The sequence below is a fragment of the Lissotriton vulgaris genome, chromosome 10 (assembly GCF_964263255.1).
Source record: "Lissotriton vulgaris chromosome 10, aLisVul1.2, whole genome shotgun sequence".
Classification (NCBI taxonomy): Eukaryota; Metazoa; Chordata; class Amphibia; order Caudata; family Salamandridae; genus Lissotriton; species Lissotriton vulgaris.
In genome coordinates, this window is record NC_141698.1 from 250,557,805 (window position 1) to 251,134,520 (window position 576,716).

At 44.6% G+C, this 576,716-nt stretch overlaps 1 protein-coding gene and 1 pseudogene across 2 annotated transcripts; both read right to left on the bottom strand.

Moving 5' to 3' along the window:
* Window positions 1-41,028: 41,028 nt before the first annotated feature.
* On the bottom strand, window positions 41,029-425,091 carry LOC147685054 (uncharacterized). 2 transcript variants are annotated; one of them, XM_086940938.1, is made up of 8 exons: window positions 424,992-425,091; window positions 352,061-352,119; window positions 302,697-302,792; window positions 277,186-277,220; window positions 264,703-264,733; window positions 186,805-186,900; window positions 44,181-44,229; window positions 41,029-43,726 (listed from the first exon to the last, which is right to left on the bottom strand). In XM_086940938.1, the coding sequence occupies exons 1-8, from the start codon at window positions 425,089-425,091 to the stop codon at window positions 42,603-42,605; spliced, it is 1,590 nt and encodes a 529-aa protein (XP_086797064.1). In that variant the 3' UTR covers window positions 41,029-42,602. The 2 variants fall into 2 exon arrangements, with proteins under 2 accessions (XP_086797064.1, XP_086797065.1); XM_086940939.1 differs by lacking the exons at window positions 264,703-264,733; window positions 277,186-277,220 and having other exon boundaries at window positions 41,985-43,726.
* LOC147685055 (mitochondrial ribosome-associated GTPase 1 pseudogene) lies at window positions 144,182-167,822 on the bottom strand (annotated as a pseudogene).
* Window positions 425,092-576,716: the final 151,625 nt, after the last annotated feature.

The following is a 576,716-nucleotide window of genomic DNA, read 5'->3' on the forward strand; positions in this document are numbered from 1 at the left end:
ACTATGCACAGGGACACCAAATGTGCTCCTCATGCTGACTTTCAGGTACTGGCAAGCACACCCTTCCAGCCCTAATACACTAAGGACCAGATGTAGGACCATTTTGCATGCGCAAAATCAGTCGCAAAATGATTTGCGCATGCAAAAATGGCTGTTTCCAAAGTACAAAAAGCAGTTGCAATTTCCCAAAATAATTTGCGAGTAAATACTGACTCGCAACAATAGCGTATGCTTTTTTCATTATCAAAATTGCATGTATAGAGTAGGTGCAAATCCGCGGCAAAGCGCATAAAGGTATATTTGCGCATGCAATTTACCACTAAGCTGAAACAGGTGGTAAAGCGCATAAAGGTATATTTGCGCATGCAATTTACCACTAAGCTGAAACAGGTGGTAATCAGGATCAACCTATAAAAACAGACCCAGAATGCATTACAAACCTTTCCACAATGGCTGCCCTGTATGGGTTAGCAAGGAGGAGTTGGATAATGGCGGCATTGCAGAGGAGGAGAGGATATTCAGAGTCAGGCTGACATTTTTGGGGATAAGACAGACAAGGAGATTTATGAGCAGTACAGGCTAAGTAGCAGGGTCATACTAGAGCTCATTGACACCTTGAAGCCACAATTTGAGAGCAGAACAATGTGCAGCAATACAATTCTCACACCTGGTAGTTACCAGGATGTCATTGCAGTGGCTGGTGGTGTGTCTCAGAGTGCTCTTTCACATTTTTTTCATACTTTCCTAGACACCATGCTATACCAAATACATCAACACATATACATGCCCAGGGATAATGAGGAATGAGGATAAACAAAATTAGATTTCTACAGCATAGCAAGATTCCCCAGGTCATAAGGTGCATAGATGGGACACATGTGCCCATATGCCCACCATCCCGCATTAAATACATTTTTTGTAACAGAAAAAGCACACATTCCTTCAATATCCAAGTAGTGTGTGGCGCTAAAAATATCATCACAGATATTGTAGCCAAATGCCCTGGAAGCACCCATGATGCATTTATTTTCAGGCACAGTGGTCTATATCAAAGGTTAGAAAGAGGTGACTTTGATGATGGATACCTGATAGGTAATGTTATTACCTGTCCCCAGACGAATGTTTATTCATTTGTATGTCTGTAAGCATTTACCATCAACATCATATATCTCACAACAGTTGACAGTGTGTATACCCTGCGTCAGTGGATCCTCATACCGTATCTGTCTCCCAACAACATAATGATAGGTGGTGCAACACTGCACTCAGGGGCACAAGGACAGTGATTGAACGATCTTTTGGAATATTGAAATCGCGCTTCAGATGCCTACATTAGAGTGGTGGGCCTCTGCAGTATTCACCAGAGACAGTCTATAAAAATGGGGCAACATGTTCCATGCTGCACAACATGGCATGCAGGGGTGGAATGCCCATGGATGTGTCTGACATAGATTCTGAGGATGAAGATTCGGGGCCACCTACCATACATCAAAGGGATGGTAGCGCTTCAGCAGACAGGAGAAGGCGCAGGGACCAGATTGCCAACAACTATTTCTGTTTCTGAAAGGTAAGTACACACCAGTTAGACACTCAGCTGTACAAAAGACAGAACAAATTATGAATACCAACGGGTGCTTTCATTTTCATGCATTCATTATCAAACTAGGACAACAAGTCCATCAGAAACTGTAGGTATAAGCCTTAAAATAAATATTTTGGGTTTCGTCACCACAAACAATAAAATTAAAGTCATAGGAAATATTTTTTGTGATAACAAAAAGTTCATTTCCTGCACCTGTGTGTAGCCTGGCCAGAGCTGCCACTACCCAACCCAAGGTGCCGGCTGATCATTGGTGTCTCTGTGGCTGAAATGCTGCTACGGCTTGACACTTCACTGTCAGTGCCACCAATGCCAACATCCCCAATGATCTGATTGGTCTGCAGTGTTTCCACTGCTGCTGTAATTTTGTCAAGGCCACATGCTACGTCCCCACTGTAGTGGCCCATCTCCACTTGCAGGCCAAGTCATCGCTGGCTATGTTTGTTTGTAGCATGGTGCTTGCATTGTTCAACCATCCATCCATCATCCCCTTTGGTTTTGCTTTGTTCACCCTAAGTTGGCACGGTATGCCCAGACGTGGGTCCCTTGCTCACTTTGCCACTGAATTCAAGATAGCCTGGCTGATGAGGGCTGTGAGACCAAAACCTGTCCTCGGATGCTTGTTTCCGGTCCAGGGAAGACATGGCTTGGCAGTTCGGGCTGGACTGTTCCCATGAGGCACAGGCTCAGACTGATTTGCATATAGCTATGTCTGAACTGTGGTGGCAGAGTGAGCTAAAGAATGATGATGGATTAAACCCAGGTCAGTTGACTGTCCCCTGTCCCCGAGCTGCAGCAAGGAGGTGTTGGCCAGGAGCTGTGCCACATGGACACGAGGTAGGATGTCCATTCAAGCAAGGAGCTGCACCAAGGCCCGTGCTATTTGTTCCCCTGGGCAGACTGCTACAAATGTGGGCAGGTGGCTGATCACTGCTTCTCCTCAGAGGCCAACATCATAACCGCCGGGGCGACCACATGATCCACAGGCCACAGCCACCTTGTGCCGAGTGGGAGCTTCAGTAGAGGTCGGCAGGAGCAGCAGGCACAGGGGTTATAGTGGATTCCCCAGGCAGTCAAAGGCGCTCGTAAAAACATGCAGGAAGGGCGCTATGCAAAGCTTAAGCTCAGCAAAGATGGAGAGATAGAAAACTGTGTCTCACCCGTCGGTCATCTTGGGCATGCCCCCTTTCCATTATTTAGTTACAAATATTGAGACTCAATGAACGCAAGGAATACTTTTGGGGAGTGCAGACAAGTCTTATCTTTTCCAGGCATTCTGGGAGCTCATCCTCCTCAAGAAAACTTGAAAAATTCTGGCATCATAGTGACATTTTGGGCACAACTTTCTCCTTGAATAGAGAGCTGTATTACCTGCAGTTAAACTAATCTCGTTCTGCAATGATATATAGCAAACCATTTTTTTAGACAAATATATACAACATTAATTTCAATTGTACGTCCTACCTGATACCTTCTCAGTCATTAGTTATGCAGTAATGAGTTTCAACCAGAAAGGGGTGGGATAGAAAAATCAAAGGTCATACAGATCTTACAATCACATTACAAAAACTAGACAAATTCTGGAGGCTCGTTCAGCAATGTGTCTGCTCAATTACATTGAACTCATAGAATTGGAGACATTATGCCAAATGTACATGCACAGGCCTTCGACTGCAGTACAGATAATATGAAAAGCTATACAAATGTAAATCTGAGATATCGCCAAAAACTAACGCCATGCAAGAGCAGGCGTTAGAATTGCAAATAGTGGAGACATACTTTTATTTCTCCTCATTTTTGCTTTTTCTATGTGTGCTGCATTCTGCAGCACAAATAGAAAGAGCAAAATGCTATTAATGATTGTCCCTTCCTGCACACAAACAAACATTAAATAATGACGATTTGCTACTTCTATGTGTGTAGCAGAATCGCCGTTATGGATTGTTCGTGTGCAGGAAGGTACCCCTTCCTGCAAATAAACAATCATACCCTGAGAAGCAGGAAGCAGGAACCCTTACACTATGGTGCAAGGGGGTCCGCATTGGTGCTAGACAGCTAATTTTGCACCAGCGCTAGGGAACACACAGGGTGCACAGTATTGTTGTAAATACCACGCATCTCTGCGTTTTGGAAATGTCAGAGTGCGGAGCTGCCAAATTTGATGCAGCTCAGTGCTCCAACATTTCTTTGTAAATATGCCCCATAGCTTTTCAAGGACGGGCGCTTGTATACTCAGATGGACTAACCATTTATCTTACTGGGCATTTCCTCATAGGGCTGGAGATACTGGAGGTCAGTTTTTGAAGGTTCACAATCTCTGGTGCCACCTCTGTCAATCTCCCCAGTGTTAAACACAAAAGGTCATGGTAGAACGCTAGAAATAATTCTAACCACTGGCAATTGCTTGGGGTAGCATTTTAACCTACTGTTCTTTTGCCCAACTTGCTAACTCAGATTAGGCTCAGTCATATGCAAATCAGTCTTGACTCTGCTCCAATAGGAACACTCCAGTCTGAAATGCCAAGCCAGGTCCTCTCTAAACTGAAACAAAAGCAACTCAAAACTGCTTTCACACCAATTGACACCGCAATGGATGCTACGAGCCGGCCAGTGGGACCTAGCCACTCGCCCGACTCGCGCTGTGTTCTGCGCCCTTCGCGCACAATTTTTAAATATTTTAAAAGACTTCTGTGCATGTCTAACCTTTTTGTTGTGCAGGTTTATCCCCATTGCGCGCCGAGCGTAGTCACTCCCCGCTTCTGCAGCCCGCTGATACATCTTTGACAGCCGCCCTCGCAGGAGATCAATTCCCGCCGGGTCGCGCTGTTGGCCGCCATCTTGGGTGAGGAGGGTGAGTAGGCGAGCGGTGCAGCGCTCGGCCCCTCACGACCTCAGCCTATAAAATGACGCCCCCTTACAGGGAGCGCAGCGGACAGGCGCAGCGGGCATGCCGTCAGCGCGCCGAAGTCGCGCCTAAGTCCAGCCCATCTGCGCCCGTCCGCGGCCGGACGGGCCCAGGGGCCAGGGATGCTGCTACTGCAATATTTTACCCTCCCTCTGCTCTTATGCGCCTACAAGCCTCTGCTAGCCCCCTATCTCCCGAAACCTGGACTCGGATCACGTCACTTGGTATCGCAGGAAACTCCCCCCCCCCCATCTGGGGCCGGCGTTACCACTCACTGCTCCTGCTCTTACCGAGTCACAGATACGCGTACTATACCTAAATACTCGCTCTTTGGTCAGGCATCAAGCCGATATCTTCCATCTACTTATGACCGAAAGGCCGGATGTCCTCCTACTATCTGAAACCTGGCTCACCAACGATTCCCTTCCCGATATCTTGGCAGCGTTACCCCCAGACTACTTTCTGCTGAATACCAACCGACCGGGGGGCCTCTCCGGGGGAGGGGTGGCAGCGGTAATACGTAAGGATCTTAGGATTATTGCCTCCGCTTCCATGACTCTCTCTGAAGTGGACAACCTGGTTCTCAGTCTTGGGACTGAGGTGGGTGCAGTTACCCTTATGGTACTCTACCGTCCCTCCACCCAATGCCGTCTTTCCCTTCATCTTTCATCGAACAGCTGACCAATATTGCCACCTCCTCCCCCCGCATTGTCATCATCGGTGACTTCAACTACTGGTTCCAGCATGAGGACGCCGGTCCGCACGTGTCCGAACTGTTCGAGGGTCTCTCGAGCCTGAACTTCATTCAATCAGTCAGGTCCGCCACCCACAGTGGCGGCCACATCCTTGATCACATTTGGACCCATGGGGTCAAGTCCTCTTGTCCGCTAATAACACCCTGTGTGTGGTCTGATCATTTTTTGATCGACACCACAATCTCGTCTGTCGGCCAGATCAGGATCCCCCCGCGGGAGGGAGGCACCGCCCGTAAGTGGAGGGCTGCCGATTCCTCCAAATTGCTACCTCACCTGTCTCAAACCCGCCCCGTGCTTCCCAATGACATCGGTACCAATGAGCTCTATGGGCATATTGCTGACTGGCTCATGACAGCCAGCGATATCTTCGCCCCCCTAACCAAGTTCCCCCGGTCCCGACATAGCAACTCCCACAAATGGTTCACCCCCCAACTTAAAACCCTCCAATTGGAACTCCGTCAACTTGAGCGCAAGTGGAGGAGAGACTATTGCTCGTCAAGCAGAGACGTCTTTGTGGCCGCTCGCAATAAGTACAAATTTGCCATATCCGCAGCCAAAAAAGCCTATGCCTCAGAAAAAATCCTATCAGCCCCCTGTAAGTCCAAAGAGATTTTTAAAGTTCTCAACGAATTTACCTCCGATCCCAGGACGCTCCCGACTCAGGCCCCCACACAGGAAGCTTGTAATGCGCTTAGTACTTTTTTATTCAGAAAATTGTATTGATCAAGGACACCATCTCGGTCACTCCCCCTGGCGCTGGATCCGTCTCCCCCCCCCCCCCCCCCCCCCCCCCCCACAACACCCTCTCTCTTACACAATTCCCTCTTCTAGATCCTACATCTCTGGCCACTCTGGCCTCCCGTACTAAGTCTGGATCTCCAGACGACTGCTGTCCCCCTTCCATACTCCGGGACATCTGCCATTCTCTACCCGACTGCATCCTCCCCCTGCTGAACTCTTCTCTTTCTTCCGGTACGGTGCCCAGCTCCTTCAAGGAGGCCGTGTTGGTGCCTCTTTTGAAGAAACCTGGGGCTGACCCCGCCGCCCCGGCGAACTACTGCCCCATCTCCCTCTTGCCCTTCTTTTCTAAGATCCTGGAAGCCCACGTCACCGCCTGTCTCTCACAGTTCATCGAGAGCTCCAACTTTCTCGAGGCTAACTAGGCCGGCTTTAGACCCGGCCACTCTACGGAGACAGTGATCTTGGCCGTGCTGGCGCCTTGAGAGACGGCGTTGACAAGGGTACCCCCCAGGCCTTGGTATTATTAGATCTGTCAGCCGCTTTCGACACGGTGGACCATAACATCCTCCTCCACCGTGTCGAGCAGGCTGGCATCCAAGGCCTGGCGCTGGCTTGGGTCAAATCCTTCCTGACTGGGAGGACTCAGACCCTCAGCCTGGGCACTTTCAGGGCTCCTAGGGAGTACTCGCCCTGCGGGGTCCCCCAGGGCTCCTCCTTATCCCCTCTTCTCTTTAATCTTTATCTTCGACCCCTTCTTTTCTCTCTGAGGCAGTGGGACGTCACCGTTTTCAACTATGCGGACGACCTGCAACTCATCTTTTCTCTCAACTCCCCTTCTGCTATTCCTAATTTCCAGGCAGCTATGTCCCACATTCTCCAGTGGATGGGCCAAAACCAGCTTAAATTGAACCCCGGAAAGACGGAGCTCCTCCTTCCTGGCAGGAGCTCTACTTACTGGGGGCCGTACTTCTGGCCGGCAGAACTTGGCCCCTCTCCCATCCCCGTGGCATCGGTGAAGAGTCTCGGGGTCACTATTGACTCTGGTCTATCTCTTGGGCCCCAGGTGGGGACGGTGGTCTCCTCCTGCATGTACCAGCTGCGCAGGATCAGGAAAGTGGCTTACCTCCTTACACCTGACGCCCTCCTGCAAGTCATCATGGCCCTCGTCCTCTCCCGCTTAGATTTTTCGAACGCTATCTATCACGGTCTGCCTAAAACATCTCTTTCCAGACTGCAATCTGTTCAAAATCAAGCGGCGAGATTGGCCCTTGGGATTTCGAAGTGGCAATCCGCCAGGCCCCTCCTCTCCAAACTGCACTGGCTCCCTGTCACTTAGAGGGCGGCCTTTAAGATCGGCTGCCTCACTTTCAAGTCTCTAGCTGGTCCCTGTCCCGCCTTTCTGAAATCCCTCATCTGGCCCTACTGTCCATCACGTAACCTGAGATCCTCACACCTTCACTTCCTGACCATCCCCCCTTTTAAACTTTGCAGATCTGGAGGCCGTAGATTTGCATACCTGGCCCCCAAACTTTGGAACTCCTTCCCTCTCTCTCTCAAAACCTCCAATTCTCTTATTCCTTTCCGTAAATCCTTAAAAACATGGCTCTTCCCCCAATCTAGCTAAGTCCCCCTGTCCCCTCTGCATCCGACCAGCGCCAGGAAACCCATGGTGTCAGCGCGCTTTACAAGCACCCCTTACAATACAATACAATACAATACAAGTAGCCAAGGGAATGCCCTGATGTGAGTCCTTTGCTTACTGTGCTGCTTAAACCAAGCTGCAGCCAACTGAAAAATCCACTATCAGGACAAAACTAATTGTGGGTTGCTTGCATTCTGGTTCGGAGGGACTGTTCCCTTTGTAGCAGGACTAAGACTGATTTGCATGACTGGGTCAAGTCTTAGCAGGAATGGTGGGCAAAAGAATGATGGGTGGGTCTGATCTGAGGGGGGAAGTTAGGCAAAGGAACGATTGTTGGAATGCTACCCCTTAGTGATTGCCAGTCAGAATTATTGCAAACATTCACCCATTACCATTTGTGTGTTTAATCTCTCCAGCTTTCCAGGGTATTGTAACAGGCATTACGGAAAGATGGAGAGATATATTCCTCTCTCCGCTCATTATTATATATCTCTCTCTCGCTCTCTCGCTCTCTCTCTCGCTCTCTCTCTATATATATATATATATATATATATATATATATATATATATATATATATATATATATATATATATATATATATATATATATATATATATATATTGCATATGGGATACTAAGAAGAGGTTATAAACCCTAATTATAGACAAAGCCATGAGCAGAGCCAATTCCCAGGACAGATTGCAACTCTTGACCACTCATGCTCCTAGGAAGAGCAATCCTGACGCAATAGAACAGAGTGAGACTAGGCTTATTTTTGGGTACAGCAATCAGCATCAGATTATACACAGGATTGTGAAACGCAACTGGTCACTCATCACTAGTGATACGGTTGTGGGTAAACTGGTTACTAAGGCACCTAGTATAACATATAAGAGAGCAAGATCTATGAATGATTGTCTAATTTCGAGCAGTCCTGAAGTTCGGACCACGGGATTGTGGTTGAATAGCAGCAAAGGCTTTCTGAAATGCTCATCCTGCAAGGCCTGCAAGAATGGAGTAAGGAAGTCTGAATATATGACTCCCTACAACAACAAACCTATTAGTATTAAACACAAATTGACGTGCAGGACGGAATATGCGGTGTACATACTGGAATGTCCCTGTGGTCTGCGATATGTGGGAAGTACACAACCACAGGTGTACAAAAGGATCTTACAACACCTCAAGGCCATTACAAATGGTGACACCGCCTATTCGGTCGCGCGTCATTTTGAATAGTGTCATAGTAAGAATGCTGCTGAGTTGAGGTATTTTGTCATAGACACGGTGCCTCCACAGAGGAGAGGAGGGGACCATGAGTCTCAGCTGCGTAGATTCGAAACTAGACATATAATTCTGCTCGATTCAAAAACTCCTAATGGTCTCAATGCGAGTGAGGACTGCTATACATACTTATAATTCCGCATTATTTTAGGAGCCTGGTATCTGTCACTGTGTACTGTAGAGATGTATATACATTATAGCTGTGATCCACAATTTAACATTTTCTTACAAAAATAATTTTTTTATCTCCACATATTTTATAACTTAGTTGCACTTATTTCCTTGCCATTATTTATAAATACAGTTTGTACAGCGATAATATACACAGCAACACCAATTTGCCCACTTGGGCAGTATCAAGTAGTGTTCCCTTTTCTAATTATTGGTGAACACTCAGGTTGCATCTTTTTATATCTATCAATGAATTTGGCTTTTATTTGAATAAAATGTATTTCTTTGAAACCAATTTTTTAGCCATGCATTGTTGAATTTTTGGATGTCCATTCGTTGAATTTTAGCAGCAATGTCATGGAGTATTTATATTTTTAAAGCATATTTATTTATTTATATGTTTTATAATTATTCTAAATTGCTGCTATATTGAGAATACAGCTGCTTAACTGTGTACAAAAATGTATATATTAGACATGCAGACACTCTGGGTTCACCTTGTCTCCTTTACAAACAACTGCAGCAAGACGTTTGTCCATCAACCTTTACAAATACAAATATTAAACATATTAATTTTAAAGAAAGACACACATTGACTGGCTGGTGTCATCAGTGATGTCATGAGTGATGTCACTGACGATGTCATGAGTGATGTAATATGTGACGTCATCAGCAGTGCATTGCAGGCGCGCTTGTTATAGTGAGTCCAACTAACTATAACGTTGGAATTTCTATGGTTTTATGTCAGTAAAATTTCCAGCTAACTATAACGGGTGTGAAACCTATGGTTTTTTCAGTGAATTTAATAGGTTTTTTAAATGCTAATTCCTAACTATAACTGGGGTGAAACCTATGGTTTTTTCACTGAATTTCATAGGTTTTTTTAATGCTAATTCCTAACTATATTTAAGGCCTCAAACCTATGAAATGTAATATTTTTTATAATGAATCCTATATTGTATATTTATATAATACTTTTTTTTTTTTGCCCTGGTGCGCTCCCGGTGCCTGCCCCGGTGTGCGCACTGGAAAGCGCAATTTTCCGGAGCGCCCCGGGTCGCCCACCGGTGAGCGTCCAGTTAGCGCTATTGCCGCGAACGAAAACATCGTGACGTATCGCGTAGCCGCGTCCGTGTGATACGCACGGCGTAAGCGCACCCGGAAGTACTCGAGCGAATACGATCGCGCAACGTAAGCATCTGACGCGCTTACGCGACGCGCCCCCAGGCGCGCCCGGGGGCGCGTCGGGTCATGTGACCTGAAAATAACACTTTTTATTGGTGCAGAACAGTTTTGGTTTCCAAATGATGAAAGCCCGGGTCATGTGTGATCCTCACTTGTCCCAGTCACCTGAGGCGGAAGCCAGGGGTGGGCGATTGACAAGCATAGCGCCGAACACTAGCGATTTTAATCTGTTTACTCGTTTTACTTTTCCCCTACCTCTGATACTTTCTTTGTTGGTGCTGCGCTGCCCTGCCTGCAGTCTCCCCAGCCTTCCTGGCGGCATATCGTGCTGCTAGGGGATTCCCTGGGACCTGCAGGCGCGCGTTTTGGTGGCGGCCATCTTGGGATTAGGCAGTTTGACGGGCGGCAGTCTAGTGGTGTAGACTCGCGCCGGACGGCCAGCGACGCCTTAAAACTGCGAGAAGGCAGTGCCCAGGTTAGATCCTCACTTGTCCCAGTCACCTGAGGCGGAAGCCGGGTGTGGGCGAGTGACAAGCATAGCGCTGAACACTAGCTATTTTAATCTGTTTTACTCGTTTTAACTTGTTGTGATTTGCACTGTATTTTAGAAAGGCTGACTACACACAGCTGATTACTAGCTTCTGTGTCCTTTTGCTGCTACTTTCGCACTCTGCACTTTAGTCTCCTGGCAGGCACCTGAGGCGGAAAGCCGGGTGACCTCAGTTCTCTCAGCACTGCATTTACTTTCCCCCTACCTCTGATACTTTCTTTGTTGGCGCCGCGCTGCCTTGCCTGCAGTCTCCCCAGCCTTCCTGACAGCACATCGTGCTGCTAGGGGATTCCCTGGGACCTGCAGGCGCGCGTTTTTTTGGCGGCCATCTTGAGGGTAGGCAGTTTGACGGGCGGCAGTCTAGTGGTGCAGACTTGCGCCGGACGGCCAGCGATGCCTTAAAACTAAATGCACTCCCCTCCGCGTGCTGAGGAGGTGCCTAAGGAGCGCCGAAGGAAAGCCCGTCTGCGCCCGTCAGCATCCCGGAGGCGGTCGGGCGTGAGCCCGGCTGGGTGGGCCCGCATTCAAGATGATAAAATATTCTAGGGATGCTCTTCTTTCCCTTTGTCACACTAACAGTAACTGCACTAAGGTGTACCCCAAACCTTCCCGGTCAAATAACAGTTGCTCGGCCTGTGGCTGGCAACCAGGTCAGGGCCGTATCGCTTCCCTTACTCCTCCGTCCAACAGCACTAGCTGCCTTCTGCTTAACACAAGGGCTTTAGTCAAGCACGCGCTTGATGTTTATAACCTGCTAATAGACTCAAGAGCTGACTGTCTGTTTCTGACAGAGACGTGACTTGGTGAGGGTGCAGGTCTGGATATTGCCACTGCTATCCTCCCGAGCCATGTCATCTATAGGAAAGACAGAGCCAGTGGGAAGGGGGTGGTGTTGCCCTAGTTATCGACAGGCATATCGGCTGTTCTGTCCTTCCCTCGGATAACATTACGGGGTGTGAAATACTTGCCTTCTCCCTTTCCCTATCACCTCAGCAGTCTTGCATAGGACTGTTGGTCTACCCCTGGCCCTACGGGCACTTTTTTTGAAGACCTCCACTCCGTGATCTCCTCACTATGCCTCAGGTCCAACCACTGTTTGCTCCTTGGCGATTTTAACATTCATGTGGACAAGGTGGACGACCCCGACATCATTAAGCTTAATGACATCATCTCATCCGTAGGTTTTGTTCCGTACCTTCGGTCCCCCACACATTGTAAAGGACATACATTAGATCAACTTTTTTCTACCGTTCCAGTAGTTCTGACCGCCCTAGCTCCTGTCCTGTAGTCTGACCCCTTTTAAGCTGAATTTGAGATCCCTCTCACAAAAAAGAGCACTGATAGCGGACTATGGCGCGAAGCGCTTCCCTCGAGAGCCTTCCACCGAGTCTCTCCAGCTCTGCTGTCAAAGGCACTAGAGACCTACCCTTGCATGTTATCAGACTCTCTGGAAACGGACCTCGACCACCTCCAGGGTTGGCTGACCCAACGTTTGGCAGACCTTGCCCCCCCCTACCCCCTAGGACACTATCAGTGAAATCGTCTGCCCCCTGGATTTCCTCGACTCTTGCAGACAAACGTCGGCAATGTAAAAAAGCCGAAAGGATTTGGCGTAAACACTATGACGCCAGCTCCAGGGAAACCTATAGGTCAATGATCAGAGACTATCATCACGACATCACCGCTAATAAAAAGTCCTATCTGGCTAGCAGAATAGAGGAGGCCTCTAACTCCTGCAAATACATTTTCAGGATTGTCAAGGATTTCATCTCCCCACCCTGGACCAATCCCAAAATCTCGCACTCCGAGTCCTGGATTTCCGAACTCGCCGATTTTTTTGCCAACAAAATTAGGACTATCCAGACTTCATTTGGTACCTCCAATACGAGCAACACTCCCAACCTCTGGTCTCGGGATCCCACTCCGACCGTGTCAGGGCCTTTCCTATGGAACTTTCCTTTACTGTCCCTCCAGTCCTCTTTGGACCTCCTCTACAAACTTAAATCAGGTTCTCCTCTTGACCCATGCCCTGCTAAAACCCTTGCGCAACTGGCCCCTACCCTCAATCACCTCATCAACCCGATCCTTAACCTCTCGCTCAGCTCAGGTGAAGTCCATCAGCCTTGGAAACAGGCACTCATTTTGCCTTTACTCAAGAAAGCCAACCTAAACCCTGATTCCCATGCCAACTACAGACCCATCTCCCTTCTGCCTGCTCTTGCGAAAGTGGCTGAGAAACACGTCCACACTACCCTGTCCCACTTTCTAGAGACGAACGACATACTACACCAATCCCAGTCTGGTTTTCGCTCTAACTTGAGCACCGAAACTGCTCTGCTCGAAGTTACTGAAGCGATCAAAGCAACCTTGGACAGGGGTGGAAAAGTTATGCTGGTGATGCTCGACCTCTCTGCAGCCTTCAACACCGTCTCCCATGACCGCCTCCTAGCTAGACTCTGGGAGGTGGGTCTTAGGGGAACGGTGTTCAGTTGGTTCAGGTCTTTCCTCTCCAACCGACAGCAAACTATCTGGGCTCCACCTTTTTCCGCCGCGATGCCGCCTCTGGAGATCGGAGTTCCGCAGGGCTCGATTTTGCGACCTTCGCTTTTCAACATTTACATGACCCCTTTGGCGGCACTCACGGAGTGTTTCGGGGCCCAGATCGTGTCGTATGCTGATGACACGCAACTCCTGTTCACCTACGACAAGGGCCACGACTTTGACGGGACTTCTATCCGGGGCTGCCTTGGGGCTGTGTTTGACTGGTTCAGTCGTCACAGCCTCAAGTGCAACTCCGAAAAATTGGAAGTGCTTTTCTTCGGCTGTCCCGCAGACCCCAGATGGAAAGAGTGGTGGCCTGCCGCCATGTTCCCTCCTGACAGTGATTCGGGGGCTGCAAAAAACCTGGGTATTCAGGTCGACAACTGCCTCTCTTTTAGGGGCCAGGTGTCGCGCCTGGCTGGCAGATGCTTTGCGATCCTGAAGATGCTGAGGAAGTTCCTGCCGCTTCTATCAGTAGAGCACAGAAGGACCACGGTACAGGCCCTGATTGGCTCACGCCTTGACTACGCCAACGTTCTGTACATTGGTCTGCCGGAATACCTCTTATCGCGTCTCCAGGTTGTGCAAAACTCTGCGGCCCGTGCCATCTTTGGCCTCACAAGGAGGGCCAGGGCCACTGAGCTCCTCGGAACTCTTCATTGGCTGCCCATAAAGAAGTGGATCGCTTTCAAGGCCCTGACCATCGCTTTTAAAGCCCTTCATGGTATAGGCGCCCTCTATCTCCAGAAATGGATTAATTTCTATCTCCCTTCTAGATCCCTACGCTCCACGACTCAGGCCAGGGCAGTCACTTCCAGGATCTATTGTGCCCGCTGTGGGGGGCGTTCTTTTAAACATCTTGCGCCCCTGCTGTGGAGCGATCTTCCTCTTTCGCTCAGATCCAGCTCCAATCTGCTGGCATTCAGGAAAGATCTGAAAACCTTGCTGTTCATGCAATAACTCCAACCCTTCTATGCTAAGCTCTTCTCGCTTGTCCCGTTTTCTTTTCTCCTTCTCTAGACCTGTGAGGCTCAGACAGCGCGGGGACACTCCTCGGAGTAGCCGTGCGCTATAGAAGCACACTTATTGTCTCTTGTTGCCCTCACACACCCCAAAGGATGTATTGCTTCATTATCAGGCGGTGCTCTTCGTAAGGCTGGCGCTGCAATGCCCTACAGGTCCCCTGAAGGGTCGCTTTTGCGGAGATCTTTTAAGAGAACAGCCATTAGATTAGTGCAGGGATGTGGAGAGGGTCCTATTCTTAGTGATGGTGCAGGTGGGAAAGTGGATACAAATGGCTAGGGGATACCAAAAGGCAGTAATTTTAATAGTAATATATGGGTTCCCCCAGTCATAATAAAAAATCGGAAGGTTGTGTGTTACAACATGGGTATTAATGTACCCTGGTTAACATAAAGTGTGGTCAGGTCGACATGTTTCACACTAGCGTGGTCCGATTAATCCAGTGCACTTCATCAGGACCAGTGCAAAAATATTAGAAGAATTGTGTAGTCTAAATTGTGCAAGTGTAGGGGGTAGTTGCTAGCCCCCTATGCTGGAGGTATATGCAGTGCTATGCTCCCACTAGAGCGCCGCAGTGAAGAGACAATTCACCTTCTCTCCAGGGAAACGTTTTGTAGGTTAACAGGCGCTGATTTTACAATACACACCAGGCACAGGGGTTTGAGGCTATGCAATATTGCACCTATCCACTAGTGTCACGTCAATATATGAAAGTTTTAGGTGCTAAGGACAGGAGATCCAGACCCCTAGGTCTCCCTGAGACTAAAAAGTCTCAAACAAACACAATATAACACAATGTCCAGCACTCTACAAATGTATGGAAATGATCTATTTCTTTATCGTATAGTAGCCAAGGAAACAATAATTATGGATAAAACACCATATAATTACAACATTTCATTCATTCCATCCAAGGAAATTAGGAGTCTTCAATAGTTGAGTAGTCAGGTCTTTTATTCTGTTCAAAAACGCTATCTTCATAAAAGCAATGTTGTAGCCAGTGCCTACGCGTTTCGTCCAAACGGACTTCTTCAGGGCAGGTTAGTTACTGTTTTTTGTCTAGTCTGATGCTTCATCTAAGGAGTTTGTCTGTGAGTTCCTTTCTCAGCGCCGTTGTGCAAACATTTAGGCAAATATCTTATAAACAGTAAGTATAGTCTCTTAGTTAGGGGTCCCGTAACTCAAATACATATTTTCGTGCTTTCTTTGTTGAAGTAATTTGCTGAGCCGGAACGTTGTAGGTCCAACTTATTGTTCTGAAATGTAGAGTCGAAGCATCATGGCATCATAACCGCATTCGCTTACGGCGCTGATTTTACATACATGCCCAGAAACCCGTCACAAGACTATAACATTACATAGCCTGGATGTGCGATCGCCTCCAAACACCTGGATGGAGGAAGGGGCAGTGGGGGATGCAGGGGGGTGGAGAGTATAGTTACAGATTTACTGGCATGAGGGTACTGTCAAGTAGATCGCTCAAGGAAGACAATCTGTCTGGCAAGGCCATTACCATTAACATGTATCAACGTACCGGAGGAAAGGAAATAGGTGAGGTTCTAGTGTCCCTCAGGACTGGCAAAGTGAAACATGTGGTTGGGGTGGCCTGATGTTGGTTTTGGCTTCTATCATCTCCAAGTATCCCTGCCATTTAGGGGTGCAGTTGGTGCTGAATGCCAGATTCCACCACTATGCAAGGCCTGTTATTTGCCCAGAATACTTGAGCACAAATTTGACAGCCACAATCGAATGGGGGGTCAAATGCAGACTTCCCGTTCCCACAGTTAATATCCTACAACTATCTAACTCCTACTGTGGCACACAATTTAAATGATAACCTTTAACCCCCTCTAACTCATACTCTACATCTAATAGAATCTAACTAAAATCCTACAGCCTAACTTTGAATCTTCCTCTTTCACCCAGGTGTTCTTCCTCAACACCCTCCACTTTGTCCTGATTCTCCTAAGGCAACAACAACAATAAACTTTATCCCAAAAATCAAGCAATATAAAGGACAACCACTATTCAGAAAGAGAGAGCCCCTACCTCACCATTTTCTGCCCCCCCCCCCCCCCAAACAAGGAGCAAACAACTCATCTATACACATTCAGAGCTCTAGCCAGACTATTTTTAATCTTCAAATTACAATTTCATCCTGAAGCGAGACAAATGGAGCCCATTACCACTAAAGAATTCAGTTTTCCCATACTTCAATTCCAGATGATCCACTCTGCCCATCCCCTCATCCCTGCAGAAATACCTCATCTTCTGGTTGATCTTCCTTATAGGTTTATCCATTGCGGATGGCTTTCTTGCCCCCCTCCATTCCCTTCTCTCAATATATTCCGTCCTTATGATATGACACCCAGCCCATAGCTCCTTGATCTCTCCCAAATCCATCTTCATCTCCTTCAGCAATGCTAAACCCTTCGTGGCAACCAACTAGTTCTCCCCCAAATGAAGAAACAACACACCTGGGCACCAATTATTGCCCAGCATATTATTGAGTCAGTGCAACAATTCCCACCAGCGCATCCCCTTTACTCTTTTACGAGACCTGCAACAGACATGTATTTAACACCAGTTTAGAGCTATGGCCCCTCTCTGCTTTGTGTCTCTCTGCCCACTTAAGGAAGGAGTGTCCCACAAACCAGATTGACAAAGTGGCAGCCTCCAGGCCCACAAAAGCACCTGAAAAGATAACCAGAATAAGCAAGGCAGAACAGCCAACATTCATATCCACCCACCGTCCCATCCAACCTCACATATTTCTTGAAACTGTCAGACGACCCCCTACCCAAACCCATGATCCTGTCCCTACTCCAAACTCCTGTGCCGCCTCCGAGGCAACCCCAATCCTGAATGAGTGCGTGCCAAAGGTACCAGGCTCCTCCCCTATTAAAACCAGAGCTTTGCACAAGACATCCAAAAGCTGAAAAGACATTATGTGTGTGCCACCCGCATGCCAAAAAAACCTCGCTGCTCAGAAACCCTTCCATAACCTACATCTTCTTACCCCACGGTCTGGGCATAGAAGCTGGTCGGAGTATTTCGGCAATAAGCCCGTCTTCCCATGTGCACTTTGATTTCTCTTGGAATTGTTCAAATAGAGCTCCAAGCTGCAATCTGCAGCTGTGTCACAGTCCTTCTCCGCCTACCACTACTACCACACTCCCCTGCCCAGCCTTCCAGTATATTTTTGCCCATATTCCTGGCTGAAGGGGCGTACCCCATAGCAGTTTCCCCACAAATGCAAGGCCTGCTAGCTTTTCAGCAATCGTTATTCTCGACAAACCCTTTTCGATCAGAGCCATCCATCTTCCTACCCATTGACCCTGGCTGTGCCCCAGAAAGTTAGACCTCCTCCCATTTCTTTTTTAAAACTGTTTTTATTGCAGGAGAAGATGCAAATCACATATATATAATAGTACAACCCCTCGGGCGTCACCTTGCCCGACTTTCTTCAATGATAGGATATACACAGCCATTCAGCCCACAACCCGAGGGTTGGGCGACGTCAGTCAGCGGGTCAACTTGTTTACCATCGTGCACATATGTTTGCTGTTTCAGTCGGAGTAACCAACCTGCTTTTAACATTTTCGCCCAACACCCCTCTAATTATCCCTCCCCCCCACCAATCCCTCCCTCCCTACCCGACTACCCATCAACCCCAATTGAACCCTCCGCCAGAGTGCTCGACCCTGCGCCTAAGCCTTGCCTCAAAGTTCTGGTGTGTGTGCAATCAGGAGTGGTAGCGTTGTGTTGGGAAAGTGCAACTGGTTAGTGATTGGGTACCACTACACTTGACTCAGATAGGCTGTCCACGTCTTCTAGCGCGCTATCCCTAAGTGTCTGCACTAGCATCTCCCATTCCATGGCCGCTTCCAGCGCTTTGTCATCTGACCTGCGGCGGGCCAGCTGCTATCTAATCGTGCATTCACTCGCAGCCCATTTAAGCATTTCGCTAGTCCACCTTTGCAGCGTTGGGCATCGTTTCGCTTTCCAATTCCTCGTTAGTTCCCTTTTAGCTAAGATCAGACCCATGTCCACAAACTTGCTAGAAATCCTGTTCCTGGGCGTATGCGGGAACCAATGTAATAAGCCCACAGCCTTGGAGATTTGTAATTCTCGGTCAGTAACCGTATTCAAGGTCTCAATAACCTCCCTCCACTAGTCCTGCAAGTGTGCGCAGTCCCAGAGCATATGGCCTAGGTCCGCCCCCACTGTGCTGCACCTGGGGCACGCCGCATCCGTCACTCCGAAGTACTTTTCAATCCTCCTAGGTGTGAGATAGGCCCTATGCAATACATAGAAGTGGATCAGCTAGAAAAGGGCTTTCCTTGTGCTCTTTCTCGCTCGCCGCACTATCTGCGCCCATGTGGTATCGGGGATCTCAGTTCCCAGCTCCAGCTCCCAAGTCTCTTTCAGTGAGGTTAGGGGTTGCAGCGTTTTGCGTGACATTCGGGAGAATAAAGACACGTCACCGCCTTGTACGTACCGGCCACCATCATCGCGTATTGGCAAGCCATCGATGTCGGGGGCTCATGAGTCCCCTCCTCCCAGTGTGCCTGCATCGCGTGTGTTATGGCTGCGTGCATTAAAAAGTCCCCTTTCGGAAGGTCAAAGCGGTCCTGCAGCGTTTCATAGGGATCAATTCCCCGTCCTCATACAGGTCTCCCAGTACCTGCAGTCCAGCGTCTTCCCACCCCTGTAGCCTCGACCAATCGCCCCTATGCGGGAGCGCCGTTACCATACCGAGGGGTATCTCAGGCGCCTACATACGTCGCACCCCGGCCCGTTTCTGCGCTCGGTTCCAGCAGAGTCTGTACGTCTGCTCTTCCAGTGACAGATCTCTAAGGAACAATTTTTGCTCTAAGGTGATGAAGGCTAGCACTTGGCAGGGGGTGCCCGCTTCTCTGTCCTCCTCCGGTCCACGGTATGCCTGCGCCACCTCCTGCGTGAAGGTCTGCAGCTGGCCAGGTAGTATAGCTCAAAGTCGCGGACCGCCATGCCTCCCTCATCCTTTGGCCGGAGCAGCGTTGTCAGAGCAATTCTGCGCCTGCCCGTACCCCAAAGGAAGGAGATCAATAAAGATCTCAGCTGTCGGAAGACCGACCTAGGTATCCAGACAGGCAGCACGCGAAAATAATAGAGGAGGCGCGGCAGGGCTATCATTTTTACCAGGGATATGCGTCCCGTGACCGACAGCGGGAGAGTAGCCCAGAAGGTCATATTGCCACGCAGCACCCGTATACAGTGACCCACGTTGCCTTCCAGCTGGTCCGCTGCCCTGTGGTAGATGTAGATTCCCAGATACTTCAGGCAGGTCGGTGCCCAAGCCAACTGTGTACGGATGATAGGTTCCTGTTCCCCGTGACGTAGCGGGAAAAGGCACGACTTAGGCCAATTCACCCGCAGCCCAGACAATCTGCCAAAGGCCACCAGTAGCCTTTCTGCCCCCTCCAGGGCCTCCCTCGGGTTTTCCAGATATAGCAGGAGATCGTCTGCATATAGCGAGACAAGGTGTGGTTGTCCCCGATAAGTCAAGCCTGCGAAGGAGAGCCCTTTCCGGGCCTCTACCGCGAAGGGCTCGATCGCCAAAGCGAACAGCAAGGGAGATAGGGAGCATCCCTGTCTGGTGCCTAGGTTGACCGGGTACGGGTCCGACACAAGGGGACCCACCCACACTCGCGCAACCGCCGAGGCATGTAGGACTTTCGTCCAACCTATGTACCCGTCCCCAAGGCCGAAGTGTTGCATAACCTTGTAAAGGTACTCCCACTCCAGGCTGTCGAATGCCTTTTCGATGTCAATCGACAAGACCACCGGCGTGTGCGTGGCAGGCCACTGTACTCCCGAAAGGCGAATCAATCTGCATATATTAGCAGTCGTATTTCTCGCTGGAATGAAGCCAGACTGGTCACTGTGGACCAACCCCATCAAGTGCTGCAGTAGCCTGGTCGCCAGGATGGTACTCAGGATTTTGTAGTCCACCGTCAACATGGACAGTGGCCTATAGGAGGCTGGATGTTTGCTCTCTCTACCTGGCTTCAGGAGCCGAATCATGAGCGCCTCGCACATGGAAGCGGGCAGCCCCCCTCAAGCCTTAGCTTCGTTGTACACCGCCTGAAGCCTTGGGGCAAGTAAATCAATTTACTTGCTGTAAAATTCGACTGGAAGCCCATCTAGGCCCGGGGTTTTGTTTCTGGCCATTTTCGTCACCGCACTTCTAATCTTGCCCAGTTCTATACCCCTGCCCAGGGCTTCCGCCTGTTCCGGTTCCAAGCGCGGCAGCTTCAGGCCCTCCAAGAAAGCGGTTATCTCCGTCTCCCGCCCCTCGAGCGCGCTCTTGTAGTACGAGCGGAAACGCTCTAAAATCTCCGCCTGGGTGTGGCGGACCTGGCCATCCTCCCCTTCAACGGCTAGAATAGGGTGGCTTCGTCTTGTGGGGTTGGCCAACCAGGCCAGCAATGTCCCCGCTTTATCCCCCTCCGCGTGCGCCCTCACTGTGTAGGATTTATGGTCGAAACAGTGAAGCCGTTCCATCTCCACAGCCACCGCTTCCCTGGCGGCGCTCACCGTCTCTTGTAACTCAGGATGGTTGGGGCGCTACTTCTCGGCAGCGCGCAAGGTTGTTTCTGTTCTGTCCAGATCGTCCAGCAAAGATTTACGAGCCCCCGTGTACTTTCCTATACAATGGTCCCTGACAACTGTCTTAAAAGCATCCCACTCATACGCTCTAGTCGATGCCGTGCCCTCATTCTCCTCGAAGTAACTCATGACCCGGTCCCCCACCGCCTCCCTGAACACCAAGTCATCTAGCGTGTCCGGCCTTAGCTGCCATGTCGAGACCCGCAAAGTCTCAGTCATCCAATTGAGGGTCAGCAATAGGGGATTGTGGTCAGAGATAGTGCGTGCAAGGTATTCTGAGTTGGATACCGCCAGTAGCACCTGTGAGGAGCACAAGAAAGCGTCCAGGCGGACATGGAGGTCGTGCAACCCGGAGTAGAAGGAATAATCCCTCACCGTTGGGTGGTGCACCCGCCAGGCGTCCTGGAGTTCCCAACTCTCCTGCCATTGCACTCTGCGCTTCACCAGCCGGTGCATAGGAGACGTCCCCAGCGGAGCGTGGGATCTATCCAGGTCCACATTGATCACTGAGTTGAAATCTCCTCCCATTATGATGGGGCCAGCCAAAAACCCTGCCAAAGCGCCAGATAGTTTGGTGAAAAAGGACGCCTGGTCTATGTTAGGCGCATACACACTGCAGAGCGCTATGTCCTTGCATTTCAGTTTCCCTTCCACCGCCACAAACCTGCCCTCCGGATCTATGATGTGCTTATTGGCTTGAAAAGGAGTCCCCGCTCGTATCCAAATCAGTACCCCTCTAGCGAATGCCGAATATGTAGTGTGAAACAGTTGTCCCCTCCACCTTCTCTGTAACGCTATTCCCTCTTGTTTTGTCAGATGCGTTTCCTGCAGTAGCGCTATCTGCACCCCTCTTCGAACCAAGTATGCATGCATTTTATGCCTCCGTGCCATCGTGTGCAGGCCCCTCACATTCCAGGTTAAACACTTGACTTGTCCATTATTAGCCATATTCACACATTGCACTGCAGAGTCCAGTAACGGCGTTCAGCCTGGCGCACAGGGTCACACACCCCCCCCAATCCCAACTCAACGGAACCCCCTCCCCCACCCACCTCACCTTGAGTGCCCCCAACTGCTCTAAGCGCCCTCCCCCCAGAACAGGGCCCAGCTTAGCAAGCGCAGCTCCCATCCAAACTTGTTGAAGATCTAGCTTCCTACCCCCAACAACCCAACTATCTCGCAGTCGACACTACGGTGGACTTATGGGCCCGAAAGGCGTTGCTCAGCTCCGAAGGTAATCAACCTAATCCCAGTATTTCCAGCCCAAGATCCCCCCTGCAAGTCCAGCGTTCCATCCCTTTCTCAGGATTTGTTGCCAGTCGCCAGCAAAGGCACCCCCCAGGCACCTTACCATCCCGACGTGGGGCATCTACAGTCTCATTCGTCCATAAGGCCTCCCGACGTCTGTGGCGTGACGTCCGGGCCCTTACCACTGTTCAAGTCCGATTGTTCTGCTTCTGATCCAGTAACGAGGCCCTCCACCTCCAAGCTGTCGCACGATCTGGATCTCGTAGTCCCCGATAGCTCCATTACCGCTTGCAGTGCTGCCTTTCTCTCGCCTTCAGTCTGTGATTCCGTCGGTTTCTTGGCTCTCTGTCGGCGCTTTCGGATCCTCTGCGATTTTCTGGTCGGCTGTTGGGTTCGTTCGTCCTCAGCCCTGTGCTTCGCCCCGTCGGTGCCAGCTTTGTACGTGTCCCACCACGCCCAGGCGTCTGCCGAGTTGTGGAAGAATAGAGCCTTATCTTCCACCACCACCCTGAGTTTGGCCGGAAATAGAAGTGAGTACGCCAGACCCTCAGCTCGAAGTTCTTTTTTGAGTGACAAGAACGAGGCCCGTAGTTTCTGCGTCTTGTACGTGTAATCGGGGAAAAGCGTCACCCTGCTATTGTCCACCTGGAAAGGACCCACATCCCTTGCTCATTGTAACAGCCAGTCTCGGTCCTTGTAATGCAGCAATTTTATCACTACTGGGCGGGGCATTTGGCCCGGTTTAGGAGGTCGAGCCGGGATCCTATGCGCTCGTTCCAGCGTGAAGAAGGGAGAAAGGCCCTCTGGTGCCACCTCCGTCCTCAGCCACCGCTCGAGGTAGCCCACCATATCGTCCCCTTCTTTCTGTTCCGGAAGGCCCACTAAGCGCACGTTGTTGCGCCTGTTACGGTTTTCGCATCCTCCGCCCTCCTCTCCAAGCCCTGGATGCGGTCCAGTGCGTCTCCCAGTCTCCCTCCATAGACTTATAATCGGGCAGTATCTCTTTGAGGGTGTTTTCCGCAGCCTTGACCCTATCCTTCAGTTTGTTATGGTCGGCTTGCAATAGCCCCAGGCCCATCGCCACTTGGGCAATGTCTTGTTGTAGCGCCTCCTTGGTGGCTTGTATGGCTTCCAGGATGCAAGTTTGCAGCTGCTGCAAGTCCGTCGAGGATTGTGGTGGTCTTTCCGCCGCTCCCGGATTCGCAGCCTCCTCCTCTTTGCCCCTAGGTTTCCCCATTGCTTTCACTGGAGAAAAGATTCGGGGGGGAGATCACGGAACTCTCTCTGGCCACTCAGTGGAGGGCGTCTTCAATATTCAATGTCCGAAGTCGGCAGGGAGCGCCGCAGCCCGTTCAGCGTGGCAGCCCAAGCCCTCGTTCCGTCCTCAGCAAAACTCAAGTCAGCTCTGTCCCCAGGCCACCAGGCCCCTCAGGGAGAGTGGGATTCAATTCGCCAGTGCGGCCTCCGCTGGCTCCAATCGATGTCGTCCCGGAGTTATCCGGTCTTCCGGACCCTCTTCCCTCTCGCTGGTGTCGCTCCGGCGACCAGGCCCGCACCTCGGCCCTCTGTTGGGTGATCGCTCAGGGGGGGCCGCTTCGCGCCTCTCGTCGTGGGAACCAGGGCCTCTCTCAGGGTGCGGTCGGATGCGCGCCCAGTGCCCAGTGCGCCTCTGAACCTGGATGATCTCGCCTCCCGCACTGCTGTTAGGCGCCGTGCCCTCCGCGGCCTGAGGGTGCCAGGGCGGCCGCCATCTTACGCTCCTCAGTCTTTGTCCGTAAGACACCGGACCTACCCAGGCTGTGAGTTCGGCAAGTTCCTCTTCTCACAGTACGGTGGAATGAAAAAAGCGGACTCGGGTGCCAACCCCTTCGTCTCGGGCCGTCCCCCCCAGGGAGTTACCAAGGGGACCTCGCCCTCAGGAGTTTCGAGAACCAGCTCCGGGCGCCATCTTGTTCCATCGCCCCTTCAGCGCTTCTTCGTATTTCTCACGAGCCGATGAGCGCCGTGGGCACCCCAATTCCGTCACCTGGGGGTTCCTTGCTGTTCTCGTGTCCTTAAGTGATCGAATGATGCACTTTAGGGTGGATGTCGTGCAGTTTTTCAGGATAAAAGCAGGGATCGGGAGCGGAGCTCCGGACTCACGCTGCCAGTCCGCTCGGCATCCAAGCCTCGCCCCCCGTTAGACCTCCTCCCATGCCTGTGACCATACAACCCTGATAGAAACTGCCAATGACCCTGCTATCACCTCGAGCATCCTCTATTGCCTATGCTCCATAGAACAATCACAACTGCGTCTTGATCCTGTCTGCCTCCATGGCCAATCCATGGAACCTCTACCACTGTGAACGAGACAAAGCGTCTTCAATGTCATTGTCCATACCTGGCACATGATGGGCTTTGAATATAATATCATCACGCAAACATTATCTCATGAAAAATGGTAGAAGCTTCCCAACTGCTTGTCCATGGCTGACTGTTAACAACTTGTAACACAGCCATGTTGTCCACTCAGAACAGAACTTTCATGTACGCCAACTCATTCCCTCATGGAGACACAGCTACCATGAGTGGAAACAATTCCAAAAAGGCAATACTCCTCCCCTCATTTTTTTATCATTCTGGGCATTCCTCCGTGCACCATTTTCCCGGTCAGCCAGCCCAAAACCATCACCACTCGCTGCCTCCGAGTATATTTTACTATTACAGTCACACTCCTTCGGAGTCATCAAAGGAATGCCATTGAAATCTTCGAAGAACCTGCACCACACACATATGTCCTCATACGTTCCTGCAAGCAAAGTGCAAGTGCCCCAACAAAGTCTGTATCGCCTTTACTGTCACTTTGTGTTTTACCTGCATTGTATCCAACAACAAACACATGGGGTCAGATGTAGGTGGCCATTTACCGACCGGTAACGGCCGATTTCGGCCGTTACCGACCGGTAAATGGTTATTCCTGATGTAGGTGCCCAATTTTACAGATTCGGTAAATTTACCGAATCTGTAAAATACCGATTCAGTATTTTTACCGATTTGGTAAATTGGAGATGTAGGTGGGACTCTTCTGAGTCCCACAGGCCTTACCGAATCGGTATTTTACCACCCAATCCAATTGGGTGGTAAAATACCGAATCCAGGTGTGCATGCACATGTGTGCATGCACACCTGTGCCATGTGACAGACAGACATGCCCTTAGGGCATGTCTGTGTGCCACATGGCACAAATGCCTGAATTCGGGGTGCTAGAGGGTGTCAAAGTGACACCCCCTGCACCCTTGCAAAAATAGGTATTTACCGAATCGGTAAATACCAATTCGGTAATGACCATTGATTCCTATGGGCTTCAATGCCCATAGGACTCAATGGGCATTACCGATTTGGTTTTTACAGAATCGGTAAATACCGAATCTTAATGATTCGGTATTTACCGATTCTGAATTACCTACATGTCCCCCCCTCTAATTTACCACTTCTTAAATACCGAATCGGTATGATTCGGTATTTAAGAAGTGGAAAATTAGAATTACCTACATCGGGCCCATGGTCTTTTGCTTTTCAAGTGGTAAATGGGCTACCATAGCCACCAATTCAAGTTCTATGCCAAAAAAAGAGAGGGTGGTGCTGGACCCCACAGACTTCTCTGGTGCCAATAGTACTGTGAGGTCACCCATGAGCTCTTGGAAACTTACCAACTGCTATTGGCAGAACGCAGAACTGGGTTAATCCAGATAGATGAAATCATCCAGATAATGTGTTACTGCTGTGTGTCTTGTGCATATTGCGAACAGCCACTGTTGGAAAAAGTGGAAGTGCTCAAATAGAGCGCATGAAATGGAACAGCCCATGGACAAGACCTTGTCCACAAACTATTGACAATAGAACTGAATGCCCAGGAGCTGAAAGTCATCTTTCACTCTTGGCCATGAGCTCCTCTTTACCTTTCCGTTCAAACAGTGACATAGTTATGTCAACAGATGAGTTGACACTGATGCAACATTATACCCTATTAAGTAATTCACTGAGTTACCCTCTGGCCATGACAGATGATGTATCAGCCAAAATTGGCCCAATCTTTTTGGGGGATCACACCAATTGGTACGATTTTCGATTGTCGTTGGCACCTTAGGCCTTTTTGACAACTCATATTCCTCTACCTTGGACCCTTCCTTTGCCCTTAATTCTCTATGTAGGTACTTCAACATCTCCACGTACTACCCCTTCCATATTTTTCCTTAGTGGAGAGAATCAAGTGCAATCCAAGGGGTTTTCTTACCCCATGTAGGGCAACTTCTTAATCTTGAGCCTCTTACTTTCTAAACTCCTAGACTTCTTTTACTAGGCAAAAGGCAACCCTTTAGTGCTGTGTGTGTCATTTGTGCTTGAAGTACATCCTCCACTACTAATTTGAATCAAAAGACAACTGTAGAACACAACGCTGCAAAAAATATGTAATTTCGGTGTAATTACACATCTTAAGCAGAGGAATAACATGCAACATTCTGCTTACCACATTTTTACGCCGTTTTATTTTGGTGGTAGTATTTCATACGTAGGTAGGCTACGCTGTTATCTCAGATGCCTTTGGGTGAAAATCTGTGTCATGTCATAGGACGTGGATGGTGAATGCAGACATGTACATGGAGTATTGGAAGGAATCAACTTTATTCTCCATCTACTCTCTCCACTACCCCTCATTTGCCAATCTCCCCCAATTTCCCTAGCCTCTTCTCAGCTGCGCCATTTCTGACTATCCTCTACCTCCTGTTCTACCTAGAGGGGGTTTGGTCAGTGTCCTGGAGCCTGATGCTGCACCTCTCCCAGATTGAAATGTTTTCTAGGTATCAAACATGAACATTAGATCTCATTCAGTCTATGAGGTTGACGCACTCACCTTCCAGATCTCATGGTGGCCACTTGGGGTGATGCAAATCCGTCCACTTCAGCTAGCTATCTTTTAAGATTAGGAGGTAATTGCAATTCTTGTGTGCTGCCTACAGTGATGCTCAACTGCTCTGAGGGTTGCACTATCTGCTTGAAGTGTGACACATCTTGAGTGATGGATTTACACGAATGTGCTGCAGGGATCATGTTTACTTTTCTCCCCACTACTTAAAGGGGGTCAATGTCGAAAGAGATGTCTGTTTTCCATTTCTATTTCTGCTTGACCAACACACAGTCTTCTTTGCCAAGGGAGGATTCTCATGTCTTTTTCCAGGCATTGGCATACATTTTCTGTACTCCTTACTGATAGAATCAGTGCTCTGAAATATTTGTACATCTACTTGTCATTCTGCCATCCAATGGGCAATCTTTGTTCTTATTGCTCTCCCAAACTTTTCAGTGGTCGTACACTCTCCTGTCGTCGAGTGAGGAGTTGTGCAGTGTCGTCAAGTGAGGAGTTGTGCGGTAAGCGCACAGCACTTGACACAGAGCCTGGCCATTTGTTATTCCTTCAGCTGAGGCTTCTTTTAAGAGTGTCCATAAATCGTTCATTCATGCCATTGGCTTGGGAACACCCCACCATAATCCATTGATGTTCAACATCTAGCTGAACCAGGAATTCTTTTAATTTTTTGCTATTGAAAGGAGGGCCATTGTCAGACTTCACGATTTTTGGAATTCCCCAAATTGCACAAATGTCATCAAGGATTCAAATAGATTTTCCATGTCCAATAGATAAGATGCATTGCGGGAATCATGAGTGTTCATCAATGAGTGCCACCAAGTACTAGCCATTTGAGAGAGGTCCAAAAAAGTCAATTGCCGCCCACACCCACACAATGGTGGGGAGATCTGACATCCCAAGTGGATGATTTTTTGGTTTTGCTGTCAGGCAGATGCAGATTTAGCAGCTCCTCCTCCACTTTTTCATCCAGTTTTGGAAACCAGATTCTCTCTCCCAATGCTTGTTCGGTGCCCACTATGTTCTAGTGTCCTTCATGAACTAAATCAATGGCCCTTTGAATATTGTAGAACTTCTAAAGATCATCCGAGCCCCCTACCTTTCATGTTTTGAGTGTTTCAATAAGCTGTTTAACTATCACCATGTCTTCATCTTCATGGGTGGTGGCAACAACTTGTTCCACAGCTAGTGCTGGGGGAGTGCTTGAAAGTGTTATGAAGTTGAGATATTCTTCAGCTGTGGAAGATTTGGACATTTTCTGTTGCAACAGAACTCAGGAAAACTAGTCAGCAGGGTTTGGCTTTCCCCGATATGTGAAAAATGTCATAGTCACATTCTTGTAACTGCAGCCTCCACCATTCAGTTCAAGAGGCACCTTAGCTTTAGGATTGCCCAAAATAATCAATATAGGTTAATGGTCCATGACTACTGTGAATCGCTCTCCATGGAGAAAAATATGAGAATGTTCACATGCCTAGACAACTGCCAGACTTTAATTTTCTGGTTGTGAGTATGCTTGTCCAGCATCAGAGAGACTCCTACTTGCTTATGCAATAATGTGTCTCTGAGAATTGGGATGCTCCAAACTGTACAAGGCTCGCATCCACAGTGACTTCCATCTGAAGTTTTGGGTTAAATATCCTAAAAACTTTGTTTGCACGCTGGTGACCACTGGGAATCCACATTCTGTTTGGTCAGGTTGTGCACCTGTGCAATTAACGTGGTGTAGTCACAAATGCAAAGGCTGCAGGAGGCTCACCTCTTGAGGAGGACCAATGTCCTTCAGAGCCTTCACTTTGTCTGGGTCTGGAGCCATGCCACTTTCCGTGAAAATGTGTTCAAAGAACTTGAGTTTGGTTTTGTGAAATTCACATGTGTTGGTATTTAGTGTGAGTCCAGCATCTGCAGACAGCTGACAAACTTTTAGAAGCACTTTGTCATCTTCTTGTCTGGTCCCCGCAAATATTAATATATCGTCACTGTAATTGAGAGCATTTTGAAAGGGCTGGATGCCTCAACAAATTATACCTTGACATTTTTCACCTGCTGAGGAGATGCCAAAACTAAGCCTTTCATATCTGTAAAAACCTATTTGTGTGGAAAAAGTGGCAATGTGTCAATAGTTCTCTTCCAGCTGGGGATACCCTTTATTCAGATCAAGCTTATAGGACATTGTGAACCATTAAGTAAGGTTATCATGTCAGTTATGTGAGGGCCCAGGTGTCTTTCACATTCAGTAGCTTTATTTGGCCATCGCATGTCAACTGAAATGCGCAATTCCCCTTTATTGTCCTTTTATGGCACCATAACTATTGGCAAAACCCATGGAGTGGGCCCAGTGGAATGTTCAATGATGGCCAGTTTCAGTAGATTTGTTAATTCGCTTTCTACAGCCTTCTGGAGATGTTGTTGTGCTACTGGGCGAATGTCGTTGTTGACATGCAGCTATACTTATCATACATACATATCAGTTCCATTTAAGCTGCTGTGGCAAAACTGAGAGACAAGCACCTGACTATGTCCCTTGTAGTACATGAATTGTTCTGTGAACAGACTCAGCCTTGTGTTGTATCATCTTCATAAAGGATCTACAGATCTGTAGTGACATAGATGCAGCCTACATATACACTTGTATGCCTGATGGTGTGAGGACCGGAAGTGTCTAGAGCTCTTTAAATTTGTGCATAGGTATGATGCTAATAGATGTTCCATAATCAATGGAGAATGGCACAGGGTGAGCATTTATGTTCATTTGAATCATCTGGCATTTGTTTCTAGCTCTGGATTGTCTCACTTGCCTTACCTCTTCAGTGCCAATAACGATTGTGGCTACCCCCGATCATGTGGCAGTGCTAAAACACATGAGGTTTGGTGCAGAATCTTTTCCCTTTAAAATGTAAACATCTGGTTTTATTTCTCACTCATAATATTGGATCATAAATTGAAACATCCCTGTGCATTTCAGGGTACCACCTTCTGTCTCCAGGTGAAAACTCTTACGGGACTCCTGTATCTTTGTGTTAGGGTAAAGGCAGGTTACTACTTGGGCCCCGACTGCAATCACTGACACCTGCTGTCCACAATGAAGTCCCACAAATTGGGCCCCAGCTTTTACTTGACTGGAACCTTGATGAGTTTCAGTCCATCTGCCGATGTCTTAGGAGGTATCCATGATCATCACGTTCACCTGACATGGATAAGGATGATCTACTGGGTGAAGTCATGAGTGACAGTTGGCAGTGAGCCGATTCAACCTGTTGTACATAATGCTTCCTCCTAATGCTTCCTCCTTCCTTTTGAATTTTGGAGAGTCCTTCTCAAGTCCTCCTTCAATTCTTTCTTCCCCTTTCGTTCAGACTCTGCCTTCTTTGCATGAGCACGCCATACAGCTTTGAAATGATTGTTCTTTCCTTACCCATTACAAGTCTTCCTTAGTGTGGGGCTCTTTTTCTTCATAAGGAACAACAGGTCACATCGGTAGCACAGTTTGGTCGCTTTGCTGGGCATTGACTTGATCCTCTCAAAACCTACCTTATACCGGGTACGTATGACAAGCGCTGTTTCACTGCATGAGGAGCTCGCCTCCATGGTGGCGGCTTGACGTCCTGCTCTCTCCTCTGCCTTTGGCCAGAAGCATCTTGTTGAGATTGAGCATTTCTCAAAGAATGTGTCTCCTGAACAAATCAGACAAGCACCCATCTATGATCCTGATGCACATGGTTTTGTCTTCATTGAAGTCACTAAATTTGCAGTGTTTATTGAGGGATTCAAAATGCTCCACAAATCCCTCCATTGTTTCTTCAGTTTGCTATTGTGTTTTGTTGAGAAATGTCTCTCTTATAATCAACATTTGATTTTGGGTTGTACTTCTTGGCCAAAGCTTCTTCGACTTTCTGATATGGTGCTGTGTCCTCAACTGTGCGTTTCTTAATAGCTTCTGTGACTCTGTCACTAGCTAGGTTCTTGAGATATTTGATAATCTTTGAGCCAACCACTTCCTCCAGAGCATCAATGAAATCATCAAACGTTTCAGTCCATGCGGCCCACCTGGCGCCAATATTCTGTTTCTTTTCAGTTTCAAACGGAGGAGGTGGTTTTGAGGTAAACAGCTAGGTTATTTGGCCCATCCTTTCTGTACCGTGCCAGGTGAAAACATGATTTAGGACACTGATAAGCAAAGCAAAGATCACCCTGTCTATCCCCAGAGCAATTGTGTAGTCATTGTAAAGGAGCCATTGACCAAAACTCACATGCCAGTCAAAGATACATGTGGAGCATGGTGGCGGCGATACTGCAATCAGTCCCGGGTGGCAAACCATCCAGTGATCTTGCTGTGCTGTCAGTAGCTCCTTCTGATCAGGGAGTCCGCCATTGTCAGCCGCTCCTCCTGAGCAAAGAGTCTCTCAAGCCTCATGCAGGAATAGGCTGTGCTTTGGTGACCTTTGCGCTCTTTCGCCTATAGTCCACTCGGTGGGTCAGTGCGTGCACAATCAAGGGAAGGTTGCTGCTGCTGCTTTATTTAACCTTCCGACAGTTTGGCTTATTTTAAATGCTGCTACTTTGTTTACAGTTCTTTTATCTCTTAAACCCCAATCTTTTATACTTAGTGGTACTCATTGCACTTTATCAGCCTTACGTACATTCTCGCAACCTGTTAATGTATCTTCAGCCACTTCTGGCCTGCTGCAGCATTTCCGGGTGGTGTGAGGTCTAGTCTCTCACCACAACCAACCTACTTATTTGGATGCCTGAGTGGACAAGCAGCGGCCAGCTTTAAGGTTGCCACTTCTGCTTTACTTAACCCTCCGACAGTGTGGATTATTTTAAACGCTTCTGTGTTGGTAACAGTTCTTTTAACTTTTAAACCCTAATATTTTATACTTTGGCGTACTAATTACACTTTATCAGCCTTATGTACATTCTCACAACTTGCTAAGAACCTGCTTTTCTTACCAGTGAGGTCTCTGCCCTGTTCCTTCATGGCTAGAGTGCCGTTTGTGTGGAGGGCGTGAGAAACCTGTTACGTTATTTTCGGCAACTTCCAGCCCGCGGCCGAATTTCCGGGTGGTGTGCAGTCTAGTCTCTCACAGTAACCACCTACTTATTTGGATGCCTGAGCGGTTGTGCAGCGGGCGCTCCGCTGGCATGCCCAAAGCATTCCAAATGCAAGCCTGTCAGTGCCTATTCGCGCCTGGCCTGTGTCCAGTGCCACAACCCCGCCCGATCTTTTCCTGGAGAGTTATTCCCTCTTATATACTCTGTGGAGGAACTATCAGCATTAAATACAACATACAAAAACCCCAACTGTCTCCTAATAAACCCACAGGGTGAGTCTAAGCATTGTGCCTATTGCAATTTGCCTTAGAGCTTTGATAAGATTAGAGCTAGCTCCTCTGTAAACTCACCCAGGCACTCACAACTAGATTCAACTAAGGTGTTCTATCGTATGCTCATTAATGCACACTCCTTAATAAAACATAAATTCGAATTTGCAGAGATTGTGTGTATACATAAGCTCGGCTTGGCATTCATCACCAAAACTTGGGTGGACGAAACGTCCAGATCTAGTTTTAGTTATTCCAGCAGGCTATTCGATACTCAGAGCTGATTGGATAGATAAGTGTGGTGGGAGTTTAGCAATCATTTTCAGAAATAACCTGTCAGTTTCTAGTTCCTTAGCTGGAAGTAGCTCTGACTATGATGTTCTATTGTTCTGGAGCATATTAAGCAAAAACTATACTTTTAAAGGCCTTTTGGTATATAGGCCCCCAGGCCCAAGAAATACTTTTGTGAATTCCATAAGCCCTTTATTGAATCCAGTATTAACGCAGTTGATTACTCAGTATTGTGGGATTTTAATTTTAATTTGGAGAAATTGGAGGACCGTGATACAGCTTCCTTAGTTGACACTATGGCTAGTTTTGCCTTGAGACAGGTAGCCGGGTATGCTACCCACACAGCGGGTCATATCGTAGATTGCATATTTACATCAAACCCGTTGGTGAAGATCTTAGAAGTACTGCCTATTCTCTGGTCAGACCATAACGCAATAATGTTCACAGTTAGCACTTCCCAGCACTCTTCGAGACTTCAAAACCCCTGTGCAGTAACTAAAGGTTGTGACTGTAGGAATATTGACCCCCTTGCACTAAAAATATCCTTATCCAGCTCAAAGCCTGACCTGACCACAGATGCAAATACTGCAGCAAGCATGTTTTGTATCCCTATATTAAAGGATTGGTTGATCCTTTAGCTCCTGAAAAGACCTTTTCTACTAGGTGGAAAACTCCCTCAGAGCTTTTGTTCACGGACAGATTGAGAGTTCAGAGACAAATCTTTAGAAGGAAGGAGGGGCAGTGGAGAGCAAATTATGATTCATCAGAAAAGACAAAATATGCACAGTCACTTTCTGTCTATCAGAAATTAATAATGAAGGAGAAAAGCAAGTACTTATTGGCAAGATATCTGAAGGCGAAGAATTCTAGTAAAGAGCTCTTCCAGACTGTAAAAAGTTTAGGCAAAATACCTGAGCCCTCTAGCACTGACAGCAGTGAGGAATTCTCTTCTTCCCTTGCTCATTTCATTTTTTTAAGGGCAAAATTGAGGCAGAGTATAAATCTTTTATGGTCAGCGACTTAAACGAAAATAGAAACCAGACAGATGTCACAACACCTTCCCTATCCAATTCCCTTGTTTCCTTTTCCCCACCAAATGTAGAGCAAATTACTCAGCTGGTAAGGACATCCAAATCAGGGACTCATTCTGCTCCATGCCTCCCAAAAATTCTTCACCTTGCTTCTGAAATTATTAGTAAACAACTGGTGGTTGTATTCAAAGAGATCATTAGCTCAGGTATGTATTCATGATGTTTGGAAAATAGCCTCATTTCTCCCACTAATGTAAAAACCTAATTTAGACATCGCAGAACCCATTAGGTACAGACCAATCTCTAGACTACCCTTCCCAACAAATATGTTAGAAAGCGTGCTAAATTTACAATTTACATTGTTTATTTTTTCCAATGAATTATTAGATCCATCTCAATATGGATTCCAGGAGGGACATAGCAATGAGACAGCTCTGGCCATGGCCTCTGAAGAAATAAGATCAATGTTGTACTTAGGACGTAAGTCCGCCTTGATTCTGTTGGATATGTGGGCAGCCTTTGACACGGTGAATCATAAAATACTGGTCAACAGGTTATCAGAGTTAGGGATAAAAAGCACAGTGCTTAAGCTGGGTAACTCTTTCCTATCTAATGGGGTTCAGTAAATTTAGATGGTAGCTTTTTCATCTTATCAATTCAGACTACTGTGCGGGGTACCTGAGGGCTCGTCATTAAGCCCTCAACCTTTTAACCTCTATGTTATCCCTCTGGCCAAAATGATTAGGTAGTTTGGCTTCTTAGTTGTCTCTTACGTTGATGATTCTCAGCTTATAGTTTCAGTCTCTAGTGATCTGGAAGAAACTGCTGATCGGTTTAACCATTGTATGACCCTGGCAAATCAGTAGATGGGTTCCAACTGTTTAAAACTCAAAGGTGGAAAAACAGAGTTGCTCCTGTTTGATACAGATACCTGCTTCTGGTCACCTAAATGGTGGCCATCTTCTCTGGGTGATCTTCCAGCCCCAGTGAAGAACGTGAAAAACTTAGGTTTCAGTTTGACGATAAACTGACTTTTAAAGATTAGATCGGTACTCTTACCTCTACAATTCTTTTCATTTTAAAGATAATTAGAATAATTTGCCCTTTTATACCTCTAGATATCCAAAAGACACTTGTGACAGCATTAGCCCTTTCCAGACTGGATTATGGAAATGCTCTTTATGTGAATAGACAAAAACAGCACCCACAAAGGTTACAGTGGCTCCAAAATGCAGCAGCTTGCTTGTTGCTGGATATTCCAAAATATCAGCTGGTTGCCCATGGTCTAAGATCGCTACACTGGATCCCAGTTGGAAAAAGGATCAAATTCAAATCCCAAATTAGCATATAAGGCACTTTATCGTGCCGATCCACATTATTTGAAGAACCATCTGATCTGGTACTCACCTTCTAGAAACTTACGGTCTTTTCACAGCAAACTTCTGCAGACCCCCAGATTTAAAAAAGCACATTGGGGTGGAAGAAGTTTCATCTTGGGAATTGGTAAAACATGGAACTCACACAAGGCAGACATAAAGAACAGTCCAACTTTATTATCTTTCAGAAAATCGCTGAAAACATGGCCCTTTGCCAACTAAAGTTATCACTGTCTTTCTCATCTGCAAATTGCCGGTTCTCGCTGGCAACAGAGCCCAGACTCCATTGGGCATTCGAGCGCTATACACATTTTCTAATCAAATCAATCAGATCAAATCAAGCGTAAGCCTGACTGAAGGCTGTGTTGTTGGCCAGCAGGTTGAGGATTGAAAACTGCTAGGTTGCCTCACGGTGTGTCACAATCTGTCATGTCGTAGGACTCAGCAGGTGAAAGCAGACACACACCACTACTCCTCCTCACCCATTCAGTTCCCTTTCTTCCTCTCATCCACACCATCTTACTCCTATTGAGGCAGGACCGGTCTCCTGACAAGGTCCTCTGACAGAGCTACAATCTGCACTGCTAATGCTGCCTTGTTACACCCCGTCTGCATATATTACATGTATTAACTGCCTGCAATGAAATATCATTTTGGCACAATGCTTATTTCACCTTTCAGCAGAAAACCTTTCTTGTTTGTAAATGTTAAGCGCTGACATTAGGACTTTTTTGCCCCAACCTTTTTCGTGCATAAATCTCACCCACAGTGTGTAACATCGCTCAAGAGCAGGGCTCTCAAATTGTAGAAAGGTGCCTTGTGTGTCTCTACATCAGGCACCTACCCTTTTTACTTGTGCTCCTAACACAGTCTACATATGGTGATGAAGGTGTAGGCTGGTCATCCAAATAATTAAAAGTGAAACTTACAGCAGGCATTTTTTTAAACAATTGTTTTATTTCAAATCAGATTTTCTAAAGTATAAATTTGGCCCAAAGAGTATCATTCATGGTGCTGCTGAGCAATCACAGAGTTTTTTAAAATGTAGTACAAATAAATCGTTGACATTTTGAGAGAGCACATACGTTTAGATGAGATTAGGAAGACGGGAAATGCACACCATATATTTCGGAGATGATCAAGGATTTAGGTTCAAGGGCTCCAATGTTTTCAATTTGGATATGTGTGACGTTTCACAATTTGAGGGGTACTTATGTGTGACATTTTCATACATGTGTTACACCGTGAAGGACATCCTATCGTCATCAGTAACACTGTCCTAGTTGTTCTTGGATACCATTCACATGTATGTCTCAGAAGAGGACTGCATCCCAGTTTCTTAATATTCCTAAATATCTCCCACAGCAACCACTTCAGTGGGTCTATGTTCCAAGAACTTTACAGAGGCATGAGTGCAGATCCCTTATTGCCACTGCCTCCCAACCTACAGATGCCTTACTGTAAAGTGCTGACTTACCCACAGTACCATACAGAAGTGACCCCAACAGCTCTCAACATCTGACCCCCATAGATGTTAGTGTCTGAACTACACTGGCACCCAAAAACTAGCATCTTATTGCAAAGCCCTGTGTGAGGTTCCTAACTTTTTCAGCACATGAGTCATTGGCCTCAGATTCCCTGCAAAGTCCCCTGCAAGCAATCCACCCAATTTTATCCTGTGCCATTTGTTACACTTTTAGCAAGCCCTGGCATTTATCCAACAATGCTTATTTCCTGGACTGCAGTACAAACCTATATACCCCAAAAAAATGGGAAACCAGAAATTGCAAGCCTCAAACTGTGCAAAAGTCACCACTTATTGAACGTATTTCTCAAAACAGGCCTGTTTGGCAGCTATACCAACACATCCCTGCTATCCCCTTTTCAAACTACACAAATCCTTGCCGAACATCATTGATATAGTACGGCCAGGATCCCATGTGAACTGAACTCCAATTGTATCAGGGCAAATATATATACAGATGCAATAAATGACATAAAATAGACTGAAAGGAGAAAGAGGAAATCCATTTCTTACTGTAATAAGGTTTCTCAGGTGACCTTTACAAAGATTATAAATGTAATTTCCTGCAAAAAAATTTGATATTACTCTTTTGGGTTTGAAGCTTAAGACCAAAATGTCAATGTTGTCTAGCTCACTTTCTTACACTACTCTTTGAAAATAACACAGGACCAAAGCAGTCACCACATGTTTGCCAAGTGGCTCCTTCTCACACATACCTGTGGCTAGTCTTATGTTTTTAGTCTATACCATTTAACCTGCTGGTGCTTTACAGCCCATGCTTATAAAGGATCTTCAGAGATCATTGTGCAGTTACAGTGAAGCAACAAATCCCGGAATAGAAACTGATAGGCCTTAAAAGTTATGACTTGCTTTCCTCCATTACAAGTGGAAACATGACTGCTCTCACAGAAGCATTGGGTTTTTGCATAACAATAAAGGAAAGCTAAACTGTTGCTTTTCTTTGTCGTTGCATTTCCGGTCACATTTCTCTGGATCTCTAGTAGTAGCCTGATCTTTTGTGTTTGCAGTTAGATTCACTGAGTGGACTCAAGCAGATGGTGTCTGGTGCACCCACACCTATGAGAAAGGCCAACATGTATTCAGTGAATGAGCTCTGTTGCTAATAGGACCGGCCCTGCTCTTGCTGTATTGCAGCGGATAATACCCTGGGGAGCGGATCAAGTGGTGAACTGCTCATGCACATCTCTCAAGAGCACCAATTTCCGTACCAGCACCATATCATTACCTCGTCATTTGTCTTTCTCTCACAGTCCTTATATATGAGTTTACCTTCACTCATGCAGAATCTAATCACTAAACTTGACTTTCCTTCCCAATCCAAAATGGCCCCCATATCCAAGTTTATGAGTATATCACTTCCTGGGATGCACCGGTTGCGAACTTGGCTTCAGTAGTTACTTTTTTCTTTTTCCGTTTTTTTTGGTTTCAGGTCTGCTGGGTGGTTCCTGTCTTTTTTTATTGTGATCACCAGCATGAATTGGGACTATGTGATCATGAGAGGAGTGTGGATGTGCTGGGCTGCTGGATGCTTCCTCATGGTGATTGCGATGAGCGCTCTCTTTCTTTTTCCTTTTGTTGGGCACTGTTATTTTTTGCTGCTGTTGGGTCACTGTCCCTGAATTCCGGGCTCTCAGGCAGCGTCCCGTGGGGTTTTTCTGGTGGTGTCGTGAGGCGCCAGCTTGATTTTGTCATGCCGTCCAGCAGTCGGGTAGCTCGGGCATCACAGAACTTCTGCCTGACCCTCATTATGGCGAGGGAGGCATGTTCTGGGTCCCTTTCAAGCCTTATTTTTCACGTAGGGCTGTTGCCTCATTTCTGTGGTGCCCTACCTATCTTTCTGCCTTTATATTTGGTGTGGGTGCATTGCTCACGCTTGTCGGGGTATCATGCTCTCAGTAGGGTGGCCAGTATGTCCCTTTTGCCCTGTTGTATAGGTCCGGGACTCTTCCTCCGGGGTTTGGGTTACATTCCTGCTGTTTCTATGGTTTATGTTACAAGTTACAGGGCTGACACATTGTGTTTTCTTTGTGGTGCTGCTTCTCTTTTTGCTGGGTCTGTATGTGTCATGCTCCCTCCTGCGGTGGCTGGGCCATCTGCTGGGATGTCTGTGGTCCCTGATCCCCAGGGCCTCGTACTGTGGCTGGTGGGCTGTGTTTTGTGCTTGGAAAGGGCTGCCTCATGCGATGGTTCCTCGTTTGGATCCTTCTGTGTTGATGGGGGGATCGTTATGGTCCTTAGGGTCCATTTCTGCATGGCCCTGGTTTGGATTTGCTATTATGGTGCTGCCTGCTCTTGCTTTCTTTTCTCCTTTTGTCAGATTCCCACCTATGCTGGCCCATCTGCTGGGTGGTTTGGGCTGGATCTGATGGCAGGTGGTTCTCTTTTGGCGTGCTCCAGTTTCTGTGGTACCCGCTCCTCTGCTGGGCTTGGGAGCAAGGTGTTTGGCCCGCGTTGATTCTGTTGGGGGGCTTGTTGATTCTCCAGGGTGCACCATATGTTGCTGCTTGTGATTTGTCTTTCCTGCTTCGCTGTACATCCCTGATGGACATCTCCTCCTCTTTGCTGGGTGCCTTGGTGGGCCGGGTCCTCTAGGTTCTTTGCATATTTCCTTATCTCCTTTGACTCAGGGTAGGGTACATGATTCTGCAGGCCGCCATGCTGCTGTCTTTTGCCCCAATCTGCCTTGAGGGGTGGGGACTACTTCCATGGGTTGGGGCTTCAGCAGTTCCTGTTTGCCATTACTGTGGCTTCTGCGTTGCTCCTGCGGTTAGTGCTTCAGCCCCCATGGTTCAGCTGCTCCTAGTTTCCTGTTAGTGAATGTGGTTTTCTGGGATGGACTTTTGTGTGCATATTCAACTATCCCTCATTTCGGTCCCTTGGTCCTTTCCATTTTTGGTTCCTAGGCTGTGGACGTGAGTGCCTAGCTCTCTTCCCATCCATGTGGCCTTCATGGTCTCTTGTTTAGGCTGCTTTCATTGTGTGAACTGGGCTTTTTCGGGCACCTTTCCCTCTGAGGGGAGTTGCCTCGTTGCCTCGCTGCTGGTGGGGCTTGCTTCTAGTGTTTCTGTTCCACTTTCCATGGCCAGTTGGCGCCTGGGGTGTTCCACTCTGTTCAGGCTCTCAGTAGGTCATTCGATTCTCCCTCTTGTGTTATTCCAGTGGGTGTCTCCAACTGTTTTGCCTCTGTTACAGACAATGTTCTGCCCTGCATCTGTCTCATGGATGTCTGCTTCCAGATCTGGGTTCTTCTGTCTCGCCTGCTGTGCTGCTGCTTCGCCGTCCAGGCTCCCTCTTTCGGATCTTGCACTTTGGGCTGGCATCCACCCCCATGGTGTTCTCCATGCCTTGGCTCCATAGAGGGGTGGTTTTGCATTATTTCCTTCTATGGTGTGCCCGCATTGTTGCTGGGCTCCGGCTTCTTGCTGTGCCTGGTTCTTCTCTTCCTTGGGGCCTGCTTCTGGTTGGTCTTTGGGTTGGTGGCATGTTGTGTTTGTCTCTGCTCCCTTTGGCCCTCTCTCTTTCATCGCCCCTCTGATTCTTCAGGGCCATGGATCGCCTTTCTGGGGTGTTTTCCTCTATGTCAGCCTTCGTTCCTGGGGGGCGGGGGTTACATCTGTCTCCTCTTGTTCACTGTCTTCTCAGGCTTTGTTCCCCTTGTCTCGAGAATGCCTACCTCTGGTTCAATGGCTCTATGTTCCATTGGGGCTCTCCTGTTCTGGTGGGCTCCACTCCTTTGGTCAGGGTTTTTGTTTTGTTGCCGGGTGTGGTAGCTTAGTGTCCTACGGCGTCCCCTGCGGGGCGTGTTAGTCTTCTTGGGAATTGTTTCCACTCCTGGCGGGGTCACCCAGCTTTTCTTCTCCGGAGGTCACTATACTATGTTTCAGCCCCTGGATGCCTAAGTGTGTGCTAGGGCTCTGTGATTGCACATTTTATGTTCTTAGGGGTGCTGACCTGATGGGTGTTCACTGCTTGGGAGCGGCGGTGCCCAGTGGCATTGCTTTCTTTTCCTCTTAGTTGCGGCTGGAGGCTGTCCCTTGCTCATGGCGGGGTGTGTCCGCCTGATGACCCTGGTTGTCAGCTCTTTGGGCAGGGCATCTGTGCCCCTCCCTCCTTCTATTTCCTGGTTGATTTGCCTCAGCGTGGCTTCCCCTCTCCTGGCTCTCAGCTCTCAGCTGTCTGTTGTCCGGGGTGTGTGTCTAGTCCTTCTGCTGCCCTGTGGCGGTGTTTTCCTACCACTGTGTAGGTGTGCCCGGCATCTCTCCATTCCTTCTCCCTTTGATTGCATGGGCCTTCTCCTGTCTTCTGCTTTAGATGGCCTTTGTGTCCCGGTGTTTTTTCCACAGGTGATCTCTTGGGGTGTTGCGGCATCCGGGACAGTGTTTGCCAGTTTTCTTTCATCGCATTGGCATTGGGCGCTGCACATCACTTTTCCCCTTGGATGGTGGCTTGTCCTCTGGTTTTTGGAACTGCTGTTTTGGGTCCTGCGGGTTCTCCTGCAGTGCCATCTTCTCGGGGTCGTTGTTGCTGTCTCTTGTTTTGCTTTTTCATGGTGTATTATTCAAAATCCGTTTTTTTTGGCTTGGGTATGTACTCATATGTAAAGACTGTGAAAAGAAGACGGACAAGGAGGTAATGCCCGGTTACTTGCCGGTAATATTCTTTACTCCGAGTCCATGTCTGCCTTGTCACAGTCCTTAGTTCCCCCCGCCTCTCGCTGCTGTTGCACTGATTTCTTTTTGTGCTTTGTTATTTCAGGAAGTCCTTCCCAGGAAGTGATGCACTTATACCCTTGGGTATGAGACCATCTTGGATGGGGAAGGAAAAGTCAAGTTTGGTGATTAGGTTCTGCATGAATGGAAGTATACTCATATGTAAGGCTGTGACGAGGAAGACGTGGACTCAGAGTAATGAATATTACAGGTAAGTAACCGGGCACTGGAGCCGCATAGAGGTGCACAGTCCGAGTCACAGGAGAGTGAATCTGTGCTGTGCACTTGCATGTCCACAGATGTGGAGGCGAGCTGCCCTATCACAGCAGAATCTGGTGCATGCTGATGGACCACCTAGTGACCTGGCAGTCTTCTTCCAGATAATTGGCCTGCTGGTGCAAGGAGCAGGACACCAGTCAGTGCTTACAGCGAGTCTGTGTCTTTCATCAGAAGGAGCATGTGTGTCTGGGGTCTCGGATGGACGTGCAATGCTTACTTTGGTGCTGGGCATATGCTCATAAAAACACCCTCTATGGTTGATGGAAACTGACATGTAGGGAGAGTGCGGGCTGGACTGCTGAGCAAATAAAGCTCTTTGCTTCAGCAAGGACGCGGAATTAGGAATTCATGCTGTCAGCTTAATTAATTTGTGTAGGCATTCTGAGATCACACAGTGATGCATGAATATTCAAATTGCTACAATGCCTTCGTCTCATTTGTGATTTGTGACACTTTGTAAGGCTGAGTCGAACGAATCAGTGGATTTAGTCGTGAGGGGTCCACTAGTAATTTGCAGAGCGAGGCGTGGAGGATACATGAGTTAGAGATTTACTCAATGAAGAGGGCTCTGTGCACATAAAACATCAAAAACAGTTCAGGAGGCTCCTCTTCATCCTCTAAATCGTAAAACAACCCGTCAGCTCACTCACAAATTCCAGCATTTTCCTAGTGCAGCTATTCATCTCCACAACAAGTCTACACAGGATCATATTAACGTGACACCACAGAGGATGAAACATATTTTTAAACTACATTTTTACAGTATTTTACGTAAAAAAAATTTGATTGGAGGGCATGAGAAGATGTATTGTTTGCACCCTCGTTGGACTTAATGTCTGTGGGTTATTTTTTCATCCACTTTCTGATTTTGGAAGGAACACCTAGCCACTTCAGAAATTTTATAATACCCACAACTACAATTTTCTCAGCCTCTTCGCGTATTCGTTTTTGCTCCTCATCATGAATTTTATACTTTTCTTCTAAATTTCTATCACGTCTGATTTTCAAATTGTTCACTTTTTCATCATCTACTCTCTCATTTAATATTATTTCTATCTTGATGCCATCCTCGCTTTTAGTACACAAAGCTGTTTTCTCTGTGTAAGCAGTGGAGCCCATTTGGACATCACGATGACACTGAGATGTACTCTCCCTCAAATCGCTGCATCTTTCTAGTTCCTTCATCAGTAGTTCTTCCTTTGCCTTCATTTTTTCATACAGTATTTCAATTTCCTTCTGATACTGGTGCTCAATCATAGCTTTCTCCAATTCTAGTTTTTTTGATTTTTCCATTCGTAGCTCCTCAATTTTTTCTTGCAGCATCTTCTCGGCTTCACCATACATTTCATTTGAGTAGCATGTCCCACTGTTCTGCTCCACCATTCTCTCAACCACAGTGAGAAGCGTGCTGACCTGCATCTCTCGTTCCACTGAGGATGCTCGGTTATTAAATGCACAGTACCTGTTGCCACACATTTCGACCAGCTTCTGGAGGTGCCTGTTACTTCCATTACTCAAGTAATCTTCCATGGACCTATTGCCTAAGTCATCTTTGCGTGTAAACAATACAATCATGTAGCTCACTGCTTGCTCTCCAAAGGCATCTTGAATTCGTTTGATTGTTTCCATTTCTTCCTCTGTATATCGACCAATCTTTACCACCAGGACAATGGCATGAGGGCCCGGAGAGCTGATGGTCACACATCTGCTGATCTCTTGTAGAATCAGCTCATCACTCAGCTCCGTGTCAAAGAAGCCTGGTGTATCAACAACTACAACATCTCTTCCGTTCAACTTCACTGTCTCTTTCCGACAGGTCTGGTCCACCGACGTTGAACAAGCTCTTGCGTTAAATTTCTTGGCACCCAGGATGGTGTTTCCTGTCGCACTTTTACCGACTCCAGTTTTGCCCACAAGAACTATTCGCAGTTCTGATGCTCCAGTGTATCGGCCATCCTTCCTTCGATCTAAGAACAAACATTATAATGAAACAATGGTGATGTTAACAGTACTCTTAAAAACACACTTATTAAAGACAGAGGCTAGTTCATTGGCAGATCTCGATATGAAATGACAATAGATGGGATTGAGTGTTCAGAAAAATGTTCATAATTTTGAAAGCCGCTTGTGTGAGTTTTAACTGAACCTTTGTTTAACTTGTATATCTGTGTCACAGGGAGCAATGTAAATCGGGTAGCTTTGTCGTAGTCCAGTATAGTTAAGGAATTGTTCAAGTGCTCTTATGGAAATCAAGCGCATTTCTGGCAGGCCAGTGCAAAGTCAAGAAGAAAAGCAACTGTTGTAACTGTTTTTCATGTCTACCCCAGGTTGTTGCTTTTTAACCATTTTGTTGCAAAAGTGGAAATGAGTTTCTACTGGTAAAAACGTGCATGCATTATTGTGGTATCCAGCATTACTTACCACGAACATATCCACTTGCTTCTTCTCCGGAACCACCAGAAGTATCTGGCTGAGGAGTAGGAAACAAAATAGGATTCACTTACAAGACATTAATACACTTTAGGTTACTCAGCAATTGCAATGGATTCTAATATGTAACATCTTTACAATCTCATATTATGCTGAAGAAAACTTTCTGAACGAAGATAATATCCTGTAACAATGTCTTGAGTTTCTGGCCCCAATTCGTTAGTATTGGGCAACCTTTGAGGGCGTTCTGCCAGAATACTGAGTTTTAAATCTCGTCCCTCAAAAATATCAATTCAGAACATTGAGGACAATATCTTGGAAAATATTATATATACATTAATTAAAATTTACCATGTATTGTTAGGGTACATAGATGTGAAGTTAAGAATCTCATATACATTTTAAGGTATCAGGCAGCACCAAACAAATCAATGACACACAAATGTATTCCTTTCTCACTTACATATGGTTATTGTTGAAGTATCAGCGGAAAAGGTTGTTTCATCATAATAATCTCAAATATTGATCCCTTCACATGTTTTATCACTAACACCAGTCATTGCCCCGAGGCAATCTTGTTTATATGTTAAATCCAAATGTATTTTCCTGTATTTGTTCCTAGTTGCCTATGCCTAAAATATCGTAATACAAATTGTTACAAGTATATTCTTCTCAATCAAGGTTGCGTTACTTTGGTGTTCATCCAGATTATGTCCGCCAGTGCCGGAAAGTAGGGGGGTCACAACAGAAGCTGGTTTTGGCAGCGATTTTTGGGTCGGATCCGGAATCCGGCTGACCCAGGGAAATATGCTGAAATTGTGCAGGCATAGTTTTATGACACTGGGACATAATTCAGCAGCACCTAGCACGTTATCTTCATTCTGTTCGTCTTTCGTTCAAGTATCAACCTGGCTGGGAGCCATCTGGAGTTGACTACTTAGATGTCAATGCAATGGAAGGAACCAAATGCAAAAACAACAGTTGATAGACAGAATGCAGAACAATGTCAAACATTCACCGCAGTACAGAGATCTGGGCCTAAATATCCATCGTTTTTTTGCACTCCACACCACCCCAGTTCAGACATGGCCATATGCAAATCAGCCTTGACCCTGTGCCTCATGGGAACAGTCCAGCCCGAACTGCCAAGCCATGTCTTTCCTGGACTGGAATCAAGCATATGGAAGGAACCAAGGCACACAGGTTATACATTTACAGGTAACTTAGAGAAAATATGGGGCATATCTACAAGGAAATGGAGGAGCATGGCTCAGTGGCAAATTTTGCAGCACTGCTTAATTAAAAAATGCAGGGACGCACCGTATATCCAACCATACGATGCGCCCCTGTGTTTTCCATAGCGCTGGCACTACAAATAGCTGCCTAGCGCCAACATAGACACCCTTGCACCAAAGCGCAAGGGTACCTGCGTTGCAGGGGATGATTGTTTCTATGCAGAAAGGTGTATCTTCCTGCATGTACACAATCAATAATGGCAATTTGCTACTTCTATGTGTGCTGCAGCACACATAGAAGTCGGAAATCGCCATTATTTAATGATTGTTTATGTGCAGGAATGGACACCTTCCTGCACATAAACATTTATTAATGGCCTTCTGCTCTTTCTATGTGTGCGGCAGCACACATAGAAAAGCAATAACAAGGAGAACCAAATGTATTTCTCCTCACTGCACCAATCTAACATCTGCTTTTGCATGATATTAGCTAATGGTGCCGCCTCAGAATTACAGATCTTTGTAAATCTGGGACAGCAACAAAGTAATGGCCGTTTCGGTGGAACACCCATAACAAAACCAATTGCACGCCCCTTTCAAACAGAAAACGGTGTGAAAGGGTACTGTATTTACAAAGCAGAGTTAAACCATGTAAAGTGGCCACTTTGTAAATACGGTGCAGTGCAGTTCATTGCACCACCGGAACATTGTAAAAATCGACTTCTGGTGGCGCAATCCCCTTGTAAATATGCCCCAATGACTTGAAGGTAGGATTTTGGCTTTGTTCATAATCCCCAGCCCTCCTCCCCCCGGTCGTGAAGAGATCTGCATGCAATGTAAGAATGTAAGATTTATTTGCTTTGTATGAGTAATGTTAAAATAATGATTTAAATGGCAACTACTTGTTTATTTTTTTATTTAGTCCTTTATAAGGACAAGTCAATCCAGTGCAGGATGTCAGAGTGCTTTACTTCATGCTCAGTAAATCATACAAGTGTGTGAATCAATGTACAGGAGATGTTATTTAAGACAATGAGGGTTATAAGGTGTAGGAATGGCAAACCCGCCCTACTTGTAGACAATTGTTGTTAAGAGTGAATGGTCTGAAGAAACACTAAGTCAGGATACTAAATGTAACTCATCGATAGGGCCTGTTTGTACTAATAAAAAATACTAATTCCCAGAGGAGCCCTTCTTTTCAATATTAGAATAACAACATATTGACAACAAAACAATAAGGATCTAAACCTACCGAACTTGTGCTGGCTTTCGGACTCTGAGCCCTTTACCACTGCTGAACAGTGCTAAAGTGCATGTGCTTTGTACCTAAAATGTGATGACAATTGGTTTATCCATGAAAAGCATATCTGGTTTACTTATACGTTAGTTGTAAAGTGCGCTATCTGTGCCTAGTGCCTATAAATCAAATGCTACTAGTGGGCCTGCAGCACTGGTTATGCCACCCACCTAGGTAGCCTTTTAACCATGTCTCATGCCTGTACATGGAATGCCTGTGTGTGCAGCTTTAAACTGCCATATCGACTTGACAAGTTCACCTACTTGCCAGGCCCAAAACCTTTTCTGTTATTACATATAGGTAATCCCCGGAGTAGGCCCTTGACAGCCAATGGGCAGGGTGCAGTGTACTCAAAAGGTAGGAAATGTACTTTTAAGTTGTACATGTCCTGGCAGTGAAATGCTCTTAAAATTCATATTTCACTAATGCTAGGCCTATTTCTCCCATAGGATAACATTGGAGCTGCCTTGTAACCTTTTATAAGTGTAACTTTCAGTTGGGAAAAGGCAGAAAAAGTAAGTTTGTTGTCTCTGGACTCAATTTAAAAATACACATTTTCACAAATTTGGTTTTTATATTGCAGGTCTGATAGTGCTACATTTAGAAAGATGTCATTTTCTTACTAAAACCCTTTAGTGCCTTCTGTCTGTCTTTAGATTACACATCTGAGCTGGGCAACAGCTGCTTCCTGTCTTAAATCTAGACAGACGCAAACAAAGGAAGGGTAGGTGTGCCTGAGTGGTCATCTGCATGTTGATAGGTCTGCCTGAGCAAGATGTGTGGGAGGGGCTGACACTTCTACCTGAGAGAGCTGGGTTCTATCCACACACAATGGGCAGCATGCCTACTGTTGTGAATCTGGAGCCAGGGTAGGGTTGAGTGCACTACAAAAGCCTTTCTTTGAAGTCTCCCTACTTCAAAGGCTAAAATGGGTATAAGCACCGGACTTCTGACACCATGTACTAAGTTCACTTTTGGGACCTGAGGAGCAACTGCCAGGAAGAGGAGCTGTGCTGCAGGAGGAACTGGTCCTATTGTGGTAAATAAAATTACCGGACTATTTTTCTATACATTAAATGACAATAAGGATAGCTCAATCAAATGAGAGGCAGAGTCCGTGGTATCTGAGTCATACGGGCTTTAATGAAATGCCTCGAGGCATGGGACATCGGGTTCCATCACCACTAAGGTTCAGGAAGGGACATTCAACATTTTATTAACATCACACATTATATATAGTAAAAGCATATAATCAAGTGAATACAGTAGGCGTAACAGGTGAAAAGAGAGAGATAAGAACACATGTGCGTAACAGGAGGCGTGTAAGAAGGCGTACACGTGGGCGTGCACTGGACATGTCAGAGAAACGTCACAAGTAACGTCACAAGTGGGTGGATGCTTAGAAAAAGTTTGCAGGATCAGCAGAAACCTTTGGCATACATGTGCGCGCAACTGAGCATGACGCGCAACTCGGTAGAGCTGGGGGCTTTGACTTTAGCACTAGTAGAGGAGACTAATGTCTGGGATGTCAGAACGACCTGCACCTATAACATATCTGGTATCTTGTGTTTAGAGGATGTAGTGTCTGAAGTAAAAGGTCTCTCGGGCAGAGGCTGTTCATCACTGAATATTAGTGCGTGCATATGGATCTTCATGCAAAGTGCGGGGGCCATGGGCCTACCATGGTAACGGGTGCAGTAAATTACTTGCATGGAGACAGGAAGGCAGGGCCCTTTGCTCTGCAGCCGGGAATATGTTTACCTATTTCACTAGACTGGAATGTGCTTTCCCGGAGGCTGAGCAGATAACTGTAGGCAAAATATCGTCTTGGCAGGCAAGCCAGGCCGAGCCGGGCACCGCTCGTCTGGGCAGGATGTAAGGTAGAGGTCAGGGATGCATACCTAGACTGCAGCTTTCGGAGACAGAAAAGAACTCGGAGCCTCGATTAAGGGCCTGGTTCGGCTGGGCCAGAAATCATGGAGAAAACGTGTGCTTTATTCAAAAGTGTACCATGTAAAGACGTTGGCACCATAGGCCTAGAAGCCTAATTAACGTGATTTTCTTGGGGAACTATATAACTGACATGTTAACGTTTGACGCAAATGCATATGCGTCTTTCTAGCAGGCACGGAAAAGGAATTACATGACATACATGGGACACGTGTGTTTGGATGGGGTGCGAGTGGGGGACACTTAGGTTACCTAAAAATTTCTATTACCTCATTCCCTCCTTGGCCCTACTTCACCCTTTAGGATATGTCTATTCTCATGAGACCATCTATCTGTTCATATAACATCATTTGCTCTTCTCTCTTCATTCGGGAACGGGAACGTGAACTTGGACGGGGAATACAAGCTGTGGCGCACAAGCCGCAAATCGCTGGCCCACATTGCAGACAGAGACAACAACTGAATAGAATAAGCAGTATTATTCCTAGGAATGATAACAATTTCCATCCCCAGGCAGACATCACACTCCAGAGCCAACCGGACCAAGTCCAGGTACCAGGGTTCTGGTGTATCAGGTGAGCAATTTCGTGGAGCCGTGTTATAGCCTTATACACGGATGGCGCGTTATTAGGAATAAACACGCAACAACTGGATCCGATCACTCTACAAGCCCCGCCCCTATCGGCCAGGATGACGTCAAGGACAAGGCGATTTTGAAGAACAACAATTCTCATAGCAGATTGCTCTTCGGTCAGATTACCTAAAGCAAAAGTAGTTTCGTGAACTACCACTTCAAGGGTTCTTGTTAACCTGCGTATTATTTTACTGTTCTGGACAGGACCTATGAACCAGAAGTATCCCTTAACATAATCCTTATACTGATCCCATGCTGATTCGGAATAATCAATAACAGGAGGAAGGTCTCTTCTGTGTCTGACATGCATAAGTCGTGAATTTCGATGATAATCAGGCGGGGCTAGAAAAACAGGTGGTAATAGGAACGCAATATAACACGTCCCATCCCAATCAAGGGGCAGATGTACATAAGCTGTCTGACCACAAATAAAATAGGAATGGCGAGAGGCTTTGAAAGTAGACTTTCCTTTATCGCTGAATTCGACCACAGTATTACAATCACTGTGTCCTAGATGTACTGAACCATTCTTTCTAACGCATAATTCACCTTTCACTGGTAAAACTGTTATAAACGGCAAGTTCGAATTAGTCTCGGACTGGACGTTCAGGATCATGAGATTGAGGGAAAAGTTACCTAATTCATACACTTCATTTTCTAGATCGGTCCCTCTCCTTTGAGGAAGACCATCTGCGTCTGGGAAACATGCTTTATTCATGACTGTATTCAGGTTCCCCCATATCCAATTGCCTTGGGAAACTGTGGACTTACTGTCTAAGGAAGACATTAAAGCAAACCATGCTCCACATGAACCATTATGTGTAAACGGGTAGGGAAAGAGGGGCAGAGCTCCCTTGTATTTCTGATAAGGTGGGAGTCGGCCACATACCCAGCAATTCATGGCATTGCTGGTCTGGTGAGTATGGTGTAACATAAGAATGAATGTATTGTTGCGCATTGCTAATTGATAGGACAGCTCATGAGGGGGCAGGTCGCTGAAAGTGTGCTCTACAGAGTCATTACAGTAAGTATGTACATGTGAATTAAAAGGAGGAAAGAAAACATGTAACATGAAGCTTATACATATAATCGTAATGCTCAGAATAAACATAAAAATTAACGTTATGATGCATCTGCTATGCAAGTTTTTGCAATATTTTTCTCTCTTTTCGATTCGCCTATCTCTCTGACTACTTGGGTCTATCTTATACATGTCAGAAACCTGTCTAACCGCTTCACCCGAGGGGGACTTAAACAATTAAACGCTGTCTGACTTACTAGACCTCAGCTTAGCTCTGTACTCCTGTTGCGGAGTTTTTTCTAGCAGGGGGAGTTTAGAGTCAGTGTCTGAAAGGGGGCAGTCCTTGATTACAGTCTCTGGACACAGTCCATGAAAGCGTTTTATGTGGCTGGAATGGAGCCACCCTTTACGGCCTTCCAGTTTCACCGCGGTCCTCGTGGTCATCAACACCAGCTTTGGCTGCTTCCATCTGGGTTCCAGAGGGCTTGTGCGATCGAAGTTGCGGACGTAGACATAATCCCCTGGAACGATTTCATGCGGTTTTACTTGGGTGTTGTCCGGGAAGGCAGCCGCGACCTGTGAACGACAAGATAGTAGTGCAGACATCAAGGAAGCTAGGTAATCTGTCAGCATATTACTGTCAACATCCGTGATCTTACGAGGCATAGGCGTACCCCACATATTGGGAGGTCTGCCGAAGACTATCTCATAGGGAGATAGTCCGGTTCTGGAATGAGCTACCATGCACATATAAAAGAGGGCAACTGGCAGGGCTACTATCCAATCTACACCTTTTTCTGCACAGACCTTCGCTAATCGTGTTTTCAGAGTCTGGTTGTGTCGTTCGACTAAACCAGCTGCTTCGGGGTGTCGTACACAATGAAATTTCCACTGGTAACCTAACAGGAGTGATACTTGTTTCATAAGTTCGGACGAGAATGGCTGTCCATTATCTGAGTACACGACACGGGGCAAGCCGTACCGCGGGAAAAATTCACGAACCAACTGCTTAGCAGTGGTCGCGGCAGTGTAATCTGGGACTGGGTATGCTTCTGTCCATCTGGAAAGGGCACATACAACTACGAGGACATATTTGAATCCTCTACATCTGTCCATCTGGATATAATCCATCTGGAGGACTTCAAAAGGAGGGTCAGGAGGATGGAATCCACTTTGTTCCACGGGAATGCCTTTGCCTGGATTGAACTGACAACAGATCATGCAGGTACGCACTTTCTGTTTTGCTGCTGCACGTAAATGCTTGTTGAACCATAGATTCTGAATGCTGTCTAACATGGCTTTTTCTCCTAAGTGTGCTGGACTATGTGCTGTATTAATGATAACTTGAACCATAGAGTCGGGGAGGAACCATGTGGCTCTTCCCTTCGTCATCCATCCCTGATCTGTCTGGATCCCTCCTTGTTCAGTCCATTTCTTGATTTCGTCTGGAGTGGCATGTGTCTGTATGTCGAGTACATCTAGAGTGGGATCCTTCACTGTCATACAATGTGTCTGTGATGATACTTCAGTCTTTGTCGTATCTGTCGGTATGTCTGTTTGAGTCTGAGCTGTGAGTTTAGCTGTTCGATCTGCCAGGTCGTTACCCTGGGAAATAGTGTCAGTAACTTTCGTATGTGCCTTGCACTTCATGATAGCAATGGATGCAGGTAAGTGTATTTCTTATAACAGAGCTTGAATGAGAGGACCATGTTGTATCTTGGCGCCATGAGAAGTTAAAAAAACCTCTTTCTTGCCAGAGGATACCGAAGTCGTGAACAACTCCGAATGCATACTGTGAATCTGTGTATATGTTTACTTTCAGGTTCTTGGCTCGGATGCAGGCTTGGGTCAGAGCAATGAGCTCTGCGGCTTGGGCAGACAATGTGTCAATACGATGTGTTTCTATGACTTCAGTTTCAGTGGTCACTGCAAAGGCGGCCACTAACTCTCCTGTGCTTGTTCTCATGCATGAACCATCCACATAAAGTGTCAGGTCTGGGTCGGGTAATGCAATGTCTGTCAAGTCTTGTCTGGGTTTTGTTACAGTATTGATGACTTCCACGCAGTCATGTGGTGTCGGGTCAATTGTGCTCGAAGGTAACAATGTGGCAGGGTTTAAGGTGTTACAACATCTGATCTCTATGTGTGGCTGAAACAATGTCAATTCATATCCTGTCAGTCTTGCTATAGTCAAGTGTTGTGTCTGGGTTCGGTTCAGAAGAACTTCCACGGAATGTGGAACTTGTACTGTCAGGGGATGTCCTAACACTATTGAGTCGCTTTGTCTGATTGCTAACGCAGTTGCTGCAACTGATTTGAGGCACGCAGGCAGGGCCTGGGCTACTGGATCTAATGTACTAGAAAAGTAAGCACAAGGCTTGTGTTTTCCTGCCTGATCTTGTGTGAGCACAGATAATGCTGTGCCATCGCGTTCAGTGACAAAAAGTGTAAAAGGTTTGCTGTAGCATGGTGTCGCTAAAACAGGTGCTTGACATAGGGCTTTCTTTAATTCGTCAAACGCTTGTGTATGTTCCTGAGTCCAAGGGAGGGCAGTCGAAGTCGCTGCCTCCTGTGTTGTCAACTGTATGAGTGGTTTGGCTAGATATGCATACTGAGGGATCCATTGTCTGCAGTACGAGGCAAGGCCAATGAAGGCCCATACCTCCTTTTGTGTCTTGGGTTGTGGCAGATGTGCAATTAACTGGATGCGGTCTGGTGTCAACTGTCTCCCCCACTTGGACAGGAAGTGCCCAAGGTATACCACTTGCTGGGCACAGAATTGTAGCTTCGAAGGGGACACTTTATGCCCCTTTTAGGCCAAGAAATACAAGACAGTCAGTGAAGCGCGCTCGCAGTCACGTTCGGTCCGTGCTGTTATTAACAGGTCATCAACGTATTGGAGCAGGGCAGTGTCAGTAGGCATGTGAATACTGTCTAATTGTCGTTTCAGGGCTTGACTGTAAATACTAGGACTTTCCGTGAACCCTTGAGGTGCACGTGCAAATTTGAAGCTTCGGCCATTTAAAAAGAATCCGAAGAGATACTGGCTTTCCGGATGAATGGGGACACTAAAGAAGGCGTTCTTAAGATCGATTACAGTGAAGAACGCTGCTTCGGAATCAATAGCAGTCAATAAGGAGGAAATGTCTGGCACTACTGGGTACTGGGGAATGATGCATTTATTTAATTCTCGAAGGTCGATCACCAATCTGTAGACTGGTGGAGCATTTGGGTCAGTTCGTTTAAGAATCGGAATGATTGGAGAATTACATACATTGGAGTCAGTTTCTATAACTACTCCTTGGGCAATCAGTTCGTCAATAATTTTCAGTAAGGCTGCTACAGCCTCGGGGGGCAATTTGTGTTGTCGGATTCGGGGTAGTACAACTCCTTGCTTGAGTGTAACACGATAAGGTGTAATGTGCATACAACCTACATCAGTTGGACCTTGTGCCCATAAATGCTGTGGTACATTTTGCAATCTTGGATCAAAATCTCTCAACACATAATGACCCTTAAAATCACGTTAAAACAATCTCACTCCTTCCGGAGAACAACATATTACTGCTCCTAGTGCTTTCAACGTTTTGATACCAAGCAGATTTTCTGGACATGCTTTCGTAAGTAACAAGTCTGTGGTACGGGACAATGGACCAACTTCTAGGGAAACTGGCTTTGACACTTCGTTAACAATAGGCTTTCCTGAAAAACCCAGGGAAACATTCTGTGAGCCTGAGAGAGGTGCCCCTGGAACCTCATCATGACTGATGGTAGTTCTGCTCGCCCCTGTGTCAATCAAAAAATTTCTGTCTTTCCCTAATACCTGACTATGTACATAGGGACCCTCTTGATGTACAGGAACCTCAATAAGAGGCAAGCCAACCTCCCTCTCTAGGCTGTTTCATGAGTACTGCTGATAATCGGGGTAATCTGACTGTGCATACTTGTACATTTGTTGCGTGACATGATGTGTGGCAGCGATGGGTTGGGGTTGGGGTACAGCTACTGTCTGTTGTGTATTCTGTGGAGGTTGCGTGTTCTGTGGAATATGCTGTGGAACATGTTCTTGTCTAGGAGGACGCGGTCTTTCTTTCATCCTACCTGTAGCAATATTGTATTTCAGAACGGCACATTCATTTATATAGTGACCTGGCTGTTTACAATAGTTGCAATTCCCTTTAACTGGAGCTGCAGAATGACCTGGCGGTGCTGTACCCTTTTTCTGACCGTCAGCTGGAACAGACTGAGCTACTAGCACTTTCATTTTCGTATCTTTCATACGTCTCTGTTCATGATCGTGTTCCTCTCTAATTCGGTTCTGGTGGTACTGTAACACTTGTAACATTTGAGAAGGGGTATTTGCTTGCCATGTACTCTCGACTTTCAGAACTCTATTTTTGACTTGTGGTAAGGAATTCTCGACTAATTTGGTCACAAAAAGATGTGGGTATGATTCACTACTTGTTTTCAGGCCGCTATTAATAATGAAACATTTCTCGAATTTGGAATATAAATCACTAGTGTCTTCGTCTTGTTTCTGTTTGCAGGCTGAGATTGCATCCCAGTCTTCCTTTTTTATTGCCAATAACCTCAGCAAGACCTGTACTAATAATCCTGGTAAGGCTTTAGCTTTGTCCCCAAGACCAGTACCTGGGACTCGTCCATTTTCTTCTGTTTCTAATTCAGGCCAGATAATCTTTGTATCTCCCACCTCCCATTCTTTTTCTTTAAGTTTTTCGTAAATGCCGGCGGGCAACAATACCTTTAACATTTTAAGAATATCGGGATATGTATAATCCCCCATGAGTAGCATGTCTTTTAATTCACGGTGGAACCCTGCTGGATCTTTATCACTTTTTCATTTCCAATAGTTTCATTTTGGTCAAGGGTGTGTATACGAATACTCGTTGAAGCTCACCCCCTGCGGTCTGGACGGGATGAACTTCTCGTAAAGGATTCTGTCTGTCTATATAAAATGTTTTCCTTACTGGGGGTGGAACAGGAACGAAATGTGGAGTCAGGAAAGTTCTGTATTTGTGTCGTTGTTCTAGAATGGTATTAATTAAATCAGTACCTAGGCCTCTCCATCTACCTAGGAGTAACTCGTCCAAAATATTATATAGGGGACCTGGATCAGAATGCTGACTCTCATATAGTGTAATGAGATGCTGGATCATGTACATACCAGCTAATCGCTGTTCGGTTGGGGAAAGATTCAAAAATGTTTGCGCTACTGAATCATCTTTATATACGCTGTTATTTCCAGCCCATTGTACTGCTGATCGTGCTAGTTCTTGCTCACGCATGGTACTAAGTTCACTGTAACCTATTCGTTGTTTCAGTACTTTATCAGTGGCTTGAAATAAATGCTCAAGAGAACATTGTTCTGGTATGGGAGAAAGAAAACGTTTCTTGCTTTCTAGGCGTATGGGTCTGTCAAAAGGTCTTGCTCTACCTACGTACGCTATTCTATCTGGGTCTTCTTCTGTATCATCTATATCTTCATCCTCTGTGGTTTCATTCTCCTCTTTCTCGGCTTCCCTAGCTGCTTTTTCCTTTTCGTGTATTATTACAATTTCTTTACGGATCTTTCTGTACATGGATTCTATACAACCTTGTTTATTATGTTTACCATCAGCTATATTGTTACTCCAATTTATCAGGATGTCCATCTCTTCTTTGCTTGTACCTGGCCGATCTTGTTCCCTTATCAAACAATTTATCAAAAACTGTAAGATCATTCTTTGTGTCTCAACCTTATTGTGTGCCATGGCCTCGTGAATGCATTCTGGTCTCTCCCCTGTTCTAATGAAATTATATATATTATCCAAATGTTGTCTCATATTTGGTAGAATAGTCAAATAGTTTGTGACTCGTCGTAAACGTATTGAGTATAGCATCATCTCGTCTTCGCCTGGTACTGGATCATATCTGCAATCTGTAAGGTACTGTCTAAGGGCTGTGAATGTCGCAGCTTTGGGTGTACGTTGTAATGCTACTTCTCTAAGCGTCATTCGTTTTACTTGAGGCGGGGTGACAGGCTGACCTCCTACTGCGCCTCCTGAAGCGGAAGCGTAAACATCAACTGGCTGTGTTGTTACTACTGGTGTCATAGCTGGTAAAGTAGGCATATGTAATGTAGGCAGACTCTGGGTTGTAACTGTCGAAAAAGGATTGGTAGGACCAATAACAGGAGGGACAGTAGCAGAGACAGTAGGGGAAGTGACAATGGGTGCGGGAGTCGAGTCTTGGGGAGGTGGGGGTGTCGTGTCTTGAACAGACTAGATAGGCTGATGTATATTATTAGCAGGTGGTACGCGTACATTGGTATATTCTGGAGCAACATCATCTAAATAGGAAGAAAGGAAAATGTCCGCTGCGGTCTGTTTATGACGGAGTTTAGTCGGGACCAATGGTGGTGGCAAGTTACGGGGTACTTCCGGGGTCGCCTTGGGCAGGCCCTTGGCGAGAACAGGATACAGACCTGTAATAAGGGCATTTCTTTGCCTGTCTTGTTGTTCTAGTCTGACTCGTTCTCCTTCTTCTAGTAACTCTCTTTCTCTAGCTTTTTCGGATTCTTCTCTACTTCTTTCTGCTTTCCTAATTTCTTTCTCTGTTCTTCTATGCGCTTCTTTACGCCATAATTCTATGGCATCTTTCTGGGATTGTCTGGCTTTCTTTTTCCATAATGCTTCTTCTACTCTCATGATGCAATCAGCATCCCATGTCCCTGAGACAGGCCATCTGAACTTTTCTTCCAGATCTTTGGTATAGTCCACCCGTAAGTCTAAGTACAGTATGGCATCCAAGCCATGTTTATGGTACATAAAATGTCCGGGAGTGTCCCTAGGTGGGACGGGAACTGCTTCTTCGAGTATCCCTTTCCTGGTTCCTATCTGACGTAATTTTGAGAACAGTGGCATATTTAGACTGAATTGAACGCGAACACAATAAACACAGTAATGTATTGCAAACAATCATTCATACCACGACATTAAAACACATTAAAACATTTTCGAACAGATGCTACCTAGTACATGAAAACATAATTCTGGAAAATTCTCGAGATTCTAGAATACTGAATTACTAGATGCACTGCTAGAACAGTACAGACATACCGGTCCCATAAAGAGACACGTCATACCGTATCCACCTAAGTGAACACGTCTGGACCAGGTCTGTGTACCCAGACCCGTCTTGACCAGGCACAAATTAATGAACCCGTCTATATGCGTTCCCAACAACGGTACTCACCGGGAAGCAGAAACTGAAGGCCTCGGAAACTGGACTGGACTGGACTGCGTCAGCTACGATTTCTCCTACGCATGCGCTTCGGAACAGGTGGGCCTCCGGATACCTCGGACCTTGCTCTCTCGATTTGGGGCTCTGGTCGGGATCCTCCGCATTCCTCACCGCCTCGTCCGGATGCCGGGTCGCAGTCTCCGTCTCCTCCGTGGGCCTGAGGGAGATAGCAGGAAAACCCGCAGGTGTGCACTGGATCCGTCACGGCTGTAGAAGGGGTCAGGGGCCTGCGTTATATCGCCGGCGAGTGGGGAAGGGGGGGGGGGTCCCTATTCGGGCACCACATTATGTGGTAAATAAAATTACCGGACTATTTTTCTATACATTAAATGACAATAAGGATAGCTCAATCAAATGAGAGGCAGAGTCCGTGGTATCTGAGTCATACGGGCTTTAATGAAATGCCTCGAGGCATGGTACATCGGGTTCCATCCCCACTAAGGTTCAGGAAGGGACATTCAACATTTTATTAACATCACACATTATATATAGTAAAAGCATATAATCAAGTGAATACAGTAGGCGTTACAGGTGAAAAGAGAGAGATAAGAACACATGTGCGTAACAGGGGTCGTGTAAGAAGGCGTACACGTGGACGTGCACTGGACATGTCAGAGAAACATCACAAGTAACGTCACAAGTGGGTGGATGCTTAGAAAAAGTTTGCAGGATCAGCAGAAACCTTTGGCATACATGCGCGCGCAACTGAGCATGACGCGCAACTGGGTAGAGCTGGGGGCTTTGACGTTAGCACTAGTAGAGGAGACTAATGTCTGGGATGTCAGAACGACCTGCACCTATAACATATCTGGTATCTTGTGTTTAGAGGATGTAGTGTCTGAAGTAAAAGGTCTCTCGGGCAGAGGCCGTTCATCACTGAATATTAGTGCGTGCATGTGGATCTTCATGCAAAGTGCGGGGGCCATGGGCCTACCATGGTAACGGGTGCAGTAAATTACTTGCATGGAGACAGGAAGGCAGGGTCCTTTGTCCTGCAGCCGGGAATATGTTTACCTATTTCACTAGACTGGAATGTGTTTTCGCGGAGGCTGAGCAGATAACTGTAGGCAAAATATCGTCTTGGCAGGCAAGCCAGGCCGAGCCGGGCACCGCTCGTCTGGGCAGGATGTAAGGTAGAGGTCAGGGATGCATACCTAAACTGCAGCTTTCGCAGACAGAAAAGAACTCGGAGCCTCGATTAAGGGCCTGGTTCGGCTGGGCCAGAAAACATGGAGAAAACGTGTGCTTTATTCAAAAGTGTACCATGTAAAGACGTTGGCACCATAGGCCTAGAAGCCTAATTAACGTGATTTTCTTGGGGAACTATATAACTGACATGTTAACGTTGGACGCAAATGCATATGCGTCTTTCTAGCAGGCACGGAAAAGGAATTACATGACATACATGGGACACGTGTGTTTGGATGGGGTGCGAGTGGGGGACATTTAGGTTACCTAAAAATGTATATTACCTCACTATTCAACCCTGGGCCACTCAACTTGTGGACTGGACCGCATCGGTTCGGGTAAACTATAGCAATCTGTCCATTATAGGAGACCTGAATATACACTTTGATGATCCACTGAACAAACCAGGCAGTAATTTAATTAACGATCTTGCTGCCATGAACCTTACTTTGTGGAACTCTGGAGCAACACACATAGGAGGTCACCTCTTGGACCCTATTTTTCCAGCATTCCCTTGCCACACTGCCATCCAGCCTTGCCCCTGCACTGGTCAGACCACCTCCTAATTAATTTCAGCGTGTCTGATCGAATGACCACTAGCCCTTCCAGCATGGCAGGACAGTCCGGTAAAAGGAACTGGAAGAAGCTGGACATAAATCACTTCATGTCCGTCCTAGACTCTGCACCTCTGGGTGAGATATTTGACACTGAGGACATGGAGATTGTAGCCACTAAGATTAACAAATGGCTTTTAGGAGCCTTAGACACTTGCCTTCCTTTGGCTCACAAAAAATACCTAACCCACAATTCTCCAGCGCCATGGTACAATGAATCACTGAAGGCTGCAAAATCCAAGTGTAAACACTTGGAACGCCTTTGGAGGAAAGACTACTCCCCTGCTGCCAGCTCGACCTACAGAAATGAACTCAAGCTTTACCACAAAGCCTGCACCACAGCCAGAGCCAATTATGTGTCGAAAACAATTTCTGAGGCCACAAACAAATCAAAAACATTGTTCAATCTTGTAAAAGAGTTAGCGGGCTCTAACACCTCAGCCAAACCCTTCCATTGAAAAATGTTCAATGTGAAGAATTTACGCAGTTCTTCACAAATAAGATTGAGACCATCTATCAGGACATTGTTAAACAGCACCTGGCACAAGCAGTGACGGATCCGGATCCTGGCCCAAAGGAGGAGGCCATGTCCCTTCCACCAGACCTGTCCTACAAGCCACTAACATCCTGGCCTGGGATTACTGTTCAGGGCCTTCAAGACATCTCAGGGAAAGTAAAATCTGGCTCTCCCATTGACCCCCTCCCAATTTCCGTACTCAGACTCTTGGACACCCCACAACTCTCCGTCATCTGCCAGACTTTGAATCTATCCCTCTCCACGGCAAAGGTCCCATCCATGTGGAAACATGCCATGGTTTCACCCCTGCTCAAGAAACCATTGGCAGATCCGAAAATCCTGGCCAATTTCCAACCAATATCCCTCCTACCTGCCTTCTCCAAAGTTTTGGAGAAACATGTCCATGGACACCTCGCCAGGTACACGGAGGTAAATGACATACTTCACCCCTCCCAATCGGGTTTACGCCCAGGCTTTTCGACAGAAACGACATTGCTTGGTGTGATGGACAATCTTCGCCTCCTGGTAGACAGAGGGGATTCCGCTGCGCTAATTTTACTTGATCTCAGTGCAGTGTTCGACACCATCTCCCACAACATTCTGTTAAAATTGCTCTCCACCATGGGCATTAGGGGCAAAGCATTGGACTGGATAGCATCTTTCCTGACACTTAGGACATTTCAAATCACCTCCAGCACCTCGTCCTCAAATGTCCATCTATCCCCCTAAGGAGTCCCCCAGGGCTCGGTGTTGAGCCCCCTGCTTTTTAAACTATACGTTACCCCGCTCGCCGAAGCAGCAGGTCTAAACATGTTCACCTATGCCGACGATTCGCAGATCGTTTTTTCACTCTTCAATGGAGACCATGACTTCCCCTCCCTCCTGCAGTCAGGCCTTAGGAACATTGCTACTTGGATGAGTGACAACATGCTCAAATTAAATGATAGCAAAACTGAGGTTTTAATACTGGGTCCTAACCAAAATCTCTGGAACCCAAGACACTGGCCATCTGAAATGGGTTCCCTACCAACCCCGTCGTAACAAGTAGGCAACCTAGGCATTATCATCGACAATGGCCTCACCATGGAGCCTCAAGTCACTAACCTAACATCTACCTGTTTCACCATCCTGAGGTGGCTCAGGAAAATCATCTGGATGTTACCTGACGACACACAAAAGTCTGTGGTCAACGCATTAATCACCTCCCGTTTAGACTACGGAAATATCCTCTACCTAGGGTCATCACAGGCAGTCATGGGACGCTTTCAACTTGTGCAGAATGCCGCTGCGAGACTGCTCTGCAAGTGCCACAGAATGGAACGCATGTCCGGTCACCTTAAGGCACTCCATTGGTTACGAATTGAAAACAGGGTCAAATTTAAAACACTTAGCCTTATGCACAGAATTAAATGGGGAAATGCCCCCAGATACCTACAAGCCCTCGTGCAAACCTACACGCCGGCTCGTTGCCTGAGATCCTCATCTCAAGGCCTTTTCTGTGTACCCAAAGTGCGCCGAGCGAGGATGGGGGAAGATCATTCTCCCTATTAGGACCCAAGCTTTGGAATTCCCTCCCTCAGCACTTATGCTTGGAAATCCGCTACACCCACTTCCGCAAAGCCATTAAGACATGGCTTTTTAACCAGTAACTTGCCCTTGCCTCTCCCCTGAGTTCTATGATCTGCTCATTGGTTTAGTATCTCTTAGCGCCGGGAAACCCTTTTTGGGTAGCTGTCGCGCTTTAAAAGCCCAATAAATAAATAAAATATATAAATAAACCCTGCTAACTGCTTTGCTGTGTTGTTTTGCTGATTGTTGTGCTGTAGGAGGGACTGCCACTTTGCTACTTGATTTGTAGTGTTAGCCTGCTGCCTTCTGTCTCTTGCCAGGCAGTAAGAAAGACTGAACCTTATCTCTAAAACCCCTAGAATAAGTTTTAGTAACTCCCAGGGCTTGTAGGCTTAACCCCTGTTCATGAAGTCTTTGGGCCATCAAAGACTTCATTTTCATGCACACTGCTACCAGACTCTGCCGTCCATGAGTTCGGCAAATGAGCCCTGCTAATTTTGGCACTTGACACTTCCAAAGGCAGTGACTTCTAGTTGGACTGCCAGCGGAGTTCAGCACTCCATTCACTACGACCAACACTTGCCCCGATCTGCAGTTGCGCTCTGTACTTGGGACTCCATGAACCTTAGAACCCATGATTCATTCCAAGTGGCTGAGGTACCTGGACGAAGAAACAGCACATTGATCAAGAGCACCACATTCCTTTCCCTTAGCATTGCCAGGGCAACGCCTACACCAGGGGCGCCCTGATCAACAGCAGTGCGTTGCACCTGAGGCCCACCTTCCTTTCCCCGCACATTGCCTGGGTAACAACAATGCTGAGCAGATACCAAACATGAGGTCCTGAACCTGAGACTGACAACTCACCAGTGAAATGTACTCTGTGCACCTGGGGCCTGAGAGGTGCCTTCGGCCACCCTACGCGCTATTGCGGGTGGCTGAAATCCCTTAAACTGCACCGGTCCTGAGAGACTTGGTACATTTCTCCGTTCTGGTGCCTGTTGCACTCTGTGGCACATATGAACTGTGACAAGACATATCTATTGATCCCCCCTCCCCCGAAGTGTGTGTAGTGAAACCTACTAATTACGTTTGATTTAACACGTTCCATGCTGATGACGGAACCGCTCCGTCATCAGCTGCGGTTGGGCTGTGCTGATGACGGAGCCGTTCCGTCATGGCCCGGCCGCCGCGCCTGCACGGCGCGTTCTATTGAGCGGGGCGGGCCATGATGGAACCGCTCCGTCATGAGCACAGCTCAACCGCAGCTGGTGACGGAGCGGTTCTGTTACCAGCATGCGGCCACCGCCCGGCCGCCCTGCCCTGTTAGCCCTGCGGCGGAATAGCCGCCGCAGCGAAAGGGTTAAACATTGTGGTTATTGTCATACTTTTCCAAAGTGCATATCTTGAAATTCCTAAATGGGATTTTTGGTGTTTGGTCTTGTTTTAAAGAGTAAAGGAAATACTATTTTTCTACTCTATGTGTTTTTTTGTGTTTTTTTCAGTCTACTACTGTATGTTGCACAAATACTTTGAACATTGCCTCTTTAGTTTAGCCTGACTGCTCTATGCCAAGCTACCAGTGGGTGAGTGCAGATTTACAAGCCCCTGGCGCCTCCTTGTGCCGCCATTGTGGTACTTTTTTTGATGCAACAGTGGCGCAAACAATGTGGCCTACTTACCACTTGATGCATCTAGGGAGATGAGTCACGTTGTAAAGCCTTGCGTCACATTATACCAGTGTAAGGTATAATGTATGCAGGGTGGGCTTTCCCATGCAGGAAGGCCTTGTAAAAGTGAGGCAGTGAAATCTACAAGATTTCACTTTGCCACTTTTAGGACGCCACTGTGCCAAAACCTTACACCTGCTTGAAGCAGGCGTTAGGAGTGACGCAGTACAGTAAGTATAGGCCTCAAAATACATTGCTGGTGTTGCGTCATGCTTGTGACACAACTCCAGCAATGCTTGACTTCTGCATATGTTAATCCTTGCACCAAGGGCACTGTATTGTAAATAGAGCCCGTCCATAGTGGCGCAAGGACTTTTTACGCTGGTGTAAGGGAATTAACGCATCTATGCAGATGCGTCAGTTCCTTGTAAATCTGCCCCTTCCTTGTAAATCTGCCCCAAAGTGTCTACTTCCTTTACCCTGACTAGTGTGGTGGTTCCTGCCTGGCCTGAGTGTATACATCAGCTAACCAGGGACCCCATTTCAAACAATTAGTAATCCAAGCAGCTCCTTGAGGACAATAAATAGCTTACTGTGCTATATTAGAAGATTTGCAACTTATGAACTGGAATTAACAAAATGATTTCAATGTCAATAGCAGTAGCCCAGTTATCGATTCACATAAATTACAAATCTGTGATCTGCATGTTACACAATGTGTTTTACAGCTGGCACTTTATTCCTCTATGCTACTTTGAGTCACAATTGTGATTTGACAAAATACAGAACTCTTCTAGAATTGCATTGACCATCAGTTATCTTACCGCTACTATACCATTATAAATCCCTCAAAATTGCTTGCCAGACAAATATCTCTGCAGCAGATGTCTTAACCCTGTAAGATATTTTACAATGCATCCTCTTTTTTGCGCACTTAAATAAACTAGAACTGATCTGATGTCACGTTTGTCCTTATTGCCAATTCCTTTGCAGTAGATTTGTTTTTGATAAATGTGTTCATTGACAGTCCAACTCGATTTTTAAGCTCCACCCCTCATGACTCCACCCTTTTCCCTCTGGCACAGCTTCACCACTCAGTTTATAGATTCCTGGAGTCATATTTCTTCCTATTCTAGCACTGATGTCAGTGGCTAGATTGATATTGTAACATGCGTTGTTGCTGTATCAGCTACACTGCGGCAATACACTTTTGACTATCACACTCCTACGATTTTGACCCTTGATAGCATGCAGAAAATCAGAAAGCAAACTTGTGTGTGTTCAAAATGTACTTTGTGCATACAACTCAGCCTGGTGCAAGGCTTATATTCGAAAGCATGGCAGAGATTGAGGTAAGTAGATGTACCATCACATACAACATTAAACACATGGATGAACTGAAATGCTCATCTGTTGCTTTTCTCTTTGCCCCAGTACAGAGAAAGCCACAATGCAGGACGGAGTTAGGAATGCCTCCTCTCTGCAGTACTAACACTGTTGTCTTCTTCTCTGGCTGTCAGACTACTTCTGACAGCGGTGTGTTTTAGATACCAAGGTCGGTTATCTCATTACTCCAGATTCATTTTGAATTTTTAAGTTGCAATTTTGTCTTCTGATTGATCTATGACACTTTGTCACAGGTGAAGTTGGTTCACACAATCAGCTCTGTGATGGGTCACAGGTAGCAGTCAAAAGGGTTTGCAAAAATGTCAGCATGTTTCTTGATCAGTGAGTTTTCCTTTTACCTCTAGCCCTTTCTAGAATCTCTTGCTGAGGTTGTGGAGATGGTCTTCGAACATCTCAATGCCTAGATGTCTACTGATATCTGCTGTTCTTGTGAAGCGAGGAGCACCTGATGCTATCTTTAAGGTATTGTTCTGTGGTGTCTGCAGAGTCTTCCTATAATTCGACTGGCAACTGCTCCACACTGGTGACGCATATGTCATTGCTGATCAAACAACGCAGTATTTGCATGCACCTTTCTCCCCATAGGCATCAGCTCGCTCCTCGGAAGAGGGTTCAAAGCAGTCAGTTTGGGGCCCGACACTGTCCTCCACAGTTTCCTGTTTATGAAATACATGAGCAATGGAGAACAGATTTGTATTCCAGCTTTTAATATAGGGGTAGAAATGTAAATGTATGAGCCCTTCAGGGACAGCAAGTCAGTCTGCTATAATAGGTTACACAAGTATGTCCGTGAGACTCTGATGACAGGAACTGGATCCCTGTCACCATGCCCAAGTGGCTAATGGTACCAAATACAAAACGGAGCAGCTACTGCACATAAACGTACCTTCATTCTAAACACAAAGACACACATTTTTAAATATCTTTTTTATTGGCAAATATGAAATAGGTAGAGTTCGTAGTATTCTCTAGTTCCTATGCATTGTTGATGTATAACGAAATAGAAAGCAGTATTTCAAACATGCCATGTGGTTTGTCTTTTAATTCCCTCGTTATTGTTACATATTGTTTTTTCCCTTATTATAACTTCCCAACTTCACCCTTCCATCCACTCAAACTTTTGAACCCAGCTCTTTCTACCCCACACCCAACTTGGTCATTTCCACTTCTAAAAACTTAACGGGCAACAGTGTTGTGGCACAACTAGTGCTGGCTTCCCAGTCCTGCCCAGCAATGGAGCACAGCTATGAGTTGCAATCCTTGAAATGTAAATGTTTTCACAGATCAAAGAACCGATGAATTAGTGTAACAAGAGTTGAATGTTCAAGGGGGATATGTATTTTCCTAAATGCCTTGCGTAAATGCTTCAACCATGGATTACCATTCCTGGGCAATGGGGTGTTTGCGTAAATCCAATAGTAGGGGTGAGCAGGGCTCGCAGAGTTTCATGTCGTGGAATTAGTAGTGGTGTGCCATGAGCGTGCTTGTGAACTCCGCTCCACAGGTGTTTGGCAGAGTTTTGCTGAACTCCGTGCTCCAAGTCAAGAGCAGAGTGGCAAAACTTCTCAAATTCCACTGGCGGAGAGGGGTTTACTGCCCACCCATACCCATTCTCAGTTCCTCCAGCAAGTTATGCAAACAGTGACCTGAAGCTGGTGAAGGAGATCAAGAATCCTGGCCCAATAGCCATTCAGCAATCAAAATGCCCACACGACATGGGGTAGATCTGTGCCTGGAGCTCGACACTGAGGACTGAGGAAAGATGCCCCATGGTAAATCTTGGAGATGCGACATGGAGTAAAATTGTGAGATACCTTGTGTGGTTTTAACAAGATGCATGACCATTCTGAGTTGTGCAGTATTCGGCCTATATCTTTGTCCCATTTTTGTCAGAGGGAAAGCCTGGCCTGATCCTAACGTTGGAGGTGTGCTTGATAAAGATATCAAACAAGATGTTTACTGTAACCTAGGGTGTGAAGCTCTTGAATTACGGCACTGGCAGTGGGTTCTGAGTCACAAATAAGGAACATAGCCTTCAGTGTTCACTTAATTTGGGCATATGTAAGGAAGTGACCGGGAGGAATTGTAAATTCCATCCTGAGTGTGTCAAACCTCAGTAGTTCCCCCTTCTGAAAATAGATTGGAGACAGTTATGATCCCCTGTTCAGTCTAACAGTCCCGATGCTACTGATGGTATCATTGAAGGCTATCAATGCTGTGAGGGAGATCACAGGGGTGTAGAAGGTTCTGTGTTTGTGGAGTACTCTTGATAGTAGGCGATAGTATAACACAGTGGATAGCAGCAGTGGAGGGTACCAGGTAGGGGAGGTTACAACTTCAAAATGGATTGGTTCAACTGGCCCTGACTTCAAACCCCTGTGGGCAGGCCTGTCTCAGAAAGGGAATGGCCCGCTAGCCGGCAGGTTGGCCACTGAAGCTGGGCTGAGAGATGGTATTGTTCAAAGTCCACGAGCCCTAAGCCGCCAGCCTCTGTGGGGATTTTAGGAGTAGTCTATGCTACTCAAATGTGACTTTTGAGCCAAATAAACTTGTCTAGTGCAGTATCCAGATCTCGAAAAAGAAAACGGGAAGCGACAAGGGGAGATTGATGAAAAATATAAGATGCATTGGATAACAATAATTTTAATCAGGGCTATCCTGCCCATGATAATAAGGGGAGTGGTGTCTAGAAGAGGAACTGCTCCTTAAGTGACCAGAGTGATCTACCCAGGTTACCATCACGCAACTCCTCTGATCAATGATATTTTTTAATCCCAAGATACTTGAGTGTGATCATTACTTGGTGAAGCCAAGAGTCCAAATGGTGGGGCCCATAGGTGGAAGATGCAGGACTTATATCAGTTGACACTTGAGTCCAGAGATCGCTTCAAAGTCAGCCAAGAGACAAGTTATAGGAGCTAGATCCATTTGGGCCGCCTGAACATAAAGAAGGATATTGTCGGCATGTAGTGATGCAGCATGTAGGACAGTTCTAATTGTCACCTTCATCCCTGATGGGTGCCCCTACCTACTGTGAAGGAGTGCAAGATATCCTGTCCCATCTTGACCCTAGCCGTCAGAGCTGCGTGTAATAGTCAAATCCATTTAGACCAAATTGGGCCAGCGCCCATTCCGTGAAACACCTCCAACATAAAGTCCCAGCGGATAGAGTCAAACTCTTTCTAAAGATCTAGGGCAATACATGGAGCTATCAGAAAAACGTCTGAGGAACTTGCCATGAAATCCCAAAGCCTTCTCAGGTTGTGAGAAGTATTACAGCCTGGACTAAAGCCTGCTTAATCAGAATATATAAATACGAGGAGACTGGGATGCAGTCAATTAGCAAGTAATTTAGTACATTTTTTTAAAACCGTGTTGCGAATCGATGAGGAGCGATAAGCCACTGTGTCAGTTGGGTCCTTATGGGACTTAAGCATCATAGAGATGATAACTTAATTTAATGTATCTGGGAGATGTTGTTTCTTTAGGAATGTTTTGTAGAGCATGAGCAGACAGGGTGACGACTGGGAGGCGAAAAGCGTATAGACATCTGATGGTACTCCGCCAGATCCAGAAGTCTTCCCCTGGGCAAGTCTCAGAGAACACCCCAAAGCTCTTGCAACAATAAAGGATGCTCAAGATCCTGCCTAGCTGTGGGCTTCAGACAAGGCAATGATAGCAAGCCAAGGAAGGTGCTAAACAACGAAGTAGTGGAGGGAGATGAAGAAATATATTGTGTTTATAGTAGGTGAAAAACACATCACTGATGGCCCACTGCCTAGTCAATGTTTCACTAATCAATCAAAGAGGGGTGGTACCTAAAGACGTTGGATTGGTAAAATAGGCAAAGATCCGACCCGGCCTATCTCCCTTATGAGTCATAGCTAGATAAGCAGCGTAATCAAAGCTACGCACATTTCTAGGGTGTCAAACAAGGAGCTCTTACTAGATGTAATTTATGTTGCCTTGTCTTTGTCGGTCAGGAGTAGTTGCTTGAGAGTCTGCAATGAAGTCTCCAGCTGAGTAAGCTCTCCTATAAAATCTTTTCGTACTCCCACCACAGACTTAATACAAGACCCTGGAGTGAGTATTTTAAAGGCTTCCCACTCTACTAAGGGGGACAAGGAAATACCTTCATTGTCAGCAAAATACGATTAATTATAGGTATAATGGGATTGATAAAATACTTCATCCTCAAGCACTGAAGTCTGCAGGCCTCAGGCCAGGATAAGTGCTGGCTGCCATCCCCAAGTCAATTCAGTGTGTAGGGGTTGTGGTGTAACAATGCCTGGCATGGTATAAAGTGGTCATGATTTGTGAGGAAATGTCTGGGATGCCTACAAACCTATCTGTTGTAGAGCGGGTGTGATGCACTGGAGAATGAAAGATGTAGTCCCATGGGAGCTGGAATTTTAAATGACAAATACCTCGAGCCAGGCCCAGAGTGCTCTTGATGCCTGGATGGCCGAGGATAGTGAGAATGGGGGGCATTGAGTGGTCTAGGGACATGCCAAGCACACAGATTTATCAGCACAAATTTTTGTGAGCTATAAAAGCACAAACGTTTACAATAAATGATTACAGTTTTGTTAAAAACATAAGCCTCCTAAAACGAAAACTCACGTGGTGCACGACAGTGAAAATAAAACGTAGAACGAGAATAAAATAGAATAATATACAGACGTCATGCATAAATACACCAAATCAAGTGATAGCCCTATGGTTAAAATGTAGTACTACATACACTGTTAATATTTACTCATGAAGCTCTAATGATATCACCAATAAAACAAAGCATGGAATTAAAATATTTGTGCATTAATCCCTGTTAGGTTTTTGGGCTTCCTAAATCATCTAAGAAAACTCTAATGCAGATTACTCTGGAAAGAAGCAGGGCAACTATATATCGTACTCTTGCGTCCCCTAGTTCATACAGAAATGTAAAAGCCACCTGATGATAAATAACTTTATCTTGTAAAAAGCACACAGTTAAAGGTCCCCACTAATATCTAAGCAATCACAACCCAGTCTCGAAAACAGTCAGACATATTGGTGCAGAAGCTAGCCTGAGCTACACTGGGGTCATATATACCTACCTCCATCTACCAATGGAGAGCCTTCAAACCTGCCCCAAAACAGTATATAGTGACCAATGGCATCATTCTTGGCAGTTTCAACTTCAAATGGAACTCTAGCCCTCATACAAATTGCCGCTTCTCTAGCATTTGCAGGGAAGCTAGTTTCAAACAAGAGACCCAAACATGTGTTGAGAAGTTTAGATTTCACTCCCTGAGCCAGTAGATGAGTTTCCTGCAAGTGCTATTCTTGTTTTCCACTGGACCAAAGTGGAATATATTTTGTAACTTTTATGGCAGGAATTCCTCCCCCTGACATTCTATGGTACCAGGAAGTAGGACGGGACAGTGTAGAACATGCTTGCTAGTTCCGGGTGGAGCCAGACTACAAAAGGATATCTTCCCTACAGAGTATATTTGATGTCTTGAGATCTGAAACAATTTCGGTGAAGGAATCCCCCTCCTCCCCCCATAAAACAACCGCCACCATCCAAACTAAGGGGCGCAGCCCAACATATAAACACACAAAGGTTAGTTCCTCGGCTAGGACTAAGCAGGGGAGCAGGTTACAGAGTGGGTAGGGCCTAAGAGCTGAGGAGCTATCGGGCCCGCTCGATTAACAAATTAAAGAACAGAGAGATCAACATGTTTACCAACACACAGCATGTGGAGAGAACTTCAGTAATTATAACAAAAAGAACTTAGCCCCTGCGGGGGCAGCTGTGCTGCTAAATTGCACTCGGCAGGCAATAATGAGAAGTCTGAACCTATGCAATGATAATATAGAGGAAACTGCCCCAGGCAAGGTTATATCCCCACACTTCAGAACATGTCTTAAACAAAGCAGGGTTAAGAGCCCACAGATAAGGAAAGCTAAGGCAAGTAAGCTGTTGTTTATGCCATAAATATCAGTGTCTTCGTCGTAGCCAAATCTACTGCTGCTGAGAAGGCCTCATCACAGGGAAGGGGGGATCCTGACAATGACAATCAATGAGTGGTGGATAAATTCTGTAGCGATGCCAGTGCTTCTGCTGCATGATCTCTGTTCTAGCCCAGCCTGAGATGGAAGTTGGCCCCTGCGATGCTGGCTCTGGGGCACAGTTTTCGCACCATCGCCAAGACTTTTTGTAGTAGTCTGGGTTTATTTATGTTACTGCACTTCTCTGCTTCTAGCTACTCAGCCAGTGTGAGTGTTCCAGGTTAGAATGTGAGTGTGATTGACATGAATGGAATGCTTGTGTGACTGGTATGAGGGTTGGCAGTTGGAGTATGGGCTGAGTAGCTAGGAGGCTGCTCCTGGTGGGGCTGCTTGTTCCAGAGGTATACTTCTTGTTATCCTAACTATGCTGAATAAACCTACTTTACAACTCATCTACATCTGCCTCGGCTACATCATTACATGTATGTATGGACTTACATACTACATTATTTTTGGCGACGATCTGGAGACTTTCCTGCGCAAAATATGCCTTTTAACAAGAGTTGGGAGTATCCTGTAACGAAAGTGGAACAAGCATCTATCATCTAAAGAAGAAGGTACCTCTACAAGCACGTAAAGTAGCCCCACCAGTGCCGAACACCAGGCAGCCCTAGTCTTGTCGTGCTGTCTTGTCATCAAGAAACAAGGTTTCTGCGTAGAAAATCATCACTGAAGCTGCCTACGTGATGCAGAAGAAACAACATCTATTTAATGTCTTAAGCAACAATCTACATCTTCTGCCTTTAGAAGCAAGCAGTGTCATCATTGAACTTGAAAGTGGAACCAAGGTAATTGGTGTCTGTCGCGTTTTGGAACAAGTGTGTTCTTAATGACTCTCTTTCACTTAGGATGTTGGATGTGTGACATTTTTTTATTTTATTAATGCTCCTCTGTACTAGCGCTGCATGTGTTACCTCTACATCAACCAGCGTCATGTTTTGGGATTTAGCAACTGTGAATGGCATTATGAGGAAATCGATACCCTTTGAGAGCATTGGGGTCTATTTAGACGTGGCGCAGTTTCAGGACTTGTTTGTGCTGTGTCATTTCAGTGCCGAATTGGATGTGCAACATATTTTTTCTGTTTGCGGATGATTTTGATGATCATTTTCAAGTCTCCCTGCCTGCTGCCGAAGAGAACGACATCGTAAGCTTAGTGAAGTTTCACCCTGTTGAAATATATATATATTTTTCCTCCCTGAGGCCTGTAAAATTTGGCAGTTGCGCTGTATTTCAAACCTAAATTAGTGCTTGCGCACCTTACCTGGTCCAGGGTGACACACGGAGCAGCTCAGGAGCCTCTTGTGCCCTCTTTCGTGCTGCTTATGGACGTTCTGCAACTGGAGCGCACCGTGAGCCATCTGGCAATCACGTCATTTGCGTGCCTCCATTTTGAACTTTGACTTTCCTCATTCCAACCACGTTCCTTATTTCCGATGCGGTATTGAAGGTCACGAATGGGAGTTTATGTCATGTGTTTTTCTCACGATTTCAACTGCAGCGTTAGTAGGTCATCCCATGATGACCAGATGGATTATCTTACTGAGGTCAGTGTTTGCTACCTTCCAATGTCAGATTTGGTGTACTTCATGGCAGTGTACATTTGGACATAATGAAGGAGTATATGGAAGGTATTTACCATTTGACATTACACGTTTTTGACGATGTGAAGCTTTTTGGAGCCGATGTAATTTTAACATGTACTAAATTGCATTATTTCAATGCTCTTCACAAGGTTACGTTGCCATCTAGTGTCCAAAGTTGGAATTCTTCTTTTGAACTTGTGATCATCTATCTTCTGTGGTTTTATTTCATCTGAGTTTCTTTCCTTCACTTCTTCAAGAAATGTTTCAAGCCATGCCTGTCCATCATCCCGGTGACAGGCACACCTATGACTATGGTTAATCTACAAGCATGTTTTTTTTTTTACTTTCACATTATCCTACAAGCATGTTTTTCTCACAGTCCATTCCTTTTTTTTAAATTTTTTTTAATTTTAAATATTTTTATTATTGCAGGAAGCGACCGAAACCAAAAGTGATACATAAGTACAATTTCCAATGACCTTGAAAAGCATATATTTACAATCATTGTAATTTAAAAGGTAAGATAGTGAGGGTTTGAAGAGAAGAAAAGAAAAAGAAATAGAAATAATAGACGAAGAAAATAGTAAGGGGCATAGAGGAAGATGAAAATAATTCAGGAAAACAATTAATAGAGATACTACTTAGCACACAAATAAGCCTTTAACAATCCCCATTTCTTATACTTCAAAAAATTGTTTCCAAATCTTTTCCTTTCTAGCAAGAGCTTTTGGTCCTCTATATTTGGCAAGTGTGAGTTCCATGGTTCTAATTTCGATAACCAATGCTAACCACTCAGCTGCGGTTGGAGTATCCTTAGAGATCTATGCTCTTGCTATGATTAATCTTGCGCAGGCTAACAGAATTGTTATAAGATCCTGGTTGGGACAGTTGGTCTCATAAATGTCTAATAAGACCAACTGAGGAGATAATTCAGGTATCTTTATCTGGCTAGCTTGGAGATGATCTGTTATTCCATTCCAATAGCTAGAAAATGCAGGACAGGAAAAAAGCATATGTTCTATGCCAGCAGCATAAGTATTACACTTCACACATTTCGTTTTGTCGGATAATTGGTTCCCTTGCGTCCATGAGGAAATTCTCTGTGGTGTGTAATATAGCTCGGTGATAGTCCTATACAGTTGCATTCTTAGGTTAGAGGAGTGCACAACCTCACTTATGTGCGTTAGAGCATTTCCGATCTGCCTTGAGTTTATGTCAAGGTTTAAACAACAAGACCACTTAGTTGCAATTTTAGTAGTATTTTCGCATTTGTCTTTAATTAGAAGTTGGTATCCCAACTTTATGAGTGATTTGGTTTTATCAGAGTATATGCACTCTAAAATATCAGACTGAGTTACTGCCGTTATTTTCATTTTGTTAAAAAAAAAAGTCTCTCAACTGGCGATATTTAAAGTGCATATCATTCGTTAAACCTTTTAATGTTTTCAAAGTTTCAAAATCTAGCATACCATTACTTCCAAATATATCACCTAATGTATTAATATCACAACTAATCCAACGATTCCCTGTCCCATCCGAAAAGATACCCGGAAGACCCGGATTGTTCCATAGCCTAAGTTCGGTATTATAAAATGAGCTCTGACTAATGTGCATGATTTTATTCCAGATTTTTATGGCATGTTTAGCAGTCTTAAATTTAACCCACTTGAAATAATTTGGATCGTGTGTGCGAAGCAGGAATTGGTTAGAGTCAGCACCCAACAAATACTGATAAAAAAATAGGGAAGGCTCATTTTTAAGTAAGCTCCTTATTCAAAAAAAAAAAGGTAGCCAAAAAGTATAAATTAAAATCCGGGAAAGCAAGTCCCCCTTTCGATATTGGCATTGTCAAAAATGTAATAGCCCTGCGTGCCTTTTTGTATCCCCAAATAAAGCTGCTACATATACCGTCTAGCTTTTTAAAAAAGAGTTGATTCGGTTGTAATGGTATGGCTCTAAACAAATAAAGTAATTTAGGTAGTATTTTCATCTTAATCAAATTAAGTCGGCCTAATAAACTAAGAGGGATTTTATTCCACTTTTTAAGGGTTGTGGTAGTTTCTTTTAAAAATGTCTCATAATTTGTTTCCAGAATTTTCCCTACTTTGGCCATTAATTTAATACCTAAATAAGTAGCTTCTCTGCAAGTGTCGTAAATGTGGATATCCGGAGTATAATTAACTATAATTTGGGTTTTACTCACATTCAATTTATAACCCGAGATTAAGCCATATTTTTGTGCTTCATTGATAATTTCTGGCATAGCTTTATTAATATCGGTTGTATATATTGCTATGTCGTCAGCAAAAGCCGTTAGTTTAAGAGCTATGCCCCCATGATTCACTGGAATAATATTAGCTTGATCATTTAGTGCATTTAAAAAAGGTTCTAAAGAAAGAGCAAAAAGTAATGGGGAAAGGGGGCAGCCTTGTCTTGTGCCTCTTGCTATTTTGAAGTTCGCTGAGTTTTTATCTCCATAGCTTATCAAAGCCAAAGGTTCGTCATAGAGAGACATGACCCAATCCAAATAAGGCCCGGAAAGCCCCAATTTCTTTAATACTTCCCACAGATATTCCCACCCCACTCGGTCAAATGCCTTTTCCGCATCTAACATAATCATACCGAGCGGGGTGTGTGCTACTTCAGCTACATCAAAGGCTGTTATTGACGTATTAACATGCGTGGTAGTATCCCTTCCCATTACAAAACCGTGCTGTTGGAGATTAACAATAAATGGCATGGTAGGGGCTAGCCGATTTGCAAGAATCTTAGAAAAATTTTTAACATCAGAGTTAAGTCAAGAAATCGGTCGGTAAGACCCACATTCTTTTTCCGGTTTCCCTTTTTTAAAAAAAAATATAATTTTCGCTATTTTCCATGAAGGAGGTGCTTGTTTGGAGACACTAATTGAGTTAATCACTTTCTCTAATAGGGGCAATAATTCTTGGGCGCAGAGTTTATAGAGTTCAACTGGTAGACAGTCTTCTCCAACCGCCTTCCCTAAGGGTAAGTTATCTATGGCGCGTTTTATTTCATCTAGTGTTATTTCTGAGTTGAGTTGTTGAAGTGTTTCTGTATTTAGTGCTTGAGATGGAGTTAAATATTTATCTAGATAGTGTATTATATCTATTTTAGCTGGTACAGCCTCTGGTGTATAAAGTTGTTGGTAAAATTTAACAAACTGGCTTAGTATTTGATCCGTTCGGTTGTACGTATTTGAATCTATTCCTACTATTTCTTTAATTTTTGTTTTAGCTTTCCTATCCGCGGTTTTAAAGGCCAGTAATTTCCCAATATGATCGCCACCTTCATATTGATCAAATTTATACTTTTGTAATTTGGAAATGTATCTTTCTCTCAAAGTTTTTATTAACCCTGGGCGGAGTTCGCGGAGTGGGGCTTCGCGGAGCTACGCGAAGTGGGCGAGAAACTACGCCCACCTCCGCACTCCGCATAGCCCCACTCCGCAAAACCACTGGCCGCCAGCCCCGCCACCCGCCTCCCTCCCGCCCCCCTCCCGCCCTCCCTAAATACTTTAAAATAAAGGAATGCTATAATTTAAAAAGCACTTACCTTGCCGCCGCTGGCCGCCGCGTTCCCCGGGGCTCGTTATCTTCTGTCTTCCGTCTTTATCAGTAATGCGCATGCGCGGGCGGCCGCGCATGCGCATTTTCTCGTGAAAATGCGCATGCGCGGCCGCCCGCGCATGCGCATTACTGATAAAGACGGAAGACGGAAGATAACGAGCCCCGGGGAACGCGGCGGCCAGCGGCGGCAAGGTAAGTGCTTTTTAAATTATAGCATTCTTTTATTTTAAAGTATTTAGGGAGGGCGGGAGGGAGGCGGGTGGCGGCCAGCTACGCTCCGTCTGCGGAGCGTGCGTAGTGCCGCCTGGCTCCGCCAGCTCCGCAAAATGCGGAGTGGGCAGAACTACGCACACTCCGTGCACGGAGCGTAGCTGGCCGCCCACCCCTAGTTTTTATTAATCCAGCTTGTAGTTTCGCCAACTTTAGCCTAATCCCTTCAATATGGTTCTTTGCATAACGTGATGCCTCTGCCAGGAGTGTTTCCATATTCCGTATATTGGCAATTATTTGTTTATTATTATAGCGGCTCTCAGCATTTTGCCTAAGTATATATTGTTGGGCAAAACCTCTAATGCTGCACTTACATGTGTCCCACACCATGTTTATATTGGCCGAGTTAATATTGATTGAGATAAACTCCTGTATATGCTGTTTAAGTAGGGTAGTGAATCTTGTGTCTGCTAGTAAATGTCTCGGGAAGGTACATTTTCGTGGTTCTTTTATTTGATCTTTAAGTGTGACTTCAAGTAGCAAGGGATTGTGATCAGAGGTGACTTTAGGGCAAATGTCAATCACACAATTGTCTATAGTTTGTTCAGAAGCCCAAATCATATCGATTCTTGAGCAGGATCTGTGTGGTACAGAATAATAAGTGAAGCCTGCCTGCAAAGGGTATTTTGATCGCCATACATCTCTGACATTGTTCAATCTTGCTAATTCTAAGATTGCTGTTCTAACTTTATACATTCTTTTATGTTTGCTTTGCCCGGTAGAGTCTACTTTATAATCAATAGTGCAATTAAAATCCCCTGCTATTATAATTTCTCCTTCCCATTCCAATAACTCTAAACTTAGCTCTTCGAAAACTCTTGGATCATCGATATTTGGTCCATATACTACACATAATACTATTTTAACATTATCACACTGCATCTGCGCAATTGCCCACCTACCCCGGGCATCTGAAGAGGTTTCAATTGTTTCTAGTCGAGCACCTCGTTGTTTTAGAATAGCTACCCCTCTAATAGTCTCATTTAGAGTAGAGCATACCACCAAATCATAGCTCAATTGTGAAAGCAATTTGCGGTCTTGATATTTTACATGTGTCTCTGAGAGCAAAACTATATTCGGATTATACATTTTAATCTCTTCTTTTACTAAATTCCTTTAGTTTTTACTATTTAAACCGTCAACATTCCAACTTAGTATTCTTAGTTTAGACATATTGATATCATGATGGTCTTCCAATACAAATTTCTCCCCACTATCTTTGCCCTTTTCGTATAGATTAAGTTTTCCTTACTAAACATTAAAAAACGGTCGAATCCTGCAATCCATTTTTTCCCCACATTTAGTCCCCACCCCTGACCCAAAGGGTCGAACCCTCCCCAGCAAGGACCCCAACCTAGCCCTCGCACCCACCCGTCCCTTAGGGGGGAGTCTCACAGTCCATTCCTAATGAAATGTTTTAGAAATGTGTGTGTAATTTATCTGACATGCTTTTACGCTTGTGTCACATTTCTTATGTGGTGATAAGGGTTCTCTCACCCTCATTTATGTGTTTAGTTTGGTTCATGAGTTCTCTTACTCATGTCTGCGCAAATGTTTTGCTTAAGGGTTCTCTCACCCTCATTTCTGTGTTTAGTTTCGTTCATGAGTTCTCTTACTCATGTCTTCGCAAAGTTTTGTTTAAGGGTTCTCTCACCCTCATTTGCATCATTGTATCCCTGTTTTTGGGATGGGTTTAGGTTGTAATCCTATTTCCCCTCATGGTCCTTACCATTAGTTAACCCTCATGTCTGGGTTATAGGGTCAAAGTCTTTTCTTAGGACTTTATACCTTTTCTGCCTGTGCTGGACACTTTGTAGTACATAATTTGCGTGCATGGTCTCGTGTCCAGTGTGTAAGACGCCCTGTGCCTTCACATTTTCTTTTGTGTGTAGTCATTATTTGGCTCACTTTGTCTTGTGTGTAAGCTGATTGTGCTTCACTTTTTCTATGTGTTTGTTCGACACATTGTGCTGCACCATCTCGTGCTGCGTGTGTGCTTGGGTTTCTGTCCCTTGTTACACCTTCTTTTATTTGGTTATGGGTAACCCCATATTTTCTCAGTTCCTCTCATGAGGAGTGGAATTTTTGCCACATTGTGCTGCACTATCTTGTGCTGCGTGTGTTCTTAGGTATGTCCTCTGTTACACCTTCATTCATGGGTAGCCCCATACTTTCAGTGTTCCTCTTCCTCAAAGTATTACCCTCATGGAAAAAAGAGTCTCACTGGGTCTAGACTTTGCCAAGCGATCCTCCCTGGGTAACCTCGCAGAAGCCAGAACTCCCGTCCTGACTGCAAACAAAAAAGCACCAGGTACTGTGAACGAAGGTAGACGCAGCCTTCCAAATAACATAGACTTATCCGTATCTGACCTTGCAGATTCCCCGTTAGGTTCAGAATTGGAAAAAACCCCTGAGTTACCACCTCAATCCCCTACCCAGATATCTCCCCTGGAAGATATACAAGCAAGAGGAAGGAGAGAAGGAGCGATTAGTAAAAATAAGTTTTCTCAAAACAATCCAACTATATCCAAAACTGCTCCTCCTCCGACCACTTCCCAGGTTTCACCAACTCCGCCATTAATTCCCTTACAACCACCACAGCAAGAACTTGCTACTGTAATAGTTCATCATGACCAACAGGAAGGTACTACACCTATCCTATTGGATTCACCATCTCAATTATACACAAAGGGCCCGGAAGATCACGATAATTCTATTCTCATAGATAAGATAACAGAAATCTTCAAACAACTACTACGACCCGTAGAACAAAAGTTAACAAAGATAGAAACACAGATTTCGAAGCTTATCTCGTCCTCACAACATTCCCAGGGGCCCCCCCCAAAGAAGAAAGGGAGCGCAAATCCTCTTCACAATGCTCCCTTAAACTCTTTGGGTCCTAGCGCAAAACCCTCTACTCCCCATATAATCACACCACAGACAGTAGTACCCACTGTTCCGCCTCCCATCCCAACACCCCCAGCTACCTCGACCCAAAGTACATCAAACCCTACCATCGCAGGTCCGACTTCATCAAAACAAACCAAAACTAGACCACCCACAACCACTCGGCCACAACCAGCCCCAAGAAAAACCGTTCCCCCCAAAACCCCGGCACACAACTCTTCTTCCCAACCAACCCAAAGAAACACCCTAAAAGAGACAGGAGAAGCTAGAGTCCACACGGAGCTTCCTCCTGAGGCTGCCCCTTATGTAGCAGTCATGATTGGAGTAATCGAACTACCTCCCAATATGGCGGAACCGCCATGGTCCCTAAAAAACAAAGTACACCATTGGCTGCAGACAAATCGCCCCATGCCACCAAACTGCCATGGTAGGATCTCCTCACTTTTTAGGACCCCGTGGGTGGGGAAAGGCAGCAAACAATACCCAGGGGACTGCATCATCATTACCTTTGAGGACCCATGGGTGGTATACTATATTACCTCTTGGGAACAACCAAATCCAAAGGGAAGCATAAGAATTAAACCCCTTTCATTCTTTTACCCCTCCATCCAAACCTCAAATAGCAATTTCTTTGAGGACCCCGCTTTCCCTTGGGTCGAACCACCTCAGCGCCAACTAACTTTCCCCGACAACAGACAATATGGCACCTCTCGCTTTAGAGAGCAGGAAAACCCTTGGCAACCAGTTAATCCACGCCATCAGGGAGAAAATTGGGGAGAATGGGGATACCAACAACAGAGGAGGACCCGTAGAGCTCCGCCTAGATGGGATCCCTGGTATAACATCCCAACAACAAATAGATACAGTCCCGTAGAAATGGTGGATTGACCATCAAGGGATCTAGAACAAACCACCTCAAACTCGCCATATTCCCCCCCCTAAGTAACAACATCGCCATAACTTCACCAACCTCAGTCCCGAAAGACAACCCCCACACAATACCTTTCTTATTTTGGAACGTGGCGGGTCTGCGAACTAAGATCGATGACCCTGGGGCAGTCAATTTCCTAGAGCAAGGCAAAATAATCTGCCTCCAAGAGACCTGGGCAACCTCAGAGCTACACTTATTAGGGTATAAAACCTACTTCTCACCTGCTATTCAAAGCCCAATAGGCAGACCCAAAGGAGGCCTAACAATCTACATTGCTAACACTCTCTCCCACCTAAAAGTGTCTAATCTTTTCACTGACTCTAACTGCCAGATACTTTCTGTCTCCTTTGCAAATGAAGACACCATTACCCTTGTTAACTCATACAATAACCTAATGGAAAATGACTTCCTCACTTTCGTCGAAAACATCCAGGAGAGACTAAGATCCCCTCAACACCGGGAGACTAATTCCAAAACGATTCACCTTATCTGGGGAGGTGATTTCAATACACATCCGTGCCCAATGGCAGACACCCAATGTTGCGGATTTGTAGACGACAACGACGTCCCACTAGCACATTTCGTCCACAATAAATCCGGCAACGCCCTGAATAACACACTGTCAGAGTTTGACTTATTCATTTCAAATTCTCCGAAGGCGGAGAAAAATCAGTTTAACCCAACCTATGTAGCTAGAGGCCACCAGACAACAGTGGACTATATCCTGTTGTCCCACAGTCTCGCTGCAAAAGTCACAGATCACCAAGTAATTGACAACATACTAAGTGATCACTACGCATTAAAGATTGAATTTCATCTATCGGAACATAAATCCAAGGTCATAGATATTGCAGCAGCCCTCACTCAAGATAGCCTGCAACTGCGCAAACATAACGGCTATTCCATAAAATGGGAAAAGATTGACCCACAAAAATTCACAAAACAATTAGTTAACCAGGCATACCCATATATCATTAACTGCCTGGACCCAGCCCTAAATCATTCCGAGGTCCTGCTGAACTTCGCAGAAATTCTGACATTAGCCAAGAGACTACTCACGGGGAAAACAACTAACAAACACACAGAAAGGAAAGGTTGGTTTAACCACAATTGCACGAGAGCTCTAACCGACCTAAAATCTGCCCTCCATAAAAAACCAAGGGATGTGGGCCATATTCAACTTCTGAGAAGAAAATACAAACTGGAACGTAAATTAAAATTACAACAAATGAAAGAGAAACTCTGGAATGACCTAGACAAGAGTTCCCTATCAAATAACAGTAAGGACTTCTGGAGAACGATCAGATCCCCTTTCTTCTCGTACAACAACTCTCCCAAGATAGAGGTGGCTATAGATGAGGGAACTTGGATAGCTCACTTTGAACAAATATTCAAAGACCAAGGAACCACAGACCATCCATCTCACCACCACAATGAAGTACAATACCCAATTTCAATATCTTTTGACATCTCCGAAATCCTGGCGGCTTTGGATAAAAGCAAAACAGGAAAAGCCCCGGGTCCGGATGGCGTTCCTGTGGACCTTTTTAAATGCAACCAGGAGCTTTTGGCACCTATCTTAACGAGAGTATGCACAGCAGCAGCCAGTGAGGGCATTTTGGACTCCTGGACTAGATCAATCATGGTCCCCATCTTCAAGAAAGGGGACCGACAGGACCCAAAATGCTATTGTCCCATATCCCTCCTGGACTCCCTCTGCAAAGTGGTGGGGAGGGTAATTCTGGAGAGACTGCAACTGTGGAGCGAGGAAAAGGCCATCATCTCGGATCTACAATTCGGCTTTAGAGAAGGCCTTGGGACAGTTGAGCAGGCACTTAACCTCAGCCTTATTATGGCCAAATACACACACGCAAAGAAATCAACGGTATACATGGTCTATGTAGACCTGTCTGCCGCTTTCGACTGCGTTGCACACTCCAAACTATGGACAGTTCTAAGAGAGATGAATGTGGATCCTTCATTGCTGGACCTTCTTAGAGAGCTGTACTCCGGGGCCTCGGCCAGAGTCCGGTTCGGAAAGAACGGTGAGTTGACAGCATCATTTGGTGTGGAGCGAGGAGTTAGGCAGGGCTGCGTCCTGGCCCCCTTTCTTTTCTCGCTCTACACAAATGGCTTGGAGGAGGCGATGCTGAGGGGGGCCCAGGACCTCCCAAAAATGAAACAGAGACCGATTCCAGCGCTCCTCTACGCGGATGACGCCGTCATCCTGGCCCGTACCCCGCGTGAACTCCAGCATTCACTAAATAGATATACCACCTTTATGAACGCCCTGGATCTAAAGGTTAATGTAAAAAAAACCTTCGTCATGATCACGGGGGGGGCGAAGAAAGGCAAAAAAAACATCTTTCTTGATAGCCAACCACTGGAGATTGCCACACAATATCCATACCTCGGGATTATGATCGACGATAAGCTAACATGGAAACCAGCAGTAGAAGCGGGATGTCACCTTTTTAAGCGCTCAATAGCAGCCCTGCAGACCTTTTCACGGAAACTGGGAAGGAGGCGTCCAGTAGAACTGCTAAGAATCTACAATGCCAAGTGCCAGGCGCTTGCTCTCTATGGAGCAGGGGTCTGGGGCCACACAGACGTCGGAGCCCTCCAAAAAATCGAAAACCGATTTATAAGATTTCTTCTCGCCACCCCAAAAGGCTCATCAACCTACGCCTCCCACATGGAATTGGGAATTCCTTACCTGCAGGATCTCCTTAAAATCCAGCCATTGCTTTTGTGGAGACGTATATGGACCTCGGACGCTAACATGCTATCACAGTCGATAGTGGCCGACACAATGTCACTTGACCACGCCCTTAGACTAAAATGGCTCCGCTACATTAGAAACTTCTTTACTGACCTTGGCCTCGAAAAATACTACCTCCACCCAGAATCGATAGTTGCTCTCCCAAAAAAGGAACTTAAGGAACTTGCATTACGGCATCTGGAAACACTAAGACTGTCAACCGAGTCAGCAAAACCTTCAGTGGTTCAAGCGAACACAGTTCAGCAAACGTTTGGCATCCAACCGTATCTTACTCTCGATACTAAAACATACGAGAGGATGCTGCTCACCAGGCTCAGACTGAACCTCTTTTTTAGACTGGTCGCTTTTCCCCTAAACAAGGCTTTGGACTCAAACCTGCCTCTGTGTCCCTGCGACGCGAAATCAACTCAATCCAATATCCATGTCATCTTTTTTTGTAAATTTTATCATCCCCACAGAAAATATTGAATACTTCCGCTATGCAGGCGATGGGGCCTCAGACAATGTCGACGGGCCTTCCTAAGACTGCAAACTTTAGAGTCTGAAGAAGTCTGTTACCTGGTCTTAAACTTTTTAAAATGTATTTTGAATCACAGAAAAAACCTCTAGCAAACTGCACTAGGGAAAAAGAAAAAAAATAATGTTTTAACGATTTGATGATGATCCCTTGAAGCAAAAACTTCTCTTCATTTTAAACAAATGACATCTGCTCCTTTTTTCCTTATTGTATAAACGCTCCCATGAAATGTCTTTTTAACTTATGTATGTACGGTCTTTTTATGCTGATTGCTTCTTTTATGGTTTTCTTCGGGATTAACCGAATAAAGAATTATTATTATTATTATTGTTCCTCTTATGAGGTGTGGAATTGGTTTGCCACATTGTGCTGCACCTTCCCGTGCTGCGTGTGTTTTCTTGGGTTTGTCCCTCGTTACACCTTCGCTTATGGGTTAGTCCCATGTCATGTCTTCTTAGTTCCTCTCTTGAGGAGTGGCTTTTGTTTGCCACAGTCTACCTTCGTGAAGACGTTTTCTTCATGTTAGGTCTTGCTCACTTGTTGTTTGTGAGTTCGTCTCTAATATTTAATTTTTCTTTTTCTTCAGTATTAAAGGAGGAGGATGGTGTCAGTGTTAGTGTTTACTGTCTCTTTCTTCCTTCTTTCTTGGCTTTTGTCTGTTTACTCTCTCGTGGTGTGAAGTCCTTCTCATCCCTGGGTTTACGGATAAATATTACGATTGTTTACTTTGATTGTGGATAGTTTTCTTCTTCGCTCTCTGTTTCTCTTTTGTTTTCCAATATGAGAGGGAGAGGATGTGTAGTATTCTGGGTTTAGTATTTATGTTACTGCACTTCTCTGCTTCTAGCTACTCAGCCAGTGTGAGTGTTCCAGATTAGAATGTGAGTGTGATTGACATGGATGGAATGCTTTTGTGACTGGTATGAGAGTTGGCAGTTGGAGTATGGGTTGAGTAGCTAGGAGGCTGCTCCTGGTGGGGCTGCTTGTTCCAGAGTTATACTTCTTGTTATCCTAACTATGGCTGAATAAACCTACTTTACAACTCATCTACATCTGCCTCGGCTACATCATTACATGTATGTATGGACTTACATACTACACTTTTTCTATGATCTGAACCTGGGATGATGGAACCAGGGAAGAGGGAGGCACTGTGCCCCTCCAAGCCTCCAGCCAATCACAGGCAGACTCTGGATCTGTGCAGAAACGGGACTTCTGGTCGGTTGTAACCCATAGTTTAGCAGGAAACAGTAGAGCGTATTTATATCCCAAGGAGCACTGCCTCATCTAAACCTGCATGACGGAAGAGCAAATGCATTGAACAGAAAGGGTGTAGTCAGAAAAAAATCATGACTTTTGCATTATCGATGAGTATCAAATCCTTCTTCAGGGCTTCAAACAGTATCAAATCCCAGTCTTTGAAATTGAGCAGCCGTGCAAATAGCAAATAAAGATCTCTGGGGTGAGGCAAGAGACAGGTGACGAACTGGGACTCTTTGGGCCCTGTCAACAACAAAACAGGAGGACAATATTTGGGCCACTAGTTTCTGCAACTAAACTTCCCTATAAATTGTGGAGGATTGTCTCCTGCTGTTCTCTCCAGGGCGCCTTTCAAGGCGAATATAAATGGGGTGGGACCGCTTCTCTGTTTTGTTACGTCTATCCTCCAAATTTCTAAGGCATTCCAGCACATGGTGAATGCACTGTGTCAAGTCTTCGGTGCAGGATTTAGAGTGTCAATGGCTGCTGTATTTGAGGATACCTTCTCTGAGAGGTTCCATTGGTTTTCGTGGCGCAGTGTGAAGTCTATAATCAAGGAATCAACCTTGGCCTCCAAGGCGGCTTCTGAATTCATTATCACTGCTAAAGAGTGTCCATTGTTACTGGCAGTGGCAGAGGGGCATCTAAGGGGGAGGGCTCCAGTGAAGCCATGCTTTCAGGGCCAGCAGCCAGTCGCTGAGTGCTTCTTTGTGCTTCATGTGTTCTACCCATACAAGGTACGGCCCTTTGGACATCAGGCAGCAAAGTGTGTTTCGGCAAAGTCACTGTCACTTGGTGTCCCAGTCCCAACTGAAATTCAGTTCTCCGCTGTGACGTCCAAGAACAGTGCAGAGGGCACAAGGAGTCAGGGACCACCAGGTACGCGACTGATTGGCAGGAAGCAATGTTGAAATATGTTGAGGACTGATGAAATGTCAAAGTACAATGAAGCCGGCCTGCTCAGTAGATGTGCTCACATGTGGTGAAAAGTTGCTACATTTTGCCGATGCGAGTGGCCCCGCTGCTCTCTGATGGGGAGCTACGGAGGTCGTTGCGGCGTTGGAGGTTCCGGAGTAAGCCATACCGGATTGCTGCGGTGAGTGCTTCGCGCTGATTGGGAGGCCCGCTGTGGCCACTGAGGCATCCACGCCTTTCCTGTGTCTGTCTGGCACAGCGGTGGGACCACTCCTCGCCTTTGGCGGTCTACCTTCCTTCCTGGTTGTTGTACCGGACAGGATCAGGTAGTTCTATATACATGGTCTATCTTATATAATTCAGTTAATCTTTTTATTGCCATATGTCTGACTGAATCACATATATTCTCTTAGATCTTCCTTTCTGGAGTCCTGATTCCATTCCTCTGCGTTGTCGTATATCCTCGACTTTGCACTTTTAATGCATCAGTTAGGTAACTAGCTATTATCAAAACATCCTTTTTGTCTAGATGCTTCATTGAATATGCTGGCTTAAATCCCCTTTTTCCTGTCCATTTCACTTAACAGCTGCTTCAATCATTTAAAGAACATTGTCCAGCTCCCCGCGGCTTTTTAACTTATAAAATCTTTAGGTAAGGTTCAATAATTTTTATATATAGGGGCACTTTATATAATGTTCTCTGGTCACACTTTCTTTTGTCTCCATCACAGGATACTATTTGGCTTTTCTCTTACACATATTCTTCCTTCTATATTTTAATATCTTTGTCACCATTTCGAGGGTCCACCTTGGGCCTTTTCTCTAGTTTCTTTGGTATATTATGTTTTATCATTCCTTCTATTCATTTTCTGGTCTACATCCCTCTAGCGTATCTTTTCCTGAGTGCTTTGGTGTAACACCACATTATATTATACACGTCTCATGCACCATGTAACAGACTCAGTGTACTTTATTGTCATATATACTTTGTCAATTTATGTGTATGTTTTTCTTGTATATAGAAATTCAAGTGGTTCTCCTGAAGAAGGTGTGTGTTACGCCAAAACGTGCATAGAGATCGTCATCTTATCTACTCATTCTTTGTAACCCTTGTAACATTTTACCATTTGATGTTGAAATTCTTGTTCTTTTATGATTTGATGAAATAATTATTTTTTATGTATTGTCAGTTTTTGATACGTGAGTGACATTGAGATTGTTTTACAATTCAGATTTTTATATGCAATAATAAAATGAACTTTGTTAACTCTTTTTGTTTGTCAGTACACTGAGTTCCTGTTTATCATTTTGTATGTGTTAAACCTGATTTTAGACAGGTATTCAGTTGCCTAGGAACTATTATTACTTAAAGCAGCGGTGGGAAACAACAGCCCCTACCCTGCAGAAAAAGACGGCGGCTGAGCGGACTGTGAGGAGAAGGTCCCGCCGGCGTGCGATTCATCCCATTGCAGCCCAGGACAATTTGGCCTTGTTGAAAGGCGGCAGTGCGCTTGAAGGTCCCGGCTCCCTTCCTAACAGCTAAACTGCCCAAATTGAAGCGGCTGCGGCCGCTCCCTGAGGTCCCTCTGCACACCTGGCCTGTTGGGGAGAAACTGAGCAGCGGAGCCGCATGAACATAGAAGGCAGCCACATTCCGTGACTCCCGCCCTGTTAGCAGCGCAACATAACCCTGTGCAGACTTGCTGGGCCCTCCGTCGGGGCTCGACCCCCCCGGGCATTGCGGTGACTGAAATCAGAAAGGAGGGTGACCCCAAGCTGGGGCCGTGCCTGCGGTGGCCCCGGGGGCGCTGCTTCAACCATTGCCATATATCTGGACTCACGGCTGCTACCTGCTGTGCGCTGGGCCTGGAGGGCCACGAATCACGATCACATACACCAGGGGGGTACCAGTTGAGGAGAAACACTTAACTGCCCATTTGATACCCCACTGTCTTGCCCTACGGGACCCACTGATCCATCCCAGTACAACCACACCTTCTACCAGTTTTCTGAGAATCGTAGAGAGCGTGCGGGCACTACTACCGCCGTGCATAGTAGGGAGACTCCATCACCTTCTCCAGACAAAGGCAAATAACGATCTCCACTGAAGAAGAGTCCACACTACGAAGGCCCCAGATCCTCCTGCCATTGGCTCATCTAGCGTCAGTCCTGCGACCTACACCACAAGTCACCAAGCGTGCACATTAGGAGTGAGTGACGGACCCCCTCGGACCCCGGCCGAGCCTCCGGACCTCCCATTCCGCCGCCATGGGGAAACCAGACGGGAAACAACTGAAACTCAATTTTGACATCCGAAAGACTCCCCGTTCCCAGGCGAAGACCGATGAAGACCACACCGACGCTCCTACTACCTCTACCGCAGACCTCAAGGAACTATTGTTGGTAATGCAGTCGAGCCTGACATCCATAGAATGAAAAATGTACTCTGTCTGCTAGAATGGATGGCTTAACCCACAGAGTGGAGAAGCATGACGACCGGTTGACTGAGGCGGAGAGGCGGATATCTGACCTGGAGGACACTTCAAGCACTACCAACAGCTGCACGCTCGAGATGGAAAAGTTTCTTAAAGTGATAGCTGCTAAAAATGAGGATTTGGAATCTCGCTCAAGAAGAAACAACCTAAGTATCCTTGGAGTACCGGAGTCGACGGCCAATGGTAAAACAGAGGAGTATGTGGAGTGCCTTCTCATAGCGCTGCTTGGCAGAGAGGAATTTTCATCGGTCCTCATTGTGGAGAGAGCGAATCACTCGCTGGCGAACCAACCTGCTCCTAGGACCCCTCCAAGTCCCATCATAGCCAAATTGCTAAATTATTGAGACCGGGACACTGCCCTCCACCTCTCCTGAGTAAAAGGATAAATTAAATACGAGGGGACAGAGATATCAATCTACCCTGATTTTACCAAAGCTGTCCAAGAGCATAGACAAAGGTTGCTCCAAGTCAAGAAAAAACTGCAACAACTCAACATGCCATACGCTATGCTGTTCCCAGCCTGCCTCAAAGTAACATACCAAGGTAAAAAGCATTTTTTCACTAATCCGCAACATGCCCAGGACTTCCTTAAGACCCTGCCTAAACAGCACGATGGCCAGGGGTCCCCAGCGTGCCACCTGGGAGACAAAGGCGGCGCTTCCGACATCGAGTAGTACCTTCAATGGCAAACACTGAAACTGAAAAGAAAGATGCCGTAGCCCTGCAACGATACCCAAAAATCCCTAAGACTGCTACGGACTTTGACTTGAACTATATGTTTTCCAAGGATTTAACAGGACGCAGAGCCCATACCACGCAATCCGCAGAGAATCTTCGACATTGCGCTTATTAAAGCTGGCCAAAGCAGAGGACAACCTGCTCTTTGGTTTGTACCATGCCTACTGCACTGCATCACAATTTCATGAACCCTTAGTGGCGTATGGCGCAGCTCAATAGATGACCTACACCATGCTCCATTTAACCCCAATGGACAGAGCATACTGGGCGAGGACCCGCACTAGGGGGGGGGGGGACAAGACCCAGCGAGTTGGGGATGCTGCTGTGAGATGGGGGAGGGATTGGGGAATGTTCTTTACACACCTCTTTGTACTGTAGCAATTTGTGCACATATGTTAACACTGTGCACTATAACCATACGATTCGCATTCTACACCAATACAATTCTCCACATACACCATGGAGTCCTGACCTAGAACCCTCCAGTATAACTTTGTGACATGGAATGTACGAGGCCTGGAGAATCCCCGCAAGCATCGCTATATCCTAGCTTACCTAGATCGTCATGACATCCTGGTGAAACACACGCTCCCTTACACCCCCATTAGCTCTTACGGAGACCCACAGGGCTGCTACAACATTCTGTGGGGCTGGCTATCCAAACAATCCATAACACTTGTATCTTGCTATGGGCACCCACAAACTCACCACTACACTAATGCACAACTCAATCTCAAAAACATTGTAGAGGACCATGACCTTATAGATGCTTGGAGAACTCTCCACCCACTAACCCGAGAGGGCTCTTGTTACTCCACTGTTCACTTCTCCTGGTCGCGACGGGATTAGCAACATGGAAGTCACACGTGTCTGACCTCTCCCATACATACTCAGACCATTCCCCTGTGCTCCTCACCCTCACACCACCTCATGAAGATCCCCCCCTTCCTCTCCTGGTGCCTCAACCCACAGACATTATTAGGATCCCATTTTTAAAGACAAACTTGAGCAGGCAATATCAGACTTATTCCTCCACAATAATAGCTCAGTCCCGCACTATTCTATGATATGGGAGGCCTTCAATGTCACCATACTGGGCGTCTGCATTCCCAAAAGCGGGGGAGTATTAAAAGATATCCATAATACACTTTTGAAGCTAGAACTAGACATTAAACAAACAGAGCTGTCTATACAATCCACACTCACCCATATACTGCGAACGCACCTGCGTACCCTACTCACATATTACTTGGAAATGGATGAACGAGAATGTAAATTTAGGGGAAAATACCATCAGGCAAGCCGCTATGGAGAAGGGGAGAGGCCGGGGCGGGCATTGGCTTTCTCTATCCGGCCCCCTCGCTTTGCCAACACAGTCCTAGAGATCAAAGATGAGGACAGATAAACACACAAAAACACTTCGGACATACTCAATGTTTTCAAAATGGTGTAAAAAACGGTACACAACCCACCAACAAGCTCCAGTAGTTTTTGCTCCATTTCTTGAAAACACTGCAATGGTTTGGTTGGGAAACAGCCAAAGAGACTTCCTTCTTGCGCATCACGAGGATGAGGAGATTATCTCCGCTATAATGCAACTCCAATCTGGCAAAGCTCCAGGGCCAGACAGACTCCCAGCTGAATGTTATTAAACATTTCGCCATCTGATCATCCCGATGCTGTGCCAGGTATTTGAAGAAGCTTGTGAATCAGGCATTTTGCCTCAAACAATGCGTGAAGCGCTCATTATCTCCCTACCCAAACCAGGAAAATCGACCACCAAAGTTGATTCGTACAGGCCCTTGTCCCTTATCAATGTAGACAATGTAGCCAAGATCCTAGCTAAACTAATTGCAGATCGTATCAGTCCTATGCCAGTTTGGTCCTTTCTAACCAATCGGGGTTTGTCCCGACTAGAGATACATCCCATAACCTACGCAACCTCTTCGCGCTACTTCATGACATCGACCCCAAGGAGAACGCGGCTGCTATCTTCCTTGATGCCCCTAAGGCATTTGACTCCCTGGAATGGGACTATTTATCCTTCGTACTACTGTGCATGGGCTTCCCTCTCCCATTCTTAGCCGGGATACATTTATTGTACACAGGACTCCAGGCCACGGTGATGGTCAATGGCATGCGGTCCTCCACTTTTCCAATAGCCAGGGGCACCAGACAAGGTTGCCCTCTGTCCCCCGTTCTATTTGCCCTGGCCTTTGATCCCCCCGCCGCCAAGTTCCAGCAACATTATCGCGACCACGCCATTATTTACACAGCCAGACAAATACTTATCCCTTTATACGGTGATGACGTCACCCTTTATCCACAACATCCGGACGTAAGCCTGTACCTCATTCTCAGACTATTCATTGTCTTCGGGCAACTCTCTTGAGTCAAAATTAACTGGGGAAAATCCCAGATATATCCACTTTCCGACTCCACTCTAAAATTCAAACCGGACTATGCCCTAAAATGGTGCGACAACACAATCACTTATCTTGGTATAATCATCTCTGGCAACCGCAAGAAGCTGATGAGGGCTGACTATGGACTCACACTGGATTCAATAACCGATAAAATTACGAGATGGGTCACATTGCCCCTATCTATGGCTGGCAGAGCTGCCCTTATAAAGATGGTTATATTACCCAAGCTATTATATCTGTTTGTCAAAATTCCGTACGCCCCCAGTCGACATTTTTTCTCATCCATTAGGACTCAGCTCATACGACTCACCTGGGGAGGGAAACAAGCCAGGTTGCGTTGGGACACCCTCATGCGACCATTCTGTGCAGGCGGTTTCGGAATAACATGCATGGAGTTACATTTTAGCTGCGCAGAAGCCCACTTTGCCGCATATTGGATGAACCCCCCCCCTTACAAGCCCCACCTTGCGATTGAAGATGGATACATGGCCCCTCCCCCATGCACAGCCTATCTGAGCACCCCTGCAGTCCAGCGGCGCCTCGCCTCCACTTCTGTCCAATGCACCACCAGCGCCTGGCAAGATCTAGCTAAATCCACACAATGCACGCTACTGTACTGCCCTCTCCTGCCCCTCCCCGGGCAACAAGATATCCCGGTGACACAAGAAGGCGGATGCCGCAGACTCCTTTGTAAGCTGTCTATACAAACCTGGGGACAACTTTACAGTGGAGGAAAATTCCGCACAAGCAAAGAGTTTTTTGCCGATATAACTTTAGAGGGTAATTGAGAAGTATGTTTCTATAAGGGGTTCATAAAAAAACATATACATAAATGAAAATAGAGTGATCGAAATAGTGAATGTGTCCAATTTAGAACAGTTTGAAAAATATTTTCTCTGAAGAATGTTACAAAAATGTTAAAATAAGACAAAAATAAAGTTTATTGAGTAATCTGAAACTGAAAAAGTGGCTTTTGAAGGCAGTAGTTTTATTCACTGCTTTTCATACTAAGGCAAAGAATAGTGCAGTACCGGCATTTTGTTCTGTTTATTGATTTTAAATACGTAGCCGGGGACTGCCCGCCCATCCAAATCTTCTGGTCGGAGATACTAAAGGCGCTAGAGCACATGACGGGACTACATATTCCCTAAGACCCCCTGACTGCACTTTTAGGATACACAGAACCCCTTGCTGCCAAAGTGCGGAGATACACTGCTGTCGTACTCCTTCTTGCCAAAAGAAGGATTGCCTGTAGGTGGGGAAGAGGGAGGGCGCCAAAATTCAAGGACTGGCTCCAAGACCTTATCTACTGCCAAGAGCAACTACACACTTACGCGGACCTCCAACCCCTCTCCTGCCGCCCAAAGGATATCTAGGGCCCCTTACAAACATATCTATTGGAACACACTACCACCACAGAACCTACGACACCCCCCGCAATACTCTAAAGTAGAAATATGAAATGATGCAAAGGTAACCCCCACCTAAGTAAACACACACTACTTTCTAGGGAGAACATGGGCCACCACGGGACACCACCTCACACCCCATAGATTAGAATACATCACCATTTCAGACATGCATACTTCGATCACAGTGCAATAGTGGAAATGTCATTTTTTAACAGTTATTGTTTTTTGTTACATGGTTGTAGATAATCAACTGCCCTCAATGCTCATTGCTCCAACTAACGCAGCCGGCACAATGTGGTTGTAGGCGGCTTGCTGTGACCTCCCCCCCTCCCACTTTTGGTTATATTATCTCCAGGCATGACACACCATAATGCCGGCCCCACCGGGGATGTAGTCAGTATACAGTGGATCACATTTCTCTACCTTTAATAAGGGTTTTCAAAATTACAACCAAAAAAAAGAAATATAGCTGTAATATGAGTGTGCTGTACTGTTTTGCAAATGCCAGTAAAGATATTAACAAAACAAAAAAAATCAATATTGTGCTGCTTCTCACATAATTGAATTTGCTTCTGTTTTAACCAAATTGTTTGACAAAGATTGGTATACAGATAACAATTTTTCTCTCACATACCATACTCCAGGAACAAACTATATGCCAAACATCTGCATGTGTCAGCTTGAGTTGTTATATAATTCCAATTCCACCACAAGCTATACAATGCCATTAACAACCCCTCCACACTTCGTCACTCGTCAAACACATCATAATAGCTGTAAATTGTGCATGTTAAACCAGACAGTCTTACGGTGGTCTTTCCCACAGCTTTTTGCCCACCTCTCTCCCTCCATTTTTCTGATATCTTCTATGCAGGTATTAGGGGCCAGATGCAGGTAGCCCTTTACCGATCGGAATCGGCCGAAAATACCGATTTTCGGCCGTTTCCGATCGGTAAAGGGCTAGGGAGATTTAGGTGCACATATTCGGTAATTTTACCGAATCGTTATTATTACCGAATCGGTAATAAGTACCGATTCGGTAATATTTACTGATTCGGTAAAATTACCGAAAATGGTATGTGGGTAGCCAATTTTCTATTGGCACATGGCTTACAGATTCGGTATTTTACCATGGAATACAAATCCATGGTAAAATACCGATTCCTGTGTACATGCACATCTGTGCATGTACACATGTGCCATGTGACAGACAGACGTGCCCTTAGGGCATGTCTGTGTGCCACATTGCACACATGCCCGTTTTGGGGGTGCTAGAAGGTGTCAAAGTGACACCCCCTGCACCCTTGTGGATTCTTTAATTACCGATTCGGTAAATACCGAATCGGGAATGCCTAATCATTCCTATAGGCTTCAAAGCCCATAGGAATGAATGGGCATTACCGATTCGGTATTTACCGAATCGGTAATTAAAGAATTGTTAAGGATTCGGTAACGAATCCAGATGTTGGGACCTACATCCCATTTACCGATTTTGAAATACCGAATCGGTAAAATTCGGTATTTCAAAATCGGTAAGTGGGATTTACCTACATCGGGCCCTAGGACTCTGTGCACTTTACCATGGCTAACTAGTCCTAAAGTGCTTGAGCTCTCTCTCCTAAACATGGTATTATTGGTTCGTCCCTAATTGACAAATTTAATTGACTTCTAAGTCCCCAGTAAAGTGGCACCCCCTTGTACCCGGGGTTTATAAATTAAATGCTACTAGTGGACATGCCATTGAAGAGGGACAAGGGGAACCCAGTAAATGGCTCGGGACCATGGGTATCAAGTATTTATCAAAACAACAAGTGGTCCTGAGCATACAGGAATAAGGGAAAACAAAGATATTATATATAGACCACAATGGGCTTCTATATAGTTCAAAATTCCTTGTCCAGCCGGGCAAGGAATATTTATTGGTTTAATAGATTATTTGATCTCAAAATACATCACATAACCCAAAGCAGTGGGGTTATAGTAGGGCACAATCCTGTGCCGTACGTAGGGAAGAAGTGAAAGTAAGTGAAAGAAAATATCAGGCAAACAGAGTGAGCTTGCAGGTCACTGATATGAATTTCCATTGACAGTGTATCCTGGAGTTACTCATACAAACAGTAATGCAGTAGAGTCACATGTATGAATTACTCTAAAAGGAGTCGACGTTCTGCACACCCTGTGCAGAAGATATTAAAATCTGTACTGATGTGGGGGGTGAACCTAGGTTGGTTCTAGAGGCTGATCAAAATATTTCGGAGAAGGTGTCAGCGCTTTATCTGTCCCTAATAAAACCCAGGTCAATATAGGCCCGAGATGGTTTAGCCACGACTGTACTATAGCTGCTCGCAAACTGAGGCTTGCACTGTCAGCTTCCCCGAGGAATCGGGAGATCGTAAAACTCTGTAGAAAGGAATACAAGGCTATTACTGCCGCCCGTAAGGAGTTTTTGAGGAAAGAGACCTGGGAGGAACTGCTTGACCCCTCTACCCTGACCAGCAGCACCAAATTCTGGGCACTGGTTAAAAAACCTTTTTTGACCGAGGACCCTGGAGATGGACTTGTCTGTTGTATAACTAAAGAGGAATGGGAAAGTCATTTTAAAAGCCTGTACTACTCTGAGGGATCTGGAACTGTAGTTGTTTCCCCCCATGATAGGGACAGAACTATTATTTTTGACAAAAATGAGGTCTTGGATGCCATAATGGGTCTCACTGCAAATAAAGCTCCAGGACCTGACGGAATACCACCGGATCTTTACAAATCTGATCCAGCTTTCTGGGCTCCCATTCTGGTCGCTGTATTTAATGCTGCGGCCACAGTGGGTTGTCCGGGAACGTGGGGTCTGTCAACTATAGTCCCTGTCTTCAAGTAGGGAGATAGGGGAAGTGCTCTTTGTTACCGACCAATATCCCTAATTGATTCAATGGTTAAGATTATGGGGAGAGTCATACTCCAACGCCTAACAAGCTGGTCGAATGAAAACAATATCATGTCGATTTCTCAATATGGCTTTTGTGAAGGGCGCTCTACTATAACTCAGTGTCTCAACCTGTTTCTTATTCTGAATAAATATACCGTTGTTCAGAAAGGAGTAATACACCTTGCCTTCATGGATCTGTCCTCAGCCTTCGACTGTGTTAACAGGGGGAGGCTGTGGCAGACCATGAAGGACAAGGGTATTGATAGGGGGACCGTGGAGTTCCTAGCGGATCTGCATAATGACACAAGAGCCAATGTGAGGTTCTCATCGACTGGGGAAACTACAGGAAGTTTTAGCATTAATAAAGGAGTACGTCAGGGGTGTATCTTGGCCCCTTTTCTTTTTAATTTCTATATAAATGATTTAGAGGCTGAACTACAAGATGTTAAATCAGATTGTCCTAGAGCTGGTGCAAGGGGGATTCCTTTACTTTTATATGCCGACGATGCGGTTTTAATTTAACGAACAGAAATAGGTCTCCAGGCACTTTTGAATGCTTTTAATAACTTTATGTCTGATAGGGACCTTATGGTCAACAACTCTAAATCTTATATAATGCATGTTGGCCGCCAATCTAAAAAGAAGTTCAATTTTAAACTGAATGATGTTTTGATCCCCATCACCCAGACGTTCTCATATTTGGGTGTTTTATTTGATACCAACCTTAATTGGGCCCCACAGTTGGCCAAGAAGAAGGGGGAAATGACCAGAGTAAATGCCTCCATCTTCAACTTTGCTTCCAAACTGGGGAAAAAGCCAAATGTGGCCATGATGAAATTATATAATGCTAAATCCATAGCCACCGCAGTATATGGAAGCGAGATATGAGGCTACACAAATGGCGAACAGCTGCAAATAGTTGAAAATAATTTCTTAAAGCGACTGTTATGTGTCTCAGGTAGCACACCGAACTTAGCTGTACATGAAGAGCTTGGTTGTTTGTATTTATCTGATATTGTTAAATTGAAACCACTGTTATGCTGGGTAAAATTATGGTTAAGTGATGAAATTCCTTTAACCCACCAGATAGTGGAAGATCTTGTATCGCTCGATCATGCAATGTGTGTACCTTGGCTTAAATACTTGAAGTCCCAATTTTTGAAGCTTAGCCGCCTGAACCTGTTTGACAACCCGAGGGATATAGTTAAGGGTGATGTGGCAGCAATTAAGAAGGCTTTCTTCATGGACTGTAATGCCTTAAGAGATGAAGTTGAGCTCACGAAACCCAATGCTAGAAAGTATATTATGCTGAGAACTTGTGATACGATGGAAATGTACCTAACATGCTACTTTACCTCCCATGAGAAATTTTTGCTGACCCGGTTCAGGTTCAACATTTTTCATCATCTTTTAATTAGACCCAAGTCGGATATTTTTAAGAAACCTACAGCGCCCTGTGGCTGCGATGGGAAGTCTCCACAGGATATGCTGCATTTTATCTTTTTATGTGCATTTTATGAATATCCCCGTAGGCGGTATCTTGTTACTCTTTTAAAGAAACTAAATTTTAATCAAATCAGGCCTGCCCTTATGTACTTACAGCTGCTGCACTCTGATAGTGTCCTCCAGGTGCTAGAATTTTTAAAACTAGCCATGAGACTAAGAAAATGTTTAGACGAGTAATTGTGAATCATCTGCAGCCCAACGCACTAATGCACTTTTTCTTGTACTGATTTTGTATGTGCACTCTTTTAAGTACCATATGTGTTGTATGTAATCTAGATTGACTTTGTAATTAATGTAATGTTATTATGAAATGTTTAATGCTGTGTACTTTTATGGATTGCAATATATCCGAAATAAAGTCAATTTGATTTGATTTGATTTACTAGTGGACATGCAGCGCTGATTGTGCCACCCACTTAAGTAGCCCTTTACCCATGTCTCAGGCCTGCCAGTGCAGGGCCTGTGAGTGCAGTTTACACTGCTGTGTCAACCTGGCAAAATAACCCTTTTTCTTTGCCCAATCATTTCCTTTTTATACACGTCACCCCTAAGGTAGGACCTGAAAACCCACAGGACAGGGTGCAATGTATTTACAAAGTAGATCAAAGCTCTTAAGTTCATTTTTCACTACTGCAAAGTCAATCTGTTCCATAGGATAACATTGAAATTCCCTCAATATATTGTGTAAGCATAATTTCCAATTGGGAAGAGCTTAGTCCTCCAAGTTTGGTGTCTGGAATGACACTTTAAAAACACAATTTATGGTGAAGTCAGATTTTAAATTGCAATTCTGAAAATGCCACTTTTAGAAAGTTGCAAAAAGAACAACTGATGGACAGAATGCAGAACAATGTCATACATTCACCCGAGCACAGAGATCTGGGTCTAAGTCAATTGTTTTTTTGCTCACCATGCAATTCCAGTTTGGACCCAGCCATATGCAAATCAGTCTTGGCCTTGCGCCCAATGGGAACAGTCCAACCCGAACTGAAAGGTCAGGTCCTACCTGGACTGGAAACTAGCATTCTAGGACCGGTTTCACTCAGGGTGACAAAGGCAAAAAGAACAATTGATGGACAGAATGCAGAAAAATGTCATACATTCAACCCAGTACAGAGATCTGGGGTGGTGTATTGGGCAAAAGAACGATGGATTTAACCCAGATCTCTTGACTAGGGGAGAATGTTTGAATCATTCAGCATTCCGTCCATCATTTGTTGCAGTTATACTTTTCGCCCTAAGTGGGACGGGTAATATCAGACGTGGGTCCCTTGCTCACTGTGCCAGTGGATTCAAGCTAGCTTGGCTGATGAATGGTGACATACCCCAAAACCGTTCCCAGGATGTTTGTTTCCGGTCCAGGGAGGACCTGAATTGGCAGTTCGGTCTGACTTTTCCCATAAGGCACATGGTCTAGAATGATTTGCATATGGCTAGGTCCAAATTGGGGTGGCATAGTGGGCAAAAGAACAATGGATTTACCCCAGATCGCTTGACTAGGGTAGAATGTTAGAATCATTCAGCATTCCGTCCATCATTTGTTGCAGTTACACTTTTAGAAAGTTGGCATTATCTTGAATAAATAAATAAATACATCTTTATTACATAAAATACATTAATTTATTTGTACAATAAAAGGATGTTAAAATCACAGCGTATCTACAAATATTCATCAGAATAGCATTTCAGTCACAATTCCCTAAGACTACTATACACATAATCAAAAAATTTAGTTGACTTCCCAATAAATTGACAATCTGTAGTGGAAAAATGATACTCAACAGCCTCTCTGATGGATCTACAATTGATTGCTTTGAATGTTTTTTTAGGTACTTCTTTAATGACTCCAAAAAATTAAGACATAGACCGATTAAATGCTAAACTGACTCCTCTTTGTAATTGCCTTAGCAGAAAGCCTTTGAGGGTAAGCAGTTAGTATTCAAAGACCCCTCATTTTGAGCTATTGGTATAAACAGGAAGCAAAATCTCTTATATTTTTGTTTGCATCCTGGATTCAAATTAGAGGCCAAGTACTCTTGTTTTAGTGTGGAATATGATCCTGTTGTATATGGGCATTTTAATATTTCTGCAGTGTCAGTAAATCCGCAGCTCTCACATGCTTCGAAAGAGCCTGTTTGATTAACATTTTTCCACTCCACACAGGGGATTCCTTGTTTGCCTGGACTTCGCCGTGGGCTGTTCCCTGCACCTGTGGTGTTTTTCTTCTGCCGCAGCTCCTCCCCGGACCCGCTCCGCGGGTCCCGCTTCGCGGTGTGGAGAGAGGCGCCTTGAGCATAGAGGGGCTCTGATCTTGGACACCGGGCTCTGGGCTTTGGCAGGCAAGTACAGGGCTGCGAGCGGACCCGCAGGGACTCCAACTCCCAGGGGCCCCTGCGTGAGGTCAACCCACAAAACCTGGGTCGCTCTCCCTGACTGCCACGCCCCCGCCCTAGCACTTGAAAGCAGCCCCCTTCCTGATCGACGTGGGATACCTTGTTTGCCTGGACTTCGCTGTGGGCTGTTCCCTGCACCTGTGGTGTTTTTCTTCTGCCGCAGCTCCTCGCCGGACCCACTCCATGGGTCCCGCTTCGCGATGTGGAGAGAGGCGCCTTGAGCATAGAGGGGCTCTGATCTTGGACACCGGACTCTGGGCTTTGGCAGGCAAGTACAGGGCTGCGAGCGCACCCGCAGGGACTCCAACTCCCAGGAGCCCCTGCGTGAGGTCAACCCACAACACCTGGGTCGCTCTCCCTGACTGCCACGCCCCCGCCCTAGCACTTGAAAGCAGCCCCCTTCCTGATCGACGTGGGATACCTTGTTTGCCTGGACTTCGCCGTGAGCTGTTCCCTGCACCTGTGGTGTTTTTCTTCTGCCGCAGCTCCTCGCCGGACCCGCTCCGCGGGTCCCGCTTCGCGGTGTGGAGAGAGGCGCCTTGAGCATAGAGGGGCTCTGATCTTGGACACCGGACTCTGGGCTTTGGCAGGCAAGTACAGGGCTGCGAGCGGACCCGCAGGGACTCCAACTCCCAGGAGCCCCTGCGTGAGGTCAACCCACAACACCTAGGTCGCTCTCCCTGACTGCCACGCCCCCGCCCTAGCACTTGAAAGCAGCCCCCTTCCTGATCAACGTGGGATACCTTGTTTGCCTGGACTTCGCCGTGGGCTGTTCCCTGCACCTGTGGTGTTTTTCTTCTGCCGCAGCTCCTCGCCGGACCCGCTCCGCGGGTCCCGCTTCGCGGTGTGGAGAGAGGCGCCTTGAGCATAGAGGGGCTCTGATCTTGGACACCGGACTCTGGGCTTTGGCAGGCAAGTACAGGGCTGCGAGCAGACCCGCAGGGACTCCAACTCCCAGGAGCCCCTGCGTGAGGTCAACCCACAACACCTGGGTCGCTCTCCCTGACTGCCATGCCCCCCACCCCACCTCCTTCTCTTTTATTTTTGCACTAGGATCCCGCTGCGCGGGAGCGCGCGGGAGGGCGCCGGGAGAAGCCCGGGACAAGGGCGGGGCCGTCTGTGGCCGTCATAGGCCGGAGTAGGCCGGGCTGGGCCTACCCTCTTGGTTCTGCCGTTTGCCATCAAGTCCCTTGCACAACAAGCTGATAAATTGCCCCATAGCTATCATCACACTCTAAGATACCATGCCGTCCCCGGTAAGGGAAAGTACCCCCATAAGGCAGGCAGGAACAAAAAACATGACCTTAGAGAATTACTTTCCTCGGGCGGGGGGAGATGGGGACAAGGAGAACACATTAAGCCGGCTCAGAGCTGAGCGGAGACGCTCTATAGATAATTTGAAAGGTAGACCTCTAGGAGACTATCCTCCCACACCTAGCGAAGACTTGACACTAAATGAAGATGTTCCGATCCTGCTTAGGGATGTTACAAAAACGCCCCCAGTGGTACTTATGAGCTCAACCCCAGTGAGTAGCACAAGCCCAAGTAGGGGGACGATTGACTTAATTTCTCAACCGCCACCAGCATCAAAGTCTAGGAAAGCCAAACCAAAAATAGTGGTAGCACAAGGGGTTTTTGGGCCCCCACCAAACAAACGTAGGAGGAGGTCGAGGGGTGCCCAGGCTAAAAACAAACCAAAGATCCCTCATTCTGATTTTGGGAAGTCATCTAAACCCTCCATATCAACTGTGACAACGGTGGCTGACTTACATTCTAAACCCGCTGCACAGGATGGTGTGGCCCCCGTCCTGACTAAAGAGACGGCTAGCAACATTGTTAATGCCCCCCTCTCTGTTGCTCCGCTGGGTAATTTGGAATTCCTGCTTAGGTCACTTTTGTTACCAATTAGTGAAAGCATCAAAAAAGTGGAAATCAGACTAACCATTCTTGAGGCTCCACTAAGCAGTATGAAAAACCCGGCCAATTCTCATGAGAGGGCTCCTAAACCTATTGCCACCCCAACAGCTCCAAAAAGTGTTACGCATCTTGCTCCCTCACAGGTTGCAACTGCGGCCACCCCACCACAAACCCAGAGGAATAACCCTGCCCCAAATAAGCCACCTAACCCCATAGGACCTATACCCCCTGCAAATGCTGTTCCCCCGGTACAGCCCCCAGATAGTGTTGCACCCACTCCACTAATGAAGCTTCCCCCCAGGCCACGTAGACCCAATTTACCACCAGAGGCGAATGACTTTACAGTAGTCATGGCGGGCGTCCCACCACTAGAGGCAGGTGAAGCCGAGGATTTCTGTGCTCTGAAAAGCAGGGTGATTAAGTGGCTAAATTTGAATAGACCCTTACCCATACACTTAAGCAATGAGATCATAATGGTCAGAAGGGTGCCTTGGATAGGGAGAACACGCAAATCCATCATAGGGGATTGCATATTGGTGAGCTTCAGGGATGCTGGAACAGTTGCTCACATATGCCAGGGAAAGAACAGATCACAGGTAACAACAATTCAAACACTTCATGTGTCTTTCTTCTTTCCCCCCACCCCAGCCCCTGTACACGTGACCCGTTCATATGACAACTGGGAAAGGGTGGGTCGAAGGGGTGTTCATCACGAGTTCAATCCCAGGCCATTATTTAGCCGCCCAGAGCCACCCTTCCACACATTTAATCGGTTCCACTGCCTGGATGGTCTTGAGGGGGTAGATTGACAAAGAGATAATGGCATATGGGGTATAGGGGGTAGAGGGGTTCCAAATGCTGAGTGGGAGAAGCACAGCCCCGAGGCAAAACAAAAGTCATCAAGTTGCGCCCGGAGTTATGTGCTGGATGAACCTAGGGTTGTAGATATTGCATGTATAGGTGACGCACAGGGACCGAAATTGGGAAAACAAGTGCGAGAATCACTTGGTGGGTCACAGGGAGGAGGGGTCCAGGGGGGTGAGGCACTAAAAATCATCTCATGGAATATAGCTGGCCTGGCTGGGAAATTTAATAGCAAAGAGTGGCTTGACTACATCAGAAAATTCCATGTAATTTGTCTGCAGGAGACCTGGGCCCAGGAGAATAATTTCCATCTGCAAGGGTATAAGTGTTTTTTTGTACCTGCTCAAAAATCAAGATCAGGGAGAGCCATGGGAGGTTTAGCTATTTATATAGATCTGAGCCTTCCGGGAAGTTACACTTGCCTTGATTGGAATTCCCACAGGATTCAGGCAGTCAGGTTCACTGGGAAAGGTCTTAGATTTGTTGCAGTAAACCTTTATAACAACGAGATAGTGGGATCTAACATCTCTCTTGTTACTGAATTAGATAATAGGTTGGGCCAGGTCATAACAGGCCAAAAAAATGGGCAGTCACATGGGTTGGTGGTTATGGGAGATTATAATTGCCACTTGTGCCCGGTACTGGTCCAAATAAGCACAGATTGGTCCCGATGCCCTATGGAGAAGGGACCGCATTTCTCTCATACGCCGTTGGGCTCAGCTTTCAGAATGTTACGGTTTAAATATGACCTTGAACACACCATTAATATGGTAGGGATGCAGGAGGATGGCACACTCCCCCCCACATTTAAGGGTAGAGGATGCTCTTCCTTCATAGATTACATTCTGGTCTCAAGGTCCTTAATTAATAAGACAACTAGTGTAGGGATCGAATGGAGTGGCTTTAGTGACCATAACCCTCTTGTCTTGGAGCTGCAGTATATGGTGGGTCTAAGTATTAGAGTTCAACGCACCTTCACTGAGAGAGCTACAGACCAGGGCAGGAGACTAAAATGGGCTAAAATAGACGGGGAAAAGTTCTACAAGGGCCTGGTGGACGCAGGCAAACTTGCTATTAATGATTGTTTGGACACAGAAGTCCGCGGACCGAGGATAATGGAAGCTTTCGACCAGATCGCTAATCTGGTCGATGGTTTGCTAAAGACTAGTGTCCCATTTAAGAACCACAGGAATCCCCGATGGTTCGACAAAGACTGCTCCAAAGCTTTGAGGGAGCTGAAAAGCTGCCTTAAAACTAAACCAAGGGTCCCCCACAAAGTTAAGGTGTGCAGAGAAATTTATAAAAAGGAAATTAAGAGGAGAAAACTTGCCTTGCAGGCGGAAGCGTGGGCAGATTTACGAGAAGCTGGGGAAAGAAAGGACCTTGCAGGCTTCTGGAAAATAATTAATAACCCAACTTTCCAGGAAAAAGATACCCCCGGATATAGGGGCCAATATTCTCCCAGAGCAGTGGGTCAACCACTATAGGGGCCTGTACAATCATGAGCCTGGTTCTACTGTAGAGCTACCGGCCATTCCAACTGAGGCTCCACTGGTAGAATTCTCCATTAAGGAGATCATTGCAGGGATTGAGGGCCTGACCAAAAATAAAGCTCCGGGGCCTGATGGAATCCCCCCTGACCTGTTTTTGAGTAACATCGAACTCTGGGCTCCCCTAATGACAAGGGTTATTAATACTGCTATCATCTGTGGCCTGCCCCCGTCTTGGTCCACGGCAGTAATTGTGCCGATTTTCAAAAAGGGCAACAGGGATGACCCAAAGTGCTACCGCCCGATCTCCCTGATTGATGTGTCAGCAAAACTTTTGGGGAGGGCAATTCTTAATAGACTGTCCGAGTGGACCGAGGAAAAAAACATCTTCTCGGACACTCAATATGGATTTAGGGCAGGGAGGTCCACTAGTGACCAGTGCCTGAACCTTTATATGCTGACTGCCAAGTATACCATGGCTAGTGATGAATCCATTTACATGGGTTTCATGGATCTGGCAGCAGCATTCGATCACGTCAATGGGGAAAAATTGTGGGGCATGATGCTTAGTATGGGGATAGAGAGTGGTCTAATTAATATATTGAGGGAACTGCACAGTGACACCACCGCCAAAGTCCGCTTTAATAGGGAGGGGGGGGGCTGACTAGTTCTTTTCCCTGTGAGAGCGGAGTCCGACAAGGCTGCATTCTTGCTCCCTTTTTGTTTTCCCTTTATATTAATAATTTGGAGCAGTTTCTGTTTGGTCTGAAGGCAGATTGCCCAAGGTTTGGGTCGCGTCATATTCCTGTTCTGCTTTATGCAGATGACGCGGTACTGGTCGCACGGACACCAAGGAGCCTACAAATCCTGATTGATGGTTTTGTTAGGTTCATGAGTGCCTTGGACATTTCTGTAAATCTGAGTAAATCCTATGTGCTCCTGGCGGGGAAAAAAACCACCTCTAAATTTACATACAAAATAGGGAGCCACATTGTGGAAGAGGTCAAAACGTTTCCATACCTTGGTGTAACATATGATGGTGCCCTGCGGTTTGATACCCTGGTGGAGGAACGTTGTGGTAAAATGATTGCATCTAACGGGGCAATTGCTAGCTATGGCAGGAGGCTAGGAAGATGGTCCCCGGAACAGGTGATAAATCTGTACAGCTCAGTATCATGCTCCAAGGTAATTTACGGGGCAGAAGTATGGGGCTTTGTCAATACCACTAGTATCCAACGTGAAGAAAATAAATATCTGAAATCACTCTTGAGGGTACCACAAAGTACTGCTAGTTTGATTGCCCATAGGGAGCTAGGGAGACCATATATAGAAGATCTGATAAAATTGAGGCCTATTATCGCTTGGTTAAAAATCTGGTACAATCCTGATGCGACACTTAGTAGAGAAATCTTATCGGACTGCCTAAAAAGGGACAAGTGTATGCGCATCCCCTGGCTCCTTTATGTGAAGAATACCCTGGAGGAGCTAGGTTTTGGGAACCTCTTCACTCATCCTGTAACTATTGTAGCCCAGAATAAACTGCATGTAGGGAGAATTTTTCTAGAGCGGAAAAACCTACGCAGAGATGAGGCTGAAGGGTGCAAAAAGACAGTGAGGGCCCATCACCTAGTGAAGAGCGTGGAAGATATGGAGCCATACTTGTTCCTCATGTACAATGCACAGGATAGGTTCCTGATGTGCCGTTTCAGATTGAACCTTCTCCCATTTATGTTGGCATCACCAGCGGGGTTTGCTACATCAATAGAACAGAAGGGGCCCTGCGGCTGCAACAACAGGTCTCCGCAGGACTCCCTTCATTTTGTTTTACTCTGCCCCTTTTACTCAATGCCCAGACGCAGATACCTTGTAAATATTTTGAAAAATGCTAATTTGGTCCACGCTAGGGAGGCACTTGTATTCTTACAGAAAGCTGAGGAACCCCTAACACTGTGTAGTATTATGAACTTTATCAAGGTAGCACTTCGTTTAAGGCTTACTAGAGGAGAAGACTGAAATGTTTTTACTTTAACTTTTAAGTGTTAAATATGGCTATATTGTTGTATTTATGTTTTGTTAATTCACTTTACAAAGAACCTGAAATGTTTAATGACTTTTTAACATGTAAATATGAGTGTGCTTTTATGGTGTTTTTTAACCACCGAATAAAGATTCTTTGACACTCCACACAGGGTAATTTGATGAGATCTACCAATGATGGCAGGCAGTTTTCCACATTTGTTTTATAGATGGAACCCAGGTTCAGCTTCAAGCCCACATCTTGTTTGTTGATTACTTTGTGGTAGATCAGAGATCTCATTGAGTCTTTTTTCGCTCGTGCGCATTGACAGAAATAGTTCAACATTGCTGCATTTTCTTACTTAGCCATTTAGTACCTGCTGCCTGTCTCTCATTACTTATCTGGGGTGGGTGACTGCTGGTCTTAGTGTATTCCCCATAGACAACCACACAAAATGGGACCTGGGGTGTGACTTGATGGGCTATCCTAGGGGAATGGAAGGCAGGAGCTTGGCACAGCCTTACTTACAGATAAATAGGCTGTGCCCAGTCCAGAGAAAGGGCTGCATACCCCGCTGTGAGAGGCTGGCCTGGTATATGCTGTCCACCAATTAAAGTGGCCACCCTGCACTAGTCCAGACAACCCTTATAGTGATTTAAGAGGTCTCAGACATCCATAATAAGCTATCCAAGTGGTAGCTATGGAGAGCAGCCTTAAGGCTAAGTCATAAAGGAATGTAAAGCAGCCTGTTTTACCAGAATGCAATCTTATAGTATAGATTAAATGAAAAGAGAACCACACAATAGCTATAAGAAATATGTACTTATTATATGACACTATCTACACTGAGATAGACACAAAGCACACAATACTTAAGCACAGAAACAACAGTAAATAGAACTAATACATAGTGGGCCCCGGGGGGGTCCAAAACATATACTAAGGAAGTGGTGTAAGAACCATAACTCGACTCAGGGCGATTTTTAGAGGATGTAGAATCACTGGGACCCCAAGGAACCACCCAAGGGTAGTAGATAGGGACCCCGTGGAGGACGAGTACAGTGTGGGAACATGTGCTTCGTACAACTCTATGTGAAAGTCGCAGTTTGAGTTTTAGAGATTAAGGACCCTTCCCAGTGGGCTACGAAGAAACCCCATGGGAAACAGAAGGTTGGAAAGCCACCCCACCCGTAGATACCAAATAACCCAAGTTACCTAACCCAGGGAAGCCGAGTACATAGGTGTGAAGTGGCGTCGGAAACCATTGTCAAACCCAATGGAGGACTTCGAAGAAGTGCCGCTGTTGGAAGGGAGGAGAATATCTGTTGGAATCCAAATGTGTGTTCTAGTTGAAAGTACCTGAAAGCAGAGGGGACAGAGTCTGGGTCACTGGGAGTGACCAGGGGCTCGTAGAAGAATGCCCCCCGATGTTGGGGGCTTCAGGATACTTGACAGTGACCTTGACTCTGGAGCTGCGGGGACCAGGTGATGTTGAGGACAACCAGGAGCTGGGTGTGAGTTTTCCTATGAAGGATGTTGAGTGCTGAGGGGTTGGTGTCTGGTGGGAGCACCAACAAGCCTTGGCAACAGCACCCCATGGAGATGGTCAAGGAAGTGTACAGTAAGGACCTGCAAGGTCCAGCAGTCTCACAATACACAGGAGAGTCAGGGCAAGCCTGAAGCAACCAGGGGAACCCAAGAAAAGCAAAGTTGACCCTCAAATGGACCCACAGGTCAGAGGCACAGGAGTCGCGAGAGTACCTCAAGCAGCTTCACAAAACAGCAAGTCACAGAGCACTAGGTGTGAGGTGGATAAAGAACTTTGTCCAGAAAGTCGCCATAGGTTGGGGCTGCTCGGAGTACAATGCACTTGTTAAAGAATTTCTAAGAAGCACAAGCACTTTCAAAAGTATCTGGTGCACATGGGTTCAATTATTGCAGCCCCCATGAGGATTTGTGACCTCAAACTTCGTTAGAGGTAGCTCGGGCCTGAGGGAGTACAAACCCACCTCTGGTGTTGCTGGACTCTTCAGAGTCCATAGGAGTTCGGGATCAGCAGACCGGTCAGTAATAGTGAGTTCGGGATCAGCAGACCGGTCAGTAGTATTGGGTGCCTATGAATGCAGGGGAGTGACTCCTTCACTCCAAGGGAGATTATCTTCAGTTGCCTTTGATGCTCCACAGGTCCCACATGGATCCTGTATGGTGCACAGGCACAGACGATGCATCAAACTGAGAGGGAGACAGAGTCAGGCCCAAACGAAGTCCAGCAAAGTTCAGAGTGCCCAGATGGCCAAGTTGCAGTGGTTTCAGGTAAGAATCTTGTCTAAAACAAATCTAAGGACCTACTGCCAGGTAAGCCCTTAAGTACCCACGGAAGAGGGTTTGAAAGAATCAGGGGACCCTCCCAGGGAAGGGTCTGGACTGGGGGAAGTTACTCCTATGTCCTTTGACCAGTTTTGTGCCATAGCAGACTGGATTGAACTGGACACAAAATGTGCCCCATCATGCAGACTTTCAATCACTGGCAAGTGCACCCACCAAGCCCTAATATACTAAATCCTGTTGGGAAGTGGTCACACCTCCATGTGACAAGATGACCATTGTGCCGCCTTCCCATGCTCGAGCTTGGCTCAGCAGCAGGAGGGCAGAAATGTGTCTCTGATCGGCAGCAACCATTTTGTGCTGTCCAGAGTTAGAAGGCCGGTACCGGGAGAACCAGGGACCCCACTAAGCCTGCTTCTGAGGGGTGGAATCATACCTCCCATACCGGTTACCAGTGTGGGGGTATGATTCCAACATGTTTGACAACAAATAGGACAGGGTTTGTTTCAGCTGTTTTAGAGTTGGTCATCACGCAGTTGCTTAATGCCCCCCCTTTATAGCATATGGCTGCTTTACTGACAAACCTGGGAGAATGGACTCCATAGGGTGCAGGGGTGTCCTGCCTATACAGGGGCACCCTCTCACTTAGAACCAAACACTCTGCTTTCAGGATTGTAAAGGCCTGCTATAGGGGTGACTTATAGGTTTTAAGTGCAGTAACCCTTATATATAGTAAATCTATCTATATCTTAAGTAAGTGGCGCATGCACCACCTTGCACAGGCTGCAATGGCAGGCCTGTAGCTCCATTTTGCAAGGCCTCTTATGGGTGGCATAATACATGCTTCAGCCCATGGGAGGCCTTTGGGGTACATATGCCCTGGGTTCATGTGTACTATGTACTAGGGACTGACAAGCGTACCCCAGTATCCAATCTGGAGGGTACCTAAGTATATAACATAACAGTTTAGGGAGAAAGCAGATAGACTGGGGCCTGATTAGCAGGATCCCAGTAAGAGTAGTCAAAATAGTATTACATTTAGCAAAAAGTGAGGGTAACCATAAGAGGCAGATCCTACTTACCTACACCCCCTGTAGTGAGTCTGGAGCCAGGGCAGGGAGGGAGGACCTCTATGCACTTCAAAGACCCTTTTTTGAAGTTGCCCTCTCCTCAAAGGCCCAATTTGGTACAAGTACTGGATCTCTTACCTGTGGCCAATCTACCAAGAAGAAGAATTTCTGCGCTGCTGATGGGACTACCACTCTGCTGGACTGGTTTGTTGAAATCCTGCCTTGCAATGTTACCCTGATGTCTTCTGCTCTCTCTTGCCTAGGTGAGAAGAATTGGACCGGCATTACTTGAGTCAAGAGTGATTCCAAGGGCTAGATGACTGCCCTCCTGATCTGAAGTCTCAGGGACATAAAAGACTTCCAATGATCCGGCTCCTACACCTGAACTCTGCAATCTGTGAGCCTGCCATGCCAAGTGGTGTCACCCCAGTCCTGGATACTTAGAAGTGGGCCTAAGGTGTTTGCTCCAGTGGAACTGATGCATCCTCTGCTGCAAGAGCTGAATCAAAATATTGCAGCTGTTGCGGGAACCGGACTAGCACATTGCCCAATGAACTAGCGTATCGCCTCCGGAACCACCACTTCAAAACCAACACATTACTGCTACTGCGTGGAAAAGATAGACACATCATCTCTACTGTGTAGAGAAACTTGGTGCATTGCCATCAGAACCGCTGCATCTCAGATCCAATACATTGCCTTTGGAACTGATTCATCACCACTGATCTGTGGAGAAAATCACTGCATCACCCCTATTGCATGCAGAAAATGTGCCCATCACCTCTGCTGTGGGATCGACACTGAGGCTTGGGTGCACCCCACATCTTTTTTGACGCAACCAGGATATAGGTACTTTTGTTCAACAAGCCTCACTGGGTTCCTGCATCTGGCCTGTGCTCCATCGTGTTCGGCCTGAGCTTTTCACTTTGTCCTGGTCCGGCATGGCCAGATATTCCAAATAAGTACTCCTTGCTTGTTAGCGCTATTTTACAGTTTATTCTTCTAAAATTCATATCTCAAGCTCTACTCATTGGATTTTTGTCATTTTTATCTTGTTTTTTAATTAACTTAAGTTATTTTTTTCTAAACTGACGTGAAATATTTTTGTGTGGTGTTTTCTATGTTTTACTGTTTTAAGTGTTGCACAAATACTTTACACATTGCCTCGAAGTTAAGCCTGATTGATGTGTGCCAAGCTACCAAAAGGTGAGCAAAGGTGAATTTAGTGTTACCTGACCATTAGACTGACTATGACTATGACTGCTATTTGACTAAGGGTTACACACCCAGTCAACCAACAACCCAATTTTTAACAGTGCTTAGACCGCACAAATGCACTATATTTACTCAGACCTGGTGCCTTACTGCTTCTTTCTAGCGCATGCGCACTGTGTGCTGCCTGCCTGGGAATCTCACCCCTATTTTTAAAAATAACTCGAAGCTTTTTAAATCTTAACTTTATTTTAACTGTCAATCATTGTATTGTGTAGTGGATGCTCTGTTGTGTTTCTGTTGTCCCCTACCTGCCTGTGCCCCGGTCCACCGCGAATTTTCCCGTTTGCATGGAGGTTATTGCCGGCAGACAGCTAGTCCCCCGCTCCCATTGGCTGGTGGCGGTCAGATGGTACGCCAGACTCAGGGGCGGCCATATTTAAGCGGGATGACTCTCTCCGCGCACAGCGGACACGCACAGCGGACGTGCGCCAAAGTTGCGCCAAAGTTAAAGCCATCTGCGCCCGTCCGCGCTGAGGACGGCTGCAGGACGGGCTATACAGGGTTGAAACTTTGACTTCGCCATGTAGCCAGAGTACTCGGACTTATGCGCTTAGGGACTTAGTCTCACTTAAACCCTCCTTTCTTTCTTGCCATCATAGCTTCCCTTCAGAAGCTTTTCTTCGTTCCCCTACCTGTTGCTGTTACTCCAGCAACACTGAGTCCTTTCTCTCCCCCCGCGCTAAAGATCGCATTATGGCCAAAGCACCTCCTACACCCACAGCTCTTACGGAAAGAGGTTTCCTTATCAATGCTAGGTCATTGATCAAAAATAATATTGCATTTTATGATTTCGTCACTGCCAAGAACCCCTCTTGGGTCTTCATCACTGAGACCTGGGCCTCTGAATCCTCCGGCCCGGATCTTCTGCTCGCCATCCCTGAGGGTTATGCCCTAAATAGACTAGATAGAGTAGGCCGCAGGGGAGGAGGGTTGGCGATTCTCTATAAAACCTCGGCTACTTGTCGCACTACGACTCTCTTCTCCGACAGATCTCTTTCAGGCCTTTCATTTTTCAATCTCTTCATCTCCCTCTGTATCCTTTTCTGGCCTTCTCATCTATAGGACTCCTGGACCGAGATCCAGTTTTACCCTCAAACTCCTTAAAATCCTAGAACCCTACTTTGGTAAATCTCACCTTACGGTTATGGGGGATCTAAACTTCCATTTAGATGATCTCTGTTCAAAGGATACCCTCTCTTTAGTGGACCTTATGACCGCCTGCGGCCTCCTCCAGCAGGTAAACTGCTCCACCCATCGGGCCGGCCACATTCTGGATGGGGTGTTTTCTAACGACCCTAGAGTTTCTACGGGCCCGCCCATTCCCCTGGTATGGTCTGACCATCTGGCGGTGCCCCTTGAACTCAAACTCCCTCCCTCCTCTTCCTTGTGTCATGAGCGCACGAATAGGGAACTCAAAAGGAACTATAGGGGTATTACGAATAATTCTCTAACTTCCCTTGTAGCTCAGAACACCAATTTAGCTGTTAAGGATGCCAGCGATGCTGCGATGGAGCTATCTAACTCTATCTCCCGAGCAGTAGATCTTCTGGCTTCCGCCTCCTATCGCTATTCAGCGAGGCGGAAACCATCAGCCCCCTGGTTTACTGAGCCTCTTAGGCTCTTAAGGCAGAGTTGTAGGAGGCAGGAGAGGTTATGGCTCACGTCCTGGGACCCTAAGGATCGAGAAAGACATAAGCTGTTGTTGGTGGACTACAAGATAAGAGTCATCAAAGAAAAACAGGCTTACTTTTCCAAGCTTACTATGTCCCTTACTTCCTTGAGGGATCTATTTAAAATCGTTGACTCTTTATGTTCATTACAAACCCCTGATACCATCACTAGTTCCCAAGAGCTGTGCGACAGGATCGCACAGTTCTTTCATACTAAAATTGCAGTCATCCATCATAATTTGGAAACTCAGAGAGCCCAACCGAGCTCCCTTTCCCTTCCAACCCAACCCCCCTCAGTTTGTTGGGGTAAAGTTCCCACAAACGTTTTGTCTGACTTTCCACCCCTTACACTGGAGCAGCTAGACTCTCTTCTAAATAGAACCAAGTCAGGCTCGCCCCTCGATCCCTGCCCTTTAAAGACTCTGAAAGAATGCAGGGAAACTTTGTTGCCCCCTCTGTTGGAGATAATGAACTGTGCCATGACCCAGGGCATCTTCCCTACTGTTTGGAAAAGGCCATAGTCAAGCCATTGCTTAAAAAACCGACTCTGGATCCGGAAGTCCTTAAAAATTTCCGACCTATATCGCTGTTGCCTGCCCCAGCTAAAATGCTTGAATGCCATCTTAATCAGCATTTGACTTCTTTTTTGGAGGTCTCAGGCTTTCTGGACCAATCACAACATGGTTTTAGAAAGTTCCATAGTACCGAGTCAGCGCTCACGGTAGTAGTCGACAATATTAGATCGAAAGTCGACCAAGGCCAGACCACTCTATTGGTACTACTCGATCTGACTGCAGCTTTTGACACCCTATCTCCTTTGACTTTAACATCTCGGTTAAAGGAGATAGGGGTGGAGGGCCCAGCACTGAGCCTCCTGTCCTCCTTTCTCACCCATAGAGAGCAGAGGGTCAAGCTTGAAGAGTTCCTCTCCCCGGCTAAGCCTGTGCAATGTGGGGTCCCACAGGGGTCGGCCTTGAGTCCGACCCTTTTTAACATCTATGTGGCCCCACTTGCTAGGTTAGTAAGATCGCACGGGATGGAGGTGGTGTCATACGCAGATGACACGCAGATCATGGTGTCCCTCTCCCACTCGGTGAGTACCTCCGCGCTCAGCTTCAGGAACTGCATGCAGGCAGTTGCTGAATGGATGATCTCCAATTCACTGAAGCTGAGCGGAGAGAAAACCGAGGTCTTGATCTTTGGCAAAGACCAAAACATATGGTCCAGTGATTGGTGGCCCTCTTCCTTGGGAACATGTCCCTTGCCTGTTAAATCAGCCCGTAATCTGGGAGTGATTCTAGATACCTCACTGGCCATGACACAGCAGATTAATCGTACTGTGTCCACCTGTTGGGGAGTCATCAAGATTCTTAGAAAAATAGCCCATTATCTTTCTCCCCAGGCTCGTAAACAGACCGTGGTGGCCCTTCTGGCATCATGGTTAGACTACTGCAATACACTGTATACGGGAATCAATAAGAGCCTGATTCTACGCCTGCAGACCGTTCAGAATGCGGCGGCCAAATTTGTCTGGGCGTCCCTAATACCTGCTCTGCTACTCTTGCTAGGAAGAGTTTGCACTGGCTCCCTATTCATCTTAGGATCACTTTCAAAATCTTATGTCTGGTATTCAGTGCCTTAGCAGGTGGGGGTTCAGAAGCCATTGGTTCCCTCCTGGTCCCCTACATCCCCAGTAGAAACCTCGGGTCTGCTTCTAAGAATCTCCTAGCCGTTCCCCGAACAAATAGAGTCAGATGGGGTGGAAGGGCTTTCTCTTCTATGGCCCCTAAACTGTGGAACGAGCTCCCCTCCGAATTAAAAGCACTACCTTCCTTGGTTCTTTTCAAGAAAGCACTAAAACCGCGGCATTTTATTGAGGCCTATCAGTAGCATGTTTCTTTTCCGATGCTCCTATTTTGATGTTTGGTTAGGCGCCTTGACGCCCGTTGGGCAAAGTTGTGCATTATAAATTGCTTTTCATTCATTCAGTCATTCATTAGCTCCAATAAAGGAAGCCTTGCACCATGCTGCAATGGTGCCTGGGTTACACAATGGTTTGTTTTTTTATGCGAGAAGGGATACCTTCATCACAAAAGCAATTCTTAAAAACATTTTCCTCTTTAAATGGGTTCACTGACAGAATATCGAGGAAAAAATATAGAAGAAAAATATATTGAGGATACATTTTAGAATTTAAAAATATTGACTGCCTATACTTAAAATAGTACGTACAAAAATATCCCCCTGAAAATATTGTTTACAATATTATTGGTGAATTAGACAACATTCTGAATTCAGCAAGGGGTCATTTTTGTAGATCCTTCAAGGTTTATCTATACAAACTAACAATTGAAACAAACAAATATTGAAATTGACTTCTTCTAAATATGGCAGATGTTGAAAAGCAATAGACTGTTACATCTGCTGGACTCTTCTGGTTGCGGGGATGTATAGGACTTGTAGGTTTAATAAGAACTCGAGGTACCCAGAGCCAATAACTGAGCTGCGTCTTGCAATGGTTTTTCATTGTGATTTGGGTATATATCAATTCATTTGGTGAAATATAAAGAGTAAAAAATAGGTATCAAGAAAACCTATATATTTTCAAAATGGTAATAAAATATATATTTTAGAACCAGTGGTTATTAGCACATCTACGAAATTGTGGTTACCAATACAAGCATATGAATTAGAGGACATTTTTCAAAATGAATTCTTTTTTACACAATGTCTTACATTTGGCAGGCAGAAATGCAAGGAAAATCAATGGTAATAACAATTGTTCTACTATTCTGTGTTCCTTTAAGTCTCCTGATAAAAAATGGTACCTGGCTTGTGTGGGTAGGCCTAGTGCCCGTGACAGGATATGTTTCAAAATGCAACCTGGACACATCACATTTCTCCAGTGGCAACTGACCCTTTTTTGCACTGTGCCTAGCTGTGGATTTTGGACCCTAGCTCTGCCAGCATCTAGGGAAACCTAGCAAAACTATACATTTCTGGAAACTAGACATCCAGGGGAGGCCAGGATGGGGTGACTTGTGTGGCTTTTACCAGGTTCTGTTACCCAGAACCACTTGCAAATCTCAAACTTTGCAAAAAAAAAATCACATTTCTGAGATGGAAAGTTCTGGAATAGGCGTGGATCACAAACTTTCACCCACCGAGCATTGACCAAAGTCTCCAGAAAAAAAGGGTACCTCACTTATGTCGGTTGGCCTAGTGCCCGCACCAAGAAATGTCCCAAAACTCTACGTGGACACATCACATATATCCAGTGAAAACTGACCATTTTTTACAGTGTGTCTAGCTGTGGATTTGGACCATAGCTCGGTCGACACCTAGGGAAAACTAGCAAACCTATTCATTTTTTAAAACTAGACACCCAGGGAAATCCAGACTCTGGTGGCTTGTGTGGCTCCCACCAGGTTTTGTTACCCAGAATCACTTGCAACCCTCCAACTTTGGCAAAGTATCACATTTTTCTCACGTTTCTATGATAGAACTTCTGGATTCTCCATGGATCAACAAACTTCCACCTGCCAAGCATTTCCCAAAGTCTCCGGACAAAAATGGTATCTCACTTGTGTGGGTAGGCCTAGTGCCCGCAAAAGGAAACATTGCAAAATGTACTGTGGAGAACTTCAAAATTAACGAATACAAAAAGACCTTGTTTTGCGAGGATCACCTGTGTTTTTGATCTCGGGTTCATCTAGTTTTCAGAAATAGCTGGGATTGGTAGGTTTCCATAGATGACCACCGAGCCCGGTACCTAAAACGCAGGTGCCCCCTTGCAAAACCAGAGCATTTTGTGATAGATCGGGGGCATGTGCGTTTTTGGTCCTGGGCTCAGCGTCCATCTAGGAAGCCTATCAATCCCAGACTTTTCTGAAAACTAGACACCAGGGGGAGTCCAGGAAGGTGTGACTTGTGTGTATCCCCAAAGTTTTCTGACCCAGAATCCCCTGCAAGCCTCAAATTTATCTGAAAAAAATCACATTATTCTCACATTTTTGTGTGGGAAAGTTGTGGGATCACTGGGCTGACACAAATTTCCTATTACCTAGCGTTCCCCCAGATATCCCGATAAAAATGGTACCTCACTTGTGTGGGTGGGCCAAGTACCCGCGACAGGCAAGGGACCAAAACGTTTTGTGGAGATGTCCAAATTATCGATCACAAAACAACCTCGTTTTGCAAGGGGGGCGCATGCATTCTGGTCCCGGGCTCGGTGGCCATCTAGGGAAACCCACCAAACGCAGAATTTCTGAAAACTAGACCCCGTGGGAGTTCAGAGAGCTGTGACTTGCATGGATCCTGCTCAGTTTACCTGGGGGAAGGCTGGTGATAGGAAATTTGTGTAAGCACATGATGGAATGGTTCCGTCATGAGCACACGAGGTGCTCATGACGAAACCATTCCGTCATGAGCACCAAAGGGGTTAAACAAATATTATCTACGGAAATCTAAATCTAATTTGATTACAATTAATTAACTTCCCACCCTTTACCCAGTATAAACTCCACAACCGCAACCTAAAATTAAACTACAAAAATTATTAATACCACAATTAAATGAATTAACTTACAATTACATATTTATTAGTATTTCACAAGTAATTAACATATAAAATAACATTGTTTACTGCCCACATTTTACCCCTATAAACCCCACAACCAAACCTAAAAAACAATTAATTAAACAATTAACACAATTAATTCATATTAATTAATTAAATATTAAAAAAATACTTCCCACCCTTTACCCTTATAAACCACACAACCCCAATTTATAAATACTAATTACACACATATTATAAATAATTATCAATTAATTATTATTCATTACCAACTAATTATTAGTTAATGAAAAATAAATTACTTCCATCGTTTACCCCTATAACCCTACAGCCCACACCTGAAAAAACGAATTGCACAATTAACATAATTAATGATCAATTATTATTAATTACCAACTAAATATTAATAAATTAAAAATTAATTACTTCCCACCCTTTATCCTTATGAATGCCACAATCTGTGAAAAGACATTTACGTTAAAAAAATTAATAACACAATTAACAAACTTTAGGGGCTGATTAGGAAGGCGGTCGGACAGGCTGTCGGCAATCCCACCATAGATTTTAGGATGTGACTGCCACCCCAGCGGTCGCAATGCCTATATTTTGTTTTACACGCTGCAGTACAAAAAGGGATACTTCACATATCCCTGCACTGCGTGGGAGACACCATCCGTTTTCCCCCCAAAGCCAGCAACTGAGGGCCAACAGGAAAAGGGACCCATTACAGGCCCTCAAAGTCCCCTCCTGCCTGTCTTTTTGGGTTAACCTCCATGAAATGGTTAACGGAAAGGGACATTGTAATCCCTAAGAGGTGCCTGGCAGGCGAATATGTGACGTTTTCCCGCAAACAATTACCCAGCATACCATCACTCCGCAATTATTATACCGCAATTACAATCACCCCACAAATTATCACAACGCAAACTTTTACAACGACTATGCCTTTACCACGCATGCCATTACAACGCAAAGGCATGCATGGTAAAGGTATACTCATTGTAAAAGTTTTAAAGGTAAGTGAGAGCACCCTACCCTACCCTACCCTACACTCTAATGTAGTACCCCTGCACAACCCACCCTTGACACCCAGTCCTTTTCCTACATTTACACTACCCAGCATGATCCCCAATACTACCATAAACCACTTTTCTTCCCTACACAAACACTACAACACTACCTTAATACACTACCCCTGCACAACCCTACACTACACAAACACCACATCACTACCCTACACTATACTAACACTACCCTAAACCCTAAAACACTACCTCACACTACACTAACACTACAACACTACCCTAAACCCTAAAGCACTACCCCCAGCATGACCTTACACTACACAAACACTACAACACTACCCTAAACCCTAAAACACTACCCCAGCATGACCCTACACTACACAAACACCACCCTAAACCCTAAAATTTTACCCCACATGACCCTACACTACACAAACACCACAACTAACCTAAACCCTAAAACACTACCCCACACTACACAAACACTACAACACTACCCTAAATCCTAAAACACTACCCCCAGCATGACCCTACCCTACACAAACACCACAACACTACCCTAAACACTAAAACACTGCCCCAGCATGACCCTACACTACACAAACACCACAACACTACCCTAAATCCTAAAACACAACCCCAAGCATCACCCTACACTACATAAACACCACAACACTACCCTAAACTCTAAAACACAACCCCAAGCACAACCCTACACTACACAAACACCACAACACTACCCTAAAACACTACCCTACACTACACAAACACCACAACACTACCCTAAACCCTAAAACACTACCCCCAGCACGACCCTACACTACACATAACTCACAACACTATCCTAAACCCTAAAACACTACCCTACACAAACACTACCCAAAACCCTAACACACTACCCCCAACTCAACCCTACACTACACAATCACTACAACAATTCCCTTAACCCTAAAACACTACCCGGCACAGCCTCCCAACATTACCTTAAACCCTAAAACACTACCCTACACTCTACACCGCACAATCACTACAACACTACCCTAAACCCTATATCACTACCCCAGCACGACCCTACACTACACAACAACCACAACACTACACTACACTACACAAACACTACTCTACACTACGCTACACAATCATTACCCCAGCACGACCCCCCACCCTTAAAAAATTAACCTAAACCCCCTTACCTCTCTCTCGTCGTGGTTCCTCTCTCCTCCTGGTTCCTTTTTCTTGAAGACTGTTTTTTTTCACAACGCATGTGCATTTACCATACATGCCTTTACAACGTAATTCGTTGTAAAGGCATGCGTGGCAAATGCACAAGCGTTGTGAAAAAATGCGGAGTGATGGTATGCGGGGTCAAAGACCTCGCAGATTAATGGTATGTGGGGTCAAAGTCCGCGGAAAAAAAGATTTGTTGTAAACGTCGATTACCCTGGCAGGCACCACCACCATTGTAGGGAATACATCTCCCTCTGATGCACCAGCGGGCTCAAGGAGCTCATCGGATGCATGGCAGGTGGTTTATCCGACCACCAACCACCCGCTCGCCATTGTAATATGGCAGGCGTAAAACATGGTTAGGATGGCAGTGGGACCGACACCAATGGGCTGTTGGTGGTGGTCCCTCTGACGGTGTAATCAGCTCCCTAATATTGATTAAATAAATAATATTATTTAAAAAATAATCTTTTATTCCCCTGGAGATTAATATAGCGCCACCTTGACCCGAAGGTATCATAGCGCTTTACATGAGCACTAGTTGCGTTACACAAAGACACTTTCATTTTTGTTGGGCACAGGGAGATTACGTGATTTGCCTGGAATCACAGGATATTAAATGTCCTTGCTGAGACTCAAGACCCGGTTCCCCAGCTTCAAGGTCACCGCTCTAGCCATAAGGCCAAATCTTCTCCCCAATCATGAATTTATTGTAATTAAATTACTTCCTGCCCTATACCTCTATTAACTCATGTTAGACCTGGCATCTTTGGCGTGATTACCCCTATCTTTTTGCCTCTGCCTCCTGTATTTTTCGATGCTGTGCTGGATTCGTTTTTGCTGGTTTAGATGCTTTGGACACTCTGCCACTGCTGATCAGTGCCAGAGTGTAAGTGCTCCTTATGTAAATTGTTATTCTGATTGGATATACCTGTTTGGCATATTTGTATCACCATGAAGTCCCTCGTAAAGTGCACTGGGTGTGCCAGGGCCGGTGATGACAAATGCTGCTCGTGGGCCTGCAGCACTGATTGTGCCACCCACAGGAGTAGCTCTAAAATGGTGTCTCGGGCCTGCCACTGCAGCGCCTACGGGCAGTTTAGAACTGCCATGTCCTCCTGGTCCGCGTCCCCGCTGACCAGGCCTAACCCTTCCCTTTTCGTGCACATCAGTCACCCCTATGGAAGGCCCAAGGTACCCCCCTGGGCAGGGTGCAGTGTATGTGAAAGGTAGAGCATGTACTAGTGCAGGTGACATGCTCTGGTAGTGAATTACAGCCATTTTCGTTTTTCACTATTGTAAGGCTATCTTGCTCCATAGGTTAACATGGGGGATGCTGGCTACAGTGGTTAACGGCATTTCTTCCCATAGGAACAAGATAGGACATAAGTATCTAGTATCCCTGAACTCAGAATTTAATAACGCATCTTTTAGGAAAGGTGGTTTTTAGATCCTGTGTTTGAGGACAGCACTTTTAGAAAGTTGCTGTTCTCTTGTCTGACCCTTCTGTGTGCCTGAGACTGTTTGTGTATTGACTGTCTGGTTTGTGAGTGACAGGGGCTGGGGAATGCCCCAGAGGCTGGATGAGTCAGCACTAGGCTGAGTGGAGCAATTGCTACCTGAGTGGTGGGCGGAGTTAGCACCTGGGCTGAATAGGGCTGTGCCTGCCTGCCACAATGCTGGCTCCACCTCCTGCTGGGCGGCTGAGGACCCTGCCCCTCACTCTGAAAGGAAAGATGCAGCCAGCAAAACAAAGTACTCAGTATCCACCCAGAACTGGTTAAGACCGGGCTCAGGGCCCACATGCACTGAGAGAACAAAGACTTTAGGGGTATAAGTACAGGACCCCTGACAACAGAAAATTAGATCATCCTGGAAATCAAGAAGGAACCTCTGCCAAGGAGAAAGCTGACTCTGAAGAAGGAAGACTGTCCCGCTGTTGCTCTGCTGGACTGACCTGCTGTCGCTTTGCTGCCAAGGAGAGGGGAAGGACTTTGCTGCGAGCTGTGTCCCCTGTCTTGTAAGGAATCTCCAAGGGCCTGAGAAGAGCTGGCTCCCTGTTTCCGAAGTCCCAGGAACAAAAGGACTTCACCCCCAGTCTCCCTGAACTCTGCTGAGAGAGTTCTGTCCTTCGTAGAGTGCTTGATCCAGTTGTGGGGCCTCTAGAAGTTGAACCTGAGCTGGGAAGCTTGAGACTAAGCTGAGAAACTTGTGAAGCTGAAAAGTGTCGCATCGCTCGCTTGCGGAGCGCATCCCCGACAGTGCGAGAAGTTTCTCGCCGCTACGAAGGTCGAGATCGGCGCAGCGCCTGACATCGCTGCCGGAGCCGTCGCACCCTTCGTTTGCGGGACGCACCAGACCGGTGCGGGAGAATCGAACATCGCTGCAAGTGTCGTCGCAGAGCCTGTCGTCTGGGTGAGATCGCCGCACCGCTTGCTTGCGGACCGCATCACGTCGCTGCAGACATCGCTGCAGAAGCATCTCACCGAGGAGCTGCGAGAGAGAGGATCACCGCTGGACCGCGCATCGTCGCCCCGGAGATCGTCGCAGCCCCTACGAGATCATCGCATCGTACCTTTGCGAGAACAGACTTCCCACGGAACCTACGCACCGGAATCTACGCAAGCTGCCCTCCTCCCCTTACAGACCGGATTCGTCGCCGCACGCCCGCTGCTGCAGCGGGTCTGTCACATCGCCTCCCCAGGGTCTCAGGAGTAGCGCATCGCTTGTTTCCACCGCACCAGCTTCCTGCTTGTGGAACTTTGTTGCATCTAAAAGGTACTGTGAGTCAGCGTGACGCAACTGTGAACTTTTCACGCATCTGTGGATCATTTGATCACAACTTAAAGAACTTTGATTACAACCTGAAGAACTCATTTGAAACCGTAACCTTGCATTGTGTATGTTGGATTTTTGATGTTTTTGGTCTTGTGTAGTTTAGAATATATACCTTTATTTTCCTAAACTGTTGTGGAATCAGTTTGTGGTGTTTTCACTGTGTTACTGTGAGTGTTGGTACAAATACTTAACGCATTGCCTCTGGTTAGCCTAGACTGCTCAGGCCAAGCTACCTTGAGGGCGAGAAGGGGTTATCTAAGAGGGTTATCTCCTCGTCCTGACTAGAAGCAAGGGTCCCTATTTGGACATTGGTACCTACCTCTGCCAACTAGAGACCCCCAGTTCTAACATTGGTGGCAGCGGTGGGATTTGAACTTGTATTTGTACTTGACCCACAGTAATTGGTGTACATCACTAGTGAGTGCAGACCACTACGCCACCGCATACTATTGGTTTTTGAGTTTTTTTGAATTCTATTTTTGAGTAACTCTTCGAAAAGCATCATGTCTCAGAATGGGAAGGCACCCAGTGAAAGGGCAGAAGTGGAATTGGAGTTTGCCATTGGAGATTTGTATTCATACAAAGTTGAGCAACTTAGGAAATTCTGCCTTGAGTTTGAGTGCCCCATAAAAAGCGCCTAAAGGAAAGAGGAGCTGCAGAGAATCTTGAAAGCCCATTGGGAGGCACAAGAGGGAGATGATGATGTGGATGTAGAAAATGCTTTTCAAGGCAAAGATCTGCCAGTGGGCAGAGTAGGCTCAGGAGCTGGCAGCACCCACTCCAGTAGGGGCCTCACCCCAGAAGAGTTACAGGAAAATCAAAGAATAAGAGAATATGACTTGGAGGTCATGAAAATGAAAATGAGGCAATTGGAAGTAGAGAAGGCGGCGGAGGAGAGCAAGGATGCCCGCGCCTTAGTGGAAAAGAAATTGCTTTTGGCTCATGAATTGAGAATAAAGGAGCTGGATCTGAAAAACAAGGAGGTGGATGCCAGTTCTAATGGTGGCAGCGCGCAGCCAGTGCATGGGGGTAAAGTATATATTCCCAAAGACCTGGTACAGAATTACCATAGGAGTGAGGATATTTATGCCTGGTTCACTTCGTATGAAATTGCATTGAAGATGAATGATGTGCCTGACAAGTATTGGGGGGCGGGCCTGTGGAAACATTTTGAGGCGTCTGGGAGGAGTGCTCTAGAGCCTTTAGAGTTGACAGGTGCCATGACCTACCCCAATATGAAGGAGGCCTTATGTCTCAGGTATGGCCTTACTCCAGAGCAGTACAGACTGCAGTTTAGAAACTCCAAGAAGAAAGAGTCTGAGACTTGGATGGAGTGTGTGAATGGGTACTCGCGTGCACTGGAAGGTTGGATGAAGGGCAGTAAAGTAACTGATTTGAAGGGGTTGTTGCATTTAATCAGTTGGGAGCACTTGAGTAGTCTTTGTGTTCCAGAGCTGCGCCAGCATCTTTTAGACAGCAAGCTGACCGACCCCATTGAGCTTGCTAAGGAGGCGGACCGCTGGACCAGTACCAGGGTCCACAAAGGAATTGTGGGTACCACAGCCAAAGGTGGGCAGGGTCCCCAGCAGAAGAGTGGGGGGGACAAGGGTAACCAAAAGGAGTTCTCACAAGGGCCCCAAAGTAGTTCCCCGGAAAAGGATTCCCAAACCCCCAAGCCTAAACAGCCATGGCCCTCTAAGGGTAGGCGGGACAAGAGAAATAACCAGGGTCCCCCTACCTGCTATCACTGCAACGAGGTGGGCCATATTGCTCCGAAATGTCCCAAGAAGAAGCCCGCACCCACTGGTGCTCCCGCCCCAGCGTTAGCTAGTGTAGCTTTGGGTGGGGATTTGGTTTCTAGTGATTGGGGAGAGCTAGCGGTCATGACCCTTGTCTCGCTAGGAGACCGAGAGATGGTCCCGGAAACCTTACTGCCCTCTAACACTAAGAAATATGGGCAGAAGGTGACCATCAATGGGAGGGAGGTTGAAGCACTGAGAGACACCGGAGCCAGTGTGACATCCGTGAGGTGTCAGTGGGTGTCGGACGAGCAAATCATCCCTGGCGTACTCCGCCCTGTAGTGGCCGCTGACAGCTCAGTGCGCCTCTGCAAGTTAGCGAAGGTTTCCTTTGAATGGGGAGGAGTCTCTGGTCTTTTGGAGGTAGTTGTCAGCGATGCCTTGCCTGTGGACTGTCTGTTAGGCAACGACCTGGAGAGTTCTCCATGGAAGGACATAGAACACCGAACTCACTTGGAGATGTTGGGTCTGCCTGCGTGGATCTGCGTGACCACGCGTGCTATGGCAGCCAGTAAGGGTGAATCAGCAGAACTGGAGCCTGAAACAGTGGCCCAGAGACCTGCCAAGAGAGGAAGAGGCAGAGGGCGCGGGAAACCAGCCCCAGCCGTTCCCACGGTCCAGGAGGAAGCAGAACCTGAGGGGGATGCCCTGGAACCTACAGGGGAACAGGTGGCCGAACTGGGAGACCTACCTGAGCTGACCCATTGGCAGCAAGAAGGTGGTCCCTCCAGGGAGGAGTTCTGCCAGGCACAGAAGGAATGCCCTTCCCTCATTGGTCTGCGGCAACAGGCTGTAGATCAGGCAGCAGGTGGAGCAGTCAAAGATCACTATGTCTACTGGGAAGGTGACCTACTCTATAGCGAGCCTAAGTTTGCTGAGCCCGGTGCAGCCCGTGTGCTGGTGGTACCCGAGCGCTTCAGAAACTTCCTAATGGGTCTGGCTCATGACGTGCCTCTCGCAGGACATCTGGGGCAAGACAAGACCCTACACCGGCTTGTCACCCACTTCCACTGGCCCCAGATGAGGAAGCACGTCGGTTCCTTTTGCAGATCTTGCCAAACCTGTCAAGCTAGTGGCAAGACTGGAATGAAGTTGAAGGCCCCCCTTCAACCCTTCCCAGTGGTGAGCACCCCTTTCGAGCGGGTGGGCATAGATATCGTAGGGCCCCTGGACCCCAAGACAGCCTTAGGCAACAGGTTCATCCTGGTCTTGGTGGACCATGCCACCCGGTACCCGGAGGCAGTCCCTCTCAGGACAATCACAGCACCCGTGGTGGGCCGTGCATTGATGGGGATCTTTTCCCGTGTGGGGTTCCCCAGAGAGGTGGTCTCCGACCGGGGTACCAACTTCATCTCTCGGTACATGAAGTCTCTGTGGGAGGAGTGTGGGGTAACTTATAAGTTCACCACTCCGTACCACCCTCAAGGAAATGGGCTGGTTGAAAGGTTCAACCGGACCCTGAAAGGTATGATTATGGGCCCAGCGGAGCCCATGAGACGTAAGTGGGACGTCTTGTTACCATGCCTTTTGTTTGCCTACAGGGAGGTGCCTCAGAAGTCCTTAGGGTTCAGTCCCTTCGAACTCCTGTATGGCCACCCTGTCAGAGGACCTCTCTCGCTGGTGAAGGAGGGTTGGGAAAAGTCCCGTGGGAAAACCCCCCCAGGATGTGTTCAGCTATGTGCTGGCCATCTGCGACCAGACACAACGCTTCAGGAAGCTCGCTCAGGCGAACCTGGAAGCAAGCCAGGAAGAAATGAAAAGATGGTACGACCAGAATACCACTCTGGTCGAGTTTCAACCTGGGCAGAAAGTGTGGGTGATGGCACCAGTGGAGCCTTGCGTGCTCCAAGACAAGTGGTCGGGGCCATACGAGGTGGTGGAACGGAAGAGCGAGGTAACCTACCTGGTTAACCTGGAGACTCCCAGGCAGCCCCTGAGAGTTCTGCACATAAACCGCCTCAAACCGCACTTTGAGAGGTCTGAAGTAACCATGCTCATGGCTACAGATGCAGGGATAGAAGAGGATAGCGATCCTCTCCCTGACCTCCTGTCAGTTAAGGAGCACGATGGGTCAGTGGATGGTGTGGTCCTCTCGCCCACCCTGACCCCAGAACAGCAGAATGACTGTCCCCAAGTGTTGGGTCAGTTCTCCTCTCTGTTCTCCCTGACCCCAGGAGTCACCACCTGGTGCGTCCATGATGTGGACACTGGAGACAGTCTGCCGGTAAAACAAAAGTTTTACAGGGTAGCCGACAAGGTCAGGGCCAGCATCAAGGAAGAGGTTTCCAAGATGTTGGCGCTAGGGGTGATTGAGCCCTCCAGCAGCCCCTGGGCTAGCCCAGTGGTCTTGGTCCCCAAGAAAGCTGCTACACCCGGTGGCCCGCCAGAACTCCGGTTTTGCGTGGACTACCGTGGGCTCAATGCGGTCACGAAGACTGACGCACACCCTATCCCCAGAGCTGATGAGCTCGTGGATCGGTTGGGAGCTGCCAAGTACCTCAGTACATTCGATTTGACTTCAGGGTACTGGCAGATCGCCTTAACTGACGGGGCCAAAGAGAGGTCAGCATTTTCAACGCCAGAGGGGCACTTCCAGTTCCGTGTCATGCCCTTTGGGTTGAAGAATGCCCCTGCCACGGTCCAGAGACTGGTTAACCAGGTACTGTCCGGGCTGGAGGAATTCAGCGCCGCATACCTGGATGACATTGCGATGTTCAGCTCCACGTGGGAAGAACACTTGCAATACCTCTGCGAAGTGTTGAAGGCTCTGAAGAAGGCAGGCCTCACTATCAAGGCCAGCAAGTGCCAGATAGGGCAGGGATCTGTGGTGTATTTGGGACACCAGGTGGGGAGCGGCCAGGTGGCGCCCCTACAGGCAAAGATTGATACCATTCTGGCTTGGGAGCCCCCCAAGACCCAGACAGAGGTGAGAGCCTTTTTAGGACTCACCGGGTATTACAGACGGTTTGTCAAGGGATATGGCACCATTGTCGCCCCCTTGACAGAACTCACTTCCAAGAAGTTGCCCAAAAGAGTTGACTGGACTGACACCTGCCAAACTGCTTTTGAGGCCCTGAAGACTGCGATGTGCACAGCACCGGTGCTCAAGGCACCTGACTTTTCCAGTGAGTTCATAGTTCAGACGGACGCTTCAGAGCACGGTGTGGGAGCAGTACTCTCACAAGCCACTGAGGAGAATGGAGACCAGCCAGTAGCTTTCATTAGTCGGAGGCTACTCCCCAGGGAACAGAAGTGGAGTGCGATTGAAAGGGAGGCTTTTGCTGTGGTCTGGGCTCTGAAAAAGTTGAGGCCCTACCTGTTTGGGACTCACTTTCGTGTTCAGACCGACCACAGGCCCCTCAGGTGGTTAATGCACATGAGGGGTGAAAATCCAAAACTGTTGAGGTGGTCCATCTCCCTACAGGGAATGGACTTTACGGTGGAACACCGCCCTGGTACAGAACACGCCAACGCTGATGGTCTGTCCAGGTTTTTCCGCCTTAGTGAAGAGAACTCCCAAGAGGGTGGGTAGTTCTCCCCACTTTCAGCTGGAGGGGACACGTGTTAGACCTGGCATCTTTGGCGTGATTACCCCTATCTTTTTGCCTCAGCCTCCTGTATTTTTCGATGCTGTGCTGGATTCGTTTTTGCTGGTTTAGATGCTTTGGACACTCTGCCACTGCTGATCAGTGCCAGAGTGTAAGTGCTCCTTATGTAAATTGTTATTCTGATTGGATATACCTGTTTGGCATATTTGTATCACCATGAAGTCCCTCGTAAAGTGCACTGGGTGTGCCAGGGCCGGTGATGACAAATGCTGCTCGTGGGCCTGCAGCACTGATTGTGCCACCCACAGGTGTAGCTCTAAAATGGTGTCTCGGGCCTGCCACTGCAGCGCCTACGGGCAGTTTAGAACTGCCATGTCCTCCTGGTCCACGTCCCCGCTGACCAGGCCTAACCCTTCCCTTTTCGTGCACATCAGTCACCCCTATGGAAGGCCCAAGGTACCCCCCTGGGCAGGGTGCAGTGTATGTGAAAGGTAGAGCATGTACTAGTGCAGGTGACATGCTCTGGTAGTGAATTACAGCCATTTTCGTTTTTCACTATTGTAAGGCTATCTTGCTCCATAGGTTAACATGGGGGATGCTGGCTACAGTGGTTAACGGCATTTCTTCCCATAGGAACAAGATAGGACATAAGTATCTAGTATCCCTGAACTCAGAATTTAATAACGCATCTTTTAGGAAAGGTGGTTTTTAGATCCTGTGTTTGAGGACAGCACTTTTAGAAAGTTGCTGTTCTCTTGTCTGACCCTTCTGTGTGCCTGAGACTGTTTGTGTATTGACTGTCTGGTTTGTGAGTGACAGGGGCTGGGGAATGCCCCAGAGGCTGGATGAGTCAGCACTAGGCTGAGTGGAGCAATTGCTACCTGAGTGGTGGGCGGAGTTAGCACCTGGGCTGAATAGGGCTGTGCCTGCCTGCCACAATGCTGGCTCCACCTCCTGCTGGGCGGCTGAGGACCCTGCCCCTCACTCTGAAAGGAAAGATGCAGCCAGCAAAACAAAGTACTCAGGATCCACCCAGAACTGGTTCAGACCGGGCTCAGGGCCCACATGCACTGAGAGAACAAAGACTTTAGGGGTATAAGTACAGGACCCCTGACAACAGAAAATTAGATCATCCTGGAAATCAAGAAGGAACCTCTGCCAAGGAGAAAGCTGACTCTGAAGAAGGAAGACTGTCCCGCTGTTGCTCTGCTGGACTGACCTGCTGTCGCTTTGCTGCCAAGGAGAGGGGAAGGACTTTGCTGCGCGCTGTGTCCCCTGTCTTGTAAGGAATCTCCAAGGGCCTGAGAAGAGCTGGCTCCCTGTTTCCGAAGTCCCAGGAACAAAAGGACTTCACCCCAAGTCTCCCTGAACTCTGCTGAGAGAGTTCTGTCCTTCGTAGAGTGCTTGATCCAGTTGTGGGGCCTCTAGAAGTTGAACCTGAGTTGGGAAGCTTGAGACTAAGCTGAGAAACTTGTGAAGCTGAAAAGTGTCGCATCGCTCGCTTGCGGAGCGCATCCCCGACAGTGCGAGAAGTTTCCCGCCGCTACGAAGGTCGAGATCGGCGCAGCGCCTAACATCGCTGCCGGAGCCGTCGCACCCTTCGTTTGCGGGACGCACCAGACCGGTGCGGGAGAATCGAACATCGCTGCGAGTGTCGTCGCAGAGCCTGTCGTCTGGGTGAGATCGCCGCACCGCTTGCTTGCGGACCGCATCACGTCGCTGCAGACATCGCTGCAGAAGCATCTCACCGAGGAGCTGCGAGAGAGAGGATCACCGCTGGACCGCGCATCGTCGCCCCGGAGATCGTCGCAGCCCCTACGAGATCATCGCATCGTACCTTTGCGAGAACAGACTTCCCACGGAACCTACGCACCGGAATCTACGCAAGCTGCCCTCCTCCCCTTACAGACCGGATTCGTCGCCGCACGCCCGCTGCTGCAGCGGGGCTGTCGCATCGCCTCCCCAGGGTCTCAGGAGTAGCGCATCGCTTGTTTCCACCGCACCAGCTTCCTGCTTGTGGAACTTTGTTGCATCTAAAAGGTACTGTGAGTCAGCGTGACGCAACTCTGAACTTTTCACGCATCTGTGGATCATTTGATCACAACTTAAAGAACTTTGATTACAACCTGAAGAACTCATTTGAAACCGTAACCTTGCATTGTGTATGTTGGATTTTTGACGTTTTTGGTCTTGTGTAGTTTAGAATAAATACCTTTGTTTTCCTAAACTGTTGTGGAATCAGTTTGTGGTGTTTTCACTGTGTTACTGTGAGTGTTGGTACAAATACTTAACGCATTGCCTCTGGTTAGCCTAGACTGCTCAGGCCAAGCTACCTTGAGGGCGAGCAGGGGTTATCTAAGAGGGTTATCTCCTCGTCCTGACTAGAAGCAAGGGTCCCTATTTGGACATTGGTACCTACCTCTGCCAACTAGAGACCCCCAGTTCTAACAACTCACAATCCGCTAAGAACTAAAAAACGCAATATGTAATTAAATTACATTTCATAACTTCTTAAAATGTAACTAATATAGTAAGAAAACAATAATTAGGCAAAAGAAAATATCATATACATTTTAAATATATAGTAAAAAACATAACAATAGTTATAAAACAATATTTTAAACAACTATATTTTTAAAAATTACATTAATGACTTCTATATTTTTTAAATCGATATTACTTACCTTCAAATCGATATTCTTGACAACGATATCTTTGCATTCGATATTTCCATTCCACTTTATTTTCACTCAATATTATGGTACTTCAAATTTTTCCCTCGATATTCGTTACCCTTTCAATGTATGCTGCAGAATGTAACACACATAAAAAGAGGATGTAATCAGGAGAAATAAATATATTTCTCTTCATGATGTCTCGGCCAGTCAGTTGTAGCATTTTGGTGCACTTGCAGGCTTTATGACCTTAATAAATCTGGGATCGGGCCAAACTATACAGGTGGATGTACAGGATAGCTCAAACTCCACTTATGGAATACCTACCCCAAGGAGATATAATGCAACGCAGAGCACACCTCTGCGTTGTGTTACATTTGATTACATAATCACACAAGACTGCACAAAGGAACCCTTCGCCTGGCTCTGTAAATTCCAGCTAAGGGCTTGCATTACCTTGTGTTACAGAAGGACAACGCAAGTCCTTAGCAAATCTGGGGCAAAGAGTCCCCTAAAATCTTCAATCCAAGTGTCCAGTAAACTCACAATGAGACTCCACCCCCAGTAATGGCGTACCTGTTGTACCTGTTGGCGTGCGGTCCCCAGTGAAGTCGATGGGTAGGATGTTTTTTGGAGAAAACGTGGGATTGCCTTCTCAAGTGCTGCTGCCGATGCGGACTAGCGGCGAACCTGTGCGGATCCCGTGGTGGAGGTGAGGCAAGGCAACATTGTGGTTAACGGCGTGCCCGATCGGAGCAGAGAAGCGTGGCCAGAAGGGGAGCGCACCGGCTTAGGAGGAGTGAAAGGAGTGGAGCAGAGCACATCCGCCTCCCTCAGGAGCCTCGTTGTTATCAGCTGCAGTAGCAGACACGCCAGGAAGAAAAGATTGGAGAATAAGCAGCTAGTGGGGGAAAAAATCAAACGGTCCCTGGAAGAGTCAAAAGTGGTAAAAAGAGGTGAGGCTAAGCAAGGTGAGGAGGGACTGAGTAGGACTTTGTTGGACTTCTGCAACAATCTATATAGCGTGTGCAAAAAGTATTTTGTGTGCCTTTTGAGCAAAAGTGAAAGCAAGGGGGACAGCGCTGGAGTCTTCACCTCTGCTTTGATATACAGCTGTAAGCCCAAGTTGAAGTCTCTGATTTAATAGCAGAAGGAAATCAATCTATTATTTTTCACAACCTCCTGCGCAGCTGTAAACAATATTGGTCTGAAAACGCTTCTAATTGTGAACGGAGGCAGAGTTCCCCGTGTAGGATTCCCGTTACAAGGAACATTACCTGAAATTTACGTGACAGCCAGGGCAAAGCGAACCTAAGACCGTGAGGGGAACGGTCCACCTACCTCCATACCTTGGCAGTGTTCCCGGTGTCAGGGGGCACACTCCAGGTCTCTGCCGTGAGGGGAACAGCTCCAGAGACTACAACTCCCAGAGGCACTCTCGGCGCCCAGAGACAGCGTCACAGCCCGGCGCCGCAGCCAGCCCCAGCCCTCATTAGCGCGACACGCCTCACGCAGCGCGGGACGCGCGCGGGCTAAGCCCAGGCAAAGGGCGGGCTGTCTGTGGCCGTCCAGGGCAGACTGAGGCAGGGCAGGGCCCGGACCCCTGAGCAATTCCTGGTATGAGTACTGATTATGAACTTTGGTAAGAATCTACTCTATTTGGGACATAACAGTGCCGGTTCATCTCTGTATCTGTTGCGTGTAAAGCTTTCCTTCTCTACCTGGGAACCAAGAAAGCATTGCTATCTCTGATTTTTCAGATATTATTGATTGTATAGTGCTACACAAATTATGGAGAAACCGAAGAGTAAAGCAGGCACCTTAGATGCTTATTTAACAAGAGCCGAATCCTTAATTAATCACGAGATTCACTTAACCGAGCGCAGGCTCTCACTTGACCCCTCCCAGCTTCCATCTACCAGGGAGGTGGACTGTATTGCTTCTCCTTCACTGTCAATCTCTCCCCCCTTAATTCCCCCCCCACTTGTGAATTCCCAGCTAGAAAAATCATTGAAATCCGAAAAATGACTCCCGTAACACCGACCCCAAGAGGTAAGGGCCCCCATACTCTGGGACAATCGAAAATAACGGAAAGGTCGTGAAACGAACACTAAACAAAAGGGAGGCAAGCTGGCAAAGGAGGGAAAGGTAACAGTTGGGGCTGGCTCTTCCCCGTTGGGTACCCGAGTAGTGGTTGAAAGTGATTTCTCTTTAGCACCCCAGCAAAGTTCCGTTATTCTTAGTTCACATACAATTTTCCAGAACTTAGAGAAACACTTGGAATCATTCATAAAAAACATCCAGAACAAAAAATCTCCGACATGGTTGCCCTGTTGTCCTTAACCTTTGACGGAAAACTTGCGTGCATAGAGAGCAAGTTGGATCAAATGAAAGAGGACTTCGATCAATTTAGAAACCGTCTAGAAGCTCCGGTAGTGATTCCCACGGCAAACACTACAGTTCCGAGCACACGTGCTCGGAACTGCAACTGCTCCCTTCCCTCCAACTATACCATTCTAAGGAAAGACAGAATTGGGGGCAGAGGAGGAGGAGTGGCCCTGATAGTGGATAAGGCCTTGGGTTGTTCCACTTTCCCTGTGGAGAATATCACAGGTTGTGAAGCTTTAGGCTTTACACTTAGTCTCTCTGCATCTCAGACTTGCACAGGGATTCTCGTTTATAGACCACCTGGGCCCATTGGCTCCTTTTTCGAGGACCTGCAGGCGGCTCTTTCCATACCCTGCATGCGATCAGCGCACTGTATGCTGTTGGGTGATCTAAATTTGCATATGGACTCGATAGCAGACGCTGAAGCGTCCAAGCTGCGGGATATCACTGCACTGCTGGGGCTTGCCCCTTTCATTGATAGTCCTACCCATGTTAAAGGCCACACGTTAGATTTAATTTTTTCCACGGTGCCGATTGAGGTATCCCCGCCGCTCCCAGTCCTTTGGTCAGACCACTTTTTAATAAACTTCGCTATTGCACATGAGTCAAGGACTAGCCAAAGAACACAGAAGGATGTGACTCGACAATCCAGAGCGTTTCATTTAGTGACAGTAGATATGCTATCTGATGCTCTCTGTCAACACCCGTGTAAACTTACAGGGAACTTAGATGCTGATCTGACTTTGGTTCAGAAATGGCTGCAAACAAGATTCGAGGAGCTAGCCCCAGTGAAGTCAGTTAGAACAGCCCCCTGCCATGACTCCGCTCCTTGGTTTACCTCCTCACTACGAAAAATGCGCCAAGACTGTAAAAAGGCGGAAAGACTCTGGCGTCGCAAATACGACCCAGTGGAGAAAATAAAGTACCGTGATGCCATAAAACAGTACCACAAACATATTTCTGAAGCCAAAAAGGATTATCTTGAGCACAGAATAGATCAGGCGGATAACATGAGTAGGGAACTTTTTAGAATTGTTAAAGAGTTTGTTGATCCTGCTGCAGGTGCCCTCTCACACTCTCATACTGAAGAGTGGATTAGGCAGCTTGCTGACTTCTTTGTCACAAAAATTAAAACTATTCAAAACTCCTTCCCCCCCGTGGATCCTTCCATGGACGCCAACACCTCAGGTTGCAAAGGGAGGCCGGCACCATCCTTAGAGGCAGAGTCTGGGCCCATACTGTCGGTTTTTCCCCAGATGTCCTGTGCAACGTCGCTTGAGCTACTGTCCCGGCTTCAATCTGGCTCACCCCTGGATGCATGTTCAGCAAAGTGCTTGGGCAAGGTGGCATCGGCAGTAAACAGCTTGCTGAATCCCCTGCTCAATCTGTCTTTGAGCTCCTGAGTGGTGCCTCGGCAATGGAAACACGCACTCATTCTGCCGCTGATCAAAAAACCTCTGTTAGATCCCTTGCAGCTGGCTAACTATAGACCGATCTCCCTCCTCCCTGCTCTGGCGAAGGTGGTTGAGAAACATGTTCAGCATACACTTACCACCTTTATTGAGAATAACAACATTCTCCATGATTCTCAATCTGGTTTCCGTGCTAACTACATCACGGAGACAGCCCTCGTGGAGGTGACCGACGCCATCAGGGAGACGCTTGATCTGGGGGGAAAGGCTATGTTAGTCATGCTGGACCTGTCGGCAGCTTTCAACACCGTCCCACACGCAGGTCTACTTTTAAGACTCAGGGAGATTGGACTGCGGGGGATGGTGTTGGATTGGTTTCAATCCTTCTTATCCGGCCGTCATCAGGTGATCTGGGCTCCACCGTTCTCTGCTGAAATGCCATCGCTAGAGGTTGGGGTTCCTCAAGGGTCCATTCTGAGCCCCACTATCTTTAACATCTATATGGCCCCTCTGGCGATGGTAGCGGAGGCTTATGGGGCCTGGGTCATCTCATACGCTGATGACACCCAGCTCCTGTTTACTTGCAAGAAGGGAGAGGTTTTTGACGGCGACAGGATCAAGGACTGTCTGAGTGCAGTCTTTGCGTGGTTTCAGCGGCACAGCCTGAAATGCAACTCGGATAAGTCTGAGTTGCTCTTCTTTGGCTGTGCCCCTGATCCTGGTTGGAAGTCGTGGTGGCCCCAGGACATGTTCCCTCCTGAGAAGTCATCCTCCCAAGTAAAAAAATCTTGGAGTTATGTTTGATGATGACCTCTCTTTTTCGACCCCACATTATGGGGCTATCAGGGAAATGCTTCGGCATCCTCAAGATGCTTAGGAAATTTCTTCCACTGCTCTCCCTACAATATCGAAAGACTATAGTCCAAGCGCTTGTGGGGTCTCGGCTAGACTACACAAATGCGCTTTTTGCAGGTCTGCCCAAGTACCTTCTGGCTAGACTGCAAATTGTTCAAAACTCGGCGGCCAGAGCCATATTTGGCCTGCCAAGGAGAGCCAGTGCCTCATTGCTTCTAAATAGGTTGCATTGGCTACCTATTTCTAGAAGAATCAGGTTTAAAATTCTCATGCTGGCGTTCAAAGCCCTTCACTCTGTTGGTCCTAACTACATCAGAAAGCGTACCGCTTTCTATGTGCCGCGGAGGATGTTGCGGTCAGCCGATTTGGCTAAAATGGATGTGCCTGCTGTCAAACGAGTTCGGATGGGAGGACGGTTTTTCCAATATGTGGCAGCTCGCCTTTGGAATGAGCTCCCTCTCTCCCTGCGCAAAGCTAATAGCCTCCTGGCTTTCAGGAAGGAGCTGAAGACCACGCTCTTTTCCATGTAATCACTGTGACTGTAGCGTTTCTGCCTTTGTGTTTCTAGGTTTTTCAGGCCTCTTTGTCAAAGCGCCGGGACACCCCCTGGGGTAGCAGTGCGCTCTAAAAGTACGGCTTTAACATAACATAACATAACGTGACCTTTATAACCAACCTAATACCTCCCTTCGGCCTGATTCTGCAACGGTCTCGCAATAAGCGAACCAAAATAATATCTATGTGTGACCTACACTGATGAACATAGATAGAGTCCAGAACCACACATATTTTGGGGTGAAGAAGGTAAACCATAATCCTCCCAATCCTTCCAACAGCGGTTTCCAACCAAATAGAGTCTGAATAAACTTGCCACCTGCATCATGTCCCTACGTCCTGATTCTGACGGGTGTTCCACCATTAAAGCAAGGAGAATCTGAATCCTGTCTCTCTCTTCGGAATAAAGTAGTGGACTGGCTAGCAAAAAACAAGCGTTTTAATCCCCACAACTCCAAGCAAATTCTTATGGTCCGGAGGGTAGGCTGGGTCGGCACCTCCCAAAAAAGTATTCAGGGCGATTACATTGTCATTAATTTTAACACTCCACAATCTGTTCACTCACTCTTAGCAGTCAAGGAGGAAACCCGGTCTTCACCCACAGCAATCCTCTCTGTTCCACGGCTTTTTCTATAGACCGGCACCTAATTATACCACAAAAGCCAATGGTTCCATCTTGTCACAGAACAGATTCGCTCTCCTGTCATTATAGAGGAGGTGGACTGACAACCAACCTTTCCCACAAGTCCTGTTTTGTCCAACTTAGAGAGAGTAAGAGGTGACGAGCAATGGCTAACAGTCCCTGATCTCTCCCAAGATAACTCATACCCGGTATTCACCCCGACTCTGTCCCCCATACTGGCCAACCCGCTAATATCCAGGCCCTGGAGCTGGGAATAACAAGTCATGAATCCAAATTATATCGATCAAATTCCCACTAAATAATCCACCTAGAATCAGTGGCAGATCCCTCAAACAGTAGTTCCCTTCCAAAAGAGAAAAGCCTAATTAACCTGTCATTCCAGCCAGTAGTGGAAACTCAGGGAGGGACCCCCACTAAAGTAATATTTTGGAATATTGCCGGTCTCCGATCCAAGATCGATCAGGAAAGGTGGCTAGCATTTGTGTGGTGATACGACATCCTTTGTATACCGGAGACCTGGGCACAATCTCCCTTTCACCTCAATGGATACAAAACCTTTTTCTCTCCGGCACTCGCCTCAGCTTCAGGGCGAGCTTAAGGTGGATTAGAGATTTACGTCTCTAATCTCATCCAGCTTGTCGAAACTAGTTCCCTAAAAATGGAGACAAACTATCAGATGATTTTAATAACTGTAAAAAAATCTACTCACATAGTAATAGTAAACTTCTATAATAACTTGCAAGATTCAAACTTGGTGGAGACTTTGAAGGAAATGCGCCACTTCCTTTTAGAATACATTAGTACTAGCCATGCAAAAAAATACACAATTATCTGGGGCGGTGACTTCAACTTACCCCTATGTGAGAGAAATAACAACTTAAAATGTGGCTATTTGGACCCCCAAAAGAAAAACATCACTCACTTTCCCCATTCCCCGAAAGGGGACTGCATGAATGAGACCATGTCGTTACTCAAACTGGCTTTCGCCAATAAACTCCTTACCCAGGGCGTTGACTTAAGCCCCACTTTTAATGGCAGAGGAGCGTCCAGCTGCATCAACTTTCTCCTAATGACCAGTGGTGCCCGAACCTTATTACTAATTATCTCGCGCATGACTGTGTATTCAGCGATCATTTTCCTATCTCTATCTCCCTGCAACTGACGGAAGTTCGCAACAAACCAAAGAACCTACTCGGGATGAAAATCTGACCATGAACAGACCAAATGGCTACGCTTGAAAGTGGTCCCTTATTGATCCTGAAATCACCACCGTAAAGATCATTAGAGCAGCTAAGACAGCGGTTAGTCTCTGTCTGGCAGACAGTACTTCCCCCCAGGAGATAATTGAAAACTTCAAATTGATTATCAAATCCGTAACTGAGGCCCTAACCATTGTCCCCAAAGGACAAAGGAAGTTTAAATCCACCTGGTTCAACTCAACCTGCTCCAAAGCTTACTCGGCCCTTAACCCCTTCGAGGCTATTGACGAGCTGGGCTCGTCATCGCGCTTACCTGTCCTGCGCGGATGACAAGGCCAGCTCGTCACGTAACGCGGTAATTTCGAATTTGCCGCGCACAGCGGGAAAAGCCGCCGCAGCGATGCGGTTAAAGCAGCCCTTAAAAAATCCCCCAGAGACAGGGCTCAGATCACCCAACTCAGGAAATTTTACAATAATACCTTCAGGCAGAGAAGAAACAAACTCAAAGAGGAACATTGGATTGCTTTACATAACAGCTGTAATATAAATGATCCCACTGCTTTCTGGGAGGTTATTAACTCGCCATTCCTCTCAGGATCTAGAGAGAAAAACAAAATAGTATCCACAATTACTGAAACAGAATGGATAGCCTATTTTTCCCAGATGCTCTGCATCACGGACCCTAACACAGAGACACTAGGAACTTATGGTCAAGGGCTCGAAAACTCAAATCTCCTCTCAAGCACACTGTCACTAGATTTTTCCCTAGCCGAAGTCTTACAAGCCCTGAAGTCAAGTAGAGGAGGGAAGGCCCCGGGCCCGGATGGGGTCCCTGTGGATCTCTACAAATCAAACACAGACCTATGGGCCTCCTTATTACTGAAGGTACTGGAAGCCACAGGAAAGGTTGGACTCCTGGACTTTTGGTCAGAGTCAATTTGGGTCCCAGTTTTCAAGAAGGGTAATCGTAACAGTCCAACGTGTTACCACCCCATCTCCCTACTTGATTCACTGGGTAAGGTGGTGGGCCGAATCCTACTAGAACGTCTGCAGTGCTGTAGGGAAGACAACAACATCGTGTCTGACCTCCAGTACGGCTTTAGGGAGGGGCTCAGAACCATCGAACAGATTCCTAACCGTACACTGATAAGCAGCAGATTGCACATGGCATATGTCGAACTGACCGTAGCATTTGACTGGGTGTGCCATGTGAAACTTTGGAATATTCTCACCAAAATGGGGTTTGATAAGCTCTTGGTCAATTACCTGCGTGAAATGTACTCTAATGCAACTGCAGAGGTTAGATTCGGCAAGGGGGGGTCAACTATCATCACCCTTCAAAGTGGAGCAGGGAGTGAGGCAGGGTTGTGCCTTGCCTCCCTTCCTTTTTACCCTATATACCAACGGTTTGGAAGCAGCAATGTTGGAAGGGAGTCAGGACCTCCCAATGGCACTGAACCGCGGTATTCCGGCTCTTCTATACGCGGACGACGCCGTTATTATCGCTTGTACTCCCCGTGAACTGCAACATTCCATCAACCGTTATAACTTATTATGTTACAACTAGATCTAAAAATTACCATAAAAAGACCTTTATAATGACAGCTGGCAAAAAGCCACGAAAGGGAAACAACATTTATCTATCTAACTGCAAGATTGACATACTCCAACTTACCCTACTTGGGTGTGGTCATAGATGAAAAAGGCTCATGGAAAAGAGCAATTGAGGTCAGAAAACTTGAGTTTCTAAAATCAACCATGGCCCTAGTGGGGTTCACACAGAGGCTTGGAAAAAGACCCCCCAAAGAGATGCTCCAAATTTATCATGCAAAATGTGTTAGCACTGCCATCTATGGGGCAGGTATCTGGGGGCACTTACAGTCTGAAAATATCCAAAAGGTTGAAAATAGTTTCTTACGTTTCTTACTTGCTGTACCACAAAGCACCACAACATATAGCTGGGCATTCCTTATATATCGGACATTATCCAGATGCAACCAGTTCTGTTATGGCATCACATCTGGTCATCTAACAAATTAACGCTCACTCAGGCAATTGTGTCGGATTGTCTTAAGTTAGAATACGTCCATAAGATTTCTTGGTTAAAGTATGTCAAGACTTTTCTCTACGATCTGGGTCTCCAGAACGACTATCATAATCCCTCAGAAATAGCTGAGATCTCCAGAAAATCGCTAAGAAATGAATGTTTAATTCACCTAGCGGGTCTCCGACTGTCCAATGAAGCTAACAAACCCTCTGTACAACACTCACTGTTAATTCAAACTATAGATTCGATTCAGCCCTATTTAACCATGAAGTTGACGACCTGTGATTTGTTCTATTGATCAGATTTAGACTAAATATATTTAATCGCCTAATAACTTTTCCTTCTACCAACGACTGGTCAAAGCAGTTAAATAAATGTCCCTGTGACGATATTTCCACGCAGTCCCTTGTACACGTAACATTATTTTGAAAATTTTACGCCGAGCCTAGAAAACGCTGGTTGACCCCAATGCTAAAAATGATGGGCCCTGCTCTCTTGGCTCTTCAAAAGCTGGAAACACTCCTTATATCTACAAATGTTGCAAGGTTTTAAAAATTCTGTGTCAGACACCAAACTAACCTTTAGATCAAACTTATTCCCTCATTTGTCTGATTTGCATATGTGTACTTTTGATGTAAATGTATATTAAATTATCTCAGTGTACTTCGAAGTGATAAAAAATTGAATCATGCACTTTACTTGATCTATTTTGCACCTGAGGCCCTCCGAGGAGAACGTCTGTTACTTTTTACATCTTCTGATTTTAAAACCATATTGGTCTTCTCAGATTGTAAAATCTAACCTGGCTTGTAAGAGTCAAACGGTCTCTCTGTATTTTAATATTTCTGAAAAATGTTATCAAGATTTATGTACTTTTGATGATTTTATTATGTGTACCTGTAATTGCTTATATCGTTGTGCATTGCATACCGAAGAAAGCGTTTTATCACAACTCACAATCCAAAGTGTGCAGTTACCATAGCGTCTCCAAGGTAAAGAAAGCACACCTCCCATTTTCCATCCTCCATCGTCCAACCGCCATCATTTTCCTCAGAGCCCAGTGCACACACCCTCAACACTGTCCAGTGAGTACACTATTCCTCGTGAGTTAGATATAGCATCAACCAGGCTCCAAATACAATATCGGGTAAGGCAGTTATAAACATGTACCAGTTGCCTGCCAAATACTCTTTACAATAATGAGGATGACATATTGTCTCAATACATTCTCCAATTTTCTAATTTTATGGCTCAAGGTGATCTGAATATGCATCTCAATAAGGCTACTGACCCTCAAAGGCAGGGTATTACTGTAAAAAAATGTCCTCCTGGAATCTAAATCAATTCATTAAGCAGCCCACCCACTCTGCTAGTCACATTTTATATCGTATTTTTTCTAACTGGCAAATGGACGTGGCAGACCCTACAATCATTGGCTGTTCCAACCACGTCATAATACATTTTACTTGGGTTGCTGCACAGCATTTTTGGGGAGATGGCCCAAGTTTCCTGTCTCATACAGAAACTGGTCTAAATCTACTAATTAGTATTGTCCTTGGAAGCTCCATACCGAGCATAAATGGGGAGATCAAGACAGATACCATGATTGTTAATTTATGGCCGTTAAACATGGTGAACACCCTAGCCCCAGCGAAAGCGTAGAAGTGAGTCAATTCTTCCAGAAGACTCTCATCTGCACCTTGGTTTAACAGCGAACTGAAATTAGAAAGAGACTGGAGAAGGTGCTACCACCCCTAAGACAAAGAATATTATTTTTTTAAAAGCTCTGAATATCTATCATTGTATGATCAAGAAAGTGCTAGTGACTTTTTTTGCCGACTAAATTGCAGGATCCAACAGCAAACCTAGCTTTTCCATTATCAGGAATGGTAGGCCTGATAAAGTTGGGGAGACAACTCTGTCATCTTCAGAAACTGCACTCATTGCAGGGAACTACCCAGTAGCTCTTTCCCAACACTCAAATGCCTTACTTTGGAACTTCATGTGCAACACAACTCCCCTATCAGGATTCATGTCATTTGCCACCCACCAGGTGACAGCTCTGCCTTAACTGAAGTACTAATTGATTGTGCAAATGACCAATCTTCCCAAAGTGATAAATTGATCTTTCTAGAAGACTTTATTCTTCACTGGGGCATTTCGGAAGACTCGGCGGCCAACCAGCCTACTGCTTAGTTTGTAAAAAAAGAAGTGCCAGGGTTGTCTTCGGGTTACATCACACATTGCCCCTGCTATGCTGCCAATGGCAACTACTACGCATCACACTCCTACAAATGTGACAATTCAGACTATTTCAGGCCCCCGAAACTATAAGAATGGCTTGGGCGGCAGGTAATTGTAATTTTGTATGTATATTGCATTAATAAGAGTTAGCTGTTGTTGTGGTTATCTTTAAATTAGCCTGACAGTGTCACACTGTGGCAGACTGTTACAAGCACCATTTTTGACAATTAAGGGCTGGGTCCAAGCAATGGAAACCACTGGCTCAAATTAAGCATAAACCAACACACTCTAGGGACTCCACGCTTGCCCTTATTATTTCGAAAGACAACCTGCTAACAGTAGATGCTCCGATACCAGCAAACTGGTCTGACCACTTTCTCATCCCCTTATCGCTTCACCCCTCTCATGTTGTAACCCTTGGCCAAACTAAAAGGGCAACTGCCTGGTTTTGAAACATAAAAACATCAAACTCAATACTCTTAGCAACAAAGCAAAGAAGGAACTACCGGACATCGGTCCCAACTCTGACGTCAATGACTTGATTGCCCAGTGTTTTACCAGTCTTTCTGTCTTGCTAGACAATGTAGCTTCACTACAAAGCAAGATGAGGAAAAGTCCCACACCCTCAGTCCCATTGATCAATAAGCCCCTTTATGATGACAAACAAATCTAAGAAACCTGGAGAAGAAATGAAGACGGTCACCCTCTGTCATTAATGTCTCAAATCTTTGATACACAAGATCGAGTTATCACAAACACACCATTATAAAAAAATCACTTTAGAACCCTCCTCGCCCCTCCATCTTCAAATTTCACGATCCACCCTAAAAAGCAGTAGAATTTGTGCAAATCTTCAATGCAAAAGTTAAATCGCTCCTTTATCATGTTACACATCCAACCTCACAAGAGGTATGCAAATCCAAAGGCTCCTGGCACAGCTTTGACGTGTGGATAGGAGATTACCCATTCCAACACAGGAGAAAAGACCTTTGAATAAGATCTTGTTGCCTGAGCTGAAGAAGGCCCTTGATGAATCCATGACAATATATACAGGCAGAGTCATTGAAGATGAATTGAACATAGATGTTTGGTTCTGGGAGGCTGCAGATACACTGGCACCCATGAGGACCCCTCAGGTGGGCATACAGGTTGCATTCAGCCCACTGGTTCACCCAAAAAGTAGCCCAGGAAAAAGCCTCTTGTAAAGGATTGGAGAGAGTCTGGCGACAAAACTCTCAGGAAGTGGATAAAATACAATGTGAAATAGCCCTTAGTGTCTACCATAAAATTCAAAAAGGAGCCTACAGCATCTTCTTTACCAATAATATTAAAAAAGGGAAAGAACTCTGGAAAGGAGATCTTTACGATCGTCTCTAGCTTCCTTGATCCTAAAATGAGGACCCCACCACCGGATAAGAATCCGGCCTTTGTGATGGACTCAGTGATTTTTTTTGAGGAAAATATCATTAAAATCCAGGCCAAGCTGGGGAGTTCTAGCCAACATATCAATCTGTCACCAATCCCTGATGTGCTGGCAGGGCCTTCAGCTGGAGTTATACTGACTCATTTTCTCCCCCCTATGACGGAAGAAGTAAGTGAGATGTTCACACTCTGCAGATCACGACCCCCGTTAGATCCTTGTCCGCCTCACATATTGCAGACTATAGCTGACAATATTGCTTCAGTGTATCAGGAGTTGTTTACCTATTCCCTTAACTCAGGTGTTATACCCGATTCCTGGAACAGGATAAACATGGTCCCCCTTCTTAAGAAGGCTAACTTGGATCCAGACGTACCAGCAAACTTCAGATCTGTCTCTTTATTGCCAGCTGAAAAAAGTAATGGGGTGACCCGGTGTCCCTCAGAACCTGGGTGTATGTATTAAATAAAACAATTGGTTCTGTTGGGGTATTTTTCAATTGCTTAGAATACAATAGTAGCAATGGCTTACTTGTAACACATACCAATGATTTGAAAAAACTTAGAAATAAACAGCATACCACACACAAAAGTTCAATAATATATTCAGAAATAGGTATCAAATCTTCATGGCTGTCGCAATTTAAAAATTCATTTGCAAGAGGGAATACGTGACTTTGGTGAAAAGTTGACATATGGTGATTGGTGACATTGACAATGCACTATATAGAAGATAAATAAACGTGCATTCAGGAGGGGGAGAAGAATTTCAGTATGTCCTTAAGATTTTAGCACATATGCTACAGGATCCATTAGTAAGTTAAACTGTGATCATGAGCGTTGTGCAGACATATGTGGTGTGTCGACGTTTCGACCCCGATTGGCAGCGCTAAAGTAAGGTGTGTCAGAGTGGGTCTTCCTCTGGACAGGAGGGGGTTGTAGGCAGACAAAATGCAGATCCTTTTTTAAGTCTGCATGTCTAAGCCATTAAACCATTCTTTAACCAAAGCAGTTACCGGATGGATGCGCTTTTTTCCTTATTATGTAAATCACTTGACTGGATATTTTTTAAGACTCCAATAAATGGGTGGAAGTCGTTAAAAGAATATTAGTAAGGCTCCAACCAGCTGGTGGAGTGCTGGGAGGCCATACAATTCAGCCCCCCTTGGAATAGAACCTATTGAGACCTGCAGACACAATAAAGGATATGCAGTTTTTTTCTTTGTTTTTCTCAAATCATTGGTATGTGTTACAAGTAAGCCATTGCTACTATTGGATTCTAAGCAATTGAAAAATACCCTGACAGAACCAATTGTTTTTTTGTGTGTTTTTTTCTACAATGCAGGTTTTAATTAATCCAGATCCAGTTGATGTGAAATAAATACAAGTGCCTACGAGAGGCATCCACAAGAAAATACAGTTCAATAACAAATCATTTTTATTTGACCACCCATCACTGACATCACTGTCTCAAATGTCCATGAAGGTGTCTGCTTTCCATACTCCATTTAGAGGATTACAGCTGGATCGCAGGTGATCCAGAGATTGTCTATGCAGGCAGTCATGGTCGATTACAAGATCCTCGATTAATTATCTCAGGCAGGCCTTGAACACGCACTTTTAGTTAAATATTCAGTGTAGGACAACAGTCACTCCATATTAAGCTACAGTTCAGGAGAGCTTGTTTCATAGATGTTGAAATATTTTGAAACATATCTGAGGAAATCTGCTACACACAGGCAGTTCAATCTTATTGATGTAGCCATTCCCAATTCTCAGCAGGTTCCACTGACCACAGACATTGACTTCCTGTCCTTGGTATGTGCACATTTCGCTTATGGCCAAGATTTGAGATTTGAAGAATGGACAAATCTGTGTTTGTTTGGCTTCAATTTTCTCAGTCTAGCATTACCTTCCCCAGGAGACCCTTCCGAAAGGTTCTGATGAAGTCATATGCAGCCATGCTGTAGTTTGGCACTGTAATGTTCACATTCCCAACTCCAGTGATGACCTTCACTTTTTGTGTTTTACCAAGCTTGATGGCAATCCTTTTCAGAACACTCTCGATGTCGTCAGAAGGTACCTCCAGCCCATAGCGCTCCACATAGCCATACTGCTTGAACTTGTTAAGCGTGTAAAGTAGGTAATCTGCCAGGATCTCCTCTCCCACCAAGTGGTCCAGAATTGTTCCACATAACGTCAGTTTCATGCCATTCTCAATGGTCTCCACCTGGGGAGTGAGGATCCCTGGGGTATCCAACAGATATATGGGGGGATTATCATATACCTGGATCCTAGAAAGCACTGCTCTGGTAATACCCGGCATTGCACCAACCCTGGAAGCTTTTCCCTTTTTGAGATGCTGCCTTCGTATGGCGTTAATCACTGATGACTTCCCCACATTTGGTACTCCGATCCCCATGATATAATAGCCCTGGGGCTCAGCCTGCTGGTACCGATTACTGGACTGGATCACTTCAGTGGCCATGGGAACCACCTTGTCAATGTTTTCATCTTTGACACAATTCGTGAAAATCACTTTTTTTATGCCTTGATGCTCCAGCTCATTCATTATTTTCTGCTTCTCTGTTAGATCTGTTAGGTCCATTTTGTTGAGCAGCAACAAATGCGGCGTGGCTCTCAGGCTCTCCTGAAACAGCGGGTTTCGCCCTACTAGCGTCAGATTGAGGCTTCAACTCTGGCCCTGGTGTGAGACTCGGAGAACATTCTCTCCTGACTGCTGGAGCGACAGGTCAAGAATAAAATGATATCCTAGCATCATGCACCTCAATTAGACAGTCCACATCCTTGAGGTTGGCCTTCATCTGTGTAAGAACCCTCGACATATATCCTGGGAACCAGTGTGCCATGTCCTTGCCCGCAAAGTTAAATGTTTCCCTAAACTCCCCTGCCTGATGCAGGAGCTGTTGTAGACGCATCACTTAGGGTAACTGAGAGAAACCTTAATACACTGGCACCTAAAGAACCTCCGCAACAGAAGAAGGCTGCACGATCGGGTCCGGACCAGTCCTTGGCTTGCCGCTCCTGAGACGCTACACGAATGACGGCCCTGGGGGACACCCACATTGGCAGGCCACAATCAGTGATGGATGCCAGTGCCAGACGGAGACGGTACAGACCTGGCTGCCTTCTGCTCTAGGAGTGGGCGGGGTAATCATGTGCCTGCACACAGGCAGGCCCATCAATCATCGGACCTCCAGGCTCCAGTTAGTGACTGCTGTGCGCGAATCGCTCAGAGAGGTGTGTGTGATTGTGGGCGCCCCCCCAAGCTACTTTTTTGTGCTAATTGTTTAATTTAATACATCTTTATTGCCAGCAGCAGAAGCAAAGGTTATGGAAAAGATGGTGAATTGACAACTCACTACCTTTCTGACAGATAATAGTCTCCCCTTCCATTCAATCCGGCTTTAGAGCCCGTCATAGTACTGAAATGACGCTCCTTGAGGTTTCATAATCCATGAAACTTAGACTAGATTCCGGCCTCAATGTAGCTCTGGTGCTGTTATACCTATCAGCAGCTTTTGATATGGTTGACCATAGCATTCTATTACAAAGATTATAACATCTAGGAGTGTTGGGGCCAGCCCTTGGCAGGCTGAGCTTTTTCTTGGGGCACTAAGAACAAGTTGTCTGGATGAACCCCTGCTCTTCCAGAGTCAAATCATTGAAATTGGGTGTTCCCCAGAGCTCTTCTTTGAGTTCCACCCTTTTCAATGTGTATATGAGTCCACTGTCCCAACTGGTTGAATGTTTTAGCATTAATATTGTGTCATATGCAGATGATACGCAGTTCTTGCTCTCCTATAAAGGGGATTCAGTGAGCGCTTGAGATCCTTTTTGTTTGAGTTAAATGCCAGTTTTGTGTGGACTGGTGCTTGGCCCAGTGAGCTCACCCCTCCACCCCCATCCTTGACAGTGGCCAGAAACCTGGGCATAATGTTTGAATTCCAACCTTCTTTCAAGGCCCAGGTTTCAGCTGTGGTTAGATCTTGTCCCTGGATCCACCACATGTTCAGGTAATTTCTAGAATTTTCTTCCTCATGAATCTGTGGTAAGGGCATTGATCTTGCCCTAATTGGATTATGTAAATGTTTTGTATCTGGGTGTCTCTGAGTACTTAATCAAGCATCTACAAGTAATACAGAACTTGGAAATTCGTCTTATTTTCAAATTACCTAAATATGCCTTGGTATCTCATTACAGGGAGAAACTTCACTGGCTTCTAGTCTGTAAGCCCATAATGTTAGAAACTATGTCACTGGCCCACCAGGCCCTGCTTTTCTTAACCCCTTCGGTGCTTGTGACGGAACCATTCCGTCATCAGTCACGGTTGGGCTGTGCTGATGACGGAATGGGTCCGTCATGACTACACCCATTTCAATGAGGGTCAGCACATGAGGGGAATTCCATTAGCAGCGAAGGTGTTAAATAGGAGGATCAAGGAGCACAGACCAGGAAGATTGGTACAATCTAGTGGCACCAGCCTGTTAATTATCCCCTGCTTCCGTAAACATCGAAGAGGGGGGGGGGAGGGTCCTACTTTATGGTCAGAGCAGAAAGTATGTAGAACCAGTTGCCTGCTCATGTGAGATTAATAACTGAGGAAGTACCCTTCAAGAACACCCTAAAGACCTTTCTTTTTAACCTATAGGACTGGGTACACTTTTGAGAGCCTAGCCTCTTCCCTCCTGTTTGTCCATGCTAAGCAACACAAGACTCTCCGAGTAGCTGTGTGTTATTTAAAAGACATCCAAAAATCACTTGAGGAAGTGTAGAGGCAATGATAGAATCACCCTCCAGAACGTTATAAGCAAACAGGTAGATTATATCAATGTGAATGCATGAATCATTTTTAATGTTTTTTATATATAAATAGGTGTAGACTATCTATTTATACAGTGGGGAAAAGTGCGTCTCTGCAAATGGCAGAAAGAGGGCACTATGTGTCATTCTCCCATCATTGGGGTCTTCCCGTCCCTCCCGTAGAGGGACGGGAAGACCCCAATGATGGGAGAATGACACTATGGGATTCATAGTGTGTGAGGGGTATTATAACAATACATAGTGCCCTCTTTTTGCCATTTGCAGAGAGGCACTTTTTCCCACTGTATAGATAGATAGTCTACACCTATTTATATATTAAAAAAACACTAAAATTATTCATGCATTCACATTGACAGAATCTACTTGTTTGCTTATTTAAAAGGCATTCATTAATTCATTCATTCTTTGGTGTTTATGCCCCCTCAAGAACATCCAGAAAACAACACCTTTGACCCATCCTCTAGACCTTATCCCAAGTGACATTGAAAATAGACCTCTACACCTACCGCTCCCCTAACTGGACTAATTAAGTTAAACTCTTTCTCAGCCAAGGTTCCTTCCCTGATGCTCTCAAAACTGGTCGGGTGACTCCACTACTAAAGAAACCCTCAGCTGATGTGAATGACCATAACAAACTGCACCCTATCACCAACCTCCCTTTCCTTGCCAAAATCACTGAAAGATGTCTAGTGGAGCAACTCACCCAACACACCAAAGACAACAGTCTTCTAGATGAATTGTAATCCGGCTTCAATCAAGGATGCAGCACTGAAATAGCACAACTGTTATATCCTATTCTTTTGTTTTATTTTGTTTTACTGTTTTATCTTAGTTATTTGGAAATGTTTGTGCATCTTTTAAGCAGTGTTGCTTAATGCATCTTTCAACTATGATCTAGTTGCTTAGCAATGTTAGAATGTTGGGGCTCCTGTTGGTCATTTTGAAGACTGGAGCTTGACAGGTTAACACTTTGGCATATCTGAGTGCTGTACTTGTTCTTATTAATAAATCTTATTTCAACCTATTCTTTTGCACTTGTCTTCACTGGATGCAACATAAATTTGACGACGACGTGGTCAAGACAGCACTCCTTGAACCCTCATCCTACAATTTTGAAGATTTGATGAAGATTTTGCCAGACTGCAGTGTTTTCTGATGAACTGTCTTCTTGAAATTCGCTTCAGATTGCTGCTAATTTGACACTGAACCTGCCTACTAAGATAAGTTCTATTCATTTACATCTATTATCTATTGGGAGCTTCGCTGCATGTACATAAATAATTATTTTTGAAAGTACCTCGATTCAGGCTCATAGAAATAGCATCTATTTTTCAGGATTTTAATTTAACATTGAATTTACTACTCTGATACTCCTTCGTGGATTCCATATATATTGTTGTTATAGTCTTTTAACATTTTACTTGTTATTCAATTCAGCTGCTTTGACTTCAGCATTTTTTGACTCCTGTTTTTACAAATATCACTTGATGTTGGAACAAGCGATTTTTTGCTGTTTAATAACGAGTTAATGCTTTAACTTTGAAGATGACCCAATGCGACATTTGAAAAATTCAGAAACCCTGTTTTAGTATTACCAGTGCCTCAACGCGACATTTGAATAACTTGGAAACGCTTACCGGCATTTGTTTGGAACTTTCTGCACGTCATTCTGTGGATGCCTCTTCATCTTTCTGTGATGTCCTCTCGATCTTTATGCTGAGTCTTCAACTTTGTTTCCTGCTTCTCCAGCCCTCGTACCTGCTTCCCAAGTCACTACGCAACGGTGTCTCACGTCATCACAACAGCGTTTTACATCACTACACAACGTCCTTCAACGTGGCGGCCATTTTATCAGTTTCCTAGCAACCTTTTAGACGCTGGTGTTTCTTGCGCGTCTGAGTAATACGCTGACGCGCACAGCTTAAAAAAACGTATTTCCGATTTTGCGCTTCACTTACGCTGATGCGCACAGCCTTACCAAGACGGTATTTTCATGCTGCGCTTCATTTTCGCTGATGCGCACAGCAAAGTAAGACTTTCACATTTATTTTCATTCTTAGATAGGCACTGCGGAAATATTAAGTTACTCATAGTATATTCTGATACTTGCTATTATAAATTGAAATGTATTGAGATATATATATATATATATATATATATATTGATTTGTGCTTTTACACACGTGTGCTTTCATCCAATTACCTTCTTATACATTGTTGTACACAGTTATAAACAGTGTAGAGTATTTTTTATTACTTCTGTTCTTTTACACATAGTCTTAATAAGTAAGTATTTATTTGTTTGCTTTTGATCATAATGGCAATCCAAACAGCTGTTCTTCCGGCTCCTTTTCTTCCAGAACCTGGTACACCTAAAATAAAATGGTCTCAATGGTATAAGTCCCTTAACAGCTACATCATTGCCATTGATGGTGTTAAATTTTCTCCTATTCGGAAGAATGCTATGCTATATAATGCTTTAGGTGCAGAAGGTCAAAGGATTTTTGATCATTAACCCCAGATCATTCGTTCACCTTCTCATGACTGGAATGAATATACTGAGGCGGCACTGAGACTAGAAAAACATTTCAAGGATGAACCAAGCATTATTGTTGAAATACACAAGTTTTATACTCGAAAACAAAGAGAACATGAGTCTATTGATACTTTCTTAGCAGAGTTAAGAATTCTTGCTGCTTCTTGTGAATTTGAAGGTCCTATTGAACAGTACTTAAGAGACCAATTAGTTGTTAATTGCCACTCTAATGAAGTTCAAAAAAGAATCCTATGCTGTAGAAATCCTTCACTCATTGAGACTTTAAAAATAGCAAGAGGCATTGAAAGGTCTGTTTCAGCTTCTAAAGAATTTGGCATTAATAAACCTTCCACTTTAGAATACGTAAATAAGGTATCACAACAAACATCACAATCTGTAATGCATCGAGAAAAGGAAAAGTCCTTTAACAAAAGTGAATGGAAAAAGGTGGCTCAAAATCTCATCTTGCTAACTCTCCTACATGTCCAGCTTTAAAGAAGCAGTGTACCAATTGTAAGAAAATTGGCCATTTTACTTTAGTTTGTAAGTTATGTTATGTTATGTTATGTTATACGGGTTTTTTGTATAGCGTGCGGCTACTCGAAAGAGTGTCCCGACGCTTTGAATTGCACACTAATCTCATAACACAACAGGGAAAAATGAACAGAAACAGAAAAAAGAGGAAACCTAATAGGACCTGAAACTAAGAAGTAAAAAGCCAGGTTTTAAGCCCCTTCCTAAAGGCCAGCAAGTTAGGAGTGCTGCGCAAGGACACAGGCAGTTTGTTCCACAGCTGAGGCGCTAATAATTTAAAGGAGCGACCACCGATGCGAGCTCTCTTCACACGGGGCACTACAGCAAGAAACAAGGCTTCAGACCTAAGAGACCTGGCAGGAAGGTAAAAGGACAGCCTTTTCTGAAGATATTTTGCTCCGGAGGTGTGCAAGGCTTTGTGTGCCAGGGTGAGAGTTTTGAAAACTATCCGCTTCCGGACGGGAAGCCAGTGCAGAGCCTCCAAGAGGCCCGAGGCTCGGGCACGGCGAGATAGTCCAAAGATAGCACGTGCTGCCGAATTCTGAACAACCTGTAATCGTTGAAGCAGGTATTCTGGCAGGCCGAGATAGAGGACGTTGGAATAGTCTATTCTCGAGCCTATAATCGCCTGCACCGTGATCTTCCTGTGTTCTTCCGATAACAAGGGAAGGAACTTGCGAAGCATCCGGAGTAAGCCAAAGCAGGTGCCAGTGAGACCGATTACCTGCGAGCGTAGAGTGAGGCCATTGTCGATCTTAATCCCAAGGTTTTTAGCTACCTGGGACGAACTTGCTGGTGGAAACATGTTCTCAGGCCACCACTCTTTCCAATCCGGGTCCGCACTGCACCCAAAAAAGAGGACCTCGGATTTATCCGAGTTGCACTTGAGGCTGTTATGATGGAACCACTGAAACACAGCCTCAAGGCAACCCTGGATCCTACCTCCATCGAAATCCGCACCCCTCTCACAGGTGAAGAGGAGCTGGGTGTCATCGGCGTAAGAAACGATCTGGGCCCCGAAGGACTCCGCCAGAGCCGCCAGAGGGGTCATGAAGATATTAAATAGAGTTGGGCTCAGGACAGAGCCCTGAGGAACTCCGACACCCAATGGCGACATCTCGGCGGAGCAAGCAGAAGCCCAGACCGTTTGTCGACGGCCTGCCAGGAAAGATCGAAACCACTGGAGCACCGTCCCTCGAAGACCGATCTCTGAGAGTCTAGCAAGCAGACCCTCATGAGGGACGGTGTCAAAAGCCGCCGACAGGTCTAGCATCACCAGCATCGCTCTCCCACCCGAATCCAGCACCTCCTTTATCGCCTCCGAGACTTCCAGGAGGGCTGTTTCGGTGCTAAGATTGGCGCGGAAACCCGACTGGGTAGGGTGCAGTAGGTCGTGGGACTCCAGGTAATCGGCAAGCACCTTATGCACGTGTTTTTCAATGACCTTCGCAAAAGCCGGCAGGAGCGAGATAGGTCTATAATTCGCTAACACCTCCACATCCAGACCAGGCTTTTTTAGCAGGGGAATAATCATTGCCTGCTTCCAGGACTGGGGAACCACACCCTGTGCAAGAGAACAGTTCAACAGGGGGTTCACGAGTGGATTAATGACCGCTGCCATTTTAGCCAGAAATTTTGCGGGGCAGGCATCCCGAGGGGAACCTGACTTTAGTCCCGCCATCAGGTCAAATGAAGCTGACAGCGAGAGAGGAGGAAACGCTGCCAGGGCCACCCCGGCGTTCGGTCGGGTAACAGCGGCATTCTCCGCCCGACCTGGCACCTCAGGCTCCAGCACAAGGAAGGAGTCCTGGATCCGCTGGATCTTAGAGGTGAAGAAGTCCGCAATCGCCCTGACCCAAGGCGCAGGAGGGGGGGTCTGGGTAGGTGCTGCGCGAGAGGTTGTAAACTCCCGCACAATGGCGAAAAGCTCCTTACAGGAGTTGGAAGCGGCTTCAATTTTTCTAGCAAAATAAGCCTTCTTCTCCGCGAGGATGTTCCGATGGTATGCTTTCGCCAGAGACCTGTAGGTGAGTTTCGCCGTCGCGTCGTATTTCACGCGCCATGCTCTTTCCGCTACCTTGCATTGCCGACGAGAGGCCGCCAATGCTTCCGTAAACCAAGGGGCAGAAGCACCTTTTTCGTGTTTGCGGAGAGGTCTCAGAGGAGCAAGATCATTAAGCCTCTCTGAGAGCCAGACCTGTAAACGCTCCACATCCTCCTCTAAGTTCCCCGTTAAAGCACAGGGGTGATCGGCGCAGGACTGTGCCAACAATTCCGGAGTAATCCGGTGAAGTGCCCTGAATCCCACGGAAGTCTGCCGAGGGACACCGGAAGGCTTCCCAGCTACTGAGAAATAAAATTTCACCAGCCTGTGGTCAGACCAAAGCACCTGGGTGGGGGCCAACATCTCAATAGGGGTCGTAGAGAAGGTCAAATCAAGGGTATGTCCCTTCTCATGGGTCGGCCCAACATGATAGGGAACCAGGCCCATAGGGGCTGTGACCTCCAACATTTTCATCGCATCGGCATCCGTTTCCACGTCCATATGGACGTTGAAATCCCCGGCGACAATGCAATGCTCTGATGTAAGTAACAAAGAAGAGGTCACCGACTGGAACTCTTCAAAAAAAGAGCCCGTGGGCCCCGGCGGCCGATAGACTAGGAGACCCTTCATCGATTGGTGTGGTGAAAAGACAATGGCGAAAGCAAGGGATTCGCAATCCTTGATCGCGTCCGATGGGATGATGGTACAGGTGGCCATTTTGTTGACTATTAATGCCACCCCACCTCCACGCCCCTTCGGCCTATCCTGCCTGAAGATGTTATACTCGGGCGGGATAGCAGTGGCAATATCTGGGTTGGACGCCTCGCCAAGCCACGTCTCGGTGAGCATTAGGAACAGGGGTTTTTCTGACTCTAACAAATCAAAAATATCCAGGGCGTGCCGGCCAAGAGATCTAGTGTTGAGCAGTAGGCCCAGATGTTTAGCGCTAGCCGCCGCCTTCTGTGGCGCATCGCCAAGATGTTTCTGCGGGCGCCAGCCACACTCAGGGCAGCAATGCTTGCCCTTGTGGCGAGCAGGAAAAACCGTCCGGCAGAGACCATTTATGTACTGCCAAGACCGAAGTTCCGAACCCGAGTAGTGTAGCATGATGCTCACAAATGCGGGCTAACTCGAGCCGAATGGCCGCGTCCTGCCCGTCGCCTCGAACGCCTCCGGGACGCTGACGGGCGCAGACGGGCAGGACTCTGGCACGACTCCGGCTAAGCGACGGCGTCCCGCTGCGCAATACCGCTGCGCGGAAGAGGACGACTTTAAATAGGCGTCTCCCACATCCACTCGAGCGTCGGGACGCTCCAAGATGGCGCCCGCGCACACACACACTCAGCCCAACCAAAGATGGCGGCCACAAATGAAATCAGCCCCGGGACCCGGACCCACCAAATGGCGGTGTGTTTTCCTGAATTAAATGCAGGTAAGGGGACAGCAAGCCCGGTATAGCGCCAGTAAAAACAGGGGTTAAGGAACCAAAATGAACAAAGATAAGCAAAAGGGAGATTAAAATCACCAATAGTCCGAGCTAGGTGATAGCGCGACCAGCGCTCGTGTAGTTCAAATCTAAAACGATGTATGTCGAAACTGAAAATTTTAATGAAGTAAGTTTGATAGGAGAAGAAAATTCTGTAAAGATGTATGTCGAAACTGAAAATTTTAATGAAGTAAGTTTGATAGGAGAAGAAAATTCTGTAAAGAAAATATTATTATCTGTTGACATGGTTAGTTCACAACAAGATTCTGATAGTGCTGATCCAGTATGTGATGTAAAGATTGGTAATGTTCCAGTAAAGGTTACAGTTGATTCTGGATCTCCAGTTACCATTCTTTCAGATGTATTTTTCTTTAAAGAATGGCGGGGGTTGACTTAATATCACCTGATATGCGTACAGTGGCCTTCAATGGGCAAGAAATTGAAATGATGGGGTACTTTATTGACAATCTCACCTTTGAAGATAGAACAATTGACTCTAAGATTTATATTGCTAAAAAAGGTTATAATATTCTAGGATGGAAGGATCAAGGGAAATTTAAAATGATATTAAGACCAGGTACTGATAATCCTATTTCTTTAGATCGTTCTGAGAGTGTTAATTCTCTAACTATTGATCTTTCTTCGTTAGATACCATTATTAATAAACATCAAGCTGTTTTTTTAGACAAATTAATGTCAGTCAAGGGATTTGAACATAAAATAATATTAAAACCGGATGCCATTCCTATGATTCATAAGGTCAGATACGTCCCTCTAAGTATTAAAGATAAACTGAAAAATCATCTCGATCAGTTATGCAATGAAGGTGTATTTGAACAGATTAATTCTTCCTTATGGATTTCTCCTATTGTCGTCGCACTTAAAAGAAATTGTGACAAACTCACATTGTGTATTGATCTAAGATCGTTGAATAAGAATATCCAGGTTGACTGTTTTCCTTTGCCTCAAATTCAGGACATGCTTGCTCAACTTAAAGGCACAAAAGTTTTTTCCACAATAGATTTAAGAGCGGTGTACCATCAAATTGAGCTGAATGATGAGTCTAGGGATTTAACCGCCTTTAACACTCCATTTGGTCCTTTTAGATTTTTGAGACTACCATTTGGTTTGGCCTCAGCGGCCTCGGTCTTTCAAAAATTAATGTCTCAACTTTTTGGTAATGTTAGGGATGTTCTGGCATATCAAGATGATATATTAATATCCACCAATACTGTTCAAGAACATCTTATCAAGTTAGATCAGGTATTAGGTATTCTAAACACACATGGCATGACTGTCAAGAAAAAAAAAAGTAAATTTCTACTTATTCAGGTGGAATATTTAGGTCATGTCATTTCACAAAGTGGCATCACTCCTAAGCAAGACTTACTTAAGGCCATTTGAGAGTGTGCTCAACCTTCCAACAAAGATCAATTGAGGTCATTTTTAGGGCTGAGCGAGTTTGGTTTGTCCCGAATTTTGCCCTCATTAGTGAACCATTAAGACTTTTAACTAGGAACAAAGTTAAGTTTGTGGGGACTAATGAACAAAATGCAGCCTTTGAAAAGTTAAAAGATATAATTATAAGTGCTCTCGCACTTAAACCATTTAATGAAGCTCTTATTTCTTATATTACCGTAGATGCCAGTAATGCTGGACTTGGTGCCGTACTTAGTCAAATGGCTGATGGCAATGCAAATATTGTTGCTTTTGCAACTAGGCAACTTTCTTCCTCGGAAAAAAACTACAGTACTATAGAGAAAGAAGCTTTGGCTTGTGTCTGGGGTGTTAAACACTTTTCTACTTATGTATGGGGAAGAGAGTTTATACTTATTTCAGATCACAAGCCTCTTATTTTCATTTGGAATGATAAAGGACTAAGAAATGCCAGTCATAGATTGGTTCGCCTATTTTCAAAACTCTATGATTTCAATTTTGTAATGAGGCATATTCCTGGGGGGAGAAACTTTAAAGCAGATTTTTTATCAAGGTGTCCTTTAACTGTTTTAGAATGTGATTCTATTCTTGATGATAAAGAAGTGGTAATAAGCTTGGTTGAAGGTCTGAGATTAACGGAGGGAGTTATTTCTAAATCAGATTGGATAACAGCTTTGGCTAATGATAATTCTCAAATAAGAAATTTGTATCTGATGGGTGGCCAAGAAAAAGCTAAATTGACAAGGAAATGCTTCAATTTTTCTAAAATTAAGGATGAATCGAGTCTTGAAGAAAATCTTGTTATGAGGGGATCATTACTTATTCCTCCTATCTCTATCAGAAATAAAGTAATTGCTTTGGCTCAGAAGGGGCATGGGGGAGTTACTAGTACAAAGAAAAGACTAAGGTTGCATTACTGGTGGCCTGGCATGGATATTTGTGTTGAAACATTATTGAACAATTGCGTTGAGTGTACTCATGCCGAAAAGTTATTACGTAAGTCAATTCTCCTTTATCTCCAGTTAAATTTCCTAAAAATCCCTGGGGGAAACTTGGCATAGACTTTTTGGGGCCGGTTGGAGGATTGAACCAAGGTTTTAGATTTATCTTAACAGTTGTGGATTACTCTAAATAGGTGTCTTTTAAATTCATGAGGGATCCCAACACTGAAAATGTAATCACATTTTTGACAAAACTTTTTAGGTCTGAAGGTGTCCCTGGTTTCCTTATTTCAGACAATGGTGTGCAATTTGTCTCACACAACATGAGAGATTTTTAAAGTAATCTTGGCATTAAACATCTCACCACTGCTTTGTATAGTCCACAGGGTAATGGTTTAATGGAAAGAGTGAATCATATTTTAAAAGATTCTGTACAGTTAGCCATATCTTTAGGTCAACAAGTACAAGAGGTGGTAAGTGATAGAGTGTGGTCATATAATAACACTCCTCACTCCACAACTGGAGTCACTCTGTTTGCCATGTTGCGAGGAAGAGAATCTTTCAATGAATTGTCTCCAGAATGGGTGGTGAGTAAAACCAGGTGTGAAGGAAATGTACCTAATTTGGATCAAGTCAGAAGTAAAGTAGAAAAATCTCAAATTGAATCAAAAATCAGATATGATGAGAGTAAACATGTTAAAAAGGAATGGTTTAATGTTGGAGATAAAGTTAGAATAAGGAGACCATGTAAAGCAAACGGTTCAAAATGTTATCCTGAGACTACTATAGTCAAAGTGGGTAAACATGCTGTCATTGTTTCAGGTGGGAAATGGTGGAGTAACAGACGTGTTGCTAAAGTGGCAAATGCTAAAGTGGGAAATTCAATTAAATCTGATCTAATGTTGCACTCTGATGAAGGTTTTTATGGTACAAACGAATTAGTCAGCTCTACAGGGAGTGCGTTATTAGGAAATGATGATTTATTGGTTTCTAATGATGTTTCAGATTGTTCTGAATTGACCTCTTCCATCAGAGTTAGTTTCAGGTTGAAATCTACTCCTAAGTATCTAAATGATTATGTAACTTAATTTTTGTTTTGTTTTTACAGGAGAGGAGGTGTGTTATATCCGATTCTTTTGTTTTATTTTGTTTTACTGTTTTATCTTAGTTATTTGGAAATGTTTGTGCATCTTTTAAGCAGTGTTGCTTTATGCATCTTTCAACTATGTTCTAGTTGCTTAGCAATGTTAGAATGTTGGGGCTCCTGTTGGTCATTTTGAAGACTGGAGCTTGACATTTTAACACTCTGGCATATCTGAGTGCTGTACTTGTTCTTATGAATGTCTTGAAAAATAAAGATAAGGGGTGATCTAGAGAATACAATGCACTATTACACCAGGCTTAAAGAATCAAATGCAAAAACCACAGTAGATGGACAGAATGCAGAACAATGTCATACATTCACCCCATGCACTCCACACCACTGGATTCAAGCAAGCCGGGCTGAAGACGGCTGGAATGCCAGAAACCGGTCCTCGGAAGCTTGTTTCCGGTCCAGGGAAGGCATGGCTTGGCAGTTCGGGCTGGACTGTTACCATGAGGCACAGGGTCAGACTGATTTGCATATGGCCATGTCTGAACTGGGTGGTGTGGAGTGCAAAAAAAATGATGGATTTAGGCCCAGATCTCTGTACTGGGGTGAATGTATGACATTGTTCTGCATTCTGTCCATCACCTGTGGTTTTTGCATTTGTCAACCCGAGTGGGATGGGTATGCTCAGACGTGAGCCCCATGCACTCCACACCACTGGATTCAAGCAAGGCAGGCTGAAGACGGCTGAAATGCCAGAAACCGGTCCTCGGAAGCTTGTTTCCGGTCCAGGGAAGCATGGCTTGGCAGTTCGGGCTGGACTGTTCCCATGAGGCACAGGGTCAGACTGATTTGCATATGGCCATGTCTGAACTGGGGTGGTGTGGAATGCAAAAAAACGATGGATTTAGGATCAGATCTCTGCACTGGGGTGAATTTATGACATTGTTCTGCATTCTGTCCATCACCTGTGGTTTTTGCATTAAAGAATCAAATGACAGGGAGTAATAAAATGCACACATGGCCTTATATTAATGTCTGTTACTTTAGACCAAATACTTATCTACGGCAAGTTATCCGTCAGCCTCTTGGAAGGTGCAGGGTTCCCTCTCAGAGATATCTAGTGCGAGTAGTACAATTACTGGGTTGTTCGGTAAGCTAGCCTCACAACTCAGCTCACAGTCTTTTACAGGGGAAGCCGAATCAAGGTTATCATCAACTAAGGCTGGTAGAGGGGAAACCAAACTTCCTGACTCTGACATCATGTCTTGCTCATCCACCTAGGGATCACTGCCATCCAAGTCCCTGAAATACTCAGCACTGGGGTGAAATTTCTTAAATTCTCACGCATTTGTGATCTCTTTGGTCCCCCAACAAGCAGTAAGCTTGGTACCATGCACATGGATAATGGTCCAAGGGGAATGCTCAAAAGTTTGTCTGAATTTGCTTCTTAGGAATCGGTCCTTGATGAAGACTAAGGGCCCTAGTATGATGGTGGGCAGATCGCCACCGCTGGGCCAGCGGTTGCCACTGCTGATCCAGTGGTGGCGATCTGCCTGCCAAATGTCCCATGTTTGCCCCCGCCATATTAGCATCACGAGGGGCAGCGAGGCGGACGTAAAGACCGCCCGCCGCTTTATGCCGGTCAGATTGCCGGCCGGATGGAAAAGGGACTCAATATGGTGACTGTGCCTTGCAGGCACCGCCATCCATATTAGGATGCATGCCTTTCCATGGCAGAGACTCTGCCATGGAAAGGCATGTGGGAACTCCCCACGGGGGCCCATTGTGGGCTCCAGGGGGTGGGTGGCTGCACTGGGGGGTACAATGTCGTATGGCGTGTGGCACACTGTGTTAATGTAGATCAACTTATTGTATTATTTTTAATCCGTTTTATAAGACTCGGCTGCTAGTGGGTATCTCCCTCTGACCCACGGGAGTGAGTCAATATGACGATCACTGTTAACTTAATAACAGTGTGCCCATCTAGCACTCCCTATGAGTCTTCTATGTGTTCTTCAAGTTAAACCAGACTTCTTTAAATGAAAACAGTAAACCTGTCTTGTCTTCGAAATTCTTGTGTTTATCTTGTCAACATTGTCATCTTCATTGTTACTTCACAATGATCGTATTCACTGCGGGTGATGCCGCTTGTATCAATTGTAGGATCACAGTGTATACATTGGAATCCATTCAACACTGTGAATCCCTATGCATTTCGGGACTGAGCCCTGTTTAAGGGGAAATGCGTTTTATCTGGAAGGAACAGGGCATATGGTTGTAATCCAGGGATGTCTAAGCTCCCTCACTCTAGCACAGGTTTATATTAGTGAAAACAATAGTGCTATGGAAAAGTTAAAAAACGTATGCTTATCTTCAGCTCAAGGGTGACTTAAACATTGGTGCAAATGATAGTGCTATGGAAAAGGTGTCTTCAAAGAATAGTACTCTTGAGGAAAAAATAACGGAGCGTGGCGGTGTTATGTTAAAAATGGGTGAATTGACGTTAATGCGAGGTCGGCGAAGAATTATCAAATAGCGTTCGTTGTGCGCGAAAACGTGCTCATTATTACTGCCCTTGTGGAGCCGACTTCTCGTAGTGAGCGTTTCAATGAGCTATTCTTGGTGCACGCTGCTCGTAGCTGTAATCAGCATATTTTCGATGTGGTGAACAAACACTCCATGCCGGCCTCATGATGCTCGTTAAAACCGGTATATTTTAACTTAGAGAGCGATCTAAAACACTGCGTTTGTGCTGGATGAAGAGTCAGTGCCCTCGGGTTGTACCGCTTGTGAAAAACATTGTGGGGTTCTCCACACTACTAGTTTCTACCGCAATCTGTAACCGGCTTCTTCGGAGTCCGGGACGATCTCCGGTGATGTCAATGCGTGTGCACTAAATGTAAATGGGTTTCTTTATGGAAACAGAAAATGGACTAAAATCATGCGGCCATCTTGGAGTGGTTTAATGCCAATGTTTCTCCAAAGATAGAATAAACACCTGTGTAAACGCACGAAAATAATGTAAAAAACGTGAAAAAAATGTGAAAGGAAGTGAAAGGAAGGCATAAGGGCTATTGTTGTGATGTAAATGGTGTATAGGGATGGCTCGTTAACCTCAGGATGATTCTGCTCACATATGTTTTTGCAAAAAAATTTTTTTCAAGGGTTCAAAAAGAAAAAACATGTCAGCATGCTGAAATGGTATACAGGTTGTTATAAAAAGCAACTATATTCCATGGGTTCATTAAGTCCCTTTGGGTTACAAGAGTCCAACTTCTTGATCCAGTACATTTCATGTTGCAATAGTTTTTTCCTGTTATCTGTACCTGGTTTCACGGGGACAACCTCCAAGATCAAGAATCTTAACTGACTTATGTTGTAGTTATTGATGGTAAAATGTGCAGCTACTGGCCCCTTCATGACTTTTTTTCTGATGGTGCTTTTGTTTTCCGTTATTTGAACTTTCATTTTCCTCTCCGTTTTTCCAACATATGGAAGTCCACATGGGCATTTAAGTAAGTATACCAACTTTTTTGTGTCACAGGTTGTGTTGGTAAACAGTCTGATTGTTTTTACAGTGTTGGGATGATTCAAAGTATTGCCACGGATGATGTTATTGCAGTGGCTGCAATTTAGACATGGTTTTGTTCCACTGTATGTGACGCTTTTTCGTGTTGGTTTGGTCGCGAGTAAATCTTTATGGTTCCTTGAACGTTTGTATGCAAAGAAAGGTTTAGAGTTGAAAATTCAGTTGAAATCTGGTTAATTTTCTATCATAGGCCAGTTTTTCAGTATAATCTTTTTCACCTGATAGCTCTTGGTTGAGAATTTGGACACAAACATTGGTCTACTGCTGGTTTTCTCCCTTTCTTGAAGTGTTAGTAACTGATTGATTGATGGCTTCTGCCCTTTCTCTTGCACTAGTCAAGGCTGTTTCTGGGTATTTTCTGTCCTTGAATCTTGCGAGCATCTTGTTTTGATTCTTCGTGTATGTATTCATTTGAGACAATATTCTTTTAATTCTTAGCAATTGTGAATACGGTAGATGCCTTTTCAGAGATATTTGGTGACAACTGTCAAAGGTGGCAGGCACCGCGTGGTGCCCGTCACGTTGTGCATGACAATGCATAACATGGGTTTTACCATTGCGGGGTGCTGCTTCAAGCACCGCCCGCTGCAATCTTAAAGTTGAGGATGCGCCTAGCAAGTCCCAGGCTCGGCTGCGATGTTCGCCCGCTATTGTAATAGGCCCCTAAGTCTCCAATCTTAAGAGATAACATTTGTTTCGTGCCAGCGTTGACTGGCTCTATCATTGGCTTTCTGTCTTTTCTCGTGCACTAGGCGGTCATCAATACGAGCAGGTGTAAATGTCTGGTGATAGTGTCCTCTACTACTCTACCCATTGAGACATGCCCAGGAGCCCGCCACGTGGTAGAGTGTGGTGTCTGACGGTAATCTTGCAGGGATTAATAGATGGCCAACTCAGGAGCTTGTTGGCTAGCAGATGTGATCCAAATGACCTTGCTCAAGGTCCTCATGCATCTTTCTATCTCGCCGTTGGCTTGATGCCAACAGGGTGTGATTCATTTGTGAGACGTGTCTAGTGACTTTAGATAGGCTGCCACCTTTTGGCCTTGGAACAGGAGCCATTATCAGTTTTCAACACTTTTGTCAAGCTATACGTCACCATGATTTTCTCAATCTTAGAGAGTACTTTACTTGCACGTAAAGAGGATTGTATTAACACCTCAGGGTATTTTGAATAGTCATCAATCATATAGATGGTGTGCCTTCCATCTGGTAGGCTCCCAAAATCAAGGCTAACTCTCACACAAGGCTGTTGGTGTCCTACTTCTATCACCACTGAAGAAGGTGGATTGGCTTGGCCTGATGCTTGACACCAGGCCCATGAACATATCATTGCTTTGACGTGGTTCGTAGACGACTATTGGTCTTGACCATACCCTGACATCCAGCATGAGAGAGCTGCTTTACAAGGTCAGTAAGGCTGGTGGAAATGACTAAGCAATGTCCCCTCAGAAGACAGCCATTTGGATCAGCACTCAGTTCTTGGCGCACATGATGAAGACTTTCCGTGGTGTCTGGCATTGGGAGTAAGCTGGACACAATGTTTTTTAATGCAACGTATCAATTGGCTTTTACTGCATCCAGTGCTTTTTGAATGCATTCATCACCACTCGTGGCTTGATGGAGGAGTTCTTTAGAGAGGGGAAGAGGATGAGATCAAGTAGTCACATACCTCAAATACTCTTCTGTTTAATTTGCCTCTTTTTCTTCTTAAATCATGGCAGCACGAGGGTGCTGGGACAGGTAGTATGCAGTGTTGTTGGACCCAGAATGATATTCTACTTTATAATTATACTCCTGAGGTTGGAGCATACATTTTTTGATCCGCTGAGGCGGTTTTGAGGCTGTTCCATTGAATGGCGTTATTAAGGGCTTGTGGTCAGTTGTGACTGTAAACGGGTTGGCATATATGTAGAGATGAGAATGATGACACCCTCAGTGTATGGTGATTGCCTCCTTCTCAATCTGAGAATATTGTTGTTCTGTCATAGAGATGTGAGAGATCGGCTCCCAAACGCCACTGAGGTCCAGTCTTCTTCCACCTTTTCTTGAATCAGCACAGCACCCAGCCCTATTGGACCTTGTCTACCACTATTTTTGTCTCCTTCTGACGGTCAAAATAGGTCAATGTTGCATCGGTTAACAAGGCTTCCTTTGCAGCTTTAAAAGCCTGTTCTTGGTCGAGGCCCCATGACCATGGGACTGTGGATTTGGAGAGGTCCCTCAGTGGTTGTGCCAGCTCCTTCAGTTCCTTGATGAAATGACCAAAGTAGTTGACCATGCCTAAAAAGCTGCCTGTATCATTCGCTGTAGTGGGAGGAGATGCTTCTTTGATGTTCCGTCCCTTGTCAGGGTCAGGACCTACTCCTGAAGAAATGCAGTTTTTGTTTTAGGAATTCATACATACTGCAGTACAGGGTGAGGTCAGAATCTTGAATCCTCTGAAGCACTTTCTTTAACCTCATTTTTTGTTCTGGGATGGTCTTAACATGTATTATGATGTTGTTGCTGACATTGATGACTCCCGGGAGGTCTACTACGAGTTGAAGTATGGCATTTTGGTATACCTCAGCAGCGATTGAGATTCCAAAATCGCTTATAGACCTATATGAGAGCAAAAGGTTGTTATGTAGTGGGGTTCCTCTGCAAGGACAAGCTTGTGATAGCTAGAGTGCAAATCCAGTTTAGAGAACCAGCAGGCCCCACTGAGTTCACTATTTATGTTGTCTATTGTAGGCGTTGGATGTCGGTCTCTCTGGATGGCAACATTGGGTAAACGCATGTCTACACATATCCATTGTGCCTGCAGCGTCAAGTTTTTCTAGTTTTTTTTCAACTTGATGCCTCAGATGAACAGAAATACATTGGTGACAGAGGGCTATGAGTTGTACTGAATTATCTATGTGTAACCTTATCACCTAGCCTCATAGACCTCCAACGCATTCAAACACTGTGGGGAATTCTTTGAGGATGTGAGTTATGGCTTTTTAATATACTCCAAATGCAAAATTTACAATGCCCAGGGTTACTGCTGCTCTATATCCTAGTAGTATGCTGTGGCCTTCTTCAGCAACATATATTTGCACATCTACTAATTGAGATCCATATGCGATTGTCGTTCAGAACTTTTCTTTCATGTCAAGTGGCTAGTCTTGGCTGTAGGCGAACACTTTGACCACTGCTTGGTGTAGAAGTGGGGGTGGTTGCACGGTATGGTATGCTTCAGAAGACATTACGTTGATGGACACCCGTGTCCATTATTGCTGTTGTCGTATGAGCTCCCACGAGTATTTGGCATTGAGGAAGTTGACGTGTGCCTTGGGATGCAATGCCAACCACGAATATGGAGTGGATAGTGCGATAGTGTGTTCTTCATTATCATCATCATCCATATCACTGCTTCACTCTTGTGCCTCTGGTACAGCATTTACCATTGTCCGTGCTGGGTACCCTTTACCTGAACTGCACACTTTCACAAAATAGTTCTGTTTACCACAACCTGTGCTTTTCTTCCCACTCTCTGGGCATTAAGTTGTTGAGCTGGTCCTACACAGTAGCCGCACGTTTTGGGGGTGATACCACCTTCCCTCAGTCTACTGCCACTGAGTGTTGAAGTGACTGGCTTGACTGGTTCCACTTTTACTGGTTTGTTCAAAACAGCTTCTATGCGAGAAGCTCTGGCTTTTAAAAGTTATTTTGTCCTGCCCATAGTTAAGATGTCTGCCAGAGATCTTCCAGACTCTTCTAAAATGCGTTTGCAACACTTCACTGACACAAACCCTTGAATCATTTGCCCACGTATTTCTTCGTTCTCATCAGCGAACCTGCATGTATGTGCTGGCAAACTCCTTTAATTACGTGTAGAAAGTGTGGATAGATTTTTACGCTTGTTGCCTGGCTTGTCAAAATTCAAACCGTTCAAAATCTTTATTGGCCTTTGTTTTGAAGTAGGCATGCAGCGCTGTGATGAGGGTAATGTGTGGTTTAGGGACAGCTTCTGTGAATGTCTTGGAGATTCCACCAACATGGGGTCCTGCTCATCTAATGGTCAAGGATCCCAGAATCAGACACACATTACTGTATCAGCGTTACCCGCAGAAATGGTAAAATCCTCCAAAGGGTCAGGAAAGGCATCCATTTTTAGGTCGCGCATACGCAGGGCGCATGCTCTGTCTCTCCAACACATCAAGTAATCTGTATCGGGGGGCACTCGGCCGCCTATTGCCGGGTAATTTCTCTTGCTTCTTGCCATTAGTAAACTCTGGAATTGCTTTTCTTAGCGGGCTTATTATTGGCTGTCGATCTGATCCGTCACTTCCATTTATTCCAGAAGCAGCACCGCCTAACTACAGTTTTTGTCTGCTTTCATGGTTATGTTTTCCTTTTGGAACTACTTTTTCTTCATCTTGTGTTTCCCTGCCTCAGTGCCACACATCGTTTATGACCACTACGCTTTGCATTTGTAGAAACTGTATTCATTACGTTTTTTTGCAGTGCGCTATGGCACTTTTACTTTTACAATGGGGCCTCACGCAGCGCACAATCATTATCATTTTAGACTCTCCCTCCCCACTCTATAGCTGTGTACATAGTACAGTTTCATGAGAGCTGCACTGATTTTGCTTTCACCGTTGAGTATTTCGTCTGTACACATGATGTTGGTCATAGAAAGGCAGGAAGTCTTGTGTTAAACCTAAACCGAGATTACGACAGATGCTACAGTCAAAATTGACCCCCTGCGCCTACAGTCAAAATTGACCCCCTGCGCCAGACGCCAGCAAATGAAGGCAAGGTAAGACGCCATTGATTTTTTTTTATATTTATAATTCAGGTTGCAAGCACAGATAATTCAGTTGTTGCTAGCTTTGCATGACAACATTCTGGCACACGGCCGTGCTTTTCTTGCACTAAAGCGAGTCCAAACACAAGTTGGGGAATGGTCAGGGATTAATCAAGGGGCTCATAAATCTGTTTTATCACAACTGCAATAATATCTCGGACAATGAAAGGCTAATAATAACTTCTGCCGTGGAACCATTCCGACCGATGGCGAGAGCCAAGCCCTTGGATGGTGCTTTTGCCAAGGTCTGCACAGTGATGACGGCTCTGTAATCCGTCTGAGGCGCAGAACACAAAGGCATGGATTTAGCAGCTATTATACAGCAACTCATGCATATTTATTTCCCACTCCTCCCTCTCACTGTCTCTGCACACCCTTCCCCTCCCAATCAATCATGGCGCTTCAGCAGAGCACGGGAACCAGGCGGACAGGGGCGAAGGGTTGGGCTGCAACCTGCCTCAGAGCAGGGGGCACTGCTATTGGTGCCTTACCTGCTCCTCGAAGCCAGCTGCCCAGGCCATGGAGTGGCTCTGGTCTCTGGGGAGAATAGCGCTTCCGAGCTCTTTCTATACATTACTCCATGACCTCCCTTTTAGTTTGGAAATGTTGTGTTGTCTCCCCCGCTAACACACTTGCTTTATTCCCAGCACCGGAAGCTCATCCGCAGCTTGTCTTGCTTTACAGGCTAATGCTTTGTAAGCAGGGTTGCAGAGCGTGGCGAGCAAGGAGTGTTGTAGCATATTTCATCTCCAGCATCAATGCATTTGGCTTCTCTTTGATTACAGTCATTGCTTAACTCCTGTGTGCCTGACCAGCTTCAGACATTGAGTTAGTGCATCACCCCTTTATCATGGCGGAGAGAGAGAGGTCTCTATTGTCATGAATAACACGTCTAGTGGTTGTGGTGTCGGGCCCTAGGCCCACATGCTGATAGTAACTGGACCCGGACACTTAGATTGGTAGCTGGTTAATGGGCCAAGAGCATGTGCGCTCCGCCCTCTTTATTGACTGGGTCACGTGACTCGTGACACCAGTGGTGGGTGGGTGTAAAGTGTGGGGTTACACAATACAACAACTAGACCGTGTCCATCAGGACACTACATTCCTCCCCAACTTTAATAAAAGTTGAGACAAAACAAAGTCCGAACCTGTGGGAGGAAAAATACAAAAATATGTTATCTCATAACTTTAGAAGGAGTCTCTTCAGCTTCTTGCTAGATGACGAACGTGGAAACTTTCAGCTGAAGCGTTCGTTCTCTTGTACTCGGTGTCTTGGTCTTCGGTGGGCGTGCTCTTCTGGACTTGCGCCATGGCAGTATGTTCTTCAGTCCATTGAGATCTTGCTTTCGGAGTGACGCTGAATAGGATGACCAGATGGTGGACTTGATGGAGGTTGTCTTATACTGGTCCGTCGGGTTTCTTCACTGTAGGCAGCTTGGTTTCATATTGCAAAAGAAGGAGAGGTTGAAAGGCACCCCTCTCACTGGGAGGCCCCTCTCGTGGGTATTCTCCTGCAACAAGATGTCCCAGAGGCCCTCTTCTTCAGGTTTCCACTGGGCAGGGTGTTCTCTGCAGCGTTGCTCCAACTCCACAAGCCGATGTGAATGGAGGAGGAGATGAGATTACTACCATGCATCCGTTGCTCCGCCTGGAGGGTGGTTGTTAACTCTTTCCTTTGCGCACAAGTTCCCCTTCTTCCTGGGACAAACAGGGTAGACGGCAACGGATCCATCTCTCGTGTCTGGACCCTCTGCCACCGGTGTCCCTGAGGCCTTTGCCCCTTGGATATCCATGGGCTGGTGTGGAGTGGTCAGTTTTCCTTCTGCCGGACGTCTGAGCGCTCTCCGCATCCAGGCTTCCGCTCAATCCCAAAGGTGGGTGTTGCCAATAGTCCAGCCTGTTTCTTCCTGCAGTCGACGGGTTGTCAGAGGACTTGTAGGTAGAGGCCTGTTCCTCGGCAAGTGCTACCGATGTTCCCTTTGACCTGTAAGCCCTTGTACTCGATGTTGTGGCGCATGTCACCTCCTCTTCTGGTCGGTATGCAGACTTGTCACACCTCTCCTCACCTTTCTGGGTGTTGCTGTCCTTGATGGCGTCATGCCACATGACTCCTTTCTTTTTTTCTTTCCTTCATGGCGTCGTGCCCTTCTCCTTTGTTTTCCTGTTCGTGACATGGTCTGGTAATCTCGCTGCTCTTGTCCTCCTGACCAGGCTTCTCCGAGAGGCGTGCACTCCACCCGTTTCCCTCTGGTCTTGTCCTGGCTCTAGGACACTGTCTTCTTTTCCACTCTGTGACTGGACCAGTCCCGCGGCCTTCTACTGTTCGTGGTTTTACTTCTGGTTCTTGAGGATGTCGAAGTTCCTTGGTCCCTGTTTGCGGACCACATCTTGCTTGAACTTCTCGGACCTCTTGCCGGTCTGCACTGCCGGTATCTGGCAGTGGTGTTGTTTGGCGCAGGTGCTGATGGCTGGGGTGATGGTGGTTGCCAGCCATGTAGAGACTCGGGATGACAGGTGTTGGTGACTTGCGGGGAGTGTTGGATGTCCGGAGAGATTTGGCAGCCATGTGCCTCCGCTTTGTTGATGTTGACCTTAGGTGGCGGCTTGACACGTAGAGTGTACGGTTCCTCTTTTGCCTGTTGTGGGGCCACTGCAGACTCCATCTTGAGGCGGTGAGAAGGCGGGCACTCAGTGCTGATCTTTGCCTGTGGCATCGGCGGACAGGAGCAGAGATACCGACTGACTCAGATTGCCGACGCTTGGGGATGGACGGTCACCTGGGGAAGCGTTGGGATGAGATGTGGACTGCGCTTGCTGCGGCTTATGTTTGGTTCATCCATGGGTCTGTATCCTGGGACGTCGGTCCGCCTTGGTGGCTGTCTAGCGTGTCAGGGTGTGCTTCTTGGCTAACTGTGAGTCTTCGGTCTTCTCCCTTTGTTGGCTTGTTCAGCCCACCTGTGCTCAACCGGTCTTCGGGGTGACAGAGCTGTCACTCGTCTTCTTTTCTTCGAGGGCGTTGCGTTTCGACCTCGAGGCGGCGCTCTGGTGGCATCGGCTTCTGCCTTTGCTCTGGCACACTTGTCTGGACTAGACACTTGGTGACGTGTTTCTTGCTTGCTGGGCGACGTGACGTTCGGTCTTGTGTCGCTGGTTGTTGGAGCACATGGTGCTGTGGCTGCCTGCCACGTGGGGTGTGCGACTCCTCTCTTGCCTGTCGTGGGTCACTGCCGACTCCATCTGGAGGCAGTGTGAGGGAGGACACTGTTGGTGGTCTTCGGCCTGCTGTAGGGCTTTGCTGTGGCGGTGGAGATGTGTGTGCTCTCCGACCTGCGTTCAGAAGTGTTTCTGTGTGGAGAGGTTTTCTGGTGCTGACTGTGCAGTCAGGTTCAACGGCGTGACCTCCTGCGCGCTTCTGGCTTTGCATGGTCTTGCGTCTTCATGCCGTCCATGATCCCTGGGATTGTCACTTGATTCCGTTGAGGTGCTTCTGCGTTGGCGCGCTTTTGTCTGTGCTCTTCATGTGCTTCACTGTCGCAGGAGGGTTACGTCACCACTCCTTGGACCTTCTCTTCGCTGGGCATGCTCTCTCGCACGCTGATAGTGAGGCTTTTGTGCTTCTTGGGGCATTGACTGTGTGTGGTTTCAGCTCCTCTTCTGGTTGCATAGTGACCTGGCGTCGCCATTTCGTTACACGGCTCCATGCATGGAGTTCTTTCACTCCCGGTGCATTCTTGCCCAGTGCTGCGCTGTCCTGATGTGCGTGTGGAGTTCTTGCACTTCTTGCGCGTTCCTGCGCCGTGCTGTGTGCTTCTCTCTAGTTGCGGTGGCACCTTGTCGCCACGTGTCGCACGACTCTGCGCACTTACGTTTCTGGTCCCTTGGCTGCGGCTTCCTCGCTCTCCAGCTCTGTCATGTATCGTCCGCGTCTGGGGTACACTTGCACGCTTCCATTGGTTGCCCTTGAACCTTGCTGCTTGCGGTAGACGGTCTTGGCTCCCCACTACTGTGCCTTGTGTGGCTGTTCTCTTCACTGCGGTTGCGGCGAGCACCTGTGGCCACCAGGCGCCACTACACTTCTCCTCCGCCGTGAGTGTTGGTCGCAGTCTCCGTCCGGGTCGCTGCAGGCTTGCGTTCCTCTCATAATCCTTTCCTTGGCTTGTCTTGGACTTGTTTGGTTCTTTGATGCAGTACCATCCAGTGTCCACTAGATGGAAGTGTTGCATTAGACTTCTCGTTACAGCAGCTTCCTTTTCTTTGTAACTTCTTTCCAGTGTTGATTGTGCTTGCAGGACTTGTTTCCCTCGACCTACACCGAAGTTGGAGCCACTGCTGATTACAGGCGTCTGGAGCTGGACCGCACCCCTTCCTGGGTAAGTCCTAACTTCCTTTTTGTGTTTAAAGCATGGTGGCAGTGGGGCACAAGAATGTTTATGGTGCGAAGGGGGGGGGAATGCCGGCAGAGGCCGCGCTGCTGGTGTCCCACGTGGGTTTGCCCTGTGTTCCGGGACTGTAATTTCTCTTGTTGCTCCTTACCACGTCTTGTGGCCGGTGCGGTGCTGCTCGGGTCAGCCGGGTGGCGCTGCAGGCACTTCATGGTGTTTTTTACGGTGCTCTCCGTCTTGGCAGCTGCATGGGGTCCTTTTACGACCTAGGAGCTTTGTCGTGGGTGGGCTCCACATTGTGTGTTGTATTTGGGCAAAGTCATTCGCTGCTTTTCACCCCGCTGCCACAGCTCGCCTTACATTCACACGCAGCGCGGCAGGGGAGGTTGGGGCTGCTGCTGCGGGACAAAGTACACTGTCTATGCGGACTCGGCCTCAGCGCAGTCCATGGCAGTGATCTGCAGTGGCGATCGGCGTCTCACCAGTCCGGCCCCGCCCGCCTTGTCTTATGCCCTCTCCGGGCTTTGCATCACCAGATTCACGGGCAGCCGGTCAGTCCGATGCGGGGCACCCGCTGGCTTCGCTTCACTTGGTGTTTATTCTCGGTCGCATCGTGCCTGGTAAGCGGCATGACCATGCGGGTGGGCTCCGCTTGCGTCACAGTCTTTAGGGGGGGGGGTGCTTCAGTCTTGCGCGACCCCCAAGGGCATTCTCCCGTGCCCGGGATCACCTTCGGCCGACGGGCCTCTTCATCCACGAGGGTAGGCTCTGCGTGGAACGCCTCACAGTTGGGGGTCACAGTTGCGGCCGACGCGGGTGGGCTCCGGTCGATCCGCTCCTCTTCACACCAGGCAGTCCGCCGTTGGCACGCGAGGTGCGGGGTAGGCTCCCGGTCACCTCTTCATGAATGTTTAGGCCCAGGGCACAGCACACGCCCTATGGGCCTCCCAGCGGCCGGCGCCGCTTCCCCGGGAGGGTGCCCTTCGCATGGGCAGTTCCCACCTTCTTTCTGGGTTTTTTTTGCTGTGGCACGCGTGGCTAGCGTCCGCCCTCGATGCCAATGTGGTGTCGGGGCCCTAGGGCCACATGCTGATAGTAACTGGACCCGGACACTTAGATTGGTAGCTGGTTGATGGGCCAAGAGCACGTGCGCTCTGCCCTCTTTATTGACTGGGTCACGTGACTCGTGACACCAGTGGTGGGTGGGTGTAAAGTGTGGGGTTACACAATACAACAACTAGACCGTGTCCAGCAGGGCACTGCAGTGGTGAAGCTGTTATGTCCGTGTTTGATACAGTGCCTTGGGCTTGGTGCTTTTAGTGCATGAGGTGGCTTGATCGTAGGCCTGGTTTGAAATCAGTGGTGTCATCAGTCGGGATGTTTTGATGCTGGTGAAGAATTCCCCCTCCCCATTTAGGTCTGTACACAAATCGCTTTGAGTCTGAAAGAGTTTCCTATTCATCTGGGAGGAGGTGGGTGCAGAGCATTTTACATTTATGGCCCTACCAAAGTTGCTTCCTACCTTCCACGCCCTCCATGTTGTTTACCCCGGCTATGCCCATTATAATGATTCTCCCACCTACATCCTTTGTTATGTTTGTCCACCCACATCCTTTGTGATGCTCCCCCAACTATAGTGCTACTTATTTTGTATTTACCAATCAAGATTTTTTGGATTTCTTAGTCACGCTTCACAGCATTGTGGATGCTGAACAGCATCACTAGAAACATTACCAAAGCCATTAGGGCCCTAATATACGACCTATTGGTTTTGCAACAATTTGCCCTCCCTTTTTATTTTCCCATTTCTACTCTCTCCCCTACTTCTTCCTCATCCTATAATCTCTTTCCTACATCCTACCCTCCTTTTCTCAAACCCCAATTTAATTTCACTGTGCACTCTATAGTCTTCCTCCCTTTCACTTTCATTTATAATCGTCTTTTTGATTTTTGTCTCTCTACCATCTCCTTTCTCTTTAATATCCTTAATTTTGCCATTTGATACCCCTTTTATTAGCTTGTCTCTTTTTCTCTTCCTCTTTCATGTCCCTACCAACTTTTTCTTTCTACTCTCATGCTATCTTTCACACCATCATTTTTACTGCCTTTTCTCTCTGTTCTGAATTTTGCACTTTTGCACTCCTCCTTTTCTCTTCTTTATTCTTAACATTTTCTCTCTCCTCTCCAGCCTGTCTCCATATCTTTATCTCTCTGCCCTCTCATGTCTGCTGCCCTTTTTTCGCACGACTTCCTACTCCACAGGCAAATGCACAGTTGCAGTTTCTGACTTATACCAGGCCTCAAAGTTTCCCAAAAGACCAACCTTTCCAGTGTTTTTCAAAGTCTTTATTCAAACACACATAGATAAAAGACAATTTGCGATACCAATAGCTCTAACTCTCGCAAATGCGAGGCCTAATGCATTGCAAATGCTTGTTCCTGCTGGTGTTTGTTAAACTTGACAGAGATTAAATGCCCTAATATCACGAGTAACAATACGTGAGTCTGTTGAAGTAGACATACCCGAGAATGTTCGCCCTGCCCCTTTTGCACTTTATAACATGAAGAGGTACCCATTATTGGGGAGAAATCACATTCTTAATAGGGGCACACTAGGATTCCTTCTTTTTTATTAAATATACTCCCATAGATCCTCTAGTTTAAAGTGAATGTATTTCTGAATATTAAATACAATATATTGGCATACATAAACATCGTATTTTAAATATTGTTTATAAACATATTGTCAATGAGTGCAGATTTTCTATTATTAAATTCTAATATCACATATACTATCCATTGAAGAGCGTAAAATGAGCGAGACAGGCACGGATGGTGTTATATTCCTATACTCGACACTGTGCAAGTGTCCAGAAAAATGTGAATATAACTAGGAAAATGTAATGAAATAGCAATTTACCAGTAGCTAAAAATTTGTATTGCAGCAGCGAGTCACTAAGATGGTAGCACAATGCATACACGTACCCAGGCTCAAACTTTCCGCAGATCAATCTCAGAGTGAATCTCTGAGGTCAAATAATAAATTACCAGGAGATTCAGACCGAAAAAACCCAATTTCCTTTGCATTCCCTCCGATTACTTAATTTCTAAGCAGGCCATCAGGGCCCAGCTTTTAATTGCAAGATTTTCCCTGTGGTTAACCATACCCCTATTATTGGTACCTCCAAAGATGGGGAAAAGTTGTTATTTTTCAAGTCTATCGTAATGCGGGTCTTTGTGTTGAAGAACCGTTTATACCCACTTACTGGGTCTCTGTGGCGGGGGAACCGCCCAAGTCTTCCATACCCTCCTTATTTAGTAAAAGGAGACAAGGGAGCCTTCGTCTCCAGGAGGAACCAAGTTTTATTCAAATAGCCTGGGCTATGGAACAGAGTCCCAAGCTTGTTAGAAACAAGACTGAGGAGGCTGCTGCTTCGCTCTGCAGCTTACAGGCCTTATATACACATTTCCCACATTAAGAAACCAGTTTGGGTGGGAGGTTTTACACCCCGAGTCAAAAATGCAGTTACACCATTCTTTGTTCAGGCAGGACGGGGGCTGCAACAAAAAATACGGTCAGGCCTCGCAAAACAGGATATGTAAGGAGGGAGCAGAGAGATCTTGAACAACAGGATATGTGAAAAAGCAAGTTCTGGGATGGTGGCGTGGCCAAGTCTTGTGAAACAGGATGGATGTATGCAGGAGTTCAGTCCGAGGGTGTTGAGGCCAATTCTTGGTTCCCCTTTTTCAAAATTGGCTCAACCACAAGGAGCAGGAAGGACAGGGTGGCCGTGAGAACTAGAATTTCAACAGACATCAGCAGAAATGACCAGGAGGGTCGTGCAGAGGTGTTTGACACGAATTGGCAATTCAAAAACAATGGCGTCATCACACAAAATGGGTGCCGACAAGAAGGACACTTTTCCTCAGTGTGTTCCCCATGGTGATGGTTTTCATCTTCGACAATATCATTCTGGGGGAAGTATATTTGCTAAGTAAAATGCAAGCATGCACAGTATCGCTTCCGTTTGGCAGCTACAAGAAGAGCTTGCTGCCTGCTCATTAGTATACCTGTGCATAGAATTGATTAGATCTATCAAAACCATTTTTGAGGTTGTTGTTAGTAAAGCATGGCTTGCTGCTGTACTTCTGGCCATATGCAGAGATAGGTAGCTACTCCATCAGAATAGAAAGAAGTGGAGTTACCCCCAGTTTTTTTTTCTCAGATTTGTTTTTTCAATGGGCAGAATTACTCTGGGAATAAGACCAACAAGAGCCCAGTTAAAATCGATAAAAGAAGGGAAATCGAAAGAGAAGAACCTGATTTAGCATTAGTTCCTCTAGTCCCCCCGGGATGGTTCTAAAACCCAGGAAGGGTTCCGTAAAAAGAAACATACATTTTATTGTAGAGAGGAGAATCTAAGGTGTTATGACTAATGAATAGGAATCCAAATGAAAGGCCTTAGCCGTACCAATCCTGTTATGTTAATTACTCAAACTCTGAAAAACCATGCGGATAGGAGATTGTGTTCATACAAGAGGGCCCATGCATCCCATGAGCAAAAAAGGGGAAAAGCTTGACAACAAAAGAAAAGAAAAGGGACAGCAAACGATCAGGACAAAAGAAGCATTTCTAAAAGAAGAAGGTAGCTATCAATAAGAGACAGGATTCTACAGAAATGGAAGAGCAGGTAGGCTGAGGGCATGCTAGAGTGTGTAACTAAAATAAACACAGAATGCTTGAATCTTAAGCCACTCCTGAAAACAGAGATTAAATACTACAACCAAGTTGAAATGCCAGACGGGATTTTAACACCTTGGCTGCTAGAGGTTTTCCCCTCCTGTGCTGATGATGGAGATTTCCGATTGTTCATGACGAGCTCAGCTCATCATAAGCACACGACCAGTGTACTGCATGACGAGCTGAGCTTGTCAAGGACAGCGAAGGGGTTAAATAAACCGGACCTAATATACACAGGTCAAATTGAAATAGAAAGGGATACTCAGGGGACAATTTCAGGGATATTCTGACTCATTTAACAAGCTTTTAAGATCAAATATGAGCTGGGAAAAATTGGCCATCATAAGCTGTGATTGATTCTCTTACTGTGGAAGACATTTTAATCCTCCTCTTTCTTGCCCTAGTTTTTTTTTAGACCAATATGGCAGCAAGTGGGCACTGCACTTAGCTCCTGTTCTTTTCAAAGTTCAGGCTGGCTGACACAGGGAGACAGTCCCACACATTATTTCATTATGTGGTTTACCAGACGTCCATCGTCAGCACCCATTGGTGCCAGAAGGTAAGAGGGATCGAAAAAGGATTTTAGATGAGCTGCAATATCAAGCCTCCTCAGCGTACGGTGCCTTGACGCGAAAAGAGTGCCTGAGTGCATCAGTGAAGCATGGAGCTCTGCTGTCAGGAGCTTAATTCCAGTCAGTCTTACCGATGGCAGATAGGTCCTAGGAGAAAAGACAGACCAAATCTACCACCTATATTAGGGAGCAATAATATTTTGTTTGTGACAGACATCAGTTTGCACAGCGTATAACAAGGCAGAATTAAATATTTTTTTGTCAAAAACATGACAGGGAGATATGCAAGAATGGTTATTGATATAGTTCTGAAAGATGGGCCCTGCAAGTTGGAAGGCACTCAACATGCTACTGAGAAAGAGCAGAGGATTCTTCCAAGTACAGCTGGTGTTGTGGTATGGCTGGATCAAAGCCTTTTGTCCGTCTGACTGGTGGTATTGTTATTCAGTAAGTGAAAATCCGAAACTTCATTGTATTTACAAGGAAATCTGGACATAATAAACCGAGAAAGCTGCAGCCGATTGAGAGCTCCAGCCGCCGTCTCCGCAGAAGTGCTGTTGTCAATGAATCTAGGAATAAACTGGGGGTTCTTGTCCTGGTGGGTCCGCAAGCAAGATGGTGACCTCAAACTGAATGCGACCACCGTGACTGCTCCACAGGGCTGGCTAAGCCATGCAGAGTCGACCACGATGATTGGTGGCCACCTGCCTGCTCCTGCAGAGGTGAAGAGGGGTTAGAGTGTTTTATACCTGATGAACTGCCAGCCAGGGCGGACCCACTAGCAAGCCCCATAGACGTGTCAAAATGGCGGCCAGGCCGGTGTGGCCTGAGATGACCGCAGTATCACACAGTGAACCGTCTATGGAATTCTCCACCGGCCCCCTCGATAAGCCTGGTGGATCAACAGCCTCAGCGAGGAGCTGGGGATTGTGGCGACGATTGTAGGCTATGGAACTTCCAAAGATGCAGAATTAGCTGGGCTGTTCACAAGATGGCGCCCACCCACTAACTGATTCCGCAACTAACTAATACCCTGCACAGGGTTCAGGGACTGAGGGCGCCTTGACCTGTTGGGCGGAGACCTCTATTGTGCCCCTTTGCAGCGGTCCCAGAGATCTGCAGGGCGGCGGTGTTTGCATAGCCCCGGCCAGCTCGCCATTGACTGGCCCCAGGAAGGTGCGGACCTCGGACGCACTGCGCAGGCGAGAATCGGATGGATGCTGAGGGGCGCCCCTTCATAAGTTATACCTGGAACAGTGAGTAAGCCCATCAGGCAGAGTGGTACGGGGGTCTCAAATAGACAGAATGTTACGGACTCACTCGAGACAAGAGGAAGTGCTGTCCGGCTCGTAAACTAAAGACGGAGCAGAACGAGCACCTCACTAGACATACACACACGATATGAAAACACTCATGAACACAGTGGAATGTCAGGTAAAGATGAGAGAGTCGTAAGGCGGAACCCGGAAGTGAGGGATTGCGGGGTCAAGACACGCCACTCCTCGCAAGAGGGAGGGGGTTTGTGCAAACAAAGAAAACAATCCAGTCAAAAGTTAGGCAGAGCGCAGTCAGGGGAAATAGGGAATAGAAAACAAGGTACAGAAGTTCTTTCCTGAACGATGGCCAGGATTCAATATCGGGAACTTGAGCAGGAGGAAATCGGGAAACAAAGGCTCCGGTAGCTTCACGAAGCTCGAAGAGCGAATTCTAGGTAAAGGGGGCGTGGTCACATCAGAATCAGTAAGCCAAGGGTGGACTCACGTGAGAGACGTCCTTTTCAGGTCCCTAGGGATCGTCTCAAAAGTACACGACAGGGCACAAAGAACATAAGGAGTTCTTAGAGGGGACGTCTAAAAAAATGCAAGTCAGGTTAAGAGGGAACACAATGCTGAACACACGTTACAGAGGGTCTGTGAATCCGACCACCCCTAACAGTTCTCCACCCCAAAGGCCCCCCTCCAGGGCTTGGTTTAGAGGGGTGTAATCTATGGAATTTTCTCACTAATCTGGGAGCATGAACATTTTCTGCAGGTTCCCAAGTTCTGTCTTCAGGAGGATATCCTGCCCAATCCATTAAGTATTGTAATTTCCCTCTTTGTCTCCTAGAATCTAGGATTTGGTGTAGTTCAAATTCTTCTTCTCCCTCTATTTCGATAGGAGGGGGAGGTTTTTCAGGTTTCAATGGGGGTATGTATTTCTTAAGTAAGGAGCAATGAAAAACAGGATGAATCTTTAAGTGTGAGGGTAATTGCAATTTCAAAGTGACAGGAGTTATGACCTTGCTGATTGAATACGGACCTATGAAACAGGGTTGTAGTTTCCTCGACCCTGGAAATTTGAGATTTTTGGTAGACAACCAAACCTTTTCCAATATCTCATAAGGTGGTTCTGCTCGACGATGCTTATCTGCATGATGTTTCATATTTTCTTTGGCTTTATTTAATTCCTGAATGGCATTTTCCCAAACTGCCTTCAAATGTTGATGATGTTCTTTTAAAGCTGGGATATTGTCAAGTTCCTTTGGAAAGGGGATGGGTAGAAACCCTGGATGTTGTGCATAATTAAAGACGAAAGGGGAGACCCCTAGGGAAGAGTGAGTTGCATTATTGTATGCAAATTCTTCCAATGGGAGAGCCTACACCCAGGTAGTAGACAGACTGGTTAGAAGACAACGTAAATATTGCTCCAATGTCTGCTTTGTTCTCTAAGTCTGCCCATCTGTCAGTGGGTGATTGGCCGTGGAAAGTCTATGATCCATTTGTAATATTGAACACACCCCTCGCCAAAACTTGGAGATAAATTGAAGTCCTCTGTCAGATACAATAACAGAAGGAACGCCATGTAACCAAATTACATGAGCCAAGAAGAACTGCCTTAACTCTTGAGAAGATGGTATCTTTTTAAAGGGACAAAATGGGCCATCTTAGACAACATGTCCACTACTAAAAATATTGTGTTATACCCTTGACTACTGAGGAGCTCCGTTATGAAGTCCATACTTATAGTATGCCAAGGTCTGGGAGGAGCAGGTATCACCTTTTATAATCCCATGGGAGCACAATGGGATGCTTTTTGTCTTGCGCAGATAGAACAAGCTTTTACAAAATCAGTTATCTCTTTATTCATGTTGTCCCACCAAAACCATCTTTGACATGTAGTAGCAGTCTTGACATCCCCTGGATGTCCTGCTAAAACACTATTATGACACCAGTCTTGTATTTGATTTTTTAAGGAGGGAATAGGTATGTACAACCTGTCATCATGATAATATAACCCTTCTTTGATAGAATGCAAAGGATTCTTTTTCCATTCTTCAGCAGGGATAAGGGCATATTGCTCTCTTAATAACTCTAAGAATGTTTTTGTATTGTGGTCTTCTGCTCCAATGATCTTATACTCTGGAATGATAGAAGGTACATCTTCTTTGAGCTCTACTTTAGGACTACTAATACGCGATAGAGCGTCTGCTTTGCCATGCTGTGCTGCTGGCCTATAGGTTATTACAAAGTCATATTCATTGAAGAATGACACCCATCTTATCTGCCTAGGTGTGAGAGCCTTGGCAGGCTTAAAGAATAGAAGATTTCTGTGATCAGAAACAATAGTAATGACATGTGGGGATCCCAAAAGATAATGCCTCCACTCTTAGAAAGACAACTTGATGGCGAGTAACTCTCTTTCTCCTATCGTGTAATTTTGCTCTGCAGGAAGTAGAATCTTTGAAAAATAAGCAACTGGGTGCAGTTGACCTGTACTTTTATCTCTCTTCGATAACACTGCTCCAACGGCTAATTGAGAAGCATCGGCTTCCCCCCAAAAAAGTTGAGTATTATCTGCATGACGAATTATTGGAGCAGAAGTAAATTTGTTCTTCAGAATACAAAAAGCTTTTTCAGCTTCTTCCGTCCAGGAGAACTTTGTACCTTTCTTGAGTAATTTCGTAATAGGAGTGATGGTATCAGAAAAATGATCAATAAATCTCCTATAGAAATTTGCAAACCCTAGAAAGGATTGCACTTCTTTAACCGTAGTTGGACTTGGCCATTCCACTAAGGCTTTTGTCTTTTTTGGATCCATTTGGATACCTTGGGGTGAGATTATGAAACCCAAAAAATCAATGGTATCGGTGTGGAACGTGCTTTTGTCCAACTTTGCGAATAAATAATTCTCCTGTAATTCCTTTAACACTCTTTTTACATGAATCACATGTTCTTCTTCAGTCTGTGAGTAGATCAAAATATCATCGATGTAAATGATGACAAACACATCAAGAAATTCCCGCATGATATCGTTGATAAAATATTGAAACGCAGCTGGAGCGTTGCATAAGCCAAAGGGCATGGCGCAGTATTCATATAACCAAAATCTGGTGCGAAAAGCAGTTTTTCACTCATCACCCTCTTTAACCCGGATAAGATGGTACGCTCCTCTCAAGTCAATTTTGGTGTAGATCTTTGCACCTCGCACTTGGTCAAGAAGGACAGGAATGAGTGGCAGCGTATACTTATTCTTAATAGTGATCTTGTTCAGAGCACGATAGTCCAGGCAGGCTCTCAAGCCTCCCTCCCGTTTGGGAATAAAAAACAAAGGCGATGACACAGGGGAGGTTGAATGCCTAATAAAACCTTTCTGCAACATTTCTTCTAAATAGTTCTTCAGGTATTCAGTTTCATATGCTCTGACCTTCAGATTCAGGTCAGAGCATATATTCTACTATTAGGAAGTTCTGCCCCTGGTACTAGATCTATACAACAATTGTAACTACGATGTGGTGGTAGTTTAGTAGCCTCTTCTTCATTAAATACGGATTCAAACTCGGATTAGATCTCTGGTACAAAAGAAGTAGCTGTCACTGATTGAACGGTACAGCATAAAGAGTGCAAACTGTCACTGACTTCTTGATAACAATGCAACATACAGAATTGAGATTTTAGCGTAACTGTACGTTCTATCCAATCAATTTGTGGATTGTGAGCTTGTAGCCATAGGACACCTGACATTGCTCGAAAATTAGGAGTGTCAATCAAATCGAACGTTATTTGTTCGGAATGTCCATTGCCACATACCAAGGTAAGGGGAGGTGTTTGATGAACAATCAAACCGGAAGATAATTCCGAACCATCTACTGCCTTAACTGGTTCAGGGCGACTCTTGGTGATGAAAGGGATGCCAATCTTACTGGATAACTGTATGTCAAGAAACTTGCCTGTGGCTCATGAGTCTAGTAATATAGTCATGTTATATCTGTCTTGATTTGAGATTATGAGGGTCACATTTAGAAGAAAATGTTTCATGGGTCTGATTAAAGTCTTTCTTGATTTTGAGATCTGATGAGATGATGAACTTGAAGAATCGATCTCATTATTCTTCAAGTTTTCTAGTTTTCCTGAGTGCTAGCAATCGTTTTAGGAGGAGTAGAAGGCCTGATGGGGCAATCTCTTGCAAAATGTCCTCCTTTCCCACAATACAGACATAAATTATTTGTACGTCTCTTTGATTTTTCTTCATCTGATATAGGGCCTCTCAAACCTCCAATTTGCATAGGTTCTGGCATATTTTTAGATTCTTTTTTGTTTTGTCCGCTCTCTGTACAACATATCTTGGATAACCCAATCAGGATTTTTCTCCTCTTCTTTCTTGTAATCTATAATTTAATTTTACAGTGAGTTTAATAAATGGAGGACAATCCTCAGGTGGATTTACTATTTGTGATATTATATCCTTCAACGCATCCGATAAGCCTCTGTAAAATAATGATGTCCTCTTATCTTCAGGCCAATATGTTTCTGCCAGTAGTCTATTAAATTGCGTGATATAGGTGAGAAGATCTAGACCCTTGCTTTAAATTAAGAAGAGCATTGTCACTAGCCTGCATGTATGTATGTTTAGCAAAGAGACTTCTCATCTTGTCTTGAAAATGTTTGTAATCGTATAACAATAGATCATTAGTCTCAACAAGGGGTACTGCCCATTCGGCTGCATTCTCAGCTAAATATGAAATAACAAATGCTACCTTAGCAGCATCATCAGGGAAAGCAGCCGCTATACACATGAACTGGAGATGGCATTGAGTCATGAAACTGTTTAATTTAGAGCTGTCCCCTGTGAACCTTTCAGGCATAGCTAAGGGCACATGACTAGAGGTGTGGACAGTAACCTGAACGGGAGCTATGGAAATTGTGTCCCCAGATGGGACGCTCGCAGAAGAGGTTGGGACAGTAAAATGTGCTAGGTGGATATAGTTTCCCCTTCCCTTAGGAATTGCACCCAACCCTCCAGCCCCACTGATATCTGGAGCTTTTAATTGGGCCTCTTCTGCCTGTAATTTTAGATTCTCTGAACGTAACTGAGCTACTTAATTTTGCAACTCTACCAATATTATAGATAGGTCTTCTACTGTAGGAACTTGACTAGTTAAGGAGGATGCCTGTTGGGAAGGACTGCTGGTCTTATCTACATTCATCTTTGCTCGGGTGGAATACATTTGTGGGCTTGGTTTTCTGTTGCGATTCCCCAAATAGGGAGGGGCCAAGTTCCACAGTGGCAAAGATGAAAGTCCTAAACACTTCCAAAAAGCAATGACAAGAGTGGGACATATACACACTCAATGCCAACTGCTCCCAAAAAGTGTGGGGGGAATAATCCGAGGAGTGTACCAACTCTTCCCCAGCTGGATGTTGTAGCTGCAGACTTGGAGACAGGAGAAGGCTGCAAAAAATACACAGTGTTTCTAAACTACAACGAAACAACAAGAATTATATACATGTGTTCAACATGGAGTTCCAATCACCCCACAATAGTGAGAGTCCGACCTTGAATGAAGTTTCACCAGGAAACTCCAGAGAGGAAAAAATAGGGAATAGAAAACAAGGTACAGAGGTTCGTTCCAGAACGATGGCCAGGAATCAATATCGGGAACTTGAGCAGGAGGAAATCGGGAAACAAAGGATCCGGTAGCTTCCACGAAGAACGAAGAGCGAACGCTAGGTAAAGGGGGCGTGGCCACGTCAGAATCTGTAAGCCAAGCGTGGACTCATGTGAGAGACATCCTTTTCAGTTTCCTATGGATCGTTTCAAAAGTACACAACAGGGCACGAAGAACATAAGGAGTTCATTAAGGGGACGTCTAAAAAAATGCAAGTCAGGTTAAGAGGGAACACAATGCTGAACACACGTTACAGAGGGTCTGTGAATCCGACCACCCATAACACAGGGTCTCAGCACCTCTCTACACTAGTTCTTGTTTCTTGGGATGGGCCTTAGTGATGACAGTATCAAGCCTAGAATGAAGGGCTGGATGGATAAAACTTGAACCAGTACTTAGGTGTTGCCGTTGTCATCATTACCAATAGGAGCAGGATGAGGAGCCCATACATGGGAGGGGGCCCCCGGGCGTCCAATAGTAAAAGTGACCCCCCTAGTACAACAGGGGCCCTTAGCAAGTGTATGTGGTGAAACGTCTGAGGTGAGTTAAAGTATATTGCCTGCTGTTTGAGGGGTCACAATCAGTGGAGAGTCATGCCCTCCTAATGTATGAGAAAATGAAGCATCACCATCATCATCAGAGGAGGACAATGTGGATGGCATGTTAACTGGCTCAAATAAGGATGCTGGCACCATGAGGGGTGGTTGCTTGTCATCTTGGGCCTGTGCAGGTGATGGTGCTGACACAGATATCCGGAGTACAGGCACCCTCAAACCACTGTGCCACCAACAGTGGCCAGTACCCCGGTGCTGTTGTGAGTGGGTGTCAGAGTGCTCAGAGGAAGGTAATCTATCTTCAGTCTTAGATCAGGGAGCCTCCAGGTCTGTGAAAAAATGCACCTTGTTGCCTGATATGATTTTAAGTTTCATTAGAAAGAGAAGGGAGTACTTGAACCCCATCTTTCTGAGTACATTTTCACACCCAGGATTAAGGCATGCTAGTGCTGGAAGGCCAACATACAGTCAGGAAACAGTAGCACTGCTGGTTTTCATATTCAAGGGTTCCAATCTGCCATGCAGCTCTAAGCACCTCCTCTCTGTCCCTGTTGTGTAATAGACCAGCTAGGAGAGGGTACGGGGAGCACCCGTGGGAGGGCTTAGCAAGAATACAGTATGCCCCCATACAGAGAAAAAGGGAGTTAAGTTCTAGATTGGTGTAAAGGTATTGGCCCATTGTTCAATGAACTTCAATGGATTGTTGCCCTCCACTCCCTATGAACAGCTGAACACTAGTGGTCTCTGTTTGTGTGACACGTTTGAACAGCTTCTTCTGGTCTGCTCATAGGAATCCAAAGTCTAAGGCTATACATCACTTTGCCTTCAATGGCTATCTAGGAGGAGATGATGGCCTTGAGAAATATGTCAACTTTGTTTTGCCCTGGTGGTGCCATGGTGTCCCTAGAGGCTGGTAGAAGACCGTCAGCTAGTGAAGCCAGCTGAGCATGTTGGCTTGGTAACTATGACACTGCACTTGGATTGAAGAGAAGACTGATGCTGTTGGTTGAAGATCGGCAGGTGGGTTGTACGCTTTTCAATAACGCTAATGATGTTGAGCGAATGAAGCAGGCCTCCTTGTTAAACTCGAGTGTACTAGGGATGCTGCAATCCCAGGAAATGCAACACCAGGAAACCGGCTCCTGCTCCACAAAAATATGGAATGACTCCTGTTAGTTCAAAACTAGGTAGAGCACCATTTGGGGAAGGCCAGTTGGTATCCTATCTGTGCTCCGTGGAGGGCAGAGGTGCTGACAGTGAGGATAAAGGGGGATGTTGATGCAAGGTTTAAGCTGAGGTACCCAACATTTGTGCGTCCTGAGTGGAGATATCGAGTCCCATCTTCAACCTTCATCCAGGAGCTGTGATTGAAGAACAGCAGGCAAGCCCCGCAGTTATGTTGCATCCCCCGAGATGCTTATGTCCAGGATAAAATAAGAGGGGTATCAGAGGAGCCCCTTGATTCATCACTTATTGAACCACTCTGATCCGTACTCAGTGAGGTTCACCTGGGGGGAGCGGGGTCTCAATTCGGCCAGCAGCTCGGACCCCCCACAGTGATGCTAGGGCCCCAGAGCGGCAGAGGAGGGGCCATTGACTGGAATAAAAAGAGGGGTAGCAGTGGCCCCACCTTAATTTGTCCATCATTAAACTGGCCAGATCCGAAATTAGTGGAGCACACAAGGGGGCATGGGGCTGATAAATCCCCAATCACACCAGTAGATCTGATGTTATGCCACACTCAATGCACTCCATATTTGAACAACTGAAGCTGGCCAAGGATTCATGATCTGGGGAGGCACTGCTTGCGAATCATGAACTCACTCCAGTAGAGGCCAGCAGATCTCAAGCAGGTTGAGGCAGGTCCGGTTGCATCAGGTCAGCTGTTGCATGCTGGAAAACCTCTCGAACTTGTTGTGGCCCAGTAGCTCAGAACAGGAAGTCAGCGAACTGACCCTTGGAGTCACTTTTTAGTCCTGGGTTCAAGAGATGGTCCTCTCTCCTTCAAGGAGCAAGGGAAGACCTCAAACAGCAGGGCAGTCCTCTGAGGAACAAGGCAGGCCTTAAGCATCAGGGCAGTACTCTGGTAGCAGAAGGACAGTCTACTGACATACAAGGCAGGCCTCAAGTGCCAGTGTAGTCTCCTGAGAAACAAGGCAGTCCTTCTGAAGTCTTCCACAGGCCCACAAGTGTACTGAAGTGTTGGTCTGAGGGTCCAATATTTAAACTTGTTACCAGCATTTTGGTGGGAGAAGCTTCTGAACTCCCCTAACATCTGGTTTTTGAAACGTCCTACCTTCCCCTGCCCAGGCTCCAAGAGGTCTGTGGGTGACAATAGGCTGGTATCAAGTTCTTTGTGAGTGTGCTTGAGGCAGTTCCTTTGAATATGAAGTGGGTCAGGGAACAGCTCTGCCCCTCCCCTCCTGGCCGTATGGCAATCCGGACAACCCCGTGTCCTTGTCTGTCTCATTGTCTGGGAGGGATACACTTAGGCCAACTGCCAACGGCACCCAGTCATTGGACATAGGACATAGGCTGCAGGGTGACTTAGCATCTGACTTTACCATTAAATAGGATTTTAAATTACAATTCTTTTGAGACATTCCAACCTGTTCCCAATGAAATGTTAGCACTTATCAAATGTAGTCTGGTGACCCACTGTTATCCTGTGTGGAGAGGTAGGTCTTAGGGCGTATAGTAGTGAACAAGGAATTTGGGAGTTTATCACTACCACGACATGTAAAACCTAAACAAATATCCTAATGTAGAAATACTGTAGACACTGCTGTATTGGCTGTTTAAGTTTCTTTTGCCAAGTTGAATTGGAAGTTTAAAACTGCTGACAGGCTGCAATGGCAAGTCTGAGGCATGTTTTAAAGGGCTACCTAAGTGGGTGGCACAATAAGTGATGCAAGCTCACTGATAGCATTTAGTTTACAGGCCCTAGGTACATGTAGTACCACTTTATGATGGACTTTTTAAGTAAATCAATTGTGCCGTTAGGGTGTAAGCCAACTTTACCATGTTTAAATGAAAAAGCACAAACGCTTTAGCACTAGTTAGTGGTGGTAAACTGCACAGAGTTTTAAGTCCAACCAATCAATCAATCAATCAATCAATCAATCAATCAATCAATCAATCAATCAATATCTATTTATTCAATGTAATGCAGTATATCATAAAAGCACATACAAAAATTGTTCACTAAAAATCACTTGCCAATACAGTACGTCACATTTCACAATGAAGAATGATACAGCCCTACTAAAAACCAAGGTACATAAAAACAGACACAATGACTGGATTGAAATTGAAATACAATAGAGTAGGCCTTACTTAAGTAAAATTCAAGGATAAAAACAGTGGACCTCTAAACGTACATCATAAACTACTATATTTTAAACAGATGCAAACAATGTGTAAAGTGTGCAGTCCAGCAGTCATTTCACAAGTGCAAACTTGGTGTTCTGAAGCTTTATGCCAGATAGCTGAAAGGTAGGGAAACAGAATTCAAATGAAAATATGACAACAAATGTCTGTGCAAAACGGTCTTAAAGTCAACAAAAATGAATTTCAGAAAATAGGAGGGGAGAAGTCAAAATGTTTGGAGGAAGACCACACCAAAGGCTGTCAGGTCTTATAGCAGGTTGGTGTTTTACGGCCTCTATTTGTTCTCAGGCAGGTGGCTTGGTGTGAACCCACTGTATGGAGAAGAAGGCAAGTCTTGGGGCTCAGGAAAGGCAGGTGATTAACACTGTCCTGGCTGTGTCCCTCTGATATAATATTTTCATCTGGAGGCTAGGGCTCAAGAAACACAACCTTGCCAATCTGGCTGTCATGCTAATGGTGCATGACGGCTTGTTGTAAAGCTAAATTCAGAAAGTGCGACCTGGAGGTACATGTGTTTAACCTACCTTGGCTGGCGGAGCAGTTTTTGGTGGCATAAGAGGTCTAGGTCTGGGAGGTATGTTTAGGTGGTTTCCATTCTGGCCTCTTTCTTCTCTGGTATGCTGAAGGGGTGAGAAAGCAATACATTAATGAAGATGTTACATTACTTAATATGTAAAGACAGCTTCACTTTTGCTTTTTGTGAGAGGAAATACATTTTGGGAACAAGCTTTTTCTTATTTGAAAAGAGTTTATAAATCCAAACAACACATGATGAGTGCAATAACCCTGAAGAATATTTTGCTTTTAAAAAATGAACACAGGAGCAGAATAGTTGCCTGCGTGGACAGGTGATGATTTCCTAGGAGCCTTGTATGAGATGGGGGATTTATCCCTTCAGTCCCTGCATTTCAATAGGAGTTTTGGATGGACAGTGAATTAAGAAGCCATGCCAATCCTGCTTTTATCATCTTTTTTCATCTTTTTACAATGCTGCACACGCCATAAAACCAAAAAAAATCCACTGCTGTTTGCAGAGCACCCTGTAAAAAGCAGCTCCTTAGTGAGTATGCCTATTCCGAAGCTGTGGGAAGTTTCCTCCAAAGGGTAGAGCACATGATAAGGAGCTCTAACCTGACTATGTGGGAGATCACATGGTACCTTACTGGTCCCTAATGAGATGTCAACTTTACAGCATTACACAGCACTGACCAAAGATTGAGTGGGAGTCATAGTGGAGAGGTTTCTCACGCAATGCGCATTCAGCCTGAGCCTTGCATCACACCTGGATATAGGATCCGAGAGTCAATAGTGTCATGTAGCAATTCCAAGATTATGGCCTGCCCTGTGCTTTTTTTTGGGGGGGGGAGTTGTATGTATCGTAAACTCAGCCCGAAGGTAGCAGAATGCTTTACAGGAGCACAAGTTGTGTTAAAGAATCACTGACATAATATTGATGACAAAAATATAGATGTAAAAAATATCTATATATTCTGGCCAATAGGCTCACACTTTTGATGGATAGACTAATTCGACCTGATCAAGCGGGATCCATACCTGGCAGATCAACCTCACATAATTTGCGAACCCTCTTCTCCATCCTGCATGATATCGACGAGGAGGAACTGGCGGTGGCGGTCTTCCTAGACGTCACCAAAACGTTTGACTCTCTGGAATGGGGGTACCTTCTCGCGGTCTTAACACACTTGGGATTTCCTCTGGGATTACTCATGTGGATCAAATTGTTGTACAACCAACCCTGCGCTTCCTTGCTACTGAATGGAGAATGTTCCCCCAGCTTTTACATTACCAGAGGCAAGCGGCAGGGGTGCCCCCTCCCACCACTACGATTCACAATGGCCATCGAACCGTTGGCAGCTATGCTACGGCAGCACCACAAACCATATGCGCTAGAATACCCCACAAGGCCTGTATGATTATCGCTCTATGCGGACAATATCACGCTATATGTGCGAAATCCTGTCAACAGTTTAAACGGCATGATACGCGAAATAATAAAATTTGGGGCCCTCTCAGGCATTACCATCAACTGTGGTAAATTCCAAATAATGCCGCTCATGAACTGTTCCATCCTGTTCCGAATCGATTATCCGCTGATACGGAGTGATAGCGAGGGCGGATATCTGGGAATCACTGTCACCAGAGATAGGGAAGAACTAATGTGAGCAAACTACGGGATGGCTCTCGCCAGGGTAGAGGACCTGATCAATAGATGGACTGCCCTCCCGCTCTCTTTAGCTGGTCGGTAGCCTTAATGAAGATGGTTATCATGCCCAAATTCATATACTTATTCACAAATATCCCATTATCACTGGGGCCACCTTCCTTCACTCAGCGGAAGAGTCAACTCATCCATCTTGCATGGGGCAGGAAACAGCCTCGGATCAAATGGTGCACCCTCGCATTGCCTTTCGCTCAAGGTAGGTTTGAAGCACCAGACCCTCAACTCTACTATCTTAGTGCTCAGGCACACTTCGTGGCATATTGGCTAACCCCTCCGCCCTTTATGACACATTTAGCCATAGAACGGGCGCTTCTGGCACCCTTACCTCTACTGGGGTTCCTGTGGGTGGATGACAAAATGGCCGGGGGGCAGGGGTCCACTGTGGCTTGTACAAATAACAAAGCTCCCAAGTCCCCATGCTATATTCTCCGTTACTCCCTCTACTCAACCAACATAACCTACCCGTTACATGGGAAAGGATCTGTAAGCGCATGCTACTCAAACACGGCATGCATACCTGGGGAGACATGTACAATCAGGGACAGTTCAAAACCGCGGCTGATTTTTTTAAGCGACACATCACCCACCGCCATGGACCGCTTCATATATATCCGCTTGCTACAGGCTGTCAAAGCTGTTACCCCTAAGTTCCCAGGGGAACCTCCCACACTACTTCCACTGCATCAAACAATACAGGCAGGGGCGCCACACGCAGTGTCCTGCATATATAAAGCCATTGTAGGGGTGGGGACACACAATATGCTAAGAGCAAAACAAGGATGGGAAGCGGAATTGGGACACCCGATGACGGAGGAGGCCTGGGGTTACAGCTGCCAGCAAACTGAAAGTATCACTGCCAGCAGCAGGTTTGAAATTATTAATTGTAAATTCCTTCATAGGATGTATTATACCCCGGTAAGGCTAAGCAAACTCCAACTACGAGAAAGAGCCAGATACGACCGCTGTAGGCAGGAGGGAGCGGGCTTCCTACACATGGCATGGGAATGTCGTACCATAGCACAATATTGGGCGTAAGTGGGGAACGCCTTGGGAGACATGGTAGAGACGCCTCTGGCTCTTACACCAGAAATGGATCTCCTGGGGTACATCCCAGAACACAAAGGTCACGTTAAATTTATTTTAGCAATAACCTTACTTGTGGTCAAACGCAGAATTGCCTACAGATGGGGGAGAGGCAGAGCACCTAAATGTAAGGAATGGTTGAATGACCTTACTTATTGCCAGGAACAAAACAATATTTATGCCGAGCTGCTACCCCGCCGGTCATGTCCCTGTGATGTCTGAAAGTAGCTCAGTAGTTATCTGCTCAGAATAGCAGCAACAGACACGGAAGATGGAGCTGCATTACCGCAATCCGCCCACCAAACTGAGAATGAAAGGCCGCAAAGCCAGGAGGTCGACCACTAATGTGACTGCTGTAGTATTTTGTCCACTACTTATGCCTATAAGGGCTACCGTATGCTGGGCCCTGCATAGTGTGCCTTAATTACTGTAATGTACATGCTGTGTTCATGCTGTGTTCATGGACTGCTAATGTTATGTCTACTGCACCATGTAATTGAGATATTGTTGTAATGGGCGATCTGCCCGAGATCCGTCCCTGCCCGCCACCCATTTCCCCTGGCGGGGGAGACCGCGGTGGACGGAAAGACCGTCTGCCGCTTTTCTGCCCGGTCAACAAGTCGACTGGGAGGAAAAGAGTTTAATATGGCTGGCGGTGTCTGTTAGACACCGCCAGCCATATTAATATGGGGGAAGAAACATGCCTTTCCATTGTGGCATTGCCGCCACGGAAAGGAATGCAGGAATTGTTTGTGGGGGTCCATGGGGGTACCTATGGTACCCCCCTGCATTTCAATAGACAACGTGTCAGGCACGGTGCCTGTCACGTTGTGCTTTGGAATGCGCAACATGCATTTTTAGCATTGCGGCGGGTGGTGCTTTCAGCACCGCCCACCGCAATGTCAAATCTGTGGGATGCGCCTGCCACTGTGGCGGGCGCATCCTAATTGCCCCCACGGGACCCCAGCCCTTATGACGGGCGGTCCCTCTTCACGTCGGGATGGCGGGCGGACCTAATGACCCCAAAGTTTTCAACAACAAAAAATATCGATGTAAAAATATCAACAGTCAAAATATCGACATCCTATATTTAAAATGTAAATGACAAAAATATCTAAAAAAATATAGATGTAAAAATATCAAAGTCCAATATATCGTTTTTTTCATGTATAAAAAATAATAATGTTAAAAGACATATAAAATAAACTAAAAAAAGTACTTAGTTATAATAAACATTAAATAAAATATAATAAACAAATTGTGTTTAACAAAATTTAAACATACATATATAAAATTAAATATATACATATATATTTACTTTAAAAATACTAATAAACTAATAACTTTAATTTAATATAAAATATTATAAATATACAAAAATTAACTATAAAATATATCTGTATAAACATACACCTATAACATAAAATATAATAATAAAAACATATTATAAAATAAAATACAAAAATATTTATACATTTTTAAACTTAACATTTTGCACTCCATTGAGTGCAACAGGGGGAAAATTGTTCAATAGCGTAGGATTAAAAATGTACTATTCCCACTGCAATTACTGCAACAGTAGAGAAAGTGTTGGATAGCATAGGGGTAAACATTTATATTCCCTCTCCAGTGAGTGCAACAGTAGGAAAAGTGTTGGATAGTGGAGGGGAAAATTACTATTCCCACTCCAGAGAGTACAACAGTGGAGAAAGTGTTGGGTAGCGTTGGTGTAAAAATTACTATTCCCACTACATAGGGGCCCATTATGATGGCAGATTGCCCCCACCCGGCTGGCGGTGGCTACCGCCAGCCTGGCGGGGGCAATCCGCCCGCCATCTTCTCTCGTTTTCCCCCCGCCATATTAGTATGGCGGGGGGGACCACGGCAGACGGAAAGGAATAATATGGTGGTGGTGTCTATCAGACATCGCCAGTCATATTAACATGGGCATTGTTCAACGCCTTTCTGTGGCGGCAATGCCGCCACAGAAAGGCAGGCGGACTTCACTCTGGGGGCCCCGTGCGGGCCCCCAGAGTGAAGGTGAGTAGTGGGGTAGGGGGTTGAGCAGGGGGGTACCTGTGGTACCCCCCTTCATTTGCATTCACAAAGCGGCAGGCACCGCGCGGTGCCTGCCGCTTTGTGAATGCAAATGATGTAAAGCATTTTTAGCATTGTGGCGGGCGGTGCTCTCTGCACACAATGCTAAAAATACAGGATGTGCCTGCCACTGTGGCGGGCACATCCTTATACCACCCCCGGGACCCCCGCCCTTATGGTGGGCGGTCCCATTCCCCATCAGGGTGGCGGGCGGGCAAAGTCTGCCCACCATCCTAATGACCCCCATAGAGTGCAACAGTAGGGAAAGTGTTGGATGGAAGAGGGGTACAAATTACTGTTCCCACTCCAAAGAGTGCAACAGTAGGGAAAGTGTTGGATAGCGAAGGGGAAAATGTTACTATTCCCACTTCAGTGAGTGCAACAGTAGAGAAAGTGCTGGATAGCAAAGAGTAAAATTTACTATTCCTACTCAGGAGAGTGCAACAGTAGGGAACGTGTTGGATAGCATAGGGGTAAAAATTACTATTCCCACTCCAGACAGTGCAACAATTGGCAAAGTGTTTGATAGTGGAGGGGTAAAAATTACTTTTCCCACTCCAGTGAGTGCAACAGTGGAGAAAGTGTTGGATAGTGTAGGTATAAAAATTAGTATTCCCACTCCAGAGAGTGCAACAGTAGGGAAAGTGTTGATTAGCGGAGGGGTAAAAATTACTATTCCCACTCCAGATAGTGCAACAGTAGGGAAAATGTTGGATAGCGAAGGGCAAACAATTACTATTCCCACTCCAGTGAGTGCAACAGTAGGGAAAGTGTTTGATAACAAATGGAAACATTTACTTTTCCCACTCCAGTGAGTGCGACAGTAGGGAAAATGTTGGATAGCGGAGGGGTAAAAATTACTATTGCTGCTCCAGTGAGTGCAACAGTAGCAAAAGTGTTGGATAGCGGGGACGAAAAAATTACTATTCCCACTCCAGTGAGTGCAACAGTAGAGAAAGTGTTGGATAGCGTTGGTGTTAAAATTACTGTTCCCACTCCAGAGAGTGCCACTGTAGGGAAAGTATTGGATAGCGAAGGGGTACAAATTACTATTCCCACTCCAGAGAGTGCAACAGTAGGGAAAGTGTTGTATAGTGGAGAGGTAAAAATTACTATTTCCACTCCAGAGAGTTCAACAGTAGGGAAAGTGTTTGATAGCAGGGGGTTAAAACTCAAATTTTTAACATTTTTAAGGAAAATTGAAAAGTAAACAAACTACCAACTACAATTCAAAAATTGTTAATAACACGAAAATAAAAAAACATAAAAATATAATACATTACAAAACATAGAAAAATATTTGAATATTAAAGTACTAAGAATTGACTACAAACCTTATTTTATAGAAGTGTTTTTTTACAAATAACATTATTTAATATAAATTAATTGTAATCAAAAAAATATATATATATTTTTTTTTAATATTTTTATTGATAAATTTTTTCCCCACATTTTATTTCCCCCCCCCCCCCCCCTCCCCCATTACATGGACAAGGCACAATAAGTTTCATAAGGCAGCCACATACTCAACTACATATTCAAAAGAAAAATGGAAAGTGAAATATTACAATATACATACTACATACAGATCCTATCATAATATATACGGATACAAATAATATATGTTAACATTCCATAATACATACATTCCTCAAAATACCTTATTCAGTTCCAGCCTTCCATTGAATCAAAGGACCCCAGATTTGTATACCCAGCTTTTTACCCTTTCTCCCTTTCCTAGAGTAAATAGCTGTTTCCAATTTTTGTATTGACAAAGTTTTTCCTAGCCATTGATGATACGTAGGAGGATTTGGATCTAACCAAGTTGAGGCCACAAGCAGTCTAAAAATCGACATTGCTACAAACAGAAAATATTTACAATTAATTTGTCCGTTGGGGGATATTCCCAACAAAATAGTTGCTGAATCCAACTCTATTGTTGTGTCTAAGGCATTCCGGAAAAAATTCCCGATATCTTGTTTTATCTTATCTAAGTGTGGACAAGTAGAGAAAATATGTAACAAATTGGCCTCCATACTGCCACATCTAAAACACGAGATGCCCGACACAGCCCCCCATTGAGCAATTTTCCATGGCGTATAATACAGGTGATACAGGCTCTTGTAGTGCTGGGCCTGAAGAGACGCTGAGCATAGTAATTTACATCCCATCTCAAGTGATTCAGAGAAAATATCTCTTTCTCTAGCTATATCTAAATCTGAGGACCATTTAATTATCCATTTGTCAAGATCATCCTTTTTTAACTTTGTCATTTCTAAATAAAATCTTTTTATAGTACAGTCATTACCTTTTTGTATGAGATCCATCATTATACTCCTCCCAAAGCCTAGAGCTCCCCCTTTTTTATTTAATATACAACTCCTTATTTGAAGGTATTTAAAGAAATGATTTGTGTTTAACATATACTTGTTTTTCAAATCTATAAATTGTAAGATGCCATTATCATCCCACATATCACCAATCATTCTTATACCTTGACTCTCCCATTCCTCATATACCATTCCTGAGAACACAGCCCTAGGTAATGAGGGATTATTTTTGAATCTAGTATATACACTATATTTCCCTATTCCAACTTTTTTGGAAAATCCTTTCCATATGCTGTAGGCCGCCATAATTATCTTGAAACGTGTTCTTTTAAAGTAACTTCCATCAGTAAATCTTAAAAAAATATTTTCCGCATTTGTACCCAGAGCTAAACCATATATAGCCAGCGAGCCTGTCTTATCCCATCCATCCATCTCAGCCCCCCCAATTAATCCAACCATTCCTTGTATTGCTGCAGCCCAATAATATACCTTTAGATCCGGCAGTGACCACCCCCCTCTCTCCCTGGGAAGGGACATATACCTCAATGCCCTCCGGGTTTTACCTCTAGCCCAAATAAAACGATTTACCATACTTTCGCAAATTTTAAACCACTTATTTTCAATTAGAAGAGGGATTGCCCTAAAAAGATACAACAGTTTGGGTAAGATCAGCATTTTAATAATATTAACTCGCCCAACTAATGATAAATGTAAGTTCTCATAACGATCCAAATCTTTTCTTGCCTTTTCGATTACTGGGGCAATATTATTATCCACCAAACTATCTAAATTAGACATAATATTAATTCCGAGGTATTTCCCTGCCGGCACTACTCTTCTATCTTCACAAGGTGTAAAAGAGTTTTTAATAATCTGGGTTTTAGACGCGTTCAATGAGTACCCTGAGACTTGTCCAAATCTTAAGGCCTCGGCCTCTACAAATGTAGTTGCTTCCGTTGGGCAAGGTGTTATCACCGCAACGTCGTCAGCATAGGCTAATATCTTGCATGGCCCAAGAACTGTATTGACTGGGGTGATCTCTGGTGCTGATTCTATCTTCCGTATTAAGGGATCCATATAGATGGCAAATAGCAAGGAAGAGAAAGGACATCCCTGGCGAGTTCCTCTCTTGATTTTAAATTGACCAGTTATACCCCCGTTTATCCTTAATGCTGCACCTGGATCCATATATAGAGTCTGAATTGCTTTCAAATAGCCTCCTCTAATCCCAACTCTAGTTAGGGTCTGCCACAAATACTGCCAGGAGACCCGATCAAATGCTTTTTCCGCATCCAAAAGCATAACTGCCATCGGGTCTCCTGCTACTTCCGCCACATCAAATAAAGTTATAACTTTTCTAATATGGTGAGTTGTCCCTCTACCAGGAATAAACCCATGTTGGTTATCACTAACCAGGTTACTTATAATTCTTGCAAATCTTGCAGCCAGTGCCTTCGAATAAATTTTGGTGTCATTATTCATCAATGTTATTGGGCGGTACGACCCTGGTTCATTCGGGGGCTTTTCTTTTTTTTAAATTAATAAAATTAATACTATATCTGCCCCGCTCCAGGATTTGGGAATAGATACCCCACTTTGTGCAGCTTGAAACATTTGAGTTAAATTATTACCTAAACATCCCCAGAAAGTTTTATAAAACTCGATCGGTAGCTGATCAGGTCCAGCAGCCTTCCCCGAGGGTAGAGCAGTCATTGCTTCTTTAATCTCAGTTTCGTCCAATACGGTCTCTAATTCCTCTGCATCTTCAGGGGATATAGTTTTTACCTCAATGTTCTGGAGATATTCATTTATTCTATCGATACTACTGGGATCTTTCTCATCATATAAAGATTGGTAAAACTTCCTAAAGACCTCCCGAATTTCTTCTGGATCTGAATCTGAATGTAGATGTCCCTTTTCATCCTTTATTTCCTTAATCGTCCCTGCCGCCGCTATCTGTCTGGTTCGTACAGCAAGGACTCGCCCTATTTTCTCACTGAACTCGTAACATCTCTCCCTTCTGATTGTATATTGCTCTATTAGCAAGTTCTTCCTCTGCCTCACTTTTCACCTTCAGTAATTCTATTACGAATTGTTCAGTCGGCTCTCCCCTTATTACACAGTTATTAAGTTGTTCTTCTGCCTCCAGTACTTTTCCCTCTTTCTCCTTATATCGCAGTCTTTCTGTTTTCCTCTTGAAGGCGCTATAACTACACGTTTCACCGCGTGCTCCTGCCTTAAAGGCATCCCATACTATGCCAACTGCAGCAGTTCCTCTATTATATTCAAAGAATTCAGTAATCCATTTAGACATATGTTTTATATAGTCATCATCTAAAAGCAATCCCCTTTCGAATGTCCACTTCCTTCTTATTGTTGTTCCCCCACTCTGCTTTATCGTTAGGATTAGGGGATTGTGGTCACTAAGTATCCGAGGAAGTCTATCAATTTCCACTATACTAATTAAATCATTGGAAACCAGGAAGTAATCCAGCCTAACGCATATCTGATGCGGTGCTGAATAATATGTATAACCGAGTTGTTTCGATCTGATTGACCCCCAGACATCTCGCAATGTATTATTTTCTAAAAGATCAGTAAGGGCCTTGTAGACCTTTTTTTTCCTCCCCTTATACTGTCTTATTGAGCCTGATCCTAGACCCTCCGCTCCGTCAATATTTAAGTCTCCACCTATAATAACTCGAGGGGCCCAGTCTGCCAACTCAGAATCCAAAAATTGCAGAATTTCTGGATCGTCCTGTGTAGAACCATATGCTGCAACTAATGTTGTCCACACCCCCCCTAATAGTACCTCAACCATCGCCCATCTCCCCCAATTATCTCTTAACTTTCTCCTTGTTACTACATTTTTATCCCTCGATAGAATCGCTACCCCTCTCTGTTTAACTCCTTGTTTAGAAGCAACTATTAATTGAAACCCCAGCTGATTAAGATATATCTCATGGGTACTCATTACATGTGTCTCCTGAAGAAACACAAAATCTACGTTCATTTGCCGTAGCCGTATTCCTATCTTCTGCCTTTTCGTTACATCATTTAGGCCGCATACATTCCATGTCACTAATCTAATAGACATTTTTCATTTTTTTTTTCCCCAGCCAGTTCTCTTCAGACCCTATCTGCTTGCTTTTATTTAATGTTCTAGAAACGATATACAATACTAGGCCTAGCACACTGCATAAATAGACTTCCCTGTTAATTTCAATATTGTCTTCCACATCTTCAGTGTCACTACCCATATCATACAGTTGATACAAATTACTTTTGTCAAATCCTCTTAAGTGTCTTGTACCTTTGTGCCCTGTCCATTTCCCTGCCCATCCCCAACCCCACCCCAGACTGCCCACCCTCAGAGTCCCACCCCCCTACAGGCAAATAGGTCCAACGGACCTATGTCTGGCCGACTTTTGCCTCCTGGATGTCAAACCCGTAAACCCCCCTAACTTTCCCTTCATCTTACTGTGCTCAGTGTATGTCCAACAAATACCACCCCTATTCGTGCTCAACCTCTACCCCAATTCTTCTTATATTAATACAAATCTTTACTTATTGAAGCAGAAAAAGCTACAACTCAAGAAAACCATCCGATAAAGAGGAGTAAAACATCAAATAAATTTTTCATAGACCTTGAGCAAAACAGTTTCCTCTATTATTTTAAATAAGTCCTCATATGTAGCTTTCGTCCCCAAAAATTACTTTATACAGTCTCTATTTTCCATATTATATTTATCTTCGTTTCTTTTGGGGAATATCCCTAAGAGCTACTGCATGATCATTATTCTCAACATTCTCCTTGTGCCTTGTTTTCCGTTGGTCTTGCAGAAAGTTAAGATATTCTTGTGCAAGTATCTCAGAGTAGAAAATTTTAAAGTTCCCATTTACTCCAATCTTCAAACGAGCGGGATACAGAAGGTAAGCCTCACAACCTATGTTTTGAAATGGGGTAATGAGCTGCCTCATCCTCCACCTTCTTTCCACAGTGGTGTGGCAAAAGTCAGGACGTGCAAAGAACTCTACGCCATTGTATTTGCATTTAGCTTGGGGCTTTGCTTTGTTAATTATCTCTTCTCGCAGAAGAAAATTCCCCACGTATAGAAATATTGCGCGAGGCTTACTCTGCGCTGCTTTCTGGATCAGAGGAAAACGATGCGCCCTTTGTATTTCATGGTCAAGATCCCATGTAGACAACTCTGGGAGGGCACCCTTTAATAAGTCAACAACATACCCCCGAACATCACTTCCTTCTTTCCCTTCCTGTATTCCAATCAGGCGAACATTGTTGCGTCTTTGTCTGTTCTCAAATTCCTCGAGTTTCCATAGCATGTCGGCCGTAGTCTTATCTTGTTCTTTTCTGTCATCCTTCACTTTGACCATATCATCTTCTAATTTCCCGGTTCTAGTCTCTACTTCAGAGACTCTCTCAGCCATCTCCTCATACAACCTGCTGACCTTACGCAAGGAGGATTGTATTTTCCTATTCGCCTGTTTAGCCCTGCGCTTTGCTTTTTGGCTCTCAATGCGAGCCTCACTCTGCATTTGTTTTAATGTTGTAAATAAGACTTCAAAATTAGACATACCACCATCCGCTCCACGGTCCGCAGAGTCCAGAGTTTCACCATTTACAAACTCATCTGCCGGTATTCCTGAGTTCTCTGCCATCTTATCCAAATTTAGTTTTTTTACTACTGTTTTCATATTGCCTCTGTGTTCCTTTGACAATCTCTGTTGTCTAGATTTCCCTTTTCGTTTGCTTGACTTCTTTTTTTTGCTCTTAGTTTTAATTTTTTCCACAGATCTGATACTGCCCTCAGGATTTGTCTTTGATCTAGAAGAGACGTCTTTTTGCAATGTTTTTTTAACTGAATCCTTATATTCTTTATCAATAGGTTCTATCTCACTACTGATAGGAGTTGAGGAGTTTTCAGAGTCAGTCCCTGATACAGTCTCATTACTTCCCGTGTCAGTATTCACTGTTTCATCATCTGAACTCTCCGTCTCTGACTCCGTGTCTGTCGTTGATCCCAGACTTCCATTCATACTTTCCTCATCATCCGCCTCGTCATTACCAGTGAAAAAAACCTCATCACTGGGAGAGGCAGGAAGTGCATCAGGTAATTTGCGTGTGCTTGCATCCCTCTTATTAATTGAATCCAAGTTAATATCTTTATCAACCCTTAGCTCTGTTTCAATTAAGTTAGTTGCAGCCTCAGAATTACTTTTTTCTACAACAGTATCCTCCACCAGGCTTTGTTCTGCGCCTGGCCCTTCAACTCCAGATACCACTGGTGCCAAATGAATTGTGGCTTTCTCCTTTAAGAGCTTGGGTCCGCCCACTTCCACAGCAGTAGAAAAGTCTCCGCCTTCTGCTGCCTCTGTAACTTCAGTTAGAGGCTGTACCTCGAGCGTGCAGGTACCATCCCCATCTGCTCCTGCCTGTTCAAACGGTTCCCTCTCCACAGCAGGCTGCAACATCCTGCACAGGCTCACCAACGTGGGGACTCTCACTCCCTGTGGCAGATTCGACTGCAAAGTTGTTTGGTCAGTCGTTACTGGTGTTGCTGCGGGCAAAAAAGTCTCAACTATGGTCATCTGGCGGAGTGCAGTTTCCTTTCCAAGTACCTCCCCAGCGGTGAGTTTTGCTTCCTCTCTTCTCCTTACAATAGCTGACACTGGGACAGTCACATTCTTTTTTTTCCCTCCTTCCTCTTTTTCACGTATTTTCTTTAATTTATTTTCCTTTGCCGCTTCTCGCCTTTGCTGCGCTTTAGATCGTGCTTTCCCTCTTAAATTAAGCGCTGGGGCCCCGAGGTTATCCATATCCTCCTCCACCTCAGAGTCACGGCTCCAATCGTCTCGGTCACGATTCTTCCTTGAGTAAAGTGCAGGTTTTGTAGCCATAGATTTTGAAGCAACTTTCCAATAGCGACTTCCAGGTAGGTGCGAATGGGAAATCAAAGCTGAACAGTGTTTGTGCAGATATTTCTGCAGAGCCCACTTTTTCTCTTGTGGAAAGTCACATATCAAAAAAAGCAAGCAAGCCAGTGAGCTCTCTCAGCATCGCTTTTTATCAGTATCGAGTGCTCTTTTCTCCCAGTAAGAAAGGCAAATTTTCCACAGCAGATTAGATTAAATCAACTTAGCTTGGTAGTAGATCAGTGAATCTGCAAATCTGCAAGTCTGCAATCTAAGCATATGAGCACGTAGTACACCTCATCTTCCCAGTCAGGAGGGTTACAGGGTGCGACCATCCACTACGGCGTCTCGGCGGCCATCTTGCCCGTTTTTTTTAAATCATTATTAATTATTTTTTTGATTTGTAATCAAAAAAATAATTAATAATGATTTAAAAAAAAAATTACTTCACACCATATTCCCCTATAAACGCATAAAAGATTCCTACATAATTGACACAATTACCAAATTTAACAATTAATTTCTTATAAAAAACAAACAATTAATAAATAACAAATAATAAACAAATTACCATAAACACTATAAAATCAAAATATAAGATAAATACTAATAAATAAAAACTATTAATGACTTTACTAAAAATCAATTACTCCCCACCCTATTCCTCTATGCAACCACAACTCACTCCCAAAAAAACCCATAATTTACATAATTATTTAATTAATCAATTAAAAAATGTAATAACCAATTAATATTTGAGTAATAAAAATGATTAATGACTTTATTATCATCAAATTACCTCCCACCCTTTTCCCCTTTTCCCCTATGAACCCACAACCCGCTCTCTAAAAATAACACCATTTACATAATTATCAATTAATGAACTAATAAAATGTGATACCCAAAGAATTATTAATTAATTAATTAAAAAATATAAATACTAATACATTATAAACCCACAACCCACTCCTAAGAAAGCACAATTTACATAATTTTCAAATAATTATTTATTACAAATATTCACCAATTAACAATTAATTATTAAAACATAATTATAAATACTAAAATGTTAAAATGATTAATAACTTTATTATATTTACTTCCCACCCTGTAAACCCACAACCATCTCCTAAAAAACCCACACTTTACATAATTAATAATATATTCATTAATACAAAATATTCACCAATTAATAATTAATTAATAACAAATAATTATAAATACTAATACAATAAAATTATTAAGTCATGTATTATAATTAATTTACTTCCCACCCAATTCCCCTGTAATCCCACAAACCATTCCGAGAAAAATAACACAATTTACATAATTATCAATTAATTAATAAAATTTGATAACCAATTAATAATTAATTAATTAAAAACAATTATAAATACTAATAATCAATTAAATTATTAATTACCTTATCATAATTAAACTACTTCCCATCATATTCTCCTATAAATCTACAACCCGCACTTAAAAAAACACAATTTATATAATTATCAATTATTTAATAAATACAATATACACTAATGAATAGTTAAGTAATAAAAATGAATTATAAATATTAATACATTGATATTTGTTACTTTATTTTAATTAAATTACTTTCCACCCTATTCCCCTTTAAATCCTCAACCCACTCCTAAAAAAAATAACACAATTTACATAATTATCAGTTAATTAATTATTAACAAATATTTACCAATTAATTAATAAAAAATAATTATAAATACTAATAAATTAAAATTATTAATTACTTGATTATAATTAAATTACATCCCACCCTATCCTTCTATAAACCCCAAACCCAATACAGAACTAAAATACACAAAATGTAATTTACATAAGATAAATTGCTTCTAAAAATTTCACAAATACATTAAAGAAAACGGCTATACCTTTTAACATACATACTAAAATACAGAACTCTAATATAAATATCAATATTATTAACAACAATATTTTGACAAACGATATTACCGACTTCGATATTACAGAAAACAATATTTCTTACTTTCAAACTGATATTCTGGGCATCGATATTCTTGAAGTTGATATTCTGCCACGTCAATATTTCTAGCTCGCTATTCTGGCACTTCAATATTCCAGACTCGATATTCTGTCTGTGCACCACGTTAAACATGGGCAAATTATTTTTTTGTTAGGCACGGGAAGAATAAGTGATTTGCTCAGAATCACAAGATATTGAGCATCCCTGCAGAGACTTGAACCCGGTTCCCCCACTTTGAGGTCACATCCCAACCAGACTCTGGGTAGAGTAGTAGGAATCGTGGCCATGAAGCCCAGGATGAGTTTGAGAACAGGGAGCAGGACTTCAGTTTCTTATAACATGTCTGCACTGGCACTTGGATTATGCAACCTCCCCGATGACCCTTAAAGCTTCTTATCTGTCTGCCTCATGACAGTATTTATGAATTGGGATACTAACATCTTACCACAATATTTGGCTGATGTTGATTGACAACTTATTTTAGTGGGGCTTAAAGTAGCATTTTTAATGAAACTAAGGGCCTCATTTATAATAATTTGGTGTAGGGCAGCGCTGCAAGTGATTTTACTGAGATGCCCTACAACAAATTGAAAGGTCAGGAATGCACTGTGTTTGCGAGACACTGTCCATTCCTGTTCTTTCAGCCAGTGCTGGCAGACAATATGGTGCCTAGCTCCAACGCAGGTACCCTTGCACCACGGTGTAAGGGTGTTGGCATTGTTGGAAGGATTGTTTTGTGCAGCAATGGACACCTTCCTGGATAAAAACACTACATGGAGTTGTTATCCTCTTTCTATGTGTACTACAGAATGTGTCCTGGTGAGGCTACAGTTTTGAAGCATTCCCTGGTGTACAGTTCCTTGTAAATCTGGGAATGTGTCAAAACCCATGGGTGTTGCCTGCGAACACCCACCACAATCCCCATGGAAAGTCTCCCACTGCAGTGTAAGGCAACGCATCAACTTGTGCAGTGTTGACTTACACCATTTCTACAGAGCCATGAAAAGCCACGCAAAATGGCTTTGTGTGGCTTGTAGATATGGGTATGCTCTATGCGCTGCTGGAGAGTCATAATAAGTGACACAGATGCAGTGAAAGGGGTTTGTGAATAAGCCCCCAAGTTCATGGTTTTGGTCTTTTTTATCATGTTTTTTTAAAATGTATTTTTATTTGCATTTGTATCACAAAAAAGAAAAAGAACAATTACCTTTAGCAAGACAATCAGTAATCATCATGCGGTCTACAGGCCATAGTTGCTACCACCTGCCGTATCAGATACAGCGCATGTCGGATTAAGTCAATAGCAGTACATTACACTATTACTATATTGGTCAACAAACAGTGTCCCCTGTTCAAACTATGGCTTAATAATATTTTTATTTAAAAGTGTTATATAGCGCTGTCTAGACCCGGAGGTATCAGAGCACTTTACAAGAGTATCAGACCATAGTTGCAGGTTACATTGTTACATAGGTTACACAGTTATTAGAGCATGGCAACATAGTTACATGTAAGGTCGAGACAAACAAGAAGGACATATACTTAAGGGAAAAAGCAGGCAAGGGGAGAGATTTAGGGGAGGGGGGTAGGTGCAGGGGAAGTAGACAGAGAATGAAGGAGGGAAAGAGGAGGGGAGGGTGAGAGACACAGCATGGAAAGAAGAGGGGGAGGGTGAAGGGGACACTTCTCTCCCCAGGGAGGGCCTATGTAAAAGTTGTGCACGTTAAAAGTTGTCTAAGTCCAGAGTATTTAGCTAGTCTACAAATGGCTCTCAAAATCCCTGGGGGCGGGATCTCACTGGCAGCTGTTCCCAGTATGTCTCCAATTGTGTTTTACAATGTGTAACACTAGTTACCCAATTTTTTGTGGTCGGCGGTCGAGACGCTCTCCAGTGAATGGTGACTTGGCATTTTGCCATGATTAGCAACATCCCAGTTAGCCTCTTGCGTTTGGGTGGAATATTAGTGCTGTCTCCAAGCAACGCCGCCAGCTGCTTGCAAGGTAGCTTATGTCCAGTGATGGCCTGTATGCAAGCAATGTGCGTAGCCAGAAATTGGCCACCGGTTGGCAATCCCATGCACCGTGCAGGAAATTGACTTGTATGTCCCCACATCGCCAGCAGCGATCATCAGAGCCAAGCCCATCCAGTGCAGTTGCGCGGGAGTCCGATATAGGCGATGTATATATTTAAAGTGGATTCATCTTAGCCTAAAATTTAAGGATAACAGTCTCAACTGTCCACAGATCGACTTCCATTGGTCATCTGAAATGCTTGTGTCGGTATCTGTCTCCCTCTCTGCTTTAGCCTCAGGGATGATTAGTGGGGATTCATTCTGCATAGTAATATATATGCGGGTGATCAGCTTGCGGCTGTGTTCGATCGCCAATACATTTACAGTGCAGCCAGTGTGTGGTGGGGATGTGGGAATGTGTTGAAGCTACTTCTGCAGGAAGAGCGCAGCTGGTAATATAGGAGCATGTCCGATACTGTTGGAGGAGACTGTCCGCACTTCTGTTCCATCGTCAAGAAGGTGTTTGCGGGAAATAGGTCCTTGCCTTTGCATACTTTAAGCTGTGTCGCTCTCTCCCGCACACTGCGATCTCCCAGCTGGGGTATCTTGCTACCTGCATCACAGGGGTGTATAGTATGTCTAGCTTTGCTCTTTTGCGCAGTCCTGCCCAGGCCCAGCATAGCGGCTCCACTCTGTCAACCTCATCTTGTGGTCTTTTAAGTGCTTGAAAAACGGAAGTGGCCAATGGCAGTGGTGCTGCCCTATCCATTTCTATAGCTACATGTGGCTGAAAGGGTGTAGGGTGTACCCAATAGTGTAGGAAGTGTGCCTGCGCGCTATAAGCATACAGTACAAAATCTGGCGCAGCTAGTCCCTCTTGGGATTGGGGTAGGGTAAGTATCTCCCATGCTATCCTGGGTTGTTTCCCGGCCCATAATTGTTCAATCATAAGGGAACACAGGGGCATATTACCAAGCAATAGCGATAATTATCGCTATTGCTTGGTTAGAGACAAAAATTTACCGCTGAGCTGCGGCGATTTTTACCGCAAATAAACCTTGGTATTACCAAGGTTTACCGCAAATGCGATAAAAATCGCCGCAATGCATGAATATCACTGAAAAGTCAGCGATATTCATGCATTACCGAGCTAATGCTCTTAGCCATGTTATCAACCTCCCATTGGATAACATGGCTAAGAACTGCTCAGGGCAGGTGTTAGCTTTTGGAGATATTCGCGCTTAGCGCGAATATCTCCAAAAGTTGGTAATAGGAGATAGCGATGTTAGCGACTGTTTTCAGTCGCTAACATCTTGGCATGCCCACTTTGCATATCATTAGTGATAAATATCACTGACATGCAAAGTGGGGCCCAAGATGGTCGCTATCTCCTACTAGCTGTCGCTAACTGGTGTTAGCGACAGCTAGGTAATAGGGAGATAATTTTATCTCCGCTTTCTTGGCTTTTAAAGCCAAAAAAGCGGAGATAAACCCCTTTGATAATATGCCCCACAGTGTTTTGAAGAAGTGTGTCGTCAGTGGGATGGGAATGTTAACAAAAAGGTAAAGTAGCTTCGGAAGTATGATCATTTTGGCCAGTGCTATGCGTCCTATCCGTGAGAGGGGTAGTGCCTTCCATTGGCGTACCCTTTCCGCGATCCAGTCAATTGTCCTGCCGTAGTTTACGGACCATAGCTCAGTCAGATCATTACTGAGCCAAATAACCAGATACCGCGTTGGACCTGTTGCCCAGGTGATGGGGTACTCCGTCTTGAAGGGGTGAGTTCTGGAAGTTAAGGGGAAGATGACAGTCTTGCTCCAGTTTATGCACACCCCGTAGAGTTCCCCATAACTGATCAGTTCCCTCGTCATGGGTGCCAGATTTTCCCTGGGGTCAGTCATGTAAAGTGTGATGTCATCAGTGCAGAGGGAGATCGACAAGCAGCGTCATGTAAGCCGTATGCTGCGGTGTGTGTGGTGTTGCCAAATAAGGGCTGTCAGTGGCTCGGTGAGGATGGCAAAAAGAAGGGGCAAAAGGGGACAGCCCTGTCTTGACTCCCTGGTTATATTGAAGGGTTCAGAGACCAGTCCATTCACTCTAACACGTGCCGTGGGCATTGTGTATAATAATTGTATCTGTTTAATGAAAATGGGGCTGAGAACTATTCAGTGCAGCAGTGGAAAAAGGAAACTCCACCCCAGGGAGTCGAATGCCTTAGTGGCGTCGAGGAGGGCCCCAATTGCTGGGATGTGTGGTGCTAAGTAGTAAATTAAAGCAAATATCATCAAGAGGTTTTGAGATGTCGACCATCCCAGTATGAAACCGGATTGGTCTGTAAAATTATTTGGGTAAGCAAGGGTTTCATTCGGGTAGCTAAAAGTTTCACAAATATTTTTACATCTATATTTATTAATGAAAATGGGCGATAGGAGTCACAGTGGGTGGGGTCTTTATCTGGTTTTAAAATCTTTATGATAAGAGCTTCTCTCATCGAAGGGGGTAATTGTCCCACTTACAAGGCTTCATGGTACACCGCCAGAAGGCGAGGAGCTAGAATCTCAACATGCTCCTTATAGAATTGGGCTGCCAGGTCGTCAGGGCCAGGGGCTTTATCTGCTGGCATTCCCCCTACGGTCTGTTTGATATCTTCTACTGTAAAAGGCATCTCCATTTATTCTCGGTGGGCTCTTTCAAACCACACCAGTGTTATGGAGTCAAAATATTAATTCAATATGGTCTCTGTCAGGCTGATATCGGATTTATACAATTGTGCGTAAAAACTGCGCGTTGTATCAAGGATAGCTGGTGGAGAGTGGACCGGTTCCCCCTCCTCGTTAGATAATTCTGTTATGATAGGGTAGCCCCTGGGTTTACGTAGGAGATTGGCCAGTGTCTTGCTCGGTCTACCCCCTTCTCCATATCTACGTGCTGTGGCCTGTTTGTGTGGGAATTTGAGTTCCCATTCAGCCTCCTCTTGGTGGGACATAAGTGCGTTGCGTATCTTAGCCAATAGTAAGGGTGCTGGCGTTGTGCAATATTGTGCTTCTAGGTCATGCAATTCCTTTTCAATCTGGTTTAGGCCATTTCTTATATCTCAGAGGACCCCAGATTGCCCTGCTATACAATGTCCCCGGTTCACCCCTTAAAACGGTTCCCATAAAGGGCACTCTGGGTTGTGTTCAAAATACTCTTGGATGTCTGTTTGAACACTCTCATGGAAAGCTAAGTCTAATAGAGCACTAGAAGGGAGGTGCCATGAGAATGGCTGTCGATAAGGCTGCGGAATCTAAAGTGCTAAAGCTACAGGGGCGTGATCCAACAGTGTTCTCGTATGGTGGTTGGCGTCTTGCACCCAGACCTGTAGGTCTCTGGTTAATAACCAAAAATCTATTCTGGACCAGGCTTGTCGGTGGTGCGTAATGGAGGTACCCTCCCTCACTGCGGGGTGAAGTGACCGCCAGGGGTCAGATAAGTCATAATCTTGTATTCTACTGTGTAATGTTGTTGTCGCATGGGGTGATGGGTGCGTGCTGTGCCTTCTCTATCCATGTGAGGGGAGAGCATGATGTTGAAGTCCCCGCCCCAGAGTAGCGCGGCGTCTCCCATAGACTGGATCTTGTGCCAGAGGTGTTGGAAAAAAATGGGATTGTCTATAATACTATATTATATGTACCTTTTAAGAGGAGAAATGTCGATTCTCCAATTAGCATGCAGAGAGAATCTTGATTTCATTAAAGACAACGGAGGCTGACATTATGCAATAACTTTTATTGCTGCTCAAGATATGCAGCCCTTTAAAGTGTAACCATTACATCATAAATAAAAACATTCTACAGAACATGGACAAGTGTCCTAGCAACCAGTAAACATCCTCTTAGAGCTGCGAAGGAAAGGACTTGAGACTCAAAATCTTCCAACGTCCACTTAAAAGGTTCATAAAGAAGTCGAATCTGAAAAGGAAAAAAACACAAGGAATAACACTTGTTCCGGAAGGGAGAAATACCAAATGCAAAAACATGTTAAACAAATTTTAAGAATATAGTAAGTAAAACATCCACCAGGGAGTGGTGGGAGGGATAATGTCAGCCTCCGTTGTCTTTAATGAAATCAAGATTCTCTCTGCATGCTAATTGGAGAATCGACATTTCATTACAAGACCGGAGGCTACATTATGCAAGTTCAAAGCTTCTTAAAGCAACATTACTCACATGTTCGACAGGTTTAAGGTAAAATTTAACAAAAGTTGATGCATTAGACCAATCTGCTGCTTTCAGGATATCAGAAAGGGATCCCCCACCCCAAAATACCTTGCTTGCCATAGCGCCACGAGAGGAGTGTGCGCCGAATTTTGATAAATCTACTCCAGCTTCAAACATGACAGTTCTTACCCACCTGGCAATTGTCGCGGAAGAGACCGCCTTATAAGGTTTGATAAAAGAAATTAACAATTGATTTTCATTACAAGGTCTAAAATTACTCATTTTTTGATCATACGCTTTCATGCAATTTACAACACACAGTTTTGGAGAATCTAAAAAATAAGGGTAAAATATGTTTTCAGACATGGACTTAGTTCTTTTCCAAATCTCGAATAATACTCCATCAGGAGAGTAAAACCTGTTACAAATTTCTAAAGCCTTAACATCAGATACTCTCCTGAAGGAGATTAAACAAAGTAGGGTAGCTAGTTTAATCGACAATTGTTTTCTTGAAAGGAGACAATTGTCCGGCCAAGATGAAAAAAGATTGAAAATAACATTAACATTCCACAAGGAACTATATCTGGGCCTAGGAGGACGTTTAAGTCTTATACCTTTCATTACTCTACGAATCAAAGGATCGGTACCAATAGAAAAGTCGTTCAGTAAGGAGTGACCTGCAGAAATTGCCGACCTATAGCAGTTAACTGTTCTATAACAAAGGTTTGAATTAAAAAGGTCCGCTAGAAAATTAGCAACATCCACTACAGGTGCTTCCACGGGATCCAAATTCCGTTCCATGCACCAACCACACCATCTTTTCCAAGCACTGGTATATTTTCTCCTCGTTCCGGGAGACCATGATTCATCCAAAAGGTTCTTAGCTTGTCCTGAAAGGCCTGAGTATCTCGTAGAACCCCTGAAATCTTCCAAACAAGAAGGTTCATGTTTCCTTCTAAGAGAAGAGGATGAAAATCCCCTTCTAGACCCAGAAGGAGATCCAAGTTCCCTGGGATAAAACGGGGAATTTCCATGGTCAATTCCATTACAGTCGGAAACCAGACCTGGGAGTTCCAAAATGGAGTAACTAGGACAATTCGGGACTGTTCTGAACGAACCTTCAGTAAGACTCTCTGGATTAGGGAGAAAGGGGGGAAGGCATAACAATTGAGATTGTTCCACGGTTGGAGAAGAGCGTCCACTGCCAAGGCAAATGGGTCTGGTCTCCAGCTGAAGTAGCGATCTATTTGGAAGGAGAGTCTGCTGGCAAATAGGTCTACTTCGAAAGGACCCCATAGGTCTTGAATTTTCTTGAAAATCAGAGGATTCAACTTCCAATCGCTTGCGTCTCTGAGGAATCTCGAGTTCCAATCCGCCCTGGTATTTAGGTGGCCCGGAAGGAATTCTGCTCTCAGTGTAATTTTCTGGTCCCAGCAGAAGTACCAAATTTTCTTGGCCAGATCTGCTAGAAGAACAGACTTCGCTCCTCCTAGACGATTGATGTAGGAGACGGCTGTGAAGTTGTCTAATTTGATTAAGACTACGCTGTTCATCAAAATTGATTTGAAACTCATAAGAGCATTCAAACTCGCCATCATCTCTAAACAGTTTATGTGAAGGAATAGTTCCTCCTGGGACCATTTCCCACCAGTTTCCAAATCTCCCAATCTGGCACCCCAGCCGGAATTGCTCGCATCGGATTCTAAGATATGGTCCGGCGTATTCCCGAATATGGCTTTCCCGTTCCAACTGTCTAGGTTGTTCCGCCACCAGAGGAGGTCGGACCGAGCTTCTGGAGATAAGGGAATGTGGTCTGAATACCATAGGCCTTTCCTCAGGCCCGTGGATTTCAACCTCTGAAGGGCTCTGTAGTGAAGCGGTCCTGGAGAGATCGCTTGGATAGATGATGATAAGAGGCCCACTATTCTTGCTAGTTCCCTCAAGCTGACCAAATCTTTCGATAAATCATAAGAGACTTCTTTCTTTATTTTTGTCAGTTTCTTCGGGGGAAGTTGGAGTTGGGCTAAGGACGTGTTCACTTGAAAACCTAGAAATTCTAGATCTTGAGAAGGAGTCATGACGGATTTTTCTACATTGATAATGAAGCCTAAGGACTCCAGGAGGTCTACAGTCCATCTCATGTGGAGAAGAAGTTCTTCTTGACTCTGGGACATCAATAGAATATCGTCCAGATATATAATCAAACGAACTCCTCTTCTCCTTAGAGATGCAACGACCGGTCTTAGAATCTTGGTGAAACACCAAGGGGCCGAAGAAAGGCCGAAAGGAAGGCATCGAAACTGGTAGGTTACGCCTTTCCATAAAAACCTCAGATATTTTTGGGAGTCGATATCCATAGGGACAGTAAAGTAAGCGTCTTTCAGGTCTAGCTTGATGAGCCAATCTTTCTTTTGAAGAATATCTCTCAAAAGATGGATACCTTCCATCTTGAAATGCCTGTATACGAGGAAGGAATTCAAGTGTCTGAGATTTATTACGGGACGCCAACCTTTGTCTTTTTTCTTTACAAGGAAAATTGTGCTTACAAAGCCGGGGCCCGGGTTGGATACAATGAAAATTGCCCCTTTTTCCAACATCTGGCGAATCTCCTCGTCTACTAGGGGTGACTGATCTCGGTTTAGAACTAGTTCCCTGGGGGGTGAGGTCTGGAGAGGGAAGGAGACGAAATCTATCTTGAAACCTTTCACTGTTTCTAGAACCCATGCATCGTTTGTTATTGATAGCCAGTTCTGGCAGAAAGTAGCAAGTCTCCCCCCTACCTTTGGAAGGGAAGAACCAGAAGGAGGGGTTCTTACCTTGATTTCCTTGTCCTTGGAACTTGGCCCGGTTGTTTCCACCTCCACGATTGCGGTAGTTGCGTCCTCTCTGAGGGAAGAAGGAGTTGTTTCCTCTAAAGTATCTTCCACGCTGGTTCTGGTTGTAGAAGGACCTGTTAAAGCCTCGGCTGACAGTTGGCCCTCCTCTGTCAGCCCTTCCAAAAATTTGTCTGCCCCCAAACATCCTTCTCATGTTACTCTGAGCTCTGCTAAAAGCAGAGAAGGTAGATACGTATTTACCAAGAACTTTGATAAATGAGTCTCCGAAGAGGAGTCCATTAGGGTCTCCCTCTACGTCCTTATTGGCTAGGTCCCCCAACTTGGGGTTCATCTTAATCAGGATTCCTCTACGTCTCTCGGACGTGAGGCTAGCGTTGGCATTTCCTAGGAGGCATAAGGCACGTTGGCTCCAACCCCTCAAGAGTTCGGTGTCAACCGGAGTGCCATTAATAGAGGATTCCTCTGCAAGGTCTAGGATTCTCGCCAGAGGGCCTAAGGTGTCTAGTAATTTATCTTGATACTGTTTAAGACAACGTTCAACACCCTTGCGAGGGTCTCTTCCGGTCTTAAACAGAAAGGTAAGTAATTCAGGGTCTAGGATAGGTGTCAAACCCGCTTTGTTGTCGAGGAATGGTCTAGGGCATTCCGATTTCATTAGGTTTCGTGAGTCCCTTTCAAGGGGTTTCCTGATCCAAAGCTTAATAAATTTAGCTACGTGGTCAAGGGGCCACCAGTCGGAACCCCTAGGATGAGTAATATTCGAAGGGTTGAACATCTCCGCCCCAGAGGGGTCTTTAATAGAGTATGAGGTGGAGGGTTGAGTCAAATCATCACCTAATAGATCGTCAAGTTTTTCTGACGGATCAAAGATGTATTCGTCAGCATCAAAATCGTCGTCAGGGGACATATAATCATCATCGTCATCATCACAAAGGATGACGTCTTTTGTGCCGCGAGGGACACCATGTCTAATCGTGCCGCGAAGGACACCTGTATTTTTTGCGCCATTGAGGACGCTAGGTCTGTTTGTGCCGCTTGGGACACCCTGCTGATTTGAGTCACGTGTGTTAATATTATTCTCGAGATGTTTAGATTTCTTTATAGCCTTTCCGCCCCTGGCGGGAAGAGGGTCTTCCTCATCTGAAGAGATCGAGTCCTCACAAGGTATATCTCTCTTTCTTTTAGTTAATGCTGCCTCAACTGCCTCCTTTAGAGAGGATTTCAGCTGGGTCTTAAAAAGACTCATAAGGGAGTTTTCGGTAAGAGGGGCCTCACAGGCTTCGTCGGACCTTTCAGCCATCTAGCGTTTTTTTTTTTTTTTTTTTTAGGGTATGCCTCAAAACGCTCTCTTTTTAGTAATTAGGCTATTTTTGTAGTAATGAGAATTAATTCCCCAGAGTCCGTGTAGGCAGGAAGAAGGACGACCGTTGTATGACTGGGAATTCGCTCTGCGTGGTGTGTTGGCATGGGAACGCACGCGAGCCGCGGAAAGAAAGCTAGAGACGAGCTTTTCGCCTCGACCCAAATTTCCGCATTCCTTGTCACTGAGCCGCTCATTTTGGTGAGCGGGTCACAAGGGAGCGCATAGCGGAAGCGGAAGAGGTTTCGGTCATTTAACGAGCACCGGAGAATGGTCTCGGTCTCATCAGGCAAGCGCTTTACTTTAAATGCGCTGTTAACGTCTCCTCTCCCCCCCCGGAACCCGCGAGGCGGGAGGCGCTCAAGGAGTGGAGTAACTGATAACAGTAAGTCGACGAGGGCGATTTTCTAGATAAAGACGTGAGACGATTAAGCGACCCGACCATAAATTGGAAGGGTAGACGGTACAGATATTAAAAATCGGTTAAAAAATAGATAAATAAAGATTGTTACCTACCTAAAATAGGTCAGTCTGTAAGGCAAGTTTGGTTAAGAACAATATTCATGGTTAAGTTAATCAAAATAGTATCTAATATCATATAAAGTACCCCTAGAGGGGGAGAAAGGAAGAAGCAGTACTTATCTTTGCGTGAGCAGCGAATAAAAGAGGATGTTTACTGGTTGCTAGGACACTTGTCCATGTTCTGTAGAATGTTTTTATTTATGATGTAATGGTTACACTTTAAAGGGCTGCATATCTTGAGCAGCAATAAAAGTTATTGCATAATGTAGCCTCCGGTCTTGTAATGAAATTGTCCCTCTGGACCCTTAATTGATTGATGTGTCTGCCAGGGGCCCCCGTTATGAATGAGAGCTGCCACCTCTCTGAAATAGTTAGAGTAGCTCGCACTATGGATTTCGCTCCAGTGAGCAGCGGAAAGTCTTGTGCCTGTCATCTCTAGGAGGTGAGTCTCCTGTATGAGGCTAATATCTACTTGATGTCTAGATAAGTAAGATTGCACAAGTCTGGATTTTCGTTAGTCATTTAGACCCCGTACATTCCAAGTAAGGCAAGTAAGTTTGGACAGACGGCTGTAATGGCAATTTTAACGTCAAAGCAAGTGTGTCCCTGTCTGGTTCCTTCCCCTCTTTGTCCTCGTTCTCGCATGAAGTTCATTATCTGTTGTATGTGTAAGTCTTCATAATGCTGTGCCTAGTCGCAGCTGACTGTGGGTGAAATCATTTAAGTCCATGACTGTATTGTATTGCGTCAAACAACAACAAACTACAACTCCCCTCCCCGCCCCCCACCCACACAAACCCCCCAAACAGGTTGTGCATGCCGTACTGAACATCTCCCTTCATGAGGGAGCCCTTTGAACTTCATAGAACTAGGAATCATCCCTCAGGGGACGCGGCTTTGCCTGCTAACAGCCCTGCTGTCACTCTTAGATAGGGTGGCAGTGCGTATATGGGTGGCTCTGGTGTACATTGTTATCAACAGTTGCCACCCCGGAACTGTAACATACATTTCCTCATGGTTTACATATCAACAGTCATTGTCACTCATCTGATTGACAGGATCATGTGAAGCCTCCTCCTCTTGCTGTCGGATCTTCTTGGCATTCTGTCTCGCGAACTTCAGGGCAGTGCTAGCATCTGTGTAAAACAGAGGCTTTCCTCCGGTTTGGACTCTCAATTTTGCTGGGTAAATCATTGCTTATTTCGTACCAGTCGGTTGAAGCAGTTTTTTGGCCGATGTGAATTCTCGTCTTGCATTTTGGACTGCCTGGGTTAAATCGGGGAATAGCGTAATCCTGTTACCTTGATATTGAACGTCCCTTTTATCTCTGGCGGCTCTCAACACGGCGTCTCTGTCCCTGTAGTTAAGCAGGCGGGCAATGATCGGTCTCGGGGGGGGGGGGGGCTGCTCCTGGTGCTGGTCTGGGGCCCAAGGTGCGATGCACTCATTCTACCAAGAACATCAGGGTGAGGTCAGCCGCGCACAGGTCTCGGAGCAGGTCTTCTACATACCGTTCCATATTTTGGATATTTGTCGATTCTGAAATCCCTGTGATACGGATGTTGCTTCTCCTAGACCTCGCCTTCAAATCTTCGCTGCGGACCCTGATCACTTCAAGTACTCTCTCCATGCGGAGTATACTCCCCGTGACGTTTCTTGACGATCCTCCGAGTCTGAGACTTGCTGGTCCAGCGTGTCTATCCGACTTTCATGCTTGTCGATCTTTAGGACATGTGGTCCATTCTTTCTGCCATGTTGTTTAATTTGGTATCAATGGTTTTCAAGGTGTCACCCACCTTGCGCAGCATTGCTCGGATGTCATTGTCTGGTTCTGAGTCCATTTGGGTTTCGGGGACTACTGTGAGCGTAGCAGTTAGAGGCATGTTGACAGTTTCTCAAAGGTGAGTATCGATTGTTTGTTCCTGGCTTTCCCCATAATGATAGACAGCTCTTCTACCCCGCAGTTCACAGCTTTACGGGGACTACGCTTTGTTCCCACCACTTGTGCTATGGACTAGTCTTAGGTTTGGAGAAGTTGCGCTGTATTCTAAAGCTGCAGTGTCCCACCGCTGGTAGTGTGCCCGCTGTTACTTCAGTTCGAGTAGGTTGGCCAGATTCTCAGAGGTGGCCCAGTCGCGTAGTCCGGCTGCAGCCAAACAGGGCTTGCTGGTGTTGCTGCTGTTTCTTGAGAGCTGTACAAAAGGGGGTGGTGATGGACGAAGCATCTGAATCAATCAAACATTCACACCCAGTCAAAAGATCTGGGTTTAATCCATCACCGTTCTTTAGCCCACTCTGCCACCCCAGTTCAGACATGGCTATATGCAAATCAGTCTGATCCTGTGCCTCATGGGAACAGTCCAGCCCGAACTGCCAAGCCATGTCTTCCCTGGACCGGAAACAAGCTTCTGAGGACCGGTTTCTAGCATTCCAGCCATATTCATCCTGGCTTGCTTGAATCCAGTGGCAAAGTGATAAAGGGACTCACGTCTGAGCATACCCTGCCACACTTATGGCGGCCAAAAGCGGTACAAAAGGGGATGGTGATGGACAGAGCATCTGAATCAATCAAACACTCACACCCAGTCAAAAGATCTGGGTTTAATCCATCACCGTTCTTTAGCCCACTCTGCCACCCCAGTTCAGACATGGCTATATGCAAATCAGTCTGACCCTGTGCCTCATGGGAACAGTCCAGCCCGAACTGCCAAGCCATGTCTTCCCTGGACCGGAAACAAGCTTCCGAGGACCGGTTTCTGGCATTCCAGCCGTCTTCAGCCTGGCTTGCTTGAATCCAGTGGCAAAGTGAGCAAGGGTCTCACGTCTGAGCATACCCTGCCACACTTATGGCGACCAAAAGCGGTACAAAAGGGGGTGGTGATGGATGGAGCATCTGAATCAATCAAACACTCACACCCAGTCAAAAGATCTGGGTTTAATCCATCACCGTTCTTTAGCCCACTCTTCCACCCCAGTTCAGACATGGCTATATGCAAATCAGTCTGACCCAGTGACTCATGGGTACAGTCCAGCCCGAACTGCCAAGCCATGTCTTCCCTGGACCGGAAACAAGCTTACGAGGACCCGTTTCTGGCATTCCAGCCGTCTGCAGCCCAGCTTGCTTGAATCCAGTGGCAAAGTGAGCAAGGGACTCACGTCTGAGCATACCCTGCCACACTTATGGCGGCCAAAAGCGGTACAAAAGGGGGTGGTGATGGACGGAGCATCTGAATCAATCAAACACTCACACCCAGTCAAAAGATCTGGGTTTAATCCATCACCGTTCTTTAGCCCACTCTGCCACCCCAGATCAGACATTGCTATATGCAAATCGGTCTGACCCTGTGCCTCATGGGAACAGTCCAGCCTGAACTGCCGAGCCATGTCTTCCCTGGACCGGAAACAAGCTTCCGAGGACCGGTTTCTGGCATTCCAGCCGTCTTCAGCCCGGCTTGCTTGAATCCGGTGGCAAAGTGAGCAAGGGACTCACGTCTGAGCATACCTTGCCACACTTATGGCGGCCAAAAGCGGTCTAAAACGGGGTGGTGATGGACGGAGCATCTGAATCAATCAAACACTCACACCCAGTCAAAAGATCTGGGTTTAATCCATCACCGTTCTTTAGCCCACTCTTCCACCCCAGTTCAGACATGGCTATATGCAAATCAGTCTGACCCAGTGACTCATGGGTACAGTCCAGCCCGAACTGCCAAGCCATGTCTTCCCTGGACCGGAAACAAGCTTCCGAGGACCCGTTTCTGGCATTCCAGCCGTCTGCAGCCCAGCTTGCTTGAATCCAGTGGCAAAGTGAGCAAGGGACTCACGTCTGAGCATACCCTGCCACACTTATGGCGGCCAAAAGCGGTACAAAAGGGGGTGGTGATGGACGGAGCATCTGAATCAATCAAACACTCACACCCAGTCAAAAGATCTGGGTTTAATCCATCACCGTTCTTTAGCCCACTCTGCCACCCCAGTTCAGACATTGCTATATGCAAATCGGTCTGACCCTGTGCCTCATGGGAACAGTCCAGCCTGAACTGCCGAGCCATGTCTTCCCTGGACCGGAAACAAGCTTCCGAGGACCGGTTTCTGGCATTCCAGCCGTCTTCACCCCGGCTTGCTTGAATCCGGTGGCAAAGTGAGCAAGGGACTCACGTCTGAGCATACCTTGCCACACTTATGGCGGCCAAAAGCGGTCTAAAACGGGGTGGTGATGGACGGAGCATCTAAATCAATCAAACACTCACACCCAGTCAAAAGATCTGGGTTTAATCCATCACCGTTCTTTAGCCCACTCTGCCACCCCAGTTCAGACATTGCTATATGCAAATCAGTCTGACCCTGTGCCTCATGGGAACAGTCCAGCCCGAACTGCCAAGCCATGTCTTCCCTGGACCGGAAACAAGCTTCCGAGGACCGGTTTCTGGCATTCCAGCCGTCTTCAGCCCGGCTTGATTGAATCCAGTGGCAAAGTGAGAAAGGGACCCACGTCTGAGCATACCCTACCAAACTTCTGGCGGCCAAAAGCGGTACAAAAGGGGGTGGTGATGGACGGAGCATCTGAATCAATCAAACACTCACACCCAGTCAAATGATCTGGGTTTAATCCATCACCGTTCTTTAGCCCACTCTGCCACCCCTGTTCAGACATGCTGTATGCAAATCAGTCTGAGCTTGTGACTCATGGGAACAGTCCAGCCCGAACTGTCAAGCCATATCTTCCCTGGACCGGAAACAAGCTTCCGAGGACCGGTTTCTGGCATTCCAGCTGTCTTCAGCCAGGCTTGCTTGAATCCAGTGGCAAAGTGAGCAAGGGACGACTCACGTCTGAGCATACCCTGCCACACTTATGGCGGCCAAAAGCGGTACAAAAGGGGGTGGTGATGGACAGACAACTGGATCAATCAAACACTCACACCCAGTCAAAAGATCTGGGTTTAATCCATCACCGTTCATTAGCCCACTCTGCCACCCCAGTTCAGACAAGGCTATGTGCAAATCAGTCTGACCCTGTGCCTCATGGGAACAATCCAGCCCGAACTGCCAAGCCATGTCTTCCCTGGGCCAGAAACAAGCTTCCGAGGACCGGTTTCTGGCATTCCAGCCGTCTTCAGCCCGGCTTGCTTGAATCCAGTGGCAAAGTGTGCAAGGGACTCACGTCTGAGCATACCCTGCCACACTTATGATGGCCAAAAGCGGTACAAAACGGGGTGGTGATGGACGGAGCATCTGAATCAATCAAACACTCACACCCAGTCAAAAGATCTGGGTTTAATCCATCACCGTTCTTTAGCCCACTCTGCCACCCCAGTTCAGACATGGCTATATGCAAATCAGTCTGACCCTGTGCCTCATGGGAACAGTCCAGCCCGAACAGCCAAGCCATGTCTTCCCTGGACCGGAAAAAATCTTCCGAGGACCGGTTTCTGGCATTCCAGCCATCTTCAGCCCGGCTTGCTTGAATCCAGTGGCAAAGTGAGCAAGGGACTCATGTCTGAGCATACCCTGCCACACTTATGGCGGCCAAAAGCAGTACAAAAGGGGGTGTTGATGTACGGAGCATCTGAATCAATCAAACACTCACACCCAGTCAAAAGATCTGGGTTTAATCCATCACCGTTCTTTAGCCCTCTTCTGCCACCCCAGTTCAGACATGGCTATATGCAAATCAGTCTGACCCTGTGCCTCATGGGAACAGTCCAGCCTGAACTGCCAAGCCATGTCTTCCATGGACCGGAAACAAGCTTCCGAGGACCGGTTTCTGGCATTCCAGCCGTCTTCAGCCCGGCTTGCTTGAATCCAGTGGCAAAGTGAGCAAGGGACTCACGTCTGAGCATACCCAGCCACACTTATGGCGGCCAAAAGCGGTACAAAAGGGGGTGGTGATGGACGGAGCATCTGAATCAATCAAACACTCACACCCAGTCAAAAGATCTGGGTTTAATCCATCACCGTTCTTTAGCCAACTCTGCCACCCCAGTTCAGACATGGCTATATGCAAATCAGTCTGTCCCTGTGCCTCATGGGAACAGTCCAGCCCGAACTGCCGTCCATCATCGCCCCCTTTTGTACCGTTTCTAGAGAGCTAGCAGGCATTGTGCCACTGGTTTTACCGCTGGCTATCTACAGTTAGTATCAGTGCTGTTCTGGCTTTCTCCCCGTGCAGCTTTTCATGTTGGTTGTGTGGGCGATTGAGTGCCTTTCTCTGGATCATCCTTTGCCTAGCAGCTGCTGAGTTAGTGCTCTTATGGGGGACTTTGTAATTGTTTGCTCCTTTCATCTTGTGGCCGGTACTGTGGTATACTTGGGTGAAGATAAAAGCTGTGAGTCTCTCTAGGGCCTCTGCCCAGCACGTTCCTTGCTCCCTGTATGTTGATGTCAGAAGGAGGATCCCTACTCTCCTGTCACACCTGTCTCTGTTGCTGTGAGTTTGTCAGACCTGGCCAGCTCCACCGCATGACCATTTTCCTCATGGGACCTCAGGATGTGGCGGTAGAGCGGTCCCTCTCCGAAACTTGTGGTTCATGGGAATGGAATCTGCCTGTGGTGAGCACAGGGGGGAATATAGCGGGGGTTCTGCAGGCTAATAGTAGGCGGCGGTCCCGGGACTGCGTTTGCGCTAGTGTCACTCTTGCACGTTATCCTAGCAGGGCTGCTCTCTGAAGCAGAGGTCCTTCACCAACACGCCCGCCCCCACCCACCGGCCCCCGCCACATGCGCCAGCCTGCCTCCGCCTTTACCGGCCAGACCCTTAGCTAGCGGACTGCGGCAGGAGGGTGGAAAGACAGGGATGCACCGGCCAGCAGGTCTCACCGCAGTCAATGTGCGATGACCCATGTGTGTTCAAGGACGTCTCTGGCTGCAGGGGGTCGCAATATTGGGTCTCGTCTCACTACAGCTTGTCTGCCTCGACCCTCTGCTGCCGCCGTGCTCTGTGCAGTTCACGCCCGAGCTGCTCTCCTTAAGTGAGCGGTTTGAGCAGCAGTGCTGCGGGGTGTCTCAGCCGCACGTCGCTGGTGATTGCATTCGTTGTGGGTCTCCACCTTCCCTGCAGGGCGCCGTGTAGGCCTCTCGTGCCTCCACCGACTCCGCCGCTCTTCGCTGGATTTCACTCCTCAGAGCCCCGCAAGCTGCTACATGGGGTTAAGTTGGGTAGTTCTTCTAGTTTTTAAGCACAAATCGTACACCAGGCCTTGGATTATATGCAGATTAGGAGCTCTGCCGGCTGAGCCACCTTATTATGTGGCCATCTTGTTGCTCAGCTTGGCCATGCCCCCATGGCTCCGGTCTTTATACATGGCTATGCAATGTTTAGTACTGTGACAATGAAGTCTCAAAGTGTAGCTAGCACTTTTGTTGTTGATACAACTAAACTGTAAAGTAGTTGTGGTTCCTTCTAGATTGAAAGACATCTCTACTATGCGTATTAACACTTTCAACAGGTCAAGTGATTAAGCTGTTTAATGTTTAAAACAGAGATTCAGAATAAATTGAGAAATTCCATATGTTGCGTGCACTAGAAAATCAGTGAGTAAAATGGGAGCAAAGCATACCACAGAAGCAGAGACATGACAGGGTGGTGCCTTTATAACTTTAAAGTTCTAAATGAGATTTTAAATAAGTAAAGGCTAAGAGAAGTGACAATTAAGTTTGAGCTATAAAAAACTCAGCACCAGGTAAGCATGGGAATTCTACTTTACACAAGAAAATGGGGAAACTGAGGAGCAGCCTATTTGTAACATGTCTAAACAATATTTAAATATTGGAATGTTGGGAGCGCCATCAGTGGTGTGGTTAGTGATTTGGGCGCCCAGGCGATCTCTGAGCTTGTTACACACTGCAGGTAAGAGAGAGGGGGCTGGCGACAGATGACGAGGAGCGGTGGCAAAGTAGTGACAGGCTGCGACAAGGGAGAATATAATAGAAAAAAAGAAAGCCCCCCACCCCCCAGCTACGCTAGTGAGCTCCATTGAAAATAATGGAGTTCTCTGGGCTTCTAATGCCCGGTAGTAGCCCGGAACTCCAAAATTGCAAAGTTGTTGTTAACAGCTGTTGCTGTGAACAAAGGCCTTACAGAGACGGAGGGGATTTCATCCTCTTTGGACTCCGTGAGGGCTTTGTCTTATTTGTTAGAGCATTCTAACCTCTAGTGGCGGTATGTTTTAATGGCCTTATAGCTCTCCATAGCTGGGCTATACCAGCATTAAAGCACTGCTCCCTTGGTAAAGGCCCTCGCCTTTGGCTTGGGACTTTAACAATGGAGTGGGCCTTTTATAGCCTTGATAGCCCGCTGCGTTGGGCTATAAGGCAATATTTGAACATTGCAATATAGGGAGCTCCATTGAAGACAGTGAAGTGGCTCAGGGCTTATAATAGTTAGAATAAACCATCTGCTACAATATTCCAAAGCTTGTCTTTATGTTTTGCCCTTTTTAATAGAACATTCTACCCTTAGTGATTGGAATGTGCTAATAGTATTATAGTCCTTCTGCTTCATGCTATACCGGTTGTTAAAGGACTATAAACCAGGTTTAGGTACTTTAACAAATGGTATAGACTGAGGCAGTGCAGGATGAGGCTATATAACTCCAGTAAACAATACAAAACCAAACTGTGATAGGAAGGGACAAAGCGTCATAACTTCAGCCTCGTATAGATAAACTCATGAAAACATCAGTCACAATTTTTATACTTATTAATTATTTTATTCATTTTATTCAAGAGTTTTATATAGCGCTGTCTAGAGCCGTAGGTATCAGAGCACTTTATATGAGGTTCCTCAAAAATTACAATTACAAGATTACATCAGTTCCAATTTACATAAGTTGCTTGAGAAACAATTGCAAGAGACGTAGAAGACGAGATATTTGAAGTGTAGAGGGGAAGGGGGAAGGGTAAAGGGATAGGAGGGAGATACGGCAGAGAGACAAAAGGAAAGTCTGTCCAAAGTCCGGCTGGGTAGGTGACGGTCAAGGGGAAGTCCCAAAGCCCATCGCCTCTATAGCTATTACGTAGCTCCACCAGGCATTGGCCTAATAGCTCGGTCTCAATGGGAAAAACAATTAAAGGAACAAGGAGGGAAAAATAAATGGAGCGTAGAGGGGAGGGGGCATGGAAGGAGAGAAGGGGGGATAGGGGAAGAGACAACAGGGAGAGACGAAATGAGGTCTGTCTAACGGCCGACTGGATAGGTGACAACCATCTCCCCTATAGCTAAACCAGGTACCTCCATCGGGCATTCGACAAAATAGTTCAGTTTTAATACATTGGGAGAGGAGAGAAGGACAGACAAAAATAGAGGGACGATGCGGGAAGAAACGACAGGAGAGACGAAAAGAAGTGTGGCTGAAGACCGACTGGGAAGGTGACGTCCAAGGAGGGAATCCCCGACCTGTCTCCCCTATAGCTAAACCAGGTAGCTCCATCGGGCATCAGACAAAGTAGCTAGATCTCAAATGACGAGGGAAAAATTCACAGATAGACAGGGTGGGGACTAAGGTCCAGGACAGATAAAGGCAGAGGTCAGCAACAGGAAAGTGGAGAGGAGTAGAGCGAGGCGATAAACAGGGTGGGGATCAGGGCCAGGACAGGTGAAGGCAGAAAGGTAGGTCGGCAGGAAGTTCCCATGGATCTGGTGGGCTATAGATCGCGGTCCTGGTGTTGCGTCACAAGGTCAAGGACCCTGGTGCCCACCGAATCCACATCTTGCTGCAGGGACGGCACCGCTCCGACCAGACCGAACGTAGATGATCCATTGAGGATTTGATGTCGCGACTGATGTTACTGCGTAGTTTAGCTTTGTAGTCCTTGAGCATGTTCAGGCAATCCGCTTTTTGAGGGTCATTGTTGCTGCGCCTGTGTCTCATTGAAGTGTAGATCGTTTTTCAGAATTCGGTAAGAAGTCCAAGACCTTGTTTAAAGACTAGCCCGTCACCTACTTAGGCGGCATATGGATCAGCCCCCAGAGCGTTTGGGACTACGATGGTAGATTAGCGCTAAATTCAAGGCTGCAGACCGTCACAGCACGTGAATATGGAAGGCCTCGTGTCTGGGATATGTTGGGTCAGACGGCTGGTGCTCGGAAGTGAACGTTGTCAAAACCTACGTACTTATTCCTGTCTACATCCGGTTTTTGGAGGTTTGGAGGTGAGCAAAACACTGAAACATCAACTGAGCAGAAACCTGTCCAGGCTCTCTCCTCCTCCTGGGGGGTGGCAGATCTGGGGTCTGGGTTGGGCAGGGGCAGATTTTGGGTCTGAGGGGGGTAGATCTGGGGTCTGAGGGGGGTCTGTGAGGTTCTGTAGATGAAAGTAACTGCCCACCAGACTTTAAGCTGTCACCCCTCCTTTATGGGCCCTCATTTGGAGTCTTTCAATATCATAGATAATTTTAGATAACCTCTGCTAGTGCTACTCGATATAGATCATAGTAAGGCCTCATTAGCTTTGTCTATGTGTAGTGCAGTGTCAACTGAATATTGGATTCAGTAGGCATGTATGTAAACATACCACCAGGGGGGTACCCAGTTTAGATGGGTTGTAGCAGTGCAGAGCTGTTGAGTTCTCAAAAAAAACAAGGCTGACTATAGAAATGTGGTACCTTTCTTATAAAGTCATGCCCAAATTGATTAATTACTTACTGGAATAGCAAATGGGATATGATAAAGAAAGGGTGAGATATATTTGCTTAATTTAAATAGATTAAAAGGAAATGGCTAGATTTGAGGTCCAAGCAACCAGGAAAAGCTATACAAATGGACTTCCATTTAAACAGGAAAGCATAGACCCTCATTAAGACAGACCTCTTAATTTCTAAAGCAGCCAAAGTTTCCAGGCGAAAGCCCAAACCTAATTAATCAATCAATCAATCAATCAGGGAATTATTAAGCGCACTACTCACCCGTGAGGGTTTCAAGGTGGTGGGGAGAAGCTCCAGGCAGTCGAAGAGCAAGGTCTTGAGGGTCTTCCTGAAGATGTGCAGGATGGGGGACGTGTCTGATGTTGATCAACGGCTCATTCCTTGTCTTGGTCGCGATGTAGGAGAAGGTTCTTTCACCTGTTCTTGCTCTGCAGATGTGCGGGGGTTCGGTGAGGGCGAGGTCGGGGATCGGATGTTCTTGGGTACGTGTAAGATTCTGTCACTGAGATATTGAGGTCCGGTGTTGTGGAGGCATTTGTAGGTGGGGGTAATATCGTGAAAGTTACTCTCTTCTCAACGGGGAGCCAGTGGATGTTACACAGATGTTGGGTGATGTGTTCGTGTCAAGGGATACCAAGGACGAGTCTAGCTGCAGTGTGCTGTACAGTCTGGAGTTTGCGGAGCAGAGACATGTTGAGCCCAGCGTAGAGGTTGTTTCCGTAGTCCAGTCTGCTGGTTATGACTGCGTGGGTGACGATCTTCCTTGATTCCGGGGGAACCATTTCAAGGTCTTACGAAGGATGCGGAGGGTGATGAGGCAGGTGGAGCCGAGCATTGACCTTTCAGGCCGCAGAGAGGGATGTCGAGTATGATGCCAAGGTTTCGGCCAAGTGTTGGCTGCCAAGGGCCGTTGGCCACCAGGTGCTGTACCATGCAGAGGGGGAGGGTCAGAGGACCTCTGTCTTCCCCGAGTTGAGTTTCAGGCAGCTCCTGCTCATCCAGGATGTGACGTCTTTCATTCCTTTATGAAAGCTGAATCTGGTGGTGATGGGGTCCTTGGTGAGGGAGCGAATGAACTGGGGGTCGTTGGCGTAGGATACTATGCAGAGTCTGCTCTGTCTGACGATGGCGGCAAGGGAGGCCATGTAGATGGTAAAGAGCATTGGGCTGAGCGACAATCCTTGGGGTATTCCGCAGTTGATTTCCGTGGGTTCGGAGAGGAAGGGCGACAATCTGATTCTTTGGGTTCTGCTGGTGAGGAATGAGCGACGTCAGTCGAGGGTTGTTCCATGTATGCAGGCGCCATGGAGCCTGATGGTGAGTATGTGGTGGGAGACGGTGTTGAACACTGCAGAGAGGTCGAGTAGGATCAGGGCTGCAGTGTGTCCTTAGTTGAGGAGGGTGCAGATGTCGTCTGTGGCGGTGAGTAGAGCAGTCTCAATGCTGTGGTTGCTGCAGAATTCAGATTGGCAGGGGTCGAGGATGGAGTATTTTTGTTGAATTTTGTTAGTTGACGGTCTTCTCTGTGACTTTGGCAGCGAAGGAGAGGAGGGAGATGGCTGGTAGTTCTTGAGGTCAGTGGGGTCTGCTGAGGGCTTCTTGAGTATGGGTCTAACCTCAGCCCATTTCGAATCGTCTGGAAAGATGCCGGTTTCAAAGGTGGCACTGATGGTGCTTCGCAGTTCCGGAGCGATGGTGGTGGCTCTGTGGAAGATGTGCAGGGGTCCTTGGGGGCTCCTGAGTGTATGCCTTGTAGCAGGGATTCTGCTCCTACACAGAACTGTGCATGTAGACTTGGAACCTCAGTGAATTAAGGTGTGCCAAAACTCACCTTAGTACCCAATAGCCCCTATAAGATTAGCATCAGTATCTCATTGGCTCTTCCATAACACCAATGATTAGATAACACAGAACATGGAACTTGGGAGGCTCCCAGGCAATGTGGAACACATGAACACTCTTTCGTTATACTCTCATACCAGTCCAAAACAGGGAGTAAATGAAGACATGAAGAGTAAGCATGGGCGAATTTTGCGAATCTCGCGTTCGCGAATTTTGCGGATTTGCGAACTCGCAATCCGCAAAATCCGCGAATTCTCGCGAATTTGCGGATTTTTTTTTGTGTTTGCGCGGGTTTCTGCCAGTTCGCGAGGGTTTTGTACAATGTCGCAAATTGCGAACTTACCTGTCGGGTCGCAAGTTTCGCGAACTTGTTGTTTCTACGTGTCCAGCCTGTTTGGGACACTCTTCTTCATCACTGCCACTCTCTGTCACCACTGCCACTCTCTGACTACTCATGCCACCCTCTGGCCCACCCATGCCACCCTCTGTTTCATCACAGCACCCTCTGGTTGTCCAGTCAGTGTACATTATTGTGGCAACGCAAGCACACCTTCCCTGCCTCAAGTGACCTGAATTAATTTGGGGCTGATTAATGTGTCACAGAATATTTTTTTAGCTGGCACCTGCTTCCTTAGTGCTTCCTGATTAGTGATCTTTTGCACTTGCTAAGTGCTTTCATTGTTGCAAAATTAGTTACAACACCTGCCCTGCCCCAACTGACAATAATGAATTAGGGGCTGATTAATGGATTTGAACTGCCAGCCTGGCTCCTGCTTGTCTCCCTTAGCTGTAATTCAGGACCTTTGTGGCATATGTGTAACTATTCTGAGGTTCAGAGCAGGGTCACATAATAGTTGCAACTGGCAACTGAACTCTGGAGGGGCCCCTCAGGAAGCACTACAGGAAATGGCTACTAATGATGAGCCTGAACTTTTGAACCTGGTAAGTAGTTTCAGTTTTGCTAAGATCGTATTTCTGCAATTTTGCACTTATTCGCGGGGCGCGAAGTTGTACTGGGAAGCCGCGAACTCACGCGAACAGTGCGAGCAGTGCGAGCAAAATCTGCTGCTCGCGGATTTGCGGATTTTGCGGGAGATTCGCGAATCTCGTGGGTTGCGAATTTACCGAAAATCCGCAAAATCCGCGAGCGAAACGGATTTTCCGCCCATGCTTCATGAAGAGTAAATGAAGACATGTGCAAGTTTGAAATATGTATTTCAAATGCTGTGCTCTGATGCGCAGTATCTTAGCTAATACGAGAAGGCATATTATTAGCAACAAGATTATCAGAATAGTTACTATTCCACAAAACACAAAGGGAGGAAGCATGTTACAATGCAAAATGGAAACAGGTTTAAAATATACCTATATTTCACCCTCGATTGTTAGTAGGTTATTTTATATCTACAGAAGGTCTCTTGGGATTACAAGGGCGGCCCCATACCCCTGGTAATTAGCAGAAATGGATCACATCAGATTCTGCACCAGCTCCCAGCATGCGAATGTTTTCTAAGTGTGTGTGATCATGCCTAGGCAAGGGCATTATTAAATGCGCCAAAATCAGAGGTGGCCACAGCTGCACATATGTTATGTCTAGAACGTGCGCTGATCAGTTCGAACAACAACCACTTTGTTGAAATAAACTTGAAGGCCTCGGCACTTCCTTTTCAGACAAAGCTTACCAAGTAAGGCTGCTAATAGAGAAAAATATATTATTCTCGTGTGAAGCAAAACACTCTGCTAGACTCCAAACAATTAATAAAGTGTGTGCTGTGTGCAAAAGGCAGCAGAAAGGAAAAATGGCGTTTAAACTTCTAATAAGCTCATGTCAACTTAACACAGTGTAAATGCAAGGCTCAGCCCCACAACACCCTCCCTTGATCTGAGCTCATAAGAAAGGGGCACATTTGGAAAGCAGAGTTCAAGAACAACAGTCAGAACCAAGTTCAAATTGCCGCAGTGAAGAAATGGGAGCAAACTCCATAAATTGAAAGTTCCTCAAAGCAAGCAATTTTAGCCACTGGCATAGGGAAGTCAATAGGCCTGTCTGGAAAAAAATGAAAATGAAAGAAATATATATATATATATGACCCATGCCCAACTTACGCTGAACCATCAGTGTATATGATACAATGGTAATCCTCCAAAGGTCGCATAGTTAACGGAGTAGGATACACAAACTCACACTGCTAAAACTCTTGTGACTGTAAGGAGGCATCAAAAATAAATGTGACATCCGAAGATGTCAATGATGCTGCCCATTGTATCCACCGGGGGTGCAAAGCTTTAGAATTAGGTACATTGACTTTCGTCGCTGCCTCAAGTGCAGGATACGGGGTAACAACCAAAATGCGTTTTCCCTGCGGCAGTGCACGTTCCTTAAGAATCACCATTTGCACTGCTGTCAAAACTTATTCCACAGTGGAAAACCGCATTTCAGCCGAAGTGTACATGTGTGACTTGTAAGCGATAGGCACTGTGTCACCTTCGCTAAAAGTAAGGTATGTAAAACCCACCGACCCATGGATGATTCTTATCACCAGCTTGGTGTGGTTATCACGCGTCAGTAAGAATTTAGATTCAAGAAGATCAGCCTGCAAAGATTGCAAAATGGCTGAGTGTTCAGGCAGCCAGCACAATTTGGTAAAAGTAGGTTGTATCAAACCATACAATGGCTTGATACGCTTGGCAGATTCGGGAATATATGTACGCCCAAAATTCAAAAATCCCAGCAAGGACTGTCATTTTTTCAGTGTTGTATGAGCGCACAGCTGTGCGCATTTCTCCAAGAAGTGAGGAGCCAATCCTCGACCTTCATTGTTGAGCTCATAGCCCAGGAATAACACTGTGTACTCTGCAATGTGAGATTTTGCAAAGTTGAATTTGTCAGTCAGTCAAAAGTCTTTATTTCGATTAATTAAAATCATAAAAGCAGCATCAAAGACAACATACATACAAGTTAAAAATGTTTTAAAAAGCTATACACAAACGGATGGGGATACTAATTTTTTGCAGCTGTTAACATATACAAGATATATACAATTCATAATTTGTGCATAATATGCATAATAAGTTGAATTTGTAACCGAAGTCCGCAAAGTTACAAATAATGCGGTCAACGCGACCATATGCGCTCAAATTTCGTCGTCTGTGAGATAGATGTCATCCACATACGAACACTCATCCGGGTCAACTATCTCCAAAAGAGAGACAATGTGGGCAGCAAACACACCCGGACTATTCTTTTAGCCAATGGCCAGGCTTTTAAATTGCCGTTGTTTGCCACCACTTGTAAAACTGGTCCATTGGGAACTCAGTCCTGACAAATTGTGGGCAAAAAAAAGTTGGATATGTCAAGTGTGGTTTTAATCCTTTTGCGCACAAGACCATGCACTAAAGCAGAGCCAAGGGTATTCTGTACGGCACAGGTACGGCAATGCGAGCTGCAATGCTGGTAATCCAATACCAAACGGTACAAACCGTCAGGCTTGGTCACAGTAAAAAGTGGGTTATTTATCGGTGACACACAAGTTTCAATTACTCCTTGATACTCTAATTGTTCAAGGATTTCCGCAACAGAAGCCTTCGCTTCTCGCCGTAAAGGACATTGAGGTTGAGGCTGTGGCATAAACCGTAAAGGAATCTCGTGGTGTGGGGAAAATTCATCCCAACCACAGTGAGTATGGTACAGAGCCGGCGCAAGGGCCTTAGTCCACTCTTCTGCAAAATTCAGCGCATGCTCCTTAGAGACTGTGTGCGCGAAACTAGGGAAGATTACCTCCTCCCCTCTCAGAGCTGCGAGAACAAAAGGTGGGGGCCAGTCAGCCTCCGCTAACAAAATATCATAGGTAGTTGTAAGATTTTTCCAAAATACCCTTTTTATGGTACGTTGTATGCCACCTTTAATTAAAAGGACAATTTCATAAAGCCTAACAGGGGGAGCTACTCTAGTATCAGCTGTCTCTCCAACAACATATTGGTCAGTCGCTGTCACCTTCAGTAGTGGACGCAGGGCCTCTCGCACTATGGTAATCTCTGCCGCGCTTTCCAGCAACATCAGTGCCCCTGTCTGATTCCAAAGCTGCGTTCTCACTATCTGTGGCATATCTCACTGTTAAAGAGTCAACTTTCTTTTTCTGAAACTGGGGTCTTTTCTGTGAAGAATCGTCCTGCTTGCCTTTTCTGTTTTTCGGGCGGGGCTGGTCGTGACTCTGCGGGCCACCCCGACCTCTGCCGCCGCTTCGACCACCGGACAAAGAGGCCGATGTGCCCTGTAAAGAACGAGGAGAGCGTTGATCAGGAACCTGAAATCTATCAGGCGACTCAATCGTAGTGCGGTCGGGATGGGGGACGGGACTCCTGTTTCTGTTACTGTTTCCACAGTTTTTTATTTCTGTTCCAATTTTTCTTTGGAGCTATGGGTTGAACGTCCATTTCAGACTTCGCACCCTGAGTTTGTATTTTTATTTTTAGCAGAAAAAGGCTTGACACCCAAACTATTGCAGCCAATGGTGTTATAAGCCGCCGTAATAATTCTCGGTAACTGTCGGGGTTTGTCGGCATTCGGGACCTCGCAGAAGGCATTAGCCACTTGAAAGTTCACCGCATCTCCCTTTATATTAGAAAGAACCAGATCGGAAACTACATCAAATGAGCCCACAAGTCTCATTCCCAACTCAAACACAGCCTCCGGTCCGTGTTCATCCTGAACAGCTTAATGACAGTCGGAAGGACAGCCATTGACGGAGTGCCGAAGCGCCTTGTGTACACTAACGCACAAATCCTACCCCATGACTCGCAGTCACTGGCTTCTGGTACCAAGTCCTTGGGTAAACTAATTGTAAGAATCCTGTGTTTTTCTACGGGAGTAGAATTAGCAAAAAGTGCTTCCAGCTGGTCAAACTTCTCGGCAAGCCAAAAAGGCATATCATCCTTATCCTGGGGACCCACTACTGAATTGACCACCACGGGACTAAGCTTCATTCCGCTCGGTCCAGCTGAAAGGGCCACAACACCAGGGGCCCCGCCCTGGAAATTGCGGGTGATATATTGAACTAGGGCCCAAATAACACTAATAGAAGAGTTATACAGGGTCCGTAATTCAGCAACGGCAACTTGCCCCGCACGTGGATGCGGGGTGAATCCGGCCAAAACTGGCTAAGAAGCGCCCGGAATGGACAAAGGACCCAATCTAGCCGCCGTTACACTGTGGGGAAGGGCGCCATCAAACCAAACACGGTGCTGCCATGCAGAAATCGGAAACTCCTGTGTCCTAAAAGGGACATATTTCCCAGGCACTGCAGTGTGAGTGTAAGTGTGAAACACCTGAGTAGCTGCATCTACTGCAGGAAACGTCACCCATGAGTAGAAAATCTCAATCGGGTAAGCAACCTCAGCATCACCACCAAAATAACTGCCATGCCTTCCAAACCAACGTTATAAGCCTGCAAATGATTGCGGACCGCAATGCGACTATGCTGCGGTATGTCAACGTTACCCATAGTGACACAGAGAAGAAAAGGTACAATGTAAAACAAAGTAGCACAACTGGGTAGTAATTCAGGAAACCATTTTGAAAGATTACCTGGGAGTTTGGCTGGACCCCACCCTCAGTTTTGCTGGCCATACAAAGAGAACTGCGGCCTGCTGTTTTGGTGTTCTTCGGGGCTTAAGACCGGTCCTCAAATTTTTTGATGCCTCGACCAAGCAGTTGGTGATTCAGGCGACGGTGATCTCCCGGCTTGATTACGCCAGCTCTCTTCTGTTGGGGGCCAACCAGGCAGAAATCACTCGCCTGCAGCGTGTTCAAAACGCTGCAGCCAGAGCGGTAGTTGGCCTGCCCAGGTTTTGCTCCGTCTCTAACACTCTACGCTCCTTGCACTGGCTGCCGGTCAAGATGAGAATTCATTTTAAGGTCTTATGTCTGGCCTTTAAAATCTTGAAAGGTTCTGCTCCCCAGATCCTTACTAACCTCTTGTCTCTCTATACTCCGACCCGCTCTCTTAGATCCTTTGGCCAAGCTCTCACTGTGGTCCCCCGGTTTAAGCTTAGTCGAGCTGGGGGCCGACCTTTTCGAGTAAGAACGGCGGCGATTTGGAACTCTCTCCCTATAGAAATCCGTCTGTTGGAGGATCTCTTGCTGTTCCGTAAGGCCATTAAAACTCTCTTATTTTAATTATTGTCCTGTAGCGGTGGCCCTTTTTCAACTCTCTGCTTTTAGCGGTGCTGTGTTCTACCTTGTCGTGCGCCGGGACGCTCCTTTGCTGGAGCATCTGTGCGTATTATAAGTGCCCATAGCATAGCATAGCATAGCATAGCATATCCCCTACCAGACTAGCATCAGTATCGCATTGGCTCTTCCATAACACCAATGATTAGACAACCCAGAACATGGAACTTAGATTACCTGAGGCAATGTGGAACACATGAACACTCTTTCGGTATACTCTCATACCAGTCCAAAACAGGGAGTAAATGGAGACATGTGCAAGTTAAAAATATTTATTTATAATGCCGTGTTCTCATGCGCAGTATCTTAGCTAATACAAACAGACATATTATTAGCAACAAGATTATCAGCATAGTTACTATTCCATAAAACACAAAGGGAGGAAGCATGTTATAATGCTAAATGGAAACAGTTTTAAAATATACCTATATTTCACCCTCCCTTTCTAGTAGGTTATTTTATATCTACAGAAGGTCTCTTGGGATTACAAGAGCGGCCCCATACCTCTGGTACTTAGCATAAATGGATCACATCAGTTTATGCACCAGCTCTCAGCATGCAAATGTTCTCCAAGTGTGTGTGATCATGCCTACGCAATACATTATTAAACGCGCCAAAATCAGAGGTGGCCACAGCTGCATATATGTTATGTCTAGAACGTGCGCTGATCAGTCGGAACAACAACCACTGTGTTGAAATATGCTTGAAGGCCTCTGCACTCACCGTACAGACAAAGCTTACCAAGCAAGGCTGCTAATATAGAAAAACATATTATTCTCGTGTGAAGCAAAGCACTCTGCTAGACTCCAAACAATTAATAAAGTGTGTGCCGTGTGCAAAAGGCAGAAGCAAGGAAAAATGGCTTTTAAAATTCTAATAAGCTCATGTCAACTTAACACAGTGTAAATGCAAGGCTCAGCCCCACGACAGCCTCTCATGGTTGATGCAGTGTTTTTGGTGCTGACTGGGGTCCAGTAGAAGATGATGGGCTGGCGGGTGCTGCTGGAGGAAGGAGTGGTTCGTGTCAGATGTCTGGTCATTGAGGTTGTGGTAGAGGCCCTTGATTTTCAGATGGAAGTAGGAGCCGAGCTTGTTGCAGAGGTCCTGGGAGGGGGTGATGGTGGTGGATTCGCTGGGGGGTTTGGTGAATTCCTGGATAACGTTCAAGAGTTCTTTGGAGTTTCTGGAATTGGCGAGGATCTTGTTCTGGATGAAAGTCCTTTTTTTGGATCTGATGCACTGGTGGTATTCCGTCATGGCGTTCTTGTAGGGGGTGCGATCTTCTGAGGTTTCGCTATTTCTCCAGTTCTTCTCGAGATGTCTGCATGTGTGTCTGGATTCTTGGAGGTCAGAGGTGAACCAGGAGATCTTCCTGGGGTGCTTTTTGTGAGGGTTGCGTAGGGGTGCGAGCTCGTCTGCGCAGTTGATGATACATCTATGGAATTTTTTGGCTGCAAAGTTGGCATCAGTAGAGGTGGTGGGGCATCGCGTTGAGGGCAGAGTTGAGTTGCTCCTCTGTGAAATGGGTGGTGTGGGCTTGCTGATGAGGAAGTGTACTCAGTGGTGGTCTGTCCATGGTGGTTACGTGGTGTGGCTGAAGAAGATGTTGTTCCCACCTGCGAAAATGGAGCAAGGTGTGCCCTGCCTTGTGGGTAGGAGCAGTGACAAGCTATTTCAGTCGGATGTTGGCGAGGTTGTCCAGGAAGGTGGTGGAGTTGGGGTTGCTGGGTTTGTTGAGGTGGAAGTTCAGGTCTCCAATGAGCATGTAGTCCATGGAGGCAATGGTGTGGAGTGCATTGAGGTGGGTGATGATTGTGGTGAACGAATCACTAGGTCCTGGGGGTCTGTTTGCAAGGGTGCCACACAGCGTGTTTCGAGGGCTGGTCTGAATCTGGAAGTGAAGGTGTGCTGGGGAGGAGGAGGGGTCGCGCGTGGTGGAGGTGGAGAGTTGGAGGGAGCTCTTGTGTGCAATGGTGAGTCCTCCTCCTGGGGAGTTGGATGGTCTTTCCTGTGGATCTTGTATCCCTCAAGGATGGTGGTGGCGATGTCGGGTGTGGGTAGGCTTTGGTCCAGGTTTCTGTGAAGAAGGCGATGTCTGGCGAGAGGGTGTCGAGGAGGTCCAGATCTCTACAGAGTGTTTGTGCAGGGAGTGCACGTTGAGGAGGATGCACTTCAGGGTTTTGGTGTAGGTGGCGTCCTACATGGCCATGGGGGTGCGGAGAGTGGTGAAGGTCTGATGACAGCAACAGCAGGAGAACTGGTTGAGGGTGGTGTTTGGCATGGCCGGCTGGCAGTTGTTACTTCAGGGGTTGAGTGCGAGGAGTGCAGCTCTGTCATAGCGGTGGGAGGCCTGAGATCCAGGGTCCCTGGCTCTGGTCGCGGTCGGGTCATGGACAGGTGCAGACGGGCTTGCCTTTGGCGGCCACCATTAAATAAGGGAAAGGGAAGGGAAGTGCAGCTGGGAGGCGGGAGCGGGAAAACTGGCATGAGCCGTGGGGGCAGCAGCTGTGAAAATGGGCGGGGAGGGCGTGAAACAGGAAAGGAGGCAGAAGAGGCTCAGGGGGCCAAAAAGACGATAAAAACAACAGCAGTAAGTGAAAAAATAATTAAGGCAAATATAAAAATACCACAGGACACCAGACAGCAGATTCGAACCCCTGCCAGGCACAGAGGTGGAAGGGGCAGCAACCAAATGAGGAATTAATAGGGGAATAGGACTTGTAATTGCCAATTTCGATTGTAATTCTACATTTCTAAGGGGATCCTCAGCCTATTCATCAGGCCACTCATTATTATGGCCAAAGTGTGTGAGCTTAATAAATACTATTGGTTCTAATTGCCAGCAATTGTTGTACACTGTTTTTCTTATGAAGAATGCAGCCCCTAGCCTTGAGACACATATTACAGAAAATTGGTAGCATTTGCATTTTTCATCTTTATGTTTTCAATCTTGATATCTAGAAATTCTATTTAGAGAAGCATGTTTTGAGCCTGCAGAATCGAAGAGTTAATTGTATATGACTTACTCTTGTGAAGGCTTTAAATGCTATATTTAATCAGAAACAAGACAAAGCCCTAGGGTATGAATAAATACCAAGATATTTTTATTAATGAAACCAAGAAATGTGGGGCTCCTCGTTACAAAACTTGGTAATGCTATGGCTCTGTGCATCCTGTCTGGGAGCTGAAATTATAATTATCTTTAACAGCTGAACCGCGGCGGTTTAGCGCAGTGGGCGGGGCCGCGACAGGCAACGGACGTGCGCAGCACTACGGAGGTAGTGCGCGTGACAGCCGTTGGCTGTCAGAAGCAGCGAAAGGGTTAAAAAAGAGGTACCCATATTGTGCCATCAGACTATCTTCTTATTACGAATAGATGCTCCACTAACAATGTCTATGTGGAATGGCGTCTTCTGCGGCTTCAAAAATGTACTCAAACAAAGCACTTTTACACCACTACCAGTGGAATTTTCAAAGGAAAGTAGAACCAATTGATTAAGCTTCATTCTGAGGGGCTCATTTAAGGGCTGGCAGCAGTAGGACATCTGCAAAAAAAAACGGCACATATTCTGTTAGCCAACCATTCTCCTGCTCTTTTAGAATGTGGTGGACAGCTGGCTCCACCATTAAAGGATCCCTCTCCTTGGGGAAACTGTGGCACACATACCAATAGCAGGCCAAACCAGAGATATTTAAGGCATGGGCAAAGTGGGCTCTGGCCCAAGGCCTCAGCCTTTCAGGGCCCCCTGAATGATCCATCCAGCTCTATTGTTCATATAATCCCTTCCGTGATGACCTTGAATGGTTTATGAATCATAGATTGTTTTAAATACCGTTTACTATTAATTAATTTTAATATGGGTTTTGTGTGGGAGTATATTACAAACATTTTGCAGATAAATGTTGTGTTTATGTTTTTCAACACCATGCAGCATCCATAAGCCTGATGTGGTGGCTTAGTGGTCTAATGGTCCAATATAGGGGCCTGTGTTTGACCTCTGTTCAAATCCTGGCAGGTCCACTTACCCTTTCACCCTTCTGATGTCATACAATTGGCACCATTGATTTGGGTAACAATAACCATATATTATTCAGCACCAAAAGGCCCTTCTGTGTGAACTTGCACTTTACAAATATGCATGTTATGTTATAAAATAGTTCCTTTTAGATCAAACATGAACTCACATATAAGAAATGGCACTGGGTCACAGAGTCTACTTGCAATATTAGAACATTGCTGCTATATTACAATATTGATAACACACATCATTATCCCTGAATATTAGATGTAAACAAGTTTAAATATTGGACCAGTCTTCCAGTGTAGTGTCGGTGACCTGGCAAAAGAGGGCACGAAAGAGCTGAAACTGGATCATAAATTCAAAGCTGTGCCTAACAGAAGCTCCACAAATTGTTTTTGGTCCAGTGCCCCCAAAAACCTTAAGATGTCCCTGGGCCTAACCTATTTAGAGCTGAGCTTCCAAAGCAATGGTTGCAGTGTGTTTATCTGCCAGAAATGACACAATGGAAAGAAAACCCATTAACGCACCCCAACTCACTGAAAGAAAACTCCCAGCACAGGGAGGTTGGTTTAATATTGTCCAAAGACAGGCTGGGCGCCGCTTTGGGTGTTTGTTTTTAGTAACTGTAAAGAGTGCTGGCTGGCCTATCATGCTCCCGTGGCGTGGGAACCAACTGACACTGTCACCTTCTGATGAAACTGCTCCAGACATGTCACCCTCTTGAGGGACAATACCTACTGCATCACCAAGAAACTTTGCATTTGGTGTGTTCCTCTGGCTGTGCATCTGATGCACCCCACTCTTTGGGGTCCGGCCCAACAAACCAATAAGTAAACTCTTGAATCAACTCAAAATTAAACATATCTCCCACAGACCACATTCAGTAGCCTTTATTGACCACAACTGCTATTACATGAGTCCCCTTTTGGGGATGTTGAAAGAGAGGAGAATCTAATACTCCAATGTGCTTACGTGGCCTCCTAGAATGATTCACATTTTTTAAAATTAAAGACTGAAGTTTAACCAGTAATATGATAACCATATCTATATGGCATGCAGTGCACACAAGAGCTTAATATCCAGCGGTACAGGATCACAACAATATTGTAGGCGGTATATCACTTGTCAAGTACATCACAATGACTATCTAACCCTAACCACTACATGGAATGGTAGGTCTAATATACTAGTGTGTGAAGGTAAGAACACATTATCCCGGAGTGTGCATGGGAGATTATACCAACTTTGGGAAGTAAATTAATAATACATCACTGGTGCTTTTCAACATAATAGGAGCAGTTATGTTATTCACCTTAGAGCAGTGGTTCTTAACCTGTGGTCTGGGACACCTACAGGTTCCATAAACCCTACTCAGAGGGTCCGCAACTGCTAAGAAAATTAAATAATGTAAATTTTACAAATACATTGATTAAGTATATGCAAATAAACAACCAAAACTGAACATTTTAAAATGTTCTGTAAATGCATAGGAATTTGAAACTGGAGGCTAGAAATTAGGTTGGTATTCTGAGATTTTTGGGTGGGATAGTGCAAGCTCATCAAACAGAGTATAGTATGGGAGATGGGTTACCTTAATTGAATTTAGAAATGCTCCAGAAGTCCCATTTAAAGTGAAATTATGATTTTTTAAAATATTTTTGATGAATTAAATAAAATATTTCATAATTTTTTTTATGTTTTTTTCTTTCAAATCAACTAAATTGCTAAGACTAGGGTCTCCGGCATCCAATAATGTTTAAGTGGGAGTCCACAGAGTAAAAAAGATTAAGACCTACTGCATTAGAGTGTTGTGGTCAAGTGATGTCCCCAAATTAAATGGTTTATAGAACCAAATCACTTACTATATGGCATCTAAATATGGGGGCTGTGTGTGGCAAATATTAATATTTTGATTGTTTCTGGTGATCTCTTAAAGCACTGCTACACTAGCACTCCTTCCTAAACTTGGCATTGAATGCCTCAATTGTGAATCTATAAGCGGCAATGCTGTAGTGTGCTACAAAAATGTATTGTCAATGAATGAATCAATCAATTAAACAAGCCGAAGAGCACTATTGCATCGAATTTGGACACTGCCACTAGATGAAATAGAGCCTTACAGAACAGTCATTTAAAAGGCATCCTAAATCAGAAAAGCTAAGGCTTTGGGAAAGTGTGCTTTGTTCCTATCTCTATTGACTTTGTAACTAATTCCATAGTTCTTAACTATAACTATTAATCCTACGATGTTGAGAGATTTCTTGCTGGAAGTGATGCTTTAATGTGTTAGACGCATCAACCCATCTCCACTGAGCCACTGAGCCACTGAGCAAGCAGGAGTTAGGAGTTCTGGTTGGAGTGAGGAGCAAGGGAGGAGAGGGGCAGAAGGGGCCGGTACTGTGCCCCAATATCCCAGAGGCCCTGAAGCAGAGAGGGTCGAGGCACGGCAGAGGTGGACTTTGATGGAGACACTGTGTCGGCAGCTGTGGCAACATCGGGCACAGCATCAGGTATCGGGCTCCCTAGACAGTAGCCAACACTGCCACATTGTTGCTTTTTGGCTCTCATTGTTGCTCTTACTCTCTTGCACATGCTCAATTCGCTCAATCAGCCCCACTAAATTCTGCAAATATTGCAAAATTTTGCACAAACTTCACACCATGGCTTGACTGCAGACACAAATGCGGCTTCCTGCGGCACGCACAGTGTGCTCCTGTAAGAAGGTGGTCCTCTTAGTGCCGCATTAGGCACATCCTGAGCACCATTCGCTGGGACCCCTTCCCACGGTGGTCCCGCCAAGGTCCAGCACCTTTGCGGTGTCATTTCCAGTGCTCACTGGGTGGGTGCCAGGTACTTATACCTGCCCCTACCCACTGGCCATCCTCTTTGTTCGCAAACTGGACACGCAGCATAGGCTACTCACCGCTGCCTGCCCTCGGATCTCCCGTAAGTTAACCCACTTATGTTGGCATACTTCATGTATGAAAATGAACCTTCAGCAGACTGTTTCCCCAAAAACTTGTGTGGACTGGTTATTTATTACAGTGCGACCAATCACTGTTAAGCAGGAAAGGTTGGAGATCTTGGTACTAGGAGAGACTGCCTGTCTGTCACCCACACTCTCCAACTCCCTGTCCTTTGGCAGCTGACAGTGATAGCTGAGTACTATCCTGGGGTCACAGTAGCTTTTAAAAGGCCATACAGGACTCTGGCAGTCTAATAAGTGGAGCGGGAATCTGTTTGCACAACACGTTAGTAGGAACAGAGACTGTCCCGCAGTGAGCGTGGAAGTGGTGTTAGAGTTGCAGCCCCAAGGTAGAGCCGGAGGGGTGCGGAGGTGCCAGGGCTACTGCCCGGTGTGGCTTTCCTCTCTCTGTGTGCTCCCTCACCCATACCAGATGTTTCCTCTTCCTGAGATTCACACAACTGCAACCATACCAGTCTTCACACATCTGCAGCACCAATAACCAGAGATTCTCAAGCCTGCATCCTGGAACCCAGGTGTGGGTGAGACAAAAGAGCTGCTAATGATGTGTTGAACAGGTGCAGGTGTATGACACATGACTGAGAGTTTCCTGCTGTGCTAAAACCCTAGAGGGCTGTAGTGCAAGACAATTTCGGACGCAGACATCGATGCAGCTCCTGCTACGACAAACTTAGCACCAGTGCCACATGGCCCGCCTCATGCCGGCTTACCTGACCAAGCAACACCAACTACCCCCATCCTAACACAGCAGCACAATAAATTCCCCGAAGGTGTGGCAGGGACACCTTAAGGGTTTTGGTGTCCCTGGCCCAAACGTATTTTGGGGGCCTCTGTTCGGAACAGTTTTAAACCGCATGATCTTATTTCAGCTCATTCATGCCATCTTTAGCCAGGTCACTGACACTGCACAGGAACACTTGTTCAAATTCTAAATGTGTTTTTATCTAATTTTCAGGAATAGTGATGTTTTCAATATTGTAATACCACAGCTCACTAATATTTCCACAAATAATCTCTGTTACACACTCCCATTTCGCATATGTGAGGTGCTGTTTTAATCTAAAAGAAACATTTTAAATTGATATTGCATGAAACACAAACAGAACATTTCTCTGCAAAATGTCTGTAATAGACTCACACATAACCCACATTACAAATAAATGAAAGGAGAACTGTATTTTAAACAATGAGTTTAAGAATTATTCACGGTCATCAAGGCAAGACCCTCTGCAGAAAAGAGGTGATAGGCTGGGCCAGAGCCCACTTTGCCTATGCCTTAAAATGTCTCTGGGGAGTGGAGCAGGCACAGGCTAGGGCTGGGGCTGGAGCCAGAGAGCAGGGGGCATGACACAAGAGGTTCTGTCTGGGCCATCAGGGTCAGTTCCAGGCCATGACATGTTACAGGCCTGTGTTGACCAAGGCCCAGGGGCGTGACACAGCATTAGGGGCTGCTGTTGAGGATTGAACTGGGATTGGTGGGAAGCGCCCTGGCTAGGTCTGGATGCGGCTTTCTCCCTCATGAAAACTCACCTCCATGTCACCCAGCAATCCTAACACCCCTACTAACCTTATCAATGCCAGTTTGAACCATCAGAGCTGCAATGGCCCTCCGCTCACTTCCAATACTTCACAAGCAGAACACCATGTTAAAGATTGCAAGAATCGCTGTTAGCATTAGCTGAAAGCCACTTTGTACTTGGCTGCCATTTTAGTTAGCCATGTGCTTTCCCCCTCTTCCAGAGCCTTGCACATGCTCGAAAAGGCCTAGCTGTCAGAATGCACCTGATCCTAGTATAAAACTGTCAGGCTATTCTTACTGATGTGCTCAGTTTAGTCTCCCCTCCCACTTTGTTGAGCAAGCAAATTTTGTATACCCATATTAGTTAATTTGCATGCCTGTATGTGCCAGGACCTCCTCTTGGTTTTATGTTGACTAATGTAACCTATGCATATGTAAGGCCCCTGTTCTCTGTACTCCTTAGAATGCGTCCTACAGTGGCCTGAGGATACCGTATGACACAGTCTCCCTCATCTGAGGTTATTAAAATTTGTATTTTTATATTACAGCTTCTGTGCCAATTTCTTCTTTGTTGGTTAAAAGGACCAGGTGTATCAGTGAACCCCTTAAGAGGTTTATATTTTGTTCAACCATGCAATCAGAAAAAAACTGTTGGGCAGCATAGACAGCAACAAATCATGGGGGGTCAGGGAAGGCAAAGATGACAGTCAATCCCAGGCCTCTAGTGCTATCTCTGGACCCTAACCCAGATACAGTAGAAGCAACAAGCAAGGAAGTCACTAAGCTGTTAATGACAACAACCCCAATTTTCCCGGATCAAGAAAGGTCAAAATAACTGATTACCTAAAACCTGCATTCAAAACGCCCAGCCCTCTTGCTCAGCAAGCGCAAGAGCCAGGGCTGGAACATGATTCATCTCCACTAAAGAAAGTGCATAGCCACTTAGCCAAAGCAGTGGCCAGTAAGCCATGCCCCGAGTTAAACTTGACAGGGTGTGAGGAGAATCTATATCATGACTTCGAGCTTCAATCTCAGGGTTCCCCACACCTTTAACAAAGCCAAACCAGGTGACCTACCACGGGGTCTTAAGCCCCTTTTGAAATTTTTCGATCCCACTATGTCAGGACCCTAACAGCTGCTCATGCTCTTTGCAGCGTCAAATAGGCAAAACATGTCGAGGAGACTTTAACATTTACTCTTGGTCCGATCTGGTGAGGCACAGAAGAACTAAGATGGCCGCCCACGTGTCCAAGGCACGGTATGGGTCAGCAGTCTAGTCTCCTGAACACAGCTGCGGGAAAGACTAGGTGATGCGCGAGCGCTCTATCAACTGCGCACTTCACCTAAGCCAGAAACCTGTGAGGACGCTCGTAGTGCATCGCTGTGTGAAGGAAATCCCTAGTCACGTTTAATCACAAAATACCCGTGTGTATTTCTGTTGAGAAGTAGTTAAAGGCTGACTCGGCGCATACATCCAAGCACGAGTCGGCAATTCGGCAGTGTAGTCAAATTCAAGTAGACTCGGCGCAATTAATCCAAGCGCGAGACGGTATTCGTTCAGAGAATTATTGGAGGCTGTGTAAAAGGCAGAAGAGGAAAAGCGCTGTTCGTTTGAAGAGAAGAGTATGGGCATTTCGGGAAGCGTTGTGAAAGGCTTTCATCGAAGACAGAGCATCTTCAGAGAGGAGCAGCACAACAAAACAGAGCTAAGTGAATACTCAAGTAAATTAGTAGAGAAAGTATTTCGAACTTACCTGAGTAGAGTTAATTGTGGATGTTAAAAGCCTGAAAGTAAAGTAAACACAGGAGAAATTATCACCATCCAGTGAGAATTTGCTACAGAAGTTTTCAGTCAATTTAAACTATACAAATATTAAAATACTTACCTAAGATTGTTGAAATCAGCGACTACGCTCGCAACCTGTAAAGATAAAGAACAGGGACAAAAGAAGTGGTCACAGATAGAGACAGCTCAAGAATGTACAGAAAGAGAGAAACAGAACCCACATTTAAGGACCACTCTTCCAGTAAGTGAATAACAACTAATCAGAAGAGGAACCTAGAACGCCAACTAAGAAGCTGAAAGAAGCAAAAGTCCAGCATAGCCAGGGTGGGTGAGAAATAAAATATATAGTAACAAAACAGAACACGTCTGCAAGTAGCTGACAGAAGGAACCAAGTCTGGACCAGTCTCTTCTTTGTTTGTTATTTTATCCAATTCCCCTGTCCCTTAAGGTAATGATTTGGAGATTCTGTTAAAAGATCTCCTAGCATTGCCGAGAGGGATTTGGGACCTAGCATCTCTGTTCCCGTGCAAGAACCGGTAAGCCAATATAATAAGTAGCTTGGAGTTCTGACAGAGTGAAGTGCCCAAGTTGCCTTCGCACCTGAACAGAGATGGCGGAAGGAATTGACGTACAATCCTTAGGAACCATTTTAGATGCCATACAAAAAGAACTAGGAGCAGTCAGAGAAGAAAATCGTGCCCTTAGGCAAGAGGTGGTCAGCACTAGGAAAGAAACTGCAGAATTAGCGTTAAGATTAAGACAGACTAGTAGTCTAGAGAGGGAGGCGATGGATCCTGTATTAGAAGCCACAAATAGATCAACCACACAGGTCATTCATTCCCTATCCCCAGTTATACCTTTGGCTGCCCCAGAGAGCTTTAACGGGGATCCGCAGGAGGCACAAATATTTCTCTCCCAATGCTCCTTACATTTTATGTGCCTCCCTTCGATATTCCCTGATGCGCAGTCCAAAGTGGCTTTCATACTCTCGTATCTGAGTGGAGATGCAGCTTCATGGTTAATGCCCCTAGTTACCCGGGATGATCCTTTGTTGAGAAACTTTGAGGAATTTAAACAAGAATTCTTGCGGATATTTGATAGACGGAGGATATCTCAAGTGGTAGATAATGAATTACTCGACCTTCGGCAAGGGAATCGAGATTTAATTGTGTATCTGGCCCAGTTCAACAAGCTGGTGGTGGAGACTGACTGGCCAGAAAGCAAGAGAGCGGCAGTGTTCTATCGCGGTTCACGAGAAGAATTAAAGGATACCTTGGCCCAGATTCCAAATCGACCAACAGAGATTTCAGCCCTCATAGACTTCGTCTTAGAGATTGATTTCCGCCAGGGGGAAAGAAGAGGAGAGAAGAAAAAAGACTTTAGAGCTATAACCCCTAGATTCGATAAAGCTCGATCCGAAGGCTTAAGAAGTTCCGACACCCCCTCCAGATCAGAACCAATGCAGATTGGAACGATAAGATGGCCTTTATCCAAGGAAGAGAAGGACAAGAGGAGAGCCAGTAATTTGTGTATGTACTGCGGATCCAGTGGGCATTTTGTTAGGAACTGTCCGAAGAAACCAAAAAACACCTTCAAGCCGAAGGAAAACTAACAGCACCACCTGTGGATGGAGTTGAACAGGTGGGTGCGATCACAGAGGAGACTCCAACGGAACATCAAGTAGCAAACACACTACAATCGGCGGCCCCGCATTTGAACCGGTCTATGGAGGTGAAGTTCAGGGAGACAATTCTGACAGATGTATCAATTATGATAGATTCAGGAGCCACTGGTAATTTCTGCGACTTAAGATTTGCGGCCAAAATGGGCATTCAAGCCATCCAGAAGATTAGGAGTGAGGCCGTCAGGGCAGTGGTTGGGACAAACCTTTCGTCAGGCCCGATAGTGAGTCACACGGAAATACTTCAACTGATTCCAAGTGAAGGGCATAAAGAAAAAATTCAATTCAACCTAATTGATGCTCCACAATTTCAACAAATTCTTGGTCTTCCGTTGCTTACTGAACACAATCCAACGATCAATTGGACTTCTAGGACCATTGTGATGGACTCAAGCTATTGCCATGAAAATTGTTTTGGTGCTACAGAGAAACCTTTGGAGAGCAATCCGGCCTTGTCCCTTTGTGCTAATGGACATTCCATGTGTGTGATAAAGGCCCAGGAAAATCCTGAAGAGTATGAGGAATTCAAGGAAGTGTTTAATGAGGTGGAGGCGGAACAGCTTCTTTCCCACCGGGTCTATGACTGTAAGATAGAGTTTGAACCATGCGCAAACTTGCCCTGTAGTCGTGTCTATGCCTTGACAGAGAAAGATTATCATCATTTGAAGGAGTATCTGGATAAGTATTTGGCTAACGGTTTCATTCGGCCCTCTCAGTCCCCAGTCTCTTCTCCATTATTTTTTGTGTCAAAGAAGGAGGGAGACTTACGTACGTGTATCGACTACAGGGCCATCAACAAGATCACTAAGAAGAACCGGTATCCCCTGCCATTGATTTCGGTGCCCTTGGATAAAGTAAAAGGAGCTCAAGTCTACACAAAATTGGACCTGAGGGGCGCATACCATGAGTGGAAGACGGCATTCCGGACCAGATTCAGACTTTTTGAATACCTATTAATGCCGTATGGATTATGCAATGCGCCAGCTGCCTTTCAGCACTTCATTAATGACATTTTGAAGGAATGTATTGACCAATGTGCAGTTGTATAAATTGATGACATTTTGATATACTCCTCTGTCGTCACAAAACATCATGTACAAGGGAAAGGAGTTTTAAGGAAGCTGCAAGAGAATAAGTTGTTCGTGAAATTGGAGAAATGCGCTTTCGATGTATCACAAGTAGAGTACTTAGGTTTCGTTTTTTCACCAACAGGAATACTGATGGACCAGCGGAAAGTGAAAGCAGTTACAGATTGGGACTCTCCAACGAGTGTAAAAGAAGTCCAAAGCTTTATTAGATTTGCCATTTTTTTTGGGAGATTTATTAGTGAATTCTCCAGAAAAATCCTTCCACTCACTAAGCTGCTGAGAAAAGGAACCAAGTTTGAATGGTCAAAGGAGTCGGAGGAAGCCTTTCAGTCCTTAAAGAGGGCTTTCACCATGGCGCCAGTCCTGTTACACGCTGATCCTAATGAACCCTTCTATGTTGAAACAGATGCGTCAGACCAAGCTGTGGGTGGAGTATTGTCCGAGCGACATAAGACCACAGGCCAATTGCATCCGGTTGCTTACCGATTGTCAAGAATTCCATCCCCGTGGGGATATCTGCGGTATCCAGCGTTCCGCATTCGGCGAGGACTACAGATCCCATAAGGCCCAGCGAGGAACACGGTTAGGTAATCTAATACGTCATGCTTACCTAACGCTGTAGGACCGCCTATTTAAGGAAGAAACGGGAAGGATGCGGCGTCGGATATTCAGAGTTCTACACCGACGTAACACAGCGGAGTCCTTCTCACTCAGGAGCCTTGCGGTTATTGAGGAATCACTGGAGAACGGAGGTGAGATTGGAGCAACCGCTCTCTGCCCGTGTCTTCAAACTTATACTTATAGCCGGATCCTCAGCTGTGTGGCGCTTCCGACTCGGTCGAGTCAGCGCGACTTGGAGAAGGGTCCAAACGTAGACTGGTGCGAGCGGACGTTCCCAGCCCCGTACTTTGTTATCACTTGCCATACGCTGAGACGCACACCAAGGAGGTGTTTGCCGCGTCTCAGCAAAGAGTTCAGTAGAGGTAGGAGGTGCGATCAAGCGGCTGCTCTCGGCCCCACTCTGCGGCATCATTGTTTTGTTCATCAGTGTCAGGATACTTTGAGACGCACACCAAGGAGGTATTTGCTGCGTCCCCGTATATCGAGGCCTACTGAGGGGCCAGCTTCTAGAAGAACAAGTAGAGCGGCTGCTCCCTGTTTTTCCCATTAGAACAAGTGGTCGAGAGCCCGGCTGGGTGACTCCCACGCCCCTCAAGACCTCTACCTTGACACCTAGACTAGAAACCCATCACAGCTGTCGAGCGGCATTGTCGGCTGTTGTTTAGCACAGTGCCCTCCGTTGGAGTACATCGGGATCGGTGTACATGCCGAGGACGGTGAGAGCCTCCGGTGCTGTGATTGGGTATCGTATTTTGACTGGAGGTTCCAGCTACAATATTTGAGTTACTTTATTTGTATCACCTATTCTTAACATTAAATACCACATCTATAACTGGTTGTAGTGTGTTCTGTGGGTGTCTGTCCCCGATCCCGGGAACGCCAGGTCGTTACAGAATATCCGACCTTCAAACCTTAACTTTCCCCCGGTCGGGTGACAGACATACTCACAATGGAGGATGTGATGGCCACTTTGGCTTCGCTACAAATCGAGCCAACGGCTTCTAGGCAGGAAACCGCTGATGTGAGGGCTAGGCTGGACGCAATGCAGAGAGACCCTTTGAGGCCGGGTCCTACCTCCACAACCAATGCTTCTGCGGTGGTGGTAGAGATGCCTGTGTCCATTCCGTTGGCAACTCCAGAGAGGTACAGTAGAGACCCCAACATGGTGCAGGTGTTCCTCACGCAGGTAGCGCTGCACCTATTATTCAAACCAAAGGCCTTCCCTACCAGCCAAGATAGGGTGGCTTTTCTTCTTTCATATTTGGCCGGAGACGCGGCACAATGGGCAGTCCCTTTGGTGAGCAGGGATGACCCCCTTTTATGTGACTGGGGGGCGTTCCGTGAGGAATTCCTCCGTGTGTTTGATCGTAGGGCGGACTCCTATACCGCTGACCGTGAGATGCTAGAGCTGAAATAGGGTAACAACGACCTGTTACAATATCTCAATGTGTTCCGAAGGTTGGTGGCTGAGACCAAGTGGCCTATCGCCAAACAAACCGCTCTCTTTCACCAGGGACTGTGCGATGAGCTCAAGGATGTGGTGGCTCAGATAGACCCCCAACCCAAGACCTGTGAAGGCCTCATCAGTCTGGTGCTGCGCCTGGACCACCGGCTGAGCGAAAGAAGAGGAGACCATGAGAAGAAAGGGAAAGCTCTGTCTTCATATGTCTCGATGCGTAGCCCTGAAACCAGCTCAGCCGTCAAGACAGAGCCCATGGACATAGGAGCCATAAGGGCTAGCCTGACTTCCTCAGAAAAGGAATCGCGCCGCAAACAGGGTCTTTGCCTGTATTGCGGCAAGAAAGGACATTACGTCCTGCCAAACCTAAGACTAGTCGGTACCGTAACAACAGGTCTGTAACTGCCGTGGTGGACGCACTGGCGGAAAACTGATGGACTCCAGGACTAAGGAAGGGGCCTCTTGGAGTCACTACTACATCCCTTCACTGTCTAGCTCAGACCAAAAGGGGCAGCGTCAGTTATTCATCAAGGTACACATGGGGGTTCAGGATCAATGGATCCCAGTGGGAGCCATGGTGGATTCTGGGGCCACAGGCCTCTTTATGGATCAGAATGAAGCACGGAGACTGGGAATTACACTCCTTCCCAAACAAAGACCTGAAGACGTTTATGCAGTAGACGGAAGACGTCTGGTGACCGGACCTATCGGGCATCACACGGGAGAGCTACCAGTGAAGTACGGAAAATGGCATAATGAAAAGATTGACTTTAGCATCATTAGAGCTCCTCAATACGGAGTCATACTGGGTCTGCCATGGCTCCAAAAGCATAATCCTTCAGTGGATTAGGCAACTCACCACATCGAGATGACTTCACTGTTTTGTAAACAACAGTGCGGTATGCATCAGGAACCGCAAAACACCCAGCAGGAGGAAAGCCATACTGTGGCCACAGCATCCGAGAAAGCCGTCACTCTCCCCAGCGTCTATCACAGCTATGGGGATGTCTTTTATGAAGTAAGGGCGGAGGTGCTCCCTCCACACAGGGTATACGATTGCCAGATCGACTTGGTTCCAGGGGCAAGTGTTCCCAGCGGCAGACTGTACACCCTGACAGAGCCCGAGAACATACATCTGCGTTCGTATCTGGACAAGCTCCTATAGCTAGGCTTCATCAGACCATCCAAGTCCCCGGCCGCATCGCCCCTCTTTTTCATCCCAAAAGCCAATGGAGAATTGAGGGCGTGTGTAGACTTTAGGGCCTTGAACACGATAACCATCAAAAACAGATACCCCCTACCGTTCATAAGCCTTCTCCTGGAACAGGTGAAAAAAGCCCGGGTTTACACTAAGCTTGATCTCAATGGGGCATACCATCTTGTGCGCATGAGGGAAGGCGACGAGTGGAAGACCGCCTTCAAGACCAGGTTCGGCCTTTTTGAGTACCTTGTCATGCTGTTCGGGCTCTGCAACGCCCCTGCGGCCTTCCAATACTTCCTCAACGAGGTATTCAGGGATGTGTTAGACATATAGGTAGTCGTATACATCGATGATATCCTCATCTACTCTGACACAGAAGAGGATCATGTGCAACACGTCTCATCGGGGCTCCAGAAGCTTAGGGAGAACATGCTGTACTGCAAGCTCAGCAAATGTGACTTCCACGTCACATCAGTGGAATTACTTGGGGTGATGCTGAGCCCAGACAGACAGGAGATGGTGGAGCGCAAGATCAGAGCGGTGGAGGAATGGCTGTTTCCACAGGGTGTTAAGGACGTCCAGAGCTTCATAGGCTTCGCCAACTTTTATAGGTGTTTTATCGAGAGATTTTCGGGATTGGTGGCGCTGATTACGCAGCTCCTCAGGAAATCCCAGGTGTTCGTGTGGAACCAGGATGCACAAGACGCCTTTATGGCCCTGAAGAAGGCGTTCGGTACAGCCCAGGTGTTGGCTCATCCAGATCCGGTTCTTCCCTATGTAGTGGAGGCAGACGCGTCTGAAGTGGCCCTGGGTGCCATACTTTCCCAACGGAATCCGGGGACGGGGTTGCTTCATCCCGTGGCGTTCATGTCCAGGAAACTGAACAACGCAGAACGCAAATACCATACCGCCGAGAAAGAACTCCTGGCGATCAAAGACTCCTTCTCTGAGTGGCGGCATCTGTTGATGGGGGCCCGGCACGTGGTCACGGTATATACAGACCACAGGAACCTACATGACGGCGACCCGACACCTTTCTCCCCGTCAGCTGCGGTGGATGATCTTTTTCTCTGGATTCAACTTTCACATTACATACCGCCCTGGGTCGGAGAACCGGAAAGCAGATGCGCTGTCAAGGCGGTGGGACGCCAAGGACCCGAAACCTGTCGCGGAGCACTCCATCATTCCCCCCCAGGTAGTCGTGGGTGTTATACAACCGGACATGTTCATCAGGGGCATCCAGAGAGGGATCCGCTCGTTCACATGGAGGAGGTGGCTCCTCAGTCACAGGGAATGACAGTTGTCGGATGGAATTCCGGTGAAAGGACGCTGTATGTTGTTGCCCACGCCTAGACTCCAGAGACAGGCCTTCGACTGGTGCCATGTATCACCATGTGCGCGTCATCTGGGGTTTGAGAAGACGGTAGCTAGTCTGGGAAGGCAATTCTGGTGGCCAGCCGTGAGAGCTGACGTTCAGAAGTGGGGTTCGGTCTGTTCCATCTGTGCCTCCATGAAAGCCGATCACAGACAAACACAAGGGCTCCTTCAATCCCTTCCCACGCCCAGCAGACCGTGGGAGAATATCTCTCTGGACTTCATCGTGGGTCTGCCAGCGGATAAAGGGAAAACGGATATCCTGGTGGTAGTGGACTACCTCACTAAGATGGGGCACTTCATCGCTTGTAAGCAAACCCCTTCGGCAGGAGAGCTGGCGTTGTTGTTATTGAAGAACATCGTGAGACTACATGGCCTGCCCAGCGTTATCGTGTCTGATAGGGGGTCGCAGTTCACCGCCCAATTTTGGAGGACATGGTGTTCAGCATTGCACGTCCAGTCAGCCCGGTCCACGAGCTATCATCCCCAGACGGACGGGCAATCGGAACGCCTGAACCAATCGCTCAAACAGTATCTGTGCTGCTTTGTCAACCAGGTGAAAGAGTAATGGGTGGACATGCTGTGGACTGCAGAAATAGCCTACAACAATGCCACACACAGTTCCACCAAGGCTTCCCCCTACTACAGCAACTACGGACACCACCCCAGGTTCCTGCCATTCATCCATCCTGTCAAGGAGGCCAAGTTGCCCGCAACCGTAGAGAGTGTGGCACACATCAAGGAAACCTTGATACGTTCCCGTGCTTCTCTGGACGAGGCTAAAGTATGATACAAAGCAACGGTAGACAGGAAGAGAAGGCCTGGGCCGATATACAAGGTGGGGGACTATGTCTGGATCTCTACAAGGAACATGCGATTCAGAAAACGTAGCGTGTTCCATCCCAGATTTATGGGCCCTTATCGCATCACCAAATGCGTCAGTCCAGTGAATATGAAAGTGTGCTTGCCCCAGTCCTTACGGATCCATCCCGTTTTCCATGTTTCTCTGTTGAAAGCCTCAATCTCAGCGAAGCAGGTGCCACCGGTGCCGGTGAGCATGGATTCGGAGGTGGAGTACGAGGTAGCGGGCATCCTGGATTCCAAGTGGCGTCGGGGCAAGCTGTGGTACCTCGTGGAGTGGAAAGGGTATGGCCCGGAGGAACAGTCGTGGGAACCGGCAGCTGGGGTTCACGCGCCTTGTTTAGTTTCTTCCTTTCATCGCCGTTTCCCTTCGTGTGCTGGCCCTGTGGTAGGGAGCTGATGGGGGGAGGATGTACTGTCAAGAATTCCATCCCCGTGGGGATATCTGCGGTATCCAGCGTTCCGCATTCGGCGAGGACTACAGATCCCATAAGGCCCAGCGAGGAACACGGTTAGGTAATCTAATACGTCATGCTTACCTAACGCTGTAGGACCGCCTATTTAAGGAGGAAACGGGAAGGACGCGGCATCGGATATTCAGAGTTCTACCCCGAAGTAACACAGCGGAGTCCTTCTCACTCGGGAGCCTTGCGGTTATTGAGGAATCACTGGAGAACGGAGGTAAGATTGGAGCAACCGCTCTCTGCCCATGTCTTCAAACTTATCCTAATAGCTGGATCCTCAGCTGTGTGGCGCTTCCAACTCGGTCGAGTCAGCGCGACTTAGAGAAGGGTCCAAACGGAGCCCCGTACTTTGTTATCACTTGCCATACGCTGAGACGCACACCAAGGAGGTGTTTGCCGCGTCTCAGCAAAGAGTTCAGTAGAGGTAGGAGGTGTGATCGAGCGGCTGCTCTCGGCCCCACTCTGCGGCATCATTGTTTTGTTCATCAGTGTCAGGATACGTTGAGACGCACACCAAGGAGGTGTTTGCTGCGTCCCGTATATCGAGGCCTCCTGAGGGGCCAGCTTTTAGAAGAACAGGTATAGCGGCTGCTCCCTGTTTTTCTGGTCAAGTGGTCGAGAGCCCGGCTGGGTGACTCCCACGTCCCTCAAGACCTCTACCTTGACACCTAGACTAGAAACCCATCACAGCTGTCGAGCGGCATTGTCGGCCGTTGTTTAGCACAGTGCCCTCCGTTGGAGTACATCGGACCGGTGTACATGCGGAGGATGGTGAAAACCTCCAGTGCTGTGATTGGGTATCGTATTTTGACTGGAGGTTCCAGCTACGTTATTTGAGTTACTTTATTTGTATCACCTATTCTTAACATTAAATACCGCATCTATAACTGGTTGTAGTGTGTTCTGTGGGTGTCTGTCCCCGATCCCGGGAACGCCAGGTCGTTACACCGATCCAGGAAATTGACCCAGGCAGAGATCAACTACACCATCACAGAGAAGGAGTAATTGGCTATTAAAGATGCCTTTAAGGAGTGGCGACATTATTTGATGGGAGCCCAACATCAAGTGACGGTTTTCACGGATCATCGTAATTTGAAGTTCTTAAAGACAGCCAGGACCCTTACTCCCAGACAATTAAGATGGTCCCTGTATTTTGCAGACTACGATTTCGTGATCACGTATCGTCCAGGAACTCAGAATGGGAAGGCGGATGCATTATCCCGAACAGGCACAGAACCCCAAAAACCTTCTTAGAGGACCAACCAATCATTCTGAGTGCTAGAATTATTGGAGACACGACCACAATCAGCTTGGAGAACAAAATCGCTGAGGTCATGGGTCAGGAAGAGATGCAGGATTGGGTGAGAGGAAACGCAAACAGGAAAATCGTAAGGCAACTACCCTATTACCAGGACGCCTTGTATATCCCCACTACAGAGTTACGGCAACAAGTGATGCGAGAATGCGATGATGATAGGATGGCCGGGCACAAAGGAGAGCACAAAACAGAAGAGTCGATTAAGAGACATTATTGGTGGCCAAAGATGACTTCGGATATAGAGAGGTATGTTAAGTCATGTGAGATCTGCGCTCAGGGAAAGTCGGAACGGCAGGCCCCGAAGGGTCTGTTGCAACCCTTACCTACACCTCCCTACCCATGGCACACAGTAACTCTAGATCTTATTACAGATTTACCTAACAGTCAGGGCTATGACACCATTCTTGTGATAGTGGATGCTTTTACTAAAATGGCCCATTTTACAGCTTTAAAAGGGGTTCCTACAGCCAAACAATTAGCAGCTCATTTCAGTTCCCAGATAGTTAAGACACATGGAATACCTAAAGTTGTGATATCAGACAGAGGTCGTCAGTTTGTGTCACATTTTTGGAAGGCCTTTATGGAAGGATAAGGTACAGAGGTGAGATTTTCCACTAGTTATCACCCCTAGACTGATGGGCAGACAGAGAGGGTTAATCAAGAATTAGAGCAATATCTGCAACTGATTCTTTTGAAGGAAGAGGGTGAATGGTCGGATTATTTGTGGACTGCGGAATTCGCCCACAATAATGCAAAGAATAGTTCGACAGGTTATTCCCCCATTTTCTTAAATTACGGCAGACATCCGAATGCTACCATTCGACAAACTGATATATCAGTTCCTGCAGTCAAAGAGATTGTCATATAGCTACTTCTTTTCTACATACTGTGTTAAGTTAGCATTAGTTCATTAAATGTTTGCACGCCATTTTCAGTCTTGCTTCACTTTTGCACACAAGACATAATTGTTGTTTTAGCTTTCAACCCAGAAGAGATTCGTGATTTACTAGAGAAATAATATGTTATTGCTCTGATATCAGTTTTGTTCTGCACTCTGTCTGCACAGTGAGTGCTGAAGGTTACACGGATAACTTAACCCAGTGTTGTTGTAAGGTCTGATCTTCGCACCCCTATAGACATAACACACGTGCTGCTGCCAAAATCTGGCTCTAGGCGAGTTTTATATTGTTGTGCTGAACACACAAAAACACACTTGATGTGCTTCGCATACAGAGAGCTGGTGGAAGATGATGTGATCCTCCTGCCACTGAGATTTGGAGGTATGGGCCCGCCCTGCTAAAACCCAAATGAGACCTTCATAGATATAAAATATTATGCTAAATAGGGAGGGTGTGAATTAGACGTTATTAATTTCTAATCATTTCAGCATATTAGTATGCTGTCACCATTCGCCTTTTATGGACTGATAACTATGCTGATAACTTTGTTGCTTATAATATGTTTGCTAGTATTATACAAGATACTGCGTTTGAGAACCTTGCATTAGTAAATAAATATTTCAAACATGCACGTGTCCACTTTTACTCCACGTTCTGGTTTGTGATGATTATATAACAAAAGAGTGTTCATGTGTTCCACGATACCTGAGGTATTCTAAGTTCATGTTCTGGTCTGTCTAAGCATTGGAAGTTTGTTATGACCAATGAGACACTGTAGCTAGCTCGGTAAGGGGATTTTGGGTACTGAGGTGAGTTTTGGGCCATCCTAATTCACCGAGGTTTCAGGTCTCTATGCACAGTTCTGTAGGAGAACGGAATTCCCGCTACATGGCGCCCATACGTTGTTGGCCTTATATCATGACACTCGAGTAGTACATCATTCAATCCTTAACCCCTTCACTGATGTTTCCGGTAAACGGTGGTGTTGAAAAACCTACCTATTTTTGTAATAGGTCTTTTCAAGCTTGAATCTTTCTAAAAACGGTTTCCTTGAATTACTACTCAGTTGTGCTACAAAGTTTACTTTATTCTTTCTAATTCCTGTGCTGTCGTGGCCCAAGCCGTGAACATTCAGCAGCATAGTCGCATTGCGGTGCGAGATCATTTGCGGGCTTACAATGTACCTTTGGAAGGCTTGGCTGTGATTTTGGTGGTGAGTGCGGAACATGCTTACCCTTACGAACTCTTTTATTCGTGGGTGAAATTTCCAGCGGTGAACTAAATTCAGGCGTCTTCGACACGTACACTCCCACCGTTGTACCTAATGAGTATACTCCATACAGAGCACAGGAAGTACCTATTGATGTTTGGCAGCATGGAGTTTGGTTTGGTGGCGCCCTACCCCATACTTTAACCGCTCCGAGGTTGGGTCTTTTGTCTATTCCAGGCGCTAGTTGGCCTATTTTGGCTGGATTTACTCCTCATCCTCTACACGGCAATTGTAACTTGGGTGAACTGCGTCGACTACATGCAGTCACGATTGCCGTGATTAGAGCCTTAGTGCATTACATGGGCCGTAATCTTCCGGGTGGAGCCCGGGGGGGTGCAGCGCTTCTGGCAGGGCAGGGTGGTTTGAAAATCAGTCCTGTCATGGTCAATGCCGTTATGGGCAAGAAGCCCCAGGAAAAGGATGATTTTCTGGTGAAATTTGACCAGCTGGAAGCTGCATTTCCTAATACGACTCCTGGTGAAAAACACCGGATTCTTACACTTAGTTTGCCAAAGGATTTGGCCCCTGAGCTCGTTGACTGTGAGACCTGGGGGAAGACTTTTGCGGCGGTCTATGCTCGGTGCTACGGCACCCCGTCTATGTCCGTGCTGTCTTCGGTCCTTAAACGTGTTCAAGATGATCACGGACCAGAATCTGCGGTCGAGTTGGGCATGCGCCTGTGTGGCACCTTTGACGTAGTTTGCGATCTGATCCTTGCTAATGTCAAGGGGGATGCAGCGAACTTTCAGGTTGCTAACGCGTTAGCAGCGCTTCCCGAGGCCGAGAAACCCCGACAGTTAGCGAAGATTATTGTGGCGGCTTATAAAACCGTGGGTCGCAATTGTAAGGGCTTTAAGCCTTTTTCTGTTAAAGATAAAAAGCAGCCCCAGGGACAAACTTCAGAGACGGAAGTTCAGCCCAAGTCCAAAAAACAAAATTGGCCTAAAAAACAGAAAAAGGGAAAGCAACCTCAACAACAACAAACACAGGTTTCTCGTCCTGCGTCTCCGTTGCCTACGCAGTCGGAACGTGTTTATGACTTGCGCGACCGCGCAACGATTAAGACTCCTGATCGATTTCAGGCTTCTGACCAAAGCTCTCCTCGTTACTTTCAGGATTCATCGGCTCCGACGACCGGTGGTGGAGGGAGTGGCAGCGGTCGGGGTGGCCAGCAAGGACGTGACCAGCCCCGCCCAAGGAACGGTACAGAAAAGCAGGAAGGCTCTACGCCTAGGAGACCACAGTTTGCCAAGAGGAAAGTCGCAGCCTTAACAGCGCATCGATATGCCCCAGATAGTGAGAAAGCGGCTTTGGAATCTGACGTGGGCTCTGACCTTGCTGGACAGCGCGGCGGAGATTACCATATTGAGAGAGGCGCTCCGTCCACTACTGAAGGTGACAGCGACTGATACTTATGTTGTCATTGAAACAGCTGACACCAGAGTTGCTTCCCCTGATAGACTTTTTGAAATTGTCCTGTTAATTGAAGGTGACGTACAACGAACCATAAAAGGGGTATTTTGGGAAAATCTTTCATCTACATATGACATTTTGCTTTCAGAGGCTGACTGGCCCCACCTTTTGGGCTCGCAGCTCCTCAAAGGGGAGGAGGTGATCCTCCCCAGTTTCGCGAACACAGTCTCAAAGGAGGATGTGCTGCATTTTGCAGAAGAGTGGGCTCTAGCTCTGGCGCCGGCTGTGTACCGCAATCAGTGTGGTTGGGATAAATTGTCCCGAGCCACGAGATTTCTTTACGGTCTCAGCCGCAGCCTCAACCTCAATTTCCTATATGACGTGAAGCGAAAGCTTCCGTCGCAGCAATCCTTGAACAATTGGAATATCAAGGTGTAATTGAAACGTGTGTGTCACCGATGAATAACACTCTTTTTACTGTAAACAAGCCTGACGGTTCGTATCATTTGGTTTTGGATTACCGGCATTTAAACTCGCATTGCCGTAACTGTGCAGTACAGAATACTCACGGCTCACGCTTGACATTTCTAATGGTTTCTATGCCCACCAATTGGATGCTATGAGTTCCCAATGGACCAGTTTTACATGCAGCGGTGTCAAAAAACACTTTCGGCGTTTGCCTATGGGCTATAGGAATAGTCCTGGGATTTTTTCTGCCCGCATAGTCTCTCTTTTGGAGAGAATCGACCCGGATGCTTGTTCGTATGTGGATGACATATATCTCACAGACGACGAACTTTGGGAGCATCTGTGTCGTGTAAACGGGAAAATTTGTACCTTTGCAAACTTAGGTTACAAATTCAAATTTGCGAAATCGCACATTGCAGAGTACACAGTGTTGTTTCTGGGCTACGAGCTTAACAATGAAGGAAAGGGATTGGCTCCTCACTTCCTGGAGAAATGCGCACAATTGCGCGCTCCAACAACACTGAAAAAATTACAATCTTTACTGGGCTTTTTGAATTTCGGGAGAACTTACATTCCGGAATATGACCAGCGTATCAAGCCTTTGTATGCTTTGATACAACCATCATTTTCCAAATCATGCTGGCTGCCTGAGCATTCGGCTATTCTGCAGCCTTTGCAGGCTGATCTGCTCACTTCTAGATTCTTACTGGCTCGTGATAATCAGACCAACCTGGTGATAAGAATTATCCCTGGGACGGTAGGTTTCACGTACCTGGCTTTTAATGAAGGAGACACAGTACCTATTGCTTACAAGTCACACTTGTACACTTCGGCTGAATTGCGCTTTTCCACTGTGGAGAAAGTTTTGACGGCTGTGCAGATGGCAATTCTTAAGGAACGTGCCCTGCCACAGGGAAAACGCATGTTGGTTGTTACCCCGTGTCCTGCTTTGGAGGCAGTCACAAAAGCCAGTGTACCTAACTCTAAAGCTTTGCACCCTCGGTGGATTCAATGAGCAGCGTCCTTGACATCTCAGGATGTCACGTTTATTTTTGACGCCACATTAAGGTCGCAGGGGTACTTACAGTATGAATTCATTCATTCGGCTTCTTTAGCAATGCGACCCCTGGAGGATATCCATTGCATCATTTACACCGATGGTTCGGCGCAAGTTGCACATGGCTCTAAACATGCCTACGTTTCCGCTTGCGCCATTGTGGTCAGTGCCATGGTGAACGATGAGTTCAAGTCCAGTGTCGTGCATACGCAAACACTTGGAGACTGCACTGCACAATTAGCAGAGCTTCGTGCTCTGATGCTTGCATTGGAGTACGCAGATCCTAGGGTGACTACTCTTATCGTAAGTGATTCTTACTACTGTGTCCAGTCCTACAATGAGAACTTAATCTTTTGGATTCAGAATTAATTTCGTGATTCCAAGGGTGGCACAATAAAACATAAAATGATCTGGGTCCGAGTGGCTGAGCTTAAAGAACAGTTGCCACTTGTGTTTGTGATTCATACTCTTGGCCATCAGCATGTGGGAGTCCACGCTGTCGGTGATTCGATTGCTGATGAAGCAGCGAAATCAGCAGTATCTAAATATTTAGTTGCAGCAGTTACACGGTCCAAAAGTAAAATAGATGATGAAATCTTGGCGGCAGTTGCTGCCGCTGAGAAGGGAGGTAAATATCCTGCGGGGTTCCCTTCAAAGTATACATACCATTTAAGTCCCGATAAGGTTCCTTATGTGAAAATTCCTGATGTTGGCGAACATTTGATTCCCAACTCGGATCGCAGAGCTACTTTGATTACAGCGGCGCATGAAGGTGTGGCGTCTGCGCATGCAGGTGTCTCAGCCACTGTAACTCAGCTACAACAGAGGTTCTGGTGGCGGGGACTGTACAAACAGACGCGTGATTATGTCCTTCAATGTGACATATGCCAGCAGATCAAGCCTTCCACTGCTGCGCGTCCGCCACAGACACAGTTGTACATTCCTAATAAACCACTAGGATGCGTTTATTTAGATCACTGCGGTCCTTTTTCTTCTGATACTGCGTATAAGTATATCTTAGTAGCAGTTGATTCATGCACACGCTTTGTGTGGGTATGGCCCCATCGCAGCGCTGATTCACGGACTGTCATAAGAGATTTGCGTGTCTTTGTAGGGATTTTTGCCTGTGGTACCTTCCATTTGGATCAGGGTCCGGCTTTCGCCTCTAGGGTGTATAAGGATGCTATGGTTTCGTTGGGGGTCCAAGTCAAGTTTTCGTCTCCATACAGACCTGAGTGTAATAGTGTAGTGGAACGAATGAACCGTGACTTACAGCAATCTTTGACAGCTCGAGTTATAGGCACTGGCAGAAACTGGCTGGCCCATCTCAATGGCGTGCAGCGTGCTCTTAATAATCTCCCTAGAAGGTCTCTGGGTGGGCGGACCCCGTACGAAATGCTCTTTGGTATCAAGATGTATGTCCCTGACCTCGACGGTCTAGACTGTGTGGCTCAAGCCACGGCCTTTGACATAGATGATCATTGCAATGTTTTACAGGATCTACAAAAGACCAGAGACAGTCTTGCTAAGGGACATTTGCCCTCCACATCGGATGATGCGTTGCAGATCCCGGTAGTTGACTGGATACCCAAAGTTGGAGAACTGGTTCGAGAGAAGATCGATAACAAGAAAGAATGTGGTCCATCCTATCGAGCACCGGTCCACGTTCTTGTACTGAAGGGCACAAGAACAGTCATTTTACCACCACTTCCAGGTCGTAAGGAAAACAGGTTTATCTCAATTGACAATGTCAAGATACACAGGGTGGCCGATTCTTCATAGCATGACACCGGCAGTCTCCTATCCTTCGATTGTGAGAAATTCTGTTTTGGCCATTACTGAAGCTGCTGAGCCAGACGTGGCCCTCGAGATGCCTGATATTTCCAATCCTTTACTTAACACTTTCCCAGTTAATAACATTGATGACCTTGATTATTCCTATCCTGCTGATTTATCGATGCCTGACTTACAAACACGCTTGGCCACAGCCTCTAGATTCTCATTTGACTCTGCTTCAGTGACTTTGACAAAACCCACACGTTGTGCAATGTCTGCCTCTTTATTGAAGAAACATTTTTTGGTTCCCCCTTGGACATATATTTGGCTATTGCTTTTTTCAGTATACCTTTTTAGGTCATTTGGTTTTGTGTTTTATTTTTTCCGTATCATGGATGGACACTATGTCGAGGAGAGAACATGCATTCAGCATCTTAATGGAACTTTGGCCCCCTTATCCTCTTCACATTCTGCACACAGACTAAAAAGAGACTTGAACTTTGTTAACATCACAGCTTGGCCGGTTCTTGATGGGATTGTGTGGGATGCAGTTAAATTTCAAATTTATGGCCCCACTGAAGTGGTTAATGTCCCAAATGTACTGAGAGTGAACATGGGGGTTGTGGTAAAAAACAACATACGTTCTGATGATTGGAATGTTCAGGCCGTAGAATTATTATTCTCTGATTTAAAATATTATGCTGCCTTTCATGCTGAAGATTTATATTTAGAATCTGCTAATTATGGTGATTTATTTTGCTTTCAACATTTTGGTAATCATTTTTTGCATAAGACAAGTTCCAGAAGGGGTACTGTAATTTACACACAGTGGGAACATTGCCCTGCACCATTACAAGGCAGCTCCAGTACATTTTTAAATAAGTGCACTTACTTTACTGACTTTAATCAATCGAGTCCTAAGTCCTTTTATTTTAAGATGACACAGAAACCCATGTCCAAAGGTAGACTTACCGATACTAAATTATTGTATTCGAAGTCCTTTCTAGAAAAATTGGCTGTAGAAGGCTACGAGCTATGGAAGGAAACCATTGACCTTAAATTGGTTTGGGGTTCTAAAAGTTGGCAGGTACAAGGCACTGAGGCTTTGCACCGTGCATGTCTCATCCCGAATCACATGTTGTTTTTGAATTCTACTATTTCTCAGACAACGTGCTTTGGATTGGCTACTTCAAAAAAGTTAAATACTCCTGCTGTCCCAGATTTGGAAGAATATTCCGGTTGGGATAATTACACAAAGTTTTACATTAGAGAGTTGCAAACATTACTACATAATGCATCCTTTAATGTGTCCAGTTTTGATCCAAAGGGTTGGCTGCTGTGGCAGAGAAGCTCTGACTCTTGCCTGCGTCGCTTTATGGGTTTAACTGAAGGTTTTACACAAGTCAGGCCTGATCCACGTTTTGATCCTGACCACACTGTTACAACATACTCAGTTGGCAAATTATGTCAGAATTGGTTACAACATTCTACATTAGCTGCTGTTAAATTACATCTATCTAAGATAACTGATGAGGTGGATATTAATGATTTTATAAAGGGCCCGGCAAGAGGTAGATCTAAACGTTGGATTTATGTTGCTTACAATGAAATTTGGAAGCTTTCACAAATTGAGACGGCTAAGCGCCTGAGAGCTATTGATCAAGCAAATTTAGAAAAGGTGCTTGCAGTTGTCGATAACAGTATTAACATGCTTTCTTCCCGCATATACACGTTAAATAACATTGTTTCTTCAGTAGTTGATATTGTAAATGATGAGGTGTCTGTTTTATACCATGGCCAAAATCAATTGCGTTCTGTAATGCAGTTTGCGTGGACTCTGCAGACTCTTAAGTCTAGCCGTGTGCCCTGAAATTACATGAACGTTTCCTCCCTCTTTTCCCCGTTTAATTTGACTGACAAACAGTGCATGATTTCAATGCGAGATGCATCATTTTCCATGTTACACATTGAGAGGTTGGAATCTTTACCGTTCTCTGTTGCTGAGGCCACTGATGCAACTTGGCTTATCCACAGATTAATTACATTACCATTCGCATTGTACAAATTCACTAGTTGTATGCGACATGTTGCAATAGGACGTTATGAACCATTAGGTGGTGCCTTCCTCCATGAAGCATGGTCTCTTCCTTTCACATATAGGTGCCTGAAAGACGGCAAAGATGTTTCTCTTAATGAGGAGGAATGCACTGAGTCCCCTGACCATTCATTAATATGCAGACACATCCAATTACATGGTTCCTGCAACCAGGAACGACCTAATCTAGCCTATGTGTTAAAAGGGACTCCTGTTCCCGCATTTGTTCCCACGTTTACACTTTTAACAAATGGTAGTTATTTGCTGTTGAATAACGAGGAGTGTTGTGGTTTAATTGTTGGTATCGCTTAAGTGGTAACTGTATCTGAACGTGTTGTGTGCTGCAAAAACATTATGTATCCCCCTACGCATGGGAATTCAGATGTTTCCATCTGGCCGCGCATCACAACCTTGAAGGCAGAGTTCAATGGTATGACTAGAATAAGAGTCCTTTTGTCTCAGAAAGAGGTGGCCCTGAGTTCGGCCTGAGAAACATTCGTCCTTCACATAGCTAACACGCGCACAGAAGTGCAGGCGCTTTTAAATACTGATTTGCTGTTACATTTCAGCGAGCTGGTTCATCAAATCTTTAATGCCTCCTCCACTTCCGGCCTTGCTCACTTTTTTAAATTAGTTAGCAGCGGTCTCATGACTTTATTTGAAAAAATATTTGGGGTCATCCCTGCTTTCTTTCATCTATTTTTTTGAGTTTGTTTGGAGGCTTCCCTGTCTTCCTGGATTTAGCTGCGGGCGTATTGGTGATATTTTGTTATATTACAAATGGATGCCCATTCTGCATTAGGAGCAGACAAGCCCCTCCTGTCACTGTTGCGCAACCGGATGCTTGACTACTATGGCACCCTGCCGCTTGCGACTTTAAGCACGCGTTTGGATTATCGTTTCGATTTTCCCTTTTTTCACATGTGTCCAGCCTGTGTTTCATTGCTTGAGCTGCGATTTCCCCTGGGCCCTTGATTTGTGTCTCTGCTTGACGGTGGTTCCTGGCGTTGACTTTAATCATCTGATGAGCCCCGTAGTTGCTCGCGAGTTGGTTTGTTCTGGCTAAAGGATTATGGCCTTGGCAGCGATGCATGGACTAATGGGTCGTTGGGATGTAATCGCAGCAGCGCATGAGTTCTTGGCAAGGAGCTTTCTTGAGAACCCACCGAGTTGTCCTCTGATGTTAATAGAGGATCCAGTGACGGAGCAGCACGTATGTTCCTTCCCACTACTTAATTGGATGGCTGAACTGTTTTCGGATGATGACAGTGATTTCATGTTGGAGGCTGTGGGTGCATATTTTGCATATTCAGTTCTATCGTGAGATGCCATGGAGTTTATTTTACTTATGTCGGCACGTGCATTTTTATATTTTTGGACAGTGCCTTTTTTCATGTGTAAAGTTTTTTTTATAGGTCCCAGACCTATTGACTTATATTTTCAAAGGTTGGAACAATTACGCTTGGCCACTATAGGCCTTCATATATACGTTTGGAGAATAGATTAGCTCATTATTATTGGACTCTGTTTTCAAGTTTAAACCCCTTCCTGGTTCTGACTTTACATGATTTCTGACAGTGCTCTGATCATTGGGGGGTGTCATATAGCTACTTCTTTTCTACATACTGTGTTAAGTTAGCATGAGTTTATTGAATGTTTGCACGCCATTTTCAGTCTTGCTTCACTTTTGCACACGACACATAATTGTTGTTTTAGCTTTCAACCCAGAAGAGCTTCGTGATTTACTAGAGAAATAATATGTTATTGCTCTGATATCAGTTTTGTTCTGCACTCTGTCTGCACAGTGAGTGCTGAAGGTTACACGGATAACTTAACCCAGTGTTGTTGTAAGGGCTGATCTTTGCACCCCTATAGACATAACACACATGCTGCTGCCAAAATCTGGCTCTAGGCGAGTTTTATATTGTTGTGCTGAACGCACAAAAACACACTTGATGTGCTTGGCATGCAGAGAGCTGGTGGAAGATGATGTGATCCTCCTGCCACTGAGATTTTGAGGTATGGGCCCGCCCTGCTAAAACCCAAATGAGACCGTCATAGATATAAAATACTATGCTAAATAGGGAGGGTGTGAATTAGAGTTATTAATTTCTAATCATTTCAGCATATTAGTATGCTGTCACAATTCGCCTTTTATGGACTGATAACTATGCTGATAACTTTGTTGCTTATAATATGTTTGCTAGTATTATACAAGATACTGCGTTTGAGAACCTTGCATTAGTAAATAAATATTTCAAACATGCAAATGTCCTCTTTTACTCCACGTTCTGGTTTGTGATGATTATACAACGAAAGAGTGTTCATGTGTTCCACGATACCTGAGGTATTCTAAGTTCATGTTCTGGTCTGTCTAAGCATTGGGAGTTTGTTATGACCAATGAGACACTGTAGCTAGCTCGGTAAGGGGATATTGGGTACTGAGGTGAGTTGTGGGCCATCCTAATTCACCGAGGTTCCAGGTCTCTAAGCACAGTTCTGTAGGAGAACGGAATTCCCGCTACAAGATAGTTTCACATTTGCACCAGATCCAACAAAAGGCAGGAGACAATCTCAAGACAGCTAAGGAAAAGTACAAGAACTAAGCAGATAGAAAAAGGAGAGGAGGGCCACCTTTGACTACAGGAGATCAAGTTTGGTTAAGCACCAAGAACCTAAGATTAAAGGGAAACCGAAAATTTCAGCCCCGTTTTATTGGTCCATATCCAGTGAAAAAGCAGGTCAATCAGGTCACCTACCCATTGAAGTTACCCTCTCGGTTAAAGATTCATCCAGTTTTTCATGTTTCTTTGTTGAAGAAGGCTTCCGCAGATTTGAGAATCCACTCACCCCCAAAACCAATCCAGTTAGAAACTGGGTCCGAGTTTGAAGTAAAAGAAATTCTGGATTCCAAGAGGTCCCGAGGAAATTTGTACTATTTGATAGACTGGAAAGGTTATGGTCCAGAGGAGCGATCTTGGGAGATAAGTGAGGATGTTCATGCTCCTAGACTGATTATGTCCTTCCAACGGCGGTTTCCCATGAAGCCCAGGGAGAGAGAACCTGCTTTGTTGGGGGGTACTGTCAGGACCCTAACAGCTGCTCATGCTCTTTGCAGCGTCAAATCAGGCAAAACATGTCGAGGAGACTTTAACATTTACTCTTGGTCCGATCTGGTGAGGCACAGGAGAACTAAGATGGCTGCCCATTTGCCCACGGCACGGTATGGGTCAACAGTCTAGTCTCCTGAACACAGCTGCAGAAAAGACTAGGTGATGCGCAAGCGCTCTATCAACTGCACACTTCACCTTAGCCAGAAACCTGTGAGGACGCTCGTAGTGCATCGCTGTGTGAAGGAAATCCCTAGTCACGTTTAATCATAAAATACCCGTGTGTATTTCTGTTGAGAAGTAGTTGAAGGCTGACTCGGCGCAAACATCCAGGCGCGAGTCGGCGATTCGGCAGTGTAGTCAAATGTAAGTAGACTCAGTGCAATTAATCCAAGCGCAAATCGGTATTTGTTCAGAGAATTATTGGTGGCGGTGTAGAAGGCAGAAGAGGAAAAGCGCCGTTCGTTTGAAGAGAAGAGTATCGGCATTTCGGGAAGCGTTGTGAAAGGCTTTCATCGAAGACAAAGCATCTTCAGAGGAGCAGCACAACAAAACAGAGCTAAGTGAATACTCAAGTAAATTAGTAGAGAAAGTATTTCGAACTTACCTGAGTAGAGTTTATTGTGGATGTTAAAAGCCTGAAAGTAAAGTAAACACAGGAGAAATTATCACCATCCAGTGAGAATTTGTGACAGAAGTTTTCAGTCAATTTAAACGATTATTGTCATGTGCTTATCTAGGTTCCTGATCGATACTGTGACCTTATGCCCCTATTCGGCTATAAAGCCCCTTTTTCCCTATATTGGCATAACCGTTCAAGTGCGATTTTCTGAAAAGTCATCTCTGGCCTCACACGAGCAGAGCCACAGAGCCACATTCCAGCATGACTCTCTGCTACTTCCTTTGCGACCAATTAGTGCAATGACAGAGCAGCAGTCACTATCTGATATTCCTAGATAACACTCCGAGTTCTTCAACAAGATAAAAACTTAGCAAACCTGGAAATCCCCGCTTGCTATGTTTTGATTAGTAATGGAACTCTAATGAGCAACTGATAACTATCACTTCCTAGTGACATCTTTAATTGACGTCTTATGTCCAGCAAACTTGCGTCAAACCCGGCACCTGTCAGGTATAAATATTACCAACGTTGCCTTAAGCAATGAGCGAACATGTTGCTGATGCCAGCTGCCTGCATGACCCCGTGTTGGTAAAAACTAGCACTCTGTCGCTGCAGCCTGCTATCCTGTGGTGGTGAAGCTACTGATTACCATTATCGCCGCTACAGCGCGACCTATGGTGCAGTACGCTTGAGGAGCCGTGCAGCCGTCCTCTGCGAAGACATCCAGCCCAGCTGCCCGCGGACGCTGTCACCCCTCCTTCCTCGACGCGCTGAGAGAAGCCGCTGCCTTTCTCGTGCAGAGAAATCCAGTCCCGGCGCTTCCAGTTTACCCTCGCAGGTGACTGGGATATCGAGAGAGACCCCTGAAGGAGATACCAATCCTCCATCATTCTATTCAGAGGTATGGTGTTGACTAAACCCTTAGACGAGAATTCTTGAAACAAACCTTGGCAAAACCAACTTAACTTAAGCTACTTACTTACTCCCCTTCTCACGTGTTAGGCTTAGGTCAGGCACACTGGGGTAGGCTTAGTTAGAAGCACCAGTTGAGTATGTTAGCCTAATGTATATATGACTGTATATATGTTTTATTACTTTTAAACCATTGTATGGCTAAGAAACCATATCAATGCTTTTACAGTTCTATTTTGCTATTCTTATCTTACTGTACGTACTTTTTATAATAACAGTTATTGCAATTGTGGCAATACATTTCTCTTGTATGAGAAGAAAGACTGTTCAATAAATGTTAACCTTTATTGATACACGCCCGTCTCTCTATTCTCTACATACTGTGAAAGTAAACTGCACCAGACTGACTGAGTGAAATCTATGTCTATTGTTTCACACGACCCTAGAGATCGACTCTTGATCTGAGGAGCAAAGTTGTCATGTTGCACGGTTGTTGGAAAGCTGAATCCCTTCTTGTCTGTGCCAAGGAAGCTGATCACTTCCTATGCAGAGAAGAAAGTTTCCAGTGACCTCTGAGCTAGTTGGTAACACAACCCAATTAAGTTTAGCATAGTCAGTGGAGGCCTGGAATATAAGCAGTTCCACGTCGATACTACTGTTTATGTTATTCCAATGCGCAGGGCCTAGTGGGAAACTAGGAACTACACTACATGGCGCCCTAACGTTTGGTAAGGCGATAAACTAACGTAAGACTTGTAGAGTAACTCAGTCGTGCATATTTCACACCCCTTTCTCCCGTAAATACTCCAATAGACGTCTGGAGTGGGTGAAAGGTTAAAATCCGCCCGACCTTAGTAGGAAGAGATTCCTATGTAAAGCTCTGGTTTATTCAACGTTGAAGGATACAGTGTTCCAAAATATTGTGCATCTAATCTTTGTCTCCTTGGAGACCTACTCTGCAAAAACTGCATTTTTAAAGAATGTCAGTACAAAACAACGGCACCTCTGGGGAAGCAGCAGATGCGACTCAGCAAGGTCCCGAATACACAGACCCGGGTGCTATTATCATCCCGGTCCAGTTAAGAAGATCTATAACTTTAAAACTTATAGAAAACGGACTGCCACCTCAAGGTGGTACAGTAATTTTCGTGATAGAGGCTCACGAGTATCGGCAGACAGAGGTATTCTATTCATGGATAAACTTTCCAGCGGTAAACGCTATAACACAAGAGTTTCACTATTACAAAATAGAGGAACCTCCGGGAGAGTACGCTCCTTTCGAGGAGGTTGAAATCCCATTTAAATTTCAAGAGCACCTGCTCTGGTTTAATGGCGCCCTAAAACACAATGATCACATAACCAGGCTCGGTCCACTAGGTAGACCAGGAGCCACGTGGCCGGTTCTAGCCAGCTACACACCACATCCTGACATTATAAAAATGTCTAGAGAAGAGCTGTTAGTACAGCTAAACACATTAATAAAAATACATAGGCAATTAGTCCAATATGTAATACGGACTGCAACAGTCCAGCCAGCTGTTAATTCACACCAGCTGACCCCTCATCAGGGGAACACAAATAAAATTACACCACAGAACATACAGTCATGTCTTGGTAAAACACCCGTAAAACGGGAACAAATTCCTTTCTGGTTAGCCCAGAAAATCACTCAAATAGAGGCAGTATTTCCTGATACTACCCCTATTGAGAAACACAGAATCTTGACCATCTGCCTTCCTATGGGAATCGCACCACACGTGGAGGACTGTGACACTTGGGGTACAGTCTTTGCTTCCATTTACACAAAAACACACGGTGTTCCGTCTATGGCGGTAATACCAGACGTGCTAAAACAGATTCAAAATGAATTCGGTCCAGAACCAGCTTTAAATCTAGGTATGAAATTACTGAAAGACTTCAAGCAGGTCACGGCTATATTATTAGCCAACGTAAAGGGAGAAGCAGCATCTGTGGCGATTCGCCAGAAGTTGAGGGAAACAGATATAAAAGATCCTGTTGAGCTTGCAAAAATCATATAAAAATGCTATGAAGAATTAGGTAGAGACAGCTTGGGTGGGAAACCAGTTAAGCCCCAACTGCTCGAAAATCCAGAAAAATTATTTATTAAAAATAATTCAAACACTCCTAAAAAGAGCTGGGATGGAAATAAACAATCCACTCCCAAGGAAAAAGTTTTCCAGTCCAGAGGAAGGTCTCCTCGACGGAGGGAAAGAACTCCGACTCGAGAACGCCAGTCTCCCCAACGGGAGCCCTCTGAGAAAAGATATAACCTTAGAAATAGGGATAATATAAAAAAACCTGATAGATATCAAAGTATTGATACACGTCCCTCTCGATCTCTTCCACAGAATTCGGAAAGAAGAGGACGGTCAGACCCAGGAGAGCACACCAAGTCCAAAGACAAGGAACCTGCTCAAAATAAGAAATCTCAATTTCAGAAAAAGAAGGTAGCCAGTATTAGAGTAATCAACCATGCCGAGAATACTGAGGACACAGTTGAAAAACGGGGAGTGGGCATTGACAATGTTGGACAGTGCAGCAGAAATCAGTATAGCGCGCAAGATCTTGATGAATCATCTGGAGACAGTGGACACGAATGAATACATTCAGGTTGAAACTGCCGACGCCAGGCTTAGCGAGCCCCATAAAATATATACGAAATAACATTGCGTATAGAGGGTGATAAGACTAGGAAAATTAAGGGTCTATTTTGGGATAAGCTCTCAAAAGGCTATGATATTCTGTTAGCTGAAAAAGATTGGCCCCCAGAGTTTGTCAGGGAGTGCCCTCGTGGCGAAGAAGTGATTATGCCTGCCTTCTCGAATCACATTCCGATTCACAAAAAATACACATATGCAAGGAAATGGGCAGTAGCCCAGGCACCTGCATTATATAAAAATCATGTAGGATGGGATGAGGATTCACCGCCTCACAAAATCCAATTAAAAAGTGAACCAACTGCCCAACGGCAGTATCCCATAAAGCAAGAAGCTAAAAAACAAGTCAGGGAGATCTTAGATCAACTTGAGTACCAGGGGGTGATTGAAACATGCACCTCTCAAATGAACAATCCTTTGTTTCCTGTCTCCAAGCCAGACAATTCATATCGTCTAGTTTTGGACTACAGACATCTTAATACATGTTGCAAAACTTTTGCAGTACAAAACTCGCATAGTGCAGCCCTAATGAATAACATAGTTAGGAAAAAATATAAAACAACATTAGACATTTCTAATGGTTTCTTTTGTCAAAACATTGCACCAGAAAGCAGATACTTGACCGCTTTCTCCGCATTTGGGTCACAGAAAAAATTCTGTCGACTCCCACAGGGGTTCAAGAACAGCCCAGGACTATTCTCAGCTAGGGTAACAGAGTTACTACAAATCTATGATGATGAAGCATTGTCTTACGTAGATGATATTTATCTCACAGACGACGACTTGGATACTCACTTGAAAAGAGTGAACACCATTATACTTGGGTTCGCAGCAGAGGGTTACAAATTCAACTTTAAAAAGTCCCGAATTGCCCATCTGACAGTACTATTTTTAGGGTACGAATTATCAAGTGAAGGAAAAAGCCTAGCGGACAACTTCTTAGAGAAGTGCGCTGTACTCCAAGCTCCAAAAACGCTGAAGAATTTACAATCCATACTAGGTTTTCTGAATTTCGGAAGAACTTACATCCTAAATTACGCAGAGAGGGTTAAACCTCTCTACGAACTAATTAAACCTGATTTAAAACAAATCAATTGGACTCAAAAACACACAGAAATTTTGAGATCACTGCAAACAGACATGTTAGCAAAAACAAAATTAGATACACGTGACAACACGATCGATCTTGTAATCCGAGTCATCCCAGGAAGATGCGGATTCACGTACCTAACCTCTAATGAGGGAGAAAAGGTACCAATTTCAATTAAGTCTCACTTGTACACACAAGCAGAAAAAACATTCAGTCGCACAGAAAAAACTGTGAACGCAGTGCAAATCGCATTAGCAAATGAAAGAGAACTAGCACACGGCAAACGGATTAATATCCTTACAGCGGAATCCGCCTTCGAAGCGCTATTCAGCCCAGTAAACCTGCCTACAGTGTCACTGGATCCAAAATGGATACAGTGCATAGATTCTCTAGCAGCGGAAGACGTGAAATACTATTTCGCCCCGCAATACGAAGAACTGAATGATTTAGAATATGAAGAAGAATATCCTCTGCCAATCAAAATCCTGCCTCTCCCACAATACGCATGTATAATCTATACAGATAGCTTTGTACAGCATTTCAACGTAGAGAGAAAATCCTACGATGCAGCATGTGCGATTATTAAAGGTCGTTGGCTGTGCGGTAAATTCAGACCGAAAGTAACAAAAACTGAATCTGTAAGAAACTGTTCGGTTCAGAGAACTGAAATCAGATCTTTAAAGATGGCGCTCGAAAATGCAGAACGCGAATTCCCCACACTTATCGTGTGCGATTCTCATTTTTGCGTCAATACTTACAACAACAAACTGCAGAGTTGGATCGAAAACGACTACAAAGATGACACAGGTGCCACAATAAAGCATAAATTGCTTTGGGAACAAGTAGCTCTTTTAAGTAAAGAACTACAAAAGACTCACGTGATTCACGCACAGAGTCTTCAACGTGATGGCGTTCACGTTGCAGGGAATTCATTGGCTAATACAGCCACCACGGAAGCAACTAAACCGGCTTCCGTAGCCACAAAAAAGCGTACAGATAAGTATATAGACGGGGAAACCATGCTAGCAGTAAAAACGACCGTAAAAGGCGACTGTGCAGCACTACCCGTAAACTATCTACTCAATTATGCATACATAATCGATGCAAACTCCGTTCCTTTTGCTCGAATCCCTGGAGTGGGGGATAGAGTAATTCCAAACATGAACAGGAGAATATTTTTAATAGCAGACGCACACATGGGTTTGGGTCTTAGGCACAGAAAGATCAAGGAATCACTGACTGAATTACAATCAGTATTCTGGTGGCCGGGAATGAGTGTAGAACACCAAATATATGCAAACAACTGTGAAAACTGCAATAGGGATCGCAGTAGCGAACGTTGCTACCGGCTACCAATAAGAAAGAGCGTAACGCTGCCTACACCCCATCCTGCGTCCTATTAATAGTCAAGACGAAATGCACTTAAAAAATGAGGCCACCAGCACTCGGCTGACGCCTAGAACTGTTATAAAAGATTAGCGAGTCCATATCGGCACATACGCAATTACCACGTTCCATTCTGACCAGGGTCCTGCTTTCAGCTCTCGAGCCTATAAGAGGGCCATGGCTAGCATGGGAATTGGGTTGTGGTATTCTTGTCAGTCATACCCCGGGAGGGAATAGTGTGATAGAAAGAAAAAACCGTGACATAAAGCAATCTATAACAGCGAAGGTATTAGGTTCAGGCGCTGGGTGGGTCAAACATTTAATAAGTGTCCAGACTAGTCTTAACAACATGCCAAGAAATTCTCTAAAAGGTTTCAGCCCATACGAACTATTGTTCGGAATAAGAATGAACGTTCACGACCTCGATAGTCAGATGTCAGTGGTACAAAAAGAAACAACGCAGTTTGAAGTAAAAGACCGTTTGGCTGTTTTACAGGAACTGAATGAAACAAGAAAATCATTAAGCAACATAAAGTTAAAGCAACAGCCAAGTACCACTGACGAGGCACCACCCGCAACAGCCCCAGCAAGGCCTGTCTGGATTCCAAAGATTGGGGATCTAGTCAGAGAAAAGATCGCGGTTAAGAAGGAATTTGGGCCTTCTTACAGAAAAGCAGTACCTGTCTTAGCAGTCACCGGAACAAGATCAGTTGTGCTACCGCCCCTTGCTGGTAAAAAGGAGAACAGAGTCGTGTCCATCGATCTGGTAAAACCACAAGCATGTGGCCTATAATCAACAGTAGGCCCAGTGGACTCCCAAGAAACAACAGAATACCCAAACTTGCAACAATCCAAGAGGTTCAAACTGAAAGACTCATCACATTCGATCAGCCTGCAGTGCACAATGAAGGACTATGCAATAATGCCATGGAACTCGTGCCTCTTGAAACACAGATTGAAACAGTTCGTCAAGAAACAACACCAGTCTACAATGATGTGGCATCAGAAAGTGCTACCGAGAGACAGATTGAAAGAACAATCCCATCAATTGACAGAACTGCCTCTGGTTATTTCATCAACTTCGACAACTTCTCTGAAGATTTAAATGACCCGGAAGTGATGCCAGAAACAAAAAAGTCTTTTAAAGAAAAAGCAACGGAACTCTTTCATCAACTGAAGGAAATCTACCTCATTTCCCCTTGGCTAGAGTTCTGGTTCGGTCTAGGTGTATTTTTCCTCCTGCTTTGGCTCATCATGGTACTGTGTTTGGGAAAATTCATTGAAGGAAAATATATTACAATGGACACAGCAAGTCAGAACATCAACCTAGTCCTGAAACCACACAGATCATCCCACGTAAAGAAAAGAGAACTGTCAACAGTAAATGTCACAGCAATTCCAATACCTGGTGGGGTAGTATGGGAGAAAACAGACTATGAGATCTATGGTCCGGTCGAAATCCTGAAGTATCCTCATCAACTAAAGGTTTCCTTAAGTGACTTTGTGACACCAAGTACATTCTCTGATGATTGGGACTTTAACAGTATTAATGACATGATGTCTGATTTAGTAATGTCAGCTAGATTCACAGATCATGATTATTTACAAGGTTCATCTAGTTATGAGCAGTTATTCTGTTACACCCACTATGGGGATCATTACTTGCATAAATCTGCACAGCCTAGAAATGTTTTTATGTATAATCAATGGGAACATTGTTCTACACCACCTAAAAGCAGTTCTAAAGCATTTTTTGAGAAATTCAAATATTTTTCAGGGTTTAACACCAGTGATGCAGAAACGTTTTATTATAAACTGTTAGATAAAACAGGAATGAAAACAATGCTGACAAATTCTAAATTGATATATTCAGAAGCATTTTATGACAAAATGATGACATTTGGTTTTGATTATTGGAAAAATAATATTGAAACGAAAACAATTTGGGGTACAAAAGATTGGCAGGTGCAAGGCATAGAAGCACTATTTAGAACCTGCATGATACCAGAACAAATGTTATTTTTAAATGACACTGTACACCAAACATCTTGTCTTGGCCTAGCTAAGAACAAAGACCTTAAAACACCGTCTATACCAAAGCCAATAGCTGAGAATACAACTGCAGATAATGAGTTAGTCGTGTCAAACATTTTACATTTCAACAGAACACATCCTGATTGGAAAAAGTGGTTAATCTGGCCTACAGACACAAATAGCTGTCAAGATAGGTTCCTGAATAAAACACAGGGGTTAAAAATGACCAGATTAGACCCAAGATACTCCCAGAGACAACATCCAGGAATTATAACCACATACAGTGTAGGGAAACTCTGCCTAGAATGGCTAACTACATCCACACTGGCTGAAATTAAGCAACACTTGTCTTTATTAAAAGATGGTGCTGATTTGCGCGACTTTATTCTTGGACCACGCAAACAGCGTCAAAAGCGTTTCATAGCGACCAGTATCTATGCTGCTTACAACGAGGCTCGGAAAGTAAAGCAAATTGAAACTGCTGAAAAAATACGAGAAATTGATCGTATTAATTTGGAGAAATCACTTTCTGTAGTAGACAATGGGTTAATGACTCTGTCTTCCAGAATATATTCTTTGGACAATATTGTATCCTCTGCCTTTGATGTGATAGACAGAGATTTGCTTATGTTACAACATGGCCAGTCTCAATTACGCTCTATTATAGAATTAGGCTGGACGCTGCAAAATCTTCGTTCAGGCTATGTGCCTTGGCGTCTGATAAACACAACGTCATTATTTTCCATTTTTAACCTTACTGACAAACAGATCAGTTTGGCACAGAAAGGAGCAGACTATACAATCTTGAGCATCGAGAAACTCGAGAAATTATCATTGACAATGTCAAAGAGCCCTGTCATTGAATGGATAATACACGGAATTATCACAATTCCGATAACAACTTTCCGATTTCATAAATGCCTTGAGTACATACCTGCTGGCCAGTATGAACAATTGGGTAAGGGATATGTAAAATCCGAATGGAGATTACCATACACTCATTCTTGCTATAGTGACAGCGACAAAAATGTATTTCTTAGTGGTGAAAATTGTAAACACTCACTAAGCGGTATACTTTTGTGTCAGGGTATTAATTTACACGGAGCATGTGATGGCAATTCAAACAACCTTTCATGCCACCAGCTAGTCACACCTGCAACTCAGATAGAGCCCTTCTTTATGCAACTCGCAAACGGGAGTTACATTCTAAGAACGGATCACAGGTGCTGTGGCCTCGCGCCCGGAAAAAGTTATCTAGTACAAGTAACGTCCATGGTCAAATGTTGCATGCAAGCATTGTTCCCGAGCGGGCCTCCAGACTTAGTGACTCCCCTCTGGCCTCGTCTGAATCTCTATTCTATACGAATTGATACATTAAGCAAAATGAAATCTGTGCTTTTACAGACAACAGTGCCTATAACGTCATCTAAAGAGACGTATGATCTTCTAGTCGCAAGGACGGCTACAGAAGTCCATGACCTTTTATCAACAAATTGCCCCGTGCATTTCGTACAAATGCTCGACCAACTCCTTAACATGTCTAGTGCTACAAGCATCCCAGGCATATTTAAGACAGTCTTTACGGGACTGCTAACACCCTTCCAGGCAATTTTGGGAATCTTTCCTAATTTTGTGCACTCCATCTTTGGTGGTATTCCACTATTTTTTGGACTCATCGCAGGGATTCTATTTTTGACCCTTCTGCTACGTTATGGCAAGCCTCGGCTCAGACATAGCTCCCATGGGAATGGAAGAGATAATCCTAGCAATGCGCTACAGGGACAGGATAACTAACGTCCTCGGATTGGCCAGGCTGAGAGATCTAAACATGACCTGGTTCCTTTCATTCAGACCAATATGGCAAAATTGCATTTTACCTGTGCTACGGTGTATGCTTTGCGGCGATGAATGCGTGTTGGACATCTGTCTTTCACTTCCATCAGCAGTACCAATGGACGTCGATACTTTGCTCAGTCCAATAACGGCTCACGCATTGTGTTGTCCCCAGCGGCTACCAATCCTGATGACGGCATTCGTGGAGACTCCTGTACTACAGCCAAGTGGTAACAGTGGAGCGAGTGACAAAAGCAACATCATCCAGGTACAACGTTCTGTGAGCAGGGCTGGTCCTGTCTTCGATGACAGCAATCATTCTCACACCTGCCAAGTTACAGCGCTATCTAATTTGGTTGAACTATCACCTGAATTTGTAGACCAATTCTTTGCGAGCCTGTCTGATACGATGTTCTCACCCACAGAGAAACAATAACTTTTGAAAAGCTTTCCGACACACGGCGTTCCCATGAACTCTGAATTCGGCCTTCAGTTTTGATCAACATAAAACTGCCAGGAGCTTTGGTAAACTGATTTTTCTTTGAATTGGACAATTTTTTAAAAAATATTGGCCCTCTCCTTTTGGCACGAACAATTCTTTGCTTAACGTAAAAACTATTCTTAGAGAACAGAAGCTTCACACTTCTATTTCTAAAAACACATCTAGAGACATAACAACATAACACCTGCCTCTAGCACACATATTATTACAATGCATTTTTATGTGATGATTTATCTCGCATTTCTTCTGTCAGAGATACTTCATGTGTAATTCTTTATGCATAATCGTTCATTGATTTCATATGCAATAATTTTTGAATGATTACTATGCTTTTAAAACTACGTACAGTACCTAAATTCCATGTATTACAAGTACGCCTATTTCGAATGCATTTATGTATTTTGGGGTGGGCTATGTTACACAATGTTACACATGCATCTAATTGCTTAGTTTTAGTAATTTTGATGGACATGAATTCGTGGAGTGGGTGTCATGTGCTTATCTAGGTTCCTGATCGATACTGTGACCTTATGCCCCTATTCGGCTATAAAGCCCCTTTTTCCCTATATTGGCATAACCGTTCAAGTGCGATTTTCTGAAAAGTCATCTCTGGCCTCACACGAGCAGAGCCACAGAGCCACATTCCAGCATGACTCTCTGCTACTTCCTTTGCGACCAATTAGTGCAATGACAGAGCAGCAGTCACTATCTGATATTCCTAGATAACACTCCGAGTTCTTCAACAAGATAAAAACTTAGCAAACCTGGAAATCCCCGCTTGCTATGTTTTGATTAGTAATGGAACTCTAATGAGCAACTGATAACTATCACTTCCTAGTGACATCTACAATTGACGTCTTATGTCCAGCAAACTTGCGTCAAACCCGGCACCTGTCAGGTATAAATATTACCAACGTTGCCTTAAGCAATGAGCGAACATGTTGCTGATGCCAGCTGCCTGCATGACCCCGTGTTGGTAAAAACTAGCACTCTGTCGCTGCAGCCTGCTATCCTGTGGTGGTGAAGCTACTGATTACCATTATCGCCGCTACAGCGCGACCTATGGTGCAGTACGCTTGAGGAGCCGTGCAGCCGTCCTCTGCGAAGACATCCAGCCCAGCTGCCCGCGGACGCTGTCACCCCTCCTTCCTCGACGCGCTGAGAGAAGCCGCTGCCTTTCTCGTGCAGAGAAATCCAGTCCCGGCGCTTCCAGTTTACCCTCGCAGGTGACTGGGATATCGAGAGAGACCCCTGAAGGAGATACCAATCCTCCATCATTCTATTCAGAGGTATGGTGTTGACTAAACCCTTAGACGAGAATTCTTGAAACAAACCTTGGCAAAACCAACTTAACTTAAGCTACTTACTTACTCCCCTTCTCATGTGTTAGGCTTAGGTCAGGCACACTGGGGTAGGCTTAGTTAGAAGCACCAGTTGAGTATGTTAGCCTAATGTATATATGACTGTATATATGTTTTATTACTTTTAAACCATTGTATGGCTAAGAAACCATATCAATGCTTTTACAGTTCTATTTTGCTATTCTTATCTTACTGTACGTACTTTTTATAATAACAGTTATTGCAATTGTGGCAATACATTTCTCTTGTATGAGAAGAAAGACTGTTCAATAAATGTTAACCTTTATTGATACACGCCCGTCTCTCTATTCTCTACATACTGTGAAAGTAAACTGCACCAGACTGACTGAGTGAAATCTATGTCTATTGTTTCACACGACCCTAGAGATCGACTCTTGATCTGAGGAGCAAAGTTGTCATGTTGCACGGTTGTTGGAAAGCTGAATCCCTTCTTGTCTGTGCCAAGGAAGCTGATCACTTCCTATGCAGAGAAGAAAGTTTCCAGTGACCTCTGAGCTAGTTGGTAACACAACCCAATTAAGTTTAGCATAGTCAGTGGAGGCCTGGAATATAAGCAGTTCCACGTCGATACTACTGTTTATGTTATTCCAATGCGCAGGGCCTAGTGGGAAACTAGGAACTACACTACAATATAAATATTAAAATACTTACCCTAGAGTGTTGAAATCGGCGACTACGCTCGCAACCTGTAAAGATAAAGAACAGGGACAAAAGAAGTGGTCGCAGATAGAGACAGCTCAAGAATGTACAGAAAGAGATAAACAAAACCCAGATTTAAGGACCACTCTTCCAGTTAGTGAATAACAACTAATCAGAAGAGGAACCTAGAACGCCAACTAAGAAGCAGAAGAGAAGCAAAAGTCCAGCATAGCCAGGGTGGGTGAGAAATAAAATATATATTAGTCTGAAGAGTAGACCTAGGAGGGATAAAGTTAGTAGTTTCTAAATGATGTGTTAATTTACAGGTCCCTTGAACAAAACAGAACTCGTCTGCAAGTAGCTGACAGAAGGAACCAAGTCTGGACCAGTCTCTTCTTTGTTTGTTATTTTATCCAATGCCCCCGTCCCTTAAGGTAATGATTTGGAGATTCTGTTAAAAGATCTCCTAGCATTGCCGAGAGGGATTTGGGACCTAGCATCACTGTTCCCGTGCAAGAACCAGTAAGCCAATATAATAACTGGCTTGGAGCTCTGACACACTACACGTCAGTTGATTATACAGGCTACTATCTATTCACGCCTTGATTATGCCAGCTCTCTTTTACTTGGGGCTAATAAGGCCAAAGTAGGTAAGCTACAACGCGTCCAAAATTCCGCCGCAAGAGCGCTTGTAGGTCTCCCACGATTCTGCTCTGCCGCTGACACTATCCGGAAACTGCATTGGCTTCCTATGGAGAGTAGGATTAAATTTAAGGCTCTATGTCTATCTTTTAAAATTGTGAAATCAGCCCACCCCAGCTTGTTGAGCAATTTGCTCACGCTGTATGTTCCCAAGCGCTGTTTACTGTTGGCAGACAGGCAGTTGGTTGTTGTCCCTTGGGTTAAGCGCAGCCGGGCGGGGGCGTTCCTTCCGCTATCTGGCAGCTAGGTGTGGACTGTTTACTCGCCTTTAGGAAAGCGGTCAAAACTTTCCTCTTCCCATTTGCCTAACCTATGGTATTTCTATGTTTTTATGGCTGTCACTATGTTTCTGGTTTCTGTGCGTCCACCACCTTGTAGCTGAAAGTGCCGGGACGCCCCTTCGCTGGCGCAGCTGCGCGCTATACAAGCCACTATAACATAACATAACATAACATAACATGCTCAGTTCTTGTTCAAGGCATGAGTGCACCCAGAAATCAGAAGCATACCATCTAAAGCCCTCCTATGGATCACTCAGGCAATCCGCACATGGGGTCCCATGAAAACAACCAGGATTGGCCCCTATGCAGGGCAAATTACAATTGTATTCACAGACGTGCTGCACAAGTTAATCTCATAATGAGCTAATCAACGCATTGTTTGCAGGCCCACCGGATGACACCACAGTGTGGTGGGAGATGCTTTTAAATTAGTTTGACCAGTTACTGGAACAACTATTAGATAATTTCAGCACCTCCCCAATTCCAGCACCAAAGCACGATTAAAATATCTTGCTGTCGTCCATTAATCTGCCACTGGAGAACCAGATCACCAGTATGGACAGAGCTTCAAAGACGAACAGACAACAAAAGTCTACGTTTCCCTCTGAGCCTCTTAAGCCCAGAAGAGTATGTACCTAAATCTGCAAAGATCCTACCGGATCAGGGTGAAAGACCCTCATTAGACACATTCAATCCCCTTCCAGAAACGTCCATTTGGTCCCACATGCTGAGCACAATGGAGGTGAGCGCTTGTGCATTAACCTTCTACGTAGACAAGCTTGACATACAAGTTGCACTTTTAAACGACTTTACAGTTCATGTTCAGGGAACTGATTGAAAACTGCAGGTGCTGAACAACAGGAATAAAAAACGTACAACAAGATCCAGATCCAGCCACAACCAACCTCACATGCTAATTCGGCACGACCATGGACCTCCTTGTAACTGACTCAACAATTTTATCAAACTATTGGAGGAAATCACAATACTCAGTCCACTGGAGAGTACAGTTATTACAAGAGTCTATCAACAGGAGCTAGGCAGTTACCCTCCACACAAGACCACCCTTTGGAACACAACAAGATTGAAAATAAATCAACCTTGCTACTGGATGTGTCACTAGCTAACATCTCAGACATTACACTATCGGAACAGGCATCTCCTCAAAAACAGCAACTCCGGCCTCTCTGTCCATAAGACCATGTCCATCGCTCTCCAAGTGGTAATGTAAATGCTTAAGAAAAGCAAGGAAAAACTGAGGTGCAAATATGGCAAAATGTGTCAATATCTCGCAAAACCAGGTCCATTGCACCCACTTCACATAAAATCAGGACTCTGTTTGAGAACAAGACATTGACTCTGCCATTGCACCGTATCCGATATTCCAGGGGATGGAGGACCTTACAGAAACCACTGTGTCAGTTACCACCTCTCTGCAAATAGGAAACATTGTACCACAAGAGTTTACAATGTGCAAGCATCAAGAACATGCACAGGCCACTTTCATGGACACAGCAGCTTCTCTAGCTCTGTTTTGGGACATAGAAGTCAGCACATTCACCCTGACCATGCGCTCCACCACCATGGCCAAAAGACTACTTTTTGCAGGCAGGAACAAGCCCTTACTTAACAACTCATTGATCTCATGGAGAAATAATGTCCAAAGGTCAGCCACCCTGGTACCACTCCACACTCAACAACAAAAAGTACCCAGTATCTCTTCTCCTTGTCTGAAATCACACAGATGGAACAGACCCAAGGGGTCACTAGCAAATACCAGGAGAAAGCACGGCTTGTTCCCACGTTACAAATCCATGAGGCTTACTCAAAGCACTACAATGTCTGTGTTAGAACTGGGATTTCTGGGAGGCTAAGGCTTGCGCCAAAGCCAGGCAGAAACCACCATTCTAGTCAGGGCAAGGGAGTCACACGCCAAGATAACCCCTGCTCACCCCCTTGGTAGCTTGGCACGAGCAGATAGGCTTATCCCGGAGGCTATGTGTAAAGCATTTGCGTACACACACAACAACAACAACATCCTAGGCACACCACCAAAGGAACTCCACACAAGGTTATATAAAAATAACTTTTGTATTCTCAAAACACATCAGATAGTAATCACACAATATACATTGTGCCAACTGCCACGGGCAATATTCACACAGGATTATTTACACCAGGACAGGGCCACATGGGCCACTGTCAGAATCAACACTTAGCAGAAATAGCACTTCTAGAACTTAAGTGTAGCACAAATTAACAATTATAGGTCACAACCAGTAACCACTGGTAACAGGTAGATACACACTACGCAATACTAATAACCAAGGGCCTAGATCACGCATGAACACATAACCTCTCTAGTATAACCTACTAGGCAAAGCAGACTTCTAAGCATAAGCACCTTTAGAAGTATAACACAAGCATAAAGGCAAAGCACATTACGCAGCAATCACATTTAGGCCTAACCAGTAAAAATACAGTAGGCAATCTCCTCACTAGTTTAAACACATTAGACTCTGCCTCCTAAGAATAAATCACATTTAGGGGCGTGACTCACAGTGAAGTAAACTCTCACTAACATAAACCTACATAGGTAAAATAACCTCACAATCATAGTGACACCACATTGCGCAAAAATCATATAAGGCAATTACCATTCTAAACATAATAAAATCACATTGCGCAGAAATCACATACCAGCCCCCTGGCCAACTGGCCATCTCAAGAAAGGGACTCAAAAGCCCTGTGTCCAGAATGTCAGGGTGCGCTGCCAATGCAGCGCCAGTCAGGGGTGCGCCACCGGCGCAAACCTAAACGTGGCAGCTGACCACTAATTGCTGGGCAGCTGGGAACAACAACCTTGCCTAAACGTTGCAGCTGGCACTAAGTGCTGCGCAGCTGTAAAAAGGCCTGGCACCTCTCTGCCATCTCTGTCCCTCTCAGGGACTTTCACTCAAGTGGCGCCTCAACGGTGCAGCTGCCCACTAATTGCTGGGCAGCTGGGAATCAGCAAAATGTGATAGGGGCCCTCACTGGCCCTTTAGAACATATCTGCCCCAAAACGTTGGAGCCCTCTAGGCTCTGGGCTTAACTACCCCCATTAGGGCACTCTGGCTCTTCAACTCATCGTGCCCCCAAACGGTTGGAGCCCCGTGGGCTCTAAACAAATCCGATAATACACCAGGGAGCCTCGTGGGCTCAACATCTAATAATGCGGGCTCAAAATCCAAAACTGCCCAATCGTTGGAGCAGCCCTCTGCCAAGCGGGGCTGCTCTGAGGGAGGCACCGGCATGGTGCCTTCATTTTGCTTCCCCCAACGGCCGGCTGTACTCACTGGCTCCTCCGTGCGGCAACATCTCTCTCCTCCACCCTCTGGGCAGCTCACTTACCGGCTGCTTCTCGAGGGCGCGCACCATGCTTCACCCAGTCCCCCATCTCGGGACCGGGACTTTGGAAGGCTAGCTCCTCAACCGGGGCTCCCTCCAGCACACGGGAGCTCCGCAACACTGTGGCTCTTTTCCGCTGGCGGCCCCGGGGCTCTGCCTACTTCATGGGAGCCCCGGGCCGCGGGAGGCCAGGATTCGGCCAGCTTCTCTTCCTCTTCCCTGGTGCCGGCGGTGGGCGCAAGACCTTCCTCGCAAAACCGGAAGTCCCGCCCGCCGTCAGGCAAAACATCGCCTGACTTCCTGTTTTGCCAGCTTCCTCAATCCCGGTGCTGCAGCGGTGATTCCATGGCGGCTCGGGCCACGCGGCGACTCTTTGGGGGCAAAAACGAGGGGTAGGCTCACTCAAGACAAGAAATACCCAGCGGGGCAGGCACCATTATAATTTTAAATCAAACCCACCAACAGGCAGAATAAGCGGGGTGGGCTCCCGTACTGAGTTAAAATATTGGAAACACGGGCATAATGCAGGGTAGGCACCTGCGCCCCATAAAACGATCCCATAAGCAGGGTGGCACCCGCACTGCCATCAACAATGCAGCAACAAGGGCTAGGCTCCCTCTACAACAGGGCCAATCAAGATATAGCGCCTCCCAGGCGCTAAGGGGGCACAGGGACTACCAAGCCCCCAGAAAGGACCATAGAGAAAAAAAGGGCATCCCAAGAATTCCTCCAGCAATTCAAGGCATCTAGGGGCTGGGCAGGGCCCAGGGAGGCAAGCCTTCCCCTGGGCCCAAGCAGCAGCACACCCCTGGTAGATTCCAGTCAGAAACAAGAACATCTTCAGAGTGTCACAGCACCCTTTTTATACACAAAATCCTTTGTCTAGCAGGGTGTAGGCAATGTAAGAACCAGCTACAACTGGTTATGGGGAACTCCTTTCACTGGCCAGGCTAGGGACATCAGACGCACAACAGGGGGTGGAGCCAGCATTGTGGAGGGAAAACCCAGCCCTATTCAGGTCCCAGGTGTACCCCTCCCTCACATCAGCATGCTAATGTCTCCATTCACCACCGGGCAGACCCATCCTGACTCCTGGAGCCAGGCTCACCAGCAAGCTCCAGCCAATCACAAGCCAGACACAAATTACACAAACATGCCAACTTCTAGAAGTATTTAACAACAAGGGGTGGTGATGGACAGAGAAGTGGCACTTCCACACTAGACACAATCATGCCACATACATCATTGCGCAGCATTCAATCTCACAAGTTCGCAAATACCAAACTCGACCCTGCACTCCCCATACATCAGGAACTACCATGGTCACACATATTCCCCATGCATTCCTTTGGGAGGGCAGGTCACTCTCACCACACACATAGAGAGCGCACGCACTTTACACTGGACCACAGTGAAAAGTGCGCAGAGATCTAAAATCACCAACACCAGGTTACAGAATCAGGCTAGGAAAAAGCAAAAAGTTTCGGGGTGAACCTGCCAAAAAGGGCAGGGTTCAACACAACTCCCTTCCAGCCAAACCGCAGGGTAGACCAATCATTCCCTTGATGGGCTTCCCTGCTTTGGGCGACAAAACACAGACACGGGCCCGCACGGCAGGGACACCTTCCGGTTCTACGCCACTCTGAAGCCACATAGATTTCTCTCAACAAGAGCTCTCTGGCCCAACTAGGATACCCCACTGGCACTCCCTAGTCGTCCACGGCCAGGACCAGGCCCTACGCCATCCAGATGTCACAGGTCTTCGGTTGAATGCCAGATTGCTGAGAACCACAAGTTCTTTTCATGTGCCCGCTTTTCAATTTCTAGCTAGCACTGGTGTGAGAGCGAGTTAACTTCGGTCATTCTCAGCCTCCAGCACAGTTGGACTAAAGGACCCATTTCCTAGCTGGGCTCTGATGGAGCAGGCCAAACTTGAGCCAAATTTGGTGGTATCACAAAGAGTTTTCTGAAGAGGCTCTTTTGCACAGTATTTAGAGTCACTGCATGCTTCCCTTTTAGGAGTTCTGAGCTGAAGATTAATGAGGGTATACATTTAGTGCCAACAAGCAGAAGAAGGTGATGTGTTGAGGCACAGACAAAATATGCTAAGCCCAACCTTACGATCATTACAAGTTAGATCATGTCGCCCAGCAGTAATAGCCCTGCTAAGAGGGAACCCAGTGCAATCATCATGCAAAACTGGTTGGTTCCTCGCCCATGTCTCCAAGATGCTTGAAGGGCACAACAACTAAACCGATGTGCTACACTAACTCGATCTCCTATCACTGAGGGTCTCTCACATCAAAACTTTCTCATCATATTGGCAGAATACATTCTGCTTTATCCCCACACCAAGATTATTATTATTATTATCATAAAGGCTTTTGTAGCGCGCTCTGTTACTAAAAAAATAGTATCCTGGCGCAAAGGGGGTGAGAGGCTGGGCAGAGGGGGACTCTATACAGTGATGTTGAAAAAATGGGTCTTCAGTCCCTTCTTGAACAGAGTGATGGATGGGGCTGTTCTTAGCTGCTGCGGAAGGGTGTTCCATGCTCTCGCCGCTCTGACTGAGATGGATTGGCCTCCAAGCCTGCTAAATTTGAATTTTGGGACAGTCATTTGATGCAGGTTAGATGATCTGAGGGGGCGGTTGGGAATATATAGAGAGAATCTTTTCCTCAGGTAGGCTGGTCCAGCTTGGTGGACTGCTCGGTAGGCGAGGACAATTATTTAAATAGAATCCTGTGGGCAACTGGAAGCCAGTGTAGGGAGCGGAGAGGTTGACGGACACTTAAACACTTTGGGATATTAAACAGAAGCCGGACAGCGGCATTTTGTATGACTTGGAGGCGATGGATCAGGTAGGCAGGAAGGCCGCAAAAGAGGCCATTTGCGTAATCCAGTCTGGATAAGATGAGGGCACGGATAACGGTTTCTTTGGCCGCTCTTGGGAGGAGTGGAAAGAACCTGCGTAAAGTTTTAAGTGTAGCAAAGCAGATCCCGGTAAGTTTTTTTAAATGATCCTCGAATCTGAGGTCATTGTTGAACCAAACTCTAAGGTTTTTGGCAGGGCCTCCGATGGATTTGGGGCATGGAAAATCGGCCGGCCAGAGAGAGTTGCCGAAGTTGTCTGGGAAAGAGCCATATAACAAGATTTCAGATTTGCTTTCGTTGCATTTTAGTTGGGCGAGGGCAAGCCAACGAAAGACAGATGACAAACAAGTTTGGGCTCCAGATGTATCCAGGTTGTTTTTGGGCCACGTGAATAAGAGCTAAGTATCATCAGCGTAGGCCATTATTTTTGCTCCCAATTGTTCAGCAAGGTAAATGAGGGGGGTTAAATATATATTAAAAAGCAGGGGGCTGAGGGTGGAGCCCTGGGGAACACCTGTTGCAAGTTTCTTGGGAGAAGAGGCAATAGGCGCTGTCACACTTACACACTAAGCACTTTAGCTCAGGACTGGTCCAGTGCCGTTATACTAATGCACAAAGTATTAAGTACTTTATGCCCAGACTGTCCCTTGCAAGCCCCAGTTCCTCTCCTCTCAATAAGGCATTATTTCAATACAGACTTTTTATTTTATGTGCACATTTTTGCAATGGACATTGTCATCCTGGACTGGTTTTAACATCTTAAACCCCTTTTTAATTGTCCACTTATGTGTACCAATGCATACTGTAATGATTTTAATAAATCAATCACAACATTCTTATTTACTTACATGCTTACTAATAACCCTAAATGAAAAACATCATTTTTGACATTGGAGCAACCCTGAGCACATATAACACTATTATTATGGCTCATTGAACCAGGAGTTTGTCTTGATTAAATGTAGGCTGCATTTTGAATCATGCATTTATTTGATTGCGTCCTTTTTGTTAAATGATCTGCATGTTAAGGGTCACTTTTGACCTCTCCTCCCATGACCTTTATCTGGAAATAGGCAGGGGGTGATGCTAGAGCACACCGCTTCAAAAACGTTGTCATCGCATTATAATAGAGAAACCTGAGGCTCATGATCTATTTTTCTATCCAGTATATGATACTAAATGGAAATTGTGCTTATTACCTCTCGTTAGAAATATGAGCATTATTACTCTGTGCAAAGTTATTCAAGTTTGAAAACAAATAGGATTCCAAGATTTAAGCTAAGCTATGTTTATTTTACTATTTTGGAATACAACTGATACAGATTTACAATAGGCACAAACAAAGCTGTGCTCTGCTGTATTTAGCTCTAAGATGACTCTTGCTATGTGATAAAAGGCACCTTGAGACTTAGGACCTCAGAGTTGTAAAGAGTTGAAATTCATTTTTGAATCATTGATAGTGTTATTCCTCACCTGCAGGGGAATCACAATAAAGTTATATTTTTCAAACAGACTGAATTACATTCAGCAATATATTTTGACTGCTAGGATTGTGGTCGTGGAGTATAAGGAGTCAATAAGTGTTGAGAAACAGAAGAAAAATCTCTGTTGTAGTTTTCCTTGACTATAGCCATCACCCCACAGTCAGAGTTGGATGCCATCCATGCCGCCTGTAAAACTTTAAGATTACCTTCTATTGGCCACTGGGTGCCATCCCTGACCTTGTTGGGACTGGTAGCTGTTAAATGTTGCTCGCCTTTGAGCTTGTTTGAATAGCACTTTAATCAAAAAGGGATAAATTGGTACCTAATAGGGATGTGCGAAATTACACCTGTGCAACAGTTATAACACTTATGGGTGTGCAGAATTTGTTGGGCTTTTATCAGTGGTGGAGTGGTATATACACAATAATACATGATTCATGAACAAGACTTAGAGTTTTGATTTCCAAACTACCCTGGATGACTCAATGTAATATTCTCACAGCCTGGGCACATTGAGGTTTAACGCTTTCACTTCAACTTGGCTACCCAGATTACAAGACAACCTAGTCACATTCCCCTCAGATACTTAATGTTGGGAGACAAAAGTTCTGCTGTACTAACCAGATTCTTTTTCCAGTCAAGAGGACGTGACAGTTCTGATTTTGGGCTGCATGTGGACTGGCAGGCTTCCTCTCTGACCAAAGGTATTCTTAGAAACCCAATGCTTTGGGGGCCCCCAAGCTCAAGGAGGTTGAAAGCTCTGACAGGTTCTAGTCAGAGCTGCAGTAGTCTCATGCTATGGTCACTTGGCCTTGGATGACTGGCTCTGAGCATTGGTGTCCCACAATACTCAGGATACATTTTTGAAGGCCCAGAGAAGCTTACCCTACTGAATCCGTGTAGCAAGCTTTGACAGATCCTCTCCAGGGCTCCCCTACACAACCATCCCCCCTCATCCCCTCTGGTGGGATGTGAAGCATGAATGGGCTTAAAATGATCTAAAAAATAGTGAACTATATCTGGGTAGGGTGAAGGCACAGGAAACTCTGGTAGAGGTCTATAGTGACCTGCTCTCCCCCCGCAGCTCCGCTGTTAAGTGCCACCACTCTGGCACTGTCTCTGCTCGCTCAGGTAGGTGTTCGAGACCCTCCTCCACCCACAGGCTCCTGCCTGCGCCTCATCCCTGGTGGTCCAGTAGGAGAGCCTTGCTTTTCTGCTGGCCGCTATTGTCTGTGTCTGTCTTTGTGCTGTTTTCTGTTTTCTGTCTTTCTGTGCCTGTTTTTCTTCCAACCTCCTCACTTTATCTCTATTGTGCCCATGCTGTTTCTCTGTCTTTCTGTGTCCGTTTTCCGTCTTCTTTTTAGCCTCCTCACTCTATCTCTATTGTGCATGTCTTTATTGTGTCCAGTAATTGTACTTGTGTCCTCTTAGCTGTTTTTTGTCTCAGTGCCCTTTTGCTCTCCATGCCTTTCTCGCTGCTGCTGCCCCCGCAGGCCCTCCCCCCCTGCTGGTTCCCGCTTCCCTCCTCCCAGATGCGCTTTCCTCCCCCCTACTTAATGGAGCCGCTGTGTGGCCTTGCGCAGTGGGGCCCCCGAATGCACGCTAAAGGCAAGCCCATCAGCGCCCCTCCATGACCTGACCGCGGCCAGTGCCACGAACCCTGGATCTATGACCTCCCACTGCTACCACTCCGCTGCCCTCCTCGCACTCATCTCCGGAAGGAACGACAGCTGCCAGCGAGCGACTCCGAACACCACCCACAGCCAATTCTCCTACCGACACTGCCGTCAATTCTTCACCATTGATGAGCCCCCTAACGACCGCTGAACCAACACTGGACACCTGTACTACTGAAGCCCTGTGGTGCATCCTACTCAACGTGCACTCCCTACACAGACAGGCCGTAGAGATCTGGGACCTGCTCAACACCCTTTTGCCAGACATCGCCTTCTTCACGGAAGCATGGACCAATGCCACCTCCGCCCCTGACATTGCCACCACCATCCCTGATGGATTCAAGATCCAGAGAAAGGACTGACCCACCTCCCAGGAGGAAGACTCGTCATTGCGTACAAGAGAACCCTCTGACTTTCCACCTCCAGCATTAGCGACCCCCTCTCCTACACAAAGCACCTCCACTTCCAGATCCAGATCAGCCCCAGAACCACGCTGCACAGGACCCTCTCCTACAGACCCCCTGGGCCTCGCGCCTCTTCCGCCGCCACCATTGCCGACCACGTTGCACCCCACGCCATCGCCTCCATGGACTACATTCTTATCAGAGACCAAAACTTCCACCCTGTCAACCGCAGTGACGCCGACTCAACCATTCTCCTGGACGACTTTGCCAACCTTGGACTAAAGCAGCTCGCCATCACCCCCACCCATAAAGCCGGACACATCCTCGACCCCATTTTTGCAGGAGGGACAAACATCCACTTCAGACACACTATGCAGCCCCTCTGCACAGACTATCACTGTGTACACTTCACCATCAACACCACCACTGCACCCAAGTCCGTCCCGTTCCTACCATTAGGAAACTGGAGCAAGGGCACAGAAGAACACCTCAACACCACCCTCTTCCACGACCCCCCCCCTCCGGCACGAGCAACGCCATCTCTGTAGCCAAAGAAATACATCGCTAGATCACCAGTTGCACAGACAAGCTCGTACCCCTCCCCCACCCCATCAGACAACACCCCCTGAAGGCCGCCTAGTTCAACACGGACCTCCAGGAAGCCAGGCACTCCTGCAGACGCCTTGAGAACTCTGGAGGAACAGGAAACCATCGAAGACCAGAACCTACAGGAACACCATGACTGAATACCACTAGCCTCTAAGAGCCACCAAGAGGACATTTATCCAGAACAAAAGCTACACCAATGTCAATAAAGCAAAAGAACTCTTTAACATCATACAGCAATTCACCAAACCCCTCAGCGACGCCACGGACGGCACACCATCCCAGGACCTCTGCAACAAGCTCTGCTCATATTTCCACCTGAAAATCAAGGCCCTCTATGACAACTTCAGTGAACAGACTCCAGACACCACCCTCCTCTCCACCACCGACAACCGGTCCAGCATCACCACCTGGAAACTGGCTACCACTGATGACATAGCCACGACCATGAAGAACACCCTCTCAGGAGCCACCATGGACCCCTGCCTGCTGCACATCTACCACAGAACCGCCACTGCTATAGCACCCGATCTATGCCAGACCATTAACACCTCCTTCGAATCCGGCATCTTCCCCGACGACTGGAAATGGGCAGAGGTCAAGCCCCTCCTCAAGAAACCCTTATCTGACCCGACGGACCTGAACAATTATCAGCCCATCTCTCCTTCCCTTTGCAGCCAAAGTCAGTGAGAGATTCATCAATGCCCGGCTGACCACCTTCATCGAAGCGAACGCCATCCTCGACTCCTCCCAGTCTGGATTCCGCAGTAACCACAGCACCAGACCGCCTTCCTCGCCACCACCGATGACATTCGCATGCTACTCAACCAGGGCCACACAGCGGCCCTCATCCTACCAGACCTCTCCGCAGCCTTCAACACCATCTCCCACTGCGCTCTCTGTGCCAGACTCCCCGATGCTGGCATACGGGGAACCGCCCTTGACTGGATCTGCTCCTTTCTCACTGGCAGAACCCAAAGGATCAGACTCCCACCCTTCCTCTCCGTACCCACAGAGATCCACTCCGTAGTACATCAAGGATCCTCGCTCAGCCCCATGCTCTTCAACATCTACATGGCCCCCCTCGCTGCCATCATTAGATAGCATGTGCTCAGCATTGTATCCTACGCCAATGACACACAGCTCATCCTCTCCCTCACAAAGAACCCCAAAGACACCAGACTCAGCTTCCTGGAATGAATGAAAGAATTGCAGGCTGGATAAACAACAGCTGCCTTAAGCTCAACTCAGAGAAGACAGAGGTTCTCATCCTGGGACCCTCCTCCACCACCTGGGACAACACCTGGTAGCTCTCCGCCCTCAGAAACCCACCCACTCCATCAGTCCACACCCGAAACCTCAGCATCATTCTAGACTCCTCTCTCACCATGACCCACCAGATGGACACTGTTGCCTCCACCTGCTTTAGCTTCCTCGGCATCCTCTGCAAGTGGATCCCTCCTAATGCAGAAAGACTGTCACCACACACTCATAACGAGCAGACTGGACTATGGTAACACCCTTTACGCCAGAATCAACAAAACCCTGCTATGCAAGCTCCAAACCATCCAGAACACCGCAGCCTGACTCGTAATTGGAACCCCACGACTTGAGCACATGACCCAGCACCTACGAGACCTCCACTGGTTCCCCATTGAGAAGAGAGTAACCTTCAAGCTACTCAAACACACCTACAAACCCCTCCACAACATCGGACCCAAATACCTCCACAAATGAGTTTCCTTCCATGTACCTAAAAGGAACCTCCGCTCTGCCGACCCCGCCCCGGCAGAGACCCCACGCATCCGTAGAACCACAGCAGGTAGAAAAGCCTTCTCCCTTCTCCTACATCGCAGCAAAGACCTGGAATGAACCCCCAGTCAACATCAGATGCTCCCCCACTCTGCACACCTTCAGGAAGAGCCTCAAGACCTGGTTCTTCGACTGATCCGGAGCTGCACCGCCCCCCCCCCCCCCCCCCAAGCACCTTGAGACCCTCCTGGGTGAGTAGGCACTTTAGAAAAACACAATTTGATTGATTGATTGATGCTGAAGTGATAATCAGCCATCCAGTCTCGGTGCAATTGACTAAATGAACCATTTAGTAGCTGATTCCCTCTGAAGTTTCTCTCAGAAAAGCTCACACTCAGAAATCCTAGATTTATCTGGTAAAATGATCTCTGGGGATGAAACAATTTCAACCTATTCTCAAACTTTAAATGAATAAGAAGACTGGCTCATTGACTAGTAGCCCAGCTTTGCAATCGAGGGCCTAATGGCCTATTTTTGGTAAACAGACTGGCACTTTTAGAGGAACCAAGTGCTGGATTGAGGCACCCACTGCTGACACTCATCACAGACCCAAAAAGGAGTGAATTAATACAGACAGCAGGACAGTGGCCATGAAAACCTGAATCTGCTAAGGAATATATATCAACTCACCTGCCAAACCTACTAGCTTTGAAAAGGGATGGCACAAGATCATCAGGCCAAAACCTACCCATCACTCACACAGAGGGCAGAGATGGGCTAAGCTGCAATGAATAGAAGGACCAATGCTATTTGCTCCAAAACCTGGGCCGAGGCCACAGGTGGAGCACAAAACTGCTCTAGAATTGCAGCTATCAGTAAACCATCAAAGTTGTGGTCTTAAGAGAAATACTGAGGCGGGGAGAACTTGAAAATGTATAGGAAGACAAAAGAAATATCAATGTACTATTGGTTCCATATTTTGGCAACAATAATAGCAAACGTATTGTAGAAATAAGGAGAGACTTGAAAGAAAATAACAAAAAACTTGAAACCCAACTGTCTCAATCATACTCAGAAAAAAAGACAATTTCCATAATAATGGAACCACATTAAAGGTGATGATGTGGCAGAAAGGCATATCATTTTTAAAAATAGAAAACGAGTGCATAAAACTTTCATGGTCTGGAAGACCGAATTAGAGAAATACAACATTCTACATTATGAGGCTGCTGTGGACCTAAGGGGAGAAGCTGTCCAATATGCAATTTAAAATACTACCAACATTTGTCCAGGGCCTTATATTTACAGTCAAACAGAAGAAAAGACTGAAAGAGTAAATGAGCCAATGAACACTTTTCAAAAATAAATTTAAAATGTATCAGACCAAATTAACAAACCAACAAAAAAGCAAAGTCTCAACAAAAATCATAAAAAGAGATAGAAGAGACGAAAGTCATATGCAAACTCAAAGGGCAGCTTTAAAGAATACTAAACAATCTTTAAAACCAATAAAGGAATATGCCCATAAACAAACTGATAAATTACATCATGGGACTAATCACAAGAAGTATTGCATTTGTGAAGTTGGTAGCACAAATGATCACCTAGATAGCCACATGTTTCATAGACCTGAAGAAAAGACAGAAATGCTTGCTGATGGTGAGGGTGTGTTCAGAAAACCTGACACTAATGGATAATGCCATAAATGGGGTATGGAAGAACAAACACACCCTTGCAGTTGTATTCAATGACATCTCAAAGGCATTTGACTCTGTCATTTACCATCACATCCTATGGTGTCTCACAAGACAAAAAACCTAATAAAAGACCTGTGTACTGGCTCAACAACATATGACAGACTCACAGATAAAGTCACAGCCTTGGTGATTGCAGATGACATAGCAGATCTCAGTGACACACAGAAAGCTATCAGAGCTAATCCAAAGATCATTGAAAATGTCAGCTAGGCAACCAGCCTGAAACTAAAGTTCAAGATGACACATGGGTTTTATATCAATCAAACCGGTGGTAAGATAATGCCTAACAACTCTAAACCATGACAACAACATAAATGCAAACCATATCAACACAATAAACAACATATTGATAATATACATGCGGGTGACAGCGAAAGATAAGTAGGATTGAACCTTGCACCTCACTTGGCTCCTAAGAAAAAAATAACAAAGTACAAACAGAATGGTCTTTAAAGCAGGAATCTATCACTGAAACAATTGAGGTTCCCCACCCACGGTCAGCTGGGCTCAAAGCCTGGTTTAAGGCCAGATCACGTGACCAACTCCTGCTGTGCACAGCCAAAGGTGTCTTTGTAGTACACAGATGGCTAGGGATAGAGCTTAGCCCTGTGGCTTACCCTCATTGCGAATGGCAAAAGGAAGAGTATTGGTACTGCTGGGTGCTGTCATAATTGGTCATTGTAATGCCATCAATTATGCCATTTGAGATGTCATGAGTGATTTAATCATTTATTTCTCTTAACGTGTCATGAGTGATGCCATTTGTAAGGGTACAAGAAGTGCATGATGTGGGCACAGTTATAGTTAGTTTATCTTACCATAACTGGTGAATTTCAATGATTTTTAGGTTGTTTTGCCGTCATAACTGTGCTTTGGCTGTGACTTTTTCACTGAACCTCTGAGGTATAAAAAAAATGTATGTTAATGTATGTTAATGTCTTATATCGAAAGCTGTACAAAAGAGGGTGGTGATGGACAGAGCATCTGAATTAATCAAACACTCACACCCAGTCAAAAGATCTGGGTTTAATCCATCACCGTTCTTTAGCCCACTCTGCCACCCCAGTTCAGACATGGCTATAAGCAAATCAGTCTGACCCTGTGCCTCATGTGAACAGACCAGCCCGAACTGCCAAGCCATGTCTTCCCTGGGCCAGAAACAAGCTTCCGAGGACCGGTTTCTGGCATTCCAGCCATCTTCAGCCCGGCTTGCTTGAATCCAGTGGCAAAGTGAGCAAGGGACTCGGAAGCTTGTTTCCGGTCCAGGGAAGAAATGGGTTGGCAGTTCGGGCTGGACTGTTCCCATGAGGCACAGGGTCAGACTGATTTGCATATAGCCATGTCTGAACTGGGGTGGCAGAGTGGGCTTAAGAACGGTGATAGATTAAACCCAGATCTTTTTACTGGGTGTGAATGTTTGATTCATTCAGATGCTCCGTCCATCACCACCCCCTTTTGTACCGCTTTTTGCTGCCATAAGTGTGGCAGGGTATGCTCAGACGTGAGTCCCTTGCTCACTTTGCCACTGGATTCAAGCAAGCCGGGCTGAAGACGGCTGGAATGCCAGAAACCAGTTCTTGGAAGCTTGTTTCCGATCCAGGGAAGACATGGCTTGGCAGTTCGGGCTGGACTGTTCCCATGAGGCACAGAGTCAGACTGATTTGCATATAGCCATGTCTGAACTGGGGTGGCAGAGTGGGCTAAAGAACGGTGATGGATTAAACCCAGATCTTTTGACTGGGTGTGAGTGTTTGATTGATTCAGATGCTCCGTCCATCACCACCCCGTTTTGTACCATCATATCGAAAGCTAAGCATAAGTTCACTTTAACCTTTGCTTTATACAGTGAATGTCTTGGATTTAATTGATTATATATAAAACCCACACTACTGTTTACAGACAATCCCCAGTGCACAGTCTTTGATGACGACAACCAAAATATTTCTCTAATGTGCAGCCAATCAGACCAAGGCTGATTCATTTCATGGCAAAAACAGCTCTACCTATTCCAAGAGTGTGACCTTGCCACTTGGGGCCAGGTGGGGCTCTTCATTTCAGCTGCTGCTGTTGTGGACGAATCTAGGACTCTAGTTTAATATTCCCGATTTATGCCCTTATGTGGTTATATCAAATCATATACTTATAAAGGCATAAGAATCATACTAATATTAAGACATAGCAATGCAGTCCAAATACGGCAAGACTACTCCCACAGACTCCTAGAAAGCACAACGTGCTCTTAGAGAAACCAAGCCTCCAGCAGCCCGGGACTTCCCCCTGCTTCTGTATTGATTTGTCCTAGAACTCCTGGAGTCCTGAAAGAACTGCGAGTTCTTAGTGACGTCTTATGTCCAACCTTACGTCAAACTCGGCACCTTCCAGGTATAAATATACCAGCATCTGCCCTAGCAAAAGACACGGTAGTTTAGAGCAGATCGAATATCTACTTGTCCGACGCCCTGCTGTAGCACGTGCTGAAGGAAGCCGACCCTCCCGCTGGCACACTGGGAGAGACGCTGTCTTTTCTCTTGCCGAGAAATCCAGCTCCAGTGTTTCCTTGCTACCCTTTCGGGTTGCTGGGAGATCGAGTCCTGAGAGAGAGATACAAGACCTCCTACATTCTAAACCAGGTACGGAGCTGATTAGACCCTTAGAGAATTCTTGGTTAGATTCTTGGCAGAAACTATTCAATTTTAAACTACTTCTCCCGTACTTCTTCCTATGTACTAGGCTTAGGTTAGGTACACCGGGGTAGGTGTATCTTAGAAGCACCAGTTGAGTTTGTTTAGTCTATATTTTATCATTGTATGCATTTTATCCATTTTAAGTACCGTATGGCTTAGAAACCATACCATGATTTTACAGTATTATTTTATAATACTCTTTTTACTGTACGCACTTTACTTTATGACAAGTATTGTGATTGTAGCAATTCACTTCTTTTGCATGAGAAAGAAGACTGCTCAATAAATAACCTCTTTTATTGAAAACGCCTGTTTCTCTGTTTCTCTGCACTTCTGGTGAAACTAAGCATACACGATTGACTGAGTGAAATAGCCATCTATTGTTTCCGCAACTCTGGAGATATACTCCTTATTCTTGGGGGAGCAAAGTTGTCATGTTTATACGGTTGTCAGTAACTAATTCCTTCTTGTGAATTCGAGAAAGTTTCTAGTGACCTCTGAGCTAGCTGGCATTCATAATTAAGTCTAACATATTCAATAGAGACCAAGTCGACCTAAGTTCTACGTCTAAACTATTGTTTATGTTATTCCAATGTGCAGAGCCTATTGGGAATATAGGAACTACACTACATGGCGCCCAACATGGGGGGCCATGTAGTGTAGTTCCTATATTCCCAATAGCCTCTGCGCATTGGTATAACATATTCAATAGAGACCTAGCCGACCTAAGTCCTACGTCTAAACTATCGTTTATGTTATTCCAATGCGCAGAGCCTATTGGGAATATAGGAACTACACTACACTGCTCCATGGCAGTAAGGTATGCACCTCCTTTCAGCCTTGAGAACTACTGCTGGGGCCATGATGCACCTCCTAGCCCATGTGTTTTGTAAGTCTACACAGGCGGAGTGGTGTGGAGACATGGTGGTGTAGTCCTGATTGGTTCTGATATTCTGCAGGGGGGCTTCCTGCAGTACCAAGAGAGAGGTGAATTAGAGTGAGCTGAGATAGAAAGAATGAAGGTACATGCAGACGAAAGATAGAGAAATTAAGAGAGTGTCCTCTGGTAATGGAGGTAAGGAACAATAGGAAGAGCAATTGCACATAAAGATTTGTTTTCAATGTCATTGTCACCAACTGCCTGGGAATGTGAGTGCTGAGTCAAAGCCTGTACACTAAAGGGCAGATTTTTATATTTTAGCACAACGCAGCAACTAATATTGCTGTGCTGCATTGTGCAGATGAGAGAAGGCAACAACATACCATAATGCGTGGTTGTAAAGCTCACGTTCACCCAGCGGCATCTTTGCGCTTAGTAATAGATGTTTATTGTCACCCAACTCAATGGTAATCATCTTATTGACATCAGAAGGAAGATAGACTGACTGGACCCACCAGGATTTGAACCTGTGACCATAAGGTCATACACAGGCCCCCACAGTGGACGCATTAGTCCACTAAGCCACCAGCCTTGGCATCGCCAGTACAGAGCAATATTTATTGAAAAATGAACTGCTGCTGATTACCCCTGGGTTGGCTGCTTACTGGCACACACAACCTTTACAACATTGTGTAGATTCCAGGCTGTCTACAGAGACATTTCTCTGTGTTAGTCCTGCTTCAAGGAAGCTTAATTTTTTGGCGCTAAGCCAAGTGAGTTGTTTTAATAGATTGGGCTTTGTGTCAAAAAGTATGGATGCTTGCATTAATCCATTCGAATTACACCCAGATAATGTGCCTTGATGCAAACGGGCACAAAGCAGTGCAAAGCAGAGCAAAGTGCTATTTGAGATGAAGAAATTGCATCTTTCCAGCCAGTGGCATAGCAAGCATAGCATGGGCCCTGGTGCATGCAAGGAAAATGGCCCATTTGCCTGCAGTCGGAGTAGTAAAACTCAGCAATTATCAAGGTTCAAATGGCCCCTTAGAGATTTGGACACCAGTACACTGCACCTGCTCTACCAATGATAGCTATGAACCTGTTTCTAGCTCAAAGTATTAAAGGGCATATTTAGTAGAAAATGACTTGGTGTGGCGCTGCAAGTTATCTTGTTGCGCCACACTGCATTATTAGGAAATGGCAGAGATGCGTTATTATAGCAATACGACACATCCCTGTGCTTTCCTCTGTGCTGGTGTACAAGTGGCGGCCTAACGCCAACACAGGCACCCTTGTACCATGGTGCAAGGGTGTCTGCATTGCAGGGATGACTGTTTTTGTGTAGGATGGGACACCTACCTTTACAAAAACAATAATTGATGCTGTTTTCTACCTTATATAGAAAGAGCCAAAAAGTTAGGATAAATAAAGGTATTTCTCCTTGTTGCATCACTTTAATAACTCCACTAGGGAGGCGTAGGAATCTGACGCATTACCAGGATTACGATACCTTGTTATGTTATGTTATGTTAATAACATTTATTAGGCGCAACAGCTGCCCCAGCGAAGGGGCGTCCTGGCGCCTGATCATGTACACAACACAACAGATCAGAGCTGAAAAGAGGGAAAATCAGATAGCAGAGGTGAACAGGTGGGTTTTGATGGCGCGTCTAAAAAGAGTCAGGCTGTTGAGGGCGCGAATGTGTACAGGAAGGGAATTCCATAGATCCGCCGCCAGAACACGGAAGGAACGTCCTCCCATCCTGCTCAGCCTGAACCTAGGCTTAGTCGCCAGATGGTGAGTTTCGGATCTGAGGGACCGCGTGGGGACGTACGAAGAAATAAGGCCCGCCAAGGCCGGGGGAGAGGAAAGCTTCAGAATCTTGAATGTCAGACAGAGAGCCTTAAATTTGATTCTCTGTCTGACCGGAAGCCAGTGAAGAGAGGCCAGGACAGGAGAGACAGAACATCGTCTCGGAAGACCTACAATGGCCCGTGCAGCAGCGTTCTGCACCCTCTGAAGCCTAGTCGCCTCAGCCTGGTTGACTCCAAGGAGCAAGGCACTCCCGTAGTCTAACCGGGAAAGGATAGAGGCCTGAACCACCAGTTGCCGAGTGGGAGGGTTAAAGAATTTGAGGACTGGTCTCAGTCCTCGCAGAATACCATAGCAGGTAGCTGCTGTCTTCTTTGTATGGCTGGTAAAAGAAAGGTTGTAAATCTGGAAATGTGTCAGAATCCATGGGTGTTATGTTAAAACACACACAGCAACACTCTTGCAACTCCCCCTTCACGCAGAGTAATGCATGAATGGAGGCCAAATTTACAAGGAAAAGCCACGCAGGGGGGCTTTGTGTGGCCTTGTAAAAACGGTGAAGCTTTGTGTTCTACCGGAGCATCAAAAAAGTGACACTCTGGTGGCACTAGGGGCATGTAAACATGTCCCTATGTCACTTGTGTTGATCCTCTGAGGCGGAAGCCGGAGGACTGCTGTTCACTAATTTCTTTTAAAAAACTTGTAAATTGTGCTTAATCTTGTGTTTTTAAAAAAAAGGAGCTCACCTGTTGAAAGCGCTCACATCACGCGCCGACACAGCCCTCCTCACCCTTCCCTGAGACAGCGGTCCGCGCTGAGACAGGGAACGCCCAAGGCGGTAACCACGCCCACTGCGAGGCCACGCCCACCCTCAAGGACTACAAATACGCTGGAAACTAAGCGTTCGCTATCACTTGTGTTGATCCTCTGAGGCGGAAGCCGGAGGACTGCTGTTCACTAATTTCTTTTAAAAACTTGTAAATTGTGCTTAATCTTGTGTTTTTTAAAAAAAGGAGCTCACCTGTTGAAAGCGCTCACATCACGCGCCGACACAGCCCTCCTCACCCTTCCCTGAGACAGCGGTCCGCGCTGAGACAGGGAACGCCCAAGGCGGTAGCCACGCCCACTGCGAGGCCACGCCCACCCTCAAGGACTACAAATGTGCCGGCCATACCAGCGCAGCGGACGAGCGCAGCGGGAGCGCCGTTTGCGCGCCGAAGGCCGCGCACGACCGGGCCTAGGGCCAGACTCTATGCCCGTCCCTGCCGCCACAAAGGTAAGCTACTCGCGTAGAGAGCTACTTAGCCTAAGACCTATTAAAAACAGTACTTGTCACGTATTGCATGACCCTAATGTCTCTTTTTCCAGCTGTAACAATTGCAAACCAGGAAATCTATTCCTACCGAAACCCCCTGTCCCACCCCCTGTACTTAAAATCTCGACACTCAACTGCAGATCGCTCCCTAAGCATGCCCTGCTCATTAATCATCTCATTGTCGACCTTAATTTGGACATACTTCTCCTCACAGAAACGTGGATTACGGAGCATTCCAACGCGGATATAGTTCTGGCCCTACCCCCGGGCTTCCTTATCATGTCTCAACCACGCCCCTTAGGTAGAGGAGGTGGATTAGCCATAATCCACAGGGACCACTTCACCTGTCGAACCAAAGAGTGCGCGATACAGGATTCAGAGAGCTGCCTCTTCACGATCCAGCTATCCTCGACTAGCTCCCTGTCAGGCCTCCTGGTATATCGGCCGCCCGGCCACTCGGGCCCCTTCGCCGCCGCCCTTTTGGAAATTGTTTCCTCCTCGGCACACCTGACATCCAACTTCCTTTTAACAGGCGACCTAAACATACACTTCAAGGATCCACTTGACGCAGGAGCAGCCGACCTAATTGGCGATTTGGCGGCCTTTGGCCTGCTCCTTGCCAATACTGGTCCAACACATACGAAAGGGCACCTTCTTGACCCGGTGTTTTCTAACATCCCCTCCCTCCTTTTCATTAATTCCCAACCTCTCCCGTGGACGGACCATTTTCTGGTCACGACCCACCTCCCTGGAGCATTCAAGAAGCCTCAAAAACCCCCTTCCTTCACCAGAGACAGAGCGTGGGCCAGACTCTCGGTGGAGGACTGGTCCACAGCACTGGACGCCTCGACCCCGAGTCTCACGAAGGACTCCTCCATCGCCGACTCCCAAGTCAGAGATTGGATATCCTCCTCTCTCGACAGTATCATCCCCATAAAAAATCGGGAGATCAAAAACAGGATAAAGGGTCAGGCCCCCTGGTACACCTCTGATCTCCGAGACCTCCGCAAAGAGTGTAAAAAGGCTGAGAGACAGTGGAGAAAGGACTGGCTCCACAGCAACAAAGATATTTACCACAGCTCGGTAAGACGCTACAAATCGGCCCTCAAACTAGCCAAGGCAGAATTCTATGATAATAGAATAAAAAATGCCACTAATTCTGCTAAAGAATCTTACCTGATTGTCAAGGAACTCCTTAATATTCCCTCGGCCTCCGCTGATTACCACGCTCCTCCGGATAGAAGTAACGACCTGGCCTCCTTCTTCGACTCAAAAATTTCGCGGATACTGGACTCTCTCCCTATTATCAGCCCTCATAATTACGCTGATATAGAGGTCTGCACTAACAGCCCGCGGCTGTCCTCCTTTAGAGCAGTCTCCCTCAGTGAGGTCACCTCTACGTTGGCCAAAATGAAAAGCGGCTCACCCCTTGACCCGGCCCCGGCCAGACTTTTAAAAACTGTGTCTCCCAGCATAGCCCCCACCATCAGGGACCTCATTAACATCTCTCTCTTCCAAGGCACAGTGCCTCCCAACTGGAAGAACGCGGTCGTCAAGGCCCTGCTAAAAAAGCCCCATTTGAACCCGGACGACATGGCCAACTACAGACCCATATCACTCCTTCCCTGTATCAGCAAGATGGCGGAGAAATTAGTTAATTCGCAACTCTCCCAATTCCTTGAGACCAACAAAATCCTGCGCCCATCTCAAACAGGCTTCCGGCCCGGCCAGGGCACGGACACAGCCCTCCTCTCCGTCATCGAGGAGGCAAGGTGCATTCTTGATTCAGGAGGATCAGTGGCAGTGATCCTCCTGGACCTTAGTGCCGCCTTTGATACGGTGGATCACTGTGTCCTTCTCCATCGCCTGGCCAGGGCAGGAATTGTGGGAACAGCACATGCTTGGATTTGACTCCTTTCTATCCGGTCGTTCATTTCAGGTGTGGGACGGCAACGCTCGCTCAGACCCCCTTCCACTCACTTGTGGAGTTCCTCAGGGGTCTTCGCTTAGTCCCACCCTGTTTAATGTTTACATGGCCCCTGAAGATGTCGTGACCCCCTACGGGATAAAAATAGTAAACTATGCAGACGACACCCAACTTGTCGCCTCTCTTTCCCACCTGGATAAACACCCAGACGGCCTGCTGAACTGTCTCCAGGACATTCACACCTGGATGTGCGAATCCTCCCTGAAGCTGAACGGTGCAAAAACCGAAATTATGCTTCTGGGCAACAAATGGTCCTCCATCCCTCCTTCTGTTTGGCCGGACGCCTTTGGTGAGATACCCACACCAAAGACAGAAATCAAAACGCTAGGAGTCTGGCTGGAACCGAACCTCACCATGAAGACCCAGGCAACCAAGACCGCTGGAACATGTTTTGGCCTCCTGCGGTCAATTCGCAAAATTCTCCCTCTCCTCCCCCCCCCCCCTCCAGGAAACTTCTGGTTCAAGGGCTCATCTTAGCCCGGCTTGACTACAGTAACGCCGTCTACCTCGGCGCACCGGAATTCACCTTGGCCAAACTCCAACGGGCACAAAACGCCGCGGCGAGGCTCATTATGAACCTCCCTCCCAGAGCCTCTGCCAAACCGGCCCTCAAGGCTCTGCACTGGCTTCCTGTCCGCCAGCGAGTAGAGTTTAAAGCCCTGTGCACCAGCCACAAACTCATCAATGGTGCCGGCCCAGCCGCCCTGAAAGACCTGGTCGCCCCCTACAAAGCCCCCAGAACACTTCGCTCTGACGACGAACACCTGGCCATTGTTCTAAAATTTAAGAAGGCTCGTACCGGTGGCCGTCGCTTCTCGGTCAAAGCCTCTGCAGGATGGAACGCACTTCCTCGCAATTTGCGTCTGGAACCCTGTCACGCCCTCTTCCGGAAAAAACTTAAAACCTTCCTATTTCCCAAATAGTTCTCCCGGTCCTTCTCCTCCTGGTTCTCACAAATCTATAGCGCGGGGATGCCTACGGGTCACCAGGCGCTCTATAAATCATAAAAAAATAATAAGTACTCTTGCAATAGTTTACCCTATTTGTTTCACTTAGTGTGACATTGCCCCAGCGCAAAGCCTTAATAAATATCATCTTAAGTTTCTATTGCTTGGTGTCCAAATTAGAAAAAGAAGCTAATTTTTAAGAAAAGCATTATTATAGCAGGAATTTCGATTGTCCCACTCACTTCAAAGGATTGGGGCCTTAGGAATTTGGAGGCACTGGGTAATTACCCACTCTTCCTCTGCCTTACAACATTTCTGCCGGTCCTTTATGATATATAGCGAGATGTTAGATGGAGGTATAATGCAAGATTACTGCTGGGAGCAGTGGACAGGCTGCAGGGTCGGACAGGCCTAAAAGGCAATCTGGAAGCACCAGATGGGCGAGTCTCACAGGTCAGTGTGGGGGCAGTGTTTGGACTCTTTGTTGGCCTGTTTGGTGGACTAATTGGCTCTGTTTAATTTACTGTTGGTTGTTCTGATATTACCACAAACAAAATGCATGCAGTGCCCCATACCATGCCAAACACCTATACAGAGCGCATCCGTACAAGTTCAAAATTCCTCCAATTTTCAAACGTAGGAAACTATTTTAGCCATCAAGTCCTCTTTTATTTTTGGTGTCCAAGCTGTTTTCTGTATCAGTCCAGCCCTGGCAAGCTGCTGGGCGTACATCAATGACAGATGATAAAATGTCTTGGGTTGATATTGTCGCTGCAGGAGAAGTGTTGACTTATGTGAGCAGTTTACTGCTTGTCTAACCTGGAATCTGTCTTTTCTCTAGAAGGTGGGGGTCTGACTATATTTGCTGCCCAATGTGTCTGATAGCTTTCTGCTAGCCTGATAGTCCTTTGGTCCCTGCTGCAATGCAACAGAGTGAATATGGAAGCTGAGACATAAAGAGGGAACCTCACCTGTGAGAATGGAGCCAGTTTTGGAGGGTTAACAGGTCTGGGTGGGGGTGTAGCGGGCTGCTGGTTTCCACTCCGATTTCTTTCTTCTTTTAGGAGCTGGGGAAGAATGAGAAAACACATTATTGAGGATTTGTGTTTTTTTTTATGTGGAAAGCTACTTAAAATGACATTTTGTTTCTGCATGAGTGCTGGGGATTCAGGGATCTGAAATAAAGAAATGTTTTCTATTTATATTTATGGAACGGATGGTGGGCAGCTTAAAGAACAATCCATGCAACAAGCCAGTGTGTTTTACAGCCATCTGGGGCCTTAATACAATCCCAAAGACTGATACAGTATTTTTCTGTTTCACAAAAGAATCCCTTATAGCACTGGAGCCCTAAGGCCAATGATAAATTATGTGGAAAGCTGGCAGGGCCCATGGTGCTTGGGTCAAAGTACCCTAAGTGCTTAGTAGGGTGTGTTCCACTGCCTGTTCCCACCACAGTATGAATGCCTGGTGATAAAAGGCGCTGTGGAAGAGCCCATAGGTATGGCCCTTAATGATGTCCCTGCTAAACTAATGTGTTAAGAAGGTCATCTTTGGTAATGTCTTTTAACAGGGACAGGCCGGGGGCCACATAGGTAAACATACTCACTCACTCACACTCATACATTTACACATGCACGCACATGCAAGCATCCATTTACATCAACACTCCCAAATATTCATGCACATACCAAACATTAAAAATGAAATCATATTTACCTGCATAGCCCTGCCTCGTAAATCTCAAGAGGGCAACAGTCTTGAGCCTCAGAGGTCCCAGGAGGGTGGGAACTGCTGCCTTCCCCCATTGGCTGACCTTAGGTCAACCAATGAGGAATGGCAGTAGTTGTTCACTAATCACAGAGTCTGATGGGGTCAGTGAGAATGCTGACCCCACCCCACTCTGTGACGAGGTGTCAGGATTGACACTCAGTCCTGGGCACTTCAGGGCTTATAACTGAAGGCACCCAGGTCTTAGGCAATCACTCAGGTGAGGGCCTCAAGGTGTTTTGCCAGGCTGAAGATGTCACAATAGCAGGAGCTGTGACTTCTTCAGCCCGGCAAAGTTCAGCTCAGGCAACCAGGAGCCTGTACATTAAGCGCATGTCTAATTCCTGGCTGCCTGACCTGAAAATAAATAATGTCTGTCAGACTGACCTTTGCTCAGCCTGAAGGAAAATCTTTATAGTGGCCAAAATGTGAGGGGGCAAGGCCCCTCAGCCCATTAGCATGGGCCGTGGCTAGTCTTCATATTTCTTTATTCGCATCACCACATGTTTCAGAACCTTGAATCAACAGCATATCCTATGATAGCTCCGCTCTCATCCAACTGTTCCCGTTGCCCCAAGATGCTCCACAACATTCTGTACCCATGTCATGAAGCTGTTAAAGTAGCAGTGTACATAAGTTACACCACACCTTTCCCCAAATGATATCAAGTGGAAAAACATATGTAAAACGTCAGAACCCAAAACATGGGCAAAACATAAAGGAAAGAATATTGCAGGAACTAATTAGTGCTAAATACTCAGTAACGTTAAGTAAAGAACATTTAAAAAACAATCAATACTAATACACAAATTACTCAAAGTTAACTTTATTCAGTTAATCAAAACCGTAAAAGTGCAAAAAACTAAACAAAACCACTAAAAACTACAAATATCGGGTACATAAATGTAGACTCAATCAATCTCCCCCAACTTATAACGAAGTAACATACATCAGGTATTTTAACAAAGAGCAATTAAAACAGTTATTACTTCAGGACTTCTTAAAATGTTCGGGGTCATTATCTACACTAGATAAAAATACACTTCGAAGGATTGCACGACGCTTCATGCATAAAAAGTAAATGGCCCACCCATCTAGAGTGGGGAGAATACAAAGACAGCAGTCCAACACTAAATAATTAGGCCCGGCAATTAAATAAATAAGTGAGATCAAATGTAGCCCTTCTTGTTTTATCCAGTGTCGCATGAAGAGAACATTAAAAATAGATAACTAAATAACATGATTTAAAACAGAGTCCACGGAATGGTTCAGTGGTGACCTATTCCTATGCCTAATTGCTCCCGTTAAAAAGCTTGCTACTCCAAAGCACACCAGAGGCGAAGCTAACATTTGCAAATATGCCAGTGCTGGCCTAACTTGTTCAAAGTTACAGCCTTTGAGTGGAGAAATAATACATTTCCTGCATAAAGAATTATAATAAGCACATAAAAATATAAAACGGAGGGTATTCTGTTCCGAGAAGTTATCACATGGGCAAGGATCTAATGTTCCTTCTTTAAAATACCCTTTCGGAAACGCTAATAGCCAGGGAACCATCTTATGCCTAAATCTTATTAAACAGGTGGTATAGTTTATTTATATAGGATAGATAAGGTTGCAGCTGTCTGCTGAGGCTCAATGTGACAAAATTTCACACCAGGGGTTTTGCCAATTTATTCCCCTTCTGTGATGACATACATCTATCCAAGAACTGCCGCTTAAAGTCCCTTATGGCTGATTTGCCCAACGCTGTGGCCCTCAAAAACAAATCAGGACAGCCAAGCGTTTCCATCTGGACCTTAATGTATTGAATCCATAGGATGTCTAATGCCTTATCTAAAGAGAGGCAGTCTTGGATAATCAGTTGGGTGAGATTTGGCGTGGGTTGTGCCCAGGTTCTCAGCCAGCACAATAAAGGGGCAACCGCAATCTGGTCGGCAATAAAACCTGCTCCTAGCTCCTCATGTATATTAAAAACTGGTTTGGATGCTGGGACCGTTAACAATCGATGCAAAAATGCATTTTCGGCCCCTTGACTATCTCTGACGTCTGTGTATCCCCAGATGTCGCTCCCATAAGGCGCCATGGGGAGACACTTAGCTTTATAAACCTTCATGAGTGGCTTAGATCCAATTATTTTTGCAAAGTCTAGAATAGCCCCGAAGCTCTAGCTAATATGTTCTTTTTGTGTGTGCTCTGCGTGGACCATGATCGCCTATCATCAAAAAGAACCCCTAAGTATGGAAATGCTGGGACTTTTACTAGTTGTTTTTTCCGCCTTCTACAAGTTTATATGCCCTCCTTGCATTCTTAACCCCTAAGGCTAACCTGGGTTTTTGCTTTAGTTCCTGCCTGAGTTAATTATGAGTACTCATACAAGCTTCATCAAACCATTTTGTATGTTTTAGGGCCCTTCGTTTACGGGATGCCTTTAGGTTTGAGGCAACCTGCTTTGTAATTCGATCAAAGGCACCAAGGACTGATAACGGACAGGAGTCCTGATCTGAGCAAATCCCAAACTCCTGCAGGCAGTCAGTAACTAGTTTATCAATAAAGCTATCAGGGGTAATCATTTCCCACCTTATTCTGCGCGCTTGGTCTGTGAGTGCAATTCTAGCATTATTAAGTTGCACTGTAAGCCTCTCTTTATTAACAGCACAAATATTAAGGTCCAATATCAATGGGTTGTGGTCACTAAGGCAGTTATTCATTGCACTTAATGTGCCTAGTGATGACAACAGGGAAGATGAGACTAAAATATAATCAATTATACTTTGCCGACCTTGCCAATGTATGTGGGAACAAGAAGTATCCTATTCGACTGTGCAGGGCAGATCAAGTTATGGGTTGATGTAAGACTTTCTAAGAAAGAACCGGAAGGGGTATGTTAAAAATTAGTTAAACCATAAGGGCCATACTCCTCTTCAAGTCTCACTAGACAATCGGTAGGGCAAACATGAATATTAAAATCACCCAGGACTAATATATTATAAGAAGTTGCAGAGCTGTCAGCATAATTAATCAAAAAGGCAGTAAGCACTCTTAAATGCTCTAGCTCATTGTTTCTAGTGAACAAATTGTAAAAATATACCACTAGAAGGATTGGCAGATATTTCCCTGTCAATTCTACCTCCAAAATATTAGGGAAACATGCATCTAACAACCTTGCTTTATATAGCAATTTTAGGTTAAACATCAACAATAAGCCCCTATATGGCTCTCCCCGTACAGGATGGTATAGCGCATTTACAAAAAGACATGAACCCATCCAGAAAATAGGTTTTGTTAGCCTCCCATGTTTCCTGCAGTGCGATAATATGGTGAGTTGCAAGAAAAAATTCCCAATTGGCATCACCCCTTTTGGCCCTTAGGCCAGAAATGTTCCATGATAAAAGTTTCATACTTCCACCGTCAGTTAGTGCTCGAGCGGGGCTGGGGTTTTCAATACCAGAAGGAGGCGACTGGCGGTTCAGAGGGGGCGGTGTGATCAGAATCGGTGAACTAACTATGTGGGCCTGTATTCCGTCCTCTATCAAATCATCATGAATTACTAAAGCCACTGATGTTATGTTACTAACAGGTAGTCAATCATGGGTATCTAATCTAGAGAGTGCCTGAAACCTATTTGAAACAGGCATAGAGGGAACTGTTTCCTTCAATATTCTTGATGGTGGCTTATGGCTTATAGAAATATCCCAAAGGCAAAGCCCAAATGGAGGTGGAAACCATAGGGCACTGGGCATGTGCCCTTAAAATCATCTGGACAATCGAGGGATTTCGGAAGTTGACAACCACACAATCCCCTTCGATATTTTTTACCGACTGCCCCACCTATGCGACTCTACGTACCATAATGATGTCATTACTCATGGGAACCCTAAAGCCTTTATGTCTGGATAACAAGTCCACAGTTTTGTTACGCAGTTGGGTCCAGGACTCAGATTGGTCTGGTCTGAGCGGGGGAATACCAGCCTGGACCAAAACATAAGGGCATGCAGCCGGAGGCAAATCTAAAATATCCCAGAGGGCTTGGTGTTCAAAGGATTCAACATAGTGGGACCGTCCCTATGGTGATTGCTAGATTGCAAGATGGATTTAGCCTGTTCTATAGGTAATGATCTCAAGGGGCCCTCGGGCATAGGCTGGTCCTGTTCGTGTGGGTGGCAAGAATTCGCCGAGCTGCCTGTCCCCTGGCCTCCCCTGGACAGTTGTACGATGTCCCCCCCTGATCCCAATGGCAAACATAGTGGCCTTGACGTGGGAAGGCATGCACTGCCAGTAGGCTTTTTTCCTACCCCAAGGGCCACATCCCTATTATGAACCCCCACTGGACCAGAAGTCTCTGTTAACGACTGCGCCGCTGGTACTTTTGGTCCTCCCCGGGCAGCACCGTGACACCCACATGCCTCAGAATTATCTTGAACATAGCTCGATTTTAGTAAATAAGACAATTTTTCTTCAATATCCCCTAATTTTTTTAAAACAGGCACTAAAAGGACAGAAATAAGAGTCTCCAAGCGTTTCCAATGATCATGGTCACCTACATGCTCCACCAGGGTGGGGGAATCAGGGTTTGGAATTGGGGACATACCACTATTGGGTTTCGGGGATTGAGTCACACATGTCCCTAAAGCTTGATGTTTAAGCTAAGCAATGGTCTTATTTCTAGTTGCCACACCGCCCCTTGTGCATTTTGCCGGCGGTTCCCCGATCCCTCCCTCACTATTAGCTCCTAACCTGAGCTTAGAGGAACATGCCACACTTTCCCTTTCCCTAACAGTTCCTTTAGGTCTGGCAGCGGGATCGCCTTGGGCTGTCTGAGACGAGGTTGTGGTGTGAGCTTGGGATAGGACCGGGGATATAGGCGAGTCTAACTTCTCATCAGTGGCAGTCACCTCCTGATCCCTAGGTAAACTCAACCTACACCTTTTGGTGAGTTCAGTAGTCCCTAAGTTATCTGTCTCCATATCCCCTGATTTAGAGGATAAGCCATCACTTGGTCCCCCAGCCGACCTAGCATCTGATACGTCCACACTTGGGCAGACCGTGACTTGTGGGGCACCCAGGGGAGATTTAACCAGAGATATGGCCCCAAGAATGATCTTTTTTGCCCTGCATACGACCCCAAAGAGAGCCTTTTTTCTGTAGGCTGTATTTCGTGCTTTAGAACTGATTCCGCCCTTGTTAAAAATGCTTCCAGCGTTCCCACTACACCCCCCCCCCCCCACCCTCAGTCCAGTAACCTTACGTTTAGAGGTCATGGCCTGAAAGCAGAAATGGTCTCTAGGTCAAACAAAGTCCAGGGTTCAGAGGGTCTTAACACAGCAAGTAAAAGGGGAGTGGCCCAGCCCAGCCTCCTTCGGTCTCTGACGGGCTCAGACGGGCCCGCCCTTCGTTAGGGCTGCGTATCGCACGCGTCCCACGCCGCGGTGGGAGAGGCTGCGATATAAGCGTATTGGCCCCGTCTCCCCCTCACTCACAGCAGCTGGGGGCTGTTGCGGTGCACTCTGGGGGTTGTGGTCCTCCCCAGAGTGTGCGTGGCAAGATGAGAGGTGCTGTAGAGGGCAATATAATTACAGTGTAGCCCCTGGGTCCCTCGTCTCACCAGGGGTTTCAAGAACAGCAAGTGCGGCGTTGCGGGCATTTTCCAGGCAGCAGAAAGAGCACAGGGCACAACAGGCAAGTGACAGAGACCCCCGCGCCGGAGGGGAGAGGTTGTGTTATAAGCGCGTAGGCCCCACCTCCCCCTCACTCATGGCACCTGCGGGCTGGTGCGGTGCACTCTGAGGTTAAGTGGTCCTCCCCAGAGTGTGCATGCGAAGATGAGAGGCGCTGTAGAGGGCGATATATTTACTGCATAGCCCCTGGGACCCTCGTCCCACCAGGGGTTTCAAGGACAGCAAGCGCGGCATTGCGGGTGTTTTCCAGGCAGCAGATAGAGCACAGGGCACAAAAGGCAAGTGACAGAGTCCCCCCCCCCCCCTACAAATTACTCATTATATAAAAAGTAAGGAATAAGTGTACATGCTCAAAGAACACAAACATAGAATACATTGGTAAAATAACTATCTCACGCTGAAGAACATAAAATATAACATTTCCCTGTCATGACCTGAAGACCACCCAAAAGCAACTCAAAATGTTAAAGAATAATCCTTAAAGCGAGTTGGTATCACTCTTGGTCGCAAACTCCTTTGGGATTGCCATTCACCTTCTGGTTCCAGTCTTTCTTCTGCGCAAGCAGTGTTGTTTGCATTTTTATCGATGGTCTCTTACATTGTCAAAAACCGTCGGATTTCCTTCCCTCCACACCCCCAATTACATAGGATGGTGCCTTAGATACTGAGGAGCTTAGATCCTGCTATCCTCCCTTCAGTGATTGGAGTGAGGAAATGCTCGTAAAAATGTTAGACACATTGCAATGTGCCCATAGTTTCTCCTGTAACACAGTCTTAAGAGGTATTCTGTAGTCCGAGGCACTGAACACTCGATCTCACCAACTGATTCATTTTTTCCATCAAACCATTTCTTGTGGTGCATATAAAGCTGTATGGAAATGAACAGTGGACAGGTCACCATGAAAATCGTTCATCACCAGTCAGACAAACTGGACACCATTGTCATCACAATGAGCTTCAGAATCCCTTCATATACAAAAACATCTCGTAGAAAATCCAGCACATGTTTCATGGTGACTACCCCCACACAACATGCCATGACCCACTTAGAGGTGCAGTCCACCAATACCAGAACATACCATTAACTTGTTGATAACAGTCAAACGAACCCTATAAAGTCTAAACTCAGCTTACACCAAAGTTCATTTGTCACCTTTACAGGCGACAAAAGAGCCATTCTAGTAGACCTGGATTTGTAATTCCCAGCACACTGTACAACTGCACACAGCCTCTCACAACTCCCTCCACTTGCTTGTCCAGACGAGGCCACCAATAATATTCCATAATCTTGGGTTTGGTAAGGTTTCTCCCCAAGTACCTTGTTGTATTTTCATTTTGATATTTTGATGTAGTTTTCACTTTAAAGGTCACATTCTATTTTGATCTGCATTCTATGTGTGTTCTAGCTATTGTGATTCTGTTCAGTTACTTGCTGGCTGTAATGGGAGCATAAACTACTCTCTGGCGTTCACAATAAGTACTTTATTGATTTATTTATAAACCAATTCTCGAAGCCTGCTTCCTTCACAACATGCCTCTTATGGGTTTGATTGACAATTTTGTCACAGAGCTCTCTTGGAAGACCTAATCTCTCACCACAATAGAGTTCACCTTCGATGATATTCAACTCATTCCTGACATTCCAGAATGCCCTTGCTCCCTCCAATACAGAATCCAAACCAGGCCAAACCTGTATCAAATAGTCCAATACCTGCTTCCTGCCTTGGTCATTGGATTCTTCAAACTCCCACTTAGGTTTTTGACTCTTTAACCCACAGCACAGTAGATTCCACATCAATAGTGTCAGCATTTCCAAGAGGCAATCAAGACAAACAATCTGTGGATACATTTTTCGCCCCCTGGTAAGTACTCTACATGAAAATTAAACTCCACGAGGCTCTCAACCCATCCCTTGATGCAGGGTGTTCTATTCTCTACATGCCTACATCCAAACATTTGGACCAAAGGCCTATGGTCTGTCCTCACAATAAACGGCAGCCCCAATAAAAAACTTGAAATGGTTCACTACCCACATACAGGCTAATCCCTCCCGCTCAATTATGGAATAGTGCTTCTCAGCATCTTTAAGTGACCTTGAGGCAAAAGCTACAAATCTCTTTTCACAGTCAACCACTTGTGAGAGAATACCACCTACACCCTTCATGCTGTTATCGGTGCTGGGAACAGTCCCTCTCCTGGCATCAAAATGCCCCAAAGTTGGCATTCCAACAATTTTTGTTTTGACTATTGAAAAGGTTTCTTTACAGTTGGGAGTTAATTACAAAATTGCCTCTTTCTTAGGAAATAGACTCAAAAGGCTGTACCACACTTGCAAAGTTGGGAATACATTTTGAATAGTATTCTGCTAGACCAAGGAACAATCTTAACTGGTCTTTGCCACTTGGCGCTTTTGCTGATGATACAGCACTAGCAAGTTTTAGCTTGGGACTAATACCATCTCCCAAAATCCTGTGTTCCAGGTAAACAACTGTACCAGCTCTGAATGTACACTTTTCCTTCTTTAGGGTGAGCCCACTGTTCCTAAGCCTGGTCAACATCTCGCTCAAGGTGGCATCAGGCTCATTTTATCCCTTACACTAACCAAGATACCCTCCTGGAAAACCATGAGAGACTGCACACACCCTTCAGTATCTCTTTCATCAAGCCACAGCTGAGGGGAGACCCAAAGGCATTCTCACAAATCTATAGGTACCTAGGGGCATAACACAAGAGGTAAGAGCTCTATAGACTTCATGAAGGAGCACCTGATGGTAGGCAGCCAAAAGGTCCATGACACTAAACGCTTTTGCCCCCTCTAACATTGCTAGAGCCTCATTGATATTGGTTAAGGGTTTGCGATCTACCCAAATGCACTGATTAAGACTCTTCATGTCCACACACATTTTGTTTCAGTGCTATTATCGTTTGAAGTCAATACCATGGGCAATTGCCACTCTGATGCCTCGATCTTTTAAATCAAACCCATATGCAACAACCTTTCCAGTTCTTCCTGTAATTGCTTTAACATGAGATGAGGTATCCTCCTTACCTTTTGTACTACAGTTTTGGCATTGGTAGTTAAGATGTTCTTATGTTTCAACCCCTTCAATAAACCTTTGTCCTCTGTGAATACTTCTTCTCCTTCTACAATGTATCCATCGTTAGTTACATGCAATATTAACATCACTGGGTCAGGTGAATTGGGATTTAGTGATTCCAAAATCCCTTTGCTGATGCCACCCCAAGATGTTGTCACTTCGTTTGGCTACATAAACTTTACCAATCATCTCCATCCACTTGAATTTGATTGTCATGATCGTGTAGCCAAACAAGTCAATTTTTCGACCCCCATAACACTTCGGACTTATATCTAGGCAATAAAGCAATATTCGCCTTTCCAAATATCTGGTTCTAGTTCTTGTCTCCAATTAATGTGAATGCTGACTCCAAATCGACCAAAACCGATATGTTTCCCCCAATCATAATTTCAACATTTGGCATGACAATAGTCCCACCATTAATTTCTCCATCAGCTTATTTGATCTCATTAATGGAAGAGATTTGACGGATTGCATGCTGAGTTGTTTCAGAAGACATTACAACATTCCCTTCCTTTGAGATTTTGCAGACTCTGGCAAAGCACCCTCTTTCCTACAGTTAGCATTTCGAGCAAAACAGTTACAATTGTTTGATAGGTGATTTGGACTGCCACACTTGTAACACCTCACTTTATTGTCTTTTTGCCCATTCAAATCCATCTTGCATTAATCGGGTCATTAAGCTTGCACCTTACGTATCACACTTACATCTCTCAAAATCCATATCAATTGCAGTTAGTCTGGAAATAATGGGGGAAAATGTATCATGCATTTCTTTGACCCAAGATATCATATGTTTCATACCCTCTATAATGGCATCCTTTAGAGACTGTTTTTTCACCAACAGCTTTTCCTGCACCCTTGGCTCATTAGTGCAGCATACTAACTGGTCGCTGATGAGGGAATCAGTTACATCAGCAAATTCTCATGTCTGGAAGAGAAGTTTCAAAGAAACCACATAGTTCCCAGCCCTTTCTCCCTCAGCTTGGACCTTATGAAAGCCTTGTGCCGATCCATAACAACGTTTATGTGAGGCCCAAAGTGTTTTTTAAATATAACCAACAACATTTCATACTGATCTCTCCCTCACCATTGCCAATTTCATCTTAGATAACTCGGGCCATTCAGCTTACACCTTATGTATCACACTTACATCTCTTACCTCCCCTTCTACATTCTCGAAATCCATATCAATTGCAGTTAGTCTGGAAATAATGGGGGTAGAAGTATTATGCATTTCTTTGACCCAAGATATCGTATGTTCCGTACCCTCTACAATGGCATCCTTTAGAGCCTGTTTTTTCGCCAACAGCTTCTCCTGCACCCTTGGCTCATTAGTGCAGCATACTGACCAGTCTCTGATTAGGGAATCAGTTACATCAGCAAATTCACATGTAATGTAATGTAATTTATAGTTATATAGCACTTTATCACCAACGGTCTCTAAGCGCTTGCTTTGGGAACCCGTCCTGGTTTTTCCCTGTGAGATAACCCATACTGGGCACCCCCAAGGTGAAAGCCAGGCATCCCGCCGCGGGGTGCCATAGTGGAGATTAAGAAAGCTATTGCCCGGAGTTGCAGAGTGTGAACCCGTGATTCGAGCAGGCACCGAAGCGAGAATTATCAAGTCCGTGGACATTTTTGGGCTCAAGACCCTGCCGCGTCAGGAAGTGAACCCTGGTCCTGGGTCTGACCTTTGCTTCACGGTCTGCCTCTTCTAACCATTGAGCCACACTTCTGTCTGGAAGAGTAGTTTCAAAAAAGCCACATAGTTCCCAGCCCTTCCTCCCTTAGCCTGGGCTCCCATGAAATCTTTGTGTCGATCCGAAGCAACGTTTATGTGAGGCCCAAAGTGTTTTTCTAACATAACAAACAACATTTTATACTTAGATTGTGAAGCAATACTCCATATTTTATGACAGGGGAACATTTCTCCCCCCCTAGTTCACTTAAATAGGATTCAGTTAATCGTATCCAATTCTTCCATGGTACTAAGGGCTCTTCACACTCAGAAAGAAATAATCATGGTTCGGGCATGCTAGCGGCAGCAATCCATAATATCTTCAATTCAATCAAAATTGCAACCTAGAAAAATAAGCTAAAAAGATCGATCAAAATATTGAGCCAACATAAAGAGCTAAAAAAACAACTCTTCATAACTTGCTTGTAGTAGTTTATCACTATTCCTTGAAGGTCCCAAATTCCTTCATCCATATCCATAGAACCATGCATTTCTAATGTAATTCAGTCACTGTGCTGTTACCATAACCTGTTTTGTTCTTTGATTTGTGCAGTTGGAATAAACATATTTCCACTGTTTAATTGTGATTGCCACCAATGCCAATACAATTATGCTACCAGTTCCATACTTCATGCCTTGGAGAGAAAAGAAATCAGCTTAAATTCTCACCTCCGTTTCCCAAAATGCAACTAAGTAGACTCCTTGCAGCCCCACATCGCATGATAAATGTTTTATTAAAAACATCTGTGTTTACGGGCTCAGCACAGTCGCTTGGTAACCAGCACTGAACGCAGATTATGCTGAGTGCCGATAAACCAAGGTGGCGGCATTCACCATGGCCAATCTATGGCCCTCTTGACATCGTAAGTGCGTCATCACATTGTGCAGGAACTGGAACAGTGGCTCATCGGAGTTGGAAGGGTTGCTACCTACTTTGACTCACAGCCTTACCGTATGCACAGTTTGTAGAGGTTGTTCACCCTCAACACACGTGCAAAAGCCATTATGTGATGGTAATGTCTATTTCTCCTAACACATAAAAATCAAAATATAAAAATATTGAAGAATAACTCATAGTATTTAACACAGGGACAACTACATGACCAATGTTAAAGAATCCATGAGGTAAGCACAACACACTAGGTTACTCAGAGGTAGATGCGGTGGCCTGTGACCAGTCGCCGCCACTGTTAAGAAGTCTATTTTAGGCCATGCTTGAGGAACGGGGTGCATTTCCTTCTTTCTATTCATGTTTCTTGTTTGTTCATTTTTATCTCTTTTTGTTTTTCCCCTTCATATTTTCTACATAGAGTTACTCCTTTAACTTGGCTATTTCTTCACTCTTCTTGCTCTGATTCCTTTCTCTCCTTCTTTCTATGTCTTAATGGCTAGCATTCATAATATTAAAATTGTTTCTCTTAATGTCAAAGGTTTAAGACATCCAATCAAACGTACGAAAATGTTAGATTATTTAGGTAGTTGCAGAGCTGATATTTGTTTTGTTCAAGAAACGCATGTTGATGATAACGTTTTACAGTACATGAATAAAAAATGGGTAGATTCTATTGTCTCCTCGCCTGCTAAAGGTAAGAAAAATGGGGTCGCTATTTTCTTTGCTAAAAGATTGCATTGTCAAATTCTTAATAAGATTTTGGATTCTGAAGGGAGATATATTATTGTTAAAATCAAAATTCATGACTCTATTATCTTTTTGTTTAATATTTATGGCCCTACAGCAGATGACCCTGTATTTTGGGCTACAGTTACTACTGAAGTTTTAAAGTTGGGAAAAGTTCCTTTGATTGTTCGTGGGGATTTTAATATTATTGCTGACCCCTTGCTAGATAGATTATCTACCTTTAAAATTCATCCATCCAAGATTTTCCATGCCTTTAAAACGTTTCTTCATACCACCAAGTTAGCTAACATTTGGAGATTACACTATCCTACTGGTAAAGATTTTTCTTTTTTCTCCAACCCTCATAATTCTCACTCTAGAATTGATTATGTTTTACTCTCCCCCTTTCTTGTTCAATCTGCAACTAATCCTACCATTGGTACTATTGATATTTCAGACCATGATTTCTTTTGTTTTGAATGTCTCGTCTTCTTTTGCTAAGCAATCCAGATGGCGTATGAATGCTGACACTGTCCTCAATGACACTCACAAACCCAAATTGTTACAAGCGATTCAGGATTATTTTATATTCAATCCAGAAGATTCTACTTCTATTGTTAATCGCTGGGATGTGTTTAAAGCTTATATTAGAGGTTCCACAATTTCTGTTATGGCACATGAGAATAAAAAATGTAATTCTAATATTAAAACTCTTGAGAAACAAATAGCCCAATTTGAATGTTTATTTATTACTTCCAATGAACCTCAATATAAAATTAAATTGCAAAAACTTAGATATGAATTGAATGCTATCCTTAGTACTAGGGCTGGGATTCAACTCTCTAAGTCCAATGCTAAATTTCGCTTTAATTCCAGTAGGTCTGGTAAACTCCTCGCCAATTACTTACGTATTAAAAGGGATAAAACGCAGATTACTTCCATTAAGGGCCCTCAAGGTAAAATTGCACTTTCCCATAATGATATTGTTCAAGAATTTCTACATTTTTACTCCACCTTATATAATAAACCAGATCTTTGTGATGATTCTATAATTGATGCTTTTTTAACTGCTTCCAGTTTACCTCATATTTCTCCTTCTGACAGACTTGGGTTAGACTCACCAATTACTACTGATGAAATCCTGAATGCCATCAAATCACTCCCAAAAAATAAATCTCCTGGTCCTGACGGCATCCCTGCTGAATTTTATAAATAATTCCAATCTCATTTATTACCTCACTTATACCAATTTTTTTCTCACTTTTGTTCCTCAGGTACCATTTCAGGTTCTTTTTCAGAAGCTTTAATTGTTGTCCTTCCCAAACCTGATAAAGACCCTACCCTTGTTTCTAATTACAGTCCCATCTCCTTGATTAATCAAGACTGTAAATTATATGCTAAAATCCTTGCCTCTCGATTAGCTCCTGTCCTACATTCTATTATTCACCCTGACCAATCCGGTTTTATGAAGAATAGATACTCTGCTAACAATACTAGAACATTATTACATGTCATTGAACAAAGTTCCTCACTCCTTGTCCCTGCAGGTGTTATGGCTTTAGATGCAGAAAAAGCCTTTGATAAAATCCATTGGCAATTTTTATTTAAAACTTTATTATCCTTTAATTTTGGACCCTCTTTTATTCGTATGGTTTCGGCTTTATATTATGCTCCCACTGCCCGATTGTTTATTAACGGCCAAATTTCTAATCAATTTTCCCTTTTTAGAGGCACACGTCAAGGATGTCCCCTCTCCCCTCTCTTACTTTTATTAGGAATAGAACCCTTTCTTAATTCCATCCGTACGTGCGAAGATATTCAGGGTATCACCATCAAAGATGTTACTGTTAAAACTTTAGCATATGCTGATGGTGTGTTATTATTTATTAGTAATCCTTCCTTGTCTGTACCGTTATTGCTTGATATTATTTCCAAATATTCAGCTGTGTCAGGATATAAATTAAATGTTACGAAAACGGCATTTTTTCCCTTAAATATTCTTTGTACTCCCGATATGTTACCTTCACCTGATATTGTTTGGCAGAAGAGCAAGTTGAAATACCTTGGTATATTATTTTCATCGTCCTTGCATGCTACCTTAAAATTAAATTGTGACTTCATTCTTGATTATGTTAAACAAAAAACGTCCAAATGGTCTTCCCTTCATCTTTCCTGGTGGGGGAGAATGGGATCTTTAAAAATTAATATTGCCCCGAAAATATTTTATTCTCTTGCAATGATACCAACTCAATTTCCACTCAAATTTTATAAAGATATTGATAAACTATTATCTAAATTTCTTTGGAATAATAAACCTCCTCGTATTGCTTATAAAAAATTGAAGATTCCTAAATGCCAAGCTGGTTTTGCCCTACCGGATTTCTATTTATATCATAAGGCATTCATCTTAAAACAGAGCTCGTTATGGTTTAATATTTCACCTGTTGTTAGTCCTCCTACTTGGATTCATATTGAAAATTCCCTTGCAAAACCTTTTCCACTGCCCTCCTTGTTAACCATGTCTCCTACCTCTAAGGTTATACATTCCTCGTCCATAATCAAATCATCAAGATTCATTTTTACTGATTTGGACTCTAATTTTGCATCTCCTTTACTTTCTACGGTGCATTTGTCCTTATGGCACAGCGCTTTAATAAAATTCAATAGAAATGTCTCTTTTTGATCTTCATGGATTGATAAGGGCATTTTCTATCTTAAAGATGTTTTCTTAGATGGTGCTTTTATTCCATTTGCTCATCTCAAATTAAAATTCAATCTGCCAACGTCCGATTTGTTAAAATATTAATTTTTGTGTAATTCCATTTTAGATTCCTTCCCAACTGGTATCCCGTCTATATCCTCAGCTGATTTTTTAATTTATATCAATACTGTTTCTGTATCTCCTAAAGCAGTTTCTGTATTTTACAAGAAACTTACCTTTTCATTAGGCTCCAACGTGGATATAATTTCCACTTTCTGGAATACTGAACTCTCCATTTCCCTATCAACTGATTCATGGTCATTAATTTGGACTAATAGTATTTCTGGATGGTTACCAGTTTCACTTTATCAAACCAATGCTTTTGTTTTGTTTAATTCTTTATGGACACCATTACGTTTATTTAAAGCTAAATTATAACCATCAAACCTATGTTGGCATTGTAATTTACATCCTGGCACTTTACGTCACATGCTATTTGATTGTCCTATTATTATGACATTTTGGTCTGAAGTTTGGAATGTGATATTGAAAATTTTGCTTATTTCTGATCTGATTTCTTATAAATTGTTAATCTGTAAATCAGTTGTTTTGATTAATCCTCTTGAAGATGCTGAAGCAAAGTTATTTAATTTTTTGGTTTCGGCTGCGTTAAAATCAATTACTTGTTGTTGGAAGGATGCTACTTCTCTTTCAGTTCATGCTTGGTGGTCTTGGATTATCTTTACAAGAAGAGGTGCTCAATTATCTTTGCAAGGTGTTCATCATAATTCTATGCATTTTCAATCTTTTTGGTCTCCAATAGATTCATATGTACAGTTATGATTCATGTTCTTTCAATGTTACTATTTTATTCATTGATTATCATACTGTTTTTTAGCTTTTTATTGGTAACTCTATTTATCTAATTTATTATGCTATGAAATGTATTTTTCCCCTTTCCCTTCCTCCCTCCCCTTCCTTCATTCCCCTCCTGTTTTGAGTTATCCTTTGATTGACGATTGTACTATGCGCTGTAATTTATTTATGACTGCTTATTTATGATTGTTCTTATTCGCTTACATGTAATTTATTGATTTAACTTGTACGTTTTCTGTATGTATCTCTGTGTTTTTCCTCTGCTAAAATTCAATAAAATCATTTTGAACTAAAAAAAAGAAGTCTATCTTCACTAATGTCTTCACATTTCTTTATGGGCATCCACCACAAGTTACAGCACAGCAAATAAACAGCACTTCCTATGATGGCTCCACTCTTGTCCAACTGACCTTGTTACCCCAAGATACCCCCAACATTCTAAACCAATGTCATGATGCTGTTAAAGTAACAGTGTACATAAGTTACAACAAACTGACATGTTATGGAACACACTCATCAATTGGCAGCTTAGATGTAGCCCAAAGAAATAGCAAACAGCCCTGGCACTACAAGTCCCATCATGCTTTGCACAGAACCCATGTTGTTTTTCTGGGTATACATATGAGTGCTCTGTGCCTCCCATGCTCAGTATCTTTTTGTTTGTGTGTAGAAGTGGATGGTATTAGCAAATGGTCATAAATATGGTTAATATCATTTATTATTGATATGGTATTTTACATTTGCTTTATTGTCCTACCTCTGTATGATATGCTTTGAAACAACCAATTAAAACTTTTGAAATAAGAAGTGGATGGTATGCAGCTTAGCCTTCCATTCCTACTAGTGCCTGTCATTGTGGAAGACGTTGCTGACTCTTGTTTTTCTGCTTTCTGATTGGAAGGTTGAATGGTATTTATTTTGTGGGTCCGTTCAGTGCACTTATTGACTTAAAGAGCAGGTATCATCAGTGGGGGCAGTCTAAAAAACGCTGGGTGTACTCAGTCAGTCAGTCAGTCAAATACACTTTATTCGATTTGTTAAAAATCATAAAAGGCATAAAACATTTATATACAAATAAAAGTTACTTAATTCATACATATACACAATCACGGCAAGGTCATTATGAACAAGTACGCTGGGTGTACTAAAATTTGTTGCGCCATGAATACCTGGATGTTCTTGTTGTGCCAAATTCAACTGCTAAACTCCTTTCATTCCATCATACCTGTTGAACGCTCTGTTGTGTCACAAACAGTTTGACTCCTATTGTGATGAAAATACTAGCCTTTCTTGGTATGACACATGCAATGAAGTGCTTTTCTCCATCTAATGATCGTACACATTTGTGTTAGTCTGTACAGCTGTCAAAACACTCTCCTAGACATTGAAGTGAATAGTCTCCTCCTGTCGTTCCATATCCCCTTCCTGGCAGATTCTTCCCTATTATCCTTCCCCTTCTCTGCCCTCTCAAATCATCTGTGAAAGCTACAATTAGGGCCAATGGTGTAGTAAGGTGAGCTTCTTGGAATGACCAGCTCCCGAAGTATAGGCTCCGACCAAAGGTTTAGGTTCTCACAGAAGTCTTAGGGGTATATTTACCAATAATTCAAACAACACAATAAATCATGACAACCTGCTGTTCTGCATTGTGTGAAAGAGAGCAGAAAAGCACCATATCGACTTAGATATGGCGGATGTCTTCTCATTCCTGGCTCTGGTGCACTTTTTGGCAGATTAGCTGGCGCCAATGCAGGTTCCCTTGCGCAGTGCTGCAAGGGTGCCTGTAATATGAGCAGGGTTGTTTTTGTACCGGAAGTAACACATTCCAGCACAAAAACAATCCTTTGCAGCATTTTCCTTTCAATGTGTGCTGCAGTATGTAGCATACATTGAAAGTGGAAGTAACAAGGAAACATAAAGATATTACTCCTCGTCATACCTCGGTCAAGGAGGCACAGCATTTTCATGCTATCTCAGGTTTCCTGACTTTAGTAAATCTAGCATTGCTTTATAACCCATTAGTGGATGCATGAGAACGCCCACACTCCACCAATGGAACGCCTTCCTGCTGCACGGTAAGGCAAGGCAGCAATATGTGGTGCCTTGCATTACTTTAAATTCACTAAACCATGCAGAGCTATGCAACATGGCTTCGCTTGGCGTAGTAAATTTCATTTAAGGACTTGTGTTGCTTTGCCATGCCTTGGGTCATGCAAGGAGAATGCAAGCTCTTTATAATCATGCCCACTCCCCCCTCCCCAGTAAATTCACTTCAATGTTGTTTTTCGTCTCTTCATTGTTCAATTGTGGCACGTTAAGGAGATCTCAAGATCAATGTTGCTCCTTAAACAGATGAAGAGAAGAGAAACTACACTTATATAAATGAAAAACACTAACTATGATCAATAAACTATGTATGTAATGGACTTACTGTTAATGATTTAATTTGGCCCTGAAGCGGTTCCTTTTCAGGAATGTAGTGTGTAGGGTGTTTGATTCTGTTCTGGTTATAAAAAGGTGAAAAGATTAATAAAAGCTGTTGGGCGTAGTAATATTCTGTATGAAGAAAATATAAAATGATACTTAAAATGCATAGACATATTTATGTATTTCAATGCTGTACACTATGGGTATACATCTGAAGGAGTATACCCCTCAAACTGTACATGTTTGTAAGGGCTCATGGTCTCATGAGGATCAAAGTAGGGTTTATTGGCAGCATATCCTGAGTTGAGCATCTCCAAGCAATTGATCTAATATGAAGTACATAAGATTTGGTTGTAGTTAATAACCGCAGCTGCGTATATTTTGTTTGTGAATAACAAGCTGTATTAGCCAGGTGCAACCAAACACACTGCAGGGATACAACTTGACAAATTATGTATTGGAAATGATATATTTTCAAACATGTTGGCTATTAGGGTTAACATCTGGCATGGAGGTAAATTCTGGACAGGACTGTAAATAAATAAGGACTAAGGGTCAAAATTCAGGATAAAGGGCCAAAATTCTGGACATGCAGCGAGGACAAAAAAATCAATTTTACCAACACATTCAAGGCGATGCCATGCCCCACTACTTTTTCAGTAGTTCTTTTTTTAACTATTTTCTACATAGCACAATGGTCATTTTTTGATTGCCTCTAGGTATGCAACATTCAGGGAATACCTTACATTCTTGTTCAATAGTAAATTAATTCTCATGAGCACAGTGTCAAGGCTATCTAAATGTACCCAATGTTTCTTGGAGAGAAAGCGACAGCAACCCTTTGATTATGTTTCTAAACATTTTAAAACCCATGGCAAGGTTGTGCTGGGCAATTTTCGACCCTGTCCATGTCTTAAAATGGTTTTGCAGTCATGCCAAGGCCAAACCAGTGATCTGGCTTATCCCTAAGTGTCAAAGTACATGTAAAGTCTTCAAAATATTTTGGATGTAAAGCACACAAACAAACTGTAAGAACATGATCAAGATTTTAAAATGTACGAAGTGTTTCTTTAACATATGGTACCGTTTTCCACTTTATATACAATTAGACTCCAGATTGAACTGGGAATTAGTTACATTTTGACACCTAGGGGTAAATATCTACCATTCCCTCACTGATTTGCAGGATGGAAATCTGGACTGAGAGACACAGTCTCTCTGAGCCCAGATTGCTTATTGTTCTTCTCATCCACTTTCAGTATTAAGCCACGCAGCACTAGTGAAGATGGTGGTGCTACCCTGGTTATTGCATTATTTTACAAACCTTTGTCTGCTAAACCCTCATACCTTCTGCAGACATGTTCACATCTGATTTGGGGTGCCACCGGGGAGCTCTTTCCACTCTAAAGCTACCGGGGATTGTGGGTGGATTAGCCCATCCAGACGCAGAACACTATGGTTTAGCTGTGCAGCGCTAATGGGTGGATCACTGGCTGTCTGGCCGGCCCCCTGCATGAAATGGGGTTTACCTGTAAAGACTTAAAGGAGGCTTACAGCACTACCCATTGTTTCCTACTGACCATTCTATTGAAGCCACCCAGGGTAATTCTAAACAGCTTTTTCTTGTCTTACTAGACTAGTAAACTCACTAACAGGAAGACACCCTACGCTCCTGCACTATCTTTGCTAGGTCTTCCCACTTTCATGAGGTGGATTTATATTCAGGGGAACTCCGTCAGTAGCTTGCTGCTAGCCTCCCATAATTGGGGAGTATCCAGCTGATGTCATTTTAAGTATATTCAATTTAATATTCTGAACTGAGCCTACCTTACAACTGCCAGAATTAACAAAATATACATGGGAGCCGCAGCTGCATGTCCTCGTTGTATGCAATTTGATGCAGATATGCTCCATATTCTTTGACTTTGCCCCTCACTCCTTTCATACTGACAGAGAGTTCTTGAGGTGCGGTCGGCCACAACGAGCCATGCACTAACGAACCCATAAGTGGTCCTTTTGGGCGCATTCCCCACCCTAGTTTCGAGAAACCTCCACCAAGAAACCTCCACCAAGTTCTTCGTCTTGGCTCTTCTAGCATAAAGCAATATCACACTGCACTGGAAGGATTCAATTTCTCCGACTATCATAAGCCGGACCAAGGTCTTGCTCTAGTTTTGACACTGAAATCAGGGAGTTGGGGCCTGTCCAACCCCGTACCAGTGTCTGAGTTTAAGCCAGCTGCCCCTGTCATTGAAATGTATAAATTACAGGCCAGTGTGGCCTCTATGTATGGGGCGGAGCTCTGGGGGCACCACAGGCCTACCAACCTCATGAAGGTAGAGCATGCATTTATGAGGAATTTGTTGGGACTTCCAGCTAGTACTCCGCTAGTACCTCTCCGGTTGGACCTAGGGCTACTCCCCATTGAGGAGGAAGTGGCATTACGGCCACGTACGTACTGGAGAAGATTATGGACAGTGCCTGAACTAGCTGCCTATAAAAACGAATTTCGGGAGGTTTTGGCTGCAATGAGAACTAAGAAAACTCAGTGGCTTACACACATTAAAGTAATTAGTAGTAAGATTGGTCTACCCGAGCTCTGGGAAACACCAGATGTCGCATGCCCAGCAACTACCAGGGCTGATCTGGTTCGCGACTATAGGCACTATAATCTATTGTCTCTTCAGGTGAGTTCTACAGTCTGTAGATTGGCAATAGAGTTTCTTCAAGTAAAAGAAGATTATAAAAAGGAAGACTTCCTAAAACCTGATCTATCCAGCTTTGGCGAGGAAATTATACATGAAATTCAGGATGGGCAGTCTTCCGCTCATGTCGTTTACTAGCAAATGGGATACTAAAAAAAAAAACTGAGTGTCCAGCATGTAAACACAACCTTGAAAACGAAATTCATGTTTTTTTTCTGCCCCGTTTATCAGGCTATACGCAAACGTTGGGTGATACCTATTTGTAGAAACCTAGGTTTTAGACACTGCTCCCAAGCTTTTTGAATCTTAAAGTATGACACGCACCCCCTATTGTTTTTGCCGTTTCCCGTTTTTAAACAGGATGTGGCATAAACGCAGAAGTTTTTTACTGAAATAATTGGATAGCTGAAATATTTGCACAAAATGTAATGATTATTGACGATAACTATATTAAATGTTTAATTTGATTTTATGATGGGATGGACAAAGGCATAGTTTTAACCTTGTGATTAATGTGATCGTGACTGCCCTTATATTGTTTTATGTTATTTATTTATTTTATCCCTGTGTATGTATGTATTTTATCTTGTACTTTTATGGTCCGTTGTGACCGAAAGAAAGTTATCGAAAGAAAGAAAGAAAATTAAGGACAAATGCCGTCCGTTAAGCCATTTATTATGGACAACAGACACTGGTGCTAAATTACAGACAGCCTGTGAAAATTATGGAAAGCCTGTGAAAATTACAGATGGGTGGTCACCCTATTGACTATGACAAGTTGGAACAATTCTGGTTGGAAACAAGATTAGCTGATATTGATTTGGGTTATTTTTGGACACTTCTGATATTTGTTTGTTAAAGAAACATGGGTAATTAGGGATTATAGTAGAACGGGTAACAGAAATGTTGAAGTACTGGTAAAGAATTCAAAAGTTGGTAGACCGTCAACAAGTTTATGTTTTTGTGGGACAACACCTTTACTGTGTGAAGTGAAATGAAATAGCATGTAATTGGCAGATATCTTGGATTAAGTATCAAATTAAGAAACAAAAAAGGATTCCATTGGCTAATGTATATAACAGAAGCACTGACCCTACGTACCTTGAATAGCATTTTGTATATACAAAGAAGCGGGCATACTGTATTTATAGTGGGATATTTTAATTATCCATTTCAACCGTAGGTCTACTAAAAGGGATAAGAAAAGATGAGGATGCTTTCTGAGGAAACCCAGAATTAAGAGTACCAATGCACACACACTGCAATTAGTCAATCTTTCATTAACCTTTAGGTTGCTTGGGTGTAATGGTCACCCCCACTCTGATGCTATGGCTGCCCATCCTTTAAAAGAGGATCTTACAAAAGTGACCTTGATTACATTCTACAATTAATATGAAGGTGACACCAAGGCACACGAGTGATCATGATACCCTGATCCTTTAACTTAATACATCTCTAATTTTATTGATCAAGCTGAAAGATTTAACACCAAGGGCATTTATTTGATTATTTCTGACAGCAGAATGAAAGTGAAATGTTTGAAGATCATTGAGAGCCCAGCAATTGTTACATTTATTTATGTTACTGTTATTCCAAGATAGTTTTTTTTCTTCTCGACTGCCCCAAACAATTGATGGATGCTTGTAATCGACTGTATGATAAGCTCAAAGGATCTTATTGTTAATGATAGTAAACCATGTTTAGATGTTGTAAAGCTAATGAATGGTTGAACTCAGAATGCAGATCATGGAAATTAAAACTTTTAAATGCATTTAAATTAACTGAAAAGTATCATTTTAAACTGTCAAAAACAGCCTAAAGGAGGCCGCCAAAGGAGCTAGGTTTGACTAGGAACAGAGACTCTGGGATAAATTTGTTGATGCAGCTAAATTTAATGACAATAGACACTGCATATAGTAGCGTATAAGGGTAGCAGTAAATCAATGTTACCAGAGGTTCACATTCAGGCTGATGACTGGGCCAAGCATTGTAAGACTCTTTATACTGCACAGCCATCATCAGCTGACCATGATACTTTAAGTATATCATGCCAGACAGGATATTTTCAGTGAGCATTGCATCAAATTTTCCCTTGCTGACACATTATCAGGGATTACTGCTCAACATATGGAAAAGGTTCTTGGGGCCAGATGTAGGTAATCCCAGATTACTGATTCTTAAATACCGAATCATACCATAGGAATGAATGTCAATTACTGAATCGGTAAATACCAATTCGGTAATTGGGGGAAATATTGAAGGGTGGCAGGGTGTCATTTTGACACCCTGTTGCACCCCTCAATTGTGCATGGATGCATGGATGCACATGTTGCAGACATACATGCCCTTAGGGCATGTATGTCTGCAACATGGCACTGTTTAAAAAGCAAAAACAATGCTTTTTAAAGGGTTTTCATTATTTATCACCAACTTCTAGTTGGTGGTAAATAACAAATTCTTAAACCCCTGTAGCACTGATTGCAGTGCTACCTACATATCAAAATACAGAATCGGTAATTTTACCGATTCGGTATTTTACAGAATCGGTAAAATTACTGATTCGGTAAAATTACTGAATCTGTATTTTAACATGCCCCTACATCTCCATCTTCAAATACCGGTCGGTAACGGCCGAAATCGGCCGTTACTGGCCGATATTTGCCTTCCTACATCTGGCCCTTGGTCTTTACAAAATTCTTGCAGACCTTTTTCTCTCTGACCCTGATATTTGTGGACCATATATTAATGTTCTATCGTATGCAATTACTTTGGGGATTCCAATGCATTAAACATGCAAAGGTGTAGCAATAGCTCGAATCTGTAAGAAGGTTTCCTGGTACACCGACTAGCCTGCTTGATAAAACGCAGAATATGTTCTTCAAGCAGATACTTGACAGGCTTACAACTTGGATGACAGTTATTAATATCCTGAACCAATTCCAAGCTGGCATTAGACTGAAAAGAATTGCAATGGATCAGATCTTTTGATTCCTTTTACTTAGATAAAAGGTGGCTGAATTCAATGGAGGCAAGTTACATGTTGCCTTCATTGAGCTGCATTCTGCTTTCAATATGGTACTAAGAAAGAAACTGTGGTGAATTTTAAAAGACATGGGGATGTCCTTAGATTGTTCTTAGATATTAGTAGACGGTTGCATACTGGCAACTTTGTACAGATCAGATGTGGTTTGAACAGTGAACTAACTGGAGCAATTAAGGTTACCAAAGAAGTTCATCAGGGTTGTGTAGTGGTGCCTCCACTTTTCTTTCTTTTTATAAATGGCTATGCAGAATTTTTTTTGGAGTGCTAGAAGGATTTTCCTATGTTTGCTGGTAAGAGGGTGCCAGTTCTACTTTTTGCAGACCACACCCTGTTTATCTCTGAAATACGAAAAGAAATTGAAATCTTCCTTCACAGAATTGTCAAATTCCTTTAAAAACCATGGTTTAGATATTATTGTATTAAAAACAAAATGTATGGCTTTTATTGTATATAAATGTTCAGGGGTAAAATAGTACTGAGAGAAAATGTTTTTAGAATGAGTAATGGATTTTGACTATTTGGACATCATGTTATCTAATGCTCATAGCTGTTATGAACAGGTATCCAAAAGTGCAAGCACTAATAAAGATTGATAGAACGATAAAATAGCCTTTTAACCTGCACTCTATAGAGTGCAGCCACTTAATGTGGTTCTCTATAGGGCTACATTGTGGGTACATTGTAATGTGGAGAGCCTCAGAAAAACAGGGAATGTTTTTTTAGTTTATTACTGAGACTTCCTCAGCGTACCCCCTTATTGCCCTTATTATTAGATCTGGCCATGAAACAACCAATAAACACATTTGGAGAACATTTGTATCCTTTATTGAAAGGTATTTTGGGTGACTGAAGAACTGAGTGCCTATAAGAGGGACTCTGCGATGCTATCAGAAGACCACAGGTTAAGAAGGTCCCCTGGCTCCAACATGTAAAATAAATGCCTTTAAGCCTGGTGCTAGGTGATTATTGGTCTACTCCATCATGTATTACCTCAAATAATGAGTGCATACTTAATGAGAGATTTTGGCATTGTGACTTAGAGAAACAGTTGAGCATATCTTCATGGGGCAGAGTCTGCCATGAGATTTTCTTGATCTATAAAATCAGATTATCAATCAATTAATCAATATTTACTTTCTTCGATTAGCATCAGCAATCATAACAGTACAATAAAAACATCAATAAGTATCATTCCATAATATAAAATCCAATAAATGATTCAGTATCAAAATAATTATAATAAACGGCTGGTAAAAATCTGGATAAATACCAGCAAACAGTAAAACTATCTAAAAATTAAAGATATAAGAGAGCTGGTCTTGCTTGGTTAAAATTCAAAGGTACAAGTAGTGGGCGAATATGTTTATGTCGCAGATTGGCCCATTTGCAGCAATTTAAAACAATATGTAAAGTGTCTAATGCAGAGAACGCAGCGAACACAAGTAGATGATGGACGGAGCACTGAAATTTTTCAGAAACTCACCCCCAGTCACAGATCTGGGTTGAATCCATCATCGTTCTTTAACTCACTTCGCCACCCCAGCTTAGACACAGCTATATGCAAATCAGTCTTGACTCTGTGCCTCATGGTAACAGTCCAAACCGAACTATCAAGCCATATCTTCCCTGGACCAGAAACAAGCATCCTGGGACCGGTTTCAGGCTAACAGCCTTCATCAGCCAGGCTAATACAGAGAACGCATCAAATGTGCAAATGAGAGAGTCAAGTGGGTTATGCCATCATGCCACTAGTTGAGGGAACATATTCAAACAAAAATATGTTAAAGGTCTTCTGTGAGTAACTGGCATATCCAATGTTAAATGAAATTCAATTTTATCTATAGATTTCATCATCACATAATGTGTACAGCAATGTTTGCGTTGTGAGTCCAGAGTTCGACCTTCTTGGGTATACAACTTAAGTACTATCTTATCTCCTACAAAATCTGGTATGGAGATTAGTTCTGGTGAATTAAAGAGATGTGATAAACCCAAATTTCTCAGGGTACGTTTTATGTAACTCAACCAGGCGATACGGAAGCTATAGTCTATGTTCATACAATCTTTACAAAATGTATCTGTTAAATTCAAATTATTTTTTGGTCCATCTTGAACACCATAAAAGTATAGGGTGCAAACTTATGTAATCAACTATGAAACCTGCCTCTATCTGCTGTTTGAATAGAAGTAGACGATTTGTAAACCCCAAATCTCTGCTCCAAAGGCTACAGTTGGAACACACTTTGCATTATAGAGGGGTAATATAGACTTTAAATGACTGTAGCCTAAACACCTGGATAAAGCATCAATGCGAAAGGCCATCCTATTAAAAGATTGAATAATTGATTTCAATAGTAGGTCCCAAGACAATTTGCCGCCCAACAGTACGTCTAAATAGCTGAACTTGTCCACCTTACCTATGTTGTTGCCCTTTATTACATAGGTTTTAGTCTTGGTACCTCTGGATCCTACGGTCATGGTATACGATTTAGAATAATAGTTTTTTAGTCCCAGATTTTCCACAAAATCATTAGATTGGCACAATAAAATTTGCAGGCCTTTAGCTGTATTGGAGATAAGAACAGTATCATCCACGTATAACACTATGTCCTATCCCCAGGACATCTTTACAATGTTCCCTCAAAAACTGATCTAATTGATTTGCCCAAGCGCACAAGTTAAGATGGCCGCCCCCAGTGAGCTCCTCATCGCGTCTGCCTGATTTTCGATGAAATTAAAAGACAAGTTGCCGTTTTTTACCTTAAATTGAAGGTAACAGCTTCCTGAAGCCTCTGCTTCCCAGTAAGGTGCTTGGTTGCCCTCTTGCACAAAGGAGGTATTCATTTGTTCTTCAGCTTCCCCACCGGTCTCCTGGAGCAGGTACAGCTGAGTTTTCTGGTCAGGGGGCGAAGCTGCATTCAGGAAAGGGCAAGGCTGTGGGCTAGTCACTACCACAGTCAGATTCAGCTGCTGCACCTTCTTACTTTGACTGACTCTCCTTGCTATACTTATTTTCTGCACTTTATAGTTCATTCTACTGCAGAATTTTAATTTAAGGATATATGAAGGGCAAAAACACACAGGTTCAGCATAATAAAAGGAAGCAACAAATTTCTCCACCTCTATTTAAATCAAAATGGGTGGAATCTAATGAACCTTCTTTGACTTTACTGTTGGATGAAATTAAAGCTTTTTATTCCAGCACAGATACTATTGCCTCTGAAATTAAAAATATACGAAAAGGCATGGCTCGTCTATCTATGAAAACATCTGACAATGCAATTAAAGTTCAGGGAAAAAAAGCTAAAATCGACAGTTTTTCACCGTTTGTGGCAAAAATACCTGCTATGTCTAATCTTCTTTTTGAATTGGAAAACAGTGACAGACAGTCAAATTTATGTATTTTTAATTTACCAGAAGATGTGGAAGATAACGATTTTAGATTTTACTTGGAGAATTTGATACCTGGCCTCTTACGTCTAAAGTTTCCTGAGAAATCCAAAATTGATAAAGCTTACAGGATTGCCTCTCATCGCAATCCTCACCAAAATAAACCCTGACAAATGATTTTTAAAGTTTTACAGCATCATCATTAAGAGATGATAAGAAAAGCAGCATGTGAAATTCCTTCCTTAGTTGTTAATGGCAACAGCATTTTCATACATCAGGACTTCGCAAAAGAAACTGTTAAAATTTGCCAAGACTTTTCTGACCTCCGACCATGATTGCGTAGTCTTGGCTTCAAATGTGGTCTTTTTGTCCTTCGACTATGCGAATTAGGAAAGACGGTTCCTCAAAGTCCTTTCAACACCCTGAGACCTTTGTCATTTTTTGGATCAGCAACCACAGATTCCCATGGATACACATGAAGCTGCTACCTGTATATTAAAGTTTATGTTTTTTTCTGGTGTCGTGTAGTTTCTATATATCCTATACAGGATCTTTGCATTTGGATAACATAAACTGTGGGTTTGGTGGCAGGCTGGTTCTGAGCACCCCCACCGGATACAGTAGCCTATTTGCATTAGCTAGCTCACAGTGCCACTAGAATATCCTCTTATCGGGGAGAGAATTGTTTCTGGCAACCTCAGAACATGATAACTCAAATCCACCCAGGATTCTGGAACCAATATACTACTTTTCGCTCAGTCAATCGTGCTCACTTAGTCTGTCTCAGAGATACACAGAATAAACAGTCTGGGCGTTTCAATAAGGATTTATTGAACAGTTGTTACTCTCGAATAAAATAGATGTGCTGTAGCAACCTTCAGAAAGTAGCAGAGATATATGGTTAGCAGTACTACAAAAGTAAAGGGATGGTACAGTTCTACGATTTTGCAGTAATCATAAATATATACAAGACATAAAACACATGAAAATAAAGTGTGTACTTCTACGATGTCTCCCTATCTAGTTGTACCTAAATGTACCTAGCATCGGAGTAGGTGTTATGCCAAGAATCCCTCTAGGATCAAGTCAACCCCATTACCTGAGAAAGGAGAGAATATGGCACCCCGTCCTGGTCTCGAGTTGGACACCCCGTGACGGATGTTAGACCACTGCTACCTGGAGAGTCTAGATGCGGAACCTCAGCGTCTCTGGTCAGTGTGTCTCCTCTGTCTTTCTAAGCAAGACATAATGTATATACACCCACAGGTCTTCCAGGGGTCCTACCTTGCTGTGTTACTGTGTCGGCCTAAAGGATGACGTTGGGCTTAAACTTTAACATAGATATTATACAGGAGATGTTCGTCCTGCTGTGAGTCCTGCTGTGCTTTCAAGAAGCCTCGTGCATAATGTATAAGTATCAATCCAGGGAAAAACCAGCGTTCTGAATGCAGTGTCGTATCGAGGTAAAAGGTCAGTCCTTATGAACTGTTATGTATGTAATGTAGGGAAGGATTATATGTGAAAGGTTGCAGTGTTACCTGTGCCTATAAAGGGTACCTATATGGAATATAACACTGGCTAACCTATTTGTAAATGTTTTTGCAATGCACTATTGGTCCAGTCATGCTTACTAAGTGTGTGTGCATTTCTACATTGTTTAAATGTTTTCTTTTTTTATGTTTGTATGTGTGAGAAGTTGGCCTGGTATATGATGACCACTAGTTCTAGTAAGCACCTTGTACCAGTCCAAACGACCCTTATGGTGATTGGTTGTAAGTCAACCTTATAGACCAGCTATCCTAATGGTAGCGTGGACAAAGCAGTCTTAGGCTAAACTCAAGAGGGCATGTGAAGCCAGCTGTTTTACCATATGCAATCCTTTTACTACCAAATGAAAGGACACCACACAAGTTATATACTATAAAAATATATGTATTTATTACTTGAATAATCCCCTATACTCTTTATGAGCACAGAAGCACAAGCGTTAAACAAAGAACCAATGTAACATACAATAAGCTGCACAATTATGGATAGGCCGGGTGGCCACTCAAACCATATATTAAGAAAGTGGTATAAGAACCACGTCACGAACAATGAACAGGCCTAGGGCCTTGGGAATCGCTGGGCCTACACTGGACTAATGAAGGTTAGGACATAGGAGGCCCACAGGATGCGGGTGCAGAGTCTATAGGCAGCCGCGTTTACCATACAAGTCAATGATGCGTAAAAATCAGAAAGTTATAGGTTTAGGAGTCTTCCGACTGGACTAGAACTTAGCCACTTTAAACTAGGACACTAGAGGTGTAATCCCCTATGGGAGCACCGGAGTTAACTCGTTACCTCACCCACAGGAAGCGGGTGCATAGGTGACAAAGTGTGTCGGGTTTCGTCGTGGAGTTCTATGGAGCCTGGAGATGAAGATGCTGCAGGTGACCAGGAGAGAAGAGTCCGCTTGGATCCAAGGGTGGATCGAAGATTTAGAGTACCTGAGAGCAGAGGGGACAGAGTTCAGGTCACTAGCCAGTGACCAGCGAGGAACCAGGAAGGAACCAGGCAATGTCGGGTTGCGATCAGGTAATGTTGAGGTGTTTGTCTCCACTGCCACGTGGACCAGAAAGTATCGATGACAACCAGGAGTTGAACACAGGCTGTCCCATGAAGACTCTCGCTGTCGGCGGCGTCGGTTTTCAAATCGGAGTCACCAAGCCTTGGCAAATGCAACCCACGCAGGACTCAAAGATGTCTTCTTGATCGGACCGGGAAGGTCAGATCGATGGTTCATTTTCAGGGGAGCTGGGGCCAGTCTGGAGCAACCAGACCAGCAGTGTAGTTTTGAAGGTTCGTTGTCACAGAGGCCACTAGCCAACGAGAAAGTGACCGGACAACGTATCCAGCAAGAAAAGTGCAAAAGGGCCCCACGCCGCACTCGGAGAGTGTGGAGAGGTGATCTTTGGAGCACAGGCTGCTCGGGGCTGGGGCTTCTCAAACCCAAAGCACAGCGTCGAGAGTGCCTGAGGAGCTGCACAGGAAGCACTTCGTCGACTTTTCAAGATGGCCGGTCCCACGTCTCACGTTGCCTCCACGGGTCTGAGCTTTGCTAGAACTGTGGATTGGGCTGTTGGAAGTCTGGGAGTCCAGGTCTTGTTGGCCTCTGTCATTCGAGCTCCGGCGGGAGCAATGACAAAGGAAGTCTCGATGCGCTGATGGTACCTGCTTGCACAGGGTGGCCTCTCCTTGACCACAAGTTAGATTCTTCAGTCTTCTACGTTGAGTAGGATGTCGAAGGGTCCAGAGTTTCATTTCAAAGTTTCAGTCAGGATGATCTAGTTTGCATTGGCACAGCTCCTACCTTTATTCCAAATCAAGGGGCTGGATCACCTGCTAGGTCCCTCCTATGGGTGGGACCCAGGAAGGGGGTGGTTACACCCCTTTCCCTTTGTCCAGTTTCGTGCCAGAGCTGGGGCTGGAGTGCCCCAGCACCGGTTTGAACAGGACTTTGCATGGGACACCTTGTGTGCCCCAGGCAGTGTCTAGTTTCATTCAACCCTCCCTGCTACAATCCACTATCTCCTGTCTGGGGCGGTGTAACACCTCCCTGTGACAGGAAACCTATTGTCCAGGCCTCCCCTGCCGGAGTTTTGTTCAGCAGCAGGAGGCCAGACTTGTGTCTGTGGCAGCAGCATCCATTTTGTGATGCTGGGGCTCTGGTGAGATTTAACCGCGTTTAAGCAAAGTAACATGTCTTCACCCTCTAGAAGGGTGGAATGCTACCCCCGTCGCCAGGACTGGCGAGGGGGTAGTATTCAAAAGCGTATGACACCTTACACAACATGTTTTGATAAAGCCAAACAAAAGTTAGCAAGTAACAGCGAGGATTATAATGCACTTAAGAGTATATGGTATGGCAATATCCCAGAACAGCTAAGGGACTTGGTTCCGAAAAGCTGCAGACAGGCTCAGCTCATGCTAGAGCACCATCTCACATAAAACCAAGCACTCTGCCTTCAGGATTGTTAAGGCCTGCCATAGGAGTGACTTATAGGTGTATATGTGTCCAGATGTAGGTTTAGATATAGGTATACTATATCTAAGCCAGGGGTGATTACACCACCTTGCCCCAGCTGAGTGATCAGCCTGTTGTGTCATTTTGGATGGCCAGCCAGGGGTGGCAAAAGATATGCTGCAGCCCCTGGTAGGCCTTGGATGCACCTATGCCCTGGGTACCTATAGTACACTGTACAGGGGCTGATAAGGTGACCCAATATCCAATTGGAGATGTACCTAGGGTAAATGGAGTCCATTTTAAAGAGAGAGCAGATAGCCTGGGGCCCTGATTAGCAGGATCCCAGGCCAACTAAGTCAAAAATCAGCTAAACACTAGGCAAAAAATCAGGGGTAACCATAGTCAGGTATCCACCTTCCTGCAGTATGTATCTTTAGTTTTCCTTTTTTCTTGTTGTGCATTATTAGAGCTACTTTTCATCTCTTCCTGTTTTAAGAATGTTTTGCATCTCTTCTCTCTTCTCTGCATTCTCTAAATGTTCTTTTCTTCAGCATGGCTAATTTCGCTAACATTAACATTATATCCTTAAATCTTAAAGGTTTAACGTCAAAAATAAAAGGGAAACTTATCAAAATTCTAGATTATTTACAAGGTTATAAGGCGGACATTTGTTTTTTGCAAGAGCCGCAGACAGATGATACAGTTTTAGATTATATGAAAAAAGTGGGTTGGTACTGTTAAATATTCTCCTGCTGTTCATAGGAAAAATGATGTTGATATCCTTTTTTCAAAACTCCTACTTTTACGAATACTGAGCAAATCTTTAGATTCCGTAGGTTGGTATACTATAGTGAAACTCAAAATTCAAGATACAGTTATGTTTTTAGTTAATGTTTATGGTTCGACCACTAATGACCCCAATTTTTGCTCTCTTCTTACTACCGAAGTGCTCAAATTAGGCAATGTACCAATTATTGTTGGAAGAAATTTGAACCTTATATGTGATCCCTTGTTAGACATAATATCCCAAACTAAATATTGACCGCCCAAAGCTTTTTTTACACTTAAGTCTTTTTTTAATCAACTAAGTTGGTTGATATTTAGCAGCTGTATCACCAACTCAGAAAATGTTTACTTTATTTTCAAACTCTTATAACTCTCACTCAAGATTAGATTATTTTTAGGTTTCTTGTAAATTAATTCACTCAGTTGCTTCTCCACATACCCATAATATTGATATTTCTAACCACACCATTATTTCTGTTACCGTAAAACTTTGGTTAGACTCTCAATCTCAATCCAGATGGCATATGAGTACTCATACTGTTCTTAGTGAATATAATAAACCAAAATTTTTATCAGCACTTCAGTATTATTTTGACTTTAACCCAAAAGGCTTGAGGTCCTTGGTAACTATATGGGATGCCTTTAAGGCATATATCAAGGGAACCTCTATCTATATTATGGCTCATGAAAATAAATCTTTCAAATCTAAATTTAAAGACTTAGACAAACAAATTGCAAAATTTGAAAGACTTTTCATAACATCTAATGATCCTCAAATTAAAATAAAATTGCAAAAGCTGTGTTATGAGTTCATACTAAGCAAAAGAGCTGGTATACAACTTTCTAATACTAAAGCAAAATTTAGCTTTATTGCTAATACATCTGGAAAGCTCTTGGTGAGCTAATTACGTATAAAAAAAGATAAAACCGAAATCAATTCAATCCATGGTTTCAATGGGAAGATCACATTATCCCAAAAGGATATTGTTAATGAATTTTTGATTTATTTCTCAACTTTATACAAAAAACCTAACTTAAAAAACCCTCCCTGATTGACTCCTTTTTACATGAATGTGGATTATCTACAGTTTCGCAATCAAGCAAAGACAAATTAGACTCACCAATCACTATGGAAGAAATTGAATTGGCTATTAAATCCCTTAAACAGGGTAAATCTCCAGGTCCCGATGAAATTCCTGCTGAATTTTTCTAAAGAATTTTCCTCACAACTTATTCCTCATTTATTTAAACTTTTTACAGTTTTTGGTGCCTTAGGTACAACTTCTTGTTCCTTTACGGAAGCTTTCATTATAGTTCTAAAACCTAACAGGCCCGGCCATTTTATCAAATTATTGCCCCATTTCCCTAATAAATCAAGATTGTAAACTCTACGCTAAAATTATTGCAACCAGAATGACTTCGGTATTGGATTCTCTTATTCATCCTGATCAATCTGGTTTCATGAAAAATAGATATTCAGTAAATGACAGTAGAGTTTTACTAAATGCTATTGAACAAGGGTCCTCTTTTTCATTACCATCTGGAGTGCTTGCATAGGATGCTGAAAAAGCTTTCGATAAAGTCCATTGGAATTTTTATTTCATACATTATCTGCATTTCATTTTGGTGATCTATTTATTTGAATGATATCGGTTCTCTATTCTACTCCTTCGGCTCGCCTATTCGTTAATGGTCAAATTTCGAATCAGTTTTTTCTTTTTCGAGGTACTAGACAAGGTTGTTCAATGTCACCATTGTAATTTCTCCTTGTTATTGAACCCTTGCTTACTACTATTAGAAAATGTATTGATATCACTGGTATTAATATTAAGGATGTTACTATTAAAACATTAGCATATGCAGATGATATTCTTTTGTTTATTAGCAATCCTGAATCCTCATTCCCTCCATTAATAGATAATATTTCATTATATTAGCAGATTTAAATGCTAACAAAAATGTTTTTTCCTTTAAATTCGCTTTGTACACCTGGTATGCAATGTACCCTCTAATTTGTTTCCTCTGTGTTTGGCAGTGTAAGGTCTATGTGCGCTGCAACCAAGGCTATGTGCTCCAGTAACCAGACGCGCATGATGGTGCAGTGCCAATTATCACTCCAAACTTTTGCTTAAAAAAGTGAAAAGATGGTGCATTTCCTCACATGCAGATCCACATGCACGGTGTTAAGGCAGCTTTGAAACCGTCCCACATAGCAATTTGAAACCTTGGCAGCTATGTTGCTGCATTCCTTTTCTTACTAGAGCTGGGCCGCAGGGTGATTGTGTCGTTTGTTCAAGTTTTCATGTTAATTTCAGCTCATGATGGGTGCTGCGAATAATATGAAACTTTAACAAATGCTCTCTTTGAGCAGGAAAAATAAAATTATGATAACAATATAATTTTACTTTTCACAGTTTCAGGGCTGGGTTAGGGTAGGGCCGCATCAGGCTTTCAACTAACGCATTTTAATGCCAGTGTCCGCATCATCGCATTGTAATGCATTAGTCATGTATTCTAGCGCCCTTCTGACAATACTGAAATTGAAGCACACTGCTAATGAGGCAGCACTAGCACGCAAAACGTGTCTAACATATATGAGCATGCAACTGCGCCTTCAAATTTAAAATGCTATGTGTCAGAGGTAGAATATTGATGAATAGCGCTGAGCAGGCAGGCCAGAATTTAACAGATCAATTAGCCGTGCCCCAACCAGCCTTCCTGTGAGTCTACTCTGGCAGTACCAGCCATCACATGGGTGATCCATGGAGCGGGTCTTGCCTGCTATTTTCCCACAATCACACCACCCTTTCGGTGACCAGAAGCACACACATGCTTTGAAGATTGGACACACCGGCAGGCCGTAGCTCTGTTTTTCTTTTTTTGCACCCCCCCAGCTGAGAAGTCACATTACCTGAGCCTCTTAAGCAGCATGTTACAGTTTTACAGCCTGCTGGGCCCATTCCTTCCTAAGCACCCACCTGGACAGAGATTGCAAACAAAACAGTCAACTTCTCAGCACCTGCCGTGTCCTCTGTACGTGTGTACTTTCCTGAACCAGAGGCACAGTATTGGTCTTGTCACTTGATCCCGGGACTTGATTGTCAACAGAGCGGCACACAAGTGTTTAAGTGCGACTGGCAGAGGTAGGAGACGTTTTTAAAAACAAGCTTATAATCAATATTTTCAGACATTCAGTTTGTATGATCTGGATTTAAAGCAATAATCGCTTATATACTTCAAAACACTTTGGGCATCATTAGGACAAAGTCCGCCCGCCATCCCGACTTAAAAAGGGACCGCCCACCATAAGTGCGGCGGTCCCCTGGGGTGATTATGATGTGCATGCCACACTGGTGGGCGCATCCTTCATTTTCACTATAGCGGCGGGCGGTGCTTTTAGCACTGCACTCCGCAATTGCAAAAATGCATGTTGTGCATGTAAATGCGGGGGGTACCATAGTTACCCCCCCATGTGCACCCCCCACCCCAAAATTCCTGGGGGCCTGCTATGGGCCCCCAATGTCAAAGACCGCATGCCTATCCATGGTGGCGTTGCTGCCACGGAAAGGCAAATCCCCACATGCATTTTGATATGGATGGCGGTGTCTAACAGACACTGCCACCATATTAAAACCTATTCCGCCTGGTCAACCGGGCGGAAAACCGACGGGGTCCCCCCAGCATAGCAATATGGCGGGAGGAAATGGCATGCAGGAGGGAGAGAATGTCAGGCGGATTGCCACCGCCATGCGGGCGGTGGCGATGCGCCCGACATTCTAATGGGCCCCTTTGTTTTGGAAATAATCAGCTTTGCCACACTTTTCGAATTATCATTGTTTAACTAGTGTCACTGTCAATGAACCTTGCTTTACCTCTCAAAAAGACAAAACAAATTCTTGGAAAATGGACTTCGGGAGATTCAGGTTGTTACCCGACCCTTACCACAGCTGCCACCTTCTTCACAAGGATGGGGCGCTACAGTCTTAATGCTTTGTCACACATTAGCTGCTGCTGAGGGCACATCATTTCAGGGGTCAAGAATTAGGTTTTCAGGTAAAGGGAATGGGATTGGTAATTCCAAGTGTACGTGATTCAGGACCCCAAAAGTAAAAAGTCGAGCTTTCATTAGAATACTCTGCATCCTGCACAGAGAAGGGAATTAAATATCGTAACAGATATTAAAATTAAATATCGTAACAGATAGTAAAATATCAGCAACAGAATGAAAATGCAGTCCTGCCGGGGTTTTCGCCTCTCACTGCCAAACAAACTATGTCCATCAGATTCCCTTTCTTTTACAACTCCATGAACAAACATTTTGATTCACTTCATGCACTCTAGCTCAGCCATTCTAGTAGCAAGACGATCATTAACCCTCGTAGTAGTCTGCTTGCTTCCAAAAAGCACCACACATGTAGCGGTCGAAGTGGGTGGGATCGGCAAGGCACAGCGTGCCCCTACTTCTTTAATTTGATATATTCCGTTCCCCTGCTTTTTTACTTTAAACACGCGTCCCAGGATGGCAGAAATAGCCAAGGCCCACAGATAAGGTAGGCGTTCGAAGCAGTTCGGGGCGGCAGGTAGAGAAGAAAAAGGACTCTATCTCTTCCTTCTTGTCCAGAGAAGACAAGATCAGTGTCCACTTCTGCTCTGCCGCTGGCAAAAACACTTAATGATTTCTGAATAATTAATGTAAAAGCGTCAAGGTAACTATGTTGTTCCTGCTTACATTTCACATGCTTTACTTAAACTTGCATTCCCTATGAGTGTTTGCTTTATCCATAATTTTGTGACTTTTTTTTTCAGGCAGCATATTACTCTTGTCTAATGCGTAATTTGAATTGTGTCGCATCCAAGAGTTTATTGCAGGCCACTCTTGGGTTCAAGCTGAAGGCAGTGTAAGTTTTTATCAATAGGGCAATATGGTGTTCAGTGGAGGAGAGGATGTGGCACTATGGTCAGAGCTGCCGAATTTGTAACTGGGGAACCAGGTTCAGCCTTCATGACCAGTCCATCAGACCACTCTCCTGAGGGAGCACATTCCCTTGCTAGACCTTAGAAACCCTGGTCTCTTAGCACTAGTATGTGTACCCTACCGGTGGCAATTGTGAGTTAACCTTAAAGACCTGTCAACCACAATCCATACCGAAGTTCACCTCCAGTCTTGCGGGCAGGCCTATGATGCAGCATACCCTAGCACAACAGTCATTGAGGTCACAGGACCCTTGAGCAAGATGACTCTAGGGTGGTGCAATCGCACCGGTCGCTGGCTTTGGGTGGGGTGACATGTTTGCAAGTATATTATGTTTCTAAAAGTACTTGGTGCCTCCTTCCTGGCCTCCAGGAATTTAGGCAACAATAAAAATGTCATGATAAATCCGGTGATTAATGTCCTTGCTAGAGAGAGCTGGAGTTTTGTCAAGTGGAAGTTTTGACTCATGGAAAGGTAGCGCAGAGGGCTTATTTGCCTGCTGCAAAGAACGTTTACCATCCAGATCACAAAGTGCACATAATGTATGGGTCAAGGGGTTATTGCTTTTGTCAGGGAGATCCTTTTGGTACTTGCAGTTCATAAGTCAAAATCCTAACACAGAACAGTGAGCTATCACTGCCATCCAAGAGCTGCATGTTTTTTCCCCCAGTATGATTATCCTGATGTTGCAAAAAGGGTTAATTTGAATATAAGTCAATTCTCTTTCTTAAAGAGAACCCCCAATCATGGTATTACGTTCCAAATTCAGGGTGTTTCTCCAGACCAATCACTATTAAACTATACTGCATACTAGTATGGATGTCATGTGACTCCTACACCTTGTGGTCCTTTGTCTTATGTAACATTTTCAATACAGAGATTTACACACATATGAATAATTGTCTCTGTGTAATGAGTGTGGTGTAAAGTGCTCTGACACCCGACACTGGTATCAGGGGTGCTGTAAATCAAGTTAAATTCATCAGTGCAAGAGTATTGTTATGGAGACTTGAGGGGCACTGTTAAAGGGTGGTAGTGAGGGAATCAGTGGCAGAAGGAGTCATTAAGGGGGCACCAACAAACATTGTCGCAAAGGGTTCCACCAGCGCTAAAGCCGGCCCTGCCCTTGAGGCCAGACCGCCTCAGCCATTGGTCCCTCCGTTGGCCTAATTTCAGTAGTAATAGCTGAACCTCATCAGCGGTCAGCAATGCAGGATTTGCAAGCACACCAAACTAAGTTCACAAACTTCACAGTCTCTGTTTCATGCACAAGAACTTTTAACATGTGCTGCCTGCTTTGGGGCTACTGGAATTATGCCGCAATGGAGGAAATAATTATGCCGCAGTTTTGACTAAAGTATGCAGCAAAGTAAAGGGTGCAGCGTAATGCAGTATATTTTCTGATTTTATTCTTTTTACAGATGCTAACAGTCTCTGGAAAAATGTTGCCTTATTAGTACCAGTGGAACAAACAAATCCAGCAGTGACAAAGATGATCAGCCAACCTTTGTAAAGGGCCGTCCACTTTTCAGAAACACTGTAAATATTGCAGAACCGGCATTATATAGAAAACATTTGAAAACTAGGATATTTTGCCATTCATGCTTGAACTGCTCTTGTTGAAAAAGGGAGAACTGCTGATGACAGAAGCTGCATGGCTCAGAGACAAATGGTTTGTACTTCCACTTTTAAGCTTATGTCACTATAAGTGCAAGTGGGGCCACCACTGGCACAAAACAGCATACGTTAAGCACTGATGCCATTGTCATCAGGGCAGGAGTCAGACGCAGGAATGTTACTCAGTTTATGTTTATAAAACTCTCACTTTTATTAAATGCAGTTTACAAAATGTGATGTATTAAAGTGAAATGCTTCTGTGCGTTTTTTTGAATTTTGAAGATACCTTTTCACTGCTAATAGAAGGAAGGTTTTCCTCAACATGAGACCTCCTCTTTGCGCAATGGGCGCTCGTTACGGTCTCTTTCACCCTTGTCTTTTTAGGGTCACCTATAACAACAGAACAACGACCTACAAGGATCCGCTGCGTCTTCAAAGTTTCATAAAATCTCATTCCACAGATACCATGGACTCCTCCTCTTCCAATGCCCGATGATTATACGATTTATTCTTCTTTTAATGTTGTCTCTCATTTTTTGCTGTTTTATTAAATGAGTTTTGTTTTATTTTTACCTGTTTCACATATTCACTGTTGTTTTTATTGGTTCAGTTTTTATTCCCACAGTTCTTTCCTTTTCCTGCTGCGATGCCTCCTGGTCCTCCGTGCATGCACACCTGAATTCGGTATTTTCCCACCCAATTGGATTGGGTGGTAAAGTACCCATTCTTAAGGCCCTGTGACACTCTTAGGAGTGTCACCTACATGTAGATTTACCGAATCGGTAAAATTACCAATTCGGTATTTTACAGAATCGGTAAATTTACAGAATCGGTAAATTTGCAGAATCGGTAAATTTACCGATTCTGTAAAATGATGGCCCCTACATGCCAAATCCTAAATACCGGTCGGTAACTGCCAAAATCGTCCGTTACCGACCGGTATTTACTCTCCTACATCTGGCCCTTAGTTTTTAAGATTGTTTATTGCATTGTATGCTTTTTATTAAATGATGTTACTCTTTCTCAGTTACATTCAGAGTTACTACATGGAATGTTAAAGGTCTACATAATCCCATTAAAAGACAACGAGTTTTATCCCACTTGGCTAGATTACATACTGATATTGCTATGTTGCAAGAAACCCATTTATCAAATACTGAAGCCTCTAAATTGAAACGACTTTGGGTTGGTAACGTTATCTCCTCCCCAGCTTTAGGGAAAAAGAATGGTGTTGTTATCTTAGTTCACAAAAAGTTTAATGTTTCTATTGCTCATCAGGAAATTGATTCTGACGGTCGCTGGGTGATTACCAAATTGTTAATCGATAATGTACCATTAGTTATTTTTAATGTTTATGCTCTAGTTTCTGTTGATAACAAATTTTGGGTACTTATTTCTGACAAATTCTTTCCTATAATGACAATAACATTATTTTTGGTGGTGATTGTAACCAAATTCATGATCTCATTTTAGATAGACACTCCCCAGTTAAATTTGTTAATTGCAAAATGCATTCCCAATTTACCTCTGCCATCCGGCATAAATCCTTAATTTATATCTGGAGACTTTGTCATCCAGATCTCCGGGAATATAGTTATTTCTCTCCTCCACATAAAACACAATCCCGCATTGATTATCTCTTTATTAGTAAGTCTCTGGCTCAATGTGCTCTTAATTCAGAGACAGGCTCCATTTTGATCTCAGATCACGCCCCGGTTTTTGTTGATTTTGACCTAATTCCCTTCTCCCCTTCCTCCGGCAGATGGCGTTTTAATAATTCCCTTCTTGCCGATCCTAAATTCTGTTTCCAATTCAGTTCCTTTGCTAATGACGTCTTTGTTACTAATAACCTCTCTGATTCTTCTCCTGCTATGATTTGGGATTCTTTTAAGGCGACTGCTAGAGGTTTCATAATTAATTATGTTTCTCAGAAAAAAAAGACTTTTGAAAAACAATCTGCCCAACTTCTTGATGAAATTAAACAACTAGAGTATACCTATTACCAATCACTTACCGACTCCTCTTTAAAGGATTTAATTTCCGCCAAAATGACCTTCAATAAATTATCTACTGACGCTGCAGCCTCCTATCTTTTGAAATGTAGTACGCAATATTATGGGGGTCAAAATAAGATGGGGAAGCTCTTAGCTAATTATTTGAAAACTCGCTGTGACAGAACCAGGATTGCTTCCATTACGGATTCTACTGGTAACTCTCTTTTCAAAGATGACAATATTTTACAGGAATTTGTCACATCCTATAAACATCTTTATACTCCGGAGACCCAACCCCTTCCATCTGATTAATCTGCTTACTTACAGTCGCTTACTTCCTCTTCCTCTCCCCATATTAACTTTGATGCGCTCAAAACAGATATAACTTTGCCGGAAATTTCTCTTGCAGTTTCGGTCTTACGACGTGGTAAGGCTCCAGGCCCGACGGCTTTACCATTGAATTTTATGATCACTTTTCGAAACTTCTTTTTCCGCACCTTCTTCTCCTATTTAACTCTTTTACTAGGAACGGCTCTTCCCAAGGCACTTTTCAAGAAGCTATGATTTGTTTAATCCAAAAGGACAATAAGGATCCCTCTTTCTGTAAAAATTACCGTCCCATCTCTCTTGTAAATATGGATTATAAGATTTTTGCAAAATTACTAGCATTGTGTATCAACCCCATTTTACCTGAACTCATTGATCCAGAACAGTCTGGTTTCGTCAAAGGACGCTTATCTTCCGATAACTCTAAAGTCTTTTTTAACGTACTTCGCAAAGCTTCTTCTATACACTATCCACTTTCTGCTATAACTCTGGATGCGGAGAAGGCATTCAATAGGATTAGTTGGGATTTTATGTTTCATGCTCTCAGATGGATTGGCTTTCACCCTAAATGAATCTCCCTTATTTCCTTATTGTATTCCGGTCCAAGAGCTTCTATCTTTGCAAATGGCACCCTTTCCAGAGGTGTTCGCCAAGGCTGCCTCTTGTCCCCTTTGTTGTTTATAGTGGCATTAGAACCCTTTTTAACAAAAATAAGACAAGACACTCAAATTACCAGTTATAATCCTGGCCCCAGCCAAATTAAATTGTCTGTTTATGCCGACGATATCCTTTTATATTGCTCTAATCCCGACACTTCTCTTCCCTCTTTCCTTCGTCAAGTCGACAGTTTCTCAAAGGTCTCAGGTTATCGCCTCAATCGAGATAAATGTGAAGTCCTACCTCTTAACGTCTTATGTCTTCGCCATTACTTTGATCACACAGGTTTTTCCTGGCAACCGACTAAATTAAAATACTTAGGATTATGGTTTTCCACTTCTATTTCTGATACTTTATAATTTAACTTTGAGTATATCACCAACAAATTGACTGATTCAATTACCAGATGGCATCCTCTCTTTCTTTCGTGGTGGGGCAGACTGGATTCCATAAAAATGAAGTTAGCACCCATAATTTTATATTCCCTTTCCATGATACCTGTCCGCATACCAAATTATTATTTTAAGAGATTAGACTCAATCTTACTGAAATTTCTCTGGGAAACAAACCCCCATGGATTGCCTTATCCTATCTTAAAAGAAATAAGTCCAATGGAGGTCTTAAGTTCCCTGACTTTAAATCTTATTATTATGCATTTTCTCTCAAACAAGCTTCTCGATGGTTATCTACAGAATTCTCTACACACCCTCCTGTTTGGTTATCTATTGAAAAATCCCTTACCTCACCGTTTGACTTCCTTGAAACTCTTACATTTACTGCTAAAGTTCTTTTCTACACTCTCCTATTATTGCCCATACATGACATCTTTTAACCCCCCCTTTTACCTTCCTCATATCCTTCTCTTACTTCCTTATTTCAACAACCTATTTGGCATAATAAACTTCTTCGTATCAACAACCGCTCTTTTTTCTGGAAATCCTGGAGATCCAAAGGTTTACTATGGATTTCTCAACTCCTGTTTGACAATGTGCCCTTAACTTTTTCTGATCTCCAATCTCAATTTCTTCTTCCAAATTCTTGTAGGAAACAGTATGACCTTCTACTTCCTGCCCTTCAACACTATCTTCAAACACTCCCTGCATTTCCCAACCTTCCTGCTCCATGTTCCACAATTTTTCCACTTTTTGATACTTCTCCTTCCGCTTCTCGTATGTACACATGTCTTTTATCTCCTTTGGAACGGCTTAAAAAAAAACTGAATTGGCCTGGGAACAGGATTTGCCTACATCCTGGTCCGTCTCTCTATGGGATAAAATATGGTTAAAGATTTATAAGACGTCCAGGGCAGCTAACACCACCCAAACCCTTTACTTTATTTATCAGCGTTTATTATTTTTTGCAGCAAAATTGGCCTCTTTTTCCCTAGACCTTTCACCTAAATGCTGGTCTCGCCCATGCCTGAATGCCGATTTGATTCACATGCTATTTCATTGCCCTAATTAAGGGTGGGCGTAAAATCCGTTTCGCAGGCGAATTTGCGGATTTTCCGCGATTTCGCGATCCTCGATTCTCGCAAAATCGCGGTAAAATCCGCAAATCAGCGGGGACGAATTTTCAGCCAAGCAAGGGTTACAGCAGCAGGTGCAAAAGTTGAACCTAATTTCTTTGTAACCTTTTACAAAAGGGTTACAAACAAATTAACTTCAACTTCGACACCTGCTGCTAATTGCTTCCTGGCGCCTCGTTGCCTACTTGCAACTATTCTCTGACCCTGCTCTGACCCTTGAAGCAGGGTCAGAGAATAGTTACAAGTAGGCAACGAGGCACCTGTCCAAGGAATTAAACCTCATCAGGAAGCACTTACAGATATAAAAAACAGGAAGAAGGGAGAGGATGGCAAATACACCCATTTTGAGTTGTCAGGAGGGGTTAAACTAAAAGAGACCTTTACAGCACAATTTTCATATGTATTTTGCTAAAAATAAAAAGCTGTATGTTCTGTAGGGGCAACTCAGGAATCTGGCCCTTCAGAGATCCGGCCTCTCTTTCTTTCTCTCGTTCTCTCTCTCCCTCTCTCTTTCCCTCTCTTTCTCTTTCTTTCTATCTATCTATCTATCTATCTATCTATCTATCTATCTATCTATCTATCTATCTATCTCTCTCTCCCTCTCCCATAAACGACTGCATGGGTAACTTCGCTATGCAAGCGGCTCGCGAAGACGCAAAAATCCCAGCGAACACGCAAAAAACCCCGCGAACAAGCAAAAAACCCCGCGAACACGCAAAAAAACAAAAATCCGCAAATTCGCACAAATTCGCGAATTTTGCGGATCGTGAATTCGCAAATCCGCAAATTCGCGGATCGCGAATTCGCAAAATTCGCCCATGCTTAGCCCTAATATTCATGCCTTCTAGCAATCAATTTGGTTTCGCATGAATATTATTTTTAGGACGAAAATCCCTTTCTCCCCTTCAGCTGTTCTCCTAGGTTCCCAATCCCCATCTTGGCCCCACAACCCTTTTCACTTCAAATTGCTCGACTTACTAATAGCTGTGGCTTTCCATTTGATAACCTCCAACTGGAAAGATTCGACAAAAGTTACATATTCAGCTTGGTGGAATGCCATTTGTTTTCATCATAGGCTTGACACTAATTACGTTACACCTATTTCCCTCGCAATTAAAAGAGACTTATTATGGATCCCACTTACTACATACTTATCCACTCTCTCTACCCCAAGCTCCTCTATTGTTGCTCACACAAATAAATCAGATGAGGTTCGTAAACCACCATGATCATTTCTAGTTGTCTTTTTTCTCAAAACTTTTTATGTATTCACTTATCAGATTTATTCATGCTCTTATTTATAGAATTATTTATCAACATACAATGTCTTATTTAGAATGGTGTTACTTAAATTTGTTTCACTTTGTTTACTGAAAAAATGTATTATAATATTTTCCCTTTTGCTCCCCTTTCTTTCTTTTCCTTTGGTTCAGTTATAACTGTTTATTGAATCCGTTTCATTACGCATCTTTATTATGTACTTTCATTTTCATATGCATTTATATTGCTTTGATACACTGTTATTATATTCCTTTTCATGCTTGGTTTCAATAAACTTGAACTTAAAAAAAAAAAAGACACAATATCACCCCGCAGCCCAGCTCTTTTAAGAGAAGAAATGTAGCAAGTCTACAAACACAGCGTGTGCTTTCAAGTGATTCTAAAAGCACACGCTGTGTATGGTGCTGCATTTCTTTTGTTTTCTAGTGTGTGGCTGATGGCAGATTGTGTGCTTTTGTTTAAAGCAGTAATGTTAATCGCAGCTCGGGACAGGCACTGCAATTAACACGAATATTTAAACAAAATCACATAATGAGCCCCACAGCCACACCCTAGAAAACAGAAATCTAGCAAGAGGGAGCACTTGCTAAATGCAAGTTTGAAATGCGTGCTTTTCGCGCTGCAGTAGGAATGCTCTTGGGGATGAGTGTGCGCGCCACACACACAGCAGTGCGCACTCGGGGGCACTGAGGTGCGCGTGCGCACTGGCGCGCACCTATGAGGGAACACTGCTGGTATGTTACCTTTACAGGAAATAATTTGGAAAAGGGATACAATTAAATACCTCTGGATTCAGTTTACTAATTCCTTAAAAAAACAATCACTTCAAATTGCAAATTTATTGTAAACTATATTAAAGACAAACGCTCCAAATGGTCTGCACTACATCTGTCATGGTGGGGAAAAATTGATTCGATAAAAATAGTAATTGCCCACAAAATCTTTTATTTCCTAGCTATGATTCCTAGTCAATTTCCTATGCAGTTTATAAGACTATTGATCAACATTTTTCTCAATTTCTGTGGAATAATAAAACACCTCGGAATGGAATGGAGGGCTTGGTATGCCTGATTTTCTTTTACTATCATAAAGTGTTTATATTAAAAGAAAGTTCTCTTTGGTTTAATCATTCCCACCTTAATAATTTCCCTACCTGGCTTCTTATAAAAAAGAATTTGATAAAGCCATTCCCCTTACCTACTTTATTAACAATGTCTCATAAATCAATATTGCTTAAGAATTCCACTATTTTGAAATCTACAAAGTTAATCTTTCATGATTTGGGTGCTCTTTTCCAATCGACTATGTCCTATTCCTTTGATATGTTAATATGGCATAATCCTAAATTAAAATTATCTCGATCAGTAAAATATTGGAATTCCTGGTTCAAACTTGGTATTTTTTATTTAAAGGCTAGTTACCACAATAATACTTTCTTGTCATTTGATGAACTATGTCATAAATGTAGCTTATCTCCTTCTGATTTATTTAAATATGATTTTTATGTAATTCTATTCTAAATTCCTTTCCTAATAATTTCCCATTGAAAATTACTTCAGATTCCACGACTTATATTCATGCAGTATATTCTTCATATCATGCTGTCTCATTAATTTATAAACAACTGAATAATTTTCAGGGTAACAATATTGAGTTGATTTCATCGGTTTGGAATAATGAACTCTCAACATCTTTCTCACATGATGTATGGAAGAAAATATGGTTAAATATTATTTCCGGATGGGTACCTGTATCACTATATTAAACTAATTCTTTTTTTCTTTTTTTTTTGCTGCTTATGGACTCCGTTAAAGTAATTTCAAGCTAAGCTTCTACCCAATTCATATTGTTGGCATTGTAAATTATATCCAGGCTTGTTAAAACATGTGATTTTTTAATGTAATTTTGTTCATTCTTTTGGAAGGAAGTTTAGGATGTCATTAAAAAAATTACATTTTTCTGAAACACTTTCATTTAATATTTTGATTTGCAAATCCAGAGGTATTTCTACAAAATTGTCTGATTTAAACTGTAAACTATTCAATTTTTTTTATTGTCGGCTGCTTTAAAGTCCATAACTGCAGGTTGGAAAAATGTATCTTTACTATGGTGTCAGGTTTGGTGGTCAATAATTATTTTTACTAGAAGAGGTGCTAATTTATATTTGTCTGGCATTGTACATAATAGTCCGTCTTATCATTTATTTTGGCAACCGATTTATGATTATATTGCTTCTTACCTATATTTTTATTTTCTCCATTAATTATAACTTGTATATGATATCCATATGTGGCTCTGTTATTAAGAAAATTGTGTCATATAATAATATTATTTTCTGTTTCTCTCCTCCCTTTTATAAATTGGTATTCTTCTCACTATATTGTGCCTCTTATTTTCATATTTATTTTTCTTGATAGACAGATTCTACAAGGTACTTTTTTCGGTACTCTTTCCTGTATTGTCCTTGTTTATCACAAAATTCACTAAAATATTTTGAAACCAACATCTGCTCTAATTGATTTATATATAAAATAAAGAGGAGAGGAGCTAAAATACAACAGTGCCGGACCCCCTTCTCTAACTGAAAGTGCTTAGTGCATTCCCCAGATGGACCATATCTTACCAAGGCTACAAGTCCCGTGTGTAAACTATACAAACACGCCACTATGCCCTCATCTACCCCCATGGCCCTCAGCACAGCCCACAGCTTAGATCTCACCACTGTGTCAAAGGTTGTGTTGAGGTCCATAAAGGCTAAATATGTACTTTCTTTTTTAACTATAGTGTATTTAATAACTAAAAGATATAAATTCAAATTATGTTCTATAGTGCTTCGTTCCGGCCTGAACCCATATTTTCAATTTCTGACAAGATATTGTCTTTATTAGCTCAGTCTGTTAGACGCTTCAGCAAGACCCTACCCAGCACTTTTACTTCTGTGTCTAGAAATCGGACGGTATCATAGTGGATCAGCAAATTGAAGATTTTGTGGCTTACATTTGCCAGTTGTTGGCTAAAACTCTTTATGTCAAGTTTAAGAACTCACAGTCTACATGTACACTATGTCCAGTCTGGATGCAGACTGTAGGAAATTGAGTGACTGGTGCAGGGGCTTGAAATCCTACTTAAAGAGGAATCACAATTCTTGTCAGGGCAAACCACAAGGAAAAACTAAATTGACTTATTCACCCCTTTCTGGTAGTGTGGCACAAAAGCAGTTGGGCTTAACTTAGAGGGAATATGCATAGTATTTATGAAGCACACCAACAGTAATAATGTGAAGGCACAACGTAAGAAAAATCTCACATCAATTTACAAAAATAGAATAGACTGTTATACATTATTTGGGACAAAAACAACAACATTTCAATCAGTAGAACAAAAAACATGCATTTTTAAAGATTTATTTTCCCTTACTCTGCCTATAAGAGATAGAGAACACAATTGGTAAGCCACTTTGTCTACATTTGTGAAGCAGATATTGCCTGACTGAAAAGAGAATATTTAAGTCTGATACTAGTATCCATGTTATGTTTGCTATTTCTAAATTTCTTGGTATATTAGAACTGAAGCACTGAAATCTGGCTAGTAAGACCATCTACATTACACATATTATGAGAAGAATAAATAACAATTGATTTTAATGTTTTGGTTAAAAAATATATATTTGTGTTATTTTAAAGTTTTAGATTGTGATTGTGTTTCATGAAACTGTACTTGTTGTTGCATGTTGTATATCCGGACTTACAATAAATTAATGAATACATTTGGGTGAGCTAATATTAGACTTGTAAAAAAAGCTAATCCACAAGAAATATGCTAATTATGACCCCTCTGCTCATTGAAGATGTTTTTATATGACAGTACGTTTTATTTAATCTAACATACTTGCTTCAAGTGGTGGAGATATGAATCTCTGGTTTGAGGAGGAAACAACTTCTTGATAATGCTTCCACAAGTGGAGCAAAAGTAAAGTAAAGGTATTGAGTAAGTAACTGAATGAAATCTAAGGAAAACTGAAAATGTTGAGAAAGCACCTGTGTGAGTAGTGAAAAATGTGTATTGCAGATTGCAAATGAACAACATCAAATATGTTATGTTTCACAGTCAACAAACCCACATCTGCTTGATCCATAGTCAACTGTTCTTCTGTAGACTCTTCAATAACAGGGCAGATGCCTACAAGAGAAAAAATGTGATCAGGATCAAAACTGTTTGTTGCAGATGGTTATGAGGTAGGACATAACAAACACTAGTGTCTCGATGTATTTTGCAATTTGGTATCTGTATTGGCATCCTGAATGCAAGAGTTTCATAATGCAATATACCGTGGGTAGAGGTGGTACTGTATTGTATGGGAGAGTGGCTTGGCCAAGGTGGGTTTTCATGTCACAACTACAATTTTAAGGGGGAAGTAGCTATGTTATGAGCTTCATTATTTTAGTTGTGCCTAACCATAGTGACCGTGTATGGTTGTAAAAATTATAACTTGTTCCAAATTCCACCTGTTATGTGACTACTTTTTTCATTGGCATGGCATTGATATATAAAACACACACATGGCATGTCATCAATATATAAGCACACACACACCCACACAAATATATATGTATGTATATATATTCACTGAAAAAACCATAGGTTTCAGGCACGTTATAGTTAGGAATTAGCATTTAAAAAACGTTATAGTTAGCTGGGCATTTCACCCATACAAAACCATTGAAATTCACCCGTTATAGTTAGTTCAGCTAACTATAACTCGCGCGCCCGCAATGCACTGCTGATGACGTCACATATTACATCACTCATGACATGGTCAGTGACATCACTCATGACATCACTGATGATATCTCAAATGACATCTCTAACTATAACGTGCCTGAAACCTATGTTTTTTTCAGTGAATTTCAAAGGTTTTTTAAATGCTAATTCCTAACTACAACATGGCTGAAACCTATGGTTTTTTCAGTGAATATATATATATTAAAAAGAGAACACTGTAATTAACACCTTACTTTCCATTGTTTTGCTCAGTGTAGACCATAGTCAGGCCAGCACCATCATCAGTACTGAATTCAAGCATTCCACTCATCCATTTTTAGGTCGAGCCTGGGCAGCACAAGCGCTGCCGCGATGCATGCAGTAGTGGAGTATGGAATAGAAGCCCCGCCCACTCTCCGCCCATATTTGTAATTGGCTTGCGTCATTATCCTTCATAAACACAGGCTTCAGATTCATTATTAGGCTTGTTAGTCGCTCCTTGGTTCCGCCTTGTCTGCATTTGTTACCTCCCCTAACGACTGGACATTTTACTGGTGTTGTTACATGATCTGCTTTATAAGTTGGTGAGCACTATTTTATTTAATGCTCTTCCCCTATTCCACCCACTACCTCGCAGCACGCCACCTGCTTTTATTTTAATGTTTACTAATGGCGGTCCGCTTTAACTATAGCGGCTGCGCCTATTCATTTTTTTTTGCATTGCAGTCTGATGTAGTGGAACACTTATTTATTTATTTTAGCAGCGCAGATTACTTAGTTATTTATTTAATTTGTTTACTGGCTCCCATGCAGCGCTTTCACATTCATAGATATATATTTACAACAAGGGGTGGTGAGGGACAGAGTCTCTGAATTAAGCAGAAAGCTCTCACCCAGTCAAGAGATCAGGGCTAGATCCAACACCGTTTTTTAGCTCACTGCACCATCCCAGTTTCAGAACCTGGCTGTATGCAAATTAGTCTGTTCCTGTCCCAGTGCATGATGGGAACAGGGCAAACCAAACTACAAAAACCAATTCTTACACTGGGAAGGAAACAAGCTCCCGGGGACCGGTTTCTGGCATTACAGCCGTCTTCGGCCCGGTTTGCTTGAATCCTGATGGTGCAATGAGCAAGGGTCTCACATCTGAGAATACCCTTCCACGCTTAGGGTGGACAAAAATATTTACAACAAGGGGTGGTGAGGGACAGAGTCTCTGAATTAAGCAGAAAGCTCTCACCCAGTCAAGAGATCAGGGCTAGATCCAACACCGTTTTTTAGCTCACTGCACCATCCCAGTTTCAGAACCTGGCTGTATGCAAATTAGTCTGTTCCTGTCCCAGTGCATGATGGGAACAGGGCAAACCAAACTACAAAAGCCAATTCTTACACTGGGAAGGAAACAAGCTCCCGGGGACCGGTTTCTGGCATTACAGCCGTCTTCGGCCCGGTTTGCTTGAATCCTGATGGTGCAATGAGCAAGGATCTCACATCTGAGAATACCCTTCCACGCTTAGGGTGTACAAAAATATTTACAACAAGGGGTGGTGAGGGACAGAGTCTCTGAATTAAGCAGAAAGCTCTCACCCAGTCAAGAGATCAGGGCTAGATCCAACATGACATGAGTCCCTTTCTCACTGCTCCATCAGGATTCAAGGAAGCCGGGCCGAAGAAGGCTGAAATGCCAGAAACCGGTCCCCGGTAGCTTGTCTCCTTTCTGGTGAAGAATTGGCTTGGTAGTTTGGTTTGCCCTGTTCCCATGATGCACTGGGCCAGGGACAGACTGATTTGCATATAGCCAGGTTCTGAGCTGGGATGGGGCAGTGAGATAAATAACGGTGATGGATCAAGCCCTGATCTTTGGACTGGGTAAGAGTGGTCTGTTTAACTCAGACACTCTGTTCATCACCACCCCCTTTTTGTAAATCGTTTTTGGCCACTATAGGTGTGGCAGGGTATACTCAGACATGAGTCCCTTTCTCACTGCTCCATCAGGATTCAAGCAAGCCGGGCCGAAGAAGGCTGAAATGCCAGAAACCGGTCCCCGGTAGCTTGTCTCCTTTCTGGTGAAGAATTGGCTTGGTAGTTTAGTCGGCCCTGTTCCCATGATGCACTGGGCCAGGGACAGACTGATTTGCATATAGCCAGGTTCTGAGCTGGGATGGGGCAGTGAGATAAATAACGGTGATGGATCAAGCCCTGATCTTTGGACTGGGTAAGAGTGGTCTGTTTAACTCAGATACTCTGTTCATCACCACCCCCTTTTGTAAATCGTTTTTGGCCACTATAGGTGTGGCAGGGTATACTCAGACATGAGTCCCTTTCTCACTGCTCCATCAGGATTCAAGCAAGCCGGGCCGAAGAAGGCTGAAATGCCAGAAACCGGTCCCCGGTAGCTTGTCTCCTTTCTGGTGAAGAATTGGCTTGGTAGTTTAGTCTGCCCTGTTCCCATGATGCACTGGGCCAGGGACAGACTGATTTGCATATAGCCAGGTTCTGAGCTGGGATGGGGCAGTGAGATAAATAACGGTGATGGATCAAGCCCTGATCTTTGGACTGGGTAAGAGTGGTCTGTTTAACTCAGACACTCTGTTCATCACCACCCCCTTTTGTAAATCGTTCACATTCATAGAGGCATCGCCCCTTTCTTTACACATACCGCGTCTAATGCAAAGTAGGCTGCCCACATTAAAGTGAAAGCAAGTCATGGGTGTTTTTTCCCCAAAAAAACATCTGTTTGTCAACTTGACAAACCTATGCTTTTTTTGTGTGAAAGCCCCCAATACCGCGGTTTCATTTTAATGTAGGACACGTCCTTCATGAATGTGAAAACGCTGCTTGAGCGCTAGTAAATGAAAACTAATATTTGCAATGCAATAGGACTTGCATTTGCGAGAGTTTAAGCTATTGCATTGCCGTTGTTTTCTCAGTGAGGTGTCCTGCATATGGTAGTAGGTATGCCAAGACCAGGGTCTTGTTTCCTTTATCTCTCAGTACTATCATGCTCACTGAAGAGGTCCAATAAAGCATAAAGCAACAGCTGTTGGGGTGGGCGTGAGGGGGTGCTCCCTTTTAGACGGGCTCTGGCCCAGAGATTTGGGCTGGACTATTAAACTTGCACCAAGTCTGGTCTGTGTATGGTTAGCATCTGCCTTGATTGGCGCAGGGAGTAAAATAAAACGATGGACTGCAATGAGGCCACGAGTAATTGTCAAGGATGGGCAGGTCCGAGGTTTTCGGAGGTCAAAAGTTCAATTAAAACGTTCAGTAAGGAAAGAGAACTTAAGCATTTTTAGAATCAGGCGCCATCTCATGGTATTAGCCGAGTTAGGTGCCTCGTCATTATTAAATATGACCCTCAAAACTCGCTAGGCTGGGTTAAAAATAACACCTCTTCCACTCCACTCTTCTTTCTGAGAGACAGTCAATAATCGGTTCACTCTTCCAATATGAACCGGTGATGATAGCGCGCTTTCTTTTAGTGCCTTGCTATCTCCAGGCAGTGATTGTTTAGTTCATAATAGTGACCCATAAAAACGTGCGTGCCTGCAAATTAAAACAAAGACTCTCCATAGAATATTATGAAAATAACAGTTGATGCGTCTCGGGTTTATGAAATGTTATGACAACAGGCCTGACTTTATTATTTACTATTTTGCTGCAATGCTCTGTAAGAAAGGTCCTGATAGCCATAAATTAATCTTTCAAGGGCAACTTAATATATGGCAATTTAAATTGCAGAGTACATATCTCTATTAAGTAGTAAACTGATAAGGTTGAATACATAATGGCAGGTCGTAAAGGGATTAATTTCCCCTATCTAATATTAAAGAACAACCCTGAAGAGTACAAAATCCAACAGTGGAAACCTATGTGCCCGCTGCCAGGGCCGCGTCTATGGGCCTTGTTATCTCAATTTTTCTGATACGGGCCGGGCAGTGGGATGAGTTTGCTGAAAGCTATCTTTCGCTGAGCTGCAGGCACCCTGTACTGTACTGTACCTTGTAGAGAGGCTGTCCTTCCTCCTCTTCTAGAGGTCATGAATATGGCTATCACCGAGGGGATTTTCCCCGTATCTTGGAAAACTGCAGTGGTCAAGCCTCTTCTGAAAAAGGCCTCTTTGGACCCTGAAGTCTTGAAAAACTTCTGGCCCATATCATTGCTTCCAGCCCCGGCCAAGATACTTGAGGCCCATCTTAATCGCCATCTGGCCTCCTACTTGGAGAGTGCGAACCTGTTGGATATCTCCCAACATGGGTTTAGTGCTGCCCACAGTACCGAGTCTGCCCTCACAGTTGTGGTCAATAACATCCGATCTGAGGTCGACAGGGGACAGACCACGCTGTTGGTGCTGCTCGATCTTACGGCAGCCTTCGATATCCTGTCCCCTTAAATCCTGGTTGACAGGCTGAATGGGATAGGGGTGGGAGGCAGTGCCCTAAATCTTCTATCCTCCTTACTCCATCAGAGACAGCAGAAAGTAAAGTTGGGTAACTTTATGTCCCCCCTCTCAGTCTGTGCAATGTGGGGTTCTGCAGGGCTCTACCCTGAGCCCGCTTTTATTTAACATCTATGTAACCCCACTTGCCAAAGTGGTACGATCTTTTGGCTACCAGGTATTGTCATACGCTGACGATACCCAGATTATTGTTTCCACTACTCAGTCAACAAAAGATTCTGTCCTCAAGTTCCGAGCTTGCATGGAGGCAGTCTCGCAATGGATGGTACGGAACTATCTAAAACTAAATGGAGAAAAGACAGAGGTCTTGATTTTTGGAGGAAGTCAAGATATGTGGTCTGGGGATTGGTGGCCCTCCTCCTTGGGGGATTGTCCCCACCCGACCCACTCAGCCAGGAATTTGGGCGTACTTCTAGATCCGGCCCTCTCTTTTGACCTCCAGGTCAACAGAACAGTGTCCACCTGCTGTGCCATCATCCGAACGTTGAAAAAGATTGCCCCCTATCTGTCGCCTGATGCCCGCAAACAGTCAACAGTTGCCCTAGTCTCCTCCAGGCTTGACTACTGTAATGCGCTCTATGGCGGCATTAATAAGAAGTCTCTCCATCGCCTCCAGATGTGAGGTTCCGTGACAATCGTAAGTGGTGTTTTCGAATCGCACGAATATGGTCGAGTCTAGTATCTATGAACCGCAAATGACGAGTTTAGTAAGTGTGCGCAGTTTCGCTGTGCTAACTTAAACCGTTCGTTTGTTATGTGGGCTTCTCATCTGTACCCACGGGTTCCATCTTAGATACGGCATCCATTTTGTCTCTTGCCCTCAAGTAGTCAGCGAACGGACGCTGTCCGCTTCGCGACCCTGGGACTCCCAAGATATTTGCGGAAGACACATGTCCTTTGAAAGTATCTTTATGATGAGGGGGTTGCTACTGTAAGGCAGGTGGCGCCGCTCGAGGCTCATCTTGCCGCACGGACTTATTGTCTCAGCCGTGCATCTCATTAGGCACGTCCCTTTGATGCCTGTATCTCGTGCTTCCCGACACCTCCCCTTTTACACCCTTTCCGATCTCCCCACTGTCTCTGTCTTCCTCTGCACCTGTCTTCGTTCCTGTTTCAATCTACTTTACTGCTGATTGGAATTTGCTAATGGTGGGAAGATGGGTTTTTACAGTTGGGAACCGCCAAATGTTTCCGCACTTATGTTCCGGACCTTGTATGTTTCAAAGCGACCAAAGCGACCCCTCTGGGAGCTAGATGTGGGAACTGAGTTGTAAACCTTTGTGTTCAATGTTAGCTTATGGGTAAAAACTGTATAAAAGGAGCGATCCACAAAAGCAATTTGAAGCAGTCTCCCCAAGTTGCACGTGGTGTACTTGCCGTGACTTCTGTGTTCCCTGCAGTAAATAAACCTTGACTCTTTGACGCCGAAGGAAGTGTCCCGTGTCTCTGTGACTTGTACGCCGGAGCAGGTTACCCACGAAGGTTTCAGGTGTTGTGCCCTGGCACCGCTGGGTCCAAAAGAACCCAGTCCTTCAGTTGGCGCCCAACGTGGGGCTGCATCAGTGGTACCGGTCCAAGCCCGACGATCGTGAGGAACTTCGTGTGAAATCTCCGAGGGAAGGTGCACCCCGCTTCATCGATCCTGTTGTCGAAATAAGTGGCCCGAAGACTTTTCCCGCGAAGATTCCCGCCTCCTAACGGCTGCGACGGACTGCTGCCCTGACTGTAGACCTGTTTTGGCGCCTGGCGTAGACCTTGGTATAGCGAGACGATTGACGGGCCTTCCTGAGGACGCCATTGATCTTTGAGTTAAGTATTTGTGGGTCGCTCCCAGAATCCTTGGTTGTAAACACTTTAGCGAGTGTTTTTGTTGTAGACACTTTAGCGAGTGTCTTTGTTGTAAACACTAGTGTTTGTTTTTGTTGTACACGCTGTGTGAGTGTTTTTGTCAGTGACACTTTGCTAAGCGTACTTTGTTGTTGTATTTGTTTGACGACTGCAGCCGCCAAAGACCGAGGGTTTTGTTCTTGCTGGGACTTGGTAAATCCCGTAACCCTTGAAGTTTGTGAAACTCGGCTAGCGTGCAAGATGCCTGGTCGCAGTACTTTGTTTAGTTGCTTTAGACCTTGTGGTGCGGATTCCCTGCTGGAGGACTCGTGTCCGATACCTCCGGTAGGAACTCCTACTTATGACCTATATAGCAAACATGGGCTAGGCCCGATTGCTTTTAACGATTACTGGATAAAATATACAAAGAAAGACGGCGATCTTCGTTGGCCACCTCATGGTAGCTTCGAAGCGTCGATCTTAGATAATTTGGAAATAAAGTTGTTCGAACGCAAATCTAGGCCGGCCATGTTTGATGCCTTTCGGTTATGGCGCAAAGAAGCCCGACAGAAAGAGATCAGACAGAATAAACGTAGTGAGCGAGATAATGTTGCTACTATTGTGAAGAAAGCTGAGCAGTTTCAGCGTGATAAGGAGGATAAGGATAAGGAAGTGTTTGAGAGGCTGCAACGTATGACCATAGATAAATGCTATCCTGCTTTGCCTACGGAGTCGGATAAGAAGGAAGAGGCAGTTGAGGATCCTTTAATGTCCTATCTTATGAAGTCGCCACCTCCGTACGTACAGGGTACCGCAGCTCCTGTGGTCCCTGCCGTACCTGTTCTTCCACCTGTTGTTCCTCCACCAGTTCCCCAACCTGCACCCGCTCTTCCGACTGTTCCTGCTCCTGTGCCTGTTTCTATTCCTACTGCTCCTCCGCTTCCACATACTCCTGCTCACACTACTGCTCCTGTGTTGTTAACCCCTGTTGTTGCTACTGTTTCTACTCCTTCTCTTGTTAGTCCTATGTCTTATTCTTGTCCCTCTACCCGTAATCGTAATTCTCCCATTGCGACAAACTTCTTTCAGTCGCTCGGACCTGTTTTTGGGTCTGCTGGTTCTGATGGTCCTCAGAGACGTAGCCAGCTTCCTGCTAATAGAGAACGCGCTGCGCTGTACAATATGGCGATGGGTTGGATGGACAATCCACAGAGAAATCCACCCCGAGTTGTTCTCGAAACATTTAGTCAATTCAACATACCGACTCAGAGATATGTGTTTGACGAAATGTGTAAACTTTTACATGATCAGATAGCGGCCGTTGCGCCTGATGAGGTGCTGACCGCCCTGTCTAATCTTCGGCTTCAGTTCGCTACTGGACTGATAGTCGACACTAATGTCCGACGTGCTATTGAGCAGTTGCTGTCTTTTCGTCTAGCTCCTATTCCTCACGCACTGTTTGTAGAGGATCTTGAACGCCAACAATCTGAGTCTGGCCAATATCCTATGCGTGAAGTTCCGCCGGTTTGGGTACCCGCTGATAATACCGATGTTAATAACCCAATAGCGGCACATTTCCAGAGAGTGTGGATACACCTCCCATGGAAACGATCGGAAGTGCTTCAGGTGAAACAAACTTTGCCCGATCCTCGCAAGAATCCTGCAGGGTATTATAAGGAATTATCGCAGCTCGTAGATGCTACGGTAATGAATCTTGCCGATATCGACATGTTGTTTGGCAATGTCGTACCGCAACCGGTATGGGCCAAGATTCGTCATCAAGATCACGCAAATGAATTAGGTGGTGATTGGGCTGCTATTACAGCGGCAGACGCTGGACAAGCGGCTGCTACTAAACCCGATCAGTTGATTGAACTTCTTCCCCAGCGGATCATTACGTTAATGAAAACGCTCATGCCAGCTATGAGGGTAAATTGGGACAAGTTGTCAGCCTGTAAGCAGAAGAAAGATGAGAGTGTTTCAGACTTCTTTACGAGGTTTGAGGAAACATTCGTTGATCATAGTGGACAGGATATGGGTACTGAGGGTGGACAACGGCTGTTTGTGGATAAATTTGTATCGAACTTATTGCCCGACTTGTGCAATAAATTGAAGAATTCAGAAAGTGCGTGGGCCGTTTCTACCTCAGCTCAGATTCTGGCTACGGCACAATATTACGAAAATAGAGAAAAAGAGGAAACTGACCGTGCTGATAAAAAGACAAAAGAGCTGAAAACTAAAGTGTTGTTGCAACAAGCATATCCGCCGCGTTCTAATCAGAATGCTTCTCATCAGAATAGATCACAGTCGCAATCGAATCGATCGCAGTCGCGTAATGATTCCTCTTTCAACAGATCTTCATTAGGGTACAATCAATGTGCTTATTGTAGACAGGAGGGACACATTAAATTTGATTGTCCTGCTTTAAATGATCGTCATGGTGGTAATTCGTCTAGAGGAGGCCGTGGTGGTTCACAGAACGCATCACGTGGTAGAGGTCGTGGTGCTCAGAACGACCGTTCTGACAATTCATCAAATTCTAATAACTGTTTCGATCAACGTGGATCATCGCAAGGACGATCTGCGCAGTACAATGTAGACGATTATTACGTCGATCAGGGAACTGACGACAGTAATTACTAGGACAGCCAAAGACAAGGAGAGGGAGTGGTATCAGTTCCGGTTGATCAGAGAGGGCCTTACGTCGCAGTTGCTACATCGGGCGTCGTTGAGCCTTTTCTGTTGGACACTGGTGCAGCGAAAAGTTCTATCATGCATTCGAAACTCCCTGGCGCACCTTTGTCTGGCTTAACAAATGTTTCCGTTGGATTCTCTGGCGCCCCCGTTAGCAATCCAGTTTCATGCCCTTTGCCCCTTAAAATTGGGCCTCGTGAGCTTGAAGCTCCGTTGATTCTAACCACTGGTTGTGGTGAAAATCTTTTGGGTCTGGATTTGCTTAAACGTTTGTATGCAACTTTGTATTGTTCTCCTGCGGGTGTAAAGCTTACGTTCGGAGAGAAGGTAGTCTCTCCCATGTATTTGTCCCTCGATAAGCTTCCACCGGAATTGGATTCTCTTCCTGCGTCTTTGTGGGCGACGGGTCCAAATGATGTGGGCCTACTTGATATTTCCCCTTATGTTGTTCAGTTGAAATCTAATGTGCGATTGCCACGTATTCCCCAATATCGTATCTCCCTGGATGGTGAACGAGCTTTGTTAGCGATCATTTATGATTTGATCGAGAAAGATGTTATTGAGGAGACACGGGGAAACGTGTGCAACAGCCCTGTACTGCCCATTCTTAAACGTACTGATCCTACCAAACCGCCTGTTTATCGTTTTGTTATCGATTTACGGGAGGTAAATAAAATTGTGGTTCCTCAATTCCCTGTTGTGCCTGACATCACGGCGCTACTGACTCTGATTCCAGCTACTGCTTCGTGGTTTTCGGTGATTGATTTGAAAAATGCGTTTTTCAGCATCCCGATTGCCGAAGAGAGCAGGGACCTTTTCGGTTTCTCTCTTGGTGGACGTAGCTTCCGGTTCAAACGCGCTCCTCAAGGCTACTGTGAAAGTCCATCGATTTACAGTCAGGCTTTGAAGGGTCAACTAGATGCGTTTAGGTTGCCAGTTGGTGCGGCTTTAATCCAATACGTCGACGACTTATTGGTGGCTGCTGATACTCAGGACATTTGCAAGATTGCTACGGTATCGTTGCTGCAACATCTCTGTGAGTTACATCACAAGGTGTCACCTTCTAAACTCCAATATTGTTGTCAAGAAGTAACCTATCTAGGTCACTTATTGTCAAAGGAGGGAAGGAGATTGACCCCAGAGAGAATTGCAGCGATTGCGCGAATGGCTGTGCCACAAACCCAGAGAGATGTGCGTGCCTTTCTAGGTATCACGTCGTACTGCAGGCAGTGGATTCCTAATTTTTCATTGCTAGCGAAACCATTGGTGGCTCTTACGTGCAAGGATGTTTCAACTCCTTTACCATGGACGGAAGAATGTCAGAAAAGTTTTTCTGAATTACGTGATTCGTTGTGTTCGGCTCCTGTGTTAGGTACCCCTGATTACAGCAAGCCGTTCACGTTATATGTTCACGAGAGGGAAGGTTGTGCGTTGAGTGTCTTAACGCAACCTTTTGGTGGTAAGCAACGTCCATGTGCATATTTTTCCTCGACCTTAGACCCAGTAGCTAGAGCATTGCCGAGTTGTTTGAGAGCAACTGCGGCAGCTGCGGTCTCCATCCGACAATCAGCAGGATTGGTCATGGATAATATGCTTACGGTGATGGTTCCACATGCAGTCGATACTCTTTTGAATCGAACGAAAACTCAGCACCTGACGAGTGCGAGGTTATCTGGGTACGAATTGACGCTCTTGGCAAGCCACATTCAGATAAAACGTTGTAATGTCCTAAATCCGGCAACTTTGTTACCGATTAGTGCAGAGTCAGATGAAGTAGCAGAACATGACTGCTACTTGCGTACAGAAGAGGAAACAAAAGGTCGAGTGGACCTTAAAAACACTCCATTGGAAGACCCTGACGGCACCCTGTATGTGGATGGGTCATGTTTTAAATTACCGAATGGTGATGTGACTACTGCTTATGCTGTTGTGACGTTGAATACTGTTGTTGAGACTGCGAGATTGAATCAGAATTCTGCCCAAGCCGCAGAGCTGATTGCTCTTACTAGAGCATGTGTATTAGCAAAAGGTAAACGTGTGAATGTGTACACCGATAGCCAGTATGCTTTCGGTGTAGCGCATAACTTTGGACGGTTGTGGCGAGAGCGTGGTTTCTTCACGTCGCATGGCACGAAAATACAGCATGGCCAGCTCGTGAACGATCTTTTGGATGCATTGACTTTGCCTGCTCAAGTTGCAATTGTTAAGTGTAGTGCGCATCGTAAGGTGACGGATGATGTTGGTCGTGGTAACGCGTTTGCAGATGAGATTGCTAAGGAGACTGCCCGGAACCTTAGCACTCGAATGTATGTGACGAGTTCGGTTAGGTGGCCTACAGAATCAAGTATGTGTGAGAATACTATAGAGAGCGTGAAAGCAATTCAGAATGAGGCCACTGATACTGAAAAGACGAAGTGGAAAGAAAGTACGGGAAGGTTGGATGCGAATGGTTGCTGGATTGATTTGTCGGATCAGAAAAGATGGATGTTACCGGATGCGTATGTACTAGCCGTTGTGACAATGGCACATGGGTTAGCACATATTAGCGCGAAAGGTATTTGCAAGTTGTTGGCTGATGTGTGGAAGAATGATGGTATTACGAAGTGTGCTGAACGTCTGGTGAAGAATTGTATGGTGTGTATAATGTACAATCCTGGCAAAGGAACCCCAACTCCCCCTGGCAGTTTTGCTCCTCCTTCGTATCCCTTTGAGGTGATCCAATTGGACTTCATCCATATGGAGCGATGCAATAACCTGAAATACGTTTTGGTTGTGGTTTGCGCATTCTCCCGATGGATCGAGGCCTATCCCCTCAAAGATAATACTGCTTTGTCTACTGCGAAAATCCTACTGAAGGAATACTTTCCTCGGTATGGAATGCCTAGAGTCGTGTGGTCAGATAACGGAAGTGAGTTTGTTGGAAGTGTGATGAAGAGTGTGTGTAAGGGCCTTGGAATTAATCAAAATTTCCACAGCGCCAATCACCCCCAGTCAGCTGGATTGGTTGAAGGTTACAATGGTACCCTTAAACTAAAACTAGCGAAGATTCAGGCTACGACTGGACTTTCGTGGCCTGACGCTTTGCCTCTAGCATTACTGTCAACTAGGGCGACTGTACACTCCCGAATAGGGCTTAGTCCCTATGAAATAGTGTTCGGCCGTCCTGCGAATGTGTGGGGGGTTCCTAGGCCAGGTATATTCGTTGATCTTGAGTATCCGATGTTGATTGACTACTTACATGACTTGACTGCTAAACTGAGGTTAATTCATCAACAGGTTTACGACGCCTTGCCGACACAGACGGAGGGTCCAGGCCACCAGCTCCAGCCCGGTGATTGGGTTGTCACCCGTAATTTTTCACGCAAGAAGAATCTGGACCCCCGTTTTGTTGGACCTCACCAGGTGCTCCTGGCCACGAGGACTGCCGTTCGTCTCGAGGGGCGGAAGAATTGGGTACATGCTACCCATTGTAAACGAGTCCCTATTCCTTTGCCGGCAGACCCGTGGGTGAGGAAAGGCATTGCGTCAACAGAAGCAGAAACATTGCCGGTGTTTGTACCTTTTAGCGACGCACAGCTTGTTGGTGAACACTCAGCGCAGCAGAAAGCCATTGTTGAACAATTGTCAGCAAAAGACTCAAGATCAAATCAACCAATTGATCAACAGGACGCTGTCTCTTCAACGGATCCTTTGTTCGACGAGCAGACACGTCCCGGGAAACATCGATATTCTTTGCGTTCTCATACTAAGGACAAATAAATTGTTTTCTTGTTTTGCTGAAACTGATAACTGCAATATTTTCGTTTCCCCTGATCAACTGTGAACAATTCGTATCGTTGAAAATTGTTTTGTACATGTATTAAGACTTTTTTCTTGTATCTTTTCCTTCCACAGCTGAACTATTTGTGCTAAATAAAATACATATTGTGTATTGAGGGCCGTAGGGCCGCGCGCGTACTTCCTTCTGGACAGTAGGTCTTGACGCTAGGTTAAAGGCCGTCGGTTCCTAGGAACTCCTGGGAATTGACTATTGCTGCACAGAACGAAGTGCGTCAAGAAACGTTGCGGACGGTCGTAGGGAAATGGCATTTTCGAAGCTGAACGATTTGGAAGGAGCTCAGGCGTACAGAGTCAAACTGCAGAAACTCAGTCGTACTAAATGTGTTGTATTCCAATTGTTTGTACTGTTTCTAACTGCTTCTGCATTCTTGGCGGGTGGGGTGTATTATGCTATGTCTTACTTTTTGCTTCCTACCCCTACTCCTACTTCTTACCCTAACCTTACTTCTACTGCTACTACTGCTTCTCCCCATTCCTTTCATATTTTACCGGAACACGAACAGGCTAGACGTGTAGAATTCCGCAACAATTCCTTTATCCAGCTCCTCCATCAGCATCAGTTAGTGGTTAACACTACTAATTGTTGGGTGTGTGGGTTGATGCCACATACTACGGGTAAGGGAATTCCATATCTGGTACTGCCGTATAGTTCCCAAGGGTCAGCTCGAGCATACCAAACAATGCTTCGAAGCGCACTAGGTTTCCACCCCTCTCCAGAACGTTCCCCCAAACCTGGTCCTACCTCGTACCAGTGGGTGCTATCGATGGCAATACAGGATTTGGAAGATGAGATCCATGATGCTTTTCTCATCCCTAAAGAAGAGGTACAAGCCTATAGGGTCCTGAGTAGAGGGGAATATAGTATGTTCACTAATGAAAAGCAGCTTAAAAGCTCGCCTCCAATATGGGTCGTACCCCACACTGGTAATTTTTGTCTTGTGGGTCGTGGTTCGCAAGCCTCACTTGGAGTAAGTGCTTGCACTGAAAGTTACCTTCTGCCAATGTCCCCGACCCCTGTGTTTCTGGCTGCCAAGGGTACGTACTTCATCTGTCATGATCGTGCATATACATGGTTGCCCTCAGACTTCATGGGCTCATGTTTTGTTGCAAATTTGTTGCCTCCGACGTTCACTGTAGATGCTGATTACCATAAGACTAGAGTTGTACGAGGCGTAATTAGCGAAGAGGATACTGCCGGTCAAGAGGCAGGAGACTTTTTCAAGGGTTTCCTCCCGTTTTGGGGACCTATGGTTAATAGTAGGAACCTGAGACATTTGACTCGAGTGGTAGAATCGACAGCTAACATTACTGCCAGTGCCCTTGGTAATATCACCACAGAACTTCAGGCGGAGAGACTTATGACGTTGCAAAACCGTATGGTTTTAGATGTCGTCTTGGCAGATCGCGGTGGGGTATGTAAAGTGATCCATTCGAGCTGTTGCATTTTCATACCTGATAATGCTCCTACTGTCTATCAAGCCATCTCGAAGTTGCATAAGATCTCCGAATCCATACACGTGGATGTAGGGGATTGGACGTTACTCGGTTGGTTTTGGGGCCTGGTATCGACTTGGGGTTGGAAGATTCTGATGATCATCGGGGTTGTGGTAGTGTTCCTGTTCACGTGTTGCCTTTGTGTGCAGTGTGGTCCTGCCTTATGTGGCCTCTGTGCTACAACGTGTATGAGACAACCACCTGTTACCAAGGGGACTCGGTCGGACAGAGCTATGCTACAACGACATCTTGATGGTCTGATGAATATTGAATATGATTCTGACTAGTGCTTGCCTACATGAGGGCAAAAGGAGCGTCTGAGGTTCCGTGACAATCGTAAGTGGTGTTTTCGAATCGCACGAATATGGTCGAGTCTAGTATCTATGAACCGCAAATGACGAGTTTAGTAAGTGTGCGCAGTTTCGCTGTGCTAACTTAAACCGTTCGTTTGTTATGTGGGCTTCTCATCTGTACCCACGGGTTCCATCTTAGATACGGCATCCATTTTGTCTCTTGCCCTCAAGTAGTCAGCGAACGGACGCTGTCCGCTTCGCGACCCTGGGACTCCCAAGATATTTGCGGAAGACACATGTCCTTTGAAAGTATCTTTATGATGAGGGGGTTGCTACTGTAAGGCAGGTGGCGCCGCTCGAGGCTCATCTTGCCGCACGGACTTATTGTCTCAGCCGTGCATCTCATTAGGCACGTCCCTTTGATGCCTGTATCTCGTGCTTCCCGACACCTCCCCTTTTACACCCTTTCCGATCTCCCCACTGTCTCCGTCTTCCTCTGCACCTGTCTTCGTTCCTGTTTCAATCTACTTTACTGCTGATTGGAATTTGCTAATGGTGGGAAGATGGGTTTTTACAGTTGGGAACCGCCAAATGTTTCCGCACTTATGTTCCGGACCTTGTATGTTTCAAAGCGACCAAAGCGACCCCTCTGGGAGCTAGATGTGGGAACTGAGTTGTAAACCTTTGTGTTCAATGTTAGCTTATGGGTAAAAACTGTATAAAAGGAGCGATCCACAAAAGCAATTTGAAGCAGTCTCCCCAAGTTGCACGTGGTGTACTTGCCGTGACTTCTGTGTTCCCTGCAGTAAATAAACCTTGACTCTTTGACGCCGAAGGAAGTGTCCCGTGTCTCTGTGACTTGTACGCCGGAGCAGGTTACCCACGAAGGTTTCAGGTGTTGTGCCCTGGCACCGCTGGGTCCAAAAGAACCCAGTCCTTCAGATGGTCCAAAACGCCACAGCCAGGATGGTCTTGAACCTTCCTAGGCTTGCATCTGCAACTCAGGCCAGGAAAGATCTTCACTGGCTACCAATACAGGCCAGGATCTCTTTCAAGCTTATCTGGATGGCCCATAGGGCAGTTTTTGGATCAGGTTCTGAAGGTATTAGGTCCCTTGTTAGCCCCTACATTCCCAGTAGAACTCTCCGCTTGGCCTCTAGAAATCTGCTCTCTGTCCCCAGATTTAAAAGGGAGAAGTGGGGGGGAGAGCCTTTTCCACCTTGGCCCCCAAACTTTGGAATTCTCTCCCCCCTGAACTATCCAGGCAACCCTCACGGGAGATTTTCCGCAAACTTTTAAAGACCTGGCTCTTTTCCCAGGCCTATTGATTTGATCTTTTTCTGCCTTTCTGAGACTCTATGTTTGTCTGTTTCTGAGACTCTATGTCTGTCTATCTCCTGCGCCTTGATGCCCTTTGGGCTAAGTCAGCGCATTACAAGACCTCTATTCATTCATTCATTCATTCCGTATTTGTTTTCCTTATTGATACAGGAAAAGATGCGCCTTTTGTCCTTCTGCTCCATGGAGGAAAGATCCGCCTACTCACATGTTTGTGGGCGGGCTTGGTGATCATGCCATAACATCCCAGGCGGTAGTTCAGAGACATTCTGTGTGTGGTTTATGGCCCGGCTAAAATGCTAGACCACTTTGGCGCCAAAGCTTGACTGACGGTTACACTTAACCCTTTATGGGCTTTTTGGTCAAGGGTTACTCTGTCTAGAGATGTCTTCGGCTGTCTGCAAAAACGCAAACTCCAACATGGTACTTTGGATGAGGATGCATGATTTTTTTTCCCATAACTGTGCAAGGCAAGTGTAAGAATGGATGGATTGCTAGTGCTTAATACCTGTGTGCCCCCGCTATTATAATTACTTTGCCCCGGGGGTGGGGGATTTGGTCCCCCCGGGGGCTAATTTGAAAAAAAGCAGGCTGGGGTTTTTTTATTTTCACTACGCGTATCCTGCGATTGGACCCCCTGAGCAGGCCTAGGGGGTCAGGGTGTTTCTACCCTGCCCCTTTACGTGTTTTGCGCACTTGTTTCACTGCTTTCTTGTGCCTCGGTTCTACCGAGGCACAAGATGGCTGCCAACACTTCCTGGTTTGGAGTGTTGACAGCCAATTAGCATACAGCTCATGCTCGGGAAGGTACGCGTACTGTAAATAGTACAGTACAGAGTACGGTACTTCACATATAGATATAGCTATGATTTTACTTTTGAATTTCTCAGGAACTACTGAACGGATTTACACCATTTAACAAAAAGCGTGATCTGCGAACGGAACTCTATCTTTTTGCCAAATTTGGTGTAATTCCATTCAGCCGTTCGGACTGTAGCCCTGGCTAAAGGTCCTATGGGAAATTGCATGGGAAAACACGTTTTGGGACCACCCTCTTTACTCAGCCCCCGCTTGACGAATCAACCCCAAACTTTCAGGGAAGGAGCGGAGCGGAGCAGGCCATTTTCATATATAAATATATATATATATATATATATATATTCCTGTACACAAAGTGATCCTTCAGCCCTCTGGACGCGCTCAGCAGTGTGTGCTCTGCCTAGGGGTCGGATCCTGACCCAGGAAATTTTTGGAAAACAAAGGAGGCGGCACAATCAGGATATCTTTGTTAAGCCTTATTTATTTCAAGACTTTCACCCCACCAACGCGTTTCAGCCTCACACGGCCTTGCTCACGGTTGGTTAGTCCCTCTACAGTGTTTCTATTTATACTGGCCCATAGCTAGCCATTTATGAGGCATTATGGGATATGTAGTTTCTGTTACATTTCAGTGAAAAATTAAAATTTTGAAAGAAAAGAAAGACTTGGCATGCTTATAATTTCAACATGTTGTAAGTAACATAATTGGCTTGTTATAATTCTGGGCAGTTTCACGGAAGCTTGTCAGATCAGGATAGCGCTTTTAAACATATACACGCTAAAGCAGTATTTCACCCTAGTGGTTTTAAGGCGTGCAGCATAAAGCAATAATGGAGGCTCGTGCAGCTAAAAGAGCCACCAAAGTAACAACAATGTTCAAACCTGGGGGAAAGCCAGATGAAACAGCGGCAACCTCGACAACATCCCCAGCACCGGACAACACTCTGAAGCAACAGCTAAACGCTCTAGAAAAACTATACAAAAAAGAGATAAACAAGAGTTGGGAAGCGATAGCCTTGGAGAAATATTTGGAGGTAAAACGCATCCCTCGTGGGCTTAGAATTTTCACAATGCCGACTCACACGGAAGTGAAGAAGGAACTAATTGAGGAATGGATGGACAACAATACCCAATGCTCATTAAATATGATGCGCATTCTAATTAAGCATGCACGTATCGAAGTAGATGAAATTACAACAAAAATCAAAGAGCTGGAAGACAAATTATCAAATGACACGAATCAGGATGAAGTGGTCAAACTCAGAAAGGAAATGGAAAGTAGACTCGATTCCTATGAAAGTGACATTGAAGAACGCAAAGAGCGTAAGTTTCAACGGGATGAACAGGATTACATCCAAGGCAGAATCTTAACGTTTGCTCGAAAATATGAGAATCTCAAAAAGAACTATCCCTTGCAGAAAATGACATCCAGTGCAAGTGAATCCAGCATAAGTGATGATGGCTCAACACGAAGCACCCACCAGTCAAAAAACTGGTCAGTTTTAGAGGAGGTCGAATTGGTCAATCTGGAGAAAAACATTGCGAGAGGCGGAGGAAGGGGAAGAGGAAGGGGGAGACGACCATACCCCAACCAAAGGCACAGAGGAAGAGGCAGGGGGCAGCAAAATCAAGCAACCCCCACATCAGTGCCAGAAAAACCCGCAGGGCAAAACGAAGAAAAACGCCAGTACCCACTACGCAATCGCAATCCGAGGCCAACTTAATAGTGAACCTTTCAGACCACCAATTAACTGAAACAGATCAGCGTGTCTTAAACAAAGGCTTATCTTTCTGTCCTGAGGCTCATTTCGACTACACGGAGACTCGTATAGATTTCTATAAATATATCAGAAAGTTGAAACTTGCAAAAGTACATGTCAATAACCAAACGGAACCTGTTACCAATGTAAATGAGAACACGGACACAGTTCATTTTGAAACGATTGCAGATATTCCTGACATGAAAAACAGCTTCGAGACATTGTTTGACCTGGATGGAGCCTCCATCTCAGAAACTGAACTCTTAGAGGAGTTAAATATTCCAACGGATGCCAGACCAGCCACTGGCTTGAAAAGAAAATCGAGATATTACCCCATCTTGTCACCAGGCAACAAAATTGATTTGTTCTCAGAAGCAATAATAAAAGAACTTGACAATCTCACCAAAGTCAGAAACAAGACACGCGAAAATCTAACAAAAGTAGAACGCACAGCCATCAAAACGTTAATGGATAACGACAAAATCACTATAAAACCAGCGGACAAGGGGGGCAATATTGTCCTCCTAAACACAATTGACTATACATGGGAGGCTATGAGACAATTAAATCAAACGAACAACTACCAAAAGTTGACAATGAATCCTTTCACCAACATGAAAAAGGAACTACATGAACATTTGGAAACTTGGCATAAGAAGGGTCTGATAGATGATGAAGAGAGAAAATATCTAACGATTGACCATCCGATAATACCATGCATATATTTTCTCCCGAAAATTCATAAAACCCTTAATCAACCACCAGGAAGGCCAATAGTTTCATCATGTGGGTCATTGTATGAAAACATCTCAAACTATGCAGACAAATTTCTAGCCCCTATTGCCCAGAGCCTTCCATCCTACATAAAGGACACTGGAGATTTTTTGAGAACCTTAATGGATGTAACCTGGAACCCTAACTTCCTACTAGTAACTATTGATGTAGTCTCACTCTACACGTCGATCCGCCATGAAATCGGAATGCAGGCCTGCGAATACTACTTGAAACAACGAAACATCACATATCTAGACCACTCACATATGTTGATGCAAATGATTGATCTCTGCTTAAAAAACAATGTATTTTTGTTCAACAAACAACTTTACAAACAAATCTGTGGGACTGCCATGGGCATTTCTCTATCACCTAACTATGCGAACATCACGATGGGGTGGTGGGAAAAAACTGTTGCCTGGAATGAAGATAACCAAGAAGATCTGGAACGAATAATGTTATGGGTCCGTTACATTGACGACCTATTCATTATTTGGCATGGCACGGATGAACAATTTAAACTGTATTTCGATAAATTGAACAAGAACGAAGTTGGACTGCAATTCACATGCAACACCAGTGTGAAAGAAATCGATTTTTTGGACACCAAAATATATGTACACAACGGAAAATTGGAATCTACCCTTTTCCGAAAAAAGACAGCCACAAACAGTGTACTCCATGGTACAAGTTTTCATCCGACACCCCTCTTACGGAGTATACCGTATGGTGAATTTACAAGACTCAAGAGAAATTGTTCCCTACCAGAAGAAGCAGAGAAAGTCATTGAAGAAAGTAAATGTCGATTTAGAGCGAGAGGCTACGAGGAAAGAGTGTTAACCAAATGCAAACGAAAAATTGATAAAAAAACACGAACCCAGACATTGATGGAACAACCGAAAAAAACTGAAACCAATGCTCCTCCGAGATTAATAATGACCTACAGCAAGGAGAGCTCAAACATTGCCCGAATAATGAAAAAATATTGGCATGTTCTAACAAAAGATCCTGACATTGGAACCACCATTGGAAATGCTCCTCTAATAACATATAAAAAGAACACTTCATTGAAAGACTTGCTAGTAAAAAGTCACTTCCAAGAGAAACCAAAACTGAATTGGCTAAGCACACAACGCAATGGATTTCAACCCTGCAATTCTTGCAAGGCTTGCAAAATTGGCAAACACATGAAAATGATTGAGGAACCAAATGGCAAGTCCTTGAAAATAGAACAACAAATTTCATGCAGTTCCAAAAATGTTGTGTATATAATCCAATGCAAGTGTGGAATGAAGTACGTGGGGAGCACAACCTGCATGTTGAAGAAAAGAATCTTGGAGCATATAAGGGCAGTAAAAAACTCCAACATGCAATATGCCACCGCCAAACATATGAGCACATGCCAAAATGGAGATTGGAGGCAAATGCATTTTTTTGGTGTAAAAGTTTTGGACAAAATGGAACGAGGAGGAGATATGGTCCGCAGACTACGACAAATGGAGTCGCGGATGATCATCAGACTCCGCACCAAACACCCAAAAGGGATGAACTTTGGGGAAGACCTGCATATTCACCTGGATTGAAAACCTCAGAAGAAAATAGGGTACTACACCCTATATTTTCTAACATGTAACCGTGAACATTATGAAAAGACTAGGGTACTAGACCCAGAATTATAACAAGCCAATTATGTTACTTACAACATGTTGAAATTATAAGCATGCCAAGTCTTTCTTTTCTTTCAAAATTTTAATTTTTCACTGAAATGTATAGAAACTACATATCCCATAATGCCTCATAAATGGCTAGCTATGGGCCAGTATAAATAGAAACACTGTAGAGGGACTAACCAACCGTGAGCAAGGCCGTGTGAGGCTGAAACGCGTTGGTGGGGTGAAAGTCTTGAAATAAATAAGGCTTAACAAAGATATCCTGATTGTGCCGCCTCCTTTGTTTTCCATATATATATATATATATATATATATATATATATCTTTGAAGCAAAGATCCTCAGTCAAGAAGACGCCGCGCACCACTTCAGATTCGTTTTAAGTGCTTTATTTTATGGAAATATTCTCCCACCTACGCGTTTCGGACTATCAAAGTCCCTGGTCACGGTGTATAAACCGTGACCAGGGACTTTCATAGTCCGAAACGCGTAGATGGGAGAATATTTCCATAAAATAAAGCACTTAAAACGAATCTGAAATGGTGCGCGGCATCTTCTTGACTGAGGATCTTTGCTTCAAAGAAACATAGCGAGGCTGTCCCATTCCTCGCCGCCAGCGCCAGCTAAGAGTCCGCTCCCCCCGCCTGGGACATTTGCTTGTGGAATGTATATATATATATATATGTACACAAACCAACACTCCAGCACTTCCAGGCGGCGAACTGGAGAAAAACGGACCACCAAGACCTGCAGATGGCCGAATCAATGATTTATTTCACCTCCTCATTCCACAATGCGTTTCGGGCATCGGGTGCCCTTGATCTTTTGCTTGGGCAAGTTGATGCACAATTAAGACATAAAGTAAAGCAACAACACACCAAAAGCATCTTGGCTCCACGAACCTTGGTCCTGTAGCCTAAACAGGTTGAATGTTGTCGCAACTCGTTTATGACTCTGCTGTGCCATTTTTTGTCTCCGGTCTTTTCAACCACATATTCAGGCCTCTTGCTTAAGTAGGAGTTGTGGATTTTTCAACTACTTACTGTCAAATGGCAAGTTTTCAGATGTGGCAGTGAACCAAAAGCGGAGATTTGTCTGTCTTTTTTCTAATTAGTCAGCAGACTTTCATGAACATCAGAGGTTCAGCAGACGTAGCTAGGACTGTCCACTGTCTCCCTATAGTAATGCGAACCTGGCAACTTTTAAGAAGCTGAGTCCAGTAGGTGCGACCCTCTCATTTGTATTTTGCGTACCAGGCACATTACTGTCATTGTTAATTTACTGTTTCTAATTATCAAGATGCCTCCATGTGTATTGACAGTCTAAGATCTACATTTTTTGCACTATTACCCTAAGATACACCTAAGATGGTAGTCAAAGTTTCTATTCTAGATTTCTGGACCATAGACAACTTCTCTACAAGTCTTTGGCTTTAAAAACAAGCTTGTAAACTAATACCGCCATTTTAATAGCATATAGTCTTTGTATCTTGTTTGTAATCTTATGACTGTTGTGCACATTTTTTAATAATTGTTTTTGTAGTTTTGTTTGAGGATCCATTTAAGCACCAATACCTGTGTTTGAGGTTGGAGTGTGGACACCATGTGCATTTATATGTTGTTTGTGAAGCTCTGGGGTTGTTTGCACCCTATGCCTTGAAATCACTGCTGTTATATATTTGTTTTCTCTTGTGGCAAGCAAATTAGAGCTGTTCTGGTCCACAAACTGAACTTTCGATCTGCAGTTTCGAAAAGTGCCACAGGAAAAATGGCCAATCCAAAGGGAGGCATACATTTTTCTATAAATGATAATGTTTCATTAATTACTGAACAGGTTTACTCTAAGCCAACAAAACTACGCAGTTCTTTCATGCCATACATGATGTACATCCATTCAGTGGATTGGTCTGTAGGCGTGAGCAAATTTGACATATATACTATATATAATACAACCAAGGTTAAAGTGAAACTATTATTAACATTGCTTATAAGACCATAACGTACATTTAGAACAAAAAACAATTATAATTGGGTATAGTAGCCATAACTCACATCCTGCCAATGACTGCATGTGATCTTACATATGACATCCCTCATGATATGTTAAATGCCATCACTGATGACATCTCAAGTGACATTACTGAGGACAGAATCGAGAAGTATCAATAATTTTTTCAGTGCTCAGCAGGGGTTAGCCCCAGGAGCAGACCCGGTGCCCAACTCTCTCTCAACTAGTCCACAATGCATATGGCATTTGAGAGTGCCCAAGAGAGGTTGTCTGCTAGAGCTGGCCATCCTCTGTGTCCAACCTTACATGAGTGCCAAATCCCCTTATGCATAGCCTTCAGCTGTGTGCAGTAGGGGTTGGCTGCAGGACACGATCTACCTTCAGTGGGAATCAGCCTTTACAACGGAAGTGTTACAACACATGCCATTACAACGCATGTCGTTACTGAGCAAAAAGCTGTTTTGCAGGGGATAGAAAGTGTTGGAGTTAACTCCAACACCTTCCCTACTGTTGCACACACTTCAGTTTGTAATAGTAAATTATACTATTCCAATTTTCAGCGCACACCCAACAGCAAGTCGGGGTACCAGTGTGCATTGTAATGGCATGCGTTGTAATGGCATGCGTTGTAACATCCTACAACCACCTTCAGCTGTGCGCAAAAGGGATTGACTGGAGGACTCAATCTTTGTCTAAGCCTTGCTATCAACTGCCTACAGTGGCCAATTCCGAACTGACCACCTCTTTTGACTGTGTCCAGTGGTGGTTGGTTGCCGGGACTGTTTTTCAACCAGGTCCAGAAGATGGCCTTCGGCCCTGCACAGGGAGGTTTATCTGCAGGCACTGGGCTACATCCAGACCATGTAGCCAACTCTTTGCTGGGAGCCAACTCCCACTGCTCACAACCTTTAGCTGTGCACAGTGGTGGGATCATATGTCTGGTTCTGCGCCAATTCTCCACGGACATTCAAGTGCTCTGTTTATAGTTTTTTTACTGTGTTTCCCAGCCTGGCCCCACGCCCAATCTGTTACAGATGAAAAGCCCCTGTAGTGTGAAATTTCAGCTATGCACAACAGTAGTTTTCCCACTGCCCCAGGCTAGGTAATGCAATATAAGGCTGGGAAACATCTGTATATGCAAATAAAGGGTTATTAGATGGTGATCATTCTACAAGCTGTCATTCAATTAAAAGTAAAAACAAACCAAATGGACAGAGAAAATGTAGATGAAGGTTGATGGGGTGCTCATAAGGCCTACTGTACAAAACCTAAAAATATATGAAATTCTCTTGGTCGGGGGCCAAACTATCAAGCAGACAGTGCTCTTGAAATCCAGCAAGTTTCCAATTATATTGGTGTGAGCTGTCAACCGTTTTCCAGTTTAACCCACTCCATTCTGATAGGGTGCGCTGTTAGAGGCCAACTCTGGCATGCAAGCCCAGACTTGGGTGCACTACAGTTGTGCTTACAACTCCCATGGCACACAATATTCAGCCATGGGTAGTGAGCCTTTGTCCATGCCCTTTGCCCAATCCAGTTTGGGCCCAAGCCATCACAGGCGCAACCCAAAGTGAGTGGCCAACTCCAACTGTTTATGGCCATTGGAGTCATTGTTGACATTGCTAAGTTAGCATGAGATTTGTTGCCATGATGCTGCTTTTGCACACGTTACTACACTACTTTATGTTTGCAAAACTCTATTTATGCCTTTCACATGAGAACTGTCTGCCTATCACGTTCTCTGCTGAGTTCCTGGAGTTTAGCCTCAACACGTTGTGCAAGGTTGATAAACAATGCCCCTTGTTATTCAGTTCTGGTCAGTCCCTAGCATCTAGACATAACATGCCACAATGCTGGAGACTCGTGCTTTGATTACAGGGATGCTTGTTATTTTAACACACACTTGGTAAGAGCCCTTTCCATGGAGAAGAGCTATGCTGTTCCTATAATGCAAACCTTACATGCAGGATTTAAGGTATGGGGACTGCTGACAAAGTCCGGAGATCTTCTTTTATATAATAGACTTTTAGCCAAGGGGAGGGTGGTTAGGCCTTCTAGTCCTTTTTCCTCAGTCTTTATATAATGACTTCCCCCTTTGTGCTCTATGGAATTGTATCAATGCTAATTGTTTTAAGTTTATGCATTTTGTTGTTGGTAGTGGCTCGTATACTGTGTTGTAGAGCACGATAGGTAAAATAAACATTTTAAACTCTTAACAGTGACTCTGCTTATTCTTATTGTGGACAAGTACGAGTGAGCGAGCTAAAGGGTAGATCTTGCTACAGCGATTCCTGAGAGTCTGGAGTGTTGTGTTCTGGGTTGTCTAATCATTGGCATCTCCATGATTTTGGAGGAGATCAGATGAGACACTATAGCTAGTTGGTTTTGGGATTTTGGGAACAATGGTGGTTGGTTGGTACACCCCTATACACGGAGGTCCTGTTTTTCTGGGCATAGTTCTGTGTAGGTGCAGAATCTCTGCAAAACAACTGTGAAAGATTCAAGAATCTTTAAAACCGCAGATACATCAGCAGAACTCGGGGAGGGAGTAGGAATCACAAGTCTGGCATAGGACTTGTGATTCCTGTGAAAAAAATATTTTTAAATATTACATTTAATTCCCTGGGTTGTTTTCTGCTCTTATTGTTCCCAACACAATGCTCAGTGTACCATGTTGGGTACTGATGGACACAACACACTTTTTTCTGTGATAGCCAGCCGACCCTAACAGGGCAGATCGATTTATGAATCTCCTGCCAATTTTAAAATCCAAATGAACGACAGGGGAAAAGGCCAGCTAGTTAAATAGCATAGTTTTATTTTTTATTTCTTTAATTGGATTTGCCAAGCCTCTGTGAATTAGCAAATCTGTGGAGGTTTGGAAGATTAAAGGTCCAGATAGCTCTAACATATAACCTATACATGTAAAGACCCAAATGGTTCTTAAACACTAATTTCTCTAAAACTACGGAACGGATGTATACCAAAACCATGTAAATGAACTTTCTTGAGCTCTAGTTACATGCCAAGTTTGGTATAATTCAATGATCCATCTATTTTTCTGTGTCATGTAGCAAATATACATGGATTTATGATGTAAAATATCACTTTTGGGACCCCTCCTCCCTTGTGTGTTCCCTCTTGATGGAAGAGCATGAATCTTGCTATAAAGAACATAAACTTGATTAGACTTCTGTTGGAAAGCTTCATTGAGATTCATTGAGAATGGTGCCAAACTTCTTGGGAATACAAACGCCATTTCAGTGGAAAGTGTGGCCTAACCATAACTACATAGGCATTAATGGCAGCTTGGATTAGAGGATTAGAAAATTCAGCAGCACCAAAATGGAGAAAAAAAGTGTGTGTTTTGTTGCATTATTTTTGTACGATGGTATTTTATTGACTTTCATTACTTTTTGCATAGTTTTGTTTTGTGAGTTATGTTTGGTAGCGGTAAAGAAGTTAATAGTCTGGGAGTATTTATTTCTGAGCTGTGCTACATTGAGTCTATAAAGAAGAGGGGGCTGTTCAATGAGCTCATCTCTGTAATGAGCAGGTTTGTTTACTAATATGTCACAGCCGAGAGTCATACCGGTTACTTAGAAATGCAACACAGTTGCAACACGGAAGTGGAGGAGCAGAGTGCACTAAAATTCAGCAACTTCCCTGTGAATATTCAAGCATTTTATAAAGGAATATTTGCACCACTGAATAAGGTTCAGCTTGAGAAATGCTACACATCTCTCAAGACCCTTTCCAAATCGGCCTGGGGAATGGAGAGGCCTGTCTTTGCATAATTAGAGACATAGAAATTTATGAGATTACCAGGTGACTCCATGTCATAAGGTACATCTTTTATAGTTACAGTCTTTCATATTAATATCCTACTCTGATATGGGAGTTGAAGTCTTAGATCTATGCCTACTTAAGTAATATTTCATTAGGGTACTGATTTAAACCATAAAACGTGTTGGCTTCAAACCGTATTAAAAAACAAGCATTGGCAAATTTCTGGGACCCATTTGCTTTGCAAATGGTTTTGAGAGGTCCTTATAAAATCAATGATGCTGTGTATCCTGGTTAAAGAGAAAAAAATGCTTATGACACAGCTGGCTACATCAGTTTGTACGCCGATAAAATGTCAAATGATGCAGGTGCTTTTTTCCTTTTTATTTACTGATGAGAGTAGGATTGCTGAATTAAAAAAGAATGCTGGAGGATGGAGGAAACAACATGGACGGTCTGTAAGCTGTATGCTCTCGCTATCTTGTACGTTCAACCTAATGACATTATGCTTCAGAAACTAAAGCTAAGAAAACAAGACTCAAAGTAAATACGCAGCTGGTCTAGTGGGGCTGAGGGGCCACGCCCTCCCACACGTTTTGCCCCTCACGAACAGTGTCTGGCAGGCTGAACAATGTCAGCTTGATAGACACTGCACATTTTTAGGTCTGACAGCCAGGAGCCAGACATTAGCTACATGCGCAGGCTCCTTGCTGTCTGAGATGAAATTTGCTGGGCTGAGGAAGTCAGAGCCCCTGTGGGCATGACCTCCTCAGCTCCGTAAAGGTCCACGAGGCAGTTCCCTCACTGACGAGCTGTAGCGTCACTGATTTCCTCACATTTGGGTGCTTCAGTTTTAAGCCCTGAAGCCCCTGGCACTTCATCACAGAGTGGGATGGGGTCAGCTGTCTCACTGACTCCATCCCACTCTGTAATGACGTTGGAACTGCTTCCTTCCCTCGTTGCTGTCCTTAGGGAAGGCAGCAGTCCCAAACCTCCTGGGACCTCTGAGACAGAGCTTCAGGTAAGTGTGTGTGTTTTAAAAAAAAAAGATTTTTGAAGCATGCATGCGTGTATGTGTGAATGCTTAGTAATGAGTGTGTGCTCTCATGTGAATGCATGGCTGTAAGTATTATTGAAATTGTTAATTTACTGTTTTTAATTTTCAAACTGTTTCCATTCAGTGTCTAAGATCTACATTTTTTTGTACCTTGACCCTATAACACAACCAAGGGGGTTTTTATGATGGTGGGTGGATCGCCAACGCTGGCTCAGCGGTGGCCATCCGTCCGCCATCCCAACTTGATTTACCCCCTGCCATATTGTTATGGCAGGGGGCATCACGGCAGGCGGAAAGTCCGTCTGCCGCTTTTCTGCCAGACTGGGGCCTTAATATGGTGGCGGTGCACAGCAGGCACCGCCATCCATATTAGGATGTGGGTTTGCAAAGGTCTTTCCATGGCGGCGATGCACCGTGCCTGCCACGTTGTGCATGGCAATGCACAACATGCCAGTTTTAGCATTGCGATGGGTGCTGCTCATAGCAGCACCCACCGCAATGTCAAATTTTCAGAATGCGACCGCCAGAGTGGCGGTCGCATCCCAATCTGTGGTTCAGGACCGCCGCACGTCTGGCAGATGGTCCCAACACCGTTAGGGTGGTAGGGGGACAAAAGTCCTCCCGCCATCCTAAAACCCCCTAAGATGGTGATCTAAGATTGCATTCTAGATTTCTGGACCACAGACAACTTGTCTACAAGTCTATGGCCTTGACAACAAGTTTGCAAATACTATCACCATAATAATTGCTTATAGTCTTTGGACCTTGTGTGAAGTCCAACAACTGTTGTGCACAATTTATTTATTTTTAAATAGTTTTTTGTTGTTTTGTTTAAGTGTCCATTTAAGCACTCAAAACTGTGTTTGAGGTTTTGTTCATGAAGCTCTGAGGTTGTTTGCTCCCCACTCCTTAAAATCACTGCTGTTAGATTATTGTTTTCCCTTGTGCCAAGCAAATTAGAGCTGTTAAGTCCACAATCTAAACTACCGATCTGTATTTTCAAAAAGGGCCACAGGAAAAATGGTCAATCCAATGGGAGGCCTCAGTTTTTAGGTTGAGCATTCAACACCTCTTGTATATACTTTAATATATACTTCTCTTGGGATTAAAGCCATTGCCCCTGCTTTTCGTGTCCTTATAATTCCTTGCTTGCTAGTGGTCGATCCTCCCTCTTTGTCCCTCCTTTTCGTCAGTTGTTTACTCCCACAGAGCAGGGCCTTAGTTCTTGTACCCTTCCACTAGTCCCATTGTAGCATCTGTTTAGGGACTACTTCTCCCTTTCTTTAGGAGCATTTGACCAGAGCACTTCATGCTTTAATTGGTGTGAGACCTTGCTGGAGTGCAGAAACGCCATCGGGCGGTGCCATGAGGGAAACGGCAGGGTGCCTGGCAAAAGCGGAGCCCTAGGAAGCGGAGCACCGGGAGACTCGCTCCCGCTACAAAACTACATTGCCCAGCAGCCTTAGGGGCGCCCATGACGCGAGACCAGCGCACGGAGGCGCGTGAAAAGGCGTCGCGCCCTGGAGCCCCTGGGGTGTGAGACCTTGCTGGAGTGCAGAAACGCCATCGGGCGGTGCCGTGAGGGAAACGGCGGGGTGCCTGGCAAAAGCGGAGCCCTAGGAAGCGGAGCACCGGGAGACTCGCTCCCGCTACAAAACTACATTGCCCAGCAGCCTTAGGGGTGCCCGTGACGCGAGACCAGCGCACGGAGGCGCGTGAAAAGGCGTCGCGCCCTGGAGCTCCTGGGGGTGTGAGACCTTGCTGGTGTGCAGAAACGCCATCGGGCGGTGCCGTGAGGGAAACGGCGGGGTGCCTGGCAAAAGCGGAGCCCTAGGAAGCGGAGCACCGGGAGACTCGCTCCCGCTACAAAACTACATTGCCCAGCAGCCTTAGGGGCGCCCGTGACGCGAGACCAGCGCACGGAGGCGCGTGAAAAGGCGTCGCGCCCTGGAGCCCCTGAGGGTGTGAGACCTTGCTGGAGTGCAGAAATGCCATCGGGCGGTGCCGTGAGGGAAACGGCGGGGTGCCTGGCAAAAGCGGAGGCCTAGGAAGCGGAGCACCGGGAGACTCGCTCCCGCTACAAAACTACATTGCCCAGCAGCCTTAGGGGGCGCCCGTGACGCGAGACCAGCGCACGGAGGCGCGTGAAAAGGTGTCGCGCCCTGGAGCCCCTGGGGGTGTGAGACCTTGCGGGAGTGCAGAAACGCCATCGGGCAGTGCCGTGAGGGAAACGGCGGGGTGCCTAGCAAAAGCGGAGCCCTAGGAAGCGGAGCACCGGGAGACTCGCTCCCGCTACAAAACTACATTGCCCAGCAGCCTTAGGGGCGCCCGTGACGCGAGACCAGCGCACGGAGGCGTGTGAAAAGGCGACGCCCCCTCTCGCCCCGCGAGACGCGCGCGAGAGGCACCCGGGAGAAGCCCGGGACAAGGGCGGGCCGTCTGTGACCGTCAGTGGACTTCAGCGGCCGGCCGGCCCACCCCTCTGACATTTTCCATTAGGTGAGTGAAGTCTAATTAAATATGGAAAATATTGCTACTACGCCCGCAATGGATGACTTCCCATTACCGCCCCCCTCATTTGAAACTCTATTAGAAAATGCCTTAAATATGGTGTCCAACGAAATCGCCAATACAGAAAGGAGAATGTCAATGAGCAACCCTAACATAAATCCTAAGGAGTTACCACCCCCTTTTATTCCTATTTCCCCTGTGATTTTGATTACGAAACTCACCTCCGGCTCTCTGCCACAGGAGCCTATACCGGAGGAAACTGGCCCTGCCATAATCATTGATTCCCAGACTGTTACTATTTCATCCAACCCGGTGAATGGAAGCACAAAATCGGCAGGGGAAAAACGTAAAAGGGCCTCCTCTAAACATTTTGCTAATAAAAGGAGACAACCTACTTGCAACAAGAATCAGCCCACACCGCAGAGTATGTGGTCTAAGCAAAAACAACAACCTTCGAGTGGGCCAACAACTTCTATAGTTGACTCGGAACTTGTTGATCTTGATGTTACCTCCACTCCTATTGACACTCCATCTGGTAATAATAATACAATATGGACACAGACTGCCCCAGTAGGGGATAATAACCCCTTAACCAAACAAAAAGGGAATCTAATAGAGACTATTGTGGACACTATTTTTAAAAGTCTAGAGAGTCAAATGATCGCACAGTTTAAGAATGTTTTTAAGAGATTGGATAGGCTGGAAAACCTGGTAAAAAATGAAGAAGCGAAAAGAAAGGGAACTGTTGCCCTTGATCAGATTAGGGGTGATCGTCTGCTGAAAGATCTGGAGACACTGAGTAACACCTTATCCACTGGGGGGCCTGCTACCTTTTGTACTAGTACTAAATCTGTCAGTGCATCTAGCACTGACGGCACTCAGATACCTAGCCAACCACCCATCCCTCCAGTAAGTAATAACAGTGCCGGTCATAATAAGGCTGCAACTAGTTTGCAACCTAAAACAATTACATCTAATGCCGCGAGCACCTCACATTGTGCCTGCCCTACCACTAGCAATCTGAAAGACTCCCAGATACCAGTAAGATCAGGGCCTAACCAGGCCAGTACTAGCAACACGGGCCGGTCTCAACAACGGGCCGGTCTAGGGCCTGTAGACCCATAAAACATCAGGGACCTGCACTGCACTTCCCCCCGATGCCTGCCCTTATGTTTTGGTTTTGGCAGGCATTCCATCACTCAGAGAGGGACAAGGCGAATCATGGGTCCAGCTCAACAACAAATGCATTGACTGGCTGACAAAGCACAAAGGGGTTGGCTATGATATAGCAAATGAGATTGTCTCAGCCCGTAGGGTATCGTGGGTAGGCCCCCTATTTAAAGACATTCAAGGTGACTGTATTGTCATTAACTTCAGGAACCCCGGCACAGTTAGATTTTTGCTTAACACAAACATGGTACGTCCAGCCCCGTCCACCGTTGTAATTCCACTCTCTTTAAGTTATTTTTATAGACCCGCACAAAGGCCACTACATCCAGCTCTCTCTCCCTTTGGGTTGCATAATAGGTTTTCACCCCTATCAGATTTGGATACTCTGGACTGACCACCAGTTGTCAAACTAGCATTCACTACGGCGACTGATCAGCTACCAGTGTTAACGAATCAAGAATTAGTACCAACGACCTCTGTGACCGTCTCACCCACTGTTGAGATTAAATTGTCATGTATCACAGAAACACCAGGGCAGAACTCTGATTTGTCTCTTATGAGTTGGAATATAGCTGGCCTTAAGTCGAAATTAAAAATCAAAGAATGGACTGACTATATAAAAAGGTTTGATATATTAATGATGCAGGAGACCTGGTGCACCACCCCACTCACACTAGAAGGGTTCTGTTGCCACAATCAAATTGTAAATGCCCCGCCTACGGGACGACCAAGCGGGGGTCTCTCAATTTGGGTCAAGATAAAAGCTGGTGTGCAAACCAAATTGATTAAGAGTAATGCAAAGTGTCTTATGGCCCTGAAATATACCAACAGGTTAAAACTATGTTTAATTAATTTTTATAATAATGATTTTACATCTCACCCAAACGAATTTCTTTTTTTAATGTTGTTCAAATTTGTTGACGATGTGATTGTCGGGCAAAAACATGGAATTTTTGATGGTATTTGTATTGGTGGAGACTTTAATGCTCATATGTATCGTAGCAATTATACGTGTAGGAACGGAGAAGAACTGAGGGACCATCTCGCACCTCGCGTATTATTAAATGCTGTGGAAATTGCCGGTACTGAGGGAAACTATGTCTCTACCCCCACATATATTGGTCAGGGGAGCGCCTCAACTATAGATTATATATTTGTCTCCCCAACATTGTGTGATATCCTGGAAAAAGCTGAGGTCGTTTGCTCTCCCTATAGTGACCATTACCCATTATTAATACAATTAAAAAACTATGGGATCAATCATGTTGAAACTAATAGGCTGACCGCAGTAAAAAAACTGGAAGAATCCACGGATGGGTTAAGGGTTGTATGGAAGGGAGTGGACAATAAGGGCATTTTAGCAAATGTGATTCATAAACATTTCACACTAATTATGAACTGCCTGGCCTGCGACAAACCGGGGCATGTTATTATCGATTCCTTCTGTAAACTCTGTACTGCCATCAAAAAAGAGTCCTCCAAACCAGCACGGGCTAATAGAACTAGCAACCCACGTTGGTTCGATTCGTCATGCTCCCGGGCTAATAGAGATCTAAGGGACGCTATCAAGACCATACCTAGAGATCTGGCACTCGTAAGAACAATGAGGGCCAGATATAAGTACACATTACGTACCCGCTCTGAAGCATTATTGAAGGATCATTGGGAGGCTCTTGTACATACTGCTGTTTTAAAAGACACTACAGGGTTTTGGAGGGAGGTCAAGGCCCTTAGATCGCTTGGTTTCAATTTAACACCTATTAATTGTAACATCACGGGGATACATGGGCCGAGCACTTTTCTAAAATTTATGCTGTGTCAGGGTCCCTCCCTGAAAACGTCTTCCCTGTCAGGCCTTTGAAGATCGATTTATACGAGGTTGAGGAAGCCATACTAGAAAGTGCGGGCAATAAAGCCCCTGGCCATGACGGTCTTTCAATAGGCCAAATCAAATCAGAAATCAGCCTCTGGGCACCCCTCCTTTATAACCTTTTCAATAATCTATCTGATAACTCCATCCCAGATTCATGGTCCAACAGTGTTATCGTGCCAATATTTTAAAAAGGCGACAGATCAGACCCAGGCTGCTATCGCCCGATATCACTGATCGACAACACTCTAAAGGTTCTTGGGAGGGTACTTTTTAAGAGGATAAGCAGCTGGGCCAACAATAACGACGTGTTACACCATTGTCAGCTTGGTTTTAGATCTAATGTGGGCACTGTTAAACAATGCTTGAACTTGAATCTGTTAACAGCAAAATATACTATTGTGAAAAAGTCCCCCCTGTATTTTGGTTTTATGGATTTAAGTTCTGCTTTTGATTTTGTTAACCGTTCACGTTTGTGGTCACTACTCCTTAAAAATGGTTTAGACGACTCCCTGGTTTATTTTCTTTCCTATTTGCACAGGGACTTAAAAGCCCGCGTTCGCATCAATTGTGAAGGTGAGGTCTCTAAGGACATTTTAATTGGCAGGGGGGTTAGACAGGGCTGTGTGCTCGCCCCCCTGCTTTTTATTTTGTATATCAATGAGCTGAGCAACACCTTATGCACCTTAACCAATGATGTCCCAATTGTTAATGGCACCCCCATCCCCGCTCTTTTGTACGCGGATGACGCGGTGCTAATGGGCCGCACACCCAACGCCTTACGTATTTTAATTTCAGGTTTTGTTATCTTCATGGCAGATTTGGGTTTGTCGACTAATTTTAATAAATCGTATATTATGAACTGCAGCCCTAAAAGATATAACATCACCACAATCAAATCTGGAGGAAATATCCTAAAAAGCACAAGCACTTTCCCATACTTGGGACTACTTTTCTCAAATTCAGGATCTTGGCAACCACATGTTGCTTATGGGAGAAATAAGATTGGTAAATCTATTAATTCGGTTCTCTCCCTTCGTCAACCTAGACATGCAGATGTTGTCTCCTCCCTTATAAAGATCTACCGTACTCAATGCCAACCTACTGGCATGTATGGCTCAGAGTTGTGGGTATATTCTAATTGTACCTCTATTCAAACTGAGGAAAACAGATTTTGTCGCAAGGTATTGGGGGGAGTTGTCTCTGCGGCAACATACATTTGCCATAAAGAACTTAATTTACCCTTTATAGAAGATTTCATCCGTGCAAGACCAGCGCTATTCTGGCTAAAAATTTGGCTTAACCCTTCGGCCATCCTAACACGCAGCATACTAACTGACTGTCTACAAAGTGATAGGTCCCATTATATCCCATGGCTGAATGCGGTTGAGAAAAGTTTGACTAGTGTGGGGTATGGCTCTTTATTTACTTCCCCTAACATCATAGACCATTGCCATAAGAATAAAATTAAAGGGGCCTTGTACAACCTCTATAATATGGAACGGATAAGACTTGAATATCAAAAGCCATCTGTCATCAAGTATTCTACTCTTTGTGATCCTAATGTTGGTTTATCAGTGTCACCACAGAGATATTTGCTTACCACGTTAGGTAGATGGAATAGGAGTCTTCTGTTCCGTTTTCGGGATGGTAGTATTGTGAATCTGTTAAACTTTCCTCTGGGATACAACAAACATCTCGATAAGCTGGACTGTCCATGTATGATGGGTGGTAAACAGAGCCTGGTGCATTTCTTCTTTTTTTGTAGCTTTTATAGGCAGTACACCACTCGCTATTTAATGCCGTATTGTCGTAGATATGAACTTAGAGACTTTAATCTGGCATTAGAAACTTTTCGAATGTTAAGGTCAGATGAGGAGATATTCTGTGTAAGCAGCTTCCTTAAAGCTGCTGTTCGATCTCGTGCTTCTATGGATCCACTATGATGAAAAAAGTGAAAACTGCATTGTTGGCATAATTTGCACAATTTCTATTTTGCACATTTTTGATGGGTGTATGTTTTAGACTGGACATGTGGAAGCTCTCCTCTATATGAAATGATATTTTTAATCTTTATATAATTTTTGTATCAATTATTATTGGTTTTATTAATTGCACGAATATGATGTACCTGTTGTTTTAACTGTGATTTTTTCTGTATACTGTACTTTTATGGATGTATCTACTCCGAATAAAGATCATTTGACTTTGACTTGACTTGGCTTTAATTGACTCCAAGTCTGTTTCTGTAAACAGGGATATAAATCATGTTCTTCCCTTGTTACATTTGTTGTACAATTAAAAGCCAAGGTCAAATGTTAGAGGCTGTTAACCGACCCCCTACATTTACCTTTTAAACTTACCCCTTTCTTCCTCCCTTTGCCCCTACCATCCTTCAACTGCCCTGAGCCAATGAAAACAATCATTTACAATGCAATAGGTCTCGCATTTGCAAGAATTTGAGCCATTGGAATAGTAAATGACAATGCCTTTTATTTACGTATTGGTTTTGAAAACATAAATAAAAGGCTGTGTCATTTACAATACCAACAGCTTAAACACGCACACATGGGAGACCCATTGCTTTGCAAATGCTTGTTCTAAAAATAATGTTTACTTGCAAATTCTAGGCTACATTCAGACCATGTAGCCCACTTTTTACTGGGAGCCAACTCCCACTGCCTACAGGCTTTGGCTGCGCACAGTGGCTGAGCCATTAGCCGGGCCCTGTGCAGAATCCTCCACAGACATTCAACCCCTCTGTATGTAATTGTAGGCCCCTTTTTATTACGTTTTCATTTTTTACAGTTCACAGACTGGCCCTGCACCTAATCTGTGCAGGTGACCACCCCTTCAGAGAATAATTTTCAGCTATGCACAACAGGAGTTTTCCCACAACCCCAGGCCAGGCAATGCAATATAAGGCTAGGAAACCTCTGTATATGTCACAAAAGGGTTTTTAGATGACAATCATTATATGAACAGTCATTCAATAAAAAATGAAAAGCAAATTAAATGGGCAAAAAACAATAAAAATACATTGGGATGAAGAATGGTTGGGTGTTCATAATGCCTACTGTACAAAACCTAAAAATATATGTAATTCCCTTTATCAGGGGTCAAACTATAAAGCGCACAGTGCTCTTGAAATCCAGTGTCCAAGTATATTGGTGTGAGCTTCCAACAGTTTTCCAGTTTACAACACTCCATTCTGATAGGGTGCACTGTACACGCCTGGTTCGAATCAGCTGTTAGAGGCCAACTCTGGAATGCAAGACCAGAATTTTCTTTTGAAGACTTGGGTCCTTGACCAACCCTCCTGCACAAAATCTTCAACAATGAGCAGTGAGACTTGGGAGCAGGGCAAGAATTTTGGCCAGGCCCTATGCCCAATCCAGATTGGGCCCAAGCCATCACATGCCCGACCAAAGTGAGTGGCCAAGTCCAACTGTGAAAGAATCAAGAATCTTTAAAACCGCAGATAGATCAACAGAACACAGGGAGTGTGCATGCGTCTCCCATCCACCCCCTCCCTCTTAAATTTATCAGCCGCCACAGAGAATATCAAACATTTGTTGGGGGCAGTTACTGAGCCATCCTTACCCAGTGATCTGAGAAACTTCAAAAATGTCAAAACTATGCATTTTAGGTAATGTCTATGAGTAGCAAACGTACAACATAAACATGATCAGTTTGAGAGCCATACAAGCTCATCCCTAAGAATCTGAAGATTACATCAAATCTACCCATTTATAGATAGGAATTTCGTCACCTTGTGGTACATCTCCACAGTTTATCTCAGGATATGCTGGTAGTTAACAAAAATGAAAAGAAAGGAATACGCATATTGCCAAAGCATAGCAGTAGCCATTGGCTGATGAGAAGCTGGTTGGAACTAACATATTTTCTTCATATTCTGTTGCAGACAGCGTTGCCACCAGGCCTGATTTATACCGCATGACGAGTATTGTATGCCACGACCAGTTAAAAAATAAGCAAAATCATCCTTTTCCACTACTTACTTAACAGTAAACATAATAAGGAAGCATTTTTATGCATTCCAGAACTGCTTTCATGATCCCTATTATTAAAGTTAAAAAAAGCAGAAAGGCCATGTTAAAAATGAAAACTACTGTGAAGTTGAGTGGAGTACTGTGTTCTATCTTATCCATCAACACTGCCCACAGTGTTTAGATAACTGAGGAGACTAAAAAGAAAAGCAAATCTTTCTCTGTAAACCATAAGGCTTAAACCCTCTCTTGCGCTAAAACAATTTTTTCCTGTTGATGGGAGCATTCTCCGGAACTCTTTCCTGTACCTGCCGAAGACACAATAAGATCACCCTTCCTTCGGGAATCTGTTAAAAATCACCTTATCTTATCTTCAGCACATCTAAATGTACACTATTTACTAGCTTTTCTGTATCTTTTCCAACCATCCCATCAGTTGAATCTGTTATTATAATGGTTTCTACTTAAGTACCTGGCAGTATAGTGACAATATCGACAAACACTCAGCCTCCCCCATACAGCATTCTCCTAGAGCAATAACCAGACGAGACACCTTCTTTGTGGAGAAAAATGCTGCAGGTTTATTAGCATTACAAATATGCCAACATTGGGTTATCTTATGGGCGATCCCAAGGCAGGCAGCCCCTCGCCGCCTGCCACCTGATGGTGTTTGCCGTATTTTGGTGGGCACCAGCCCACCCCTTTGCTCACGCCCCATAAGGGGGCGGAGCCTACCAGAAAACCCCCGGTTGCTAAGGTCCACAACCGCCCGTAGGACTAACAGGGCGGGCGCTGTCTCTCCTCCAGGATCCAACGCGAGGACCTCCCTGTGGATATTTGGCCTTTGCACGCTTGTTGTTCCCCTGCAGAGGGTACCCGTATGTACCTTACAGCCTCTGAATTGCCCTGCAACTCTGCTTGCAATACAAAATAATACATTAGACAAACCCCCCCCCCCCCACACCCCGCTTGAATGCTGGGTATGCGGTAGGGAGGGAAACGGTGTCGGGGTAGTGGGCAAAGAGGGCGCCCAGAGGGCAGGGAGAGGTATATGTACCTCATCCCTTGCCCCCCCCCTCTACCCGGAAGTGACGCAGCACCCCTGGACCCCTGATGGTCCCAAACATTGTGAAGCTGCCTCCTGTGCCTCTTGTGGCACTAGATGGGCCGCCCTTTTAGAGGGTCTCCTTCGTGGACCCCGGGCAGCCTGGATTGCAACAATATCACAAGGGTTCTAAGAAGGAGCACTGTCACTGACACTCTAGTGCCAATCAGTCCCTGGCCGCCATTTTGTGGTTGCCGGGCTCCGGCCGCTGCTGGAAATTCAGGCTCTCCCCCATTGCCTGGGCGGCGATAGACTGTCGGAACCAGCCCCCAGACGTCCTGGCACCCCCAGGCCAGACTCAGGACGGACTCTGGGCTCAGGCGCGGCGATATGGGTTAATAGGCAATTCAATAGCTTTATTCGACAGGTGTGTCATAAAAGCACAACATAGACAATACAATCATAAAGATTAAAATACATAAATATTCCAGACCTAAAAACATTTTAGAAAGTATTAAACATTTGATAACTGCCAAATAAAAAGAATCTTACAACAATTTTTTGTTTACAATATACAGTTCGATAAAAATCAACTTTGAACCGCCAGCATTTCATAACTCCAGTTCATTACTAATGATACAGGGTAACATTATTGATAATTATTTGGATGGGCCTGGGGAAACACCCTAGATTGGATAAACCAGGCCCAACCCAAAAACTTGGCCATTGCGATTGATATTGGTAGTGTTAGATCCGTTGTAAGGACTCTCAGCGCCTCTTCAAGCCTCCTAAAACCTAACAGCTTGCAAATGGGTATAACCCACATACAACAAGGTTTCTTGTATAATGGGCAAAAAAACAACAGGTGACTGATCGTTTCCTGTCTATCTTGACACCTTGGGCATACATTCTCGGCGGCCCCTGGCCCTTTGCTAGTGAATGCCCTAACAGGAAGGGTACCAACCCTCAACTGGAAATACAGCTTCCTGTCAAAAGGTTTCTCGATGGCGTCCCAGTACTGTTCTAATGCCGGCCTGACTTAAATTCTAAAATCCGGCCTATCAAATGCTTTACTGAACCACTAGAACATGCTGTAACCATTATCAAATCCCAGTACATCTCCTTCAGAATCTTCTTTGAGGGAAAAGGAGCATTAAGGGGATCATTCCATAGTTCACTCAGGCCCAGGTTTACCAACAACGACCTAATCTCTCTCAGCCATTTAACCTTATGGAAGCGATCTGCATCCATTACATCTTTGATGCCCTTAGCATAGTGTGAGAGTTCAGCCGTACACCACAGTCTTCGCCAATATAAAAGGGGGCGAAGTTTCGCTAAATCCTTTACTGCTTTCCTACCCAGGTCTAGAAGTAAAGGGCCATTTGGTGTACTTTTTGGAACACTTGCAACCTTCCGCAAAAAAAGAGTTTCCAGCTGCAGTTAGGGTGGGTAAATTCATAAACCCCCATAGCTCGGCTCCGTACAGAGCGGAGCTTAAAACCTTCATGCCATAGATCTACATCAATGGGCTAATCGGTTTGGAGAGGGAGGATTTAAATTTAGCTGCAAGGATCCCAGCCTGTTGTTTATGCTTTAATGTGCCACATCAATTTGGTTTGGCCACCTCATGTCTGCCTGTAATGTAACTCCCAGGTAGGTGAAGGCGTCGACTTTTTGGAGAGGAGCATTATTCATGTATACCTTACCTCGAAATGATCTATTGTCATTAAAAGACATGAACTTTATCTTCCCCGTGTTAATTACTAGGCCCCGATTGGAACAGAATTCCTCAAACCTGCTTAGGGCTTTTTGCAGACCACTGGGTGTTTTGGCAATTATCAAAGTGTTGTCCGCGAACATGAGGATCGGCATATGTTCTTCCGCCAGCAAAGGGGCATCGGAGGGGACCACCAAGAGGAAATCGGCCACCCCGTTTACGAAGAGTGAGGACCGGGTAGGTGCAAGCACGCATCCCTGGCGCACTCCCCTGTTCACGGCAAATGACTTGGTAACCTCACCCCTGGCCCCCCACCGAACACGTGCATGGTTACCCTCATGTAGGCGGACAATCAAGGATAACAATTCGGGAGACATCCCCATCTCACTTAGGACACGCCACAGCCTGCATCATGGCACTAGGTCGAAGGCTGCTTTCAGGTCCACAAATACCGCATACAGGGCCCCTTTCCCCGAGAACGACTTTCTTCCAGTAGATATTAATAAAACGGAAGACCTGGTCGATAGTGCTTGTGAGGGGTCGGAAACCCCCCTGCAGTGGGGTAAGGATATGCTCATCTTCCATCCATGACGGAAGTTTATGTAAAATCAGTCTACCCATAATCTTTTGAATGGAGTCTATAAGGCTAATTGGCCTATAATTAGCTGCTACAGATTTGTCACCCTTCTTAAAAACTGGAACTATCTCAGCTCTTTTCCAGGAAGCCGGGATTGGAGCACCACAAGCAATTGCATTCGCTATATGTCTAATATATAAACGCCAAGATGGCTTATGGTTTAGGAAAACATCCGCAGGGATGCTACCAGTTCCTGGTGTGATGGATAGTGCCCTATCCACATCCACTAGTGAAAATATCCCACTGGTAAAAAATGTATGTTCGAGCGGATCAGTGTTCCGCTCATCGTCCAGGGAAGCATATTGGGGTTTGAAGTATTCAACCCATAAGTGGCGGGCAACATTATTCTGCGGGGGTTCTGGGCACCCCCCCTATCCGACTTATACATATCCCAGAATAATTTAGGGTTGCGAGACTCGTATGCTTTCTTAAGCTCCAGCCATCTTGCCTGTTCCCAGAGTTTTTTGGCTTCCTTGACTGCTTTTCTATACGAATCCCGCACCAACCTTACACTTACTGGATCCCCAGCACCTAAGGCTACCCCCAATGCCCTCCGTGAGTGCCGACATTTCACATTAAACCACCCTTCAGCTTTCTTGTTTCTGCCTTTCCTAGAATTAGCAGGTTTACAAAAGAATAGCTTTAATCAGTCAAAGAGCTTGGTATGCAACTCAGTTATATAGGACAACGGGGCCTGGCTTCCCTCACTACTTCCCCATACTTCTACTACCTTGTCTACCTCATTATTCATAGCTAGCAAAATTTCCGGATGTTCTAAGACATTACTCCATTTCAGATGGCGAGAGTCATTAGACAGTACCAAATCACTGGCCCCTGCCTCTACCCTGTTAGATGGGGCTTCTCCAAACAACCCAGCCATTGTAACAATAAGAGGGTTATGATCGCTTTCCACTCGAGTGATAACGACCATATCCCTTAAAAATTGCCACAATGATAGACTCACTAGCACATAATCAATACGGCTAGACCTGCGGCCGTTATTCACCATCTGGTGACCTATACACATCCCCTTCATTTGAATGGCCGCCTCTGACCATTTTTTATAGGCTCAATCACGAGGATAGGTAAACCCGATTTTACATCTTCATCCTCCATGAAACACTGATCCTCGAGCCCTAGTGGTTCAAACATAGGGGGTCATTATGATTGCGGATTTTCCGCATCCTCGGGGCCGGCGGAAGCCACCGCCGGCCCCGAGGATGCGGAAAATCCGCAGCGGACTGACCAAAGACCCACCGCCAGATTAGGATGGCTGGTGGGTCCTGGTTTCCGTCCGCAGCTTTTCCGCCGCGGTCGGATTACAACCGCGGCGGAAAAGCTCTAATATGGTGACGGTGTCTTCCAGACACCGTCCACCATATTAGGATGGCCAGTAAAGTATGCTTTTCCGCGGCGGGTTTTCCGCCGCGGAAAAGCATACGGAACTTCACTGCGGGGGCCCGTTACGGGCCCCCTAGGTGAAGGGGGGGTGGGGGGTGCACATGGGGGGTACCTATGGTACCCCCCTGCATTTGCATGCAGAAAGCGGCAGGCACCGCGCGGTGCCTGCCTCTTTCTGCATGCAAATGCAATGCGTGCATTTTTAACATTGCCGCGGGTGCAGCTTGAAGCTGCACCCGCGGCAATGTTAAAAATAGAGGATGTGACCGCCAGGGTGGCGGTCACATCCTAATTGCACAGGAGGGAACTCCGCATGCCATGCGGAGGTTACCTCCTGCTCTGGGGTCGCGGACGGACGCAAGTCCGTCCGCGATCCTAATCGACCCCATAGTGTTGAAGTCCCCCACGACTATCGGACCAATGTTCCTCGGCATACCATCCAACAACCTCTCCACGTCAGCTACAACTTCCGAACGTCGCCCACCAATGAGGCCTCTTGCATAGACATTAAAGATATACAAACTAGGACCCTGCTATTGGATAATTATAATCACAAGAATATCAATATTGCTAGTGGGAATTTGGGATACTTTACACAGCAGAGCCTGCCGTACCCAAATCACCAAACCCCAATTGCACGGCCCTTCGCTTGTTTTACCGCTGAAACATGGAAGGTAAGATACCCTGGGCAAAACACTTGCTCCACCGCCCATGTCTCTTGAAAGAGACATATGTCGTTAGTTTCGATGAAGTCTGACCATTCAGGAAGTGCTAGTTTAGAGTCCAGCCCTGCGATATTCCAGGATAAGAGTGTCACTGTGTTAGACCTTTGGGTATAGAAATCCGCTATCAAAGGACAGCCTTCCTGGATAGGGGGCAGTCCAGGGCTCAAAGTCAACTCCATGGTCGGTAACAGTTCATTAGCCCAAATTCTACCAGGAGATATTAAACTACCATCAACAGGGACTTTATCTGCATTCACTATACAGGATATGGTCCTGCAGGGCAGGAGATTGTTTGAGCTAGGATCACCATATACCAGATCATCCAATCTTTGACCGAAATTAAGGGGGTTCTCAGCTTTCGGGGCAAATACGGGAACCTGATGGTTGGGAGTGATTTGATGTAAATGGCACTCCTCAAGGCCTGATAATACATCATACCTATTCCCTGTGCAGACACCAAGACCTCCCCAAGGCCTGTGGACAAGTCCGATCCTTCCTACCTGGGCATTCGAAGGGCCTAGGGAAATAGCTCGGTAAAAGTATGTTAGAGGTAGTGATTTAATCAGAGAATCCGTACCTTGATATTCCCAGCCACATATGTGCTCAACAGCTCTAGTATCCCTGAAATTGATTATAATACTATCACCCTTTGTAGTTTTGTGTCTAGACCCAACCCATTCCACTCTTCTTACGAATAAGATTGCAGCCGACACCCTAGGAGGTAAAGACCGATTCACATTGAGCCAGTGAATACACGTATTTTTCAAGTCTGTATAATTCTCTCGTTGGCCTGGTCTCAATGGAGGAACCCCTGTTAAGATACACACATATGGTGCGGAGGCCGGGGGAAGATCTATACATGGTAGACAGTCTGATGGTAAATCATTGGGCGCCCTAGTTTTACAACCTGGGTACTGAGTCCCTAGATTAGAACCCCCCACCCCTTGTCCCTTACCACACGGTGGCCTCACTCCGTTATCACCAAACATGTTACTCTGGGGGATAGAATCACTAACAATCGGGTGGGATTATTATTAGGTGCCGCCACCTGTATTGTCTGGGTAGGATGCCCACAACCACATGCCCACTCCTTGACCCATCCACAGACCCTGGCCTACTAATATCTTTGGCCGTGGCCCCTGCAGATTCAAGGATTGTGAGACTGTTTTCAATAGTGTATAATCTGTTGTAGATAGGGATACAAGACCTATAGAAGAGCTGCTCAAGTTTGTCCCACATTTCTTCTGTCCATTCCAGTATGGTGTCCATCCTACATGGCATCACTGGGTCTAACACAGCCACCGTCGGAGTCAGGGCCTCTGCACTATTAATTGGTGATATTGATGTAACCCCTGGAGTTTCAACCAAAGCATTCCGCTTCTTAATTTGAGCTTTTCTGCCCTTATGGGCTGCTCCCCCACGCTTCCTTTTGGTAACTAATACTGGTTGCCCAGATTTTACACCACGGGTGGGACGGACCCTTGTAGTGCTCTCCGGGGGGCTGGACAAGATGCTACATTCTGTAAAATCAGATCGTACATCTGGCAAGTTACCTTGGGTGGAGCATGAGTGAACGGAATCACTATTGGCTGAATGGACCTGAACAGAATGAACCCCATGGTCCACCCCAGCACCTTCACTTAAGTGAACCTCGGGGCCTAGGCTGGTGGTAGGGGACACCACCCTAGCCAGTCTTCCTATTGAAGACCTTCTATTAAAAGCGGGGTCCAGTGTCAATCTTCTTTCTGTACAGTCAATTTTGTGAGCTAGAATTGATGAGGCCCGTACAATAAATTGGTCCAGCGTTCCCATAATAGTGCCAGTAGGTGCAGTTTACCCTCCCTTTGCGGCCCTTGTAGACATTTTGGCAATGAATATAAGCTTGCTTTAATATGATGTTCCAGTGGAGAAACCCTTGTGAGGCAGAATACCAATGTACCAATTGCAAATCCATGGAGGACCCCTGGTAACAGATGCGTACTGACCTTGGCAAATCAATGTTAGAGGGTAGCCACATCCCGTCCTCGAGCCATTCTCGAACGGGCTCAAACGGGCCCGCCCTTGGCCCGGGCTTAGCCCGGCACAGCCCCCGCGGGGTCCCGCGATGTGGGAGCTGCCTTCTGTTTAAAGCGGCCCGGGCGCGGAAATGGCGGTGGCGTCTTCCGCGAGGATGTGGGGTTGCGGCGGCGGGAGGGAGACCAGACGATCAGCGACAAGGCAAGGAGCAAAGGTCAGTTCAAAAATGCCCCACGAGTCCAGAGAGCGCCCGCTCCACTGGGGCTGCCCTCAGTTTAAAGCACCTCCGGGCGCGGAAATGGCGGTGGCGTCTTCCGCCGCAAAGGAGCCTAGGGATGTAGTCCCTCTCCGCACTGCGACCACGAGGATGTGGGGTTGCGGCAGCGGGAGGGAGACCAGACGACCAGCGACAAGGCAAGGAGCAAAGGTCAGTTCAAAAATGCCCCCACAAGTCCAGAGAGCGCCCGCTCCACCGGGGCTACCCTCTGTTTAAAGCACCTCCGGGCGCGGAAATGGCGGTGGCGTCTTCCACTGCAAAGGAGCCTGGGGGATGTAGTCCCCCTCCGCACTGCGGCCGCGAGGATGTGGGGTTGCGGCGGCGTGAGGGAGACCAGACGACCAGCGGCAAGGCAAGGAGCAAAGGTCAGTTAAAAAATTCCCCCACAAGTCCAGAGAGGTTAATAAATAGTGAGCCAGCGTGGAGCTCCGAGCTCATGCGTCGCCATTGTTGGCTCCTTGGCCACGCCCCCATGCAGCCTGTTTTCTTTGAAGGAAGATTAAGATGCATTTAAAAACAGTATGAAAGGCTACCTACATTCTAAATCTTTGCCTGTTGATGTGACCATTCTACGGAAGTCTATCCTGCACCTACCGAAGACACAATGAGATCTCCCTTCCTTCAGGAATCTGTTGAAAAACCTTATCTGACTTCATTGCATTTAATATACATTTATTTACTAGCTCTTCTGATTCTTTTCTTACCCATCAGTTGAATCTGTTATTATAATGATTTCTATTTGAGTACCTGGCAGTATTGCACCAATAGCACAGGGGCTCTAAGAAGGGGCACCGTCACTGGCACATTGCCACGGAAGCAACAACACTGACATGGTGACATTGACATGGATACACTGGCAAGTGCGACTCACAATAGGCCACTACAGACAGTGACACAGAAATCTTGGCAAATTGTCTCTGTCAATTAGATGCTGCCCCTGGCAAATCATCACTGTCACTATGATACTGCAACATAGGACACTAAAACAAGACTACCAGTACTGGCATGGGGACAGTGATACTGTATAGTGACATGTAACACTGCCACTAATGATCGGGCACTGATGTGGGAGAGTGTCTCTTGGACGCTAAGACACAAGGACACTGACACAAAGATAGTAACACTAATACTCACTATGAGAACGAAGACAAAATATAGGGACACTGACTAGGTGAAACAAGACTCAGGTGTACTGATGTGGATAGTGTATATTAACTTAGAACACTGACACAATGACACTGACATGGAACACCAACACCGGGACTCTGCCACTTGGACAAGGACACCTGAACACGGACACAGGGGCACACACAATGACATTTGTAAGTTGGCATGGGGCAGTGACACTGGAGTGATGACAAGGGTCACAATAATTGAAACTAGGACACAGAAACTAAGGCACAAACACATAAGCTTGGACACTGACACAGCTGCACCATTAGTCACATGATGACACCAAAACAAAGGCACTAACACCAGGTTACTGGCACTGAGACACACATACTGGGAAACTAACAAAGGTGCAATAACACTAATATGGGTATATTCATTTGGAGACATTGACACTGCAGTGCTGATAGAAAAAAAAATTGATGCTGCGTCAATGGCAAGGGCAGGTATAACTGAATGACTGAAACAGGAACACCTGGATGCTAACACCACACTCGGATAGTGATATGACTCATGGGCACCAAGACAAGGCCTTTGACTGCTGGAATACAAAACTAGGGTACACGTCTGTGCTTACTCATATGTAGAACTAATATAGGAATAATGCCATAAGGGCATTAATATGGAGAAACTGATATAATGTCACAGTAATTGATACTGACACTGGGACACTAACATGGACATTGGGCACTGTTAAGGATTACTGCCACAGTTCACCTACAAGGGTAGGCAGACACTGACATTAGGAAGAAAGGCTACTGACACAGACATAAAACTATCATGGGAACATTGGAACAAACATGAGCAATGAGATGGAAGATCTGGTACTGGTGCCACTGACACTGGAATACTAACACTGGGCTGTGGGTAGATGGGTAAATTGGTTGCACTGACATTGATACTAAAACACTTAGAAGAGTAAATGGAGAAAGACAGGCACATATTGCATTTACACTGGATACAAATATACTGACTCATCCATGAACACTAATGCTAAGATACTGACACAAAACTACCAGCACTGGAACACAGACACTGGATTGATGACACTGGAGACCAACACTGACACTGGAAAAATGCTAGGCAGGATACAGACACTAGAGCCCTAATTCTTGCTAGTGATGGGATCACTGACAGTGGTTTACTGACTCTAGGGTACTGCAAAAGGGAACGCATTGATACATTGATGCAGGGACATTACATTAGGTCAATTTTCATACAAGATTAAAAAACACAGATCGATAAAACAATTGAGCAAAAATCTTGTGAACCACACATAACTTTTACCAAATCTAGAACCTTTTGATTTTTTACAATCTGCAAGGAAAAAGAGGCCATTACATAACAAACCAAGGAGTTTATCAATTGTTGCAGAAATTATATGGCCAGTTTACACTTTCTAACATTAAACACTTTAAAAAGAGGGAAAACAAAGATTTGTATTGGTAGACCATAAAAGGGGCAGAAGAATACAATGTGTACATTTAATTGAGGGGAGACCCCATCACAGGGGCACAAGGAGATACCCACCAGTGAATAGCAATAGTCAGACTAGCCCCCCATTAATAGTAACCAATTGCAACATAATCTGCTTAACATGAACCAATGTAATCTATTCTGAAAAAGGGACTCATAAAATTGTGTGCCCTCCTGAGTGGAAACCAGATTATAAGCTGCTACAGATGGCTTAACTCTCTCCTGCTCGCATCTATTTCTCTGCACCTTTGACAGGCAAAAATTTTAAATTTCACCCTTGTTATTCGTGCAGCAGGTTTCTGGTTCTTAAGAGAGATCCAGATGCCATTGCCTTCACAACATGATTTTACATAGGCCAACCAAGGGATCTTATGGGCATAGTCCACAGTCAAACATTCTGTTATCAGTTTATTTAGAGCCATTTCCTTATGTAACCAGATGGAATGCCAAAGTAGAATCGGAGCTATCTTAATCTTATCAGCAACACTGCCAGCCCAGTGGTTAACATGTAATGTGGTGGCCGGGATACCGCCAGCTTGGTGGCGTACTCCTGACTGCTGCAATGGCGGACAAATGGTAAGACCACTAAACTTGTAATCAAGCCCTTAGTTTGTATCCATTATGTTATTACAAATGACTTTCTATCAGTAGGTTGTAGTGGTTAGCTACCTCAGGTGCAGGGACGTAGGCTCTGCTGTCATTTCTTTTAATTTCAAAGGCAAATTGGCTGTTGGTTGAGTATTCTACACTTAAGGCCCAATTACAATTTTGGTTGTGTGGCACTAGGTCTGCCCCGCCATTGCACCGACCAAACCTGGGTCGGGCCGCATGCCAGATTGAGAGTTTTCTTTTGTCTGGTGGGCTTTGTTGGACGTTCCCCCGGCGTTGCCTTTAAAAATGGGCAACACAAAGTGAACACCAAAATTATTTCCTGCAGAGCATGGACTAAGAAGCCCACACTGTGGAGCAACTTGTGTGCATGCACACAGCCCCCCTGTGTGCGTCCACAGGATGCAAAGGCACCACGGTCCCTGTAGGGCCCCCTTTGTTTCCTCTCTGACATGGTTTACATGGAGGAGGAAATGCCATAAAAACCCTGGTGGAGCGCACACTCCCAATATGCTTGGTGGGACCACTGTGGTCCCGCCAATTATATGGATGACTCTACACTGCTGCAACACTCCCACAGAATGGTGGTTCCCTGGTAGCTGTGGCGGTCCGGCCGCCCGACTCCTATTAGGGTGGTTGGGAGAATGCCATTGCTGCATCCTTGCAAGTCTAGCGGTTAGTGGATCACCAGACTCATCATCGGGGCCTTAGTGTAGATTGTTGAGGTGTCTCAAAATACTTTGATTAAAGTAGTATGACTTTGTATGGGTAAAGTTTTAGGATAGGTTGAATCGTGGCTTGTTGAAGATGCATTATTATTTCATGTGGGGTGTAATTGTTTGTTTTACTTTTAGTGTGGATTAATTGTTCTGAATAAGTGCAACATTGTTTACTAGGTGAAGGGCAAATAAGAATGGTATTTTAGTATTTTGGTAGTTTTAGCAAATTATTAGTGGCAGAAAATATTATGATACATTTTCAATGGTTTAATTTCACATATAAGAGGAAGGGTTCCTCATTATGTCTGATGAGTAAGGGCCTAATTACGATGTCGGTGTTTGTGGAATAATCTACACTTAGGGGCTGATTATGAGTTGGGCAGTCTGACCACCAGATTGCTGTTGAGGCAATTGGGAGAACACCACCAATCCGGCAGCTTCCCGACTGTGTATTCTGACCACCAGATTGCTGTTGAGGCGGTTGGAAGAAAACCACCAATCCGGCAGCTTCCCAACTGCATATTCTGAAAGCACTGCCGGGCTGAGGGTGTTGTGTCAGAGGAGCCACAATGCCTGCATGACTTGGCTCATAAAAGGAGCCTGAAGCCTATGTCAAGCTCGTGGCAGCACCGCTTGCAAGACGGTTCACTGTGTACTATGCACCATGTTGTGCATAGCACACAGTGCACGCACAACAGTGCATGCATATCCCCAATGGGCAAATTTGCAATAGGTCCCTGATTGAGTCCACTTCCATACCTTGCTGCCGACCTCTTCATGGGGGTATCCCAGCCATGAAAAGATTGACAGAAAGGTAGGTCGGAATAGGCATGCCAGCATCAGCATCGCCTCCATTTCCTGCTGCGTTCCCCACTCCCTCACCCACCATCAGGATACAGTATACTGGTGGTGGTATCGGTCTAGCATCGGGCTTGTGACAGTCCAACCTTCCACTTTGTAATGGGGCAGTTGGACCGATGAGGAGGTTGCGGTCAGACTGCCATTTTGGGTATGGCGATCTTGGAACCGCCGTACTCAAATCGGCTCCTAAGTACAGATTGTTGGAAGTGTCTCCATGTGCTTTGATTAAATGATAGGAACAGTCTTGTATGGCTGTGAAGAGGTACATTTTATGAATTGTTCGAATCATTGTTTGTTTGAAGTCTATGATTATTTTGTGGTGGATAGTAGTTATTTGTCTTATATTTAAGGTGGTTTCATAGTCTAGTAAGTGCTGCATTGTTTGGTAGTAGGGCATATATGAAAGGGATATTTGAATTTTGATATTCACCATATGTGGTGAATATCTTAGTGAATGGTTTGGGACACATTTTAAAGGTCCAATGCATCATCCAGGTTTGATAATGGCTTAGTTTTAGTAGGTTATTTGCTGTAGAGCACATTAAGATTTATTTCTCATTGTTTAGATTGTCATATAAAAGAAAAATGTCCTCTTTTTGTGTTAATGTTAAATTCTCAGATACTTCTCTGTCTTAGTATCTTTATTTATTTATTTATTTATTTATTTATGTGATTTTTTAAGCGCAGCAATTACCCGTGGGTGTCTCGGCGCTAGGAGCTAGATCTATTACCAGTATCTTAGAGAACAGATGCAGAGTTCTATGTCTGAAGATGCTAATTAGTTCATTGAGAAAACAACCATGTCTTAAGTTGCTTTCTGAAGATAAGCAATGTGGGGCTAGATTTTATGTTGAGAGGAAGAGAGTTCCATAGTCTTGCTGCTGCAATGCTGAAACATCTGTCTCCCCAATTGACTTTCCTTGTTCTGGGAATTTGAATCAGGTGAGCAGTGTTGGAACGAAGCGTTCTGGGGGTTGGTAGAGGCTTAAGGGAATTTCTAAGAGATTTGGGTCCCATGTTGTTTATTGCCTTGTACACAATACATAAGGACTTAAACTTAGTACGGCTCCTAACCGGGAGCCAGTGCAGTTGAGCCAGTTGTCTTGAGACGGAGGTAAATTTTGGAATGCCAAGTAGAACTCTGGCCGAGGCGTTCTGAATCATTTGCAATTTGGAAATAACTTTTTCTTGTGCGTTGAGGAAAAGGGCGTTGCAATAATCAGTACGTGAAAACACCAGAGTTGAAATAAGAATTTTGCCAGTAGTGGTGGGAAGGTATGGCAAAAGCTTCTTAATTTTTCGCAAGATGTTGAATGACGATGAAACTACAGAGTTCACGTGGTGATGGAAATGGAGTTTGTCATCGAATATAACTCCCAAGTTTCTCACTTTGCTGACCGGTTCAGGTGGAGTGCCCATTTCCTCCGGCCGCCATAAGGGAAACCAGGCAGGCTGGACCTTACCAAACAGCATTACTTCGGTCTTAGAAGAGTTCAATTTAAGACAGTTGGAGGCCATCCAGCTGCTGATGGCCCGCATACCGTCTTTGAAGTTGGCCGCTATGGTGGAACCGTTTTTGTGAATAGATAATACCAGCTGGGTATCATCAGCATAAGTGGTCAAATTGATATTATAAGCTTTTATTACCCTCGCTAAGTCCGACACGTAAATGTTGAAAAGGGTCGGACTCAGCGAGGAGCCCTGTGGGACACCGCAAGGAAGGGCAAATGTCGGGGAGGTAAATGGGCCCAGCTTGACTGCCTGTTTGCGGTCGGCCAGGAAAGATGCTATAAGATCTCTGTCCTTGTGTTTGATACCGATGGCGTCGACACGGCCGATCAGAGTAGAGTGATCGACCGTGTCGAAAGCCGCCGATAAATCCAGCAGAATCAAGACAGCCTGTCCATCGTTGTCCATTGTGGTTCTTATTTCATCAGCGGCCTTGATCAGAGCCGTTTCTGTCCCATGACCTTGTCGGAAACCGAACTGGGTGTCGTCTAATAGGTCATTAGCTTGAATATAGTCAGATAGTTGTTCATTCATGACAGATTCAAAGATCTTAGTTGGAAATGGCAATGATGCAATAGGACGGTAGCTGGAAGTCTCAGATGGATCAAGCGATGTTTTTTTTAGGAGCGGTTTGATTATGGTGTTTTTCCAGATGTTGGGATATGTACCGGATGAAAACATAATGTTACAGATGTGTGTCAGTGGTAAGGTAATGGTATCTGGAATTTAGAGATGGGAGGAGGGGCACAGGTATCTTTGCAATTAAGGGCCCGATTCCGATGCAATTCGGAAGGCTCCGACCATCGATCAGAGCCTTCCGAACTACATCGTAATGTGCCGCTCAGATTCCTTCCCCCTTCCCGGCTGCCTGATTAAAATGAAAAGGAATCCAACCAGTCATTCTAGGGGGCTTCTTATGGGCTCGGAGAGCTCATCCACCAGTCGGAATGCATCAAGTAATCTCAATGGCGGGACTTACCGCCTTTGAGATTACAATGACGGTTTGCGACATGATTTGCATGCCGGTCTGCCCAACATGGAAACCATGTGAGAAAGCATCTTTAGGGGCCCCCAACAGGGCCCCCCTTGGGTGCACGCCCCCCTGCTGATGCCTGCACCTAGTGGCAGGCACCTTGAGGTGCCTGCTACGGGGTGCAGGGATGAACCGCACCTCCCAGTTTTTTTATGGGAGCATGAATTACAGCTGCTTTATGGTAGGAATGCATGCTGCCATAGTAAAAGGTAGGAGTGTGACTGAACAGTGTTCGGTTGCATTCTAATGAGATGGTTGAGACCGCAGACCGGGTGTCTGTCGGTCGTATGACCGATGCAGTGTTGTGCGAAGTGATTCCGCCCAACATCGTAATAAGGGCCTAAATGTTTTAAAGTTGGCATAGGTCTTAGTTGCCCTATGATGTGCTCTGACTGTATGCAATATATCTTTTAGGAATTTGTATATGGGTTCCTGGGAGCTAGTGCTTGCCTCTCTTACATCCTGTAATACCTCCCTTACTTCTATTTCTGTCACATTTGGGGAGGGATGGTGGTTGTGTTCTTTGACACAATGCACATCATATTTTGTAGTGGCCCTCCCTTAGCATATATTGGAATATTATTTGGTACATTTCCAATTAACATTTTCTGTTGTTGCACTTTTTTTGGTTGAAAGTGGAACCCATGTGACTTGGTAATTGCTTTGCCTTCTGGGACGTAATGTATTTTGCTTGTTGTGTCATTCTATCTTGAAGTAGTTTAACAGTATAAATAAAAAAATAAAAAATGTTTATACTTTTGTAATTTACATATAAAATGATGCAACTACTTCTTGTTTAGTATTTTTAGATTTTTCATCCTGTTTTGCATCTTTTCTGTTGGGGGGGGGTTGTAATGTAGAGCTGGTGTTTTCTTTTCTATTGGTAGGAGATAAAAACATCAGTTTCATTTGAAATGCTTATTTCTTGGTAGTCTGCAGAGGTTGAGGCTGTTAGGTTTATTTTACTCACTATTGGTGTGAGTTTCTAATTTTTAATACATTTGATATACTTAGCGTGTTATTACTTATTGCTGGTTGGTAATAGGTGTTTTTTTCTGGCAGGTTATCACTTTTCAAATTCATAATTTTTTCTTTTAGGAATTATATGTAAAGAGATAGGAGTTGGAGAGTGTTTTGTTAAATATTTGCTTTTTTACATTTTTCAGTCAGTCAGTCAGTCAATAACTTTATTTCGGCCAAGTAGGATCATAAAAGTGCATTGTTACAATCGTCAGCCAACAAGGGAAAAATAAATAACAAATAAACTACACAATCATATATCTACAGTCATTACAGTATAAAAATAATGGTGGACCATTATCATAAAATCTAATAAAAACAATTGTTAAATTAATGTGAAGCTAGTGAATATTAAGATAGAACAGTTGCTAAAACAGAGAGTTATCGCGAAGTTCCCAGTTAGCTGAACCCACAATGATTTGTTAAAATAACCTACATAAAACACTCCACAGTTTCACTTGTGGAAGCCCCTCCGCCTATGCCACATACTATTTAGAAAGCGCGATACGGCAAAAACAATTGGGAGATGGGTGTCATATTTTAATATTCGATAGGCCTCTAGACAGTGCCTGAACCCTAGGTTTCTGCATATTGGGGCTAGCCATCATTTATGTGGAAGATGGTATGCAGGGCAGACAAACAACACATGAGTTTCAGACTCTACCCTGTATTTACATGCCGGGTATTCTTCCTTATTCTCTGTAGCCCATGTGCTGGAAAAACTCATTAGTGGGAGGATATCCATTCTGAATTGCATTTACAATTTCCTGGCCGGGGGGGATAGATCACATCCAAGCAGGGTTCTTTTCTGTATTCAGCCTTTACTTGGAGGAACTCTTCTGTCAACCTACCACCGGTGGCCCTTTCCTGGAGGGATAGAAGGTTATAGTGCCTATAATGCCACACAAGGTCTAGCCTGGATATTAATGGGCACGCTAACTCTGGCATTTTCCAGAGGTCCTGCCTGCCTAGCCTAGCACAGAGATCCCTTATGTGAGCAAGCCATGGTATTGTGTTGTTGGTTAAATTGGATAGGACCTCCCTGAGCTCGGCTCTGTAGCAGGACAACTCTGATGTCGCCCATACCCTATGCCAGAATGTAATGGGCCTGAGGGCAATCTCTTCATCAATGGGCTGCAAGCCAAAGGCAATGCAGAGGGGAACTAGGGGAGTGCTACGAGGAAGGCCCAATAATTGCCTCGTGAAGTTGCGCTCTATTTTCATGAGGTTAGAGGACCTTTAGTGCCCCCACAGTTCAGCCTCGTAAAGGGTGGCCCCCCTCGCTTGGACTTTATATATTTCAACTACAGAAGTGGCTGGCTTGAACGTGGAGGTTCTGTGCATTTTCATGATCTCCCCCCACCGTCTGGGTTAGCTTGAGACTTGCCTCAGCCAGGTGTTCTGATAATGTAATGCCCAGGTACTCGAATGTCCTCACTCTTTCCAAGGGTTTACCATCTAAGGAAGAGTTTGAGCGGGTGGTTTTGGGGGGGATTGAAGATCATGAATTTGGTCTTGGTTAAATTGATCTCCAAGCCCCTCAAGTTGCAGAACTCCACAAAACCATCCAGAGTTCGTTGTATACCTGTTGGTGTTTTGGACAACAACAGAGTGTCATCCGCAAACCTCAACGTGGGAACCTTCCCCGAAACTAGCCTTGGTGCGTCATTGTCTTTAATGCTATTTAGGTATTCAATGAGCCCATTGATGTAGAGACAAAATAGGGTGGGGGCGAGCACACATCCCTGGCGTACCTCCTTTTTGATAGGGAAGCGTGCCGAAAGTTTCCCATATTTTCCACATCTTACTTGTGCATAGTTCCCTGCGTGCAGCCTCACTAACACGTCAAGGAGGTAAGGCGGAATCCTAAGGTCGTATAGTACTTTCCAAAGTTTTTCCCTGGGAACTAAGTCAAAGGTCGACTTCAGGTCGACGAATATGAGATAGAGGCTGCCACCCTCTATACTCACCGTCTTCCAGTAAAGTATTTGTAGTCTAAATATCTGGTCAACTGTTGACGTACTCACCCTGAAGCCGGCCTGATATAGACTTAGTATTTCCTTCTCCTCTATCCAACCTTGCATTCTGTCCAGAAGGACCCGTCCAATCAGTTTTTGGGTGGTGTCTATGAGACTGATGGGCCTGTAGTTTGAGGGTAGGCGAGGGCAACCTTTGTTATGTATGGGGACTATCTCAGCCCCATACCAGGTATCCAGGGGATCCATACCCTTCAGGATGGCGTTAAACAGAGCACACAAATAGGGGACCCAAATTTTGGGTTCCGTCCGGAAGAGATCCCCGGGTAGTTTGTCTAGACCTGGCATTTTATTGGGCTTCAATTTGATGATGGCATGCTCCTCTTCGTCCAGGGTAATCTCCCATGACCCTTCCACTTGAGACACCTGGGGAGGCCTTGGAGAGTCTGTAGAAACATCCACTGCATTCTACTTATCATACAGTGCCCCAAAATGTGCTTCCCAAAGTTCGGGCGCTATGCTGGTTTCGAGGGCAGGTCTCCCTTCCCTATCCCCAGAACTTGCTATTGCCAAAATTATTTCATGTCTTTATCATTCAGGGTAATCCTAAGGGCTTCCCACTTCTCCGCTTCCCAGTTTTTCTTTTCTGTTTGAATGATCCCCTTGTACCTCACCCTACGTTGTTTGATTACTGACCTATCCTTTGCCTTCACTGTGTTTAAAAGATCCTGTTTGACTTTGCAACAGCTTGCGTTAAACCAGGGACATTTGGGGCAATTATTTTCCCTTGGTTTTGTCACCAGATAAAATGCATCAAGCAATTTTGCCGTTAGCTGCTCATGAATTTTTAGTGGCCTATTCTGTGATCCCGCTTGAGACTCACCTCGTCCTGCCTCCCACATTTCAGTTAGCAGTGGTAGTCCTAGCTGATATGTGTTGGCTAATTTGGACAGGGATTGCTGGATATGACTCTCCGTCTATTATTAGATAGCGTTAATGCATTAAGCTCTCTAATAGGTGCTGGTGGGGGGTTAGACATTCCCATGCTCCCTATTTTCAGAGTCATTATAAGGGCCTTATGGTCGCTATCCTGCCTCTGATGGACGTTAAAGTTGAGGACCCTGTCCCAGGTTTTTGTCTTGACCGGGATATAGTAAAGCAAGGAAGCCTGCCCCTCTCCATTGAACGTGAGCTGGCCCGGCCGGTCAGATTTGGTCCTCCCATTGCAAGCCCTCAATGAGAGGGCCAAAGTGAGCGAGTGGAGTTGCATGACCACTGGTGTCCAGGCTTTAATCGGTGTAATCTGTGGGTAGGGTATAGACCAGTACTGGTCCTCCTCAGAGGGCACACCTAGGGATGGATCAATAAGAGGCTCAAATTGGCAATTATAGTTGCCTCCTATGATCAACAAAATTGCTGGGTCCAAACTTGGTATGAAACGTACCGGCTGATCTATAGCACCCAATTCCTGTCTGTCTTATCCTCCTAGACCTGAGTGCAGCCTTCGACACTGTAGCACATTTCACCTTGCTACAGTGTCTGAATAAGGGTGGAATCTCTGGGGCAGCGTTAAAATGGATTCAGTCTTTCCTGACTAATTGGGGTTTTCAGGTTAGGCAGGGGGATCACTATTCTAGAGTGATCAACCTGGATCAGGGTGTTTCGCAGGGTTCGGCCTTGAGCCCGACTCTATTTAATCTTTATGTCTCTCCTGTAGCTGCTATAGTTGAGGGCTACTGCATGCGTATTGTGTCCTATGCCGATGACACACAGCTGGTCATCTCCCTGTCGCGTTCACCTGGTCTGGCTGCACCCAACTTCAGAGCGTGCATGCAGGAGCTTGCCTCTTGGATGTCTACCAACTGCCTGAAGTTGAATGGTAGCAAGACAGAGGTGCTCATGGTGGGGGGGTGCCCGTCGGTGTGGTCCTCGGCATTGTGGCCCTCCTGCTTGGGACCAGTCCCCGCGCAATGCAAACAAGCTAAGAATCTGGGCGTATGGTTCAACTCGGACTTAACATTTGCGCCACAGATTAGTCGAGTGGTGGGGGTGTGCTTAGGGGTCCTAAAAGTTCTGTGGAAGGTGCTGGATCTTCTCCCGACGGATGCTAGACGGACGCTGGTGCACGCCCTGGTCACCTCACGAATGGACTATGGCAACCTCCTGTATTTGGGTGCTACGGTTAGGAGCCTAGACCGTCTGCAGGTGCTACAGAATGCCGCAGCCCGGTTGGTTCTGAGGCTCCCTAGAAGATCTGCCTCGAAGGCCGCGCTGCAGGCACTGCACTGGCTCCCGGTCAGGAGAAGAATTGAGTTTAAGGCCCTGTGCATGTGCCACCGTATCATGGGAGGCAAAGCACCAGGGCCTCTAGGGAGCCTTATTACACAGTACAGACCAGCTCGGCCACTGAGATCGACAGGCACTGGCCTGTTAAAGATCCCGAAAATTAAAAAAGCCCGTTTGGGGGGCAGGTCCTTCCGGTTCCTTGTAGCAAAGAGCTGGAATAAACTCCCGCTGGAGCTGCGCCTGGAACCATCAGAAGCAAGGTTCAGGGGAAAGCTCAAGACTCATCTGTTTGTGCAATAGTTAGGGCACAGTTTGAGCATAACTGGGGGCCTACTGTTTCTACTCACCACAGGGCGGGGACACGCCGGTGTGCGTAACCAGGCGCTTTAAAAATTTCCCTATTATTATTTTTATTATTATTGTTATCCACAGGTCTGGAGTAGACATTGATTAGGGCTATTTGTACCTTTGAGGAGAGTGTTAGCAGAACACATTGGACATCATTGGTGGAAGATGAAATCTGCTCGGCTTTAATGCTGAGATGTGTACCCACCCAGATGGTTAGACCGCCTGACGGTCTCCCCCTCCCCTTCATAGTGGCTAGAATGTTAAAAGAAGCAAAGCCTACTCTAGGATATTCTTCCCTAGCCCATGTTTCTTGGAATATGCAGATAACATAATTATTCACAAAACGTTCCCAGTCTGGGCAGGGTAGTTTGTTCTTAAGTCCAGCCAGGTTCCAGGACAGAATCCACATGCTATCACCCTGTACTCTTGCTCTACATTGTGCCTCAGTGCTGGTAGCACACAGAGCCAAAAGATCACTGGCACGGGATCCACATGAGCTATCAGGTCGCCCACCTAGTTCTCCACTGGGGCCACTCTGAACTACTAGAGGTGTGGCAGCCAGAGCCCTTCCTCGCTGATTGGTCACTGTTGGTAAACTAGGGCACAAGGCACTATCTGTTCTACTCCCTCCAGCCAAGAATGAGCCACTGAGCTCTAGTGCTACCCTTTGTGTCTGCCGCAAGATTGAGGGGTTATCCACTTCCTGATGCTCCTCCCTCAGTCAGTCCACCTCCTCAATACCTTCATACCTGTTGTTCAACCTGATGTTGAACTGGGAGCGCCTGTTGTGCAGGTCCCATCTGCTCTCTTTTACAGTTTCAGGGCCCATCTTTTGGGTTACAGGTACTGCACTTGTATGTTGTTGGGGATAGACGAAGTCTAGGGAGCGGAGACTGATGCGTGTTGGGGAATTCTGATAGTCAGAGTGTGAAGTACATTTCTGACAGAGTTAGGATTTTTGAAATTAATAATACACACTCCCCTAGGTCTATTTTCCTGTGGGTTCCTACCCAACTACCTCTTCGAACCATTATAATTTCCCCTGCTCTGGCGTGCTCGAAATATTTGTATCTTGCAAGCCAAAACAGGCATTTATTTCTAAGTTCAAGTGGGGTCTCTTTTGTGTTAGGAGCAATTGGCGGGGTTCCTGTCAATATGACTACATATGGGGCACATGGCGGGGGGAGATTTATATGGGGTAGATTAGTTTCATCAGGCGCACTCCTAGCTAGCTGCCTACTCTTGTTACTATTGGCATCCAGGAATGGGGGGGGGGGGTTATCACTGGATCTGGCAACAGGGGGAATGCGCTCTACTCTCGGGGCCTGGCTGGGGTTACTAATTCTCTTCTCCTGTCTACCTCTCTCAACCCCTCCGTCTCGTGTAGTGGGTGGTCCCTCCATGGTGCATTCTCCCCCTATTGAGTGTGTTAAAGATGGAATATCCAAATCAAAGCCACGTTCAGTCCCTCCCCTAACTTTCCTAGCGGTAAAATTAGGTTGTGCGGCAGATCCTACACCCCCTGCTCCCATTGCTTTCTCAAGTTTATCCAATCTAATGATTAGAGGGGCTTATTCAGCTCTGAGTGTGGCCCTCACTTTGCTGTGTAAAGCCTCCATCAGATTACATGCCCATGGTGGATAGAGAATGTCTCCACTAGCGGGTTGGTGGCTGGCTTGTGCAGGATCTTGCTCTGTGCCCCTCTCATCGTCGACCATAGTCTCCCCACAGAGATTTATTTCCTAGGGCTGGCCTCAGAGGTTAATTTTCGTTTACCATTTTTGGGGACGGTTGTACAAAGTCTACACTTACGCAAGACCTTTTTTAGTGTAATGTCCAGAGTGGGCGTCTTACTTTGTTCAGCCAGCGGAGATTGGGACATGATTATTGGTGTGAGTGGGTCCAGTGTTTGAATAAATGTATCTGGAGTCAGTGACAGCCATCGCTCCGTTAGCTCAATTTCAGTATTAACCACCCCAATAGCCTTCTGTAGCATTTTGTCTATTGATGTTTGTGGTAGTGGAAGAGCATTCACCCAGTTAAACTTAGGAGTGAGCAGAAGGGAAACACCAGCCAACACAATTTATGCCTTTACTCACTGTCCACAACACAACAGTCTCCGATTTGCCATGGCTCCTTACATTCCAAGGTTTTTAGTTACATTATGGCCCAGTTCAGCCAAAACATAAGTGGAACAGTGCTATGATTGCCTATCACCATCTCAGTCACACAGCACTGTGTCAGGGCCAAGTAGTTGCTGCCTCAGAGTCTATGTCTCCGGGTCTGTGGGAATACAAGAGGTGAGAAAAGGCTTACCCATTATCTTCTTCACCTCGCTGGGGCTGGTAGGGTCTACCAAGGGGGGCGGCTCAGCCCAGCCTTCTCCGGCCTCTGACGGGTGCAGACGGGCTCGCCCTTGGTCCGGGCTCGCCCTTGGTCCGGGCTTTGCCCGGGCGGTGCCCGGGCACACTCACGCGCATCCAGCGCCACAGGAGCCCCGCCAGGTATTTGAGGCAATGGATCACTGGTGCGCTGAGAGCGTTGGCGGCAGCGCAACGGTGCTCAAAACCGCTTGGGGCGCTGGGAGTTGTAAGCGCTCTCTCTCCCGGTCCCAGTCAGCTTCATCCTCCAAGTGCAGCCCCCCCAGCAGGGCAGATGGCTGCAGTTACTCAGGCAGTTTCAGGGCGTACCGTGCCGCGGGAGCCCCGCCAGGTATTTGAAGCGCTGGGTCACTGGTGTGCTGAGAGCGTTGGCGGCAGCGCGACGGAGCTCAGAAGCGCTTGGGACGCTGGGAGTTGTAAGCACTCTCTCTACCAGTCCCGGTCAGCTTCCTCCTCGAAGTGCAGCCCCCCCAGCAGGGCTGGTGGCTGCAGTTACTCAGGCAGTTTCAGGGCATCCTGCGCAGTGGGAGCCCTACCAGGTATTTGAGGCGATGGGTCACTGGTGCGCTGAGAGCGTTGGCAACATAGTGATGGTGCTCAGAACTGCTTGGGACGCTGGGAGTTGTAGGTGCTCTCTCTCCCTGCCCCGGTCAGCTTCCTCCTCCAAGTGCAGCCCCCACCAGCAGGGCTGGTAGCTGCAGTTACTCAGGCAGTTTCAGGGCATCCCGCGCTGTGGGAGCCCCGCCAGGTATTTGAGGTGCTGGGTCCCTGGCGCGCTGAGAGCATTGGCGGCAGCGCGACGGCGCTCAGAACCGCTTGGGACGCTAGGAGTTGTAGGCGCTCTCTCTCCCAGTCCTGGTCAGCTTCCTCCTCCAAGGGCAGCCCCCCCAGCAGATCTGGTGGCTGCAGTTACTGAGGACGTTTCAGGGCGACCCGCCCCGCAAGAGCCCCACCAGGTATTTGAGGTGCTGGGTCACTGGCGCACTGAGAGCATTGGCGGCAGCGCGACGGCGCTCAGAACCGCTTGGGACGCTGGGAGTTGTAAGTGCTCTCGCTCCCAGTCTCGGTCAGTTTCCTCCTCCAAGTGCAGCCCCCCCAGCAGGGCTCGTGGCTGCAGTTACTCAGGCAGCTTCAGGGCATCCCGTGCTGCGGGTGCCCCGCCAGGTATTTGAGGCGCTGGGTCACTGGTGCGCTGAGAGCATTGGCGGCAGCGCGACGGCGCCCAGAACTGCTTGGGAAGCTGGGAGTTGTAAGCGCTCTCACTCCCAGTCCCGGTCAGCTTCCTCCTCCAAGTGCAGCCCCCCGCAGCAGGGCTGGTGGCTGCAGTTACTCAGGCAGTTTCAGGGCGTCCTGCGCCGCGGGAGCCCCGCCAGGTATTTGAGCCACTGGGTCACTGGCACGCTGAGAGCGTTGGAGGCAGAGCGACGGCGCTCAGAACCGCTTGGGACGCTGGGAGTTGTAGGCGATCTCTCTCCCGGTTCCGGTCAGCTTCCTCCTCCAAGTGCAGCCCCCCCCAGCTCCAAGTGCAGCCGCCCCCATCCCAGCTGGGCTGGTGGCTGCAGTTACTCAGGCAGTTTCAGGGTGTCCCGGGCTGCGGGAGCCCTGCCAGGTATTTGAGCCGCTGGGTCACTGGTGCACTGAGAGCATTGGCGGCAGCGCGACGGCGCTCAGAACCACTTGGGACGCTGGGAGTTTTAGGCGCTCTATCTCATGGTCCCGGTCAGCTTCCTCCTCCAAGTGCAGCCCCCCCAGCAGGGCTGGTGGCTGCAGTTACTCAGGCAGTTTTAGGGCGTCCCGCGCCGCGGGAGCCCCGCCAGGTATTTGATGCGCTGGGTCACTGGCACGCTGTGAGCGTTGGCGGCAGCGTGACGGCGATCAGCACCGCTTGGGAGGCTGGGAGTTGTAGGCGCTCTCTGTACTGGTCCCGGTCAGCTTCCTCCTCCAAGTGCAGCCCCCCCCCACACCCCTAGCAGGGCTGGTTGCTGCAGTTACTCAACAGTTTCAGGGCGTCTGTTTTAGTTTAAATATTCATTTTACTTACTTGGTTGATATTCTACAAATGGCATGGAACGTCAATGTATCCGATGTGGTATCAAATCAGTTATTGTATTCACTTTCAAGAATAAAAATCCATAGGCAAGCTTGTTTCATATGTCTATTCCATTTATTAATTAAAAGAAATTGATCGCTGCAAAATATAACAGTATCCAGTCGTCAGCCCATGCGCTTCGTCCTCACTTGGACGTCATGAGGGCTCCAGTATATACGCTAAGAGTTTCTCCTTAAAGTTCTTCTCCTTTTCATATCCTCCACCCATACATGTGGAAAAGTTTATTCTTTTGCCAGAGCGTGGTCTTCCTGACACAGCCTGGCACGATCAATCCAGACGTGGTTAGGTAGTTGTTGAGATGTGTATATTTTTTCTTTAAGGATCTAATTAGAGAATCCAGCAGGGTTTGCTCATCTTGCAGTCTTTGTCATTTTTTAAAGTATTTAGTTGGTAAAAAAGTAGTGCCTCATTACAATGTCTTTGCAAAAAACACAGTTGATGGACAGAATGCAGAACAATGTCTTACATTCACCCCAGTACAAAGATCTGGGCCTAAATCCATCGTTTTTTCACCCCCTTTTGTACCGCTTTTGGCCGCCATAAGTGTGGCAGGGTATGCTCAGACGTGAGTCCCTTGCTCACTTTGCCACTGGATTCAAGCAAGCCGGCCTGAAGATGGCTGGAATGCCATAAACCGGTCCTCGGAAGCTTGTTTCCGGTTCAGGGAAGACATGGCTTGGCAGTTCGGGCTGGACTGTTCCCATGAGGCACAGGGTCAGACTGATTTGCATATAGCCATGTCTGAACTGGGGTTGCAGAGTGGGCTAAAGAACGGTGATGGATTAAACCCAGATCTTTTGACTGGGTGTGAGTGTTTGATTGGTTCAGATGCTCCGTCCATCACCACCCCCTTTTGTACCGTCATTACAATGTCTGTCAAAAATCATTCTGACCCACTCCTTGTCGGAATTGTTTCCGACCGACTCTGGTTCGGGGAGCCCAACCGAACAATTACGATGTTTCCGAACACCATTTAGTTGGTCTTCTATTGACATCAATGGGAGCCCATGTTCCGACCGACAACACAGGCTTCCATTGAAGAAAGGGGTGGTTGCGGAGAACCTTGCACCCTGTGGCGGGCACACCATGGTGCCTGCCATGCTGTGAATGGTTGCAAAAAGTGGTCCCATGGGTACCCCACAGGCCCTAACCAGAGACCTCCGGGTGAAGGGGCCCTGCTACGCACCCCCATATTCAGTTTCCTAGAGCCATTCCTTGTAGGGCAAACTAAGTCGGAAAGGCTAACCGAATCCGACATCGTAATACTTTGGTCAGAAAAGAGGTCCATAGAGCTGTACGATTTGGCTCTGACCGTCTTGGAGTCTCCGAATGCCGGTTGGAACTGAGTTGGACAGATAGAATGGATACCTTGTATTGTAATCAGTTGGTCAGAAATGTTTCTGAGTCAGTCGGAAACATGGGTTCCAACACGGGTTAGGAAAATCCGAATGCTGTTCAGAGCCTTTCTGACCAACATTGCAATGAGACCCTTAGTGTTGCTTGTATATTGTCGATTGAATTGTTTGTCTAATTTTAATGGTTTGGGATGTTTATAGTTTGATTATATTAGTTAATTTAGTTTTCGTTAGAATTGTATTTTACTGTTTATGTCCTTCTATAGTAAACACAAATGTAGGTTTTATTTATATTTGTTACTACATAATTTGATAGTTGTACACGTAATGTTAGTTATATATACATATATATTTATTATTATTGAAGTTGGTTTATAAATGCTTGTGGTTAACGGCAATAAATTTTGGGTTTGATTATTATGAATTTAGTTATATATATTTTCTGGGGAGAATTGTAAATATTTTGGTGATGTAATATTATTTTTTTTAATTTTAATATGTGTATAAAATATTGTATTTATATTTTAAATGATTTTTTTGTGTAAAATGTATTTATTCCAGTATTTAACCATGACAGTGTAATTATTTTGGCAATACTATTGTAGACAATATTGTGTGGATCGATATCGTCGACATATTATATGTTCATTTACAAAGTGACAATATTTTTATTCCCAATATTTGAGCTTTTCATATGAATAAAAACCGACATTTTTACCAATGATATTCCTATATTCGATATGTGTGGTTTTATTAGTTAAGTAAACGAAGCCGATATTTTTGTTAGCAATAATTATTTTTCTATATTTTTGTGTTTTGATATTGGATAGATGACTATTATGTCAGTGATTAGTACACATGTCCTACTTTCTAAACACCATGCACTCTGCCCTCTGGGCTCTAAGAGCCTACCTCAGGAGTGACTTATAGGTATTGAAAAGGAAAGTTAATGCCTGGAAAAGGGTTTATTTTTGCAAGATTGCATTTGCAGTTTTAAAACTGCACACTCAAGCTGCAGGGAAAGGCCTAAAGGCATGCATTGCAGTGTCACTTTGGTGGTGACACCGTAGGTACTGCTCTCCCAAAGGGACATTTAACTTACAGGCCTTGGGTACACTGGGTACCATATACCGGGGACTGATAAGTGTGTTAAATGTGCCAACCAGGGATTAGCCAATTTGACTAGTTTTTAAGGGTCGGAGCACATACACAGATTACTGGACAGCAATGCTCCAGTGTTAAAAAAAAGTCCATACACCAGCACCATTAGTCCAGAAATTAGGGGATGAACATAAGACAAAGTGAACTTTCCTTACAGGCCTCTAACTGTTGCAGAATTTCTGAGACAAGATTCCTCAGGCACAACTTGGGACCTAAGGGGTTGGGCTAATTTCAGACAGGTCTTTTCAAGTTACAGCAGCAGCAGGTATTCTCCTCTGATTTAGATTATGTTGAATACTCCATCAGAAGAGGCAGCCATAATAAATGGCCTCAAGTAACAGACTTTCTCTTCATACCTATGCATACCAGTGATTTAGCCAAATAGAGTCCGTTTTTACTAAAAAAGAAAAAGAATCTTTACCACTCAGAATTAAATTTGTCCCAAAATGTTCAGAGGCAGGCCATCATTCAAAGTGCAACTACTGGGTACATGTTTTAATTTCCAAGGGCACCTGATACCCAAATGAGCACTCCCTCTTTAGTTTCATTTTGGATGCCAACAACCTACACTGTTTGCATAGTTTGATATGTCTAAAACAGACAACCTTTGCCTTATCAGGTACTGGTGCTGGTCTCTTGCTTATCCAGCAGCTTGGGACACAGAATGCAGGCCACCTTCCTTTATGCAGCATAGATCGATGAAGGCCAGATATAAACTACCCTTTGCGATGGTCACAGATTTCCAATATATTGCACAAAATCGGAAAACCTGGTCCATTGTGCCTAAATTTTTCCTAAAACCCGCCTGGAAATGGGATAGAATATTACAGTCGTGGAGCCATGTCTCAATTCTATTAACTATGACCCTGCCAACTACCTTCTGCATTGTATCAATTAAACTTATTGGTCTGTAGTTGGCAGGGTCCTCTTTGTTACCGTTTTTATAGATGGTAACGACCTCGGCACCTTTCCAGGAATCTGGGACCGGATGTCCTAGCATTACAAGATTCATTAAGCGTGCAATGAGGTCCGACCATAGTTTAGGATCATGTAGGAATAAATTGCCCGGCTGTCCGTCCGGCCATGCAGCCTTACCTGGTATTATATTGGTTATAGCTTCCTGAACCTCCCCGGGAGCAAAATTTACTAGCTGGGTTTGTTTTTCCACATTATTAATATTATTGATACCTATAGGGTCCTCCTGATCTGCTGTCCCAAAATATAATTTTAAAAAATGGGCATGCCACTGTTGTTCTGTTATATGGTTTGACATGACCTCAGTCCCTCTTCTTTCCATTTTATTAATCAAGTTCCAAAACTGGGTTGAATCTTTTGCATAGGCAGCTTCTTTAAGTTGCTGCCAATGGTCCTCTTCCCAGTTCCTCTTTGATACTTTAATTATCCTGGTATACTCCTTCCTAGCCATCCTTACTGCTGGAGGGTCATTATTTCTGATGGCAGCTGTTGTAGCCTTTCGCTTTTTCTTACATTCAACAGTATACCACGGGGTACTATTTTGGACTCTGGATTTACTAAAACTCTTTTTCAACTAAATAGTGAAAAAGACTCCTATTTTGTCTACTAGGATCTTAACTGAGTCCATTGGATTATAATCTTTTGGGGTAGATGCTATTAGGCTGTTAACTATTAATTTCCCGATCTCCGCATCTACCAGGTCTTTAATACTATTTAATTTCCATTCCTCACAGCTGACCCTACTCCATTTTACTTTTCGGTTACAATTCGAGGGGATAACTTCTTTAGTAACCAACCTCGCAGTATTTGTTGCTTTAGTCTTATTACCCCAAAGAAAACTCATACAAAGTGGATTATGATCACTATCTTGGGTTGGTTTTACCATCATATCAACCACACTATCCCAAGATTTCATATCCATCAATATGTAATCAATGCGCAATGGACATCCCTGTCTATTATATGTCATAGCCCCCTCCGGATCAGATAGCGTTCTCCCATTTAATGCCCGTAAGTTATGCTCAAGGGTAAGGGCATTCATCTGTATAGCTCTAGCAGTCCATTTTTTAATGGGTTTTACATTGACTAGAGGAATCAATTGCTTCCAGTCGTCTACGTTAAGTCCCACTGACTCTTCATCGTCTAAGGGTTCGAAAGTACAATTAAAATCGCCTCCTATCAACACTTTAGCCATTGGTGGAATGGATGCCAGAGTTTCATCAAGTAGGGTTATTGTTGTAGATGTTTGCCCCCCTTTAGAACCTCTAGCGTACATACAAAATAATTCTAATGTAGTTCCACCCCTCAGATCCTTCAGAGATAGATGTAATAAATCATTTGAAGGCACATAATGGGTGATAATAGACAAGTTTAATACTATGCTAATCCATATGTGACGGCCACCCGATGGTCTTCCTCTTCCTGATGTGATTGCAGGGATGAAGTAAGTAGCATATCCACTTTTATGGAGCGGAATCATGCTCCAGGCCTCTTGGAACATGAAAACATTAAATGAGCCTATAAAGTCATTCCATTCTGGAATACCCATTTTTTTTGTAAACCAGCTATATTCCAAGAAAGAAGACTAATAGAATTAAAGGGTGCATCTGATTCCCTGTCTTTTACATTAGCTGATATCTATGCACCTTCTTCTACTATACTAGGACTGCTATGTTCATTAATGTTTACGATTTCACCAGGATGGCCACACTCATGAATACAAGAAAGTTCCAATTCCCTGTCAATAATAGTTAAATTAAAATCAGTATTAAGGAGTTCATGACTGTCGGGTAAGGACAACTTCTCGCTATCTAAACATGGAAGTCAATCTACATCTTCCAACCCATAAAGCAGGGAGAAATGGTTAGATGTTGGAATATTAAAACCAAAATGATCGGTGTTATACCTATTTGCCGCTTGATTTCTCCAAGGTGGATTTTGTGGGTAGTTAAAGGTTCGAAGAGTATAACCATTAAATCCTGTATTATGGTGATTTGGTGCCTTAGGGCCTGAAAAGGGAACTTGAACATTCGTAAGGGGAGTTTGGGGATAAAAATAGCTTAAGTGGTGAGTGGAAATGGATTCACCACCTCCTTTATCCCACCATTCGCCAATATGCCTGACTGCTCTTGTATCCTTAAAATTGATAATAATAATGTCTCCTGATCTATCTTTGGGTCTTCTGCCAATCCAGTTAACTCGCCTAACATTTAGAATTTCTCCATTAATATGAGCTGGCAGAGGTCTATTTTTGCGCAGCCAGAAAATTTATTTTTGAGTGCTTGTTGGTCTTCCCTTACTTCTGCAGGTAGAACCGGAACTCCTGCCATGATCACAACAAAAGGAGCCGATTCCAGAGGTAAATTTACTCTTCTTTTGTTTGAGCTGAATACATTTTTTGGCTCAACCAGCCCCTTGCCCTCTTTCCCATCTAACTGTGATTTAGTGGATGCTCCTACACTATCTTTTTTATTTGGAACACTCGGTTTTGGAGCTTGTGGCACTTTGGAAACTGTTTGTTTCTGTTTAGGGGCAGAGTTCTGACCCTTTACAAGGGATTCTAATGGTAACTTTTTAGCATCTCCAGTGTTTTTTGACCCAGTACAGAAGTGTTGCTTACTTAGCACCAGAGTGGTCTTAGCTACCTCCTTTTCCACTGAGTCTAACTGTTCACTTATTCTCTTTATCCTTTCAAGTAGGGGCAGGTTAAGGATCTTACCAGTTTTTCTCTATTTGGCAACAGCTCTTTTACTAGAATTGTTGGAGATTTTTCTGTTGTCGGGAGAACAATAGTAGGAGAAGATGTTTTTTTATTTTGCGCTTTAGTTGTAAACCTACGCTTATGACTATTAGCTCCCTGGTCCTTAAATTGAATTTTCCTCTTCTTTGGAGGTGGAGCAGTGCATTTTTGTATCTGGGCCTCACTACTAACAGGATTACTAATGGGAGTTCTTACTACTGAGACAGAGGGCGAGCTTAACGGGATTTCTCGCAATGACACCAGCACATCTAAATTGCTTAGTTAGTTCAAGCTGAGGAGATCGAGATAGATCATTTGCAGTATGCAGATTATCAATGTTCGTAGGTGAGGGGATCTCTTCTAACTGCTGTCTAAGTGGAGTTACTACCAACTTTATAGCCCCCAAAGAAGAGCGTTTTTTATTCATAATTTCCTGGGACAATCGTTTTTCCGTTAGGACAATCTCTTTTTCCAACACGGAAGTAGCCCTGGTAATAAAAGCATCAAGTGTGCCCATTATCCTACCCCCGTAGCAGACAATCTGCCTAAACTGTTACGATTGCTCATGATAACCACGGAAAAAAAAAATATTACAATAAAATCTACACAAAACAATAAAGTCTGAACAACCAGGTAAATGACTTTATAATCGAGGTTTGTTACACTCACAGCTTAGGGGGGTGGCCCAGCCCGGCCTCTAACGGCCCCTGATGGCCACAGACAGCCCCGCCCTTGTCCCGGGCTTGTCCCGGGACGCTCCCACGCGCTCCTGTGCAGCGGAAGTAGGTGCCGTTAATAAGGAATATGTGATGCGCAGGGGGCGGGGCAAGCAGGGAGAGCGGGCCAGGTGGAACGAATTGGCCAGAGAGGGACTCCTGGGAAATTGAGTCCCTGCAGTACCGCTCGCAGCCCTGCTGCAATGCCCCAAGACTCCCCAGCTGTCACAAGCCGCCACACAAAGTACAAGTTCCCCCGTGGCTTCGTCGGCGATGCGGGACCCGCGAAACGGGTCCGGCGAGCAGTTGGCGGGTAGAGCAGAGGAACAGCCCAACTCAGAAATCCAAACAAAGAGGTCCGCTCAGGGCGAGGTCAGTGTGCTAGCTTTATTTTATCTATTAGTGCTTCCTGTTGAAGCTAACTTAGTAACTATTTTAGGATGGCGCTGGCAGCTTGCCGGTGCCATCCTAAAATAGTTACAACAACTTCAAGCTTGAAGGCTTGAACTTTTGCCCCCCGAATCCGCCGCTCGCGAATTCGTGGATTTTCGGTAAATTCGCGGGAGTTAGTGGATTGCGGATTTACCGAAAATCCGCGGAATCCGCGAGTGGAACGGATTTTGCGCTCACGCTTAGGTTAGACTGGATTCTGTTGTGGAAGTGCTGAAAGAGGCCTAGGCAGGTGTGTATTTGGGGGATTCGTCTGGGCGTTTTGAGGGCTTCAAACCACTCAGGTGAAAGAAGGGCACTCTAGGGAGGAGGCACCCATACCAGAATCGGGCAGGTGGGTGATATGGGAGCTGACTTTAAAACTGAATGAAACACTAGCCTTAGAGATGGTTTGTTGTGGGGAGAGGGCAAGGACTCAGAACTATCTGAATAAAAACAGATGGGTGCTGCTTATTCAGTGCCAAGGTCCGTTTGATTATGAGAGCTCCTAAAGGAAGTCAGGTAGTTGGGACGGAGGCTGACGTTGTTGGACAGAACACAGGCTTACAAGGAACAAAGCCAAAGGGCCTAGCACCATGGAGGTGGAAAAATGGGACAGCAGCATAGAAAGGATGTCTTGGTGCAAGCAAGGAAAATGCTATCTGTGACTGCTGTTGCTGTAGTAAGTGGAACAATTATAAGGGTTCAATGTGCCCCTCAATATCTGGTGTCATTGCACCTGCTGCACTGATGGTAGCTACAAGGGAGTAGCCAGAAAATGATAATACCCACATTTTAAAATAAAAGCTCTTATGGCACGAAGAAAGTAAGCTGACCCCCTCTCCGCCCAGAAGAGCTCCCCTTTCTCTTTCATCCAGGCATCTATCCATTCATCCTTTCCCCCTTCCGTCCACCCAGTGACATCCATTATTTAATCTTTATATTCTTACATCCATTCATTTTTTCATGCATCATTCAATCTTTCCTCATTCCATCTATCCATCCATTCTGCCATCCACCCATCCCCTTTGCCGTCCATCCATCCATCCATCAACGCTGCCATACTTTCACTCTTCCATCTACTCTGTTGTCCATTTGCTCATCCTTTCACCCATTCATTCATCCATCTATTGATCCATCCTTTCCCCTGCCCAACCATCCCTTTACTCTGCCATCCTTTGACCTGTCATCCACCTATCCATTCATTTCTCACTCACTCACTCATCCATACATCTATGCATGCATCCATCCATCTATCCAATGGGCCATCCTTTCAAGTGTATATCTACCTATTCATTTACTCATTCTTTCACTCATTCATCTATATAGCCACACATCCATCCCCCAGTCATTCACACACCTACTCAACCCTCCATCTTCCCCTCCTCCCTTCATTCTATTAAATATGTCTTCCTTCATTCCCTTTTCTTTTTAGCCATTGTGTGTTTTCCCTTGCCACCACTCAGGCACACTGAGCAGCAGGCAAGAGGAAAGAAAGGAGCAAGCAAGTGCCACCCCATATCTCCCTGCACCACTTGGAGCATCCGACTTTCAACATATAAAGGGGGTCCATGCAATCCCCATGACTCCTTTCCTTTGACGACGGAAGACTGTGTGTGAGGGCTGTGGTGAGACTCCACTCGATCATTCCTGCTGAGGGGTGCGTTTCTTGAAAGACACTCACTCACCAGGACATTGCGTGGAGATCGGAAGCCTGTCCCGGATGTCTCCCCCTCCTACGCTCTGTTCGCTCTCTCTGAGCAGAGACATCGAGTGGCATTGACCGGTCTCAGCTTTCTAACGGAAGGTCAGTGGAGCTGCCCGGGCCAGGAGCACAAATCTAACGTCCGGAGCGGCTCTCGGTCGGTTTTCCTATTAGCAACGCTATAACTGCTCAGTACTGGCAGTGCTGCCAATATACCCCGCTTTAATATTAACATCAGTATAGGTGTGTTGGTCAGTGTTATGTGCCCTCAGTTTTAATGGCTGCGGTATTCTGATTGGCTGTCAGTAATCGGCGCCATCAGCGGAGTCTCCCGGGTGGGGCCCTATGCGAGGTTATTGTTAACTCCCCTTCTCTGGGCACCTGAGAGCGTTACTACCTGGTTATAGCGCCTGGTGCCAAATACAGCGCTGCACTAGTTTCTTTCAGACACGGTCTATGCGTTCGCTTAGTAAATAGACGAGACATGACTTGAGCAGAGCATAGCTGTACATTACCGCGTGCTCCTGGGCTGGGGTGAAGGCTGGGCTCTTTGTTTCCTTCCTGCTCTTGTCCTGCCTTCTGCAGTTGTTGCTGGAGTTGTGGCTCCTTGTACATTACACCTCTGGAGAGAAGCTGGCACCGCCCCCTGGAATCATCTCTGCAGGGAAGAAGGATGGGCCTGGACTATCTGTGCATACCCTGTCTGATGCAGCCAAGCCTTCAGATTCGCGATGCCCATAATCTCGTTCATGTTTATCTGCACTGTGGTTTAACTGGGCAGCCAAAGGTTGATTTTCTGGCTGTAAATCATGAACATTGGAACCCAGAGACATTTCAATGATAACGTCTCATCTTCGCCAAGTGCAGAATTTACCACAAGACATTTTTCTCCCACCAATCTCAGTTTGTTTCCGTGTGTGTCAATTGTACAGGAGTTTTGTGTTAGACTGTTTAATGGGCTGATGTAAAGATATGGGCCCTTATTTATGAGGCCTTGCGTCAGTTTTGCGCTGCCGGTGCGTCACTTTTTGTGACGCACCAGCGGCGTAAAATATGCGCCTTGTTGCGCCATATTTAAAAAGTGACGCATCTAGGTAGATGCGGCACTTTTTAAACCCCTGCGCCACATTATACCTCCGTCAGGTATAATGTATGCAGAGGGGGCGTTCCCCCGCAAAAAGCCTCGTAACAGTGACGCAGTGAAATCTATGAGATTTCACAGCGTCACTTTTAGGATGCTGTTGCGTCAAAATCTTGCGCATGCCTCACAGCAGGTGTAAAACTGACGCAAGCCCTTTCACATGGGGCTTTCCCCATGTGAAATGACGCATTGCTGGAGTTGCGTCACTTTTGTGACACACTCCAGCAATGCGTCACTTTTGCGCTTACAGATACATCAGAAATACTGACGTATCTGTAAGTTCTTGCGATATGATGCGTCATACATTAAATATGACGCATCATTGGTGTCGCAAGGAGTGCGCAGTGAAAAGTGACGCATCGCTGCTTTCAAGCAGAGATGCGTAATTTCTCATAAATGAGGCCCATGACTCCGTTCCTGTAACACGCTAGTAGCGAGATACGCACGTTGGACGCTGTTTATTGTTATGCCTAACCCCACACTTCCAGTGTTGCCCCGTTGCAAGTAATGAAAATAAGTTTCTAACATGTCTGCTTCGTGAAACTGAACGAATAAGTATCCCTATAAAGTATTTTAGAAAAAGTGAAATCTGGTGATGTTACTCTGAGGTGTTAATTATAAAGAATGGGCCTTGTTTATGAAAACAGCGACGCAACAGTTTTCGCTGTGCCCTCCTTGCGACATGATGGACGTGAAATATTTACTGCATGACGCACCATGTTGAACAGAATGACAGATACGTCAGTATTACTGACATATCTGTCAGTGCAAAAGTAGTGCATTGCTGGGGTGTGTCTGAAAACAAACGCAACTCCAGCAATGTGTCCCTTCACATGGGACAAGCCCCATGTGAAAGGACCTGCGTCAGTCTTACGCCTGTGATATTGACACAGTAGCGCCCTAGAAGTGGCGCAGTGAAATCTGATAGGGCCACTTTCACAAGTCGTTTTGAGGGGGAACACCGAACCTGCATACAATATACCTGATGCAGGTGTAATGAAGCGAAGGCCATTACAAATTGAAGCATCTGCTCAGATGCGTCACTTTGTAAATAGGGCTCAACGTAGCACATTTTTTATGGCACTGGTGTCTCATAAAAAGTGATGCAATGGTTGTGTAAAAGTGTCCCAAGGCCTCATAAATAAGGCCCATTGGGTAGATTTACAAGCCCCTTCCGTCACTTTTGTCCTGGCGTTCCGTCACATTTTTCATGATGCAGTGTATGCGTAAATAATGCACCACATTGTGACCTATTTACAACTTGACACATCTAGGTAGATGAGTCACGTTGTAAAGACCTGTGCCACATTATACCTGCATCAGGTATAATGTATGCGGGTAAGCCTCCTAGATGTGACTCAGTTTAGTTTAAAGGAGTTTGTAGAGCGCTTGGTAACACCTCCCGGCGTGTTCCCGCGCTATGGAGAGAGAATGCAGCAGCAGAGGAAAAAAAAGAAAGAACCAGTTCACACAGCAAAGAGAAGATTTCACTGTGCCACTTCTAGGACGCCACTGGTTTAAAACCTTACGCCTGCATGGAGCAGGGGTAAGAATTGGTGCAGTGTATTGGGAGTAGGCCTTCCCATGCATTGCTGGAGTTACGCGATGCTTGCGACATGACTCCACAATGTGTGACTTTTGGGCCAACAGATGCATCAGAATTTCTGACGCATCTGTCAATCCTTATTGTAAATATAGCGCATCCATGGTGGCACAAGGGTGTCACATGGAAGCGCAGGGAAACCGATGCATCTGTAAAGATGCGTCTGTATCTTCTAAATCTTCCCCATTATTTCCAATTTAGTTGTCATTTAGAATGCAGCACTGAGCATGGCCAGTGTTTAAAAAAAAAATCGAATTTCATGACCCAAAGTCTTTCTTAAAGCCACAACCCAATGGTGCTGCTGGTACCAGCAAATTTTACAATCAGGTTAATAGTGTTTGTGCATTTGTACTGTGCTCCACACTGAATCTGTGATTTGCGTTTAATTTCTTGTTTTTTTTGTAAGGTACTTTTCACTTTACTATTCCCTAACGCATTCTCTGTAATAATATTCCACTGGAATCGATTGTTGGTGACATAGTATTTCGAATACATCTGTACACACGCACTTTACATATCGATTCTGACAAACTTTTGTTAATTACAATTTCCAAAGTGTTTTTCTAACAACAAACCTAGGGTGGCAGCATTGGATAGGAAATCTAAAAAGCTTTTCGGAAAAGTGTGATGTTCCGCATTAGACGACAGCGAGAAATTCTGTGGTGGAGGGCGTTTCTTTGTTCACAAAGAGAAAGTATATAAGTTGTCTTGTCTTGAATCATGTACATCGCTTGCTCTGCGGACTTTGGCTAAGTTTGCTGTATACAAAATACCATACACATAAACATTCGTTTATGTAGCTCACGGTTTTATGGCGGAGCTCTTTCTAAGGCCATTGTCAGTCAGTGGCCTTTTATCAAATACTTTCCACCATTCTGTGACCGAAAAAGAGGCAGGGTTTTGTAAGGTTTGAAACCACTAATTGCCATGATTATGACAACACTGAAAATTACATCATGCCCCCTTTAGTCTTCACAGAAAACCGCATTAACTCACTTGGAAATCCTACTAGCATACATACGTGTGACCTGCAGTTAACAGTATTTCTGTGCAGCAGCACATCATATACTTATTCAGGCATGTCACCAGAGGGTACCACACACATTCTTGTGCATTATCCTCCTCAGTCTTTTTATTACTATTACAATCAAAGGCTTTCTAGATACACATACATCTTTGCAGCATGTGCATTAACCGGATGTATGACATCACAACGCATGCTTTAACCACGCATGCTTTTACATCGCAACTTTTACAACGCATGTCTTTACAACGCATAGTGTTGAGGGGTGCTGGATAGTGAATAGTTTAATTTACTATTCCAACTCCAGTTCCCGTGGATAGTAGGGAAGGTGTTGGATAGTATATTAAATCTATTCCCTATCCTAGAGCAACCCCCAGCGCAATGCGTTGTAATGGTTTGCATTGTAAAAGTTGCGATGCAAAAGCACTGCGTGGTAAAAGTTGCGTTGTAAAGGATGTTTCCCGCATTAACCCCTTGCAAGTAATGTTCTCCCTGACATGCACATCTTTTTGCTCGGTTCATGAAGCAAGTCTTACCGTATCCTAGCCCCATTCCTGGATTCCCAGAGGCTGATTTTGTTTTGTATGTGCAGTGCTTGACGTTCTAGATCAGTACGCCGATGTCCCGCCTATGAATGGAAGCTGCAAGAACAGGTGAAGCCCAGTGTTTACGAGATGCCTGGACAGGATTGAGGTTCTAGGCAGTGTCTTTGACCTGACAGTGAACCAGGCCCCGTTCAGGGAGCCACAGGGCAAACAAGGGTTACTGGCCCCTACTATGGGTTTCGCGTGGTTTACCTTAGTTCCGTCCTACGTTGTTTGCACTTAGTTCCGACCTACTACAGCACTTCCAAGTGACCAAGTGCGCGCCCACTGCACTTGATTTCCAGATGGCGAGGCGAGCAGTCCAAGGCGTCAGGGTCATAAAGTGGGGTTCGAGCCTAAAACTCAACAACCACTTAACAGAGCCAATAATAAGTGAATGGCCTAAGGGTTTTGCTTTTGAAAAGAAAAGTCCTTTGATCTCACCAAAACGTAGCACGGTGGATAAAATGTCACGGTGGATGAAGTGTGGTCAAACAATCAATCAATCTATCCGAGTACTTGTAAACCGCGGTACTTACCAGTGAGGGTCCCAAGGTGCTGAGGGGTTGGGGGGGAGGGGGGTGCTACTGCTCGAAGAGCCAGGTCTTGAGGAGCCTTCGGAAGGTGAGTAGGTCTTGGGTCTGCCGTATGTGGGTAGGGAGGGTGTTCCCGGACTTGGTGGCGAGGTAGGAGAAGGATCTGCCGCCGGAGGTCGTCCGTTAGATGCGGGGGACAGCGGCGAGGGCGAGTCTGGGGCAGCGGAGCTGGATTGTGGGGGTGTAGAAGCTGAGTCTGCTGTTCGGGTAGGCTGGTCCGGCGTTGTGAAGTGCTTTGTGTGCGTGTCTGTATATATAGGTAGATATAGGTATACTGTATCTTAGTAAGGGGTGCAAGCACCACCTTTCCCAGGCTTCAGTAGCAGACCTGTGGTGCCATTTTGGAAGGCTTCCCAGGGGTGGCATAATACATGCTTCAGTCCCTGGTAGGCCTCGGGGTACCTATGCCCTTGGTACCTAAGGTACCATATACTAGGGACTCACAAGGGTAACCCAGTAACCAATCTGGAGTGTACCTAATGTACATGCAATCAATTTAGAGAGGAAGCAGCTAGGCTGGGGTCCTGGTTAGCAGGGCCCCAGCCAGACTAAAGTCGATAAATCAGTGAAACACAGCAAAAAGTGGAGGTAACCATTGTAAGCAGATCCTACTCTCAAACACAACCCTCCCCCCAAACGCAGGGACATTAAACTAACCTTGACCAGTTGAGTCTTCATGTTCTAAGTGGAAATATCGAGAGAGTCCATCTGCATTGGCATGGTTACTCCCAGGTCTAAGGTCCACTGTATAGTCCATCCCCTGTACGGAAATGGACCACCTCAAAAGTTTTGGGTTTTCACCCTTCATCTGTTTTAGCCATAAGAGGGGCTTATGGTCAGTCTGAACAGTGAACGGCGTGCCAAACAATTATGGCCTCAGCTTTTTCAGAGCCCAAACCACAGCAAAGGCCTCCCTCTCAATAGCTGACCAATGTTTCTCTCTAGGCGTCAGCCTTCTGCTAATAAAAGCTACTGGCTGGTCCTGGCTTTTATCACTCAATTGTTACAGCCCAGCCCCTACCACCAACTCAGATGCATCTGTTTGGACAATTAATTCTCTGGAGTAGTTAGGACTTTGCAGAATTGGTGCAGTGCACATGGCCTGATTCAGGTCATCAAATGCCTTTTGACAGCTTACTGTCCACTGAACTTGTTTAGGCATTCTTTTAGAAGTTAAGTCATTCAGGGGTGTCACAATGGATCCATACCCCTTGACAAATCTTCTGTAGTACCCAGTCAAGTCCACGAAAGCTCTGACCTGAGTCTGCGTAGTGGGAGCAACCAAGTCAATGAATGTCTGGATTTTGCTCTGCAATGGTTGAACCTGGCCTCCACCTACAAGGTGGCCCAGGTACACAACCTGACTGGCATTTAATAGCCTTGATAGTTAGGCCTGCCTTTTGCAGGCCCTCCAAAACATTTCTTATGTGGACCAGGTGATCCTCCCAGGTGGAGCTAAAGACAGCAATATCATCCAGATAAGCTGCACTATAGTATTCTAGGCCTGTTAAGACTTTGTTCACCAACCTTTGAAATGTGGCAGGTGCATTCTTCAGACCAAAGGGCATTACCACAAATTGATCATGTCCACTAGGGATCGAGAAAGCTGTTTTTCGCTTTGCATCATCAGCTAGTCTGATATGCCAGTAGCCAGCTGTTAGATCAAATGTGCCCAGAAATTTGGCTGAGGCCAACATATCTATGAGCTCATCTACTCTGAGAATTGGATAGGCATCAGTCCTAGTGACTGCATTGAGACCCCTGTAGTCAACACAAAACCTCATCTCTCTCTTACCACCCTGGGTGTGAGGTTTGGGTACCAAGACTACTGGGCTAGCCCAAGGGCTATCTGAGGGTTCCATCACTCCCAAATCCAACATTTTCTTTACTTCAGTCCTGATACTGTCCCTGACATGATCATGCTGCCTCTAATTCTTATTTGTAAAAGGCAGACTGTTCCCAGTGTCCACTTCATGTGTGCACCAGCTAGTCTGACTTTGAGTCAGGGAAAACATATGTCTAAACTGATTTAGAACTTGTCTGCAATCAGTTTGCTCCTGATCAGTGTGGCTGCCTGCCAAGGCTACTCCATCAACATCCATCTTCAGGGTTCTGAGAGAGCAGGTCTGGGAAAGGGTCATTCTCTTCCTCCTATCCTTCATCAGTAGCCGTGAGCAAGCCCATATCTGCCCTGTCAACATATAGTTTTAATCTGTTGACATGAAGCACCCTATGGGGGCTCCTGGGAGTTCCATGATCTACCAGGTAGGTAACCTCTCCCATTTGTTCAACAATAGTGTGGGGTCCCCTACACTTGTCCTGGAGAGCTACTGGGGCCACAGGCTCCAACACCCACACTTTCTGTCTTGGCTGGTAAACAGTTAGTACAGCCTTTTGGTCATGCCAGTCTTTCTGTAATTCCTGGCTAGACACAAGGTTTTTAGTTGCCTTTCTCATGTACTCAGCCATCCTGGAGTGGAGACCAAGTACATAGTCCACAATATCCTATTTAGGGGGTTGAGAGGCCACTCCCATCCCTCCTTCACCAGACAGGGTGGTCCTCTGAAAGGGTGTCCACACAGAAGTTCAAATGGGCTATAGCCAACACCCTTCTCAGGAACCTCCCTGCATGCAAATAAAAGGCATGGTAGCAGGATTTCCCATCTCCACCTGAGCTTTTCTGGGAGACCCTTCATCGTACCCTTTAAGGTTTTGTTGAATCTTTCAACTAAACCATTCCACTGTGGATGGTAGGGTGTAGTGAATTTATAGTTCACTCCACATTCCTTCCACATTGCAGTCAAGTAGCTGGACATAAAGTTTGCATCTCTGTCAGATACTACCTCCTTAGGAAACCCCACTCTTCAGAACACTCCCAAGAGGCCTCTTGGCACAACAGGTGCTGTAGTGGTCCTAAGGGGAATAGCTTCTGGGTACATAGTGGCATGGTCAACTACCACTAGGATAAACCTGTGCCCAGATGCTGTCTGAGGATCCATTGGTCCAACAATGTCAATCCCCACTCTCTCAAAGGGAACCCCCACCACAGGTAGTGGTATCAAGGAGGCCTTTGTAGTGCCACCTGCCATACCACTGGCTTGACAGGTTACACATGAGTGACAGAACCTCTTTGTGTCTTCAGACATGTGGGGCCAGTGAAAGTGAGGGACAATTCTGTCCCAAGTCTTGTTCTGGCCCAGTTGTCCTGCTAAAGGAATATCATGGGCTAGTGTCAATTGGAATCCCCTGAACTTTAGAGGTATAAACAACCTCCTGGCTGCACCAGGCTTGGGGCCACTACTCTTGGAGTACAGGAGTCCATCATCCCAATAAATCCTATGGGTGCCACTATCATCCCCAGCAGCCTCAGCAGCAGCTTGCTGTCTGAGGGGTTCCAGAGAAGGGCAGTTGCTGCTTCCGACTCAGATCTGCCCTGGAAGAGCCCACTGTCCCCAAGAACTCAACCTGATCAGGCTCAAGCTCCTCTGGGACAGTTCCTTCTTCAGGCTCACAATCATCTCCCTCAAGAGACTGATCATCACTCTGAGTCAGGGGGGAAGGCACTGCCTTAACCCCACTGCTCCTTTTCCCGGAAGGCACGTGGTCCATCATTCCAGAATCCAGGGCCTGTCCAGTATTAGACTTTTTGACCTGTGACCTAGTCACTGCAAGGACATGTGCAGACATTCCTAACATTTCTGCCTGTGTCCTACACTCCACTTCAGACCAGGCTGAAGTCTCCAGGTCATTTCCAAGCAAGCATTCAACAGGGAGGTCTGCATTTACCACAACCTTCTTGAGGCCAGTTACCCCTCCCCAGGAGAAATTAACTACTGCCAGGGCATGGGTGGTCCTGACATTGCTAGCATTGATCACTTGGTAAGTCTCACCAAGTATGACTTGTACAGGGTCCATAAAGTCTGGTGCCTCCATTGTGACACTTGTCCCTGTGCCCCTGTAGGCCAAATCCACTTTCTCATTTATCGAATGCCTTTGTCTGTACTTGCCCAAGTTACTGGGACTCACCGAGGAGGTCATATCCATGCCTCCGTCACAGACAAACACAGCATGAGTTGGAACTCTGACTAGGCCAGAGCCCATCTCAGATGCCAGGGTTAACCCTACTACACCCTTCTGTTGAGAACCACAATTTGTAGCTGAACTAGGGGGAACAGTTGCCCATGGGGTAATGGTGGCTGGTGCTGCATCTTTCACGGTGCAATCACTGGTCCAATGGCTATTCTGTTTACAGACTTTACACCATGGTTTTCTTGGGCCTTCTTTCTTTTTGGAAGATTGGGAATTCCCACCATTAGAAGCTTTTTGGGGACCTTGTGCAGACTTCTGGTCTCTACCCTTCTCCCCACCTTTTTGATCTTGCTTTTTTTTGGTCACCACCTTGGTCCTGTACCTTCTGCTTCACCCTGGTTCTGACCCATTTGTCTGCCTTCTTTCCCAATTCTTGGGGAGAAGTCAGATCAGAGTCTACCATGAGCTGATGCAACAGCTGATTTTGACAGTTATTAAGGATCTGCTCCCTCATGATCAGATTATACAATCCTTTATAGCCCCACACTTTACTGCCCAATAACAAGCCCTCCAGAGCTTTAGTAGCACAATCTACAAAATCAACCCAGTCTTGAGTCTGTGTCTTCTAGGTATCTCTGAACTGTATTCTATACTGCTCAGTGTTTAAGCCAAACCCATCTATTAGAGCACTCTTCAGGACCTTGTAATCATCAGCATCCTCTTCTCTGACAGTGAGGAGATTGTCTCTACCTTTGTCTGCAAAGGAGAGCCACAACAAGATTTCTGCCCACTGCTCCTGGGGTACCTTCTGGACTTTGCACTCGATCTCTAGTACAGTTATCCATTTGTGGATGTCATCCCCATTCTGATAGGGAGGGACTATCGTGTTAAGGTTTCTATGGTCATAAGACCTTTCCCTACCACTAAGAAAGTTGATGCCACCAAGGGGTTCTAACCCCATCTTTTTTCTTGCTCTTTCAAGCTCTAGGGACTCCCTTTCTAAGACTACTCGGTGTCTCCTTATTCTCAGCTGAGTTTCTTCCATTCTCACTTGATGCTCTCCCTTCTCCTGGGATGTACCCCTCCTATGAGAAGAGACAAAGGACCCTATAGATGTGGCAGAATGATCAGATTCCACGGAAGGTGATCTGGGTCTCCTAGGCCCACCACAAACTCTTCCTGGTGGGACAAAGATAGGGCCACTTTGGCCTTCCTCATCTTCAGTAGGAGCTGGATTCTTCAGGTCTAGGTCATTGTCACCTTACTGGCCAGCATCAGAGTCTAAGTCCTGGTGGGGTTCCCAACTAGGATTCTCCTCCTCTGCTGTACCCACCCCATTGCCTACACTTACATGCTCAATAGCATGCCTAAAGTCATCAAGCAATAATGCCTCTAAGAGGCATTGGGGATTGGGATTCTGTCCTGTCTTCAATTTCCTCAAAGCACACAGAGGCCATAACTCTTGGAAATGGAATGTGTCATATTTAGATGTCTGTACTTGACTGACATCTGGCAGAGACCCACTAGATCCTGACCTTGAAGGTATGACTAGTGAGGCGTGATGGATGCACTACCTACACTATTTGTTTACCTACTAAACCTCTCTTGTGTTGTAAAAAGGGCGTGCTAAGCCCTTGACACACAACTCTAAGTTCAGTAGAATTTACTGTATTTTAAGCTTGTATTATATGTACCTCTAGTACCTTTAGTGGTTTTCAAATGATCAACACTTTAGATTTTCTGGTAAAACAATGCCTTCTAGAAACCCACATGCTGCACACCAATGTGAGAAGTTGGCCTGGCATATGCTGTCCACTATTCTAGTGGGCACCAGTCCAAACGACAATTATTGATGGTAGGTTTAAAGACAACCTTCATAGAAAGCTATTCTAGTGGTAGCTGTGGAGAGCAGCCTTCAGGCTAAGTCTTGAAGGAATGCAGCTTGTTTTACCAGTCTATAATCTCATGAATGACCAAATGAAAAGAGAACCACATCCGGTATATATAAAATATATATGTATTTATTCTAAACACTTCCCTCTAGTCTCTGTATGAGGCTAGAGGCAAAAGAACACAAAGTAAACTAAAGTAGCACACAGTAAAATAGTACAGTAAACGTTTTTTCCTAGGGGCCTCACAAACCATATACTAAGAAAGTGGTATAAGTACTGCTATGAACATAGAGACAAGGCCTAGGGCCTGTAGAACCGCTGGGGCAACCAGGAACCACCCAAAGTAGGGATGCAGGAGACCCACGGGGGACACGTTCAGTGTCTAAACACCGCCGCAAATCACAGTTGACTTCTATTGAGAAAGTTGCGATTAGATTTTTAAAGATTAAGGACAATTAGGAGTGGACTAGGAACAAACCCCTTCAGTACTGGACAGTTCGAGAGCCAAGACCCACGGGAGCACCAAAGTACTCATGTTACCTCACCCAGGGAAGCTGGGTGCATAGGTGTCTTTTCGTGTCGGGTTTCGTCGTCGTTTCCTATGGAGAGCTGCAAAGATGTGCTGCAGGCGACCAGATGAAAAGTGTCCGGATGGATCCAAGGGTGGACCGAACATCTGAAGAACCTGAAAGCAGAGGGGACAGAGTCTGGGTCCGTTGCCAGTGACCAGGGAGACAGTAAGAAGATGTCCACTGATGTCGGGTGATTTCAGGTGCAGGAGGTGAAGCTTAACTCTTCAGCCACGAGGACCAGGAGGCGTCGACAAAAACAAGGAGCTGGATTCAAGCTATCCCACGTTGGATGTCGAGTGCTGCAGTGTCGGTATCCGGATTGGAACCAACAAGCCTTGGCAACAGCAACCTACACAGAATGCAAAGATTGGCTGCAGAGCAGAACAGCAAGGGCTGGGGTACTCACCCTTTGAAGATGAGTCAGGTCACGTCTGGAGCAACCAGGGAAGCCCAAGAAACAAAAGAGTTACATTCGTGGGGAGCCACCAGTCGACGGACCAGGGATTGCGGAGGGGCCTCAAGCAGAAATGCTAGAAGCGGGCCCACGGAACACTCGTGGAGTGTAGGCCCACAATCTTCAGTGCAGATGGTGCTCAGGGCTTGGACTACAAGTAGCCCAATGCACATTTTTGAGAAAGCTTGGGAAGTATATGCACTAGCAAATGTGCACGGTGTCCAGGAGTTCCGGTCCCACGTCTCTCGTGATGGCTATAGGTCTGGAGATCCTTCCATCTAGTGTCTCAAGGCCCATGGGATTTGGTCTACTGCCCCTGATAGCAAATCTATGGTTTGGTGTTGCAAGGCCCAGAAGAGGAGAGTCCCCTTCCCTGGACCTTGCCGTCTCAGTCCCTAGCTATCACTGTGAGGACCAAGTAAGGTTGTCAATTTTCCATTATCACTTCACAGGTCAGTTTTTGCCATTGAAGACACGATGCAGGTGTGTAGGCATATTGCATGTGTAGAGGCATCAGAAGGTGTGCATTGGGAAATAGGGGCACTATGAGTCACATAGTGGATTTATGAGTTTATATACTAAATCCCTCCTTCTGAAGCAGGCCTTGTTGAAAGATACCTCAGCTGGGAATTGAGTTTATAAAGTTTGATTATCTTCATATAATAGTTGAGTTCTAATCCCTTTGCCACCTCCAGGAGTAAGCCTTGACTGCTCGCTTTTGCCAATTTTGAGTTTAGAAAATAAACTCTGGTATTCAATTAGAATAAAATAGTCACTAGGTTTGAAACACCATTGGTAAATAGCTACCATGCATAAAGTCCATTAAGTACCCTCAGCCACAGGACCTGGTCCAGTGGTTACACTTGACCAGGATATTAGCCATGTATGTTTGACAACTAATCTCAGCTTTATGATAGAAATAAACAGTGTTCTAAAGCTGGGTATAGTCCATAACACAGTATCAATTTTGTAGGAGGGTCAGCCCCTTTGTCTTGCCATCAGAATCACTGACACCCCAGTGGTGGTCTGATTGACTAGTTGGAAATGTGGAACCAGCAGGAGAAGTTTTTAATCCCAGCCCCAAATTGCGTGCTCTTGAGCAACCACTTTTCTCTATTTATTGCTCCGCTGCTCCCTTTTTGGGAAGATTGAGAGTATTTTGAGTCTGTGTAAAAACTGCTAGTCACTGCGATTCAATAAATGGACTGGATATTACCTTGGTGCCCAGTCACATGGTATAGTCACCTAAATGCAGTACAGTGCCCCAAGTAGGAGTGCACTACAGTCCTTGCTCTACTGATTTAACCAACTGTTTAATTCTGGGCAAATAATTTTCTCTCTGTGCCTCGTCTACTGATTTGACAGCATGGCAGCACTTTGAAACAGCTTTCATGTAAGAAATATACAATAAAAGATGACTCCCCGAAGAGGTAGCATGGGTAGAGGAGGTGAGAAGATGTGTTGTTACTTCAGAGCTGCTGTCTTTGGAACTGAGGAATCAGGCTCGAGTTTTGACCTTGTCTCATCCTGTGGGATTTCGCAAATCACTCAATCTCACTGTACCTAAAAAAAAGAATATGTCCATGTGTACGTAACTGGTGCTCATGTAAAGCACTCCAATACCTTTCGATCCAGTTTGCGCTATATAAAAAGTGCAGAAGAAAATGGGTTTCATTTACACATTCAAAGCTATTTGCATCTACATTATGGAAGGTGATCCTGACTCTGCATGGTGCATGAACCCTCCTGTGCTGCACCCCCTTCCTTTCTGCCACTGACAAGCATCTCTTTTACAGCTCATCAGCATCTGAAAGAGTGAGAGGTGCTTGTCTTTTTGAATCGTTAAAAGTGCCAGGCCCTAAAATGCGGGCTAATTGCGATTGGAGTGGGAAGTGGACGTCATCCCCAATCACAGGTCAAATGCAGACAAACCTGACATTATATATGTGGGGATGCAAGGCCCAGGGGAAATGGGGCCCCCTTCCTGGGGATTAGCAGCCATGGTCCATTGCTGCGAGGCACAAGGGAGGTGGGCCTCTTTCCATATTCCTCCTACACATGCCTGTGTAGTCCAGGGGAGAGGCATCCCTTTCCTGGGCCTTGCAGTGCTGCACCATAGGTGCGAGGTCTTGGACATGGTGGGGAAAACACTTATGCAAGGCTCCATGGTAATGAACTGAGCGCGGGGCCCTGGGCAGCCACCAATACTGCCAATGCCTAGCGCCGGTCCTGAGTGTCGGTGCATAGGTCTAGTGGCCTCCCATGATGAAGTGTAGGCTGTAATAGGAAGGGCCCCATATCTAAACTGTATAGAAAAATATCCGGGCAGGTGCCAAACGGATATCATTTAAAAAAATTCTTAGTTTTTCATAGACTCATACAGTAAAAAACATCCAGCAAGGCTGCCCATAGAATTCTGCATCTCAATTTGGGAAGCCACTTTTCCATCGAAACGTCATTGGGGCAGCATTGGTGTGTATAGAAGAGGGATCATCTCAAAAATTTGCTAAGCCAAGTTACAGCCAAGCTTTTTTAACAAAGACCATCCAATTGATTTTTGTATATGAGTGAAATTTTAAAATCTCTGCAAGCCCTTCTCTATAGAGGTACAGTTTGCTGGTAATCCAAAAGCATACCCAGTATATAAATGTTCTCAAGGAGGCTAACGTGATACCTAAATCCAAAAATTTTGGCATCAGTTGCATGCCCACCCAAGGCCAATAAAGGATGAGATGAAATTGTTTTCAGCAACCCCCAGTGGCCCGATAGATCACACCATACACTGCCATGCCCCTGGCTTCTGTCTTATAAATTTCCAATGTAGGGAGAACTGGAAACCAAGAGGCCCTATTAGCAAATCTACTTATGGCCCCAGCTCTGTGTTTAAGCGTGAGCAAGCTTTTGAGGATATGTGGGTCTCAGGATCTTGAGTCTGCCTATTGATTTTCTAAGTAATCAAACCCCCCAACCCTTTCTAATGCTTCCTACCCTAAGTTGATGGCACCCCTTGCACTTTCTTTCTTAGAGTAGGTCATCAACTTAGTTTTAGAAGTATTGATTTTAAGTCCATATTTGGTACAACAAAGACTAAGGCTGCCCATCAGATTTTGGAGGCTACTCTTAGTTTTAGCCAAAAAAAGAGTGTCTTTAGCAGGAAGTAGGGCCCGGATCTTCTGTCCTGCCAGAGTAGGGGAGTCATTGTCACAATTAGTGATGTACGAACAAAAGAGGGAGGCACAAGGACACAGTTTAGACTCACACTCAGTGGCGTAACACAGCCCCTCACAACCCTCGTGATGTGGTGCCCCCCCAGGAGATCCAGGGCCCCCCCTCAAAACAGTGCTCTGGACGGTGAACTCCTGATTGAGTCCGCAGAGGGCTCCTCCAATTACCTTGCAGGGGGGGGCCCTCAAGTTTTGTTATGCCAGTGTTCACACCCTTCTCAATAGGAATAGTCTCAGTTAACTCCCCTCTTGTGCTACATCGGACCCTTGCATAGTTCCCTTCATGGAGATGCATAATTATGTGTATTTGAAGGAGTCCCTGTCCTATGTAGGACCTCCCAGAATGCATTTCTAGGGCAAAATCAAAAGATGCATGCAGGTCAATAAATGACACAAAGAGATCCACCCCTTCTAGGTCTACAGTCTTCCACTTATCCAAAAGAAAATGGAATACATGGTCAATTGAACTTGTTTTGGACCTAAAACCTGCCTTGAGATTCAACAAGATTTGATATTCATTGGACTAGTCCAAGAGCCGATCCAGTACTTGCTTACAAAAATTTTTTGGGAGATTTTCTATGAGGCTAATAGGATGGTAATATAAGGGGTTGTTAGGATTCCCCTTCTGAAAGATGGGCACAATCTCAACACCTTTCTAATAGGCAGGCATAGTTGCCCTGGCTGCAATTGCATTAGTTACCACGTTAATGTAAGGGTCCCAAATGGAAGTATCTGAATTAAATAGGTCTGCTGGGAACTTATCCAACCCTGGCCCCTTCCCTTGCTTAAGTGAGGCTACTGCTAGAGCAGTCTCCACAAGGGAAAAAACTACTGGGGTTTAATGTAGGTTAGAACTAGTACTATCTTCCGTATAAGGATGAACCATAGCTGATTTGATGGCACCTGATTACATATTCCCAAAGTGGGACAAAAGTGATGACTGTGCTGGTTTCCCTACTTTCCCACCACCTATGCTGACAAATTTCCCAAATTACTTGAGATCATTGTTAGCTGAAGTTTCTAAAAGATCAGACTAGATTTCATTTTGCCTTGCTACTTTGGCTTGTTTTATTCTGAGTCAGTATTGTGCTCTGCACTCTCTTATCTCCTAGGTAAGTCCCTTTTTAATTACACTTGTGAGCCTGTTCTTTGCATCCCTACAAGATTGGGTAAACCATCTGTTTGAGGAGTTTATAATCAATGGTCTTAAGGATACTTTGGTTAAAAAATCCTCACAGTTGTCAAATACACTGTTGTGCTCAATCAAGATTGATGCTCTGTTTCCCCAATTTTATACCACCATCTCCATGCGAAGAGCAGAACTAAATAGGTATCTGAGACAACACTGGGGGAAGAGCACACTACCTCCCACAGCACTTTTCTATGGTTGTTTGTGACCTCTAACTGCTGATCATATCTCTCAGACTCAGAATGAAAAACAAGGAGGACAACTGTTTAATTCTAAGTACTAGAGGGTGAAGATCACACTCCTCATGCTCAGACACTATCATATCATCCATCTGACTCCAGAGTCTCACATCCAAGATAATATAATCAATGTAGCTAGAATGTGACCCTCTCCTAATGGTTGGACTGGAGAAGCATCAGAGGGTCATCAGCGATTACAGGCTAGGATGCTGTATGCTAAGGTAAGATAAACAACTTGAAGAGCAGTTCTTCCAAGGTTCCTCCTTCTGGTGAATCAGTTAAGGGATTCCCTTTATTTGGTCATCTATACTAGATAGATCTTTAATAATACCATTGAGCTCAAAGGTAAGATTGAAATCTCCAGCCACAATAACATAATGAGACTCCAAATGGTGTGCCAATTTACTTTTTCTAACAAATGAAGAGTTGTTGATTGATGCCTATACCGACAACTTTTGTTGTACATGTTTATCAACAGTAGAGGCTTATGCCCAGATGCATCAAGCATTTTTGGAGTCGCAAACAGTGCAATTCCTTAAAATCGGCCGTTTGCGACTCCAAAAATGCTTGTTGATATGCATCATTAGTTTTTGTCAAGAATCGCTATTTTTGCGAATTTCTAAAATGCGATTGCATTTAAGGAATCGCAATTTTGCGATTCCTTAAATGCAATGCATCATTGTTTAAAAATTTGCGAATTTTAAAATAGCAAGTGCAAATTACCACGAGTTTGAACCTCGTGGTAATTTGCAAAAATGTTTAATAATGCACAAAAATGCATTTTTTAAACTGTGAAGTTACAGACACACATGTCCTTAGGACATGTGTGTATGTAACTTATAGCTAAAAGTGCATTTCATGGGTGCAGGGGGGGGTCATTTGGACCCCCCTCTCCACCCTTGAAATGCTTTGTTGAATTGCGATTTTGAAATTGCGAATTCGCAATTCCCATTCATTCCTATGGGCATTTCAGCCCATAGGAATGAATGGGATTTGCGAATTCGCAATTTCAAAATCGCATTTTTTTTGCGATTCGGTAAAAATTGCGATTTTTACCGAATTGCAAATAAAATGCAAAAATAATGATGCATACCATTTTGCGAATCCTAATTTGCGATTCGGTAATTTTCGCAAATTAGGATTCGCAAAAAAGTAGTTTGATGCATCTGGGCATTAGTCTTGGGGGGGGGGGGGAATTAAGCATTGTATGTCCTGAGAACCCGATTAGAGTTCAAATACAGAGTAAAAAGAATAAGTATCCACCCAAGCGAAAAGCTCACCTGACAGACGCCCGCAAAGTCATATTGAAACATTTTAAGCAAACACAACTTTCAATGAAAGGTAGTCAGACTAATCAATGTGCGTGGTAAGGTGCAGTGTCTGTGTATTTTTTTTCTTGCACTAGCTGTGGTGATGGGGGACACAGGAGCCATGGGGGAGGGTGTCAGGACATATAGAGCTGTGGCACTGGCCCTGTCTGGATCCCCTCTAGACACAACTCTGATTGCCTTTACCTGTTCTTCAATGTTCATGAATGCAGTTGTGCTTCGGTTCAGACAAGCAGACGTGGTCAAGCTCTTCTATGTAGCCTTTCTTCCTTCTCTCCATGTCGATCAGTAGCAGCTAAGTGACAGGCACACACTTTACAGTGCTTGCAGTGAGAAGTCCTCTCTCTGCACACCTGGTGCTGAGGTGCAGGCTAAGTATGGGTGAATTCACATATATTGTACGTACTAAATTTCATTTTATATGCCATTAAAAGTTTTCAAAATTATGATTTCAGAGCAAAATTGATTTTCTGGTATTTGATGTCACTAGTGTTCAAGTGTGCCTGTGTTATGGTCAGGATTGTTCATGTGCAGGAAGGGATACCTTACTGCACAAAAACAATCTGTAAAGGTGTAATCCTCTTTCTAGGTGCGGTACCGGATGTAGCACACATGGACAAGGGAAATAAGGAGGCGAAACAAAGATATTTGTCCTTGTTATGCCTTTCTGTTGTACATGCACCATTTTGGCGCAATGCCAGGTTGACTGTGTTTAGTAAATCAAGTCTTATGTCAAATTCTACGGAACAGAATGTCTATGCTCCACCCGTGGAATGCCTACCACAGCAAAATGTAGCACAACCTAGCACAAGCCACTGCTTTGAGTTACATTTCTTTACAAAGTCATGAAAGGCAGTACAAGTTGCCCCTTACACAGCTTTGTTAATCCCATTAAAGGACCTTTGTTACCTCTCGATGGCTTGCATCATGCAAGGACAATGGAAGACCCCAATAAATCTTGGTCACTATTTTTAATACTATCGCATGGTGTTGTAGTGCACTATCAATTACAGAACACACATTTCCCATTCAAATGGCCACTAAATTAGCAGAGATATGCAGTTTTACTGAAATCTAGTATAAACAATTATGTGTGGAAATTGGGAAACAGCAAATATGTTAAATTTTCACATCACCAAGTAGTTTCTTGATTTGTTTCAATCTTATTATAAACAAATCTTTATTGCCATTAATGTATTTATTGCTAACAGATGATATATTTTGAAAGATTGCTACAGTTCAGTCAAAGATATTTTTAATTTTGTTGCTTGCTTAGAAAAAAAAACATTCTACAGACTTTCCTTTTACACTTCCTGTATCCCAGCAAGATTGTCACATCAATCCCTTTATGTTATTGTTGTGTTGTACTGTGGTTGCTGCGTTGCAGTCACGTTTTGACTGTTTTGTTGTGTTCTGTTATATTTTGTTACATGCTGGTTGGACTTTGCACTAGGTTGAATGAAAGATTCACAATGGAAATTTTAACAAGAGATTTCACAAAATTGAAATGCACTTGAGAATTGAAAGCTAACAAAATGGAACAAAACGGAACTGATGACTCACCGCTCATGTGCTGTAAAGCCACACCAAGGCACCAACCACTTTACAGCACATTCACATATCTCTCATGCATGACACACACAAAACCATTCACACCTCCAGCCGTCAGCCCAGCACATTACAACACTCACATCAACAAACAGCACCTTTCAAGGGTGCATCACTTTCATATGCACACAGGACTGACATAGCAATCACACCACCTGACAACTGATGGAGTGTGTGGACTAGTGTTTGGCTGGCAATAAGTGTGCAGGATTTGCAGCAATTTACTACACACACACCACCAGCCAAATTCCAGTTTACACCCCAGCCAAGTGCCAGTCCATGCAGATCGCCAGCCAAGTGCAAGCTCACACACACTGCCAACCAAGCGCCAGTCCACCCTTACCGCTAGCCAAGTGCCAATCCACACACACTGCCAGCCAAGTGCCAGTCCATGCACACTGCCAGCCAAGTGCCAGTCCATGCACTTCACCATCACTTTTTTTAAACAAAATAGAATACATGAACCAATTGGAAGTGGATGAAACACCAACTATGACTGCAAACACAACAGTTCTAAGTAAATAGATCAAACTACTGCCAACCATGAAACTGAACAAACAGTATAAAACAATACAGACCAGACAGTTCACTTTTACGCTCATGGTTGCTCCCAAAACTTCATATTTGTGTGGTATGATTCAAACCTTATGGGCACACATAGCTCAGAATTAGAAAGACACTAGGGCAGTACATACATCTAGCCTTCCTCACACCTCTTCAGACATAGATTCAACATCTTCTACAGGAAAAGTTTTTTCAGGTGTGGGAGGAATGTAGTGAGGAAAGTAGTTATCTTTCAATCTAGCCAATGAAGAAATACAAAACAATATTATGTAATATTGGCCTAATGTATCCAATATATATTAGCATACCGTCTTTTAGAAACCCCTCTAGTGAATACATTTATATTAGGTGTACATTAAGACTCGGGCCCTTTCTGAAGAAACATCATGTTGGTTTCATTTCCCCGTACCTCTTGCTCTTGTTAGGAAAACATGTGACATGTAGCCGAGAGGAGAGCCTGTAGGGTCGGCCTGGGCTATGAACAGACCATTGATTCTAACTTAGGAAACTCAAGGTCGCATCTGTCTTTCTTGTAGGATGAGCACATTCTTGCAGGCGCCATGTCTGTACTCCTGTGCACCAGAATGGATGGGAGGCACCTCCACTGACCTACCCCCGGAATAACTTGAGCTGAGTTTCGAACTAATCAATTGTGTCTCATATGTGTTTTCCTGTTGGTTTCACAAGAACTGGTACTTTTCCTTGTACGGGGTTTCAATGAGGTATGCCGAAAGTATATATGCACTGTTTTGAATGTAATCTAGCAGTCTCCTCTGCATACCTTTGAGAGCTGTGGGGAGAGGGAGGCTCCCCTATATAGGGCGCTTTGGCAAAATAAACGATTGAACCTTCTCCATTGCCGACTGACTGGTAAGTAAGGTATATGGGCTATTGGTAAGTATAGCTCTATGGTATAATTTTTTTTAGTACTTTAGTTGGCGACTCCGCCAGGACTCCGCGGTAGGGCAGTCCCCTCCTGTAAATGGGAGAAGAGGGACGGGGAGGGGTTCTGGTCGAGGGGATGGACTGGAAAAAGGATCCTAATTGAGAAACCAGTTTGTGGTAGAAAAGGAAAATTCCACTCTTCGACCCAGTGACGTTCCCGGCTGCTAAATAACCCTTCGCCGGAGTCCTTCGGGCTTAACCCGAGAACAGCTGACCGTGTTGGTCTATAAAAGAAGTCGGCAGTGGGGAACACGCAATCAGACCTGAGTGCACCAGGTGAGTGAATTGTATTGTAAATCCTTTGTTGATTTTAGAACGAGCACTTTTGGAGAAGTGGCTCGAAGAACAGTTAACTGAGTATGGAATGTAGTGGTTAGTGAACCACAGGGAATCTGGGGGTCTGACGTGGCAGTGGTGTGACTGCACGGGCAAATGCCCCACAGACTTGTTCGGTGATTAGTTGGGACAACATCGGACGCCTTAGTGTTGCACGGTGAGTGCTCACTTGGCCGAATCCTCTTCAGAAAGGCCCCTAGGAGCAACTGGGTAAGCGCGGGGTCTGGGGTGGCGTCCATAACGCCCAGCCCAACCCGCACAGGACTACGGGATAGTCTGTAAGAGGGTTCGTGGTACGCCTGTCTGATGATCCCAGGGCAGTCTTTGAACTGCCTCTTTTGTGAATTCTTTTAGAGGTCTGGAATCCAGGGTGATCGATTCCCTGAACAGGATTTGACGGGCTCTGTTCGAGTAGAAGACATGTCGTATGGAATTATGAAGTCATGACCGGAGTACTTTTATCGATCAGAACTTATGCACTTTATGTATATTATGTGAATGTAATTGTTGTAAGTTGAAAAGTGAAATAGTATGTGGTGAGTGGACCCGTCCATGAGTGTGATTTCAGTTGGAATGGTATGATTTGTTAAATTTGTAAAAATGTCATGTTTTAGTAAATTGTGTTTTGGATGCTGCCGTCAGAGAAGTGGACAGCTGGAAGAAAGACAGCCTGCTCCTACGGAAGGTAGCCCTCGTTTCGATATGTATGTAAAGCATGGTATTTCTCCCATTTTGTTGAATATACTGTGGAACAAATATACTAAAGACAATGAAGAATTACAATGGCCTTTAACAGGGTCTTTTGATGAAAGGAAAATGTATCATTTGCAGAATAAGTTGTTTTAAAGAAGGAGCCGTCAGACCATGTTTGACACCTTAACCTTAGACGCGAAACGACGGCGAATACGAGAGGGAAAATTGGGAAAGATTAAAGCGGGGCAGACCGTGACCCAAAAAGAAATAGCGTATGAAAAGGAAAAAGTAGAAAAGTATATTGAACAATTAGATAGACAGTTTCGAATACAAACAGACAAAAGCTATGTGACCCGAACCGAGACAGAAGACGAAATAGAAGAACTCTTAGAGGTTCGCCCTCCGCCTCCGTATGCCCCTCAAGGCTTGTACCCGGCGGTCCCGGTGGACCGGACCGGGAGGGCAGGAGCAGCGGTGCCTCCAGTTGCTACCGCACCAGTTTTCCGCTCCTCCTACCCTTCGTTCAACTACCTCAGAATTGATTACTTTGTTACCTGGGTCGGCTGCAGCTTCTCCCTTGTCCCCGGTATTTTTAACACCCCCAGCCAGAGGAACGACGGACACCCCTATGAGGCTGACCGCTGCCTCTTTAGATGTCACACTACGACGCCCTATGGGAGGGATGGAAGGTCGACGAGTTTTTACTCGATTATCCTTAGGAACTGAAGAAAGACGGGCTATAGTAATTCAAGCATCTCAATGGATGCGGAACCCGATTTATACTCTGGAAGATATTTGGAGTACTATGAAAGATTTTAAACCAGTTACGCAACAACTAGCATTGGAGCATATGGCAATAAGATTGATTTTCTTAAGGGAGGAATGATTTCAGGAAGGACTTGCCCCCCAGATATTATGTGATATCAAAGATCGAGTTTTTAATTCAAATTACAGGTTGAGGAAGTATTTCAAAATGTCGAAACTTTGGTACAGTACGGGGACCGAATGAATAGGAAATGTCCAGACGTGGGAGCACAGTACCAAATGAGGGAAGTGCACCCTCTTTTACATCCTGAGATCCCTGAAGTATTAGATGAGGGGGCCAAATTACCAGAGCACGAATAGAGGCACGTTTCTAAGAGCAATGGGTTTATACCCCGTGGAAACGGAGTGAAGTTCTCACCTTAAAAGCCCAATTTCCTGATCCTTGAAAAAACCCTATGGCTTATTATAAAGAATTGACAGAAGCCGCAAATTCGGCCGATATGACTTTAGCTGGCATCGAGTTATTTTTCGGTCTTCTGATCCCAGTAGACATATGGAGGCAGGTACATGATTCAGATCATGCTGCCAAACTTGGAGGGACCTGGGATCAAATTAAGGCATGGGATAAAGACCAAAAACCAGGCGACAAGCCTAAAGACGAGATTTTGGCCATTCCCGCTCGGATTATTACGTATATGCGAACTCTTATTCCCCCACGAAAGGTGGATTGGGATAAGTTAACAGCCTGCAATCAAAAGAAGGATGAAAATGTATCTGATTTCTTTACTAGGTTTGAAAAAGTATTTATTGACTTTAGTGGACAAGATCTGTCCACGGAAGGTGGCATGCGGCTATCTGTGAATAGATTTGTCACTAATCTGTTACCAGAAATCAAGACACGTTTACAGGCTGCTGAAAGCCCTTGGACCACTACAACCCCCTCGTTAATCTTAGCATGGCCCAGTATTATGAACATTGAGAGAATGAGAGCAAGGATAAGTCGGACAAAAAGGTTAAGGAGTTGAAAACCAGAGTATTGCTACAGCAAGTCAGTAGAGGACAGGATGGTAGAAGGGGAGGAAGGGGCTCCTTCCCCAGAAGAGTAATGATGAGAGGAGGAGGAGGTCAGAGTCCTAATATAGGGATTAACCAGTGTTCCAATTGCAGACAAGAAGGACACTGGCGAGCCCAATGTCCGTTATTGTATGGGTTTTAATCGAGGACGAGGAAGAGGAGGTACTGATCGGAATAGTATGAGACGTTGTGACCGATCCGGCGATGAGTCGGAAAAGAATTATTTCGATGATTTCCAGGGAAGGTAATATTATAATGAGGATTATTGGGAAGACGGCTATGATGGGAATAATTATGGATGAGACAGCCAGGGACAGAGCAGGGGCCATATATCAGTACCATTTGACCAACAGGGGCCTTATGTACAGGGGCAATGATGGGGACATCTGAGAAGTTTTTGGTGGATACTCGAGCAATGAATAGTTCTGTTGTTCATACATTGGGCTGCTCTGTCTGGGCAAAATAACGTATAAGTGGGATTTTCAGGAATTCCCGTGGTAAGCCCTGTCTCAAAACCACTTCCCTTTGCTATCGGTCCTGTTACTGTGGATTCACCATTCTTGCTTACTTCTAGTTGCGGCAAAAATTTGCTAGGATTGGATATACCAAAGAAGTTGCATGCTCATATTTATTGCTCTCCTGATGGTGTGTATCTAACATTGCAGCCTCCTATTGAACGTATGTCCCAATGTTTAGTCAAAGATGCACCCCTCCCACCTGAGTTTTCAGATATACCACACACACTTTGGGCAAAGAGGGATACGGATGTCGGATTGTTGAAAATACCACCTGAATCCATAATGTTAAAACCAAACGTGCATTTACCGCGTATTCCCCAATATCGATTTTTTTACTCGAAGGTGAACAGGCTTTATTACATGTCATTCGTGATTTGATTAAGAAAGGGGTAGTAGAGGAAACGGCTGCAAATGTTTGTAACAACCCCATTTTATCGATTTTAAAAAAGGCCCCTCTAGATGGTGATCCTGATTATAAAGATACTTATCGTTTTGTAATTGACCTTAGAGAGGTTAATAAAATAGTGGTTCCCCAATACCCTGTGGTTTTGGACATCACTGCGATCCTGACTATGATTCCCCCTACTGCACAGTATTTTTCAGTGATCGATCTGAAGAATGCTTTCTTCAATATTTCAATACATCCTGACAGTCATCATATTTTTAGATTCTCATTATCTGTCCGCAGTTTCAGATTTTGTTGCGTACCTCAGGGTTATACGGAGAGTCCTAGTATTTATAGCCAAGTTCTAAAAGCAGTATTAGATGAGTTGGTCCTCCCTCCTGGTAATTTTCTTGTCCAATATGTAGATGATATTTTGGTGGCATCCGACACAGCAGCTGGTTGTAAGGAGGCCACAGTTCAACTGTTGCACCATTTGGCAGCTAATGGTAATAAAGTGTCCTTGTCTAAATTTCAGTATTGTCGACAGGAAGTGACTTACCTTTACTGTCGAAAGAGGGGAGAAGACTAACTCCTGAACGAATAAATGTTATTACTAACATGTCTGTGCCCCGTACTCAAAGTGATATTCGTGCTTTTCTGGGCATAACCTCTTACTGTCGCCAATGGATTCCTAGTTTTTCTCTTCTGGCTAAACCTTTGTTGCATTTGGTTACCAAAGATGTGAATGAACCCTTACCGTGGACGGATACATGTAGAGATGCTTTTAGTTCTTTAAAAACTGCTCTATGCTCTGCACCTGTCTTGGGTACTCCGGACTACTGAAAACCTTTTGTACTTTATGTGCATGAAGTAGACGGTTGTTCTCTTTCAGTGTTAACCCAGGGTTTTGGCGGAAAGCAACGACCCTGTGCATATTTTTCGGCAGTATTGGATAATGTTGCCAGGGCCCTTTCTGGCTGTCTAAGGGCTACTGCTGCTGTAGCGGTGGCCATTCGACAGTTGGAGGGGATTGTTTTGAATACTGACCTCACAGTGATGGTACCGCATGCTGTGGATATATTATTGAATCGAACAAAAACTCAGCACCTTACGAGTGCACGATTGACAGGTTACGAAGTAACTCTATTTGCACCTCACATTAAGATTAAAAGATGTGCCACTCTGAATCCAGCCACGTTACTACCCCTCCCTTCGAGTGATCAAAAGGATGATGTCCATGATTGTATATTTCGGACTGAAGAAGAAACAAAGGGACGTGTAGACCTCACTGACTCCCCTTTATCTGACCCACAAGGGGAGTGGTATGTGGATGGCTCTGTTTTAAGTTACCAGTTGGCACAACAACAGCTGCTTATGCTATAACTACCCTTAGAACAGTAGTAGAGACCGCTCGGGTTTCTCAGCATTCAGTGCAAGCTGCTGAACTAATAGCATTATTAAGGGCATGTGAACTGAGTAAAGGTTTAAGAGTACATATTTTTACAGACAGCCAGTACGCCTTTGGTGTAGCCCATAGTTTCAGGCGACTGTGGAGGGAACGAGGATTCCTTACCTCCCATGGTCAAAGAATACAACATGGCCTTTTAATTGAAAGACTGCTAGATGCTCTAACCTTCCCGGAGAAGGTGGCTATCATTAAGTGTAGTGCCCATAAGAAAATCACAGACACTACAGGAAAGGGAAATGCTTTAGCTGATCAAATTGCGAAAGAAACAGCACAAACCAAAACGTCCACGATGTTCCCTAGTGTAGCAAACCAATGGGTGGCGGAGATTACAGTATTTGACAACAATATTGAAAGTGTTAGAGAATTGCAAAAAGAAGCCACTCCTGATGAATTGTTGAAATGGGAGCAAGAAGTAGGGCGGTTGGACAAAAATGATTGCTGGATTGATTTGACTGACAGACAGAGATGGCTACTGCCTAATACCATGGTGTATGCGGTAGTAGGGATGGCCCATGGCACTGCCCATATTGGAGCAAAAGGTATTTGTGCATTATTGGACCCAGTGTGGAATAATTCAAATATTCTAAGACAGCGGCCCATGTGGTTAAATACTGCATAGTCTGCTTGCAGCATAATCCCGGTGGGAGAGAGACAGTTTTTAGTGGAAAGTTTGCGCCCCCTTCTTTGCCGTTTGAAGTATTGCAGATGGATTATATTCAACTTCACAGAGTAAACAATCTTAAGTATGTGTTGGTGGTGGTTTGTGCGTTTAGTAAATGGGTTGAAGCATAACCCACCAAAGAGAAAACTGCCCTAGCCACTGCAAACGCCCTTAATAAAAATGTTTTGCCTCGATTTGGTTTACCCCGCATTATATGGACGGACAATGGGGTAAATTTTAATGCAGAACTTGTTAAATATATTTGTAAGGGGTTGCAAATGAAACAGATATTTCATGCAGCATGACACCCGCAATCTGCAGGACTGGTCGAGAAATACAATGGCATATTGAAATTAAAGATGGCAAAGATACAGGAGAGTATGGGTTTGAATTGGCCTGATGCCTTGCCCCTAGCATTAATGGCAATAAGAGTAACCCCCCATTCCCGGGCTGGGCTGTCACCTTGTGAAGTTGTTTTTGGTCGGTCAGCCAATGTCTGGGGTGTACCAAGGCCTAGGTCTTTCCGTGATCTTGATTTTCCTCTGATGACAGATTATCTGTACGCTTTAACTAAAGATCTGCGTTCCATTCATCAACAGGTATCAGGAGTACTGCAGCCGCTGCTGGAGGGTCCCGGACATTGTTTGGAACCAGGACAGTGGGTCCTAGTGCGAAATTACCAACAGAAATCGAGTCTGGACCCCAGGTGGAGTCGTCCCTACCAGATTCTTTTGGCCACTCGTTAAGCAGTAAAAGTGGATGGGAAAAAGCACTGGATACATGTGTCGCATGTAAAGAAACTTCCCCTAACGCTTCCTTCTGATCAGCAGAACCGAGACGGAGTTCTGACACAATAAGGAGAACGAGGATTGAGTTTTGTGCCTTTCTCGGACGCCATTGAAATTGGGCAAGAGGAAGGGTTGTTGACGCCGCAAGGAGTCGAATCAGCCTTGGTCGCTGAAACCCGGGATAAGGCTGATCCCCCTGAGGCTTCTGAAAGAAGTGTTACATCAAATATCCCTGCTGCTGTATTGGTCCATGATCAGGAGCAACCTGGCCATCTTTGATACAATTTATGGCCCCGAAAACCACGCGAAACCCCAGTTTTGGATCGTAGGAGCCAGGGAAAAACTTGAGTTGTAGGGTTGAAAAATAGTTCTTTCCTGGGGCATTGAGCATGACACTGGACTGAACCCGTTGAGAGCTTGGAACTGACACATTGCTCTGTTGAGAAAGAAAGACTACATAAAGGGCCTAAATTGCAGCGACGAAATTACAGTGAAGATTGCTTCTATGGCTCTACTGGTCAGGTCCAACTCTCCCTCTAACAGGTGGGGTGGTGGGGAAACCACAGAATGGAGCCTGCAAGGCTCTGGTTCCCTTTTGTTGCATGAGGAGCCCACAAGGCTTTGGTTCTACCTTGTCACTGGGCCACACCCACAATGAGGCTCAGGCAATACAAGGGGCTCTCCTTTTACTCTCAGGAGCCCTGCCCACAGCCAGGCTTTCTCCGCCTGACTTCCGGTGGCTACCTGTGATGTACACAGGAATGAAGAGTGCCCACCACACTTGTCGGACATGCTCACCAGCTGCTTCCTTCTCCTCCTCCTAAGGAAACTGGGCACTCCTCATGTGCTCCAGGCAATGATAAACAGAGAGCTGCATCTGTCTCTAGCAGAGAGACCTAGAGAGGGGATGTGAACTGCTATCAAGCACAGAGCAGTCCCCAGGAGTTGTAAACAGGGCACAGGAAGGCAGCGCGCAGGGCCACTTAGCATAGGGCAGTCCCTTCAGCTAACTAGCAGACAGCAGGTAGTCCTCAATGGTAGTTCCTCCTGGCACACAGCAGTCCAAGCTGTGTCGTCTAGTTCAAAAAGTTCTCCCGGCATGGGGTCCCAGCTCCAGTACTTACAGTAGCAATGTCTTTGTTCTTCCCCCTGGCACAGGGCTCTGAGCCCGTCCAAACCAGTTCTGGGGCACTTTAGCATATCTTTACAAGTTCACCACTACCCCCATTCCTAGTGTAAGCCTTGGCTCCAGACACACTACAGGGGGTCCGAGCCTTCACTGTGAAAGGCAGGCACAGCCCTATTCAGGTGCTTGTGCTATTCCTCCCACCACTCCAAATGCAGACTAGGCCTATTCAGCCTAGTGCTGAGTCACCCAGGCAGGGCAGGACACACCTTAACCCCCCACATGGACTGGATGGAGTAAATGCACCTACCATCTCTCCTGCTAGAATCAGAAAGTCAATACACATTACTACATCACTACTATTCCAAACATACCAAAATTGATCACATTACCTCTCTCAGATCAGGTATTACCACTGAAGCACATATCAGGGCATCCCCAATGCATCCCTATTGCAGGGCAGCCTCACAGCAGTGAGAAACCAAATAGGCTGTTTGTCACTACTAGGACATGCCACACAGTTAAGGCACGTGTCCTACCTTTTACCGACACTGCACCCTGCCCGTAGGGCTAGCTAGGGCCTACCTTAGGGATAACTTATATGTAGTAAAAGGGGAGTTGCAGACGTGGCAACCACCTAATGTGCCATGTCACAGCTACAATAAACAATGTGTGCTGGCCCTGCAGTGGCAGAGGCCTGAGACAGGTTTGAAAGGCTACTTTGGTGGCTGGTGCAAGCAGCGCTGCAAACCCACCAGTAGAATTTACTTTACAGGCCCTGGGTATATGGGATACGACTGTACACAGAACGTATAGGTAAAATAAATATGCCAAACAGGTGTAGACCAATCTTACCTAGTTTACCATAGAGCGCACATGCACTTTAGCACTGTACAGTAGTGATAAAGTGCCAGAGTCAATCAATCAATCAATCAAGAAAGCTTTATTAAACTTTTATGAATTTACAATCATAAAAGCACAAAGAAAAAAGTATACATCAGTTTCCAATTAAAAACAAATGAAGGAACAGCAGCAGTTTTATAAAACAAACTTATTCATAAGTAAAATACATAAAGAAAGGTTTTTAAAAACAGTTACAAAGTAAAATTCATCTGTAATAGTTAGACTTTTCCTTAAACGGAGTACTCTCTTTAGAAACATAGCAAGCCTCCATACTTCATTTGCATTATCCAACAGCTGAAGTTTTAAAAAAGCAGGGCGACATTGCCTTAGCCCCTGAGATTTTAAGAGTAGAATTAACCACAGTTTCCTTAAAACAGATTACAATTTGCAGAAAAGGACGGAACGAATGGTAAACTGACATGATTGATTATCACAAGGACACAATGGAGCTGCCTCAACCAATCGTTCATTTTAGGCCAAGTCACCAGTCTTTGAAACATTTCAAATCTAAATCTGGCCAATAACATTCTATCATAAGTTACATGGACAAATGACAAATATAGCTCCATGCCAAATGTAGTTAACATAGACTGATGTTGATTAACAGAGGGCTTCAACAATTCACCAGACAGTCTGACCTCTTCTAGCATGTGAAGTCCCTCCTTTTTAATGTTTCCCTTGAAATCATCTGTAAGGAACTCTGATCAGTAAAATATTCTGGATGCCCTAAATCGTTCATAAAATCACGGACAAATCTAATCCATGGTATCTTTAAGGCTCCGTCTAATTTAGGACACTCAGCTAAAATATCCCTGTTTAACTGTGTCTGCTCCTTAGACCAGATACTATGCCACAGCAGTATTGGTTCTATTTTAATTAAGTCAGAAATAAAAGAGAGACCCAGTTCTTCTTGGCAAACAAAGATGAGGGACTAGAGGGACAGATGAGATAAATCTTAAAAAAGCTGTGTGGTAATTGCTAGGCCCCATACTCCGGCTCCGTATATTGCTGATGTAATGCACTTTGCTTTGTAGATTTGTATTAACTTCCCAGGAGGATTCCGGCCCAATTTCTTAGAAGAGGTTACCAGGACATTGGATGACCGATTAAACATAAATCTTTTTGGAGTTATTGTTTGAACCCATGATTAGTTTTGATTGAACAGTACACCCAAATATGAAACGCTCTTAGTTGTGGTTAGCTTCTGTCTCTCTACAACAATATCTTTCGCTCTCACAGTCCCTTGGCCACATCTCATTACATATGTCTTAGAAATGTTAATACTGAGGCCTAAATCCTTCATAAAAACAGAAAATCCATTAAGGACCCTTTGGAGAGCAATTTGGGTTCTTGCCAACATAATTGCGTCATCCGCATAAATTAGTACCGGGATAGGCTGGCCTGCAACTTGGGGGAGGTCATGTGTAGTTTTTACTAATGCTTCCCCTTGCCCATTGGTATACAAATTAAAAAGAAAGGGGGCCAGCACACAGCCCTGTCTCACCCACCTTCTAACAAGAAAGGTAGCCGTGCGTTCCCCCCCTGTTCCAAAGCGCACACTAGCTGACGCCTTACTATAAAGGTTCCTTAAAAAGCAATAATTTGGGGATCTACTTTCAGATCCTCGAGGACCTCCCACAGTCTTGCATGCTTCACAGAATCGAAAGCTGCAGTTAAGTCCATGAAAACCATGCACAATCTGCCCTTTTTTGCCTTGGTATATGTTCCTATAAGCAGGGCCAAGTTTAGACACTGTTCTGTTGTTCCAAGCCCCTTGCAAAGCCATATTGTAGATCTGATAAAATATGTTTTTCTTCTGTCCAATCCTGCAGACGCTCTAAAATCACGTGGCCCACCACTTTCACCATTGAGTCTAACAAGGAGATTCGTTTATAGCAGCCCGAGTTGTGACAATCCCCTTTTTTGAAAATAGGAACTATTATTGACACTCCCCAAGTCTCAGGTAATTGAGTTTGACAACAGGCATTAATGACCTGGATTATAATAGGCCCTCATAGCGAAATACTTAATTTATACAGGTCTACTGGGATGCCGTCGGGACCAGGTGCTTTTTTGATCTTGCTCAAATGTAGAGCTCTATTCACTTCATCTAAAGTAACATTTAAGTTGACATTTGCATACTTACTCTCTAAATTTTTATTCGATCAGTACAGGAACTGTCTACACCATTATATACCTGTGAGAAATACCCAATACAATCCACCTCCGATTTAGCAATTGCTATTGATGGGCCATCCTGAGTGGTTAGGAATGGTGTCTTCATGGCCCCCCAAAAAGCTGCACTATCTTTCAATACTGCTGCTGTATGTATGGCTTCCCATGCTTCATCTCTCAAAGTATTCTTCCTTTCTTTTATTGCCTGTCTACATTCCATTCTCGTCAATCTAATGTTACTCGTTATTCTAGGTTGCCTATGTAATTCAACTTTCAAATTAGAGTATGCTTGGGTACATGTTGAATTAAACCAGCCCAAGACCCTATTTTTCTTATGGTGTTGTGCTAATAATAATTTCCTAACCACGTTCGATATTTCAATATAGGATGCTACAATACTTCCACTAGGGGCTGACTCAGACAGGCAGACCTCAATAGCTGATTTACAATTTATCAAAAGAGATCGAGTTGTTGCTAAGGGGTCCTGTTGTGACCATTTTAGTGTATGACCATTACTTTTGTCTAATTTAGTTTCGCCTGTGACCTCTCTATCCTTATTATTCCTGTTAGCCTTTTTTTACGGGCAAAATAACTGCCAGACATAGCGGAAAATGATCGCTCAGGGTATTGTCACCAACCTCAAAACAAAGTAGTCTAGAATATAGTTATATGAAACTAATATGTAGTCAATTGTAGAAAAACCCCTTCCATTGTAGGTATAGGGCATTATTACTGGGGGCTCCAAAAGCTCATTTACAAAGCCTAATTCATTAGTAACGAAAAATTCATTAAACAACTCGCCCGCCGCGGAATGACAGAAATGGGTTGTATGGGTGTATTCTTCATACACATGGTAACATAATCTATTATCCTCAGCGGGGTACACTACACAGTTAAAATCACCCATCATTTTTATCATTATATCTGCTGAGCTAACATTACAGATTGCATTTAAATCCTCACTCCCATTTTTTAACAACTGACAAAGTTCAACTGAAATTATGTTATTATAAAAATGTACCAAAACTACAAATTGATCAGTACTTAAAAACAATTTAATTAACTGATAAAAACTGTTCCCCAAAAATTCCTGTATTTTGGTAATTGCTAATTTGTTGGTAATATACATACACAGGCCACCCTTATGCCTTCCCAAAAGGCCATTCACGGCCAGTGTGTTATAAGTTTTAAAACTATTAATATGGAATGAATCGCTAGACCAGGTTTCCTGTAAGCCTATTATGTCTCTAACTTGTATAAATGTATACCATGCTGAGTTATCTTTTTTTGACAGCATTCCTGCAATATTCCATGAGATAATATCACAGGAGGGCACATCACTATTCTGTAGAAGTAGAGGTCGGGGTGGGGCAAGCCTACGATTATTAATGTCACCAGAACAGGTCCGTTTTAGTGTTTGCACAGGGGGGTTCCAGTTTAGAGGTGAAAACACCTAATTTCTGGGATCTAGATCCCTCACTTGTTCACCCCCTAGTCTTTGCTGCTTACTAACATCCGATCCCTGGTCGCTTATCTCCCAATAACTTTCCACTGCTAATATATCCATGCCACTGGCCGTTACTGACCCAGCATTCTCGGCCAAGTGGTGGACACCAAAAGTCAGTCAATCAATATCACCCAAGGAGCAGAAAACATCAAATCAATTACTAGCTGGGATGGGAAATCTTGTTGAATCCCCCCAAATGAGTTCTCTATCTCCATGGGGAATTGTGAGCACCTGGGTGGTTGGTAAAAGAAACCCAGAGGTAGAATATTTATCCCCCTGGGAGTGATAGGTCTAGATCCGGCCCTCTCCAATATGATTCGAATCGTATTAGGTGATCTAAATGTTAACCCTATGCAATCTCCAGGCATAGATTTGCTAGATCTTCCTACCCATGCAATTCTTCTAGCTATATTGAACTCTGCAAATAATGTGGTAGTAAGACCCGTCCTTATCCCCAGGAAGTGAATAGACTTGTTTCTCAATGTTGTCCAATACTCCATTTCGCCCGTTGGTAATGGGGAAGCATACGCTAGAACAACAGTATATGGAGTTGCTTCCGGGGGAAGATGCAAATTCCTAATTTCCATGAACCCTTCCCGCCTCAAAGTTATGTGCCCTGTCAAATTAACTGGCTTATCCTTACCTCCTTGTATTTGCATGTCCCTCCTTAAGATAGTCTGCATGCGATTGTTTGCCGCATCCCCTCTACCTGATATGATATGCCCTGTCTAATATGAGCTGCTTGGGATTGCTTTTGGGTTTGATGTGGTACTCTTTCTCCCAACTGATCTGTCCTTTTCAGTGCTTTTGGGCTGATCAAGTTTGATTGTGTCTGCTGCTGAGGGGCAAACCCACTCTCATGATTATGTATAAGATGACTACCTAACATGGCACTTTTTGTACTAGTTTGTACTATTTGATGACTACAGTTGCACACCGTGGTTGTAGTGTTAGCTAAGCTCTCTAAAGTAAGCCACCTGCGTTCAAATTGTGTAAGCATTTGCTTTAGTGGATTAAGCAGGGTCCCTACAGTAGATCCAAGTTTTTCCCAAAATTTCTCCTGCACATTGTCTACCTGTCGATCTAGACGGTCTTGAGCACTCAGAGTTATGGTCTGGTCCTGATGAGGTACCTTTCCACTGGCTTACTCTCACGAGCCTGACCTTTTGCAATTTGTCTTTGTTTGCTAATACCCTGCCCCTTCCTCTTTTTGGATGGGGTAGATAGACTACCGCAATCAGTGGATTTCACATTTTGGCCTTTAGTGGTCACATTCAGCCTGGGTCTTTTATTACAGGTCTCCTTAAATAAATACCTTAGTTGAAGCAATGTCCTCTGTATCATCCGCTGTCAACTGGGGCATTGGAGTTGTAGATAAACCACTGCTCTGAGTACTGTTTGCTACGGGGGGAATTACTATAGGGCAAACTGGGGGGTGTTGAGGTTCCAGCGAAAGCCTACGCTCCGTAAGCTGTATTTCATGAATAAGCGCTGTTTCTGTCCTTGTTAAAAATGCATCTAAAGGCCCTTACTACTCCCCACCCAGTGAGGGATTTTAGCCTACTCATACTTGATTGTAATCTCTTTACGCAAGCTTACATACACAAGTAGAGCACTATTCACTAGGGTACCACCAATACTGTCCAGATACAAAACAAAATGCCGTGCCTCTTCCTGGCAGTGACGGGCAAGGAAGGGCCCGCCCCTGGCCTGGGCTTTGCCCGGGCGCACCTGCGTGCGTCCCGCGAAGCGGGAGACGCAAATGCCTTTATGCGCCTCCCGGCGTGCAGGTAAGTGACGTTACCTCCGGGCGCGAGGAGCAGCAGCAGGGCAGTCTGGGGGCTGAAGTCCCCCCTCTGGCAGTGATGCTCGCTGTTCCGGTGAAGCGGAAACCGCAAATGACTTTATGCACCTCCGGGCGACCAGGTAAATTATGACGCCTCCGGGCAGGAGGAGCAGCAGCAGGGCAGTCTAGGGGCTGAAGTCCCCCCTCTGGCAGTGATATTGGCGGTTCCCGTGAAGTGGGAGCGTGAATGCCTTTATGCACCTCCGGGCGTGCAGGTAATTGACGGTGCCTCTAGGTGCGAGGACCAGCAGCAGGGCAGTCTGGGGGCTGAAGTCCCCCCTCTGGCAGTGATGTTGGTGGTTCCCGCGAAGTGGGAGCCTGAAATGTCTTTATGCGCCTCCAGGCAGGCTGGTAAGTGACGGCACCTCCGGGCGCGAGGAGCAGCAGTAGGGCAGTCTGGGGGCTGAAGTCCCCCCTCTGGCAGTGATATTGGAGCCCAGAAAAACACCAACAGGTCAGAAAAAATACAGGAGGAAGGCAGAAAGTTCTCAGATGGCCTTGCAAAAAGGGCCAAGTCCAACAGTTGCCAAATGAAACCAATGGACAGCCAACTGCTCATACCCATTGTATGTCCTACGAACAGCACTGTAAGGCTCCAACCTCTGATCTACTCTATCTACACCACCCACGTGCTTATTGTAGTCTAAAATGCACACAGGTGTGTGCAGTACAGCAACCTGACCCAAAACTGTCACAGGTGAAGGACTTTCATCATGAATGGTAGTCAGCATGTGTAGATCTCTCCTGTCTGAAAATGTCACAGCTTGATGTTTATCACTATGCAAGGCATTGCACTATCCCCTCTGACGTTTTTTACAAACAAGCTCTTTTTGGTAACCTTTATGGTTAGAGTAGATTGTGTAGCATGAAACAGTGTCAACTTTGAGCAATTCCTTGAACAATTGCACTCCAGTGTTGAAGTTATTTATGTGTAAATGGTGCACTTTGTTAAAAAGTCCTCTACCAAGTTTCCCCACAATTTTTTCACTGACTCCAAAGGTGAATGGTCAACCAGATAGTATAATTCCTACCCTGGTGCACCCACAAATTATAGACATATTCAATATTACTCTAAGAAAGCTTATACATCTTTATCCCATAAATTGCCCTCTTGCTAGGAATGTCCTGACTAAAAACCAAATGGGCCTTGAACAAAATGAAAGACTCATGCACAACTATTTCCTTCTCAAGAACAGAGCTGTCTGAAAAGCGATCTACAAAATGATCAAGGACAGGCAGAATCTTGAAGTGACGATCACAATCAGGGTGATCCCATGGCAATGTTGAAGCATTATTAACAAAATGCAGCATCCAAAGCAAAAGCAAATACAGATCACAACTCATGGCTGCCGGAAATATATTAGTTGCCATCAAGGTACTAGTAGACCAATATGAAGACAGCAAGAGCTTCTTATTATCAATCCCATCAACAAAGTTAAAACCCAGAATTTCTTCACCTTATTCAGATTTGTGGGAGTCCACCAGTTAGCTCCAAAGTGCAGCTTCAATCTGGCACTGTTGTCTCTGAAATACTGTTCAGCATGCAAATTAGTCTGGTCAACAATCTCATCCAAAAAACATTGTCCATGAACAGCTGAAAAACATTCATATGCAAAAGGTTTTCAGCATTTACTGTACACCCTGTGACACACTAAAGGCAGGCAACAAAAGCTGCACCATGTTTGGGTCTACCCAGAGTTTATCACTTCCAATGAGAACTCCTCCAGCCCCAGGCTGCATTCCAGATTCCTCTTTCTGTACTATCAGCATTTGAGTGTCCTCTTTTAAAAGAGATGCTTCCTCCGCACTGATAGTGACTTCATCATCAGATGATTCCTCTTGGTCAGAAAGTTCACTGCTAGTTTCGTGGACTTTCTCCTCTGCCTCAGGTGCGGAGTCATTGTAAGGACCATGGTCAGAGGAAGATTCAAAAAGCAAACCAACAACCTGCTGCGTGGTCAACCTGCAATTAGCCATGGTCTTTACAAAATGAAAATAACACAACAAATTAGCCAACAATAACTATGCACTGTGTGAAATATGTAATATACAAAGTGTGGTTTGATCAAATAGAAAGTAAAACTACTGGCATATATTAATCTGTAAGGAAAAGTCAGTCAGTGCAAAGCACACAAAGACCTATATACTCAAAAACGATTCCACTCACTTGCCCGCGACAGCTAGACTCAGAAACACCTGCACCTACTCTGCACAGACTTGGCAGGCACAAACAACATTTCACTAGAATGGAAAAACAAAAGAAAATTACACACAAGATAATACAATACACAGCTTGCACAAATCCAATGAAATTTGACAAAGAATAAAGCAGAAGTTAAATATTCTGCTAATATTACACCATGAAAGAATGCATTCATGCACATCAATTATACTCATTTGAAGTAAACAGTACAACAATGTTTTCTTACCAAATACATGCAATTACACTAGTTGCAAGCACAGGTCCCCACCCAGTAAATCAACCGCTTTGCGCTAGAATTAAAAGGAGAAACAAAACATTAGGATCACAAATGTAAATGATGTCAAGAAATAAAACAGTTAACATTATAAAACACTATGTAGTCTGACCTTGGGGACATATCAGCATCTCAAACGTCCAATCTGCTCCCAAGGGGGGTAAAAAGCAAAGGTAAGGAATTGCCAACCTAGAAGGGATGTTGCGTGCTTATCTAGGTTCCTGATCGATACTGTGACCTTATGCCCCTATTCGGCTATAAATCCATTTATTCCCTATATTGGCATAACCGTTCAAGTACGATTTTCTGAAAAGTCATCTCTGGCCTCACACGAACAGAGCCACATTCCAGCATGACTCTCTGCTACTTCCTTTGCGACCAATTAGTGCAATGACAGAGCAGCAGTCACTATCTGATATTCCTAGATAACACTCCGAGTTCTTCAACAAGATAAAAACTTAGCAAACCTGGAAATCCCCGCTTGCTATGTTTTGATTAGTAATGGAACTCTAATGAGCAACTGATAACTGTCACTTCCTAGTGACATCTTTAATTGACGTCTTATGTCCAGCAAACTTGCGTCAAACCCGGCACCTGTCAGGTATAAATATTACCAACGTTGCCTTAAGCAATGCGAAGCTGTGAGCTGTTAGCTGTGAGCTACTGTTGCTGATGCCAGCTGCCTGCATGACCCCGTGTTGGTAACAACTAGCACTCTGTCGCTGCAGCCTGCTATCCTGTGGTGGTGAAGCTGCTGATTACCATTATCGCCGCTACAGCGCGAACTATGGTTCAGTACGCTTGAGGAGCCGTGCAGCCGTCCTCTGCGAAGACATCCAGCCCAGCTGCCCGCGGACGCTGTCCCCCCTCCTTCCTCGACGCGCTGAGAGAAGCCGCTGCCTTTCTCGTGCAGAGAAATCCAGTCCCGGCGCTTCCAGTTTACCCTCGCAGGTGACTGGGATATCGAGAGAGACCCCTGAAGGAGATACCAATCCTCCATCATTCTATTCAGAGGTATGGTGTTGACTAAACCCTTAGACGAGAATTCTTGAAACAAACCTTGGCAAAACCAACTTAACTTAAGCTACTTACTTACTCCCCTTCTCACGTGTTAGGCTTAGGTCAGGCACACTGGGGTAGGCTTAGTTAGAAGCACCAGTTGAGTATGTTAGCCTAATGTATATATGACTGTATATATGTTTTATTACTTTTAAACCATTGTATGGCTAAGAAACCATATCAATGCTTTTACAGTTCTATTTCGCAATACTTATCTCACTGTACGTACTTTTTATAATAACAGTTATTGCAATTGTGGCAATACATTTCTCTTGTATGAGAAGAAAGACTGTTCAATAAATGTTAACCCTTTATTGATAAACGCCCGTCTCTCTATTCTCTACATACTGTGAAAGTAAACTGCACTAGACTGACTGAGTGAAATCTGTGTCTATTGTTTCACACGACCCTAGAGATCGACTCTTGATCTGAGGAGCAAAGTTGTCATGTTGCACGGTTGTTGGAAAACTGAATCCCTTCTTGTCTGTGCCAAGGAAGCTGATCACTTCCTATGCAGAGAAGAAAGTTTCCAGTGACCTCTGAGCTAGTTGGTAACACAACCCAATTAAGTTTAGCATAGTCAGTGGAGGCCTGGAATATAAGCAGTTCCACGTCGATACTACTGTTTATGTTATTCCAATGCGCAGGGCCTAGTGGGAAACTAGGAACTACACTACATGGCGCCCAAACGTTTGGAAAGGCGATAAACTAACGCAAGACTTGTAGAGTAACTCAGTCGTGCATATTTCACACCCCTTTCTCCCGTAAATACTCCAATAGACGTCTGGAGTGGGTGAAAGGTTAAAATCCGCCCGACCTTAGTAGGAAGAGATTCCTATTTAAAGCTCTGGTTTATTCAACGTTGAAGGATACAGTGTTCCAAAATATTGTGCATCTAATCTTTGTCTCCTTGGAGACCTACTCTGCAAAACTCGCATTTTTACAATGCCAGAAAACGGAGCCCCTGGGGCCGCAGTAGATGCGACTCAGCAAGGTCCCGAATACACAGACCCGGGTGCTATTATCATCCCGGTCCAGTTAAGAAGATCTATAACTTTAAAACTTATAGAAAACGGACTGCCACCTCAAGGTGGTACAGTAATTTTCGTGATAGAGGCTCACGAATATCGGCAGACAGAGGTATTCTATTCATGGATAAACTTTCCAGCGGTAAACGCTATAACATAAGAGTTTCACTATTACAAAATAGAGGAACCTCCGGGAGAGTACGCTCCTTTCGAGGAGGTTGAAATCCCACTTAAATTTCAAGAGCACCTGCTCTGGTTTAATGGCGCCCTAAAACACAATGATCACATAACTAGGCTCGGTCCACTAGGTAGACCAGGAGCCACGTGGCCGGTTCTAGCCAGCTACACACCACATCCTGACATTGCAAGAATGTCTAGAGAAGAGCTGTTAGCACAGCTTAACACATTAATAAAAATACATAGGCAATTAGTCCAATATGTAATACGGACTGCAACAGTCCAGCCAGCTGTTAATTCAACACAGCTGACCCCTCATCAGGGGAACACAAATAAAATTACACCACAGAACATACAGTCATGTCTTGGTAAAACACCCGTAAAACGGGAACAAATTCCTTTCTGGTTAGCCCAGAAAATCACTCAAATAGAGGCAGTATTTCCTGATACTACCCCTATTGAGAAACACAGAATCTTGACCATCTGCCTTCCTATGGGAATCGCACCACACGTGGAGGACTGTGACACTTTGGGTACAGTCTTTGCTTCCATTTACACAAAAACACACGGTGTTCCGTCTATGGCGGTAATACCAGAAGTGCTAAAACAGATTCAAAATGAATTCGGTCCAGAGCCCGCTTTAAATCTAGGTATGAAATTACTGAAAGATTTCAAGCAGGTCACGGCTATATTATTAGCCAACATAAAGGGAGAAGCAGCATCTGTGGCGATCCGCCAGAAGTTGAGGGAAACAGATATAAAAGATCCTGTTGAGCTTGCAAAAATCATAGAAAAATGCTATGAAGAATTAGGTAGAGACAGCTTGGGTGGAAAACCAGTTAAGCCCCAACTGCTCGAAAATCCTGAAAAATTATTTATTAAAAATAATTCAAATACTCCTAAAAAGAGCTGGGATGGAAATAAACAATCCAGTCCCAAGGAAAAAGTTTTCCAGTCCAGAGGAAGGTCTCCTCGACGGAGGGAAAGAACTCCGACTCGAGAACGCCAGTCTCCCCAACGGGAGCCCTCTGAGAAAAGATATAACCTTAGAAATAGGGATAATATAAAAAAACCTGATAGATATCAAAGTATTGATACACGTCCCTCTCGATCTTTTCCACAGAATTCGGAAAGAAGAGGACGGTCAGACCCAGGAGAGCACACCAAGTCCAAAGACAAGGAACCTGCTCAGAGTAAAAAATCTCAATTTCAGAAAAAGAAGGTAGCCAGTATTAGAGTAATCAACCATGCCGAGAATACTGAGGACACAGTTGAAAAACGGGGAGTGGGCATTGACAATGTTGGACAGTGCAGCAGAAATCAGTATAGCGCGCAAGAACTTGATGAGTCATCTGGAGACAGTGGACACGAATGAATACATTCAGGTTGAAACTGCCGACGCCAGACTTAGCGAGCCCCATAAAATATACGAAATAACATTGCGTATAGAGGGTGATAAGACTAGGAAAATTAAGGGTCTATTTTGGGATAAGCTCTCAAAAGGCTATGATATTCTGTTAGCTGAAAAAGATTGGCCCCCAGAGTTTGTCAGGGAGTGCCCTCGTGGCGAAGAAGTGATTATGCCTGCCTTCTCGAATCACATTCCGATTCACAAAAAATATACATATGCAAGGAAATGGGCAGTAGCCCAGGCACCTGCATTGTATAAAAATCATGTAGGATGGGATGAGGATTCACCGCCTCACAAAATCCAACTAAAAAGTGAACCAACTGCCCAACGGCAGTATCCCATAAAGCAAGAAGCTAAAAAACAAGTCAGGGAGATCTTAGATCAACTTGAGTACCAGGGGGTGATTGAAACATGCACCTCTCAAATGAACAATCCTTTGTTTCCTGTCTCCAAGCCAGACAATTCATATCGTCTAGTTTTGGACTAAAGACACCTTAATACATGTTGCAAAACTTTTGCAGTACAAAACTCGCATAGTGCAGCCCTAATGAATAATATAGTTAGGAAAAAATACAAAACGACATTAGACATTTCTAATGGTTTCTTTTGTCAAAACATTGCACCAGAAAGCAGATATTTGACCGCTTTCTCCGCATTTGGGTCGCAGAAAAAATTCTGTCGACTCCCACAGGGGTTCAAGAACAGCCCAGGACTATTCTCAGCCAGGGTAACAGAGTTACTACAAATCTATGATGATGAAGCATTATCTTACGTAGATGATATTTATCTCACAGACGACGACTTGGATACTCACTTGAAAAGAGTGAACACCATTATACTTGGGTTCGCAGCAGAGGGTTACAAATTCAACTTTAAAAAGTCTCGAATTTCCCATCTGACAGTACTGTTTTTAGGGTACGAATTATCAAGTGAAGGGAAAAGCCTAGCGGACAACTTCTTAGAGAAGTGCGCTGTACTCCAAGCTCCAAAAACGTTGAAGAATTTACAATCAATACTAGGTTTTCTGAATTTCGGAAGAACTTACATACTAAATTACGCAGAGAGGGTTAAACCTCTCTACGAACTAATAAAACCTGATTTAAAACAAATCAATTGGACTCAAAAACACACAGAAATTTTGAGATCACTGCAAACAGACATGTTAGCAAAAACAAAATTAGATACACGTGACAACACGATCGATCTTGTAATCCGAGTCATCCCAGGAAGATGCGGATTCACGTACCTAACCTCTAATGAGGGAGAAAAGGTACCAATTTCAATTAAATCTCACTTGTACACACAAGCAGAAAAAGCATTCAGTCGCACAGAAAGAACTGTGAACGCAGTGCAAATCGCATTAGCAAATGAACGAGAACTAGCACACGGCAAACGGATTAATATCCTTACAGCGGAATCCGCCTTCGAGGCGCTATTCAGCCCAGTAAACCTGCCTACAGTGTCACTGGACCCGAAATGGATACAGTGCATAGATTCTCTAGGAGCGGAAGACGTGAAATACTATTTCGCCCCGCAATTTGAAGAACTGAATGATTTAGAATATGAAGAAGAATATCCTCTGCCAATCGAAATCCTGCCTCTCCCACAATACGCCTGTATAATCTATACAGATAGCTTTGTACAGCATTTTAATGTAGAGAGTAAATCCTACAATGCAGCATGTGCGATCATTAAAGGTCGTTGGCTGTGCGGTAAATTCAGACCGAAATTAACAAAAACCGAATCAGTAAAGTACTGTTCGGCTCAAAGAACTGAAATCAGATCTTTAAAGATGGCGCTCGAAAATGCAGAACGCGAATTCCCCACACTTATAGTGTGCGATTCTCATTTTTGCGTCAACTCTTACAACAATAAACTGCAGAGTTGGATCGAAAACTACTACAAAGATGACACAGGTGCCACAATAAAGCATAAATTGCTCTGGAACGAGGTAGCTCTTTTACACAAAGGACTACAAAAGACTCACGTGATTCACGCACAGAGTCTTCAACGTGATGGCGTTCACGTTGCAGGGAATTCATTGGCTAATACAGCCACCGCGGAAGCAACTAACCCGGCTTCCGTAGCCACAAAAAAGCGTACAGATAAGTACATAGACGGGGAAACCATGCTAGCAGTAAAAACGACCGTAAAAGGCGACTGCGCAGCACTACCCGTAAACTATCCACTCAATTATGCATACATCATCGATGCAAACTCCGTTCCTTTTGCTCGAATCCCTGGAGTGGGGGATAGAGTAATTCCAAACATGAACAGGAGAATATTTTTAATAGCAGACGCACACATGGGTTTGGGTCTAAGGCACAGAGAGATCAAGGATTCACTGACTGAATTACAATCAGTATTCTGGTGGCCGGGAATGAGTGTAGAACACCAAATATATGCAAACAACTGTGAAAACTGTAATAGGGATCGCAGTAGCGAACCTTGCTACAGGCTACCAGTCAGAAAGAGCGTAACGCTGCCTACACCCCACCCTGCGTCCTATTAACAGTTAAGGCGAAAAGCACTTAAAAAATGAGGCCTCCAGCGCTCGGCTGACGCTAGAACGGTTATAAAAGATTTGCGAGTCTATATCGGCACATACGCAATTACCACGTTCCATTCTGACCAGGGTCCTGCTTTCAGCTCTCGAGCCTATAAGGAGGCCATGGCCAGCATGGGAATTGGGTTGCGGTATTCTTGTCCGTCGCATCCCGAAGGGAATAGTGTGGTAGAAAGAAAAAACCGGGACATAAAGCAATCTATAACAGCGAAGGTATTAGGTTCAGGCGCTGGGTGGGTCAAACATTTAATAAGTGTCCAGACTAGTCTTAACAACATGCCAAGAAATTCTCTAAAAGGTTTCAGCCCATACGAACTATTGTTCGGAATTAGAATGAACGTTCAGGACCTCGATAGTCAGATGTCAGTGGTACAAGAAGAAACAAAGCAGTTTGAAGTAAAAGACCGTTTGGCTGTTTTACAGGAACTGAATGAAACAAGAAAATCATTAAGCAACATAAAGTTAAAGCAACAGCCAAGTACCACTGACGAGGCACCACCCGCAACAGCCCCAGCAAGGCCTGTCTGGATTCCAAAGATTGGGGATCTAGTCAGAGAAAAGATCGCGGTGAAGAAGGAATTTGGGCCTTCTTACAGAAAAGCAGTACCTGTCTTAGCAGTCACCGGAACAAGATCAGTTGTGCTACCGCCCCTTGCTGGAAAAAAGGAGAACAGAGTCGTGTCTATCGATCTGGTAAAACCACAAGCATGTGGCCTATAATTAACAGTAGGCCCAGTGGACTCCCAAGAAACAACAGAATACCCAAACTTGCAACAATCCAAGAGGTTCAAACTGAAAGACTAATCACATTCGATCAGCCTGCAGTGCACAATGAAGGACTATGCAATAATGCCATGGAACTCGTGCCTCTTGAAACACAGCTTGAAACAGTTCGTCAAGAAACAACACCAGTCTACACTAATGTGGCATCAGAAAGTGCTACCGAGAGACAGATTGAAAAAACAATACCATCAATTGACAGAACTGCCTCTGGTTATTTCATCAACTTCGACAACTTCTCTGAAGATCAAAACGACCCCGAAGTGATGCCAGAAACAAAAAAGTATTCTAAAGAAAATACAACAGGACTCCTTCAACAAATCAAAGAACTATATCTGGATTCACCGTTGATTGAGCATTGGATCATCTCAGGGGTATTCATACTCCTACTATGCCTAATTTTAGTTTTAATTTTAGGAAAGTTCATTACAATTGAATGGACACAGCAAGTCAGAACATCAACCTAGTCCTGAAACCACACAGATCATCCCACGTGAAGAAAAGAGAACTGTCAACAGTAAATGTCACAGCAATTCCAATACCTGGTGGGGTAGTATGGGAGAAAACAGACTATGAGATCTATGGTCCGGTCGAAATCCTGAAGTATCCTCATCAACTAAAGGTTTCCTTAAGTGACTTTGTGACACCAAGTACATTCTCTGATGATTGGGACTTTAACAGTATTAATGACATGATGTCTGATTTAGTAATGTCAGCTAGATTCACAGATCATGATTATTTACAAGGTTCATCTAGTTATGAGCAGTTATTCTGTTACACCCACTATGGGGATCATTACTTGCATAAATCTGCACAGCCTAGAAATGTTTTTATGTATAATCAATGGGAACATTGTGCTACACCACCTAAAAGCAGTTCTAAAGCATTTTTTGAGAAATTCAAATACTTCTCAGGGTTTAACACCAGTGATGCAGAAACGTTTTATTACAAACTGTTAGATAAAACAGGAATGAAAACAATGCTGACAAATTCTAAATTGATATATTCAGAAGCATTTTATGACAAAATGATGACATTTGGTTTTGATTATTGGAAAAATAATATTGAAACGAAAACAATTTGGGGTACAAAAGATTGGCAGGTGCAAGGCATAGAAGCACTGTTTAGAACCTGCATAATACCAGAACAAATGTTATTTTTAAATGACACTGTACACCAAACATCTTGTCTTGGCCTAGCTAAGAACAAGGACCTTAAAACACCGTCTATTCTAAAGCCAATACCTGAAAATGCAACAGCTGATATTGAGTTAGACGTGTCACAAATTTTACATTTCAACAGAACACATCCTGATTGGAAAAAGTGGTTAATCTGGCCTACAGACACAAATAGCTGTCAAAATAGATTCCTGAATAAAACACAGGGGTTAAAAATGACCAGATTAGACCCAAGATATTCCCAGAGACAACATCCAGGGATTATAACAACATACAGTGTAGGGAAACTCTGCCTAGAATGGCTAACTACATCCACACTGGCTGAAATTAAGCAACACTTGTCTTTATTAAAAGATGGTGCTGATTTGCGCGACTTCATTCTTGGACCACGCAAACAGCGTCAAAAGCGTTTCATAGCGACCAGTATCTATGCTGCTTACAACGAGGCTTGGAAAGTAAAGCAAATTGAAACTGCTGAAAAAATACGAGAAATTGATCGTATTAATTTGGAGAAATCACTTTCTGTAGTAGACAATGGGTTAATGACTCTGTCTTCCAGAATATATTCTTTGGACAATATTGTATCCTCTGCCTTTGATGTGATAGACAGAGATTTGCTAATGTTACAACATGGCCAGTCTCAATTACGCTCTATTATAGAACTAGGCTGGACGCTGCAAAATCTTCGTTCAGGCTATGTGCCTTGGCGTTTAATCAACACAACGTCATTATTTTCCATTTTTAACCTTACTGATAAACAGATCAGTTTGGCGCAGAAAGGAGCAGACTATACAATCTTGAGCATCGAGAAACTCGAGAGATTACCATTGACAATGTCAGAGAGACCTGTCATTGAATGGATAATACACGGAATTATCACAATTCCGATAACAACTTTCCGATTTCATAAATGCCTTGAGTACATACCTGCTGGCCAATATGAACAATTGGGTAAGGGATATGTAAAATCCGAATGGAAATTACCATACACTCATTCTTGCTATAGTGACAGCGACAAAAATGTATTTCTTAGTGGTGACAACTGTAAACACTCACTAAGCGGTATACTTTTGTGTCAGGGTATTAATTTACACGGAGCATGCGATGGAAATTCAAACAACCTTTCATGCCACCAGCTAGTCACACCTGCAACTCAGATAGAGCCCTTCTTTATGCAACTCGCAAACGGGAGTTACATTCTTAGAACGGATCACAGGTGCTGTGGCCTCGCGCCAGGGAAAAGTTATCTAGTACAAGTAACGACCATGGTCAAATGTTGCATGCAAGCATTGTTCCCGAGCGGGCCTCCAGACATAGTGACTCCCATCTGGCCTCGTCTGAATCTCTATTCTATACAAATTGATACATTAAGCAAAATGAAATCTGTGCTTTTACAGACAACAGTGCCTATAACGTCATCTAAAGAGACGTATGATCTTCTAGTCGCAAGGACGGCTACTGAAGTCCATGACCTTTTATCAACAAATTGCCCCGTGCATTTCGTAGAAATGTTCAGCCAACTCCTTAACATGTCTAGTGCAACAAGCATCCCAGGCATATTTAAGACAGTCTTTACAGGACTGCTGACACCCTTCCAGGCAATTTTGGGAATCTTTCCTAATTTTGTGCACTCCATCTTTGGTGGTATACCACTAATTTTGGGACTCATCGCAGGGATTCTATTTTTGACCATCCTGCTACGTTATGGCAAGCCTCGGCTCAGACATAGCTCCCATGGGAATGGAAGAGACAATCCTAGCAATGCGCTACAGGGACAGGATAACTAACGTCCTCGGATTGGCCAGGCTGAGAGATCTAAACATGACCTGGTTCCTTTCATTCAGACCAATATGGCAAAATTGCATTTTACCTGTGCTACGGTGTATGCTTTGCTGCGATGAATGCGTGTTGGACATCTGTCTTTCACTTCCATCAGCAGTACCAATGGACGTCGATACATTGCTAAGTCCAATAACGGCTCACGCATTGTGTTGTCCCCAGCGGCTACCAATCCTGATGACGGCATTCGTGGAGACTCCTGTACTACAGCCAAGTGGTAACAGTGGAGCGAGTGACAAAAGCAACATCATCCAGGTACAACGTTCTGTGAGCATTGCTGGTCCTGCCTTCGATGACAGCAATCATTCTCACACCTGCCAAGTTACAGCGCTATCTAATTTGGTTGAACTATCACCTGATTTTGTAGACCAATTCTTTGCGAGCCTGTCTGATACGATGTTCTCACCCATAGAGAAACAATAACTTTTGAAAAGCTTTCCGACACACAGCGTTCCCATGAACTCTGAATTCGGCCTTCAGTTTTGATCAACAAAAAACTGCCAAGTGCTTTGGAAATCTATTTTCTTTGAATTGGACATTTTTTTAAAAATATTGACCCTCTCCTTTTGGCACGAACAATTCTTTGCTTAACGTAAAAACTATTCTTAGAGAACAGAAGCTTCACACTTCTATTTCTAAAAACATCTAGAGACATAACAACATAACACCAGCCTCTAGCACACATGTTATTACAATGCATTTTTATGTGCTGATTTATCTCGCATTTCTTCTGTCAGAGATACTTCATGTGTAATTCCTTTTGCATAATCGTTCATTGATTTCATATGCAACAATTTTTTGAATGATTACTATGCTTTAAAAAAACGTACAGTACCTAAATTCCATGTATTACAAGTACGCCTATTTCGAATGCATTTATGTATTTTGGGGTGGGCAATGTTACACATGCATCTAATTGCTTAGTTTTAGTAATTTTGATGGACATGTATACGTGGAGTGGGTGTTGCGTGCTTATCTAGGTTCCTGATCGATACTGTGACCTTATGCCCCTATTCGGCTATAAATCCATTTATTCCCTATATTGGCATAACCGTTCAAGTACGATTTTCTGAAAAGTCATCTCTGGCCTCACACGAACAGAGCCACATTCCAGCATGACTCTCTGCTACTTCCTTTGCGACCAATTAGTGCAATGACAGAGCAGCAGTCACTATCTGATATTCCTAGATAACACTCCGAGTTCTTCAACAAGATAAAAACTTAGCAAACCTGGAAATCCCCGCTTGCTATGTTTTGATTAGTAATGGAACTCTAATGAGCAACTGATAACTGTCACTTCCTAGTGACATCTTTAATTGACGTCTTATGTCCAGCAAACTTGCGTCAAACCCGGCACCTGTCAGGTATAAATATTACCAACGTTGCCTTAAGCAATGCGAAGCTGTGAGCTGTTAGCTGTGAGCTACTGTTGCTGATGCCAGCTGCCTGCATGACCCCGTGTTGGTAACAACTAGCACTCTGTCGCTGCAGCCTGCTATCCTGTGGTGGTGAAGCTGCTGATTACCATTATCGCCGCTACAGCGCGAACTATGGTTCAGTACGCTTGAGGAGCCGTGCAGCCGTCCTCTGCGAAGACATCCAGCCCAGCTGCCCGCGGACGCTGTCCCCCCTCCTTCCTCGACGCGCTGAGAGAAGCCGCTGCCTTTCTCGTGCAGAGAAATCCAGTCCCGGCGCTTCCAGTTTACCCTCGCAGGTGACTGGGATATCGAGAGAGACCCCTGAAGGAGATACCAATCCTCCATCATTCTATTCAGAGGTATGGTGTTGACTAAACCCTTAGACGAGAATTCTTGAAACAAACCTTGGCAAAACCAACTTAACTTAAGCTACTTACTTACTCCCCTTCTCACGTGTTAGGCTTAGGTCAGGCACACTGGGGTAGGCTTAGTTAGAAGCACCAGTTGAGTATGTTAGCCTAATGTATATATGACTGTATATATGTTTTATTACTTTTAAACCATTGTATGGCTAAGAAACCATATCAATGCTTTTACAGTTCTATTTCGCAATACTTATCTTACTGTACGTACTTTTTATAATAACAGTTATTGCAATTGTGGCAATACATTTCTCTTGTATGAGAAGAAAGACTGTTCAATAAATGTTAACCCTTTATTGATAAACGCCCGTCTCTCTATTCTCTACATACTGTGAAAGTAAACTGCACTAGACTGACTGAGTGAAATCTGTGTCTATTGTTTCACACGACCCTAGAGATCGACTCTTGATCTGAGGAGCAAAGTTGTCATGTTGCACGGTTGTTGGAAAACTGAATCCCTTCTTGTCTGTGCCAAGGAAGCTGATCACTTCCTATGCAGAGAAGAAAGTTTCCAGTGACCTCTGAGCTAGTTGGTAACACAACCCAATTAAGTTTAGCATAGTCAGTGGAGGCCTGGAATATAAGCAGTTCCACGTCGTTACTACTGTTTATGTTATTCCAATGCGCAGGGCCTAGTGGGAAACTAGGAACTACACTACAGGGAGTGACCCTTACCCCAGCCAAACACAATTTCACACACCACCATCCAAATGCCACCCTCACACATCGCCAGCCAGAAGCCAGTCCGCACACACACTGCCGGCTAAATCCCTGATTCAAACAAACCAGAATCCAAACTCCAGTGCTCACACATCGCAAGCCAAATGCCAGGACACACAGCCAGCCTAACACCTGTACAGGCAGACCATCAGCCAAACTCACACACAGAACCTTTCCCTGGTGCATAGTGGATTTATATTTTCTGCCCCTCAAGAGGGAAGATGAGCCTAAAAATAAGGCACTTGTGACCCCTGGTGGGGCAGAAAATGACCAAAGCATTGGACCAATTAAGGGGAACGATCCTGACATACACATCAACTTATCCCTGGTGTCTAGTGACTTTCTGCCCCCCCCTTGGGGCAGATCAACCTAAAAAATGCTCAATCTGGTCCCAAGGGGACAGAAACAACCAAACTATGTGCTCCAATAAAGGGGAGCGACCCTCGCACAAGAGGCTGCTCTACAAAATAAAAGACATTCCCTGATGACCTAGTGGGTGCATTCCTGCTACACGATCGCAACCCCACTGCAATCACGAAGCAGGAATGCATTGCAAAGAGACATAGGGGTAAGAGAAATCTCTTTCCTTTCCCCCGTGCCTCTCTGCCCTTCCTGAACCCTCCCTCCCCTGAAGAGAAACTCACCTGGTTCCTCTGACACACTGGAAGCAAATGGCTTTCAGCGCATCCTGGCGTCTTTTGATTATGTCGGTTTGCGGCATGCATACCGATCTCATCAGATCGTCAAGCTGAGGGTTTGGGGGTGGCAGCCAAAGTGCTTCTTCTGCCACCCCCAATGGAGCCATGCTGCACCAGGGCTCCTAACACAGGTTGGTGCTAGGACGAATTGGAGCAGTCCTCCGTACACATCCACCGTGGCGGAGGACGACTCCACGCCAGCACCAAAGGGGTTAATGTGCTGATTTCTGTCCTTGTCTCTAAAGTATCATGGCCCACAGAGGTGTTGGTTCCAGTCCTATTTTAGATATCTCTTATTACTCATCCTGTGCTGTAACAGCTGCCAATCTCTTTTGTATAGCCAATGATGATGCTTCCCCACAAATATTACAGATAATGAAGGACACCATGGTGAAATTACCTAATAAGTTCATTCCCAAATCGCGGACTGCTGCAGTCCATGTTCATTTTGTACCTGTTAAATCACCTCTTGGAGTACTGCCGATGAGGGTGTCTCTTGTGTCGTAGTATAGATGCATGAAAAATTCTTTCCCAGCTGTGACAGTCCTCAAAGGGTGGCATCCTTCCTAAGGATATGTTCAATGTAAGAATACTACATTTATCTTTGGCTTTCATGTGAGGATAGACTCCTTCTAGCTGGTTGGTCTTGCAAGCAATCCAGAAGGCTATTTTGTCACACTTTATAGGCATTTTTCCCATTATCACGTTTATTGTTTATTGTTTGTGAACTAACAGCCATATTCATCAATCTCCCGTTTTGAGAGGCCCTAATAGCGAATTATAGCGATTCGCTATTAAGGACTCGCAAAACGGGATTCATGTAGGATTAGCAAAAATTATTGCGATTCCTACTGATTCCTTATTTGCGATTAGCAAATTGCTAATCGCAAATAAGGAAAAACTCCCCATTCATTCCTATGGGCCAAAAGGCCCATAGGAATGAATGGGGAGTATTCCTTATTTGCGATTAGCAATTTGCTAATCGCAAATAAGATTGCGATTTGAAGGGTGCCAGGGGTGTCCAAAGGACACCCTGTAGCACCCCTCAAATGCACATTTGAACAGGTGTTGCGCACACACATGTCCAGAGGACATGTGTGTGTGTAACATGCAAAAGAAAAAAATGCACTAAAGTGCTTTATTCTTTTTTCGCAATTTACCACGAAGTCAGATTTCGTGGTAAATTGCGACCAAATATTGCGAATTCGCAATTTCAAATAGGGTGATGAATTGGATTTAAGGAATCTCTATTAGAGATTCCTTAAATCCAATTCCTCGCAAATATGCGATTTCGCAAATAGCGATTTTTGCATTTGGGATGATGAATCCCAAATGCAAAAATCGCACTCGCAAATGGCCAGATTCTCGGAATCTGGCCATTTGCTAGCGCAATTCAGGTTGATGAATATGGCTGTATATGCCTGAATGGTAACTTGTCCCTGTGCTTAGGTCCAATGGAAGCCTGTCTGGTACTTAATGTTCTTAAATCCTAGGTGTTTTCCCCTGGTGAAGGGCTTGTCTCAAAATGCCTTTGGTCATGGAAAAACAGATAATTTATGTATACATATTGAAATATTGTGATGGAACAACATTAAACAAAATCATGAGATTCTAAAAATAATAAATGAAGATTGGATTTAACATTTGATGAACAAGCGTTTATTATAGAAGAGCATTTACCTAATATTTCTTATGGAGTGAAATGTGGGGAAGTCTTACCTTGTTCTGAAGACGCTTCTCTTCCTCTTACTTAATGTTCTTACATACTGTAACAGTCACCTATAAGTCCTGACTAAATTATTTATGAGCGCTGCTACATCTGCTGCATTTAGCGCACCTGGATTTAGATATCATCATGCCAAGACTGGCCCTCTCTTACTAAGAGCCCGCAGTCTGACATGTCTATGTGTGCGCATGTGTGTGTGGTAGGGCACCTGTAAACCAATGTTGATGTTCTTAATATGTGAGAGGAATTTCCAAGTTAGGTTTGATCTATACTTAGGTACCACAGCTGGCCTGTATACATGAAAGTGTCTTATTTTAGCATTAACTGCCTCAAACTCCACCCATGAACCCATGAGTAAAATGTTTTGCATGCATATGCTGCATGTGTGACTAATACCAAAGTAACTTCCTCACTCATGTTGGGGGCTCTATTTGCTTGGAGATAATGTGTGAATTGCCTCTCAGTAACTTGCTCCTATCTTAACTGGAGGAACTGCCATCTAAAGGGAACAGATTAAATCACTAAGAATCAAAATTGGGAAACCAAGAAGGGGATTTTACTCTTCAGAAGTCAAGCTTGACTAACCTACAGATAAAGGGGTTTCCAATTTTATCTGAAGGAAGGTTTAACCCTGTTTACAATGGACGTCCCGGTATACTTGAAATTATGGTTCTTTTGAGCGTGATCATTCAAGACTACTCAGGGCCCCCCAATAATCTGCAGCTGATGTTGAATGCAATCATATGGATATATACCCTAGGTCAGCAGGATTAGACACCCAAGCCTAGTAACACAAGGACTAAGTTCAATGTGCTTTGTATGAGAAAGGAGGGGTTGGTTTACTGCAGACCAGCATCTTACCCTATTTCACTGAGGAATTTATGCATTCTGGTAAACGAAACATTCCCTCTCCAAGGGACTCAGTGGTATCCAGGAAACACACCTTTCGTGCCTGGAATTTCTCACTCAAACATGTGTACTAATACCAACTCAATATATGGTAAACAAAATATGTAATATCCTACAAATCGTTACTTGTTTTATGGCCATAGAACATATGAAACAGATTGCTAATATTAGGGTTAATATGAAAGTAAACACAATGATGAATGTTTCTCATATTTCACTTCACCAGATTCCCCGTTTTCTACGCCTGCCCTTATCACTTTCTATGCACTACTATGAGACCATAAGAATAATCTAACATTGCCTAGGGGGAAAATGTTACAGTTGTCACTCTACATACCTGCCACACGGAGAGACTGTGTTATCAGACCTACAGCCGGCAAGGCAAAGAGCAGGGAGCCTCCGGTGATCAGCAGTCAGCTGAACTCAGTTTCAGCTCCAGGGGTTCACCCTAGGTCCAGCAAGGACAGAAGCTGGTGATGCCTCTGATGCCTCTCTGGACAGGTGCTGGGGCAAAGATCTCTCTAACCAGAAGGGTCAAGTCCCGGTGTTTACATAATAAACTGACTACTGTGTAATCTACCTGATTGTATGGGACAAGTTATAGGGCTGGGATCCATGTTCTAGATTTCCTTGGGAACCACTGGATGATGGATTGTTGGTTCCTGCTTAAAAGTGTACAGGGGAGAAATATCTTGTCTAACCAGATTTCACAGTCCCAATAAACCATGACTCAGAAGAATCACTAACTCCAGGTTATAAGTTTAGTTAGCTTATTACACAGCCAAAAACAATTGGACATACAAGAACCTCAAGAGGAGGGTGGAGAAATACATTGGAACTATTGCAAAGCAAAACCTTCAGGCAAAATTCAATCTATGAAGCATACAGAGGATGACCAGTTCTATAATCAGGACGCAGATGATCACTGCGTCAACATCAAGAGTATTCTTCATTTGAGGTTTGTATGTAAAAAGCATTAGTCTGTCCCTACATTACCACTAACGTAACATCCTTACTTAGCATTTTCCCAGGCAAGCTCAGGAAAAGGTGTCAGTGTGTGAAGACTTTCTAAGAAGTACACTCACGTTAAAAGGGGTAAAGTAGCATAAATCTATAGAACTCGTTCTAAGATATTCCTTCTCTCTCCTATCAGCTGTTCTCTCCTAACCCTATCCCCGGAGCACTGTCCCGACACCAAAATCGTAAGACATACCCATCATCACATCACGCGAGACCCCTCCTCATAGGTAACTCTCCAGGTGGCTTTGATCTTCCCAGCCTCTAGCTCGATGACCTTGATTCCCAGGCCTTCTCCAGTGAGAAAGAAAACTGTCTCACATTATCAGCACTACTGGTTCAAATGTGTCCTCTCCTCCCTAAGCCTAACTCCTAAAATAAAAGCGTTATTCTAGCTAACAAAGATACATTTTTCCACCTGCAACGTGAGAAAGAAAAGAGTCCGCATACATATGAACATTACGAACAATAAAATTTCGAGAGCCAGAGAAAAATACACAAGGCCTGCAAAATATCAGCTAACATAAGAGTCAATAGAAAACTTCATTAATCACACGTATACATGAAATGTATTACTATGCACATTTAAATCAGAGTGTTACACGATAGCAAATTCATTTCTCATTAGTCATATGTAAAATTGAACATTAAAACTTCATCATGGAGAACACAATTACAATGTTAATATCTCCATGTTGCACAAAATATCTCTATCACTTCACTTTGCATGTTATTACATTACACATCCTAATAACCAGTTAACACGACAAGAGAATATATGCAGGTGCAAACTACTCGTGATTATAATGCACCCCTACAAATTGAAGAGCACAATCATACTCTATCACAAGCATGACTGAAATGCAGTGGAAAATCCCAGCTGGAACCAGCCTTTTCCAGAGGCGTCAACTCTGTGCCCATATCACTGCTATATCTCGAATATGTACCAGAAGACCTTGTACCATAGATACTCTAGGACACTTCGGTCAGATTCACGTCTCACATGCTGCTGATAAGCTAACAGGAAACTGTTGTTGTTCAAACTGAATGTGCACTTGTGTCACAAAAACATGTAAAATAACTAATCTAAACCTGACCACAGGGAATAATTAGAATCAGGCTAATTCTTGGTACTCTTTTAAGAATTGAGTCTGGTGAAGAGATCCAGATTAAAGCCAAGCACCCCTGTCCTATCCTAGGATGCTGCATCATCACTCCACCCCTGTACCTGCCCACAGCACATCATTCTGGAACAATCCAATAGGGAAAAATAATGTTGCCTGCGGAAAGAGTTTTCCTTAGAGCCTCGGTTCTGCCCCTAGCTGAAACTGATGCCTGATCTGTCAACACCAAAACTGAGAGTTAAAAGTTAGATTTCCCCAATATGAGACATGTTAGACATATATATTGTGTTAGCATGATGTATCTATATATCCTCTTCCATAATATGCATGTTGCCTAGCCTCTATCTGTTCTAGCTAGCAGGAAAAAGGTTTCTTCTGTCTGTTTGTGCTATACCAATAGAGCAGGCCGTGAACCATACAGACTCCATCTTTATTTCTGTCTGTGTCAGACCCGAGCTGTGATCACGTGTTACTCTCCAGTAGTTGTCAGGTCCCAGTTCATTTGAGTTACTAAGAGCACATGAACGTAAACCATTCTCCCTCTGTCCTGGGACTCCAGGTGGCATCTGGCTTTGGGTGCGGTAAGCGCATTCCGGGAGGCACCGTGCCTACACTCCCAGGCACCAGGACGACAGGGAGTCACCCCTACTGACCTTCTCAGTAATAACTAAGCAAAGCTTTGAACCAATCATGTGTGCCATATATGGTCCTTCCTTGGAGCCCAAGAGCCAAGGGGCGTTTTTCCATTTTCGGTGACTTCATGTGTTGAACTAAAAGTATATATGTGCAGTTTTGAATGTAAGCCAGCAGTCTTCTCTGCACACCTGATGGGTGAGTGTTAGAACTGGGGGTCTCTAGTTGGCAGAGGTAGGTACCACTGTCCAAATAGGGACCCTTGCTTCTAGTCAGGGTAAGGAGGAAACACTCTTTAGATAACCTCTGCTCACCCCCTTGGTAGATTGGCACAAGCAGTCAGGCATATGAAAGGCAATGTGTAAAGTATTTGTACCAACACTCACAGTAACACAGTGAAAACACCACAAACTGACTCCACAACAGTTTAGAAAAATAAAGGTATTTAATCTAAACTACACAAGACCAAAACGACAAAAATACAACATACACTGTTCAAGAATATAGTTGCAAAAAAAGTTCTTAAGGTTGTGATAAAATAATCCACAGTTGCGTGAAAAGTTCACAGTTGCGTCATTTTTTGCCAACAGTACCTTTTAAAAGCGACAAAGTTCCAAAGCAAAAGCTAGTGCTGTGGAAAACAAGCGATGCATTGTTCCTGAGACCCTGGGGAGGCGTTGGCGACAACCCCGCTGCAGTAGCGGGCGTGTTGCGATGAATCCAGTCTGTATGGGGAGGAAGGCAGCTAGTATAGATTCTGGTGCGTAGGTTCCGTTGGCAGTTTTTCTCTCGCAAAGGCACGATACAATGATTTTTGGAGTTGCGATGATCTCCGGGGTGACGATGCACGGACCAGCGGTGATCTTCCTCCCGCAGCTCTTCGATGCGATGGTTTCTGCGACGACACTCGCAGCGACGCGATGCGGTCCGCAAGCAAGCGGTGCGACGATCTCACCAAGGGACGACAGGCTCTGGGATGACACTCACAGCGATGGTAATCTTCCCGCACCGGTCTGGTGCATCTCGCAAATGAAGGATGCGACATCTCTGGCAGCGGCAACAGGCACTGCGACGATCTCGACCTCCGTAGCGGGGGGAATTTCTTTGCACTGTCGGGGATGCGCGCCGCAAGCTAGTGATGCGATAACTTTCTGTAGCAAAGTCTCTCAAATCTTGGTTTCCAGCTTCCCAGCACAGGTACAACTTCCAGAGGCACCACAACTGGCCCAAGCACTTTAGGAAGGACAGAACTCTCTCAGCAGAGTTCAATGAAGCTGGGGGTGAAGTCCTTTTGTTCCTGGGACTTAAAAAACAGGGAGCCAGCTCTTTTCAGGCTCTTGGAGATTCCTTCAAGCAAGGGGACACAGCACAAAGCAAAGTCCTTCCCCTCTCCTTGGCAGCAAAGCAACAGCAGGTCAGTCCAGCAGAGCAACAGCAGGACAGTCTTCCTTCTTCAGTTTCAGCTTTCTCCTTGGCAGAGGTTACTTCTTGATTCCAGGATGATCTAATTTTCTGTAGTCAGGGGTCCTGTACTTATACCCCTAAAAGTCTTTGATCCTTTTGTGCAGGAGGGCTATGAGACAGGTCTGAACCAGTTCTAGGTGTTCCTTGAGCACTTTGTTTTCCTGGCCTCTCCTTTCCTTTCAGAGAGAGGGACAGGGTCGTCAGTCACCCAGCAGGAAGTGGAGCCAGTATTGTGGAAGGCAGGCACAGCCCTATTCAGGTCCAGGTGCTATCCCCTCCCACTACTCTAGATGCAGATGGAGCTATTCAGCCCAGGGATGGCCCACCCAGACTCTGGGAGCCACCCAGCCCCTGTCACTCACAAACCAGACAGTCAATTCACAAACAGGCCAAGGACACAGAAAGGTCAGACAAGAGAACAGCAACTTTCTAAAAGTGCTGTTCTCAAACACTGGATTCAAAAACAACCTTTCCTAAAAGATGTGTCATTAAATTCTGAGTTCAGGGATACCAGACTTTTATGTCCTATCTTGCTCCTATGGGAAGATATGATGGTAGCGACTGTAGCCAGCAACCACCATGATAGCTTATGGGGCAAGATAGCCTTACAATAGTGAAAAACAAAAATGGCTGTAATTCACTACCAGAGCATGTCACCTGCACAAGTACATGCTCTACCTTTCACACACACTGCACCCTGCTTAGGGGGTACCTTGGGCTTTCCATAGGGCTGACCAATGTGTACAGAAAAGGGAAGGGTTAGGCCTGGCCAGTGGGGACACTGACCAGGAGGACATGGCAGTTCACAGACTGCACGCAGGCACTGCGGTGGCAGGCCTGAGACACCATTTTAGGGCTACTCATGTGGGTGGCACAATCAGTGCTGCAGGCCCACTAGTAGCATCTGTTAACACCAGCCCTGGCAAACTCAGTGCACTTTACTAGGGACTTCTTGGTGACACAAATATGCCAATCATAAATAACCAATCAAAATAACAATTTACACAGGGAGCACTTGCACTTTGACACTGAACAGCAGTGGCAAAGTGCCCAAAGCATCTAAACCAGCAAAAACGAAATCCAGTACAGCAACAAAAAATACAGGAGGTAGAGGCAAAAAGATAGGGGGAAACCACGCCAAAGATGCCAGGTCTAACAGTGAGGGTCAGAGAGGCTCCTCTATAGAGTTTCTTGCTTAATAAATGATTGAACTTTCTTCACTGCCAACTGACGGATTTTTTATAAATGGGATCGGGGCTATTGGTAGGTATAGCTCCTTATGTTATTTTTATGGTACGTCAGTTGGCGACTCTGGTGGGACTCCGCTTTAGGGTCGTCCTCTCGTAACTGGGTAGAAAGGACAAAGAAAGGGGAGCTCTGGCCGAGTGGGTAGACTGACCGGAAATTCAGACTTACTCCGCTCTAGCGATCAGGGAGCCCCAGCTGCTAGTAACCCTTCGCCTGAATCCTACGGACGTAACCCGGGAGCTGACCGTGTTGGTCTTCAGCAGATGGCAGTGGAGAATACGCAATTGTACCTGCGTGCACCAGGTGAGTGGATTGTTTGTGTTTGTTAGCTTTTGGAAAACGCAGTTGATCGGTGTTTTGTCAAGCAGTTAACTGCATTGGATTTGGTGGTCGGTGTACCACGGAGAACTTTGGGGGTCTGACGGGGCGTCATTGTGGCTGCATGGGTAGACGCTCCACGGACTTGTTTTGTGAACAATAGAGACGCCGATCAGAGGCCCTGGTGTGGCACGTGTGGTGCGCATCCAGCCGGATTGCTCTCTGAAAGGCCCGTGGTTGTACCTGGGCAGCCGTTGGGACACATCTGAAGCGATGCGAAGGCAGCAGGCTTAGTCAGAATAGTCCAGAGGGTGAACCAGGAAGATTTCAGGATGGTCTGTAGGGCAGTCTGTGGTTAATACCTGTCCGATGGTCTCTTGGTAGTCTTTGGACAACTTGATTTTGGTATCTGTTGGTCTGAAATCTGAACTGATTAGTTCTCCATGAACGGGAGTCAACAGGCTCCGTTCCTTTGTTTTGAAAAAGACATGTCATTTTGAAAAATTCCTTTTTGATGTATATCTGTATGTATTGTTCTGTCCTCGCTTGGTTCTGAGAATGAGTGAAAATGTTGAGAATGTGTAAACATGGCCATGTTTGAAAGACTGTTTTCTTGAATGAGATATAACTGCCAACAGTAATAATGCCGTGTTTTAGTAAACTATGTTTTAGATGTTGTTGTTGCCGAAAATGCACACGTTTGGATGAAAGTCAGCCTGCCCCACCCGAGGGCAGCCCAAGTTATGATATGTATGTTAAACATGGTATTTCACCCATCCTGTTTAATACCCTATGGCACAAGTATACGAAAGATAATGTGGAACTACAATGGCCCTTAACCGGGTCTTTTAATGAGAAAAAGATACATTTTTTGAGGGATCGATTGTTTTCTAAACGAAGTCGGCAAGCAATGTTTGATTCTTTAAACATTTGACAGAAAGAAGCAAAGCGTAGACGTATCAGGAAGGAAAAGTTATGTAAGATAAAACAAGGTCAGACGATTACACAGAAAGCCATAGCTTACGATAAAGCTCAAACGGAGAAGGGGATTGATTGCATAGATAGACAATTTAGATTGCAGGTGGATAAAAGCTACGTAACTAGAACTGAGCCAGAGGATAAGATAGAGGATTTATTGGACGCACGTCCGCCTCCCCCATATGCTCAACAGCGCATATACCCTGCGGTCTCTTTAACTCCAGCTTTGGCTCCAACGGCTTCTGCACCAGCTGTTTCTTCTCCTACCGCCCCTCTGGGAACATTCTCTGTTTTGTCTCCCTCAGCACTCGAGTCAGCTACTTTATGGTCCGATGCATTGCCATCTCTCACTATGTCCACAGTCATTTTATCTCCTCCAACTCCCGCTTGGGCTTCCCAGTCCTCAAGCACGACCCCAATCCTAGCTGACCCTACTCCCTCCGGTGCTCTGGAGGAACTTGGCGCATGAAGGTTGATTACTCGTTCGGCGATAGGAACGGAAGAGAAGCAGACAATTGCGAATGAGTCATCCCAGTGGATGCGCAACCCTATTTATAACTTAGCTGATATATGGAGTACCCTTCGAGATTACAAGTCTGTTATGCAGCAACATGCCCTAGAGAACATGGCCATACGTCTTATTTCCCTATGCGAGCAGTGTTTCCCGGGAGGAAAGGCCCCACAAGTAATTTATGACATATGGGACAGGGCTCATAAATTTGAGTTAGGACTAGAGGAAGTGTATAGAACCGTTGAGGTTTTATTGAATTATCGATGGCAGCCACACTCGAAATGTCCAAACTGGGACTCTCAGATCCTATGCGGGAAGTCCCTCCTATTTACCATCCTGAATTACCAGAATTAAGAGACGATCAGAATCAAGTAACTAGACCTCGTGTGGAGGCATGATTTCAAGAGCAATGGGTTTATACCCCTTGGAAAAGGAGTTAGGTCCTTGCCCTAAAATCACAACTTCCTGATCCTCGTAAAAATTCAACAGCTTATTATAAGGAGCTTACAGAGGCGGCGTCCTCGGCCGTTATGACCTTAGCTAACAGAGATATTTTTCGGATTGCTAGTCCCTGTCGATGTCTGGCATCAGGTGCATGATCAGGATCATGCCGCAGAGTTGGGAGGGACTTGGGATCAGATTAACCCCTTCCGTGCGGCCGCGATTTTCCCCGTGTGCGGCCGCCGGCAGAACACGGGCGGGCCATGACGAACCCCAGCCGTCATCAGCACACGAGCACTGTAGTGCATGACGGCTGGGGTTCGTCACCAGCATGGAAGGGGTTAAAGACTGGGACAAGGATCGAAAGCCTGGTGACAAACCGAAACCCAAAATATTGGCTTTACCGGGACGGATTATTTCCTATATGCACTCCTTAATTCCGCCTCGTAAGGTAGATTGGGACAAATTGACAGCAAGTAAGCAGAAGAAGGATGAGAGTGTTTCAGATTTCATCACCAGATTTAAGGGTGTGTTCATTGATTTTAGTGGGTAGGACTTGTCAGTGGAAGGTGCTATACGATTATTTGTTAATCGTTTTGTGACCAATCTGTTACCTGAGATCTCCACGTGTCTACAGGCCACTGAGAGGGTACACAGTCAAAATATCGAGTAGGAAATATCGACCTACCATAATATCGAGTCTGTAATATCGAAGGAGCATAATATCGAAGGCAAGAATATCGTAGGACAGAATATCGACCCAAGGTAAGTAATATCGAAATACTTAATATCGATGTAAGTAATATCGAAGTTAGTAATATCGATAGCATATATATCGATGTTACTAATTTCGATGACACTAATATCGATATTTGTATTATTTTATAGTTTTTTATTATGTATGTGTTATATGTTTAATTTAAGTATTTAAAATAATTACTATTATATGTGTATAAATTTTATATAATAATAAATACATTTATAAGTAAATTTTATGTTTTAGTACCAGAGCGGGTTGTGGGTTTATAGGGGAATAGGGTGGGAAGTAATTTAATTATGGTAAATTGATTATTAATTAGTAGGATTTATTAATAAATTATAATTAATTGGTAATTATTTGAAAATAATAGGAAAATAATTTTAATTAATTTATTAATTGATATATATGTTCTGTAGCGGGTTGTGGGTTTATAGGGGAATAGGATGGGAAGTAATTTAATTATGGGAAGTTGATTAATAAATAGTAGGATTAATTAATTAATTATAATTAATTGCTAATTAATATTGATTAATTGGAAAAAAATAATTGATTAATTGATATATATGTTCTGTTGCGGGATGTGGGTTTATAGGGGAATAGGGTGGGGAGTAATTTAATAATAATTAATTAATTAATATATGTTTTTTAATATTTATAATTAATTAATTGGCAAATAATTAATATTAATTAGTTAATTAATTAATATAATTTTGTACATATTTTAAATTAGTAATTAATTGGTAATTAAATAATATGAATTAGTTAATTACATTAATTAGAGTAATTTATTTATATATATACTTTTTAGTTACTGTTAATTAATTAATTGGGGAAAAATGATATTCATTATTAAATTATATTAATTACAGCTAATGTGCTAATATATTTACTTTATTGTTATTGTTAATAATAATTAATTGCTAATTAAATAATATTAATTAAGTTTGGGTAAAGGAGTATTTTTAGGGTTCAGGGTCAGTTTTTGGTTTTTGGGTAATGGGGTATTTTTAGTGTTCAGGATCAGTTTTGGGTTTTTGGGTAAAGGGTTTTTTTAGGGTTCAGGGTCAGTTTTCAGTTCTTGGGTAAAGGGGTATTTTTAGGGTTCAGGGTCAGTTTTCAGTTTTTGGGTAAAGGGGTATTTTTAGGGTTTAGGGTCAGTTTTCAGTTTTTTGGTAAAGGGGTATTTTTAGGGTTCAGGGTCAGTTTTCAGTTTTTGGGTAAAGGGGTATTTTTAGGGTTCAGGGTCAGTTTTCAGTTCTTGTGTAAAGGGGTATTTTAAGGGTTCAGGGTCAGTTTTCAGTTTTTGGGTAAAGGGGTATTTTTAGGGTTTAGGGTCAGTTTTCAGTTTTTGGGTAAAGGGGTATTTTTAGGGTTCAGGGTCAGTTTTCAGTTTTTGGGTAAAGGGGTATTTTTAGGGTTCAGGGTCAGTTTTCAGTTCTTGGGTAAAGGGGTGTTTTTTGGGTTCAGGGTCAGTTTTCCCTACTGTTGCACTCTCTGGAGTGGGAATAGTAATTTTATCCCTACGCTATCAAACGCTTTCCCTACTGTTGCACTCTCTGGAGTAGGAATAGTAATTTTTACCCTTACGCTATCCAACGTTTTATATAGTTAATTGTTAAAATATCAAATGTTTATTTTATTTTTTATATTACTTACTTTTTATTTATGTTATTGTTTTATGTTTGTAAATGTATTGGTAAATTAGAATATATTTCATTAATTTATAAATTAGTAAAATAATTATTAATACTTATTGTTCAGTACATATATATTATATATTTACTGTATATATTTAATTAATGTATTATTAATATATATGTATTATTTATTAATTTTAAACATTATTAGATATTTTTAAATATGTATATTTTATTTATTAGTGTTATATACTTAATTTTACATTTATATAGTAAAAGAAAAAAAATCGATATTTTTAACATTGATATTTTTAACATCTATATTATTTTTTCGATATTTTTGTACTTACCATGTTGTAGATAGGATGTCGATATTTTTGCCCTCGATATTGTTGACTCGATATTCTTGTAGGTCGATATTTATGAGGTCGAAATTCTGTCAGTGATCCCACTGAGAGTACTTGGACCACTTCTACCCCTTCGGTTATACTGAGCATGGTTCAGTATTATGAACACAGGGAAAATGAGAATAAGGATAAGACAGAAAAGAAAGAAAAGGATCTTAAGACACAAGTGTTGTTACAGCAAGTCATTAGGGGATGAGGCAGAGAGGGGGGCGGTAGAGGTTTTGTCCCGAGGGGGGAGGGAACTGGACGAGGCGGAGGTCCAGCTGTTGCTTTGGGAATAAATCAATGCGCTTACTGTAAACAGGAAGGGCATTGGCGAGCTCAGTGTCCATTATTGCTGGCTCAGAATGGGGCAGTAAGAGGGAGAGGTAGAGGTTGAGGTGGTATGGATCGAAGTGATATGCGGAGAGAGGAAGCAGCACACGGTGAATCTTAGAAGAATTATTTTGATAATCCGAGAGGTAGGCAGTACTATAATGAAGACTGTGTGATTGATGGGACCGAAGGGTATGCTTACACATAGGTCGAAATTCTGTCAGTGATCCCACTGAGAGTACTTGGACCACTTCTACCCCTTCGGTTATACTGAGCATGGTTCAGTATTATGAACACAGGGAAAATGAGAATAAGGATAAGACGGAAAAGAAAGAAAAGGATCTTAAGACACAAGTGTTGTTACAGCAAGTCATTAGGGGATGAGGCAGAGAGAGGGGCGGTAGAGGTTTTGTCCCGAGGGGGGAGGGAACTGGACGAGGCGGAGGTCCAGCTGTTGCTTTGGGAATAAATCAATGCGCTTACTGTAAACAGGAAGGGCATTGGCGAGCTCAGTGTCCATTATTGCTGGCTCAGAATGGGGCAGTAAGAGGGAGAGGTAGAGGTTGAGGTGGTATGGATCGAAGTGATATGCGGAGAGAGGAAGCAGCACACGGTGAATCTTAGAAGAATTATTTTGATAATCCGAGAGGTAGGCAGTACTATAATGAAGACTGTGTGATTGATGGGACCGAAGGGTATGCTTACACATAGGACAGCCATGGACAGAATGGGGGCCAGGTGTCAGTACCCGTTGATCAGCAAGGTCATTTTGTACGAGGGCGGTTGATGGGGACATACGAAAACTTTTTAGTTGATACGGGTGCGATGAATAGTTCTATTTCTCGTTCGCTGGTCCCATGGGCTGCTCTGTCTGGGCAGAATAATGTTTCGGTGGGATTTTCTGGAATTCCGGTGGTGAGCCCCATTTCTTAACCTATTCCGTTTACAATTGGTCCACTCACAGTGGACTCTCTGTTTTTCTTGACTTCACATTGCGGAGAGAATCTATTAGGGTTGGATTTGTTGAAGAAGTTGCATGCAAAGATTCATTGTTCTCACAACGGTGTTTATCTGACCATTCAATACCCTAGTAAGCATACTCTGCCGTGGTTTGCTAAAAATTAACCCCTCCCTCCCGAGCTCACTGCTATTCCAGCGACACTCTGGGCTACCGGAGACACAGATGTAGGATTGTTGAAGATTCCGCCTGTGTCTATTACTCTGAAACAAAATGCTCGTTTACCACACATACCTCAGTACAAAATTTCATCGGCAGGTGAGAAAGCTCTGCTCTTTATTATCCAAGATTTGATAGATAAGGGTGTAGTGGAAGAAATAGCTGCCAATGTATGCAACAGTCCCATTTTGCCGATCTTGAAAAAGGCCCCTGTTGGAAGCGATCCTGACCATGTTGATACTTACCATTTTGTAATTGACCTGCGAGAAATTAATAAGATAGTGGTGCCGCAATACCCTGTGGTTTCTGACATCACTACTATTCTCACTATGATCCCTCCTACTGCTAAGTATTTTTCTGTTATATATTTAAAGAATGCTTTCTTTAGCATTCCAAATCACCCTGATAGCCGTCATATTTTCGGCTTCTCCTTATCTGGTCGCAGCTTCCGGTTTTGTCATGCTCCCCAGGGGTGCACCGAGAGTCCTAGCATTTATAGCAAATGAGGAAATTGGTGGCTGGGTTACAGTTGCGCTGGGTAACAATGATAATAGTAAGGATAAGGACAAGTAAAGAAGCTCCAAGGATAAGGTTTAGACCACCAAACTAAACACAACAGGCATGAACCAGTCAATGCCCTGATACACAACACAACATTTATCCTGAGCTAACAAAAAAATCCACTTTGCAACCAACGAACAAATCACAAGTCGCTGTTTGTTTTCTTCTTTTCTTTCTTTTATTTCAAGCGTTGATTGTTCATAAACCTCCTAGCCGACACGTGTTTCGTCTGATTCGGTGTTAATCCACAGACTTCTTCAAGGCTAGAACAATGTAATTTTATAGTTTTAAAATCTTTACATATGTTTGTTTATTTCCAAAACCCCTATTTTTCAAGAACTCAGATTCTAAAGAGTCCCATTTATAGAGTGTTGCAGGTTATCAACATCAAGGAGCTGGTGCAATATCACCAAAAGACAAAACAAGGTGCTCTGAAAAGAATTTTGGTGAATAGTAACCGCCAACATAACAAAGTATATAATAGTGGTAATAAAGAGGAATCCCACCACCATAAGCTTTATCCTGTGTGTAGTTCAAATCAACACACTGTTGAGAATCCAGTATTTATAAATCTGGTGAGAAATATGTAAATATAAACTGGTTGCTATGGCTAGAGAAAGATAGCCCCACATCAAAATATCGTGCTCAACCAAATTGTGAACCAGTCATGGGTACCTTGATTGATCAAATTCGACCTCTAGTCTCTTGTTCAACACCCCTGCCACAACGTCATTGGGGTTCAGTTATCCTCTTAGCTATCGATAAAAAACCGCAATTTAGAACTTAAATACCGTCTATCTGTATGCACGTTTAAAAGCCAACCTTACTCTAATTATATTTGATACTCACTCTATTTTTCACGTTGTTTTGGCCCGTAGATAGCGGTTAAAATCAGTCTCTCTCCATATTGTATTATTCGGGTATTTTCCTCCTATAGTTAAATTAAAGCAGATGGAATCCTACTGGCTAGGAATTATTCATTTCCGTCATCATTAGAGACATATATATTTACTAACTGGGATCAATCTTTAGATGACCCACACTTAAAGCACTACAAGCTATAAGAGTTAACCCACTAGGCTAACAGCAATTTCTAATCACTGTAGTTGCGCGCTACACGACCCATACCCATTCATAAAGCGCAGCAAATAGTGCTCGGCAAATTAACACCGCCACGAGAGGGATCTGTATGTGTGAGAAGTCTCACCTGTGACGATATTTCGTCCTCTGTAAAAAAGTTCCTGGCGTTCAGCACCCGCGCCATGTCGGACTTTCTTCAAATACCCGCGTCCGGTATCGGACATAGAAAAGGGGCTAGCCGCATATGGTGTGGTTTCCCAACTAGAAATGCGCGCCATCTTAGAGTGTGTAAGCCGATATCTTATCCCTACCACGAGTAATATCTACTCCTGATTATAGTGTTTATCGACTATAATTCTGGAAGTTTTGTGAATATATAAGCGCACACCGTGTAAGGAAGTAGAAAGACAGGCACCCACCAAAGATTCCCATCACCGGGTGTCACTTCCTTAATTCTCATTACCGACATCCTGACAATACATGCTTTCACAGAATTGGTTATGAATACATATAGCGTTCCTGGTTTAAACAATGGTTATCAACCTGAGCAATTTAAAACAGAACGTGCCATACGATCCCAGCATATGGTAATCAATATTGTCTCGGAGCTCATATTTTACCAAGTCAAGTTACTGTCGTAAATATACATCGCATTCATATTTCAAAAGCCGTGGTTATCAGCCTTATATATTGATTTCACTAAATTATTTGCCAAAATTAGCAACATAATATAAGGACAGTGTCATTTTCATAGGTATACTTAAAGACAGTTTTACCCGATCATAACATGATGAAAATTGCAAAACATGATTAAAAACATGCTTGTCAAAAGATCGTGTACATTCTAAAATTCAACATATAGACACAATAGCTGTTCTTTGGATCATTAATTCCAAATAAATCATATTCAAGTAATGTACATACATTGGCATTTAGAGTCCTCCATCCGGAGTGTGTCATCAGTTAATTCCCCAAAAAGAATTGAAGCTCGTCATCAAAGTTAAGACCCCTCTCTACCGCATGAACCTGCATTATCCATCTGGCCTCGAGTTGTCTGAGTCTGAGCTCCCTGTCGTGACATCCTACACATACTGCAGTCACCGCATCGGAACGAGCCTTTTGCAAGTAGGTGTAGCCAATTCGGAGTCTTCTCTGTTAATTTGGGGTAACTGGGACTAATCATATTTTTGATCGTCATACCACGTCGATATGATATAGAGAGGCAATGTAATTTTGTAAGGTTTGATCAGAACTCAGTAGGAACCAGTACTTATTCAGTATTTGGTAAACCTTAGATGACCAGGGATTATAGTTAGTAATCAATCTCACCTTATCTTTATTTCTGTTGCTGTCATGGGATTTGACACTCAGGGTTTCTTGTCTATTTAGTCTAAAAACTCTATTCTTTGCTCTACGTAGGACATCTGGTCCGTAACCTCTCCTAAGGAATCTCCCTTCAATATCTGTTACACACTCTAGAAATTCGCCATCCTCGCTACAGTTGCGTCGAGCCCTATATAGTTCTCCATAAGGGATTGAGGTGACTGTAGATCTTGGGTGTGCACTGTCATTGTGTAGAACTGCATTGCAAGATGTAGATTTTCTAAAAAGCTTACTACACAGTTTGTTGTCTTTTACATATAGGGTTAGATCCAAAAAGTTGATTCGCTCTTTGGAATGTTCAATGGTAAAGGTCATGTTATATACATTATCATTCATGTAGGCAAAAAAGTCCAAGAGTTCAACCTCACTTCCAGTCCATATAAGTATGAGGTCGTCTATATATCTTCCGTAATAATTGATATGGGAGTGCCATTTTGCACCGCCTGGGCCCCAAATATGCACCGCCTCTACCCACCCCATAAATAGACAGGCAAACGACGGCGCAAATTTAGAACCCATAGCGGTCCCACAGGTTTGCTTATACCATTGATCTTCAAAGAGAAATACATTTTCTTCCAAAATCAGTCTTGACATCATTAAAATCATGTTGGTATGCTCCAACAGTTCAACCGGTCTCCTATGTAGGAAGAACTCAAGGGCCTTAAGACCCAATTCATGATTAATGTTCGTGTATAGGGAGCATACATCCATCGTAACCAATACCATCTCTGGTTCCCCTCTGGTTATTAACCTTTGGCAATGTGTAGATGCAAGGAAAGCGGGGTCGGTGTAGTAACATTGATGCATTCTACAAGAGTGTAAACAAAGAACTAGACATTCTTGAGAATAAAATACGTGATTTTAAGCCTCCATACCCTCAGGATAATTTGTCTTTTAGAGAAAGAAGTGCCCTCAAATTAATATCCAAAAACACTTCCCTTGTAGTGAAAGAAGCGGACAAAGGGGGGAATGTCGTTCTAATGAATAGGACAAAGTATAATGAGGAGATTATGGGGCAATTGAACAATGAAGTCTGGTATGCTAAATTACCATACAACCCGATGTTTACGGTTGTAGCTAAGATCAATACCTATTTAAAGACCTGGCATCAGGCTACCCTTCTGAATGACACAGAATTTAAATATCTTACTGTACACCGACCCCGCTTTCCTTGCATCTACACATTGCCAAAGGTTCATAAGTGTCTCCTGTCTCCACCAGGGAGGCCTATTATTTCAGGAATAGGCGGGCCGACTGAAAAATTGGCTGAATTTGTAGATCTTTTTCTCCAACCGTATGTTTTAAACTTACCCTCTAACATCAGGGACACTAAACATATTTTAAATATACTGAATGACTTTGAGTGGGAACCAGAGATGGTATTGGTTACGATGGATGTATGCTCCCTATACACGAACATTATTCATGATTTGGGTCTTAAGGCCCTTGAGTTCTTCCTACATAGGAGACCGGTTGAACTGTTGGAGCATACCAACATGATTTTAATGATGTCAAGACTGATTTTGGAAGAAAATGTATTTCTCTTTGAAGATCAATGGTATAAGCAAACCTGTGGGACCGCTATGGGTTCTAAATTTGCGCCGTCGTTTGCCTGTCTATTTATGGGGTGGGTAGAGGCGGTGCATATTTGGGGCCCAGGCGGTGCAAAATGGCACTCCCATATCAATTATTACGGAAGATATATAGATGACCTCATACTTATATGGACTGGAAGTGAGGTTGAACTCTTGGACTTTTTTGCCTACATGAATGATAATGTATATAACATGACCTTTACCATTGAACATTCCAAAGAGCGAATCAACTTTTTGGATCTAACCCTATATGTAAAAGACAACAAACTGTGTAGTAGGCTTTTTAGAAAATCTACATCTTGCAATGCAGTTCTACACAATGACAGTCCACACCCAAGACCTACAGTCACCTCAATCCCTTATGGAGAACTATATAGGGCTCGACGCAACTGTAGCGAGGATGGCGAATTTCTAGAGTGTGTAACAGATATTGAAGGGAGATTCCTTAGGAGAGGTTACGGACCAGATGTCCTACGTAGAGCAAAGAATAGAGTTTTTAGACTAAATAGACAAGAAACCCTGAGTGCCAAATCCCATGACAGCAACAGAAATAAAGATAAGGTGAGATTGATTACTAACTATAATCCCTGGTCATCTAAGGTTTACCAAATACTGAATAAGTACTGGTTCCTACTGAGTTCTGATCAAACCTTACAAAATTACATTGACTCACGACCCTCTATATCATATCGACGTGGTATGACGATCAAAAATATGATTAGTCCCAGTTACCACAAGTTAACAGAGAAGACTCCAAATTGGCTACACCTACTTGCAAAAGGCTCGTTCCGATGCGGTGACTGCAGTATGTGTAGGATGTCACGGCATGGAATATTACAATTTACATACAATGGATCTAAAATCTATCACATAAAATCACACATTGATTGCAATACCACCTATGTGGTATATGCGATAACTTGTAAATGTGACCGAGTATATATTGGCAGCACCATACGCAGACTTAAGGACCGCATGGCGGAACATTTTAGAGCGTTAAAGAATAAAGATATGAGACATCCCCTGACAGCACATGCTGTGGAGTGCGGATCACAGAGTGAACATCTAGCTATGTCATTTCATGGAATTGAAACAATGCCCCAAGATGTGAGGGGAGGGGACAGGGAGCTCAGACTCAGACAACTCGAGGCCAGATGGATAATGCAGGTTCATGCGGTAGAGAGGGGTCTTAACTTTGATGACGAGCTTCAATTCTTTTTGGGGAATTAACTGATGACACACTCCGGATGGAGGACTCTAAATGCCAATGTATGTACATTACTTGAATATGATTTATTTGGAATTAATGATCCAAAGAACAGCTATTGTGTCTATATGTTGAATTTTAGAATGTACACGATCTTTTGACAAGCATGTTTTTAATCATGTTTTGCAATTTTCATCATGTTATGATCGGGTAAAACTGTCTTTAAGTATACCTATGAAAATGACACTGTCCTTATATTATGTTGCTAATTTTGGCAAATAATTTAGTGAAATCAATATATAAGGCTGATAACCACGGCTTTTGAAATATGAATGCGATGTATATTTACGACAGTAACTTGACTTGGTAAAATATGAGCTCCGAGACAATATTGATTACCATATGCTGGGATCGTATGGCACGTTCTGTTTTAAATTGCTCAGGTTGATAACCATTGTTTAAACCAGGAACGCTATATGTATTCATAACCAATTCTGTGAAAGCATGTATTGTCAGGATGTCGGTAATGAGAATTAAGGAAGTGACACCCGGTGATGGGAATCTTTGGTGGGTGCCTGTCTTTCTACTTCCTTACACGGTGTGCGCTTATATATTCACAAAACTTCCAGAATTATAGTCGATAAACACTATAATCAGGAGTAGATATTACTCGTGGTAGGGATAAGATATCGGCTTACACACTCTAAGATGGCGCGCATTTCTAGTTGGGAAACCACACCATATGCGGCTAGCCCCTTTTCTATGTCCGATACCGGACGCGGGTATTTGAAGAAAGTCCGACATGGCGCGGGTGCTGAACGCCAGGAACTTTTTTACAGAGGACGAAATATCGTCACAGGTGAGACTTCTCACACATACAGATCCCTCTCGTGGCGGTGTTAATTTGCCGAGCACGATTTGCTGCGCTTTATGAATGGGTATGGGTCATGTAGCGCGCAACTACAGTTTTTAGAAATTGCTGTTAGCCTAGTGGGTTAACTCTTATAGCTTGTAGTGCTTTAAGTGTGGGTCATCTAAAGATTGATCCCAGTTAGTAAATATACATGTCTCTAATGATGACGGAAATGAATATTTCCTAACCAGTAGGATTCCATCTGCTTTAATTTAACTATAGGAGGAAAATACCCGAATAATACAATATGGAGAGAGACTGATTTTAACCGCTATCTACGGGCCAAAACAACGTGAAAAATAGAGTGAGTATCAAATATAATTAGAGTAAGGTTGGCTTTTAAACGTGCATACAGATAGACGGTATTTAAGTTCTAAATTGCGGTTTTTTTATCGATAGCTAAGAGGATAACTGAACCCCAATGACGTTGTGGCAGGGGTGTTGAACAAGAGACTAGAGGTCGAATTTGATCAATCAAGGTACCCATGACTGGTTCACAATTTGGTTGAGCACGATATTTTGATGTGGGGCTATCTTTCTCTAGCCATAGCAACCAGTTTATATTTACATATTTCTCACCAGATTTATAAATACTGGATTCTCAACAGTGTGTTGATGTGAACTACACTCAGGATAAAGCTTATGGTGGTGGGATTCCTCTTTATTACCACTATTATATACTTTGTTATGTTGGCGGTTACTATTCACCAAAATTCTTTTCAGAGCACCTTGTTTTGTCTTTTGGTGATATTGCACCAGCTCCTTGATGTTGATAACCTGCAACACTCTATAAATGGGACTCTTTAGAATCTGAGTTCTTGAAAAATAGGGGTTTTGGAAATAAACAAACATATGTAAAGATTTTAAAACTATAAAATTACATTGTTCTAGCCTTGAAGAAGTCTGTGGATTAACACCGAATCAGACGAAACACGTGTCGGCTAGGAGGTTTATGAACAATCAACGCATGAAATAAAAGAAAGAAAAGAAGAAAACAAACAGCGACTTGTGATTTGTTCGTTGGTTGCAAAGTGGATTTTTTTGTTAGCTCAGGATAAATGTTGTGTCCTAGCATTTATAGTCTGGCTTTGAAAGCAGTATTGGATGATTTGACTCTGCCCCTTGGTAATGTGCTCCTCCAATATGTTGACGATCTGTTGGTGGTTTCTGATACTGAAGAAGGTTGCAAGGAAGCCACTGTTAAATTATTGTCTCATTTGGTGGCCTATGGTAATAAGGCATCCCTTTCCAAATTCCAATATTGTCGACAGGATATGACCTACCTTGGTCATCTACTGTCATAAGAGGGGAGGAGACTAACCCCTGAGCGTGTGACTACCATCTCTAACATGTCTGTACCTCGTACTCAACGTGATGTTCGTGCATTTCTCGGCATAACCTCTTACTGTCTCCAATGGATTCCTAATTTCTCTCTTCTGACTAAACCTCTCCTGTACTTAACAACTAAAGATGTGCATGAACCTCTACCTTGGACTGATGAGTGTCAGAAAGCCTTTGACTCTTTGAAATATGCACTTTGCTCTGCACCCGTCTTGGGTACTCCTGACTACCGGAAGCCTTTTGTGCTTTATGTACACGAGGTGGACGGTTGCTTGCTTTCTTTGTTAACAGAAGGATTTGGTGGTAAGCAGAGACCTTGTGCCTATTTCTTGGCGGTGTTGGATAACATCGCCAGAGCGCTTCCTAGCTGTTTATGGGCAACTGCTGCAGTCGCATTGGCCATTCGACAGTCGGAAAGGCTCGTTCGGAAAACTGACCTCACAGTGATGGTAGCGCACGCTGTGGATATGTTATTGAACAAAAAAAAGACCCAGCACCTTACGAGTACGCGTCTTACTGGATAGGAATGGACTTTGTTTGCTCCCCATATTATAGTCAAACGGTGTACCACTCTGAATCCTGCCTTGTTACTACCCCTCCCTTCGCAAAAGAAAAATAATGATGTACATGATTGTATATTTCGGACAGAGGAAGAGACGAAGGGAAGGGTATATCTCACAGACCTTCCTCTATCTGACCCCAAGGAGAATTGTATGTGGATGACTCTTGTTTCAAGTTACCAGATGGCACGACAACAGCTGCATATGCGATTACGACTCTTCACACTGTAGTTGAGGCTTCTCGAGTACCCTATCAGTCAGCACAGGCAGCTGAGTTAGTGGCATTGCTCCGGGCCTGTGAGTTAAGTTAGGGATTGAGAGTAAATATTTACGCAGATAGCCAATACGCCTTCGGCGTGGCTCATAGTTTTGGCCGATTGTGGGCGGAGAGGAGTTTTCTTACTTCCCATGGTCAGAAAATAAAACATCCTACGATTACTAACCGCATTGACCTTACCAGAAAAGGTTGCTGTAGTTAAATGCATTGCGCATAAGACAGTGGTGGATGCAGTAGGTGAAGGTAATGCTTTTGCCGATCAGATAGCTAAAGAAACTGCTAAGTCTAAAATGTCCTCGATGTTCGTGACTACTTCAGCAAGGTGGGTGACAGAGACAGACATGTTTGATAACACTATGGAAAGTGTCAGAGAAATACAGAAAGAAGCTACCCCCGCTGAACTGGCTCACTGGCAAAAGGAAGTGGGGAGATTAGATGAAAATGATTGCTGGGTGGATTTAATTGAAAAACAGTGATGGTTGTTGCCCAATGCATTAGTGAATGCCGTAGTGACCATGGCACATGGCTCAGCACACATTGGGGCAAAGGGCATTTGTGCACTTTTGGACCCGGTGTGGAATAATCCTAGTATCCCAAGGACTGCTGCTCATTTAGTTCAATACTGCTGCTCATTTGGTTCTTTACTGCAAGGTTTGTTTGCGACATAATCCTGGAGGTAGGGAACCTGTTCTCAGTGGGAATTTTGCACCACCACTTTTGCCTTTCCAGGTGCTCCAAATGGATTATATCCAGCTGGAGCGTGTGAACAATTTGAAGTATGTTTTGGTCATGGTGTGCGCCTTCAGTAAATGGGTGGAGGCCTACCCGACTAAAGAAAACACTGCTCTAGCAACTGCAAAGGCTCTGATAAAGGAGTACTTCCCACGCTACGGATTGCCTCTGGTGATCTGGAGTGATAACGGGGGGCACTTTAATGCAGATCTTATCAGTCATGTTTGTAATGGGTTGCAAATTAAGCAAAAATTCCATGCTGCTTGACACCCTCAGTCTGCTGGACTGGTCGAGAAGTATAATGGAATATTGAAATTAAAAATGGGAAAAATTCAAGAGAGTACTGGATTAAGGTGACCCGATGCCTTGCCATTAGCATTGATGTCAATACGAGTTACCCCACATTCTCGATCTGGCTTATCCCCTTACGAGGTTATCTTTGGACGCCCAGCCAATGTTTGGGGTGTCTCAAGACCTAGAACGTTTTGTGATATTGAATATCCTATGATGAAAGATTATCTGTCTGCTTTGACTAAAGATCTTCGTTTCATTCATCAACAGGTGTGCAGCCCCTGCCGGAGGGTCCCGGACATCGTTTGGAGCAAGGACAGTGGGTCCTGGTCCACAACTATCACTGTAAATCCAGCTTGGACCCTCGTTGGTCCGAGCCTCATCAGATTCTACTGGCCACACGGACGGCGGTAAAGGTGAACTGCAAGAGACATTGGATACATGTCTCCCACGTCAAGAAACTACCCCGCCCGCTTCCTTATGATCAGCGAAACCAGGAAGGAATTTTGACCCAGGAGAGTGAACAAGCCCCTCGCTTTGTCCCTTTCTCTGATGCCCTAGAAGCTGAAGAAGGGCCAGGAGAAGGAGCACCGGGCTTGGAAGGGGTTTTGTCATCTGCACCAGTGATTGCCCCGGATTCTGTTGCCCCTGCAGTTGAACGAGAGGCTTGTGATCCTCTGGTTGCTACGGATGCATTCTCCTCTGTTTTGTTCTCTGATCAGGAAATGCCTGGCCATGTTCAATACAATCTGCCGCCCAGAAAACGACACGGTACCCCAGGTGGAGATGGTAGGAGATAGGGAAAGACTTGAGTAATAGGGATTGTCAGAAACATGTCTGGGGTACTGAGCGAGACACTGGACTGAACACGTTGAGAGCCTGGAACATTTGTTTGCTCTGCTGAGAAAGAAAGATTGACTCTCCTGTTCAAAGGGGCCCAGATTGTGTTTCTTCAAGGGTTGTGTGAAAACATAACTCCAACGTGAGAATCTGCTTTGGGTTTTTCTTTCCGATGAACAATAGGAGCCTGCCTGTCTTTTCGAGTTGGACCCAGCGTGTTAAAATTGCATTTGTGGTCACAATAGCGATTTTGCTAATAATACTAATGATTGTGTTTATAAATTTAGAATTTCGTCACCCAATGCATACTGTTTTAGGAACCACTGCCCCGCCTACGGAACATATATTTTATACCTTACCCCCACATAAAGAAAGGCACTGTCAGACTTATACGAAAAATGTATTTGTTGAAATGCTTCATCAAACACACAGTGCTACAAATACTACGAATTGTTGGGTTTGTGGCCTTCTGCCCTCCGTTATGCACAAGCATGATCTATTTATCTCTTTGCCCCTGTCCTATTTGGGAAGCTGTGAAGCTTGGTTTAAGTTACTCTCTATGATGTACATGCATTGTACTGTAGATACTCAAAGATATTCGGAGGAGTATGAGATGATTTTAGCATACATAGAGGTACACCAAGGTTTTGACCCAAAAGGTAATGACGGGGAGGGGTCCGTAGATCCGAATGCATGTATAAATTTGTATATGGAACATGAGAACATCACTTGGTTAAAAAACGAAATCATGGATTTTGCAGAATTCAATTTCACCCAGTATTTCCAACAATTTAAGGAAAGAAATGTCACAGATGATAGAGCAATTCCAGTGCCTATATTGAACAGCACTTCTGCATTTTGTATTCAGGGAGCAGGGTACATATCGGTAGGAGAAAGTCGATGCAATTATACCTATCGGTTACGTACTTTCAGTAGCCCTCCATTGTTAACTCCCCAATGTATATTTTGTCTGTGGAGAAAATGCTTATACCTGGCTTCCTCGCGGCTGGGCCGGCCGTTGCTATTTGTCTTTCCTGTACCCGCCAGTTTATATTGCCCCTTCTAATTATCATAGGGATCATCGATTAGATAAACGAAGTCTGCCACTTGCCAGGAATAAGAGAGAGATAGATACCACCGACATAGACCAAACAGATACTCCTGAGCAGTACTTTATTGATTTTGTAAAGGGAGTATTTCCTATATGGGGACCCATCATCACTAGCAAGGAAGTACGACGTCTGTCCAGAGTAGTAGAAAGGGTGATCAATACTACCGCAGGTATATTGACCAATTTAACTGTAGAGCTTCATGTGGCGAGACTCGTCTCGCTTCAGAATCAAATCGTTTTAGACATCATCCTGGCTGACCGAGGAGGAGCATGCCGCATGATCGACAGCTCTTGTTGTGAATATATCCCTGACTCCCCCCCTCCGTTCATTTGGCCACTGAAAAATTACATCGTTTGGCATCTGAAGTACATGCAGAAACTGGTACCTGGTCCCTAACTGGTTGGTTTTGGGGTCTGTTGTCCACATGGGGATGGAAAATTCTGATGGTATTGGCGGGTATAGTCGGTATCATATTCACCTGTTGCCTTTGCATACAAGGTGGGCCTGCGTGCTGCTCTTATTGTGCTACTAAACTTACCCCCTCTGTGACTGGTCCTTCCCCAGCAGCGGTAAAAGCCCAATTAGTTCAACAAGAAATAAAGGATCTGATGCAGATTGATGAAGGGATTTTTGAGGACTGACCCCATTTTTAGTTAGCTACATCATGTTAAAAGGGCAATTCTGAGGGATAAAAGTTAGATTTCCCCTATATGAGACTTGTTAGACATATATTTTGTTAGCATGATGTATCTATATATCCTCTCTCCATAATATGCATGTTGCCTAGCCTCTATCTGTTCTAGCTAGCAGGAAAAAGGTTTCTTCTGTCTGTGCTATACCAATAGAGCAGGCCGAGAACCATACAGACGCCATCTTTATTTCTGTCTGTGTCAGACCCGAGCTGTGATCACGTGCTACTCTCCAGTATTTGTCAGGTCCCAGTTCATTTGAGTTACTGAGAGCAGCTGAACGCAAACCATTCTCCCTCTGTCCTGGGACTCAAGGTCGCATCTGGCTTTGGGTGCGATAAGCGTATTCCTGGAGGCGCCGTGCCTACACTCCCAGGCACCAGGACGACAGGGAGTCAACCCTTCTGACCTTCTCAGTAATAACTAAGCAAAGCTTTGAACCAATCATGTGTGCCATATATGGTCCTTCCTTGGAGCCCAGGAGCCAAGGGGTGTTTTTCCATTTACAGTGACTTCATGTGTTGATCTAATAGTATATATGTGCAGTTTTGAATGTAATGCAAGTTGCACCAACACTGGGTTGTGTGGGTGTCTCCTGGGCACAGGCTCAATGCGCAGTTCTCACATTGCCAAAAGTATTCTTCTTATGAAATAAAGTTTTTAATTCATTTTCTTCAATTATGCTTTTTATTGAACTTCTTTGATTTTAATCATCAATTCATTATTCATCCAAAATATAAGATCCAAATTAGGTTCTCATTCGTGTATATCCATTAACTCAATCCCAATGCATTTCGGCAAGTTGCCTTCATCAGGGGTAATCTGTCAAGAAATAATATATGTCACTTCTAAACGTATCACTCTCTACCTTTCATCATTAGAGACAATGCTTAAATGAATTAATAAACACTAGTTCATGAAACATTAAATTCAACAATGCATGATAAAATGTAGCAGCATAATGTGACATTCATAATAAATTCATTTGTGTAACATCATTGTGAACTTTAACCAAGTGATTCAGGCCCTGTATTACATGTGAAGATATCAATGTGGCTCGCCTATATTATGTATAACAACATTCAAACTATCAGAAACGCGGGTCATGGACACAAATTACATCTGAATGCTGAACAACTTTACACACAAGGCTTTATATCGCGCTCTATGTTAATGCAATTCCATGAAGATCATTAGGAATTCTTCACCTTAGTGTAATTGGTGTTTTCTGTAACGCGTTTTGAAAACGCTGTAAAGGGGCAAGTGGGTCCATGTATAGCGTCTATCATTACCTATGCAATTGTTTTCTGTGCTTGGAGTTCGCATTAGCTAACACGCTAAGTTTATCTAATTGCGGGTATCGTGAATCGACTTACAAGGTTTACAAGCGCCGCTTACCGGTAATCTGGACTCAACTATCTCGCGTACACCATTCTGGGACTTTCCGCCATTGCTTGAGTCGGCGGCGTGTAATGCATATAATCACGTGTATATGGGGCGGGGTTACATCTAGGTTCACAAGTGCTTAAAACCACAGGTTATAATTGTGAACTAAGTGATCGTTGAATAAAGATACATTCAAAATGAATACCACACTTTGCTCACGGGCTAACTAATAGCGATAAATGTTGTTATTTACAGTGTTGTGTAAATCACGAAAACCATATATCCAACAGACAAAATCTTCGACCTTACAGCATCCAACGTTCATACAAGGTTAAATAAAGTACAGCTAATGAAATTAAAGATAACATCCAAATTCAGTACGATCATTAAGCCTGTGGGGCTTGAGTGTCTGTAAAAAGTAAATCCAGTGATTTTCACGTTTCAGCAATAGTTTCTTATTGTCTTATTCATTATTTTTTTCTACTTTTTCCAAAACACACGCCTTAATTTGACTGATTTGATGTTTTGCTTCAATGAAGTGAGCCGCTACTACTGATTTGATGACTTTTGTCCTGAAGTTACTCTTGTGTTCTTTAAGTCTTGTTTTCAATTTCCTCTCTGTTTGTCCTATGTATAGTTTACCACAGGGACATTTGATCATGTATATTATGTTGGTAGAATCACACGTAGCATTCACTCTTAATTTAATTTGGTGACCACTCATTGGATGGGTAATACTGTTACCCTGTTGTATATTGTTAAAATTGTTACAATTCCAACATGGAATAGTGCCTTTATAGATCTCAACTGGTGATGTCTTGGAAGGAGTTTTAATGATTTCACATACATTTTTTGCTCTGTTAAATGCAATGATGGGAACTTGTTGAAAAGGTTTTATTGAAATCAAGTTCAACTTGTAGTAACTGCCAGTGTTTTTTGATGATGGTTTTGAATTGTTTAGAAGCTGTAGAATATTTACTCCCACATGTGATTTTGGACTCTTTATTTATTCTTGTGACTTGTAATAGTTGTTTTCTATCTTTCTCTTTGACTCGATTATGGGCTTGTTGAATAATGGTGCTTGGGTACCCTCTGTCCTTGAATTTATGAACCATCTTTTGTGTTTAACTTTCGTATTCCATCGGGTCTGAGACGATCCTTTTAACCCTTAACAGTTGGGAATAAGGTAAATGTTGTCTTAGTGCCAATGGATGGAAACTCTGGTAGGTTAACATGTTGTTCCGCTCCGTTGATTTTATGAACAGTGTGGTCTCAAATTTGTTGTCTTTGTTGACAATCGTTATATCCAGGTAATTGATACTTTCACATTGGGTTTCAAAAGTGAATTGATGATCGTACTGAATTTGGATGTTATCTTTAATTTCATTAGCTGTACTTTATTTAACCTTGTATGAACGTTGGATACTGTAAGGTCGAAGAGTTTGTCTGTTGGATGTTTGGTTTTCGTGATTTACACAACACTGTAAATAACAAAATGTATCGCTATTAGTTATCCCATGAGCAAAGTGTGGTATTCATTTTGACTGTAACTTTATTCAACGATCACTTAGTTCACAAATATAACCTGTGGCTTTAAGCACTCGTGAACCTAGATGTAACCCCGCCCCATATACACGTGATTATATGCACGCCGCCGACTCAAGCAATGGCGGAAAGTCCCAGAATGGTGTACGCAAGATAGTGGAGTCCAGATTAACGGTAAGCAGCGCTTGTAAACCTTGTTAGTCGATTCACGATACCCGCGATTAGATAAACTTAGCGTGTTAGCTAATGCGAACTCCAAGCGCAGAAAACAATCGCATAGGTAATGATAGACGATATACAGGGACCCACTTGCCCCTTTACGGCATTTTCGAAACACGTTACAGAAAACACTGATTACACTAAGGTGAAGAATTCCTAATGATCTTCATGGAATTGAATTAACATAGAGCTCGATATAAAGCCTCGTGTGTAAAGTTGTTCAGCATTCAGATGTAATTTGTGTCCATGACCCGCCGTTTCTGATAGTTTGAATGCTGTTATACATATTATAGGCGAGCCACATTGATATCTGCACATGTAATACAGGGCCTTAATCACTTGGTTAAAGTTCACAATGATGTTACACAAATGAATTTATTATGAATGTCACATTATGCTGCTACATTTTATCATGCATTGTTGAATTTAGTGTTTCATGTACTAGCGTTTATTAATTTATTTAAGCATTGTCTCTAATGATGAATGGTAGAGAGTGATATGTTTAGAAGTGACATATATTATTTCTTGACAGATTACCTCTGATGAAGGCAAACTGCCGAAATGCATTGGGATTGAGTTAATGGATATACACGAATGAGAACCTAATTTGGATCTTATATTTTGGATGAATAATGAATTGATGATTAAAATCAAAGAATTTCAATAAAAAGCATTATTGCAGAAAATGGATTAAGAACTTTATTTCATAAGAAGAATACTTTTGGCAGTGTGAGAACTGCACATTGTACCTGTGCCCATGGGACACCCACACAACCCAGTGTTGGTGCAACTTGCAGTATTTTCACCTACACTCCCGAGTGGGAAGTGAGCTCGGGGAGCACGCAAAAAGTTAATACAAAAGGATACATATCCTTGTGCACCACCCGCATCAAATTGTCTGCACACCTGATGGGTGAGGGTCAGAGAGGCTCCTCTATAGAGTATTTTGCTTAATAAATGATTGAACTTTCTTCACTGCCAACTGACTGATTATTTGTAAATGGGATTGGGGCTATTGGTAGGTATAGCTCCTTATGTTATTTTTATGGTATGTCAAAACTTCAAAGGCAAGTCCATGCTGTGTTGGTTCCAGAGGTCTGCTCAAATGTTTGTGTATAACTAGCCTAGAGCTGCTTACCCTAGCTGTGCAGCAGCAGTTTTATCTTAACTCCTTAACCGCAGCGGCAATTCCGCTGCGGTGCGGGCGTTCTAAAGGGTGGGCGGGGCTGCAATGGCCAACAGTCATTTGCAGCACCAGGGAGGGAGTGCTCCCATAGCCGTTGGCCGACGGAAGCACGGAGCGGGTTAAAAGGCAGACACTGGCTAGTGGCATTCTCAATCTAATTACCGTGAATTTACGATGACTGAAACTCAGGTGGTCAGACTCCCTCACATTAAAAGTCCAAAAGCTGGATGATCAAATGTGAGAAATCCTGAATGACTGAATGGGCAGAAAGCATTTGCTTCATATAGGATAAAGGTAACAAAAATCAAAGTTTATACTGACTGTTCAATAGAGGGCCAGATTATTTTAATGTTTTAGGCGTTGAAAATATTGCAATACAAAAATATCATAACCAATATTTACTGCCAAATTATTGGCCATTATTGTTTGAGAATGTAAGTTATAGAGACATGTGCTGCTATATGATATTTAACCCTATATGTGTGTACCTTGATAATATATATATATATATATATATATATTCACTGAAAAAACCATAGGTTATAGACCATATATAGTTAGGGATTTGCATTTACAAAACCTTATTTTACTCGCATAAAACCATTGAAATTCCATATATAGTTAGTTGCGCTAACTATATATCGCGCCCCCGCAATCCACTGCTGATGATGTCACATATTACATCATTCATGACATGGTCAGTGACATCACTGATGACATCACTGATGACAACATCCAGTGACTGTATGTTTCTGTAAAGTGTAAATATGTCTTACATATTGAAGAATGAGTGGATGTATAAGTGTCTGGATGAAGGATTTAGTAGGTGCATGACTGACTGTATGAGTGAGTGATTAAATATGTCTCACTGAGTGCATGGGTTAGTGACTAAACTGTCTTAATTTGTGCATTATTATGTCTGTTGTTCTGTAAACTGCTGCATGTGTTGATAAGTAGCTATATGAGTAACTATATGGGTTATTGATTGGTAGCCCAGGTATTTGTATGGGAGACTGAGTGTGTGTGTGGGTGGCTGGGAGGTGTATGACTCTGTGCATAGATGTGTGAGCAGTTGATTCACTAGATGTATGGTTTCAAAAGTGCATGTGGAAACAGCTGTATGGGCGGTTGACTGTGTGCATGAGTGTATTGGTGAGTGAATGGATATCTCAGTGCTACATGTCAAAGTAAGTACATATGTAAAACACAGTACAAGTGAGAGTTGACATATATAAATAACTGTGCATAAGAGCCAGTGAATGTGTGAGTGGCTGTATGGATCATTGTGAACTTGTATCAGGGATTGTATAAGAGAGTAAATATGTGTTAGTATATGTTTGAATAAGTAAAGTTTGTATAACTGTATAGTTGAGGAAATGGAGGTGCGATTGATTCTTTGCATGACTGACTAGGTGTGTGAGTAACTCCATGGATGAGTGACAGTCTGTGAGTGTCTGTTTACACTGATTGTATCTAAGGTTATATTAGAGTCTGAAGAGGTTCATCGTATTATCACATGAATGATATCATCAGTGATGTGATCAGTAATGTCAAATGAGATGTCATCAGTGATGTCATCAGTGATGTCATTTGAGATGTCATCAGTGATGTCATCAGTGATGTCATTTGAGATGTCATCAGTGATGTCATCAGTGATGTCACTGACCATGTCATGAATGATGTAATATGTGACATCATCAGCAGTGGATTGCGGGTGCGCGATATATAGTTAGCGCAACTAACTATATATGGAATTTCAATGGTTTTATGCGAGTAAAATAAGGTTTTGTAAATGCAAATCCCTAACTATATATGGTCTATAACCTATGGTTTTTTCAGTGAATTTTCAAGGTTTTGTAAATGCAAATTCCTAACTATATATGGTCTATAACCTATGGTTTTTTCTGTGAATTTCATTGGTTTTTTAAAAGCTAACATCTGTAACTGTAAAATGTATTCTTCTTTAAATCTTAAAATATATTTTAGATGTTTATTAATAATTTTTTTTTTAATATTTTTTTTCTTCGCTTCCAGTTCGCGAACCGGGAAGCTTTCCGTTAGCTCATCTTGATGCCGCGACCTAGTCCGCGAACCGGTAAACGTTACGTTAGCGGAACTGTGACGCGTCGCGGAAGCACGACGTATCACGTTGTCGCGTAATGCGTTTAATGACGCGCCGCGTTAGCGCTCCCGGAAGTGCTTGGGACCGCGAACCGGAAGCGATCCGAGACGCGGCGCGCACCGCGTAACGTAAGCGGAACAGGTCATGTGACTTGTTTATCAAAGTTTTCATTGGTTCATTTCACTTTTGGTTTCCAAATGATGTATGACTAGGTCATGTGACCTAAAAATAACACTTTTCATTGGTTCAGAACTTTTGCTTTTCCCAAATCATGTAAACCCCTCCTTCTTTCCTCACTCTGACTTTCATCTTGGTGAGAGAAAGACCATTTTCCTGGAGTTCAGCAATGGCTTCTATACTTGCTGCAGCTGGTGCACCCCCACCACCACCTCCACCTCCTCATAAGAAGAGAGGACCACCAAGTCAATTTATCTCCAACAGAGAGGAGGAAGAGGAGGAAGAAGAAGAAGAGGATAGAGATCAACCAGAATTTATCCCGGAGTTGCCCCGTGTTTCTAAGAGGAAAACAAGTTTCATCTGGCAGTTTTTTTCCATCCCTCCAGGGGACAAGAAGGTCAATGCTAAATATGCCACCTGCCTCATCTGTAAATACAGATTGTCTAGAGGCACAGAGAAAAAATATAGTATGGGCAACTATACTATGCATCGCCATATGGCCAGGTGGCATCCCTTAAACTACAGCCGGGCAGAGTTAAGGGACCTACAAGATAATCCCCCGACAACTCCTGTGGCCAGATCTACGTCAACAATATCTTTGACAGGAAGAGAGGCACAGGAAACTGTGCCAAACATTCAGCCAAACTTTAAACATATGAAGTTTACCTGTCTATATTGTGGTGCTATGCTCTCGTATGGGAACATGAGCGTGAACTTGATCAATATGGTGTTCGAAAACCATAAGTGCCCTAACGCACCCAAGCAGTAATTTTTTTTTTGCTCCTGTTGAGCCCTTTTCAATGCCTGTTTTTTTGTTGTTTCCCCTCCATAAAAAACACAAAAAAAACATAAAACTGTTCTAAAAATACAAAAAAATCAAAAAATGTTCAGAAAAAAAAAAAAAAAAAACAACAAAAACAAAAAAAAAAGTTCTTTTCAGAACTACCTCCCCTTTCAAATAAAATTGCTAGAATGTTTATCACTCTGGCAAGCTCTATTTCTTTTGGTTCGCTTCAAGTTCGCTGACCGGTTCGCGAACTTGAAGCGAACCAAAAAAATATTAAAAAAAAAAAAAGAAGAGTTAGTATAAGGGAAGTAAACAGAGAATAATGTAAAAAGAAAGACAGCTATAGAGAGTAAATCAGAGATAGTGTCAGTGACATCATCAGCAGTGCATTGCGGGTAAAAAGAGTAGAAAACATTTACCTTATAATTCTTGTTACCTTTTTAAAATATTTTTTCATACTTTCAATCTGTAAAAGAGAGAACAAACATTTCCAAAAATATTAAAACATGTATTTAAAAATTAGAAAAGACAAGGGAAAAGGTTCAAGAACAAACAGTTTTTCAACAACTTTGACATTTACAGAAGCCTCTGCTTCTCTACATCCCCTACACAATCCTAAACATATATATTCTAAACAAACTGTATCTTGATGTTGATGAACTGAGGCCTATTTTGGAACATGGTGCTTCTTTTGCACTGCTAATGTCTCACAATAGTGATGCAATAGCAGCGCAAAAAAGATGTAAAGCCATCATAAAATTGAGTCTAACATTTTAAATGATTGTTTCAGGATGCAAATAAGATGTGTGCTTTCAAGAGCTTTCTTTGAGGTGAGGCCTATTCATTTTTTTTTAAAAAAAAACAGTACCCAGAAGTACAGCTCTGTAAGCATTAACATTGACACTTACAGAAGACTCAGTTTCTCCATATCTACCTCACATTTCTAAATGTATATCATAAGTACAAAAAGCAGAACATTAATTATACATGTTAAATGGTTTATTTTTGCTGTTCTCAGAATGTATCAAATTTCACTTGAATCAGTGACTTGAAGGTATTCATCATGTAACAGCGGGGAAAAAAAACACAATCAAAATGATTGTGTTTAAAAAACCTATTCAACATAAGAAATCTGAATTCAAAACTCCTTAAAATTAACTTACTTTCAATGACGTTGAAGGATGTCCTATGAACAGCGTCCACTGTGTTGTGCTATAAATATTGTAAGCCCGCCACTTTCTGAAAGAAAACCTCCAACGATTCGAAAAATATGTTACATACAAGAAAAGACTTCTCACATTCTACCACATGTTTCCACTTGGCCAAATCATGTTGCAGCTATTCACAAGTCTTGTAATTCTTCCAATCAAATCCCGTCATTTTCTATTTTCGCAACTTTCAAAAAGAAAACATTTAAGATAATTTTCACAATCCTGGACTACTAATATCTTACCCTTCTTTGTCACTCATGTTCTCCTTTTCCTATGACACTGATACTGCTTACTATGAAGCAGACTTACTTGCATCAGGTTTATATAGTCGGATTTTACAAAATGACATTATAATTAAAAGTTTTGGACCAATAATCTAGACAGCATTGCAGACTTACATTCCCTCAACTTCATGAACATTTTGCAATTCTTCACAGGAAATCCCGAGATTCTTTCTTTAAAATTTTGGTTTTAAAAACACCAGGTAAGAATTTTTAAGGTCAAACGGCAATTTTTTTTTGAAAGTTACAACGGAATCATTGCAGAATGACCAGCCGTTTCGAGACTTTAAATAAGCTGTATAATGTCCTGAAGTTGTTGAAGGACCATCGTGATAGGTAATTGCTACAGTTACAAAAGTCCTTCCTGATATTGAAAGCTGAGAAGCCACAAATTTTTTTATTAAAGTTGACAATTTTGATCCATCAGGCCTACATCGTTGCATCATTAAAATGACATACTGTCCATATCTACGTATAAGTAATGTTGACATCATTTCAGATTTACATTGGCTACACTCCATGTTGTGATCCGCTGCATTTACTAGCTTATTAAAGGAGACTGATTTACTGTCTGGCAAAGTTAAATATATAAATCTTTCTGAGTCTACACTACTAGTACTTGATACCCTACAATTCTCACAGTCATGCTGCCATTGATAAGAAAGCCCAAACAGGTGATCTACATCTACACCCTCATCTTGCAATATATCAAGCATATACATTAAAAACTCCTGACAATCTTGCTGATTATTTTCAGAGAAGTCTGTTTGACCTGAACATTCATCTAACAGATAACGAACTTCAGACACACTTTCTACTTTTGTTCGATCAGTGCTACATTTTACGAAAACAGAATTCAACAAACAGCATAAAATTTGTTCTGAATTCAACAGAATCTGTTCTTTTAAACTCTCTAGTGAAAAGAGAACATTAACCACTACATTTGCATAGCAGTTGACACCAGAACTGTTTTCAAATTGAAAACCGACAACATCTTCAACAGAATCCACTTTCTTTCTGCTAACAATTTTCGGGTCATTGACTTTTAGTCTTTTTGCAACAACCTCCCTACTATTACTGCTATTTCTACGTTTCCGGCCTACCACACGTTTCTCAAACAAAGGATATTGAGGCAAATGTGGCGCATACTCTCTTCTTAACCTATTGTATTCCTTAACACAATCTAGATCCGCACAAATGTTTGTGACATCACAGTCAATCAAGTACAATCCCGATAAAGTTCTAACTCGTGACAATGCCACATATGCCATACCCTCCTTGAACACAGAACTGCCAATATTCACCAATGCACAGTCTACACTTAAACCTTGCGATTTATGGATTGTCACCGCATATGCCAAGCAAACAGGAAACTGTTTACGGCGAACATATAAGTCTTTAACAAGCAAAAACCTAGCAGAACAACGACCAATTTGCTGTACTTCCTCAATGCCATCAAATTTAATTCTTAAAAATTCTACTCCATCTCTATTTCTGTATTTCTCAAAATCAACAACATTACCCATTGATCCATTTACCAGACCTCTTTCTACATGTAAATTCCTTCTCAAAATGATTCGGCAATTTAAACACACATTCAAAGTCTTTTCAAAACCCGCTGTTTTAGATATAGTCTTCTCTAATGAATCCAATTTTGATTTCAAATTGTCTGACAAAATAATTGTTGATCCCATATGCTCTAATTTGTCGATAGCTTCAAGTTTCACAATCTCTTGCTTTTCTAAATTCAACATTTTGTTGTTGAAGATGGCACATTCTGCAAGAGTTGGCATGAGACATATCCCGGATTTCTTCTCAGTAATTTTCTGAAAAATATTCTCAGGCACAATCTCTTGTTTGGGATATAAATTTGACAGTAATCGTGCATTTAAAGCTTCTTTCCCATGCTCGGTCACTTTTCCAATTCTAATATCTTGTAGAATATTCTTGTAATCTTCATCCTTTGCCTGACGCATATTTTGATGCAGTTCAGCATAATTGAAGTTTAACCATATATTGACGTTGCCAATGCTCCCTAGGCACTTCCTGGTATCTTCATGCGTGAGTATTTTGAACACAGGTTGACCTTTTACTGGTGTCAGCTGCAGAAGATCTCCGAAAACAATGATGTGTTTCCCACCAAATAACACATCATATTCAGTTTTAAGTACTTCTTGCATTCTCAAATGCACAAAGGCAAGCATGAAATTGGAAACCATGCTTACTTCGTCAATGATAAGTAGTTTCATTTTCCTCAAGACTCTTGAAACTTCACAGCAAGCATCTCCAGATAACTTGTTGTATTGTAATTTGTTGTCATGCTCCACCGGCAGCATCAGTAGACGATGCAAAGTAATACCTTTAATGTTATGTGCTGCCAGTCCAGTAGGAGCGGTGACAACACAAGACAGCGATGACTCAGTCCTTTCCTGCAAATAACAAGAGATTGCTTTAATGAGGAAACTTTTTCCAGTTCCCGCTTCTCCACTCACGTACAGTCGGACAGGCTTCAACGATGTACATGAGCACTTGTTCTTCTCATGACTTAATCCGTGCTCAATTTCCTTGGTAACTTCATCATATATTTTCCTCTGCTCAACGTTGAGTTGTTTTTCCAAGTCTTCTAAGTTAACTGAATCCTCCTGAGCATGTGCCATGGCTCTTTCTACTTCATTCATAGCAGTGGCAGCTTCATTTTCGATAATAGGTCCTCCAAGTGGATCTTGACTCAATGAAACAGAACTCTGACTGTCCTGAGAACTGTCTCTTGCAATCTCGGCTGCAATCGTTGCTTCCTGCTCAATTTCCAAAGTTAGCATTTCTTGATATTTAGAAAAAGCAGGACATTCTATGGACTCCTTGGCTGCATTGAAAGAGTCTTCGTAACAGAGGAAATCTCCAAGCAATTCCTCTTCTGCACGCCAAGGCTTGAAAAGTTGCAAAAGTGCTAAATAAAAAAACTCCTTTTTTTCTGGAGATTCACCACTCAATTTTCGATGGTTTACTAATTGGCATTTTCTTTGCTTGACCAGGCATCCCTCACTTCCAATTACAGCATACACTCCTTTCTCAATATCTTCTTTGATGTTCCTCTTGAATATATAATTTTGGAGAACCCCATATAGACAAACATTCTCAAGGTGACTGCTTCGATTTGGATAATATGTATCCAACATGTTGGTCTTCAAAATGTCGGTACTGTTTGGTTCCTTTTCTGCCAAATACTCAATTTCCCGGACAGGTTTTAGAACTCGATTTCGTGTTGCAGCAAGACCAAGACTCGCCCAAACGAGACTCCTGGATTTGGCATAGAGACTTGCTGAAGACAAACGATCAGAACATTCGTAAGCTCCGATTTCTCGATGCGACAACATCTTCAGACTGAAACTGTACAACTTCTTGCTGAGGCTCTTTTCATGGGAAATGTCCTCCCACATATCCTTCAGTTCGGTCTTTTCTTTTTTGGTGATGTAAGATGTCACATACCGAGCCACAGCCATACAGTTGTCAGCCACAAACTGTATATCCATGTTAGCATTCCACATGGACAAAATCACTGGGTTGTAGTCATTGATGTACTTGGACTCTTCGTTCCTTTTCAAATTGTATGTATTCTTGGGTGATTTCCTCGTCACATTATGTCGCAGCGAAGACATCAAACTGTTCACTCTTCCTTTAGAAATCACCGGTCGTGGAAAGTTGAAACGACATTTGGTGTAGAACTTGTCCTTGTTTCTGAATTTACGACGACAGTACTTTCCACAACGATGGCTTTGGAAACATAGAACTTGTTCTCTTAGACTTTTTTTCTCCGTTGCGTTTGGAACAGCACACGTAGAATACTGTTCTATGAAATTCATCACTAAGTCATCCGGATCTGTTCCAAATTTAGGTGCATCCTTGATCCACAACAACATATGTATATGAGGGGCACCTCTTGCTTGGTACTCCTTTCTCCAGAAGAAATCCAACACCTCTCCAAGAGGTGGATTCTTTTTATTTGTGATGAAAGACATCATAGCTTCAAATCTATGATTGAAGTACCTGCATACATTCACTGGATCCAAAGAACACAGTTCTCCAGGTGTCTTGAATTCAATGTTTTCAATATTTCCATTTGCCTCTCGTAGAAATTCAAGTAAGTCTTCCCAGCCATACTCGGCACAGCTCAGAGTGAGGAACCATGTTGGAGTTCCTAAGTTCCTCAGCATACATTTTAAATCACCATGACGACGGTACCAGTACTCATTAGTACCACGCTGACACGCCATGAGATTAATTAAGTGAGAATCCAAAATACTGTCTTGGACATTGACTTTATGCATAAAGTCACTTGCCGAGATGTTTTGCATCTGTATACCACTTTTTAAAATGTGGTTCACTGCATATGACAGTCCTGACAGATCGCTTTCAAACAAGAGATGAAACAAATAGGGAATGCATTGCCGAAACCTAGGATCCTCTGCATACAATCGTAAAGTCCGGTATTCAGACGCAGGAATTTGATGAGGTCGCTCATCATATCTTCCTCCTTGACCTGTGGGAAATAGCTGTGGGAAACACCGAGCTTCCAAACTTTCCTCCCAAACACTAATGGGACTCCCTTTGGCTTGTTTCATTTGAAACAACTCAATAGCATTCCCCATGACTTCCTTGGAATGCAAAGGATGAACACTATAATGTTCATATATTTCTTCACTTTTAGAGGCCTCTACTTTCTCAATTTGGCCAGCACACAAATCGCTATCCTCTTCATCACTTACTTCCTCTTCTGCAACATATACATTCTTATAGTACTTATTATTTTTCTTCAAATACACTGTTGCCTTTTTGACTTTCCTAACATCCACTAAATCTTGCCATATTTTCTTATTCTTTGTCGGAACCCCATTAACCAAGATAACCAGAGGTTCCTCTTCCACTTTTTCTATTCCAATTGTGTTAATGTTTTTGTTCAAATCTAGAGGCAAATAAACAACTCTTCCCTTTAATCCTCTCTGTAAATCTGCTGGAGGCAACTTCCCTGTCTTTGGCTCCATTCTTACAATAGCCTGAAAGGGATGGATACTTTGAATCAAAATAGATTCATAAGTATTTAAATCCTTCAATTCTGAAGGAATCTCAACCAATTCCAGATTATTATGAACCGCCCTAGCAGGCATCTGGTTTTGGTTTAATTTGTTACAACAATAAGTACACACACGTTGGTCCACTCCCAAATCAAAACAATTTTCTACCATCAAGTATGTGGCAAAATCCTTCCATTCACTATTATTTTCCCTTTCACTTTTTGCATATAAATCCACTAACTTAGTCTGATTCTTATAATAAGTGCGGCGACAACATACACAAGTGAAATTAGGCCTCTCACTTGATTTCATCTGAAACGTGGCAATTTCCTTCTGAAAATAATCTGTACTGGAAACCTGTACATTATCTTCAACATTACCCTCTACTTCAAGGTCAATTTGAACATTCTCATCTTTACTACCAAAGTAACAAAACTCAATTTCTTCACAAATATTCTTCACATCTATTTCACAACCATGCAAAAGAGCAGCACATAATTGTTTAAGCATAATTGCTGGACTCTTAGCATAATACAACATTCTCACTAATTTTCTCACTTTATTATGATGCACTGCTAGCATCCTGAAATGATGAAAAACACTCTGGCATACTCTCCTGGAAAGACAAGCCAGTGAATGACCACGCAAACCTGTCATTTGTCTCACTCTGCAAGGATCTAAATCTTGCAACAACTTCATTTTCTGCTTCAAACTTTTCTTATTAAATGTCCGTATAAAATCACAAAGCAAATTGATGGAAACCTGTCGCACACTGCAAATAGAACTACACTTCCAAATGTACACAGGACCCTTAGGACGTCTTCCTAAAACCTCATCACTTAGCGCCTCTTCTGTCTCTGTTGTCGCAAGTTGTTCTTTTTCAACTGGACAACCATCCTTCACTTCATAAGCTCGACCACTGGTGTCAACTGCAAACACCAAATCATTATCCTGAAAATAACTCTCTTCATTAAAAAATGCCTCACAACTTGAACTATGCATCCATTCTCCGAAAAAAACTTCACAAAAGTTAGTACGATTTACTACTCTCTTCCATCTACTTTTTGTTTTGAAATCAGAAATTACCTTGCTTAGTTTCCCAATTCTATTGATTACCAAAATAAACAACTTTCGCTTAATTTCAAAAGCATGATCAATAATTTTCTCTACATTTTTCTTCTTCTTATAAAATGCCGCTTTCTGTTGGCCTTTCTTTTTAATATTTTTCAATAAATTAACTAATATCCTATTACGGAACATTCGATTTCGAATGTCCCTAAACTGTTGTTTCCTTCTACTATCATGCACAGAGTTATCTCTTCCTCTACCAGTAACATTTGTGATGGGTCTCTCCTTTCCATTTAAATTACTTTTCTTTTTGTGGACTGAAACATTTTTTTGAGCAAAACTTTTTTTACTACAAATATTTCTTAAGAATGATTTCGTACTCTTACCCGGACCTTTCTTGGTGTTTTGACAAGTATTTGGGGAAGAGGACTGCTGCAATAAAACATCATCCTGCTGTCTTTGACGTTTTCTAGCCTTTCTTATTCTACTTTTTGTAGGCATTTTCCAAACTATGAAAGAATCTCCAGTTGAATCTGTGGAAAAATATAATATAAAATGTTATTAACCACTATTACCAAACAGTAAATAAATAACAGTCATCTAAAACTTAATGCCCTACTAATTATTTAACATAGCAAATGTTTTCCACCAGCACTGCATCACAAAAATGACACTCAATGGTACAAAACAGGCATACAACAATCATAAATCACTCCCTAATATTTTAAATGATTAATTCAGGATGACGATAAGATGTAGCCTATCTAAAGATTTGTTTAGGCCCAGATCTTTAGACTGGGGTGAATGTGTGTCATTGATCCACATTCAGTCCATCACCTGTTTTGTTTATTTGAGGTGAGGCCAACACATGGCTGCAGATAAGATTTTCACTGTAAAAAACCAAGGTAAAAAAACATGTGAAGGCCTACCAATGAAGTAAATCATTAAATGAAAACCAATACATTTCTGGAAATATGCACTGCTAGTGCTTCATAAGATGTTTTGGGTCATATTTATAAGGCATTTGAGTGTCTATTATGCTATTTTACGTTCTTCATGGTGCAAATTTATTGTAAATACGCTCCCACCTGCGGTTGGCAAATTTAGATTTTGATTATGGGAGTTACATAGGCATGTTAATAATTTCCCAAAAATGGTGTATGACCCCAAACAACCTTTGAAGCAAATGCTCTTAGCCATGTTATCCACCTCCCATTGGATAACATGGCTAAGAAGTGCTTGCAAATGGGAAAAAAACGGCCGCAATGCATGAATATCGCAGAAAAGTCAGCGATATTCATGCATTTTCCAGCAAATGCTCTTAGCCATGTTATCCACTTCCTATTAAATAACATGGCTAAGAACTGCTCAGGGCCCCATGAGGAACGCTTTCCATTTAAAAAGGGAAAAATAACATCAAAGACACTAAAATGCCTTCTAAATATGAACCCAAACAACCTATGAAGCTCTAACAGTACATATCCTGAAATTTAATTGATTTCAAAATTCGTTTTTAAACACAGCATATAAATCAATTGTATACCTGCATTCATGAAGAAATGACTAAAAATGTCCTTGAGACACATGAAAGTGTTTTCTGGAATGCCCTAGCACCATTTTTGGGACACTATTAACATGGCTAGGTAACTCCCATAATCAAAATCTAAATTTGCCAAGCGCAAGTGGGAGCGTATTTACAAGACACTTGCCCCAAGAGGAACGCTTTCCATTTAAAAAGGTAAACATAACATCAAAGACACTAAAATGCCTTCTAAATATGACCCCAAACAACCTATGAAGCTCTAAAAGTACATATCAAGAAATGTAATTGTTTATCAAAAATGCGATTAAAAACGGCCGCAATGCATGAATATCGCTGAAAAGTCAACGATATTCATGCATTATCCAGCAAATGCTCTTAGCCATGTTATCCACCTCCCATTGGATAACATGGCTAAGAACTGCTCGCAAATGCGAAAAAAAACGGCCGCAATGCATGAATATCGCAGAAAAGTCAGCGATATTCATGCATTTTCCAGCAAATGCTCTTAGCCATGTTATCCACCTCCCATTGGATAACATGGCTAAGAACTGCTCGCAAATGCGAAAAAAACGGCCGCAATGCATGAATATCGCAGAAAAGTCAGCGATATTCATGCATTTTCCAGCAAATGCTCTTAGCCATGTTATCCACTTCCTATTAAATAACATGGCTAAGAACTGCTCAGGGCCCCATGAGGAACGCTTTCCATTTAAAAAAGGGAAAAATAACATCAAAGACACTAAAATGCCTTCTAAATATGACCCCAAACAACCTATGAAGCTCTAACAGTACATATCCAGAAATTTAATTGATTTCAAAATTCGTTTTTAAACACAGCATATAAATCAATTGTATACCTGCATTCATGAAGAAATGACTATGGACCTCGCTAACGCTAGGCGTTCATCCCTGGGTCCTTTGGCAAAGGCCAAATCTCCTGTTCCGCAGATTGTGAATAATTGTTCATTACCTATAACTTTGTCCACTAATCAGGTTTCGACTGTACCGAATTCGGTAGATCTATCGGTTGCCCCATCAGACTCGGACCCGTCTTTTGAAGACCTGGAGGCTACGCCAGATCTCGAAACTTGTCAGTCACCTGACAAAGTGGAGCCGAGTCTGAGTGGGCATAAGGTTGTGGATACAGTTTTTGTACCCATTGCCCCACGGGGAAGGGCTTCTAAACCCCATAAGGTCACATTGAAGGGTAAAAGTAAAGCAAGGAATCATAATCTGATCTCCCCTGCCCCACAATTGACATCAGGTATCCCGTGCTGGGTGCAAAACATGGTAATAGACTTAAAACTAGACCTAGAAGCCACTTTAGTAGCTCAAATTAAGCCCTTAATTTCTAAAGTGGATAGGCTTACTTCTTTAATACAATCTAAATGGCCACAAAAAAAGCAGGTACAAGTGTCCGTCCAGTCACAAGGGACCCTGGAATCAACCACTGAATGTCCAACGAGTACTCAGGTCCCTAAAGGTGTATCAAATACGGCTCAAGGTACTGCAGTCCATGGGAACCCAGTTATACCCCCAAAGCCGCAAACAGGGAATATTCCCGCTCAACCAATGACTGTCCACATTACAAAAGGGAATACTCCTGTCCAGGCGACCCAACTTTCTGTTGTTACTAATACTGCTACCCCCACTATTCAAGCTAAAGAAGTAGCAGGGAAACCTAACTCAACTTCTGCACCTCCTATTACAAACAAACCTGAAGCGCCTAAACCAAAGCAGACACGTTTTAGGTCTATAAACCTACCACCAGAGGTTTCCCCGTTTGTAGTCGTGTTGACGGCGGTTCCCCCATTAAAGGAGGGAGTAAAAGAATCGTTTACTGAGCTTAGGAACAAATGTGCTCAATGGCTCCATCTACATAAACCCCTACCTAACAACATGAACGGTGAAATCCTGACCGTACGTAGAGGGGATTGGGTGGGCAGAAGCAAGAAATCAATAGTAGGGGACGTAATAACTGTTAATTTTAGGGATGTAGGGGCAGCAAGTTACGTGTGTAATGCACCCAATAGTGGTCCTGCGACCCAAATTAATCCACTTCCCCTGTCTTATTTTCTATCAAAGCCCATACGACCTAATACCCCCTGTCCCACTTTTCAAAGCAATAATGGACCTGGATATTTTCCACAACAACCTGCTAAATCTTGGTTGCAACCACCTTATCCGCCCCCTTTTTTTTCACATCATGTTAATTTACAGCAGCAGCCCCCAAATGCCCCACTTTTTCCTATGCATCAAGCAAAAGCCCACTGGCAACACCCATTTCACTTCCCGCCACCTCTACCCCAGCCAGCTTACCAATGGCCGCAATCTTTTCAGCCACCTCAATTGGATAAATATTCTTGGCAACAAACGTGGCAGGACCCGCCCCACTCTCAAGACCCCATGTCCTCACAATTCGCCCACCCAAATAGATATGCCGTGCTAGATGAGGTAGACTGACTCAGCTCACTAGAAGCATCGGATCTTAATAACCCTAATTCTGAGAAGGAGTATTCCTTTCCCTCTGCCAAGCCCCCAGTTGTACCTTACGATCCTATTGAACTGTCTTTATTAAGATCTTCTCAGCTCATAGGCAATCAGGGTAGTTTGGATATATGTACAACTAGTGCTAGCCCCAGCCTAAGTCCGGTTACCATTTTTCGGGAAGAGGGTCCTGCTTCATTACAACCAGCAAACCAGCAGGAGTTATCTGTTGCTGGTAATGCCGGGAAACTAGCAGGAATCTCCCTTATTTCCTGGAATATTGCCGGTCTTGCTAGCAAATTGGGTACACCCTTTTGGACCAGCTTTTTGGGCGAGGGTTTTGATTTAATTTTACTACAGGAAACTTGGTGTCCAGACCCTATTATTAATATCGAAGGGTATGTATCTTTTTGTCTCAGTGCAACCAAATCCAGCTCGGGCAGGGCTAAGGGAGGCCTCTTATTGCTAGTGTCAACTGGGCTGCGTGACTGTACGGTTAAATATAGTACAGCCGTGGGGACACACAGCCAAGTTATAAGGGTGGAATGCAGAAAGAACATTGACTTAGTTATTGTTAACTTTTATAACAACATTTTTGATGCCACCAGGGGGGATATTTTACTGCCTTTAGAAAAGGAAATCATTAAAGCTTTAGATGTCTCGAAAAGAAAGGCTGAGGTGGTATGGGCTGGGGATTTTAACTTGCAGCCTTGCCATCTATCTAACGGGAACATCTGTGGCTTTGATGTAGCATTAAATAGCCATTGGAGAGATCAGGGGGGGAAGGAGGATTTCCCTCATTTTCAACACTGTAGTTATGGTTCCACCCTAAACAATATGCTAGCCATGCTAGATATGACCCTGTTAAACTGCAATGTCAACAACCGGGCAATAACATGTCCTACATTCACGGGCAGTGATGCAGGTTCATTTATCGATCATATCTTATTGTCTAGCAGTGGAGACTACACTGATTTATATGTGAATGAGGAAAGTCTCAGTGACCATAACAGCTTAAGGGTTACCCTCTTGGGCCATGGCACCTCAACAGCTTCAGGTGGTAAATGTACAACTGATATAGTGCCTACTAGATCAAAGGGCCTTAGGGTCAAATGGACCAGTACAAATTCCAAGGTTAAGCAGAAGGAGGTTGTCACCCAATGCAAGAATCAAATTAGTTATTGCCTGGATGATGACAGTGATCCTGGCTATTTGATAGAATGTTTTGTATCTCTGAATATCATTATTGAGGGTATCTTCACTAAGTCCCCGTCAGCCAATAGTAGTCAAAAACAGGGATGGTTTGACAAAACATGTGTCGTCGCCCTCCGTAACCTAAAGAAAGCGTTAGGTATTAAACCTCGCGTTAAGACTGAGATACAACACCTCAGGGCTAGTTATAAATTAGCCATTAATAAAAGGAAAAGGGTTTTACAGTCTGAGGCATGGGACAAGCTGAGGGAGGCTGCTGAAACTAAAAACAGTAAACTCTATTGGGAAACGATAAATAGTCCGTTTCTCAGTAGAGAAAATGTTCCAGAACTGACCTCATATGTGGCATGTAGCGACTGGGTTGATCATTTCTCGAAAATATTTAATCCTGAAGGGCCAACAGCTGAGTTACCATCACCAGATACAAATCCATGGTTGCCCCTTTCGTTGTCTATAACATTGGAAGAATGTCAGGAAGCAATTTCTTTGAGTAAAGGAGGCAAGGCACCTGGTCCCGATGGGGTCCCGCTGGATTTATATAAAGATGAAACAGCGTTATGGGCTCCCATTTTGACAAGGATTTTTAATTGTGCGGCTGAAAATGAATTCCCTTCTACCTGGGGTCAATCGATTATCATCCCTTTACATAAGAAGGGCGATAAGTCAGAGGCCTCTAATTATCGCCCAATTTCACTATTGGATGCCTCTGTAAAGGTGATGAGCAGGATTTTGCTAAAGAGGCTAGAAGACTGGGCAACTGATTTTAACATCTTAACTAAAGTCCAATATGGTTTCCGCAAAGGTCTGGGTACACTGGACCAATGCGTAAACCTGGACCTTTTAATCAGTAAATATACTGTGGCCAAAAGTGGCAACCTCTTTTTATGTTTTGCTGATTTGAGCAGCGCATTTGATTTGGTTAACCATAGTATTCTTTGGGAGGTTCTGCTCGAGGCAGGGGCACCAAGGGAAATAGTGTATTTTTTAGCCAGACTATACGAAAAACTCTCATGTAAAGTCCGCTATGGCACCCTTGGCGAATGTACCCCGTTCTTTAAAGTGTCTCGGGGCATTCGTCAGGGTTGTGTTTTAGCCCCGCTTTTATTTTCCCTTTTTATTAATGGCGTAGACCGATCCCTGACCAACATTTTAGCAGATGCCCCCCTGATTGGCGGTAAACCTGTTCCGCTGTTACTCTATGCGGATGACGCTGTTCTTTTATCTCGAACACAGTTGGGCCTACAGCGCCTTATTGATAATTTCACGCAGTTTATACAGGCTAGGCAGCTTCGTGTGAACAAAACTAAGACATATGTAATGTCATGTGGTCAGGCAGCCAAGCAGGTAAAACATACTTTCTTCCTAGATAAGGAAAAGCTGACCTCTGTTAAATCTTTTTGTTATTTGGGAATAACATATAGTAACAGTGGGTCCTGGAATGCGGAATTTGATGCCGTAAAAATAAAAATGTTACGGTCCACCAGTAGCATTTTTCGTTTTGCCTCTAAACTAGGCTCACGAAGTATCTATGATATGATGAACATATACAATGTATGTTGCGTTCCCTCTGCTCTGTATGGGGCAGGGGTGTGGGGTCACTGTGAGGGTATTCTCTTGCAGAAGGAGGAAAACAAGTTCTTAAGGAGGTTATTATGCGTTCCCCCCTCCGCCTCCATACAGTTGACCCATGACGAAGTTGGGATCGAGTACATCTCTGACTTAGCAGCAGTTCGGCCACTTTTATTGTGGCGATCTATTTGGGCTAAGTCGGAGACTCGATTCACTCAGGATATTATCCTTGATTGTATAGGTTTGGATCATTCCTCACGGGTATCATGGTTAAGATACATCCATCATTGGTATCTACTTTTGTTTAACATTAATGTGTTCCGTGAGCCAGAAAAGGTTGTATCTATTACAAAAAAAGAAATTAAGATAACGTTCCTTAAATTTCGTAAGGCTGAGCGAGACAAAGCTGTTGGTAATCTTGCTACTTTGAAATTCTACAAAGATTTAAATTTAGCTCCTGGATTGCAATCCTATCTTGTGTTTGTAACTCGCCCTTCTCATCAGTATGTTTTAACACGGGTCAGATTGGGTATTGTACACCACTTGGTTGCTTTTCCAAACATAAAGACTAGTTCAAACACACCTTGTCCTTGTGACGGTTCTTCGCGTCAGAGTAGTTGCCATTTTTTACTTTTTTGTAAATTTTACCAGTATTTCAGGCTTAAATACCTTAAACCAATTTTTATCAAATACAACATCTGTACCACACAAACAGCATTGATAATTTTATCCTTACTAGTGAACGAGGAGATTTGTTTCTTCTTGGCTACTTTTATTTTAAAATGTACAGCTGCCAGGAAAAGTATTGTATTTTAAAAATTGTTTGCTGACCTGTCTATACTTGTGCTATACAGCTGCCAGGGTTTATTTATTTATGATGAAATCAATGTTATTATCCCTGTCTGTATATATATATATGTTTTACTTCCTCTTGAATTTTATATCAATGTCTGTATTAAGGTATTTATACAGTGTTCCACAGTATTGAGTGATTATTTAACAATTTTTAATATACAGTTCCCAGTAAAGGCCTAGTAAGTAATTTCTACTGACTCCCAGGTAGTCCATGTAAAAATGTCGTGTATTTTATAAGATCATGCCGACCTATAGAGGCTTGTTTATTTTCTACTTGCTGCACTTCAGCTTTTTCCCCTTTTTCAGGAAAGATTATTCGTGATTTTTAATATTTTAATTGTGTTTTGCTTGTATGATTTGTATGCACAAATCGAATAAAAGCTTTTGAACTTGAACTTGACTAAAAATGTCCTTGAGACACATGAAAGTGTTTTCTGGAATGTCCTAGCACCATTTTTGGGACACTATTAACATGGCTAGGTAACTCCCATAATCAAAATCTAAATTTGCCAAGCGCAAGTGGGAGCGTATTTACAGGACACTTGCCCCATGAGGAACGCTTTCCATTTAAAAAGGTAAACATAACATCAAAGACACTGAAATGCCTTCTAAATATGACCCCAAACAACCTATGAAGCTCTAACAGTACATATCAAGAAATGTAATTGTTTATCACAAATGCGATTAAAAACGGCCGCAATGCATGAATATCACTGAAAAGTCAACGATATTCATGCATTATCCAGCAAATGCTCTTAGCCATGTAATCCACCTCCCATTGGATAACATGGCTAAGAACTGCTCGCAAATGCGAAAAAAAACGGCCGCAATGCATGAATATCGCTGAAAAGTCAGCGATATTCATGCATTTTCCAGCAAATGCTCTTAGCCATGTTATCCACCTCCCATTGGATAACATGGCTAAGAACTGCTCGCAAATGCGAAAAAAAACGCCCACAATGCATGAATATCGCAGAAAAGTCAGCAATATTCATGCATTTTCCAGCAAATACTCTTAGCCATGATATCCACTTCCCATTAAATAACATGGCTAAGAACTGCTCAGGGCCCCATGAGGAAGGCTTTCCATTTAAAAAGGTAAACATAACATCAAAGACACTAAAATGCCTTCTAAATATGACCCCAAACAACCTATGAAGCTCTAACAGTACATATCAAGAAATGTAATTGATTTGAAAATTCGTTTTTAAACACAGCATATAAATCAATTGTATACCTGCATTCAAGAGGAAAGGACTGAAAATGTCCTAGAGACACAGAAAAACGTTTTCTTGAATGCCCTACCACCATTGTTTGGACATTATTAACATGGCTATGTAACTCCCATAATCAAAATCTAAATTTGCAAAGCACAAGTGGGAGCGTATTTACAAGACACTTGCCCCATGAGGAACACTTTACATTTTAAAAGGAAAACATAACATCAAAGACACTCAAATGCCTTATAAATATGGCTCAAAACAACCTATGAAGCTCTAGCAGTACATATCCAGAAATGTAATTGATTTCTTAAATCGTTTTTAAAAACAACATATCTGTTTCAGCTTACATAACAGACCATGGAATGGGCTCCATGTACCACAATAACTTGTGTTACTGCATGCCAGAATGCTACACCGAATATGCAATTACAATTTCTCAAAGAAACTAATTCTATTAGTATATCACTAGAGACAAAACCACATTTTAAAAACACAGCTTTCTTCATCATTTTCTCCTTAAATCATACTATTCTCTATCTAAATTAAATAAATCTTTTCTCACCTTAGCAAAAAATTTTTGAGTTTTGAAAACAGTCTCAGAAATACACCAAATTGTCTTCAGCAGAAGAAAAAGGATGCACTCCAAAGGCTGCAGCTATTGAAAGCACAGAAATACAGATATTCATTTCACATATCTCTCATATTAGCCAATCATACCTCTTCCCTCACTTTTTTCAAATCAAAACCCTTCCCCCCTCTGCCCTCTCTGCCTTGTTTCCATAGCAACCACCTCCTGGAAGACCTCTCATGTTTGCAAATTCACACAACAATGTTTCAATTGAACTCTGAACTCTCAGTGCACCTGCGTATCCAGTGCAATCTTTCATTAAATGTTTCTTCCTTGACCATTCAAATTACATGTTTCAAAGAACACATCCATGCACCCTAACTTTCTGTTTTCAGAAATGGAAATGCACCAATCACTGCTAATGAATCATTAGCATTGGAAATCCACAGTTTTTTTTCTTTAGAAACTCCTACTGTTTCAACTGCCCTTTCATTACCACACTTCATCTGACTGCAGAACAACCTTCTCCCACCATGTTTAAGGTCTGGATTGTTGGACATAGTTACATCCACTGGGCTCAAAGGTATGCTGAGAACAGAAATTTACCTAACCTCAATTTACAAGATGTGGAAATTAAGTGGTTGGGCCAAAGAGGATTAAAATGTCACCAATTGATACCATTGGTGAAAACCTTTATGCATTTGCCAAAACCTGACCTGTTAATAGTGCACTGTGGAGGTAATGATTTGGGCACTTTGACAGGGGTAGGTCTGGAAATGCTTTTAAAGGACACCTTTGAGCAATTAATGGCACTTTTTCCTCAAACTGCCTTGGTATATTCCAATATATGCCAAAGACAGAAATGGAGGTGGTCCAACCAATTTTGTCCACAAATTGAGAAAGCGAGGAAGCATGTAAACAAATCTGTTTCAGCTTACATGAGAGACCATGGAATGGGCTCTCTGTACAACAATAACTTGCGTTACTACATGCAAGATATCTACAGAGGAGATGGAGTTCACTTCTCAGATGAGGGCAACAGAATTTTCATTCTGAATTTAAGACTGTGCATTGGTACCTACTTATAAGTACCTAAATGTACCATAAACCCAAAAGCTCTTCTCAGAGCTACCCTACATCTGATCACTCACAATTATTATTTTTCTCTAACTTTTTTCACTAATTTTCCACAAAATACGCTCCCCGGAGCGCTACCCGGTTCGCTAACCGAAAGCTAACCTCGCGGATTTTTTAAAAAAATGTTTTTTTTCCGCACATATAAGCCTCCTCAGCCACCCTCAGAAAACCTAGGGGGTCAAGATAAGTCTACCATGACCCCTTCTACCCATTCTAAACATTATTTGCCCTCCATCTTGTATCTTAATGCGACCGAAACACAAAATGGTGGACTCCCGTGACGCTTAAGGTTCGCTAACCGGGCCGCTTTCCGGAAAGCGGTCCTAAAAAAAGGTGGGAAAGTAATTTACAGAAAAACGACTAGAGACACTCTCACCAAATATAGATTAGCTCATACTACATAACAATCCCTTTCATTTTCACAAATTTGATTGAAATTCCATTTAGCCATTAAGCCTGTAGACCTCTCTAAGTACCGTGAGGTAAATTACTTCACAAAACACATCTGAAGTGTTGGAATTGACAACCAATGAAAATGTTACTTTCATTTTCAATTTTTTTTTCCTGACATTTGATTGGTTATGTACCTGAATATATATAAAGGAAGAGAAGGAAACACAGCCATTTTGACTACTACTTCCTGAACTACATTTCAAGAGCCTTTTCACCTCCCTGAAAATTAAATTGATAATTTGTAAGTGGCACTTTAAATTAATTTGTAAAAACGTTTTTGATAATTATTTACTGTCCCCCTGCTATAGTTATAGATACAGATAGACTCCTCTGTTATATTTATTGATTGACTTACACTTCTCTGCTATAATTATGAATTTACTTACTTTAAGTTCACTGTTAAAAAAACAGAACTACCTGTCTGAACTTAAACCCAACAGTGCCCTAACTCTTCTAATTTAATTATTTTTTTTATGCAATTTACAGCAAAAAAATGGAAGGGGAGCAAGAAAAAAGTAATGTTTCCTTCGAGATTACATCCGAAGACATTGTAAATGAAGAAAATGTGGATGAAGATTTTATGGATCAATCTTTTGACGAACAATTTATTCAAACCTTACAAGAGACAGAAACATCCATGTTTGACGAGATACCAGATGATATAATGCTGGAAGTTTTAATGAACTATGAAAATAATAAATAATTTTTTTTTAAATCAAAATAAATAAATAAATAAAAAAACGAACAAAAACAACAAATAATTAACATACAGTATTAGAAAAGTCTATCATTCTTTTATCCCTAAAGTTCGCTGCCCAGAACGCTTTCCGGTTCGCGAACTTGGCGCTTACCACGCAAAAAAAAAATTTTTTTTTTGGACCCTCCTAGGCCCTTTTAAAACCTCCACATAAAACCTAGGGGGTCAACGAGGATCTACTATGCCCCCTTATGGTAATTTCCCCCTTTGTTTTGGCCTCCTCTTGTCTCTCGATCCTACCGAGAGACAAGATGGCGGCCGCTCCGGACTGTTTAGAATGTTGACAGACACCGGAGAGCCAATCAGCTTCGCATCGCAAAGTTCCGATACGCGAAAGGTTCGCTAACCGGATCGCTGCCCGGAGCGCTGTTACAGATATATATCTTGATTTAAACGTTAATTTCTCAAAATCCACTGAAGCACATATATTGAGACCTAGCAAAGGCACATCGGGCTAACAGTCCCTACAATTTTGCCAAGTTTCGTGCAAATCCATTCAGCCGTTCGGGCTAAAAGTGAGTCCAACCGCCCTACGGAAATTAACATGGAAAAAACGCGTTTTGGGACCCCCCTTTTTTCTCGGCCCCCCCTCCACAAAACCCCCCCCCAAATTTTCAAGGGCTGCTCAGAAACAAAATGTGCCATTTTCCTGAAAATTTCAGCCAATTCCGTCCACAAACGCCAAAGTTATTAGGCATAGAATTTTCAAAAATCCCATAGGGAAAAAATCCTAACTATATATACCTACTGGCGACCGCCAGTAGGTAATATATATATATATATTCACAGAAAAAACCATAGGTTATAGACCATATATAGTTAGGAATTTGCATTTACAAAACCTTGAAAATTCACTGAAAAAACCATAGGTTATAGACCATATATAGTTAGGGATTTGCATTTACAAAACCTTATTTGACTCGCATAAAACCATTGAAATTCCATATATAGTTAGTTGCGCTAACTATATATCGCGCACCCGCAATCCACTGCTGATGATGTCACATATTACATCATTCATGACATGGTCAGTGACATCACTGATGACATCACTGATGACAACATCCAGTGACTGTATGTTTCTGTAAAGTGTAAATATGTCTTACATATTGAAGAATGAGTGGATGTATAAGTGTCTGGATGAAGGATTTAGTAGGTGCATGACTGACTGTATGAGTGAGTGATTAAATATGTCTCACTGAGTGCATGGGTTAGTGACTAAACTGTCTTAATTTGTGCATTATTATGTCTGTTGTTCTGTAAACTGCTGCATGTGTTGATAAGTAGCTATATGAGTAACTATATGGGTTATTGATTGGTAGCCCAGGTATTTGTATGGGAGACTGAGTGTGTGTGTGGGTGGCTGGGAGGTGTATGACTCTGTGCATAGATGTGTGAGCAGTTGATTCACTAGATGTATGGTTTCAAAAGTGCATGTGGAAACAGCTGTATGGGCGGTTGACTGTGTGCATGAGTGTATTGGTGAGTGAATGGATATCTCAGTGCTACATGTCAAAGTAAGTACATATGTAAAACACAGTACAAGTGAGAGTTGACATATATAAATAACTGTGCATAAGAGCCAGTGAATGTGTGAGTGGCTGTATGGATCATTGTGAACTTGTATCAGGGATTGTATAAGAGAGTAAATATGTGTTAGTATATGTTTGAATAAGTAAAGTTTGTATAACTGTATAGTTGAGGAAATGGAGGTGCGATTGATTCTTTGCATGACTGACTAGGTGTGTGAGTAACTCCATGGATGAGTGACAGTCTGTGAGTGTCTGTTTACACTGATTGTATCTAAGGTTATATTAGAGTCTGAAGAGGTTCATCGTATTATCACATGAATGATATCATCAGTGATGTGATCAGTAATGTCAAATGAGATGTCATCAGTGATGTCATCAGTGATGTCATTTGAGATGTCATCAGTGATGTCATTTGAGATGTCATCAGTGATGTCATCAGTGATGTCACTGACCATGTCATGAATGATGTAATATGTGACATCATCAGCAGTGGATTGCGGGTGCGCGATATATAGTTAGCGCAACTAACTATATATGGAATTTCAATGGTTTTATGCGAGTAAAATAAGGTTTTGTAAATGCAAATCCCTAACTATATATGGTCTATAACCTATGGTTTTTTCAGTGAATTTTCAAGGTTTTGTAAATGCAAATTCCTAACTATATATGGTCTATAACCTATGGTTTTTTCTGTGAATTTCATTGGTTTTTTAAAAGCTAACATCTGTAACTGTAAAATGTATTCTTCTTTAAATCTTAAAATATATTTTAGATGTTTATTAATAATTTTTTTTTTAATATTTTTTTTCTTCGCTTCCAGTTCGCGAACCGGGAAGCTTTCCGTTAGCTCATCTTGATGCCGCGACCTAGTCCGCGAACCGGTAAACGTTACGTTAGCGGAACTGTGACGCGTCGCGGAAGCGCGACGTATCACGTTGTCGCGTAATGCGTCTAATGACGCGCCGCGTTAGCGCTCCCGGAAGTGCTCCAGACCGCGAACCGGAAGCGATCCGAGACGCGGCGCGCACCGCGTAACGTAAGCGGAACAGGTCATGTGACTTGTTTATCAAAGTTTTCATTGGTTCATTTTACTTTTGGTTTCCAAATGATGTATGACTAGGTCATGTGACCTAAAAATAACACTTTTCATTGGTTCAGAACTTTTGCTTTTCCCAAATCATGTAAACCCCTCCTTCTTTCCTCACTCTGACTTTCATCTTGGTGAGAGAAAGACCATTTTCCTGGAGTTCAGCAATGGCTTCTATACTTGCTGCAGCTGGTGCACCCCCACTACCACCTCCACATCCTCATAAGAAGAGAGGACCACCAAGTCAATTTATCTCCAACAGAGAGGAGGAAGAGGAGGAAGAAGAAGAAGAGGATAGAGATCAACCAGAATTTATCCCGGAGTTGCCCCGTGTTTCTAAGAGGAAAACAAGTTTCATCTGGCAGTTTTTTTCCATCCCTCCAGGGGACAAGAAGGTCAATGCTAAATATGCCACCTGCCTCATCTGTAAATACAGATTGTCTAGAGGCACAGAGAAAAAATATAGTATGGGCAACTATACTATGCATCGCCATATGGCCAGGTGGCATCCCTTAAACTACAGCCGGGCAGAGTTAAGGGACCTACAAGATAATCCCCCGACAACTCCTGTGGCCAGATCTACGTCAACAATATCTTTGACAGGAAGAGAGGCACAGGAAACTGTGCCAAACATTCAGCCAAACTTTAAACATATGAAGTTTACCTGTATATATTGTGGTGCTATGCTCTCGTATGGGAACATGAGCGTGAACTTGATCAATATGGTGTTCGAAAACCATAAGTGCCCTAACGCACCCAAGCAGTAATTTTTTTTTTGCTCCTGTTGAGCCCTTTTCAATGCCTGTTTTTTTGTTGTTTCCCCTCCATAAAAAACACAAAAAAACATAAAACTGTTCTAAAAATACAAAAAAATCAAAAAATGTTCAGAAAAAAAATAAATAAAAATAAAACAACAAAAACAAAAAAAAAAGTTCTTTTCAGAACTACCTCCCCTTTCAAATAAAATTGCTAGAATGTTTATCACTCTGGCAAGCTCTATTTCTTTTGGTTCGCTTCAAGTTCGCTGACCGGTTCGCGAACTTGAAGCGAACCAAAAAAATATTTTTAAAAAAAAAAGAAGAGTTAGTATAAGGGAAGTAAACAGAGAATAATGTAAAAAGAAAGACAGCTATAGAGAGTAAATCAGAGATAGTGTCAGTGACATCATCAGCAGTGCATTGCGGGTAAAAAGAGTAGAAAACATTTACCTTATAATTCTTGTTACCTTTTTAAAATATTTTTTCATACTTTCAATCTGTAAAAGAGAGAACAAACATTTCCAAAAATATTAAAACATGTATTTAAAAATTAGAAAAGACAAGGGAAAAGGTTCAAGAACAAACAGTTTTTCAACAACTTTGACATTTACAGAAGCCTCTGCTTCTCTACGTCCCCTACACAATCCTAAACATATATATTTTAAACAAACTGTATCTTGATGTTGATGAACTGAGGCCTATTTTGGAACATGGTGCTTCTTTTGCACTGCTAATGTCTCACAATAGTGATGCAATAGCAGCGCAAAAAAGATGTAAAGCCATCATAAAATTGAGTCTAACATTTTAAATGATTGTTTCAGGATGCAAATAAGATGTGTGCTTTCAAGAGCTTTCTTTGAGGTGAGGCCTATTCATTTTTTTTTTAAAAAAACAGTACCCAGAAGTACAGCTCTGTAAGCATTAACATTGACACTTACAGAAGACTCAGTTTCTCCATATCTACCTCACATTTCTAAATGTATATCATAAGTACAAAAAGCAGAACATTAATTATACATGTTAAATGGTTTATTTTTGCTGTTCTCAGAATGTATCAAATTTCACTTAAATCAGTGACTTGAAGGTATTCATCATGTAACAGCGGGGAAAAAAAAACACAATCAAAATGATTGTGTTTAAAAAACCCATTCAACATAAGAAATCTGAATTCAAAACTCCTTAAAATTAACTTACTTTCAATGACGTCGAAGGATGTCCTATGAACAGCGTCCACTGTGTTGTGCTATAAATATTGTAAGCCCGCCACTTTCTGAAAGAAAACCTCCAACGATTCGAAAAATATGTTACATACAAGAAAAGACTTCTCACATTCTACCACATGTTTCCACTTGGCCAAATCATGTTGCAGCTATTCACAAGTCTTGTAATTCTTCCAATCAAATCCCGTCATTTTCTATTTTCGCAACTTTCAAAAAGAAAACATTTAAGATAATTTTCACAATCCTGGACTACTAATATCTTACCCTTCTTTGTCACTCATGTTCTCCTTTTCCTATGACACTGATACTGCTTACTATGAAGCAGACTTACTTGCATCAGGTTTATATAGTCGGATTTTACAAAATGACATTATAATTAAAAGTTTTGGACCAATAATCTAGACAGCATTGCAGACTTACATTCCCTCAACTTCATGAACATTTTGCAATTCTTCACAGGAAATCCCGAGATTCTTTCTTTAAAATTTTGGTTTTAAAAACACCAGGTAAGAATTTTTAAGGTCAAACGGCAATTTTTTTTTGAAAGTTACAACGGCATCATTGCAGAATGACCAGCCGTTTCGAGACTTTAAATAAGCTGTATAATGTCCTGAAGTTGTTGAAGGACCATCGTGATAGATAATTGCTACAGTTACAAAAGTCCTTCCTGATATTGAAAGCTGAGAAGCCACAACATTTTTTATTAAAGTTGACAATTTTGATCCATCAGGCCTACATCGTTGCATCATTAAAATGACATACTGTCCATATCTACGTATAAGTAATGTTGACATCATTTCAGATTTACATTGGCTACACTCCATGTTGTGATCCGCTGCATTTACTAGCTTATTAAAGGAGACTGATTTACTGTCTGGCAAAGTTAAATATATAAATCTTTCTGAGTCTACACTACTAGTACTTGATACCCTACAATTCTCACAGTCATGCTGCCATTGATAAGAAAGCCCAAACAGGTGATCTACATCTACACCCTCATCTTGCAATATATCAAGCATATACATTAAAAACTCCTGACAATCTTGCTGATTATTTTCAGAGAAGTCTGTTTGACCTGAACATTCATCTAACAGATAACGAACTTCAGACACACTTTCTACTTTTGTTCGATCAGTGCTACATTTTACGAAAACAGAATTCAACAAACAGCATAAAATTTGTTCTGAATTCAACAGAATCTGTTCTTTTAAACTCTCTAGTGAAAAGAGAACATTAACCACTACATTTGCATAGCAGTTGACACCAGAACTGTTTTCAAATTGAAAACCGACAACATCTTCAACAGAATCCACTTTCTTTCTGCTAACAATTTTCGGGTCATTGACTTTTAGTCTTTTTGCAACAACCTCCCTACTATTACTGCTATTTCTACGTTTCCGGCCTACCACACGTTTCTCAAACAAAGGATATTGAGGCAAATGTGGCGCATACTCTCTTCTTAACCTATTGTATTCCTTAACACAATCTAGATCCGCACAAATGTTTGTGACATCACAGTCAATCAAGTACAATCCCGATAAAGTTCTAACTCGTGACAATGCCACATATGCCATACCCTCCTTGAACACAGAACTGCCAATATTCACCAATGCACAGTCTACACTTAAACCTTGCGATTTATGGATTGTCACCGCATATGCCAAGCAAACAGGAAACTGTTTACGGCGAACATATAAGTCTTTAACAAGCAAAAACCTAGCAGAACAACGACCAATTTGCTGTACTTCCTCAATGCCATCAAATTTAATTCTTAAAAATTCTACTCCATCTCTATTTCTGTATTTCTCAAAATCAACAACATTACCCATTGATCCATTTACCAGACCTCTTTCTACATGTAAATTCCTTCTCAAAATGATTCGGCAATTTAAACACACATTCAAAGTCTTTTCAAAACCCGCTGTTTTAGATATAGTCTTCTCTAATGAATCCAATTTTGATTTCAAATTGTCTGACAAAATAATTGTTGATCCCATATGCTCTAATTTGTCGATAGCTTCAAGTTTCACAATCTCTTGCTTTTCTAAATTCAACATTTTGTTGTTGAAGATGGCACATTCTGCAAGAGTTGGCATGAGACATATCCCGGATTTCTTCTCAGTAATTTTCTGAAAAATATTCTCAGGCACAATCTCTTGTTTGGGATATAAATTTGACAGTAATCGTGCATTTAAAGCTTCTTTCCCATGCTCGGTCACTTTTCCAATTCTAATATCTTGTAGAATATTCTTGTAATCTTCATCCTTTGCCTGACGCATATTTTGATGCCGTTCAGCATAATTGAAGTTTAACCATATATTGACGTTGCCAATGCTCCCTAGGCACTTCCTGGTATCTTCATGCGTGAGTATTTTGAACACAGGTTGACCTTTTACTGGTGTCAGCTGCAGAAGATCTCCGAAAACAATGATGTGTTTCCCACCAAATAACACATCATATTCAGTTTTAAGTACTTCTTGCATTCTCAAATGCACAAAGGCAAGCATGACATTGGAAACCATGCTTACTTCGTCAATGATAAGTGGAAAGGGACGACCACTCGGTCCCCCCGAACGTATGGCAGAGTACCACGATCCCCCCGGGAAGCCATCTTGGGCGGGAGGCGAGTCTCGGCTGGTATGCCCGAAGCGGCGTAGCCGGGGCGCGCCTTTTCCCGCCCTAGAGTGGGTTGGCCTAGACACTGACGCGGCTGGCCACGCCCCAGGGGCAGGCAGGGGCGGGTGTACGCCCGCCCTGAAGACGGATAAAAGGAGAAGCAAGATCCGAAGGCATCCTCTTGTTCCTGTGCTCTGAAGCTGCACCTCCTCGCTGCACGTGAGCTCGAGCCGGAACGAAGAGCCAATTTTGAGCGTTGTAATCGTTCTTGTTTGTTTTGCAGATACTCTGTTGGAGAATGCCGAAGAAGGCGGGAAAGCGCATGACTACTGAACAGATGCTGCGCGTTCTCATGAAGGAGATGACCGAACTAAAGAGGCGAGTGGATAAGAACGAGGAAGGGGGACCGAAACGTCCTTTGGCGGGAGCAGCCCCGGGAGGGAAAAACAAGAGGCCCAGGAGGGGAGCAGCGGGAGAAGACATCCCGGGTCCCAGTGCCCCGCTCGAGGCACCAACTCCCGTGCCGAAGGAAGGGAATCCGATCCCTGTTGTGGTCACCCCCGTGTCCGAGGAAGATATGCCGCCCGAGCTGGCAGCACAATTGGCAGCGTGGTTGGGAAAAGGTAGCGAGGGCGCCACGGCTGTCGACGCGCAGGAGCTAATGAAGCAACTGCGTGAGTCACGGGAAGCAGCGAAGGTGTCCACGCCGGCTGCAGCAGTAGAGAAGCCGCAGGGGACGGGTTCAGTAGCAGAGACAACGTCCGGTACAGGTAAGCGGTCATTGACGATTGCGAGGGATGAGTCGGCACCCTCTCGTAGGGAAAAATTGGGTCAGCATGTTCCTTTGGCTATTAAGGAAAAGATATGGGCAGGGGAGTATGTAAACATATTCTCGTTGCTTACTGACCACTATGAGATGGAGCATGTCAAGGGCCAGAAGGAGCTCATGCATCCGAGTGTTTGGCGCGCAAAAATGGCCGCCTTTAAGGTAAATGAAAACATTGGCAATTGGGGCCAAGCGTGGGGGGTTTTTACATCGATCTTGGGAGAGCGAAGGCCCGATCTGTTACCCGAATTGCCGATTTATCAATCACGAATCATGGGGTACTCGGTATCACACGAAGGTAATCATTGGTTCTGCTATGATAACCTGTTTAGAAAGGCTAAAGAACATGATAAAAACTTAACATGGGATTGTTATGATTCTGTGTCATGGTCAAAAATGAAGGAGACTGGCATGTTAAAATTGCCATTAGTGGGGAGTATCGTTGGCGAATCTTCCCGCCAGTATGCGGGGACGCCTTTTCGGTCAGGTGCGGGTACAGACAATTACTCGAAGCCTGCCGGTAACACAGGAAAAAGGGGGGTTTGTTGGAACTTCAACAGGGGTAAATGTACTAGGCCCCAGGGATCATGCAAATTTAGACACGAATGTAGTGGGTGTGGGCAATCATCCCATCCTGAGTCCACGTGCAGAGCCAAAACGGGTGATAACGGGGGTAGAGGAGGCGCCAAACAGGTCTAACATAGTCCGAGGGGCGCCTTTACCTACCCCGATTGATACCTTGGCAATGATTCCTTGGCTCAGTGAATACCCGGATCGTGCTTCTGCTGGGGTGTTGCGGAAGGGGTTTTCTTATGGTTTCCGCATCCCAGTGGGGGACTTTAAGGGTGCATCGAAATGTAAAAATCAGCTATCGGTCTTTCAGCATACGACTGTGGTACAGGATAAGATCAGGAAGGAGGTTACTCGAGGTCGGGTCGCCGGTCCGTTTAGTGTACCACCGGTTCCTAATTTTGTTTGTTCCCCTTTAGGTGTGGTCCCAAAGAAGGACCCGGGTGAGTTTCGGCTGATACATAATTTATCAGCCCCACGTGGTCTCTCCGTCAACGAAGCGATAGACCCGGAAGTGTGTTCGGTGCGGTACGCATCATTCGATGAGGCCGTAGCCATTTTGAATTGCCTGGGGCCCGGGGCGCTGATGGCTAAATCTGATATCGAGTCAGCGTTCCGGTTGCTCCCGGTACATCCAGACGATCAGCGTCTCTTAGGTTTCATGTTTCAGGGTCATTATTACATGGATAGGTGTATGCCGATGGGGTGCTCTATATCTTGTGCCTATTTCGAAAAATTCTGTAGTTTTCTACAATGGGTCTTCACAAGGAAGACTGGTTTCCAAAATGTAATGCATTACCTGGATGATTTTTTGTTCCTGGGGGCAGCCGGGGACCCGGAATGTGGGCAGGCTTTAGCACAGTTTTGTGACTTGATGAATCAGTTTGGCGTGCCATTGGCACCAGGTAAGACTGTGGGGCCTTCCACGTGTCTCGAGTTTCTGTTGATCGAGTTAGACTCCGCAGAAGGTTGTTTTCGTCTACCAGCTGACAAAGTGTTAAAGTTCAGGACATCCCTGCAGATGTGTATAAGGGGACCTAAGGTTAGGCTGCATCAATTACAGCAGTTAGTTGGCCAGTTGAATTTTGCCCTGAGGGTTATACCAATGGCCCGCCCCTTTTCCCGTTCGATCGCTCAAGCCATGGTCGGCCTGGAGGAGTGCCATCATCGCACAAGGCTCTCGGCAGAGGTCCGCCAGGACATGCGCATTTGGTTGGCATTTCTGGCGGATTTCAATGGTCGAGTCGTCTGGAACAAACCAGCCGTGTCCTCTGGGGAGCTGGGGCTGTGGACAGATTCGGCAGGGAGCATAGGTTTCGGTGCCATATTCGGCACGAGATGGTCTGCACAAAAGTGGCCGACATGGTGGCATGACAGTGGACTGACAAGTAACATTGCTTTCCTGGAACTTTTCCCCATTTTAGTGGCCCTGAGAACTTGGCCCGAAGGGTTCAGAGATCACTCGGTGGTATTTTGGTCTGACAATATGACCGTGGTCGAGTGTATCAATAGTCAGGCAGCACGATGCAAATGGATTTTGAGACTGCTCAAGGAAATTGTTTTACTTTGTATGCAATTGAATGTGCTATTCAGAGCAAGACATGTCCCGGGGGTAATGAACCAGGCGGCTGATGCACTGTCTCGTTTTCGTATACAGGCTTTCTGGGGTTTCCTTCCCACAGCGGACCCGGAGCCGGCACCCTTTCCCGAAGCTCTCTGGTCTCTCGGTGCCCCGAACTTCGTAACCTCGTGGGAGAGAGTTTAGCACCCAGGACGAGGAAGGCATATGAAGGGGCGTTCCGGTCCTATTTGGCCTTTTTGGGGACTGATAGGGAGGAGCTTTGGGGCCAGGAAGAGTGGGTGGTGGATTTTCTGATGTCCTTACATCGGGTTGGGAAATCGGTGGCCACGGCTCAGAGGCATCGGGCTGCCATTTCCTTTGTTGCTAGGGCTCACGGGATCCATGACCCGACAGCGTCTTTCGTTGTACAGAAAGCGCTACGGGGGTGGCAACGCCTAGAGGGTCGCAGAGTAGATGAGAGGCGCCCGATAGGTTTGGATAGGCTGGCTCAGTTATTGGCCAGTCTCCCTGCTACGTGTTCATCTCAGTTTGAGACAGTGTTATTCCGAGCCGCTTTTACGCTGGCATTCCATGGGGCTATGCGGGTAAGCGAATTAGTGGCGAGGAACAAGCAGGTGGTTACAGAAGGATTGTGCCGGGAGCACGTCCAGATCAAAGGGGAGACGATGTCGGTCTCATTTGTCAGGTCTAAGACCGATCAAAGTGGGATGGGTGACTGCATAATCATACGCAGGATTCCCGGGTCCTCCATGTGCCCGGTAAGGTGTCTAGAAGATTATTTAGCACGAAGGGTGGCATCATGGGGGGGGACCTTGTTGAGACACGCTGACGCCACCCCACTGACAAAGTTTCAGTTTCAGCGGGTGCTTGCGATGTCGATTGCCGCTGCGGGCTTGAACCCGGGCGAGTTTGGGACCCATTCCTTTCGGATAGGGGCTGCTACAGAAGCTACAGCCAGGGGTCTGGATGTTGAACAAGTTAAACGGGTGGGGCGTTGGTCCTCCAACTGTTATAAGAGGTATGTGCGGTTGCACATGTTGTGAAGCTGTAGCAATGTACTCACGCTTCTTGTTTTTGTTTGGTTTTCAGTTACGCAAGCCTACGAGGCGGGGCGGACTTTGCAGTCGACCCAACACCGGGCCAGCGGTCAGACATCACCGGCTGTGAAAAAGGAGGTGTGGGTTGTGGGCCACTCATACGTGAGGCGTGCCGCAGACGTATTCAAGGCAGGTGATATGATTCACGTAGCTGGGGAATACGGGTACAGTGTGTCCTTCTACGGAAGAGGCGGGCTCTGTATTGACCAGTTTCAATCATTTTTTGAGGGTTTGCTAGGGCGGATGAGGTCACCGCCGTCTGTAGTGATAGTACATCTTGGGGGTAATGATTTGGTCACCACTGGTAGACGACTTCTTCTTGAGGCGATGCTTTCCACTGTAAGTTGGTTAGCGAGGAGCGTTCTAGGGTGCACAATTGCATGGTCCCATATGATCCCACGAAAAGTGTGGCGGGGGGCTATTTTGGTTCCTGCTCTAAATCATTCTGTTAGGAAGCTTAATAACAAAGTGAGTAGGTTGTTCCGTTCCAAGACTCTGCATGCTATTTCCCATGGGTGTATTAATGACGACAGTATGTATTTGGGGGATGGAGTGCATTTGTCTCGGGTGGGGAATGAGTTACTCATAGGAGACTTCTTAGCATGGCTAAAAACGTTACACCATGACCTTTAGGTAGGAGTGTTGTGGGGGGTCCGGATAGCCGGTCAACTATCCGGCCTGTGGCGGTAAGGTCATGATCGGTGAGCACTAATTGGAAGATCCCTATGAGTGGGCGTCACCCAGCACGGATGGGAGCGCTCGGGGGAGGTGGCCATTGGCCCCTCAACGGGGAGGCGGTCCCTTCTAAGGATGGGTCGCCGAAAGAAGAGGAAAGGCGGTCAAGGCCCCTTCCTGGGTAGGAGGGGTTACAGCCCCCTCCTGGGGAATTTCCCGGGGCCAGGACGTCTGCGACGGCAGATATGGTAAGTTGTGTGGGGTTTGGGGGGGGGTCTACGCTACCTTCTAGATACCTCACACGAGTCCTCGTACGACCTCTAAGTGGCGACGAGTTTTATTGGGGCCCCCGTCAAGTCAAGGGAAATTGGTAATTGCACTTGAGGTACGCCTCTGGGCCGCCCCTCACAAGTGAGGGCAATATTTCTGGGTTAGGGATCTTGACACCGGTTACGACCTTGCCGTTGGCCCTTAAACGTTAGGATGTACAATTTCAAAATTTCAAGTAAATGTTTTGCAGGATGTTAGTTCGGCTAGGAGAACCTTTGTATTAGAGAATCTGTTAAGGTTAGCCAAACATCGCAATGTGGTAATGAAATTGTACATAATATGAAACTGTTTATTTAATGTTTTAATTTTGTTTCATATTTTTAATAAATACGGCCGGGGGGGTTACTCCCTCCCGTCTTCCAAAGACTTCAGAACTGTTTCCGGTTTCCCATCCTTGGGGATTGTGTTGAGAGGGGGTGGCGGGTATCTCAGCCATATGGAAAGGGGCGACCACTCGGTCCCCCCGAACGTATGGCAGAGTACCACGATCCCCCCGGGAAGCCATCTTGGGCGGGAGGCGAGTCTCGGCTGGTATGCCCGAAGCGGCGTAGCCGGGGCGCGCCTTTTCCCGCCCTAGAGTGGGTTGGCCTAGACACTGACGCGGCTGGCCACGCCCCAGGGGCAGGCAGGGGCGGGTGTACGCCCGCCCTGAAGACGGATAAAAGGAGAAGCAAGATCCGAAGGCATCCTCTTGTTCCTGTGCTCTGAAGCTGCACCTCCTCGCTGCACGTGAGCTCGAGACGGAACGAAGAGCCAATTTTGACCCACCCACCAGCCCCTGATGACAGCAAGTGGTTTTTGAATAAAGTTGATGGACAACTCTGATATTCGTTTACAGGTCGTGGTATTATCGTGATGAATTTTGAGTATGTAATAAAGAATGTCGATTTGTGTTACGTTTTGCAAATAAAGGAATTCTGCTTTAGTGTTCATTGGTAAGCATGCTTTTCGTAAAAGTATAGTTGCTACTGTATTTTAGTTTAGTCATTTAGTTAGCATTGTCGTATTTATTTTTGTCGGGCGGTAAGGTCATGATCGGTGAGCACTAATTGGAAGATCCCTATGAGTGGGCGTCACCCAGCACGGATGGGAGCGCTCGGGGGAGGTGGCCATTGGCCCCTCAACGGGGAGGCGGTCCCTTCTAAGGATGGGTCACCGAAAGAAGAGGAAAGGCGGTCAAGGCCCCTTCCTGGGTAGGAGGGGTTACAGCCCCCTCCTGGGGAATTTCCCGGGGCCAGGACGTCTGCGACGGCAGATATGGTAAGTTGTGTGGGGTTTGGGGGGGGTCTACGCTACCTTCTAGATACCTCACACGAGTCCTCGTACGACCTCTAAGTGGCGACGAGTTTTATTGGGGCCCCCGTCAAGTCAAGGGAAATTGGTAATTGCACTTGAGGTACGCCTCTGGGCCGCCCCTCACAAGTGAGGGCGATATTTCTGGGTTAGGGATCTTGACACCGGTTACGACCTTGCCGTTGGCCCTTAAACGTTAGGATGTACAATTTCAAAATTTCAAGTAAATGTTTTGCAGGATGTTAGTTCGGCTTGGAGAACCTTTGTATTAGAGAATCTGTTAAGGTTAGCCAAACATCGCAATGTGGTAATGAAATTGTACATAATATGAAACTGTTTATTTAATGTTTTAATTTTGTTTCATATTTTTAATAAATACGGCCGGGGGGGGTTACTCCCTCCCGTCTTCCAAAGACTTCAGAACTGTTTCCGGTTTCCCATCCTTGGGGATTGTGTTGAGAGGGGGTGGCGGGTATCTCAGCCATATAGTTTCATTTTCCTCAAGACTCTTGAAACTTCACAGCAAGCATCTCCAGATAACTTGTTGTATTGTAATTTGTTGTCATGCTCCACCGGCAGCATCAGTAGACGATGCAAAGTAATACCTTTAATGTTATGTGCTGCCAGTCCAGTAGGAGCGGTGACAACACAAGACAGCGATGACTCAGTCCTTTCCTGCAAATAACAAGAGATTGCTTTAATGAGGAAACTTTTTCCAGTTCCCGCTTCTCCACTCACGTACAGTCGGACAGGCTTCAACGATGTACATGAGCACTTATTCTTCTCATGACTTAATCCGTGCTCAATTTCCTTGGTAACTTCATCATATATTTTCCTCTGCTCAACGTTGAGTTGTTTTTCCAAGTCTTCTAAGTTAACTGAATCCTCCTGAGCATGTGCCATGGCTCTTTCTACTTCATTCATAGCAGTGGCAGCTTCATTTTCGATAATAGGTCCTCCAAGTGGATCTTGACTCAATGAAACAGAACTCTGACTGTCCTGAGAACTGTCTCTTGCAATCTCGGCTGCAATCGTTGCTTCCTGCTCAATTTCCAAAGTTAGCATTTCTTGATATTTAGAAAAAGCAGGACATTCTATGGACTCCTTGGCTGCATTGAAAGAGTCTTCGTAACAGAGGAAATCTCCAAGCAGTTCCTCTTCTGCACGCCAAGGCTTGAAAAGTTGCAAAAGTGCTAAATAAAAAAACTCCTTTTTTTCTGGAGATTCACCACTCAATTTTCGATGGTTTACTAATTGGCATTTTCTTTGCTTGACCAGGCATCCCTCACTTCCAATTACAGCATACACTCCTTTCTCAATATCTTCTTTGATGTTCCTCTTGAATATATAATTTTGGAGAACCTCATATAGACAAACATTCTCAAGGTGACTGCTTCGATTTGGATAATATGTATCCAACATGTTGGTCTTCAAAATGTCGGTACTGTTTGGTTCCTTTTCTGCCAAATACTCAATTTCCCGGACAGGTTTTAGAACTCGATTTCGTGTTGCAGCAAGACCAAGACTCGCCCAAACGAGACTCCTGGATTTGGCATAGAGACTTGCTAAAGACAAACGATCAGAACATTCGTAAGCTCCGATTTCTCGATGCGACAACATCTTCAGACTGAAACTGTACAACTTCTTGCTGAGGCTCTTTTCATGGGAAATGTCCTCCCACATATCCTTCAGTTCGGTCTTTTCTTTTTTGGTGATGTAAGATGTCACATACCGAGCCACAGCCATACAGTTGTCAGCCACAAACTGTATATCCATGTTAGCATTCCACATGGACAAAATCACTGGGTTGTAGTCATTGATGTACTTGGACTCTTCGTTCCTTTTCAAATTGTATGTATTCTTGGGTGATTTCCTCGTCACATTATGTCGCAGCGAAGACATCAAACTGTTCACTCTTCCTTTAGAAATCACCGGTCGTGGAAAGTTGAAACGACATTTGGTGTAGAACTTGTCCTTGTTTCTGAATTTACGACGACAGTACTTTCCACAACGATGGCTTTGGAAACGTAGAACTTGTTCTCTTAGACTTTTTTTCTCTGTTGCGTTTGGAACAGCACACGTAGAATACTGTTCTATGAAATTCATCACTAAGTCATCCGGATCTGTTCCAAATTTAGGTGCATCCTTGATCCACAACAACATATGTATATGAGGGGCACCTCTTGCTTGGTACTCCTTTCTCCAGAAGAAATCCAACACCTCTCCAAGAGGTGGATTCTTTTTATTTGTGATGAAAGACATCATAGCTTCAAATCTATGATTGAAGTACCTGCATACATTCACAGGATCCAAAGAACACAGTTCTCCAGGTGTCTTGAATTCAATGTTTTCAATATTTCCATTTGCCTCTCGTAGAAATTCAAGTAAGTCTTCCCAGCCATACTCGGCACAGCTCAGAGTGAGGAACCATGTTGGAGTTCCTAAGTTCCTCAGCATACATTTTAAATCACCATGACGACGGTACCAGTACTCATTAGTACCACGCTGACACGCCATGAGATTAATTAAGTGAGAATCCAAAATACTGTCTTGGACATTGACTTTATGCATAAAGTCACTTGCCGAGATGTTTTGCATCTGTATACCACTTTTTAAAATGTGGTTCACTGCATATGACAGTCCTGACAGATCGCTTTCAAACAAGAGATGAAACAAATAGGGAATGCATTGCCGAAACCTAGGATCTTCTGCATACAATCGTAAAGTCCGGTATTCAGACGCAGGAATTTGATGAGGTCGCTCATCATATCTTCCTCCTTGACCTGTGGGAAATAGCTGTGGGAAACACCGAGCTTCCAAACTTTCCTCCCAAACACTAATGGGACTCCCTTTGGCTTGTTTCATTTGAAACAACTCAATAGCATTCCCCATGACTTCCTTGGAATGCAAAGGATGAACACTATAATGTTCATATATTTCTTCACTTTTAGAGGCCTCTACTTTCTCAATTTGGCCAGCACACAAATCGCTATCCTCTTCATCACTTACTTCCTCTTCTGCAACATATACATTCTTATAGTACTTATTATTTTTCTTCAAATACACTGTTGCCTTTTTGACTTTCCTAACATCCACTAAATCTTGCCATATTTTCTTATTCTTTGTCGGAACCCCATTAACCAAGATAACCAGAGGTTCCTCTTCCACTTTTTCTATTCCAATTGTGTTAATGTTTTTGTTCAAATCTAGAGGCAAATAAACAACTCTTCCCTTTAATCCTCTCTGTAAATCTGCTGGAGGCAACTTCCCTGTCTTTGGCTCCATTCTTACAATAGCCTGAAAGGGATGGATACTTTGAATCAAAATAGATTCATAAGTATTTAAATCCTTCAATTCTGAAGGAATCTCAACCAATTCCAGATTATTATGAACCACCCTAGCAGGCATCTGGTTTTGGTTTAATTTGTTACAACAATAAGTACACACACGTTGGTCCACTCCCAAATCAAAACAATTTTCTACCATCAAGTATGTGGCAAAATCCTTCCATTCACTATTATTTTCCCTTTCACTTTTTGCATATAAATCGACTAACTTAGTCTGATTCTTATAATAAGTGCGTCGACAACATACACAAGTGAAATTAGGCCTCTCACTTGATTTCATCTGAAACGTGGCAATTTCCTTCTGAAAATAATCTGTACTGGAAACCTGTACATTATCTTCAACATTACCCTCTACTTCAAGGTCAATTTGAACATTCTCATCTTTACTACCAAAGTAACAAAACTCAATTTCTTCACAAATATTCTTCACATCTATTTCACAACCATGCAAAAGAGCAGCACATAATTGTTTAAGCATAATTGCTGGACTCTTAGCATAATACAACATTCTCACTAATTTTCTCACTTTATTATGATGCACTGCTAGCATCCTGAAATGATGAAAAACACTCTGGCATACTCTCCTGGAAAGGCAAGCCAGTGAATGACCACGCAAACCTGTCATTTGTCTCACTCTGCAAGGATCTAAATCTTGCAACAACTTCATTTTCTGCTTCAAACTTTTCTTATTAAATGTCCGTATAAAATCACAAAGCAAATTGATGGAAACCTGTCGCACACTGCAAATAGAACTACACTTCCAAATGTACACAGGACCCTTAGGACGTCTTCCTAAAACCTCATCACTTAGCGCCTCTTCTGTCTCTGTTGTCACAAGTTGTTCTTTTTCAACTGGACAACCATCCTTCACTTCATAAGCTCGACCACTGGTGTCAACTGCAAACACCAAATCATTATCCTGAAAATAACTCTCTTCATTAAAAAATGCCTCACAACTTGAACTATGCATCCATTCTCCGAAAAAAACTTCACAAAAGTTAGTACGATTTACTACTCTCTTCCATCTACTTTTTGTTTTGAAATCAGAAATTACCTTGCTTAGTTTCCTAATTCTATTGATTACCAAAATAAACAACTTTCGCTTAATTTCAAAAGCATGATCAATAATTTTCTCTACATTTTTCTTCTTCTTATAAAATGCCGCTTTCTGTTGGCCTTTCTTTTTAATATTTTTCAATAAATTAACTAATATCCTATTACGGAACATTCGATTTCGAATGTCCCTAAACTGTTGTTTCCTTCTACTATCATGCACAGAGTTATCTCTTCCTCTACCAGTAACATTTGTGATGGGTCTCTCCTTTCCATTTAAATTACTTTTCTTTTTGTGGACTGAAACATTTTTTTGAGCAAAACTTTTTTTACTACAAATATTTCTTAAGAATGATTTCGTACTCTTACCCGGACCTTTCTTGGTGTTTTGACAAGTATTTGGGGAAGAGGACTGCTGCAATAAAACATCATCCTGCTGTCTTTGACGTTTTCTAGCCTTTCTTATTCTACTTTTTGTAGGCATTTTCCAAACTATGAAAGAATCTCCAGTTGAATCTGTGGAAAAATATAATATAAAATGTTATTAACCACTATTACCAAACAGTAAATAAATAACAGTCATCTAAAACTTAATGCCCTACTAATTATTTAACATAGCAAATGTTTTCCACCAGCACTGCATCACAAAAATGACACTCAATGGTACAAAACAGGCATACAACAATCATAAATCACTCCCTAATATTTTAAATGATTAATTCAGGATGACGATAAGATGTAGCCTATCTAAAGATTTGTTTAGGCCCAGATCTTTAGACTGGGGTGAATGTGTGTCATTGATCCACATTCAGTCCATCACCTGTTTTGTTTATTTGAGGTGAGGCCAACACATGGTTGCAGATAAGATTTTCACTGTAAAAAACCAAGGTAAAAAAACATGTGAAGGCCTACCAATGAAGTAAATCATTAAATGAAAACCAATACATTTCTGGAAATATGCACTGCTAGTGCTTCATAAGATGTTTTGGGTCATATTTATAAGGCATTTGAGTGTCTATTATGCTATTTTACGTTCTTCATGGTGCAAATTTATTGTAAATACGCTCCCACCTGCGGTTGGCAAATTTAGATTTTGATTATGGGAGTTACATAGGCATGTTAATAATTTCCCAAAAATGGTGTATGACCCCAAACAACCTTTGAAGCAAATGCTCTTAGCCATGTTATCCACCTCCCATTGGATAACATGGCTAAGAAGTGCTTGCAAATGGGAAAAAAAACGGCCGCAATGCATGAATATCGCAGAAAAGTCAGCGATATTCATGCATTTTCCAGCAAATGCTCTTAGCCATGTTATCCACTTCCTATTAAATAACATGGCTAAGAACTGCTCAGGGCCCCATGAGGAACGCTTTCCATTTAAAAAGGGAAAAATAACATCAAAGACACTAAAATGCCTTCTAAATATGAACCCAAACAACCTATGAAGCTCTAACAGTACATAACCTGAAATTTAATTGATTTCAAAATTCGTTTTTAAACACAGCATATAAATCAATTGTATACCTGCATTCATGAAGAAATGACTAAAAATGTCCTTGAGACACATGAAAGTGTTTTCTGGAATGCCCTGGCACCATTTTTGGGACACTATTAACATGGCTAGGTAACTCCCATAATCAAAATCTAAATTTGCCAAGCGCAAGTGGGAGCGTATTTACAAGACACTTGCCCCAAGAGGAACGCTTTCCATTTAAAAAGGTAAACATAACATCAAAGACACTAAAATGCCTTCTAAATATGACCCCAAACAACCTATGAAGCTCTAAAAGTACATATCAAGAAATGTAATTGTTTATCACAAATGCGATTAAAAACGGCCGCAATGCATGAATATCGCTGAAAAGTCAACGATATTCATGCATTATCCAGCAAATGCTCTTAGCCATGTTATCCACCTCCCATTGGATAACATGGCTAAGAACTGCTCGCAAATGCGAAAAAAAACGGCCGCAATGCATGAATATCGCAGAAAAGTCAGCGATATTCATGCATTTTCCAGCAAATGCTCTTAGCCATGTTATCCACCTCCCATTGGATAACATGGCTAAGAACTGCTCGCAAATGCGAAAAAAAACGGCCGCAATGCATGAATATCGCAGAAAAGTCAGCGATATTCATGCATTTTCCAGCAAATGCTCTTAGCCATGTTATCCACTTCCTATTAAATAACATGGCTAAGAACTGCTCAGGGCCCCATGAGGAACGCTTTCCATTTAAAAAGGGAAAAATAACATCAAAGACACTAAAATGCCTTCTAAATATGACCCCAAACAACCTATGAAGCTCTAACAGTACATATCCAGAAATTTAATTGATTTCAAAATTCGTTTTTAAACACAGCATATAAATCAATTGTATACCTGCATTCATGAAGAAATGACTAAAAATGTCCTTGAGACACATGAAAGTGTTTTCTGGAATGTCCTAGCACCATTTTTTGGACACTATTAACATGGCTAGGTAACTCCCATAATCAAAATCTAAATTTGCCAAGCGCAAGTGGGAGCGTATTTACAAGACACTTGCCCCATGAGGAACGCTTTCCATTTAAAAAGGTAAACATAACATCAAAGACACTGAAATGCCTTCTAAATATGACCCCAAACAACCTATGAAGCTCTAACAGTACATATCAAGAAATGTAATTGTTTATCACAAATGCGATTAAAAACGGCCGCAATGCATGAATATCACTGAAAAGTCAACGATATTCATGCATTATCCAGCAAATGCTCTTAGCCATGTAATCCACCTCCCATTGGATAACATGGCTAAGAACTGCTCGCAAATGCGAAAAAAAACTGCCGCAATGCACGAATATCGCTGAAAAGTCAGCGATATTCATGCATTTTCCAGCAAATGCTCTTAGCCATGTTATCCACCTCCCATTGGATAACATGGCTAAGAACTGCTCGCAAATGCGAAAAAAAACGCCCACAATGCATGAATATCGCAGAAAAGTCAGCAATATTCATGCATTTTCCAGCAAATACTCTTAGCCATGATATCCACTTCCCATTAAATAACATGGCTAAGAACTGCTCAGGGCCCCATGAGGAACGCTTTCCTTTTAAAAAGGTAAACATAACATCAAAGACACTAAAATGCCTTCTAAATATGACCCCAAACAACCTATGAAGCTCTAACAGTACATATCAAGAAATGTAATTGATTTGAAAATTCGTTTTTAAACACAGCATATAAATCAATTGTATACCTGCATTCAAGAGGAAAGGACTGAAAATGTCCTAGAGACACAGAAAAACGTTTTCTTAAATGCCCTACCACCATTGTTTGGACATTATTAACATGGCTATGTAACTCCCATAATCAAAATCTAAATTTGCAAAGCACAAGTGGGAGCGTATTTACAAGACACTTGCCCCATGAGGAACACTTTACATTTTAAAAGGAAAACATAACATCAAAGACACTCAAATGCCTTATAAATATGGCTCAAAACAACCTATGAAGCTCTAGCAGTACATATCCAGAAATGTAATTGATTTCTTAAATCGTTTTTAAAAACAACATATCTGTTTCAGCTTACATAACAGACCATGGAATGGGCTCCATGTACCACAATAACTTGTGTTACTGCATGCCAGAATGCTACACCGAATATGCAATTACAATTTCTCAAAGAAACTAATTCTATTAGTATATCACTAGAGACAAAACCACATTTTAAAAACACAGCTTTCTTCATCATTTTCTCCTTAAATCATACTATTCTCTATCTAAATTAAATAAATCTTTTCTCACCTTAGCAAATATTTTTTGAGTTTTGAAAACAGTCTCAGAAATACACCAAATTGTCTTCAGCAGAAGAAAAAGGATGCACTCCAAAGGCTGCAGCTATTGAAAGCACAGAAATACAGATATTCATTTCACATATCTCTCATATTAGCCAATCATACCTCTTCCCTCACTTTTTTCAAATCAAAACCCTTCCCCCCTCTGCCCTCTCTGCCTTGTTTCCATAGCAACCACCTCCTGGAAGACCTCTCATGTTTGCAAATTCACACAACAATGTTTCAATTGAACTCTGAACTCTCAGTGCACCTGCGTATCCAGTGCAATCTTTCATTAAATGTTTCTTCCTTGACCATTCAAATTACATGTTTTAAAGAACACATCCATGCACCCTAACTTTCTGTTTTCAGAAATGGAAATGCACCAATCACTGCTAATGAATCATTAGCATTGGAAATCCACAGTTTTTTTTCTTTAGAAACTCCTACTGTTTCAACTGCCCTTTCATTACCACACTTCATCTGACTGCAGAACAACCTTCTCCCACCATGTTTAAGGTCTGGATTGTTGGACATAGTTACATCCACTGGGCTCAAAGGTATGCTGAGAACAGAAATTTACCTAACCTCAATTTACAAGATGTGGAAATTAAGTGGTTGGGCCAAAGAGGATTAAAATGTCACCAATTGATACCATTGGTGAAAACCTTTATGCATTTGCCAAAACCTGACCTGTTAATAGTGCACTGTGGAGGTAATGATTTGGGCACTTTGACAGGGGTAGGTCTGGAAATGCTTTTAAAGGACACCTTTGAGCAATTAATGGCACTTTTTCCTCAAACTGCCTTGGTATATTCCAATATATGCCAAAGACAGAAATGGAGGTGGTCCAACCAATTTTGTCCACAAATTGAGAAAGCGAGGAAGCATGTAAACAAATCTGTTTCAGCTTACATGAGAGACCATGGAATGGGCTCTCTGTACAACAATAACTTGCGTTACTACATGCAAGATATCTACAGAGGAGATGGAGTTCACTTCTCAGATGAGGGCAACAGAATTTTCATTCTGAATTTAAGACTGTGCATTGGTACCTACTTATAAGTACCTAAATGTACCATAAACCCTTCTCAGAGCTACCCTACATCTGATCACTCACAATTATTATTTTTCTCTAACTTTTTTCACTAATTTTCCACAAAATACGCTCCCCGGAGCGCTACCCGGTTCGCTAACCGAAAGCTAACCTCGCGGATTTTTAAAAAAAATGTTTTTTTTCCGCACATATAAGCCTCCTCAGCCACCCTCAGAAAACCTAGGGGGTCAAGATAAGTCTACCATGACCCCTTCTACCCATTCTAAACATTATTTGCCCTCCATCTTGTATCTTAATGCGACCGAAACACAAAATGGTGGACTCCCGTGACGCTTAAGGTTCGCTAACCGGGCCGCTTTCCGGAAAGCGGTCCTAAAAAAAGGTGGGAAAGAATTTACAGAAAAACGACTAGAGACACTCTCACCAAATATAGATTAGCTCATACTACATAACAATCCCTTTCATTTTCACAAATTTGATTGAAATTCCATTTAGCCATTAAGCCTGTAGACCTCTCTAAGTACCGTGAGGTAAATTACTTCACAAAACACATCTGAAGTGTTGGAATTGACAACCAATGAAAATGTTACTTTCATTTTCAATTTTTTTTTCCTGACATTTGATTGGTTATGTACCTGAATATATATAAAGGAAGAGAAGGAAACACAGCCATTTTGACTACTACTTCCTGAACTACATTTCAAGAGCCTTTTCACCTCCCTGAAAATTAAATTGATAATTTGTAAGTGGCACTTTAAATTAATTTGTAAAAACGTTTTTGATAATTATTTACTGTCCCCCTGCTATAGTTATAGATACAGATAGACTCCTCTGTTATATTTATTGATTGACTTACACTTCTCTGCTATAATTATGAATTTACTTACTTTAAGTTCACTGTTAAAAAAACAGAACTACCTGTCTGAACTTAAACCCAACAGTGCCCTAACTCTTCTAATTTAATTATTTTTTTTATGCAATTTACAGCAAAAAAATGGAAGGGGAGCAAGAAAAAAGTAATGTTTCCTTCGAGATTACATCCGAAGACATTGTAAATTAAAGAAAATGTGGATGAAGATTTTATGGATCAATCTTTTGACGAACAATTTATTCAAACCTTACAAGAGACAGAAACATCCATGTTTGACGAGATACCAGATGATATAATGCTGGAAGTTTTAATGAACTATGAAAATAATAAATAATTTTTTTTTAAATCAAAATAAATAAATAAATAAAAAAACGAACAAAAACAACAAATAATTAACATACAGTATTAGAAAAGTCTATCATTCTTTTATCCTTAAAGTTCGCTGCCCAGAACGCTTTCCGGTTCGCGAACTTGGCGCTTACCACGCAAAAAAAAAATATTTTTTTTTGGACCCTCCTAGGCCCTTTTAAAACCTCCACATAAAACCTAGGGGGTCAACGAGGATCTACTATGCCCCCTTATGGTAATTTCCCCCTTTGTTTTGGCCTCCTCTTGTCTCTCGATCCTACCGAGAGACAAGATGGCGGCCGCTCTGGACTGTTTAGAATGTTGACAGACACCGGAGAGCCAATCAGCTTCGCATCGCAAAGTTCCGATACGCGAAAGGTTCGCTAACCGGATCGCTGCCCGGAGCGCTGTTACAGATATATATCTTGATTTAAACGTTAAATTCTCAAAATCCACTGAAGCACATATATTGAGACCTAGCAAAGGCACATCGGGCTAACAGTCCCTACAATTTTGCCAAGTTTCGTGCAAATCCATTCAGCCGTTCGGGCTAAAAGTGAGTCCAACCGCCCTATGGAAATTAACATGGAAAAAACGCGTTTTGGGACCCCCCTTTTTTCTCGGCCCCCCCTCCACAAAACCCCCCCAAATTTTCAAGGGCTGCTCAGAAACAAAATGTGCCATTTTCCTGAAAATTTCAGCCAATTCCGTCCACAAACGCCAAAGTTATTAGGCATAGAATTTTCAGAAATCCCATAGGGAAAAAATCCTAACTATATATACCTACTGACGACCGCCAGTAGGTAATATATATATATATATATATATATATATATATATATATATATATATATATATATTCACTGAAAAACCATAGGTTTCACACCAGTTATAGTTAGCTGGAAATGTTACTGATATAAAACCATTGAAATTCCCACGTTATAGTTAGTCGGACTCACTATAACTTGCGCGTGCAATGCACTGCTGATGACATCACATATTACATCACTCATGACATGGTCAGTGAGATCACTCATGACATCACTGATGACACCATCCTTGTGACACAGTGACAGACCTCCTCTCACTGTAAAGTAACCTTTGAAACACATATTGAAAAATAGAAACTAACATTTTCAAAAAAGTGCATATACCCATACCAGTTACAACAACCAATTCAGTAATTTCACCATCTATATACAAATTCACACATTCACCAACAGTTTTATGTATTCACTCATACATATACTCACTCATCATATATAGTGATACCCCTATTCATTCTGTTACACACCGACAGTCATCAAAAACTTACTCATACACATACTCACACATGCAAATAAACTAATAAACATCCATTTATTTGCATATACAACTATACACACATTAGCACATTACTTCTAAGGAAACTTACACATACTTACTCTCTTAAACAATCACTTATAGAAACACATACTTATTTAAACAGGAACTCTTTCAATCTCTCACTCTCACATATACTTACTTATATACATCAATGCTCATATATACAAGATTAAAACATATGTAGTTACTCATAAAGACACTAGTGAGAGAGGCATTCACTCTCTAACACACACATATACACAATCATCCACCCATAAGGTCCTGCACATATGCTGTCTTCAAAACACATACAAACAGTGAGTCAGTCATTGATGCATCTATGTGCTAAGTAACAGCCCCACCAAACGATACAGACACTCATACTGATACTAAAAAACATCTAATAACCCATATACACACACATGTAGCTACTCACCAACCCATGCAGCCACTTATACACAAAGTAAAACACTAATACATATATTTAAATATTTAAACATTACTCGCTAATATATGTATTCACTAAGATACACTTAATAAGCCAGATAACCAATCAATTTAAAAAAAAAAAAACATCCATTTAGACACTTATTTAAACATTTATTCTTCCATCGACCTTAACATATAGATATATAAAATATATTTATTTTTCAGAAAGACACACATTCACTGGATGGTGTCATCAGTGATGTCATGAGTGATGTCACTGACCATGTCATGAGTGATGTAATATGTGATGTCATCAGCAGTGCATTGCACGCGCAAGTTATAGTGAGTCCGACTAACTATAACGTGGGAATTTCAATGGTTTTATATCAGTAACATTTCCAGCTAACTATAACTGGTGTGAAACCTATGGTTTTTTCAGTGAATTTAATAGGTTTTTTAAATGCTAATTCCTAACTATAACTGGTGTGAAACCTATGGTTTTTTCAGTGAATTTCATAGGTTTTTTTAAATGCTAATTCCTTTCTATATCGAGTTTCTAACCATTTTTTTTTTACAATTTGCTGTTTTTTTGTAAGTATTCATTTTTTTTAATATATTTTTTTTCTTTTGCGCTCTGGGTGCGCGCTCAGGGAAGCTTTCAGCTAAGCTCTCCGGTAAGCTTTCCGGTGAGCTCTCGTGAAAGCGCACCCAGAGCGCTACTGTCGTTCGTGAAAAAAAATATGAATGAAAAGTTAATAATAATGCAAAACATTTCGTACCATACAAATAAAATCAGTTTTTTTTTTATAAGGAAAATGATTATGCATTTCTGTAAAAGTTTGATGACGTCACTTCGGCGCGCAACGTAAGTGCCCTTGGAAGCGCCTACGTTCGCGCAGCGTAAAAGCACCCAGAAGCGCCTTCGATCGCGCCACGTTTGCGCCCCGGAAGCATCTACGATCTCGCTGCGTAAACGCACCCGGAAGTGCTCCGGAGCGCGCAGCGTAAACGCGTCGGGTCATGTGACCCTAAAATAACACTTTTCATTGGTTGCTAACAGTTTTTTTTTACAATGAATGAAATCCCCACCCATTTCCTTCACTTCTTCTTTCACTTTTGTGACTGAAAGACCTGTTTTTTGTACCTGGATCTTTTGTGATTTACCATGGCTGCCAGAGAATCCAGCAGTGAGGATGAACCTGAGTTCATCAATGAAGAGCCTCCTACCCCAAAGGTGAAGGAACATTTCATATGGAAATTTTTTAAGATTCCAGCTGACCAGAAGAAAGTGAATGCACCAAAAGTGGAGTGCAGGATCTGCAAACAGGTCCTGTCACGGGGTGACCCCCAAAAAAAGTACTCTTTTGGGAACTTTACGATGATCCGACATGTGGAGAGGAGGCACCCCCAGAATTTTGCCCGGGAAAGTGTCAGGGCTCTGACACAAGAGGTTCCCAGAGATGGGACCTCTACATCAACCGGAGGATCAACTTCTTCTGGGAGAGAGCAATCGCAGGAGCAGGTGCCAAACATACAACCTGCTTTTAACCATGGTGTCCTCAGATGCAGATACTGCAATCAACTCCTCACCTATGGGGAGCAAAGTATCCAGCTCATGGTTCGAGCATTGGAGAACCATCGCTGCCCTTCCCACCCCTAATTTTTTTGTTTTCTTTTTGCTCCTGTTGAGCAGTTTCCATTCCCTGTTTTTGTTCCTGTTCAGTTAAAAGAAGAAAACCAAAAGTTCTTTTCAGAACTACCTCCAATTCTCATCAAAGAGCTATATTCTTAAAAAAATGAAGAGTAAGTGAAATATAGTGCATTGATAATTCAAAGGAGAATGAGTAAGAAAGAACAGAAAGGTATGAGAGGAAAAAAGAAGTGAAGTAGGAGGAATGAAAGAAGGTGAGTGTTAGAAAAGAAAGTTATGAGAAGAAGAGTGAATATGGGGAATGTTGATATTCAATGAAAATGTTGAAAAAGAACAGGAGTGTTGAAAGATAAGAAAAGATGCATTGCTGGAGTTGAAGGTAGAAGGCTTCATTTATGAAGCCATGCGTCACTTTAACGCCACCAAAGCATCACTTTTTGTGACACAACATTCCAATAAAAAATGCACCTTATTTATTCATATTTACAAAGTGGCGTTTCTTGGTAAATACATCACTTTGTAAACCCCTGTGCCACATTATTCCTACGTCAGGTGTAATGTATGCAAATGGGATGTATTGACGCAAGAAAGGGTCGTAGAGGTGACACAGTGAATAAACTGGAGGCCTCATTCCTGAAAAGTGACGCATCGCTACGTGAAAACAGCGATGCGTCACTTTTCTGGACGCACTCCTTATGACATTCCAGATATGTCATATTTAATATATGACTAATCAATTCGCAAGGAGTTACAGATATGTCAGTATTTCTGACGTATCTGTAAACACAAAAGTAACGCATTGCTGGAGTGCGTCACAAAAGTGACGCAACTCCAGTAATGTGTCCTTTCACATGGAAAAAGCACCATGTGAAAGGTCTGCTGTGAAGCAGGCGCAAGATTTTGACGCAACAGCATCCTAAAAGTGACGCAGTGAAATCTCAAAGACTTCACTGCGTCGCTATTACAAAGCTTTTTGCGGGGAACACCCCCTCTGCATGCATTATACCTGACACAGATATAATGTGGCGCTTGATTTTAAAAAGTGACCCATCTACCTAGATGCGTCACTTTTTAAATATAGCGCAACGAGGCGCATTTTTTTACACCACTGGTGCGATGCGTCACTTTTCTGTGCGCACTCCTTATGACATTCCAAGTAACGCATTGCTGGAGTGCATCACAAAAGTGACGCAACTCCAGTAATGTGTCCTTTCACATGGAAAAAGCACCATGTGAAAGGTCTGCTGTGAAGCAGGCGCAAGATTTTGACGCAACAGCATCCTAAAAGTGACGCAGTGAAATCTCAAAGATTTCACTGCGTCGTTATTACCAAGCTTTTTGCGGGGGAACACCCCCTCTGCATGCATTATACCTGACGCTATTTTTAAAAAGTGACGCATCTAGGTACATGGGTCACTTTTTAAAACTCTGCGCCACATTATATCTGCGTCAGGTATAATGTATGCAGAGGGGGCATTCCCCCGCAAAAAGCTTGGTAATAACGACGTACTGAAATCTATGAGATTTCTCTGCGTCACTTTTAGGATGCTGTTGCGTCAAAATCTTGCGCCTGCCTCGCGTCACTTTTATGTTTACAGATATGTCAGAAATACTGACGTATCTGTAACTCCTTGCAAGATGATTCGTCATACATTAAATATGACACATCTGGAATGTCATAAGGAGTGCGCACAGAAAAGTGACGCATCGCACCAGCAGTGTAAAAAAATGTGCCTCGTTGCACTATATTTAAAAAGTGACCCATCTAGATAAATGCGTCACTTTTTAAATATAGCGTAACAATGCGCATTTTTTTACACCGCTGGTGCGTCACAAAAATTGACGCACAGGCGGCGCAAAACTGGCAGCGCAAGGCCTTCATAAATATGGTCCTAGATTTTCCCCGTGCTTCGCTTTCCGGTGCGCGTACCATGCGCTTCCCCCGCGCAAAACGAAAAAAAAAAAAAATTTAATGCCCCGCAGGACCCTATTTTAGCCCCCACATCAAACCTAGGGGGTCAGAGAGGGTCTACTCTTCCCCCTTATGGTCATTTGCCCCTTTTTTTTTCAAACCCCTTGTGTCTCGATTTTACCGAGACACAAGATGGCGGCCGCTCCAGACTGTTTAGAATGTTTACAGACACCCAAGAGCCAATCAGCTTTCTGCGCGCAAGTCGCGTGGCGCGACTGGAGCGCTTTTCGGTGCGCGCACCGGAGAGCGCCTATAGATATATATATTTTTTTGAACCTAAATTACTCAAAATCCACTGGAACACATATCTTGAGACATAGCAAAGGCACATCGGGCTACCAGTCCCTACAATTTTGCCAAGTTTGCTGTATATCCATTCAGCCGTTCGAGCTAAAAGTGAAATCGACCGCCCTATGGAAATTAACATGGGGAAAACGCGTTTTGGGACCCCCCTTTTATCTCGGCCCCCGCTTGACGTATCCCCCCCAAACTTTCAAGGAAGAACCGGAGCTCGAGGAGGCCATTTTCAGGAAATTTTCAGGCAGATTCGTCAACTGGTGCCAAAGTTATTCCAAATAGAATTTTGAGATTTAACATTGAAAAAAATCCTAACTACAACTACCTACTGGCGACCGCCAGTAGGTAATATATATATACATATATATATATATATATATATATATATATATATATATATATATATATATATATATATATATATATATATATATATATATATATATATATATATATATATATATATATATATATATATTACCTACTGGCTATCGCCAGTAGGTATATATAGTTAGGATTAATTCCCTATGGGATTTTTGAAAATTCTATGTCTAATAACTTTGGCGTTTGAGGACGGAATCGGCTGAAATTTTCAGGAAAATGGCACATTTTGTTTCTGAGCAGCCCCTGAAAATTTGGGGGGGTTTCGTCAAGGGGGGCTGAGAAAAAAGGGGGGTCCCAAAACGCGTTTTTCCCATTCATTTTTCCATAGGGCGGTTGGACTCACTTTTAGCTCGAACGGCTGAATGGATTTGCACGAAACTTGGCAAAATTGTAGGGACTGTTAGCCCGATGTGCCTTTGCTAGGTCTCAATATATGTGCTCCAGTAGTTTTTGAGAAATTAACGTTCAAAACAAGATATATATCTGTAACAGCGCTCTGGGCAGCGATCCGGTCCGCTTACTTTTCGCGAAACGGAACTTTGCGCGCAGAAAGCTGATTGGCTCTCCGGTGTCTGTCAACATTCTAAACAGTCCGGAGCGGCCGCCATCTTATCTCTCGGTAGGATCAAGAGAGAAGAAGAGGTGAAAAACGAAGGGGGAATTTATTGAAAGGGGGCAAGGTATACCCCTCTTGACCCCCTAGGAATGTTGTTGGGGTTATTAAAGGGTCCCGTGGGGAAAATACAAAAAAAATGATTTTTCACGGTAGAAGCGCTTCACGGGCCGCGAACTGGGCCGCAAACTGGTAGCGAAACGGGAATTCGCCATTTTGTGCTTCGTTTTAATTGTTTAGAGACAAAAATTATCGCCGCACATCGGCCACAATGCATGAATATCGCTGAAAAGTCAGCGATATTCATGCATTATCCAGCAAATGCTCTTAGCCATGTTATCCACCTTCCATTGGATAACATAGCTAAAAACTGCTCTGTGCGTGAGCTTTTTTTTTTTTTTTTGCTGCGTGACGTTTGTTAACGTTCGATTCGATGGAAATCAGGAAGTGTTGACCACCATTTTGTCACTGCGAGTAAATATTTTGTTATAAATGAATCCTTATTGATAAACATTGTCTGCGCCATCTTGCGTTTTTGTCCAATGCCAACATTTTGGCGTGCACGGCAGCCATTTTAGATGCCTTGACCAGGGCCACTCTCTGCACGCCGCCGATCCTCAGCATGGCTCCCCACCCTCGCAAGCATCTTCCCCACGCACTGGTCACCCCCGCTCTCTCTCTCATGCATGGGACATATACTTCCCCCCATCTGCGCTGCTCTTCTCTGAGAATCACACCCTGTGCCCGCCCGACACCTCCCTTTCACCCTATTCACTACCGCACCCTCTGACACTCCTCTTCCTCTGTGTCCGATTGTCCAGGCCGGACCTAGGCTATCACCTAGCCCTGCGGATGTAGTTTATGGCCCCAGCTGTAGAGTATTCAGACATGCCAACCCTCCCGATTCAGGCGTGAGACTACTGATTTCAGTGCTAGTCTTTCGCTTCCCGATTCCTGCAAGGAAAAACCCGGGGGCATATTACCAACAACTAGCGGTAATTTTTGTCTCTAACTTGTTTAGAGACAAAAATTATCGCCGCACTTCGGCGAATTTTATCGCACATAAACCTTGCTATTAGCAAGGTTTATCGCAAATGCGTTAAAAAACGGCCGCAATGCATGAATATCGTTGAAAAGTCAGCGATATTCATGCATTATCCAGCAAATGCTTTTAGCCATGTTATCCACTTCCCATTGGATAACATGGCTAAAACTGCTCAGGGCAGGTGTTAGGTTTTGGAGATATTCGCGCTTAGCGTGAATATCTCCAAAAGTTGGTAATAGGAGATAGCGATGGTTAGGGACTGTTTCCAGTCGCTAAAATCTTGTCACGCCCACTTTGCATGTCATTAGTGATAAATATCACTGATATGCAAAGCGGGGCCCAAGATGGTCGCTATCTCCTTTTAGCTGTCACTAACTGGTGTTAGCGACAGCTTGGTAATAGGGAGATAATTTTATCTCTTTTTTTTTGGCTTTTAAAGCCAAAAAAGCGGAAATAAACCCCCTTGATAATATGCCCCATGATTTCTCGGGGGTTTCAGCTGACAGGGCTTGGTATTGTGTTACGTGCTAATTCTTCCAGGAAACGTCAGAGGGTCGATGCAGGGGTTCTAGAAGGGGTGATAAACCATTTAAGCCTCATGAACAAGCGCATGGTCTTTTAAAGATTTGTGAAGTACTCGGGGCGGCGGTGTGTGTGTGCCCTCTTTCAGGAGCGGGCGGGGGGGCACTGCCAGCAACTTGCCAGGCCAGGCAGTGTTCAACACGTGCATCACCCTTTCTCTGCCTGCTATTGCGCTCCATGCTTCGGAAAGGTAAGAAAAAGAACGTGCATTTGAGTTTGAAATGTCCGATCTTGTAGCAGTACACTTGCAAAGCCCACACATGACAATAACCCGATTCAAGGCCCCATTCACCCGATTTTTTAAACATATATAGCACTCCAACAAAGTTAGATTTTAAAACTTTATTAACATTTAAATATAACGAACGCAACAAAAACTGTAAATATATTTAACCATTTTTTGAAATTAACCAGAACTATAACGATAACAACAACAACAACAATAATATAACTTTTATGCCTAAATTATGCAAACATTTAGCTAATCTGCTAAAGGGGGGAGTCGCCATTTCTTTACAATAATCAATAATGAAAAATCCACATCAATAGGGTTGTCCGTTTTCTCGATGCAGCACTATAGTGCAATTTACACAGCACCTGGGGTGTCAAGAGTGAACAGGTCTTTCTTTGTTCCTTAAGATGTTATCTGTGTCAACCTCTTCCGAGAATGCTGATGCGTTAGGATTTCCTTGTGTTTCTTAATAGCATTGGTGTCTGTACATTTCTTTGTCAATTCTGTCAAGATGATAACTGCTTCATAAACAGACGATATCTTTGTTTAGTCATTAGTGTTAAGTGTGTCTGAAACTACAGTGCCCTTCTGTTTTTTTTTCTTCAGGCTCCACAGAGTTTTGTGTGTTGTTCTTTTGAGCGACAATTATTCCAGAGGTTTCAGGTTCACTTGTTTTGTCCTGCAGTGAGTTAACAGCTTTAGAGAGTTCATGTTTATTTGCTATGTCCTGCTGTTCGTCAACTGCTTCAGAGACGTCAGCCTCATTTGTTATGTTTCAGTAGATCCTGGACCTGCCCGGCCGCGCCCAAAATGGCGCCGGTGTAAATGGGACTCGTAACTGCTTGTTGTGTACTGGTTGCCCAACCTTGATATCACGAGATACATATGCAGTTTTGAAGCACATGGCGGAGGCTTGTCTGCTGTAGTGGGGCGCCCCTTTATCGTTTCAGTCGCCATTCTGCCCGCTTTTGCTACACTGTGCCTTTTCTGCCATTCAGCTGTTTAGCGCCCGCTCTTACGGCTACAGCGTCTCGCTCACCATGTAGTTGAGTTGCTCCCACTCTTGCGGTGCAGCGATAGGCGGCTTCCACAGGACTCCTAAAATGGCGGTCGGCTCTTCGGATTTGGGCCTGGTCCAGTAAAATGGCCCTGGGACACCTTGGAACTCGGACGCTTGTCTGCCAGGGCTTGGGTTCCATTCTCGAAAGCGTCCCCTCAGCCTTGAAGATTGTACAAAAGTCTTGGGGGCCGTCGACTCCCGCAGGCTTCCGGTGGGGAGCGGCTGCCATGATTGCTTGCGGAATGGCCACGACGGAGCTACGAGATGGTGGTGCTCTCATGGTGACGCCAGCTTCAGTCTGAAACATCCCGAAACAAGGTGGGGCTTTCATCGTTTGGGAAAAAAAATGTTTTAATCCAATGAAAAGTGTTATTTTTAGGTCACATGACCTAGTCTTACATAATTAGGAAAAGAAAAGTAAAATGAACCAGTGAAAAGTTTTATTAACAAGTCACATGACCTGTTATGCTTACGTTACGCGCGGCGCGCTCTGGATCGTTTCCGGGAAGCTGCGCCTTGCGCACCGGAGCACTTCCGGGTGCGCTAACGCGTCGCGTCATATGACGCATTACGCGACAATGCAGGTCCAGAATATAGTCAAAATGTCTCCACCAACCAGCGGTCGGAAATCAACCGCTTTCAGCAGTCCAAAAAGTTCGGTTAAATCTTAAGAGCGGGAGCAACTCAACTACATGGTGAGCGAGACGTTGTAGTCGCAAGAGCGGGCGGTAAACAGCTGAATGGCGGAAGAGGCACAGAGTACCAAAAGCGGGCGGAATGGCAACTAAAACGGTAAAGGGGCGCCCCACGACAGCGTGTCTTCAGGTCAAACGGATTGTGGGACAAGGTCCAGAATGGAAGATTCTTCAAAAGGGAAAAAATTCCGCCGGACCCCGGGAGCCGGCCGCCTATGCCGGGGGCGATCTCAGGCCTCACCAGGGCAACACGACTTGGGGAGGGGGCAGGAGCCAAGCACCCCCTCTCAGTCCGCGCCATCTCACCGCCCCTCGGGGGCCTCCGTCAAGCGGTTTAGGGAGGCACCGTATCACATTGTTTTCCAATGCAGTCAGGTCCACAAATGGACCCCACTTACTTTGAATAGTGAAGCTGCAGCAGGTGCAAATAAGGTTTAAACAGTGTTACAAGAGCTGCTTAGAACTCTGAAGTATGGCACTCAACAACCAGGACTTATGCCATTTGTGTAAGGCAGTGACATGGAAGCAACTCAGGGACAAAAAGCATGAACGAACATTCACGTATGAAAATCTTATTTGGGGAAGGAAAAACCACCGCAATGGAGCGCACACCGCTAGCCCCTCCTCCGGATCGCCCCTCGGGATTCTGGTACTTGTAGTTCAGTAGTGGATCACCCAGGTGGGTGCAAGTCGGTACTTGTTGGACTGATGAATCTCTAGACCCGATACATGTGCCGGGTTTTTGGGTATCGCCCGAGACATGGCTCGGGTTTCGGGATAACTTCCCTCATCAGTAGAGAAATTGGTTTAGGGGTGGAGGAGAAGGCCGCCAAACAACAGTCAATGGCCTCGATGCCCGAACCGGCACGCAGGGCAGCATCCAGGAGCCCGTCGGCTCAAAGCTCAAGGGAGCCAATTAGTAAAAACCACCGCAATGGAGCGCACACCGCTAGCCCCTCCTCCGGATCGCCCCTCGGGATTCTGGTACTTGTAGTTCAGTAGTGGATCACCCAGGTGGGTGCAAGTCGGTACTTGTTGGACTGATGAATCTCTAGACCCGATACATGTCCCGGGTTTTTGGGTATCGCCCGAGACATGGCTCGGGTTTCGGGATAACTTCCCTCATCAGTAGAGAAATTGGTTTAGGGGTGGAGGAGAAGGCCGCCAAACAACAGTCAATGGCCTCGATGCCCGAACCGGCACGCAGGGCAGCATCCAGGAGCCCGTCGGCTCAAAGCTCAAGGGAGCCAATTAGTAAAAACCACCGCAATGGAGCGCACACCGCTAGCCCCTCCTCCGGATCGCCCCTCGGGATTCTGGTACTTGTAGTTCAGTAGTGGATCACCCAGGTGGGTGCAAGTCGGTACTTGTTGGACTGATGAATCTCTAGACCCGATACATGTCCCGGGTTTTTGGGTATCGCCCGAGACATGGCTCGGGTTTCGGGATAACTTCCCTCATCAGTAGAGAAATTGGTTTAGGGGTGGAGGAGAAGGCCGCCAAACAACAGTCAATGGCCTCGATGCCCGAACCGGCACGCAGGGCAGCATCCAGGAGCCCGTCGGCTCAAAGCTCAAGGGAGCCAATTAGTAAAAACCACCGCAATGGAGCGCACACCGCTAGCCCCTCCTCCGGATCGCCCCTCGGGATTCTGGTACTTGTAGTTCAGTAGTGGATCACCCAGGTGGGTGCAAGTCGGTACTTGTTGGACTGATGAATCTCTAGACCCGATACATGTCCCGGGTTTTTGGGTATCGCCCGAGACATGGCTCGGGTTTCGGGATAACTTCCCTCATCAGTAGAGAAATTGGTTTAGGGGTGGAGGAGAAGGCCGCCAAACAACAGTCAATGGCCTCGATGCCCGAACCGGCACGCAGGGCAGCATCCAGGAGCCCGTCGGCTCAAAGCTCAAGGGAGCCAATTAGTAAAAACCACCGCAATGGAGCGCACACCGCTAGCCCCTCCTCCGGATCGCCCCTCGGGATTCTGGTACTTGTAGTTCAGTAGTGGATCACCCAGGTGGGTGCAAGTCGGTACTTGTTGGACTGATGAATCTCTAGACCCGATACATGTCCCGGGTTTTTGGGTATCGCCCGAGACATGGCTCGGGTTTCGGGATAACTTCCCTCATCAGTAGAGAAATTGGTTTAGGGGTGGAGGAGAAGGCCGCCAAACAACAGTCAATGGCCTCGATGCCCGAACCGGCACGCAGGGCAGCATCCAGGAGCCCGTCGGCTCAAAGCTCAAGGGAGCCAATTAGTAAAAACCACCGCAATGGAGCGCACACCGCTAGCCCCTCCTCCGGATCGCCCCTCGGGATTCTGGTACTTGTAGTTCAGTAGTGGATCACCCAGGTGGGTGCAAGTCGGTACTTGTTGGACTGATGAATCTCTAGACCCGATACATGTCCCGGGTTTTTGGGTATCGCCCGAGACATGGCTCGGGTTTCGGGATAACTTCCCTCATCAGTAGAGAAATTGGTTTAGGGGTGGAGGAGAAGGCCGCCAAACAACAGTCAATGGCCTCGATGCCCGAACCGGCACGCAGGGCAGCATCCAGGAGCCCGTCGGCTCAAAGCTCAAGGGAGCCAATTAGTAAAAACCACCGCAATGGAGCGCACACCGCTAGCCCCTCCTCCGGATCGCCCCTCGGGATTCTGGTACTTGTAGTTCAGTAGTGGATCACCCAGGTGGGTGCAAGTCGGTACTTGTTGGACTGATGAATCTCTAGACCCGATACATGTCCCGGGTTTTTGGGTATCGCCCGAGACATGGCTCGGGTTTCGGGATAACTTCCCTCATCAGTAGAGAAATTGGTTTAGGGGTGGAGGAGAAGGCCGCCAAACAACAGTCAATGGCCTCGATGCCCGAACCGGCACGCAGGGCAGCATCCAGGAGCCCGTCGGCTCAAAGCTCAAGGGAGCCAATTAGTAAAAACCACCGCAATGGAGCGCACACCGCTAGCCCCTCCTCCGGATCGCCCCTCGGGATTCTGGTACTTGTAGTTCAGTAGTGGATCACCCAGGTGGGTGCAAGTCGGTACTTGTTGGACTGATGAATCTCTAGACCCGATAGAAGTCCCGGGTTTTTGGGTATCGCCCGAGACATGGCTCGGGTTTCGGGATAACTTCCCTCATCAGTAGAGAAATTGGTTTAGGGGTGGAGGAGAAGGCCGCCAAACAACAGTCAATGGCCTCGATGCCCGAACCGGCACGCAGGGCAGCATCCAGGAGCCCGTCGGCTCAAAGCTCAAGGGAGCCAATTAGTAAAAACCACCGCAATGGAGCGCACACCGCTAGCCCCTCCTCCGGATCGCCCCTCGGGATTCTGGTACTTGTAGTTCAGTAGTGGATCACCCAGGTGGGTGCAAGTCGGTACTTGTTGGACTGATGAATCTCTAGACCCGATACATGTCCCGGGTTTTTGGGTATCGCCCGAGACATGGCTCGGGTTTCGGGATAACTTCCCTCATCAGTAGAGAAATTGGTTTAGGGGTGGAGGAGAAGGCCGCCAAACAACAGTCAATGGCCTCGATGCCCGAACCGGCACGCAGGGCAGCATCCAGGAGCCCGTCGGCTCAAAGCTCAAGGGAGCCAATTAGTAAAAACCACCGCAATGGAGCGCACACCGCTAGCCCCTCCTCCGGATCGCCCCTCGGGATTCTGGTACTTGTAGTTCAGTAGTGGATCACCCAGGTGGGTGCAAGTCGGTACTTGTTGGACTGATGAATCTCTAGATCCGATACATGTCCCGGGTTTTTGGGTATCGCCCGAGACATGGCTCGGGTTTCGGGATAACTTCCCTCATCAGTAGAGAAATTGGTTTAGGGGTGGAGGAGAAGGCCGCCAAACAACAGTCAATGGCCTCGATGCCCGAACCGGCACGCAGGGCAGCATCCAGGAGCCCGTCGGCTCAAAGCTCAAGGGAGCCAATTAGTAAAAACCACCGCAATGGAGCGCACACCGCTAGCCCCTCCTCCGGATCGCCCCTCGGGATTCTGGTACTTGTAGTTCAGTAGTGGATCACCCAGGTGGGTGCAAGTCGGTACTTGTTGGACTGATGAATCTCTAGACCCGATACATGTCCCGGGTTTTTGGGTATCGCCCGAGACATGGCTCGGGTTTCGGGATAACTTCCCTCATCAGTAGAGAAATTGGTTTAGGGGTGGAGGAGAAGGCCGCCAAACAACAGTCAATGGCCTCGATGCCCGAACCGGCACGCAGGGCAGCATCCAGGAGCCCGTCGGCTCAAAGCTCAAGGGAGCCAATTAGTAAAAACCACCGCAATGGAGCGCACACCGCTAGCCCCTCCTCCGGATCGCCCCTCGGGATTCTGGTACTTGTAGTTCAGTAGTGGATCACCCAGGTGGGTGCAAGTCGGTACTTGTTGGACTGATGAATCTCTAGACCCGATACATGTCCCGGGTTTTTGGGTATCGCCCGAGACATGGCTCGGGTTTCGGGATAACTTCCCTCATCAGTAGAGAAATTGGTTTAGGGGTGGAGGAGAAGGCCGCCAAACAACAGTCAATGGCCTCGATGCCCGAACCGGCACGCAGGGCAGCATCCAGGAGCCCGTCGGCTCAAAGCTCAAGGGAGCCAATTAGTAAAAACCACCGCAATGGAGCGCACACCGCTAGCCCCTCCTCCGGATCGCCCCTCGGGATTCTGGTACTTGTAGTTCAGTAGTGGATCACCCAGGTGGGTGCAAGTCGGTACTTGTTGGACTGATGAATCTCTAGACCCGATACATGTCCCGGGTTTTTGGGTATCGCCCGAGACATGGCTCGGGTTTCGGGATAACTTCCCTCATCAGTAGAGAAATTGGTTTAGGGGTGGAGGAGAAGGCCGCCAAACAACAGTCAATGGCCTCGATGCCCGAACCGGCACGCAGGGCAGCATCCAGGAGCCCGTCGGCTCAAAGCTCAAGGGAGCCAATTAGTAAAAACCACCGCAATGGAGCGCACACCGCTAGCCCCTCCTCCGGATCGCCCCTCGGGATTCTGGTACTTGTAGTTCAGTAGTGGATCACCCAGGTGGGTGCAAGTCGGTACTTGTTGGACTGATGAATCTCTAGACCCGATACATGTCCCGGGTTTTTGGGTATCGCCCGAGACATGGCTCGGGTTTCGGGATAACTTCCCTCATCAGTAGAGAAATTGGTTTAGGGGTGGAGGAGAAGGCCGCCAAACAACAGTCAATGGCCTCGATGCCCGAACCGGCACGCAGGGCAGCATCCAGGAGCCCGTCGGCTCAAAGCTCAAGGGAGCCAATTAGTAAAAACCACCGCAATGGAGCGCACACCGCTAGCCCCTCCTCCGGATCGCCCCTCGGGATTCTGGTACTTGTAGTTCAGTAGTGGATCACCCAGGTGGGTGCAAGTCGGTACTTGTTGGACTGATGAATCTCTAGACCCGATACATGTCCCGGGTTTTTGGGTATCGCCCGAGACATGGCTCGGGTTTCGGGATAACTTCCCTCATCAGTAGAGAAATTGGTTTAGGGGTGGAGGAGAAGGCCGCCAAACAACAGTCAATGGCCTCGATGCCCGAACCGGCACGCAGGGCAGCATCCAGGAGCCCGTCGGCTCAAAGCTCAAGGGAGCCAATTAGTAAAAACCACCGCAATGGAGCGCACACCGCTAGCCCCTCCTCCGGATCGCCCCTCGGGATTCTGGTACTTGTAGTTCAGGAGTGGATCACCCAGGTGGGTGCAAGTCGGTACTTGTTGGACTGATGAATCTCTAGACCCGATACATGTCCCGGGTTTTTGGGTATCACCCGAGACATGGCTCGGGTTTCGGGATAACTTCCCTCATCAGTAGAGAAATTGGTTTAGGGGTGGAGGAGAAGGCCGCCAAACAACAGTCAATGGCCTCGATGCCCGAACCGGCACGCAGGGCAGCATCCAGGAGCCCGTCGGCTCAAAGCTCAAGGGAGCCAATTAGTAAAAACCACCGCAATGGAGCGCACACCGCTAGCCCCTCCTCCGGATCGCCCCTCGGGATTCTGGTACTTGTAGTTCAGTAGTGGATCACCCAGGTGGGTGCAAGTCGGTACTTGTTGGACTGATGAATCTCTAGACCCGATACATGTCCCGGGTTTTTGGGTATCGCCCGAGACATGGCTCGGGTTTCGGGATAACTTCCCTCATCAGTAGAGAAATTGGTTTAGGGGTGGAGGAGAAGGCCGCCTAACAACAGTCAATGGCCTCGATGCCCGAACCGGCACGCAGGGCAGCATCCAGGAGCCCGTCGGCTCAAAGCTCAAGGGAGCCAATTAGTAAAAACCACCGCAATGGAGCGCACACCGCTAGCCCCTCCTCCGGATCGCCCCTCGGGATTCTGGTACTTGTAGTTCAGTAGTGGATCACCCAGGTGGGTGCAAGTCGGTACTTGTTGGACTGATGAATCTCTAGACCCGATACATGTCCCGGGTTTTTGGGTATCGCCCGAGACATGGCTCGGGTTTCGGGATAACTTCCCTCATCAGTAGAGAAATTGGTTTAGGGGTGGAGGAGAAGGCCGCCAAACAACAGTCAATGGCCTCGATGCCCGAACCGGCACGCAGGGCAGCATCCAGGAGCCCGTCGGCTCAAAGCTCAAGGGAGCCAATTAGTAAAAACCACCGCAATGGAGCGCACACCGCTAGCCCCTCCTCCGGATCGCCCCTCCGGATTCTGGTACTTGTAGTTCAGTAGTGGATCACCCAGGTGGGTGCAAGTCGGTACTTGTTGGACTGATGAATCTCTAGACCCGATACATGTCCCGGGTTTTTGGGTATCGCCCGAGACATGGGCTAGCGGTGTGCGCTCCATTGCGGTGGTTTTTACTAATTGGCTCCCTTGAGCTTTGAGCCGACGGGCTCCTGGATGCTGCCCTGCGTGCCGGTTCGGGCATCGAGGCCATTGACTGTTGTTTGGCGGCCTTCTCCTCCACCCCTAAACCAATTTCTCTACTGATGAGGGAAGTTATCCCGAAACCCGAGCCATGTCTCGGGCGATACCCAAAAACCCGGGACATGTATCGGGTCTAGAGATTCATCAGTCCAACAAGTACCGACTTGCACCCACCTGGGTGATCCACTACTGAACTACAAGTACCAGAGTCCCGAGGGGCGATCCGGAGGAGGGGCTAGCGGTGTGCGCTCCATTGCGGTGGTTTTTACTAACTGGCTCCCTTGAGCTTTGAGCCGACGGGCTCCTGGATGCTGCCCTGCGTGCCGGTTCGGGCATCGAGGCCATTGACTGTTGTTTGGCGGCCTTCTCCTCCACCCCTAAACCAATTTCTCTACTGATGAGGGAAGTTATCCCGAAACCCGAGCCATGTCTCGGGCGATACCCAAAAACCCGGGACATGTATCGGGTCTAGAGATTCATCAGTCCAACAAGTACCGACTTGCACCCACCTGGGTGATCCACTACTGAACTACAAGTACCAGAGTCCCGAGGGGCGATCCGGAGGAGGGGCTAGCGGTGTGCGCTCCATTGCGGTGGTTTTTACTAATTGGCTCCCTTGAGCTTTGAGCCGACGGGCTCCTGGATGCTGCCCTGTGTGCCGGTTCGGGCATCGAGGCCATTGACTGTTGTTTGGCGGCCTTCTCCTCCACCCCTAAACCAATTTCTCTACTGATGAGGGAAGTTATCCCGAAACCCGAGCCATGTCTCGGGCGATACCCAAAAACCCGGGACATGTATCGGGTCTAGAGATTCATCAGTCCAACAAGTACCGACTTGCACCCACCTGGGTGATCCACTACTGAACTACAAGTACCAGAGTCCCGAGGGGCGATCCGGAGGAGGGGCTAGCGGTGTGCGCTCCATTGCGGTGGTTTTTACTAATTGGCTCCCTTGAGCTTTGAGCCGACGGGCTCCTGGATGCTGCCCTGCGTGCCGGTTCGGGCATCGAGGCCATTGACTGTTGTTTGGCGGCCTTCTCCTCCACCCCTAAACCAATTTCTCTACTGATGAGGGAAGTTATCCCGAAACCCGAGCCATGTCTCGGGCGATACCCAAAAACCCGGGACATGTATCGGGTCTAGAGATTCATCAGTCCAACAAGTACCGACTTGCACCCACCTGGGTGATCCACTACTGAACTACAAGTACCAGAGTCCCGAGGGGCGATCCGGAGGAGGGGCTAGCGGTGTGCGCTCCATTGCGGTGGTTTTTACTAATTGGCTCCCTTGAGCTTTGAGCCGACGGGCTCCTGGATGCTGCCCTGCGTGCCGGTTCGGGCATCGAGGCCATTGACTGTTGTTTGGCGGCCTTCTCCTCCACCCCTAAACCAATTTCTCTACTGATGAGGGAAGTTATCCCGAAACCCGAGCCATGTCTCGGGCGATACCCAAAAACCCGGGACATGTATCGGGTCTAGAGATTCATCAGTCCAACAAGTACCGACTTGCACCCACCTGGGTGATCCACTACTGAACTACAAGTACCAGAGTCCCGAGGGGCGATCCGGAGGAGGGGCTAGCGGTGTGCGCTCCATTGCGGTGGTTTTTACTAATTGGCTCCCTTGAGCTTTGAGCCGACGGGCTCCTGGATGCTGCCCTGCGTGCCGGTTCGGGCATCGAGGCCATTGACTGTTGTTTGGCGGCCTTCTCCTCCACCCCTAAACCAATTTCTCTACTGATGAGGGAAGTTATCCCGAAACCCGAGCCATGTCTCGGGCGATACCCAAAAACCCGGGACATGTATCGGGTCTAGAGATTCATCAGTCCAACAAGTACCGACTTGCACCCACCTGGGTGATCCACTACTGAACTACAAGTACCAGAGTCCCGAGGGGCGATCCGGAGGAGGGGCTAGCGGTGTGCGCTCCATTGCGGTGGTTTTTACTAATTGGCACCCTTGAGCTTTGAGCCGACGGGCTCCTGGATGCTGCCCTGCGTGCCGGTTCGGGCATCGAGGCCATTGACTGTTGTTTGGCGGCCTTCTCCTCCACCCCTAAACCAATTTCTCTACTGATGAGGGAAGTTATCCCGAAACCCGAGCCATGTCTCGGGCGATACCCAAAAACCCGGGACATGTATCGGGTCTAGAGATTCATCAGTCCAACAAGTACCGACTTGCACCCACCTGGGTGATCCACTACTGAACTACAAGTACCAGAGTCCCGAGGGGCGATCCGGAGTAGGGGCTAGCGGTGTGCGCTCCATTGCGGTGGTTTTTACTAATTGGCTCCCTTGAGCTTTGAGCCGACGGGCTCCTGGATGCTGCCCTGCGTGCCGGTTCGGGCATCGAGGCCATTGACTGTTGTTTGGCGGCCTTCTCCTCCACCCCTAAACCAATTTCTCTACTGATGAGGGAAGTTATCCCGAAACCCGAGCCATGTCTCGGGCGATACCCAAAAACCCGGGACATGTATCGGGTCTAGAGATTCATCAGTCCAACAAGTACCGACTTGCACCCACCTGGGTGATCCACTACTGAACTACAAGTACCAGAGTCCCGAGGGGCGATCCGGAGGAGGGGCTAGCGGTGTGCGCTCCATTGCGGTGGTTTTTACTAATTGGCTCCCTTGAGCTTTGAGCCGACGGGCTCCTGGATGCTGCCCTGCGTGCCGGTTCGGGCATCGAGGCCATTGACTGTTGTTTGGCGGCCTTCTCCTCCACCCCTAAACCAATTTCTCTACTGATGAGGGAAGTTATCCCGAAATCCGAGCCATGTCTCGGGCGATACCCAAAAACCCGGGGCATGTATCGGGTCTAGAGATTCATCAGTCCAACAAGTACCGACTTGCACCCACCTGGGTGATCCACTACTGAACTACAAGTACCAGAGTCCCGAGGGGCGATCCGGAGGAGGGGCTAGCGGTGTGCGCTCCATTGCGGTGGTTTTTACTAATTGGCTCCCTTGAGCTTTGAGCCGACGGGCTCCTGGATGCTGCCCTGCGTGCCGGTTCGGGCATCGAGGCCATTGACTGTTGTTTGGCGGCCTTCTCCTCCACCCCTAAACCAATTTCTCTACTGATGAGGGAAGTTATCCCGAAACCCGAGCCATGTCTCGGGCGATACCCAAAAACCCGGGACATGTATCGGGTCTAGAGATTCATCAGTCCAACAAGTACCGACTTGCACCCACCTGGGTGATCCACTACTGAACTACAAGTACCAGAGTCCCGAGGGGCGATCCGGAGGAGGGGCTAGCGGTGTGCGCTCCATTGCGGTGGTTTTTACTAATTGGCTCCCTTGAGCTTTGAGCCGACGGGCTCCTGGATGCTGCCCTGCGTGCCGGTTCGGGCATCGAGGCCATTGACTGTTGTTTGGCGGCCTTCTCCTCCACCCCTAAACCAATTTCTCTACTGATGAGGGAAGTTATCCCGAAACCCGAGCCATGTCTCGGGCGATACCCAAAAACCCGGGACATGTATCGGGTCTAGAGATTCATCAGTCCAACAAGTACCGACTTGCACCCACCTGGGTGATCCACTACTGAACTACAAGTACCAGAGTCCCGAGGGGCGATCCGGAGGAGGGGCTAGCGGTGTGCGCTCCATTGCGGTGGTTTTTACTAATTGGCTCCCTTGAGCTTTGAGCCGACGGGCTCCTGGATGCTGCCCTGCGTGCCGGTTCGGGCATCGAGGCCATTGACTGTTGTTTGGCGGCCTTCTCCTCCACCCCTAAACCAATTTCTCTACTGATGAGGGAAGTTATCCCGAAACCCGAGCCATGTCTCGGGCGATACCCAAAAACCAGGGACATGTATCGGGTCTAGAGATTCATCAGTCCAACAAGTACCGACTTGCACCCACCTGGGTGATCCACTACTGAACTACAAGTACCAGAGTCCCGAGGGGCGATCCGGAGGAGGGGCTAGCGGTGTGCGCTCCATTGCGGTGGTTTTTACTAATTGGCTCCCTTGAGCTTTGAGCCGACGGGCTCCTGGATGCTGCCCTGCGTGCCGGTTCGGGCATCGAGGCCATTGACTGTTGTTTGGCGGCCTTCTCCTCCACCCCTAAACCAATTTCTCTACTGATGAGGGAAGTTATCCCGAAACCCGAGCCATGTCTCGGGCGATACCCAAAAACCCGGGACATGTATCGGGTCTAGAGATTCATCAGTCCAACAAGTACCGACTTGCACCCACCTGGGTGATCCACTACTGAACTACAAGTACCAGAGTCCCGAGGGGCGATCCGGAGGAGGGGCTAGCGGTGTGCGCTCCATTGCGGTGGTTTTTACTAATTGGCTCCCTTGAGCTTTGAGCCGACGGGCTCCTGGATGCTGCCCTGCGTGCCGGTTCGGGCATCGAGGCCATTGACTGTTGTTTGGCGGCCTTCTCCTCCACCCCTAAACCAATTTCTCTACTGATGAGGGAAGTTATCCCGAAACCCGAGCCATGTCTCGGGCGATACCCAAAAACCCGGGACATGTATCGGGTCTAGAGATTCATCAGTCCAACAAGTACCGACTTGCACCCACCTGGGTGATCCACTACTGAACTACAAGTACCAGAGTCCCGAGGGGCGATCCGGAGGAGGGGCTAGCGGTGTGCGCTCCATTGCGGTGGTTTTTACTAATTGGCTCCCTTGAGCTTTGAGCCGACGGGCTCCTGGATGCTGCCCTGCGTGCCGGTTCGGGCATCGAGGCCATTGACTGTTGTTTGGCGGCCTTCTCCTCCACCCCTAAACCAATTTCTCTACTGATGAGGGAAGTTATCCCGAAACCCGAGCCATGTCTCGGGCGATACCCAAAAACCCGGGACATGTATCGGGTCTAGAGATTCATCAGTCCAACAAGTACCGATTTGCACCCACCTGGGTGATCCACTACTGAACTACAAGTACCAGAGTCCCGAGGGGCGATCCGGAGGAGGGGCTAGCGGTGTGCGCTCCATTGCGGTGGTTTTTACTAATTGGCTCCCTTGAGCTTTGAGCCGACGGGCTCCTGGATGCTGCCCTGCGTGCCGGTTCGGGCATCGAGGCCATTGACTGTTGTTTGGCGGCCTTCTCCTCCACCCCTAAACCAATTTCTCTACTGATGAGGGAAGTTATCCCGAAACCCGAGCCATGTCTCGGGCGATACCCAAAAACCCGGGACATGTATCGGGTCTAGAGATTCATCAGTCCAACAAGTACCGACTTGCACCCACCTGGGTGATCCACTACTGAACTACAAGTACCAGAGTCCCGAGGGGCGATCCGGAGGAGGGGCTAGCGGTGTGCGCTCCATTGCGGTGGTTTTTACTAATTGGCTCCCTTGAGCTTTGAGCCGACGGGCTCCTGGATGCTGCCCTGCGTGCCGGTTCGGGCATCGAGGCCATTGACTGTTGTTTGGCGGCCTTCTCCTCCACCCCTAAACCAATTTCTCTACTGATGAGGGAAGTTATCCCGAAACCCGAGCCATGTCTCGGGCGATACCCAAAAACCCGGGACATGTATCGGGTCTAGAGATTCATCAGTCCAACAAGTACCGACTTGCACCCACCTGGGTGATCCACTACTGAACTACAAGTACCAGAGTCCCGAGGGGCGATCCGGAGGAGGGGCTAGCGGTGTGCGCTCCATTGCGGTGGTTTTTACTTATTTGGGGAAGGGGTAGAATCCAAACGCCCCCTGCCAGTTCGCGCCACTACACCGTATGTGAAAAATCTGAAGCCATCGTTCTACAAACTCTCAACGCTTGTTATCAGTGCATGAGTTTCATGCTCGATCGAGTGAGCTAGCCGGATCGGGCAATAAAAAGTATAAAATAGTTATGTAAATAGTTATTTAATAAAATGTTTTACTCTGTTTCTTTGCTG

What these genes read in the sequence shown, in the direction of transcription:
- LOC147685054 (XM_086940938.1), bottom strand. Translation starts at nt 425,091, where the DNA reads ATGTACAAGGAGCCACAACTCCAGCAACAACTGCAGAAGGCAGGACAA. An exon ending in AACTGGCTCCATTCTCACAG is followed by an intron (nt 277,221 to 302,696) that starts GTGAGGTTCCCT and finishes TTATCTTTACAG; the next exon opens with GTTGCGAGCGTAGTCGCCGA. An exon ending in CCACAATAAACTCTACTCAG is followed by an intron (nt 186,901 to 264,702) that starts GTAAGTTCGAAA and finishes TCACCCCTTCAG; the next exon opens with CATACCAGAGAAGAAAGAGG.